This window comes from Thunnus albacares, chromosome 11 (genome assembly GCF_914725855.1).
Source record: "Thunnus albacares chromosome 11, fThuAlb1.1, whole genome shotgun sequence".
NCBI lineage: Eukaryota > Metazoa > Chordata > Actinopteri > Scombriformes > Scombridae > Thunnus > Thunnus albacares.
In genome coordinates, this window is record NC_058116.1 from 16,624,637 (window position 1) to 17,122,971 (window position 498,335).

General features: G+C 39.7%; 17 protein-coding genes and 1 long non-coding RNA gene across 36 annotated transcripts; 10 read left to right on the top strand and 8 right to left on the bottom strand.

Moving 5' to 3' along the window:
* Positions 1-1,462: 1,462 nt before the first annotated feature.
* Positions 1,463-5,936, bottom strand: tbr1b (T-box brain transcription factor 1b). Its single transcript, XM_044366343.1, has 6 exons — positions 5,245-5,936; positions 4,807-4,961; positions 4,493-4,614; positions 4,115-4,273; positions 3,708-3,769; positions 1,463-2,973 (listed from the first exon to the last, which is right to left on the bottom strand). Exons 1-6 carry the CDS (start codon positions 5,934-5,936, stop codon positions 2,133-2,135), a joined length of 2,031 nt encoding a protein of 676 aa, XP_044222278.1. The 3' UTR covers positions 1,463-2,132.
* A 15,880-nt stretch (positions 5,937-21,816) lies between these two features.
* tank (TRAF family member-associated NFKB activator) lies at positions 21,817-27,176 on the bottom strand. The gene is made up of 8 exons (XM_044366711.1): positions 27,002-27,176; positions 25,892-26,033; positions 25,472-25,580; positions 25,222-25,292; positions 24,047-24,105; positions 23,824-23,942; positions 22,913-23,292; positions 21,817-22,269 (listed from the first exon to the last, which is right to left on the bottom strand). The coding sequence occupies exons 2-8, from the start codon at positions 25,988-25,990 to the stop codon at positions 22,096-22,098; spliced, it is 1,011 nt and encodes a 336-aa protein (XP_044222646.1). The 5' UTR covers positions 25,991-26,033; positions 27,002-27,176; the 3' UTR covers positions 21,817-22,095.
* Positions 27,177-38,505: 11,329 nt separating this feature from the next.
* On the top strand, positions 38,506-59,524 carry LOC122991850 (RNA-binding motif, single-stranded-interacting protein 1). Its single transcript, XM_044365281.1, has 13 exons — positions 38,506-38,817; positions 43,178-43,359; positions 45,653-45,711; positions 48,863-48,954; positions 52,507-52,664; positions 53,601-53,680; positions 54,240-54,355; positions 55,415-55,464; positions 55,573-55,660; positions 55,898-55,948; positions 56,554-56,664; positions 56,781-56,861; positions 56,957-59,524. Exons 1-13 carry the CDS (start codon positions 38,767-38,769, stop codon positions 57,026-57,028), a joined length of 1,191 nt encoding a protein of 396 aa, XP_044221216.1. The 5' UTR covers positions 38,506-38,766; the 3' UTR covers positions 57,029-59,524.
* A 3,969-nt stretch (positions 59,525-63,493) lies between these two features.
* On the top strand, positions 63,494-68,806 carry cd302 (CD302 molecule). Of its 2 annotated transcripts, XR_006405924.1 has the most exons (7): positions 63,495-63,650; positions 65,293-65,418; positions 65,514-65,624; positions 66,485-66,667; positions 66,868-66,888; positions 67,031-67,450; positions 67,486-68,806. XR_006405924.1 is itself a non-coding variant. In XM_044365282.1 (6 exons), the coding sequence occupies exons 1-6, from the start codon at positions 63,563-63,565 to the stop codon at positions 67,231-67,233; spliced, it is 732 nt and encodes a 243-aa protein (XP_044221217.1). In that variant the 5' UTR covers positions 63,494-63,562; the 3' UTR covers positions 67,234-68,806. The 2 variants fall into 2 exon arrangements, 1 of the variants encoding a protein (XP_044221217.1); XM_044365282.1 differs by having other exon boundaries at positions 63,494-63,650; positions 67,031-68,806.
* Positions 68,807-74,233: 5,427 nt separating this feature from the next.
* Positions 74,234-136,866, top strand: LOC122992175 (bromodomain adjacent to zinc finger domain protein 2B). 7 transcript variants are annotated; one of them, XM_044365847.1, is made up of 38 exons: positions 74,234-74,477; positions 81,501-81,543; positions 109,575-109,712; positions 111,848-112,033; positions 112,524-112,655; positions 112,947-113,116; positions 113,262-113,474; positions 113,874-114,563; positions 115,322-115,886; positions 116,062-116,358; positions 117,680-117,740; positions 118,934-119,042; positions 119,229-119,330; positions 119,794-120,004; positions 120,549-120,641; positions 120,731-120,792; positions 121,095-121,160; positions 122,047-122,112; positions 122,578-122,622; positions 122,826-122,852; positions 123,921-123,986; positions 124,352-124,492; positions 125,160-125,414; positions 126,454-126,677; positions 127,202-127,276; positions 127,408-127,642; positions 127,747-127,809; positions 128,195-128,339; positions 128,453-129,108; positions 129,322-129,610; positions 129,810-129,965; positions 130,141-130,295; positions 130,535-130,740; positions 131,049-131,187; positions 131,702-131,848; positions 132,041-132,333; positions 135,372-135,515; positions 135,657-136,866. In XM_044365847.1, exons 3-38 carry the CDS (start codon positions 109,577-109,579, stop codon positions 135,802-135,804), a joined length of 6,768 nt encoding a protein of 2,255 aa, XP_044221782.1. In that variant the 5' UTR covers positions 74,234-74,477; positions 81,501-81,543; positions 109,575-109,576; the 3' UTR covers positions 135,805-136,866. The 7 variants fall into 7 exon arrangements, with proteins under 7 accessions (XP_044221782.1, XP_044221779.1, XP_044221781.1 ...); XM_044365844.1 differs by having other exon boundaries at positions 74,235-74,477; positions 112,923-113,116; XM_044365846.1 differs by having other exon boundaries at positions 74,235-74,477; positions 112,923-113,116; positions 131,052-131,187.
* Positions 136,867-137,437: 571 nt separating this feature from the next.
* LOC122992178 (WD repeat, SAM and U-box domain-containing protein 1-like) lies at positions 137,438-152,773 on the top strand. 4 transcript variants are annotated; one of them, XM_044365857.1, is made up of 11 exons: positions 137,438-138,304; positions 139,542-139,729; positions 140,499-140,585; positions 142,008-142,101; positions 142,706-142,739; positions 142,889-142,929; positions 143,306-143,412; positions 144,017-144,046; positions 146,526-146,702; positions 148,815-148,874; positions 152,348-152,431. In XM_044365857.1, the coding sequence occupies exons 1-10, from the start codon at positions 137,907-137,909 to the stop codon at positions 148,832-148,834; spliced, it is 1,176 nt and encodes a 391-aa protein (XP_044221792.1). In that variant the 5' UTR covers positions 137,438-137,906; the 3' UTR covers positions 148,835-148,874; positions 152,348-152,431. The 4 variants fall into 4 exon arrangements, 3 of the variants coding, with proteins under 3 accessions (XP_044221792.1, XP_044221790.1, XP_044221791.1); XM_044365855.1 differs by lacking the exon at positions 148,815-148,874 and adding an exon at positions 152,557-152,773 and having other exon boundaries at positions 137,759-138,304; positions 152,348-152,482; XM_044365856.1 differs by lacking the exon at positions 148,815-148,874 and adding an exon at positions 152,557-152,773 and having other exon boundaries at positions 137,759-138,304; positions 144,020-144,046; positions 152,348-152,482.
* A 1,706-nt stretch (positions 152,774-154,479) lies between these two features.
* tanc1b (tetratricopeptide repeat, ankyrin repeat and coiled-coil containing 1b) lies at positions 154,480-268,951 on the bottom strand. 3 transcript variants are annotated; one of them, XM_044365851.1, is made up of 26 exons: positions 268,158-268,951; positions 254,521-254,614; positions 230,863-231,069; positions 220,959-221,063; positions 209,598-209,731; positions 206,716-206,905; positions 202,663-202,989; positions 192,861-192,983; positions 190,233-190,514; positions 189,962-190,116; positions 180,385-180,616; positions 179,555-179,721; positions 176,471-177,078; positions 174,490-174,598; positions 174,131-174,253; positions 170,859-171,095; positions 170,424-170,609; positions 165,742-165,820; positions 159,517-159,650; positions 159,172-159,295; positions 158,843-159,018; positions 158,520-158,652; positions 157,680-157,771; positions 156,997-157,143; positions 156,288-156,388; positions 154,480-156,176 (listed from the first exon to the last, which is right to left on the bottom strand). In XM_044365851.1, the coding sequence occupies exons 2-26, from the start codon at positions 254,579-254,581 to the stop codon at positions 154,583-154,585; spliced, it is 5,826 nt and encodes a 1,941-aa protein (XP_044221786.1). In that variant the 5' UTR covers positions 254,582-254,614; positions 268,158-268,951; the 3' UTR covers positions 154,480-154,582. The 3 variants fall into 3 exon arrangements, with proteins under 3 accessions (XP_044221786.1, XP_044221788.1, XP_044221789.1); XM_044365853.1 differs by lacking the exon at positions 268,158-268,951 and adding an exon at positions 267,834-268,005; XM_044365854.1 differs by lacking the exon at positions 220,959-221,063.
* Positions 268,952-274,465: 5,514 nt separating this feature from the next.
* On the bottom strand, positions 274,466-276,970 carry dap1b (death associated protein 1b). Of its 2 annotated transcripts, none has more exons than XM_044366387.1 (4): positions 276,821-276,970; positions 275,768-275,864; positions 275,096-275,162; positions 274,466-274,973 (listed from the first exon to the last, which is right to left on the bottom strand). In XM_044366387.1, exons 1-4 carry the CDS (start codon positions 276,888-276,890, stop codon positions 274,857-274,859), a joined length of 351 nt encoding a protein of 116 aa, XP_044222322.1. In that variant the 5' UTR covers positions 276,891-276,970; the 3' UTR covers positions 274,466-274,856. The 2 variants fall into 2 exon arrangements, with proteins under 2 accessions (XP_044222322.1, XP_044222321.1); XM_044366386.1 differs by having other exon boundaries at positions 275,096-275,165; positions 276,821-276,965.
* On the top strand, positions 276,946-278,364 carry LOC122992557. Its single transcript, XR_006406072.1, has 2 exons — positions 276,946-277,027; positions 277,796-278,364. It is a non-coding gene; the product is annotated as an uncharacterized LOC122992557 (long non-coding RNA).
* A 308-nt stretch (positions 278,365-278,672) lies between these two features.
* On the bottom strand, positions 278,673-362,319 carry pkp4 (plakophilin 4). Of its 3 annotated transcripts, none has more exons than XM_044365156.1 (22): positions 362,125-362,319; positions 344,330-344,463; positions 323,586-323,698; positions 317,061-317,095; positions 313,776-313,907; positions 313,016-313,215; positions 311,917-312,505; positions 302,324-302,494; positions 298,351-298,561; positions 297,116-297,248; positions 295,427-295,640; positions 288,824-289,007; positions 287,917-288,034; positions 286,219-286,410; positions 285,817-285,990; positions 285,372-285,522; positions 284,276-284,468; positions 283,711-283,795; positions 282,958-283,075; positions 282,708-282,848; positions 281,843-281,907; positions 278,673-279,066 (listed from the first exon to the last, which is right to left on the bottom strand). In XM_044365156.1, the coding sequence occupies exons 2-22, from the start codon at positions 344,456-344,458 to the stop codon at positions 278,821-278,823; spliced, it is 3,594 nt and encodes a 1,197-aa protein (XP_044221091.1). In that variant the 5' UTR covers positions 344,459-344,463; positions 362,125-362,319; the 3' UTR covers positions 278,673-278,820. The 3 variants fall into 3 exon arrangements, with proteins under 3 accessions (XP_044221091.1, XP_044221093.1, XP_044221094.1); XM_044365158.1 differs by having other exon boundaries at positions 313,782-313,907; positions 362,125-362,318; XM_044365159.1 differs by lacking the exons at positions 344,330-344,463; positions 362,125-362,319 and adding an exon at positions 343,193-343,645.
* Positions 361,598-393,443, top strand: LOC122991808 (coiled-coil domain-containing protein 148-like). 4 transcript variants are annotated; one of them, XM_044365162.1, is made up of 16 exons: positions 361,598-361,829; positions 363,657-363,765; positions 364,179-364,300; positions 368,665-368,768; positions 370,035-370,126; positions 370,206-370,357; positions 372,781-372,876; positions 373,032-373,210; positions 373,738-373,876; positions 377,201-377,407; positions 384,780-384,920; positions 386,343-386,461; positions 388,293-388,410; positions 388,596-388,730; positions 390,922-391,101; positions 393,360-393,443. In XM_044365162.1, exons 2-15 carry the CDS (start codon positions 363,708-363,710, stop codon positions 391,063-391,065), a joined length of 1,806 nt encoding a protein of 601 aa, XP_044221097.1. In that variant the 5' UTR covers positions 361,598-361,829; positions 363,657-363,707; the 3' UTR covers positions 391,066-391,101; positions 393,360-393,443. The 4 variants fall into 4 exon arrangements, with proteins under 4 accessions (XP_044221097.1, XP_044221095.1, XP_044221096.1 ...); XM_044365160.1 differs by lacking the exon at positions 361,598-361,829 and adding an exon at positions 362,419-362,504; XM_044365161.1 differs by lacking the exons at positions 361,598-361,829; positions 393,360-393,443 and adding an exon at positions 362,419-362,504 and having other exon boundaries at positions 390,922-391,102.
* On the bottom strand, positions 391,391-394,642 carry upp2 (uridine phosphorylase 2). Its single transcript, XM_044365164.1, has 7 exons — positions 394,149-394,642; positions 393,873-393,987; positions 393,618-393,776; positions 393,375-393,489; positions 392,830-393,039; positions 392,567-392,713; positions 391,391-392,270 (listed from the first exon to the last, which is right to left on the bottom strand). Exons 1-7 carry the CDS (start codon positions 394,199-394,201, stop codon positions 392,128-392,130), a joined length of 942 nt encoding a protein of 313 aa, XP_044221099.1. The 5' UTR covers positions 394,202-394,642; the 3' UTR covers positions 391,391-392,127.
* Positions 394,643-394,869: 227 nt separating this feature from the next.
* Positions 394,870-399,692, bottom strand: LOC122991810 (uncharacterized protein C7orf57 homolog). Its single transcript, XM_044365165.1, has 8 exons — positions 399,371-399,692; positions 399,040-399,086; positions 398,680-398,844; positions 398,479-398,575; positions 397,432-397,549; positions 397,015-397,091; positions 395,578-395,675; positions 394,870-395,241 (listed from the first exon to the last, which is right to left on the bottom strand). The coding sequence occupies exons 1-8, from the start codon at positions 399,379-399,381 to the stop codon at positions 395,237-395,239; spliced, it is 618 nt and encodes a 205-aa protein (XP_044221100.1). The 5' UTR covers positions 399,382-399,692; the 3' UTR covers positions 394,870-395,236.
* A 4,310-nt stretch (positions 399,693-404,002) lies between these two features.
* On the top strand, positions 404,003-431,146 carry LOC122992310 (activin receptor type-1-like). Its single transcript, XM_044366073.1, has 12 exons — positions 404,003-404,353; positions 417,132-417,205; positions 417,755-418,009; positions 418,911-419,183; positions 419,402-419,665; positions 421,488-421,693; positions 424,639-424,738; positions 426,590-426,736; positions 427,003-427,278; positions 428,139-428,336; positions 429,490-429,620; positions 430,054-431,146. The coding sequence occupies exons 2-12, from the start codon at positions 417,139-417,141 to the stop codon at positions 430,186-430,188; spliced, it is 2,052 nt and encodes a 683-aa protein (XP_044222008.1). The 5' UTR covers positions 404,003-404,353; positions 417,132-417,138; the 3' UTR covers positions 430,189-431,146.
* Positions 431,147-433,590: 2,444 nt separating this feature from the next.
* LOC122992002 (activin receptor type-1C) lies at positions 433,591-455,669 on the top strand. The gene is made up of 9 exons (XM_044365520.1): positions 433,591-434,245; positions 444,400-444,630; positions 448,522-448,764; positions 449,003-449,233; positions 449,343-449,510; positions 450,181-450,337; positions 451,143-451,267; positions 451,567-451,697; positions 453,045-455,669. Exons 1-9 carry the CDS (start codon positions 434,176-434,178, stop codon positions 453,168-453,170), a joined length of 1,482 nt encoding a protein of 493 aa, XP_044221455.1. The 5' UTR covers positions 433,591-434,175; the 3' UTR covers positions 453,171-455,669.
* A 1,421-nt stretch (positions 455,670-457,090) lies between these two features.
* On the top strand, positions 457,091-460,576 carry LOC122992003 (cytohesin 1 interacting protein). The gene is made up of 8 exons (XM_044365522.1): positions 457,091-457,344; positions 457,696-457,745; positions 457,869-457,923; positions 458,066-458,168; positions 458,400-458,493; positions 458,646-458,712; positions 458,986-459,052; positions 459,289-460,576. Exons 1-8 carry the CDS (start codon positions 457,189-457,191, stop codon positions 459,762-459,764), a joined length of 1,068 nt encoding a protein of 355 aa, XP_044221457.1. The 5' UTR covers positions 457,091-457,188; the 3' UTR covers positions 459,765-460,576.
* Positions 460,577-461,441: 865 nt separating this feature from the next.
* On the top strand, positions 461,442-463,357 carry LOC122992004. Its single transcript, XM_044365523.1, has 2 exons — positions 461,442-462,309; positions 462,408-463,357. The coding sequence occupies exons 1-2, from the start codon at positions 461,730-461,732 to the stop codon at positions 462,779-462,781; spliced, it is 954 nt and encodes a 317-aa protein (XP_044221458.1). The 5' UTR covers positions 461,442-461,729; the 3' UTR covers positions 462,782-463,357.
* LOC122992001 (polypeptide N-acetylgalactosaminyltransferase 5) lies at positions 463,346-470,625 on the bottom strand. The gene is made up of 10 exons (XM_044365519.1): positions 469,500-470,625; positions 469,242-469,408; positions 467,943-468,062; positions 466,699-466,834; positions 466,485-466,604; positions 466,226-466,343; positions 465,809-466,138; positions 465,410-465,490; positions 464,908-465,060; positions 463,346-464,356 (listed from the first exon to the last, which is right to left on the bottom strand). Exons 1-10 carry the CDS (start codon positions 470,585-470,587, stop codon positions 464,207-464,209), a joined length of 2,463 nt encoding a protein of 820 aa, XP_044221454.1. The 5' UTR covers positions 470,588-470,625; the 3' UTR covers positions 463,346-464,206.
* Positions 470,626-498,335: the final 27,710 nt, after the last annotated feature.

Sequence of the window (498,335 nt, forward strand, 5' to 3'; positions counted from 1 at the left end):
CTATTTGTGGTCTTCATTTGTACGGGGATTGCTGCTGAGAACATTTTTGGCACTGCAGTTTAACATCAAAGATTCCTTTAATAATATCGCCATCTGGTGTGGATCTCAATCCATGTGTAGCAGAATCCAGGAGAAAACCAAATAGCAATTCATTTATTAATAAATAGCCATTTTTAAACACCCGTGTGCTTCAGTTTTCTCATAGGCTTAGCTGCCCCCGGACTGACCTCATGAGAGCTCCGGGCCACATACTGAAGAGCTGTTTGATTACAGGACCTGCATTCAGTTATCGCCATCTGCTGTTTATCACTGGGAAGGCCTATCACTGACAGTCAGAGGGAGCATTTACACACACACACACACACACACACACACACACACACACACTCACAAGCTAAAGCCACACCTCTTACTGACAGCTGCGAGCATTTCCTTCACACTGAAATTCCAATTAAGTGCACATTGAGTTAATATTCACCCCATTTTAATTGCATACCTTATTAAATCATTAATTTGATATCCCTGTTCAATAATTTTTCAAATGACGCGATTTAACTCCAGTGATCAAGGCAGAGCAATTAACCAATCAATCTGCAATCAATTACAGTTTTTTGTTTTTGCATTTTTTATTTTTTTTTTTAAATGTGTTCTGAGGTTTATCCTTACCCCTGTAGTCTGTGCTGGTCCTTCACACATTTTCACATGGGCAAGGTTTCCTTATGATGTGTCAGTTCTGCTGACTGTCGAATAGAAACATAGCAACAGTTTTAAGTGTATCTAACTAAGATACAAAAACCCAAAAAGATTTTCCTCCTTCTACTAAATGGCAAAGTCATCCCAACCAAATTTTTATTGTGGAGTCAGTATATATATATATATATATATATATATATATATATATATATATATATATCAGATCCATTTACGACTGATATAAAAGTAACACATCGAGCAGCTCCATTCACAGTGTCGCCCATTATCTTTGCGCTTAATTTAACTTTTTTTTGGCTCTGTCATTTTTGCCACTTGAAGTAAGTCTCACATTAAATGGACCTTTCAATCCGCAACTTTTTTTCTTTTTTTTCCTTTTTTTTTTTTTTGGTCCATGCTCTGGACCAATCAGTGGACACACTAGGCCAGAGGCTCCAGTTTAAATGAATTGTCTCAAATGTGTGGAGTGACGACAAAGAGGACTTTCTGTTAAGCATAATCTTGTAATTGGGATCATTTCAAATTGATCACAGTGAGATTGAAATATTCCCCATTTGGTTAACTTTTGTTTGGAGCCCTCTCACTGATAAAACAGGTCTGTATTTCTGTAAAGATACTCCACATGATGCGTTCATGAAAAAATGCCAAATAAACTCAATAACATCAATTTAAAGACAATTGAAATGCAAATCGGCTCATTTTTAAGTAAAAAAAATCTTACTTGTCCTGGTGATAACATTCATTTATTATTTTTCAATCACATTACAGCAGAGACAGAGATTTTCACAACAGCATAGCATACAGGCTATGAAAAATAGCCGGCTGAAATAAATTAAATTTAAAAAATAAAAAAAAGACCCTAAGTCTACATAACCAACATTTACAACGTCTTCATCTACATGTATCATGAATGAAGCAGTGATGGTAACGTCATAAACTTTTGGTAGCCTACAGTTTTGATAAAGTACAAAATACATATATTTTTTTTCACTGACAGGGATTATTATGCCAGTATATGCTACACAAGAACATTTCATGTACAGATTCTCAATATCTTTTACTAACAGTTTAGGCTACTTAACAGAAGAGGATTCGCATTTTTTAAACACTACTTATGAATGAGATTTAATCTATTTTGTGTACATCCGATCACTATCACCAAATGTGCAATATTATATACATTATATTCATAATTACAGTGTTTCTGACTTAACGAAGCAAAGCGCCCAACCCATGAAAGAACTGAGAAGTCAGTAGTGGAAGAATTTACACTTTGGCCATTAACTGTGGAGGTGAGAGTCACAACTTTTTATCTTTATTATTATTAACCTGTAGATAGATAGATAGATAGATAGATAGATAGATAGATAGATAGATAGATAGATAGATAGATAGATAGATAGATTCACTTTTCCTTTGTTTTAACTGTGAGGATAGAAACTGTAATAACCAATGTCCTTTGTGCAGTTTTTCTCACACTCTCTCGGGGGCAACAGCTCGGATTTTAACGGGGACACTGTCTCTGAAACCGGCGTGGCAGAAGGTGAGATCCTTCTCCTCTTGGCCTGTTCAAAGATACCAGAATCGCTTGAATCAATTGACTTAATGGAGGACGGCGTCTCTATCCAGCTCGACTCTGATGTCATGTCTTTTGGTTTGGTCTCCTCAGAGCTGATGGGTGACCTCTCCGTCGGGATGGAGTCTCCCTCCTCGGCCAGGTAGTTGGTCCCTGCTCTGCCGCTGATAGAGTTAGCGGGCCAGCAGGAAAACACCGAGCTGGATTTGCTATTTACGCCACAGTACTGCGGCGGCGTGCGTCCTCCCCAGCCTGACGGATCTGCGTAATAGCCAAGAGGCCGGTTGGAGCAGCCTGCAGTCGGCAGGGGAAGAGCCTTCACTCCGGCCGCTGCGTAGGACAGCAAGGTGGCCGCGTTACCGGCGAAATCAGCGGCGTCGTATGCCGAGGCAGCAAAGTCCAGTCGGTTGTTGGCAGGGGTGACAAACCATCGCTGCGGGGGGGTGGCAACACTGGGCTCCTCGGTTTGCTGCGGGGATAGCAAGCTGTTGCCGAGTGGGACGCTGCGCTCCGTGCCAGGACCAGTCCCCACGCCAGGGTGAAAGCGAGATTTGGCATAAGTGCTGACAAATTGGTCCTGCAGGAAAGAGCTATGCATGGCATATCTCGCACCCGGCACGATCTGTGAACGCGGAGAGTCACCCGGTGATGGAGTTAGGCGGTCGATGTCGCAGCCTGTGTAGACACTGAAAAGATGGAGAGACAAACAGAGAGACAATTCAGGGACTAATGTCGGCCAAAATCCATCTCATCAATTACTTTATTTAGTATAGAATCACACCTCTCATGAGATAAAATCTGCCTGTCAAGAAAGGAGATAATTGCAGGGTTTCAAGTTTATTCTGTTATTTCGAAATAGTACAGCTGCCTTACAGAGAAAAAAAAACATTTAATCATGTGAAGCTGCATTGCCAAAGTCGTTTCATGTCTGAATTTTATGGTTCAATATTAAAAATCACTCGTCAATATGTTTGCAGTCCAAGACAAGCTGAACTCAAACTGACGAGGAAGATTGTCATAAATTGACTAAACCGTAACAATTTGGACGAATATTTGGGCAGAAATATTTTGTCAAATATTCACACACTTCTGTGTATTAAAGTGAAGATTCCCTGCTTCAGTTGCGAGCAGTTCAAAAGTAGAAAAACACTCATCTCTCATAGGCCCATGTTCGGTTCATTTTTTTTTTAAATCACTGCCTCTAATTTGGATAGAAATGTAACAAATATTCAGCAAAATTACAGAAGTGCATTCATTTTTTAAAAAAAAAAATAAGAAGTGGTCTGATTGTTGAGCAGACTCTTCATTTATGTAAATTACAGCAACATGTAATAAAACACAAAGGCAACAATTAAAATGATAATGTAATGAAAGCCAAAAAAAAATCATTAAAAAAAAAAAAGGAAATAAAAACTCTTACGTGTCATAGTTGTCCCGAAATCCTTTAGCAAACGGATTGTGGTCAATTTTCAGTTGCGTAATCTGTGGGAGAATAATGCATTGATTAGATGACAAAGGCGTGTGTTTGAAGATCAGCAATCTCAATTATAAATATGTATTTTTATTTTGTATTGAGTCCAATATTTAAAAAAAAAAATAAGAGAGATAGAGAGAGAATTTCTGCCAGTGGTGTGAAATAATTCCCAATCAACCTCTTCCTAGAATTTGAACCTTTGTTCTTGATTAAAATCCGCAGTGTTGTTTCAAGATTTAAAAAAAGTAAAATAATTGTCATTTTAAAATGTAGAAAATTCTGTCTCCTGAAATCGTTAAGATTGATAACAGGTGGAAATGTGCAGTGTTGTGGCGGATGTTAAGTGCTCGTACATCGGTATTCTGATAAGCTGTGACGGCGATGAATTGCGTTTCTGTGAAGGTGAAAGTCTGGACTCTCCCTGGTTGGCTGGTGTCCTCTGTCCCATCCTCGTTTACTTCCACCACATGGAGCCTGGGCTGGTACTTGTGGAGAGACTGGAGAACCACCATCTGGAGATTCAATTAAAGACGAACGTCAGAAGACCACTTTCAAACTTAGGACTGATGATTAAAACAGAACATAAAACTGATCCAGTTCGATTTATTCATTGTTATAATAAAACTGAAAACGTTGTTTTTGTATTTTTATTGTTATTTTTTATCAGGTATTATACAAATTATCAAAAAAAAATATCTGTCATTGAAATATTAAATGTGATGTTGTATTACCTGTCCGGTGTTGTTGGAGGCACCTTTATTGTTTGTAAGCTTTAGCTTTCCAAATGATATTTCTTGACGCATCCAGTGCGCACCGGTATTTGGTGAATCCGGGTGCATGTAAACTCTGTTTCCTATAAAGAATATGCAAAAATAAACAGATATATTAAACAAACAATATGATTGATTTTTAAGAGAAATAAGTTTGTCAGGATTTTTTAAAATCTGAATTTTTAACCACACACTGTGGTGAAAAAAACATAAATACTTGTGCTCAATAAAAAAACATTTAATTGTGCGATATATGTATCCATAAATTATAATACCTATTACATTTGTGTCAGCTTTTCCACATGGCACCCACTTGCCTCCTTGAAATCGCCAGTGATTTGGATCAGCAAGTATAACATCCACAAATATATTGTAGTGAGCAGTTGGGTCAAGGCCAGAAATGTTGAAGCTTAAAAATGGGAACATTCGTCTGTTGAAAATAAAGAAACGCACATTTAGAAAACGTTATTTTATTAAGCAGCTGCGTCTCCTGTAAGAAAAAAACGCACTAAATTCAGTGTAGATTTCCCGTCTGTCTCTTTGAAGAGCTCGCCTTAGTATGATGCCGGATCTGTATCTGTTATCATTTTTTTATGTGAGAATAATTTAATCTTAATACACGAACTTTGGATTCAAACGCTCCACAGTGATGAGGCCATAAATATTTTAATTCTGCAGGCGTTTGACAGATAAGCCAGTGTGCGCATACTTACCGCCCTTGCTTTGTGATGATCATCTCTGTTTGGTGTCTGTGAAACTTCAGCCACAGGGCCCTGTTGCACAGATACACCTGCGCTTTTCCCGGAACCAGTCCAGCTTGCGCCGAGGAGAACTGGTAAAAAGCCCCTCCTTGGTAAGTGTGTCCATACTGTTGCGCGTACGGGTAGCCAGCCGCTGGGTAGCCTTGAGGAGAAGTGTTGGTCAGAAGGCTGTTGTAAGCTCCATTAGTTATGACCGGGTGATGGGCCATGTAACGACTGGGACTTCCAATAGAAAAAGCCGGGTGCGCTGGTCCATGCTGGCTCGGATAAGGGAACATGGCACTGGGAGCTGCTGAGACAGACTGTGGTTGAGTAGACGGAGAAAAGATGCACCTTTCTCCTGCAGATCCATCGAAATTGTGACGGATGTCAGAGACTCCGTGAAGATCAGGAGAGAGTTTGCCCCTCTGTACGTCCCCTGATGCGTCCTTGGAGTCGGGAAAATTGTCTGCCTCTGACTGATTCGTCATCTCCCTGGAGTTTTTTTTCAGAGGTGAACTTCTCTCCAGGTTGTCACTTGCAGATATAATAGGATGGTCCTGCAACGAAAGCTCTGATCCATCGGAGCTCGAAAAGCCACTGCCCACATTCATAAATTTCTTGGAGAGATCACTCGCAGGCGAGATGCAATTCTCGACTTGCATTGCTCAATAGGAAACCACTATTAGCTCAACCTATAGCTATGACAAGCTTTTGCACACGTCTTTCCTAATCTAACACTACGAAAACGCCTCGCTATGACTTGAGGCACCGAATGCAGCAAATTAACCAATTGACACCATCCTGCAATCAGGAAGGATTTTCTTTCCATCACTCTCCCTGCTTTGCTAATGAAACAAGTATTGCCATTGGTTAACTCAAGGCTGTAATTTAATTAGACCGCTCTTAATTAGGACAATCTGAGGAACGCTGTGAGCAAAGTGATTTGTTTGTAGTGTCACATAAGCTCATATTTGATTCAAACCTATGGACTCCGGCTATTTCTTCTAATTTACATTAACAATAATAAGACACACACACAAAAAAAATAAAGTACAGTGCATAAAGATTGATTTCTACTGTCAGCTGTAACGTCAGCTGCGTTATTTACCTATTTATCCGCGTTATTTACCTATTTATGTGCTGAGTGCCAAAGTATGTCTACCGAAGAAACCAAGATATATTATTAACACGCCAAAAATGACAGTCCATGACAGGCAGTGCATCTGATGCCTTAAAATGTTTGTGATATAGCGTGAAATCATGGCGTCCCACTGAAGATGTGTTTATGAGTCCCAGAGCTGGTAAATATTTTATGCCTTAAAGTTATGAACCAGTGCACTGATAGCAGGGCTGCTGTGGCGAACGCATCTCACAGAAAGTAAGAAGAAATCTTCAAACACCAAATATTTGGTTTAAATTTAATTTAATAGGTTATGGTTTGATTAAATTATTTTTGTCTCTTGGAGAATGAATTGTAGGAGTGACCATCAGAGGCCAATTAGGTTTGACTGATGAATAATGAGATCTGCTTAAGGAAAAGAAAAGCAATGATACACAAATTAAGATCAAATTTGATGCCAACAGATCACTCTTACCTCTGTACTTGTGAGTCATCTCAACATCTCACAAAGAAGGAGTCTGAGTTTATTGTTATTAGCTACAAATCAAAAATTGAAAAATTGCATGTGGGACCACAAAATATACCAATTAGATGTTTCACAGATTACCTGAAGTCCTCACTGCAGTATAATTAACCTTATTAGGATGATGTTGATGCAGAAGGTGAAATTTAAGTGTAAGAATTGCTATAAGTTACAGAGGCTCAGTCTCCAGTGCAGAGAGAGCGGCTGCAGCCGTGGCATGCAGTTTAAACACCTTCTAGCTTAAGTTACTAACAAGATTATTACCAAGCTAACACTTCCTGATGTTCAGAGGGGATTGCTATGAATGTAAGGCCTTTTTTAAATTGCACAGGATTTATAAGTTAGCAGCTCATTAGGTAAAACTGAGCAAAAATGTAATTTTACGCGTTTAGAAAGGTGTTGATTCAACAGTATTTTGTTAAACTATGGAGATGTATTAAATTTATATTAAGAAGTGTTTCTCATATCTGTCTCCCTCATGGGTCGACAAAATATTAAAAATATATTTCAGTATAAAACAGCCCAGTGCAAGATCACTGCAACTACATTCCCACTTCACTGAAATAACTTTTGGTTAAGTTAAACTGCGATTTCATTATCCAGTAAATGTGCCTGCATTGTACAATCTGAATCAGATGTGTTTAAGAGAGACCGATCAAGGCTCATTTCACTGGTGAGCACATCCACGAGTTTGTGTCTCTAATGAACAGCCATGGATCTCTGAAACTAACAAGAGGGGTCATTACAGCAGGGCTTACAGGGTCCAGCAATCTATTCCTGCGAAACATGGAAGCACAGACTTGTCTGTGCCCAAGCAATAGAGGCCACTCTCTGCTCTCCTCATTACAGGATTATGGTTCACTTCCATCGCTGATCTTTAATAAGCAAAATGGGCTTGCTTTTTTTTTCTCCCCTGAACAAACCAATTGTTGAATCAGCCGTGCGAGAAACTCAGTTAGTTTCCCCAGGTGCTCTGCTTGCCCGTCCTCTCTTTCTATTGGCTCAGCTATAGCTAGTGGACATAACCAAGGAGGAGGGGGGCTGGTTTGTTATGCCTGTGGCCAGCCTTGTCCCCTGGGAAGACAGTATAGTGCATGCAGGTTAAGATCTCTGCCTCCCGCCTTGCGCAAACCCTCCATTGACCAGCTGAGCTTAATGCACTGGCTCCCTATGAACAGCATTAAAGGCTATTTTTTATTACAAAATAATTATACTTTTAACTGAAATTCTTAAATTTAACATATTTGTCAAATAAGTTGTTAAGAATCGTTGTGAGCAAAAATAGATCTGAGCCTGAATTTCAAACATCACCATTAGAAACTTTAAAAATCAGTGTAAATACAATAATAGATAATTATAGAAAGCTCTTTTTTAATAAAAGCAGCTCAGGTTGTTCAGTTGAGCATAAAACAACGTGCTTTTTCCAAGAGCTGTATCACCATTTTTTTTCTTATTGTTGTGCCAAAGGAATCTGCTTGCCACCTGGGTCTAATCTAATCAATGTGAATGACAAGGAGAGAAAAAGCCTGAAAGTGAGCACCAGCTTAGGGACTTTACCTAATGCCCAGTACTGTCACTTCAATGATATGATCACAGCACACAAAATGACAACAAAATTATAGCCAGCAAGGATATGGGGACATAGTGTGCTACTCTAGTCAGGTGAAATTGCTTTTTCCGACTATGAAATGGCTTGTCTCTTGTCGGATGGGTAAACATTTCCTTGTCAGCCCAGTAATAAGGAATGAGGCACACTGGGCTGAACTAAGAGGATAGAGCCAAGGTTATTTGGGATTCATGACAGGTAGTGGCTTATATTACAGCGGCACTAAAAATTTCATGGGAATGCATTTAAGATGGCCCTTAAGTTATTTATATGTTGTTTGCCAGACGTCACATCGCAATTTCCATCAATAAATCAAAGTGAAGTATTTCCTCCTTTTTTTTACCTGGCTCTTTGATTTAAAAAAAAAAATACAAAACCTGTATTTACCTTAAGTCTTTAATGAACTAGTATGACTAATCTGATCAAGTGGTGCTTTGTGCTATGTTAACATAACTATTGTCCCCTGTGGTTTGCTGCCACCAGTGATCTGCTCTGTCAGAGGGAATCAGGGTGCTCTCTGACAGAGAAGACAGCTGGAGGCCTGCTAAGGGGCGGAGTGGACAGTTGTGGCTTTTAAACCCTTATTAGCCGTCCTCCCTGGACACACCAAGACACGCGTCGACGCAGAAGTGCACTCCTACACCTGCTCATTATGGATGTCCTTTAAGGGCTCGCCCAGCTAACCCAGACCCATGATAGTGATTGTTTACCACAAAGCTCACAGCAAATTAAGCTCAGGACAAGTGATCATGATGTTCAGTGTAAATACAAACGGACGGACATGGCTCCATGTGCTAATACCATACCTGAACCTGCACTCTAGAGATTGCTCAAAAAAAAAAATATTTATACATTCTTTATCTTCTTTATCTGGAGCAGCTGTGATTCTAGGTTATTAAAAGCCATCAATCCAAGACAGGTTTTTGCCACTGCTTCACTTTGACTTTTCCTGTTTACTCATTTAAATACCTCCTCCAATTACTTTCTTATTATAGGAACAATTTTACACAGTTTCCCTGGCAATTTAGATGTTATGACAGTTTGCAGAAATATAAATGGCATAATAACACATAAATAAAGATTAGCAGTGGTACAGGAATAATGCAGTAAACTGTATTATTTAAATTGATTTGTTGCAGGGTTTTTCACTTTGATGACATTAGTTTCACAGTACATATATTGACATTTCAGCAGTTATTGCTGATTTTTTTTTTTTTATTATTCAACATGCAAGTCTTGTGTGGAGGATTATTACACAATCACATTCAATGCAAATCTACAACATATTTATTTATCTCTTGGATCAAGCAGAGAGTAAAGCGCATGTTGTTGTTGGAAGTTAGTTTGTGTCTCTTGTTTCTACATCACAGGACAATGATAGTGGGGTAATTAACATACTCTTATGGATATAAAAGCATACATCTATATGAGAATGAACCACAAGCTATTCACACTGCTAAGTAGAGCGATGATGGTATGTCAATTCATGCATAATTATAACAGCATGAACTGTGTCTCATAACTCTTCTGTACAGGAAAGTAACACTCCCTGCAAATCCTGTGGGTGCTACAATCCTTGGGAGCAACGCTTTAAGAACTGCTTTGCTTTCTCTGATGTGTATGATTCGACTTAACAATTGGTGAGGATATAATGTCAAGAATCACAAAGTTAGTGGTGGGGCTAATGTCTCTACGAAAACTTCTTTTATCACCTGCTACTGACCTGTTATCAACTGTTTGGTTTGTTGCTAGTCTCTTTAAAATTTAAAGAGCCTGTGTGACCCGGGGAGTGCAGTTGGGGTTTGTGACCATTTTGTTATTTCTGCTGCCATGCACTGTCAGACGTCTGCGAGTGAAGAACATGGCCACTGTCCCCAGTAAGCCCATGGCATAAAAAATTCAGTCTAACTCTACTTTTTAAGCCATTTCTGATGAAAAGCACACTGAAATGAAACTGACTTATGCCAAATGAATATCATTGAATTGCTGTGATTGTGAGGCTGATGTTTGTAACTTTGAAATTATTTATAAAACATCAGTTCCATTTTAAGAGTGGCCATGCCATGAAGTGTGCACTTACTCCTTTGAGAATCCTCTCAGGTTTCCTGTCCACTATCAGCCTAAACCTGAACAATAGAAAACAGAAGGCTCCACTCCAGGAACTTAAGCTTTTTTTGATGTGAGCCCACATTGCTTAGACAGGATGAAAATAAGTACTAATTACCAAGTCACAGCTGTGTCCGCCTGTGTATTGTTTAATCGATAACTAGGCTGACATAATGATGAATGTTTAATCTAAAAACAACAACTCAGAAACCTGTTATCTGATTAATCAACATTAATCTTTTGGTATCTAAAGATGTTTAATTATATCCGACCATGATTGACCTGCAACAGAAATACATCTGAAATAAAACACAATTGCTGTACAGATCCCTTGAAAGAACATAAAATTCTCACTTCAATGAGAAAATATTTGGGGGAGAACAGGAGCAAACAGGCGACTGTCGTGTTACAAGAATAATCTTCATTAAAATCACAGGCAACAACACCAGGCCAACACACAGCTCATTGGGAATGCAGTGTGAAAAGAGAGGCCCACAGATTATCACTCTACGTAACTCATGTTTAATTTATCCAGGAGCAATATTGTCAAGAGCCCTACCATTCCAAAGAACTAGACGCTGATAAAAGCTGGAATAAGACTTAGGAATACCCAAAAATAACACAAGCTTCGTGTAAAATGTCGCAAAATGGAGGGAACACACTTGAGAGTGAAAGCATCAGAGACATCCTTGGTATGTTTTGCACAGCTTCACAGCAGTGTAATATAACTGCTTTAGGATTGTTAATATTTCAAAAGATGACTTCTAAATGGAGGTTGACGATAAAGGGCTCACACAACAACCAGGCATGATACACAGCACTTAACCTTTTTTTTCTGATTTGGAAGTATTCAACAAAAACCTTCACAACAGACTGTGCATTGTATAATCTTCAAAACGAGGCGAAACAAGTAGAAAAGCAAAATAGTCTTACATTCGAATATAAGAAGTAACCCTAAACCAATTTCTGTGCGCTTTATGGTGTGCTTTTTTCCCTCCTTCTCCTCCTCCTCCTCCTCCTCCTCCTCCTCCTCCCCATGGCTGAGTGAAATGGAATTGCCTCTCACATTCAAAGACAGCTCTAGGAAGGTGATAATAGAGCTACTCCCTGCTGTCTGCAGGCAGGAAATAGGAAAGTGGCATATGGGGCCAGGAACCAAATAGAGAGGAAATGTGACCAGGCAAGGGAAGAAACTAAAGGAAAGGTTAATGATCAGTTCTGAATTCTACAGGGAAGAGAACCATGTTCCAAGTTGAGAGGAAAAATAAATGTGACATGATTTATGTCTCCACCACTCACATCTGCGCTGTCACAAACAAACATGTGCAAACCGGTTTATTTCTTGACAAACTTCGTCAGTGTCTAAGGCCGACCCTCCCTTTTCTTTAAAATTTATTTAATGTTTAATTTGTACAGCTGTACATGAGCTACATAACAGAAACGAATAGGCCGATATTCCATTGCTCCATTATTTCATACTGACTGGAAAGATGAGAAATACAGACAGTACCGTACAATCAAGAAAGAATCCATCTTCACAGCCTCACCAGTATGCTCCAACAAGTGTGAACTATTGGCTAGTGTCCTACTGTTGCCTTTATAGCAGCCCAACACGCTCTCCGGTCTGCAGATATCTCCAAGAGCCTTTAGGAACTGATCCACTCTAGAAATGCAGGAAACTGAGTGATACATTGGGACTAAATTAGACCTTGGACACCGTTCACTGATTAGTGAATGAGAAAAGGGAAAAAAGGAGGAGATAAATCATGGAATGACTCAAAACATTTGCAGTGGATGTAGTGAAAACATGAAAATTACTGTCATGAGTGCAATACAGTGGGTGTGTTATCATTGGGGGTGATGTAGGATACAGCAGGGAATGACTTTCAAATTTTCATCCTGTTACCACACCTTAGTTGAAAGAGTTTGTGCCCTTTCAACACAAGGCTGGATTCCCACCCTTTTAACTATCAGTTACATCTGCTGTGAAGAAGGAATCCGTTTTGAACCAGTTTGCACTTGGTTTGTGCTGCTGCTGAGCTTCTGATAACATTCATTGTAAGTTGTCTTTTTAATTAACTGAGGGAGTGGGTGACACTGGTGGAAGGAACAAATGAGAAGAAAACTGACTGTAACCGTGCTACTTAAGAGTCAGCTGTCATGCATAAATGTGTTAAAAGCATTGCACATACAGTGTATTTGCTGACACAGGGCCACAGACACGAAATCACATGAAACATGTGAAATTATGTAGACATACAGTATCTAGATCATAAAATATCAGCAGATTAGGCAACAAAACACGCTGCATTAAAATACCCTGCTGGTACAAACTGTTGTGGCAACAGCTGGACATTAGAGACAAAGCAACATCACACGGGCCGGCTTCTTCCAGATCTGACAGCTAGATCATTTGAAGCTGACAAGATAACACTTAAATGCAAAGGTGACATGACAGTGTCTTCAGAGCCAGATGGATCAATACTCGGCCTGGCTCGTCAGGATCTGAGCAGTGGTTCTGCAGCCATGTTTTTTTTTTTTTATGCTGCCGTTTTGAAATAGGCTATCTCTGTCTGGCACAATGTCTGGTACGTTATCAATGAGCAGATTTCCTTTCTTATGTTGCAAACTGAAATATTGATGCATTCAATTTAACAAAACAGCTCAGGAGTCCAGAGGAGACTCAGAACCTTTAATGAAAAAGTAAATTGTGGATTAGTTTTAACAGCACAACAGCAGCACAAGCTCTAAATGATCTGTGAGGACAGCCCTAAAACAAGAGATATCCAGGTGACTAAAAAGCTCTGTGCAAGGTTTTACCAAATTCTAAACTTAATTGGTGGTCATAATTATTAGACTAAAATGATCAATGATCCGTCAACTCGTAGCTGCAGTCAAAAGGTGCTCGAAGAAGCCCACTTCTCCAAAACGTCCCCCCAGTGCGACAGCCAAGAAGTCCCGTAGATCAGCTAGAAAAACTCGGCAAGTTGCCTTGGTGACCATCCAGGCTGCACCGACTGGCACTATCTCTATTTTTTTTTTTTTTTTTTTTTTTACTCTCCCATCTTCATCTATACACTTAAATAAAAAATCAAATCTATCTTTCAAATATTCAACAGTCCCTTTTGCCTGGGAGAGGTAAGGAGTATTGTTGAATAATGCAGCCAGACAGGGATCTCCCAGAGATGGTCTCTACAGGCATCACTGAGTAGGTCTGATCCCACTTGAGTAGCATCTATCACGGTGACATCATCATTCACACAAGACGATATGATAAGACAGTAGTACACTACTCTACTACTTGAGCCAACTCTAAAGCAGGCAGTGGTGTTACTCATTTAAACCAATCAACTGGCCATCTGTTGATGCTAAAATCATGGTCTGACTGCCATTTCTAAATCAAACACCATCAGTATGCCTTTATTGCTTTCTATTGAAAGCTAACATGTTTTTGAGGGGGAAAAAAAAACTTGGTAGCTTGTGAGATACTCGCATATTCTCTTTTACCTTGTGTGATTCTGGTGGGTGTGTAAATGTAAAAACCACAGGGACAAGCAGCTAAGGAAGAGGAAAACAACATGTACATGCAGCAGCAGCAGCAGCAGGTCTCTGCCTTGCAGATTAGGGCACTGGGAGCACTTTGCAGGTTGTTGTCACAGGTATGACGAGGGAGAATTGCGCTTGCTATCCCCAGGTTACACAAGGTGTGAACAAAATATGCAGCCAATTTGTTTTGTGCAGATGAGAAAAAACATTTCAGGAATATGCTTTGGTTCATCTATATCTGTCCCCCTTTTGCTTTGCACTACTTGCTTACTATACTCTAATTCAGGTTTGTTTTTATTTCAGCTTTTTTTTTCAGTGCTTTGACTATCTTTTACTGATTATAACAACTGTGCTTGGAGGCACATCTGAACACGTATGTTCTGGTTCAAATAGTTATTTTAACCGGACTGCGAATGACATCAAATCAACAGCTAAACACCAGACACAGCTTCAAAAAGAAACACATCCAACCCAACAAGCTCAATCAAATCACAAGGACAAAGAGAGAGTGTGAGCATTGGCACAGGAATTCCTGATCTTGGGGGAATTGGCAAGACCAACAGCAAGCAAGTGTATTACATATGGCGTGTCATTTTCACAGCTTCCACAAAGAGAACACAAAAAGTGTTATATCTCACTATCTAAGACTAATAAACAACAACTCAGACATGCTGAATCTGTTTAATGCCGTGACAAAGACTTAAGGTAAACGGGACTCATGGAGGACTTTACAATTCATATTTGAGCTTTAGAATACAGTGAGATGAGCCACGTAGTCTGATGTGAGCAAAGACAGTAAATGAAGCCGTCCTCCCACTAATTCTATGAGGTGTCAGTCAGGAAACTGGCCTGCCAGGATGACTTTCAGCTCTAATCAAGCCAGATGGTTTCTTAACACTGAATAAATGAATTGATTGTATGTAGCATCTCTAACAAGGTTCATATTCTTCTACACATGACACAAAGGTGGTCAGCATGAGAATAAGACAGCTATGGTGTGCTAACCCTGAGGAGGTGCATTGTGAATCTCTTCAGCCCCACTAACATTAATATGACTAACATCTTCGCAGTGTTTGTATCTGTTATGTTGACAAAGTGTTAGGACAAGGCCTTTGTCATCACTACTGTACACAACTCACACCTCAAGTGTTATCTTGTGTATCCTAAGCCACTACACTTTATTACTAACATTAGATGGATCGCTGCACTTTCCCTACGGTGTGAACTGCTATCAATTATGTAGCCATTTTTCAATTATTGTATATTGTTAAAGTACCTGCTAATGAATTGTGAAACTACTGTGTTATGGTGTGATTTAACTGGGCAATAACCAGCTACTGTAAACTTAGGCGCCTTTTTCAATTAGATCTGGGTGGTGATTTTTCAGTCATTAAGCACATTTGGTGATAGGATGTCCACCTTACACTTAGCCAAGGTGTTTCTGCAGTTGCTGTTCGCCAGCCACATCTGGGCCCCGATGCAAAGCCACTACTGCATGTAAGAGGACTCCGAGGACAACTCGAGAGTACCCACTGTGATTTTCACTGGGGATTTTGATATTCACACCTGTACTAGGTGTTGTTTGGGAGTCTGATAAGCATGTGTGAAACCAGAGGGGTGACTGGCATGGGGACCTTATTTGAAGGGACAGATCTTTTCAGATAAATCTATAAAATACAGTGCTGTTATTTTGTATTTTCATGTAGAACAATAATCAAGCACGGTGTATCTTAGATACATGTGTCTAATTGAAGCTGCACATGGCCATATGGGCATGTGCGAAAAATAGTACATAAGGATTAATGCGGCACGTGGAAAAATAAAATATTTCCAACATCATTGCCAGTCTTATAGTTAGTGACCACACAGCTCATGAACTGAGGAATTATCTCAAAGGTATTGCAACTATTCAGACAAAAATTCTTCTATGAAAGAAATTTTACCAATCAGTAAATAAGAAAAAAATAATTTTCAGTGTATGAAGAAATCACAGACCTTATCATTACAGGATCAGAGGCTGAAAAACAAAGTGCATGAGAGCTGCTCCTCCTCCTTCTACATTGGTGATGTTCAGAGGCAGCCTGTTATTGGAGGTGTTAATTGGCAAATTCAGTACAAGTCAAGAGCATGTTCCCTGTCGTCCTCGCCCAGCAAGGCTAGGTCATTAAACCGAGAATGGATTCTTTCATGCTGCCTTAACCCTTGAATTGCAAGTTACCATTCTGCAAACATCCCCATGCTCCAACCCACCCCCACGTGTCAAAAAGAAAAACAACCTAGACTGATTTAACAGCGACAATAAAATAACAGGATGGTGACATCTTGAGAGCCAGACTTTCAGTCTTTACAATTATTTCAAATTGGCAGCCAAATGTCTTCAAAAAGTTCAGAAGTTTATTAATGTCCAACATGCCAACCTCCCCCCGCCCCTTAAGTGAACATGTAAAAGTAGTCTTCACTGTGGTGGCTGAACAATGTGATTTTCAGAACAATGGCATCATCAAAACTCCACTGATCAGTGTTTTTGCGTTCTGTGTATTGAACGAGCTTCTCATGCGCCTGAAATGTGAGCCTCCTTTGGGGTTCTGGGTGCGATATCACCACTGCCTCTGTCATCACTTGCTGTGACTGCCAAATCTCTGCTCCAGAAATCAGGGCTCTCAGACCAGCGCTGAAACAAACACAATGGAGAGGGGCTGTTCTGAGACTTTGCACAGGCAGCAATGGCTTCAACACATTTAATCGAACACAAAAGTCAGCTCCACCGCTTCTGCACAGGGAGCACGAGGAGCCCAACGCATGGCAAGACAACTGTGAGGTGATACTCTCAGCTCACAACGCCATGAGAGTTGGCAGTCTCTCATGCCAACGGTGACCAGTGCACAGACAGATGAATATGCTTCTCTCCTAAGTTGTTAATTATCTAAATGACATTGATGTGAAGAGGGCATTCTAGCCAGGTGACCTTAATCCACTTGCTATCTCTCTGTTTTGTTTCCATTTGATTAAACCCTTTAACAATCTCTTTTTTTCCCTCACTTGTGTTATATCTTTTTTTGACAATGGCACGATCTGATAAACATTGTTTAAATATTTAGAGGGGTAATTGTCGAAAATAATGACTTAGTGGAATGGTATATCATGGCTACTGCAATTACAACCCAATTACAGGCCAATAAAGAAAAAGGTATGTTTGTTTCATAGCGTTGAGATATTTTTCATTTTATTGTTGTTTAAAAATTATATCACAAGCACTAATTGCTTGATATTAATTAAAGTCAGTATCCAAACCCCATCCATTCCAAATAAAGCATTGTACACTCTGTATTGTTCACTTGTATTACCGTATCTGAATTACTGTGGGGTAACACCTACATAAGCACCTTACAATCATTATGCATACTACAAAAAAAGAGCCATAAGCATAGTAAACAACGTATGATACTGTGAACACACTAACAAGCTGTTTTTAAAGTCACATGCTTTGAAGTTGAAGCATCTAGTGGAATTTAAGACTGCACAAACAATGTACAAAGCAAGAAATAATTTACTTCCTGGCAACAAAAACCATTCTTAGACAGAGAGGATTGTTGTAACTTAAGAGGAAGATTTAATTTGAAACAAAGTTGTGTTCGCACGAATCTTAAAAGTATGTGTCAATTTGTGGGGTGACTGTGTGGAATGGTCTGGATGAAGAAATCAAACAGTAAAAATAGCACACAGTTTAGAAAGATGTACAAAAAAAAAACAATGTTTGCGAGGCACAGAAATGAGGAAGAGGAATGTAACGTTGGCTAATGGTCACATCGTTATTAGTGGCTTTCTTTTTTTCACATTCTTTATTTGGTAGTGTTTGATTATGTATGAAGAGGATGAACAAAGAGGTTTACTTGTGTATGATGGACACTGGACGGATAGTTGGACTATGTGAATCTTTAAGTTGATTGATTAGTTTAGAATAGGACTATCTTCCTACTCCTTTTCAGACATGAAATGTTTATTTATGTTATTTATTGACTTTTTTGTACATGTTCATTGTTAATTAGTTATTTTTGTTTTATTTCTACTTATATTTTTTAATGTTCAAAATAAGTTTTATTGAGTTCAATTCAAACATACACAGATATAATGTTATATAAATACAAGAACTACTGCAGATCGTTGTGTGTCAAAAACTTTATATTATATATGCTATATATTATATCTTATATACAATATAAATACTGTAAATATGTGTTTAGAACAAAGCAGAAGAAATTGGTGAATAGCCATTATATCAACTAAAACAAAAATTCAAGTATATTCAGATACATTACTGAAGAGAACTTTTCAGTGCATTTTCAGTATTTTGCAGAACAAGAATATATACCTTTTTTTACAAATGTGTATACAACCATTATTAGTGTCAACAAACCTTCATATAAACAATAGTAGTTTATGCGCAATGTTAGCGCTTATATTAACAGGCATATGAAGCAGTTTAGTAGTGACAACAGGTTTTGATTTAGTGGTTTGATTGGTTGTGGGGCTACCCTTTTGTATAATTTGCGTTATGCATTGCCCTTTTAATGTAACAGCGCTTTCCAATAATCATCACAAGATGAAAACTCATCCAGCTAAACAAAAAAATTTTAATGTGGTTATGAAAAAGGTACTGTTACTACAGAATGACTATGTGTTTTGCTCAAAACAGAAATACACAGCTGTATTTCCATCTTTAAACACTATTGTTGTGTAGTGATCCTGCATGTAGCCATATATGACAGAATTTAATTCATTCTGAACACAGCTGGATATAAATAACCAAGCAAGTGACAGAAAAAGATGACATCCTGAGAAAACCGATCCATATGTGCAGCATACATATAAATCAGTTCTAGGTTTGCATATTACATTTCAGTGAGTAATAATAATGCTATTTGTATTTTTTTTTTTTTTTTTTACAATCAATCAGTGACAATTACAACATCTCTTTAAAACGTCTGTTTCCTTTTTTTTTTTTTTTTTTAAAAAAAGGCCTTTTTAAAGTGCTGTGTTATTTTCTTCCTGATGTTAGTATAATCTGTTCATGTTCCCTTTATTACTGATCTAATGCTTTTTTTCTTTTTTGTCATTATTCACTTTTATTATTTTAAAGTCAATATGCATTCATAGACAGAAGGTGGACATTTGGGTAAATGGGGGGCATTTGAATTATACTGTTACTGTCTAAAATCTCAAAACCAATTTTACTGATTGCCATTTATTATTTAACTTTAATGACACGAACATAAATATTGTGTTTTACATATAGTGACCAATTAATCCACTCCATCCACTTGAAAACACTCTGGCACAATCAGCTCACGATGCATTAACACGATAATAACACAGGCCACAGATATCTAGCTTTACATAGGATAACCTACAAGCTGAAATAAGCAATGGGAGAGTGCCAACATATAAGCTACTGTGCGTCAGTTTCCTCCCTCTCCTTTCTACTTGGAAATGGCTGTGGTCCCCTGAAGCCGGTGACTTCCCTGTCTCCCCGAACTCTCTGCAACACCGACTGGTGCTGCAGAAGCACTGCTGATTAGCATGCAGTAATGATGGTGAGCTGGGCTCCATTGTTCTAACACCTCCCCTCTCCTCCGCACCAATCTGTCACCATTCAGTGGGCTAGAGCTGCCTCAAATGCTTCTCTCCACAAATGAGATGGATAATTAGTTGCCCCTCACGAATGCTGCACTCTTCTCACCCCTGATTGCTTTCACCTTCTTGCTCCTGGCAATTTTGACACCTTGTAATCAGCCTGCTACTTCTCCGTCTCAATCCATATCTTCCTCCCTTTTTGTCCTCTTTCATTTTCTTTATATCTCTTAAATCTATTTCAAATCTACTGCCTCTAGTCCCAAGGATAAAGATGACACATACATCTCAAAATTCAAGCTACTGGAAACGATGGGAATAACGGTGTCTTAGAGCTAACATGGACTTTTCTCAAACAGCTCACATTCATGTATACACATAAGCAAGTAAAGATACGATGCAGTGTACAAAAATACACACACACACACAAATCCTAGCTGTCAGTACAAGTTTCCTCTTCCAAATAACAATGAATGACAACATAATTATGAGCAAGCAGCTGTTCATGATCCCAGAGAGAAAAGCATGCAGGCTGCACAATGTTCAACTCTTCACAGATTAACCAGAGAGGATCATTAGGGATATGTATTTGCCAGGAAAACGTGAATAAATTCTCTCCTCGGTTTTCCATGTCGTGATGTGAAATGTAAAATTATGTGGTTTATGTCACTCTAAAATAAACATGTTTCACGTTTGACACATTACATGAGATCAATATGTAATATTCACCTACAGTATACAAATACACCAAGTATGATAACTCTTTTCCTTCACGTAGATGATATGTTGTGTTTTAGTAGTGTTTAAGAGACATTTGCTGTTCTCTGTCTTAATTACTCATTAGTTGGGAAGAGTTGATAGCACACCCTTCTGAGCTATTTATGAAACACAGCGAAATGCTCAGTGCCAAATATCAACCGAGGTTGAAATAACAAATCAATCAGTCTATTACACAGTATTTGATTATTAGAAGTGATTTATAATACCCAATGCTTGGGAAGAGGTAAAAAAAAAAGAAAAAAGGTTGTTTGCAGTCTTCACACCAGCTCATCTACTCCGCACCTGGTGTTACCAGCCCATAGCTGAGGGGCTGCAAGGTCCTCTCTGCACAACACAGTGTTCCAACACACACAGGGTCCCCATTTCCTCAAACATTGTCTCGACTGAATAGTGAAAGTAAAATGCGATTGTTTGCAAAGGTGTGAATAAATACCACAGAAGTCAAAAGCTGATGCTGCTATTTAAAAGAATCCACAATTATTTACATGTACGTGTATATTATTACTGACACCTGCAAATCTAGAATGTCTCATGTTAAAACTTTATAGAGCATTATGCCACATTATCCAATAAAATAGGTAAATACATAATAATAATTATGCCAAAAGGTAAGACCATTAGTATACAAGTAGCAAGGCAATTGGCCATCTGATTGAACATTGTGTTTATGTCTAATGTTATGTGTTGCTATCTGTGAAAGCCAGTTTCAATGAACATATGGCAAACTAACTTTCTAACTAATTTCAAAGTTGTAAATCTTTCCAACTCTGCATCAACTCTGACATACAGCTGCTACAAATTATCCTGGCTCATGTATATGACATGGAAGAACAAGTACGATGGGAATTCATGTGAAAATTGTGCTAATCAACGTGTCCGGCATCCTAGAAAAGCCTGAATGGTTAACATTTGAGTGATTTAATGCATATTGTTGGCATCAATACACAACATATGGAAGTGTTCTGTAAGAGATAAAATCCTGATGCCAACCTAAAAAAGGTGTCCTATTTCACTGGGAACTATTGCATTATTGCATTTTTCCATTTAAAATGATGATGATGATGAAGAAAATTATTAATGCAGGTTATGTTTTAAAATAAAAATATACAAACATGTTAAAAAAAAAAAAAAAAGTTTCCACCTTACTGTATGTCTTTATGTATGGATACACTTACAAGTATCCCAACTTGTTTTATATTTGCATGTTGAAAACGATTCAAATGATAAAAAATGTTGCAAGAGTAAATGTTGATTTTATTTGCTCATATATACCATATTATGCATCATTGTCACTTACTAGAGTAAAACCTCAGCACAGTATTAGAAAAATATAATGGGCGAGAAACTGTACCATTCAATTCTTCAAAATTAAATAAATGGATTCAAGTCTTATTGCAGTGTCATTTCAAATCCAGTACAGCGCATGTACTTCATGGTAGGCAAGACTAGACCATGAATACAGTAAGTCTTGGAGTAGTTGTGGCCTTGGCCCATCAGTCTCTGCTCCTACTGTCAATTGCCGGCTTCATTCTTAGGAGAGAAATGCGAGTAGAGGTGGCTGTTCATTTGGTCCTGAGGAACCACAGCGTGGCAGAAAGCACATTTATCAGGACTGCTGTTCTGAGGCGCCACCAGCTCTGTCCCCTCCACGCCACCTGCATCACACAGCTCAGGACTCCAGAGAGGCTGCAGGGCAGGATGAATCAAAGACAACAATATATTATTCATACACTAAACAATCCTTACACTCACTCTATTAAAGCATGCTGGACCAGTATCTGTTACTTTAAGGAATACAAGAACATGTCCTCTGTCAACCCAATAGTATGAACAAACAGTCAAGGCAAAAAGCTATTCTCAAGTGTTTAATTATCTTACTATTTATGTGGTCATCCAAGCTATCATGCCTACTATAAACGCCTGTGTTGATGTAATCCAGGGAAAGAATCATATTATGAAAAACTGGACCAACTTTCTGATCTTACTGCATGTCATTCACAATTTTTTAATAGGCATTTATACAAATCAGCAAATAAAATCCCACTTAACCATCATACTTGTTTCATCAGATTCTGACACTGTAATGTGCTTCCATCTGGCTCACACTTTGCAGCAAATATGCCAAATATAACCAGAGCATCCATGCTTAAGTAAAAAAAAGAATCAGCACTCATTACACAGTAATGCGTTTCAACTTAAGCCAAGGGGATTTTTTTTTTTTTTTTTTTTTTTTTGGACTTCACACTGTTTCACTCCTCCATTAGCGAAGACCAATCAGAAACTGATAATTTGCTACTAGTTTTCTCAGACCTTCTCCTGTGATTCTCACCTGCTGGGGTCCCCGTACGCTCTCCTGGGAGAGCGAAGATGATGCTGAGTGGGAGGAGAGTGTACGGTAGACAAAAGGCATGGGCTGTTCCAGAGGCTCCTCTGGCAATGCAGTGGGGACACTACTGAGAGGCCGCTTCATGGGCAGACCAATGTGTCTCTCTGGGGTACTGTTCAGGAAGTCATATTCACTGTCCGTAGAGGGCGGGAATTTGACACTGAGTTTGGTGAGAGAGTCTACCAAGTCCCTGTCCTCAGGACTGGCACCGCGAGATGCCAGAGATGTAGGCGGATCCACTGCTGACCTTAACGCTGAGGAAAAGGGTGTCTCTGCCTCTGCTGTACGGTCTGTGCACTGGATAGGCATGGAGAACTGCTGATCTGTCAGACAGCAGAAAAACATTTGGTTTTCACACAGTTTTTCTGTCTCAGTAAACATGTTCATGTATTCCAGTCCAGCTTTGAGAACATTTGAGGTTGGCACTGATTTGAGATGTTGCACACATTTAAAAAAAATATCTCAGAAAGATTCTAATTCACATCCTTCCAAATATGTAATACAGACAACATTTATATTAATTATTATATGAACATTCATGTTATTAATTTTACAGCTAGTCTTCAGAGCTAACACTGTGCATTTGTCATTGGAATTAGTATATGTATTTATGAGGTGGCCAGCCATGGTTCAAGGGGGCAATGAGGCATTCATGTACAGTCCTATTTAAGGCGCTGCTATATTTTTTTTAAACAAACAAATCAAAAGCTAGTAGACTCACAAGTGGTTATGACATATACAAACATATTTCAATTCAACACATTATCTTTCAAATTACTGAATTAATAAAATAACTGGATTTCAGTTCAGCCCTTGCAAAACTGCAGGCAATATTCAGAAAATAATAATATTACCATTTGATGTATCATTTCCTCCATGGAATCTTTTTAGGTGATCTTTTTGTCTTCTGGTTAGAGACCGAATCTGCCGGAATTTCCCTTGAATTGCCTCAAATGCATCCAGCATGTCCTGACTGACAAACAAATAGATAAGGAGTGAGAAAAAAAATGCATACTTTAACTGTAATGTCCATGTTTTTTTTAAAAAAAAAGGCTTTGTGCAAGGAGAGACACATACTAGTCAACGCTGCTGTTGACTGGCATAATAGGAGCAACAGCAACAGTGCCCATATTCTCCTGAAAAAAGACACATTACATTTATAGTGATCATTAGCAAAAATTATCCGAGGGCATATTGTAAGTACATCTGCAGTTTTATTTAAACAGTACAAATATCAGTTTACTGGTGGAAAGTGTTCTCTGATCATAATAATAACAGCAAAGCTAGAGCTGCTGAACTGTGCAGCGATATTATCCTCTAGCACCATCTGGTGAAGTAAAAGTGGATACACCTTGTGTGGAGTAAAACAGAGAGTGGATACATTTATAGCAGCAAGGTCCCTTCAAAAGCATGGTAAAGTTATGAAAACATACGGACATTCCCTTTATTATTAGTGCAAACGCCTGAACAAGAACAGAATTTCTATCAACTGTCATGAAATTATCTGCAAACTGCCTGTGAATTGTGTAAACAAGGGTTGAAAAAACTAGACTAGTGTGGCTGACTTGTGCTGTACAGCCAGATAGTTACAGAGATGAAAGAAAGAAGTTAAGTTAAGTTAAGTGATGATACTGAAACCCTGCAGTCACAAGGACAATGGTCAAAGTTGTCTGACAGTATGCATGGATCACACATGGATCAACCATATTAGGGTTACTGCTATAATCATTGGATATTGTGCATAGTGTCCTCCTTTAACATCCTTGTTGACACAAGTGCAGTACATTCAAGCAGAAGTGCCATCAATTGTGTGTGTGTGTGTGTGTGTGTGTGGTCTGTCATAGGTTGCTTTCGGGGACAAATTTCAGACTTAGGACCAGTAGTTAATTGGGGACAGCTTGTCCAATTGGGGACAAAAGCTGTGTCCCCAATTTGGAAAAAGCTGAATTTTGGGTCAGTGGTTAAGGTTAGGGTAAGGGTTAGGGTTAGGAGAGTAGTGGTTATGGTTATGGTTAGGGTAAATCTCCAGGAAATGAATGTACAGTACGTCTGTGTAATGTCCCCAAAAGTGGCCTAAGTAAACGTGTGTGTGTGTGTGTGTGTGTGTGAGAGAGAGAGAGAGAGAGAGAGAGAGAAAGAGAGGAAGCTCTGCATGCATAATTTCAAGTGTGACAATGTTTTGGAGCTATCATAATGCAGTTTCCACATAAATGCAGATGTAGAGGGGGCACACTATAGCACAGTGGACATACCGGGTACTGGGTTTTCCTATAAGCGCTGGCCCCATCAACGAGATGGTTGCAAGGCTCACATTTCATCTCTCCTTAGAATCCAAAAGAGTGCAAATTAACAGTACGTACATGGATGCTAGATGAAACAGATTAAGTATAATGTGGTCTTATCTAATTCATGACAATCTGTTGAGAATGCAATACATAGTAAGAGTACATTATCTTGTCAGCATACAATGTCAGCAGAGTTCATCTGGCACATCTCACTAACCTGATGGTTTCCTTGTTGCTGACAACTGAGCTTCAAGTACTGAAATCAACTGCTGCTGGTCGTCTATCTGCTTTTGAAGTTTTTGAGTGTATTGCTCATAATATTCAGTCTGTAAAAATGAGGTTTCCATTAATTTTCTAGCACGAATATCTGCAATCTGGTCTATGCCTATACATCTGTGTGTGTCACATTTTCATATAAACATAGAAGTAATTAGTATGTTTTTAAAAAAACATTTATTGCCTTTCTACTGTTAACAGACATAAAAATAGTAAACACACTCCCATTAAGTCAATTACAAAACCTTTCTTGTAAAACTGGCAATGCAAAGGTAATCTGTCACTCATTATTTGTGCTATATTGCTAATGTTTGGCTCATTTCACACAATGTTTGAAAAGCAGTTGTCTTTGTGTCGTTACCATTTGCTGCAGCTGCTTTTTAGCATTGTCCTTTTCAATGGAGACCTGGCGATAAGCTTCAAAAGCTTTGTTGAGCTGGTCTCCGATGTTCCTTTCCATGCCGTGTGCTCCACAATCATCACTGACACAGCAGACATGAGCCCTATGAGTGAAGTCACAGGCGGCATCATAAAACGTGGCAAGAATTCATTCCAAAAGAAACACAGTCCTAAAGACAGTATTATTGTTAACGAGTGAAAAAAAGCATGGATATGGTGATATTTTGCTTATTTTAAAATGTACTGTTTGCACAAACAGTGGTCAACCTGTATTCACATGCTTTCAGATAATAAAAAGAAAGTCAATAAATCCTTAAAGTGCTGCCAAATATGACGCAATGGCAAAACTGTGCCAACATTGAGTAAACATACTATCTCTATTTACCACCAAAGAATATTAGCAGTTCTGGTGGATTATCAGCTTTCGTGCAAAAGCCAAATTGTATTCACATTTCAACAATTGCTGCTTTGTACAGGGTTTTGTAAGAAAAATGAGGAGATAAAGATGCTTATGAGCTATTAAAAGGATTTTAAATAAATAAGGTTACTCATGCAACGTCTTGCCCTGCAAGTATAAAAACTCTGACCTAGATTATCCTTACTTTTTTTTTTTACAGTGTTTTCTTGTCCAGTGTCACTACTGTTGTTCAGGCAACTTTTGAGTAATTTTGTGACAATTGCAGCTCCATACATACTGTTGTAATAGTTAACATGGACAAGAAAGACGCCGACATCACTCTCACCCAAAACAACTCATTAATTATTGATCAATCTTCATAGTACATGTCATAGTAACACAGTGGCTGTCAGTGATACTAGGCAACACATCAGTGAAGCTACAGCAAAGCCGAAAGACTGAGTTAGAGAAGGACATTGACTGGCGTTTGAGCCTTATGAGACACTAGCGTAGCATTTTTAAAGTGTCGTTCAAAACCTAATCAACACAGTTCCGTATTCTGTAAACTGTAACTGGCTAGTTAGCCACATAGCCCATTCAACCGGTTTATAAAGTGACCTAACAACGGCTCCATATATCAGTTTACATCTCTGCTGCAAGTGAGGATCCTCTTACCTTCATTCGAGTAACGCTTAAAGTCGAATATATTTGTGTTGACGCCAGATTCGTCGCCTGGTTTAGTCTTCCGATGCAAAGTTACGAAGAGCTAGAGAGGATATGGCAATGTATGTTTTACATAGCCTACTTGAGTTGGGAACTTCCCTCGGGGAATCCCCCTGCTCTGTAGACTTCCGCCTTTACTCGATCGTGGCCAATCAGCGCGCAGCTCTGAGGAGCTCAGGGTGGTTAGCTGGTTGAGGGTTCTTCCAGCCCGACGCGTCTGCAAACCGTCTGCTGTGCGAAAACTGTCCCCAAACTACAGTCACTGTGCTCACCTTATTCTCCAGCAGTTTTCTGTCTATCATCATTATTTAACATCCACCTCCTGCTTAGCCTGCCTTGTCATATAGAAAACAATATCAACATGCATAAAAAAGACACATTATAAAAGAAAAATAAGGCAATATGAAAGTACACTCATGAACCTGCAAAGTGGGCAAACTGCAACTCCTGCTCTGTGTCTGTTGGCTTTTTGTAATATCATTAGCCTGCACCACTATATCAACTGGGTCCTGGATTATTCCAGTAATCTTGTGATCCTATCTTGCAGAGGGGATCTGTCAACTAAAACCTTTATTGTTATAGTTTATTTTGTGTTTATATGTGAATAAATGAAGTTGGGTTTCATCAAATTGTCAATAACTAATTGATACATCCACAGCAGGTGTTGCTCCAGCAGGAGTCCTGGTTGGTTTTTGAGTCTTTGTGTAAAATATAATAAAAATTGACATCTGTCCTGTGTGCACTGTTTGATAGTAACTAGTAACAGGGGCCCAACAGCAAATTTAATACAAACATATTCAGTTAGTCATGCATGTGCTAATAAATCATAATAAAAAGGGCTTATGAGTTGTAACTATTGGCTTTATTAATGGTTAATAAATCATTTACTAATGATTTATAGATCAGTTATTAGCCAGTATAAGTGCATTTCTGAGTTGTTGTGTCCATATAGTCACTTAAAGGATAAATCTGGTGATATTCTATATTTCACTTATTGTCAACAAATCCTGTGAAAAGACCAAACCCAGAAATCACTTGATCCTCTTTCCTCCTTTATATACTATTAAAAACACACAGATGAGCCACACGGACACGTTCTGTCATTATGATGAACATGTCATTTTGAATTGATCCCATATACACGGCCTCCTGCCTTACTAGCTTACTTAAGTACTTAAGTACTTACTAGCTATTCAATTCCACTATCTAATCCTGTTTGAGTAACATCTGCTAAAATCTACAGTAACCAGCTGTTTTAGAAAATGACTTAGCCTTTTTTGAAAATAAAGTATTTAGCTTCTTAAATGTGAATATTTTTTTGTTTTTCTTAGTCCTCTATGATAGTAAACATAATATCTTTTGGTTAAGACTGTTGGTCAACCAAAACAAGTCATTTGAGGAAATCACCATTGGCTATGTGAAATTGTGATGGGCATTTATCACTGTTTGCTGAGATTTTATAGTCGAAGAAATAACTGGTAGATTAATTGATAATGAAAATAATCTTTAGTTTCATCTTTATTCAGAAAGGTTGAGTCAAGAGCAGGATGTAGAAAGATGTTTCACCATCTGGATATACCCTGACGTGGATGGCTGAGAATCTTCACAGACATTTGGTTTCATCTCTACTCAGCATCATTTGGGAGGAAAACTGCAGCAACCAAAAGTCTTAATGGCTTACTTTTAGAAAAGTTGAGTTTACCTGCCACCACACAATAGATTACCAAAGAGACATCAACCTGTGACAACAGGTAAACTAAAGCAAGCACAGGAAGATGTATAAAAATAATAAATTATTTATAAAAAAAAATATCCAGTGACATTTACACTGTCAGTTCAACAGATAACCAGTATATAGAGGTGGGCTTTGCTTAGCTATGTTGCCCTCTGGTGATATCAAACAAGGTCATGTGTGGCCACAGCGTTCACTGCATGGGATTAAGTTCTTATGTTGAGGCCAACACTCAGTTACATGTGATGTTAAGGCCTCAGTGTACTCCTTCCAATGCACTTCTGTCACCTCTTCAGAGCCAAACTTGTGAAATCCCTGATCAGCAAGAACTGTTGATCTTTCTTTTCTCAGTTAGGACTGATGAAGTCTGTTAACTTTAAGTTTGTAAAATGAGTGGCAAGAATTATTTTTACAAAGAAACAAAGAGTCACACATTAATACTTAATTTACTCAACCACAATGATCATTTTCAGTCGCTGTATTTTCTTTCGCTTTTGTTTTGCTAGGTCCTTTTCATTTCCTTTAAAAGTCATCATTATAAAATATTTTAGTTTATATAAAACATTATTTGTAGTTATTATCTCCCATCAATACCACCTCAATACAATTTGTATAAACAAGGCAACTTGTTTTTCATTATGCCTTAATGACATTTTCCCTATTTATAAAGACATTTTTCCTTATGCATGACTGTTGCAACATGAATATACAGTAGCAATAAATAATGCAATACAATGCTTAGTGAAGTTTGACTATTTTGAGTTATGGTAACTGCCATCTGCATCCCCTCCTGTTTACTACTGCTTTTAGATTTCTCCAAACCTCAATTGTTTAATGTAGACTGCACATGATTCAGGTTTATACATCTGCTCTGTATCACCTATGACTTTCACTAAATGCACCCACATCCCAGACTGCAATGTGTTCTGCAGCGAGGACTCTCTTCCCAGCAAGTGCCAGCCCAAGAAACACTAGCAACAGAGAAAGAATAACCAGTAGATGGCAGCTGAGAGTGACTCACTGAGATCTAGTATCTTCTGAATATGTAACAGGGACTAATTTCACTTCTGTAACCTTTGTTACAGGATGGTGATGTGCCACTTACTGAAACTATAAAACTAAATGAAACAAGTCATAGAAACATTTCAGCAAAACAGAAACTTAACAACCAACTTCATAATGAAATATGTGTGACGTATAAATAAAAGTGATCATTTGAAGTGGTTATGAAGCAGCAGTGTGGAAACAAGAAGCTGGGGTTCATATCTGTATTGCAAAAATAATTGCTGATTTTTGCTCTTATTTCTTGCTTGCTGATAGAGGTCCATATGTATTCATGTAAATCGCAAATTATCTAAAGCCTCTTTAATGTCTGAGGATATGAAAACACATATTTCTTAATTACAACATAATCAGAAGTTGATCTAATGAAGAATAGTTTATCTTTTTTTTTACACCACAAGAGAATATTTTAATAAAAAGTGATATAATTTACTGCAAGTGTCAAAAATGTATCAATAGTGATATATTTTCACATAGATTTCCAAAGATAGCTCGACTTCATCAAATTGTGCTCATAATGCTTTTAAAATATGTCCGTTGGCCGACAATACAGATTTTGTTCCTTTCTCATGGACATGTAATAACATCTCTTGGGATATTTTTGCATATTTCATTATCTAACTTTCTCACACAGCTGTCTGTTACTTTAACTTGGCCCGGAGGTGCAGATGTTGGAATTTTTGATTGACGTATTTATTTCCTCTCTGAGAAAGAAACTGGGTAAAGGTTCAATTTTTGTGCTAGACTGATGGACGACGTTCAGCAGTTCATAATTTGGAAACAATTCATATTTCTTGTTTAAATGCACTCAAAACAGCTCATACATTTTCTTTTGGTTTTTAAATTGTTATACATTAGTGGGTATGTGTTGGGTTAAATTGGCCTTTAAATCATTTCATCCAGAACTGTCTACAAATGACAGAGCATGATAAGTGGATGAGTGTTTCTCGTCTCCATCATCAGTCTGGGTATGAATTAGTGGTCTGCAGATCTTCGTATGGCCAGTCCAGCACAGCGGGGCTCCAGTGGCCTGGCTCCTGCGTGGATCGTTTTCTAGCGTCCTGCCGCAAAGGTTGTCGTCTCTGACCCTCGCTGACATTCCAACCTCAACCTCTGCTCATGCGGAGAATGACTTACACACCCAGATCGCGGCAAATGACCCCAATTCAGATAAAAAATAAACCCTGATTCCTTTAGGCAAGAGAACAGCGGGCCACTTTAAGGTTTTCACATATTTTTTATGGTTGCTTTGAACTCTAGATTTATGGCAATCTGACGTAACCCTTGTCTTGTGGTTCTGGTAAAAAATAAATGTCATTCATACTGTGGTATACTGATAAGCAATGATTTGATCATTGAGCACTGGGTGAGGCATATGAGTCATTTCATTCACCTCGAGCCCCATCATGTAGTTTTTTTCCTTCTGTTCAATCCTCAATCCTCTCTTTGTTCATTCTTTCCTGAGGAGGAAATTCTATTACCCATGGGCGGCTGCTCTGGATATTTATATGTTCCCAAAAAAACAACCAGAAAATCAGATTGAAGGAAAATATAAAATATTTTTGCTATGCACTCTTTATCACCCTTCCTGTCATGCTTGGGTGAAAGTAAACCAGACAAAGAAAAGTGCATAGTTGATGAGACAGATTTATGAATACTCTGTTCTCTTTCATGTGGCGATCTGCTCTGTTTGATCTCTCTGTCTCTGTTTCTTTCTCTTTCTTTTTTCCAAAGTAAGTACTGAATGTACTTACTTCACTCTCCCTTGTGTGACTCATAAATAATGATTCTCTCCAGCTCTACAATGCATTACTGTCATCTACAACACTTACCCAGGCTGGAAGGCGTCTGTGTGTCATCGACTATCTCACATTTCACAGTCAAGCATTTCCGTCAACATTGTGCATTTCCTGCATTGTGAGATGGCAGTATATTAGCACTTTAATAACCCCATGCATACTGATTGTTGAAAAGAAGAAGAAGAAGCATATGTTGGGTGCTTTCCATTAATTATGAACCATTGTTCAGACCAGTAATCAATAACTGTTACATGCAGCCACTTTAAACTGAAATGCACGCTCAACATATACAATTAAGTGAGCAGAGAAATGTTTTTTCTGTTGAGAAATGAGCCTCCCAAAGTGACTTTTGTCTAATACCCTGACATCACTACTTACAAGGGGACATCCATGGTGCAGAGGGCTCTCATAAATTTCACCAGAAATGATCTCTGGGGAGATGTTGGTTTCCTTTTTCAGCATCATCAAGCTTACTAGAAGTCATCTGTGAGGTCAGATGTGGATTTTTGCCTTTTGTCTATTATAGGACACTGCTGCATGTGGTGCATTGAATGATCTATGCCCTCAATTTCCACAATTAGCAGGTTGAGTGGATGAATTCTATACACAAAACCATGGCGTATCAACTGGTATCATCATCTAAGGCTGTATTCCCCAGACAGGCAATCCCATTGTCTTTTGTGACGTGTCAGGGGTGAAAAGGATACTAAGCTTGCTGTTATAAGAGGCCCTGTTCTAGATACACAGCACACCGGAGCCTGGCTTGAGCTCAGCAGTAAATCTTGAGCCATTGAAGGGTTCATCCATGTTTCCTCCATGTCTAGAAAAATAAACAGTCTGCTGTAGGTCTGCTCCAGGTCTGCAGAGCTGCGAGATCAGACAGAGGGCAGAGCTGAGGACTCTGGCATGCCGGGGGAGGAGTAGAGGGGAGGAATGCAGGGGGAAACACACAGATCAGATTTCAGGAGCCCAGAAAGAGGTTGAGAAGAATGGAGCGAAACCTCACCATCAAAACACCCACAAACTATAAATTAAAAGGAAAACTACAAACAAATCCTTCTTCTTTGTCCTTATACACATTCTCTTCGTTGATGTTTGCATCAAGCATGGTAGTGTGCAATTCATTAATCTGAATTTTATTGTCACTGTCCAGGGTTGCAATATGTGTATTTTTCAGGAATATATGAAAACAGGATATGTACAGCAGTGCTGCATTCAAGATGTCGGAGCAGACCAGTGAGCCACTTTGGTTTCCATGTGAAGTTAAAGCTGCACACAATGTTGTTTTGGTTGAGGCTTTGGCCTCAGGGGCTTCCTGCTATTTGAAGAGTATGGCGTGTGGATGAGTATGTTGAGAGAATAGTCTGTAGTTCTGACAATTTTAGACAATTAGTCACTATATTCTATGATCTTTTATGATCGTCAGCTGTCCTGGACTCCTATAAGCTCTTGTAGTCTAATTGATTTTTCATATTCAAAATTCCAGGGAGGACCAAGAACACGCAATGGGTATAAGGAGCGATTATTTTGTATGAAATCAGCACCATAATTAAATAAGACATTGGTCTTAACAGTTTTCTGTCTATGTAGACATACTGCAGACTTTCCTGCATGCTTATAGAATTTCCTGATTGATAGTGAGAGGAAGTTCTCTCCCTGTTCCTGTTACATAAGAGCTAAACCACAAACCTCTCATTGAACAAAATGTTGTTAACATTATATGAAAGGTAAAGGGCATCAAGCAAACTAATTCTAACATCTTTGAATATCTCTTTAATTGTCTTTTAAAGAACTGGTTAACCATACACAGTATCCTGTTACACACAAATGTTTCACTCTTGGTCAAATGTAATTATATTTTAGTCTGTTTTATGTTATGTAACTGCTCATTTTGTTTGACAGATGTGAACAGTCCAACACCCCCGAAAAAAAGAGCCAACAATATATGTCTGGTTGTCTTTAAACACATGCATTGATTTCTAATTTGTCAGCATAAGATAAGATGTTTCGGATGTCAGCACAAAATCAATAGTCGTGTGTTTCCCACAGTGTGGGAGTGTGACGGGAATATTTGAATAGCAGACCTCACTGAGTATTTCTGTCATGAAAAGCTTGGAAATCATCAACTCTTTAATACCCGCAAACCACAGTGTGTTGGGTTGGCTGTATCTTCTCAAGGGACTGGGTGGACTTGATGAGGCATGTGGGATGTTCACAATCGGCTGACTGTATATAGATTTCATCCCCATAATCTATACAAACACAGTATGCTGGATTCTTGTTGTTCAGGACATGTCTTGACTAAACACCAAGTGCAAGTTTGCATCTGTTGATTTTGCAAATGCTCTCAGTTATTTTCAGAACTGAGAATATTATAGCAACAGATTATAATATAATAGCCTCATCACTTCATAGGGTAAAACAGTACCCTATGAAGTGATGGGGATGTAGATGGAACAGTGTAGATGGAACAAAACTGACAAAGTACAATGGAATATGAGGTCAGGAGGAAAGTCCCCAGCTGACCTGCAAGCATCTCGATTCACATAAACAGACCTCTACCGCTCTTCCTTACTCAAGCTTATGAAAATGTTATCAGTAGGACTCTCAAGGCTCCAAATAGGCAATTTCCATCCAACCCAACACAGACCCTGCATTCACACTATCAGTTAACTATTATAAAAGTAGTGGAAATCATGCTTTTTGGTACATTAGTGCATCTTCAAACGCACTCACTGAGTAGTTCTCAGTGGGTGGAATTTAGAAAGGGGCCATTCATTCATGGTGCCTCTTATGATTATAAGGACTGGTAGGATTTGTTTGTGATTATTCAACTGATTACCAGATGACCAAATAAAGCATCTGTGTGTAAAAAGGGAAAAATGCTGGCTTTGAAGTCAGTTGCCTCAAAATAACAAAAAACTTATTTTATTCAATATGTATAAATCATTTGTGAAATGTATGCTGTGGATATAGATTGTTTAGAGAGAACAAAACTTAACAAAGCAGAAAAGTAGCCTAACTTGACAAATGAAAAACAGAAATAACACATTTTTTGTAGAAAAATGCTGATGTATCAGTGTTATCAGTGGAATCAGTGATAATGGTAATATTTTGGTAATAGTTGATGGCTTCCACCAAACTTAACTTTAAATCGTTGTTAAGGTGAATGCATTAACTGCCATGGTGAGCATGTGTACAATGGCATTATGCTGAGGCTGAACAGCACTATACAAGGTTTACAATAAAGTTTGGAGAGTTGCCTGGCAGCAGAATGTACACAATGAAACAGCCCAGTGGTGCTGCTCTTTATGTCAGAGTCAGGCCTGAAAGAACTGCCTTTGTACACATATGACTCTCATTCTCGGGACGTTTGACAGGAGTAAAATGAGGGCCAAGCTCCACAGTGAAACCTTTCCTGCTGTTGTCAAGTATTTCCTCTCACTGATTAGAAAGGTTTCAGAAAAGCTTCGAATAAGTGTGTAAAAATGTCAGCAAGTTATATAAATAAAACTACCTAATGATACAAACCTGTGTGTGTGGGAGGACAATTTCAAAACATAACATTGAAAAAGACTACAATGTGTCAAAAATGCAGAAGAAAGTAATGTTGGGGATGAATGAAACTGAATTGTCATCTATCATCAGAGCTTTAGTGTGTCTTTCCATTGAGGAATAACTTATTTATGAGATAACAACACATTTTATTCAAACAGTTGCCTTGACTTTCTGAATTTTCTTGCTTTTTCATTTAAGAAATTCCATGCCAGACTATGAAAGTGGTTCCAAAATACATAAATGTGTGTGTCCAACATATAAAAACATATACAGTATGTATACTAATGTTGTATAATCCTCATAACTGTAGGATATTCTTCAACAAGACACCTAAACAGATAAATATTACATCAGAGTTCAATGGACTTGTACAAATGATGACAAAGTTGCATCATCAGTGTTCGATATAAAGAAAACCATCTGGTAATTTCAACCATTTTACCATAATGTATAATTTCTTAAGCCATTTAAAAGGAAAAATTATTTTCAGTTAGTCACTATTACATGGAACCAGTAGACTCATTCATTTTGGATAACGGAGCAGTGTTGTCATGAACACCACCCCCACACCATCTCCTCAATTAAAGACCAGAGTTGTGAATGTGGCCTTTTTTTTCCTGTGTGACACACACACATAGGAACTCACAGCTCTCTTTTGTGGTATATTTACAGTCAAGAGTCAAGGGAAATGAATCTGCTACTGCCAAAGAACCCAACCCAACCCTTATATCCAGGCGGGAAGGTACAGGGCTGTTACTAAAAGCTTCCTGGGGATGTTAAAACTCTGTGCAACACTGATTGTGCCGGTGCCACTTCTCAGGAATCTGACACACAGAGGAAGTGAAAAGAAATGTCTCTCTGCCTATGATAGATTGAGCTGAGAACTGTAGTTGATGTTATTTGTGGGGACAGAGAGCAACATTTTTTTCATATAAATTTTTTGCTGGTAGAGATACAGAGTGTTTTCATTAGTTCAAGGAAGAGCGAGAACAAGTAGCACAATGTCCTGCAATAACCTCACTTTTATTTCCCTTGGAAATACCCAATGTACGAGAGGCAGCTTTTATACGTGTGTCAATGTTTATGGGTTTGCGTTTTAATGACCTTCTAATCTTTGCAGGTTTGTGCCTGTTTGGGTGATTATAATATGTATGTGCGAGCTAAACCTGCATCTGTAATTGAGATTTAGGATACTGGATACTGTTTGTTCCTCCATTGGCAAAAGCAGCAATTTCATAAGAAAACAACCTGCTTGGAGTGATCTTATGGTATCATATGTATTGCAGACTTTACATTTAAGTATGATATTAACTCCAAGTCTAGTTTGTGATATGGAACGTAGTGAAGCCACAATTTTTTTATATTTTAATTCTGGATAAAAACTGGATAAAACCTCAAAATGAGTCTACCGGTGATAACATATTTAAGAGTTATTCTTGTGCTACACAAACGCAAGGATTAAAGATAACCTGTCCTTTATCTGTTTCATAAAAGGTGGCGGTTCAATTGCTTCTACCCTGCCCCCCTTTAGTACCCTGAACAGAATGCTGAATCAGACCTCTAATGCTGACCCATTGACTCCTGTTGGCCTGGTGGACTTCTCTATATGCTCTACCAGTGACCTTCGGGTTCATTTAGGAAAGGCGTATCGTATGTCACACCCACTGTATGTTCTTTATTATCACGGTACATACAGTATGTGGGGTTTGATGTGTTAATGAAAGATACCAGATAAAATATTTAATATCTGTCTTATTTCTTCTAGTTGTAGTCGGTGGTGACACAAAACAACTGCTATCCAAACTGAAATCAGGAGACTATAACAAGACAGTAGTTGTAGCAGGGTGCTTGTACCTCGCTGAAGGTCACCATTAATTCACATTTTCTGCCACCAGTGTTGTTTTTCCAATCAGCGGGTGACAGTGGTGGGTAGATTGTTTTTGATTTATAGTCCAGCCTGCTCCTCTTACATTCCCTACTTACCTTCTCCAATAAACACCCTCCTCCCCACCTCCTACACACACGCGCGCACACACACACCCACACCCACTCAACACACACACATACACACCACTCAAAGGATCCCACTGCACACTATCTTTAACTCAAGCCACCTCTTTCAACAAAGTTTTACTCTACTGTGAAATCTAATCCTTGAGGGATCAGTTTACCAAAATAGAAAGCATATTTCTCCAATTACTTCTAGTGGTTTATGGACATGCAGATAGTTTCTATTTTATTTTCAGAGGTTTTGCAATATCTGCCAGTGAGACTTCTGTCGCCACCCAGATACGATTGAGGTGACTGGAATTTTGTTTGTGGTGCTAAAGCGCTGTAAACACATCAGCTACTTCTCTTCCCTAGTTATTCTGGAAAATCTGCATAAATTGTTAGCTGTTAACTGTTAATAGTTTTTGGACAAGAATTTTTAGCTAGAAAATACAGTATTTTTCTACCTTTGGTGGAAGTAGTTTCATGATTGTGAATATTATTGTTGTTAATCATAATATAATGATAATTATTATGATATCGTTGTATTTTCAAATGCCATTTTTCAGTGGGCCATGAAATGTTTGTGATTTGGGTGGACTGATCCTTTACCTCAATTACGAACCATACATTTGTCCCATATCACTCTTTCTTAATAAGTCTGATATACAACCTATATTGTCTATTTTTATCGTATATGAAGGCGTTGTTTATAGGCATGTGTATATCCAGACGTGTCATGCCTATGCCACAAATAACTCTGAGCTTTGTTTCTTTCTTATCATCTAATCAAATAACTTAAATGAATGGGATACGGATACGTTTACGTCACAGCATGTTTTGATTTATCATTTGCATTGGAGCCATCACCGCCTCCACACTGACTTGAATTCTTCACTGCCATTAATAACTCCCATTATGCTTACACACAGAGCTTGATTTCACATGCCGTTCCTCTGATTGTATCACAAGTATGTCGTTAAATTGCAAACATACACTGAAACCAACTTATCACAGCCAGGAGGATCGGCCGCACGGCGGAATGTAAGGTATGCGCCCTTTAATACACAAACAACAACAGAGGTGGACGACAGTGTCTTAATATTGTGAGTTTTGATAATAAAACTAGTATGTATGATCGTAAATGCCGGGGTATATTTTTAAATATGCAAATAGTCTACTACGAGTCTTAACTACAGCAAAGACATACGGGCTATTATGTATGTTGGTACCATTTTTCAAAGACCACCCCTACACTAAAAGGCGGAATGGTTTCTTCCACCGTAGCAGCTTCTGTCCTGCGCAGCTCTGCCTGCAAATCAATGAAGCCAGTCAAACAAACTGGGCTGGGCAATCGAAGTTGGGACAATTTACGGAGGTTTCTGTTGCCGGATAGTCGACGACAATAAGGCTATGTACACAGATAATATGTATAGAGTCCTATATTTGTGTCCTTTAGAGGAGTAAGCAGGTGATATCAACTCATTTTCTACTTAAACGCGGAGTTTGATGTATTTCGTTAGACATTTGTAGCCTGACTAAAAAAAAAAAAACTACCCTCCCTATTCGAACTGAGGATGATTTTTGCTAATACTGGAAATTCACTAAGGACTCCGTATCGCAAACAGGTAAATACGCTAATATTTAACCAAAAACCAGTTGGAAGACGTGTTGTCCCCATAGCTGACTTCATTGAAGGTCTGTCTGACAGCAGCTCACTGTCTAAATAAACTTAAATGTCTCCGACGCTCTAACAAAAAAAGAAAACTTTACTTCTGTTTACTTATATCATCTGAAATGTGCAATGCTGTGTTCCTGTGTGTGATCCAGATTGGCCACTTATATGTATAATGAGACTATAGATACAGGCCTGTGTCTTGAGTTATGGCTGTACTGACAAATACCTGACTAGTAGGCTAGCACCTTAATTAACTGAGTATTTTCTATTATAAATGAAGTACATATGAGCTGCTCATCGACACAATTTCACAGAAACTGAGCCAAACAGACGCTTTTCAACCATTATTAAGACTATTCTTGCTTGGTTTGGTCTGGTAAATATCTTGTTATGCTTTCATCTAACTAACTATAGATTGTCTTAAAGTACTGGGAGATACTCTGTATGCTTATAGGTATGTTACAGAACTGTACACTATGGATGACTTAATTGTCTACTGATGCGTTCACTTTGTCCCAGTTACATATGGATTTTTTTTTTAAAAACTCCCTTTAGCCAAAAGGTTTGAATAAGCATATTTACTTGTGTTCATGCTGTTATCCTGTGGCTAGAGCTCCATGGGCGAGGCCTGTTACTGGAAGCCCTGTGTATTTCCAGCTCGGATATGACAGGCTCAGCTGGTCTGGAGCTGGCTGATAAGATGCCGTCCTCTCCCCATCACTCTCACAGTCCTGCATCTGAGTAGTCGGGCAGATGCATGAAAACCAAAATTCACTGTCAGTCCCACAGTAAAGGGAAGTTACGCTCACCTGAAGCTAAGACTCTGCGGCGGGGATTCTCTTTAAAGACGGCCTGGTCTTATATGTTGGAACATGTTATAAATTGGTGTTATAAACATGTTACTGGAGTGTTTGTAACACATGTCTTTTTTTAAGTAAAAGTCATATATCATAGTCATATAAGTCATTTGGCATGTTATTTAACACGCTTACAGTTCACCAATGCATACTGTGATGACGGTGACCGTCAAAGGCTTAAATTGAACTATTAATGTATCATGGAACTTTTTTTAATCTAATGGCCTATATTCCTTAGATTTCTCACTTTTTGCTATATATATTTGATATATGGATATTGACATTAATTGTTTTGATCTCAACTGCTTTTATCTGAAATTCATGTCTGAAACTTAAACACACAAGGTAACTCAAGTTAACGGTGAATAATGGGTGGTCGAGCCTCTCAGAATTACATTCTCTTCAGAGTCTGTTGCATCAGTCATCATTTACTGTTAATGAAAATTAATTTGAAAACCTCTTTAATCCAGTTTTAAAATGAACAAGAAGAGTGCACTTAGTAGGTCAGTCAAGATGGTGGCAAAGATTACAGAAACGGGGATTGATTCATGTCATATTGTGCCTAACTTTATTTGATCATAATATACGCTTCGGTTCAAGATGAAACCAAACTTTTCCATGGATGCCAGTTGTTGAGCTACAACAAAGGCCAAAATATGGCCTGCAGCAGACTAAGTAAACCTTGTTTTTAGCCTGGCCGATTGCGGGAAATGCCTTTTGCTATGTTGTAACGCATATTATAAAATGGCTAGGACTGCCGAAAAGACGAAAGTCTAAGCTTTATGATAGGCTCATAAGAAATTGCGTTATGAAATAGGTTTTTCAAAGGTTGTGAATCATCGCAACCACAAGAAGTTCTTTAGCAAACAGTCATAAATGTGTACAAAAAATATTAGGCTCATGGGTCCAGTAGTATGCAAGATTAGCTGTGGACAGATACACGCACACACACGACCAAACGCATGATCCACTCCATGTTTACCCCTGGTGGAGATAATCACTCTTTTGAGATGCTGAGAAATATGTTGCAATGGCGGTTTTTGTAATTAATGTCAATGTACGTTTTTGGCATGACTACTCATCTAATCTATGATCCATATTTCCTGGTAATAGCCTCACAAAAATCAGGAACATTTAGCCACAGTTATGCTGTTTGTAAATGGGGAGTAGTCATGAGAGCAACTGTGACGTTTTTCACTTTACACTTGGTTTTGTTTTCATTTTGTAGAGTTTATCAAGAATTTCGAAACATTTTGTGACTACTTTTCTGTCTCCTATTCATGTAGCAACAGTAGTTTATTGCTACAGTTACTGAAGAGCATTACCATACACCTCAGTTTCATCATATTTCCTCAGATAATCATACACATTTCATTTGTGGAACAATTTTGTTTGCACCATAAACTGAAAGCATATTCATAATTTTGACTTTCTGACACAGACCAGGTTGAGGAGGGCAGTTAACTGGTGAGAGATGGGGGGAAATTAGGACTTTTGCCACCAGTCAGCTGCAGAACAGTGGGTCAAACTAGTTTCACAGCAAAGGCATGTGAGCCGGTCGACCAGTCGGTCACAAGAGAAGATCCTCTAGACTGTAGTCCAGACTTGGGTTGTTCAGTCCTGTCACCACTTCATGCTTGGGATTCCTTTGGCTTCCTCTCAGCTTGAGATTCCTCAGAGAAGGGGGTTGTGGAGGGATAATCAGTGTCAGATACTAAAAAAGAAGACAAATCCCTGAAGGCAGAAAGCTCTCTGCAGACTAGGACATCTGTATCTTTGTAAACAAAAAGCACAAAGTTGCTCAATCACTGAATACTTTTAGTTTCTTTTTGAGGGTTTTTTCTTCTTTCCTTGGAACAGACTCTCTAGAGCATCTGAAAAACACAGTGCCAGGTGTTTCATTGTGTTTTATATGGTATCAGAGCAACAAAATAGTAATTTCTTGGCATTTATTTTTTCTTGACTAATAGCAAAAATGCAAACAGTCATACTTACAGTCCCTCAAATCATTCTGAACATAATAAAGCTACTCATTAATGAGTATGTTAAGGTTGAGAAGTCTGGTGCAACAGCAGAAATGATTGTTGAGTGTTGACCTGAGAATAGCTTATTCGACACCCTGCGGAAGTGTGACATCAGTGTGACACTGATGTCAGACATACAGGCCCCTGTGGACCTTATTTGTGCTGACTGCAAAGCTGCGATGGAGATTGCTCTGCAGAAATGCATCACTGCTCTGTCAAACATTAATCTTCACACCGGACAGAAACCTGCATGATACAAATGATGGAGCATCGGACAGTTTATCTTTCTTTTTCCTCGTATGTGACTGTATTTGAGTGACTTCTGAATTTTCATGCAGTAATGTTATGCACATATCTGACACTCAAATAATATGTGAAATCATATATAGAGAGAGATCATATTATGTTTTGTCTCTTTTCTATCTCCCTCCTTTTTCCTGAAAAGTGCAGAAACTTTGCAGTACGTTATTGTTTTGTTATGACTCAGACAATCAGGCTTACTTAAAGCTACTAATCAATATTTTATTTTACAAATGGACCATATGACTTAGTGCATGTGAAAGGGGTTACTAGTATGTGACAAAACAATACAAACCACTATGGTTTCATTCAGCTTTACAGAGCGCTGCAGTGTCTTTTAAGTCATTGTTCTGGTTTTTACAGTCCACAACTTTCCTGTTTTGGTTCACTCTCATTACTTTAATCAGCAGGCAGATAGCAGGCAGATGTTTTCAGCAGAAAAGCTTTAAAAACCTTCTGTACACTACTTGCCCAGCACCAAACAGCAGACAGACAAAGCTACTAGTGACTAGCTGGTTAACATAGTGTAGCATTTAGCAGCTAAAGAGCCAGACATTTACCTCTGGAGTTGGTGGAGAGTGAATATTGGACTTACATTCACCTGGTCACCTGAATGATAACTCAAAATACATGTTACTGTTTCTTTATATCTGCTGGATGACAATATGCCAGTGCTATGTGTTTACGGTGTGTTTCTATTTCTTCTAAATGCCCAAAGGGTGTGTCGGTACACCATGACACAACAGTTGGGTGTGGTTACAGGTACAAAAGAGCACACTTGTGACAACAAAGAGTATTTCAGAGTAGGTGTTGAAACACTGCTGTTCAGCCAATTGTTTGATTATTCTTAATATATATTTACAATTGCATGGTAAAAAGTAATGTTCATTATTTAGAACCAAATCTTATAATATTAAAAATGTTCTAAAGATTTCAAGCATGTTTTGGGAAATATCGGATTTGTTATCATTCATTCAGACTCGAGAACTTTGAGTGATGTTGATATCTTGTCATGGTAAATTTGGCACAATACAACCATGTAGAGGAACGATAAACAATATTATGAAATGACCACCCAGCCTGAACTTGAATTCAACCTAGGTTTGCTGTGTTTCTCTCTCTACTCCAGCCACCTGTTACCTTATCGTCACACCCCATGGCTCCACCCAGCCCCAGCAACAACAGCAGCACCAACAACAGCAGCAGCAGCAGCAGCACTGCAGGCTGGGAGCAGCTCAGCAAAACGAACCTATACATCCGAGGGCTGTCCCCTTCAACCACAGACCATGACCTGGTCAAGCTCTGTCAGCCGTGAGTTCCACATTTCCTCTCATCATTATCTGCTATTGATCAGCCATTGATTGTTGGGCCAACGGTTTCATAGTCTTGTTTCCGTTTGCAATAGCAGGCACTTATTGAGATACAGTTGGTAAAATGAAAAAAAAGTAAAGGGTAAGATAATAATGAAAGATCAGAAAATTCATGTGGTGATGTCTTCAATGAAATTTATCCGACTTTTAATGTTTAAATACTGAATTAAACCCTACAGGTCTGTTAAAATATGCTCTAAGAGTGGATGTAAGATTTAGTCAGCTTTTTACAAAACGTGGAATAGTTTTAGATGCGTACAGAGAGCGTGGTGAGACACCTATGTATTTTAGATTATAACAAATAAAGTAGTGTTGCAATTTGAATATGAAATAAAATGTGATCTATGAGGACCACACAAGAACAGAGGGTAGATGATGAGCTACTTGACAGCACATGGGGCACAAGAAGCACAGATTTCATACATCATGTGTGTGGATAAAGGAGGGATACTGTCAGCGCTGGGCTCGTCCACAGCTCTCTTTGCTGAATGCTGAATGCTTTATATTTGTCAAGAAGACAGACCACCCTGAAGCCTCTGAGATTTTACGATTTTTTTTTTTTTTTTTTTGTCTGAGGCCTCATCTTCACAATGTGATACTGATTTTGCAACACAAAGCTTTCAATCAATTCATTTGCTGTTCAGAGTTATATTGTACACTGAACACGGCCTCAACTGTGATGTACACCTTCATTTTATTGAAGATTTAGAGGGATAAAGAACAAAAACAGAAAAATCCTGGCACTTGAGGGTGATTTTTATTTATTTTAGAGTTATCAAGATCCTTCTTACCTATTCATACACACACACACACACACACACACACACATATATAGTAGTATATTGTCTCATTGGATGTGCTATTTTATCACTTCAGCCTTTGTAAATCTGTGGGCATACAGATTCAGTCCTAAACCGTATTAAATAAAACTTTTTATGTTGCATGTCAATCAATTTCATTGCACTGTAATAATACAGTGTTCATAGAGGTCTTACAGTCTGACTATCTACAACATTTTTGATGGTATTGTAAGAGCAAAACTGCTGTAGCCGCACATGATTTGGGATTAGAGTTCAGATAAGGAAAGGTCAGAAGTTCACGCTCTTTCACCCAGTTTAGCATTTAGCCTAATCCCTGGCTAAAATATCCTCCTCCGGTACATCATGGCTTGTATCAGTGTCAATGTAGATTATATAGGTCACACTGTGGTTGGTCATGTGGAAAATTTACATTAAAAGAAGCGCACCCACATTACATGACTCCCATTTTTGTGCGACATTATAAAGTATAGAAACTCTTTGGTGTATAATCTAATTCACAGATTGACAATTACATGCAAGGATCAACAGGCAGTTATAGAATAAATCTATGTGACTGAAGAACTTTGCATCCAAGTGAAAGTCAACTGGTTGTGTGGAGGATGGAGGTGGGCTTTTTCTAAATAAAAAGACTGCTGATTTAGTTTGATGAGAAAGTGAAACATAAACAGCACATATATATATATGAGCCTTTATATATTTTATAAAGAAATATTCTTAAAATCAACATCAAAACATGCATTAAAAGAGGTAAAATTAGCTATTGACTCTAAAAAAGAAAACCTCTTCATCTCAATAAAGTTTTGAAGTTTGACACTGTATTAACATGTTACGTTCAGATTTTACAGTCTGCGCTGTCCTGTGGTCTGCATGCATGCAATGACTGTGTTTGAAACCATGAAACAACATGAACCAGACCAGATTTTTGGATGTCATAATCTCTGTGCTTTGTGAGGCAGGTTTGCCCAGAAGTCATTTGTGACAACATTGTGACAACACTGTGCCATGAAAGGTATAAACTTTTCAACAGTGTTCCTGAATATAAAATGGAAACAACAATTAGCATGTCAGTACTTTACATACAGCTGACTCCCCATACAAAGAGATGGGAATGTTTGTTTCTGCCTTACAAAGATGGTACCCAAGTGACCCAGCTTCTTCTAATAGACTTTAGTGGCTCTGTATAATGTTTAAAACTGTGTTTTTGTTTGGCTTAAGAGAAACGGACTGTCGTAAGTTTGCACCCACACAGTGGGGATTTTCAGCACCACATGGAAACCACTTCCTGTTTCTCATACTTTTACAGTGATGTCATAGATAGTTGCTCAACCCCCCCTCTTTGTGTGTTTTTTTTAACTGGCACTGTCTGGTATATAATCCAGCTAACAATACGTCTTCTTTCTGCTTCTCCTCTAGGTATGGCAAAATTGTATCAACAAAGGCCATCATGGACAAGACAACAAACAAATGTAAAGGTGTGTGAAGCAGCTTGTCTCTTTGCAACAATGCTCTCTTTTTCTCTTTGTTCTCATCAAGTATAAAACAGTGTATTCAGCACCTCACTGTGTTGAGACAGTATCACTTCTACACACTCACACAAAATTGGTAGTTGTCCAATGTGTGAGTTCTGTCTAAACATCAAGTCATTCAGCAGCTATGCAGTTGTCTCAGATGATCCAGGCAAGTCAGGAAACAGACAGCCAGGCTGCTTAAAGCTTCCTCTGAGTATGGCTGCCAACACCGAGGAGCATAGTTGTCCCAGGCCCTGAGTCAACTCTAACCTTTAAATAATCTGGAATAATTAGTCAAAAATACATATTTGTGAAAACTTTATATAGTTTTTGTGCGTCACGTAAGAGCTTGTTATTCTCTATCTTACTAATTTTCCTTGACATAGTGGTCGTAAACAAGTTAACTTTCCATCCATTTAATGAAAAAATTGGTTTGGTCTGTCACGCTACTGTAAGGTCAAAAGTTTAACATCTAGCCAGCCCCCTCCGCCCCCTCCGGTAAACATACAAAAAAAAGAAGAGAGAAACAAAAAGGACAAAATGAACTTTACTAGAAACTGGACATTAAAGACGTCATAAATGACTTTGCTGTAAGGAAATTTTGGCGCTTGACATTTGGAGTTCAACACTAAACATGCTGCAGCAACAGTAGCCTAAGACATTGGAACTAACGAGATTATTTGGACATGGTTTTCTTGTGCGGTAAAGAAACGGTTAGTACAGTGGGTTTCATTCATTCATTCATCGCATGGCTATTTTGCCCAATAACGAGACTGTGCATGGGAAGTCTATGAGCATATATAACACAACCGGTACCTGTTTTACACATTTACATTTGAAAGATTAACTGTGGTGACTGAAAAAAAAATGGTGGGTTATTAACAGTAATGAAGATATCAGTTTATAATGTGTGTGATAATTATGTATGTAGGCCTATGTTTTGGCTGTTAAAGGTCCCAGTATGTATTTTGTTCCATGTAAATCTGACGTAGAGTATGTTCACATCATTAAATAACGACTTTGTTATCAATTTTCCATGGACAACTTCAAAGCATTGAAGTTGGGAGTGATAGCATGTCTCTAATATGATTTAATCTTGGTGATGGGGCTACCCCTTTAGTTAGCCTATATTTGGATTAAATAGTGTGTGGGAGAGGAGAGCTATTTTGCCATGTGCAAATGGAATATGCGTTGTGTGTGTGTTCAACCACATTCACACCTAATGCGGCACCAATGAGGCACCTTCCCACAGGGTTGTGCTGAGGTGTGGGCATGTTTATTTGTGCTTTAGAACATAACCACAGAACAACACAGAACATAAACAATCCAAAAATAAGGTTTTATTTCTCTGATTCACTGCTTTGTTCTCGCTACGCCGCTCCCTCTCTTCATTCACACAGGAAAGTGACGTCAATATAAAGTGACTCTTTTATTTTATGAGGTGATTTTTGGCTTATTTGGCGGAGGTGGGGTGGTGGATGGCTAGATAATTGGTCGGAAAAAAGTTGCAAAAGCAGCAGGACAGCACTGCATGAGACCACCAACCAGACATCTTTACCTTCACATCGCACACTTTAGCCAGAGATTTTTAGCATCACATTAAGACATTTTTACCGCATCTACTGTTTTAACCCAAACCATGATCTTTCCCTAACCTTAACCAAGTGGTTTTTGTGCCTAAACCTAACCAATGGCGTGAAATGACACACGAAAAGGTTAAAAATACGGTGTTAAATTGGTGTATCACCTGCATGCAAATTTGGATTTTGGCGTATGCACTGCATACAATTAGGAAGTGTAAAGTCATGTTATTTGTATGCAGACTGTGAGAATGGGCTATTCACTCCCTCTCTCTCTCTTTCTCTTTTTCTCTCATCTTTTTTAAAGTGAGTTGGGAAGCCGACAACAAAGTCTAACTAAAGTCTAACTTATCAAACAAAGAGAAATATTCTCCCCTCGTCCTAGTAACGTCTTTGTACTCCCTCATGGCAGGGTTGTACAGCTCTGATACATGGTAAACAAGGTTCTTCTTCCCATGGGCGTCTTCGGTCTGATCTCCGGCTTACGGGATTGGCCACCCAAATGGATGGGAGGACTGGCGTTTTTCCCGCATTGCCTGATTTGGTGTGAATGTAGCCTCATGGCCAGTCAGTGACCTGTGCGCAGTCAGTACTGGGTGGAGGGGCCTTTGGAGATCATCTTGTCCTGGGCACGAGCAAGACACATGGCGGGCCTGTTCTGAGCTCATGTTATTTTAAGCCCCAGACCTCGTCTGTTGGTGTGTCACTCACTGCTGTGGGTGGTTCCTGGGAAGGAGCGGCAGACTCCTCCTATTTGTGTCGAGTGACTGTCAGTCTTGGTCCAGTTCTAGTAGACTGCCCACCTGACTAAAGAGGGACTTACTGAATCTCTCTCGTGCTGGCGGGATTAAGAGAATGCTTTGTCACTCTCCTCAGGATTATGCAGATGCCAGTTAATCGAAGGCTGTCGGTGAAAGGGGACACATTTAAAGACCTTGTAAAGCTCTGACTGAACTTTAAATAGAACCTTAACTTCCAGAGAATTCTTTATTTGTCTGAGGCTAATGATTTCATCTCATTTTAGCAAATTATCAAGCACTCGTTAAAACTACAAGAAAGACTTGTGTAAAAATTGTAGTACCTATGAGACTGATTTCACAGCTGAAAGAGCCCTAACATTCACCATTATTTGGTTTGAATAGGTTAAATATAGCAGCCTCAGTAGAAGCCAGGGACTATGAGTTCACCCTGTTTGTACCCCCCAGAACAAAGAGCTGACCTGAGCCATGAACGTCACACTGGTATCTGCATCCTCAGCGCTTTTTTGACTTTACTTCCACACACACAAAAGCACACATACATTCATAGACCTACATAATACACATGTATACTGTATACATACGTACTGTGCAACCACTCACTAACAAACTGTATGTAATGCTTTGTTTTGGTAACACATTATACCCACAAATGAACACACAAACCTACACCATCCATCCCCAGTGGCGTAGGTCAGCTCACTTAACACGGTGGCTCTGTCATTATTTGTGCTGGCTATAGCTACATTGTCCTAACTGTCCCGCTTGTCTCCACAGGATATGGCTTCGTGGACTTCGACAGCCCTGCCGCAGCTCAGAAAGCAGTGGCTGCCCTAAAGACCACTGGTGTCCAAGCTCAGATGGCAAAGGTGAGGATTCATTACAGTCTAATCCTGATATCTCATCCACAACACAGCCCATAACACTGCTTCTCCTCCATCTGGCCTGTCAGGCAACTTGAACCTAATCCTTGTGGTATTAAATAGCAGGAAAGGAATCTTTGACTGCAGGGTGTATACTCCCCAACACTTGGTCTGTAGTGTGTGGAATTGTGAATGAAGCATGTACTGTATACAATATGAAAGCAGTGTGCTTATGTCTGTGCATACATGTGTATGGAACTGTATTTGCTTTTAGGCCTATGCAAATTCAGGCCTATATTTACTTCTTTCCCCAAGTTTTCCAGCATATATGTGACACATTTTGCCTCAGAAACATGCAGTGTTTACTATCAAACAAGTGCACCAGCCTGCAGTTGCAACCTTCTTGTGTTTGCAAGGTGTACTTCTTTCCATATTATATATGTATTTAAGGGAGTAACTTTATGCAATTTGTGTCAGTTTACAAATTCTCTGCATCTGAAGACGAGGCGTAACAATAGCAACGTCACAAGGAAGGTCACATGGAAAGTTGTAATGGGAAAAGAAACATGAATGAACTTTTATTCTACATAAATGTCAATGGCAAAGGGTGAATGCACAAAAATATCCAGAGCTACACTGTATCAGTTATGTAAAAATGAATATTTTTAAAAAATATATAGACATATTTATAACTAAATATTATTTAACAAGGTAGGTAACGGGGCAATAATGAATAATTAACATAATAAAAACATTTGACTATTTTGTAACCGCAAACAAACATTGTACTAGTTGTTCCATATACATGTGTTTCTGTTCTTCAGTCATTGTGGAACTAGGAGCCCACACACAAGCCTTATTTCCACTCACACAATAGCCACAAATGGATGTAGACACACCCTTAACCAGCCGTTTTCATATGAATATGCTGCCTGCTCCACCAGTCTTCAGACCTACCAATGAAACAAACAGGAAAGAAGTGCAGTTTTACAGATTGTGATGCTCCATCTCGCTCTCTCTCTCTCTCTCTCTCTCTTCTTTTCATTTCCCAGAAAGTCAATTTGACTCCTATTGCACTATTAGTATAACTAATACAATGCACACTGTGCCACTGTCTTAGTAAATCGAGCCCTCAGTGTCAGAATACATTTGGTAATTTGCTGATGTGTTCATATATGGTTTATAATGTATATGTGTGTGTGTTTCCCTGCAAGTGTTTGCATGCATATACATCTGTGATGGTTCCCAAAGGTAATCTGTCATCTGACAGCTCCCAGCCAGGCTTTAGAAGAGTGTCAGACATGAAAGGCGCCAATAGTCAGACTAAAGGGTCTAGAGACTAGTGATGCAGTGTGCTGACAGCAGGATGACGTATAAGAGAAGGTATCCGGCATGAGGGTGTGCATCTAAGACTGACCAGGAGCTCAGTCTAGTCTTTCAGTCCCCTCCAAAGCACACTTAATATTCTTAGTGTCTCGCAGTAAAATATTATTTTGCTTAACATAATCACATCTTTTGCTTAACGACAAGTTGGAGTATAGCAGTAGTTGGTATTTGTGCACAGTGTAATTTGGACTGATAGTCCAATACGCTACATACATTGCTTTATTTGGTCACAATATAGGAGCATTTCAGATGAAGAGTTTTTAAGTAGGGCTGCATTACCAGCACTCAGACATCTGCATTGACTGACATCAGAAAAGGAAGTAAATACTTATGTGTTGTTATGGTAACAGGAACCAGTCAGGGGAAATTAGTTCCCACACAGTACTGAGCAAGAACCCTTGGCCTCATTTCCCTGTCTGGGGATCTGTGGAGCTTTTTGACATGCCTCTGTGCACCCATTTTACTTTTTAATTAAAATAGAGCAGCTTTGAGGGGCATGCCCAAGTTTAATCTGTGTATTGTGGAAGGTAAATGCCATTATGAAGTGTGAGCCTTTCAGTCCAGCATTATTCTCACTATTGCTGAAGCTTGTTTGGGCTTAATGGATTCTCTGACAAAGGTCCTTTTTCCTGTTTGTTTTTTTTTTGTCTTAAAAAAAATCTGGCAGGTCTGGCAAAGGCGGATGGTGGGAAGTTGCCAGTCAAGGGTTCCCTTCTTTTTACCTTTTGTTTTTTCAATGGATGTATTTTGATAGTTGAGTATGTGTTTCCTTTTATTCTGGATACATATGAGGGAGTCATTTGCAAAAGAGATTATTAATAGAGGAAAAACAACATATTTATCAAGCTGTGTGGGTTAAATTTATAGGGGAACAGCATTGTTTTATATTGTTTCCTCTATTCGGAAAGTACTGTATGAGGAAGATAAATCTGGCTGGGAGAAGTGAAAGAGCTGCACATGCCCCTCCCTTATAACCAGTGCTGTAGTGTTCTTCAGGAAGACACTTAACTGCCAACTGCTCCAGTGGAGCTGCTCAGTGGTCAAGAGATGAGGCTGTGCTGGGCATCTACCAGGTTGTGATCAAGTGTGTGAATGTGGAGCATAGTGTTCATGCTCAATGAATATACCCTGATTAGAATAAAGGTAAAAAAATGAATAAAAATATGTACATACTGAATAGGAATCGCATCTTCCATTCGCACATCCTCTGTCATGATTAGGATTGTTTAGTCAAATGGCCAAAGGACAGAATCTTTGCAGTAGATCACATCTTTTTATACAGCATTTCTATCCTCCCACTCTCAGTAAGCAAGGCAAAAAGTAACACCCCTCCATCAGCCGCACCTCTCTTCATTAGCTCTACATCCACAAGCGTGCGTCAGTCACAGTTAATGACAGACTGATGGGTGGCGACCCCATTCAGTGCACAAACAGATGTCTAATCTCGCTGCCATGTTTCTGTCTCTGCATTTTATGAGCTTTTTTTTCAGTTGGTTTTTTCTTCATTTCAACTATTTCTCTCACTCCATCCTCTCATCTCTCCTTACATCTGTGTTCAGAACTAAATCCTCTTATTGACCACCTTCCCTTTGTTTTGTTGCAGCACACACCGTGGCTCATTAGCTGTCCACTAATTTTGAATTGTTGTTTTTTCTGTCAGTGTATTACTGTAGTAATCCAATCAGTACCCCTGTAGCTGACTCTGAATGTAACACAAGGCTGATGAATATTAATGGTGAGAGGCTGCTCCCCAGGGACTCGTAGCTGTGTCTTATGTTTCTGCTGATACTATTAAAATACAGAAAGAAATCAGCTGACGTGACCCTTAAGCCACCATGGGCTGCATGTAAATTTCTATTTTTCACTGTTCCTTTTATTACCTAAAACTAAAAACAGAAGGAGGAAGAAGCAGAGATAAGCAGAGACACAATAACCGAATCACTAAATTCTGTATTAAAAGTCTATTAAGTGTTTAACCACTTCCAGGGATTAATTACAGTATGTAGAATTGCAATTAAAGTTCTCTTCTCTTCCTACTACTTTGCATGCTACTGAAGCCTATTTGAATGTGACGCACAAAGGAATGTTTACGTGTTTCCAGGTGTGTTTCAAGCATTCCTTACATTGTAATTACATTACCTCTGGCTTCCTCTCTCTCTTTTCACCATACAGCAACAAGAACAAGACCCAACAAACTTGTACATCTCCAACTTGCCTCTGTCTATGGATGAGCAGGAGCTGGAGAACATGTTAAAGCACTTCGGCCAGGTCATATCCACACGCATCTTGAGGGACTCCAGTGGAGCCAGCAGAGGAGTGGGCTTTGCCAGGTCAGATGCAATTTACTGGTGTTACATATAGCATTTTAACATCAATCAGTCTTAACTATGAGATATAGTGTGATGCTAAATAAAATGTTTCCAACTGAAATGATTGGCATCCTCTTCTGGTCTCTAACTAACATTTTGCGATGAGTGCCATCATATCAGATTTTGCAGGAAATTTGCCAGATTGCTTCCTAGCTGAAAGAGCCACCTTATACAGCAGTAAACAGGAACAGACCACTGTTCAACCAGTGAAATGGAAATGATGCCAGGGATGGTGAAGGGAGACAAGTAGCAATATCCTCTTTACAACAGTAGCCAACCAAGTCAAAGGGAAATGTGACATTAATTTTAGTAGAATGATACTAGAGGATTGAGATTGAGGCTACCATTCACACACCTATGACATTTAAAAATATTACATATAACACCTTAAAAGGATTTAAAACACAGTTAATTTCGTCTCCAAAAAATCCCCCTGCAGAAAACAAATATCTAAAAAAAACATAGCTATGTTGTCAATAACCAGTCAGAAAGAACAGTTCATGTGTGGACAAATAGAAACCCCTTTAAAAATAGTTTCACAATGACTGGGTGATGCTAGCTTCTGCCAGCCATACTTGCATAACTTGACTTTTGACTGAAATACCTGAAAGGCAAGGCCAGGGTCTTAAGTGACGAAACAAAAATACCCTAATGCATCATAGGAATGTTTGTGTGATGCGTTTGTGTGGCCCATACGGGCTGCACAAGTTGATTCCACAACATGTATGCACACCTCTGGTTTGCAGACTCAAACAAAAAGATCAAAATCTTTTTATCTTAAACCGTCCACCCACCCAGAAAGGAAGCACTTCTTGGAAAGCACCTGCTCACCCCCCCCCCCCCCCCCTCCCTCCCTGCTGATGTAGTTATGCTCTTTTATGTCTTTTATAACTTCAGGATGGAGTCAACTGAAAAATGTGATGCAGTCATTTCTCACTTCAATGGAAAGTTTATTAAGACACCAGCAGGTGTTCCAGGTAAGACATACTGTGTATTTATCTTGTATTAGCAGGTACTTACTACAAACTGCAGACATGTAAAGGAAGATGATCTTGTTTAACAGCCAAGCCTTTTAAAGGGTGTGTGAAAGAAAATAACAGGATTTGTTTTATAATGAGTACTGACTGTAATGTGCACAGTATTAATAGATAATGACGTGGTCAGTCAACTGATTCATGCCTCCAACAGGAGCCTGTGTGTCTGCTGGTAAAGAGCTCATATACACTCAGCCCTAAGTGGCAGAGCACAGACAAAGAAAAAGAGAACGAGAGAGCTGCTTTGTGTGGCCTCCACTCCCACTCTAAGCTTTTTAATTGGATTATTAGACATAAATAGTCTCTTCTGGCCTTGCCTCCTTTAGGAAGGGGAGGGGATTACAGCTCCACAGCTGCCAAATTAGATGTCTGTGTTCCCAGGCTGGCTAGTGAATGTGCACTCCCAGGATTCAGGGAGTGAATGACTGCAGAGCAAGCAGGACAACACTGTGTGTGTAGGACCAACTTCTTATTTCATTTCTCTCTCCATTTCTCTCTTTAGTACCCCCCGAACCCTTGCTGTGCAAGTTTGCCGATGGTGGGCAGAAAAAGAGACAAAGTCAAAATAAATTTGCTCACAATGGTCGAGCCTGGGCAAGAGATGGTGACTCCAGACTGGTAAGTGGGTCCCTCCCTCCCACAGGATGACGTGAGAGGACTGAGTGGCTGATGGGAAGCACGTGGGAGGGGCTTTACTCAATATCCTCAGTTTTACTTAGAACATAGACACACAGGATAATGTAATGACCTTATGGGTTTATGATATGGACACCAGTTTTCTGTTTCTATTTAGATTCCTATGTTAACGTGCGAGTGTTAACGTCATCTGACAACTCAAGAAGGTTGTATGATAACTGAGTTGGTAGTGAGGGTTTAAAATATAGTGCACTGACAAAATTACATTATATCTATTAGATTTGGGTTTAATTACATTGAATAACAGACTTTGGTTGACGTGAGGCATCCATGTTTGATGATTTTCAGGCACTTCTGTATTATTAGGCACCAAGTCAGCGCTTTCAGAACAATCTGAGTTTACTAGTCATAATTACAACTTGGATGTTGACATGAACACTATTTACAAGGTGGAAACTCATTAGCAGCACAAGTAACAGAAGCCTGCACTCTGTGATTGGATATTTCTTGCATAGTTAACTTCTTGAACTTCAAAGAACCAAACATTTAATTGACATTCTTAAAAAATAAGTTTAATGCCGATTTTCACTGTAGAAGTGCTCCAACTGTGAGTGACTCAACATTGTCAATGGGAAAAATAAACTGGACTTTTACTCATGGAACCAGGAGCGCCTGCAATAGCGCCTCCTACTTGTTAACGTTGTATGATAAACAACAGAGAACGTAATAAATATGACAACATGATTGAAAGCAGAAGCACTTTATAGTGGCATGATTGTTGTTCAGTGCTGAAATGACTTTAGTGCTTGATTTATAAATCCCATGTTTCCCATCTGTCACTTTGAAGTGCTCCTGCTTTTTATTAAGTTGTAATCCTTGTTGTGTTCTTTGCTGTTTATCATAAAGCAGTCGAGGACATCTCCTTTCAGGTTTGAGCACAGTAGCCACACAACCGATTTAAATAGTTTTTGTGTTGGTTAAGTGTTGGAGTAACATGCTTAAGTTTAGCTGCCAAATATATGTTTTCCTTGTACCCTCCAGGCTGGAATGACACTCACATATGACCCCAACGCAGCTGCTATGCAAAATGGGTAAGTTAGGACAACAGATTAGGTTGCACTGTTGTGGTTGGTATATTTAATTGCACCTCATTTACTTTATTTTATTTGATAACAATACACTTTATTTTGTGTGCACAGATTTTTCCCAACAGCATACAGTATTTCAAACAGGATGATTGCTCAAACGTCCATGTCTCCTTACATGTCTCCGGTGTCAACATACCAGGTTTGAATCCTTCCTTCCCATAATGTACAGTGTGTGTGTTACACATAGTACCACAGCATGTTTGTCTATCAGCCATTTTTTCACTAGGAATCGGAAACAGTGTTCAAGTTAAATACGTCACAAAAGGGCGCAATGACCTTTCATACTTGTCGCTGTGCTAGATACAGTACAGTTCTCTGGAAATAGCACCTGCTCAGTGTCACTGTGTTGACAGTGTGTGTGTGTGTGATGTTACAGGTGCAGAACCCATCCTGGATGCCTCATCAACCCTACATCATGCAGCACCCAGTAAGACCCATAATCTCTTCATTTTCTCTTAATCACTGTCTTCATTGTCACATGCTCTTTCACTTTTTTTTCATCAAAATTTTTCATCAAATATTTCATCAAAACAGTTCCCTCTGTGGTTGTAACAGAATTTAAACATTTTTCTGTAAACAGACAAGCACAATATGTAAGAGTATTAGTTAACACATAAGGTGACACTGATCCTTGAGGATTCACAAGTGTTTAGGAATTTTAAAACGACTGCTTCGGAGAGGCTATGTAAAGCTGTGTATTTGATGACAGATGCCGAACAGATTATAACAGATGGGTTTGAATTGAGAGAGAAGTGTCCTCTCTCTTGCTCTGAAAATGAGCCAGCATAGACGAGAAAACACTGCTAGATGCATCAGGCCAGCCAAGATGCTTATAGACAACTTGTGACTATTCCACCTTCTGCTGTGGGCATGAGATGTGAGATTAATCAGTTTCTGATTGTGCATAACTCTTGTGACATTCTGTCGTCTTTATTCTTTCTGGGGTTTTTTACACAATAATAAGCCTTTACTGTCTATTTTGTAAGCACTGTCTGCATTCATCCCTCTCACCTGCTCACACTTTTCTTCCAGGGTACAGTGATATCGCCCTCTATGGACCCGTCTTTGTCACTGCAGCCTACATCCATGATGGCCCCACTCGCACAGCAGATGAGTCACCTCTCCCTGAGCAGTGCAGGAACGGTGAGAGAACGCTGCATGGGATCAGAAAAAAGTTCACACATTGTGCTTCATAAAACTGTAAAACGTGTAGATCATGAATATGCTCTCTACATGACTCTCTTCTCTTTGTTGTGCAGTTTATGGCCGCCAACACAGCTATGCAAGGAGCATATATACCCCAGTATGCACACATGCAGACAACATCTGTTCCTGTGGAGGTGAGAGCATTGACAGAAGTAGAGCCTGATGTGTGTAAAAGTACTTCATTTTCATTATTTTTGACCTCATTTCTGATTATTTTACTCTCTTCCAGGAAAATGGTGCACAGTCACAAGTGGACACATCCAGCAACCATTCCCCATACTCCTACCAACAAACCAAGTAGTGCTGAGGTAACGTTAGGACAACAGCTAAAACAATCATGTCTACAAATGCAATGGACGCTAAGGATCTTTCACTGTTTTGCACAGGTTCTGCAATCGTTTAAGTGAGACTATTTTTGGTATCATTTTCAAAAACTACAAAGAATTATCTGAGTTTATCAAATGATCTGAATTATATAAAGAAAACGTTTTGAAAAAGTTTTATTTTCATACTAGAAAACGTTTATTTTTTACCAAAGATTGCCACAGGATACAAGGAAGAATCAGTTGACTAGTTGTTCACAGTGCATGATAATAAATGTCTTTTGTTAATATTTCCAGATTTTTTTTTTTTTTTTTTTTTTGTCTGAAGACTTTTTTTTTTTTCATCCAGACATTTTGAAAATGATGTTTTGTGCTTGCTGTGTGAGTGTTGCTATGGTGAAGTGTTAAGTGTTGTTTTCTTGTAAAGTGATTTCTCTTAGTGCTTTAGATTGATCTTGCTATCTGATTCAGATTTGCCTTAATAGTTTCTCTACAGTAGTTGTACAGGTCACCACAGAAACTGGCAATAAGCGAAAAGGGTTGAGAGCTGTTGCCTTGGAAATGAGCTACGTAGGACTTTTACTGAAATCTGTGTTTTTGCTTTTCCCCGCCCAAAACTAACAGAAAAGAAATTTTAGAGAAAAAAAAAATTGAATGTAATGACTCCACATCTTAGGATTTTATTGGATGTAATTTTTATTTAGAAAGAAGACCCTACATGTTTCTGGATGTTGAAATGTGTTTCGCTGAAAGATCACCTTTTGAATCTTGCCTTTTTGATTACTTGGTATTGTAGAGTAGCTGAAATTGAACTTGGTGGGGTGGGGGAATGAGATGGGGGAAAATGTACTTTGTTTGTTGGCTGTGTTGTTGTTTCTTTGGGTGATGTTAATTGTTATTTTGATGGGGTGTGTCTTTTTCACTTTTATTTTAAAAGCAAACAGGAACACATGGACTTATGATTGTGCAAAAAAAAAAACTCATCAAAGCCTTGTAATAGAACTTAGGCAAACGTTCAGTAAGTTGAGGGGGAAATGAGATGAATATGTGTATTTTATTGTACCTCGCTCTTTGATAGGAAACAAAGTTGGCACTTTCAATTGTAGTTCACCTCACCAAAGATTGTGAGCTAGTACACTGAGGAAATAGCATCATTTGTCTCTTTAACCAGGACATAAGTGACACTGCAAACTAGATTGCAGTTTGGATAGTGTGCCTTTTTTGTACATTTACATTCAGTTTTCACAGGTATTAGTACAATATGGACACACACAAGCATGAAGGAAGGCCTGGATCCAGCATGTGCCACAGTTGAACTTCATACTTACAGAAAAAATGCAACATTATAGTTGATTTAGTTAAAAACGAAGAGAATTTTAAAACTAAGAAAGGACAGTGCTACATTAGCAACCTGATCTGATATGACATAGCACTAAAAAATTGTGGTTTTAATAAAAATGTCAGATTTTTTTTTTTTTTTTTTTTTTTTTTTTTTTTTGATCATAGTGGATTGAAGCAGGCTTTTTGATTAGGTGTCCTCCTGTGATTCGACCTGGTGGTCAGTCAGACCAGATATCTACCTCAGAGTTTTCGTTCTCCTCTGTATTAGGTCGGGTTAGCAGGTCCAGCCCGCCCTTCCAGACCAAATGCCACGCTCAGGAGCTGGCCACATACAGCTGTTTCCTTTCAGGTTGTTTTGAATACTTTTTGATTTTCTTCAAACCTATTTTTTTATAATGTTATAATTATTGTAACCATTAGGTGGGCAGCAACACGTTTTTACTCACACATTCAGTTTCATAGTTTCAAAAAGCTGCTGCTTTTATGTCCATAGATTCCAGACGCTGATTTAAGACCAACAATGACGATAAAGAGTTGTAATGTTCACTGGATCTGTGCTCCCTTAAACAAACACGTTTGTTGCGTTGTCTTGGGTCTAGACAAACTTGCAGCAGCATTTCCTCTGTAGTTAGCTAGTGTGTGCAACAAATGTAAAGGGCCGTTGGGATTATACTTGAGATTTCTGTGTAATGCCTGAGACTGAGAAGTAATACTGTCTTGTGAGGTTTATGCTGCTAGTTGTGTCTGAACCAAGTGCCATAGTATCTGCGTCAAGAGTTGCAGAGGTGCATCAAAGAAAAAAACTGCTCATTTAAGTAACCATCATGTTGAACAGTCATTAAGTTATATGAAAAAGTTCTAATTTATGAAGTTTTTTGTACAGACAGCATGAGGAAATAAGAGATTTTCATAGAGCTATATGAAAGTTTATTGTTTTGTTTTTTAACTTGTGCCACACAATTGCCAGTGGTAACTTGTATGTACAGTTTAAGGAATCTCTCCTCTGTATTTTTTGTTTTGTAGTGTTTGTTAAAGCCAAAGACTTTTGTTTTTCAGTAGATTGTTGCCTAAGGTTTATTCTGTTCATTTCTTCAACATTTTTTAAATAAAAAATTTGAAATTTTGCAACTTTCTATCTGTTGTACGTCTAGTGTTTGTTGACGAGAAGAGCTTCAAAAAGACCTCATCAGTACAACTGTTCTCCCATATAATTGAGTTTATTAAAACCTGCAGTGATAACCTTTTTGGTAACCTTGCAGCAGTTAATGATAAACCTATTTATTTACATAATTTGTGTTGCCCATTGGTAAAATATGTTTTGTCTCACAGTGGAAGAATACATTTTAATATATGTGGTTGTTACTGGAGCCAGGCAGCTTTAGAGGGCTGAAATCCAAGCACCGTCTCTCACTTTGTCTCTCACTTTCAGTGGCTCTTTAATAAGATATTTGGCTATATCAGATTTTGGAAATATGTATGTGTTAATTAATTACCTTTGAGACACTACAAAAATTATGTCTCCCTCAGTTTATCTTTACAAAACATGACGATTGCCAAAAGCAACATAGATGCCATAAGAGGGGTATGGAAAGGTATGTCACAACACATTACATTTTAAGAGGAGCTCATCTTTTGGCTCTGCCTTTATTATTTTGAAATACAGATACAGTTCTCTATCGTCTGAGGTTCAAATAACAGAAGTAGAACAGAAACATCTGTTAAGTTCCCCAATCAGCACAGCAGCTGACAAAGGTCACTTTGCTGTCAGTTTTCTCCCAGATAGCATACTCCATTAATGTGACAGTGATCATCTCTTGCCTTGCACACACTGTACATTTACAAGACCTTCAAATATCCACTCAGTGAATTAATTAGATATTACTATCTCTTGCAGGTGGCTGGAAACATTGTGCCATACACTTAAAAGTTACCAATGATGATATGATGCTCTAAAATGTGATGTCTCTTTACTGTTCATCAGAAAAGAATCAAATATATGACAAGATATTCTGTGTACACTAAACATATCCCATATTACATTGCTATCAGACCATTACAGTCCTTTATTCCATCAGTTATAATAACTGAACTGTAGTTCAGCCTTGTGTCAGTACTGGTAAAGGAAATGTATTATGCAACCATATTCCTCAGAGCAAAATCTTGGGCTAGTTGTACTGTCGTTCTGTTGAGATGGACAAACAATATTCATGAGTTGCTATGCATTCAACCCAGAAGGTGAGGACCTAGTAAGGACTATCAACACTGTCACATGGTATTGTGAACAACATGCATGGCCTGGACATGGTGAGTTATGGGTATCAGGAGGCGAGGCTTAGGGTGGGTGGATGGGGGCCACTCTAGTCGCTTGGATGTGGCAGTCTGTGAGCAGGCCTTGCCACGGCAGATGGGTCCCCACGGTATCCTGCAGGGTGTTGTGCCACCCTACGGGAAGCCACCAGCTCCAGACGAGGAGCAAAACTCAAGCTCCAGCTGTCTGTGTTTGTGCCACCTGCGCCTACAAGCAATGGAGTTGAAACCCCCTCTTTCCCCCCGGACAACAACCATTCTGCCCCTGAGGTTCTCTGATGTCCCCTCCCTCGCCTGCTCAGGCAGGAAGCATATAACTTGAGTGCAACTTAGCAAGAGGGAATGTTTTCCTAAACACTGATGCCCTATAAAGTAACTGTTGAACATATTGATTGTGATTAGTCTTATTAAAGCACTATTTATTGTATTTATTGTTATTAATGACCGGGAGTGGATACAACAAGATAAACATGTACACTGAAATGATTGCACTACCCCTGCAATAATTACAACTTTTGGAAATCTTACAATTTATTCTTTGTGGAGACTATGTTATAGCTGTCGATAAAACTCTGTGGTACTTTTTGATGTTTTAGTTTCTGGTGGCATTGCACTGGATTGCACTATACTGTTAGGGATTTCTGTTGTTTTTGTCACCCAGCGTACAGAATAATAGAAACACTTCACAATATAATGCAATACAGCGCAATGTTATAGTCATATAGTTAGGAGTGCCACAAACAATTATTGATTACATGATTAATCAATAAATCATAGTGAAATACGTCCACCACAAGTTCTCAGAGCACAATTTGAAGTGAAATGTTTCATAATAAAGCACATGCATGCACATATTTAACAGCAGCAGCAGGAAACAAGCAATGTTGTCATCCATCAATAGAAGTTTAACAAGCTCACAAAGAACATCTGAGTGTACTTGTTTAAAAAGTATCTATTCTGAGTTGAGGGAACAGTTTATGAAACAATTTAAATCCAGAAACTTTATTGAGTCTTGTGAACATATTGCAAACAGCGCCATCTAGAGGTTTCCTGTGTTCAAAACCTGTCTCAAGGGCTACATTTCCTGTTTCCATACTAGTATGACAGCTGAAACATACAGTGGTTGCCTACACTTTTAATATCTTCAAAATTGATAAATAATGGGGGGAAAGATGGAGGAAAATGCACCCCAGGGCAAATCCTCATGTAACTCAGCCTGTGCCCAACAAATGTGAATACAGTTGATGTCTCTGTGTTGCCTATATTTAGTAAAAGCCTTTATTTGTTCTTTCTATTCTTCTGTGTTGGAATTCTGCACATTATCAGATTTTGAAGGTAACTTGATCTAATTTTTCATTGTCGGTTTTTAAGGATCTGTGTGTTTTAACAAAGACAAACACAGAAAAACATTTTGGTCATCCAGTTAGGAGATTCATGTGAGGAACCATTCATTAGTTTGGAGCAAACTAACCCCTTATCTTTCAGTACAGTCTGATGCTTGATGATGTGTAAAACATTAATAAAAGACACAATTACCAAGATCTCTGGAAAAACTAGGACATTACATCATGTTTTAATTAAAGGATGTAAAATCAACTCATAATACTACTAGCTTATTTGCTGTTAGCAAAACCTAATCTAACTAAAAATAGCAATCAGATAAAAAAATACGATTAATGAAGAATATTACTACAGTCTACAATAATTTAGTTGACCTGTCTTCAACATGTAGATTTGTTGACAAAATTCAAAAACTGTTATTTTGCTTTGTTTAAGGCTAAAACCTTTAAAGCTAAACATCATTAAAATGCCAATTTAAATGAGCAGTGTCTAAGATTTAGTGGCATCTAGGGGATCAGACTTGGCAGAAATGGAATATAATATTCATGAGTATGTTTTAATTAGTGTATAATCACCTGAAAATAAGAATAATTTTGTTTTCATTACCTTAGAATACATATGGAGCGGGTCCTCTTCCACGGAGCCCACCATGTTACACTGCCATGTTTCTACAGCAGCCCAGAATGGACAAACCAAACACTGGCTCTAGAGAGGGCCTTTTGCGTTTGTGGTGAGTGCTCCAAGCGTGTAGGAGAAACTGTAGGTTCTCCTTCACGCTTTAAGGGGAGGGCTATTCAGTTGGTTGCAATGTGCAACCTCACCACTAGATGTCTCTAAATCTTACACACTGGTCCTTTAAATAAACATAGCCTTTATAAAAAGATGTTATTTTACTCAATGTAAGAGAGAAATCAATAAAGGCAAATGCTCTTGATGAGATAGGATGCATTATGTTAATTACAAAGTCTGTTGATACCTAAAATTAAAAGTTAGTAGAGGGGACATCTTACCACAGATAGCATCTTACCCCACTACTGGGGCAAGATGCCCCTTTAGCTTTTGTTGTTGTTGTTGTTGCTGTTTTGTGTTTGTTTTGTCTTTGTTTGTATTTTTGTTTTGTTTTGTTTTGCTTTGGAGTTTTTGTTTTTGTTTTTGTTTTTGTTTTTGTTTTTTTGTTTTTGTTTTTGTATTGTTTTATGAGTGTATAAACCACAAACTTTACTGGCTTATGTATAATGATACTGTACACTCAAATCACATTTTAAACGCCTTATGTCTTTTCAGTAAATCAACAATGTTCCTCAGGGGGCGTCTTCTCCGATCGTTTTTTAAACATTTTAAATAATATATTGTGTATTGTACTGAAGTGACGTCCAGGCAGTCTAATCAACATGTAGTTCTAAGTGTGTTAAGTGCTGAGGCCATGTTTGTCCGGTGGGTGGGGTCTGACTCACGTTGTTGCTGACAGTCGAGTGAGCAGGTCATAAACTAGTTTGGTGCAAGAACAGTTTGTGTCCGCTGTCATGGAGTCGCAGGGGAAAAAGCACCTTTCCCGATCATTGTTTTGTGTGTTTGTGTTGTGTACACAGCTTCAGCTGAGTTTGACGGGAGGTAAGTGTTAAGAAATCCGAGTCTTCGCTCTAAGCTGAATCAACGTAATGTTTTTGCTGGCATGGTTTTATTGTACTGTCGTTGATTGCAGCGCTGCGTAGGCCTGTGACTATTATCTGCGCTCTTTCTGTACAGGGTTTCATTAGATAAGCCGTGACTAAGTTTTGACTACAGGTATCACTGTAAAGTCCCTAAATGTCGACACACAGGGCATAACTTAGCCCTTAACTTAGCCACTAAGAACGTGTACTCAAGTAGTGTACTTAGGTATAATTTTGAGGTACTTGTGCTTTACTTGAGTATTTCCGTGTTATGCTACTTTATACTATTTGACAGCTTTACTTACTTTTCAGAAGAAGATTTGACACAATGGATAAGATAACAAGCTTTTAAAATACAAGACATTGTTAAAGATGAAACCAGTGGTTTCCAACCTTTTTGGCTTTTGACATCTTACAAAAAGCAGTGTGTAGTCGGGATCACATTTCAGATTTCTATGAATGGTGTGAACAGCTTCACCAAATAGTGATTTTTCCATCTAAACTTCCCACATGGTTTCATTCCAATAAATGTTCAAATGATCCAATATTTCACCAAAAATCAAAGGTTAGAGAAAAATTCCAAAAAACTGAAAACAGATTTGTGTATCTGAACTTTGTTTTTTCTTCTTTCCTCTCCCATTAATCAGCTCACAACCCCTAAGATTTATCTAGTGACCCCTTGGAGGGGCCTGACCCCTAGGATGGGAACCACTGGACTAAACTAGCTGACTTCAGTAGTTCAAACTAGCCCCACCTTCAACAGCTACAACAGTAACATGCTGATTACTCACTGATGCTCAATATATCAGTCAAAAGGACCAAACCACTACTATTACTGCAATACTTTAACTATGTTTTGCTGCTAATACTTATGTACTTTTACCGAAGTAGGATTTTTCATGCAGGACTTTTACTTGTAAAGGAGTATTTTTACATTGCTGTATTGATACTTTTACTTAAGGAAAAAACTAACTTAACTAATAAAAAGTTGAGTGTCTGCACACTGAAATTGTAGGCTATTTAGTAAAAACAGAAAGTAGCTACAGATTAAAAATATGTCTCTTTGTGGTAAAGTTTAGAAACACAAACTGCTTCACAAGTGAGACCTCTCAGATAAACTGTAGCAGCATTTGTCAGCTGTAAAAGCAGTCTGACAGTTATCTTTACAGCCATAAGCGAGCTCCAAAGAGGGAAAACTATTTAATACCAAATAGCAGGTGCAGCGGTCTAAAAGCCACAAGAGAAACAGTGTACAATATCATGACAGCATTTGCCAAACAGACACCAGTAAAGAGGAACAGCGGTCACAAGAACCTAACTAACAAAATAGTTTATTTAGTTTATTTATAAAGTCTATTGGGGGGTTGATAAATGGTGTTAATTGGCATCCAACCAAACATAAAGTCAAATATGTCGCAACATTTTAATGTGGTGATTTGGTTATGTAAGTTTGTTTAGTTAGTCATCTTTCATGAAGTGTTTTGTCAGTTTCTCCCTGTAGCTTGTAAACTGGCCGACACAAATGTGCACAGCTAGAAGAAATTTTGATATTTCAGGTGTCAAATCTTTCTATTGATGCTCACGTTTTTGACTTTCCTCAGACTGTCCTGGAGATGGACGCACCTGGGTGCCTTTCAGAGACAGATGTTACCACTTTGTCCACGGAGAAGAAGACAAAATCAAAAGCTACACTTTTGAAAGAGCAAAAACTCTCTGCCAAGGCTTTGGTACATGAAACATTTTATTATCACATATTTTGCTACTATTAAAAATAGACTGTATTTTCAATGTGTGAGTGATTCCGCTGTTATCCTTTTTCTAGAGCTTTTGACCATCCAGAGCGCTGAGGAGAATGACTTTGTCATTAAATATAGCCCAGAGGTGTGGAAAGGCAGTGTCAATGTGTGGCTGGGAATGTATTATGACACAAACAGTGAGTACCATGTGACCGATGGCCTATGAGAAGATGCAGGCTGACTTCCATAATATCAAATCTAATTCTCAAAAAATTGGAAAAACATAACTTTATTACAATTATTTGGAGGTAACTAGAAGGAAAATGTACAGTGAACCTTGCAGGGTTTTTTGGTTTTGGGTTAGATGTTTGTAATAATTAGGAAATACTGTGTTAAAAGTCCATTGATTGTTTTGTGCAACAGTTTGACAAAAAACATCTTGACTCAAGGTCCACTTATCTCTATTTTTCTGTGTAACTTTAGGACTGCTTGTGTATGTTGGCTTAAAAGTTGAGCCAGAGTTAAGATTTTCTCTATTCTACTTTCTAAAAATAGATTTACACTGCTGTCTGTGGTTTGCTTATTTCTGTATTTTCCTGAACAACATGTTTGACTAAAATAATCTGAAGAGCTGTCTGTTAGCTTGTCCTTTGTTTTCTACCAGTGCCTGCTACTTTTAAAAGCTTGTATGACAACACTGACTCCTCCTTCTCTCTATAAATTCTGCCACAATTTCAGGAAATCCTGTTTTTAAGCAATCATGCTTCCAGTAGGGGAAGCTGCATTAAACTAACAGACAGAACAGACACATTAAATCATATTTAAATTAGGGGAAATTCACATCTGTTATTTCTTTCAACGATATTATTTTGCGCTGTAGCACAGTTCAGTGCAGTTTTTGAGAATGTGATACAAAAGGCAAAGCAAAAAGGAACGCCATAATAATAATAATAATTCCACCATCATGTGGCTCACTGACTTTACCTGTGATAGGAGGCTGGTATTCTCGCTGCCTGTTGTGTCTCACGCTGGAGCGCTGATTGCTCTGTCTTGTCAGGTGATGACATGAAGTGGTACAATGAAGACCCTGTGAAGTTCACCAACTGGGAAAACAGCTATTCTCCATCAGACATTGCGCCCATGGATAGGTGTGTGGCTCTGCATAGTGACACAGGAAAGTGGGAAAATGTCAGCTGCGAGGATGATGTGGAGAATGGAGTGGTCTGTGAGATAGCTCAGGGTAAGACTTTTTTCAATACAACACATAAAGTCTATCTTTAACGGCTGTTGATTTGCTAAATTAAGCTCCCAGAAGTTATTAAAAAGAAAGATCCATGAGTATTTACAGTAGCAAGATTCTTGTTAATGTGACATATGAAAAAATGTGGGTGGAATTGTTTTTCCCTCACTTGCTTCACAATGTGTTATTTTGCTTTTCAGACGCAGAGGAAGCCAAGCAAAGTAAGTCAACCTTTTTTGTTGGTGTTGTTTTTTTACTTATTCCTCTATGCTTGTGATTACTTATTCTTCTATGAGCTTGTGTTTACTACTTATTCTTCTATAAGCTTGTGAACTTCCTTGCATTGTTAATTGTCCTCCTCAGAACCTAGTGCGCTGCTGTCGGCCCTGGTCATTCTCAGCGTGGTAGCTATCATGGGAGTCTCAGTGGTTATTTGGTTCCTGCACCAGAAGCATAATCTGGGCTCTACTGTCTTCACGGCGTTCGAGTACCACCCTCCGTTCAGAGTCCTGGACACAGACCGGTCCTGCCTGGTGGAGGCTGAGGAGACGGACAGCGTGCCGTAGGAAACTATAGCCTGTGCTCTCTTCACTAGGTGGATTCCACTCTTAAAACAGTTACTGAAGCAGTTTTGGGTTAGCACAATGTCGATGACTCAGAATAATGTAGTGTGATTGAGAAAAAACTGACGCCAATACTAACCACTCACTGTGGCACATCCTAAAACATCTCACCATTTCTGCTTTTTTTGTCATCTGCACTAACAAAGAGTCATCTGTGTATATATATCAATTGAATTTAGCTATAGCCTGGTGTACATGTCATCCGTGATTGGATGTACAGTAACATCAGGCTATTTATCAGGCACTACACATTGCTTGGATAACTTTTCAGATCATTGTTTCTCTCTCATATTGAAAGTAACTCATTATTTCTTGTTGAAAGAGGGAGAACTGAAGAGCAAAGCATTCATACTTTTGGTGAGCAGACAGAAATGTTCTGTTTAGTATCGTATTCCCATAAAGTTGGGGAATAGAGGGAGATTATACAAGGAATGGTCCAAATCAGTGTAGCAGAGCCTGCTGACTTTTTGTCCCTAGTATGGCTCAAGCTCTAAAACCACTGGATTGGTTGGATTTCTTTTTTGTTACACCCTCCCCGCCTGGTAAATGCTCACGTCTCTTCTACTCCATCAACTTGTGACACACATTTTCTGTTCTAAATTTGAGACAACCCTGTCAGGATCACAAGGGTTATTGCCTCAGACTTTATACAGCTCCCCCCAGAGCCACAGAGGACAAAATACATCCATTTTCACAGGCTAAGTAGTACTTCTCATGATGAGTAAATGGACATGCATAAAATAGTCCCTAAGTAGTATTCATAGAAACAGGAATTCTCAATCACATACTATGAAGGCCACATGTTATCTTAATCAGGCCAAAAGCTGAGTGAGACTATTGTATGAGCAGTTGCTTGATTACTTCATGTATGTTAATGTTGCCATTGAAGTGTTGTTGTGCAGTCCATTAAGCAGATTCTTTTCCAAGTAAAAAATCAATTGAAATGGAAAACCGTCCTAAAGCAGACACCCTGACCAGTTTCCCTGCATTCTGTCCTGGGCTAATGTTTGTTTTGGTTTTTTTTACCAACTTTTTGGCTGGTAAAAAGTACACAATCCCCTCTCTCGTGACTAGATGTGTGCCTAACTGAAAAGAAAAAAAAAGAAAGAAAAATGACGCAATAATCAACCTTCAATCTTCTGCACTGGTTAACTGGTCAAATGATACAGTACAATATGTATTTTAAATGTTTTTTTTGCTGCCCTATGAAATACAATCTTGGCATTATTATTGCTACATTTTTATGGTGTTTGTCATGATTTTGATGTTGGAAATAAACTATCTACTACTACTACTTTTGACATTTAAGACAATCAAGATTTGGCTATCTTATCTCATGGGTATATTGCAGAATGATGGTAAAGACACTATTACATTGTGTAAAATACCCCTCTTAATATGGAATACAGTGTTTTGCATTTTCAGTTTGTATGAATGCTTTTGTGCAATATTTGACAATAATTTGGCAGAATCTGAGCCTTTGTGTGTTTTTCGTAATAAAGAATGTTTTACCATAGTAAGTGTTTGTTTTTTCTTTGATTGAATTGATCTGAGTCACAAAGTGCTACCAGGCAGTATCAAGAAGTATTCTATGTAGTATAATTCTTCATAGTATGTCTCCAGTCATAGGTCACCTTGTGATGTTGAGATCAGGACTCTGTGGGAGCCACACCATCTGCATCTAAAGTGCCTAAAAGCTTTGCACAGTTCTGTATACAATTGAGTAGAAAAAGAAGAATTAGGACACCGAAACTGAAGATAGAGTCCTGTTAGTTTCAAAAGGATATCTACACTAAATCATCTGAAAAGTATCGGTTCCTTGAAATGTCTAGTGGCGCTATTGGCATCTCAGCATGACACAAGATGTAACAGAAGTGAAAGTTTCCATTCATGCACGTTTAATTTTAGACTACTTAGAAAACTGTGGTGTAACAGATACTCTTGGTCTTTGCTGCAGATGCTTATTTAAATATTTGTAACATCTAAAGACAGTAATGAATCATCATGGGCATTTGTGTACTAACATTTGTTTACATGGCACTCTAATACTGCTTAAAGGAGAAGGACTGCGCACAAACTTGCTCATTTCAAACAGGAATAATTCCAATATTGCACCATAACAAAAAACCCACTTCCACTATTCCCTGTAATTTCTAGATTTGGCCACCAGGTGGGACAGTGAATCAAATTTCTGCCTTGTGTCTTTTTCTCTGACATTACATGGAAAAGGATTTTCCCCCCAATAATTAATGATATAATAATAATGAATGGCTTGGAATTATGAAAGATATTGAGTTTGACACTGTTGTGTGAATATTTGCTGTTGGGAAACAATCTGTAATAAAAACCTATTCTGTAAAAAGTACACATCATTTAACATTTCTGGGAGAAATAAATCCTTAACATAAACATTGTAAATGAAATGTGAAATCCAATGATTAATTAAAGAAAGCTTATCATGTGTCCAAGCTAAGGTGAAAGTCCTTTTGATGATTAAGAAAGTCATGCAGTCTCGTGGTAGCCAATAATTAACATGTGATGCGAGATGAAGGTTCAAACAGCAGAAGGCAGTGACCTGCAGGAGAGGACCATTGGCTGCAGTATGGTGCCATAGAGGCTATGTGTGTGGGTATGTGGGTTTGGATATGTCATATTTCTTCTTTGAGTTTTGTTGTTTGTTTTTTTTGTACAATTTTCCTCTTGCATTCACCAAAAGCTTAAGGAATTAGAAAATAACAATGACATTTGAAAAGAGTTTTGCTTAAACAAAGCTTAAAGGCTAATTTTCTATGTATAAATAAAAGTGTAGCCCAGTAGCCAAAAATGAAAACACAAAATTGCAATCTGCTGACAGGCTGCTGATTTTAATATAATAATGGCTGAACAGCAATATCTGTCTGTAAGGCTGTTACAGGTCTCCTGGCATCAGTAATGTAAACACTAAAGTAAAAGATCCCTATATTTACAATACACACAAAAAGGTGGGGTTTTTTATACATTATTCAAACTGTTCAATTATGTAGAGTACCTCAAATGTATATGGTCAACATACAGCTGGCTTACTTGGATAGACTTAAACAGAAATCAAAATTTCAAACTCAAGTTGACCATGTTTTCCCAATACCAAACAGTGATTTACCCTCATAAATATGCAACAAAGTATAATTCATTACAGATGCATGCGCTGAAAAAGCCTTTGAGTGGAACTCTGAATGATGCATTGAGAAAGCTTGGAGAGTGATTGTCAATGTTCCTTTCTTCACACAGCGTATATACAATCTGGCCTGGTTCTAGACCCCTTCAATTGCTGCCGTCGTCTCTGAACTATTACAGTGATTCAAATAAAATAATGAAAGAATGAGTAATGAAGTGAAAACAAAATGGAAATTCAGTCTGATTATCAAGCTGTATTAGGTCTCCTGAACGTACAAAGGTTTGTTATTCATTGCTACAGAGAAGTGTTTAGCTCCTGTATGTCATCAGTTTACAACAAAGAAAAAAAAAAGTGTTTTCCCGCACAGGCAATTATGATAATTTTAATTTTGATAATTAATTTTAACATTACATACTGAAAAGCCTCATTAGATTTTTTGGGGGGGAAATGACAGGGTTGTATTTCATCTATGAGTAACCACCACATATCCCAAACTGTCTCTTCTGTTTTACTGGGATGTGTGGATTTTATTACCACAGCGGGGCTGTTGTCTCATCACAATAGCAGTAATGTCCTATTTTTGCTTAAATAATAGCAAATTAATTTCATTCACGCATCTGTCACACCACTGCTTGGAGGAGGAAGAGGTCTACGCTGACCCAGAATGACTAATTAAAATGACATACAGTAGCGTGACAGATGGAATGAAAATGAGAGCCGCGTTGGATCACAAGACATAGGTTCATCAAGCCTGTGAATTATCGAGTTATGTGTCAACACAATACAATACAGACCCAAAAAAAGCAGACTTGTCTTAAACTTGTAAATATATAGGATACAGTGGTGACGCTGGCTTTTGTGTAACTACAAAGAGCCCGAACTCTTTCCTGTCTTTCTGTTTCTGTTGTTTTTTTTAATTCTGTTTTAGCTCATCCTCTATTCATGTTCTTGTCTTTTCTGGGAAAGGTGTCTGTAAACAGAAGTGGAAAGCATCTGTCTTTCATCTTCTGGAAGTCTCATGTTTCTCCCCCGTTCACTGCACTGGAACATGCTCCAAATAACAGAGGAAAACAAAGGCCACTATTTAGATGACTGCATCTCTGGCCACCTATTCTAGATACAGAATACTCTATTTCACATCACGTCAAGACACATACAACACTTCACTTAATTACATTACAGTTCGGATCTGTAAAATGAATGCATAAACCTGGCCTATTTCAAATCACAATTTTAATATGGAGTGCCACACCTTTGTGTTTTTTATTCAAAATAAATGCAAAAACATGTTTTATCATCTTGTTACATTATTCATTTATGGTTTCCTTTCAATTCATGGCAAAAAAGTAATTCAACTTTAAGTTTTCACTTATACAATTACATGATATGAGTAAGATGATACAGTTTTTGTGTGTGACTACCAAGTTTACATCTTCCTATCTGACGACTCACATGGCATGGCAGATCATTTAACTCCAAAGAATTGTTGCAAAGATTTTATAAGATTAATTTACCCCATTTTTATCCCGGAGACTGTACCATTTCCTAAATCAAACGCATATGCAGTGCTGGAAGGCTTTGGTGTTAATTTGTTTTCCATCAGTCTCTAGAGAGATCATCTTTGCTGTGTCTTTGGTATCTCATTATACTTTCTAATCAAGACTTTAAAAAAATCCCTTTAAAGAGGACAGACTGCCCTTCCCCCAGCATGCTGCTTGCATCGCAGCCATCGACTGCGATTTATTATGTTACAAATGACCAAGGTGGGCTGACATTTTGATTGCACGACGTGAAAAAAAACCCACCGCCAGGAAAGGTTTTTTTGTGGTGATGCTGCTCTGATCTCTCCAATTGCTCATTCTCTCTAATGGGGGTTGTCCAATACAAACAGAAAAAACCCAGGTATCCTGTTGTGCAGCTGACAAATTCATCAAATAATTTTTTCATCTCTCACCATGTGTGTTTAACCAGGCAGGCCAGTAGCTCCTGTGACTGCAGCATCTGAAATGACACAGAATTACAAGGGGAGAAAAATCAATGAGCACAAGGGATGATGAACAAGCAAATAAACCCATTTTAAATCTTACAAATGCTGATCAAGGATTTTTTTTTTCTCCACATCTTTAATTCAAATGAGCCTTTGTGCCTTAATTACTGTATCCAATTAGCTCAACTCCATGTTCAGTGTGCATTGGTGAAAAGGTGCAGTGCCCTGGATTGAAACCCACTGTGTCCTCTGAACACTGAAACACAGCGTCTTTTTTACAAAAAAGACAACACAATGCATCATACTGTTGCTTTTTGTTTAATCTATCCAGAAATAAAACACAGACATCTAACGTACCAGATTCTCAGGTGTATTTTAAAACTAACCTCTTAGAAGAAGCTTACTTGACTTGATTCATTGCAAAGTCTTATACTGTGTAATTTGCGATATGTACACACTGGATATACAGCACCACAGAACATTGTCACAGTGTTACAATGTGTTGTAAATGTACCCCGTTGCCTGTTGCCAGTTATGTGCTTAACGTTAGCAAAAAAAGGGCAGACAGTGGTCACTACATTGGATGCATATTTTTTTTATTTAATTACAACCATCACTTAAACACAAACACCTTGTTAATAGTTTCTTAAACACATTTTAAGCAACATGTGGTCATGGTCTGAAATGAGCAGTCCATACGTTTTCAAATAAGAGTCTGGCAAAAGGAAAACAGTGGAAAACACCACTGATGGCCACTATCACTAAAGACTTTAAGCTGCCTCCTTTGGAATAGATATATAGACTCCTGAGGGCCAGGTGTAATAGAGTCAAACAGTCCTTCTTAATATATGCAATAAAATCCCTTAATTTGCACTCTATAAATTAATGTACACCCTCTGTATTAAAGGGCACACCTGTGTTTTGTTTATAACCTTATTGTTATTTATTGGTTCATCTGTTTCACATTGTTTTCACTTATTGTTATCACTTATTGGTCTTACTGCTGTTGCATGTTATGTTTTCTAATCGATGATCTCTTGTTGTTTTTGCTGTTGGATGAGTCTGTTTTGACGTGTCTGTTCTCGCCATGCTGCAAGCCAAATTTCCCATGAAGGACAATAAAATCAAGACTGAACTGAACTATTATTCATACTGAAGAGTCATCAAACTTTCAACAAAAAAAGACATTATTTATTGATCTTGTCATTCAGTCTTACTTTGAGAATTTAGACACACCAACAGCACTGTATATGCACCACAATGTGCAAACTGTTAATGCCATTAAGACCTATTGTGTATGCCTCCTTTGATTATAAACCATAAAACAAGCTATGAGCATGTATGCAGCATAACTTTTCCTTAACAATTTTTTCTTGTTCTTATTTTGAATGAAAGATTCAAACTTACATCAGCCTCTTGGTGACCTATATAGCCCAGTATATTTTAGGGGTTATATTGGGGTTCATTTAGGGGTTACTGTATAAACAAACAAACAAACTTGTAGCATCTGACAAATTTGCTTTCACTGTCATGCCAGGGATCTAGTGGAGATTGAAAGCATCTGAAACTGTGCGCACCTGTTTGTAAAGGAGTTAATGCATAAATGTACGAGAGTACTGAGCAGTAGCTTATGAAGATGTTGTAATATTCATAAATGAATACCATTAGACATATGCAGCATTATGGCATCTATTTTTACATTTACTACTGTGCAGCAGTGCATGCTGATGTTGTCACTTTGTGCACTTGCTGGCTGCAGTCTTGAGAACAAAAGTTTGCATTGTAGAAGGCTTCAGCTGACGTCACTTCTCTTGAGTTGAGTGAAACGGGAGGACAGTCAGTCTGTTCAATCTGCGATTAGACACCAACACGCTCAGTCACACTCCCTCCTCCCACCCGGCCGAGACTCAAACACTAAACACATCAATTCATCATTCATCTTTCTCAAACAGCGCTAAACTGGGAAGTGAACTAATAACAGTTTTATTTTCAATTTCGCTTTTTTTTTTTTTTTTTTAAAGGAATACACGGCTTTTCAGCGATAAGGTGAGTTGTATATTCCTTGTTTAGCCATGGGGAGTTAGTAACCTTAGCTTGCTAGGTGATAAAACTCACTAACGTACGTTCAGCTCTGTTATTTTATGGATTTCTGTCGTCCGGAGCTAACCGCTAAGCTAACGTTCATTTGCTAACGTTAAACCCATAGCGGTAGCATCCTTCTCCTACACTTGCCGGTTGTCCGCTCCGTGAGTGCAACACGGCGATTTAAAAAAAAAAGTTGATGTCAAAAGTAGATATAGCGTTTGTGGATGTTGCCGAGCTAAACTTTGTCCAGAATATAACTGTTCTCATGTTGAAATGGTAACTTGGTCGCAAAAAGAGTGTTTGGACACAGTTGGGTAACTAACGTTAACGTGACACCGGTACTTGGCACACAGACACAGGCAGGCAGGCAGGCAGGCAGTGCTGTCCAGTCTTGTGTTTACCTTGCAGCATGCATCCTGTCTTTGTTGCCAGCTGGTCCACTCTGCGGATTCACCGTTTATCCAGAAACGTTAATGAACCGCCGATGAAAACATGTACGTAAGTTAGCTTGTAAGAAATATTAGGTTTTCAGCTCACAGTACGCTTCTTGTAGGAGTGTATCATTTAACAAAAAAAAAAGTCTGGCTGCATGTGTAATGCTTGTTGTGCTTTGAAGCTTCGTGTGAGAACATGTCATGAATTTATCCAACAACTGGGTATAATACAGCTGTGTTTTCTTAATGTTTTATCTCCTTCATCTTTCCTATTAAATGTTTTGTTATCCGTGTTGAAGCCGGGCATCCTGCTGGTGTCTCTCCCCCCTCTCTATCCTCTCTTTTTGTGGCTTCCTCTTAAAGGGGAGCGCAGCTAATGCAGCAGCTGCGGTCTGGGCTGAAATTTACCCTTTGAGATTATGACAATACCCTCCATTTTTTCTGCTTTCATATTAACAACAAGGCATTCGCCATCTTGGGTTATTTAAATTAGCACTGTCTAACGAAACGGCGTTTATCTGTAACAAAGTTATGAAACTTTGGAGGAGAAAAGATTAGAAAGAAACGACATTGATTTCTGTTCATTTAAAATTGAACCGAATGTCATCACATAAAATATAAAAGGTTTTGGAGTTATGGGAAGTTTGATTTATGAGATTTTAAAATAGATTTTATGTCATCTTATATCCCATGTTATATCATGGGATGAAATGTCACACATGTGTTTAGCCCTAGAAATTCAGTTTTTAAGCCTTGTAGTTGCTGCCAAATCTGGGTGCCATAGGTCTTATTTCCAATGCAGAAATCAGGACATTTTAACATTGTCCTGATTTCTCTCCTATGCAGTATGGTTTTGTGCTGGGTCAGCTTCCTCTAAATTTGAAGAAGCCTAATAGAAATTAATATGAATGACCTATAATACTTTTGTCTGTCAGTCGTGAGCACACACACACTCACACACACTGACTGGCATTGAGGCCACAGAAGCACAAACTAGAAAAACTACATTTAAAGTGCAACAATAAACTTATTGCACATTAAATAAATGATGAAGACTGTCCTTGATATGTCATAGGATTTTTCAGAGCAGACATTTTGACTTATCGTTGTAGGAGAAGCACAGGTGTTCCTAATGAGGCACTGATTTATTCAAGTGTCCCAGTAAAGCCATGACAGTTTGACAGTGAGCCAACATGCACAATACCGGGACCCTGAACCTTAAGCAGCTAAATGGAATTCAGCCATCATGACTTATTATTATTTACATCTGTACTTTTACTACTACGTCTCCCGACATGTCAAAACGTCTTCCGTGAGGGCTGTAGTTTGTTAAAACCTGGACAAGTTCTTTTTTTTCTGGCATTTAACTAGTCCCTTTCAAACTTTGCCATGGCAGCGTCAAGCACACTTCATACAGGAGTATTTAGGCTAATTCAATACAAAGATTATTTGTGGTGTAAATTCTACTGAGGTCATTTCAGTTTTGGCAGGCATCTTTTGTTCGCCGCACATAAGAACTAATTTACCTTTACCGATATAATTGATGTTCACGAACTAGCACGTGCAAAGGGCACATACAGTCTTAAGTGAAACGGCAGTAAACATTATTCCTAGTAAAGTCCATCATTTAAATGGCTTCAGTAGCCAAGGCAGCAAGATAAATCAGATCACAGCCTTGATGTGTTATGCATGCATCCAGTAACTGCCAATGAATCAAAACACAGGTAGAAGGTCACTAAATTTGCCTCATATTTATTCAGATCACATGTCCTTGACAACATCTACAAGGAGAACAATGTTGAAGTGCTACGTTCTAGATATGAGGTTTTAACATTGAGTAATCAATGTTCTTCAGTGCTCCAAAGACTCAAATGTAGCTCATGGTTGCGAAATTACTTGAAACAGCACTTTTTAAATGTCATCAGTCAAATTATAACAGATAATTTTCCGCTCAATTGTATTTCTCAGATTTATCCACTTAATAGCGAGCTATTTTTTAGTTACTCTTTCTTGATGCATTGTAAAACTTGATAAAACCGTATCTTTGTGTCAGTATCTCAGTATCTCGTTTACTTGACAATACATGAAGACCTTATATACTATCAGTAGCATACCACATACTAGTAGATTCAGTGATCTACTACTGTATCTCACATTGCCTTGGCTGCCAAGCTATGTTAACCGGCTTTGTGTTTTTTCTTTTGCTGAATTGGTCACAGTGCTTACCATTTCAGCTTACCATTTCAAGTGGGATCACATGAACACATCTGGTTTGTCAGACTTTCTTGGCCCCTCTTGGTATGTTCTTACAGAATATGAGATGGTCCCCTTTTTTTATGTCCCTTTGGCCCTTTCAAGAGCAAGACTGTTAATAATTGTGTTTTCACCCATTTTCACCCTGTCTCTCCTATTCTTACCCTTTCCACAAGTTTGCACTCATTAATCAAAGATGCTGGACTCCTGCTGAGGGCTGAGTGGGTTCATCAATTTGGCAGCCTGCTTGGTGTAAGGAACAGTGCAGAGGCTCTTTACATACAAGCATACATAAATCTGTGGTCTTTATATGCAAGCCCTGAAGGTTAATACTGTATAATTCAATGTACCCTCTTTGTCTGCTGTGATTGATGTTTTTAAACATGTAAGGCTTGACGGGAGTCCCTTTTTGTAGGTCAGTGTTGACACTTTATGATTGGGTGAGCTTCGGGGGAAGCGGCACGAGGGAGGTGGATTATTAGGAATATGTCAGGGAGATTACTCTTTTTCACTCATCTTCCTGGTCTATTTTTCTCTCCGCCTGGAGATGCTTGTCATAGTGCTTTATTTGAATCAATGATGTTTCCGTGACTGTTAATGGGGCTGTTTAAAATGCTGTTTAAAATGCGAGTGGTGTGGTCTGTTTGTTTGGCTGTTCAGTATTTATTTGCGTGTTTTGCTGCAGGACTTGCAGGCCAGCTGAGAATGGATGAATTGACTCCATAATCATAATTCTGAGTCAGATAGTTGCACGAGAAAGGCTGACCTTTAGTCCAGTTACTGTTGTAAACCATACCACTCTCACACACAAAGTCTGCGCCTCTGCAGCCTCTTTTTTTTTTATTTATTTATTTTTTTTTTTATTGATCCTCATGCATTTAAAATCTGGACACTGCTGCCACAAACACTTCCACTTTAGCTGTGCTAGGCATGCTGCTGCAGCCACATTTTTAAATATTTAATTTTTACTCAATATTGTCTGCCCTGATAAGAGACTGGAGAAAAGAAATTCATCCCTAAAAATGTCTGGATCAGCAGAGGCCGAAAATCTATGGCTTAGTGAACCAAATTGACTAAATTCTTCCATCACCATAGACAGTGTGCATGCATCTTGGCATGCAGTGAGAGTATTGCAACTCCATCTCTTATAAGTACTTGAAAAACTTTTGCACATTACTATTTTAAAGAAACAGCACAATTGTAAACTGTAATTCTTTTTATTGTATTGCCGAGAAAAAGTGTTTTAGCTGAGTGGTTAAATCTGATCCTCAGTTTGGCTGGAGTGGATTATCTGGAAATAATCTCTATAAGAAATAATCTCTACAAGGTAACAATATGTAGACACATCTACTGCTGGATTATTGCTGACTCTTTTTAAAGCTGCAACTAATGATCATTTGCATTATGGATCAATGTGGCGATTGATCAAAAAGAATTGATTAATAGTTTAGTCTAAATAGAGAAAAGTAGCAAATCCTTACATTTTAGAAACTGAAACAAGCAAATATGTTGGTGTTTTTGCTTGATAAATGACCTCAGCAATCAAAACTGTTGCATGTATAGTTTTTGGAGAAAATGAATGGAAAGCTTGCACTTTGATTTGAAGCGTTATTTCACCCTCAAGTTTGATCAAACTGGTTTTGATGACTAATTGTATTGTGGAGGCTGCTCTCGACATAGTTCAGGCCTGAACCACCAGCAATATTTTGATAGCCTGTTTGACAATATCTGCTTTTCTCACACATTATGCTTGTGCAATTCAATTTTGCATTAGCAAAATATGTAATAAGAGAAACATACTACTTCATGTTTTATGGTTTCCATCAACATATCTGCAATATATCAGAAAGAATGTGAATATTATTCATATATCGACAAAATATTCCGTTCACTGCCAATGTTTTCCCACAAATATCTGGGCATGGCAATAAGGAACATTGTGGCAAGGCAAATAAAACAAGGGAAACATGATTGTCATGTTTAACAATAAAAATGTCAACACTGACAGCTAGTAAGAGTAAGAGCCAGATAGATGGACAGCTGAGTAACCTGAGGAGGCTCAGCCTTGTATTGTAGTAGTCCAAGGAATTCTTGCAGCAGCCCATCATTAGAGACTGGAGAGCGACCTTTTTACTCTTGATATTGAATGAAACATTCGAGTGCCTCTTTTTCACTGGTATTCACACTACAAAATGACACAGATGGAACTGCAAGGTGACCCGCATGTAGATGGCACACAAGAAGTGTTTCATTCTAGTGATGTGAGAGCACCGAGGCTACTCTTGAAAGCTATTAGATTTCCAGTGTTAACCCTTAGAGACCCACAATAGACCCATTTTTGTCTTTTTTTAGGGGGGAACAGGGGATCTTTAGGGGGAGATGGCAGGTCAACACTATATGCCACGTAGAAGTGGTATACATCATCTGAAAGCTGGGAACCTGAAGATTAATTTAGTTTTGGTTAGGCACCTATTCAAATTTTGAAAGCACAGAACATTATGATGGAAGTATATGGTCATCATTCCAATGCTCATTTATGTCTCATAAGTTGTTGCAGCAATTTTTGAGTTGATAGTGTTTGTTACATAGATTTGGTGTAAAATTTAACAATTTTTGAACACTCGAGAATTGATAAAAATGGTCAAATATCCCTCCGCAATACCACATTAAGACACCAAGACCTTAAGAAACATCATAGAAAAAATCATGCTGTGATTTGGTATCAAAAACTTTTGACATTTGGAGATTTCTGTAAGAATTGCATTTTTCTGCGATTGGATGGCAAGTACTTCTGTTTTGGAAATTGCTCAGAAACCCCATATTGTCAATAATACACCTAGAAAATCCAAACATCCTCTGAATGGCCTCAGTCTCTAGTTTGTGGTTGTAAAGTTTCATGAGGCTGTGATTATCCTAGAGGTCACAATAGGCCATTTTATACAGTGAGGTCAGTTTTCAAAAGATGATCTCACTACAATGAAATGGCTATTATGCGGACCAACATCATCACACATGAATACAATTGAATCCACAATAGTCTCAGCTTTCCAGTCATACCAAATTTATTCAATTCCAAAACTGTTTAGGGATCTCAGTATGCAGAAATATTCAAAAACACCATTTTTAGAAAAGGCAAAAATAACATCTATACTGCTTGCAAAAAATGTATGGTTTTTGCCCAAAACTGCATATCTGTAAAGGGGAGACTCATGGATACCCATAGACCCCATGTCATTCCAATATCTTGAGGTGAGTGGTCAAGGGACCCCTTTGAAAATGGTCATGCCAGTTTTTCCCTTGCCAAAATTTTGCCTATCTTCGGAGCATTTTTTCCCCCCTTCCCAACAAGCTATCATGACATGGTTGGTACCAATGGGTGCCTTAGGTCGTCTTGTTTCATTTGATACCAGTATCTTCACTGGCTTTAAAACTGAGCCCACTACAGTCTCTGAAAGACAGTAATGACAGCCGAGGGTGCAGACACCCCTGCGGGTCTCTGAGGGTTAATATGGCTGATTTAGAAGGTAGAGAGTGGAAAGGTAATGAAATCTTTATATTATAAAATGCATTCTCTTGTCACTCACTCATTAGTGGACTTTTTTCTCAGGGGGACAAAGCCTAAATGTGGCAGAGGAAAGTGGAAGGTCTGTTAATTTCATTGAGAGCCTGTTACGGCCAGACATTTTAAAAGGATCAATTTAGTTCGAATAGGTCACTGTGACATGAAGTGAGCTCCACGTGAAAGCCATTGCACCTGTCTTCCTTGACATTTTGATTATAAGCCGAATCGGTTTTGAAGATATGTGGCTGGGCCAGTAATGTGTTACCTGTGATGTGCAGATTAAATAGCCTCTGAAATCCTAACCAAATGCTTGTGCTTGTTATACCTTTGCAATTGTCATCTAGGCCTGAAATAGTTGCTGAATACAGGGGCTGTAAGCAAAACATTTAGAGAAACACTCAGAAGCCAGTAGCAGTCCACTGTTAGAATTAAAAGAATTGTATTAAGTAGAAAATAACATGTAACATAATCATAAGAGTAAATGATAATAAACAAGCAGCTTTGAGAAATGATATTTACTAAAACAGAACACCAAAAAGCAGAATGGTTGAAGCTCTGGTGAGTTCATTTCAATTGATTGTCAGCTGATGTTTAGAATGGATAACTCTTCTTCTCTAGGTCCATATTACAATTTTTATTTCATTTCCATGGATATTTTAGATAAGAGTGAAGGCTGAATGAGTAAACTGATAAAATCAAGCAATAAAATCTGACAGTTGTTGTCTCATGTTTCAGGTGCAGAGCAGTGATGACACAGAACTGAGGACAGCCTCATACAGTAAGTGTTTGGTTTCATCTGCTTGCCATCGTCCATGTCGGCCATTATGCTCTTTGAAATCCTTCTTTTGATTTAGTAAAGAAAAGTTTGCTTTCTTAAATTAGAAAGTAAGTAACTTGTGAATGGAAATCCTCAGCTAAGCAGAACACCTCATTTTAAAGTATTATTTAGGTATAGGATTAGGATTTTCCAATTAGGTTGAGATTGAACAAAGTCCTCCTTTATGAAATTAGTTTGTGCTGCATTACACTTTGCTCTCATTTTGTGTATATCTAATTAATTCCTGTCTTTCTTAGCATTAAAGTGCCAAGGCTTCAGAACACATTTTAATCTCTTGGGGGAGAAAAACTTTTTTTGACTATGGGGTATTTTAAGATAAATTACTGTCAGCCAAACAGGGGTAATTGGTGGAGTTGGAGCTATTGCTATTGCTCGGCTTTGTTTTAAATTATAATTTGGGCTACTCTGCATATAGTGGCTTTATACAGATGTATCTTGGTTGCCCTTGGTTCCCTCCAGCCTGTGCTACTTGATCATAAAGTGTGACATGTGCTTTTCATCTGACTCCTACACTTACAATTTATAGTCTTGCAAGTTGTTCATTTTCCGAGTTCTCTCTTATGCATGCTTTATTGCACAGTGGGTGTGAATTGATGATATGTATATCATCAAACGTTTTTTTTTCCAGTAAATAGCAGTAAATACATGAGGACAATTGCACTCGGTCCTCACGCTAAATCAACACAGTTTTAAAGCAGACATAATTGAAATGTAAAAAAAAAAATTAAGTAAGATATCTCCAACAAGAAATAGTTATGTTCTTTTTTGACATACAGTGATCAAGTCCGTTGTTTCAAGAACATTTACTGTACCTAAATCTCATGTCTTTCCTGCTCTGATTCCCTCTGCACTTCCCCACTCTTTCAACACTCAGTAAAAACCTAAAGGTGAGCGGAATCGCTTTCTTAACTTTTATGAAGCGAAGAATGCTGAAACGATTCCACAAAATTCATGACATGTACACGGCCACCTCCTGATCTAGAGGAAAAGTCTCCTACTTTTTATGTGACTGACCCTGGAAAGAGACAGGTCATCTGCAGCACTGTAGACAAGCTGAATTGAAATGGCATTGGCAGAATGAGCCTGGCCACATGAACTTCATCATCTCTAAAGCTGAGCACTCTCCCTTTCATCTGTGTGTAGTAGAAGACCTACACACAGGATTTATTATAGCAGTTATCAGTAACCTTCAGTTTACCTACAGGGCCCAACAGTAAGTTTCAGAAATAGTTGCCAGGGTGGCAAATGTTAGCCAGTTATTGTTTTTGGTTGCCAGAGTTGGACACAGTGGTCACTACTGTACAATAATTTTGCAGTCCTGATGTAATTAGATCTATGCTTTGTTAATGAATGATGAGTAAACATATTTTACAAAGCACTTTCTTCCCTCTCTTTATCTCCCTGTGTGTGTCACATACACACACACATACAGTAGCTTCAGTACAGTATATTTAGACAGAATGATGTAGTATGTGCAATTTGATACTAGAAGGCTGTTTTCACGATCATCTGCTGAAGGGGAAAATTTTTATATAATAGTTTAGAAGAAAATGATGGTGTAGTGTGCCACTTACACAAGTGTGATGTGGAAACTCGAAACCTATCACACACATACACTGAGAACAGACCTTTCAGTGAGGTAGGAGACATCATGTGTCCAGTAGTTACAGTAATCTTTAAAATGAACAATATCTATGAATATTGCTTATTCATAGATTCTGGATTTTTCAGTGTAGTAGATCATTTTAAGAATTTGTAACTTGGTACTCAATTTTCTTGTGGAAATTATAATATAACAATAATAATAATAACACAAAGTGCTTTACTAGGGAAAAAAGAAAAAGGATCCAACACACATTCATATGTCAACCAACCTGCACACACATACTGTAAATACACACATGCAGACAAATGTACACAAATTAAATAAGGTTATTTAATACAAACACATTTTCTGGCTTCCACTCAACTTCTATATTTTAATTTGCTTGTGGTTCCTGCTTTTTCTTATTTATAGATATTTTTGTTTAAATACTTATTACTGATGTTTGTTTCTTCAAAACACTTTACTTATGATTATGAGAAATATTTCATTCATGCGTGCTGGCCAGCAGTTACAGGACAGTCCAGCACATCTGCAGGGCATTCGTCCCACATTAAACTGCAATAACAGTCTATGTGTCTAATCTCATGTTTTACCTGTAAGCCTCAAGTTTTAATGCCTTGATTCATCATCTATGATGATGCGTTTACATGCAATTCATCCTGGTCATAATTCAGTAATAAAATCCTTGAGCGTCCCTCTGATCTGATCAGTCTGATTGATTTGTCCGTCATGTCAGAATGACGTAATGCTGAAAACAGCAAGAATGGAGTAAATGTAGTTGTTGAAAAGTTGACTATGTTCATATTCTGAAGATGGTATATCTGTGTTTCTGTGCAGTGATTTCTGCCTCTGATTGCTTTGTTTTAGCTTTGCTTCTGATCTCTATCGTTGATGATTTGAAAGCTGTAGTCCAACCCTCCCCGGCAACGTTTGAAATTGATCCTCAAAAGAGGGGAAGAAAATACATACAGACTTCGAATAACTTGAAACCAAATAAAGTTTAACTCATCACTTCAGTGTACATCAAGTTTCTTACAGCAAAAGCGAAGCAGTGCTGGGATTCATTTCTATACCACTTCAACACAGTGGAGATTCAAAGGCTCCAGACAAAGCAGACATGCTTCTTTTCTGAAGACTTGTGGAGGGTGACAAAATGAAGCAGGACCTTTCATTTCAAATGAATAATATATGTATTTGAATGCTTTTTACCATTTCAGATGTTATTTTAAAGGATAGGTTCACAATTTTTCAAGTCTGTCTTAAAACATTAGTCAGGTGTCCATAAGAACATGGTAACAGAGAATATCCTGTCCAAATGCACTTACGTGATAGGGGACAAAGTCCTCAGCAAAAATGGATTTAAAAGTTTATATGAACATAAGATGAGGCGTCAGCTGTCTGAGTTAGTCAAATAAAGTGGAAATCTTCCACAGTTAGTCTTGTTAGTAAAAATTTCCCTCCTTGTGTCTCGGCAGACATTGTTTTCCTGTTCAGCTGCAGTGGAAAAAAATCGTAACAACGAGAGGGAATTTGGAAGTAAAATTGTAACTTGAAAAGACATTGACTTGATTTGACTACTAAACCTCATATTAGCTGCAAATAAACTTGTAAATATGTTTTTGTATGGAAGAAGGGCTGTGGATTTTGTCCCCCATCACTTACATTGAAAGTACATTATGAAGGGATCTCTTAATGACCAACATGAACAGGAGGAGCAAGGTCACAGCAAGAAAAACATGTCAATGTTCATTTTGAGCACCTGACTATTGTTTTAGGACAATCTTGAAAAATTGTGAACCTATCCTTTAAGTAGTTGTCAGGATGTTGTTTTGGTTTGATATGAAGTATGTTATCACTTCCAGACATTATTGACACTCAATACATTTCTAATTTGATATAACTATAATTCATTTTTCAAAAAGTACCCAGTCTTAAATTAGAGGGAGCCCCTATGAACTGGTGAGTGGTATGTTTTATAGGGACGTCATTTTGTGTGTGTGTGTGTGTGTGTGTGTGTATGAGAGAGGGGCTGAGCTACACAAATGACAGTTTTTTTTTTCCTTCTTTTTTTAAATATTTATGGGCTTCAGTTAATAGTGTAGCTTCAAAGAGTAGACCGTATTTTGTGACTTTTCCAGAAGACCAAACAGATTGCCGTGGCTGTGTAATGTGATGTGGTAGCATATATCAGAGCTCACTCTTTATTTCTGCTCTCTACTATTTTCTGCCCAGAGGGGGGATGCAGGAAGGAAAAGTTGAAGTGATGAAAGAACTGTCAGTAGTAAATCAAAGACTCATGCGAGTGATGCAACTATGAGATATGTTAGTTATATGGATACATTGACAGTCACTGTTCTCAGACATCATTGAATACAGGGCCATATTTAGCATTTTAATAATGTGTATTTGAATTATACTTATTCAGAATACTGTCTTGTTGCCGTATGAGATGATCTTTACATTAAATATACACAAACCCTGCCTCACCTCAGATTAATAGTCAGGTTGCAGGCTATTTTAGAAGATGTTCTATTAATACATTTTTCGTATTATTTTACATCACAGAAATGAGACAGGTGATAGTTCATCTGTTGTGTCAACTTATTGTAAATGAAGGGGCTTATGTCTGATTTAGTCAAAGCAGATACAGAGGGACGAGAGCAAAAGCCCAAAATTCAGCAGCAGCAGGCAGTGGGTCACCTGTAGAATTACTGTCATGGTTGAATCCCAAATTTTTTTTGTTTTTTACTATTTTTGTATTCCTGTTAAGACAAGCCTATCCTTCCGTCATTGTGATCTGTCAGATTTCATGCTTTTGATTTGTAGAGGAGGTGGTTGGTTGGTAGGTGTTAGAATGCAGTTGAAGTTATGGTAACTTTTAAAATATCTCTACAAGGAAACGCCAAGGATGTGGTTTCATAGTGGGACTAAAGGAATTGCTTAACAAAATATTAAATGTATGCATTGATGTAGCCTCTCCAGTTAGAGAAACTTCCAACCACTGTACTGTACTCACTACCTGGTAGAAAGTGGCGTACATTTGTCTGGCTGATGCATAGACTGTACAGGTCATCTGTGCCTAGTTTGAAGGAAGTAATATATTTTTAAGAATGGAACACAGTGAAGACAGCAATATAGATTTATGTGGAGCAACTTGTGTCTCCTCCACAGGGATGGAGTTAGAGTTTGGAGGAGTAAAGATTTATACCTTTTTTTTTTTAACATCTTACTAGAATGAGTCTCGGATTTCAGTCTGTCTTGAATACTTCTTGGATGCTATCCGATCCGCCCCAGATGAAGTGACTCAGTGTAAATGCTTTAACAGAGTCTAGTTTGTGGAATTATTTATATATCCTTCTCCTCTGGGGTGAGAGGTCAGGCAGGTCTGGGTTATGGGAAGGCACTAGCATGGTCTACTGGGGAAGTGGAGGGAAGCCTACGGACGCGTAAAGGCTTCTCTGAGGTGTGCATTTAGAAAAAATTGAAATTTATTGGGTGGTCATGGCCAGCTTCCTTTTGGGCAAGCTTGATTTGGCTTCTGACTTCATGAACGTCTTTCTATTAAAGAGTGCATCAGAAATTCTGAAACCTTGTATAGTTTTGTTTGCAGTCTACAGGGCCCTCACAGAGAGGATCTGTGGTGTCACTGCTCAGACTGGTGTAGAGGTGACACCAAGGTGAATGCTGAGTTGTGAAATGGTTGGAAATCATTGATATTCTGACTCGGTGGCTGCAAATGGCTTGGTGGCAGATGGAGTCTTTGTCAGGAATGAAAAATGGCAGCTTGGGAGCATCAACGCCATTTTCCCTATCAGCTCTGCTGGCGGGCGGTGACCTTCTGCCGCTCACAGAGATCCTCTAACACATGATCAATTATCTCATTCTGCATTGTTTACTAAGCTAGTGGAAAAGGATTTAAATGTCATTTTTTAGTGGGAGATTGCATGTGTAATTGTGAAACTGGTGTTTGTTTTTAGTGCATAATCAGGAAGCAATTTGTGGTCAGTGAACAAGCATGTTCTTAGCACAGTGGAAAATAAACCAGTGCAGGATTGATGCATAGAAAACCAATACATGGAAACAGCGCTCTATTCATTTCATGTCGTTACATAATTATTCTAATTGATTTGAGTTCCAGTTCTTTAAACAAAATTGTTAATAGAAGAGATTCCTCAGGAGTATTGATCTATCGCTTGACATCAATTTGGCTTGTGGTTTTAACTAACATTATCTGACTAAAAATAGATAATTTGCTTAGATGAAAATGTTTATGCAACTAGTATTAATTTGGTAATGTCCCTACTCAATATGCAACTGAACAGCCAATGCAATCATTAATCAGTCAAGCTATCAAATTTATTTGTCACTTGTAATCAGGGGGAGTGGGGGTGGGGGGCAGTCTTCTCTCATTTAGGATCCTAGTGGCCTGAGGGTAGAAGCTCTTCCTGAGTTCCTGAGCCTCTCAGTGCTGACCTGGTGTATCCGGTACCTTCTTCCCGACCAAAGCAGGGAGAAAAGGTCATTATCCGGGTGGTTGGGATCCTTAATGATTCTCCTAACCTTACTCTTGCAGCACCTGGTATAAATATCCTTTAGGCAGGATAGAGCACCGCCAATTGTATGTTCAGCCAAGTGAACCAGTCTTTGCAGGGCCTTGTGGTTCTGTTCGGTGCTGTTTCCATACCAGGCAGTGATGCTCCCCACAGGACGCTCTCTACTGAAATTCCTCAGTATTTGAGGGGATACCTGGAATTTCCTCAAGCATCTGAGGTGAAACAGCCTTGTCTTTCTCATCACTGAATCAGCATGCAGTGCCCAGGTCAGGTCAGGTAGAGATAGTGAAAGATAGAGACTGGGGAGCCACAGGACAGAAGAAGACAAAAAGGAGGGCACTATTGTGTTGCTTCTGGATGTACAAATGAGTTTTAACAGGTGAAAGCCAAGGACAAAACAGTCCATTTTAATAAACTGCCACTGAAACAGAGAAAAGTACTGCTGCTCTGGCTAGCGGCAATAAAGAGAGCCCTCCGATGGATACTGACTCCAGGGTTTGCAGTGAACATTTTTTGGAGGAAGATTACATAAAGGAGAAAACCTTTGTGTCAGGCAAGCTGGTGGTTCACAGGACCAACAGACTAAAGGCTGAAGTTGCTCCATCTGTTGTCAATTTCACCGCCTATAACATGTGCTCTACCGACCACCCAACATACTCTGACAATAGCGGTACAGAGTCATTGAATACATCTTTCACTCCAAACAGCAGCACTCATCAACACCTGTTCCCCTCCCACCCCGACACACAGTCAGACACATGTCCCCTAGCTTAAAGATTTCCATATCATCTCTGCAGCATAGGATTTACCTAATGGGAGCTTGGATATACAATATAGCAGCCAAAATGACATGAAATTCAGTTTGAGGTGACCGAAATGGACCACAACCATTAAAAACACCTGGGCCTGAAAGTATTCACCTAAAACTCATGTGATTCAACACTATACATCGGTTGATTTCTCAGCCAGAGAAGGTCATCACAGCTGATATAAACCCCCAAAGAAATATTTCTTACTGTGATTCCACATTTTCCAAAGCAGTCAGTCAGGCTAACACTTCATACACTGCAGACTTTAGACTCCAAACGTTAGATAATCCTCAGATGTTATCCCCCAATTTCATAATCTTCCTCAGAATCATCTTGTTTCTTCCTCTTGCAACGCGTGGAATAAAGTTTTTTAGCATGTGGCCGAAAAGGCGTCTCACTTCTAGTGGTGAGTTTTTAAAAAATATCGTAGCCATCACGGACCAACGTTAGGCACAATAATGTGGGTTGAAAAAGTAAGATGTTCCAATAGTACTAGTAACTATTATAGCACCTAGTAAAAAAACAGAAATATCAAAGTAAAGACCAGAATGAAACTAGACATTAATAAAAAGATACACATTTGGGTATATGTGGTGCAAAAATCCGATTTTGAATGTCATAGTGCTCACTAAAGGTCTATGTCCTGTACACTTGAGACTGTTGTGATGTATGGAGCTACCCATACCAGCAGGTTGTTTTCCATCTGTGAGGAGGATGATATTAAGCTGCCATGCCGTGCACCTTTCGTCCCCTCCCTCAGGCCTGGCTATGCACAGCTTTCACAGAGTAGTTCTTGTCAAGTTTCACTAACAGGTACTGTGTGAAAAATTTTCCATTAGTAAGGCTCTGTGTGTGTGTAAGGGGTTCAGTTTCACACTATCCTCAAACAGCTGCCCTGCTATAACATTATTAGCAAGGACAGATGCTGCTCTTCATGGGGCTTATATGTGGTAACCTACTTGGAGGTGGAAGTACATGTATATCAATATAAGCTTGGCCTTTGTCAGCCTGATATTGTACTGTCCTGGAGGTGCAGCTGTAGAGCTGTAGCCTTTTGCTCACCCCTCAGGTAATAGTTATATGGTGAAATATGAAATGTTTCAGCATTTATGACAGCAAACTGATCATTTCTGTTGATTTAGATTTTTTGATATATATTTCTTGCTGTATTTTTTGCCAGTAGTTAAACTGGCAGTGTTGACATATTGTGACCAGAATGGAGTTAAAGAAAAGTAAGGGCATTTTCAAACTTAAAGTTTGTTTGCTCTGGTCCGAATCAGTGGATGACTTGGTAAACTTGGAGTGCTTTCTCCTTGGAAAAGTTTCTTCTCACACAGAGAAAGATCCAAGCGAACCAAAATGCATCACTACAAGCCACGTGAGAACGTTCCCTCCAGTCGTTGGTCAGATGTGTCTGGGGCGGAATCAAGAACATAAACCAAGGAAGAAGGTCCTGAAGAAGGTCCACTGGCCAAATACAATGTACTTCGTTGTGCTAGTCCAGGCCGGACCTCAATTCATTCATTCATTCACAACAGTTGTTAGCAACTGTTAAATTTGCTCATCTGCATCCTAGTATGCAAAGCACACCTATGGGAGCCATTTTGCTCAAACTTGCAGACTACACCTAGTAGTTGGGTTGGATTGAGGTCGGATCACATTCCCACCACAAATGAACCACTCCAGAGTTCATCTGGAACCAGACCACCTCCCCTAAAGGGTCTCCGTACAGTTGTTTTGGTCCACACCCAAGTGCAATTACTGTGTTCAGACCTGCCCAAACAAATTGCACCAAGGGGGAAAATGAACCAGAGTCTGATTCAACCGGACTAAAAAGCACAGGTGTGAAAACGCCCTTTGGGCTTGTGTCCATATAGCGTGTTTTTCTGAGCACCAGCATCTTTTTTCAGTTGTTCCCAATGAGGAGAGAGCATATGCGGCAGCATGTGTTGTTCTGGCCATGTCTGTCTATCCTGAGCTTTATGATAGGACCTATGTCAGACACATACTATCAAGCATCAAAGCAAAAGGGCGATGCTAGTCTATCACACAGTGGTGGTTAGAGTGGTGATATGTTGACATAGAAATTGTCAATATATTGTTGTCATAGAAACAAAACTCACGTGCCCTGCCAGTGTGTTTCTGCCAGAGAAAAACACTACATGGACACATGCCCTTAGTGTTCCTTGGACAATAATACACAAATGATCTTTTAGCAGATGAGGGTTACATGGTCCACTAGTCTGATGTGCAACCATTAGTTGTGAATTCAACCAAACTTGAGGGTGTGAAATCTTGGAAATTAAATTTTAGCACCTACATAATTGGCTCTGTGCATGTTTTTTAGTAACTTCCTTAAAGTAAGGATGTCATTCTCTCTGCTGATGCTTGTTCAGTCCTAGGTAATCAGTGTCCACCTTCCCTAGAACCCTTCCTCCCTCAGAAACACTAAATTATCTCCAAGTTCAGACCAAGTCTCTAAGGTCCCATTCCTTTCCAAAATAAAAAGAGAAGGTTGTGGCAATAAAGCTCCTTAATGCTCTGCACAATAACACATTTTTTGAAAATTTGCAGTCTGGCTACTACACTCTACCCTACTTTAAGTCACAATGACATTTTAATGCAGGCGGTCTCTGGTGATTACTCTGTGCTTCTTTTGTGCTGCATTTGACACTGGTGGTCATGGCATCCTCTTGTTGGGCTTAGGAGGTAGTTGTGTATATCTGGAACTGCACATGCATGGTTTTAATGTTATCTGTCAGAAATGTCTGCGTCCTCTGTTCTGTCTCCTCATCAGCTCTTTAAATGTGTTGAGTGCCACAGGGGGCAACTCTTCCGCCATTCCTTGCGTGTTTGTTTTTTAATATATTTTTTGGAGCATTTTTAAGCCTTTATTGCAGCAACAGTAGAGACTAGACAGGAAACAAGACTGGGTGGAGACATGCAAGAAGGGCCCGCTGCCGGAATCGAACTGCGGACGTTGCGGTTATGTGGCGTGTGTCTTAGCCGGTGGGCTATTTTAGACCAAATAACTCCAGGAACTAAAAGGTTCCCTCAGCACGTTTATCTTAGCTTTTTCCAATATATCTGAATAATCGTTGAGATTAAAGCTAATTAGACTGAAAACAGATAAAGAAGAAGCAGTTTCATCTGAGACAGATTTTTGCATGTTTTGAAATACACTGTATGACTGAGATGTTTGCATCAATGTTGGGAAGGACCGGAGGTAGAAAGTGAGACTATAAAGCAGCAGACGTCTGTAGTCGTGATCTGTTGAGTGTTTTTTTTTCTTTTGGTTAACCACATTGAAACTTTAAGCAACAGAAGTTTCGGTTCAATTTCACTCACTTTCTCACACGCTTTTTTAGACTAATCAGGATTGTGCTACATAACTGTCAAAATCAAATAAATTTCCATTCCTATTGCTCATTCTAGTGACAGTTGTTGTATTCAGCTTTGTGGTTTGGGTCAGTTCAGTACTGCAAACTCCATTAGAAAGTACTACTTCATAAGCAGGGACTTTTGGGGGGCAAGAAATGAAGAACTTCCTGTCCCACAAACCAAAACTAGAAAAGAATGAATGTTGCTGAATTTTCCTCAACTCACTATGATGGAACACAGTTTCTTTTTATAGGCCCAGATAGTGTGATGTGGAGGTACATTAACCTAAATGGTCCATCCACTCAGAAATGTTTGTCATATTGGCCTCAAAAATCCCATTATCAACCAGGCTCTGGTATGTGTGTTTATTAGGCAGTCTGGGTAAAGTCCACAGGTTAATGGTGAGGGGTTTGCAGATGACAGAAGTGCCCAAGGAAAAAGTTAAAGCCCTCACAGACGAAAGCTCCGTCTGTCTTTAGGATTTTGTTTTGGGATGAGTGCTGCTTTTGTGTTTTATGTTTTCGCTGCCACCAATTCTGTCAACAGTTTGGAGGGGTTTAATGGTTACTTTATATGCACAGTATCACAAAAAAGGCTTGTACTGAATATAAATGTCATTAAGTGTGTGTTAAGTAGTGTTAGTCTGAACCAAAAGCACATCTTTCATACTCCAGATTAATCCCAGCTGCTGTGTTAGAATTGAGGCACTGGTAGCGCAGTCTGCATAGCCATGGCTACAGCCTCATTGGCCTCCAGTACAGTAATATTTGGCAGCTTTAAATGTCCATCTATTATCACAGTCACCTCAAGTGAACAGTGGTGTTCAGTACCATATAGTCATTGTTAGTGCTATGTGATGGAGTTGAGTATCTGAAGTAGTCCAAGCAGGTGATGGAAATATTCATTTAGCAGCAGAGAAGAAGCTCTTTTTTGCAAGATGGCTCAGAGGCAGACAGGAAATTGCTTATTTTCCCGGCACATTCATCAAAATAAAAATAGTCTGATGAGTATCCCAAGTGACTCTCCCACATCTATTGAAGCCACAGCTGCATGTACCGTGAGCTTAGTATTAACTCTCCAATGAATTTCAGGTGTTTTTGAGCACTATTAAACTAAGCCCTTTTTTTCCCTTCTTCCTCATCTCAAAGCCATTGTCCTACGTTTCATCCCATAAGAATTAGCATATTTAAAATAATGAAGTGCCCTATTTAGTTTTATAACCTTCACCTATTACTTTCCTAAAATTACGGTGTAATATATAGTTACGTCCTGGTGCCAGGAACAAAGAACTCAGGATCTGATAACCTTTGATTTAATGACTAATAGAAGCAGAATGTCAACAGGGACTGTCTGTGTGCCAAATTATTCAGTCTGTGGTTCTTGAATAGCTTCTGCACAGATATGTGTTTCATTTTAATGGCAACATGCAACATTGCCAGATGCCATTGTCATTATGAAATAAAGTGGGTATGTAAAAGTGGGTATATATTTTTGAATCTAAATCACAACATGCACCAATACAAATCTGTCAGTGGGCTCAACTCGACTTTTAATGTTAAACTGTTGCCATAGTAAATAGAGCACATAATACTGTGTTTTCTCGTAAAAGTGTTCTCCTTTTCTGTGTGTGGTCTGTCATGTACAAGGCTGCTGTAACAGGAAATGTAGCAGAAGGCTTTATCAAAGGGAAACGAGCAAATTTTTAGCCCCAGTGGTTTTTATTTAACCGTACATTTACGTAGAAACAAAACTGCCAGTCTCTTTTGAATGAGCTAAATTTAAACTTTAAGCATTTGTTCATATGCTACAGTCCCAGTAACTGAATCAAAGCCACTTCCTATTTGGTCGGTGGTTTAACAATTAACAGATTTAATCGGTTAATTGAGAAAATCATTGTCAGATAACAGGACAATGGAAGCAGTTGTTCGTTGCACACCTAAAATCTACCTTATGAAAGATACAATTCACAGGCTCATTAGTCTTTCTAAGTATGACCAATTAAACAGAGTAAAACAGACAGTCTCTTCCCATATGATACAAATGTAGTTATTTTTAAAAAAAACATTTTCTAAAATTTATTTGAGTTTTTGTAACCATCTCTTGAATCTTGCTAATATTGTTTTTTAGTGAGGTTCAGTTTTGTGGCATTTTTGTCTTTACTTGATAGTTGAAAGTGCAGAGAGATACAGGAAGCAGGGGTAGAGAGAGGTTTATGACATGCAACAAAGGTCCACAGCTGGAATCAAACTGCAGGCGTTGCAGTTATGTGGTATGTGTCTCAAACAGGGGCATCCTGGGGTTCAGGGCTTTTTTGAGGGAGTTGACCCCCTCAGCTCCTGTAAAATAAAAAAGTCTGTTTGCAGCATGCTTATCTCCATATATGAGATGGTTGACACTACAAATTGTGCAAAAGTGTTGTTTTTGACAAGATTAAAATGCTTCCTTCAGTATTCTGTGGTTTTTTGCACAAGCTTGAAATTTTTTATTAGGTTGTTCCAGACCTGTGTTTTTCAAGGCAGCTCTATTCAGGCAAGAATGATTAATCCTTTGCTACTGTATTTTGTTTTGCCGCTGGTGCGGGTGATAAAGACACTTCACAAGAATATCTCTTCTCTTGATTATAAATGCTGTTTTTCACATTAAATAAATCTGTTAAGTTCAATATTTATCCAGCTTATGTGCTCATAGATAGTATCACTGTTTAAAGATACACTCTCTCATTTTGTTAGAGTGCCAAATGATGCCACAAAATCCTAAAATATCCTCCCTGCTCACCCAAGATGATTTGAAAGTCAAATTTAAACAGGGAGTCAGAAATGCAGCCTATATTTTAATCTCAATTGAATATCAACCTCATTTTATGATAGTGCTAAATGGTGCGGCCGAATCCTAAAATATCCTCCCTGCTCACTGTTGGTGTTTGTAAAGTCGAATTTCAACAGGAAATCAGAAATGTATCTTTTAATCTCACTTGAAAATCAACCATTAAGAAAGAAAACAACTTTTAACAACATTTACACACCAATGGGACTGGGTATCATTTGACAAATTCTATTTATTATACCTAAATAAATAAAATTATTTAAAATTGGCAAAATATGATTTAAATCAAAAACTATCTGATCATAGAGTAAGTAAACAAAACCAGACATTCAGCTTCACACACACCAGTGTTTCTAGTGTTTTGGGTCTTAATTGAATTCTTCCCTGTGTCTTAATCATTTCTTATTTCCTACCTACTATTTAATGCACTATATTTACAATCCAGTCTTAACAAATGGAGAATTGAAAAGACAATATCGCTGTGGAATGGTTGCACTGTGTAGCTTAACGGGATAATTGTTTATTTTTCAACTTGAGTGGCTTCCAAATGGCTGCCTAGAAAACCTGTCAGCTGGTGGCAGCTTGTCTACATGTGTAACCTAACCTATAAAGTACAGTGTTTTACATTTGTTCAGTTCGTTTACCTTTTTTTGCACAGGTTATGTTTATTGCATGTATTTTCACTGCCACATACACTTGCTAGTGAGTTTGATTGCAATGTGCAGAATGTTTAGCACAAAAAACCCAACATTTTTTGGTATTAATGGCTCGGCATAATTAGATAAATAGGCCCACTGTAGGCTCCATTACATTACAATCGTGGACCTCTCAGCTTAGTCCAGCAACTCAAAACGTACTTCTTAATGATAATAAAAATCATCACTACCTACTCTTGACTTCAGGCGAAACTTGGCAACTGATGAGTCAGAAATTGCAAAACATCAGTGACTGTGGCAATAGTAGAAATTGTTGGGTCATATAGTTTTATGTTGCTGTGTGTCTATCTTGCATCTTGAGTTTCAGACATCACTACAGAGCCAGAAAAACATGTCAAAACTGGAACCTTCTCTGCCATATTACTCCATGTTATCTCTTGTGCTTGCTCTGTCTGGAGTGTTGAGGGCCGTTTTTGTTTCTTTGTGTTCCAAGAATTTGTTATGGGAGCATAATCCCCATGGTTCTCCACATCAAAGTGTACTAATGTGATGTGTCATGCATCTCCATTAGATGGCTAATGCAAGAGTCAGCTATTGAAAATTATGTTTCTCTTTGGGCAGCCTGAAATTATCTGGCTGTGTTTGTGCCTTGCCAAATTATGAGAGTAAAACATATTCTAACTTTTTTCTGATTTCTCACTTTTTTTATATATATTAGTGACCTTCATTTATGACATTCAGTTTGTGCACAGGTGTTTGTTTGATTGTAACCAGCATCGTCTACTTCAATAAAGCAGTGGACATATGGACGCTGTGTGACAAATGCCTTGAAAGGGACACTCGGGATCTGTTTTATTGCTTCATTTGGCACACTGCAGTCCCACTTCCCATTACGGTTGCTATGTGATTTATGTTGTGCTCTTCAGAGAGTGAAAGAGAGGAGCTGGGGATGGAAATGCTGTGATAGCGAGGCTTGCCTTGATCCTGGCTGCCTTTTATTTCATCTTGGAGAAAAGGGTTAAACGCCTAGTTAGGCCCCATGTTTCCCCTTACATAAATGCTGTTTGTTTGATCACCTAAAGCATAAGGAGGTTATTGACATTGCAGAGTCAAGCCTTAAAGACTGACAGAACCTCAGAATTCTTTCTCTCACTGTCTCTGGCATGATACATGAATCCCACCATGAGACTTCACCACTCCACCTTCCACCTCCAGACAACTAACACATAAATGATTATTTATTTGTCACTGATTTATTAGGTGTCATCTGGCAGATTTTTGCTATAATGTAGTATAGTATAACCCACCAAATAGCCTCCCCAGAGTTGCTTATCTAACAAGCAAATAACCAATAATCATAACATCATAAGGATGTCATTGTCTTCTTTTACAGTTGAATCTAAAATAGTACATCGCTACGTTTTATTTAGCAGTGCAGAATGACAGATAACCTTTGCACTGGAATCCTACTCTCATCTTTAATTTGTAGCTATGCTTTGTGTCAGATTATTGCACCTGATTTATATTCAAGCTGTTTTTTTTCCTGTTGACATGCAAATTCACACCTTTCACAACCCAAAATATTAAATTGAGGTATTCAACTTCAGAATTTCTACACTTTGAGTCTCAGTCCAGCTGCATTACCACACTGCTCTCTATGAATAACCGAAGTGAAAGGTAAAGTGATGCAAATTATGCTTATTTAAGAGCAAGATTTTTATCACACACAAACACTTTGTTTGAGCCAGAAGTGAAGTCTGGACTAAATAAGTACACGATGCTATTTTTTTAACAATAGCATGTAAATATTTTTGAAATAGCAAAGGTTTTCAATCATTTGATAGAATAGGCTCCCATTGACAGCGTTTAACTTGAAGAATGAGTGGCAACTGATGTCGTCTGTAAACATTTTGCCTGCTCCTATTGTTGTAATTTAAAGTCAGGTCCTGTATATGCACCACCCTAAAAACAAACTTTTCCTTTTTGTTTTGCCTCTCAAATACATTATGTCAAATCTGCGCTCTGCATAGTGTGTATAGAAAAATAATTAGAAGTACTCCGTAATTTTTAAAACCATTTAACAAAACATAAAACCTCATGGACATCATCATTTTATGGGGCAAAAATGTCATGAAGTCACAATTTAACCCCAGTGAATATTACTTCCCAAATTTTCCTTATCAGAAACAAATACTCATAGTGATTCATTCAGCGAATTATGAAGAAAAAGATGCAGGAGTAAACAAGGAAGGTGTTATGGGAATTTGTGTAATGTGTAATGATAAAAATATGGTGTAGGTGTGATTATTTTTAACAAGTGTTGGCTTGCCATTATCAAACACTGCAAAGACTAGGCCTTGGCTGCATATTAAGGCATGAACATGCATACTGTAGCTCTCATTTTTACAGCTATGGGTTAATTTACATTAATACTAGCATTCTGTTGGGAAATACACTGCTCAGAAATGCACAAACAACAAAAATGTTATCCAAGGATGCCACTCTCTCTGTATCAGCTGCATTTTGGTAAGCCAACAACCACAGATTAATAGCAGCAGATTGGAAGATGCATGAAATTACTAGTCCTTTTCTCCCTCTCTACACCCTCTATTCCATCTTCTCTGTATGTGTCTAATTAAAAACTGCAGGCTGAGTTACACAATTTATAGCCAGTGCTTGCTGTTGGTGGGGCAGCAGTAGGCAGGGGCTCTATGAACGCGTTCATGATGGATGTCAGTCTGTGCCGAACATGTGGGGCTCCAGTTTCCAGAAGCCACATCCCGCCCCCAGATCACTCCTCATGAAAATGATCCTCATGCAACCTGTAAACTGTGCTAACGCTGCTGTGAAGAACAAATGTGTTTCTTGAAACATTTGTCACACCGAGCCCTCACATCATTCATCAGAGTCAACTTGCCTCCTTGACTACCAGCCTTTTCACTGTATTCATGCTAGCATTCAATACTTATTTCAAGTGGTCGATACAAAGTGAAATTCCTTTTTTAGCATGAAGGTCTCCCTGAAAGATGGATGTGTCCTGAAGAATGATGATAACACAAGGCCTGCTCTCTGTGTTTTTTCAAGTAATTCTCAAGAACAAAAATGAATTATCCTAGCATTATGAGAGCAGGTGGATCTCTTACAAGTAGAAGGGCTCGCAGCATGTGTGCTCTTGCATAGGAGATCAAAGATGTGATTTCACTGATGCATATTTAGGCAAATCAGTGAAGAGATGGTGGTGAAGGGCTTTAATAACACTAGAGCAGGCTTTGCTATAGATCACGTTTAGTGTGACAGTGAGACTCCCGTTGTATCAGTGTCATGAAATATCCTAGAGGCTCTGCACTGTAACCAACACTGCTCTGCCATCTGCCATCCAAAACTAACAGTCAGGTTTGTTTAATCAGTGGCTCTGTAGTCTCCTGATCTACTGTACAGGCTAACAAAAAGCCTTTCCATCCTTGATGACAACCAGCTTTGCCCGCACTCAAGCACGCGACTTCTGGAAAGCACATGGTTTCTTTTGTCTCTCAGCATGGTCATAAAAAAGGGGCCCTTGCTGCAAAGAGCAAACCTGAGATGAATGGCAAACCAGCCCTTAATGCACAGTATTGATTGAGTAGCAATGCCATGTTTTCTGTTTTAATCACTCTGCACTGCTCCTCTCTCATGACAGCATGCTTAGTGTACTTTAACACCATCAACCATCATCATTACAGGACAGTGCACTCCTGTATGTAGAGAGCCTAGAAAAAGCATGAAGATGATTCAGATGATTTGCTATGTGATAAAATGGAGAAAAACATCAAATCCTCATGTTTGTTTTATTGTTTATCAGAATTGGTGTTGAATTTTCTTCATTTTAGCATGAGTTTAGGTTGGCAGTTGCTTTTCCACTGGAGATGAACAACATCACAGAGGGTTACTTTGCTTACTTAAAATTGTCACCTAATTTTTATCACATTAAAGACTGTAGAAGGCACTTGAATGATTTCACAGATGCATAGTGACACATATCTGTTTGTAAATCCACTACACCTGGAGTGAAAGTAATTAGACACCATTTTCTACACATAGACATGCATCATTTTGCTCTTGTTGGTGATTGAACAAGAACCAAATATTGTCTAGAGGCATTGGCTTGAATGCAGAAATGAGCTCAAATGCAACTTTATCAACAACCTAACATTATTTGTTGCATCCTGAAAACACTCAAAATGTTACCGTCTTTGTTGTGTGGCCTTAAATAATCACTTCCATTGACCTAATTGCACATAGTGTGTTAGTTTCCATTTTAAAAATGCTTTTAGAAGGTACATGAAATGTCCCCCACTGCATCATCATAGACCATAGTGGGCATTAGTTGTTCTGCTTTGAGTGATGCTGTGTCTTAAGCTGTATCTGATTTTAACATTACCTGTGCTGGTAAGTGATTTTAATTCAGTTTGGAGCACTTATGTTTGTATTTTTTCACCTCTACCCTAGTAATAAGTGTATGTTTTGAGTTTTTTCAGCAAGAAAAGCTGCTTTTCCTTGAACTGCATTTTAGTAGCTCAGTGTGAAATTTGACTTTTGTGTGAAAATGAAGGACATTAAAAATGTTTTTGCTAATCTGATAGATGGAAACATGTTAACAACAAAATATACAGTCGGCCTATTTGGGAACTAATATGAAAAATTAAAGCCATCAAGAGAACAAGACTCTATAAGATTATCAAATAAGTTGCTGTAATATAAACTACCAGTAGGTAGATACCATTATTCTCTTTTTGCTAGTCCTGCTGAATGTTAATTTCTGTTACAGAATACATATTGTAATTTTGTGATGGTTACAATTAGTTAAAATACAGAGGACCGCAGTGAATTATTATTTTATATCCCACCTGATATTCTGTATAAATGGGGCTTTACATTAGTTTTGCCCCTGATGCAGGTCAGCCTGAAGTTTTCTTCCTGAGCTGGTGGAATGGGTCACTTTATCACCGTCCAGGTAGAGTGGGAGTCAGGGTCAGGAACCATAACTTGTCATCAGAAGACATGGGCAGAATGAAGAACTGATTGAAACTCATGGGAGCATGGTATTTCAACTGAACTGTGGGTGTACCACTGAACTTGTTATGCTCCTAGCAACACACTCAGCAACCCCACCCACTTTGTTTTCCATCCTCTTCTGACCACAAAAGCCTGCCTCACAGTGAGTTCTCGTCCTGCACATCTTGTGCATGCACACACAACCAGGGGGAAAATAAAACTTTCACAAACAACTGACTACATTTCTCACAGAGAGAATGGAAAGTGGGCGAGTGAATGGCTTTTTAAAATTTGCTTTACTGCTGTCAACCATGGGGAGCGTCTCGCTTTCTCTGCTTTTTTAAACATTTTTATTTATTTATTTTTTAGATATTATATTGAGGTGTTTGGGACAGTTGCTGACCATTACAAATAAAATACACCATTGTTTTTATAAGAATGGGTAACAGAAACAACAAAGGACAAGATAAGATTGCAATCATTAATAATGAAATAGAAAAACACAGAAATAATGGGATATTTTCTAACATAGTCTAAGCTGTAATTGAGACAAATATTTTAATAGTGATGCAATCAGGCGGTGGTCTAAAACAAAAAAACAAAAACAAAACATTTAAACCTTACAGATTACAGCATAATCAAGCACGTACATTGGGCCATACTGGCATGCATACACAAACCCCCTCATACAAAAGGCAAAAATGGAAAAAGAACCTCAGCAAAACACCCAAAACCTGGTGAGATTGTCAAAATGATTATATACCATAAATCCCTCCAGATGTTGAATGAAAGGTTGCCATATTAAATCAAACCTATCTGCCTGATCCATCCTAAGATATCTAATCCTCTCCACCTCCAGTGAGTTTACAAGGTCAGCAAGCCACATTTTAAAGTTAGGTATGTCTTTCCCCTTTCATAGCATTAGTACATATTTTACAAGTTAAGAAAGCATTGGTGAGCTGATGAGAGACCACTCATAGTCTCAGACAAATCAAAAATAATAGTTTGGGGGTCTGGTTTTACTTGGCATGCAAATATTTTAGAAATAGTATCAGGGTGCAGAATTAACTTTTTTGTCCACCAGCCAAACTGCTAGTGAATATTCAAATTTTACCAGCCGCTCAATAGATTACCATTGTTTTTTTGGCTGGTGAGTGAAGCAAATCTACCAGCCACTTGCATATTTTACCAGCATTTGGCTGGTGGCTGTTGCTGATTTTGTGCCCTGAGTAGTATTAAAAACATTAATCCAGTAATTCTCAATCTTGGGACATTGTATAAAACTGTGAACAAAAGTTTGTCTCACATTTCTTATATATGGATGAAACCTAACTAACTTCTGCAATTTCACCTTTGAATAATGTAGTCTTTGTACAGTCTTAAATTGCATGAGGCAGTGTCTAATGTTTATGGAGCATCTGTGTATCTGCATTGTTCTTCATTGGCATCAGTTGGTACATTAAGGTCCAGTTGATGTGTTTGCCTATCTGTTTCCAAATGTCTGATATGTGTATTAATATATTGCCATTATATTTAGAGCTGTGTACTCTAGAGGGGGCCAATAGAATGGTCTCTGGTTTATATGGGTGGCTGTCTTCACCTTTCTAGCGTTAGCCAGTCAGGAGAATACTGGGAGGAATAGTTAAGTAAAGCATTATCACTCTGACATTAGCTTCATAGCAATATTGGATGAAATCCGGCAGAGCCAGACCCCCTTTACACTTAGGCTTACATAGGTGACTCTTTTGATCCAATGGTTTTTGTTGTTCCACAGGAAGGGGTTAATAATTGAGTCAAGTTGTTTAAAGAATCTCTTAGTTAAATAGACTGCAGATTTTTGAAAAGATATGGTGTTTAGAGGAGACTATTTCATTTATTTAAGTGCATTTACTCTACCAATCAGGGAGAGGGGGAGGGTTTGCCAGAACTTCAGGCATGACTGCAATTTGGTAAGAAAAGGGGGGAAGTTTGCTTTATATAAATCCTTGTATTTTTTAATGACCTGAATACCTAAGTGTGTGAGTTATTAGCAGTATCTCAGAAGGTAGTGAGTTTAGGAAGGTTGGGTCTTGCAGTCTGATGGGCATGAGTTCATTCTTGTTCCAGTTGATACGGTATCCAGAAAAACTACCAAAGAAAGTGATCAGGTCAAGAATACAGGGAATGCTGAGCTCTGGTTTCTTAAAGTACAACAAAACATCATCTGCATAAAGGGAAATTCTGTTTTGCATGTTTTGCTGTGTTATAGCAGTGGATTAGGGTGTCAGATTGTATTAACTCCGCTAGTGGCTCTATTGCTAGAGTGAACTGAAGAGGTGAGAGAAGGTAGCCCTGTTTTATACCCCTGTGAAGTGTAAATTCAGGGGATATGGTTTAATTCGTAATGATTTAGGCTTTGAGGCATTTATAGTTATTTCACATATATAATGAATGTTTCTGCTACATTGAATTTGTTTAATATTGAAAATAAATAATTCCACTCAACTTGGTCAAATGCTTTTTCACCATCAAGGGAGGAAATGACTAGGTCATCATCTGGAAAGCATGTGGATTACATGATATTGAATAGATGTCTCAAGTTAAAAAATGAGTGTCTGTTGGGAATGAATCCCATCTGATCAGGGTGTATGATCTTACCAAATACTTTGTTTAATCTCAGGGCTAATATTTTAGCTAGCAGTCGGTAAGCTAAATTAAGCAAGGCTAGTGGTTAATATGAGCCCACTTCTTTGGGGTCTTTGCCTTTTTTAGGGATTACAATTATGACCGCTTCATACATGATTTGGGGTCCAATTGGTAGGCCTTCAGTCTCCAGTGCACTGGAAAACACATGGTGAAGGTGTGGGAGAACAGTTGCTGACATTTTTTTATAATACTTTTCAGTATAGCCGTCTGGTCCAGCACTTTTACCACTTTTTAAGCCCATAATTGCAATTTTTATTTCTTCTTCCAAAATATCCTCATTTAAGAGGTCTATATCTTGTTGACTTAGGCTTTGGAGGTCGCAGTTTTTTAGAAAATCTTGCATTATGGCATTATGTGTTGTTGTCTGCTCTGGGGCAATACAGCTCATCATGAAACTGAAAAACAAAATGTATTGATTTCTTAAGAATTAGAAAGGGTTTTTCCAGCCTCACATTTAATGCTATGTATTGCGCGATCACTCTCAATTTTTGTTATTTGTCTGGCAAGCAGTCTATGCAGTTTCTTACCATAGTCAAAAAAATCCTGTTTCATATTTAAAAGGTATTTGTTTATCCTAGAGGTTATGATCTTGTTATACTCATGTTTTCATAGTAGTATCTTCTGATGTAGTTCTCTAGAGGGATTCTGCATGTTTTCCTTGTCTTATATCCCTATCTGTTCTTCTAACTTGGTTAATTTCTTTTTATTTGCTTTGTTCTTGAAAGTTACTAACAGAAATGATGTGCCCACTCAGATCTGCTTTAAGGGTGCCCCATAGCAGTGAGGGAGATGTTTCTGGACTTTGATTAGACTCATAAAAATTTGGATTTTACTTTTCTAAATCAGCACAGAAAATTGGGTCTTTGGGGAGTGAGGTGTTCAGCCACCATCTATAATGCTTTGTAGTGATATCTGTCAGGTTAACTGTGAAAGATAGGGCTGTGTGATCTGAGATAACTATGCTATGATATTTCACACTTTGTACATTTAGAAGCATTTTGCCATCGATAAAGAAAATAGTCAATCTTGCTATATGTGTAATGTACTGACAAAAAAAGGAGTACTCTTGTCCAATGGGGTTCAGTCCTCTCCAAACATCCACCAGATTCATATTAGTGGCAGATGTTTTAAGCAGTTTGGCTGTGTTCGATCTTCTAAGATTTAGCTGCGAAGATTTGTCCAGATAGGGATCCAGGATGCAATTAAAATCCCCACTTATTATTAGATTTGTTTGTGGTGTGGAGGTTGGTATAAGGGAGAATATTTTATTGTAGACTAGGATCATCAAAGTTAGGGCTCTACACATTCAACATAATTACAGGAGTGGAGTACAGTTCACCTTTAATAATAATAAACTTATCCTGATTGTCTTTGATTGTGTCTGTATGTTTAAAGGGTACATTACTCTTGAATAGTATAGCTACACCTAATGCTTTAGTCAAGAAAGATGAATGATATGCTTGACCTTATCCATCTGGCTCACAGTCTGGTATGTGCAACCTGTCTGAGATGGGTTTCCTGTAGGAATATGACATCAGCTTTTACAGATTTAATGTAGGCAAATATCTTTCCTCTTTTAACTAGATGGTTCAAACCCTTCACATTCAAAGAGGTATATGTTATAGCTGTTGGGTCACCTATTACATCTCTCTCCAAACTCTCCCCCAAACCCAGGACTCCCCCCCCAAAAAACACAACAAAGGAAAAAAACCCAAACATGTCTAGGTGTGGAACAGAACAATAATGCGACTCCCACATTAGAAAAGGTGTCCAACTGCTATAGCAGTCAACAACACTGCCTAGGTAAACAACCAAATCAACCAGAGCCATGGGCCCCCCACAAGATTGTGTGTTAGTTAGGTAAAATCTTCTCAACAGTCTTATTTGTATAACAGTCTTTAAATAAGGAGTTTAAACAGAGTGAAAAAAGAGAAGTTTTATTTCCTTGTCAAAGTTTGTTGTCAGTTCCACTGTATGTGTGGCTTTGGTCTCCAGGTCTTTCACAGTGGCACCTTGTGCATCCATTATGGCCTGCAATGAGTCTTTAGCAGCCTGGTTCTCAGCTTGGTATGCCATAAACTCCCTCTGGAGTGCAATAGACATCTCTGAGATGTGGGCATCAATGGTGGTGCAAATGTATTGTTTAATAGAGCCAGCGTCTTCTTTAAGGGAAGCGATAGCATCAAGAACGTTTTTGTTGCTAATTGTTGGTGTGGCCGTTACAGCATTGCAAGATGGCGGCGTTGTATCCGCATAACCCTAACCCTAACCCTAACCCTAACCCTAACCCTATCCTTAGTTCTAGCTAGTGTGTTTGGCATCCTGGACAGTTGTCACTTCTCATCTCTAACCAGTTGTGTTCACAAAACTTTTAACAAAACATGAAATTAAGAAAGTTTTAATTCCAAGGTGTTTGGCACAATATGTAAGCCAATATGTGGCAGCCCACAGGAAAAGCGACCTACTCCTTCATCACTCGACAGCGCCCCTCTCTCTGCTTTTTACATCCCTTCATTTCCTCCAATCCAGAAAATTACAGAGGTCAAACAGTGAGTGGCAGAGCTATTTTTCCACCGTTGCAGAAGGAATTAATTGTGTTTAGTGGGGTGATGGACATCAACAGTGATTTGTGAGGTTGGCAAAACTGCAGCTGGTGTCAAAGCAACCATGTATAGACTCAATCAAGGAGATGTTAATGTCTGAGGAGGTGGATTTAGCATCGCTAATTAGTAGGCCACGAGGAATGCATGGCAATTATAGTCAGAACTTGACTTTTTTTTTTTTTTTCATTCACACTTTTATCACAGATTGTTGGGTGATGCAACTCTCTACCTTAGAAAAGTGTCAAAGCACTTTAACATACTACCTCTCTCTGTCTCCTCCTTGTACCTTCCATTAGTTAAAACAGCACTGTGTTTGCAGTCCAGATACTGCTGATCCATGCTGATGACTTTGTTACGGGATTAACATTGTTAGCATCAGCCATCTGTTACTGTGCAAGAAGATAAAATGGACATGGAGGAACACAGAGTGGAAAACAAAGGCTTACATGTACCCAAAACAAAACAGCACTTTATATGCACGGCTCCATCAGACACAAAGATACAGCTGGAAAGAGTAAATACACAGATAGAAATCGGTTTTCTTTATAAACAAAAACTCTCAATTCTACATAATTTATGCTGGTTTAGGTGCCACCTAATGTACTAATTTTACACATAAATATCACTTTACTAGTCTTGGTTAGTCCTATTCATCCTTTGAAAACTCTTGGAGACTACAAATTTGACTCAACAACATTCTGAATGCTGTCAGAATATGAGGTCATTTTATTTAAGACCCATCACCACATAACATCCACAAAAACCTGTTTGCGTTGGCCTATTTTTAAAGATCCTCACAGATATACTGAACAAAGCAAAAAGAAACTGAGTGCACACATGAGTGGTTTGCTAAGCTCCGCTTTGAGCCCTGTGATTTCTGTTTTGCTGTTTTGTATCCAAGGCAACATGGCGGCTTAGGTGGTTAACTTTGCCTCTTCACAGCAGTAAGTTCTCATGCTTGATCCTGGACTTATTCTTTTTGATCTTTGTGTCTCCTGTAGATGTTTCAGTTGCACACCACATTACAAACACGCATATGTCGAGGGCATTGGAAACTGAGAACTGAAGTCTGAGAGTATGCCCATACACCTGAACTGAACTGACAATCTGATGAAGCATTTTCCCTGCCTTCTGCCCAATGTACCATTGCATGCTGGGATAGTCTCCTGCTACCCATGACCTTGAAATGCATAAACTAACTAAACACTGTGCAAAGTGTCAAAAAAATGCAAGCATTTACTCTTCAAATAGATATTTGCTCTTAACAGAAACTTAAAGATGCTTTCATACAGTAGGGCTGCTGTTGCAACAGATGTTGTGTGATGATAAAGCTAGTGTGTCATCATAACACAATCACTTTGCTACTGTTTGTGTTATTGGTTACATCGTTCATTTGGATCAGATAGTTAATACAGTGTACATTTAAATGATTGATGGTGTTTTTGTGTTTTGTCCCATTAGAATCTTGGCTCTATTGAAAGAGGCATTGTTTTCCTGCTTAGGGACATTTTTACCCAGAGATGAAAAGCTGCATTGTGTTTATGGAGTCATATACTGTATGTGAACATGACTCTGATTCAATCAGAGGCATATGTTATGTAAAGCATGTATGTGCTTTCAAAGGACCTACACCCTGCTGCATTGTGTGTTGTGCTTCACATGCTTGCATTAGCTCAAGGTTGTTTACATACATTCATCAAATCAATTCTAAAGGTTTATGTAAAGCATAGAGAATAATTGCTGCCTTTGTGCTTCTATGTTTATTATCTATAAATTCACGCTAATTTCCCTGTTAAACCCATTTTACTTTTTAGTTAAAAAAATGATTTTTTTTCCCTCCAGAGCAGGTTGGCTTTTTACCTGCTACCTCAGACATCATTTCATGGGTTTGATATTGATAAAAAATGTCAGTTCAATTATGCAGCAGAAAAGAATTACTAAGTAAGAGATCGTGTGTGCAGCATATCACTCTAAAATGATGAAGTAAATTAACCTTAGAGTGTGACACATTTTAATCCTCGACAAAATTTTTGCCACCCTGTTCAAAATTTCAATTGTAAGGTATATTCATAATTGATACAGTTATATATATATATATTTTTTTCTTTTTAATTTTCATTAGTATATTGGACATCTTAGTTTGACGGATGAAGTGTGAGCAAAATCAAATTGATACCGAATGGGTTTTGTTTTTTTTACTGTTGCATTATAAATATGAAAACACCTTTTGTTCTTTGTTCTGCACAAACTCACACTCACACAACCGCAGGAAGCAGTGGCCTTTCCAGTGAAGCATGGCTGCAGCTTTCATGTCATTTTCGTCTCATCAGTGCTCTTCCTGGTGAGGGATGATACTTGATATTCAGAGGTTAGCTTTGTCTCCTCAAATTAATCAGCTGCTCCTGTGTTCCTGTGCAGAGGAGAATCACCGGGGAGCTTGAGAAATTGTGAAGTACAATACTATAACAAAGGCAGCCTGTAAAACACAATCTGGAAGTGAACATTAAAGAGGATTTCAGATGTGGGCTTTTGTGATCACTGGGATGTGAAGTGGCATAAATAATGTAAAAATCCAGGCAATGCGGTACTGATTTTATAGGTTTAAAAACATCTTGCCAAAGGACTGCAGTTGAAAATTAGCCAGCTGGCTAACACTGGCACAGTTACAGAAATGTTGATTAATGTGCGATGTCCTTATAAATAAAATAAATGGAAAATGAAATGAAAGAGTAGTACTAAAGAATATTTCTGGCATGATTTTAGATGATAGATTGAACAACTGTATGGACTTAGTATAAAGGTTTTGAAAGGAAGATTGAAACTGTGTTCCTAAGAGGCTGAAGATGCCATTTTCTATTCAGCCTCTCTGCTTCATTAGATGATCACAGCCTGTATGGCAGTAGTTGTACATTAAAGAGCTGGAAGACCTTTGATATGAATGTCACCTTGTGTACTGTACTCTTTACGTTCCACTATGTATGTGGAACGTTGTTATGCATTATGTCGGGCAAAAGTATTTAAATGCGTATAACACAACCATCACAATTCAATTTGTTAGCTTTTAATTTAAATGTACTTGGAATGACAAGGGTTTTATAAAAATAATTGCACAGTATTATTATATCTAATGCTGCAACTTTATTTTTGCTTTACTGATTGGCGATTTATTCTAGAAAATGTGGGAAATAATGGAAAAACATCCGTAACATTTTCCTAGAGCCTAAGGCGAAATCTTCACATTGTTTATTTTGTCTGAAAAACAGTCCAAAATGCAAAGATGTTTAATATACAGTAATGTAAATCAGAGAAAAACTGCAAATCATTTGTGAGGTTGGAACCAGTGAATGTTTATGAGGCATTTTTGCCTCCTAAATGACTTAAACATTAAACAGTTAATTGGTTGTCATGTTGAGGGATGGGGACGGTGGATGAGTTGTGCCCCACGCTGTTTGTGTTTTTGTATTTACTTGTTCAAAATGTTCAATATATAATTATTTCTTAAAAAACACAATTAATTAATTATCAAAATAGCTGGCAATAAATTTCTATTGATCATGTAAGTGATAAATCAATTGATCTAATTTCAGCGTTAATTACGTTATCACTAAAAGCCAATAAATGATGATATTGGATTATCAGCATTGTTTGTAGTAATGGTTAGCAACATGCTGCTGTAGAAATCCAGTGCTGTTGTGAGGATAATTCAGTTGTGTGAGAGAGAAACTAAGTCTCAGTGGGGGGTGTGGTGTGAGTGGGGTTTTTTTTTTCCTCCCCTTCTTTTCTCTCCTCACATCTCTTAGCGTTGACTGGATTGTGTTTGACAGATATGGAGCCTGGAGAGCGGTTGGCCTCCCCATCGGCAGCCCCGTCCTCCCTTAATGTGGCCTCCTCTTCAGCCAGCTCCTCCCCTGTTCCTCCCCAGACACCCTCCACCAAGTGCAGCCCAACTCCGAACCCTGCAGGTAGTTCCCCTCTCACCACCTGTAGTATGTATACACACACACACGCACACACTAGATCAAACATGACTCAAAGCTAATTGTTTGTTGATGTGTTATTTAGTTTAAAGCCAGTATATTAAATTATTCTGCCCACATTTTGAAAAAACTTTTACACCAATGTAATGTGCAGTGCGTCCCACAGGTTAAGAATTTATTTTAGTTACAATTGGTTAAGGTTTGAGTTTGTGGTGCTGCAAACGACATTGAGAGTCCACCTGCAAAAAAAACGTTAAATTTACAAGCTATTAATAAATGTAAATGAATGCACCATTTTGTCGGACTTTACAATCAGTCTGCACTTTATAAGTACACTTCCACACAAACATTCAAAAGAAAATAATAGAAAGCGAATCTATTTTGAGAGTCTGTCTTTTTTTGTTTTGTGCAGCAATAAGGCTATTAAAATAACTTCTTCCTTTCTTACACATAACAGACAATTTTGCTAGGTATGGAGAGGCTGTTGAATTAATGAGTGCCAACAATTAAAAATCTGTGTATGCCCTTGCGGATGTCTTTTGACAACCTTTAGCTCCAGTTTATCCGGTGTGATTTGACATGTCTGTCAGCCTCACACTGTGCATGCAGCCGCCAACATCTTCTTGTTTTCTCTGAATACTAATTGTGGTCAAAGCCATTATGCATTGAGCAGCGGTGATGCATAAGCTGTCAGATTGCCCCTGACCGCAGAATAATGTGAAAATTTACATACTGTGGTTTGTGATTATTTTTTTCTCCTTCATGATAAGATGCCCCAAAAAGCAGTGTTTTTTGTCATGCTATCACAATGAAGAACACATTAGAGACATTCTCATAAATAATTCATTCTTAGACCCCCACACCAAACGTGCACAGAAATTTCCCAGATAATTTATTTAAGGACTGAACACTAAATTCTGAAAAAACACAGGCACCTTTGTAACAAACCACTGTTATGAGCATTAAGTAAATTGAGTTCTTTCAAGATATTTCATATCCCCTGTTGAAAGTAAGACAGATATGACATACTTGGTGATGGCGACACCCCTTTGAAACACACTCAATCCTTCATAATTTTATAAGCTTTCAAACTGTTCTAAGTAGGTAAGTTTATCCAAGAAACATTTTATGCAGCCCCTCGTTTGTATTTAACACAGCAAGAACAAGGTTGTAATTCCACATTGACATCTCTCATGAAGAATAAAACTGGTGTGATTTTAGAGGTTCAACTTTCACGTCAATTGAATCGCAGTATTACTGACTTCTGAAAATACACAAAACAAAAAAATTTGGAACAAATCAGTTAAATTTTCACTGAATTTATTTAGTAAGAATTGCAGTTAATGGTTAGAATTTGCTATATAAACAAGTATAGACAAATAAGTATTGAACTTACTGTTAGTAATTTCTCTGTAAATTGATCAACAAATTGTAGACAACACCACAGTTTGACAGCATGGAATCAGACACAATGTTAGCCTGGCCTGCTCTTCATTTGATCCAAACAAAGAACAAATCAAGTGGAGTTTGTCTTAACAGGCTCAGTCCTGCACAGCTCTGGATTCTTAATGAAAATGAGGTATTTGATCTGGTTGATAGGGCTAGACTGGTTTCTCTGGTAGAAATAGTTCTGATAACAAACAAAAGAAAAAAGTACACTTACCACCAGTTGCACATTCTTTTATCGCAGGGCTTATTTGGCTTCTTCGCTCAGGCTTCTTTGTCTGTTTTCTTTCTTTCTTTCTTTCTTTCTTTCTTTCTTTCTTTCTTTCTTTCTTTCTTTTTGGTCACCACTTACTGTAGTAAAAGAGGAGAGGATATCGCGTCACATCATATATGAGTGTTTGTCTCGACCCTGAATGTTTCATGATTATCACAATAAATTAATTCTTTTATAATGTAGAAATTATTGCTGTTCCTAAATGGTATCATGGAATTAACAGTTTATGAGTTTAGAAATTATTTATTGAACCATGCTTAAATTCATGGTTCATGCATTTTACTGGGTATGTATATCTAAATAGTATATCTAGACAGACAGACACCCTGTCTAGATAGCGAGATTGATTAATAGATGAGTTGATTTTTGTATTCTTAAAATGGCGTCCTTTGTTCTCCAGGCCATTTGCTGCGGATGACAGGGGATGAGCGTTTAAATATATCTGGCAGCTCCAATGCTTTTCCCTTAATCAGCCGTCCAGCTTTCGGGCTCTACACATCAAGTTCAGGGCGCTCTGAGTTTGGAGGCCTAGGGAGTCTGGGTTTGTCTGCCTTGGCTGCTCACCCCCAGTTTGGTACATTTCCAGGTAAGAAAGCTCAAAGTGAGATGTTTTTTTTATTTTATTAATGTAGATTAAAGTCAAATTAAAGATTTTGACATGACATTAAAATAATAAAATAATAAAAGAAATTCTTAGTTATAGCCAGTTGTATGCATATTAAATGATATCATACCACTAAGCACAAAGTAAATGGACATTTTAGAAAGCAGATGCTGTTTCAGAGGAATGCTGCTCTCAGGAAACAGCTGTGAAATGTCCAACAGTAGAGAAGAAACTCTGGAGCTATTTTACAATGACCTCTGCTTTAACTTCAACGTAAAGGAATAAAATCACTATCAGTGGAATGCACTCGTTATCTGAAGACATTTCAGCTCAAATGTAAGACTGTTATTTTGAACTGAGTGATTAGTGTTAACAGTTTGGATAAACTGCTGCTTTTATAACATGTTGGCAGATTGGATTATCTGCATATGTAGATAGAGTGGCTGTTAACTGCACAGTGTCACTTCTGCAGACTGGTGGCGACCATCTGAGGCACAAACCAGGGGAGCAGCAGCCTTCTTCCCTCCTCTTCTGGGTCTGCATCCTGTATTCGCACCAACCTTCAAAAGCCATGATCCCATTCACTTGCAGTCCCGTACCTCAGGTAAAAAAAAAAAAAAAAAAGGCTAGCTCCTTCTAAAGGTCATACATGTCGTAGTAGTTTAGAGCTGTAAGCACAGCTGTTCAGATCTTACTGTACATAATGATAGCTTAAAATACTACTGCTGACATTAACTTACCTTGCTAAGTGAAATTGGTGTTTTGTAAAATCATTATTCTCTGTTACTATTTTTTATTGACATCCTAATGTGTTTGACTCGTATTACTTGTTCTCATGAGTATCCACCTAAAGAAACGTACACTATGTCAGTTTCTGTCGGCATGAATGGAACAGTGAACGGTAGGAGTGCTTCTTCACCTACTGGGAACTCTGCTGCGAGCAACAGTTCACTTCCAGCAAAGGGAAACAAGGAGAAAACTAAAGCCAACTGTAGTCGGAGTCAAAAGAGCAGCCAAGACATGGGTCAACTACACCAGAAGACTATCCAGAAAACAAAAGAAAAGGTTAATATTTTTCTTTTCTTTCTTTTTTTCTGTCTTTTGCCATACACTGCTTGAAAACCTACTGTATTGTTATATATATATATTCCCGGTAGCCTTTCACCTGTTATAAGAGCTTTTGGACTTTTTGTTTTGAATTATTGTTCAGAAACTCAACAAAAAACCACTAGAGACCTCGAGCATGAGTGGCAGCCATTCGGGATCCTTGTCAGATAGCTCCAGTGATGGTGAGGAGAGCAGCAGTGATCCTGATGACATGGAGGAAGACGAGGAGGACAATGATGACGATGAGGATGATCAGAGCAACGATAGTGAGGACTCCGATTCAGAAAAAGAGAGTCCAGTGAAAAGGAAAGTCAAGGTAATTGTTGGTGTTTTTGTAATCAGCAGAATACTCAGATTTTTGAAAATACCATACTGTTAACCATCTGTTCTGTGGATGCAATTGTAAAAAAAAAAAACCTGACAAACATATAATACATATCATTTCTTTTATCATGAATGATACACAAGGGCATATTGTGAGGTTGTAATTAAACTTAAGATGACTTCTGGTATAATAATGTTTTAAGTGCAAATGTCCCTTTGTAAAAGTGCTCTCAGTTAAATACATTTTAGATGGATTGTCAAAAGCAGCCATAGCGGTGGGTGGCAAACTGGATGTATGTGCTGGTTGACAGAGCTGCCACTGTGAGGCTTTCTCAGTAGGAGCTGACATGACATGCTGTCTTCTCCCTGTTTCCCTCATCCTCCTACTCAGCGGCTGACACAGAACACTTGTGAGAGTAAAAAGAAGAGACCTTGCACCGCCGATGGAAACACAACTCAAGACAGTCAGAGTGTTCTGGCTCAGCAGCATAATGACAGTGTTCTCTTGACTTCCTCGTACCTCTTCCAGTCCTCTTCTCTTCCTGCTGGCCTGCCTCAGTCCACAGCGCTGTTCCTCCAGAGCCCCAGGACTGCCGAGGAGGAAGGCAAGCAGCACATCAGTGTCATCCAGACCACGAGACTGGCAACAGGCAACAGCCCCTTAGCACAGTCCCACAGGGAAGCCTCTCCTTTGCCCTCCAGATCATCACCCAACCTGATCTCCTTCTCCTCCTCACCTAAACACTTGCCTCCGTCCACGTCACCAAAGCACTTCTCTCATTCGGCCTCACCAAAGCATAGCTCCGTCTCCTTCTCTCCCAAACCTCTTGCTCTCTGTTCCTCTTCGAGGCCCCTGTCTCTGTGTTCCTCACCTAAACGCTCATCTGTTTCCTCACCTAAGCCTCCCTCCCTCTCTTCTTTACCCAAAGCACCAACCCTGTTAGCCTCTCAAAAATCCCCACATAAACCCAAATCTTTGATACCCTCTCCCAAGCACACACAGCTTGTTGATAGCATGAAGAGCAGTGGAACACTCCTGGATGAAAGCTCATTACACATGAACAGTTTTAAATTGAAACAGGTGAGTTATGTTTTTATATTCACATCACTTTCTTCTTTTTTTCTAAATTTTACTAAAGATACACAAAATAAATTACTTTAATAAAGCAGAAAAGTATTTTTCATCCTCTTTTGCTAAATAAGGAGCTCTGTTTTCATGTATTGTCTATCATTGTTTCTGTCATAAAATAAATAAAAATCAGTTGGTTCCCTCACAACAGAAAATTAATGTCTAAGCACTGTTATTGGGGCTTTTATTATACTGCTACAGTGAGTCTGACTGCTACATGACTAGAAGTGACAATGCATGTAGCTCTATTGGGAAGGCTTCAAAAATTGACAAGCAATTAGCTCTGTTATGTTTTGGGTTGTTTGTTATCAAGAGGGAGAAATCGGCCTCTTTAACAGGACTCTGTTATTGTCACTATTCTGAGAAGGAGGGAAAATGTAGAAATCTGTAACAAGAGGGTTTTAATTCATATGGTGGTGGTACATTTAATGCAGGCTTTTGATTGCCACAGTATGACAATAGCAACAAATACAAGATGACAGCTGAAGTCATAAGATGGAACTAAGCCAAATAATTAGAAAATATTTTCCACAGTAGCCTTTTTTTTCCTCATTGTTGTTGACATGCTTGAGCCCGCTCTTCATTGTTCTTCTCTCTTATTACACCTTAAATTCCTTCATTCACAGCCCACTGTAATGTAATGTGAGTGACAGTTTGTGTAATTACTTCTTTTTTTTCTTTGTTTCCCTTTCTTTCTCATTTTTGTATAGGCCCCTCATTCCAAGGACTCCTTCAAGCTGGCTTTCTCTATGCGACCTAAGGAACAGGACTGGTATAAAAGTCACAAAACTTCAGCTTCCTCTTTAGAGACGTCAAGCAGTCATTTACTGTCTCTCCCACACAGCAATGACACCAATCTGTTCATGAACCATCACCCTAATGGAGCGATCCATAGCTCCGTTCAGGATGCCCCTTTGGCCCTCATCGTTAAGCCCCGCAGCCAGAGCAGCGCCACCAGCGGCAAGCCACTCCTGGCAGCCTCCAGCCCCCACTACCACATGCCCACCAACTTGAGCACTAGCACTAAGGAGCCATCAGGCACCTCTGCTGCCCCACTTAAATCTTCCTCCCTATTAGGCCTTAGACCACAGAAGAGGAAAACTCCCAAGTCTAAAATCAACTCATCCTCTCCACCTGTGAACTTGGTGAGAAGCAGTGAGTCTGACATCCACAGCAGCAAGGACTCAGACGACTCTTTAGGAGATGACTACAATGATGATGATGAAGATGATGAAGATGATATTGAGGATGAAGATTCTGGCAGTAGCCTGTCAGGTTAGATTAACTAGACCTTTCTTTAATTTAATAAATACAAAGCATTGATAATACATGATTGAAGCTGTTATATTCGGTGTCCCCCTGAAATTAGTTGGGTGTGTGAGGAATGTTAATTTTGGATATAAATCAGCTCTCTCTGTTTCTCTCTCTGCCACGCTGGAATCCCCCGCAGAGTCGGAGAGCAATCTGGAGAGCGACTCTGATGGCTCTGAGGATGATATGAAGGAGTGCGGTGAGACTGAGGCAGATAGCGATGCAGAGAGGACTCCTCTGAAACTTGGCAAATCATCCTTGTCTACTTACAAGTCCGCCTCAAGCATCTCAGCCAACTGCTCCCTGCTTAACCTGCAGGTTATCAGGCCCCCTAGTCTGCCTAGTAGTTTACTCACCCCTACCACAGTGACCACCTCAGGGACATCGAGTAACCACAGCACCCCATCCCCGTCCTTCACATTAGCTTCCCTGCCAGGTAAAAAATATGTATTTCTTCTTTGCTTTCTAATACCAAATGCTTGGATAACCCACCATACAGCGACAACAACAGCTGCTTAACAAATTTAATAAGATACTTGATGTAACCAGCCACTAACATCGTGTCTACACAGGAGGCATAGTGTGAGCAGCATGTTAGCAGAGCAGCAGCAGCTTCAGTCTTCTGTCTGTGTCTACACAGGATGCGACTCAGTATCGAGTGTAGGTCACCTGCATTGTGGTTGCACGTAGTCTATGAAGACAATCACTGTAGTTATGTGCCTGAAACAGAAGAACATAGTTTTGAAGTGTAAAAATACACTTTGGGTCACGTTTACGCATGTACAGTGCGTGTAAAACAAGCTATTATATGGCCTGTGTAGACAGCTCTATTGATTGGATAGAAACATATCCATCCCACATGCAAGAGATGGACCACTGAAAAATGCGGCTGAAAAACGCCTCCTGTGTGGACACACCATAATGTGTCGTTCAGGCTTCAGGAAAGTATTCTTCCCTCGGACAATAAAGTAGGATCACACCCAAAGTCAGCATGGTGTTTATTTTTCCCCCTCTCAGTTTTGTTGTCCGGGCTTTCATACCCCTCTTCATTCATGCTTTTTCAGACTATCCAACCTATCAGTGGAAAAGAACGCTTATTTTTTCAGTAAGAGGTCATGGATGTACATTTCTCAATAGTTCCGAGTTGAAATGAGTTCTCTGGAAGACAGCGGTTGCGTCATTGTTTTTTCTATCTCCAGCAGCCTTTGTTTTAATAACTCAGGCAGATGCTTTATAAATCTGATACTGGCTTAGTCATCAACCACAATTTATTACCAATAGAACTTGATTCTGACTCACCATTAATTGGAAAGTATTAATTTCTTTTTCCATTATATCTTGCTACGGAGTAATACAAGAATCATGACTTGATGAACATTTAATAAAGTGAGGAATCTAACTGTATTTTATCACCACCAATACTGCAACCACAGGACCAGTGAACTTGCAAAAGGTCTAAATATTATTTGTCTAATATTTCATGTTGATGTCCATGTATGTATGGTTGCTAACCCTGAACTGAGCAAAACCTTCTACCAAAAACAAATTCCACTGACCTGGGTCGTTTGCTGTTTAATATACAAAACAGCTATTCACAACAGATTGATATTCCTAACAGGGTCTCCTTTTGTAGAATATATTATATTTGCAACAATATGCCTGTGTAGTGGATACTCTGTAAAAATGGCAGGTTTTTGCATTCGCTCATGTCCCACTGGAGGTGCGAAAAGCGCTGAGTCATTTCTCCTGTTTTCTAGGATCAGGGAAGAGAAGGAGAGTAACTGATGAGAGAATACTGCGATTACCTCTTGAGTTCGGGTAAGATATTGTACATGTACTTCATATTGAAAGAGACACATAAAGATTTGATAAAGTCTGTGTTTTATTTGTCGTAGCTGTCATGTTTACCGTATTTTTGGTGTCAATGCAGCTGTTGTTATAGTCACTGACAATCGACCTTTCCTTAAAGGTCGTTTGTGGCCTAAGGCAAACATTACCATATCTCTGTGTTTGCTACAAAAAACAAGACAATGAATGAGTTTTAGTAAATTTCAAAATTTATCAAGAATCTTTCAGTTCTGACACATTTACTCAAGTAGAGAAAATGAAAAAACTCCAAACTCTCTACAACTAGTATCATTACACCCTTGAACAACATATTTGTCCATCATGTGTAGTTGAAGAAGCTCCCAATATAAATGTGGGTAACTGTGTGAATATGAAGCTGCAATCCTGCTAAGATTTTTTTTTTTTCCCAGGGTAAATACTGTAAAGGTAAAAAATATTGTTGGTGGAATTGTTTTGAGTGCAGTGACGTCTTTATCAAGAGCTGAGTAAGAGTGGACCACAGTAAATATGTGGCCCCTTTTTGGGTCTTTAAAAAGCCCAGTCCTGAGCAGTAGGTCATAGTGGGCAGGAAATGAAGTGAGGCCCAGCAGTTCAGACACAAGGGGTTAATTGCATCCAGCCTCACAGACATGCAACATTAGCAGCTCCCTCCCCACAAATTTTGCAGCCTTGGATCAGAGCGCCTTTCATCTTCCAGGGATGTTTTTCATCAGCAGGTTCACAGGAAATCGAGGCTACACGACTGTATTTCAGCCCCTGCTCTGTTTAGAATAACAGCCTACCTGCCACTTGTGTAAGCCATGGCTGCTCTCCAGCGGAGCTCATGGGAACTGAGGGGTTGCCCCACTTGGCCCACGGCCATTTCTGATTACTGAAAGGGTCAGAGGACGGCAAGGCCACAGACTACACGGTGCACAGCTGTACATACATCATTTACATAGTTTATCTCCTTGTTTGAGAGGGAGATGTGTATCTGGTCCAATTTTGACACAAGGAAATATTAACTCAATGTTTTATCATAAAAAGGACATTTTTATGATAAAACATTTAGCTGATGATATATATATTAATGACGACAGAATACAGCTGTGTTTTTTAATTTTTTTAATTTCTTTGCATGTTAACTATATTTGTACTGTCTTTGCAATGTCTGTGTTCTGCAGGTGGCAGAGAGAGACGCAGATCAGGAGTGTGGCAGGTCGTCTACAAGGAGAGGTGGCTTACTTTGCCCCATGTGGGAAGAAGCTGCGTCAGTATCCTGATGTAATGAAGGTAAATCCATAGTATGTTTCTTTATTTCATTGAAAGCAGAATTAAATTCTTGCCCTTACTCACTGCATCCCTGTAGCACTTTGTAATTGCCCGCAGGTGGGAAATAATGATATTCGTGGAGATTGACCAGTCTTTATGGTTGAAAGTTCCTACCTATGCTTTAATTAATATGTATTTTTTCTGCAGTACTTACTCAGGAATGGAATAACTGAACTCTCACGAGATAACTTCAGCTTCAGTACAAAAATTAAAGTTGGTGACTTCTATGAAGCCAGAGAAGGACCAGAGGTAAATGGTTCTACTTTTTTTTGTTTGTGTTTCTTATTGTTAGGACCTCCCATTACCTTGATGCATCTGCTGTCATAAGTCCCTTCATTATGGTGTAGTCATTATCTAGAATTCATGTTTAGCTTCTTCACTGATGCATGTCGACATTGATTCTGCAAAAAAAAATGCCATTTAATTGTTGATGAAAAGTAAGAAAATATATTCTCTTTCCAATCTACCATTATTGTCATGTGATCTACTGCTACAATAAAAGTGCGATTTGTAAATGATGAATTTCTCAGCTGTTTTAGAAAACATGAGGTTTAAGGGGGTGGTGAGGCTAAATGAAAGTTAAACCCACACTATAAATTCACATACCTGTTCAGTAGACAATTTTGTCAAAGCTTTGCTCTTAAATGAAATAAAATGTACAATAATCAATGTGCATGTTTGTTTCTCTTCCTTTTAATTCAAATGACTAAAGGGTTTACAGTGGTTCCTGCTGCCTGAGGAGGAGATTGCTCCCAGTATCATAGCAATGGACGGGAGGCGCAGCCGTCGAACAAAGTCTGAGCATCAGCCGACAGGTGATGGCGCCGGGGCCAGACCATGGAAGGGTCATCTTCTTAATATTGGTGAACCAAACCTCCAAGATGTCAGTGATGCCAAGCTGCTACGTAAACTGGAGGCTCAAGGTCAGTTCACATCTTTAGAAATGTGTCACCAAATGTGTTTTAAGAGAAAGTCCAGCTTGAAAAACTACAGCTATTAGCTATTTATACTTTATCTGTCATTTCCTCTTTGTGGTTTAGTGCATTTATGTTTATCCTGAGGATAATTGATGTCACTTCGAGATTTCCATCAATTAGGGTTTAATAGCTTTGTAGAGGTTAATAGCAGAATTTATCGAAAATATCAAGGGCGAATGTTTTGGTGCCATTTCCCCAGAATTAAGCTCTAAGGATTTATTTGTAGAATCATACATGGTGAAATCCATCTGAGAAGAGGCAGCAATACAAATTTCTCGATAGTCCAAAATACGATGCAGCCAAAAGACATGATGCATATTGAGCAAGGGACATGGGACATGGAGCTTTGTCTCTCAACTTTGTCTTTTGTTTTTACTATTGCAATCAATGCTGCAACATTATTGCACTCTACTTGGACATAGAACAGTAGGTTGTTGCTGAAAGATATAGGGTTTTTTTTGTCTCATATTTATATTTCATCATGTTGCAGAAATAGCTCGACAGGCAGCACAGATCAAAATGATGAGAAAACTTGAGAAGCAGGCCATGGCGCAAGCAGCCAAGGAGGCAAAGAAGCAACAAGGTAAACAGCTGCTGTCTAGTCAGACGTGCTCTCCTCTCTTACCCAAGATCATATGCTGTGTGTAGGACTCATTTGTTTGTGTCTTCCAGCAATAATGGCTGCTGAGGAGAGAAGGAAGAAGCGGGAGCAGATGAAAATTCTTAAACAGCAAGTAAGGACTTTTCTATGCATGTATTGTTTAATTTTCCATACAGAGACTCATAACTATCTGCAGCTGTTCTGTTCATACTCAAGAGTTTGTGTGCTCCAAGGTGAAAAGGTTTTAAGCACAGTTGAACCGCTTTGAAATTTTACAAGCAAGTTGCTATTCTTCAAAATCCTGCTCCTTCCTCATCGGCATAGAGCTAATGTACTTCCTCACCCCACACCCTACACCCCGCTCACCCCCACCACTCTATAACATGCATGACTTAACAGTTAATTCATTTGATCTTGCCCTCATCCTTTTACCAGGAGAAGATCAAGCGCATTCAGCAAAATCGTATGGAGAAAGAACTCCGTGCACAGCAAATTCTCGAGGTTTGTCCTGAAAGTTATTGCAGAAACATTCTAAAACACTTCCTTTCTGCTGTTGATAGGATTTTTTAAAAAAAACGACCAAAGGCTATTCCTAAATTATGTGGTCCCGTTTTTAGTTACATCTGCTGAGTACATGTGACTAATGCTTAATTGGTTTTTTGCAAAAGTGCCATTGAATATGAAAATCTCCTCAGACCATGATGGAGCTTAATACAAAATACAGTATTTCATTAAGTAAGAGGTGGCTGCGAGTTTACCATGGCTAGGTGAAATACCTATTTTGCATTCACCCAATAATGGAAGCTGTGAAGTATTTTAGCTTTTATAAATCAAATTTCAGTTGACACGCTTGGCAAGCGGCTCTTAACAGGATTTCATTGCAGCTATAATTACTGATAGAAATGTTGCTTAATTTATTCTCACTGCCTGCTGGTGTTTCATAATAACTACAGCCATTTTGTCTTTCGGTGTTAATGGGAGGAAATAATTATCTCATTGCTCAAGATTTCAGTATGGTAGATTTGACGTTATCAGTAAGCCACTGGCTCTATTCAGCTTTGTGTGGAATGTTTTCTATTGACAGCATTGGAAAATGCGTAACAAACTTGTATGTAATAATAAGTACAACATTTAATTAATATTTCTTTTACAAACCAGATTTATATGTATTTTATACATTTGAGATCATTTTCTAGTCCTTTATTAATTTCATGTAATGATTGTGACTAAGAAAACTATCCCAGCTAATTTTCATTAATCCAGTATTGCTGCCACAATAAATTGTTTATTCAGTCAAAGCTTTTCTGTTGTGTATACTGCATGTGTTTTGAATTAGTCTATCATTTTCCTCTGTTGCATGACCTTAAAATCTGTTTTGCATACACAGGCAAAAAGAAAGAGAAAAGAGGAAGCAGCTAATGCCAAAATATTGGAGGCTGAGAAACGAAATAAAGTAAGATGATGAGAACAAACTGTGATTGTTGAGGCCACTGTTGCTTTCACTCTCAAACTGCCATAAGACATAATTACTGTAAGAACAGCCTGTTGCCTTGTTCAGCTGCAATCGGTGTCCCTTACAATACGCACCTGACTCTGAGCCTTCTCTTTTCCCCAGCTTGTCTGCAGTGTAATATTCTCGCTGCAGTGTAATGCTTCTCAGTGCAAAGGAGATTTTCCTTGTTTTAGTGAATGACTGTGATAAAAGACGGTGGATCACCTCCCTGCACTCTACATGTATCTGTCAAATGATGGCATTTCCAATTTCACAATACCTCAACCAGCCACGTTTAGAGGCCTTAAGCAGGGTGTTGTTGAATTAGATGAGAAGGCCAGCCATTTGTGTCCATCTTTTAGGAAATTATGTACATTTGTGTGTATATGATGTGATTTCTTATTAAGTTCATCATTATTTTAAAAGGAGAAAGAGATGCGAAGACTGCAAGCGGTTATACTGAAGCACCAGGTAGGTAATTTGATCCACATGGTGCTCTAACCAGTCATCATTTGCAGCAGCTGAAATGAATATGTTTTTTCCTGTCAACTTATGCTTTGGGGTTCTTGGGTTTTATTTTGGCTTACTATACACATTGGAGGTTGGAAGGTTCTTGCATTGATTTTCATGTCTGATTTTCTATTTCTTAATACTTTGCCAACTCTTTCTACCAGGAGTTGGAGAGGCATAGACTAGATATGGTATGGGTATGTTTGTTTCTGTACATCTAACAACATATTGTGAATGTGTTGTGATAAATGGTTGCCATCATAGCAATGCGTAAAGTGTATCATTGGCTGCAGTCATACTACATCCCTCTGCATGGCTTTTCCAGAACGGTGCACTGCATATGTCTGCGCTATTTGTCTCTCAGTGAAACCACATCCATTATCTGCCCAGTACGATCAAAAATGCCTTGACTCTGCAGAAATTATACCAGGATGCAAAGCACTCTGATAGCCTGAAAGAACACTATCAATTACATTGTTTCTGTTTTAGATTGATTAAATTTAGGTGCTCAAAATCGTTTTACTCCACAGGATGTGAGCCAATGTTTCTAATCCATTTTATCATCTGAAAGTCAATATACAGTTTGTATTCTTGCCTGTGATTTACACCATAATTAAAGAAAACAAAATCCTTGTTTTATAATTTATTAATGATCCTCATTATAGATTTAAATCTTTTATCATTATATTACAATCAGGCCATTTTTTTCTTACCAAGTATATCTAAACTGTAAGGGAGGGTATGATAGCTGGACTCATTAGTTTTATTTTCATATTAATTAAAGCACAGTTAAAATATAGAATGCAATTTCCAGGAAGTCTTGATAGTTTCATATGACGCTATTTTCATCAGTTGTCATTTTTTAATTTTAATTTCAGTCAGTGGTTTGCTTGTTGCTGCTGCATATAGTTCTAAAACTCTCAGCCTGCACCGGCTTTCCGTCCACCACTTGTCAATGTGCTCAAATTAGTAATGTCTCTTTCTAATCTTAAGCTTATGCTGTGTGTGTATGTATCACTACCCTCATTTTGCTTTTTGTTCATCATTGTCTTCCTTTTGCTTTAAATATCGTGTATGTCTTTGCACTTTAACTGCAGTTAAAATGCAGAGACATGTGTGTGATTATTATGACAAATGGTGATCCACTTTATGTTTCCTCTTCTATTGTGCATGTCGATGCTGTGTTACATCTATGGCCAATTTCCTCTTTAAAAAATAGAAACTGTGAATAGAATAAAAACCTGTGTTTGTTCTGCCAGGAGAGGGAAAGACGCAGGCAGCACATGATGCTCATGAAGGCTGTGGAGGCCCGTAAGAAGGCAGAGGTAGGTAACTGCTGACTTACTTATATCTCCTCCTGTCCTCCATTATTTTTACTGTTTTTGTCCCATAGCAATTTCATGTAAAAGTGTAGTAGTCTGCAGTAATGGGACATAATATAAAGTATGTGTATAGTGTAATGCAGTACACTACATGCACCATCCTTGTCAAATAATGTAAAGTATTTTGTTTATGCAGCTCTTTTTTTTAATGAAACACAGTGGTAATTGAGGCCATAGTTTGTTGCTTTATATTATGTCCGCCCCCTATCGAAGGAGTGTCATATATGTGCCCAAGCAATACTGAACACAATGGTCAGCAGCAGTATCGATAATATACACTTGTGATAAGTCTTTAACTTGGCTCGTAGGAGAAGGAGCGTCTGAAGAAAGAGAAGAAGGATGAGAAACGGTTAAACAAGGAAAGGAAACTGGAGCTCAAAAGGTTGGAACTGGAAAAGGCGAAGGAGCTGAAGAAACCAAATGAAGACATGTGTTTAGCAGATCATAAGGTATTCACAAGCAGTGGAGCTGTTGGCAGATGAACATGAGAGTCCATGTATGTCACCGTGGATGGTCTCCATCTGTGGAGTGGATGTGTGTATGGAAAGATTAGATTTTCCACTAGCCCTGGGATTTTTGGACATGGAAATCAACTAGTATAATCACTGTAGGAACTATAGGCATGAAGATTAGATTTGCTTTTGACAAATTAATGGTTTCATTGTTTCACTATCAGATCTACCAAAATAGGTGCTTAATATCACTGAAAGCATCTGGAATTGATTAAACAGAAAGCAGGTCAAAATACTGCCACCAAGTGGCTACAGATGTCATAACACCAACCAAAGTATTATCGATCTAATACCTGTAATCAAAGAATTTTGGGAAATAAGACTTAAACTAGTCTGAAACAAGTAACACATGCACTCTAAGAAATGCTGGAAACTGCATTTAACTTCCTTTTGAATAGAAATTAAACACATCTTTCACACAGTTCTCTGTAAGCCTGATAAAAATATTTAAAATTATAAAACATTTGATCATGTTTTTGGACTGTCTTACAACCAGTATAGCATCTATTTCTTTGGCATTCTTGGTGTACAGCCACTAGATACAAACTGTTGAGAGATGATAAATATATTTTATTGTTTAAATCGTGTTTGTTCTTCCTTCCAGCCACTTCCAGAGTTGTCCTGTATCCCTGGCTTGGTCTTGCCAGGAAGCACCTTCTCAGACTGCCTGATGGTGTTGCAGTTTCTGCGCAGCTTTGGAAAGGTCCTGGGTTTGGACATAAATTCAAACTTGCTCAATCTAAGTGACCTTCAAGAGGGGTTGCTCAACATTGGAGACAGTACTGGCAAGGTGCAGGACCTGCTGGTGAGCTTGCTCTCTGCAGCCGTGTGTGATCCTGGTATACCTGCAGGTCACAAGGTAAGAGTCTGTCATTGAAACTGCAGTATTTGTCCAGTAGAATTGGTGAAGTGCAGATGGTTGCTGTACTGTGATATACAGATGTGCATACATGTAGAAAAACAAGCATTAAGCTGCTACTGTGCCAGAAAAAGGCATTGTTCCCAGTTCAAATCTGACAGGGGACCTTTGTTGCACCTCTCTCCCTCCCTTATTTCTGGTCATCTCTCCACTATCTCTAGAAAAAGCTAATTAATTTCAGTTGCTGCTTTCACTGCTTCTTCTGCAGAACTGTTTTCTACTGCTTTAGTCAACAGAAGGCGTGTTTGCTTTTAGAAGTTGCAAATTTCTTGAAAGTAGATCTTTGTGTTATTTGAGATATTTTCGAAATAACTGATAGCAGTGACAATATAAGATGATACATAGTCTCTGCAGGGAATGTCGACAGTGGCTGCCCTTGTAACAGCATGAACCCAATTTTGTTTCTTTACTAAAGTACACTCTGTGGACTGTTTATGTTCCCAGCTAAACAGTTGGAAAACACATGGTTTTATCAGTACTTTGGCTCTGTGCAACTAAATGACAAGGCTTATCTATTTTGGAGGATATCACTGTTGGAAAGTTTAAGTAATTTTATCCCGTCCCCCAAGGCCATTTCCCCATGCTGTCCTGTAGGGTGTAATCATGCTTTTACGTGATTTTACATACTTTTCCTCATAATAAATGCTGTCTCAGGCTCCCACATTGAGGGAGATGTTTGCACAATGACATGGGATAGAAGGCTATATTACAATGCTATATTATCTTGACATCTACCGTATGTTTCATAGTATTCTGCACAACCTTGATACCTTCCAGAGACAGCCCAGAGATCACTTAAGCACTTACCAGTAGGAGATTATTGTGTGTCTTTTAACCAGACTTACTCTTATCTCTTCATCATTCTCCTGAGTACATACAAAGAAATTATGGATTAAAATTAGTTGGTAAAAATAAAAAGTTTTGTGTGTTTGCTAAACATTGTGACTAAACTCTAGTCTTGAAACACTCTTTCTGTTAGAGTAAGACTGCCTTGGGGGATCACCTGACTAATGTGGGGATAAACCGAGACAACGTATCTGAGATCCTGCAGATCTACATGGAGGGTCACTGTGAGCAGACAGAGATGGCTGCTCTGGCCCTCAGCCTCAGGACCAAAGCTTTTCAGGCCCACAACCCGTCACAAAAGGCCTCCATGCTTGCATTCCTGGTTAATGAGCTGTGCTGCAGTAAGGCAGTAATCAGGTGAGGATCCTGCCTCCCTCTGACACTCATGCTGTGTTTGATTTTGCCATTTGACAAATAAACCCATTTCTCAATTTTGTAAGGCAGTCATGTTAATGGATTATTCATATTAAAAATAACTGTCATTAAAAAAATCATGGTCATTTTAAGGTTTTGATATGTGTGTCAAATAAATCATTGTGAAAACGATTCAGTTCAGACTATAACCAAGAGTTCCTTATGTGCATGAAGCAAATAAATTGATCTCTGTAGCTGAGAGTGAAAAGTATTGGCTTGTTTTATTCATGGGGGCTTAAGTTTTAACAGAATAACGAAAGTGTCAAAAGGAATATGGCAAATTGTGGTCTCATGGACAGTTTCACAAGGTTGCATCAAACTATGTATCATCAATTTTTTATTTGTACTGGTAACACTTTGAAACACATCTGGTGCACATTGCAGTGTGGTGCAAATGCCTCATGTTCTTTTTATGAAACAAAAAGGGCACTGAAACATGAGCTCTAATGTTGTCTGATACTTTACAGTGAAATCGACAAACACATAGATCACATGACCAACCTAAGGAAGGATAAGTGGGTTGTCGAGGGGAAGCTTCGCAAGTGAGTATATGAGTCCACTAAAATGTAATTAAAAGGCTCTGTGCATACACTTGGAATACTACTAAGTGCCCATGAATTACCACTTTATAAGCTGACTTTGATTTCTCCTCTGTCCATTTTTGTCTTTAAAGACTAAGGAGCATTCATGCCAAGAAGACGGGGAAGAGAGACATCAGTGTGGGGGGAGAGGACAGCCACGCTTCGGCCATCCCCACTGCCAGAAACAAATGCAAGAGGAAAGAAGGGGACAGTGAGGAAGAGGACGATGAGGACGATGAGAGTGAGGACCAAGGAGATGACGACGATGAGGAAGAGGAAGAATCAGGAGGAAAGAAAGGAAGGAAAGCAGAAATATGTGAAGAGGAGGTCAGTGACAACAAAATACTTGTGGCCAGCAGCTAAATCAGTGTTTGTTGAAGTAAATGTCAGCCGGTCCACAGGCCTCACACTAATGAGATCTTTTCATCTAGGACAACAGTGTGCACTCAGCCAGCGTGGAGGAGCTGGAAAAACAGATTGAGAAAACATACAAGGTGAAGGACTGTATTATCATTAAACCGCTTATTTTACAGCCCTGTGTATAGAAGTTAGAAACTGGCTGTATTTTCACCATTTTGTTATATTTGTCATAAAAAAGTACATTTAACTTTTAGATATTGGGAGGGGGATGTCCAAAGAAAATATTAATAATGCTGGGGATGGTCTAGCTTTTTTATACAATTTAAAAGATTCAGCACCTCTGCCCACCCTAATAACTCGTACTGTCCCTAATTTAAATGCACCAAGACAGGATTTTGGGCCGTATCAGCTCATGTATCAATTAAATACATCATAGTTCAACTGTATGGTAAATATGATATATAATAATATGATATAAATGTAGTATAAATAAATGTAATGTACTTTCTGTCTCTTTAGCAACAGAGTCAGATCAGACAGAAGCTGTTCAACTCATCTCACTCACTGCGCTCCATGATGATCGGACAAGACCGCTATAAGAGACGTTACTGGGTCCTTCCGCAGTGTGGCGGCATCTTTGTTGAAGGCGTGGAGAGCGGTGAAGGTGCAAACCCAAACTTTGACTCGATTTTATTTACTTTTTTTTCTTTGTTTACCATGTACAGGTTAAAAAATGAGTTGTAATGTTGTTCTTTTGTGCACTGTTGCTGTGCTCAGGTTATGAAGAGGAGAAAGACAAGAAAATACAGATGACTGCTCAGGTTATCAGGGTAAAAGAGGAGCAGCTGGAGGAAGTGAAGAAGCCAGTGGTCTCCAGCCAAGCACAGGGCAAAGACAGGGATACAGCCACACCAGAGAACCAGCAGGACAAAGACAGCCTCAACCTCTTCCTTCAGAAACCTGGATCCTTCTCTAAGCTCAGCAAACTCCTTGAAATTTCCAAAATGGCTCAAGACTCAGACATGAATTCTCAGAACAGTCATTCTGCCCCTACCACTACCACTGCATATTATCCCTCACATCCCATCTCTCAGTCAGCCACTACTCAGCAGGGGCTGATGGATAAAACAGATACTTCAGTACCATTTCTGCACAAAAGCACTCTCTGTATGATCGGCAGCCCTCAGTCTATCCTTCATGACGACCATCTCTCCAAGATGCTGACGGAAAAAAGCAACCAGTGGTTTAGCCTCCTGCCTCGTTCTCCTTGCGATGAGTCCTCGGTCACCTCTGGCTCCAGCCCTCCAGCCTCTTCCTCTCCCCCACAGACTATCAGCACCAAATCCCCCTCCTCCCTCTCTCCTAATCCCTTATCTACAGCCAGCTCCAGCACTCCTGCTGGGATCGATAACATGCAATTGTCTGTCCTTCAGGTTGGTGGATAACAATGATGTTTTCATCTCAGTCACAGTTACTTTGGATCACACTTAGCTTTTTTTAGAATATGTTATAAATGTTAGTGTGTATTGCTTGATCTTTTTCATATATTGCAAACACGTAACTAACTTTTAGCTTTGTTATGCATGTAGTAATAGAATAAATTTATTGTCTGCTCATAATTCAGTGTTGTGTATTCTTCCTCTCAGCAAGTAAAGTCTGGCATTCATCAAGGCAGACTGACACAGTGTGACATGTCCAGCGCAGCAATGAGTCCCAGCCTGCCCTTCCCTGGCATATCTCTACCCCCCATGCTGGATTTGGCCTCACAGCATGCAGAGGGTAATGGGAACAGAGTCCTCTTCCTGGCGAATAACAACTCTGTCAACAAGAGCGGGACCCCAGAGGCTCCAAGTGACAAGCCCTCTTGTGCCTCATTCCCTGCTGCGGAGGTGGCTAAGACCCAGGACTACCCTTGTCCTCAGCCTATCCCCGAGGGTAAGACCGGCACAGTGCCAGTACACACAAGTGAAATATGCTGGACTAAAAACATTCATTGCCCAAACAGTCCTGGGATACATGCTGTGATGACTGTCACTCACTCATACAACTTCCCTATGTTGCTAAAATTAAACAAATAACGCGTGACAGTTTAAATGTGCATGAAGTGTAAATTTGGGAATGTGTGTGTTGGCAGAGATGCTGCGCGGCTGGTGGAGGCTGTCAGACATGGAGGAACTACGCAGCCTGGTCAAGGCCCTTCATAGTCGAGGCGTCAGAGAGAGGGTCTTGCAGAAGCAGATCCAAAAACATATGGAGTATATGACCCACCTCTGTGCCAGCAGCAAAGATGGTGAGTCTACATTTCCTCTACTCTCTTAAAGTCAGGATGCAGTGATGTAGATAAATAAAAGTATTATTATTTGACCTTTTGTGACATGGTACATGGTCACCTTGCATTGAATACAATAAGATTGCTTTCTAATGTTAGTTTGCTGTATAATTTTTGTTTGTATCTGTGGTGACAGCGATTGATGTGGCAGAGCTGGAAAAGCAGGAGGTGAGTGCGGAGACAGTTGAGAGCTGGTGTGTTGAGGAGCAGGCCATGGAGGTGGACATCAGTCTGCTGCAGCAGGTCGAGAATCTGGAGAGGAAAGTCATCTCTGCCAGCCTGCAGGTCAAGGTATAAGCATCGTGTTCTTTCATCTACTTACAAAAGATAATTCAGAAAATAAACCACTAATGAATAAATAAGATATAATGACTCAGTGGTTAGTATTGTCACCTCTCAAAAAAAGATCCTACTTTGTATTTTAGCCACAGCTCTTGTCTGTGTGGAGTCTACATGCTCCCGCAGTGAAAATGCTGGATTTCTATGACATTATGTCGAGATGGTCATATTTTACTGCTGTCTCCCTTAAGGGCTGGATGCATCCTGAGCTGCAGTCAGAGAGGGAGGATCTGGTCTATCATGAGCACAAGCCCTTCTCTTCCTCGACTACTGAGAACAGGAGCCAGAGAGAAACCAGCCAGGAGGAACTCCCTGGCTCTGTGGTGCGGCACCCCAACAACCCCCTTGACATAGCAGTAACCAGGCTGGCAGAGCTGGAGAGGAACATCGAGCGAAGGTACCTAAAGAGCCCCTTAAGTACAACCTTTCAGATCACACTTGATAATGTCACTGTGCCTGCTCATACACTAGTGTTTGGTAAGGATGGTGAAAGAGGGTCCCTCCCACACTAGACCCTTAACCTCACTGTATGCTGCTTCTGTTCAACAAGAGTCCGTTCAGTTAAACAGCAGCAGCATTTTGTCCCCATTTTTTCACTGGTTGATGTTAGTCATTAGTTGTTATCGTTCAGTGTAATATTGTTACTGACTGTACTTGTGATTACTGTATGGTTATGCTGCAGTCTGACTTTCTGTGATCTCAAAGCAGCAGTGAGGAGGAGGTGTCTCCTGGGATGAGGTTGTGGCATAAAGCTCTCAGTGAAGTCCGCAGCTCAGCTCAGCTGTCACTTTGCATTCAGCAGCTGCAGAAATCCATTGCCTGGGAGCGATCCATCATGAAGGCGGTTAGTGTCAACTGTTTTCTCTCTTTCTGTTCATGATCATAAACTTGTTTATATATTCAACAGTTTAATCATACATAAATATTGATACCAATTTAAAGCTCACACTAAAAATACAAAGAAGATCAAGCTATGCTTTTTGGCTGCATGGCTTTTCATTTCATTTAATCCAAACTACTATATGAATTGATGTTGTTTTTTTTTATCTTATAATTTAAAAGGATACATAAGTCTCTTACACATAATCTTATAAAACAATCAAGTGTGTCACAATAGATCTAAAAAGCTTGTCTTCCTTAAAGGGAGGTAAAATGAAGTAAATGTTTGTTTTCAGCATCAATACATCATCACCAGGCAACAACCCTATCAGATAATTGCACAATCAGTAATAAATCAATGTTAATTCGGTATGCCTGGTTGCACAGTATTGCATGAATCACAACATTTTATAGTGGTGACCTTATACTATATCTATATCTTTGAATTTGTAATTACATATATTTTGGTGTGTTTCCAGCACTGTCAGCTATGTCAAAAGGGGGATAATGAGGGACTGCTCTTACTTTGTGATGGCTGTGACAAAGGCTGCCACACTTACTGCCACAAACCCAAGATCACCACAGTTCCTGACGGCGACTGGTTTTGTCCCACTTGTGTAGCAAAGGTACACCAGCATGCCCTGAGTGATTAATGACAGAGCTGAGACCCTTTTCATTAGTCCACTATTACTGTAGATCTGAGAGGCCTCACCTCCTGTAATTATCAAATGATAACATAGCTGTATCGCATACCCACTTATAAATATGGCAGGTTTTGTGTGACTCTACACCAGTCTTCTCTGTGCTCTGTCATTCAGGAGAGTGGTCAATCTCCCCGGAGTAGGAAGCAACAGAGCCGAACAGCTGGAGGAGGGAAGAAAGGCAGTGAGGTAAAACAAAATAGTAAGCCATCTGTGGCAGGAGAGCTCATCAAAGAAGAGGCTGCCAGCAGCAGCAGTGGTGTGCCAAGGAAAGGTACCAAGGAGTTCAGAAAGAGGAAAGGAGACGACAGCCCATCCAGCACCCAGGCCAAGCATGATAGCCCTGTCTCCTGTGCAAAAAAAGCCAAAACAGCCAAAGACAACAGTGTAAATGAGCTGGCGATGTGCCGGTAGGTATGACCACATACTACAAACGAGATGCACAGGACGTAGCAGCATTTACCTTAGTTCATCTCATTGTTAAAAGAATGTTGTTATTCTCCTGAGGTATACAGCATGAGGTTTTAGATGAGTTCCTCTGCTGTACAGTAGACTCATCAATGTGCAGTCACGAATCATTTTAATCAATCTTTATTTACATGGTGTATTTTATACAGTGGCTGTAGCCCATGTGCTGCACATGACCGAAAGATAATGCGACAAAGACAAAAGCTAACAAACAGAGGTGAGCAAAGGCGCAAAAGAGCAAAACAACAAATAAAATAATGAAGCAACTATAGATAAATAAAACACCAAATGACAAGGCACCTTAAGTAAAAGCCAGGCTAAAAAGATGTGTCTTAAGGTTTCTTTTAAAAATGTCCACAGAGGTGGAGTCCCACATATCCTCAGGCAGATTGTTCTAGAGACTAGGGCCACAGTGGCTAAAACTGTCTCCCCATGTGTTTTTGTTGAAATCCTTGGAACAACTAGGAGGCCAGCTGCAGAGGATCTGAAGGATCTGCTAAGTACATATCTAAAAAGCATGTCTGAGCAATAGGCTGCTTCCAGGACATTCAGTGATTTAAAAACTAGTAAGAAATGCAAAGACTTTTAAAAAGTTGTTATATGTGCCCTCTGTCTGGTCTTAATCAGCACTCGGGCTGCTGCACTCTGAAGTTGTCAACAGCATTTTAAGGTAGACCAAACAAGAGAACATTGCAATAGTCAAACCTAGAGGTTATAAAAGCATGCATTATTTTTTCTGTGTCAGCCTGAGAGAGAAATGGTCCAACCTTAACAATGTTATTAAGATAATAAAAGAACACTTTCATGACATTTCTAATGTGGGCTTCAAAAACTGAGGTCAAAATCAAAGATACCCCAAGGTTTTTGACCTGGTCCTTGGTATGAAGGGCTAGTGACTGACAGACAGTAGCTCTCTCTGAGCTTTTGCCCCAAATATTATGATCTCTGTTTTGTCTTAATTCAGCTGTAGGAAGATGTATGACGTCCATACATTTATTTCATATATACTGTACATTGCACTAACCTATCAATGGGACTAAGATCATCTGGAGACACAGATAGTATAGTTGGGTGTCATCTGCGTAGCTATGAGACTCAATTTTATGCTTTCTGATGACATCGCCAACGGGTAGCATATAGAAGCTGAAGAGGACTGGACCTAGACTGTAGAAAAAATAATGGACATAGCCACAACGTGACCCTAACGCTAGCTTCTAGCTAGGTTAGCGAGGTGCATTTACAGTCTTTGGTTAACTGTGATAATGCTAATGCTCATTTTTGCTAGCAAAAAACAGGATTAAAACCATTAAAACAAATGTACTTACTGGAAAAAAATGAACATCTGACTCCTTAGAGCATCTTTTAGTGCAACCAAACACCGAACAAGATGAACTTTCACGAACTGAAAACACATTGAAATAGCGACGGCTACGCCTGTACTCTGTGAATCTGGGGTTATGCCATGGTTACGTTACCTAACCAGCGTTGTCACCATGGTAGCAACTTGCCTGTGATGGCACCCACCTGTCACTCAAAGCGGCCACTATCTCATTATGCATAACTTTAAGCCTTAATAAAATTTAAACAGGTGAGTTATATAAAAATTCATTCCCTGTACAGTCATGAATGGGGAAATTAGCTATAGAGACCAAAACCGTTTTTGTATGAGGCTGTAAATATGTTTATTTCTTCTGTAAAGTTGGGTATTTTAACATGGGAGTCTATGGCGATTGATTTGTTTTTGGAGCCAGCCTCAAGTGGCCATTTGAGGAACTCCAGTTTTTGGCAATTCCTCGTTGGCTTCATTTTTCAGCCCCAGAAGTTGCTGCTTGGACTGGACCTAAAATAGAACCATGCTGGACGCCACACATTATGTCTGTTTTCTCTGAGTAGTAGTCACCCAGGGAAACAAAAAACTCCCAGCCAGTTGAATATGATCTAAACCGACTTAGAACCATTCATGAGACCAAGTCTCACCAAGTTTTCAAGTCTGTGCAGTAGGATTTCATGGTCAACGGTATCAAGGGCCACACTAAGATCTAGGAGAACCAGGACTGAAAGCTTATTTGAATCTGTGTTCATTATATCGTTCAACACTTAAACCATTGCAGCCTCTGCGCTGTGATGGGCTCTGAGATGCGACTGAAAAGTCTGAAAGATATTGTCATTTTTAATGAAAGTATTTATCTGTTAAAGTACAACTCTGTCTAAAATCTTACCTAAGAAAGGAAGGTTTGATATGAGTCGGTAGATACTAAGAACTGAAGAATCTATATTAAAATCAATCAATCTATATTATTAAATGCATCAGGGAAGATGTCTGTGAACAAAGAGTAGTTTTACTATAGTTAATAATTCCTCAGACAGGCAGTTAAAAACTTACCCCGTTTTAAAAAACGGGGTAAGTCTTGACCCCATACTTGACCCCATACCCCATACTGTCTTGACCCCATACTTACCCCGTTTTAAAAAACGGGGTAAGTATGGGGTCAAGACAGCACATAGAGGGTTTTTACCTCAGAGACCACCTTTCTAATCAGCTCTGCAAAGTATATTGTCAGTGCTTAGTGCTTTCTAAAACATTATCCGACCTTGTCTGATTAATATTCATTCTAATTGTTGTCATCTCTGAAGTAGGCTGAAAATTCGCTTCACTTAGTATTTGAGAGAAAATCACTGGTGCATGTAGAAGTGGGATTTATCAGGCTGTCAGTGGTTGTAAAAAGGATTGTTTTGGTTCTTATTCATGAGTTCAGAGAAGTGAGCGTGTCTGGCATTTCTCAGCACCTTATTATATTCTGAAAGGTGACCACGGAGTTTATTTTTCCTCCATCTGTGCTTGGTTTAGTTTTTTTACTGTGTCATTTCATGTTATACTGAATCCTGAATGTTGGACTGGTGAAGGTACCTTGAAATTAAGTGAAATTATATTTTTTGCAGTGCAAAGTGCTAACCTTTGTTTGCCGCTTATTCTCTCCAGAGTGCTGCTGGCTGAGCTGGAGGCTCATCAGGACGCCTGGCCTTTCCTCACGCCGGTCAACCTCAAAGCTGTCCCCGGATACAGGAAGGTCATCAAGAGGCCCATGGACTTCTCCACCATCAGGGAAAAGCTCACCAACAACCAGTATGTGTTTTTTCAGTTTAGTGTTGGCATGTAAAAACATTCTTTTAACGTGTATATATTTTATGCTATTTCATTATTTTAGTTGTTTTAATTTGGATAATGCACATAAATCAAAATTAAAACCATTTCTAATTATTACAGGTACTTAAATTTGGAGACTTTCATCATCGACGTGAACCTGGTTTTTGATAACTGTGAAAAATTTAATGAAGACGATTCCGCAATTGGACGAGCCGGCCACAACATGAGGAGATTCTTTGACAAACGATGGACTGAACTGCTGAAGTAAACATTTTAAGTGAGGACTTTCCACGCTGTCTACATATCAAACTCTTCACCTGTGACACTAACATACATGGTTATAACAACACTATTGTGCAATGTGAAAGTACAAAGTTCTCCTACTGGACCTGGTGGGAGAAAACACTTCATGGATGAATAATATGAAAGTGCAATACTGTTTCTTGATCAAAACGCACTGACTCTTGTACTTGATATTGTATTGGTCAATTACCTTTTTTTTTTATCATCAGTACTATAACTTGCTGTATTTATTTTGTCAAGTATTTATGTTATGATTCAGTCTTTTCTAAGGAAAAAGTAAGAAAAACGGCACTCAGCTTTAAAAAAAAATATCTAAAGATTGTTTTATCAACTATTAAACAAGCCAATCAAAAAAAAAATGTTTACAGCTTTGTGACTCGAGGGTGCCAGCAGTACTAACTGTTCATCTGCATTTGTGATTTAAACTGTGTAAAATACAAAGTGGTATCGCTGACACATGTACAGTGTTCATTTATGTCACTAGTCTTATTTCTAACATGTAAAGTTTGTACATACAGTACAGACTTGGTGAAAATATTAATGCATAAGGATGATTGTAGCACTTCATACGTTGCCTGTGCTGAATATCCTCTTGAAACACTGTGGTCTCCTCAGTATTACAGTGCCTGACCTCTGACCTCTAAACAATGGATGTTTTGTTTTTTTTTTACTTATTTTCAGTGTGTGTACTGTATGTGTGTCCTGCACAATGTACTGTAGGAAACGGTTACATAAGAGGTTAAACTTTTCCTCTGGACAGAATTGATGTGGTGCACAGTGTGTTTCATATCCAAGCGTCTCCTTCAGCCAGATCCTCGTCAGACATCCTGTGGACAGATATGAAACCTGCGCCAGGCTTTAATCCAGCTGTGAGTCTGTGTTACGGTCCACTGGAGACATCTCAAGACAGCTTGAAGTAACTGTATTTTATTATCAATATTGTGAAATGAGTAGTGACTTTTGTAGGAACTTTATTTTTAAATAGTGGGTGTGTGACACGGATAAAATAAATCTGTTTTTCAAAATAGCCTCGTTAAGCCCTCACTATCTCCCCCTTTTTAAATGTATTATTATTATTCATTTATATCGTAGATCATCTATAAATTGCAACTTCTAATCATGGATTTCATTTGTAACATCTCCATTTGGATGATATTGGTTTAATACTAAAGTAAAATGGTCTGAATTTTTCATTCAGTGCCAGTGATGGAACGTAACTAAGTACATTTACTCAAGTACTGTACATAAGTACAGGTTTTATGTACTTGTAGTTAACTTGAGTATTCAATTTCTACTGCACTGCAGAGGGAAATGTACTTTTTTACTCCTCTGCATGTACTTGAAAGCTGTAGTTTGCAGATTTTTTGATTTTACAGACAAAACATGTGATCAACAAACAAAATATGATGCATTGTTACAGATAAAACTACCCAACAATATATAAGGTTGTTAAAATCAGCTCCAGAAACAACATTAAAGTGCTGATTAGACATGAATGCATCAATAATTATACTCTAATAAGAGCCAGTCTGGATTATGAGTACTTTGACTTTTGATACTTCCAAGTAAATTTTATTGATTGTACTTTAAATACTTTGTACTTTTACTAAAGTAATGTTATTGTTTACATTGTGGTATTATTAGTTTTACATAATGGTGCTTATTTCACTGCTCACTTTCAGAAGCAATAATAGTAAAATAATTGGATCAGTTTTTCAGTAGAGAGAATTAAAAACTGCAAACGGACACAAAAATGAGAAAATTCGACTCTGACCATTGAGTAACTCACAGTAACTCAGCGTCACATGACTGATAACAGTTATGCAAGATAAACAGACTTTATAATGCTGTGTTGGAAGAGGAAGTGCTTGAAGACAAACCCTTGACGACGCACAGCGCGCAGGTTTGTGTGTTTTTTTTTTTTGACGGACAGACAGCTGTCAGCTGTTTGTCACTCGCCTCAATTTCTCAACTCTCTCATCTCACAGGCGGATGTTTGAGCATTTTGCGCCACCTTGTGTGTGAACTCCTCCCTTCTGCTGAGCCAACATACATCTCTGTCACAAAATGGTGTCACTAATTTGCAGTCTTCGACACCACACAGACGAGGTGAGCTGCTGCGCTTTCTCCCCGTCTCTGCTGGCGACGGGCTCCGGCGACAAAACCCTCCGTATTTATAACACAGCGGATTTCTCGGAGCTTCCTTTCTCTCCTCTCTCGGGCCATGACTACGGGGTTCACTGCTGCTGCTTTAGCTCCTGTGGCAGCTACCTGCTCAGCTGCTCCACAGACGGATCCACCATCGTGTGGAGCTCGGAGACAGGTGAGGTGTCGGCGGTGCTGCAGCATCCGGGCCGCAGTCCGCTCCGAGTGTGCGCACTGGCGCCCGACTCCTCCCTGCTGCTGGCCGGGGCCTCTGATGGCACCGTGGCCCTCTGGGACCTCCCCTCTAAGACATTACGCAGGTACAGTGTGACCCAGTGCACGTCATATATAAAACTGGGATATACTGCATCAAGTAAGACCAATAAAGAACTGGTTTCTAGCCTTTGATTTACATTTAAAGCACATGAAACTTTGTTTAAATCAAATATTTCTGTATAAATATTCATCAGCCAACTACAAAGTTAAATTTGGGGAAAGCATCCTTGGGTTTAACACTGAAAAGCTTTAATTCAGTGTAGAGCTGCAATGATTAATCAATTAGTTGCCAACTATTAAATTAATCAACAACTATGTTGATAATCGATTGTTTTGAGTCATTTTTTAATAAGAAAAGCCTAAATTCTCTGATTCCAGCTTCTCAAATGTGAACATTTTCTGGTTTCTATGACAGTAAAGTGAATATCTTTTGGTTGTGGATTGTTGGTTAAGACAATACAAGACGTTTGAGGACACATTGGCCTTTGGGAAAGAGAGATCAACATTTTTCACAGTTTTCTGGCATTTTATAGACCAAACAACTAATTGAGAAAATAATAGACAGATTACTCGATAATGAAAATAATCATTAGTTGGAGCCCTTGATCTGTTTGATTGACAAATAGAGACGTCTCCCTGGCAACACAAGCAAAACAACCCAACAAGTAGTGCTAAAACAATCCAATCTTTTATCAAGAAAAAATTAAAATATTTGCTATTTCAGACTTCTCTAATGTGAGCATTTACATCTTTTCTGTGTTAAGTTCATCATTAATTCAATTGGCCTATATGAGCTTGTGATGTTCTTTGTCACTATGACATTTTATCATCAGCAGAAAATGTCATCAGTTTGCAGTCCTGCTTTTATTGCAAAATGCTGATTGGTGCATAGAAATATGTGACATCACATCTTTCCAACGGTCACACCCACTTTAGACAAACAGTGAGAACAACACAATAATGACATTTCTCAAAATAAAAAAAAATTCTTCCAAATTTGGCTGAAAATAGTGTGTTTATGTAAGACTGACTGTGAAAATAGAGTTGTAAACAGGGCCTTTAAACAAGTTAAACTCAAAAGAGAAGAGTTGGGGCCAAATGAAATAATAATACTTCAGGTTACAGTTGACACATGAGATTAACGGAGATCAGTGAGCTCCATCAGCTAGACAAGTTCTTCGACTGGAGCAACAGAATCAGTTATTCTAATGAAATAAGTTGACAGCACCGTCTTCATATTGTGGATGATGTCATTTTAAATCTAAACGTTTTCCCTCACAGATGCAGTGCAGTGAGCGAGGCCAGCGTGGTGGCTTGCTGCTTCTCTCCGTGCAGCCAGATGTTTGTGACCGGTTGCACCAACGGAGACCTCAGACTCTGGGACGTGGACATCAGCCTCCTGCATGCTGAGAAGGACGCCCACGACCTGGGCGTCACCTGCTGCAACTTCGCACCCCAGTTCAAAGTTGGTGAGTCTTTGCAGGGTCAGTTCACCGAAAATCGCAAATCAACATATTTTCTTTATATCCTGTTTTCATTAGTGGTGTCCAGACATGCAGATAGTTTGTTTTTTGGAAACTCATTTATGGTAGTAAAAAATGTTATTTTACACATAACTAATGCTGAATGATTAGTTATTAATTCATTAGTTGATTGACAGAGAATCAATTGACAACTTTTTTGATAATGAATTAATTATTGAAGTCATTTATCAAACAAATGTATCAAACATTTGCTGGTTCCATCTTCTAACATGTGATCATTGGCTGTCTTCCTCAGTTTTTATCATAGTAAAGGTAAAATTTTGGACTGTTGGCCATTATTTTTCGCTTTTTTATGACACTTTATAGACCAACCAGTATTGATTAATTGTAAAAAAATAAATAAATAAATAAAAGATTGACAGACTGCACTGAGGACAGTTTTATTACTTCAGTAGTAAGTAGTTCCACTTTAACAACAGTTATTCACATTTTAGTGATTTGACAGATGTGAGTCGTATATTATCCTTGAACTAAAATGAGATTCACAGTGTTTGTTCTTTGCACTACTGAGGAAGAAAAAAACATATTTTTGTCATGGAAATCTGTCTGTAATTCAAACAATATTTTTATGCCACATACAGTGTAAAAGAAGCTTTCATGACTCCACAAACAAGCCGTCAGATGATATTTGTCTTGTAGGATTTAGACTCATTCAAGCATAAACATTCAGAAAGTGTCTGTTTTTGCTCTGCAGACGGCTGCTGTGTGGAGTTTCGACTGGCCTCCTGCGGACAGGACAGCCGGCTGAAAATATGGATCGTTTCCCAGCGTGAAGGAGCAGGTAGGCCTACCCCCTCTGCCCGCTCCCTCAACTGAAGACCCTCTTACCTCATCACCCACGAGAGGACCAGAGAGGAAGAGGGAGAGACAGAACTGACTGCTTTAACCTTGAAATCTCTCTGCAGAATAGAAGAATTTTATTAGTGTGTGGAAAAAATCAGCTGCAGACTGTCTCATTAATAATGGATCATTTTAAGACATTCTGCTGAAATATAGCGGTGGAAGAGGACAGTCTGTGTGTGTGTGTGTGTGTGTGTGTGTATGTGTGTGTATGTGTGTAGAAGAGTTGGAAGGAAATCAGGTGCATATATCCACAGAGACATTGTCCAACAGAACAAGAACATTTCTAGCACATTCACAACGGCTGTATTTTTGTTAGCGCACCAACACGCCATGTTGTTAGTTTCTAAGATGTGTTGCCATGGTAACGACTGTTTCTGGGGAGGATGCAATGAGTCCCACGTGCTTGCGACCCACTGCAGTCCACGGGGATTTTTCATCTCTGAGCAGCTTGTAGAGGGACACAGAACAATGTCTGTCATTGTGCCGTTTCTTTTTGAAATGTAGTTTTTCAGGTGCTGTGCTGCTGAGTTTGCCTTTGTGAAATGTGCGTTCATGTTTTCTCGGTGAGTGGAGTGCATGCTTGAAGCATCATCCACTCTTTTATGAGAAGGAGACTGAAGTGTAGATGATTCAGAGAAGCAAGGGGCCGATATTAAAGCAGGCATCCGTGTGTTTGTTGTTGATGTCCCTGCCTACTTTGGTATTTTGATGGCGCCATATCTAAATGAAATAACCTTTTTGGTAGCTCTGTGTGTCAAATCTTAAATGTTTATGATAATATTCTTTTTTATTTTATTTTTAACCTTACTCAGCCATACTGGTGTTTCACATAAGATCATGAATATTTATATAAATAACAAATTAGCCTCCCACAGAGGCTGAAAACAGTGTTTTGAACTCTAATGGAGGAGGGAGAGGGTTTGATATAATACATGTGTGTTTACAGGATGGTGATTTAATTACTGCTATAGACCAATTCGTTTTGGCACATGGAATAATTGCACAATGAACTATTAGTTTGTACTCACAAGTGTCTTTGTACAGTATCGAGCGACACAGGTTTATTGCCAGAAAGAAAATCTTTTGTTTCCAAGTGGCTGTCAGCAGGAGGCACAGCTGCGAGCCGGCGAGAGAAAAAAAAAGAGAGAAAGAAAAAGAGATATTGACAAAAAGTTTGGTGTTGTCACACTGTAGGAGGGAACCGTGTGAAGGGAAAGAGAGCGTCTGTCTGAATTTTAGTCTTTTTTTTGGGTGGGTGGGGGGGTTGCAGAAGTAGGTTGCACCACAATCTTGCTGTGAACTCTAACCTTGCCTCTGTGTGTGTGTGTGTGTGTGTGTGTGTGTGTATTATCGACCATAGCGTGTGTCGTGAAGCTGCTTCACACTCTCACCAGCCAGTCAGCTCCAGTTCTGTCTTGTGCCTTCTCCTCTGATGGAGAGCTAGTCGTTTCAGGGTAAGACAGTTTCATCACACACACACACACACACACACACACACACACACACACACACACACACACACACACATAAATCACCGTTTGATTTCTTCACATCAGTGAGCAGCACTAATAAACACCTCCTGTGTTGCCAACTAAATATTGACCTTTACGCCTGCCAGGCTTATGTATCCCAATGTCATGAGTTTTTTATTATTTGCTGTGAAATCATTTGCTCATTTGGGAGAAATTAAGTCAAAATGAATCTCCTACATGTTTCAAACGCTCCTTTTTTTCCTGAGTTGTAAACAGCAGATGCCACTGCTGAGCGCTGACGCTGCTGTTCCCTCAGTCGGCCACAGGAGGAGTGTATTTTGTTGTGTTTTAACTTCTGGTTGCTTCTCAATGTCCTTCTGCTGCTCCATTTGTGCTTTAAATCAAACATACTGAAGGTTAATCTGTCTTCTGTTTTTTGCACTTAGATGGAAACATTTGAATAATGTCTATTTTTTATTTGGCAAGAATCCTTTTTCTTTTCTGATTATTTTTCTATCATGCAAATATATGCATATGGATTCTGCAAATGAACTTGACTTTGTTTACTCTCTTAATTATTCAACAGTTCAGTGGATAAAAGTGTTGCAATATATGACGCGGTAAGTTAAGCCCACAAAACACTGTTTAGCTGTGTTACTTTAGTTAAACATGGCAGAGGAAGATTTCTGAACGATAAATCACAGATTCTGTAAACACCGAGATGCCACACATTCCTGACTGTCCATGTTTGTTTGTACTTTGTTTACAGAGTCAAGGAACCCTGCTGCACACTTTGAAACAGCACGACAGGTAAATGATCGGACCTCCCGCCTATGTGTATGCAATCTGTACAGCTACCAGACAAACCGTAGAATAGGAGTCCCAGTGTTTCACATCCAAACGGGCGTTTTTTGCTTGATTAGTTTTTCCCAGAAGCACTGGGAGCAGTGACGCAATAGTATATTCTCCAGTACATCCCTCTCCAGACAGTCATTGAAGTGGCACCGCAGGTGGGAACCAGCAGAGTGCTTTGAAGTGCTTGAAAGGATTTAAGATACTGTACCATCTAAGACGGGTTTTTTAAGAGTAGAGGGAACCTAACTTTTAAAGCAGATCTCTTCCTGTGCCCATCATACACACACCCCCATCACATTTCATCCCTGCTCCTCTTCCTCCCAACCTGCAGGTATGTGACTGCCGTTGCCATGTCTCCCACCATGCCGTGGATTGCAACGGGCTCCATGGACAGAACAGTGCATGTGTGGAGAATAGGAGATGGAGACATCGGAGCTGGTGAGTACAGAATGGAGATTTGTTTTGGTTGGCGCCTCCAAATGCACAATCACTCCTCTTTTTTTTTCTTTTTTTTTTTTTAAAAACAGATTGTTAGCACTGGTTCAAAGCTTAGAAGCCATTTGGAGCACCAAAGCCTCCCAAAAGAGCGTTTTGGGAGCAATCCAGCCAGCAGCAGAAGCTCCTATTACATGTGTATTGCTGTCTGGCTGCTGTGCCTAGAGGAGGAATTATGATTGATGTTTATCGGTGCAGCAGGGCAAACTATCACAGATCCTCAGAGAGCTGTTGTTATTGAGGTGAATCCTCTTAAAAAAAAAAAAAAAAAAAAAAAAACTAACATGAAAGACAACATTTGGAATACTAAATGAAAAGGTATAATCCTCAGACATCTGGAGGCCTTGAAGCTTCATCAGGGCAGCTCCCCATCTGCCATTAGTCAGGTTGACGTTGACAAAGCAAATTCCATCTCCATGAAGATCTGCCTTTTTATGCCTCCAACTCTTTTCTCTCTCTCTGTGTCTCTGCTTTCCTTTAATCTTGTTTCTTTCTTTCTTTCTTTTCTTCACATATTAAAGTTATTCCCTTTTATGTTTTTCTGCAGCAGCTGAATCCAGGCAGGCAGTGTGCCAAGGTAAATAAATGCATCACTCTGTTTTGCCTTTAGAAATCTTCACAGTAGTAACAGCCGCTCTTTTATTTTAACATGCACTACGTGAGTGTGAAAGCTTTGGATACAGGTGTTCGGATGATGTAATATCTTATTACTTGATCAGTCGAAAACACTTTTATCCCTGAAGCTATTCTTGTATCAGGCGGATTTGTCTTTTTGTATATGATTGAGAGCTTGTCATGTGATTTTGTGTTTGTGGTGTTTATACAGTACATATTGTGAAAAGGCCGGCGTTTTGAAGCTGATGAGGATCCTAAAAAAACACAATGTAATAGTGACTGACTGGCTTTGAAGGATGAGGCTGCTGTTAGTCAATATTTTTCTTATTGTCAACAAATCCCATGAGAAGACCAAAACCATCAATGCAGAAGTCTGTCTCTCAACAATTTCTCAGCCCATTTGCTCCTAATGAGTCGTTAAAAATGGATTCCAAATATAAAATGCTCATTAGTTTCTTAAAAAATGGTACTGTAGTTAGTATCAAACATTATGAGAGGCGAGTTTATCGCAACATTCAACAAGGCAATTTAAAGTGCTTTATATACAGTAAGACATAAAAAGGCATTAAGACAAGATATTAGATAAGCGTAAGACAAAATAAAAAGACACATTAAGTAGAATTTACAAATATAATAAAATAGGAGATAAAAATTGGAGTAAAAAATGAAAGTGCAGCAACACTGCAGTGCAATATATGAATAAATATCCACAAATTTAAGTAACATTAAACTTAAGAAATACTGTGACAAAAGTCCAACTCAGCTGTCAATCAACGTCCACACAGCAGAAATCTAAAATGACCACCAGCACACTTATTAGAAGGCCTGAATTTAGCAATTGAGACCGAAATGACTCGTTGAAACAAATGATTGACGTAGTATTTCTAGAGCAAAGTTGATGCTTTTTGAATGGGAGTCAGTTGGAGTCAGGGAGCCTTTAGTGCCTGCATCTGGCAGCAGTCGGTGGCATCTTTAAGGTACATTTGCACTGGCTTTGGACTGAAGTTGTGGTAGCTGCAGCTTGGTACAATGTGCACTTGTCTGACGTCTCCCTCGCTCTTCTGTTTGTTTTGTTGCTCCTGTTAGAGCGGAACAACCAACCAACCCTGTTATCATTCTCATTAGTTTATAGTGATATCAGGTGTGTAGCTCCACCCAACTTCAACCTGACTAGAGATCTAATTAACCAGAGTGATTGAAAACACCGTGGGTTTGCAGATGCCAGGTGCCCTTTTTAAAAGTTGTAAGGTTCAATTTTAAAAGCATCAAGATTTGGAGCAGACTTCAAGTTTTCTGGTGCATAGTAACGGCTCCTGTACAACTAGTTTTGACCCTGGAGCCTTTCCTAAGCAACCTGAGAGGTCTGGATAGTTCATAATATAGCAGCAGGTTGGAAATGTACTTTGAGCCTAAACCGTTTGGTGCTTTAACTATTTTAAAAGATGTTAACAGTACATTTGTTGGGGACTATTTTCAGCCAGGGATTAACACACATTTTGTGAGTTATTGAGTATTTATGGCAGCAGGATGGTGAATGTGTTTTTACATAATATTAACTACACGGCTCATTTTCATCATAATGAAGGAACATGTCACCCAGTGCAACAATACAGCTTCTGGACAACAATGGAGGTCTATAACACAGAGGAATAAACCATATCAGGCTTTGACTACACAGACAGTTCTCATTAGCTGTTCATTGTTTGTTTTGGTTGTTTCACGGGACTTGTTGATAATAAGAAAAAAACAGAATGAAGGGAGATGATGAAGAAAGCTTTGTGTGTGCATCTGCCCAAATAATTAAAAAGTGTAGTCTGAGCTGTCCCAGTCTGCAGCGAAGCTCTGAGGTTTTCTTGCTTCTGGCACAGTGTTTCCATGACTCAGTCTCCTAGACTGGGAGACTCCAGACTGTCAGCTGCAGGGAGGGAGGTGGTGTTACTCTAGTCTGCTCACTGTCCTGAACACTTCCACTGAGAACAACTGTGCTTGGGGCAAGATTTCTGTTTGTCTGGTGTGTTTCTCTCACCAAGGGAAGATCACCTTTAACCGACAGCTGTTGAAGATGTCAATCGCGGTTTTTTTTTTTATTTAATTTTTGTCTGTGTTTTTGTTATTTTCATAGATAACTAGTCACAAGAGTCATCAAACTCTGCCTTTTGTGGCGGAAAATAAAAAATGAGCTTATGTTTTAATTTCTTTAGTAGACACATGCCAGATCAGGAGTGTGTGTGTGTGTGTGTGTGTGTGTGTGTGTGTATATCTGTGTCTGTACAGGAAAGTAATTGTCACTCTCATATCAGCGCAGAGCGAATATGTCTGTTTTGTTGAAGAGTGTGAGAGGAAATTGTTTGTTTGCATCAGATTAAGTTTCCCTGCAGTAGATGGGGGAGGGGAGGGGGAACAGCAGAGCAATGCCTCCCTTCCTGTTGTGTGTTTTGCAGGAAGGAAGTTGCCAGGTCACTCCAGGCTGCTGCTCGCTGATTGGTCAGAGGAGGATGTGCGGACTTGGCTGTGCGAGGAAGGACTAGAGGGGCTAGTCAGCGTCTTTAAAGCCAACAACATTGACGGACCAGAGCTCAGCCAGCTGGACAAGGAAACGGCGGCCGAGCTGGGAATCGGTGAGAACGAAATATAAAACACAGTCACGTACGTCAGTGTGCAGAACAAACACATTAACAGGGACACTGGGATTCAGTGTTTTCATGGGGATTTGTTTGACCCTAAAACATGACAAGCCTGAATTGGATAGTGTAATGTAAGCCGCTTTTATCATTGCTCTGATTTATGCCCCCCCCCCACACACACCCACACACACACACACATACACACACACACACACACATACACACACAAAACTCTTCCCAAATAGTGATCTGATTTATAGAGCAGCAGCGATTCTGTCCGCTTATACAAACACAAATCACGCTGCGAGGACAGTACCCCACAGGATGACCTTTACGTCACAAACAATGATAATCCCTCTGAAAATAAGATTGGTAGATTCACGGTCGTCCAAGGTCTCAGCGTGGAAAGTCACTATAAAAACTGTAGCCAGAAAATAAAAAGCTTTACCCCCCCACGCCCCGCAGTAGTTGGACATGCTGTAGACTTCAGTAGCATCAAATGTACAATGTGTGTTTTCAGTCTTCCTGTGTTTGTTTGTCTGGTATTTAACAGGAAAAGTTCAAAACTGCTCGATAGATTTAGGTTACATTTGGTGGAAAGTGAGCCAGGTCATCATCATGTGGTTCTTGCATCTTCATCCATAACACCTGGGACCAGATGTATAAAACTTGCAACTAAAAGTCTGCGTGTGCACAAAGAAAGAAATATGCACAGTCACATCTGCATCTACATCTTTACATCTGCTTTATAAATCCTGTGCTTTTGCATAATTCTGTTTTGTAATTTCCCCTCATTGGGAAAACTCAACTAATTAATTCATTTTTTTATCAGAACAGACTTGATCTTTGATATTTTATTAAAGATCTCTCACATATACATATACAGTACATATTACTACATGAGAGAAAAAAAAGTCTATTTTTAGTTTTTCCTTATCTGAATCAAGGGTCGAAGGACAGGATGTTTTATTGCTGTACAGATTGTGAAGTCCCCTGAGGCAAATTTGTGGTTTGTCATATTGGGCTGTACAAATAAAAATTGACTATATATATATATATTACATAGATTGAAAAAATAGCAAAAATAATTACCATTAAAGAGGGCCCAAAGTTGAACGTTTCTGGTAAGACTGAGCATGAGTTAAACTGCAGGGCCATGAGTGGAGGAAAGAAAAGTTACTTTACATCATTACATAACAGTGTTGTGTAGAAGAACACAAAGAATGAGGCACTATTTTTTTTTTTTTTTTATAATCTAAAGTAATAATACTAGTGACAGAGGAGTATATCCTGTTGATTCACATTAATGGAATGCTCTAAAAAAAAAAAAAAAAAAAAAAAAAAAAGGGCCATTTAGTATGAAAATCTGGCCCCAATTTGACAGCTTAATGACAATTTTTCAGATGCCGCAATTCGCCCAACCTGAGTAATCCACCCGGGGCAGCTGGTGTTTTTTATGTATGTGGTAATAAGCTTACGTCCCAACATCAATACTGTTTGAATCCACTCACTATCCGCAGGGCGGGGGGAGACATCTGTAAGTGGGGAGAGATCTCCCAACACGAATAGGGCAGCGGAGCGTTGAAATGTTGAATTTAATCCTGTATATTTATCCAGAAAGTTTGAATTTTTGGACAGATTCACAACATATTCATAAATGTGCCATCATTAGCTTGACATCTCCAACAAGAAGCATTTTCTCTGTACATGTGTATATATGTGTGCATGTGTTTATATACATATATATTGTACAAATTCATTAATTTATTGTTTTGTTGAACACCGAGGCATATATTGGAGTAGAAAATGATAATTATAAATAACAAAAATAGATCTGATCGCTTTACCAAGGTACACACATTCTCACCGCAGGTTAAAACCTCATTATTTTCTACTAGTGAAATAACAAATTTAGGGGATTGTTAACCTTAGATTGTGCATCCTTGGCAGAGATGTGTGTCCTCTTCGCTGCTTCCTAGTCAGTATTTTAATATTGGTAGTTTCAGTTGTCATTCTGACCACAGTTTTGAAGGGAATTTATCAGGCGCTCACAAGCTGCCTTGAATGTTATAAAGCCCTGAAAAGCTGTCTTTACTCTGATTACAGGTCCTTTGTGTCAACTGTAATCATGTAACAAGCTGCATCAAAGTTCCACCCTTAATCACGGTAAAAACACCCTTTTGGCTGTTGTTGTGTTTTGCTTTAATTGGACAGCAGTAGACACAGAATACAACTGTTATTCCAACCTGCACTGCAGGACTTGAGTGTCCTTTTTCCATGTGTTTGGTATGGAGGACAGCTCCCATCATTACCGCTAGAATGAGGATAGAGGAAACAGCAGATTGCCACATCTCCTGTCCTTTTTGTGCTCGGCAACCATCAACTATCATTTTCCATGCGTGCTGTTTGTGTAAATGTGTGCATAGACACACATACACGCACACACACACACACACACAGAGCAAATTAGATTCCAGCGCACTTTGCTTGATGAAATATTCATGAATCTTTGAGTAAGGGGAGGGGAGATAAAAGTTTCTCTCGGATATAATTAAGCGTATCACTGTTGAGACAAGCTCATTCTGCAGTTTTATTGTAGCATCTCATCAAATTATCAGTCTAAATGCAAAGTGGACAGTGTAGTACTCATGACTAGTGCCACCATGAAAAACGTACACATCACCTTATAGAGATGTTGAGCGCAGTTTTTCCATCCAAGAGTAGCTCCCTGGATGAATCAGACGACTCAAACAGTTCAACATGTTTCATCGAGAGAAGTTATTGATTGATTGAGCACTGTAATTTCTTGTGACGTTGTTTGTTACGTCAGCAGAGTTGCACGCAGGGTTTGAAAGACATTTGGTTCTTGGAAACAAGGAACCATAGTCTTTATGTGATGTGGTGCTTGAATGTTTTCTTCCCTCCATCCGTCCCCCCCTTCCTGCTCTATGAATGACTGCAAGAGAAAGACAGACACAACACTTCATGTTGCTGCAGTGAGAGAAATAGCCGGTCCTCAGCAGCAACAGACGCTGATTATTGTTAATTAAGACCTCTTCAGGTTGTTGGAGACTGATTATGTGCTATAATTAGATTAGTTTCTTTCAGAACTTAGTGCTACAATACATTATGACATACGGGAGGAAGGGTTTCAGCAGGGATGGAAGTAATGAATTACATTTAATGTAACTAAGTAGGTTTTTTTTGTGTGATTTTTTGTCATTTTACTTAGTATTAAGTATTTTTCTCATCTTAAGTTTTGTACTTTGCTACATTTCAAGTCGCATCAGTGACACGTTAAGAACAAAAGTCACATGAAAAAGTCATGATAAGCCGTGTGTGTGAAAATGGAACAAAAGTGTGTAAACAGGACAAAAATTGCACAACGTACAATAAAGTTAAGGATGAAGGCGTTAAGGTTAGTATTAATGTAAAGGTTGCATCTATAGTCTACCTTAATGGATCACTGGTTTGATGCAGCATGACGAGCATTGAGTGACCTAAATTGAACCATCCACAACGTTGACGACCATCAGCTTGCCGGGTGTACATATAGCTAAAACGCTCATGTAGTTTATGAACTTTTACCTTTATGGCCTAGTTTTGACTAGTCCCTGTTGTCACTGAGCACTCATTCAGCTCAAAAAGGTAGAAAACAACATTTGAGGAGCACAGTGGGACAGAAGAAGCTGAGTGGAGGGTTATATTCTACATTAAATGAATAAGCAGAGAATCTGAACGTAGAGCAGATTGCTGAGAGCCTCATGGAGCTCACAAGTACAACAACAAACTCACTTATTGGTGCAACTCAATCTCCAGAGGAGAACGTCAATAACTGCTGCATTGCATAGCAACATAGCATTGTGTGTGTGTGTGTGTCAGCTTTATGTGTGCTGCAGCCGCTGAGTTTATTGTTTATACATATTTGTGTTGCCTTGGTGATGCTGTTATATGCACAGACTGCAAAGTGCCTGTCTATAGAGAGGAATTTATCGTTGGTCTCAATGGTGAGAACAAGGGCAGCTTGATGTTGTTCTGCTTGTCAGTGCATATGTAATGTATTTTATTTTATAGCCTTGGTGTTTTTTAATTGAATTGTTCTATCATATATCATCATCATCATCATATAACATTTTCTTTGCAGTCTCTCCCATGTGCCACATATTCGTCAGAAGCAACTTTAAGCCATAAGTTTAATCACCCGTTCCCAAATTCAATTTGTTCTGGTATTTTGTGACATGATTTCCAAAGACATTAACTCTAACCTAAAACCAGATGCTTTAGTAAGCTTTCTCAGCACATGTGAATCACTTGTGCCCCCCCGCTACAACTCAGAAACACTTCTATCATTACAGTAAAAAAAAAGAATAAGAAAAAAAAGAATTCTGATATCTTCAACTAGTCCCAACCGATAAAATGTGACTTGTTAACGCCCTACATTTGGAGAAGATTAAAAAAAAAAAAAACCTGTTATATTTTTTCTGTTGCAACCTGCGTTTCATTACAGGGCATGAATATGAAAAAGTAGGCTGGTCCTCAGTAGCAGCAGGAAGACCCAGACCAGATCCTGACACATCTTGATACCCCACAAGTAAATACTGAACTTGGGAAGACTGCCTTCAGTACTTTGCGCCATATAAACGTTATGAATTAAAAAGGACTTGCTTGGTGATTTTAAGCTTTTAACTTTGGACCTTTTTAGAGACGTGATTGTTTCTAATGCGGTTTGTATGTGCTTGTGCGTGACTGGTTGTACCTATTTCCTCAGCTGTACTCAGGTCTCTCTCGCATTACCTGGATTCAATTAAATTTATAATGATTTGTTCGAATTCGGCAACCCCTAATGAAATACCTCACACCGTCATATACATAAAAATCAGTGAAATATAGACAGGAAAACGGATGGATGTTATCTTTATGTGAAATAAGTTGATTTAACGAAAATTATATTTGAGAAAATCTCCTCAGGACTTGAGGATGCAGACGGGAAGAACATCACTGAATCATTGTCTGTGTGAGATCTCTGCGGCTCCGCCACTACACGACGACACACCACTAATCTGCAAAGGTCATCCCTCAGTCATAGCTGGTGGTTAAAATGTGCAGCATTAAAAGGGTGCTGTCAGCAGGCGGAGACGTGAAGCTTTGTGTGGAGTGATTTTTCCTCTTTTGAATTGTCTGAGTTTTATTTCCCAGTGAAATAATGAGAGGTGTCAACTTTAAACTACAACCCACACAAACTCCACTGGGGAGACAACTTGCTTGTTGTAAAACAGTCATCGTCACGCAGTAAATGAGTCTGGCTCCGTGTGTCTCGGCGCAGATTGATCGAGGAGAGGTCCAGATTTATCCCCGCGTTTGTCTTATCTGAGAGAGCAGAGAGCTTTCTGTTGAGTGTCTGTCACCTCGCTGATTCAGTGTCACAGAAAGACACTGAAGACGTGCTGCAGTTAACATGAGCGTCTAGTTGTATAAAGATGACTTTTTTTATGTGAAGTCTTTGATGATGAATGCTTAAATGTTGGATACAAACAACCTTTGCTGCACTAAGTTTGAAGTGTTACAAGACATTGCAACACATGTGCCTGCATTTGCCTGCTGTGCTGAACAGAATATTGAACAGGGTGTTGGTTTCACAGAGTCTGTGGGCCTCCGCGGTCGTCTCCTGAGGAAAATTGAGGCCCTGAGGGCAGAGCAGAGCGGTTCAGAGGCCCCAGATGAATTTCTGTGCCCAATCACCAGAGAGCTGATGAAGGAGCCAGTCATCGCCGCAGGTTAGACGACCAAACGCTCAATACATTTATGCCAGAGTGTATATAAGGTGTAATAATGTGTGCCTGCTCCATAGATGGATATTCCTACGAGCGAGAGTCCATCGAAAGCTGGATCAGGGGCAAGAACAAAACCAGTCCCATGACGAACCTGCCTCTACAGACCACACTCCTCACCCCCAACAGATCCCTGAAGATGGCAATAGCACGATGGAAGTCCAGCAGCTCAGTTTAGCCTCGTTTCTCAGAATCCCACTAAACAGGTGCTTCATTAAACTGTAATTGCTCATCTGATACCAAGTGCTCTTATTAATAAAAGTAATTACTATAATAGAGTTTTGTTCAGGGTCCCACTCAGAGTCAAATCTGACAATATAATCAGAATCATAAATCAATGGATATTTACTTAATAAACAACTATTCCTATTTAGAAACAAGCCTGCATACCTGCTAATTATCAAGACATTATACTGTGTATCTGAAGACACAATTTATTGGGTTAAAACAACACTGTGTAACTTTTGAAAGCAGAACAATCTCATTCTTTCCCAGTAAAACAGCCTTGTGCTTGTTTCATTTCACTGCTGCTACAGACTTACTTGGTCTGGTACAACCGGTAGCTAACGGTGGCTAATGTTAGCTAACTTTGGGAAGATATTGCTTTGTAACTGACATTATGACTCATCTCTACTCCTGCTACTGTTACACACATCACAGATAATCATTTCAATGGTTTTGTCTCAAATGTACAATAAGAAGTAAAACACTGTATGTAGCCAGAAATCAATGGAAATTCAATGAGTTATTATCCTGTAATTACCACCTGTGGCCGCTGATTATTTATGATGATGTATGGACTGTAGACTTTTTGGAAGCTTTATAATGTTTACACTTCTGTTCAGGTTCATGACAATTATTAAATGTCTTTTTAAACAATCTTAATCTGTTTTACAATGAGAGTCAGCAGACGTGTTTGTTGTTCCCTCAGTGGGTCTTTATTCTCTCTCCCATGGTGGCTATGGCAGTTATACTCTATTACAGTATGTGATCACAGCTAATAAAGCTCACAATACTGAAAACATGGCAACAATTGCATTTAACATACATATTAAAATAGAGCCGATGGCACTGTGCCCCAAAACTGTTTTTATAGTTCTTTTTTTTACTCCGAAATATACTGTAAACTGCAATTGTAGCATGCACTTAAACTCAATATTATTGAGAATCATAAAATGTCTTAGTAGCTGTGCAAAAATAACTATATAAAATATATTGCTTTTACAATTAAGCCATCGGCGCTGTAAATAAATTAAACTAGACAGCAACAACAAGCAGATACAGAAAGGATTTCAATTCCATGTTAATGATTTATATAATGTACAAACATATTTAACAAATGCTTTTTTAGAACATTTAACACCATTTAAACAACATTGTGCATAAAACTCAAAATACACCAGTCTGAACTTGTCAATACACTTAACATAATCCTTCACTGAAAAGAAGGAAAAGTACATATTTATATAATATACACAACAAGAGGATCTATAACATCCTTCGTAAAACACAGGAATGCCCGTCCGTTAGACTTTCTTACACCTTCACTGTGGAGTTTCTTCTCCTTATTTCTCTCAGCACCATGGACGTAATGAACCTAGTTCAAACCCCATTCAACTCTTTTTAAACTGCTCTGTAATAATGCATTACAATACATTATGTTGTAACTGAATGTTGTTTAAGCACTTAAATGGCCTAACTGTGTATAAAGTGCTTGCTGTCACTGTTTTGTTGATGAGGACTGTACAGTACATGCCCAAATACTTCCTTCAGTGCAACGTCTCCAGCTTGGCTGAATGACAGTGGACATGTTGTCATGTAACAGAAGCTGACAGCCACAAGCGGCAGGTTGGGAGGAGGGAAATCTGGAGCACACTGCTTGCAGTCTGTATTCACACATACTGTGCTTCTTACAAGGCTTAAAAGTGAGACTGTATTCTTTCTGGGGCTGGTTTAAAAAAAAAAAAAAAAAAAAAAAAAAAATTAAAACAATTATTTTTGCTAGTGTGTGTGCGTTGTGGACTGTATGAGATAGAACAAATATCTCTACACATTCGACTCTATAAATGATCGCTTTGGTTTCATAGAAGCTATGTGAATGGCAGGATTATCTCGGGCTAGGCCAGGCTGCTTGGGCTTACTGTCCATGAACGTGTGCTGCATCGCCAGTGCTGGCTTGGACTCTTTGTAACAGTTGGTGGCTTGGCAGAACTTCTCTGTGAATTCCTTGGTGTGCATGCCGTTTTGTAAGCTACTCATTGCCATAGCACCCTGAGGTGACGGAGGTTTGTGCTGCTCCTGATAAGTGCTCACTGTTTTGGCGTAAGGCAGGTCACAGTCGACAGGCTGCAGGCCCATTGTTGACATGTTGTGACACACCAGACCGTCAGAGGAGTGGTTCAGCCAGCTGCGGCCAGCAGACTGCAGGCTCTGATGACTCTGCAGAACGTGGTGCTGCTGCTGTTGGATTTGCTGTTGTTGGAGCTGTTGTTGAAAGCGTGCTGTCTTGTCAGTTATGCCCATGAAGGGTCTGGGTTTGTACTCTGTTGCAGAGCTGGCCTGCTGGCTGTGCTTTGTCTTGTCTGAGATCTTGGTGCGGACGTCAGGTCCCAGCTTGCCGCTGTCTGATAGACTGCTGCTGGAGGCCAAGCTGCTGGTAGAACTAGACACACGCATGCTGCTGCTGCCTCCTCCCTGCAATCCTACTGCACCACACATCCCTTCCTTTCCTGGGTCGCTATGGTTTCCCTGGGGACCAGGACCGGAGCAGGCCAACCCATCCAGAGAGGATGCAGAGTGGGCTGATAACCTGTCTTGCCCCAGACCCTTGGAGCTGCTGCAGGATGAGTAGGAGGCCTGGGAGGAATGGAGGCTCTCTTTTTCACAACTGTGACCCATGGAGGTGGAGGCAGCTGCTAGTGGCATGCGGTTCTTGTAGATGGGCTCGTCAGATGGGAGAGGCAGAGGACTGATGTCGATGCCCGGTCCAGGCTTCAGCATGCTGGACATGTGTCGGCTGGGTAAGGGACTGGAGGGAGCATACTGGGATTTGGCCCCTGTTGTGCGGCCCCCCACAGCCCCGCCACCAGCCTGCATGGAGCTCATATGCTGGTTGGTCTTGACTATCTGGGCTTGCTTGGTGGGCTGTAGGACCAGGCCCTGTTGGGCCTCCCGGTGTTCTCGCGGGTACCGGTGAAGGGGAAGCCTGCCGGGGCCTGGGGGTGAGCTGGGGTTCAGACTCTGGTGACCCAGACTATTGCTGACAGGCTCAGAGGGTAAGACTCTGTTGAAGGGGAAACTGTTCTGTGACCAGCAGGCCTCAGGTGTCCTGTCATGTTGCGAGGTCGCCTCCTCCTCTTCCTCCTCTTCCAGGATGTCTCTTTGGCCTTCTGCGTTCCTTGCAAGGCTGTGCTCTAAAGGGTCCTCTTGTCCTTCGTCTTGTTCCTGGTCAGACTCGTGGCCTCCTGATGCCTGGCCGGAAGCAGCCGCAGCTGCAGCCCCAGCGAGGCCTCCTTTGGTCTGAGTGCGCTGCATCTGTTTACACTCTTCCTCAACTCGAGCCAGCAAGCGACGGATTTCGCGGTTATTTGGGCACAGCTTGGCTGCTTCATGCAGGTCAGCCAGGGCCGCCGTAAACTGCCTGTGGATGGAAGAGAGAACGGAGAGAGACATTGTTAGCAGATCCAGACTGCATAATTCACCATCAATAGTAAACAGTTGTGCTGGTCTGGAGCTACGCTGAGTAGTTTACCTGCTGCTCCTTTTAGCTCTTGCACGGGCATAGTAGGCCTCATAGGATTTGGGTTTCAGCTCCAGTGCTTTTGTTGCAAACTCCTCAGCCATCCCAAAGTCCTATAAAAGGATAAGATATTCAACAACAAAAATCAAAATTTAAAATAAGCATTAATATTTGTCCTTGTTGCTGGTTATGTCTTATTAATGCAGTTTGTTGCTTTGAGGGCAGTTTTCTTCCGTTTTCTTTGTTTCACAGACATTTAAGTATTTTTGAACACTTAGTAATGGCAGATATTGACCCATATTACCTCTCCGGCACTTACGCAGGTAAACTGGTAAACAGCTGACTGAACAGACGAGATTTGAGGAGCTTGAGTCCACTGCCCAGTACATTTGTAGCTTCCTGCCCACCTCCTCCCTGTTGCCATCTGAACACTAACAAGCTTTCCCTGCCTACACATGGTCAATTCATTTCATATGCTGGAGTCCTAGTCACAGATTTATTTATTTTTCTCTAAACATTTAAAAGAATTGCTCAAACTACCCAGAAAAGTCTTTTGTTCAGCAAATATCCATTTAGAGATGGATGATATTGATATTCATTACACTGATTGAGTGAAGATGTGGCCAGTGAAATGCCATATTTTAAGTTACTAAAGGATCAAGCTAAAAATACAGCACTGCCTGAGGAGCAAAGAAAAAAACGTGTCTCGTGAGAGGCTTACATTGGTTTTTCTGCGACAGCGGGAGAGATTGAGGTACAGAGAGACCCTCAGGTCTTTAAATGCCTTCAGGTCATCGCCAAAGCCTTCTCTAGGAAACTTCCTCAGGGCGTACTGGTACCTCTGGGCTGCCTCTTTCATCTTCCCTTTCTGGAGGACACATGGAGGGCAAACACACGCAGTGAGGAAGAGGACAGGACCAGAAGGAAAAATTGGAAAGAAGCAGGACAAGGTATTCACCAGATACTCCCCCACAATAGCTGTTTCTCTGGCTCAAGCCCTCCCTTCTCATCAATCACACACGCAACACACAAACAAGCTCAAAACACACACACACACACACACACACACACACACACACACACACACACACACACACACCTGACAGGATTGTCCTTTCTGCCACAAAACTCAATCTGTTAAATGTCAGGCATCGATCATGGCTCCTTTGGTAAGCGGTGCGGAACATACACATCCATTCAATTTCTGCATTTAACTGAGTCAGAAAAAGATGATAATCACCTCATTTTTAAGCTGAATTTAATTATACTTTTCACAGCTTTTTTCACTTCCATTAAAAAAGAAAAAAAAAACAACATGGCATCATTTAATAATAACTCAGGCTACGTCTGTCTTTTAGTACAGCAGAGCAGCTTAGGCTCTCTGACATTTGCACAACACTGTACCTTGTAAAGCAGGTTTCCTTCCTCCATCAACTTCTGAAGAAGGATGATAAGGATGTCAGGCTTGGAAGTAGCCATGGCCCAAGCAGCGTTCCCTGTGGGTGCATGAGAAGAAAGAAAGAGGTCGACGGAGACGTGTTAGGTCGTCAATGTTGGTGCCAACAGACGGTCGCTGTATTCTCTGGAAATTGGTACAAGGTAAAGTTACCTAAAGATTGTACCTGATCGATCGTAAGGAGACGCTCTGTGGCCTTAGTTTATTGAAAGCAGTCAAGAAAGAGTTAGGAGGGAGAGAGTGAAGAGAAAAGAGGTCATGCAACAAGAGCAGTCATTTAAAGTGAAAGGAAAATGTGTTTCATAGTGTACTTTAGCTTTTCACTCGACTTCAAGCCTGCAGATAAGCCGCGGACTGAGATAGTGCTATGAATGTCGTTTAGGTGGGAAGTCACATTCTTAAATTAGCCGAGCAGCACACGAAGGAGAGAAGGAAGGACACACACATGCACTGACATACCAGAAGAGCGAGTGAACAGCGGTAATGGAAACAGGGTTTTTCCACAACATTCCACAAAATTAGTCTGAGCTTATTCTTAGATCCATGAGATACTGAGCAGGACAGAAATGAGCTCGACATAGAGACAAAACAAAATACTGAGTGTGTTTCATACACTATGTTCGCCGAGGCGTAAGAGAACTGGAGCAGACCACAGACAGTTGCTAAGGACTGGAAGAGAAACAGCTGATTCTTCTAGTACTTATGAACTCATGTGCAGTAAGTGTACAACGCGGTAGGTTTTACACTCACTTACATGGACTTGGATTTTTGAAAAACAATGTTCTTACCCAGCTTGGCCCCCTTCTTCAGCAGAGTCACCACCACCGACGTGTTCCGACAGCCTATGGCCCGGTCCAGAGGCCTCATCCCACTGTAGTCCACATGCTCTATCACTGCTCCTCTTTCCACCAAATACTGGACCTATTTGAGACCACCGACAGTTTAAAAACACATAAACACTGCAGAGACTGTCAAGAGCCGGACTAACACACAGCGGTATGTGTTCAATAACGGCACAGGGATGTTGTCAGTTAAGGCTACGTGAAGGGTGGGTTGGTATGTGGTGTGTTCGGAGGTTTTCAATAAACTTAAATTAATTTCAGTCACGTACAATCTCTGCGTCTCCGTAAAAGGCAGCGAGGTCCAGCGGAGTTCGTCCATTTTTGTCTGTGTGGTCGATGACCGCACCCTTCTCCACCAAAAACTGCACTACGTTCTTATGTCCTTTTAAACATGCCCAGCTGAGGGGTGTCAGCCCCTCCTTGTCCATCGAAGTCAAAGATGCACCTTTGAAACAGACGAGAGTCATTAAACATTTCATATGAAAACACTGCTAATTAAATACATCCAAGTAATGAATGTGTAAAGCCTTGTAATTTCTCTCATTTTGCATGAGACTAAAGGTGGATGTTATGTGGTGGCGATGCTGTTGGAGCTCACCTTTGGAAAGCAGGAACTCGACGGTGCTCAGGTGACCCTCACAGGCAGCCACCATGAGTAAAGTCCTGCCCTGCTTGTCGCTGATGTTAATGTCAGCACCATGCTGCAACAGCAGCTCTGCAATCTAGGAAACAGACAACAAAACAGTCAGAGGACAGACATCAAACACATCCAAGTGCGCATAGTTCATACACAGCAGGGACATGTCCTTGTTTCCACATATTTGGACAAGAGTTATCTCTAAGGGCAGGTGGTACATCCTATATGGTTCGAAATACTACACATTGTTTGAAAATGATTTGAGGGAGTATAAAAAGCTGAGAATATGGAGGGATAGTGTCTCACCTGCCAGTGTCCCTGTCTGACCGCGCAGAATAGAGGAGACACTCCCCTCCGGTTGACCTGCTGCACCACTGCCCCTTCCTCCAAAAGGAAGCTGCATACTTCCATCTTCCCCCGGCCCGCTGCCGCCGTCAAGGCTGCAAAGAGGACGCTAAAGTTAGTACTGATGTAGGACACAGGAAGAAGTGAAGACAGATAAGAGTGGAATTCAACCCATCCACAACACGACACCAAACAGTACACAGAAAGTAACGCTGTTCAGCAACAGGTCTGTAACGTTGAAGAAAAAGGGAAACAGAAAAGCTCAGATATAAATAGTGTTTGCAATCCCTCCTAGTAAAGATGAGTAGAGAAATGCCGGCTAATGTCTGGTGCTAATTGAGTTTAAAAACAATTATGTTATGCTTATTAAACTCATTAAATTCCTGCCTCAAGCTCCCAGAGCCGTGTACTGAGAGATGAGAATTCTATGTCATTTTATGCATCAGCAGACAAACATTAGACAACAAAGTCAAACAATTCTGTTCAACACCCATTTCTTGTTTGTATTTTGTAAAGTTTTTAGACAAAGATGAACTGGAATTAACGGTCTAATTCATTTTAAACAAAAAGTCAAATACTAATTATTGCTTGTACTCAGGTCTTGAAAGAAAACAAAGATGAATGTGTGATGCTTACAGTTAATCAGTGGCTGCTGATGTATGGCAACAGATGTGTCGGTCTTAAATGTCCAAAGAGAGTGAGATCCATGGTAAGAATCTGAAGAGTTCTGCTCTGAGATTCACCTCTGAGAGATTTAAGGTACCGCTGAGCCTCCATATCAGACTGACATTATCCATCTGGATGAACAAGTCATCAGAGCCAAAATACCCCACCCTCCATCTGCGCAAAATATGGATATCCTCACACACACACACACACACACATATACAACACAGCAGAGAACAATGACTGAGCAGCTAAACTTAGGCTGTGTTTGTGCTTCAGGGAGCAGCGTTAGCAGCACCTGGGTTACAATGAAGATATATTCAACAGCTGTTTGGTTTGTTGATGTTCAAAAGTGACCCCGTTTTTTTTTTTTTACATAACTCATTCTATTCTTGGAAGATTTCATGCCTTTTGCTGTTCACATCTCGTTAACAGTATTTATTCAGTTCTTCAACAACGTTCTTTATACTACAAAGCACTTCAGCATTCCTACTCTTCAGAGGAGGAGCTTCCTTTTCACTTCGGTCATTCATTGTGTCGTTTCACCTGATTTTATCTTATCAAATTTTTTGTAAGCTATTCATCAACCTTGTTTCAACTCTGTGCTGCCTCTGCCAACTCATCTCATACCTCATACCATAGCCTGCCGTAACAGTGTCTTCAGGAGGAGATTCTAAATAACTCTCTGATAAACAGATTTACAAAGTAAACATAATAACATCCTTATCCGCCACCACTTAACCGCCAGGCTGGAGAAACCCAAGACACACAAACAGCAACAACGTTGTGACCTGGCATTTTAACTACAGCTTTGAACCCAGAGCCTGAAATCATAGCAGATAAACAACCTGGAACCTTAATTACCAAGACTGACAAATGCTAAAAAACACGCATACAATTTATTCTAACTATAGATTGGGATTTTTCAATTTGTCCTTGCTAATAGCTAAAGCTTTTAATACTTTTTCCCAGGGTGTTCAGAATACATCAACAACTCAATTAAGTACGATTCAATAATTGACAGAATGACAATTACAAAAGGTTGCAGGCAACTTTTAAAAGGCAACACAGAGACATTTATTGTGATTTGTAAATTTCCCTTTGCCCTCCTGGTGACAGAGCAGATGCTAAATTACATAAAAAAACACATTTGTACTGAGCACACAGGCATACTGGTCTCTGCATCCACCTCTGAGAACAAAATGTAATGTCTGTAAAGTTTGATTTTACTGCTAAACTGCTAAAAAAGACAGATATTTGTGACAAGAAATGAGCAATATTTCCTACAGGAAAGATTTGTGACATTAATCCTTATTTAGGTCAATTTCTTCATATAAAAAAAAAGAAATTTCTGTACAAGTATGATCATTTGGATGAAGAATCTTTTCTACAGAAGGTTGATAAATGAGGCCCAAAGATAATTGTCTCATCAGAAAACTGTAAATGTTGTTGATTTCAACACAAACAGTAAAAGTGCAGATGTTTTGGAAGTGTGACAATAGAGTCTGTAACACTTTCACTTGTAATTAATACTTAATGCATGGACCTACAGTATAAGTATTGTGGCATTATACTACCTGAATAATAAACTTGCCAAAATTGATTCTAACACCAGTTCAGAATGTCCAAGATGCCTCCAAAGTCCAGCTTGGTCATAAGCCATACAGTATGTTTTGCTCTTGTTAGTCTCTGAACAGATCCTGGGGGCATATTTTTTAGGCATTTACACAGATACAGAATGCTGGAAACAAACACAAGATCATTCAAGCACTGCTGTTTTTGTAGTGCCTCCCCAAACACAAAAATTATGGCATCACAAGCAAAAGCCATAACGTTTGCCTCATTACTGTACAGAGATTGATTCCTCTCCAATTCAAGTCGGACACGCTGGGTGGAGGAGATGAATATCAATGTCACCACTAGAAAATTTAAGATATAACAGTCTGGGTGTTATCAATATGTCAGCAGATATTAGTGACTTTAAATGAATCCCCTTTATGAGCTCTTATATAAGATGTGAACCAACAGTATTCTTGTTTTGTGATACATTCACATATGTTTGCTACTGTATATCTTCATGTACTCATATATATATCTATATATATATATTAGATTCTTACTTGTACATATATTCTTTCTCTTGGATTTATGTTTTGTTTTTTCTCTCTGTCTGTTCATCTAAAGTTTTATGTCAGACGTTGTGTCATACACCAATCTATAGAGCCCTAGAGGGTTGTGTAGGAAGGGACTGGGGATGGGGGAGGGAGGGATTAAAATGCTTTAAGTGTTTTTTAAACAAGTGCAGGTGTTTGTCACTTGCTGGTATAAAGCGTATCTTTTCCTCAGGCACCTGAGCATTCCCACAAATAGCAGCATGGGTTAGCTTGCGCTGTGCTCTTATTATGCAGTATGAACACTTGCCGTCTGTGTGCATATGGAAGAAAATAGCAGAGCCTTGTACAGAAGAAGAAAAGACCTCGAGTGTATTTTATAGACAGAATTTATTAGTCCTCTGCGTGTAAGCCATCCTAACTAATAAGAGCAGCAGGCAGCCGTTTTCCGGCACATGTAGACTTCCCAGAGCCTTAGTCTTGTGTTGTGGAAGCACTCCAGAGAGAGCTATAGCAGCATGGACAGAACATTTAAACTCCACACAGAAAAGCCCATCACCATACCACCAATTATCAAAGAGTAAGCAAGCACTCACTGCTAAATTGATTACGAATCCAACCTCAAAGAAAAGGATTTAATCATTTAAATGAATTCCTATCATAACAACAACTGGCTTCTACATTTGCCAGAAGATGTTTATATATTTATATTTTTTATGACGCCCTGCAAGATGCCTGAGAATGATCTATATATGACTGTACATACCATAAAGTAGAAACAAAGCAAAAAAAATCATACCATTACTTATGATATACAAAAGATTACACTTTCATAACACTAAGCAACACCAGTATCTGTTGGTGTTTGTCTTGAACCAATCCTGCTGCTGTGTGTTCACACCGAGAATGATTATGAGGAGTTAAATTACCTTTCTTTGCATAACGGGGAAGTGTTTTGCATCTTAAGAGGGGATTTTAAAAGATGGAACTTGCATGGATGTGCAATCCAATCTGTCTCTAAACACAGGAGACAGTAGATCTATTTGCATAGAGATGTAATATTCCACTGAATTTCAAATATGAAATACGTTTTTTCAGAGACAGGTTGTTATCAGAGAATTGTTATAGAGACAATGTTGAATGGTCACTTTTTAAAGGGGATATTGCAGGGACTTAGTTAGTTTTGGTATTTTTTGCAGCAGAACGCAGGCTGCTACCAGGTTGGATTATTAAATCTGAGCATGGAAGGCCCAAAAAGGAATTTGAGGTGAGACTGCAATTTAATATACCTCTCAGTGCTAATAATGTCCGTTGTTAGCATAGTTATTTTTTACTGCCTCATAGTGAACTCCTCTGAACTCTATCTGTATCATTTTATGTCTCATAAAGGTCTTCTAGGCTGGGCATGACCCAATGGACAAAAATCCACATTATGGATGTCAACTGTGTTTACTAACCTATTTCCCACGAATACAGATGGGCTCTGGCCTCGTTTTAAATGAGTGCCTGGTGGGCACAAAGATATTTGAATATGCGTTCATGTCAAGGGTTTGGGAGTCTTTTTGTTTCAGGTCAGTGGTGCAGCAGCCTCACGTCTTTCTATTGCTCCCTGTGACCTGCAATTTCCCTCGTTCAGGACAGATGCCAACAGGGTGCTAGCTGTGACATAACATTCACTGTGTGCATAGAGGAAAGAGGTAAATACTGGACTGCAGCTACATGTGGCTCCAATATTATGATGACTATTATTTACAGCAATAGTCAAGGACTTTATACAATCTAGGGTACACATGAGGTTCAGTAATATGCTTTGGATAAATGTATGTTTTCAACAGTGACGCAGGCGTTGTGATTGCACATGAACAAAGATCCTAGTCATATCAGAGGAACCAGAACAGCAGTTCCATAGAGGAATATTTCAGAGGGACCATCCTTTGTCCCAGGACTGTAACAAGGTCTGAAGTCCTGCAGTCATTTAGCAGGGCAAAGGCACCAGTTAACCACAATGTGGACAGCCTCTCAGCTGATAGGCTGACCTACATTCCTGCCGCACCAAACTTTTGGTGCTAAATACCACTGGCTTACAACTGCGAGAGACACAAAGAGACTATTATTAAAATGTTCCTTTTTATATCTACTCCAGCATGATTGTGCACAAAAAGCATCAAACACTGTTGTTAAATAAGAAAGGGTGCGATTTGGAAATTTATAGCTGTGGATCACTAAACTGAGAGCAGAGGTTTATACTGAAGATCTGAGACAAAACAAAATGTGTCCAACATTTCAAAATTCAATTCATGAGAAATACTGTAGCTCTGGATGTGCTTGAAACTTACGTAATGCATCAGAAGTATTTTTAGCACTAAACCAGAAAACGAAGCACACTTCTGCCTTAACTACATATGTGTTTTACACTGTTTGTATTTCCAGGCTGGTATTTTAAAGGATATGTGTCTGGTTGTGTTGTTCGAATACATATTCTTAGGACCACTTCCTTGGTGTACGCTGATAATGACTATAATGCACAGCTACATATGGAACATTTATCAGCACATCAAATCTGCAATGGCAACACATTCAAGATCTCTGGACCCTTCCATAGTGTGTGATAATACTGGAGACGTGGCCTTGCAGTCTACCGCGGTTCTGTCAAACCAAATATCATCATACACCTGATAGTCACCTCCTGCATTTAAGCTGCTGCTCTACATAGCTTTTTGCACCCATTCCTCAATTAGTTTCAAATGGCTTTGAGCAAGACCATTAACTGCAGCCACCGTCCAAAACATCATCTTCTGATTGTCAAAATCTGTCCCCCACTTTCTGTCATCACTCAATTTTAATCAAGCAGAAGTGCAAACTTATCAGTAGTCCCAAAAACATTCTCAGAAAAAAAAAAGATTCAACTGATATTTACGTAATATGTAACATAAACATGCTTAGGAGCCTATAATCTATATCATTCTACAAATGTCCCTGGAACACCTAAATCTGACTGAATCTGTATAAAACAGATGGTGGAGAAACTTCAAAATGTCCAAACTGTTGTCGGCATCTAAACAGACAGAACCGAGGGGATACTGGAGCTAAAATCCAGTGGGCATGTTGGAAAATGATTGCTAAGAGGAAATGCTGTGTTGACCAAACTCTAAGTAGAAACCCACATGACCACGATATGTAATGCTTTTACCAGAAATCACAGGACAGAAGAACGTGGAACAGCCATTAAAATGCGCACACATTCGGGTTGAGCGACCTCTGCATCAAACATGGAGCATTACTGTGCAGGAGGGATATACCAGACCTTCCACTGCAGCATACGATTACAGCAGCGAGGTCCAGAATGATAAAACAGCAGGTGATGATACAAGGGAGTCATGTAATGCAAAAAAGATGGATGAAAACATACCTGTCTCTCCCCACAGAGTGTCATGGCTATCAATTTGCACGGTATGCTCATCATTCAACACCAGCAAGCCCCTCACAACCTGCCAAAAAGAAACTTAGATTAATGACGTACCGCTTCAGCTCCAATAAACCTTCAAAAGGTTATACAACACGCTAATTTTGTAGCAGAGTAACAAAAAAAAAAAAAAAAAGGCAACAAACTTCAGCTGATCAAACATGGTGCTGCCCAAGCAAATGATTATTACAGTAATTAATAACAGTAAACTAGAGAACGGCTGGTTCTTGAACCACTGTATGAGGTTATGTGAGTCGAGTCTAATCTGTAATACAAGACTGTTTTGGGGGTCTCCTGCACGTGGGTTCACAGCGTAACTTGGCCCAGTTGTGTTATTCTAAGCTGGGCCAGAGGATCCCATTGCAGCTAATCAATCAATCAATCAATCAATCTTTATTTATATAGCGCCATATCACAACAGAAGTCATCTCAAGGCACTTTTCACATAGAGCAGGTCAAGACCGTACTCTTTAATTTACAGAGACCCAACAGTTCCCCCATGAGCAAGCACTTGGCGACAGCGGTAAGGAAAAACTCCCCTTTAACGGGTAGAAACCTCAAGCAGACCCCGGCTCTTGGTGGGCGGCCATCTGCTTTGACCGGTTGGGTTGAGAGAGAGAAAGAGAGAGGGGAAGGGGGAGGGGGGACAGCAGAAAAACAATGACAACAACAAACAACAACAAGCACAAGCATCAACAGACAGGGAAGGATGCCATCAGGACTGTGAAGAACCGCGAAGGTTCGGCCCGGGAGTCAGGTTTTCCTGTGAGATGAGAAAGCACAAAAAACTCCGGGGAAGAAGCAAAGTTAGTGACATGCATTGATGTTACATGAATGCATACAGATGGAGAGGAGGAGGAGGAGAGAGGAGCTCAGTGCATCATGGGAAGTCCCCCAGTAGTCTAGGCCTATAGCAGCATAACTAAGGGCTGATCCAAGGCGAGCCTGGTCGGCCCTAACTATAAGCTTTATCAAAAAGGAAAGTTTTAAGCCTACTCTTAAACATAGAGAGGGTGTCTGCACCCCGGACTGAATCCGGTAGATGGTTCCAAAGAAGAGGAGCCTGATAGCTGAAGGCTCTGCCTCCCATTCTACTTTTAAAGACTGTAGGGACCACCAGTAAGCCTGCATACTGGGAGCGCAGTGTTCTAGTGGGGTAATACGGTATTATGAGCTCTTCAAGATATGATGGTGCCTGACCATTAAGGGCTTTGTAGGTTAGGAGAAGGATTTTAAATTCTATTCTAGATTTTACAGGAAGCCAATGTAGTGAAGCTAAAATGGGAGAAATGTGGTCTCTTTTTCTAGTTTTAGTCAATATACGTGCAGCTGCGTTCTGGACCAGCTGGAGAGTCTTTAGAGACTTGTTAGGGCAGCCTGATAATAAGGAATTGCAATAATCCAGCCTAGAGGTAACAAATGCGTGAACTAGTTTTTCTGCATCTTTTAGGGACAGGATGTGCCTGATTTTTGAGATATTACGTAAGTGAAAAAAGGCAGTCCTTGAAATTTGATTTATGTGGGAGTTAAAGGACATATCCTGATCAAAGATAACTCCCAGATTCCTTACGGTGGTGCTGGAGGCCAGGGTAATGCCATCCAGAGCAGCTTTGTCATTAGATAATGTGTTCCTAAGGTGTTTAGGGCCAAGCACAATAACTTCAGTTTTATCTGAATTTAGTAGTAGAAAATTGCAGGTCATCCAGGTCTTTATGTCGTTAAGGCATGTTTGGAGTTTAGTTAACTGATTGGGTTCATCTGGCTTCATTGATAAATATAATTGGGTATCGTCTGCGTAACAATGAAAATTTATGGAGTGTTTCCTAATAATGTTACCTAAAGGAAGCATATATAAGGTGAATAGAATTGGTCCAAGTACAGAACCTTGTGGAACTCCGTGTCTAACTTTTGCCTTCACGGAGGATTCATCATTAACATGTACAAACTGAAATCGGTCTGATAAATAAGACTTAAACCAGCTTAATGCAGTTCCTTTAATGCCAATTAAATGTTCCAGTCTCTGCAAAAGGATTTGATGGTCAATTGTGTCAAATGCAGCACTAAGATCTAACAGGACAAGTATAGAGACAAATCCTTTGTCTGATGCAGTTAGGAGGTCATTTGTGACTTTCACCAGTGCTGTCTCTGTGCTATGATGCGCTCTAAATCCTGACTGAAAATCCTCAAATAAACTATTGTTATGTAGAAAGTCACATAACTGATTGGAGACTGCTTTCTCAAGGATCTTGGATAGAAATGGAAGGTTAGATATAGGTCTATAATTGGCTAAAACACCTGAATCCAGAGTAGGCTTTTTAAGAAGAGGTTTAATTACAGCTACTTTAAAGGACTGTGGTACATAGCCTGTTACTAAAGACAGATTGATCATATCTAGTAGAGAAGTGCTCACTAAGGGTAAGGCTTCCTTAAGCAGCCTAGTTGGGATGGGATCTAAGAGACAGGTTGATGGTTTAGCTGAACAAATCATTGAAGTTAGTTCAGACAAGTCTACTGGAGAAAAACAGTCCAAATATATGTCTGGATTTACTGCCGTTACCAAGGTTCCTGTGTTTGGGGAGAGAACGGTGCCTGTTGAGGGCAGGAGATGGTTAATTTTGTCTCTAATAGTTATAATTTTATCATTAAAGAAGCTCATAAAGTCGTTACTACTGAGAGCTATAGGAATACATGGATCAGTAGAGTTATGACTCTTTGTCAGCCTGGCCAAAGTGCTGAAAAGGAACCTAGGGCAGTTTTTATTCTCTTCTATTAATGCTGAGTAATAGGCGGCTCTGGCATTACAGAGGGCCTTCCTATATGTTTTAAGACTATCTTGCCAGACTAAGCGAGAATCTTCTACTTTGGTGGAACGCCAAATCCTTTCCAATTTTCGCGATGTTTGCTTTAATTTGCGGGTTTGGGAGTTATACCATGGAGCTAACCTCTTACGTTTTATTATCTTCTTTTTTAAGGGGGCGATGGAGTCGAGTGTTTGTCTTAGTGAGCCTGCAGCACTATCAATAAGATTATCAATTTGGGAGGGACTAAAGTTAACATAAGAGTCCTCTGTAGTATTCAGACATGGCAGTGAATTCAGTATTGACGGAATTGCTTCCTTAAATTTATCTACAACACTATCAGATAGACATCTAGTGAGGACATTTTTATCTAATGGTGTGTAATCCAGTAATAGGAATTCAAAAGTTATTAAAAAATGATCTGATAAAATCGGATTTTGTGGAAAAATTATTAAATGTTCAATTTCAATCCCATAAGTTAGAACAAGGTCTAGGGTGTGGTTAAGACGGTGAGTGGGATTATTTACACACTGAGAGAAGCCAATTGAGTCTAATAATGAGAGAAATGCAGTGCTGAGACTGTCACTATCAACGTCCACATGAATATTAAAATCACCTACTATAATTACTTTATCTGTACTAAGGACTAAATACGACAAAAACTCTGAGAATTCAGATAGGAATTCAGAGTACGGGCCAGGAGGACGGTACACTATAACAAATAGAACTGGCTGTAAAGTTTTCCAGGTCGGCTGAGAGAGACTAAGAACAAGGCTTTCGAATGAGTTATAATTAAATTTAGGTCTAGGGTTGATGATTAGGCTTGAGTTGAAAATGGCTGCAACTCCTCCTCCTCGGCCAGTGTCTCGAGGAATATGAGTATTAATATGACTGGGGGGAGTGGATTCATTAAGGCTGACATATTCTTCATGACACAGCCATGTTTCAGTGAGACAAAATAAATCAATACGATGATCTGAAATTAAATCGTTTACTAAAACTGCTTTAGATGAAAGAGATCTAATGTTCAAGAGTCCACATTTAATTATCTTATTTTGTTGTACTATTGCAGTAGTGGTTTTAATTTTTACTAGATTTTCATGAATGGCTCTTCTTTTATATACTTTGGATTTAATTGATTTATGTGGTCGGGGGACAGACACAGTCTCTATGTGGTTTTGGGTGGGTAACTGCTCTAATGGAAGCGCAGAGAAGCGTGTAGGACTGCAGCTCTGCCTCCTGGTCTCAACTCTGGGTTGTCATGGTTTTGGTTTACTAATAAACTTGGCCATATTTCTGGATATCAGAGCAGCTCCATCCAAAGTGGGATGTATGCCGTCTCTCCTAATCAGACCAGGTCTTCCCCAGAAAGTCTGCCAATTATCTATGAGGAAGCCAAAATAAACCTTGAGCCTACATCGCACCTGGGCAGCTGAGGGCTCTGCACTGTGATCGATCCCTGACTCCTGTTTTCAGATTCACAAGGCAGAGCAACACCTCAAACCTTAAGTCATCATCACTGAGAACAAGATGTGCTCTATTTTTTTTTTTTCTGAAAAAGCTGAGATTTGTTGTTGAAGATTGTTGTGAAAACACACTGGAAACAAAGGTGTTGCTATGAAGTATGGAGAAAAAAATACAGAATTCCATGTAGTTTGCATTTCTTTGCAATATACAGTATGAATTTTATATGTACAGTTTTTTCTGTGAAATACATCTATTTTTGTAGTAACAAAGAGGACATAAAAACCTCTCCTTAGTTGTATTAATTACTGTGTGGGGGGACTGGTTGTGTGTGAAGTAAAATATGTGCATGTGTATCAGTCAGACCTGTGTGTGTCCCATGCTGCAGGCTGCTATCAAAGCTTGCTGCAGGGCTTTGTTCTTCAGAGCGCAGTCCTGCTGCTGCCCCTCAGCACTCCACTCTAGCTCCAGCAGGTACTGGATAATCTCTGGGTGTCCTCGCAGAGCAGCATGGACTAGCGCACATTGGCCACTCTTATCTACATGATCAACCTGGAAGAAACACAACATTATTAGCTCTACTGCACACACACACAATATATGCCCAACATCTGTGGTACGTATTGTATCTTTGCAGTAAATAGCTGTCAGTTATGTGCTGTGTCAATGCGATCGAGCAAAATCTGTATAGGTAATCATGACTTTACCCTAAAGACTGTCCAGTTTCTATCATCAGAAGGTAGATAGTTCTAACTCAGCTTTATTTGCAGCAGCAGAGAGTCACAATTTTTAGCCACTCACCTTGGCCCCCCTCTTGCAGAGCAGCATGACGAGTCCCAAGTGTCCTGCAGCAGCTGAGAAGCAGAGAGGATTCATGCCATTTTCAGACACCACGTCTACGCTGGCCCCAAACTCGAGGAGCAAGGAAGCAATTTCCTGGTGGCCGAGGTGGCACTGGACGCAAATTACTGGCGCGTTGTTCAGCACCTCGGTGCGGTAATTCACGTTTGCTCCACCCAGCATCAGCAGACGGCTCACCTGATGAGCAACGCAAACACAGACAGCTGGTTTGGAACAGTTTTATCAAAGTGGTACCATCTGTACTGTTGTAGTATCTTCAAACAAAACAAAGCATTAAAATATGTATTTCAGTGTGTCCTCTAACTGGATTAAAGATCATTTTATTGCCAAAATGAGGAAACAAAAAACACTGACATAAATGTGCTGCCTCAACTATCTTCAAAGGTTGATAAAATATTCCACTGTTTTGACAACATTACAGAAATACAATCCAGACATCTTTAGAAAAAATGGGATCTTGACTAGAATTGAAAATAAAGTTGAACAATACTCATCCACACATCTGTGCTACAAGATCAGTGTTGGTAAAACTATTTTATAAGGCTATAAATTGTACTAATTTATACATTTTAAGGATCTTTAGATATCATGGTTAATGACTGATCAAACAGCAGCAAAATCTAATGATATAGATATATGATAAATACATTTTCTTTCCCCAGTGTAACTCATTTCAGAGCAAAAGCTTATATTGCTTCAGCCTCATCATACAGAAGAATGCGGCCATATTCTACTGAATGCAATTATTAAGTGTGCTATTCTTTTCCATGACGAGGAATCAATAATAAACACTTAGTAAAACAGAGCGACAAAGCCAAACGAGTATTCGACAACAGAAAATGAAACTGTTTATTTGTCAGATCCACTGCAGAATAAATTAACAGCAATTCCCTGCTGTCACAGAAGATAGAACAAGGTCATTCTGTGAATATCTCTCTGAGTGATGTTATACTTGCGCACAATAACTCACAAATACACAATGAGGATGACAACAAGTGATGGAACCCCACTGAAACGCTAATGACAAAGAAAAATGTAGGATAATTTTGCTTCAAGTCAGAATACATAATTCAGACATAATGGCCTTTCCTGAAGAGGCAAATGATTGTCTCCCCTCATACCGAACCAGAAGGTAGTACACAAGTAGTTGTCTAAATCTGAAATAATGTTGGTGTAAGAAGTTCTCCTACTAACATGAACATGGACTTGTGTTTGTCAAATTACTGTTGGGAAACTGAAATAGGTCATTACTAAGAAGGATAGTATCTTCTCTGTGTGGAGCTCCAGAAGTAACAAATCATTACAAGACTATCTGTTGCTTCAAAAATGTAACTGAATATCTACATAAATAATGCAGCCAGTTAAAAAATTTGTATTTAAGTATTTATCTGAAGTATTTGTCTTCCATTTTCCTTCCTCGTTCATCTTGTACTGGTCTTGTAACTCCACACATTACTATTCTGAAACACATCAGTTATCTACTTCCCTATTTCCCTTTTCTCACATTTTTAATTTCCTTTGTTCCTTATAAGATAATGCCAGAGCGATATCTGATACATAATTGGCTAATCAGAGTGTGTAACAAGAAACTGATCAGGGCATATTATTCAGCTGCTAAATGTAAATTAGATTACAATAGGCCAAAGATGCAAATCTTTTTCTAGTAACTTGATTAAGCAGTTGGCATCCAATGAAATACACATTCCTGCCACCCTTTGTTATTCTTTTTTTGGGGGGTATTTGTGCCTTTAATTGGTAGTTGACAGTGTAGAGGTAGACAGTGGTATAGTACGCAACAAAAGGTCCCCACTTAGAATCAAAGAGGGGATGTTGCACTTAAAGTTTGGACACACTTTCTCATTCAAGTTGTGTCCAAACTTTTGACTGGTACTGTATGTGACTTAACCATTGGGCTATCATGACCTATTTTTAGCTTCTTTTATCACTGACACACTCTTTTTTTGATTGCTCTGGTCTGTATTCACTATTGACATGAGAGACACACACCCTAAAACAGTCAGTGTCCTCTAAATACTCAAACATCCTCTTCTCATCATATACGGTAAGCAACCACGGAAATGGGAAATACAAGAATATAAATGTAGGAAATAAAAAAAAGTGCTGTGATGGAAATTGGAGATGAGTGGAAAATTGAAAATGTGAGGAAAGTGGAAAATGTAAAAAAAATGTGCATTATTGTGAGATGTTATGATAAAATAGGAAATGTGAGAGAAATGGAAAATGAATAGATGTTCTAGGGCTCACATAACAGAAAAAAACAGGACAGTTTGGAGGTGAAGGAGAAAAGTTAAAGCTCTTATAATTTTATAATATATTTAAATTATGTAACTCACTATAATAATTAGAGCCTGTCTGTTAATGGCATTTGCTTTTAGCCTTCCAGACGAGAGATGGCAACAGATTGAGCTAATGGCAAGATATCAAGAAGATCAAGAGTCTAGGACAATGAGCATATTTAGCTGCTTCTCATTGTGGTTTCCATTGTGTATCAGTGCTGAGCTCACACTCATCTGACACTGATGAGGGCCTGAAAACATTTTGTCTTCTGTAACTAGAGTGACTCCTTTTCATTGAGTGTGACCCTCCTCTGTCATCATCAGCTCACGCTCATCCCCGTAAGTACACAAAAGGAACAGAGCGCGACATTGACGATAATTCGCAAATTGCTAACTGTGAAATTACAAAAACATTCAGGGAGGACGTTTGAGGACCTCAGATGTCACTAATTAAACATCCTATACTATTCAGCATGAAGGGTAATTCAAGAATTTGAGGAAAATATGATTTCTACTATAAAGTGCAGAGGATGTTGCTATGTGGAGAGTGTCTTTGTTGCAGGTCCCCTCCAAATATGTTTTATGGTATACAAAAATACTCTGCATAACAATTTGTATCTGATATTGTTTTTCCACAAAAAAGTACAATTGCCTTGTTAAAATCCTTAAAATGACATCTCTCCTCATTGAGAAATCAAGAATCTATTAATCTATACGAATATTTTTCATTTCAAAAGTTTAACTGCTGGATACAAGTCTTCACAACAATCAAAAAACCTGAGATGTATTTACCATCGAATTTGAAAAGCTAAGACCAGCAAATATTTAGTTTGTCAAAGTTCACTTCCATTCCATCATTTGTTTTGTACATTGTTTCTGGTACAAGTGACACACAAGAGCTGGAGAAGGTCTCACCTTGACGTTGGGTGTGTAGAGGTTCCTCAGAGAGGCCAACGCTGCAGAAAGGCCGTCAGCACTGCAGCTGATCCACAAAGCTTGCAGCACGCTGGATGACACACCTGTTTTCTTACTCAGGCCCTGCCACACACACACACACACACACACACACACACACACACACACACAACAATGCATACATGAATGCACAAAGACACAAACACACATACATAACATCAATGAGCTGTCAGTGCCTCTCTTCACATCCCATGGCTTATCCTCTGGTCAACCATAAACAGAGAATGAATACCAGGAAATTCCTAGAAGGGATGGATTTCAACCACACATGAAATATGTAGCTTGTTTCATAGCTCTACCTTGAAGATGTGTGCTTTGAGAATGTGATGTCCCAGCTCCATGGTCTGCTGCCGATTCAGTTTCCCCTCTTGACGAGACAGCATGAAAGCCATAAGAGCATGGCCGGTCCTGGGTGTAGAAACAACAGAGATGTCAATCAGCAGTATAACAATGAAATGATAACAGGAAAGTAGGAAATGTAAGTTTTTGTTCTTTGTTGTGTTTATGTTTATCAAGGTGTCATGGCCTCAACATAAACGTTTGATGGTATTTCTTTGCCTTACATAAACTGACCCACCTAATGAACTGCAGTGCTCTCCTACCTCACTAAGCATGAAAGTATTTTTTCATTCTGTGCATGAAGAGAGCACCTTGGCAGTGTCATGGCGAACTATTTCACTCAGTGCTGCTCTGAATAACCTAAAAAAATCCAGGCAATGCTCTACTGAAGGAAAGGGAGGAGTGTAAAATCCCTGGATTCTCCTTTCCTTCTTCACTCAGAAATTCCTGCATTAATTAATACAGAACTTCATTAAAAGGACATGCATGATTGCAGATCACTTTGATCAGGTTAGAATTCCCTCTATTCGTGGCCAAGCACAAACAGAGAGGCAGTGCAGCTGCTTTTTATCTTCATGTGCATTCCCTGTGCCAGACTATGAGCCTTTTGTTTTTTAATGACAGAGTTGGAAGGCTATGAATGAGTAGAATACGATATACGGTAGAATATGATGGCTCTGGTCCACTTAAAGACACTACTGTGTGAGCAGAGGTGATACCGAGGCGCAACAGGGAGGAAAAATGAAAGCCAGGCTGACATCATCCAATTTATTAAATGTGAATGACTGAAGTCTCTAATGTGGGGTGAGAGGGCTCCAGAATTACAATTAGGTAGCAGTACTAAAGCAGATAAGCCTGTCCCACAGGGCAAGCAGGGCATGGCAGGAAACAATGATAAATTTCTGCAGACTGTCCATGTAAATTCATTTTAACTTACAAGTAAGTGGAATACACAGTAGATTTACATGACTGCAAAAAATATGTAAAATTATTAGGCCACCATTTTCCTAACTAATAAAGGCATTCATAGTTTTCAAAACAATTTGTGTTGTAGTATTTTTCCTGAGGACTGATTCATAGATTTTTCTATTTATATATATATATATATATATATATATATGTTTTCAGTTAACACAGAGACACACTGGTAGGAATACATACTAATTGTGATTTTAGCACAATGAATATATATTTTCCATACACTTCTGATATCCAGCTGTTTCAAATAAGGGTGGCACCTATTGTTAGCTACTAACAGCCAGATGTCCAGACTAAAGGAGAGATATTACTTGTTAGCGTTTGATTTTCAATGGAAGTTCTTTCATGTGCTTGCAGCAGAGATCTCTCTATGTCAGAAGTGTCCTTGTGAATTCTAGATTGCCGGTAACAAAATAAAAAGGTATAATACAGTATATTAGCAACTGAATTATAAATGATAGGTATTTATGATTACAATAAATACCTGGACCAATTTCCTCCATGACTCAGAGACGAGTCTGCTGCACTTATTGATTGTGACATTCTACTTACTTTCTATACAAAGTCCTTTATGTCAGTTTATTTTTTAGGCAAAACGACGACCGTGATTCACATACTATTAATAACTACAGAACTACACTGACAAGTGAAAACTTCATGGACAAACATGATTATTTCTCAAACTTAAAGAGTGCTGTCTGCTGTGCTCATTTTGTACTCAAAGGACTTAATTTCAAGCAGCAATTACTGTGAGAACATTTTGATTAATTTGCCTACCGCCATGTCATTATCATCATGGCTTAATTTTTACTTTTCTGACGGATTGTTTGAGGTCTACTTGTGATATATTACAAGAATATTTTCTAGATGCACTACAGACTTGTCCTGCCTGCAACAGGAGCACACATTCCTAAAGGGACAGCTGCTGAGTTTCTGCATTTGTTTACATAGCAAAGGACTGACCTGGGGTCACAGAGGAAGTCGGTACTCTCTCCATCAGCTCTCCAAACAAGCCACTCTCTGAAAGAGGGGTGGCAAAACATGCGTGTCTTGTCCCGTCGTTTGATGAGGAAGCATGAGAGCAACTCCATGCGTTGTTGGAAGTCCTCCCATGGCAGCTCCCCTTGGATGAAGCCGGCGTTGATGGCCTGGAACAGCTGTTCGTCAGTCATGGGGTGCAGTGAGGCGAGCGCCACATTGAGGATGGGCAATGAGCGCTCGAAGGCTGAATTGGTCATGAACTTCATGTTGCACTGTAACTGGTAGAGCTCAGCCAGCGAGACGGGCACGACTTTGTAGCTGGCACTCTTGATCACCAGGTGGCCTCTCTCAAATAGATCAAGGGTGAGTTTGAGATACAGGTAGGAGCCTTGGCTGCGTGAGATCAGGTGGCTACTGAGCTTTCCGACTGTGATAGGGTCAGCCTTACCATTGAGGCTAATGTTGTTCATGATATCCTTGCTGCCATTGATGCGGTACTGGATATAGGCATTGAGGTCATTGCTTATCTCTTTGTTGTCAGTAAAGTCATCCAGAGAGATCTTGGAGAAGGGCAGAAGGCTGGTGATCTCCTATGGAACAAATGAGGTAAAGATATTATGAGTCTGACATAAAATAAGTTATATATGAGGAGCTATTCTGCTCCGTTTTCTCAAATTAGCCCATATTACTGAGAAAATTACCAACTGAAACTCAATACGTGAATAACAATAAGCTTTTTTTTTTGTTATTTTCTACAATTAAACTGTATTATTTTGGATTCTTCACATCCTAAGGCCTGCTGTGTAAAAATTCTGTTTCTTTGTGTTTTCTATCAGCGGAGTGTCTTTGAGCAGTAGGGGAGAAAACATACTGTGCTATCAGGCCAAAGCAGACACTTGTTACTGTTGGAAATGTGGCTATGATGAAAACAGGACTAGGAAACTGAGTATTAAGAGGCAGGGGATGGATGAGATGTTGGGGGGTGCAATAGGAGCACCTCCACTAGCCAAGCAGAGGTCTGAGCCAGAGCTCACATTTCAATCTATGTCCTGGGGGTTGGAGAAATCAATGCACCTTAATCCTCCAATCCTCTGCTAGAGAAACATTGCCTCAGTGAGATAACACTTCTCTCTTCCTCATCATGACAAGGGACAGCAGACATCCATACACAAACACACACACAAACACATGCATGCATGCACAGACTCACTGAAACGTACCGATCATAATCCATAAGATGACTGAAGTGCTAGCAACACCTCACAGATACACCAGATATTAGTCTAGCAAGCAAAGGCCAATATCCTGAACCCTTTCTCCCTGGTGGGATCATATTTGTCTGCTCAAAGTGCAAAACAATAATATGACACTTTCATATCACTTCTCTGCACAGATATATGTGTGTGAACCGAGTGATATCATGTCTTCCGATACAGAAAGAGTATTATCTGGCCTCTCCAATGCTTTATGAATGATTCTTTTTTTTTTAATCTATGCCTTGAGTAACTCAGATACAGTGACATGCAAAACTGAGGAACTAGTTCAGAGGTTGTGATGCAAAGTCCCTCCAATTAAAAAACTGCTTCACTCTGTCAATCAGACACCACCTACATTCCTTCCATGGAAATGTTTTAAGCATTGTGTGCAGTCAACTGGGTCATCCAATAATAATTTTTCCACATCATAAACTGATGCTGACGGATTAATAGAAGTGAATACAAAATGTTGGTGTTACAATGTATTGAATTAGCACGTCCAGAGAACTTTGCCATAAACCAAATTTTAATTCTGGGTCACAGTTGCAGAATGAACGCAAATGGGCTGAACGTGGATTGTAGTGCAGAGCCGAAGCCTGACTTCTGCCTGAGCATTAATAACCTGTGTTCTGAATGTCAATCAGTCAGCCATCATATCATTATCCCAGACTCAGTGATTCATCTCAGGGAAAAAAAAAAAAAAATCGCCTGTCGTGTGGCTCATAAGGCATGTCAAAGCCTCAGCTATCATCACAACACAGGCCCAGCACATCTCTTTAACTGGTCAACCTAGTGTCACTTTCCGTCCGAGCTAGTCAGCTCAAATTGACTGACTTCTCTTCCCTGTCATGTAGTCTTGATTCTCGGGTCACTGATACTTCAACTCCTTCTTGAATGTTCTTGGATATGCTTGACAAAAATGACTCTATAGAGAGTAGAGTATGACAAGGAGGAGTGGCTTAAGGAAACCTTTCAACTTTCACACTTGTCAAAATCTACAGGGTCTGATGTCAGTCAGTGAGAGTATCAAGAAGGGAAGGCAGATACAACTTGAGATGTTATTTTTTTCATGTGGCATTGTTACATTCTACAATGGTACTGAGAGAATTCTGAAAGTAAGCTAGCCGTATATCTCCTGTAACATAAGCAGTTTAAGTTGAAATGTTTAATGTGTCTGAATCAGTCAGTCATATTCCAAGAAAATATATTTAAGATAAGACAAGACTCAGCACAGTTTTTCTGGCACACTAGTGGAAATATCTTAACAACTATTGGATGGATTACCATGAAATTTTGTACAGACATTCATGATCCCCATAAGATGACTCCTATTGACTTTGGTGATCGCCTGACTTTTTATCTACCGCCATCAGCAGGTCAAAGTTTTCCCATATACAGAAAAATATCTCAACATTTCCTTGATGGATAGGCACAAATTTTCGTACAGCAAATCAACGTTCCAAGATCATATGTCCCAAGACTTTGGTATCCCCCTGACTTTTTCTCTAGCGTCACCATCACGTTCACATTTGTGGTGTTGTCCTATGGTCTGAAATGTCTCACCAACTACTGGATGGACTGCCATGATCTTTGGTACACATATTCATGTGTACCAAAGATCCCCTTCATAAGGATTTGTAATAACTTCGGTGATCCCTTAACTTTTCATCTAGCAACATCATCAGGTCAAAACTTAATTCATCTGATACTTTAGTTTATGATCAAATACCTGCATTCCCATCAGCTTCAACTGTACTTTGTATCAAGTGCTAACAGCAAATGTTATGTGAAATAACGAGTTCTTCCGTACCAGCAAGTTGACCCGGACAGTGACCACCAGTTTAAGCCAGGGAGGGAACTTGGCAATGATCTTTGTGATGAAGGAGGCAATGGTGTCTCCATAGTCAGGCTTATGGAACTCAGCTTCGTTCAGTCCGTCTATCAAGATGATGTGATCCTCCTCTGGAATCCTCCGCTCTGGAAACACACACACCAACAGTAACCAACAAAGGTAGGACAATATGTAGTTAGGGTCTCATAACAGTATTAGCTAAACTAAACTGCCTCCATATTGTGAATGCAGAGATGTGTGTTATGTCACTGCAGTAAATAAACCCGGCTCTGCATCCACTTCCCTCCCCACTGAAATGTCAAGTTACATTTTCTCTGTAAAGAAAACACTTTCAGTGGCAGCTTGTTGAGCTCCTCTGGTAAATCAAGGAGGAAAAAAAAACACTTTCAATGAGTCTGTGTCTTATTTAACATTCCTGTAATGTATGCGAGCTGATGAGTCTCTTCATGAGGTACGTGTAGCAAGTTAAATGAATATTTCAGTTAAATTATATTAATTTGGCAGCCACTTTCTTCCACAGTGACATACATATAAATTGGGCACAATTTGGAGCTCTGTGTCTTGCTTAAGGACACCATGAAGAGCGTCAACACATTCATAACAAGTAGAAAGAAGTGTGAGAAAGGTATGAAAGAAGACAGTGCAGAGGAGTATGTGAGACATGCAGGGTTCAAAGTTGCCCTCTCTTGGTTGGATTATCAAATCTTATCAATTGAGGCATATATATCCTATCTTGTGAAGTAGCCAAACATTACATAAGATCAAAACATTAAATATCAGTGTTTTACCTTTACGAAGGTTGGCAAGTGGCTCAAGGACCCCCCTCCGGAAAGCTGCCATTGGGTCCTGGACACAGGAGCGCAGACTGAGCATGCTCTGGAGGTGGGGCTCTTTCAGCAACAGCTCCCGGTACGCACTGAGTTGGTGTGCTCTGCACAGCAGGGCAGCGATACTATGCACAAACTCTGGTACCAAGCAAGTGTATGTGTTATCTGCCTGGCAGTAATGATATGCCACAACCTGAAACACAAAGAGGAAGGAGAAAATCGGATGAGTTTTTTTAAGACTTAAGTAAACTTAAAAACAGGTTAGAGTTATAAATTAAGAGTGAAAATTAGTTTTGGCTTTATCAATGAAGGAACACAAAGTTGGGAACTTGTGAATACACTGATCAGTGTCTGATACCTTTTGATAGTCATAGCTTTCATTAACCCACATATCTTCTCTATCTGAGCTGAGAGCATGATTTGATCCAGTACAATCTCAACAGAAAGGAAGATGAAGTAACTGAGCAGCACCTGACCACCTCAGATAAACGCCAATATAAAAAGGAGCCAGTGGATCCCTGGTGAAGTTCTAAAAGTTGTATCTGAGCAAGTTGCGGTAGTGTTCATGGATGCCTGATTTAGAAGGAGAAAGGAGGGACAGGAAGAAGGAAGAGAGATGCCCTTGGGATGTATGCCTGCTCTAATTACAGTCCAACCTGGAGGAGCTGACATACTTTCATGGGCAGCAGCAGGTGACCTGCTCCTCTGTTGGCTCCACCTCTGGTCTAGGAATGGCAATGTCGGTCTGTCGGTCAGTCAGTCAACCATTACACGTGCTTAACATCAGCGTGTTAGCATTGTTATTGGGAGCATGTTCACATGCTGACATTAGCATTTAGCTCAATGCACCACTGTGCTTAAGTACCGCTAATATGGCTGCAGAGTGTGTACTGTGCATTAAAATTTTTTGGACCCAACTGTAAACATCGGTAACATCTGAAATTATATTTATATTTGCTTCATTTGTAAGGAAGGAAATATAAACCACATAGACTAATAAATCCACCATAAGCTGTAACACAATGAGGCCCCACCACTATACAGAAAACTTATTTCTGTTGAGACAGCACAGAAGCCTTTGTCTAAAGTGGGTTATTGTTAGGCTGTTGAATCATGCAGTCACATGGATGTACAGTACTATGCAAAAGTTTTAGGCACTTTAGATGTTTAGATTCTTATCCATGCTGCAGTATCATGCAGGTGTCTGATTAGTCCCAAATTTATCCTGCAGCATGACAATGACTTGTTGTGGAAATTTTTGTATTGCTCACTCAAGAACACACAAAGACACAAGAGCATTAAACATTATTACTTGTTGAAGCAGCTGTAAACACTGTACAATCCATTACACATTCAGTAACAATTATACAAAAGTCCAAATATAAAAACACAAACCAAAATACAGTTATCTTGTATTTTTGGAGAGAAAGCATGTTGTTCAGCCAGCCCTTTCTCTAAAGATTGCGAATACAAATCAGACAGCTTTATACTTCTTCAAAAGCAAAGTTAAAAACAGTCAGGTCCCGAAATGGACACTTCCACAAACTGTTACACCTTCTTATAAACAAGTATGGTCATACGATGATCTCACAGAGACCTAATGGTCAGTCAATAACTTCAAACAAGGACATCCTTAAAATTTAGCTGGTCTAGGTTGTCATGATCCACACAGTTTCTAAGACATCAGGCTTAAAGCAAAGATATCTCTAGCTAACCCCAGAGGTCAGTAAACAACCCTCAGATAGAAACAAGTTCAAGAGTTCAATTAGCCGAGGAGTAGGATTTCTTATACCGCAGTGTCACCTTGACATTACTATCACATCACATAGACTTGAAAACAAACACTGACCCCTTAGTTTGAAAACATTTGTAACATATATAATATATACATGAAAAACATCAAATGATAACTTTAAATAACTATTTAAATCTCTCTCACAGACCTCAAACATACAGCTAGAGTCATAAACAACTATCTTCAGCGACAAGAAGAACAAAGAGTGCTGCAACAGATGGTCTGCCCCCCACAGAGCCTTGATCTCAACATCATGGAGTCAGTCTGTGATTACATGAGGAGACAGAAGCAACTGAGGCGTCTTGAAGTCACAGAACAACTGAAACAAGTTCTCCAAGAAGTTTGGAACGACCAACCTGCCAAATACCTTGAAAAACTGTGTGCAGGTGTACTGAGGGGAGTTGCTGCTGTTTTAAAGGCAAAGTGTGCTCAGACCAAATATTGACTTCATTTAGGTTTCTTCTGTTTACTGAACTTTGTATGAAGTTAATTGATAAATAAAAAAAATTTATAACAATATTTTTGTAAGCACCCTCACTTTACTTTTAGAGCCTAAAACCTTTGCACAGTACTGTATATTGTATAGCACAGTCTTGATTTACTACATGACAGGAGCACATTCTGGCCTGGGAAGCTTTAGGAAACAACCGATTCTTCTTGTGCCAGTCTTATATTCAGCTACTGTATATATATGTGCTGTACATCTGTCAACTACCATGGCGGGTTTGGCTTGTGGCAACGGTGCTCAAAGAAAAAAAAACAACTAAGGTGCTAGTCAGTTGGAAAAGTAAGTAACTCAGCTTTTTAACTGAATGTTAAGAGGCACCAGTCAAGGTAGAAAGCGATCCATTTCTAGAAGAACAACAGCCTCGGACTGCCATCAAAATTTATAGAATTAAACTAAATTAAAATTAATCATGAAAAAGGAACATGAAAAGTGAGAGAAAAAGGTAATAAAATTGAAAAGGCACAGCAACTGATTAATTGATCTTTTAGAAAGATATTAAATATGTTTGTATTGTCTGAAATTTTTAAGCCATAATTTCACAAAGGCAATTATTCCTTTGTCTGGATTGTTTGAGTTATGCACAATTAACAGGGCTGTGATGTGGTGGTTTACCTTAGGGCAGGTTCCTATTTTTCGAAGTCTGTCTTAAAGCTATACTGACACACCCACGTGTACACTGAAACACATGGCCAATTGAAGCATCTGGTACTGACAGCCAATAACTGTGTAGAATAACTTGTATTTTATACATAATGATGATAGCCTTACAGGTGGTGCAGGTATTTTATTATTCTTGCTCAGCTGATAGATGTGATTTGAGTTTAAGTTTCAATCCTGCATTTTGCAGACAAACAAAAAATCATGAACCGACCTCAAGCTTTCTAACACATTTCCAATGGAGGAAATTGGTTATCTGAAGTTAATGAGGGTTCAGAATCAGATATATTCACCGCATATGTTAACACACACAAGGAACACAATACACAAGCAATATACAGATTATGTAAAAGATGAACAATATACATAAAGTGCAAGTGTGTGTGGCATTGCAAACAACATTAATGTGCATCATGTATGGGGATGAAATTGTGATATATGAGTATTTGTATAATGCAGTATTTGTAGATGTGAAGCAGGGTGTAATAACTATCTGAAGAACTCAAGAATCTGAAGAACTAGCTATGACATAGCAGATGATACTGGTCAGCTATTTATAAGGGTGACGGTATGAGGAAAGAAACTGCTCTTGTGTCTGGTAGTTTTGGTATACAGGGTTCTATAGCGCCTGTCGGAGGGGAGATGAAAAAGGTTTTGTCCTGAGTGTGAGGAATCTGTAAAGATTTTCCCTGCCCGTATCCTGGTTCTTGAAGAGTAAAAGTTCTGGAGGGTTGGCAGGAGAGCACCGATGGTTTTTCTGCTGTCCTTACTGTTCGCTGCAGTCTGTTCCCATCCTGTTTTGTGGCTGCTCCAAACCAGACCGTGATGGATGTGCACAGGACGGATTCAATGACTGTGGTGTAGAACTGGCTCAACAGTTCCTGTGGCAGACCATACTTCCTCAGTTGCTGATAAAGTACATCCTTGATATTGGTCTCCCACAAATGGTAGTTCCAAGAAGCCTGAAGGTCTCCACGATCCGTCCGTCACAACGCAACAACACCTACCTGGACCAACAATAAATAAACGTTTCTTAATGGAAAGAAATCCAAAGCCTGACACCAGATATCCACGCTCGGTGACTACCTTGATGAGGAAAATCTGGACGTCAGGATAGCTGAGGAGCTTGAAAGATCTTCACAAGGAAGAAAGCAAAAATGCTGTGTGGGGCGCCATGGGTGTTAATAAAGGGGGGACAGGCTGGCCCATGCAACTCAAGATGATTGGTCTGTCTGCCAACAGACATGGTGATATTGGAGCTTCCATGATTGGTCACGCCAGAAGACGCTTCTCATAGTGAGATACTGAGCGAAGTTTGAAAGAGAACCGCATTTTAACTTCAGATAAACTTTGGAATACATTTAGTCCCCCATCACTAAAATTTCGAAGTGCATTCAGAAGGGATCTTTTACTAGCTGGTAGGAAGAGGAAGAATGATTAGAGAAAGCAAAAATGTGTCATTGTATATCTGGGCTGTTGTTTTACGACAGACTTGAAAACTTATCCTTTGAAAGAAAGAACACAATATTCCAATCATATGCCCGGGAGAAGACATAGACTACAGAACACTTGTCTCACGGGAAAATTGAAGGCTTTGTTGGAAAGATGCGATAACAAAGCACCAGATGGAAGCTGTAACACTATGTCCAGTAAAAACAGTAAATTAAAAAATAAAACCTGCTGGTATAAACTCAATAACTCTGGATCAGTACCTGACAAAGAAACTGCCGTGATAGTTAGTGCATACAATAATATCTTACATTACATTACACATGGTGATGCAATATTCTACAGTGAACCTCTAGCACTTTATCAACTGGCAAAACAATGCCTAAAAATGTGCCTCTGTCATTTGAGTAGGATGAACCATAAAATGCTATGGCCTCAGTGCCCCTGTTATAAGATCATTTCCAAATGGGTGATTAAAAAGACCAGACAGAATTTGACAGAAGCTGCTCAGTGATGCATCAGTATTCACACATCACAGGAACAGAGCCCCTGTCAGAGCGCCTGTTGGAAACACTTTACACAATAATTGGCTTGAGGGATAGTGCTTGGGTTTCATAGACATTTAGATGTGCCTCGGTGGTATGAAGTCAGCTGTCTAGTGCATGAACCTTAGCATTCCTAGTGGCAGAGGCTAACTGTGCAGTTGTTATTTCATGCATGCACCATTTCACTACTACGAAGGGATCAGTGACAGGTCAAGAGTGTTAAACCTTGAAGGTGTGTCACAGGGACGCCAGGAGGTAATCAGTAACATTAAAATACAAAGGAGGATCATAAAAGAGTTCCGCAAAACAGCCTCATTATAAAGCTGTGTCACCCATCAAAAGAGCTAACAACCTGCTATCACAAAGCTATTCAAATCAAGATTTTTCCATTGAACTCACAAGATGGACCTTGGAGAATAATGTATTTCTCTTTCAGGAACAGCTGTACAGACAGTCGCCGGGCACAGCCATGGGCCTGACCTTTGCACCCTCCTATGCCAACCTTTTTCTAAGAGTGTGGGAGGAGAAATTCATTTGGAGCTCATCCAACCTCTACTTGAACAAAATAAAATGGTTTGAATGCTACATAGATGATCTAATGTTCTTTATGCAATGTGAAGGACATGTAGTACTTGAATTTCATACATTTTTGAACAACACCAATAAGAGCCTAAAACTATCTTTGGAAGACGTGTATGTGACGCAGAGAAAGAGGCTAGAGACATGGTGAACCGCTTCACTGAATCAGGATACAAAAGAAATATATTGGATAAATTCCTTCAAAGAGCCAAGTCCTTGAATAGAAAACAGTTAGTCCAAACCAAAAAGGAACCACACCAGTCTTAAAAAACATATTTTGTGATGCAAGCATCTCAAATAAGAAACATCATCAAATGCAATTGCTGCATTTTTCAGAGAGATGTATTTCTCCAAACATGGTTCACAGAACCACCTGTGTTCTCATTCAGACGGGCACTGACCCTGAGAGACAAGGTGGTACAGAGCTATCTCCCCCTCCCACACGAACAACCTGGCTACAAATGCCCCGTAGAACTTTTAAATGTGGGAATTGCAATCACTGTGATAACGTCCTGAAAACGAATCGTTTTCAAGATGGGAGTTCATCTTGCACATATCAAATGAGACACTTTGACTATTGCAAAACCACATGGTGTTAATAAACTGGAGTGCCCCTGTGGCTGTTTCTATGTAAAAAAAAAAAAAAGAAAATTAAAAGACCAAGTTACAGAACATAAAAATGCCATCCGCACAAAGAATGTTTATTATGCTATGGCATCACATTATGTGCAAACGGGACATGGAAACCCAAATACATTGAAAGTCATGGTGTTAGAAGTTGTTGAAAAGGACATTAGAGGAAGCGACTGCCTAAAAAGACAACTCCAACGCAAGACCTTTTGGATTGTACAACTAAAAGCAACAAAATACCCCGGTCTCAATGATGAGATAGACTTTTCTCCTTTTCTGTGAAATATAACTTCAAGAATAATGAAAGATTGTGTTTTAATATATGGAATTACTGATGGTTATGGTGATTTTGTAGTTAATATGTGCTTGTAGTTATGAACAGAAAAATGTATAGATTTATGAATTTATCTGAATGTCTACATATGGAAAGGATTAGGTCATCCATGACTTGGTAGCTGCGTTATATCCATCTTCTTTTTTAACATTTCAGGTTCACCCCTTCTCTCCTCTCCTTTCTCTCTCCTTCCCTTTCCTTTCTATTGATAATTGATGTATTACTTCCTTGTTTTTGGCCAATAGCTTGCACACTGAGGGAGAACCATCCTCTTACCCAACTCATTAGTGTAACACAATATACATAGGTATGTAAGCTACTGCTGACAATGACCCTGATGGAGAGCTATGCGAGTCGATGGTCATTTGAAATACATATTGCCATGTAAAATAAAAGCTTTTTAATTTTGCATAAATCCTACAGTGTGCCTTGGACTGTTTCTGAAGGAGATTTGCATTTTATATTTTTTGATTGAGACCGTATTCCACCAATGCAATGAGCTCTTCACAAGATGGAATAAACACAATACACCTAAAAATGTGCTTCTGTCACTTAAGTAAGATATACAACTGAGGATGAACCATAAAATGCTATGGCCTCAGTGCCCCTGTTATAAGACCACTTCCAAATCAGTGATTAAAAAGACCAGACAGAATTTGACAGAAGCTGCTCAGTGATGCATCAGTATTCACACATCACAGGAACAGAGCCCCTGTGAGAGCGCCTGTTGGAAACACTTTACACAATAATAATTGGCTTGAGGGATAGTGCTTGGGTTTCATAGACATTTAGATGTGCCTCGGTGGTATGAAGTCAGCTGTCTAGTGCATGAACCTTAGCATTCCCAGTGGCAGAGGCTAACTGTGCAGTCGTTATCTCATGCATGCACCGTCTCACTACTACGAAGGGATCGGTGACAGGTCAAGAGTGTTAAACCCTGAAGGTGTGTCACAGAGACGCCAAGAGGTAATCAGTAACATTAAAATACAAAGGAGGATCATAAAAGAGTTCCGCAAAACAGCCTCATTATAAAGCTGTGTCACCCATCAAAAGAGCTAACAACCTGCTATCACAAAGCTATTCAAATCGAGTGAATGCTGTTGAAAATCCAAAGTATTCTCTGAAACACAGTGGTGCAACATCTTTGTTGTTAAAGCTGTCAGCGGGCAAAGCAACACCAGAGCAATTAAATGCCTCTGAGAGTTTCAGTCAAGTCTAAATATTTCCAAAATATGCAGCTATTGGATGCTAAGTAGCCAATCAATGCTGAACACTCAGTGGTGCTGTTTTACACACATTTCTGGCACTGGAATCATTCTGTGATGATACAAAAATGTAAGATATTATTGTTTTTATTGATAATTAGAAAGTAGTTGACAAGACCACACCATCATGACACCAAGCATCCTAAGATGTAGGCCTGATTGTTATACAACCAGACAGATACATGGAGAGCTTGTCTGCCCACTGAACTATTTTGATCATAACCAGAGAAAGCGTTGCTGAATGATGTTACAGCTACTGACATTACTGTCATTGACAAGTAGTCTACAATAAATTATCTGAGTGTTCCTCACTGAAATGCAGAAATGTTGAAACTGTTCACTTGCTGTAACAAACTAAAAGGTCTTTTCAACTTTAACACATTTTTTACAATATATATTTTATTGTGCATGGAAAAATATCCCTTGCTCACTTACTATTGCTATTGCTAATAGATGATATTGACGAACAGTAATTTGTAGGTGTCCGTGTGTTGCCTGGTCCCCTTATAACTGTTTATTACTAAATGTCTACAATGAAATCCTTTGTAGAGTTTGTTTGAAAATAATTGGATGTTGGGCACCCTGGTGGTGTAAGGGTTAAGGTGGCCATGAATCGCAATGTCCCCGAATTTGAGTCCAGCTGGGGACCTTTGTTGCATGTCTTTTCCAATCTCTCTCTCTTCTCATTTTCTGTCATTTCTCTATTGTCGGCTGTCCAATAAAGGCTTAAAATGCCACAAAGGTTCTAAAAAATAAATGCACAAATAATTGGATGCTTCAATGGTCTTGTGTGCACTGAAAATCTTGAAAAGCTATTAGATTATGTAGTGTGTACTGTTTTTTAATGTCTAGCCTATCTAATATATTGCATCTTGAAGTAATGAGAGATAGTGAAAGCTACGGCAGCTAAGATGTAACATCTAAAGGATTTTTTTTTAAAAAACAAAGAGACTGTGCTATGAGAAAAAAGTTTGCTATTTAGGACAAATAATCCTCCTTGAAGTTATTCTGACTACGCTGTTAGTGTGTTTCCATGGCAACGTATAGAAAGACCCTTCAGTAGTCTTCACCCAACGCAATGCAAATGGATTCTATCTGTGAGTTAAAAGGGCATGCTAAAGACCTGAATTGAAGTTTTCTACCCTCCCACTTCCTCACAGTCACACTGCAGTACTGAGATGCTGTTAACATTAATATTGAACTTGCTTTTCATGGCTAGGGTTTTTAACTAAGCTCACTGCAGCTCCAAATTAAACAAGCCTGAGATATTTAATGTTTGAAAAGACTGTGGTGGCCCAGTCTTTCATGATCTCAGCAGATTGCCGAAGACCATCCATATTTCATGGGCTGAATATCAAATAAATGACCATAAACAACCGTAAATCATATACAAACACATATAAACATAAATCAACTGAGCAGAGCCGGTTTCAGATTTCAGCAGTGCATCTCATATACATATTAAATCAATTCTGCACAACATCTTTATATCACTGGGAAGGACACACAGCGGGAAATGAAAGAAGAGTAGATATAAACTGTCCAAGAAAGTAGTATAGTATATCAATAAATGTTTACTATAGACAACAGATCCCAATACATGTGTTTAAATTATGACTTATTCATCACAACAGCATCACTCTTCTCTCAGGTTGTGGCTGCCTTACAGAACTGTAAAGGTTCATATCTTTTTATGAGGATGGGTGATAATTTTTAAGAAATGTAGGTTTTCTTTGATAATATGATTTTTGTAAATGCTGAGGTCTGAAGTCGCACCTTTGCTGCCAGGCGTTTGACAGCCTCCTCCCTGCGTCGCTGCATCTCGGGGGTCCCTGGGCAGCTGTTGGTCCTCAGTGTATTTGTAGCACTGGAAGGTGGAGTGGGCTGTGGTGGCTGGCTGAGAGGAAGTTCTGAGCTTGGTCCCCCGCCACCTGGAAAAGAGACAGACACACAATGCTTCACACATACAATATCAGCAAAATCAAGTAATAAAATGACTTGGACTAAAATCTTGCAGCTAATGTAGGTTAATACTGAAACTGATTACTTTTAGGGGAGGCGCTAGGACTGTTGGAGGCGATCTGACGCATGCGACCTCCGTGGCAGCTCAGCGCTACTAGCCGTGAGATAATGGCTGTCTTCCCGTAACCCACGCTGCCCACCACTACGGCACCATGGTTCTCTGTGGACTCGCTGGCCTTCAGGACATCTTCCAGCTGCTGGAAAAGCCAATCTCGGCCCACAAACACAGAATCCATGGTGATGCTTGGTACCTCAAACAACAAGGGCTTGAGCATGATGTCCACAGGTTTGTAGGGAGCAAAACGAGCTGAGGAAAAGGAAAAGGAAATTAAACCAATTAGAATTATAATTGTGTTACTATTTTTCTCACAAACACAAAAATACACCACAGAGATACTGCTTTTTTAGACACAGGCAAAGGCTTTTGGAATTAATTCATGCTTTCTGCAAGAAACTACAATTTTTTAACATCAACTTCAATCTCTGAGTGATGTAGCATGGACACATCTTTGCAATGAAAGCGCAACATTTGCCCTTCCTCCAGGGTGTTTTGAATACTGGCAACCTCAAGTTGATGCTGAGTTCTACTTCAACCTTAGTTCACCCCAAAAACAATTTCATTTCTCATCTTTTACAGACAACCTTTTTTATTTTTCAAAAATTGTTTGAACAACTTTATTCTTTCATTTTTTTTCACATAAATAAAAAAAAACTTTGTATTGTAGTTTTAAAAGAATGTATCTTTTCATTATTTGCTTTGATACATGTTAATTTACCTGGAAACACAATGCAAAAGGACTTGAAAGAGGACTTTCTATTCTACTTCAGCACTAATTAGATCTCAGAGCACATATTCACTCAGGAGTCCTTTAGAGTACCACAACTACTAATACAACTGCTTAGGCTGCTTTTACAACAATTGCTGCTACTACAGTTGATAGTTTACTCCTATTGTTATGCTAATTAAAATGATATATCTGCCCTTTTTTCTAAAACAACCATTTTTGAAAGCTTTTGCTGTTCAGCAGCCAGATCTATAATATTTACCACATGCCAGTAACTCATCACCATAATGGATTACTTATTGTAAACAAATTTCTATCTCTGCAAGTTATTTTCACACTGTACTGAAATGTATAGAAAATAATGGCCACCTGGAAAGAACAAAAACAATAATGCTGCTTTAGAAAAACGGTTGGCAAGAATCTTAAGTATACATCTCAGTTAATGAGCTAAAACATGCAACTAGAACATTTGGTGGCTTGAAACAGCAGGATTTCATATGCATTTGAACATTTTGTAATACCTTAAATTGACAAAAATTTCAAACTGAAGCAAAGATTGAGCCTTTTGTAGTATTTGTAATTGAATCTTATTATAATACAGTATGACTACGTGTTAGCTTTGTTATTAATGGAGCCCAACGCACAACCACTTGGAATGTAATTGTTTTCCCCCACCTTAATTACTGTAAATGGGCACCAAATTAGCATCATATGGCTAATGCCATAAATACACATAAGGTGACGTACAAGTGTACCTTTTTTAAGATAATGACAGTATTTTGTGATTTTATCCAAAAAGGAAGGAAACATTTATGACAAAGTGGTGGTGCCTCTTTCACGCATTTCCACCTCTACTATAGGAAAAACAAACCATAGCAAATTTCTCACTCACATCTAGAACAGTTAAAAACTGTAATATTAACTGTAATACTAATATCTGCAGTCCTTGGCAGGAATGGAGGCATAAAACTAAATACAGTATCTGCAAATGTACAGTGTTCTGTTTGAACAGACATGGACGATCCCTCAGTACTGATGTTCTGCCCACAGGGATATAAAATTAAACCACTGACATGATGCTTCTATGTTAACTTCATGTTTAAGGAGGTGTGGAAGAGAAAGAAGAGGTTTTCAAAAGAGGGTTAAATAGTTTGAGTGTCTAATGATGTCATATTAAATTATTCATGCTCTCATCAAATATTCACTTTGTGGGATTTCTCTCAGTGAGACTGAGGATTCAAAACATATAACATAGATAAAGCTGAGCAACCCAAGTAGTCCGTACATGATTCTATCTGCTTTTTGATAGTATAGCATTAATACTGTTCGGTGTGGTAGTGTTTGGTAGTATCTGAACAATTTCGCTTTTGGCTCAGGACTCCAGCAAATTGAATTTGAAATGAAACAATGACTATGAAGTGCACACTTTTAGCTTTATTTTGAGGGTGTTCATCTACCTTGGATTACCTGTGTATGGACTGTTGACCTTTTTATAAATACCTACCAAATGGTTTAAGACCTACGATTGCCAACACTATTAACCCAATACAGATGTGAAAACCCCTGACACCCTTAACACCACTGTTAAAATACTTACAGACTGCACTTTATATTGAGCTGTACACTCCAAAGTCAATTGTTAATCCTTACCATTTTACAATCTGCTGACTACAAGAGACAAATATGAGAACACTGGCATGACTAACACTTTGACAGGCTGAGAAAAGAGAGAAATTCATGTCTAAACTGCCACAAAAGTGAATTGGCAGATACATTTATGAGCAGTGGATGAGTTTGCAAGTGTTTTTTTCCATTTTGCCTCATCTGCCTTGTGTGCAACTATGGCAATAAAAGCATACTGCAGTCACCTTTAGAGTCCTGAGGTGGCCTTCCTCCTGTATTATGCCAGGGTAGGCGAATGGATGTCCGCAGGGGGGTGTTGCGCTGTTCATCAAGAAAGCTCAGGTCTTCAAGCTTTGTGGAACTGGTCGCTGTAGACAAAGACACACAAAAGAAGAAAAAAAAAGAGCAATTGGAGCAGACACTTCGGTGAATTTTGAGTGTATCTGTCACAACAACCGTGAAGAGCAAGAAAGAAATCACACACAAGAGTAAAGTTTTGTAGCACATTCACAGTCTCTGAGAAAAAACGAGTTGAGAAGAGGCAAACCGGTGTGCTCCGACATTTGTAGTTTGCTTGAGGCTGTGTGTGCAAAAGCCTGTATACTGTAACAGAAAAAATAGCAATATCCCCAAGTCAAGACAGAAATGTTCCTTTTTCTCTGATTTGACTTGACAGCTACACACAATACAGCAGCGAGGGGTCTGTCCCCACAAACACCCCCTCTGGGCAACAGAGAGAGGGAAGATTACCTTTACCTTTCTTAAGAATACAGAGGGAATAACCAATAGAAGAAAGCTGTAGAAATGTTCCACTTTACAGGCTGACTGCTATATTGCTTAAATATACACACAGCAATACAGAAATACAGTATATTGCTCAATCTACACCATAATGCAGAACAGACATCTGTAAATCAAAGCACAATCATTCAAGAACGGGGATTTTAAAGAAAATAAACAATTCTACCAGTGATTGATGAGCCAGTGATTACAGGCTAATACAACTTCTTGTTTAAAGTTTCAGACATGGTCTGTAAACATAGTAAAGATGTGCATTAGTGCGACAAGGTCTCTCTTCCAATTGCTGCTCACTGTTCAACAAAGCTATCACCATGGTGATCCATGCTCTCTGCCCTGTTGAAGAGCAGAATCAAAGCCATCAAGCTTTCCACTTTATCAACCTCAGCTGGGAGAGACTGTCACAAACACTAAACTCTTCTCTTCACTCCCTCTCTCCCCAACTTGCTCTCTGGAATGTCCAACTAATTAAAAACCCGTCTGCTGACAACAGAATAACTGAGGAAGCCGCCATCAATACAACTTTGTTGGTTACTTTTACTGCAGTGGATGGTGCTTTCACAAATAACTATAATGGCCAAATGGACAAAGTCTAACTAACAAAAACAAAGAAAAGATCAGCAAATCTAAGTACATAATCTGAGGTCAGTCAGTGCAGAGCAGCACTTGAGCAAAACTGATCCTAAAGCTAAACTCAACAGCTATTGTACTTACATCCAACAGCAGAGCCAAGAAGGACAGTGGGAATTCTCAAAGCCCTCCCCTTGTTCCCAGCATGGAATATACTTGGACAGGCATACAGGCAAGTAGGCAGGGTGCAGACCCTTAGCTAAATCTCTGGAGAGTGCTCCCAGTGGATGAGCTCACCCAGGGCACAAAAGCGATTCCTCTGCCCCAGTGCTCCCATGCAGGCACACTGGCAGCATTCAGCTGCCGGGTAGAGGGCTTGGCTGCCCCCTCTCTCGCTCTCAGCCAGCCAGTCACAGCATCCACAGCATTAGGCACTCGCTAAATGAATGCAGCCCTTTCCAGAAGAGTGTCACCGTCACTACACACATGCACCACACCTCTGTGTATGTGCTGCATCCGTATGCATACACACACACATACACACACACACAATTTGGTAAGCAAGCAGCAGTGAGTGAAAAGGAAGTGAATTAGAAGATAAATAAATGGAAAACCAAGAGATCTAGTCTCCAGTGGCTGATTAGAGTTCGTAATGGGCAGCTACTGTCGTATTAATCAATAATCCTAGCTGGATTCGCTTGAGGGATAAGAGAGAGGCATATGAAAGAGGTAGAAAAAGCAGTAGAATTATAAATGAGGACATAAAAGTATATGACACAGATACTGTGGGTGCAAGGGAGATATGTGAACCAGGAGAGAGGGGGAGGAGAGAGAGATGGACAGAAAATTAACTCTATGCAGATATATAGATTAACTCTATGCAGCAAATTACCACTAGAGCCCAGTACTGATATCAGTGGACTACAAGAAGAGGTCTTTCTTTTATTTTATCTCTTAGAGATTTCCTAAGTGGAGAACGCAAAAGCCACAATGAACCTTATTTATACTCAGCTTGACTTGCTTAAGCAGTTTAAATGAACACACTCCATTTCTCTTTGTGATAACTCATCCTACACCTTAACCATTTTTCCACTTTGTTAAGTCATAGGTTATTCCTTGTTATTCACAATTCTTTCAAGACCAAAGATTCCCATGGGAAGCCTTCATATCCATCCAATCCCACTCTTCAATTCTTTTATCCCCATCAGTCTCCGGATTCCTTTCTATTCTTACACATCTCTTCTCATTGATAAAACCAACATATGATACCCCAAAGTCTATGCTTGTGCTGACTTTGAAGCTGTACAAATGTGTCAGGCTGTGTTCTGATGAAAATAAGATTCTTCTTTCCTCAGGCAGGCCTGCCCTTTGAAACCTTCTGTTCTGTGTTTCCCATGACAGAATAGAAAAAAAGGGCAGAGCTCCTCTGCTCCGACCACTCCCCTCCCCTTATCTGCTTTACTTGAGTCCCCTCTCCTCTTTATCAATGGACACAATCAGTAACTGCCCAGTTCCTTTCCTTTTCAAGTTGTAAGGGTTCATTGTGACCACATCGTGTGACAATATATGAGTAAGAGTGAAAGACCGTTTTTCTCTCTGCATTATCCTGATATCAATTTCTTCCAATATTTACCTACGTTTTCTAGATATAAGATATAAGAAGTTGTACGATACCATTTCATGGAGAAACAATACACAATAATAAATCACCACCCAGCTCTATCAGTGATAACTGTGTTTCAGAAGGTGGTGGTGAATTCTCTGTACTAAATACTTAACATCACCTCTAGGTCCTGTCCTTCTCTGACCTATTAAGTCAAAATCCCCTTAGCTTAAGAGGAGTAAGTGCAAAGTGGAATTTAAGTGGCCTGCACGCAAATTTGGCTTGTTATCATGGAAAATTCAAAATTCCTCTAGCTGCAATGGTCCACTTTCTTGATCAAAAGGTGAAAAATTAATATGTATAAGAAAGTTTAAATTGTACTCACTGTCAGCACTAACTTCACTGACCATGTTTTTGTCATAGATGTAAAAGAATAATGATTGAGAAGAATACAGATTTCAAAAGCACATACTGACTGATAATGACTATTGAAAAACACATAGTTAAGAAATAACTATTCACTGGACTGTACAAACTTAAAAAGCACAATGAAGAGAGAGCAGCTTTAAAGTGGATTTTCTACACAGGAATTGCATGCATAACTCGCAACACTGGGTTCATTTGTGGGTTTAAACTAATCCATTCAACAAAGATGATTGAACATTAGGATATTAAGTGTTGTCAAACCAGTTGTGTAGATCCTAAACAGCCATTACATAATTCTCAAAAGTGGGGTGCTATCAATCACACTCAGCCAGATGGCTCTGCGGTGACAGAGTAGTTAGCTAACACACAGTCCCTTTAAGATCGGGCATGTGGCGCCATTATGGGAAGTTCTGATCTGACGATGGAGAGGCACTGAGCTGAACTTTGCATTGAACAATGAATGTTATAGATTGATCTCTGCAATGTTGTTTTCTTTATTTTGCAGTATGCTCCAACTATTCTCTGAGAATGGAGATTTTAAGGTATGTCACTGTGACCTTTTCAGAGAGCAGGAAGATATAAATGGGTTATCAGTTTTGTTTTTGCTTCCTTTTCAGTCTCTGAACTAAACAGATCAATGTCATAAAGCCAGAGGCAGAAGTGAATTTCATGGTTACCTGAAGACATGCAACACTGACAATATGCAGGCATGTCTTAACAATTACAAGAGACAATCTGTTCTCAAAAACTACCAGAAGATGTAATCATCCAGCATTTCAGATAAAACAGTTACAGCATGCCGTCTTCCAACAGTAAAAACAGAAAGACTACAGCATATTGAATTTAAAAAGCCATAACTTATCTTCATGCTGCAGTATTGCAGCAGTTTGAAGGACAAATACTGTCTGACCTTTGCAAACATCTTTTGACTCACTGAGTGTGTTCACATGGACCAAGTGGAGATGATTTCAGTCCCTCTAATGAAACACAGATGTGAGCTGCGCTAGAACCTTACCTTGTCACTGTTTACCAAGGTTTTTCAACTTATCCTTGAAGGTGCTTTTCAACAGTCCATAGACTTAAGAGAAGAAACAGTCTGACAAAGGATCTTGGATCCATTATTACTGGTTATCACAGAGCATTGGTTTTGCCAGACGAACAGACGGCCTTGGAGTACAAACACATACTGAATGTGTGCTGTACCTCACCCTGACTCAGACCACAAAGCTCTGCTGAAAAGCTAAACACCACAGATGTAACACCATTCCTCAGCCACAGTGACCCTAACTCAATCTCCCTCTCTGAGCAACCCGACCACAAGCAGCTCAATCTAAGATTTCAAAACCATGGAATTCCAGTGGCCAAAACTAATATGGCCCTTTGACTCTATAAGCGTTTTTAAAAAGCTTAACTCGAATTACTCAAAAATAGAATTCTTATTACCTAAGTATAATGAAGAGTATTTTACAAAGTATACTGTGTTTTTTAGGTTTACGACATTCAAGTATTCACTCGTTTCCATTTATTTCAATTATTTAGGTTATGTGCTGTTAATAACCATACATACTGAAGGCCATGATGAAGGTCATGAAACCTGCCATGAAACCTGCTTGTAATATGTAATGCATTACAGTGCACAACTAGTCCGCTTTGATTTTTTGTCAAAATTAATCATTGCATCATTAAATCATTGGTCTGCTGATTCAGCTGCTAACATGCAACATTCATGGATGCTGCAACATATTTTCATTCAAGTGTCAAAATCAAACACTACATCTACTACAACTTTCATCTGCACAGTCTACGTGCTGAAATGTTGGGAGAGACAACCAACAATCAAGTACTTAAAACAACAATCATTTCATTTTTTTGCACAAAAAAGATATTCAATATTTACCTATTTAAACATTAATATCTGGATTGCCAACACCATTTTAGGGAAACGGTCTTAAGAAGCTAGTGTAAAATATATAGTGAAATAACTATTTTTTAAAAATCGAATTTTCTCTTTTACAGTTATTCTGTTGCCAATGTTTCACCAAGTCTGACTATTATGTGGTGGTTATACAATTTTGACTAACAGTTATTGAATCAGTCTGGGATTTATTATATCACACCACACTGAAAAGAAATAAGAATTGTTCTTAACTCAGATACAATGAATCAAAATAAATCGCTGTTAAGACAGCAATTTAAACCCCTAGCAAAAAATGTTGTTAGTTAAAAGTTGTCTCAGCAGGCTTTAATACTGGGCTGTGGGAGGAAGCAGAGGAAGTTGGAGGATGGCTATGCACCATCACAGGATGATGCTTAAAGATTGTTTGCTGCAAGAAGTAGAATAAAAAGGGTTTTTTTTCCATGGAGGATCTCTGAAAACACAACGAAGCAAGGGAAAATAAGCCGACCACATTTCTTACGCTTTCTATGTAGCCCACACAGCCCTTGAATTTTGTTAGCACTGACCTTTAAACAGCATGTGTTTTGATATTAAATGGATGCTAAATGTTTTTGGTGCCCATTGGAGTTGCCTTTGTGCCAACTTTTAAATGCTGCCTTACAAGATAAATGATATGGCAGAAAATATTTTCCATGAAGAATGATTGCCAAGATGTCTCCTTAGACTACCAACTAATGATACAATTACAAACTGCTTCTAAAGAGGCATTTTAATTCAGACTTGTCTGCTGTGACAGGTGGCACGTGTCAGCATTTGTGTAACTTGCCAAAGCACATGCAGGCTCCACACAGTGCTGTTTCCACAGCAGCCCAGGGACAAGCTACCCACAGTGTGAATATGTGAGTGTGCATGTCTGTGTGTTCACCACAGCAGGGCAAATGACACGTCTCTGCACATTCTACATACAGAGTCCTAGCAATACATCCTTTAATTGGCATGAGACAGATGGACGAAATTTGGTTTCTGTGCTGCAAACCTATGCAATGTTTAGGCAATCAATAGAAGAAAAGTACAGTGTTGCATAATGTGGGTGAAATAATATCACATTTAGATTTTACATTTAGCTTTAGTCTAGGTTCCACCTGGGTGTGGGTGGCCACAGAGGCAGATGATGTAGCAATGAAACAGGGAGGTTTCATTGATATTGCCTGGTTTCAGTGGAAAATAGTTCTCCATGAAAACTGTAAACAACCAGGTCTGGGAAATACTGTTCACATCTATTTATCTAGTTTCCACAGCCTATTGGGGTAAACAGATCTTCTGAGCCTCACCCTCCAGCTCTTTGTAGGGGATCCTCAGGCGTTCCCACACCAGGTGGGCTATGTAGTCTACGAATGCTGTGGAGACCTCCTGGCATGGAGGCATCCCGGGAGGCATTCTGTTCAGATGCCCAAACATTAACTGGCTCCTTTTAGCATCAACAAGCAGTGGTTCTGCTCAAAACTCCCCTAAAAAGTCCAAGCAATTTATTTGTATCCGCGATCTTGCTTTTATGGGCACTACTAAAACCGCATGACCGTAGGTGATGGTTGGAATGCAGATTGACTGGAAAATGACGAGCTTTTCCTTCACGCTCAGCTCCCTCTTCACAATCAAACTCCAGTATGATGTCTGCATCACTGCAGACTCCAAACAAATCTGTCTGTGAAATTCATCCTCCATCTTGCTCTCACTTGGAGTAGAAATTGTTTGCAACCCAAAGAGAACAATCCACCGTTTTTAAGCAGAGTGTGATGGTCCAGGATGGTCCATCCCAAAACTATGAAATGAAAGTCTGAGAATATGGATTAAAACATATTCAATAAAACACAATGATGATGACATACTGGCACTATCTTTTGTTTGAGATATGTTATATTAGTGAAATAAGAAATAATTCTCTCTTCAGCCAGCGCATGTATGCAGTAGCACAAAGTAATGAACCAAACTCAACTAAAGGACCCCAGCGTCCAGTAGGGAGTGGGGGGATTATTTACCTTTTTTTATCTGAAGTTGTGAATCAGTATATTTAAGCAAAGAAAATCCAGCCATAATATATTTCTTTTCATGTTGGATCTCAATGTCCTTATTAATTTAAAGTCTATCAATAAAGTAAAGGCAAATTCACAGCAGACACCTCATTATACAATGTTCTGGGGTATAGAGCCACACAAAGAGAAATAGTCACCAAGGTTCTGGTGTATAAAGTGAATGTACTAATGATGAATACTTTTTTTTTCCATTAAGTATAGTGGTATCTCCTCCATCCTTCTGCTTCAATAATTGTTTCTTTTGAATCATTTTTTTATTGAATGTGATTTCCTTGAGCATCAACTGAAAAGAAGCACTGTCCCTGGTGCACCGTGACACCAACACAAAACGGTTTGGGCCATAAATGAAGATGTCTTACCATGTCCTTGATATCGTCTCCCAGGGCTTTGTGACACGGGGTAAAATCTGTGGTGTGAATTCTGCAGGTCCCTAGAGGGCAACACTGCATAACGATGACATCAGCCCATAAACTCTTGGAGCACACCATGAGACGCAGACGCGCAAACCATCACACATAAACAGTCAAATATTTCCTGGTCTGTTAGCTTTATGAGCCAGTGTGTGTCTGCACTGTTCAGGTTTATGTCAGCAGCGAAATAATGATGAGAAGTAAAAAGGGTATGGACTCATGGAACAACAGAACGGCCACAGAAGAGGCATGACAAGCACAATGCCATGTACAACATGTTTGCAATGTGGGCACAGTTTCAACTGTGGGCTGTATGATAGTATCAAAATCTTTTGCAAAAGCAGTACACAGTGTGAAATACATTGCAAGTCTTTATATTTTTGCTCCTTTACTATTACTTAAAGAGAAAACTGCAAGGGCAATTCTGAAACAGAATATACAGACAACCTTCAGCAGATCAGTGGGCTTCTTGTTAGAAACTGTGAGGACTTCGAAATAAAAGTGGCACCTTTACACTACAGTACATTATATTACTTTCATTTGGTAGACGCTTTTGTCCAAGGCAACTTAGAAAAAATGCATTAAAATTTGATAAGAACACGAGCTAGATGTCCAACAGAAAAAACACATTGAAATGCCTATTAGAAACGAGTAAATAGTTATTCTATTTCATCAAGGTCAAAATAAAGGTAGGCGGGTGAAAAGCATTTGAACCTCAACACATTGGCAGCTACTACATACAGGTAGAGGGAGTAAGACCCTCTTTTCACCCTGTTATACTCCAAAGCTGCACAATATGAATATAAACCTCATCTCCCAGTTAATATGTTCAGAGATGTACTATTACTCAATCTGATCTCTCTCTCTGTTACAAACTTGGAATCCAGTGGTTTATTTGTTGACTCTGACTTTTGACTCTGTGTTTTTGTTGGCCACTGGTCTGACCTGAGTCCACTTATGTTTTTATGCTTCTCCCCACAGGTCTGCCTGGCCCTGCTTTTGTTATTTCCTGTGATTTTGCCTCACCAATGATCACTTACCAAAGGCTTGTACAATGTAGTCCAACATACAGTTCATCTGCAGTACAAACTGCTAATTTGTTTACTTTGTTTGCTCTTGTCAGTGTTACCCCTCACTTCTGGACAATAATCAGCTTCCCTAGAACAGTGTTTTTTAGTGTTTGTTTTTGTTTTTTCATATAACAAGCAAACATTTAAGTCATGTCCTTTATGTTTATATTGTTTGTTATTTTGCCTGATAGCAAGCATGTGCAGCTTGTTGCTCAGTATGGAGTAAGATCCCCAGCATGTGATTATAAGAGTTGTAGACTATGTTGCTGCTGATTCCACAGTTCGCTTATACATTCAAATCAAAAAACAGTCCTTAGTGAAGCTGAAAATATTTACTTCTTCAAAGTGGACAATTTTCTGCTTTTGTGGACAATAAAGTCTTATTCTAAATACTAGTTCAACCATGATATTCAATGAGGACTTGACTCTTGATGGTCTTTGAATCAACTTGGTCCCAACTCACATTTAGACTAAGACATCCCTACAATTGTTTGAGTTTTAAAAGATGTGAATCTTGTGGCTATAAGAGTTTAAACAACATGGCCATGGTCAAAAGCGGCAACAGCAAACACAGAGGGAGGCAGTGTGAGAGAGACACAGGACTGGAAAAAGGGGGGGACAGAGAGAGAGGAAAAGGGGGTAGCGAGGGATATTAACAACTGTGACAGCTGTGTGGATATGGCGAGCTGGGCCATAACAGGGAAGTTCCAGGGCAGGAATGCAGAACAGATCAGTCAGACAGTGGCTTGTGCTTAGGTCCGACATAGCAGGCAGGGACGGGGCACAACACACAACAGCTGCCTAATCCCAAACTTCTGTCTTGATACCCCTCCCCTCTTTGAAAAGCGCAACCTGGCTTCTTAAAAACACTTACTTTCTATTCGCTTTATATTCACATATGCTTTTTCCTGTCTGCGCCTGTCACTCGCTTGGACAAGAAATGCCACGCTACTTGTCAGCCTCAGGCACAGGTCATATCATCGCTTCACTCTTGAACTGACAACGCAATGCACCCAAGAGACACCCCAGCACCAAGTCACTGTTTTACTGACAACATAAGAAAGGTTACTAGGATGCAAGAAGAAAGTACACAAGAGGAAAGGTATACAGAATCATTGCTTTGCCTCCTCTGCACAGAAGACATCCAGATGTCAAGAGCTCACCAAACACCAAGGGCTTTTACCTGCTACAGAGTTCGGCCTTGGCATCATGAGGGAAGAGGATGTCTGTAGTGGGTATGGAATGGGTCCCTCGGGTGTGTGACTTGATGGTTTTGGTGGTCCTAGTGCCCCTGCTGAAGTGTTGGACTGCTGCTGATCTGTCCTGGATGGGGTGTCGGCTGGTGTGGCAGTGGCACTGTTGGAGTCTTCTTCTGCCACAGGAGAGCAGGTGTCAGCCCGCACACTCTGTGCCAGGCCATGGCGCGCGCTGCCTCTCAGGCTGCCATCCTTACTCCACTCCAAGCTGGAGCCACTACGGTCATCATTCTCTGAGGAACTAGTGATGGTGGCTGGAATGAGGCAAAAATATAAGAATTAAAAGCATGTGAGGGAGGTAAGATGAGGGAAAGAGGCAATAAATATGAAAGTAATGGGTTTTTTGTGTTAGGAATATTTATCAGTCTTCATCTCTAGTGAGATACTGAGCTGTAATGGAAACTTTCCACATTGAAAAACTCCCTCCTTTTCCTCATTTTGTTTATTAACACTGTTCACCACCTGATTTTATATTTACAGCAACAGTCTGCTTACACTAATGAAAACTGGGAAGCCATGATGGAATAGATTTTCATTCCCTTTTCCCATCTTTTGAGGGATCTAATATGCAATATCAACAATGACTAGATGCTGTAGTATACAACAAAATTTTCACTTAAATATTAAAATGCAAGATAAAAGAGTAGAGTGAAGGCATTTTTGAGTTCAGACAGGTGTTTTGCTTACATGAGAACAAATCCTTTAATCCTCCCCTGAGGCTGACCCAGCCCTCTAACGCAATCCTAAAATCTGAGCGGAGGGTCAAAGCTACACAATGACAAGCAGCTGGATACAGAAACATCAGTGCAGTCAGAGGATTGGAAATGACTAGCCAGCTGGCTGTGTTTGCATCACATAGTGCTAATCTGAATTTCATAATGCTGCAGCACGTTGCATCATCACTAATATTAATATAACAAACACATCCTGGATCTTTTGACTCCTGTGCTGTTTACCTGGATAAATATTAAGTCATTCATGATAGCAGTCACGTCTAGCTCTGGTCTAAGCAAGGCAATGGGAGTCATTACAATGTAGAAGGGGTTACTGTGATTGCTTACTTGGTTGAACTACAGCCCCCAGCAACGAATACATTATTATTTATTCTAAAATATAGTGAGCTTGTCATTTTACCAGGGAGAGCTGGTTATGGTCATTTATATGGGTCTGATAGAGCTCCTTCTTCAGGTACCACATGCAAAAATACCTTTTGGAGTACATTTACAAATGCTAAGATATTGCAAAGTCTCTCCAATTCCACCAAGGAGCTTTTAACACAGAACAAAGCCAAATGAATGTGCTTTTGAAATCAGAGTCTGAGTCAAACTTCAAAGAACAAGGAGCATTAATCGCAGGCAGGAATCTGACTTGTGGACACAACATACCTTTGTTCCTTTCCATGTCTGCACAGCCTTATCAAGGGGGGTAATATGGGATGTTGTAGACCAATGTCACATTGTGTCATTGTTTCACAAAAGGAATTTTGATGTAAGTAAAGTAGCTCTACATTGGAGTGGTTAGATGGGCTGAAACACATGGTATATGACTGCATGTCTCATCTTGGGCAGCAGCCAATGCTCGATGCGGGCCTGTAGGACAGCTTCCATAAATTATGTATCAGCTAGATATGATATTGTTCAGGGGGACGGAATGACTGACTCATGGTAATCAGTTATTTTTACAGTGTAGACTCTGCAGTATTGAAAATCCAAATTATTGTGTTATGTCTGGCTTTGGCATACGTTGGTTTCTACTGCAGAACAATTATGTCAGTCAGTTACCTAAATATAATAAGTATAACATGTGATATTCTAGTTAGTTAATACAAGGAAAAGGTTAAACCTTATTCTCAGCCACTAATCTTTTGCCCCAAATCTACTAGAGAGTTCAGAAATGATTAAGGTTCAACTGAGGATAACTGCGGGATCATACAGAGTTACAATTTGCCATTGATTGCTCACTAAAAATATCCAAAATCCATTTTCAAAATGAATTTGTAACTTTGTATAGCCATTGGAGGCTTTGTGAGTAGGAATGGCAGACGGATTAATACATCAATAGACTACGTCATCTTCCTGTCAGCTTGTGTAAATCCCCAGATGTCTTACATGCCTATTACTAGAGATACAGTTCGTCAAACGGTGGCAACTGTCACCTCAATGCTCTTTCATACCGGAACAGCTCTCTGTAAGCTCAGTAAGTGACACATGGTAGAGGCTGAATACAATCTGACACAAATGATATTCAGTCCCACAAAAAAATCCAGCTGTTTTAACAAAATGATGAATGACTGACACCATGTAGATGAGACTTTTTGGTCTAAATCCTAAAATACAGATGGCAACAATTCTACCAAATTGGAGATAGAAGAGCGTCATGGGAAATACTGTAAAATGTGATAGTAAGTGATGATGAAGAGGAGACAGTCTAACCTTGTGTGTACTGATGGTTGTATTGTACAGGATAAATGCCAGAAAAGATTACTGAGAGGTCAGCAGAGCTTTTTTTCCCATTACCTGAGTTATCAAACCCTGCAACTTATGTGGCCACTAGTAAGCTGACGGTGGTAAATGAGAGGCTGGCAGGAGATGAGATTTTCGTCATTGCTCAGAGGCGGGCTACTCATGCTCCTAACTCAGCTATTGATTCACAGAGCCTGCTTTCCCATCAGATCTGCAGCTGACTTGGCTCATCGCTGGCATTCCTAGCGTGGTTACTGACTATTTTGGCAAAAGCACCACAGGTGGTTTTAAACCTCAGTGAAGTCAGTGAAACTATTTGACAGACATTCTGGAGCATGCTTTAGAGATATGTGGGCTGAGAATATGACGTCTGTTGAATGGTTTAGTTCTGCATCATGGTTTAGTTCTGTATCAGTTCTGCCTTTGATGTGTTCCAATTATCACTGCTTAATCACAGATAAGTTTTAAAAGCAGAAAAGTACATTGTATTTTCCACCTCTATCAGTGACTCTGACTATTCTGCCATTACAACTTTAAATGGTACCCGTAGCTGGACGCAACCCATAGCTAGAGAGCAGACTATCAGTCAAGATTCATATTCAACATTTGACTCAGAAATTAAAAATCATACAAGGTTTCTTTTATAGAATTAAAGGTTGTCTGTCTTCTTTCAACAGTAAGCCTATTGTGCAGTCAACCTTCATGTCTGTCCTTGATTATGGAGATATTCTGTACTGTCATGCTGCCCCATCAACACTTCAGCAGCTAAACCCTGTGTATCATAGTGCATTATGTTTTATCATGAACGACAAATTTCATACTCATCATTGTTCTCTGTATCACGAGGTTGGTTGGACTTTCTTACAGACAAGAAGAAATAACCATCTCATGTTATTCATCTGTAAAGCTCTAAAGCTTCCAAACTACCTCACATCTCTTCTCTCATTTAAATCTAGTAACCACAGTACACCATCCCGTAACTACTTAACTAGTTAGATAGATAGATATCCCTCATGTTAGCAGAACTGGTTTCTGGAATGAACTGCAAACTGCCCTCAAACTTGAGTCTTACATTACTCTTGCAGATTTTAAAGCTTTATTATCTGATGTTTTTTGAAGATTCTTGTAACTGTTTTTATTGATTTCTTGTTTATTGTGTAGTTGCATTGTTTCTGTCTGCTGATTATGTTCTTGTCTTATGAATGTTTCTTGTTCTCAGGTCTCTCTTGGAAAAAAAGAGAGAAATCTTAATCTCAGTGAGACTGAATAAAAATAAAAAAATTAAATTCTGTGCAATTTAACTCCATTGCTTCAAATAGTATTGTAACTAAAATATGAACAAGAATGAATCAGCATTCACCATTGAATGAGTCACCATTTCCACCTCTGGCCTACCAGTGGCTAAATTAGCTGCTAACTTAAATCAGGACAGGTTCCACCAGTCTTACAACTCTTGTGGTACTGGTCATGCACCATACAAGTTGCAACCGGAGGATGTGAAGGACTGTTATCTCTTACCTATGATTCCACTATCTTTGCTCTCGAGTGTGGAGCTCGGGCTAGTGATGGTCCCACAAGGGCTGGAGCGGCTGAGAGGGGGGCGGCTTGTCGTGCTGTTGAGCGTGGAACATGGGCTGTCGGTGCTGGGAGACGCCGTACTGCTGGTCAGTGTGGAGCAGGGGCTGATACCCTGGCTTGTCACAGAGCACTGGGGAGAAGGAAGATAGAGAAAAGGGTTGAGGTACATCAGGAATGTGCTCTACTAATCAGATATGTCAATGAAGTATGAGGTCCTACTCAATATAAACCGAATCTGCTTTAGCAACACTGGCAGCATGTTCACATTTTTTCAGCATGAGCAGCAACAAATACAACAAAAATAACTTTTCAACCTTATTTGGAAAGTGAATTGAAAAATTGTACAGAATGGTGTGATCCATGTTCATTGCCTATTTGACCTGGATCATGTGAAAGTGATGCAAAAAAATTCCTTCACAAATAAACGAGTCTTTCACATGTGAGCATGACACACAAGCTGAAGGGCATAAGCTCAGTAAATGCAGCAAGGCTCAAAAATTACACACTCATATGTCTGGAAGAACCAAAATAACCCTGAAGAGAGTTTCACAAGGGAAGAAGTCTCTACTTTGTTGTGTTACAATAGCTACCTTTCTCGTGTCTTCAAGCTCATCTGACAACAAAACAGCAGCTGCATCTTTGTTTGAGCTGACTGACAAGCATAAAAATCTGAATTTAAGCTAGTTTGTCCTGTTTCCCCATCTTCCTTCAACTGTATTGTGATTCTACACCATACTGTAGCTCAAGAATCCTTGTCCCACTGTAAGAAGAACCAACATCTTCAAACTGTTCCACACCACAGAGATTGAGTCTGGTCACCACTCAGTAAGTTTGGAACCAACTCCTCCCCCATCCAGCTTCATTCACAATAAGTGCAGACAAAGTAATAGGTGGTGGGCAAAGCACTAAATTTACAGAACAAAACACAAACAAACATGTCCAGAATTTACTGTAGTTCCATGATGTTCAATAATCCAGTCTCTTTAAGAACTTGAGATCCTGCTAACCCAAGAACTATCCACTTTTTTCTCCAAAAAATGGTTAAATCATAGTACATTTGATCAATCACTGCCTGGTTCTATCCAATTAACAACCACTGTTACAAGCCCAGCTGAAATTACATCAGCCTCAACATACCAACTTTGTTGCCTGCAATACTTTCACTCACAGCTGGTTTCTCAAGCAGCACTCAGTAAAAAGCTGTGTATTGACTCAAACAAACTCCACCAATCCAACATCTCTAACCTCTTTTGCATTTTAAATGTCGTCCCAAAATCTAAAGTAGAACAGGACTAAACTGCAGTTTTGTGCCTGTTAAAAACACCACTTCAATATCACACAATATGCTGAAAACGGTATTGAAATTGAAAATCTGCTGCAAAATCAATTATGTCCATAATAATTAGACAACTTTGTGTGAACATGTTACATCTGATACCATCACATTACAATATCGCATTCCTGATTCTATAAATAATAATAATAAGGCAATGTAGAAGGCCACTATATTTAAGAAGAGTAGAAATATCAGTGAAATTTGTATCCCCTTGTTTTGTTTGCCATGTAAGGATTTCAACCTGGCTGAACAAAAGAACAAGACTCACTGGTGCTTAGCCAAATTGAGACAGAAATGGGAGTGACCTCTTGTTCAAGATGTACTGTTGTTGTTGTTTAAAGGTCTATATGTTTGTACAATGGCAGGCTGAAAGAATACAAACAGCAAAATAGATGGGATGCTGTGTGGCTGGCAGCACAATTATCAACTTGTGGAATGCTGATATTAACTAGCTTGTAAAGCTGGCTCCAATTTCTTATGTTTGCAACCCTGTCTGGCCATAGCTTTCCTAATATTTCCTATTTCTGAGTCCCACCTGTTTTTTGTGACAGCGTGCCAGTAGTTTTTGCCCGGCAACTTCCAGCCTGAGGCTGCAGCCCGGATTTGATGGCATCTAACACACAGTAAGAGCCAAACAGCTTACTGACATTTAATAATTCACTGTGAGGCAGAGCTAAAAACAACATGCTGAGTTAAAGACATGTTGTAAAACAGCAGTATGAAAAGAGGAAAAGAGGATTGCTGGCAGATGACAATAATGTGCTCCTCCCCTATCTGAAAACACACACCTACACACACACACAAACAAATACAAAGTAAAATCCATTATCATCCCATACTGCCCATTTCCTCTTTTAACATCTCAACTAATGAACATGTTTTATACAATACTGTAAGCCTCTTTCATGTTCCTAAAATTGCTGGTTCAGTGTCAAAACGTGTCCAAGACACGAGATAAATGAGTGTAGCATGCTGGGCTTTGCTCTGCTACTCATACAGCCCCAGCTTAATTAGTAGAGCCAAACAAATTGAGGCTCAGACCTAACATAACTCTATTTCTGGACCCAGGCTTAGACACTCTTGTTACATACTCAAGAGCCCCTGGAATAGCACTCAAGTTACTGGGAGACACACACACACCACACAGTAAAGCTTGCACTGAAATAAAACCACATGCAATCAATTTTAAATATGGACTTATTTTCTTTAAAACATCATAACAGTTTGACAGTTACCGTTGTTTGTTGTGCCAAAAAAAAAAAGCCCAGGAGTGCCACTTAAATCCCCATCCAAAGATTATGCACAGGGGGGAAAAAATGAATCAAGCTGCAACAAAAAAATCCATTCCTCTGTTACACTGTCACAACTCCCTCCTCTTCTCATCCTTTCCCTCTCTCCTCTATCTCTCTATCTGTGCGCTGCAGCAGCGGCAGCAGCTGCTGTTGGAGGAGGGAGGGAGTGGGAGGGGTGGGAGAAAATGAAATACCTTCTTTTCATTCTTGTCGTCCATAGGTATGCCTGCCGAACCCGGGATCCCTTCTCCCAGTAAGAAGCCCAGCCTTGTCATCAGTTCCTGAGTGGCAGGGGAGGAGGAGCTTGGCTGTTTCTCTGCTTGCAGCTCTAGAGAAAAGGGAGCGAGAGGGAGAGAAATGCTTAACGTTAGCGGGTAGATTCTCTCCACTGGATGGCCCACACAGGGCCACTCTGCCCGCCCTGCCCTCCTGAGCTCTGCTCTGAAATGCTTTGCTGCACTCTCCAGCTGCTGCTGATGTGGTGCAGACCCGGAGAGGGGGAGGAAAGAAGAGCGAGGGAGTGAGAAAGAGAGAGAGAAAGGGAGAGAGGGAGTATGGTGGTGGTTCTGGCTTGTGTGTGTGTGTGTGTGTGTGTGTGTTCTAAAAGAGACTGAATACATATGAATGTCTAGCATTGTTAAGAAAGCAGTGACCGTGTGTGTGTGTGTGTGTGTGTGCGCTGCAACATGCCTTGAGTGCCAATTCCAGGGCTTTCTGGTTGTTTACAGCGCTCACTCATAAAGGCTCTGAATATCAATGAGTGGACATAGGCTTTCTCCAACACAGCTTAAACTGCTTGCGGTCTTCACTCTCAAGTCTTTATACTTCTTTAGATTGCGATGTGAAGATCGGGTTGCCATCAACAAGGCAGAGACCACTTTCAACCTATTTTCTGTTTATACGCATTGCCTGTTGGCATCAATTAAAAACCAAAAAAGAACCCATTGAAAACAAATAAGAAACTTTGCACAACTTTGTGGCAATTGAATCAAGGTAGAGTAACAACATTCCCTGAGAGAGAGAGCAGACAGTCTGATGGAGGGAGAGAGGCAAACTTCCAAGATACAAAAGCTTATTATACAGCTCTCTGTCAGCACCTTTTCCTCCTCTCTCCTTTATTTGCTCCTTTACCCTCCTTCTTCCACAGTTATTAATAATGTTGGCAGTAAATCTGATTAAATACAAACATGTAAAAAGGCAGAATGTACTGCCAAGCCCCAATTAAGTATATAGATGCAAATACATTACAATAATTGCTATCCATTTACCTGAAAGGTCGTCTTCTTAAAAAGTTTGGTTCCAATATAGAGGTCAAAACTGGAGTTGAGTGGGAACTGTTTGATGAGTGAAATGTGGTGGTGGAAACAACTCAAAGGTAGCCTCCCTTTAGAAGAACCACCTAAAAGACTGAAGTCCATCCACAACTCACAAACTGAGCCTTCTTTTTTGCTCTCTAACAATTTTCTCTCTTTCTAATAAACTATATATTTCACAGAGGAAGGAGTTGGGCTTTACAGAAATGAACTAATTATCATTAAAACTGATCTGCCACAGTTTACTTCAAGTATAAGCACTGGGGGTTGACTTGTAGTCCTGTAATCTGAAAGTGCACAACATCTTGTTGTACCTCATTTTGTGAAAATGTCCCCATCCCATCTTCATAAAGATTCCACATGACAACTCCTAATATGGGATGTGCCTATAATAGCATTTTACCTACAAAGAGTACATGTTTAATCATCCTTACTGATCCGCAAGTGGCTTTATCAGGTGCAATATTTCATGTTACATAAAAATTAAATTTATATGCTTAAAAGGCTTTGTTTTTGCAGGTTTTGCTGATAACTCATCTTTAAAACAAGGATTGCTGATTATAGCCATCTTAAAGTTCAGTTCAGACTAGTCAGTTCAGTAAAATGTTGCATTTTAGAAGGAAACATTTTGGACTTATATCCATGACACACTCCACACCCTTTCGTATTCTGGTGTGAAACATTCCTTAATCTATGTTTTCTATCTCAAATTGCTTTGTGCTGTCTGTTTATATGTGTAATTGCTGTATGCTCTCATTTGGTACAGCGTGTTTGGCTACTGCTGTGTCCTAAATGTAATTTATGAGTGTGCTTGTGGAATTTTGGGGGAGCCTCAATTAGACCGTTTCATACTGGAGGTATGAGAGCTGCTTAAGGTCTTTCAGTTCCTATTTATATGTAAATAACTGTATACAAGTGTCAATAACATTTGTCTGCATGCTTTCTTTTCATGGCCATGTCTGATTATGTGATCTGAACATCAGTGTCATAAGACCTGATCATCTGACCCAATAGTATGGTCTATTTATGATTGGTATCTTTGTATGAAGCTATAACTCAGTAAAAGAAATTCCACTCAGTAAACGTCTTATTTAACATGGGAATGCAAAGTGTGGCTGTAAAGCAAAAACAAATTGTAACATGGACCTTAACAGTAGATTTCTGGGATGTTAAGGGGAAGGGGTAGGGGGATCAAAGCCAACATCGACCTTAAGTCCTAACCCCTTAACTCTCACACACATATTTAGTAGTAAAGCAATACACCACAGAGATCCCTTCTAAAATCATAAATAGCTAATTATATAAAGGTATTCCTTCACTATCTTGGTGAGGGGTAATACTATCTTAGCACTTGTCCACAGGGAGTCCATATCCGTAGCATTGCTCTCAGTACTGCCATTGGTCCGTCAAGTTATATTGTAACAATAATGAAAGAATATAATAGGAGGTCAACGGTCTTGTAAGTATAGTTTGCGACGTAAATTTGACCACCAATAGCAGTACTGGCAGCAATATTACAGAGCTGTACTCCCAACAGGAAGAGAGAAGGTCATTATAACCCACTGTGGATTTTAACTGTGCCCTATTCAGTACGAGGATCTCACTGGCACATTATATTTTAAGCTTTTATAATACACAGTACAATTCATATCTCTCTGCTCTGTTGTAACAAGAAGTTCTACTTCCACACCAGGAGGTCTTATTTTCAGGATTCATCTGAGGCTTTTACTAAGCACTGGTTAGCCAACATCACATGCAGGCTGAGACAATCCTTAACTGAGAGAAGCCTATTGTCACACACAAGGTGAATCCCATTGCTGCTGTGTCATCAACAAAATCAAGGGGGGGGGAATTGTCCACCCTAAAACTCTGCAGCAAGGGAACCTAGTTTGCCATGGTTGGTAAATGGAGCATAAACAATACTTCTCAGCTGTAGGAAACAACAGAAGCAATACATGGAAAATGACACAATCCCTATATCTAGTACACTTGTTCAGTTTCTTGCTCAAGGACATTTAACCTACAAATAGGAGGAGCCAAGGATCAAACCACCAAACCTGCAATTAATGGACAACTCCACTATTGCATCTGAGCCACTAACTACAGCAATGTACTATTCAGACATACAAAGCATGACTAATCAAGCAGACTGCACAGGTGGTGAGGCTTCTGTACAATACAGAAGTAGCCATTATGTCTTGGCACATGTTGGTTATGTGCCTAAGAACAAAATGTGTTAGACAAGATACTTGTATTCTAAGTAATGCCAGACAAGGACATAGATCTAAGTAGATGCTGTGCAGAATATTTACCTTAACTCTTTGACCCATCTACACACTGGGTTGCCTAGTTTTTGCATTGCCTGTGGGCTATTTGCACCACCTCTTAGAAAAGCATTTGCCTTTAATCTTGAGAAACTGAAATATTCTATAAGCCTGTGAAAACATAATCAAATAGGCCTAAAAGTTTCAGGCTGAATAAATTGACTATTATACAATTATAAATAGCAAGAGTGTCTATATAGCAACAGATACTAAATGCTAACCTTTAAGAAGAGCCTTTTGAGAGCACTGGTGTAAAGACAATGCTGAGGTCTGAAAGCCAATCATTATAGAAAGATTTAGCTGGCATTTATTCTGCTATAGACCCTAAATGTTTTTATACACATTAGTTACCTCTCTACATAGAAATTTGCTTTGTCAGTAGCAGACTCCACCATTCCCACACTGCATTCAAATGGGGTGCACATGCACAAGGGATTCGCAGAAAGTGATGCATGCACATACTGGACAAAATTCGGAAAACAAGAGCCAGCACATGTGTCCATTGCGCTTAATTTGTGTTCATTTACACGTCATTTAATGATGTACTTCAGAAAACCAGAACACACAGTCCCAGAAATCTTGAATGGGTAAAATATTTGTGTCAGCACAAATATGTTAGCTTCAACAGCTTATAAATATACAGTTATGATAAAGACATCAAATTTTATCATTGACGAACAACTGGGGAAAAGATAATAAGCCTCTGAAAGTTAGGTGTCACTACTGCATAATTTCAAAGGCAACTCTGGGGCTTGCATTATTAACACATTCTTAGTGTTACCACCAGTAACCACAGGTGTCACCAAATCAACCAGAACTGAAATACTGAGGATTCAAAGTCAAAGTCATAGCAAACATGACAGGCATACAAAGTTAAACTAAATTTGGTATTTGGTTTGCATGACGTAAATGGCATTTAGAGGTTTTTTTTACCTTTATTTTCATACCTAGAGGCTGCTCGAAACAACCTCATTCTTATCTGTTGGCCAGTCTTATCTGTTATTGGTCTTGTGTCTTGCTCCAGGGCATGTCAGCTGTGTTACTGAGGGAGGGGCAAGCACTGCTCATTAGTTTCCCTGCCAGATTTCTCCAACCTGTTTGCCGGTCAAATTGGCTACATTTCATTGATATGCTCTCCTCTTGAACCTTTGGGCCACTACTACCCATAAAACGGCATCTAAGGCTTTATTATGTAATGCTGCTGATGTAACATATGTTGTTGTCGTTTATCTAGTCTCACCACTATCACTGATGGTAAAAGTCCGCCAACGTACTGTAAGTACCACTTTAAGTACCATTCTGTTTACCATTTTGGTTTATGAGTAAGTGATATGTTTCTATTAAACACTGTTAGTGTGTGTGGGCTTTTTATAGCAGTAATAGCTGTGCAGTGCATTTAGTGCAGACTGTACCTGATGTTACTACGGTATATGTCCCCCTTTTAGTGGTAATCGCCATAGAAGTGCTGCTCTATAATATTATGAGACGGTATGTACTTTTAAACCAGTGGCATGGTACACTTGATAAAACGGAGCTCACATAATGGTGCAATTCATAAGTAAGACATCCATCCATCAACATAGGTCATACTCTGATGTCAGTGTGGGATTTATCAGTTTCTCAGGCTGTCATGTGCTCATGGAAAGGAAAACATTGAAAGAGGACAGCTATGGTTTTGTGATTTTAAATGCCATCAGCAGCAGAGCACTTCGGACTGAGAGTGGTCTACCTGTCTCAAGATAACCTGACAGTGGGCTGAATACAAGCCAAACCCGCTGGTCTGCCTATTCCATGTACAAAGTTTGGACACACTCATTCAAGTGAACGGAAAGGTGTCCAAACGTTTGACTGGTACTGTATATGTGTGTGTACATTATCCATTGCCATTTTGTCACACACAAACACTAATTGGACAAGTCCCATCTAGAGCCAGTGTGATACATCAGCATGACTGATATTTTCTGCATATTTTAACTTACTTTATTTTAGAACTGTAAAATGTCCTGTTCAGTACATAACTTGATCACATGTTCTTTAATAACCAAATTTAAGGGATCATTTTAAAAAAATGTTATGTTAAAAATGAATTCCTGCCAAGGAATCATTATTGGATTTCATAAATGATCAAATGTCAATATCAGTATTGGCCTCAAAAATTCAATATCTGTGGGTCTCAAGTCCACTCACTATTCCCTCCATTACTACCCAGGTCAGGAGACTGTAAATAGGATTGAAGGTATCTGTCTGTTGCTCTGTCGGTTTGCCAGACTGTGTGTATGAGATTGATGACAGCAAACTGTCTGGTTGGAGGTGGACCAAATGCAGCTGCCACATTACACCAAAAGACAAGTAGCCATTTTATTACAGTGGAGAGTTATCATGGTTCAATAACGTGTCACTGAAAAAGTGGAGCACTATAACAATTCAGCACTTGTGCAGACCTCCACGACAGCTGAATAATCCCAAATTAGCTGTTTACACTCAAACATAGTAATTAGATGACAGATTAGTCACAATCTAGAAAGACTCCACATATTTTATAGACATAACAGTGAGTTCAAAATATTTCATGCAGGATCACTCAATTAGAGCACATACCTTTTGCAGTCTTCCCGTAGCAACAGAACCATGTATAAAGAAATTCACATTCAATTATCGTTTCCTAACAAAAACCTATCCATACCCATTTCAGCTACTTGTGTCATCAATTCTGCAAAAGTTCTGTGGAGTGCAAAGGCATAATTGAGAAGTCTTTGGTTAACCTGGTGAATAAGCCAAAGCCTTATACTGACAGAAACTAAAAAGCTATTAGGAGCCTGTACATTCACATAAATGGATTGTTGACCTATAGATATATTTCTACCCAGGCTGTAGACTGCCTTCATCCAAATGATTTGATGAGTGGGTAAAAAGGCTGGGAAATGGGTTGTCTATTATAACCTACCTCCTGCAATTTTGCAGTGTATAAAATACCATCCAGGAACAATGAGTGCAGTCAAAAGAGGAACATGATTGCTCTCATGGTTCTCATAACTACTCTAATCTCGATTAACCCAGTTTATTAATTGGTCCCATCTGAATGGACTTCACACATCTTTATTGGTTATAATATACCACTTAAAGCTTTTAAAACTTTCCTTTTCTGCCTTGCCAACTGCTCTTCAATAATATTTGTGAGAGAAAGGCCAGCTCTCCACTCGTATACCACTTGCCGTCCTTTAAGAATCAGTTTAAAACATCATAAAGGAATTGACATTATGTATGATTCTTAAGTGGGCATGATAAAACTGTGGCAGTAGGGCAAAAACTGCTTTGTAAGTACACAAGAGGTAAAATAATTGCATTTATATGGATGGAGGGCAGTTATAAGCCAAAATGGCTGCCTAACACTTCATACTTGGATGAAAATGAGCTCCCTCTGCTATGTATCTGATTAGTCCTCCATTTCTTACGCTACCCTGGAGATATGGAAAATCCAAGGATGTGACAGGAACCACTTTGTTATTCCAGTAACTGTACAGAAAATGGAGGCAAAAACAAAACAACATCGTTATCTGCTGCCTGAGGAAGTTTATGAGCAGGTGTGAAATAGCAGCCTTGTGGTGCAGTGATAGAAGAATGAAGACGGAAGAAGGAGGAGGAGCAGAAGAAGGATGGAGGAGGAGGAGGGGGAACACCGTGAACAGACTGGCTCCACAGAGCTGTCTCGGCTCTCTCCCTGCCGAGAAAACAATCCAGCCGGTGCTCATTAGCAGCTGGAGTTTCATTACCACAACAGTGGAGCCTGTTTAATGAACCCTCGATGAGAACATGCATCCTGCTTCCCCATTTGAGTTCAGAGGTACTAGGTGACGTGCCCCCCTGAAGCACGTTGAGTGCTGTTATTGCACTTTCTAATGTTGGAACCGCAAATGTCCTTTACTGCATGGACATATGGTTTATTCAATGAGACATTACAGTATATTGAGGTGAGACTGTTGTTAATACAGTGTCTCCAAGTAAAATGAGCTGTTATTATTGTTGTTCTAATGGTAGATATAGATGGCATTTCATTAATAATTTGACCAACAGAGCTTAGGCTTTTTCATGCAGCGATTCAGCCCTGTGGGACACAGCGGCTGTGCTATAAAGGATCCTCTAGAGATGAGCAGCAAAGATTAATGAAGCTTCCTCATCAAATGAGGGGAAAAGACAACATATAAACTTTCAGCCAGTTGTTTAAAAGAGGAAATCAACAATGAATCTGATATGGAGAGAGATAGATCTAATATAGAGAGAGATAGATCTGTTGCCTCAAAGTTACTGTTTTACTAAATGGTTGATGGTGAAGAAAGCTGCCTAAATATCATTTGAAGTTCTATGAAATAGTAACGATGAGTCTCGATTGTGCTGAGTCTTTATAAATGGTACCAAATGGAGCCAGTTTGTACAGCTGCTTTATGGGTAACTGATCCACCAGGTTCACTCTTCAATGGAAAGAACTCTGCCTTACATCCCTCTGTCTCCATTTCTCAATACAGAATCATACCAAGACAACATAAATTATACAACATTATCTGTAATATCTTATGAATGACTAATTCGAGGTGTGTGTAAAAAGAGGTCACCGGTGACACCATGGTTTCCTACAGTACATTTACAAAAACATTCCTTGCATGCAGCCTGCCAGACCCCAGCTGTGGCTGCGAGATCTTGCATCAGATTACATCTTGATATCAGGAAATAAGAAAAAGATCAGACCATATTAACCAAATTCACACATGGCCACAAACCCATAAGGGGGACAGGGGGGGAGACATGATGGCGGGAGAGAACGGGACCTGAGGTTGAGTCTTGATTGACAGAGACAGAGCTCTGAGACCACAGCTGAAACAATTATAACTGCCGGACTGTTAACCGCCTGTAGCAAATGCACTCATGCACACAAACACACACATACCTAAACAAACATAAATGTGCTTACAGACACACTAGCTAAAATTAAAAAAACAAACAAACAAACACTGCATTTAAACACATGCACAAGAAACTCTATCCTTCCTCAAAGCTATGTGAGACAACTCTACTGTAGGTCAAACCCACGTTTCCTTTTTTATCCTACAGCACAACCTGCTTGTTCACAACACAGAGCACTGAAAAGCTGTGCAACCTAATAGAGACAGAAAAGAATACATTCAAACTCTACATGCAAGGTTTAATCATGTCCACGCTTGGCCAAAATGACATGCATACACACACACACACAGACACAGACACAGACACACACAGACACAGACACAGACACAGACACAGACACAGACACAGACACAGACACACACACGCACACACGCACACACACACACACACACACACACACACACACACACACACACACACACACACACACACACACACACACACACAAAGCCCCTTTACATCTCTGAAAAAAATCACTTGATTTGGGCCCTAAATGTCACACAGTTCTTATGCTGCAAACTCCCAATGAGTTTTCCAACTCAGTTTCTTCCGGCGCCGTGTCAACATGCTGACACTGTCCTTGTTACAAAAGCTGCAATGTCAAACAACCCTTTCATCCTGTCTCAGCAGTTAGAAAAAAAGCCAGCATTGTTTACCCTCTCTGAAGTAGGTGACTATACAGGCTGAAAGACACTCTCTTTATTGAAAACAGAACACTGGAGACATCCTTGTCACATGCGCTCCGTGACGCATATAAATACAAGAGCATCATGTTGCTGTAGTAGGCCTGCGCCCTTGGAAGTAGCACGCATGGTCTTAAAAAAAAAAAAGCACAAATCCTATACAGTATGTGTAAATGAGTTCACATGGGAGAGTAAAAGGAGAGACAGAGCATGTGTAGCTGTGCTCAAAAGCCTGTCATCTGTGCATGGGGCCTCATCTAACTACAGCTGGGTTGTCACAATTAGCCGTCATTAGTCTAGGTTTTATTCAGTGCCCTAATTGTGCATAATTAGTTGAATAACTTGACCCCTTCCTGGAATTTCTCAGCAGTAAACTTCTTTGACTTGTTAACTACGACTGTGAGGAGAAGGAGGTAGATAGTTTATACGGCATATCTGATTACATTTATTGAATAATGCCACAAGTAAGTAGCTGTCTGACCTTAAAAGCATATTGTTTCTTTCTTCACTGTGAGAGCTGAGTCAATATTTGAGAACATGTACGAGTCATTCCCAAAGCTAGAAACCAGACTTAAACGTCTTGGATGCCTCGAGCTGTTCAAGGAGACTGTTGTTATGAACTACAAAAATGTGCTACATTAGGCTGGGTCCTTTCCTAGAGAGTGTGATGTAATTTCTTATTTGTCATCAAATCACCAGTTTGGAACAGTTCACTCTTGAATCATTGGGAGCTGACTAGAAGAATAAAAACATGTTCAATTTTTAGCCTTAGCTTGATTTTTTTTTGTGTACTCTCTGTGTTTGAAACTGAAGCTGTTAGATGTCAGTCTCTATTTTGTGGCATCAAAAGGATTCTCTGGAGGCTTGGTCAGTAGATCTGTCACATACTTGTGAGATAGTTAGACCTGCTATAATGCCTGAAGAGTAATTTTAGCCTGGCACAAAATTAGAGAAGAGGCAGTACAGAAAACACGGGGTTAAAACAACCACAACAAGGGCTACAACCGTTTTTTAACCTTACTCACCTTGAGTATTATTTTTCTTTACTCTGTGATGGGAGGCAAAGAGGAGGGAGGTGGGAAAGCTTTGGAAAGACAGCATAGGCGTGCGTGTGGGGAGTGGGAATGTGTGTATTTATATGCAAGTGCTTCAAGGAGGATCTCAGGTCTGCAGAGGTGGGCAATGCATGGTGAATAGTAGAAAGGTGTTAAGGTATGGTGAGAAGGGGGAAGGGGGTGCTGTCTGTGCAACCTGCAGTAGATTTGCATTTATACTTAAAAATATTGTACCATGACTTATCCAACTGCTCATATTCTCCCCTTAATCAAATTTCTATTCAAACAATCCAAACTAGGTCTCTCAAATCTTTTGTCCTGAGAACACAACTCATAAAATGAGCTTACTCACACTGCCAGTTCACCAGCTGGCATGAGATAACATTTATCAGGCGTCCACTATCTGCCGGTAGTCCGCTCAAAGCCAAAACACTGCTCTGTGCCAGCTGAATGTCAGACACACCCTCGTGACTTGGTATGTAACAGTCAACAGTGAATGGGCTGTGCCGGGTTACTACCGTCTGCATATGTGAGCCATGTAACACTCCAGAGGGCAACGCTTTCTATGATGCCTTTTGCTAAAGATAGTGCATCCTACAACTCCACTTAAACCTATGGGGAGGAATTTGAGCCCGCACTGCTCCGTTGGAAATCAAAACAGTGCACTTAGTGGAACATTACCCCTCCACACACAAACACACAACGCCCAACACAGGAGAGAACAGGCAGCAATAACACGAAAGGCACACCTCACAAAAAAACATGGAAACAGAAGAACACACACGCACATGTGCAATTACTAAGAAATTAAGTGTATTGTCCTCACTACATTCCCGTGAAACAAATCCAGTGTCAGACAATACATCCCCACACAGTGGAAAACGGACCCCTCTGTAATCTAAACACACACTTTAAAATAAACACAGCACTATTGTGTGTTTGTAGAAGGGGCTACATGAAGGAACAGGGCTCAAACGCAACTGGTACTTACATGGACCACTCCTGAAGGAACTGATGCTATCCTTAAATTACCGAGACCTATCCCTGATCCCATGGACACGGCAATAATATTCTATGGCACACAAGAATCACATACAGCTACAGTTCACAGTATGAACGTAACGTTGTGGATTCCAGCTGACATGAACATTTGTCACTCTTGAACCAGTTTATTAAAGTAACTTTTTCCAAAACACAAGCAGAGAAATATACAAATGTACTCACCATTGTGGGAGGACTCCTTGTTATCAGCCACCTTCCTCAGCGCTGAAACGATGGCATCAGAAGGAACACGAGGACTCTCCACATATTTGGGCTTCCTGATCGGACCTGCCAGCACGGACCGAAGATACAGGGGATATGAGAGAGAGCGAGTGAGAGAGTGAGAGAGCGAGAGAGAGAGAGAGAGAGAGAGAGAGAGCGTCAGACAGAGAGAGGGAGGAAAATAAATGCAGAAGAGAATGAGAGAAACAGAGAGAGAGAGAGCGTTCTTGCTGGATTAATGTGTTCCAGATGGGACTAGAGATGAGAGGTGGTGGTGTCTTAGTTGGATGGGCTTGGCTGCACTCTGTAACTAACATAAACTCACACTCACACACACACACACACACACACTCACACTCTCTCTCAGACAGCTCCCTGTGCTGATAGCAGTTCTGGTCTGTCTGACAACCCAGAATATTGTCTGCATGGCTGGAGACTCCCAGTAAAACACTACTAGCCAGCTCTGGGAATGTAAACTACAGCAGGAAACCACAGCAATTAGCCTCTTAGCGAACTTTAAAAATGAGCGATCAAACACACACATGCACTGTTGGAGATGTGAGAAACAGCAAAACAGACAAAAGAGGAGTTTTTTTTTTTCTGCTTGTTGATCTGTGAGCTATCCCTTGAAAGTATGCCCTCCTATTGCTGCAAGGATACGTTTGGATAGATTAAGGTCCAGGTGTCCTGGTTCAAGTCAGATGATGTAATTGGGACAGCAGTACAGGGCTTTGAGGACCATCTTTAGCGAGGAGTCAAGGTTAGCTGGCTGCTCTGTTCCCTCTGCACACACCGTGACAGAATTAGAAAATCCCACAGCTCCGCACAGAATGCTAGCTCATGGTGCTGAATTTTGTGATAAACCATCACCATACTCAACCCACTAGAGACACGGCTCCTTTTGCAAAATTTCCATGTTTTGTGTGTGCAAAAGGATTTGTCCTTGTTGTTCTACAAAATATTCTATAGAAAAATGTAATCTGTCCTAAAGAGACAACAATGAGGTAATTTCTTTGAGTGGTGGCAAAGGCCTGCTAATCTTTCCAAAGAATGGCAATAGAAATGTTTATACATCCAGGAAATCCAGGAAAGACACTAGACTAAATACTAAGCCATGAAACAAACATCTCCCAAGCAACTAGCTGTGTACTTTCAAGTCCTCTACTTCTTACCCACATTTTCCTGTGTAAAAAAGGAAATATACTCCAGTTGAAACATAGAAGCAAAAATTAAACTGCAGAAAATAATCTGAAAACAAGAGGTGACTACAATTCATATCCATCAATCCATAGAAAATAAGAACAGCCTGCCTCTCTTTGCTACAGTCTCCCATGCAGCCTTGACCTATTGTAACCCAATCCAAACCTCCTCCTCCTCTTCCTCCAGACTCCTGTTATCAGATGACTGTATGTGTAACCCCAGTCATAACATAAAGATTAGATGGGAGAGCAGAGATAGCCATTTCCTAATACCACTTCCAATACCAGTCACTCCCACCTCACAAAGAATCCTCTAAATCAGATGGAACAATTTCTTAAACCACAGCTGCGATCATGGCCACAGATACTAATAGTGGAGTGGGGGGTTTGTGAGGTTGGGAAAAGGAGGGAGTCACGGGCGGCCATGTGAGAGGAAATGATATGGAAGTGTCACTGCAACAAACCGAGCATGAGAGTCAAAAGTCAGCTTGATGCACAGTGCCATCTATGGTTATGCAACTTGAAATGCATAGTGAGGAACGGTGCTTTTGATACCCTAGAAGAGCTTCTGCCTCTGTAAACTGTTCTCTTGCTTATTAGCAGAAGTCAGACACAAAGCTAGAAGCAGAGGTTGTAGTAAGTAGTGGTAGAGTGTGAGCACGAAAATTGCTTAAAGGTGATGATAGTGCTGTTTAAAAAGCACTATAATCTAAGGTTAAGATCTCTGTCAAATACAGATGTTACAGCCTGACTCTGAACCTATTCAAAATGTGTAAATAGATGCAAATCTAAGCCCAAAATAGACTGTGAAGCATCTACAAAAGCAATCCAAGTCAGCCTGTTATTTGGAAGACAAAGCCAAAGAGTCCTGAAAACCACCATTCATCTGTGGATGGTCAGGCACAACCTATTAGCCAGGAGTCACACGGCTCCAATTAATGTGGGACTGCAGAGACAGAGAGAGCTGTGTGTGAGAGACACACTTAGTTCAGGTAAATATCTTGGACCAAAAGAGCACTGTCTAATATGTTCCCTTGACTGTATTTCATCTAAAAACAACAGGGGGCATAGTTTGAGTAATCTAAACCATATGCTTAAGTTCAGTTTCAGTTTACAAAAAGTGCCAGGAGGAACACAGGATCCACACATGAAATAACAAACATGTGGCCGGCAATCCTGGGTAATTTTTGGCCACATCTAAGGGCTGATAATACAGGGGAGAGGCAAAAGGTCCTTCAGCAACACTCTGATGTTTGAGCATCAGCACATGACACACAAAGCACAGGGGGGAGTTTCTTTTCCATTGAAAATCTCATCTCCAGATTTAACGGGGTGCCATTACCACTGTGGCTCTCTGAATGGAAGCACTGACAAATTGTAAATTGAAGTCTATAACAAGCATGAAAAGGTCTGCAGGGCTGGAAAGTGTCTGACATATGACCCTTGAAGGACAATAACAGAGGGGCAGATATGAGACGTGCATGTCATTTTCTTTACACCTCGGATACAAAATCCAGACAGTAAATACATTTAGGTGCTCATTAATTGGTTCACAATTATAGGAAGATGTATATATATTTACACACACATACAAATATATATATAGATAGGAAGATGATCATCAAGTTCCATTATTTTCCCAAATTCTGCAATGAACCATGGAGGAAAATGATAATGAGAAAGGACACCACCAACTATCAACTTGGTCACATCTCTGCATTCTAACTCAGAGCCAGACACAACAAATTAAAATGCATTAAGTCTAAGTATTCTGAACATACCCCATGCAGAGAGGACAAATGAGAAATATCTCATTCTGATGTCCTCCAAAAAGCAGGCAGGCATTCCTCTGAGCTAGCAGATGGATTCAAAAGTATGTTGAGTTTGAAGAGAAAGAAAGGGAGACAGTTCTGGTTGTTAACAACACTGAAAATATATATATTTCTATTCATCTGATTGAACAAAACTTGTGTGGCTTTGAGAGGATTAAGTCACTTTGAGAAATAGTCTAAGCTGAAAAAGGAAACTGGTGATTATTGTACACAAATGCAACACATGGATTATCTAACAAATAGTGTTGCAATTAACGACTTGTTTCATTATCAACAAATCTACCAATTATTTTCTTGTCTGACATTCTGTCTATAAAATGTCTGAAAATAGTGAAACAGGCCTGTCACTATTGCCTAAAGTTCAATGTGACTTCTTCAGATGTCTTGTTTTGTCAGAAAAACAGCTCAAAACCCAAAGAAATTCAGTTTACAATGATACAAAATACTCTTTTTCTTTTCTCTTTTTGTATGAAATACAAAACAGCAAATCCTCACTATTGAGAGGCTGGAGGAAGGGAGAGTTTGGCATTTTGCTGGAAAAAAATGACTTTGAATGATCAAATTTCAACATAGTTGACAATTAATTTTCAATTGACTATCTGTTTAATCGATCAATGTTTCAGCTCTACCAACAAATATTAACTGAGAGAAAATATGTAAAAGGATGCAGAGGGAGCGACAGGTCAGACAAGAGCCAAGTGGAACAGACAAAACTGAAAAAAAGACATGCATGCTTCACGTGATCAATCCCCCAAAAGTACGGTGTAATTCCAATATGCAGTAGCAGTGTGTTCATGTAAATAAATGTGTAAATACATATGTTATATAAATAGGAAGTAAATTGTGGAGGAGGAGATGGGTAAAGAGGGTTTTTTTAGCGTATCTCTAGGGTAAAGCAGCCAGGCGAGCTGATATTCACTGTGAGACTCAAGAGTCCATGACCAGGGAGCTTTCAATCAGCCGGCACATGCACGCACACACACATACCAAACAGTCCAATACCTATGACCAACAACTTACAATGTCCAGTCAATGCCGGTCAAAGGGAGGATTGTTCATGCTTGGGAAGTGATCAAGGAGTTTTCCCAGCATTCTTCAAGATGGATTCTTGACTTCTTCACATTTCAGCTTTTCAATGAGACAGTGTGCGAAAAACAGTCTCACAACAGCCGTCTTTATGCTCCAAAATGTCATTCTTCAACTGCAAAGTGCTCCATGACTCAAAGTGCTGCATGACAAACTCAGAGCTATTGAACATCTTGTGGAGAGGATGAGATACACTTGGTCATATTAATAGCTGTACCCAAGCTACCAAGTTTTCACCACTATGTGCTGAAAAACAGCTGAGAAAGTATTACAGACATGGTGCTTTGTGAACTTAAAATGCTGATTTATGAGTCCTTCCCTATTCATAGCCTGACATATTGCTATTATCCCCTCTGGTTAATGCAATTTCTGCATTCGGCAACTGTGAGAGACTGGTGATCTTTTGCGACTAAACTGTATGTTTAATAGTCACAACTAATCTCATACATGCTGTTTTACAGGCTGGTATGAATTATATTTATTAGTCTCCACTTTGCACATGGTCATACATTTTCTGAAGATACACTATATGATTTGTTCCTTTCCCCCTAACCATTTACAACCGCTATATAAATGCAAGCCATTAGTATGATACCCCACTATATCATATGAGCATCCTGAGACTGACTGAAGAGGCAATGACAGTGCAGGTGAATTGCGGTTCCACTGCTGCTGAATAAGGGGACGGCATGTGATAAGGAGCCAAAGCAGGAGTGTAGTGAAGTGCAACGAAGTGGAGAACTGGATAGAACTTTTCAGTGGGTACCCGACAGAGGAAACCTTTCAAAGGATCCCTGCAGCATCAAGGTCTTTTACAGCTCAGCTCTCAGAAAGGCATCAATATTCCCTCTGGGCTGTCTGGTTACTGTCAATACCCCGGAGGTGACTTCAGGAGAACTCACCTCAAAAGGGGCTACAATTGGCTTTAAAGAGAGGTTCCTGTCCTCTTGACAGAAAGGCAAAATAAATTACGCTCAAGAATGTTGTTGGATGGACGTTGTTGCATGTTGTATTATTTGTCAGACAGAACATGGAGGGTATTATATATTGTGTCAAGCTAAAAATGATTGCAGAAGGTGAGTTACACTTGAATCCTTTGTCAGAAGTCTCTGTTAGAAGAGGTGATTTCAGTTCAAGCAGCCAGTCTTGAACTCTGCAACTGACTACAGGCAAAACCATGAAGATATTCCAGTGTCACCAAATGACATTCTGTGTTATTTTCTGTAGTCTGTCGTGGTATCATCTAAAGCTATCATTTACGTTTACTCCAAACAAATCTCTCTGAACACAGACATTTTACAAAATGGCTATGTTACTATGGCTATGTTAAGTTTCCATCTAAAAAAAAAAAAACAACAGAAAGACTGCACACAATGGTTCAGACAGCTCACCATCACTCATGGACAGCAGCCAGTGTGCTCTGAGCAGGCATCTGCTGCCACAAAAAGGAGATAAAGAGGAGATAAGCAACTAAAAGGTCATGGTATCAGACCACTGACGGTGAAAGTCGTCGCCTGATAGGCTTCAAATGCCAGTACGCTTCATCAGAATCTGCTTGTCGGATGGTGGAACAGCTTTGGAATTTCATAATTATTTGTTTGATGATTTATGTAACTTACAAAAAGCAACAATCAAAAAATCACACAGTGATTGGCCAGCTGTGCAGAGGTGAGAAAGTAAGCAAGGTGTGAACTTCTCTCTCTAGCTTTTTTCCCATTCCCGTCTCTATGACAGGCAGCTTTTCACTCCAGCTTTGAGTGCGCTTGACTGAATGACAAAAAAAAAAAAGAAGTTCTTGTAGCATTTCCAGCTCCTTTGATAGAGAAATCATGTCAGAACAGTGAACTGTGCTCTCAGGTGGTGATCTGCTTACCTGCATGGCTGATCAATTAATGAATCATGAACCACGGACAGCCACAGCATTCCATCCCCCCCCAGCTCTCATCAATACAAAAACCACTTAACTCATTTCTGTATTTACAACAGCATACTAGAGACCATTCCCCCTGTGGCCTCTTTGCTAATATACAAATTAAAATGATACACTGCCCATAAAGCAATAAATTGATATGAACTGCTGTTTTATGATCTTTTCCGGGCTGGCAGGGAAGCAAAGCATGGCGCTAACTGTTCTGTATCATGTGACTACAGAAAGGTCACACAGCTACTCTCTAGCTATAAAGCCTCTATCTACCGCTCTTCAACCTCTTGCAGTCATTCAATGTCACTAATATTTAATATTTTATCATATTTAACTATATTAATTAATGCCGTTCACAGCAAACTGTTGCTTTAAATGGTGCCGTGTGGTTGTACGTTAAAGAGTATGTTTAAGGAGAGGAAAGCACTCGTCTAACATCTTCAACAAGGTCATCCTTGCATACATGCAACTCACTTAGCAGTGAGTGCAACCTTGAGGAAAACAGATGCATTCAATCCCACAATGGCACAGTAACTTATCACAACCAGAGGAGGTCACTGTGGAGATACCCAAGAGACTGTCAGAGGTGGAGCAGAGGGAAGATTAAAAGTTCTGTTACTTCTAACTGCAGGAAAAGACCTGAAAAGCTCAATTACCGTGTCATCATCTATATTCTACCCTTAAAATTGAGGTTCAAGGTTTTGGATAAATGATCTATGACCTGCAGTAGGTTGGAGCAGGTTGGGTCCGTCCAGGCAACATTCTTGTAGTAAATGTCCCTCCCTAGGCCTTTAGAGGGGCTGTAAACTATTAGGACTGTAAAGCCTAGGTGCTGGTCAACACATGTCAGGGTGCTGTGTTTCATGGTTAAGCTCTGGGCTTAGCTGATCAAAGCTGCGGCAGTCAACGCCACCAGGATTTTGCGGCTCAGGCATCCGTCACACTCCTAATTAACTTAATGTTTCTCTGTTGTCCCCTGTGAAGTTTTCATGAAAAGAACAACCACAAAGTTAAAGCCTTCCAAACTGCAACAGATTATCCGATGTGTCAGGAAACAAAGCCAAGCCACAAAATGCTTTCTGATTCTGTGAAACCACTTCCTCTCAAAGACATCAGTGATAGCTAGATGGAGGACAAACAGATGGATGAAAGAATACATTGATGGATGTATGTAAAACTTGACATAATGTATAACTTAGTACATAACTGCAGACTAGTTAACAGGACTACTTGATTAAAGATCTGGACTAGTACATATACGCTTTTAGTAAACTTTGACTTAGTAATAAAATAATCTTACCAAAAATTAGAACACAGGTTGTATTATGTAACAAATTAAATGCAATTTTCAGCAAAATGTTTGATTGTCAAGTGCTGTATTAAATGGCACCTAATTAGTGTAATATACGAGCTACAGAGATGTCTACACTAAATACCATCCTTTAAGCACTGCATAAGCCAAAAGTCGACCTTCTGATCACTCATTGTATTCAAAGTTACATATATTGCAATGTATTTAAGCCTGTGAGCTATATGATAAAGCATTTAGCTATGATAACTAGACACATCTAGTTTTGGCGGACTGAGAGAGCAGCTCATTCAATAGATATATCAAGAATATTAGATATGCTATTTGGAATATTAGCCACCACGAGTCATTATTCTGCTTTATATCATTTAATTAAGGACGAATTAGGATCAGAATCACTCACTTAACTGATCTGACTGTATTCATAGTGAATGCAACATGTCATGAACATGGTGACTCTTTTCATGGTGTATTTGTATTAGAGGGGTGACATGTGTCTTTTAGCAACCACAAATTTCCAAGACATCTTTCCTTTGTTAGAAAGTGCATGTAAGTCCACATCTGTGAGCATGATGTGACCATTCGCAGGCAAATCCTAACTGAGATAGGATACCCCTTAAGCTATGCTAGTTAAGAGCCAAGATAAAATCATAACATGTAGTAAATGTGTAAATGTTTATGCATGGAATATATTCTTCATTCTAAAATTAAGAGAAAACTTACATTTTCATAATTTTATATTAGTATATTTATACATACTGGTATAATAGGATAGGACCAGTCAGTGTGGGTGAGCTAGCCAGACATCGATGTGAATTTTTCCACATGAATTTGTTGAAATAGTCTTGAGAACTCCAGCGTTGCTCCTAGAAATATAGAGTGACTCAACATGGACTAATTTCACTGACAATTTGAGCTAATAAAATGTCTGCATAATGGCAATGACTCACAGGATCGTATCACTTTTTTTTCCATTCTTGAGAGAGGAAAGCACAATCATATCCATTAAGCTGAGTCTTAAATTATATATAGAACTCTATGTCTCTTTCGACAAGATTGAGGAAGAGAAAATTTAGCATTATGGCCCATGCTGTTTTTGTCGCAGAACTGAGACATTTCCTGCAGTATGTGTTTATTAACTGGAGGTGTGAACTCTTCCCCTACGGGTTTTCACAGTTACCTGTGAGGACAGCGGAGGGGAGCCTTCAGACCATCCCCCAACCCTATCTTCCTGGCTGTCCTCCATAACATCCTATCTTGTCAGTCCATTTTTTTCCCCCTTTTTCTATGCCTCAGAGCACCCCAAGTGGGAGTATGCCTTTAATGAGTGTGTTCCCCTTCCCCGGTCCCCTGGGCCCTTTTCACCTTCACAGCCTACCCAGTCTCTCCTTACTCTTCATCTCCCCCTCTTGTCCACCCCTTCATGTCTTTAAATGTACATTTCATCAGTGCTCTCTTTGATGGGTTTAAACAGCCATCGCAAATCCAGAGCCACCTAAGAGAGGTGAATAGATTTGTTTTAACTGGAGTAGGATCTGAGCAAATGAAACTCTACTTGGCCATCATAAACTATTTTTCCAGTAGTTTTACTTCATTTTCAGTCTATAAACTAGACTTGCAATTGTGTTTCTAGTTTTCCAGTGAACATTTGAATAATGTTCTGCACACATTCAGGCCTGCAAGACCAATATTAGGTTTTAAAGTATGTGATGAAAATTGCAGAAAACGTGCTTAGAAAATCAGATTTGAGAAGGAAAACACTAAAGCAAACACAGTATTTCCATCCAGATCTGTAGCTAAAATTAAAATATGACTTTCCATGTGAGAGAGGTCATTTAAACAAAAACTCAATGAAAAAAAAAGAATATTTAAACCTGAATATCAAAACTGTGAGCTTGAACGACACAACAATGGATAAAGCCATACATTACCTCCCCATCCACTCATCTTTACACTAAACAGATCAAAGCTGTAACCACTCTAAACAAAGGCTAGATAGCCCACAGATGAGTGCCACATGTGAGTGGGGCCACACTGACCACTTAAGGGATTTCTCTCCTCTTTGCCAAGTCTCCAGGATACAAAGACTCAGGTTGAAACAAGTTCAGCTACAAAGGTATCCCCTGCTTTGAAGCACCCCACAGCTGCTGACAAGCATGTTCTCAACATGGTGCATAGAAGGAGCCGGGGAGGACAGACAATTAGATCCAGTGTAAACACACGCCCATTACCAGCCAGTAAAGTGTAAACACACAGTGCAGTTGTAGAGACCACTATTTCGACACAATGTGATCAAATACAGGGATGAAGTGACGAAAACAATTCTGTGTAAGCAAACTGAACTCGCAGTCAAACCAAATGGTCCAGCTATAATTATTACGTTATCACTAGATCTTCCATGGTCTTATTGTGGCATGTGGTGAAGAACAGAAGTGTTTCATTCTGAGAACGAAATGGCAATACAACATCAAAATCAGGAATCATACAGAAAAGCTACAAATATAGGTCCAAACCGTACCTGGTGATCTCTTGCTAGGTCGTAGGGGCATCATATAGGATTGTCGTGGCAGGAGAGGTGAGGAGGGGAGAGACATGGACACCCCTTTGGCAAGGCTTAGTCTGAAAACATCATCTGGGACATTAGGGTGACCACTGCCAGGGCCCTGGGGCTGGGGGTCTCTCTCAGGTGGGTATCTTCTTTGGGCACTGTGGCTGTGAACATCACCTGTTGAGGAGAACCACAAGGTGGTTAGAGATTTTTCAAGTAGCATCAGCATCAGCTCGTGCAATGACATGAGGAATCTAGGTATCCTAAAGTCTTTCTGGCTGCCACCTAATCATTTTTGTACAAACCTTCCGTCAGTAAACAAATCTTCACTTTACATTTTTCAAGTTCAATAGAAGGTACCACTATTGTGAAGTGTAACTATTCAAAATTCTATTGTCATTGCCCTGTAAACAGTGCACTTATGTGACTTTTAATGGTGCATGTTTCCTCACACGCATACACCATAAAAGTCACTTGATTGTGTGACTATTGTGGCACAGTATTGTTGGAAGAGTGAGAATTATTGAGCAAAGTATGTGTTATATGAATATGAATGTACTATGCATGAGTTCACATGACTTCCTTTATGTTAGTTTGATAGGATTGTTTTAAAAACTGTACAGGCAGAAATATACAAAAAAATAATTAAAAAATGGTTGGTCTGTGGTTAAAACAATATGTCAAATAAGCTTAGAGCATAGACACTCTGGCTCAACAGCTTCATTTACTCAACTTTTTTCACTCTTCCCAACTACACCATCGCTTGCAAGTGGTTGAATTGGCTGTGAGTGTGTGTCCTTAAAGCCACATGTTTCCAGTTTTTTTTACTAAATAATGTCATGTCCCAAGCACATTTCTCCTTCCTGTGTTCATTTTCAAGATGAACAGTTGAAGCAAGAAGTAAAGAATTGCAGGGACAACAAAGAAATAGTCACTCCTCCAACACCATAGGATCTCCAGTGATTTTCAAATTTTCTATCTGGCACAGTGTCACACAACCAAACTTTTTAAATTGTATATATGTTACTAAAAAGTGAATTTTGACCACCAGTACAAGTCATTGCATTACATGATCCCTTTACAGCACTACAGAGGTCTTCAAAAAAGACTTTTTGATGCAATACACTTGATAAAAGAAATGAGTGGCAACGTCCAGTAGGCCTTTGAGTTTAACTCCAACAGGGGAAAATAACACAGTCAGAATGTGCCTGAGGAGACTAAACTGGAATTTCTCCAGAAGATCATAATCCCATAGTCACCAGGATGGCCAATTTTTCCAATCACCGGGAAACTCCATGACCACAATGAGGGACTTTTGTAGTATTCTGCCCACAGAGATGATGTATGTTAATATGTTTTCCAAGGAAAACGAAAAGTTGTTTTGTGATGTAGTAATCATTTACCATGTAAAATGTACCTTACTTTTAATCCACTAAGAACAGATTTGAACATTTTCCAACATATCCCCGAAAACAACCTGCAAGAAACTTTTGTTTAGATGTGAATAAAGATGGCCTGAGTGACCTTGAAGCTGTCCCAACTCAAACAATATACCAAACCACTCGTTTTTACTACCATCCTGAGTCTGAAGTATGAACGCCAGGAATGTAAAACCTCAGAGGAAATCTCTCAGCGGTAACATCTTTCACAGCAACAGCAGCAGAAAGCAGCTGGTTCTGAGAGGAGGACATTTTGAGTACATACAAAACAGACGTATCAGTTGAAAACACTGAAAAACCAAAAATGTCAGCTTTTAGGACATAAGCACAACAGGTGGTCTTTTTATCTAGATGACAAAATAGGGCTCGGCGACATGGACAAAAAAATTAAATCTCAATATCTTTGTTTTCCCCATGCCTCAGGATGATTCACAATATTGATCTTTTTTCCCCTGAAAAGGGAAACTAAAACATAGGGATGGGTTCCAATAGCCGCTTCCCTTTTGGATCCAGTTCCCGTTGGCAAAATACCCAGATTCATTAAGCTCCGATGCTAACGAATCTCTTATCAAACCTTTTATCTTTCTTCTCTCTTTTTTCATTAGCAAGGACCAATAGAAAACATACGTATAGTAGATAGCAGGCTTTTCATTTTTAGCCAACAGTCGTTGTCACTGATTAAAATGACAGACATCACCTGCAGCAAATTAGATCAGCTGTAGCTAATTAACGTTAATTCTGTAATGGCTAAACTGAAAAGTTTAGGCTGTTCTCTGGTTAATATTCTCTCTGCAGCTGCTGTCTGTGTTCAGCCAAAGACTGATTGTGAGTGAAAAGAGTCTGTAACACCACTGTACGACCACAAGTCTCTTTTCTTAAGAAATGATCTAGCATTTTATAAGAATCTCCCAGTTAATCTGTGAATCTTACGTATCAGCATTTTGATCTGACAGCCTAATAGTCCTGTATCAGAACCTTCAGTGTTTGGAGTGAGTAGCTGGTGAAGTACAGTAGTCTTTTAATGCTGTTGATTAGCTATTAATTAAATGTGTCGGATACATATAATTAGCATTTCATATATTATGCTGCTCATCTCATTTTCAAGTTGTAGATACAAGTTGTGAACATTAATTAGGCTGCCACTAAAAACTGTGGTGTTTCTGCCTTTTCAACCAACAAGAGGTGATTAAGCCATCTTTGAGTTGTAGTTATTTTATCCTTCAGTTACATGCAAATGTTGAAAGGTAAACCTAATAAAATTTGATAAGGGATTTGAAAGGATCTGATACTTTGATAAAATGCCATCAAACCCCTTCACAACTAAAACATGATTGCAACATCACATTTTAGAGCTTTATCAAATATCAAAAGACCTGCACCATCTGCAATGCTGTCATCATTATGCACATTTTTGCCCATTCAAAAAATACATGTTATCCCCATAAAGCTATAGACTGTCAGTAGCAGGAAGGTCCGCACACTAATTAATCTGTTCTTACTGTTGTTGTGCTCTGCTTACAGTTGGCTGGTAGCTTCAGCTCCCAGCAGAGGACTGACTAAGCAAAGTCGAATCCGCACACTGTTCCGTCGACTCCCCTGGCTTCACCTCTCGTAACCACATAATGCCTCGTCAACAAACTAAAACTGAGAGTGCAGATCAGTGTCCAGTCATTTTTAGTCTGTCCCTCTTGTAGATGTGACAGCTAATGTAGTCAGCCACCATCTACATTACTTTTTGACTAAGAATAACCTTTTGTGCATGCTGTCTTAACTCGATTTTCACGATGTCGACATTTTACACATCATCCCTATGACAACATATTTGTGGGTTTTCAGAGCTTTCATACAACTTTCTACGCCCAGTTTCATGGTATTTAGTTATTGGTGGTTACGCAACCTTGTTTCACAGGCTTGTGCCACAGGCTTGCAGAGAAATCAGCTTATACTATACAGCAGGGCTAATGGTGGATTTCAGTGTGGAGTGGTCTCTTACTGAGATTTCCTATAATCATTTGAACAACTGAAATATTGAGCATTCTTCTAGTTCGACCGTTGGAATGGAACAAATCTTATGAACAGGCCAGTTATAAAAAAACCCTGAATTACGATGCTAAACTCACAAGGAATACTGCACTCAGGACAACAAATATGGCATACTGCTCTTTCGCTCTGACTGTTGCTTCACTGCTCAGTATGCAAACACTGCTGCATCTGCTGCTGTTCAACATTACATTATTTGATCAGTTCCACCTCCATGCCAGCATCCACCTGTAGGCTCTGTTTTTTTTTCCTAGGGGAAATCTTACAGTTTACCGTCATTTCTCTGTCTCCACTTTGCTAAGCTTTGTGTATGCTTGCAGGGATGAACAACTCTAATAGATGTCAAATACAAAATTTGTCCCGTATGAGTTATCTGATTGATGTGTTTAAAGGAGTTAATAAAAAACCTTGAATGTTAAAGAATATTTCCTTATTTGGAGAGGAAAGGCATCTTGTCAGAAACATTTTTGACCACCCACATCTTGCAGCATGGTGCACCGTCAAGATTTCCTTCAAGGAAACATTAACATCAACATCAACATGAACAACTGTTGTTGTTCATGAAATCAACTTGACATTCAGATAGAATGCCATGCCAGACATAAGTCTCTTCATGTGTTACTAGGTCCACAAACATGGATAACTGGTAGAGATGGGAAAAAGCTGGAGACCTGGATCCTTGAAAACACAGGGCCACATAATATGTATTTAAACCCCGGGTCATGGGCCAGTGAGCATTTCTCATGCCATGGGACACATGAGAAGGACATCTAGTTAGTGGAGTAAATAAAACTGTGTCATTGACCACTATGTTAAGATAACATGTCATTCATTAAGCATTCTAGCTGGCCAAGTACAAAAATCATTCACAGGCAGGTGACTTTGTGAAGTGTTATTCATCTTCATATATTTTATAATAAAATCTTTATCCACTCTGTTCCTTTTGTTTCTCTGCAGGGCTACAGCAGAATGTTGATAGAATGATAAAGTTTTATGAATGTATCTTTTTCTTTATGTTTTGTCATATTATTGGCCTAACATATACATAGCGATAAATAAATAGATAGATAGAAGATAGATAGATAGATAGATAGGTAGATAGATATACACTTAAATGCATATATTCACCTTTAGCAGTCCAGAGTGATGGCACAATCAGTCAAACTTGGAAAACATACTGGCCATTAACTGGCCCCAAACAGGTTTAACATGATGCTTATTTTGAAAATTATTGAATTAGAAAAAATGAGAAATGTGGATTTATAAGAGTGTAAGTCAGCTGCACATCTCACATCTAGACTCAGTAAACCAGTCAGTATTTCATTCACTGTTTGAGCTTCTCTGACCTGAGACTATATAAAGTTTCTCAAACTGGAAGCAGAATCTGGTGTTGTTGTTGTTGTTGTGGTTATGAGGCAAACAGAAGTGGGCCAATAAAGTATGACAGTAAAAAGAGTAAAAAAAAGAATGCACAGTAAAAATGTAGAATACAGTACTTAAAAGTGCTTGAACAAATCTGAGCAAAGTCCAAATATATTTTAAAGAAAACTGAGCAGCTTGAGATACCAAGATTAAAAGCTGTATCCATGTCACTGCCTGGTTCATTTCTTCACAGCTACATACAAATACGCTCACAAGGCTATGGCTTGAAGGAGAAAATCTCACCCGGGGCTATACCTCTCAGCTCTGCATCTCTAAAACATGAACAATAAGTTTAGGTGTGTACAGTAGAGTACCTTCTATTCTAACTATATGAAAGTCGGGGTAAGTATACTTTGTTGTTTCCTATGTAAAAAGAACACAATGTAACTCTATAGTAATCTCAAAGACTTCAACAGAAAAACCTGTTAAGCTGGTCACGGTGGTTTGCAATATAATCCAGTTTTCCAGAATTCTGCCAGCTTGCAATATAAGACAGTAGATTTCTTTTATGGTGTCACTGTACTTAACACTTAATCATTCGCACTTTCAGGGCAGCTATATTTCACTTTCTCTGCTATCAAACTTCCATCTTTGGGGTGGCTGTGGCTCAGAAGGTAGAGTGCATCATCTACTAATCAGAAGGTCTGTCCTCATGTCGAAGTGTCCTTGGGCAAAGATATTGAACCCCAAATTGCTCCTGGTGGTTGCACCAGCTAGCTTGCCACTAGCTCACTGCCATCAGTGAGTGAGTGTGTGTGTGAATGGGTGAGTGAGCAACAGAAACATTGTAAAGTGCTTTGGATAAAAGCTCTATATAAATTCAGCCATTCACCATTTATCTAGGACTGAGTATTACCTATATTTTACTGTCTCACCTATCGAGATACTGTAATTTGTTCTCCTCACAGAAATGGTTTCCCACAGTCTCTACAGATGACTTAACTTCAGACTTGCACATGACTATTATTGCTTTCGCAACACTTTCCAGCCAGGCAAAGAATACACCTAACCTGGAAGTCGCCTCGACCCCCCCACCCCTCATCCTCTGCCTGGCTGAAAGATGTGATGTTGTTTTTTTATCTAGAAAAGATAAAGTTTACACTTAGAGGGTTTAGTGAGTGCTTCCTAAAAAAGTGGCAACACTTCTTCTCCTATTTTAATGGCTTATCTGTTCTTCCTCCTGACTGACTGCCTATGTTTATACATGATATCATCGGCCTGCAGCTGGCTCCTGGACAATGTACTTCTTAACCCCATGGCCAAGTATAAACAATTTGAAGCAGAGGTTTTTTTTTCAATTTTTATTTTACTTTCATTTATTTTATTTGATTTATTTATTTTTCTTTTCCACTTCTTTTTTCCCGGCCAACTACTTACTCAACCCATTGTTGGTACTGTATTGGTTTTCATTGGTTATCGATGTCTTCCCCCTTTTATTTTTTATAATTATATATATACTGTATATTTTTTGTAATGTGTGTAGTTGTTGTTGTTGTTGTTGTTGTTGCAGGAGTTGGGTGGGGTGGAAGGGTGAGTGGGCAAAAGAAAATATGAAAAATGGTGACTTGTAAACCCAGCATTGAGTTAATTGTTTGCTTTTCACCAATAAAAACTATCATAAAATTTTTTTTTTAAAAAAGACTTGCAAATGACTTTACCTGGCTACTACTTTCCTTGGTGGGATCCAAGCCCTGGATGGGAAAAACAGGTTCTGCTTTACTGAGAACCAATGCTGAATGGAAAGACCATTCTAGTCCTGGAGCCAGCTAAAAGCAAAATAATCTATTCTGTGGCATCAAAGTTGCCCACTCATCATGGCCACAAATTAAAATGTATGAATTATCAACCTCAAAGTAACATGTAATACCTAACTAATAATACAGATCATACGTCAGCAGACCCAGTTAAATCATAACTGCAGATGTGGCGAACCACAGCAATGACAATTAGTTTTGGTTCTGTTTTCAGGACTGTGCAGCTTGGGAAGACTTCGGCAGATTAGAGCTGACGCCTGTCTGCAGCCAGAGGTTTGCAGAAATCACTGAAGACTCAACTGCAAGAGGCAAGCTAGTATTAGCATCCTGCTTTCTCTGCTCAGGGAAAGTGAGGAGTGTTGTTGGGCTGCTGGGCTAATCGGAAACAGAGACCCATTTTCTCCACGCCTCCGCCTCGCCACAAGGGACACAAAGCTGTCCTGTGTTTTAAATGGCTCCTAAACAATAAAGAATGACAGACACAGGAAGCGGAAAGGTTGCAAAGACACCTCTGCATGCCTTCAGACATGGAAAAACCTGTGATTGATCCAAAGGTCACTCTGCCAAGGCCAGGACCTGCCGTCACCCTGACCTGAGTGGGACCTACTGCATCCATATTCACACAGACACTGGAAAGGGTGGGCTGGGAAGTGGATGTGTCTGACTGGGGGTTAGATATGCAGATATGGAAGATATGATGCAGGGAGTCCAAAACAAGTTCTCTATGTTATGAGCACTGTGGGGTGGTATTATTGAATGCTATTTTTAACAAATTGATATTGATTACAGCTGAAACAATTCGTTCACAAGCAAAACTGCCAAACCCTGACTAGTTCCACCTTTTCAGATGTAAGAAAACATGTGAATTTAATAGATTTCTTTGTTTTCTATGATTATAAACTGGATACCACTGGGTTTAAGACTGTTGGCCATTCAAAACAAGCTGTTTTAATATGTCAATCACCCAATGAATCAATACTTAAAATAATCATTAGTTGCAGCCCTAATAATGACACATTGAAACAATACAGCAACATCATCTATAAAACATAAAGATGTAAATTAAAGTAAAGACAATTTGTGCTCTAACTGTAGATAATATGATGGATAAAAACACTTCAGAAATGCTCACCAATACCTAAGACAGGAGCTATGGCTCTCCGCTCGGGCACCAACTGGACACAATTTCACAAATAAGATTTCATAAAGGAATTGTCATGATAAAGCTATGGCAGTGTGACACAGATGCCCCTTTATGGGGGAAACGCTGCAGACCGCTGTAAACCAATAAAATTAATTTAATGCTGCAGTGTTCCAGTGATACTAGAAGTATCTGTTTAAAGGCTACATCTACCTGGTATAGTGTCAAAGCTCCCAGAGGAGTGTTCACTTGCTGCAGTCACAGCAGGTCGCAGCTGATACAGGTTTCGGCCATATTGCATGCTAAAGAGATTATGACAAAGTTGTAATTTTGGTAGTTGGTTCTGAAAACAAGAGGCGCCACATAAAAGCTGGTCGTCCAAGTGCTGGTGAATAGGCTGCAGTGTGTCATGGTGACTGCTCTGCCATCTGACCGATACTATACGCAGAGGGACACAAGGACAGAAACTTGCCAGTGCTATTTCAGTTACTTTCCTAAACCCTGGATGGGGCAAAGCCTGCAATTTCAACCGCTGCTGTGGTCAAGGAAATCAACCCTTTCTAATTATACAGTGCTGCCCCAAAATGATGTAAAAATGATTACAGTCTCTCGCATGCTCTTTCCTCCTCATCAAAGTGAATGGCCAGAGCCCACGAGGACGTGCCCAACCCATAAAAACAGTTCAATATTATTTCAAGACATTGATTTAGAAAAATAAGCATTGAAGTACAGATCAATTATTCTAGCATGTCAATGTGAGTTAATCTTACACACATATTCCAACTAATGTTCCATCTCCCCGTCTCCTACATCTGCAGTAATGTCACAAAGATAGAAACACTGTACTTTACATTAAACTACATGAAAGGGAAATATAAAACCTTGACTGGCTAAAGCCTGATGGGCATCTTCATTGTTTTAAACTGCACAAAATCATATTTTGTTTGATAATGAATTGCACTCTTCTGTGTTTGTCTTGTGTTCTGATTATAATATGTAGTGAATTGTTGTCCTGTTAAGTCTCAGGCTACTTAGCGAAGTGAGCATCCTCACCAAATAAAAGTACAATGAATTAAAATCCATTTCCTTTTTTGTGCAAGGTTTAAGGTTCCCATTTCCCCCCTGCTTGAATTATCTTTCATGGATGTAAATCTGGATGGTGTCTTTCACCTCTCAAGCAGGTCTGTGAGCTGTCACTCCTTGTGAGGGAAGGCAATAGCCTCCTAAAAGATGCAGACCCTCGCCATTGTACAACAGAGACCTGAAAACTTTCAATACAATCACATAACCTTGAGGTACAAACCTTGACATACAATGTATAGGTTTATGCTAGACAATAAAACACTTAGAGGCGGTGTACAAAATAACAGAAATACATCACAATACAGCAGCTCTGCAGTAAATACAGTAAGAATTGTGTCCATTGTGTCATGTTTTAAGACATGTCAGTGTGGCACCTAATTCTTGAATTCCTTTCATACATAAGACGTGTGTATAAAGGGTCTACTAAATGCGCATTCAACCTGTGTTGGACCCTTTCAAAGGTGACAGCTGTAAAAGTTTAATCTCTGGTTATGGTTAACGGTCACCATTAGCACTGTAAGCCCCCAGTCTTCAGTGTAGTTCCATACACGTTGTTGGTAAACCAAGTACGCAGAATTAAACTGCATAATTACCAAATGAAGTTAAGTTTCCTTCTGTATAGTGTACTACAAGCACATCTGCTCTATCGTACACTCTTTGTATTTCTGTCAGGTAGGTCTGTCAGTCTATCTCTCGGGACATCTAAACCCTTATAAAATGACAATTTTCGCAGAAACCTTGTAACCACACATGGACAATGACCTGCATTTAACCCAAGTCACATAGCGTAAAGGAGTGTTAGCTGATGCACCTATGCTGATGACCTACTGACCCCTGTCACTGTGTCTGTCTGAATGGGAAGTCGGATTCTTTCGGCACGCTTAAGTTGGTATTAGCACTAAAACCCAGGTATCACATTGACACTAATGTCACATAGTTTCCACTGATAGCCAGCCTTGAGCGTAAATACTGTCTTGGTGACGCATTTTACAGTAAGTGTGTAATTTTTGTGTTGAGATGCCATTTACTGTAGCTAAGTCTTGAAAATCAAGATATATGCACGGACAGAATTAGCAGTGAAGAACAGTGGTCTACCTGTTAGTTCATCCACTGCCTGTGTTATTCAATCCAAAACACTTTGCTTGCCACAAAGAGTACGATTTGCAGTGCAATCTATGTTGGCAAAAGCTGGTTAAACTAGAAAAGTCATTTTAAACAATATGAACACATGACACACACAGACACACACACACACAAGCACACAAATACTCTATTAGCTTCTAACTAGTTAATTTTATGGACCACAGAGAAACTGAAGAAAAGCTTTAATTAATGCAGATTCTTTCAGTCGACACACAAAGCACGATGACCATAGGACAATCCACCAAAGGGGGAATTCTCCCGCTAGACTGAGTGCCAATGTGGATTCCCTGTGTACTTCCGAGACCAGGGTGACAGTCTCACAAAAGCTGTCATGGTTAACACACAGCAACCCACAGAGAGGAGAGAGAGCCAGACAACAAGAAATACAGAGTGGGGGAGGGTCTCCAGTGCAAGTCGTCTATGATGATTAAGGATAAATTAGATCAAATATGTAAATAAGATGTAAATCTGTCTGGTTCAAAATTCAATAAATTATTTAAGACAATTTGCGAAATGTTATGAAGGCATCAGCGTGTTTCCCAAGAGGGCTTTCTCATTTTAGACCACTTTACTCAGTCAGTGGTAGCCATAGGAACAGTCAAAATACTGTATAAGGCAAACCAAAATAAGACTGATGTAAGTGATAAGTAATGACTTGTGCATAATTGTCCAGCCAGCTTCATTTGTAGTGCAGAATTACAATAAGTATATAGGGAATAAAAGCATCTAATTTTCTTTTTGTATACTCATTACTCTATTGTTCTTTGTTTGGAGACTACCCACATTCTTCCTGTGGGCATACTTTATATCATGAATGTCAATTTTGTCGCCAATGATCAAATTTTATAAACTCTTAAACTGTCATGAGAAATTGTCTGACTGATTTCAAGTGATTACTCATCTATGCTGGTGGTCCCTGAAGAGAAAACAACTCAGTTTTAGCTCGTCAAAAACAGGATCAGCTCCAGCAGCTATGAAACTCTCAACACAAATGTATATGCACTTGATAATGAGAGCAAATTAGTTGCTTTATGCAAAGCTAAGATGCCATGGGCAAGGCAAGACTGCACTAAGACGCTCTCTGTCTTTCTTTCCCTCTGATGCACAGCTCTGTGGTGGCCTGAGCTCTGGTATGCTTTCCCTCCTGGCCCCAGGGGAAGATAGTCTGACAGGGAGGGGTATATGTGTGTCTTGGTGAGAGGGAGAAGAGGAGGAGGAGGAGGGTTGCACTGGGCAGGCACCATGACATTTCCCATTCCTCTTCATAAATCTGTATGGGAAAATAACCTGAGACAGACCGCATCTTTACCAAGTTTGCCACAGATATGATGAAGGTTGAGTGAAGCTGATTTTAATTAACTGTTTTCTGTGTAAGAGAATAACTCAATGAATATTGATTAAATGCTTGACCTACCTGAGAACTGTTTATACAGAAAAGTGCAAGTGTACTATAAAAGCACAAATTACACACAATACCTGTGCCTGTGATTGCACACACTTGGTCAAACCCACTGACACTTAGAAAACACATAATGTTGATATTGCATTGCTACTGTGTGTGTTCTCACCATCTATCAGTCTCAGGGTCACTGCTGTATGTACAATATTCTATAAGTTAAGCAAAATGCAGGAAGGAAAATGCTGCATTTCCACCACTGAAATGCAGCATTAAAGGAATGTAAATAGGTAAAATCTGAAAATTCAGATGTAGAAATAACCAGCTACACATGCAGTTTCCTTGTTAATAATACAAACTATAGAAAAAAATCAACTGATTTATTTATGTTACTGCAAGTTATATGACTTAACAAAGAATCTACTACACACTTTTGGGTTTCCATACTGTAGACAATAGACAACAGCGCACCGCACTTCACACAAATTCAAATGTTTGACTATTCATAGAAATATAAATGAGTCAAGTGGCCATGCTGAACTGCACAGAGCCTAACCTGGTTTCACCAGAGCTTTGGAATAAATTAGTGCAGATCTACTCGAGAGTTATTGATATTCATGCTGGCAGTATTGTGTGTGAGGTTCAAGTATGAATGTCTCTCTGCAGGCTTCTTCAGTACCAGACTATAGGCAAGTGGGGCACATTGTTCACTGCCACACTAAAGGGAAATAACCCTCTCATCTCCTATCCAACAATGCTAGACCTCTTTAACTGGACAAAGGGAGTCAGCTGTTGTCTGTAGGGATGTCGTGATAAAGGAATTTCCCCTGCAGTGATTTACGGTGGCTCAACAACGCGGTATGTGGTCATATGTGGTATTAGCAACATCTTTTTGTTTGTTTGTTTCAACTGTTGTGAAAATCAAGGTATGTTTGTCTAATTATGTGTCGGCTGAATGGAGCAGCAGTACCTGATGAACACAGAAAACACTTTAGATTGTGCTGTGGCAGGAAACAACGTCGGCCTACACCCGAGTCCCCTTAAACTTGGGATTTATGAATGGAGTCTGGCTGGACGCACCTTTAGTTTGTATGATTGGTGGAAAACTACTTTATCTCACAGGTTAAATGGCAGCCTGCTCAGCTGTTCGGTGTCCCGGGAGAGTTTAAACATATAACCGAGACAAAATATTCATACAGACATGTTTTTAACTACCGAGCATCAGCACCGACTCCCTGTCAGCTCACTCTGAGCTGACGAGCAAGAACTCAGCGCACAAGAGACGGGATCCTCCAGAGCCACCGGATCAGAGGAGCCACCGAACATTCTATACACATGCCGTGATGTGTAAAACAACCTAGCCTACCTAACCTAGCCTCATGAAGAAAAGAAAAAATGTGAACATAGCGCAGTTGTGGTGGTTGCTTGCCATCCACCGCGGTTGGCTTGTCTATAGCGCGGTATTGCAATATTGCAGTTATCGCAACAGCCCTAGTTGTCTGTGCTTTAACACTCTTCAGCTAAGGTAGTAGCACATAGCATACGTTTTTTTCTATATATGGAGGGGAAAAGATGAACTGCTACTATGGGCTGAACATGGTGGCACTCACGATTACAGTTTTTGTTTTCCCAAACTAACACATTGCCCGAAGGCTATCTCTAGGCACATACAGATGAAATGTTGACTCAATGAAACAGTCTTGGTTTGGTATAAAAAGCACTGCTTTTTATTATAGTGTCTTTGTACTGTTGTTGAGATACAGAGGCCTTAATGGTTCTATAGTATAACCATAAAATGTATCACATAGGTTTTACATGGGGTTAATTACATCAGTGTCCTCTACAAGTCATGGAAACAGCTGGTACAGTCTAAGCAAAGGACAGATGGATGATGGATGACTGAGCACACTTGTCCATACTATGATCAATCATTTAAACATTGTGAACACTCGGGCCACGGTGCTTCAAGGTGAAAGATTCACAATGCAGCCTGATGAGAGGTGGACAAGCGTTTGTCCCACATTCATAAGATTTTACAGTCAAAGTTCTATGATTTTTGAATTGTTAACAATATGGACAAAGTAGTTCTGAGACTGTCTGGAATTTATTTCAAAGCGTATGTGCAATGTGGACTGGAGTGCAGGGTTGCCATGGAGATCTGGTTTAACAACAGATTTGGATTGCCATTAGCACAGGTCATTAGGCAGAGCTTCTTCTGGGGCCAGGTGAGGTCATGAGAACACTACTAACCCCTGGACAACAGCCTGTTCAGTAACGGACGAGGATGTGACACAAAAGCTGTCCATCCAATCCTCCCAAAGAGCCTAATCCCATAAGCAAACAACGACCAGGGCAGATCTTGCAGCTTTGTACCATCTGAAAATCTTTGTTCCTGGTGAATTTGTGTGAGTTTAGCATCTATCACATTTGCGTCATTTGACGCACTTAGAGGGTCAAAAGGAACTTCTTTTTTAGCCTTTGGTACAATGTGTTGCTTTGTTTCATGATTAATAATTTAATCAAAAAGGGAATCATCCCCACGGACACAACACCAATCTCTTTGACAACTCCTACAACATGCTCTACACCTCAATGTCAATGCTTCTCAAACCACTTTTGTTAGGCATCAGTACATTTATCCAATAGAGTGCTCAAATAAAGAGTGATCTTGAAATGCAACTTTTAAAATGAGAGCTGTAAATATGAAGAGGGAGCACTCTACACTAAATGTTTCTCTTTGCAATAGGCACTATCCCCCATCCCTTTGAGACTGGGCACAAAGGAGCCGAGGTCATTAGTTCAGCCTGTCTCAAACCCTCCTGAACTAAGGATGGCAAGACATTCATCTGCAGGCACAATTACGAAAAAAAGAGTCTCTGTGTTCAGAAATGCAGAACAGAGCAGCAAAGAGCAAAGTAGGATAGAGGAGACAGAAAGGGGCCCAACGCCGAACGGAGGTCTCCCACACAGACTTTTCAGAGAGTCAGACACTGTGACAGCATTGGCTGGTGTCTGCACCGAGAGATATATGAAAAAAAACACAATCCTCATAACTCTTGGAAAAATATCAAAGTTAACTTATTGGACAAAGAAAAGCTAGTAATTTGTACGTCTTATGGGTGATAGAATAGTCTTCTGCATGAAAAGTCACACTTTAAGTGCTCATTTAGATCACAGACAAAAGATGTTAAAGGTATGAAAACAGAAAATCAGACAGAAGGAATGTGCCTGCCAAGGCAGGTCACGCTGTAATTAGAAAAACCTGTGGCCTGCTGACCTCTCAAGCCAATGAACTGCCATGACAGCCACTATCACCCCTTCAAAGACCATTTTAAAACACCCTGGCATGTTAACTGATAAACTTTTTTTCCTTCTCTTTGAAGTACCAAAAGAATCCATTTGCCTGATGAGTGAGGGGTAAAGGGGTAGGCCGGGGGTGGGTGGGGGTGGGACTGTGACTGGTGTGTTGCTGTGTTGTAGATGCCATCACCGCCTGCTTCCAACGAGTTCCCGTGTAATTGCTTGGCTTCTTGTCTTTTGCTGTGCGCTCACTTCCAAGGTCACATGCTCCGTCGATGCTGACTGTATGGGAGCCAAATTAGGGTAATGGAGAGTGGTCACCGGCTGCTATGGCAGACAGTGGGCCTCTGGGAAACATGGAAGTGTTTCTCTAAATCCATCTCAGCCAAAAGCCACTGGGCAGGAAGAGCAGTGTCAGATGTGAACATTAGCTAGTGCATTTAGCTGTCCTCTATATGTTGTTGGTTGTATGTGTTCACCAAAAAGGCACCATGGGATGCGAATTATGATAAAACATCCTTCTATTTCTCTGCCACTGTATATTTATAATATTACAGCTGCAGCTATGGTTAATAAGTTGTGCTGCTAGCCGTAAGAATCTAAATTATGTGCTCTAAAAACAATCAAACACAGCACAAAAAATTCAGAACACACAAGTCAAATCTTCATAGAAGTCTTTAGTCATGTGATGTGAAAACAGCTAGACTGGCCGATCAGGTTCACTGCTTTCCCCTAGAGGCCTTATTTTGAGTGTCTAATGTGGATACACCTGAGGTTTGTGGGCGTATTTGTGTATCTAAGTGTGTGTGTTTGTGTGTGTGCGCGTGTACATGTATTTGTACATGAATGTGTGTGTAAGTGAAAGATGTGGGTTGAGCTACGCCCTGCTAATCATTGCCTGCTGGCTGCACAGTGCTTTGATAGCCGTGTAGGTCTGTGCACTCAATGGTCTCCTTTGTAAATCAGGTGCATTCTTTTCTCCACCATTTTACATCCTGCCACAACTGTCTGGACATGAAAATCTAGACAAACATGACTGGGAGCAAAAATAGCAAACATGAGCCAAAAAGCCGTTTCACAATTGTCAGCAAAGTTTTTTTTGTTTTTTTTTTTAATTAAAGTTAGAAGAGAGGCATTGGACGGTAACCTAGATGTAACCCTACATAGAAGTGTTTTTAAGGTGAAACTGATTAGTATTTAGACTTAAAAGCTAAAGTGGCAGCTACAGTATGAGCTAATCTGAGCTTCCTAGCTGCATTACTTTTTTTTTTTTCAGAAGTGTTTTCCAAAAGGAAAACCATGATCTGATGATAAAGGAGACAGTGGTTCCGGTCTGAGCACTAGTTATTATGGTTATTCAAAGGATGTTAATAATGTATCTTGAGGTTGTTTGTCTCTGTCGTTCTCTATGTATGTATGTGTGTGTGTGTGTGTTTCTGTGCATATGTATGACATAACATGGAGTCTATCTTTGTGTGCTCTACAGGTCACAAACTGTTCGTCATCTGTGGTCTAGACATCCTGTGGTTGACTGCGTGCGTCTTGTTTGTCTGTCTGTCTCGGTGTGACGCTCGCAACCTTTACTTTAGGCAACCCCAAATTTATCAAACGCGAAGTTTGTGTTCATTAATTTAAATATTTCTGTCTCTGTCTCAGTATCAAGGCTATCAAAAGAACATGAACACTGGTTCTCATTGACTTAAGTACATCCTCTACTGTTGTTACCATACATTAGCTTCATCAAGCAACTACAACATGCATCCCTAATTCACCTGGAGCACACACTTATCCTGGACACAAGAGCAGTTTTCCTAATAAAAGAAAATGTTAAAACTTCCACCCAGGACCGAAGAACACCGCAAGGGAGTTTGCTTTAAGTTCCCTTAGAAGCCACAGGACAAGGAGGGAGCGTGTCTCAAAATGGCTGCGGTAGATACGGCTAGAGAGGAGGCTGCCACCCAGCTGTTCACGGAGGAGGATCGGGCCAACATAGGCAGTCTGACACTGGAACCTGTGGGCAGACTCTGTTTAGAGCAATGTTTGTTAATGTCTGAGGAGAGGGTCGGAAACCATGTCCGTGAGAGATTTCACTGTGATCCTGAACACCACAGACTACAAACAAGGTTCTTAAAAAGAAACCTGTATCATCCAAATTTCCAGTTGGATGGCCGTTACTTTTTTTCTGAAGGCGAAGTGGTTGGCACCCATTTAAAAGAGCAAAGCGTGAGAGAAATTTGTAGGGCAAAAGCAAGTCGGTTGAGTGTTTTACTATGTAACTACTGCTGCTGTGCTAAGAACAGCATGTGGTTAATTCTGAGTCACAGCTGAGCAAAGATGAAACATTTTCATTTCTGATAGCCCAAAGAAACAGATTAATTGTTTCTAGGCAACAAAAATTGATGTAAAAACAAACATGTTTCAGCTGTACTGTCAAAAGAAGGAGGTCCCATGAAATTACTTTTTTTCCTAAGACAAAAGTTTATGATTTAAACTCAATATTTGCCCAGTAACTAATATAAAAAGTGTTTTTTGTTTGGACAGACAATTGTCTATCATAAGCTCTTTCTGTTTCGCCAAATAATTGGCCAACCACCTGTGGTTATTGTTTATTGAAGGAAGTCTTCCCATATCAGTAAAAATTCCTGATGTTAAACCCCTGAGGGCAGCTGAAAGAGAAAGAAAGAAGGGAAGGAATCTCTGCAATGTCAGCTGCTCTATTTAACTGTATCATCACATAAATGGAAATTACAATATGGAAAACAAAAGAGATAGAAATCAGGGAGGCTCTGTAATGCCCCCCCCCCCCCCCGCCTTTGGTTTAGCTTACCCAACCACAATCAACAATACAACAACACCGGAAATAACAGCTTCAAAAATATTATAAGCTTTATCAACACCTCACTGACTGGCTCAACATAAACAGAACGTTATAATCTTTACAAAGGCTGTATTGATTGCAGAGCTATAGGACCTGTAGGAAACTCAACATGAAGAGTTAATCTTCTAACTGAATCATCATTGAGGCATTTCCAACTTAAAGACCCACATGAAATCCTAAAAAAAACATCCCTCTGCACAATAAAATCCTGCTTTGTAACCAATTTGCTGTTGCCTGACCCTCAGCAACAAATCACTGTTTCATGTCAAAACACTCAAGAAACTCACAGAAACTGTTGAGACAGCATGTACCAGTCACCACCACAGCTGAGGCAACACAGTTCAGTACTTAATGGTCTCTCTCACTCACTCACTCTCTCTCTCTCTCTCTCTCTCTCTCTCTCTCACACTCACACACACTCCATTAGTTTGTGTAGTTTGTGCATGGATCTCTACATCATAAATATTCTCTTCGTCTTTCGCTTTCTTCCTGAAATCTAAATGAGGCTGCGAAAAATGACATTGCAGACTTAAATATTTGGCAAAGTAACAAGCCGACAGCACATTACATTCTTGTTTAAGTCTGCTTATCCTCAGTTGCTTCTCATTACTTTTTTTTTTTTTTTTGTCTGAACAGTAAAGTCACCCCCCGCTGCGGGAGACCTTGATGATGATAAAAGCAATGTGGCCACATGTTCACTTCTCAGATGCAAGCCTTTGAAAAGAGCACAGAAACACCACATTTTAAAGAGGGATTTTTTGGTGCAGATGCAGTTGTCACCAAAAAGGCTATTAGGCATCAATTTACATTAAAACTGCCAGAAAACAGACCAGTGCTTCCCCTATAATTATACAGGCCTGGCGGGCCACCAGGCCAACAAAACCCCTGCCAGGCCAAAAAAATCTTTTTTTTGTTTTATTGCCAAAAACAACGCCAAATCAACAGCATTTGGGGGCCTCTCTGTGCAGCGCTGTTTCGAAACGTGAGTCAACCTCTGTGTCATTGCCTGGGAAACTCTTGATAGCGTAGCTCCTTTTAAGGAATTTAAGAAAACACTGTAAACGACATCTTTCTTTTGTCCCTCTCTCACATGTAAATGATTGTTCCTACAATTCTCTCAATCTTGACTAATCTGAAAAAAATAATCTTACAGTATGTCGCTGCTGTCAACGTGCCATATTGGGTAATTGTTCCCACTAGATACACTGCTGGGAAAATTAAAACTAAAGCAGGGCAGTGGGGTGGACCCCAACCCTTCCTCTGTGCTGCCAGGTCAACAACGGGGCTGCTGCCTCACGTCCAACCAGGTGCATGAGTTGATTCTGTCTCCATACTGCCAACCAAACTGAGAAAAGTCCTGCCAACTGGTGCTGGTTGCATATCTGTTTGTGTGTTGGAGGAATAAACAGCTGAAACTGTTACCGGCTTCAGAGAGTGCGCAGCAATGCATGCTAGTGTGATTAACACTGTGTCACCCACAACAGACAGACAACTGTCTGGCAGCTGCCTCAAGCAGCCAAGCTCATCGAGCGGGGAGAGCAAGTTGGAGGGCCTTCAGAGGCATTACCCAACTCACACAGTCAGACTCAGCAATTAAAGCTGAGTCAAAAATGCTGCTTCTATGGACCCCACAATGAGCAGATACTGACTGAAGAAGCTGTTGATACTCCAAGGACAGCAGTGACAGTGAGTAGTGGTATACTTTACTCAAGAAAGAGAGGTTTTAAATGGAAGCAGGCAGTGGGGCCTCTAAAAGACAGACAACTGGCCACTTCAGCTAAAAAGATTATTAAATCTTAGTGGAAAAATGCAGACTTGTCCTCACATGTTTTAAATCCACCAGAGGGATTTTATATGGCCTGAAGTTTAGCTTCCGTCCATTTGCAGCAATAAAACATTAGATCCCAAAACTATGCACTACTTGATCGTCCTATAATCTAATTTTATTAGATCTAAGAATGCCAATATTTACTTCTTTATTGTGGTAAGGAGAACTGATTGATGATGTGTGACTTATTTTTCTGTATTGCAAACTGTCACTACCCAATCTGAGAGGCTGCTCAATCTGCACGTGCATCTGCTCAAACACTGCTGTGAATTAATAGGAAGTAATAGGTGAAACTCACCATAAAATCTGAGAGGCCTGTATCCTCAAAGAGAACACCAATTAAAACACTGTTTGTGTTTTTTACTATATAATGATCTTCTTGTGTCTTGGGGTCCCGAATCTATTAACTGAAGTGAGGCCTACTTTCAGTTTAACCTTTCTCAGAAAACGTTCACATCAAAGGCAAAGGGGCCACACCGAACTAGAATCCCACTTCCGGAATGGCAGACCGTAAAAAAAGGAGTCCTTAAAGGGGATTAAAAAGGCCAATTCCAAACAGATTCTTTACAGATTGAGTCTAGAAGAGGAAAGCTAGGAGAAGGAGGAGGAAGAATATAGGAGGAGCGCAAGATGGAGAGACTAAATTAGCAAACTGTGTGTTTTTGTGGTCTTGGCAATGTGGAGATCCCAGAGGAGAGCTAATGACTGTAGTGGTATCTGGCATAGAGACCAAGTTTCCTTGACTGCTTTAAAGTTGCCTCCAGTCCATAGCCACCATGTCATGAGCAACATATGCTGAGCTATCTTGCAATTATGCCATTATCGAGGTCTTTCCTTCCACTGAATTTCAATTATATTTTGCTGAGTAAATTTTACTTTGTCCTTCTGGCCTTTCTGAGTGAAGCAGAGTCTGTATGGTCTACAAGAACTTGAGCAGGACTGTGGTAAAACAGAAGGGTTGCCTAATAAACACAATTTCGATTGATCTGCAAAAAAACTGAATCTGCAAAGAACAAAATTATAATATCCATCTCACCAAACAAGCTGGTCAAAGCAAAAGATAAATGCCATTGTATATCCTGTTTTATACCAAGGTATAATTACTTACTGCCCCCCTATTTATTGCCCCAGTGCCAACAACAACATTGATACTGTATTCCACAAAACTTCACTAATCTTTGACCATTAATCCAATCTAGATATGACAGAAAGATAAATACATATAATAAAGTGAATGACGAAACCCAGATATTTAATTTCAACACTGGTTTCTTTCTCAAATCATTTGGGATCAACATGAAACCTTTATTCAAGCTGTGCAGAAGGTGCAGTGAATATTTTATGTGCAATATGGTGCTGTCTTGTCTCAGAGACCATTAACTATACTGCAGTGTACCCAGTTTGATTAACACAGACTTCCCCATCAGGGCTTCTGTGTTACTAACCTAATTTCAGGTCCCGGGAAGAACTTGAATTTACAAATAAAGTCTCCTTTTCAAGGACACAAGAGAAGCAACCACAGGCCTGCATATATCAGGTAAAATATGCCATTTAACACTTTCAGGGTAACTTTCTAATGACATATTTGATTCCTAAGAAATACGATCTACTGTAGCTGTTAATAATTCAGTACGATGTTTAAAGGACCAGTGCATAAGATAAGTGGCATCTAGCAGTGAGGTTGCACATTGCAAGCAACTATATATCCCCTTCCCCTTCCAAGCGTGTAGGAGAACCTATGGTGGCTGCAAAACCTGCAAAAAACACGAAAGGCCTTCTCTAGACTCAGTGTTTGGTTTGTCCATTCTGGGCTACTGTAGAAACAAGGCGGTGCAACATGGCAGAGGTGAATCTTATTTTCATGGGATTATACACCAATGAAAACATACGTATGAATATTATATTCTATTTCTGCCAATAGATCCCCCTAAATCCTACACACTGATCCTTTAACTCATTAAAATCTTATTGAAGATCTTTTAAGGAGCATAATGAAGATCATTCTCAAGATCTTTTTCAAAAAAAATCTTAAAAAGATATGCAGTATAGTTTTATCTCCCATGCAGGGACACCAGAGGGGCAAAGTGACCACTGCTAGCAGTTGTACCTCTGTGACCTCTCATCTGTCTTAAGAGCCCTAAACAACAGAGAGGAGTGGCCAGATTTTATTGTCCCAGCATGAGAAAGGGACACAGAGCTACTTGGGCATGATGGATGGGGTCCAACTGGGAGAGTGAGGCTGGGATAAAGGAGCTATCCCGCCATAAAACTCGGTCATTCTCAGTCTTCACATACACACAACCTGCTGTGTTTAAGTGTATATGACTGTGGGTGGGTGTGTGTCTTGATAACAGGGCAACTGGGTTATCAAAATGATTCATAAACGCAAGACAGGTTGCAAAAATTTGATAAGAAAGCCATACATAAAAGCCTACAATATGCGATTCTCCCTCTGCCAGTGCAACAGAGGTACAGTAACAGAGAGCAGTGAAGGTGACCAATGTGTAAAGCAAGCCAGACTGTTTCCCCTTTAATTTTAACACTGACTGAGCGAAACAATTCACATCAGCCTCAGACGAAAGCTAGAGGAAGCAAAGACATGTATCAACTGTATACAGTCACTAAATCAGACTGCATGCTAAAAACCAGTCCTGAGGTAGTAAAGCAAGTCCGGACTGGCAGATGCAGTATAAGCAGAAATGGTCAATCTATTATGTGAAGACAGATTATTGAAGGGTGGTATTGTATGAACAAGAGACTAAAGAATGACTCATGCTCAGTCGTGTCAACTACAGGTTTCCAAAGGAAAAGAAAACATCTGTTATGAAACAATGGCTGGTTGATTCTACAGTCAAAATTAAATAAAGAGAAGGAGGGTAATAAATGCTCCGAGCTGAGTCATAGATGGAACAATGGTTCTATGAAATTTTCATAAAATTTAAACAAACAAAAGAGTCAATGATTTTTTACACGTATGTGAAGCACCAAATGTTTTTCAAGTTCCATTTCAGATATAATGACAGTGCTTCCAATCATGTATAAACAAAGCATATGTGTATATGTACTCCACTGGTTTCAGTTAAAGAGCAATGTGTTTTTGTTTTGTTTAGGGTAACAACTAACATGACCCATCATATTTTACTTTATTCCTTGTGTGCAAACATCTTTTCCAAGTCATCCACTTTAATAATAGGTTTCAGCACAGACAGAGCAGGAAAGTTGGCACACTAATTCATCTGCTCCTACTATTTGTGTTTCTTGACAACACATTGGCCTGATATCTGCAGGCTGCTAGCTAGCATTACAGTCCTCAGTGGACACCCCTGGCTCCACTTCTTGTAACCGGAGTTAATGCCTCGTCAGACACAAACCAAGAGTGCAGATCAGTGTGCAATTTTTTCTCCCCCGATCTGTCCCTCTTGTAGATACAACTGACAAATTCTCTACGAGATGACCAGAGCCAGCTAGCCACCAGGAGTCAGGAGACACCTGGGCCAAAATAGACACTTAATAGTTTACTCAGTAGTAAGTAGTAATTTGAGATTTCAGATACTTACTAGTCATTGTCATTTTGCGTCATCGCTGATGCAATTTTAGTATCAATACCTCTAGACTGACATGTCACTTTTAGTCTGACTATTCATGTCACAGTTTATGGGACTGTTGTGACTCAAGACAGCTAATATAGCCAGCTATCATAAACATGCATGTTGAAATAACTCATTTTTACACTGTAGACATTTTACACATTGTGCAAAAACAAAAATTATTATAATATATTGCTTAAGTCATTAACTTAGAACCACGCCGCTCTTCAAAGAAAAGAAGACCGAGATAGAGGTGATAAAGCTAAATTATTGGCCATATAGCCTATATATATATTCAGGCAATTGCTGCAAATGGTGGTTTAGATGACAGTATGTTTACTTAGTGCGCACTCAAGAATTAGAGGCCCTTGTGCTTTCATCTCAACTTTCTCTTCTGTTTACTTTAGCTCAACGTAACTCATTTCAACATTCACATTCAGATTCTTTACTAAGAAGGGCAGGTAGGAAAGACACTTTACAGAATTTCCAACACTGTCTGCTACCCAAGAGTGAAAGATGATCAGAAATGTTTTTACATTTGTGTCTAAGCCTTTGGGTATAGAGTATTTGTTTCCTGGAACCTAGCTTGCCGTTTTTCCTCCGGATCTTTCACATACCTGAATCCTTCTTGCTCCCCTTGCTCCCATCTCTGTTCTTTTTCAGCACTGCCTTGAACATGACAAGATTCCTGGAATCCTCTCTGTAGAGTCCCTGGTGGAAAAGAAAATCCAAAACAATCCAGTCAGTCACAGCCACAGACAACTGAAATGCATCCTTTGTCAATCAAAGAAAACAGAAATGATCCAGGAGCACAAACAGACCTAAAAAACAGCACATACACAGGTCTTTTCTTACCTCAAACTAACCAAACACAATGAAAATGTGCCCTCAAAACCTTAATACTGCAATGTTAATGCACTGTATATCCGCATTTCATACTGCTTAGCTGGCACCCGCCTGATAGTTTTCCCACAGCTCTCCCAATGCTGCAGGTCATCATTGGAGGGGTGCATGGAAAGAATGCTCTAATATTTATACAGAAAAGGACAAGTTCTGGTATCTTGTTGTGCAGGAAAACACTCTGTCAAATGCCCTGAATTCCACATGTAATTGATGCTATGTGGCTGAACTTGGGTGTTTGCAACTGCTTTCCATGGTTGTTCCCAAGCTGGTGTGCATTTTGAATCATTTGAGTTAAACGGTATAACATGAACTCATGATCCAGCCTGAATATGCCTGGATGTGCTTATTTGCTTTGGAATTATTTATAGTTATGGACAATGGTTAAAACATACTTAACTGAACACAGCAGCTGCTAAAACAGTATCTGTTGTGTGGTACTTTTGGTTTCTTACCCTTAAACACAATATAGGCTACTACAGTGTACACTACTGTATTAATAGCAGCAGAGAAATCTTTCCAATGGTTTCAACCAAATAAGGGTATGCCTTTTGCAAACAAAACACACAGTCATTGCACTGAGTTCTCGGCCCCAGAAATCAGGCTTCCTGGTGCTGTGAGAAAGCCTATTGATCCATCCCTTTTTATCCTTGATGGTGTCAGATGAAACATTGAGGCAAAGCCTCCATTGAATCAGTTATGGAAGGTAGAGGTGTAGGGGACAAACCCCCGGTGAGCCCCTGCATCTCAACTTGGCCTTCGTTGGTCCAAAAGTTAACTTTTTATTGGCAGGTACTCCACCGAGACAAACTCAAGTCAAGATTATGAATGTTTCAAGATAGCACGTGGCTTCTGACTTGTGTTTTATTGTAAATTATCCAGGGAGGACACATACAAAGAAAGCACATACAATCTGTTCATGAAAATACCAAAACTGCTCAAAAGTAGTGTCTAGAAAAATGCAATGATATAAGAAATATTACTGCTGTAACCAATTCTCAAGTACAATCCATATCAATCCAAATCATGTGCAATGCCCTCTTCTGCAATTTATTACTACTGTTGTACTGTACTGTGCTTATGGTTGATGTTGAGCTTTAATAAAGACACAAAAGAACAAAGCAGCACATGAGGGAAAGATCACAACAGTCACTCTGAAGGCTGCCCAGCAGTTTGCACAGTTAAATTCTTTGCTCATCCTTTTCCGTGTGTCTGCTGCAGACCAAAACCATTTCCTTTGCATAACTCTAGCCCTTCTTCTTGCCAAAGATGACATTTCTTACTGACTGATCCAGTTTCAACCCTTCCATCAAATTAACTAAGAGATCAAGTTAAGTGTCTCAAAAACTTTCCTTCAGAATTTAACTCTATTTTTACTCACGCATAGAGTATGTCCACATTATGTACAGGATAAATAAAGACATCACTCAGCATATTAGACTCAATACATCACACTATATAATGCTGCTGTCAAAATAAAATTACACCCAGATGAACAAACATGAACAAGTGCAACTGCAGGCAACTACAAGGCAGAACAGAACAAGAATGTCTTTTATCATTTTCTGTAATCATAATAACATCTTCATCGCAACAACAAGCTATGACCATGTAAGGGAGCAACTCTTGAGCCAATAGCAGCTCATACTCCTAACTAAATCAAATTTAGTATTTTCTCAGACTGCTTCCAGAAAATTACAGTAGGCCACTACAGCTCTGATGTGGTCTAATGATGCTCAGAAGTTACAGTCAGGCGAAATATGACTTAAGCATCTCTCAAATTAAAAACAAACAGAGGAACCACTAAATCTAGTATTACTCTCTGGTAAAATATACAACTAATGCTAAACTAATACTAAAAAATGAAATGAATACCCCTCTTAAAGGGCACCATGTGGAGTTTTTCAACACTAGTAATGCACTGAAGCAATGTTTTTCATGTTGGTCTCTGTTTAGTTTGTTCTTGTGCATACACATGAGGACGCACGTACAAACATACATGCACACGGGTGCTGTGATTCACATTCCTGCCATTGGTTTCACACTACTCTACTGATTTACAGGTTGCGGTAATGCGTCAAGAAATGCAGCAATGCACCAGCAAAGTTACCTTGCGAGGTAGCTCGATTCGCAAGATCACGACATCACGCAAGAATTCATCTTGTCAGGCTTCAAGTTATGCGCTTGTGTCCAAACCACTGGTGGTTCAGACCAATCAGCACCGCAAATCCAGCTCCTTCACAAGGTAAGACGGTGATAGACAGATGGTTCATCCAATCACCCGATAAGTTTTTTTTTTTTTTAAAGCGTCCGCCTTTTTCCAAACAGTTTCCATGGACGACTTCTCAGACGGTTCTGTCTAACAAACCATCTGGCGCGTCACGTTACCAGCAAAGGCAGAGAAGCCAGCAACAAAACATGGATGTTAACAATGCGTGTTTCAAACATTTAAGAAAAATCGGCTTTGTAAGTGTTTTATGAGGAAGGAAATGCATTCCACACGTTTGTTTGACCTTAAGGATACACACACAATGCAACAACTAATCAGTGACAGACGGGAGGTTGTAGCAGTAACAGGATACAGACTATCAGGGAACTCTGAAGGCTTAAAATCATTTAACATGTTTTTAAAAAAGAAATGTTTAGTGATCTAATTCAAACAATAATCGTATACATATGCTTTGTTTTAAGTCAATTTGAATTGAAATATTGTTATGGTCAAAAAGCAGGTCAGGCAGCAGGGTCAGGTACAGAACAGCACTTCTGAAACTGGATTGAGTATAATGTTCAAGAATGAACGTGGGTCTGAATCTAGTCCCTGTGTGCTACTGCCCATAACAACACAGAGCATGACAGCAGGGTAGACACCCGGAGTAACATATTAAACGCATGAGATCTGCTGACTGTGTTTATCTGTATCTATATAGAATAATGTAGTGTACTGTGGCAGCATAGTACATTAGCCTTGTCAGTGGAACTGTGTGGGAGCTGACTGCTCATCTCCACAGTAACAATAAACATCACCCAGGTTAACCCAAAGGAAATGAGTAATGCCCTCTTTCAACTCCAAAAGCCAACATGACAAATTCCTTCCACCCCCACCCCCAACACAGCTACCAGACACACACAGTCAGTACCGACACCACTATGTCAGCTATCATCCACAGTCATCACTTTTCTTTTCTTAAGGTACGCCTCTATTAGCCATTTTTATGTTAAGTTGGGAGGGGATTAGGCCCTGAGCGTTGCCTGAATAAAAGCTAAACATGTCTTATTACTCTGTGTTCTGAATAATACTAATTTAATAATGACATAGTGAGCATGGCATATGCAGTAAACAAACCGAGAGCACTTTGGTACCCGGGAGCCACAAAGGAGAATCAGTACAAAATACTATGACAGTGTGATATTTTCCCCCACAATGACACATAGACACATTCTTGCCAATTGAACAGACAACTATGACACTAGATTGCAACAGCCGCGGATGGTCACAGATCAAGATGATGTTAATTATTGAATTGACTGCAATGGTTTCTAGTAGAGATGCACCAAAACCCTTTTGTCAGATGGTAAAATCAGTAATACTTTACTGACTCTTTGCACAAATGAATCGTAATATATATGAGATATACAGAATAACAGGTTTCTGCAGGTGTTGCTGATTGATGCTAGTCACTCCTAGCATCAATCATCATTTCATGCTTTCTAAATAGGCAAACTATGTGTATTTGGGGGACACTACTAGATCCCCTGAACTACCTTGTGTGTGCTATGCAGTTTTGTCACTCCAAAACCATAGTGGACATTGGTGCAGCATTCAAAAAAAGAAGTTAAATTATAAAAACATCAATGCTTATGCAAAACTGGTAGTATACAGTATTTTTATAGTTAAGAACTTAAGTTGCGGCTAATGCTAACCACTTAACCTAGCAAGTTATTATTTGTTGTTGATGCAATTTGGTCAATAAGATACTGCTATCAATTTAGAAATACTACTAGCTACAAACACACCATGAAATGAAAAAACTACATAATGGTGGGTGTCAGTAACTTTTACTTATACACTAAGAAATCATCAACATTACACTGTAACATAATGCGCTCATGGCCTGTAGAGACAGGCCTTTTAGGGCACAGTATCTTTAGCAAGTCTTCTGTATTCATGAAATAAATTATTTGAAAGAGGACTGATGACAACATGTGTTGATATTGCCATAGCCTCAGGTTGTTTTTAGTGTAGGTAAACGCACGACATGCTGAAACTAGAGTTAATGAAATAAAAGTGTTGATCCTACAAGAGGAAAAGGGCAACAATCAACATCAAATGCTGCTAAGCTTAAGCTGTTTGCGGTCACAACGGTGACCTTTGAAAGAAAGTCTGATCAGAGAGGAGCCACAGACTGCCTGGTATGCAACACGACAGGCATCAAGATTCCTAAAGCCCTGAAACTCAGGTCCATCCCAGTGCATTTAAGTTAGTGTTTGGATATTAGCCTCAAAGCATGGCCCCTTACAAGGGGCCTCTCAATATTACAACAGAGCAGTGAAAGTCCCACAGTGACTCACAGGGTTTTGTGGACACACACTGGCTGAATAGACAATACACACTCTCAATATTCACATTTGCTCGGTGCAAGACACCCCGAGAGCAAGCACAAGCCCCAGATAGATAGCTGAAGAAATACATACCAATGACGTTAATGTTTTTTGGGCAATAATATGTGATATTTAGGACATTAAGGATGTTTTTAGCGTCTGCGACTGTGACGTTACTGTCTGTGCTGCTGTGTGTGCACTGTGAAACATTGTGCCACTATGTGCAGCACATGTGTGTGAATTTGACCAGGAAAAAAAGAAATCGGATATGTGAGACTGATCAGAGCCGGGCACCGGTCATCTGAAAACCGTCCATTTTTGATCGGTGGCCGATCAATCGGTGCATCTCTACAAACAACAGCTTTATTATGGGCACCAAAAGTTTCAAATTGGTGGCTATCAAGAAGCCACCAAATGCCACAAAGAGGTGATCTGCATCGTACAAGAATGTTGGCTCTGGAGAAAACGGCTGCAATGTGTGTGTGTGTGTGTGTGTGTGTGCATAGGTGTATAATAATGTGTGGTAGATTGTTCAAGTTCTGATGTTAAAAGACTGTTAAATTCTGACTTAAAATATGTATATTAGTTGTTGTTTTTTCAAAGCAGGACAAATGTTGCACAATAATTTGTAACACACATAAGTGCAATTACAAAATGGTGGCTGGTAAAAAAAATATGAGTGGCTGGTAAAATTTAGAATCCAGACACTTTGAGTGGTGAAAGAAAAAGTTAATTTCCAACACTGCAGGTACATGTCACCTCTATAACCTTCAAATGTGGGCTGTCCATTACCTTGGAACAGCTCAAGCTGACAACAAAAAGGGCACACCGCAGTCTGTGGTACAATGTGGAGAGTTTCCTTTCAGAGAAGTGAAATTGGAAACCCGGGTCGTTAAGGGGTGCCTCAGTTTATCAACATGTATGTTTTTCCAGGTCATTCCGGTCTTGATAGAGTTCAAATCCATACAGGTTGTGAAGACGAAAGGATCCTCACCTGCACAATGCTGACGTGACATGTGGTTAATGGGGCCATCTAGCTATACCCCAGTCATCTGAGAAGGCAGCTATATATAGTACGGAAATAGGATTGTTTGTCCCAATTGCCTCTGGCAGGGGAAGCATTTCACACACGTTGGCGGTTAGTGAGTTAGGACTTGCTTTGTCCTCTGTTAGGTGACAGACAATAGAGAATGAACCCTTAAGCTCGACTTCACCACTCTTCCAGGAGTGCAGCAAACAGCCATTTTCCACCCTGCGTGTTCATCTCTTGCCTGTTCAAACGCCCTGCCAGCTCTCTTCATCAAGCGATTCTACATGAATGATTACTCTCAGATTTCCACACTGTTGTCATAGCAACATGGGAGTTCTCACCACAGGCTGACCTTCAAGTTGGTTTATTAAACACTGCCAGAGGTGATCAGGCTTTTTAAAATCCTCCTTTGAAACTCCATAATTATCTGTTTTTTCGTGGTCCATTCACAGAGCGCAGGAAAAAGGCTGCGTCTGGCCTGTGAGTTCAAGTGGTCCAGAAACAATGGGAAGTTAGCTAATAAGGCCTTGAAAGGGGGAGGAAGTGTAGGGAGCAGGTATGGAGGACAGCTCATTCTCAGTGTCGGCCATTGTAAGCGAAGGTTGGTATTCACACTAACATAAGAGGGGGGGAAATAACAAAGGACAGACATTTTTATGTGACTAGCCTACCGGTCTCACTCAAGTGCATCCTGCGCAGCCCCCACCTTAGAGCCTATGAGAAGCAGGTCTTCATCTTTTCATGTACAAAATTAACAGAAAAATAATGTTTAACTTGGTAACATAATACTACAGCCAACTTGTGTTGTACTTTAACATTCAATCCTCTCTTTCTGCCAACCATCTGTCACGTGTTAGTTTTATTTCATAATGAACAAATAAATGTACCCAAAAACCTTATAGTACTATCAACTTATACAGGAGGCACAAATCATGTAACTACCTTATGTAAAAGTACTTAAACCTTGAGGTCACTTTATTAGAATTACAGACACACTACTACAAAACTTATATGAGTATTGTGCCATCTGTTTAGTATATTACAAGCCAAAACTGCACAAGAATACGAATGTATTAGTATCCAAATCTTTTAGAAGTGAAATGATGGTGCTCAGAGTATGATTGTGAAGCACTATTGTTCCATTCTTGATTATTTTGCAAAAATTTGAAAGCCAATTAGCTGCATTTGTCTGCTATTAAAGATGTCTGGCACACAGAACTTTTGATGCATGAGTTATCAAAGTAAATGAGACTGATAAAAGAGCTCCATGGTCAACTATGCTAAGCCTAAAATGGAGTAGAATTGCTAGAAACAACAGAAAAAGTATTCACTATTCTTAAGGAACAGTCTCAAAAAGACAACATATGCCACACACACACTTCCCTTTCTCTATAATTCATTCATCTGCACATCTCGCCTTCTATCTTACTATTGTTACTATAGTCCAGAGGCTGACTACATAACTTTATTAACAATATTAGAAGAAACAAAAAAATTCCAATGCCTTGTCCTGATGTTCATACAGCTGGAAAGCAGTGCTTGCTACAGTCTGAATGAATGCTTTACACAAGCCTTGAAGCTTAAGTTTGACCAGTTAGTAACATTCACCACGAGCCACCTGGTCCATCCAAATGTACTAGAACTTTTTGGGGTGAAGGAGCTATTGCCCAAGAACCAAAACTGGACTTCAGCTGCTTGCAGCTGAAATGCTGGTTAGGTTTCTGAGTTCCTAAAAAGGTTCCTGGAAAGGTTCCTGCAATTGAAAAGGGCTGTTGGACATCAAGAAAACTGGTGGTTTCACTGGTCTCTTATACAAGATCTTTATATAAAATTATGGAGGAGAAGGATCATATTAGTGATGGGTATTGGCTAAATGAATATATCATTACTCTATTATAGCATCATCAGTTATTTTACCATACAGTGTTGGGATATTTGTAACATGATCATGTAGCTAGCTCATCCGAGAGCATATAAAACATCTCGGGGGAGTATTCTTTTAAAACCACTTCTGTGATAATTTATCTTTAGCCGGCGGTGAATTACAGTGTTGAGTCATAGGCACAGGCAGATTCAACGGTCTAGCTTGGGGCTAGTTACTTATTGAGGAGGCCTAGCCACATGGCTCAAAGTGAAATTAAAAAAGGATAACAAGTCTGATCCACCCATTAGACTACCATGGGAAAAGACTGATTTGCCCTCTTAGGTCTTTTGTCCTTGATACTTTCTAATGTGATTGATGCATCCATCTAGGTGTACATGTTGGCTCAGCAGTGATAACGTGAAAACCTTTGTCTTTTGATCCCTGGAGAGTTGCCCTAGAAGCGTCAAGGCATGTTTTAGAGAGCAATAATTTCACTGAATTTACAGTTACACCCCAGGCTCTGGAAACTGACTAAACCAGACACTAAAATGTGGGGAGAAGACATTGCAGATCTTTACCAAAATGAATATCACCCTCCCTGCTTCACACTGATTAAAATCAAAACTAGGCAAACCATGTGCTTACATATAACCTACATTAATTTAGCTTGACAGATCACTGTGTAACATGGATTTATGGATGATTTAACTCGTTCAATGGGTCTGCCTTTCGAGCTTTCACAAGCCTGTTTTTCCACTCGGAGCCTTTCCACAACAATTACACTCCTCACACCACACCGACAACCATCAACCAGAAACAGATTTAACTGCATGCTGAGTAACAACAATCACCTCATCAACATTATAGTTATTAACTCGTGCTATCGCTGCCGATTAAACTTTATCACTCTATTACTAATTTGCGATAGCAATCAAGTGCTAATGAGCATCTGGAGTAGAAACAACTAAAGCGAGGCCATTGTTTTCCAGACTCAATCGGACATTTGCCTCCTAGGAAGCCTGGTATTTGATTAAGGGTAAAACATTAACAAGCAGTGTGTAAAGTCTACAGGAAGTTTCTGCAAACACTGGGAGAAATTCTTCTCATGCTAGGATCTGTCAGTCAAAGTCACATAAATTGCATCACATACATGATGAATCAGCCGGAAAAGTGAGATGTTTTTAGAATTACAGGCTTCCAGCAATACGGTAGACTTGAATCCAGTGACTTTTTACAAAACAGCATGACTAGTTAGGCGGGATTTAAGCCAGTACGCACTCAACAGGGCTTCAGACCAGAAAGAACTTTGCAGATAAGATGTCTTTACCACTTGTCAATTTTGGAGTGCAGGTTTATTCTTAGCCTGTCTCACGTCAACCACATTGAGTGAAATAATTAGTTTATCATGCAGTGTATAGGAAAAAAAACAGTACTGTAATGTACAAGGTTAGTTGTGCTCCCCTGTTTGGTTATTAAATAGACATGGATAGGTTGACCTTGTTTCCTTCACTGTTAAGTTAATGGACATAAAATTACACTTATCTCGCCTGAGATAACTTACAATTCACTCTCCGAACTTAACAGCTCCAGGTTGGGAAGATTTTACAGACACAGTTATAGCAGAGACAGACAAAAGATGACACATCTAACTCAGAGACAAACTAACAAAATCAAATATGATTTGGTTCGGTTTGTCAACTTTTACAGGTTCACGGTTTTTGACGTGCCACCCTGATATATCTGCGAGGGCTGAGTGCTGTCCTCTAGCTGCTTTTTTTTTTTTTTTTTTGGTCAAGATTCTTCCAGCCACAGAAATGCCTCCATTCAGGCAATGTGATTTCACACAGTGCTGCCCCATTCCTCTCACAGTGTTTGGATCTCTAACAGCTTCCTGCACTCAAGCACTTGCACTGACCACACAAGTAATGTCAACTAAAGTCTATGAGAGTGAAGTGATTACGGGGGTGGACATTGCAACTAAGACTAGAGTTCCGGCCAAATATGTATCTGAATCAGTATTGTTTGTCAAATCCATTTATGCTGTTTACTTTTCCCTTTCTGTGAAGAAAACTGTATTTTATGTCATTAGTGGAACTGGACCTGCAGTAGCACTGAAAGCTAAAATAAACATGACACAGTGAAAATAATATATCATCATTTAGCCAGTGTCAACAAAATTAATCACTGGTTTAAAACATACAGTAAGTCCAGTCCTCCAACCTTGCAACAAATACTGCATTTCACAGTTTGGTACATCAGAGGTGCTCAGCTCCTCGACATCTCTCTCTGTGTCTCTCTCTGTGTCTCTGGAGCTTTCAAAAAGGCTTGACAAAAATGTAAATCAGGAACAGCTGTTATGAAGAAGCACTTCCAAACACACACACGGGTGCTTTAGATACACATGAGCAAGCATGAGTGCACAAATGCATGTGCACAGAAACACACACTTGCTACCTGGGCTAAGAACTCATAAGCAAATCCTGTAGTTTTGTTATGCTAAATTAATTATTAGTATATAATTCAGCTGACGGCCTCCTCGTACTAGGAAACCTGCCAACACCAACTTAATATGCCTGGCTGTCATCTTGTAATGTTTTAATAGATGACCTGAGGGGAAAAGGAGCAATTAAATGATAAGCATTTTGATACAGAAATTGTCATGAGCCCTTAAGAAACTTGAGCTAATGCAGTCACACGATGCCACATAATGCCAATAAGCTAGACAGCGGCTAATGTGTATGATCCTGTAACCCAATGCTGAGAACACAACTACATGGTTTCTTTGCCTGATAGTGACTATATACTCATTTTGAAACATTTTTCTCAATTAATCGATTAGCCGTTTGGGCTATAAAACATACGAAAATAGTAAAAAATGTCATCGATTATCAAAAATAGTTGGTGATTGATTTTCTGGCGATCAACTTATCATTTAATCATTGCAGCTCTAGCCATGATATATAAATCTATTTACAATACACAGTTTGTAGATCACTTAAATATACTTTGCTTAGGAAAACACTTTCTGAAGATCTCCCATGATCAGGATATATAGTTTAGCTTTTGAATCCATGCTAAAATCACATATCTACTATCATTAAATCCTGTGGCTGGTATGCTTTTCTTTCACACCACAAATGAATCACACCAGAGTTCACTCAGAAGCGGTCCGAGACTCACGAGAGTTTGCGCTCAGTTTAACATGACTGACAGCTCACCCGCCTAGATGCACAGAGCCAAACGAGCAAACGCATCAGAGTTTGTTTGAACCGTAACAAACGGTTAGGTATGAAAGTGATACAGGACATTATGTTGCTGCTTATATTTGTGGTAAAGTTGGGTTTGTGGTATCAAGTGTGCTGGAAACCCAAATCATTACATTCATCATTTAGAAACAATCCTGAGTTTGCTGAACCCAGCTAATCTCTACAAATCTGGCTTTCCTATTGGAACCATATGCTTCTGCGATGAGTAGCCCCTAACAAAAGGACAAAATCATCATCATCATCAACTCAGTATGTGCTGTCTGTCAGGTCACTGGCTCCAATAAGTTTCCCTCCTCAGCCATAACAATGTGAATGTGGTGCCAGCATCTGCTACTGGCCAACTGGCTGAGGACCATGGGAACCAGGCTCTGTAGAGACTGGGAGGCAGCCTCTTGTGGCATTTCCAATAAGATGAGTGCTCTGTAGTACAAACAGCTCCTAACACTGCAGTTGGTAAGACAAGAGAAGTAGCACCAGCCTTGGCACAGAAGCATGAAAATCCAGTGTAATGGTACCATAATCCGCCGTAAAATTGCCTGAAATTATGCTGGAAATTTAATACAGAGTATCTCCAGGTTAACTAACAGCCAGCGTGACTGTAAGTGGCAAAGCCTGTTCCACCTGTTGAGTTTAAAATGGGAGATTAAGATTGTATATATAGTGGAATTGCCCTTGAAGCAAGATTGAGACAAGAAACTCAACACAGGCAATGGCAAATGTTGTAGCCGCTTTCAAGGTGAAATGGCAAGAGATCGCAAGGTTACGGAGCACTCATAACATTGTTCGAGGAGCGCAATGAATCAATGGCTTCATGCGCTCACAGTGATCAAAGTTGCATCTTGACATTTACAGGCAGTTTCTCAAAAGGAAAATAAAACAGAGCTTTGATTTTTTTAAGCACCTGGCCGAGTTACAATGCAATTCCTTCATTGGAAATAAGCTGAAAACAGCAAAATACAGCATGTACAGCCAGTGGTCAAACTTCAATGACTCAATCTAAATGGGCGGACAAGATTACAGTCCTTTAGTCTTAAGCCTACTAGTATATCTGGGTTGGGTTCTGGTTTCAAAACCACCACATCCAATCACAAAATACAGACTACCATTAGCATCAAACAAGACCACACAGTTAAGGAAGTTAAGTACAGAAAAGTACTGAACTTTTTTTTAAAAAAAACATCTGCATCTTAGCGTGCAGGATTTTACTCCACAATAAATGTTACACATCTCCAAAGTTCTTTGAGCAAGTCTTCTCATCTTTAGAAAGGTTTCAAAGAAATACAGTAACAAGCAATTTAGGCTTTTCTGCAGAGCCATGTTGTGAATAGACAACTCCTACAGGGCTGCAACACTATTGATTCATCTATGGATAATCTTTTTGGATAATCATCATTTGTTCTATCAATTAAATGTCAGAAAATAGTGAGCAAAACCTGTCACATTTTCACATCTTCATATTGTTTGTTTTGTTTGACACCCAAGAGCATTGGTTCTCAAAGTGGGGTCCAGGGACCCCCAGGGGTCCTTCAGGAGGTTCCAGGGGGTCCCCAGCAAAAAGGGGAATCATTTAATTTCTCTATACTTCCATCCATACGTAACACAATGACTGAATGTATGACTATTTCGGTCATGGGGTTTATACACTTTCTGTAATAAAACATCTAAAAGTCTGGTCTAATTTGTCAGTTTTGGGGTCCTTGATGTGAAAAAATTTGAGAATCACTGCTGAAGAGCAATTTTCCATAATATATAACTAATAAAATCAGCAAATCCTCACAGTCAACCAGCTAAAACCAGAGAATGTTGGCATTATGGCTTGATGACTGACTTATTATTATTATTGACTATTACAGTCAGTTGATTATCTTTGGGTTTTGAACTGAATAAAGAAGCAAATTTAAGACATTACCTTTGACTCTGAGAAGTTGTGACAGTCATTTCTAATTAGTTTCTGGCACTTTGTAGATTAAACAACTAAAACAGATTAATCAATAATAAAATAATCATTAGCTGCCACTCTATTTCTGAGGTGAATATAGCTGGTGTATGTATATATATAAACATAAGACTAATCGATTTAGTTTAGCTCTAAACTCTTCATGATCCACCTAAATAGTCTGCAGTACCTGAAGCTAAGATCAGGTGCAGGTGAAACACCAACGGTCAACTGTTCATGGTTAACTAGCTAACTTTAAGCTAACCTAAGGCTAACGTTAACTAACGTTAGTGTGCCGTTAGCTCCAGTTCACACAAACCAAACGGAGACGTTACCTGGAGGAAAAGTTTGATTTAACCTCGCAAAGCAAACTGGTGAGTTTAAGTTAACGTTGAGCTGGTTTGAGAAACATTTAAACTATTCAGCGACAGAGAAAATAACAAGCTGAATAATATTGGTCAACTGGAAAGTAAAACTAACGCAGTGTGTGTGTGCTGTCAGTCCCGTTGGATGTGACGGCAGCTCGGTGGGCATGTCCCAACATTCCTCCCAACAAACTCACTAACTACCATTAAAAACTGAACCGGTGGACCGACAACACCTGGCTGACTGCGCCGTCAAACACACACACACTTGAGAGTAATTTTTTAAAGTCTTACCTGATAAATGTCATGGATATGAAGTACCACAATATTCAAAAAAAGTTTTCCCAGTCCTCCAGCGTATCTCCACACGAACTCTGTCCTTACTTGATTCACCGAAGGTAGGCTAGGCTACGGGACGCCGGGCTCCTCCTCCTTCTCCTCCTCCTCCTCCTTCTCTTCCTCCTCCTCCTCCTCCTCCCTGCATGAGGTCATCTGCGAGGGAGGCACATCCACAGAGGGCAGGCAGGGATTTTTACATGTTCAGAACAGATGGACTCACTGCAAGACTCAACAAGAAAGTGCAACTCATCTGTAACTTCTGTTGTGATTAATATAAATAGAACTGACTTGTTTTATGGTTGCCAATATACACATAGACTATATCTATTATAGATAGTATATGCATATACTATCACATCCTGGAAAGACTTTAACAATTACATACAGTATTGTGCAAAATAACACGTGATTATCACTGAGGGGGAAATATTATCACTTATATTGAATGTAAAGATAACACTGTATGCACTATTGTTAACTTTTTATTTTATTAGGGACATTTCACATCCATAAAGCTACATTTCTTAACTCAAACCCATTTTTTAAGCTTTTTCTAACTGAAATTGAATGCAATTTTGAGTTAAAATTTACCCAGAAATGTTTGTCTGAAGAAGTATGTCACCAAAATCAATCTTTTTTGTTGTTGTTGTTGTCCCAAAACCAATACCTGGGCTTTGGGTGTTTAATCAATAAGCTGTGTGGAAGAGACTGGGATCATTCTTTTATGTGTGAGGCAACATCAGGCTCAACTTAAACATTGCTTTCCTAACTGCATAAAACAAAATGTAACAAATAAATACATAAATATAAATTTACTGAATTGTTTTTTATTAAAATAATGGTAGTCGATACCAGATCAGCTCATTGGCACTGATACCCGATCCAGCTATTTGAGTCAGTATCAAACCGATATCAGTATCAGTATTGGTCTCGGTGCATCTCTATTTATGACTGATTGTTTGTGCATTCTTACAATTAGATAAATAAATTTAATAAAAGAGAGCAGGCAGCCAGGAAAAACTACTCTTTTTGGCAAATTTCATGTACATAAAATTAAATGGACCAATAAAAAAACAAACTTTACTTTGTTTTATTTACCTTATTTTCACCTGTTCGCCATTGCTTTTAATTAAGTTGTGTAATGTTCTGTATTTTATGATTACAAACCAACTTGCACTTTTTTATTATTGTCCTTATGATTCGGCCTGCTTCTACAAATTGATCTTTCTTTTAATCAAATTTATTTGCTTGTTTGTTTTATTGTTTTTATCATTTGTTTTTTGTGTTTTTGCCTGTGTTTGGGTTGCCTCTGGGTATGAAATGTGCTACTGTATATGAATAAATCTGCCTTATTTCTAATTGATATTGAGCTCTGTTACAATCCTCTAGTCAAGCTGCAAAATAAAGAAAGCAACAAAGACCAAAACAATGTTTAAAATATAAATATAAAATTATTGACCAATGTTATTTGATTATCAATCTGGACCCCATTTTCCCCTCCTCATAGGTATTATTTTGTTTTTATTGAATGTAAAAAGATTCTTGCACATTTACCAAATTTGTTTATCTTATTTTATTTCATTATGTCATATTTGAATTCTCTGGCGCTTTGTTTCCTCCTTTTGTTCTTCATGCATGTTTATATGTTAATGTTATCTGAATTTGACTGGTTGAAGGGAAAAACAAAACTACCCTCCTCCTCCTCCTCCTCCTCCTCTTATTCTTCATTTCTCTGTGCATCCTTCATGGACATGACAGGATGTTAGTGATGCAACATACATTAATTAGTTAATTAGTACATTAATTAACTGTAAACTGTAGGTTTACAGTCTGGGGGAGGGGTTAATTACTTGGATTTTTCAGATTTTACTTATGCAAATTAGATTCATCTTTATTGTCATTGCACAAAGAAGTACTGAGAAAACAAAAAACAGTTAGACATCTGACCAGTAATGAAAAGTAGGGCAAAAAAGTGCACAAAAAAAGTGTACAAAATACTGAGTGGTATAAAAATGTAAACACAAAAGTGCATATGAATGGCTATACATATACAGAAGTACATACATGACAAGGTAATATAAAAATAAAAATAAATAAATGGCTGTTGGAAGTGTTGTTTAAATGGAGCAATTCTTTCAAGCAATTTCCTGCCAATAAACTTGACATAACTAACTAAACCATAATCAAAATAACTGCGTCAAAGCTTTATCTCTGTTTACAGTAAAATTCACACCAGATTACATATTTGTTTCCAGTGAATTTATTAGGAAAATTATTAGGAAATTACTGACTGGCAATATTAAGTGTGAGATGCTGATAAAACATAAAATGGACCATGAGATGCAGTTGATAGCCAGAGGCTGAAAGCTAGTTAGTGGACCTTGTGTTGAAATTGTTTTGTCACACGTAAAGCATTATCGTTTTTATTTCCCATAACATTGAAAGCCCCCTCCACACTGCCAGGAGAACATTTCTGTTAGAGAAACACTGGATCCTTTATTCATTAACAGGCCACCATTAATGTTCTGTGTCATATAATAGTCTATTAAAATGGTCCAGTCTTGACTTTTGACAGCTAAATGAGCTTCGAGACGGGACATTACCTGATTACAGAGGTACGTTTACTAAATATTGTACTCAGGTCTATTTCCATTTTGTTTAACTTCATTCTTATGCTCTGCTAGCCTACATTTTAGAGTAAGAGCTGAGTTGATTATTTGATTAATCAATTAGTTGATGTACAGAAAATTAATCAGCAACATAACATTACATAAGCAATTACGTTTTCTTCTCAAATGTCAGGATTTGCTGCCTTTTTCTTTTCATATCATTAGAAATCTTTATCTTTTGGGTTTTGGAGTGATGAAAACAAACAAGCAGCCTGAAAGCATCATCTTGGGCTTTTGAGTATTTTTTACTCTTTTCTGTCATTTTATTGAGTAAATGATTAATTCAGAATAGCTGATAGATTAATCAATAATGAAAAACAGCATCCTCTATTTCAGATCAAAATAATATTTATTTTATAAGATAAGATTTACTCCACTATCTTGATTGTATGTTATTTGCTACTTTGCAGATCAAGATTTGACATGCAAAACATGAGGCAGCTCGTAAAAAAAAATATGCATTGCACCACCTGGTCTGGCTACAACATTAAAATGCTGCTTTGGAGGAATAATTTATTAATTTGTTAAAAGAGGAGGTGGCTGAAACTGATTTTGGCTTTTATTGTTAAAAGCAGGATATTATGTTTTTGTAGTTGTCTGTGTATCGTTTAATCTGACCGTACTATAGGCTTCTTAACCTTAGCATTTATTAATACATAACAGAATATAGCTTCATTTTAATGTCATTTCTATAGACAGACTACAATATTTTCAACATGCAGGTATAAAAAAACTATTTAGTGAGCTTTTAATCAAGAAAAAGCTTCAAGGGTGCAAACTGAAACTGGACAAAAATACAGTGCAACACTTCACTGTTGGACTCTGGTCTGGTCAGTGAAGCTCAGTACATCTTAGTCTACAGCGACCTCATGAGGTAACAATTTTTTATGCAGCATGTCTCATGCAAAATCTATCATAGTAAACACATGTACAACAATGTCATAAAGTATTAGGTTTTTTATATGTAATTCTGTATTGTTTATCATGTAAGATCAAATTTAAGGAGATAATCTTGCATAAGAATACATTTTGGGACTGCAAACCACATGGTCTCAGTCATCCCACTCCTCTGTGTGAGGTACTGTCGATGCACAGTGTTTTCTCAGCAGTGTGGTGGGCGTTACAGGGTCAGCGAGGCTCCTCAGATGGCTGCAAATGGGCAGATACTGGCAGAGAAATGCACCATGTCTGCAAGTCAGAGGACCACCAACTGCTCCACTCCTCAAACAGAGCTGAAGAGGTCTCTGAACTCCACACACAGATGGTATCAAAGGCATGTGTGAACAGCATGAGCATCACAGAGAATTTAAGGTCGGCACATTGTGTGTACAAGGCTGTCATCAAGTACTTTCTTGTCGAACAAACGAGCAGATATTGTTTGTGGACTTTCTGATACAAACAAAAAGGACCATGACGCACACATAACACACAAGAATAGGGGCAAACACACACACACACACACATACACATACATGCTCAACCTGGTGGAGGCTTTGGGACAGACTTCTGTATTTTTACTTGTAGGGATTTCTATGGAAACATAACTCCGCAACAAAGGCTCAGCAATGTCAGGTATGTATAAAATATAGCAGATAGTCAGGTACAGTATCTCAAACACCTCGTAAATCAAAAAGTACAAAAGGCCTCTAAGATATATAGGACAACACATGGGTACAGTACTATATACGCACTCTTTATTTCAGAAAGTTAAGTGTGAAGACACTTACATTCTGAGGGACAAAGTTAATATTGGGTTGATTAAAGATTTTGTCCAATGAGGTCTGGAAACAACCAAAATCTCATGAAAATTGTGTGAAATTTAATCTGCGCTGGAGAAAAAGGTGCATGTCCAGCTGAGGTGTCGTAATTTTCCCACTACATCTGTAAGCCAGACATTACATTTGCACTGATGAACAGGATCGACTTTTCCTGATATGTGAATTGAATGAAACAGAAAACTAAATGCACTTTGTTTTCCAATATATTGTCCTTTATTGTATATCATGACCTGTAAAAGTTTTTTTTTTGTTGTTGTTTTTTAAAAATAGGCCTTTTTCCCTCAGACACACATTTTGGTATGTCTCAGTAGGAAAAACACAGGTGTAAATACTAAAATTAATAATGGCTGAATTTCATTTAGCTGCTTTGGTTTCAGGGTCCTGGTGTTGTGAATGCTGGCTCGATGTCATGACTTAACAGAGCCATTGTTAGTGTTATTAAGAACACATGTGCTTTTCCTACCATGACAAGTCAAAATGTCAGCCGTGAAAAAGCCCTATTTAAAAGAAATTTGTCTGTAATCTCATGTGGGATCAGCCATTTAAATGGTAAAATGAAAATTAAAAAAAAACAAAACAATAATGAATTCGTTCGTGCAGGCTGAAGGATAAAGAACAAGCCAGAACTAGAATCTGATAGCTGCTAAAAAATGATTCTTCACACTATACCTTGTCTTGGAAAATGTGTCCATAAAAAAAGGTAACAAGGGTGGTGTTTAAGCCTCTCAGTGTTTCTTGCCACCCATCAGGGTTTATTCCTCAGCACAAACATGACATGACAGACACAAGAGAGTGAAACGTTTAATATAAGCAGGCTGAGGAATTTTAAGTGGAAACCAGGAAACTGTTTATAATCCAGTTGGCCATCCATCTCTCCTATCTCCCTTCTTCCATCTCATTTACAATTCACCTCAAGCCTGTTTCTCAGAGAATGATTAAAGAATCACTCGCCTGTAAGGTTTTTCAGTTTCTCACACAGAGGAGTGAGCTGCACCACAGCAATAATGACACAACACAGCCTCTTTTGTGTTTTGGTGTTATAAATATATGATGAAGCACCCAGATGTGTTTTGCGCAGGCTCCCTTTTCAGAAAAGGTGTCAACAGGATTACATGATAGTTTCTGAATTGTTCTAAAGAAATAAACTACTGGTTGTTTCATGCATATGGAGACGGTTGGTCCTGCAGAGACACAGAATGGTCACAAGTCAATTTAACTTTGAAATGATGGGACCCTAAACCTGTCCTCACCTTATATTTTAAGTTAATTTAATAGCAGAGTTGGTTGCTTCATCACTCAACAGTTCTACTATCATGAACTGGTGCACCTTTATTAAAAAATATTTTTCTTTTTATAGATGCTTCACTTTGTCTGAGCAATTTGCCCTCAGGCAAAGCTCAGCAGGTTCTGTGGTTTATGTTGACAGACAAGATCTAGCTAGCCTTTATGAGTTCACAAAGAGCTCTACCATTTAACTCTGAGTCAGTGTCTGCACACTGAAAACATCCCAATAAACCTTCAATCCAAAAGTCATACTAAAGAGTTTTTTGGCAACATGGAGGGGTAGTTTTGTTAGAACACAACAATTAACTAACTCCAATCAGTTATCGGTGCTATTTGTGACAGTTATTGAATGGACAGACATATTTATAGTGAATTGATGCTTGAAAAATTAATCAAAATTGTTTCATGCAACTTTGATATGTGGAAAACAAAGATTATCTGACTTTATTTGAGCTTTCAAGTTTGTAAACGGCTATTTGCTGCCACCTAGTGGTCATTGGAGCTTATTGCAAGAGAAAAACAAATCTAGTGATGCCATGCAATATATTTTTTATTAAATCTAATAAGTGCCAAGCAATACATAGTGAGGTTTCACTGAGAAAACAAAAAACACAAGAGTCTCAAGTATCTCACTTTACAACCCCCCTCTAACTCTCACTTTAAACTTACTTCTACCCAAATGCCATGTGTTTTTCATCAGCTGGTTAATACGACTTCAGCATTTATCTCTTAACACAAGGAAAGACACAGTGACGCTGGTTTATAGTATCCTCACAAACAAGCACAGGCAGAAAAAAAGCTAATGTTTCTTCTAAAATGTCACTGACACTTCACAGACAACCTGTCAGCTCTCCCTCACGTGTTTAACGCTTCATGTTTGTGTTTCACAGTTGACTTAACACGGATCCCTTCAAACATGTCGTTCAACATTTCCTCGGCTGCTGGATGAAGAAAGAACGGGGCGAGTGGTGCTTCTCCACTGCGGGGAGCACCTTGCTGTGCCTCACACTCACTGGTGTCTCTGGAAAGTCATGGCTCAGCTGTGAAGATTACAGGCAAGAGTTTATTATCCACAAAGCCCTGCGGCCCCGAGAGGCATTGTAATGAATCCGGTTTACTCAGTTGGAACAGACTTTTTCCAAAAGGGGGGATGTTTGTTTACCTTATCAAGCGTTCCTGCCAGAAGTACACCAACTTGTTGCATCCTGCTGGAGGTGGCAAGGGACCTGCTGCTGTGAGATCATAGTTTAATCAAATTTAATAATAGACATGGTCAAAGTGATGCCGGACATTCAAAAAAAAAAAAAAAAAAAAAAAAAAAAAAAAAAATCACAGGTTGGAGCATTTATTTCTCTTGCTCGGTGTTCACATGCAGAGAAATTAGTTATAATAACCCTTTAAAGACATGCTTTTACAGGAGATATGTTGACATGTCAGAGCAGAAAAAGCACATTAACTTTAGCTTTTTCCAAATTCCTGACACTAGTGTAGTGCCTGATGGTTCATTGGACACTTGAATGGAACTGAGCCATTGTCAATGTTATCAAATCCACCTGTGCTTTTCCTGCCACAACGAGTCAAAATGTCTGCTGTGGAAAAATGTTTTAGATGTCGTAGACCAGTGGTCACCAACTCTGCATATTTTAGGTATCTCCCCACTCTAACACACCTGATTCTAATTATTTAACTCGTTATCAAGCAGCTGAAGCTTGTCAAGGGCTTGATAACGGGTTAATAATAAGAATCAGGTGTGTTAGAGTGAGGAGATACCTAAAACATGCAGTAGCTCTCCAGGAGCAGCCATAGTGACCACTGTTGTAGTCTCTGAGCCTACCTCAGTTTATCAGACCTCTTTGTATCCTTCTCTGGAGTCCCATGGGTGCCAGTCTCTTCCAAGCTTTTTTTAGCCACCCGTTTACCACCAGCCTTTACTGTTGACCCAGAGAATAAAACTGTATTAATTTATGTTACCTGGGGGGGAAAAAAAGAATAAAATAGTATGTACTTGTATTTATGCAGATTTTAAAAGATTACAACATGCAGAGATCCCAAACACTCTGCAAACCTTCTATGAAATAATCACACTGTAAAAGAATTGCAAATAAAGATGCAACAATTAGACAATTAGTCCTTTAACTGATAAGTCGATTGACAAAATTAATCAACTATTTTGATTATTTTTTGGGGGGGTGAGGGAGGGGGAGGGAGATCAGTCTTTGGTTTAAATGCTCACAAGTCATAACCACACTAGGACCATACATAGCCTGTTACGCAGGGTCACAAGAGGACTTTGCTATATTTGAAGGGGTCACAAACCACTAACCTAAAACCTTTTAGACATTACAGCATGAAAAGCCCCCATTAAGAAGCAAAATGCAAAAAAAACATGCAAAAGGAGCATATAACAAAAATTTACAAAGTGAAAATAATTAGACTTTTCATGCATGTCTTTTTTAGTGGCGCTGCATCATTAATGAGCAAAAGCAAAGACATAAAAGAGAAAGTAGAGTTATCTATAGCGCTCCGTGATGAAGCATCACGCATGCATTAACTTGTATTCAAGCTTCACTAGTGAGAACACAGTGTGACTTTCACCAGAGGCCTGCTTGAAAAGTAAAAAAAAAACAAAAACAAAAAACGAGCATATGAGTAAATCTGCAAAAAACCAGATTGATGCGATTATCACAGCAATTAACAAAACGACGATCTGATTCAGCAGCTTTGTGTCAAACTTTTTAAAAAAAGAGATGATTGAGCGTCACGCTTCGCTCGGCTCTCTCTATCTGGGTCGAGCAGTGAAAACAACAGCGTCCGACTGAATGTAGTAAAATATAAAATAAAAAAAAAATAAAGCAAGCAACTGCAAACATTGAGAACAACAGTTTACCTGCCGGACGGTGACCAGCTTTCAGCAGAGGAGCCTCCATCGCTCCGTGTTTGGACAGTTGTTGCACCATGTTGAAAAGTTTCCAGAGGAGAAAAAGCAAAGAAAGCACCAAACTCTTCTCTACGCCCACTCCGTTGTTTTTATGCTCTAACAGAGATGACGTCCTGTGTGGCAACAGGAAGCCCGCAGCCAGAGAAACGCCTCTATGTGAGTGTTTGACTGATGCTCAGTCAGCATTTTACTAATAAAGTGAAACAGGAAACAGCCAAAGATTGATTATCGACCGTCAATTACCTCCGCGCAGTTATCATCTACGTATATAAATGTGTTCATCTCTTCCAGGACTGAGTCTTACTTTAAATGGCGACCAGATCAATATTAAGTTTTAATAATGATACTTAAATGTTCGGTGTTCATTTTGGCTCAGAGACAGTAACACCTGTGCTTTTTCCAGCTGACTAGTCAAAGTTTCTGCTGTGAAATAGGCGTTTTTCACGGTAAAGGGTGTAGTTATTGCATGTTTAGAGAAGTGAAAGTGATGCCACTGACATAAACATGTTATTCATTGGTTTTCATATTCTGCTTACCTGCATGCACTCAGGCCTAATTCATGATATTCCCTCCCTGTGCATGTGCTTTGCAGACAAGGTCTTGAACTTGTTTTTAAAAGTTTTCACACAAACTGCAGATGTAAAGGTTTATGTAGACTTGGTAGACAACATTATTGACACAAAAGCACCCTTTTTTTTTAAAAGTTAGCTTCTTCTTTTGATCCCAGACACACACAAAAAAATGTTTGTGTCCATCTCCACATGCAGGGTGAAAGTTCAGGGTCAGTTACAGATCATTGTTGTGCTTCAGGGCTCCTCAGACGTGCAGTTTATGAAACACAGGTCAGCTGGTTCAGAGCTGGCCTGCCTCTATTCATGTACCTGAGTAAATACAATATAATGAAACATTTTTTTCCCCCCACAGGAGGAGAATAAATGCAAGAAAAAAAACTGTTTACAAGAAGTTTGTGCGCATATAAGATGAAGAAGAGGAAAAGAGATGTGAAAAGATGCAATTACACAGTTTAAAAAACAAAACTGACCTTTTATTAGAGCATGGTTGTGTTATGATGCCATCTTTTTTTTTCCCACATAATTTCTTCATATTTATATATCTATAGAGTTTTAACATGGCACAAGTTTCTTTTTTAACCAGTGCGGATGAGTGTAAACCAGGTAACATGTTTTTTTTTTTCTATATTTACAATAAAATGAAAGAAATGTACAAGACTCCATGGCATTACACAGCTTCAACATTAAGTACAGATACAATTTGATCCCTCTGTACAATCTAACATCATTAGTTTACTAGTATTTTTTATTTGTTTGTTTGTTTGTTTTTTTTCTCTTGTTTTACAGATATGAGTTCATGATCCATTTTGGCTTCAGCACATACACATTTCCCCATCTTGACTCTTTATCGCGGACCTTCGCTCACATGACTCACACCTTCACCATGCTATCACAGCTAAGAGTTTCGTAAAGAAAATAAAACTAACATCTAGACAGAGCAGGACGCACGTCTCTCTCACGATAATGTCTGGTTTCGTCTCTCTCAGCAGAACCCCCCCCCTCCCTTCCCTCCCCTCCCCCCTACCCATCCCCCCCTCCCCCAAGCATGATTTCCATCTTCCTTTTACTGAATAAAAAATAATTTAAAAAAAAACATTCCTTGATTTCCTTCTTTGGCACACATTCCATCCTTCCATCTGCTATCGCTCAAGTTGAACTCCCCTCCGTACAAACACATCCACTTTTAAACAAACACACTTATAAAGCCAAGTTCATGAAAACGTTTGTCGGTTCTTGTGTGTTCCCTGGTTCTTCGCTTCTGCTGCGGGGTGAAGACAACATCCCCCCACCCCGCTTACCCCCCTCGTTCAAAGCCCTGGAATGAGAGTCAGGGATGAAAAGAAGGTTGTTAACTGAAACACAGGAGCATTTCCAGACCTATACCCAGGAGTCAGGAGAGCCGGGGTACTGCTCTGCCCTGTAAGAAGGCCTCCGTGTGCTAGCGTAAAAGTCCACGTAGTTGGTGGTGGATTTCAGTCCGTGAGGCTGGGAACTGTAGTCGACTGTGGGCGGGTAGGTGATGACTTCCTCCAAGTAGGGGTCGTCGTAGCCGTGAGGATGCTGCAGGTACATTCTGTATGTATCGTAGTTCCTCCTGCCCGGCTCATCTGTGTAATACATAGGCTGCAAAGGAAAGAGGCAAGAAGGCTGTGATGAACTGGTTTTCACTGAAGTGTGGTAAAGAACCAGCAGTGGCAAATCACTAAAAAAAGTCCCCCTCCACTCAAAAATGTGTTTTCTTTATTGTTACTTCAGTTGGATGTTTGAGCTTCACTGTGCAGAATGATGTAAGTGCACAGTTTGACACCAGAAGGATGTTTTCAACTTCATCTGCTGAAGGGGGAAAGTTTCTCTGTGCTCACTGAAAATCTGAGTTTAAGACCAACGAGCAGGATTTGTGACATCACAATTAGTCTATAGCCATCATGGTTCAATATGCAACTTACACAAATGTGACGTGAAAATCTGAAACTGCCAGTGTACAAACACTGAGAATACAGTGAAGTAGGAGACATCTTGTGTCCAGCAGTTCAACTTTTTTTTTTTTCCAATGAGGGAGAAGAATTTTTAAGAATTTCTAACAAGGTAATTGAACATTTTTTGTGGAAAAACCATATTGGCCAGAAATTATTATTCAAAGCATAATATTATTTATGTCTTAAAACTTGCCTGGAGAGGGTTTCAGGGGGAAATGTCATGTTTTACTTCATTGCTTTTATTTTACAGGTTTATTTTTACTCTGTAGTCTTCATTTAAAACGTATGAATGATGTTGTTACGTGACAGTATATGAAGTGGTTAAAATCAGCTCCACCTCTACCAACCATCACATTAAAATGCTGCTTACACACAGATGCATCATCAGTGTTAATGATCCAGTCATTTCATACACTATATAATATTTTCTTCATAACAAATACTTAAAAGTAAATTTTGCTGATAATACAGCGAATGCAGGAATTTTAGTTATAATGGAGTGTTCTTCTATTGTGGTTTTGCTACTTTTAGTATAGTTCAACATTTCAGGAAATAGGCTTATTCACTTTATTTCCAGATGAGAAACTTGATACCACCCTCATGTCTGGATGATAAATGTGAAGTTACAACCAGCAGCCAGTTAGCTTAGCATTATAACTGCCTCTCTCTCCAGGTAACGAATCCACCTACCAACACCTCTAAAGCTCACTAATTAACATGTTATATCTTAAATGTTTAATCCAAAAACCGAAGTGTAAAAATGACAATTATATGGGTTATATGTGAGACTATTTCTTGGATCAGGTGCATTCACTTCCTGCGGTCTCCGCCGGTTGCCAGGAAACTTCACGGTAACGATATCGATCGCATCTAATTCTCAGAATAGAAAGAAAATAAAAGTATTTCCCAAAATGTCAAACTATTCCTTTTAGAGGTGGATATGAATACCTCTTTCATCACTGTCAGAAACACAAAAAAAACCAACATGAAAAATACCTCAAACCAATCTTCCACTTGATGGTAATAAAATGTATCAACAAATACGAACATCTCAGCAGTTTCAGCAAAATGCACTTTTGTCTGGAGATTTTTCAGCCACATTAATCAATCACCTTCCAGCCCACACATCTCTCGCCACTAATGCGACAGAAAACTGCTTCAAGGTAAATGGTAGAAATGGGGTAATGACTGTCTTCACACATTAACTGGTCTAAATGTGATGGGACGAAGGCCACAAGAGAACCCTCTGATCTCCTCCCTCCTTCTCGCTGTGTCTGTTATCTGAATGGGCACGCATGGACGTGTCCCACAGTGACAGGTGCCTGAGACGCACCCAGACCATCCCAATCCTAGCAGTCACATTCACTCTCGCTCAGACAATAGCTGATGTGCTGGGTCGTTCCCAGCATCGCCTTTTATCCACCGTGGAATACGTGTCAGTCTCTTTGTATTAGTCAAGTGAGGTGGAAGAGCTGGTCGTCCTCGCCAGGTGGATACAGAACAGCGGAGAGGGCTCTCAAACAAACGCCTTGTACCAATACTATCAAACACTTCCTGGAAGAAAGCATTGATTTCTAAGGATGGGTTCACACCTACAGTTTCTTTTCTTGGTCTGAATAATGGTGCTGAGTAGGCCTGAAACAATTAGTCAAGCAATGGACTCGTCGATAGTCACAAATGTAATTAATGAAAAATGTGATGATTTATTAAAATAACGTTTGAAATGATTATTTAAGTCATTTATCAAACAAAAATGATAAATATTCTCATTTCAAATGTGATAATTTGCTGCTTTTCTTTCTTTGAATCATTTTAAATGAATATATTTGGGTTTTAGAGTGTTGTTAGGACAAAACAAGTTATATGAAGACATTACCTTGAGTTGCGTAGAATTGTGAGAGTGATATTTTACTATTTTCTTACATTAATGACAATAATTGTTAATTACAGTGCTGGACCCACACTTTTTTGGTTTTGATCCACCTAAACCTCCAAAAACATTTAAATACTGAAACACTGATTTGTTTCTGACTTGGAATATGCAAAAATGTTGGATCTTTATACCAACACCTGAGTGAAGCACAGTAATCATACCTACATAATAACATTAAAAACTGCACACTCATGTCACCCTGTGTGCTTCGCCTCAATGCTACATGCCCTGAATATGTGTTTTTGTTGTAATGTGATTCTGTTATGTCATTTTGGGGTGTGTCGTGAGTCACTGGAAGTTCTAAACTACTACAACGTTGTGTGCATATAAATAATTGTATGAACAGACCAAAAGTAAACAGGAAATACTGATTTTATTTGTATTGTTAAAATACCCTGAATGGCTACCACAGCAGGGTTGAGTCAGAGCAGACAAACCTGCAGAGCCTGTTAAGTAGCTCCGAACATTTATGCAGAATGATGATATTTACCTGTGTTCTTCTGGGCTCTTCTCTTGTAGGTGATGAGTAGTAATATGGAGAAGGCTTTCCAGACCCTGGAAAAAAAAAAGAGTAAAAAATAAAAAGACTTGAATGCAAATACACTTTATTTCATATCAGTGAAAAAGTCTGCACATCCCCATAGGGCAGATGTCTGTATTTAGATAGTAGGATCAAGAAGTGCTATGCTGTGCTGGGGTGAGAAATAACACCAAATAATAGCATTGGCCACTGCTGTTCTGTTGTTTACATAGCCCATGGGATGGGTATTTTTGTTGGCACTTTATCCAACCGGTGGAATCCAGAAACTCAATTTCCACTTCGCTATGTAGTGCATGGAACTGTTGAGGCTGCGGCTCATTTTGTTTACTCTGCCCTCCCTACTCTCCTGCCAACCGGCGTAGGCTGGCGAGAGTGCTCGTCTGGCTGTAGTATGTCTGGGTACCCACTCACTGCCCCCTGTCTGCATGCTGTGACTTGGGCCCACTACACAATGGTGCCATTGTAGTGTCCAGCACTGGCTACCCGGGTCCACTTTACTGCTGTGTAGGCCATCTCCATCACAAAACAGCTCTGAAGAGCTCTACACTAAACTGACAGACTGTCTGTCTCAGAGCTGGCAGGCTATGGTGGCGTTGATAAGAGAGGACTGTCTTGGCAGGGAGAGGAGACTGACCATGGAATCTGCTTGGAGCATTTTGAGGGATAAAACAGATAATTCACTACACAGAGACGGCCAGAGGGTAGCATGTGATTACGGTCTGGTGCAGGAAGTGGATATGATTTCAATTAAGATTTTAAAGAGCAGTGTTATGCAACTTTCAATGGATTTCAGATGTGTGCGTTGTTTCAGTACCTGTATACTGGTTTTTATGAATACTGTTGTCCCCTTGGTAATTATAAAATTGCATAGTTGACTGTGCTCTCTGATAATCTCTGATAGTGTCTCTATGCTCTTTGATTCCCAGCATTGCAGGAGACGACGTGGCACTGGCAGCTGCGAAGAGACAAAAAAAACACATTTTAACATTAAATTCCAGAGGTTTTCCTGTTTCATCTGCAGCGGCTATTTTCATGTGTTGAGGTCAGCAGCTAACTGAACCTACCAGGATGGTTGACTGGGGACACCCGAATGGTGCTGGTGGGGAGGGTGGGCTGGGACTTGAACCTGTCCCGTTCAAGTGTTGACACCGGAGTGAGGAAATGGTTCTGGTTCCATCCATCCTGTAAGGAAGCACAGAGAGATCTGTGGTACTTTTTTTATTTATTTGGTCACATGGGGAATGTTTGAAAAATTCCTGTGTTGCATCATGTGGGCTGTGTGGTCCACAGTAAGACCAGATTTTTTGAAAAGGCACAATTTCTTTAAAGGGGAACTCCAGTGATTTTACACATCAAAGTCTGTTTACATGTTTTGTGAAAAAAAAAGTTGTATAAAGTCAAATTGGTGAAGTAGTCGTTTAAACTTCAGAATCTTTGGTATTTGCATGAAATATCTTTCTTTTCAGTTAAAATCCAAACATGTTACACACATGTTCTACTATTACTTACATTAACAAGTGTGATAGTGTTTTTTCCTTACAGTTATAGACTCTGCCTGTTTTATGTTTCTCTACATTTCATGTGCATAGCAGATTGAAATGCAACTTTTAATGTGATTAGGCCTGATTTATGTCAGTCTTACCAATAATGTCATTAACATGTCACTGAATGTAAGTTAGAGTTACATAATTAAATTCCTGCAATTCTGTGGTTCAAATCAAATTCCATTTATGGTGAGAAAAGAGTGATGTATTCTAGGGAAGTAATAACTTTAAAATCACACTAAGTCAAGCTTTCAAGCCCAAACATGCCTGTACCTTCTTATAGATGGTGCGCAGATCCCGATACTGCCACAGTGTATTCAGCACCTGAGCAGCTGCCTTAACCACCTTCATAGAGTACCTGGAAAACAAACAAACACATAAACATGTCTTTCTTAAGTATTCCTGAATCACTTTAACCTTTTAAATCACATTGGAAGTATTACAGGACAGTATGATTGAAGGGAGAGTGCGTTTTGACCTGGAACAAAACTGAATATATAGCAGGCTAGAAATAGCCGTTTTTCCATCATTCCACCGGGATCTGTAACCTCAACGCACACAAAAAACCACCTTCCCTGTGGCTATAGCTTCTCCTTCTCCGAGCATTTAAATATTTGTGTTTGTGTATGTGCGTGTGTGTGTGTGTGTTTGTGTAAAACTCCCACCATCCAATGTCCAGAACACTCTGTGCGAGCTGGCCACCAGCCACATACGTCTGATGACCGTTCTAGCAGTTTGTTTGAGCATGTGCACATGTTCGGGGGTCAGGTTTGTATCAACGTGAACTCGACACCCTCACTTAAAAGCATTGGGACAAATAAGTGTTGCTGTAGCACACCTGTCTCCTCTGCCTTTGGTGATGTTGACCAGCTTCTCGATGCCGCCCGTGTCAGCCAAGGCCTTAGCGTTCTCCATGTTTTTGCTGGTGACCTCGTGCAGGGTGCAACAGATGGCTGCCACGGTCTCGTCTGACAGCAGGGTGGTGTTTCCCCCAGGGAGACGGTTGACCAGGTCCCTCATCGCGTACTTCCCTGAGAGGGAGGAGGGAAAGTGAGACATGCAGCTAATACATTATGACATACAGCAAGTTGGTGGGTAGAGAGAAGCGTATGCACAGAAAGAGGAGGGGGAACTTGCCACACATACTACATTTTTTCATATGTTACATAATGTATAAGTGGATGCCTGCCACAGTGACCTAAACTACATTATGTGCTTCATCATAAATGATATTTTTTTTTGCTCGATACTGCATCGAGGTAGGCAGTTTTCCTAAATGACATTGCCTTATCATCACAAGGGCACCTGCGAGTGCACATCCAGGTGTAAAAAAAGAAAAAAAAGAAAAAAGGATTGTTTCCCCTATCTCCCTTTCTGCAGAGCTACCCAGCTGCAGGACCTGGATACATGCAGTAAAAAGCCATATACACACACACACACACACACATCCAAAAGCACCTTAAACCAACACTGCAACACCTTCCCCCTCTGCCTACAGATGTCACCCCTGCCTTGCTGGAACTGTAACTCCTCATTAATTCCACATAGAGAGCACATAAAAACTTGTTTTTCATTAAATGAGACAGTTTGACGGCGTAGAAAGGGCTGAGGTGTGATGAAATGAAAAATAATAACCGATAGTTAACCGGTAGTGGTTACAAAATACATTGGGTTTTGTTTCTGCACTCAATTAAAATAACTTATTTTAAAGGATTTAACAATGTACATGTTGTCAGAAGGAATATTATGCAAAGCATGAAACTGTTAAATATGTATATTATCATACTGTGAAATGTCCACAACACTATATGTCTTGCACTGTCCATTGTGTGTCAGTGTAATACCTCTCTCACATCAATATATCTCTGTGTATCATGTTACTCAGCCCAACAGAAACATCACAATCTGAAAAGTTTCACAGTGTGACTCCTGACCTATGAGCTCCTTGTTCCTGACATCCAGTGCCATGTTTCTCAGCGCCGTGGCAACTGAACACACCACTCTGTCATTATCCATCCGCAGCAGCTCCACTAGGATGGGCAGTCCTTTCTCCTTACGCACCGCTGCACGGATGTATGCTGCAAACTGTCCACAAACACACAGAAAAACACATTAAAACTTCAAAAAGGTTCTAGACGCCACGCGGGAGAATGGATGGTCTTCAGATACACATTTTAGTAAGTGTGTGTGTGTGCCAAGTGTAAACCAGACATCAGTCTGACTGACACAGAGCAGGTGAGCTGTTAAATCCTTTTTAACCACTTGAATAAATGCTTTGTCTCCTAGGATATCACATGTAACAGTTTATATAAAGACAAAAGAGAAAGTGTGTTTGTGTGTGTGTGTGTGTGAATGGATGTGCAGATATCCATACTGTACCTTCCAGTTACCGGCTGACAGGTTCTGAAGGGACCCAGCGGCGCCCTCCAGAGTGGCAGGATTTGAGCTCTCTGCCAGCAGTGTCAAGTAAGGTTTAACCACTGCAGGGTGCCACAGCATCTCGGCCCCCTTGGGAGACTTGGAGAAGCCAGGGATGGGTCCCACTCCGTCCCACTGAACAAACAATCAATGAGTTTAGTCAGACTGTAACAAACTCTTTTTGTTGGAACTTTTCAGAAAGAGTTTTTTTTAATGTGGTTTGTACAAGTTGCCAAAAATATTTTCATTCCATTAATATTGAAATTCCATTTAAGTTGAAAATAACTACTTAATGAGTTTGAACAAATTCAACTTGCTTGCTCATTTGACCACTGCTCTGATCTTCTATTTAAACAGACTCACTATGTCTTCTTGCAAGCTCTTTTTTTTCTTCTTTTTCTTCCTGCCCCAGCAGCTGGAATCCACCTCTTTACTGGGCGACTCGCTGCCCAGTAAGCCGTCGAGCTCCTGCCCCCCCACCAGTCGGGACGGCGGCAACTCCAGCTCCAGACGATATGACAGGTTCCTCAGAGTGCAAATACAGTTCTCCACAATCTGATGGCAGGCAGAATGAGACAGGGGCTTGGTTGGGTGGTTATGGCGGCAGCTTTCTAAATCACCATGACAAAAGCTACAATACAATAAACTCTGTGCGGCACGCTACAGTATCTACAGCCAATGTGTGGTACACACAGGCCTGCTTTTTTGCTGTGTTACAAATCAATTTGATATGGAACCCAAGGGTCTCCTGTTGAAAAGAATATTTAGACCAAAGCAAATGGATTTAATTCCACGCTGTTTGAGTTCTGTGCAGACTTTGCTTCACAGAATGTCAATGAGCACATATTTTTGATAAAATTAAAGGACCCAGTTCCCAGGGGATGCAGTCTCTACATTACACATGAGCCACTTGACTTTCTATGTTGTTATACAGTGCGTAGATGCATGTCAGGGAGGTCTGATTTAATTTCTACTGTTACCACAGAAAGATGTTAAGAGACAAATTACAGGCCTGTGGAGGGAAGCTGAATCTTATATTTCATTTTATAAAAAAAAAAAAAAAAAAGCAAGACCCTCCCCAGCTCCCTGTATTTTTGTTGTGACGTGGATAAGAATGCAATTCCCCCAACATCTCAAAATAATATATGTATTGCAAACACATTTAATAGACAGTCTATGGGCAAACATAACAAAATGGTTAAAAAAAAGCGGCTCCTATTTTGAATAGCTTCTAAATAAACAGCCACCAAATGAGCAAACTGGGAACAGGCAGCTGCTCCGGTTTTGTGTACAGCCGATTTCGTTTTAGAGACAAGGTGAGGTGTATAATCAACGTTGGGTTTACTGTGGAGGAACAGATAATGAAGTGTGTGTTTAGTTCTCCTTGACTGAGGAAAACACACATGCGTTAATTACCTGCACATTAACGTCGCAAACTGTAAACAACAACAGTCAGCATGTTTGATTTAAAATCACTCATTACAGAGCAAGTTGGCAACATGTGAGGCTGAACTTATATTACGGGCGCATTTAACTTTACTGTAGATGTGTTTTCTGCTGTGCTGCAGTATAAGGTGAAGGCGCTGCAGGCGAGTGAAAAACGACATGCTCTGGGGAGAGATAACATTCATTCACTATTAAATACAATGATTCACATCTATTCTGTTTCACAAACCTGATTTTTTTTTTTTACAATAAATCTCAACAGGGTGAAAGAAATAAACTATAAATCTGGGATGACAACATATAACCTTCCCCCTTCTTATAATAATGGTACAGTCCCTAATATACTGTATTCTGGGTCAGTGAGCTGGTCTATTGGAATTTGAATGTCAACCATTGTGCATTATGGGTTGTGCTTCAGGTGACGAGGCATATGAAATAGTTGCTGCTGGCTGCTGGTAGGGTCAGTTAGACACAGGCAATAAAATGATTCAAGCAGAGTGAGTAGGATTTCCCCCAGAGCCTCTTATCATGTGGCAGCATGTTTTCCTCTTGGCTAAGTAGTTGTGTTTGTGTGTGTGTGTGTGTGTATGTATGTGTGTGTGTCTTTGTCCATACCTTGCTGTCGAAGTCAGAAGTGTTTACACAAGCTTTGATGACATAGAGTAGTGAATCAACCAGACCCTCACAAGTGCGCATCTGTTTTCTGGCCTCCTCTCCAGCTGAACTCAGGTTCCTTAAAAAGCACACACACACACACACACACACACACACACACACACACACACACACACACACACACACAAATTAGGCCTTTGATTTGGGGCTTTGCTCAACAAACAAATGAGCATATGCAAATACACAAAATGACAGCTGTGTGTGTGTGTGTTCCACTTGGATGTGTAATGTGGGTTTTACCATCCCCATACACCATCCATAATGTATGAAGTGTGTGTGTGTGTGTGTGTGTGTGTGTGTGTGTGGTCTGACTGAAATCATTATGGCACTTTGCTGAGTAAATAAGGAACTAACCAAGTGTGCTCACAAGCACACAAGCTCATACACACACACACACACACACACACACACACACACACACAGTTCAACTGGTTGTCAACAATTAAAGGTTGAGCCCCACATGCAGCACAATGTCTTCAAAGGAAGACGCCCCAGGAGGGAAGATGGAAATATTACATCATTTTTGAGTGCAATAGTCTATGAAATGAGGATGGCTTTGAAACAGATGTCAAAATTCAAGCTATTTGACTAAAACATGGCTATTTAATATTAAATATTAGTATATTAAACCCCTGTATGACTAAAACACACACATCATATGTGCATATGTGACACCTCGTTGGTCTCTAAAAACAACTTACAGCAGGTTTATTGTTTTAATGTTTGGGTTTGGTCAACATAGTTATTTTCAGAGAAGCCAGAGTATGAGCTCATTCCACACTAGATGCAATAGCGTCCGTTTTACACTGTGGGGTGCTAGCGCCAAATGTGTGCATCAGGTGGTTACCTCAGACAACCTGTGGTGTTCCTCAGCACCAGCGACGAGTGGAACTTCAGCTTGTGGTCGTCATCGAAGGTGGAGCTGCTCCATCCAGAGTGAGGGATGATCACAGTGTTGGTCAGAGTTGTTAAGGCGTCCCGAATGATTGTCATCTTGACGGCGTCACATGACGACAGGTTCCACAGCACCCCTGTGAAGACACCGGCGCGCCAACACAGCCATTAACAAACAAGGCACGCAAGCCTCCAGTTATGTCACTTGTCATGTGCAGTTAGGGTAACCCAACAAGGATACTAACAACAGCCTGGGCTTTTAATAGCTCAGTGTGTGTGGATGTGTCCGCGAACAAACAAACACACACACACACGTTTAGCCAAGAGGAAAACATGCTGCCACACGATAAGAGGCTCACACACACACATAGAGAGAGAGAGAGAGAGAGAGAGAGAGAGAGCACAAGTGAAAATACCCCACTTCACACACAAAACCACGGCTCTAGCATGAAGGCATCAGATATTCACATCAAATTTCCTCTCAGCAGAATATCCTTAGGGTGAAGATTATTTGCCTGAAATGAAAAAAAAAAAGGAGGACGGGGCGGGGAACCATATGGCATTGGCTCAATCATATGAAATGAAATATAAATAATGTACAGTCTCCAGAAATTATGCTATCATTTCACTCAATTCAAAATATACTTTTGGTAACCACTGATAATCATGCACAGTCCTAGCAGCCTTTGATGCTGCATCTGTCAAGGATTAGCCAGTATGTAGCATGTTCTTCTAATTAGATGGCTCTTGCTGCTAGGCTTATACTAAAGGCACAGGCTGACTCCTGCAGGGCACCACTAACCTTGGAGGAGGCTAACACCGCGTGAGCTGCAATCTACTGTAAAGACGCAGGGCTACACGCACGGCTAATGCTCGAGAACGTTGCCACAACAAAACTGCAACATACAAATACAGTATGCACGCATGTGTGTGTGTGGGGGGGGTCTGAATGTTATTGCTTCAAGACTACATGGTGCATGTTTGTACCCTGTTTTTGCTCTACAAGTCACTAACCTTGGTTTTGTAAATACAGAACACAGTACACAACCAGCAGACCTGTATCTGTGACTTGTAAACAAGGACACCTCACTGACAGAGGTAAAAAAAAATATAATAACGAGCTTTCCTGACTTCTACTTTCTCAACCTCAATGTTTATGTCCTCTCAACATGCTGACCCCCCCCTCCTCTTTTTAACTGAACCAGTGGAGATGATAATAGTGTATCATATGGCCGCAGGAGCCCCGTTCAGAAACACCGCTTGCAAGCTATAAGCTATACAGACAGATATGTACCTCTTCTAGTCAGTTCACTTACTGTTATCTTTATTAATATTACATCAGTGCTTCGAAACCCATTAAAATCCTTAAATATGAGCGAAAACTTTCATTATTTATTTCATAATTATTAATATCAAAACAAAGCTGAGAGTCAAATGATACTTGGCTCTCGAAAGTTAAAATGCAGTATGTGTTTCTTATCTGAGCTTGCCAGCAGTGTGTGTGTGGGGCCGCATGCTGAAGCTGTAGCATCAGGTGGGCTATAACGTCTCTGATATACTCAGGCAGTGGGATACATTTCAATCAAATGCATCTGACCGGTGATTGAGAGCTGCTCCTCGCTCTGTGTTTGCCTTTCTCACGGGACACTCAGACACACAACGACTGCCCTGAAATAGCACCACTAATGTGCTGATAACACATAAATTCACACGCCTGTTGACCAGCTTTCCTGGTCCTTTTAATTTCACAATCCACTCCCCCTACCTACACGTTCCTCCACGCCCACTTAAATGTCAATTTGTAGGAATGAACATTCTCTGCAGGATTTCAGACTTGTCCTGTGGAGGAGGCGGCATGCCGGAGAAATCAACAGGCAAATTCACCGAGGTATGACTGACAACGCTGTCAGTGGTGCAACACCAGCAGCAATAGCCATACATCATATCTGACAGTCAGATAGAGCAGATATATATGTGTGTGTGTGTGTGTGTGTGTAAACAGAGTTCTAAACCTTGTTCTCTGCTCAGTGGCATGATTTCAGGTGCCTTGACCTGGCTTGGAAACACTGACCCAAGTTAAACAATGTTATACCGCCAAGGCCAATAGTCTAATCAGATTTAGACTCAGGTGCAATAGAGAGATGGTGAAAAAGAAAAAAAAAGATGAAGCTAGGATGTCTGTAACAGCTGCTGAACCATTGATCCAAGAACTGAATACTGGATGGATATTTCTTTTGGCTTGAGGTAGCTTGGCTGTAGCAGATTCTGGGGCTTTCACGCAAAACAGAGAGGCTGAATGTCAAAAGATCACTGATCAGGCACTAACTGGCCAGAAGGGAATGAATTTGTATGACATAGTAGTCTGAGGTCCCTGATACACCTAGCCAGTAGTCAGTTCGGCAGCACCACTGAGCCCTCACTGACCGTTGCCCACTGTCTCTGCATTGTGTCTGGAACAGTTGACCCTTATCAGCAACCATTCACCAGATTTTTCATGCAGAAAATCAATAATATCATCCGTTCAGTGCAATTTATCCTTGTTTGTCGTCTTCATCTTGCTGCTTTTCTTCTGCCACGAGCAAAACAGCGGGCTGACAATGCCGGTGTAAAGTAAAGCAAGGCAAAGCAAAGCAAAACTTGGCAAGTGCCAGCAGCAACTTTTTATCAGATATATTCTTAATTTATATTATGAGCATATAAAAAGGCTGCTAAAACAGACTCACACTGGCACCAAACTGGTAGGTTGAATTACAAATACGCAACACTTATCCTCGAGCGTTCAGAATATAGTGAGTGTCTCGTTTGAACTTGAGTGTTAATACTGTGTTTGGTGGTGCTAGGTCATTGAAGTGACGTGAAGGTGTGTTTGTCGGGGCCCTATGTTAATTATGTTGCAGCAAATTTGAAGAAAATATAGTGAACTTGTGTATTTACAGTGATCCAGATACCAACTAGGTCTCTGGATTCAGTCCAATAACTCATAGACAGATTGATAACTTGTTCCAATCTGTCTAATCTCCTATATCCTACAACCACAAACCTCACTAATTTACATTAAGTTTTTTGTTTAACGGTGCATTTTTTACTTTTGATGACTAAACGCATCTCTGAAGCCTCTCTTCTTAAGGTGCACAGAGATTAAATTAATCTTGGGAAAAAAGTGAATGACAATCTTTGTCTCTTAAACCATGATATCAGCAGGTGCAGTACCTGGGTGGGCATTTACTTCAATCAATGAAAAGCTGCTGATCATTCAAAAACTGTCCAGTTTATTAACCTATCAATTTTTGGGAGCTGAACTGGAAACCTGTCAATGCTGCATCGACTAAACCTCACACAGGCAGCTTGGTATGTACTTTTGAGGTTAGTGGGTGTTTCTCATTTCTCAGTCGAAGTCAGTTTATAGCCGCTCACGGCTAGAAGTGTATTTATTTTTGGATCAAATTAAGTTTCTCATTTTTCATTTGATCAAAAGTCTTCTCCGTTCTTTGTTCTCAAACAAAAACACAGCGATCGATGCCAACATTTGGCAACTAGGCGCATGTGTGTTGATGCTATTCCGTTAATCTTTGTCTGAATTGGAAGTTGTTTAATGTCTTTTGCAAAATAGTGTGACAAAAGGGGAAAAAAGAAAGTTATATAGATAGAGTTTCACATATTTCACATTCTCCAGTTTCCAAAAGACTATATTTTTAAACTCTATACATTTTTATACTAATAAAGAGCAGGACTGGAGCAAAATAATAGAAAACATAATGACAAGATGGTGTTAAAATATGTAATCTTCATTCAGCACTTATAATTTATATTATGCTGAGTTGTATTCTTTATGTCTGCAGGTTTAGAGTTGTATGCCATTTTAGTCAATAGTTTGTACTCCACTCTCACTCACTGCAGCTCATCCACCCCAGACAACAAAGGCTACAATATGACTGCAGTGAAGTTACTAGTGATAATAATGCAGGAGGAAGACTATGATTATATGCAATTAGAGACACAGGGTTTGTATGCTTATCACCTAACCAATCAAGATATAGAGAATAGATTTTTTTTGCAGCGAGTGTGTGTCAACAGTTGAGTCTTTACATTAAACACATATTTTTCTGTAAGAACAAAAGATTATCTTTGAATACACTCAGCTATGTGAGAGCAAAACACACACTCTCAAAACTCAAACAATGAAATTGTGATTAAGTATGTAGTTGAGTTTGCCAAAGTAAAGCCTAGATAAGAGAAGTGATGCAATATCTAACAAAGGGTAACAAAACATTGTTTTTGCGCGTGTATGTGTGTGCATGTACGAGCCAGATTCAGGTATCACGGCCATTACGGCTAATGACAGCGCTGTGAGGCTTGGCCTTTTGATAGAAGGGGCTGTTTGAGGAAAGAGCTATAACCACAACAACTGCTGGGAGACGAGGCAGGTAAAAAGGGGCTGAGGTTGCGTTCTGTGTCCCCACAACATGACCCCTGACCTGCTGGGGGCGGGGGTGGCCTGTTCTTGCAGCTAGACCTAATGAAGCAAAGCCGACACCTGGACCTCCCAGGGGAGTCGAGAAGGAGCCACCGGCACAGTGGGAACCCCGAAGCGTCTCTAGCTAACTACCTTTGAATGACTCAAATTATTGTACCATTCAAATTATAAATGTTGCCCAAAGAATGCTTTACAAGTAGAGGGGAGCTGTCGGTGAAGTACTAGCCAATGATTTCTGTCTGCTCCACTTAGAGCTTTGGTGTAGGATGCCCTTGTCATCTAGCTGAAAGCTCTTTATGTGGATTGTTCTCATCAGCCGTAATTAACCAGAGGTGATGCAGCACTGCTGACCTATTCTAATTGCTCCCCATACTGGGGCCTGCACTACCAATTACACACAGCAGGCTCACTGACTAGTGGATGAAAGGGAAAAACTTCAACAGAGCTCACATTAAAGCTGCTGACTCTGATTGGGCAGCAGATGTCTGTGTAGCTTTTTGAAATTTAAATGAAGGGAGCGGAGAAGGACATTTCAGTGGTTTGTTTTCAGTTATAAACCCTTGTGTACTTAATTTTGCTTCAACACAAGTGGAGTGATTTTGAGCGGAGACAAATTATGTTTCTGTGCTCTCTAAAAAGTTGATTATTTTCTCCTTTGGCGTGTGTTAAGCTAAGTAAACAGACATGTAATTAAAACAGGAAACTGAAGACAATCTCTTCCCAAATAATACGCAAATGCTACAGAGTGTTGTGTTCATGTTACGGCTGTATTGTTTTCCTTCGGGAGACCACTGGACTGTAACCTGAGACCATGTTAGAGCGGGGGCTGAAGCGGAGCACAAACAGCTGACTCAGCCACCTGGGAGCCAAATGTCTTGCCTTGCTTATTTCTGTAGTGCTCCACCCTGATCCTAAACAACACAGATTTATAACCTGTTTGCAAAGCTCAGACAACACACAAACACACGTGAGCCTCACACGATCCGATGCAGAAAAGAGGAGACTGACAAGCAGATCGTCAGGGACATCTGTTTGCAGAGAGAGAATGAACGCTGTGCAGCCCACTTAATAAAAGAATATGAAACCTGTATGTGTTTTTCCTCTCCTGTGTCTCTACAGGTTCTGCCATCCCCCTCCTTACTCCTCCAGTGGGTGGTGGATCACACCGGTGATCAATCAAGATATCAAGGCCTGGAGCTTAAAAGCTTGAGGCGAGCTGCAGACAGGGCCAGTGGGCCACTTGGGAGCATTTGTGCCGTGTGATGGTTAACCATACTCGAGTGGTTGTGTACCGGGATTGGTAGGTTTACTCCTTTGGTGATGGAGGGAGGGTGGTGATTGCTTCTGACTTTTGCTTAACTTAATTTAACTTTGTCTGTTGTCTCTGTTATAGTTAGACCAACCTCTTCCTTTTAAGGAAGAAGTTTGCTTTCTGTTAGTGTTATTGGAAAATTCCTCTGAAACAGTGATTGTTTGTTTATATTGTAAATAAATTCTTTATTTCATTCACACATCCATTTCCCTCTCTTCCTTTCCCCCCCCGAGCTAATTTTTTATTGTTACTCCCCTCATCCCCTGGACATTTTTGGGACATAACACCTGTGGAAATGGGGTTTTTACTTCTTTGCATATATCATATGCAGCAGGGGCAGGAACTTAAGGAAAAGCCTCTGTGACTGCGACAATCCTAATCTTAAAATGCACCACAGTAAGCAGTCTAATTGTTTAGTTAGAGTATATTAATTCACACCTTATCTCTAGGAGCAATATTGTATGGTTAATAAGCCTCAGACGACAACAGACACATCAAACACTTTAGAGACCACATCAAGACTCATGAGCAACCTAATCAACACGGTACTGAACTATCTCTCCAAAACACCCCTAGGTTTGTCAGGTAAATAATTCAGCAGCTTCTGCCCCAGCTGTGTGATGTTCCTGTCCTGTCACATAGTGGGGTGGAGGGATAAAGAAGCAGTATGGATACCGCATGCACATATTCTCAAAGGTGTGGGTGGAAAAACACTATCATGCTTAGAATTCACTACACGGCTAATACAGTGCCCTCACATGCTGACTCACCTGTGACAAGCTCCCGCACCTCTGCATCTACAGTCTTTCTCAGCAGGCGGAGCAGAGCTGGGATTCCTCCTGCATTCCTCACAGCTGTCTTGTTGTCATCCATCGCTTTCCCATAAACAAGGTTCCTCAGAGCTCCGCAAGAGTTCCTCTGGACCTCAAGGACCTTGTGGTCTAGCAGGTCCACCAGGTGTTTGATTCCGCCGAGTCGACACACCTGTGAACAGGGTGAACGAAGGCCATAACACACCATTATCAGGTAGGAAAGGCGGACCACTCATACATTTTTTTCAGTTTACATACTGCAGAGAGCAAAATCATGCATTTATTCATGTGACAAGAGAATCTACACGCAAGGAATGTATTCATACGACATACAAATTATTTAGAAAAGTAATGCTAATCTATGACCACAGAAAAAGCCTTAACCACAGGAGATGGAAAGACTACATTTACATTTTCATCTGGGGCAAAGAATGAAGCGTGCTAAGAAATAAAAATAAGCTTCCGGCTTTTCATTATGTGGTCTGAACTGTTACTGTGATATGTTGACATTTGGCATCTGAGAATAAAAATATATATCCTTCGTATCCGATGATTTATTCGTCTTCCTGTGCCTTCCTATCAAAGTGTAAATTTTTTCACCAAAACATACTGAAGCAAAAATGGACAAGCTTGACCTTTAATGTTTGAGGGCAAAAATAGGGTTGTAACGGATGCTTCTATGTCTGTTTAGGTTTTTGTAACTGTTGCTGTTTTCTACAGGACCCTGCCCAGGTGTGGTGACCGGCTTTTGTTCCCTCCTCCACCAACTTGACACTTTCTTCAAGAGGGAATCTACAGAATGACTGAACAGTCAATGGAAAGAACAGGCTTTGGCTGAAAAATGTACACACGGACACACCCTGGAACTGGCTACACAAATGATCGGCTGCACGCTGAGTTGTAGCTAAAAATAGGCCCTATTGGTCAGGTTGTAAACAAGATGACAGTTTGGCCAGATTAGCAAGCACTTCATTTGAAGGCAAAACCGAGAGTGAGCAGACTCATAAAGTCGCTAATAATGTCTCATTGCACAGGAAAACTGGGCACCCATTGCACTTATGAAATGTCGTGCCAGCCTGTGTGTTCTGTATCATTTCATGTTGTATTCTGATTGGTTTGTTTGTAGACGAGTTGTCACATTTTTAGAATTTGATCTTAAATTTCTGATTTTGCTGAAGGCTATCTTTGGTCGTCAAAGCTTCAAATCAGTCGTCTGATGTGTCTCACAGTGTGATCTAAGACCACTGTTTTGGATTGATGACAAAAGATTTTACCACGTTTTTCCCAAAATTGTCAACTTTGGTCTCAAAAAGCCCAAAATCGCACAGTGTAAAAGGGGTCTTAAACTAGGATATTTTTTTTACAACTTATCTGATTGTTGATTGTGATTATTTCCCTGTTGGACCAATTTTCAGCTATGTCTCTGCATTTTGAGACCTAAGCAAATAACCAATAGAATGAATGGCCGCAACTACAAAAAAAATTACCCAAATTGCAATTAACTGCGGTTTCCCTTTAAACATGACACAATTGCTACTGATAAATAGACAAAAACTGCAGATAATGTGTAATAATTATCAGATGTTAAGATGGATGAGTATAGATTTTGACCAAGACACAGTATAGGAGCAGTGGTACGGCGCCTACCTCAGTTTTCACTCTGTTATCGCCAAAGCACAGGTGCTGCAGGTAGGCGGCTGCGTTGGCCTGCACCGAGGGGAAGTGGTGCTGCAGCATGTGAATCACCTCCGTTAGCTCTGGGTCACGCCATGCAAACTCCCTAGAAACACAGTTGGGGGGGTGGGGGGGGGGGACGACACAAAAGTATCAGCATGACAACAGAGGCATCAATGAAGAGTGTTCCCTTAAAAACCTCAGGCACAGTTTCTCTCAAAATGAATACTTCAGCACCTCAGGGCAACCTGATAAGCCCAGGAAATTACATTCACATCTGGCTCTATATGACAATCCACATTGGTCACACTTGGATTATTGCATTTCTGTATGCAGTACATTACAGAAAGGTAAAACTTTTTTTCAGTTCCATTTTCTTCACAGGAGTGAGGAATGCATCTCTTAGACTGAAATACACTTAAGGGAGCATTTTTTACACTCAAAAGTTAATAATAAAAAGCTCTGCTGTATATTTATTAGTATGTTACTTTAATAAGTTTCTTCTGTCTCTGTATTTGTAAAAAAAATGTAGATAAAACAGAACAGAGTAGCAGTTATGTGCATCTAAAACCAGGTGATGAATTAGATTATTTGGGTTTGAGTTGTAGCAGAAATGCTTCATTCCTAAATTGTTTAGTGAATTATGTGCAGCAAGACTCCAGGCTGGTCAAACACTTTTTATCTTGATTGTGTCAGAGCACAAAGCCAAAGCTGAAAAATTAACACTCATGTATTTCCCTAGACAGGAATCCTGTTAAACAAATATTATTTGGGAAACTTTACCCCCGATGCACTTCCTGAACAGACCTGGGTCACGACACTCTCCCTGTTACACTCACTTCAAGTACTTGCACTACAGCGACATACATAGGTGCAAACAAAGCCCCCAATGTGCAAAGTCAGGGGTTTACCACAGATGTCCACCCTCTCTCTACGCTTACATGTGTCTGTACAACAAGAGCAGATGCAGTAATTCGGTGTGTGTGAGAATCCATTGTTAGGTGGCCAGGCATAGTAGAGCTGCATGCGACTACCCGGGGAGCTCACTGTTTGAATAGTAAGAGGACACCGCTGTTGACCCAGCAGAACAGCGATGCCTTGTAAGCATAAGCAGTCTCTTTGGATCACTGGGTCGTGCTATGCTACACTGGTTACTAACCACTGACTACATCTTAGTGCTGTAGTTTAAAAATGTGACCAGTGCCTACCTGGGATCCTTCTGGATGCTGTCTATGGAGGGGGAGCGGGTGGCACCATCATCCATGACAACGGCCTGACGAGTATAGTTGGGATCAGAGGGCCGGTACTGTGCTGAGCGATATGGATCAGCATAGGTGGCTGCTGTGTTAAGAGCATAGTTGTTTCTTTGGTAGGTCATGGTGCTGCGCTGGCTGGATGTCCGCTGGAGACTCCCCACACCTGGGGGCCAAAAAACAAAACTTTTAGAAGGAAAATGTAAACAGAACACACATGCAAACCGACAAAGCCAGGTTAGTGGAGATTAGCAACATTTCAGACCTTTTCAGATAAACTCTGAGCTCTGTACATGAGTAGCATATAACTTAAAACCAAGCTGAAAATACAAACATGCAGCCGTTCTGACAGACTCAGCAAATTCTCAAATCTGGAACCAATTAATGATGAGGATAAAACACAGCTCCCAAAAAACAGAAGTCTTCTTCAAAGGCCTTTTTCCTTGTTGTTTTGTTTTTACAAGATTGTGTTTAGCCGGAGGGGTCCTGCTGGTTTTCAAAGAGCCCAGGAAAACTCAACCTGCTCGATGATCTGCGAATCCTTTCCTTAGCACCTTCTTGCTCCTTTGCGCCACTGTATTCTTAGGCTGATTTTGCCAAACACAGCAGAGAGGCAATGGTAAAACATGACCTGCTCCAAAAACAGTCAGAGACACACTAGTAAAGCAGCAGCATCACAAACAAAAGCATGCAGAGAAGTCATCCTTCCAGACAAGGTCCAATATTCAGTCTGACAGCATATCGCTTTTGTCATCTTTCCTGTTTTCATTCGCTTCAAGTGATATTATGACCCAGTTTTTTAACACAATGGGTCACAAACACAGGACTGCATAAACAAGCTGGCTGGCTCTAGCCCTCCTTCTCACCAGAGCCACGTGATTTGTGGCAGCGTGACTGCTCCACTGGTCAGATCTCTATCAGGCAACAGGACTGGGCATGTGCGTGCTCAAACTCCCTCCTACCAGAAACCAAGACGTCAACTCGTGGGGCTGCTCCAAAAACACAATTTCTCACATCAGTGCACCTCTATGTTGGGCAGCAACGCTACCCTGCCATATGGTTATCTCCCAAAATGTAGCCTTACAGAAGGAATCACTGTCACAAAGACTATGGAAGACAAATTACAAATATAATGTACCTTCACCAGAAATATTTGGATCCCATTTCACATTTGTCAGCCAAGGATCAATATTTCTAATCAACATTTAAATCTTGCTTCCACTTGCACAAAAAGTAATGTGCAAGCTTCCAGAAAAAGACTGAAAAAAAAAAGAATGCATGGAAAACCGGTGGGGGGATATGGCCCATTGAAATTTCATTTCACAACATTACAAAGAAAACTCTGGGATACAATTGGATTTTTCTAGTGTGGTAGCTCTTACAAAGACTCCATATTGAACACCCCCTCCAGCTCCGCTCCATTTGTCTTTTTCTCAATATAGCCGGCATAAACACATTATAGTGGCTTCTTCACGGCATCAATAGCAGTTATTAGTCGACTTATCGGCCTAAGCAGATCTCCAGTGAGCCAAGGAGAAGGCTGCATGGAGAGTGTTTGTCAGCGAAAACTAAGCTATGTATCCGAGGCAGGGGTGACGATGAGAGGAGAATGCCAACATCAGGAGAGCTGTAAGAGAGCAGGCTGTGGAAGTAGGTAACCAAGCTGTCCCCTGGCCCCTTCATCCTTCTTCTCATTCTCAGTGTGACACACGGGTAATGGACTCCTTTGTGGTGGGATGACATATCAGTACCTGCCTATTAACTCATGTCTCACCCATTCTGCCTGGCAGTGGAGGGAGGATGGGAGGGAGGCAGGGAAGGAGAGGATGACAGAGGGAAAGAAAAATAGAAAGCAAGAGGGAAAAAGCAAGAAAAAAAAGACACAACATACATAGTGCTTAAGGCCAGATGGGCAGGGAAATTGTGTTCCCCAAGGACGACAAAACACCAGAGTCAAGGGGCCCCAGATTAAATGGAAAAGACAAAGATTTTAAGACAAAAGGAGAATCCGTAATAGATAATAAAATGAAAGTGCTCTTGATGTGAAGATGTGTCTGCCTGAAATGAAAATGTTATTGGTGAAAATTTGGGCTTATCTTGACCACACACACCTTATGTTAACTCAGTGTTGGTCAGGGAGCTCTAAAAAGTTGTCAACACTTGTGTGTCTAATTAGTTAGCAATAGCAGGGGGTACTGATGATGTATCAGACAGTCCGCACAAAGGACAAGGTCATTACCCATATCCTAACAAGTCAGATAAATATTCTTCTGTTATTTGCTCACAGCCTGGTAACAATGTACTTACCGTGGGTTGGAAGTCACTGAGCTACAAAGGTTATTTTCATTGTCACTTATGTTGTCATTTTTTTGTAAATAAAGGAATAGTTCAACATTTAAGGAAATAAGGTTATTCACTTTCTTGAAAAGAGTTAGATGAGAGGATCAATAACTCTAATGCCAATATGCTAAAGATGAAGAGCAGATGGTTAGCTTAGCTTAGCATAAGGACTGGCTGGCTCCGTCCAAAGGCAACAAAATCTGTCTACCAGCACATCTAAAGCTCATTAATGAACATGTTATATCTTGTCTGCTTAATCCCTACAAAAACCGAAGTATAAAAACAACAAATTTGCGGTTTTACAGGAGATTATGTGCCGCTGTCTATTCTGTGGCCAGGTGCAGTCACTTCCTGGAGTCTTGTCATAACAATGAGACTCAAAAAAAGTCTTCAAGAGGAGTATTCTGGCTGTAGCTTCATATGAGAGTGGTATCAATCTTCTCATGTCACTTTAAGCAAAAAAAAAAAAAAAAAAAAAAAAGCAAAATCTCATATCTCGATATAGGTCATTTCATATCCCAATAACGATACATATCCCGATATAGCACATTTTCTGTAAATTCAATGACTAAATAGTTGTTGGTCCCTTCCCCTCCTCCCGTCTGTCAATCATTTGTGCAGATTAAATTAAATTACTCTTCTTTGCTTTTTACCGCAAAGCTTTTATTGCACTTACAGTAATGTAAAAAGTGTAGCTGTTGTCAACTCGAGTGCTTCACCTGGTTCACTGTCTGTCCTCTACTGCGCTGCGCACACACACGGAGGGCTGAGCCCCGCCCGCGCTGAACCACAAAGAGCAGAGGAGAGTAATGTGACCATGAATGACAGCAAAACGCAGTAGAGACTCTCACACTGAGCTGAAATGAAACGAGTGCACATAAATTAGGTGAATAACATAAACATAGCCTCCACTCCATTTTGCTGTCATTTATGGTCGCTGGAAGCTCGCTGCTTCTCTCCTCCTCTCTTTCTCACAAGGGGCAGGGCTGAGCCCCCCGTGTGTGTGTGCTGCACACACAGCGGAGCAGAGGAGAGACAGTGAAACAGGCAAAGCACTCAAGTTGATGACAGCTACACTTGTTACGTTACTGTAAGTGCAATAAAAGCTTTGTGAGTAAAACACCAAGAAGAAGAATTTATTAATGTAATGTGCACAAAAGATGGACGGACTCCAAATGATGAAAAATATTGCTGTAAAGAGTGTGATTTGCGACACAATGAAATAAACTATAGAGCATAAAACGATAGATGTTTCTCTATCGTCACACAATATTTATCGTCATATCACACAGCCCTATGTCAGTGTCTTCTGAATCACAATCTGTTCAATGTTTATATTTTCTCTAAAAGCCTTAAGAAAAAACACATTGCTAATCTAATATACACATTGCCTAACCTGCAACACAAACTTTGTTTTCGCTGTCATAAGGTGACAGCCCATAGATGAGAGGCAATTAAGACAATATGCAGGGGTGGGTGTGTCTTAGATATTGTGTTATAAAAGTGACATGTAATTTGTGGGTGGTTTGTTACTGTCCATGAATGAGGCTTTTTACCTGCCTCTGGGTTTTTACCATATAAATAATACCTGAGGGGCTCCTGTAGAGGGTTCCCTGCTGGGTGTGGCTGGGGCTGCGGTACAACGGGCCCTGGAACGTCCGATCCTCGTAGATTGGTGCGATGTGGCGGTCTGGGGACATGGCTGACCTTAAGTCCTGACCTAGCTGGCTGTGTTGACTGGCATATGAGCTCCGTATTCCTGAGGATGTAGGAGAGTGGTTAGCAGATAAGTAGCTAGAAGCATGGCAGTCTCGTGATTACAAACAGTCTCATAACTGTGCCAAAAGTGTCAAAGGTTTGAGTCAAAATCTGTCAGTCTACTCCCAAGTGTCACTGAGCAAGACACGGAATGTCTTCCAGCTTATTTACTGTTTTTTTCAATAATGGTATTAGTTAAATGTCTAAACCATATCAGGGTGAAAAATAGGCAAAAGATTAAAAGAAAAAAGATGTTGGAGGTTAAAGAACCACATCAATGTTTCTGCTTCATATTACATAAAATGCTCACAGCATGCTATGTGTTTTTTCCCCCAAATTGGTTTCTATCCATTGTTATGGTGTGAAAATCCATTTTAACAGACTTGATCCTTGCTAGTTAGGTAATGAATCACAGTGAACAATGTCTGTTTTTATTGTTGTCAAAGTTATTGTCACTGTTGCATGGTAATACAGTTCACAGATTTGCACGGTCTGCACTCTATTTCCATAAAACGATACTGCAACCCTGACAAAAATAAAACCAGATGTAACGTTCACTGTGACCTCACTGTGTAGCAAGTTTCAGGTTTGTTAAGTTGATTTTCACACAGGATGGAAATGAATTGAAAGCAGTAAGTGCAAGGAAGGTAGAAAAACATTTCAACAAAAAAAAAAACATTTAAAAAAACATTTAAAAAAAAATCAACTAAGACCACCTCTTCAAAAAGGTCTTAGTCCGGTTGTTTCTGTCCGCATCCGAGTGCGATTGCTGTGTTCACACCTGCTTTTTTTCTTTTCATGATCTGTCTTTCTGTCTTGTTTTTTCCTTTTAATCTACATCATGGATGATACTATAGTCAGGGAGAGGAGGTGTAAGACATTCTAATTATTACAAGGATTACTAAATAAGGAATATACAATAAGAATATCAATAAATACAGATGCAAGAGTAGTGAGTTCCACTGTTTGTCAGTTTAAGGGAAAACATACAGAAAGAATTCACTGCTGCACTGGTGGTGATAACTGTGTGCCTTTATTATTATTTGGACAGTGCATGTGTGCAAATACAAACTCCAAGCCATCAAAAGTCGCTACAGAGATGTTAAAGCCGACTGATAGCTGATCCAGCTGTGCTGTTCTATCAGAAACTGTTGTTGCTTTACATGGCCGATCAAAGGAAAGGACGTCTCATTTCTCTAGAAGTGTTTCCTCATGTTACACGTTACTCACATCTTTTCCTTGAACCTCTCTTCACATCTTCAGTGGGAGCAAGGAAAAGACGCAACTGAGGGAAACACGGATGCAATTAATAGTGTTGCACCCAATGACCGTAGTGCACAGGGCATTCTAAACTGGTAGAAAACAGGAAAAATCCACAATGAAACAAAATAACTTTAAAGGGGACCAATTGTGTGCTTCCTTATTTTCTGTCATATATATATTGTTATAATGTTGGATGTTCATATTAAATGTGGCCAAAGTTTCAAATAAAGACGTTAATGTATGTAAAAGTAATCCCTAAGAGCAAAAAGCTCAAGCACGGCAAAGTAAAATAAGTTGTTTACCTGTTAGAGGTGTGCAGGTTGTCTGCAGCTCTTTATAAAACATCATCATCGCTGTGGCTGTTTCTGCTTGTACTATTCCTCCTAGAATTATTTCTAATTGATTCGCTGAACAAAGAGCTCCAAATATCCCCAGAACTTGTTGCATTGACCGTTTTTTAGCGCCACAAACAAAGCTCCGCTAATTCAGTGATAGACACATTTAATTTCCTATGAATTCTTCACAATAAAAGGTTCCCATTATTTAGTCATTTAAAGGCTTTTAATATGAAGCAGTTAAGCACGAAATGTTGGGTTTTCATCAGCGGTAACTTAACACGACTGATACCTGCTGCCCCTCTGCAGGCCTCCGGAAGCTGGCCAATCAGAGTAGAGTGGGCTCATCGGGAGGGGGGCCTTAAAGAAACAGGAGCTAAGACTGCCTGTTAGAGAGAGAGGCTGAACTGAGGAGCTACATAAAGGGCCAGTATAAGATAAATAAGATGTTTTTTGAATTGTGAATCATGCATAAAAAAATAGAGCTGGAAATGAGCATAATAGGTCCCCTTTAATAAAAAAAATGATGATTAAAACATGGCACAAAATGCCATCTAATGCTGAGACTTTTGAGACTGGATTTGAATATCGCTGCACAGGAGGTAACAGGCTGCAAAGTTTGTACTAAATGAACTGAGGGCTAATACTTGAAAATTGAACACAACTGCATGGCATGCTTCAGCCAATCAGTCCCCTTATTAAATTTAACTTGGGGCTAAATATGTTGTTGTGGCATGACAATTTTTATTAAGAGGCACGATAAAGGTCATGATATCACTGTAAAGGTGTGAAGACAGCATGAATGAGTTGTGTACTGCACTCTCATTCAAAGCTGTTTAAAAAAAAAAAACAACACACAGATAAAATTAAAAGTAGAAAACAATGTGGACATGGAGAGGTTTGCTTTCCTTCTGTCCATTTTTGTCAAACATACCCACACATTTTAAGTGATCTGCATGCCTATGTTTGTGTTTGTGTTCAGCCTCACATCAATGAAGCTCACTAAACTGTGAACCCCAGTGGACTGGTATACAGTTGGCAACTAACTGCTCATTGCACATTTCACGAGCCTCCAGACATCACTTGGGTCCTCTCCAACTGCATGAGCTCAGACACAGACTGCTGCTAAACCACAATTCTGCCATGCAGAACAAGCTAAATGAGGGATTCTTGTCACAGTTTGAGACAGAAGACATTAATAAGTAAGCATGTTTGCCTCCTTTGAGAGCGGGGGGCCTCTGGGAACAAGATGAGGGAAAAATCCAGATGTAGATACCAGGCCAGACTGAGGTTGACCCCTGAAGTCTTCAGAAGTATAGAAACCAAGCGAGCTCTGGGGGAGCATCAGGGAGCTGGTCAAAAGCTCCTGCCAATTTGTGGCTGCATAATGAAATCTTACGAGAATTAATATACTAAATTAATGATTAATGTTATTTGAACAGGTGGCTGCAGACCAGAGTACATACAGGCTGAGATCGTAGCCATGGTGAGCCTATATTATAAATCCCAGCTCACTGGTCACTTAGCTATCAGGCAGTGGCGGAGCGGTCATCTGGAGGTTCAGGAGAAATCCCTGTTGAATGGTATCCTTCCTGGCTGATTACTGGGGATTAACTCAGCTGGAGACTGAGCTGATGTGTGGTCCCCACATACAAACACACACACATTGGGAATGTCTGATGTCCAAGTGTTCATGTGTTTACAGTAAATTTACAGTGTTTGGGAGTCAATAAGCATCCCACCCCAAAATAGTACAGTCCTATATTGACCTGAAGTCTGAACAGTGGGTGTCCTGTTTGTGTCCAATATGGTTTTTCCAATAAAAACGTTAAATTCTGAAATATATATCTACTCCCTCTTCTTCCACAGTGAATCCAAAATCTATGAATGTGCAAATATTTTTTAGTTCAAAAGTTTAACTGCTGGGCACAGCAGCACAGTATGTGCAGCGGAGGCTTCAGGTTTCTACATCATGCTTGCGTAAGTTTCACACTGGACCATGACTGACTCCAAAGTAGTTGTTATCAAAAATCATGTTTTTAGGTGCACATCTCAAACTCAGATTTAAGATGAGCATGGAGAAACTTTTCCCATGAAGCAGATGAATGTGAAAACGGTATTCTAATGTCAAACTCTGCACATACTGGACATCATTACTTACAGTACATACTTTAAATAAAGGCTCTCTCCAAATGTCATTTTAATCACTTGCTATCTGGTTTGTCAGTTCCAGGGATGTCTGTAATGCCTGATTATTTCATCAAGTAAAATGTTACAACTTGAAGCTTTTCTTAAGAATGTTTTTGTTGCCTGTTTTTTAACTGTAACCTGAATGTGTTTTTGTTGGTTTACTGAGGTGTTTAAATGTAGTTTTATTGTTTGTGTCTTAAAAACCCCATAACTTCTCTGCAAAAAAACAATATTAAAGCTTGCTTAGCCTATACAACAGGGTAGCCCCCTGCCAATAGCGCCCCACCTGCTCCTGAGCCATTCTGCATTGTTTAATACCCGAGCCCACTCCACACCTGCTACCAGGTTGTTATTCATTGTTAAGGAATTGCTTGGTGGAGAAAAAAAAAACAACTTAAAAAAACAACATAATTTAATAAAAGCAATAAGCCACTCGCTGCAATGCTTTTAGAGCAGCTTAGAGGATTTTAGGCACTTGGGGGTGAATATATTTTAGCTTTAAGCGTGGACTCTCATGGCTTTTTGCTGAATGAACCCACTGCAGCTGCAATATATATTGTAGGTTCACAATATCAGTCAAATGCGCAAAATTATAGACTTATCAATAGGTTACATTAAACAAGCAAATAGCTTTGAGGCTTGAAATGGTTGAACTTAACTATGGACAACATATGAACAAGTACTCTGAAATGGCAGGCAGGCTGTGCGAGGTAGGGAGTAAAACAGAGTAATGCTGCTGCTGTGTGCTGTAATGGCACACTCAATAGCCTAGGAAGCCTTTAAATCTGTGGCAATGCACACAATAGCCACTAGCAGCAGCTTGGCAGGAAGTCAGCTCAGCTTCTCTTGTTCAAAGGTTTGAAGGGGGGTGAGGATGTGACAGAGGAGGAGGTAGCGGTAAAATATAAGGAAAAAGCTGGAGCAACAGAAAATGAAGCAGAAGAGAATATAAGATGGGAGTAGGGGGGGGGGGGGGAATGAAAAGAGGGTTAATGAGGCCGTCTAGGATCACCAGAGACTTCTCATCCCATGTAAAGCCTAGCCACATCAACGGGGCTTTTGGCACAGCTGTGACCAAGTGAGAGGGACACGCTCTCTCAGGCACAGGAGCCTTCATGCATATCTCTCCCTCTTAGCAGCCTGACTCCTTAAAGAAGCAACATTCAAACAACCTTAGAAGAGGCTAATCCGTCTGCCTTCTTTATTCTGCTCCCCTGATAGAAAGGTTGCAGTCACTTCTAAAAGCATCTGCAAATTGTTACCAAAAAAAAAAAAGAAATAACATACTGCTGTCTATTGAGGATGAATGGCCCACATTTCTGGTGCGTTATAGTCATTTAATTCTCCCCCTCAGCCCTCTCACCGTGGCTTTAACAGATTACATTTGGCACAGGCTAGATGAAGGGCGGTGGTGGCTTGGCGCATGCTTACTCTGGAGAAACAAACACTTAAATGGATGCAGCTGACTGCATTCCTTGACAAAAATAACTCTAAAAACCCCTCTACAAACAAACAGAACACAGTAAGAAGAACTGGGATGATCACCAGAAAACCATTACACATAGTATTGAGCGTACCACAGTTAAAACTACGGTGGTTTAGCTGGCAGGTCGGAGAAGCCACACATGCAGATACACCATCTCCCCCTGTTCTCTCTCTCAGTCCCACTCTGCTCTGAAATGGGAATTGAGTGTAATGAACACATTATCAGGGACAATTTGTCTTAATTTTCCATTTTTCAGCAGCAGAGAGGTATGACTTCCTGCCAATGACAGCAATGACGTGCGACGAGGGGAGCCAGGTGGGTGGAGGGAGAAGAAAGAACTAGAGAGGAGTAAGAAAGAAAACACAAGAAGAGGGGATAATAGTCTGTTGGACAGAAAAGATGGAAAACCACAAAATGCGTGTGGCAGAACCAGAAAGAGGTGAGGAGAGGAGGCAAAACATCATATGGATAGCTAGTGACAGAAAACCACCAACAGCTACAATATCAAGGTTAGGCTGTCAGATGGTGTTAGCCAAATGCTTGAAATTGAGTCCGATCATGTGATCATTCTAATTCCTTCTACTATGGCTCATCGAGCACTTGTGACAACTGATTGTGTTAGAGGCTAGGCTCCAGTCAAGTGTACACGAGAGAAAGGGAGACAGTGAGAGAAGGGGGGGGGGGGGGAGTAGAGTAAAGGCGCCCGTATACTCCATCAGAACCACTTGTCGGATGATTGAACAGTTTTGAACACCTTCCCACCACCCCCCCAAGCACACACACCTTTCTAACTCTGGAATCGGGAGGGATGTGTCCGACAAATTTCTGGAATTTTCTGAAACAGACCGTCTGACATTTACACCCACTTCATGCAGCAATCGTCTGGGAGTGAGGAGGTGAGAAAGTAAGTGAGCGAGGTTTGAACTTCTCTTTCTAGCTCTTCATTTTTATTCCTTCCACAATCATTTTGGCTTTTTCGAATGTAAAACTGAGTGTTACACTATGAATGCCTTTCAGGATAAACTGAAATTGTGTGCCGGTTCTCTATATTTAGATGATTATCATGTCTCGCCCCTCTACGTGACGGCCGTCTTTTTACCCTGACAACACGTTGAGTAAACTAGATCCTTTCTTGCATAACTCGGCCTTAAAAAGGAAAAACAGGAGGAAGAGTGAAGGCGTGGGAGAGATATGGGAGGAGGAGGACATAGGAGGGATGGTCTACCAAAGAGAAAGAGAGAGAGAGAGAAGAACTGGTTTCTCCCTGCTCAGAGGACAAGGAATGAAAACCCATCTGTGTCTGCTTGAGATATCATCAGTCATAGTAGCAGTGTGTGTGTTTGTGTGTATAGTGGGGCTAAGCAATAAGACAATCTTGAAAATTATAACAAATTAAAAAAAAAAAATCCCTCAATAACAATGATTAACTGCTGAGAGTAATTTCTGATAAATGGAACTGTTTTGCAAGTCAAAGTTCTGAACAATCATCAAATCAGGCTACAGCAACAGGGTTGTGCAGCCGACACGAGTAGGCCCTGAAACAAGGAAGAAAAAAAAAAAAGACAAACAAAACCACCCACTAACAAGAACCCACAGATACACATGAAAATAAGGGACAGTTAAGAGGCTCAAATGTCTCCATGCGACAAAGAAATTGTAGCAAAGAGAAGTCACACAACTTCTGTGATCGGGAGATGGTTTGGATTTCTAATGTCTGATAAAGAGCAAATTGATATTCATTGCAGGCGAGCTGGGAAACAACAAACCTCTTCCACTATCTGAAAAAACTACCAACACCACCACCACCACCACGAGTATACAGAGCTAACAGCATGGCTGATTCAAGGACAAAACAAGCTTGTGAGAGTTCTACTTAAACAGAAGCAAGGACATTTTTCTAATTTATGTATTTTAATACATAAATCTATTTCTTTGTTAAGGCTTAAATGTTAAAGCTGCTCTGAGCATTCTGATTTGTATAGAAATCAATCTAAAGCTGAATATACCTCTGAACTTCAAATTAAGCAGCAAGTATATTGTGATAATTCTGGACATATGAAAAACATACTGTGACCATATTGTTGGCCATATTGTCCTGACCTACTCTGCAGATTGTGTCGTTAAATCACAGCACAACGCCTGACCCTAAAAGAGAACACCATCATAAACAAGTGCAACATTCAATGGTAGAAACGGTGTTTAGTTGGAGATGATTATTTACCCAAGAACAAATAAAAAGGCACATGTGCACATGCAGCACCGACATGAATCACAATACACAGAGGATGATGGGAGACGGATGAAACACATCAACCAAAAATGTTCACCTTGAACGTCATCATCAACCAGGGCATCTGAGGATATCCCCAGGCAGCATGAAGACAAGCAGAAAACAGTCCATTAACCTTGTAACACTGTAATGCAGTGATTTGCTGAATAAGTGCTTCGTTTTAGCTTTTGGAGGAAAATAAAAATGTTATTTTTTTATTTATTTTTTTTTACAGGTGAGCCCTTCTGTTACAAGCTTCAAATGATGACTTATTTCTTCCTCCGATTGAAAAACCTTCAGACTGAAATGTGAAAAGCTTGCGATTTTCACTACACCTGTACTATGTAATAACTGTTATTTTCATTATCTGTCAATACTAGGTCCTTATCTACAGGAGGTACCTTAAAAAGTAAAAAAAAAAAGCATTGAAAATGAATGAATGAGCACAGCCTGGCCTCTTCCTGTTATTGTGAGGAAAAACTGTTTGGCTTCAACTTTAAGATACAGATAGAGATACATGTTTTGTCTAGAAAACATTAGCCTGCCCTTGTTTGTTAGTCTTTAGTGCTAAAAGGATGACACACAAACGAGGTTGGGCAGGTAGGTTCTCAAATCTTCCCTGATCGCTGCAATTATTTTGAATAAATTACACACACACACCTCATATTTACTCAGTTAATGCCCTCGATATAGCCATGATAACGCACTCATCAAAATAAGGGATTTAGAAAAAAACTCCATTATATGTTGTAGTAATCATTTTCTCTGCCTTTTCAATTATTTCATTACATAGGGACACTTCGTCGTGTAAAAAGTTAAATTACTTACTTACTGTAAACACCACATATTCTCAACATTAACCAACATTCTTGGTTAACTACACTGGCTAGCAAGCTCCAGAGTTGACTGAAAATGACACTGATAATGGCTGTCAGACATTATTGATCATTTCAGGTAAAGGCAAATAATCACCCCCACAAAAAAACAAGAACGCAGTGTCATACTGCTTAATGGGGTATTTTAAAAATGGCAACTAAGGCCATCATTCACAATAGATTAACCTAATTTTCTGCAAGCCTTTGTGTGATGTTTAAAAGTCACTTAAACATGAAGGAGAAATGTATTCAGTGGTTTTCCAGATCTTATAATATCAATTCAATGCCTCCTTCCAATCTGTACTGCATCGCCACATATTACTATACAAGCTACTACATTAAGGCTGCTAGATTTGGTTTCCTATTATATTGTTAACAGCCAAACTATTATGATTAGCAGTCTACTACACTATTTGAGCTAATGTTTGTTTTCAGGCAGGAACTATGTTTTGGCTACACTCCAGGACAACCACTGACCTCAGTCACTGCTTCCTTTCAGATTCAATATGCAGAGCACAGAGCCAACAAAAAAAACATAACACCGTCCAAATATTTTAAAAATCCTCTACTCAAGAAGTTGAGAAGAATTCATTACGAGCAGTTATGTGGTAGCCAACAGGCTACACAAAAATACCCATTTCATATGTTTTTACTGTTCATTCTATCAATGTTTCTATGTATTATCAGGCTTTTTCAAAGTAATACTCATACACAATACACACTTGAACTAACGGATATGGATGTCGACGCTGTGCTCCTTCCAGTGGTCATAGAAGTGCTGTGAGTCCACATGTGAGTTTGGCACATACACCACACACACACACACACAAGGACACACGGTGATTTACACAGCAGGCCAGCGAGGCCAAACAGAGAGGAAAACACCATGCACGCTTCTCCTCTCTGATTTGACTGTACTGCCCTTAGACTTTTTTCTATCTATAACAATGCTACAAAACTATACAGACAGTTGAAAACAGTGTGTGTGTGTATGCGTTTAAGCACCTGTGAGGCTGTCAGGTCGCGTCATCCTCTCGTAAATGTCGTAACTCTGGGGTCCGTAGGGGTCGGTGTTATGGAGCATGGCACGGGGCAGAGTGGAGCTGTAGTGCTGGGGCACAGCGGTCATACTAGCCCTGACTGGAGACGATGAGTGAGTGAGACTAGGCTGCTTAGTCAGTGGAGGGTTGATGTTGTCTACCATTGTCAGAGGCGAGCCCATGCGGCCCGATGATGACCCTGCAGAAGCCTGATAGGGCGAGGTTGTACGGCTAGCGCTGCCCGATCGCGAGTTTGTGGAGCCCATGCGTCGCAGCGCAGCAGGAGAGTTTTTCTGGGTGGAGTAGGGTGAGCCGCTGCCACCGCCGCTGGTGGCGCTGGTGCGTTGAGCTGAGGGCAAGGTGGTGGAGAAGATGCTGGAGAGGGGTTTGGGTTCGGTTACAATGGGTGAGCCGTAGGCACTGCCAACTGAGGTACGCAGGGAGCCGCGGGAGGGGGACATACTGCTGGCGTAGGCCGGCGAGTGAGAGCGAGAAGGCACTGAGCTTACCCTCCGCATTGCACGGCCAGGCACTGCTGTTGTGACTGCTGGAACCTATAAGTCAAGAATAAAAAATATGGCTTAATGCATTTGTTACTTCAGTCCTTAAGGAGCAATAAAAATCCTTACCAATTATGCTGTACTTGGCTATAAATTGACTTGTACAAAGATAATGAAATGCTAAATAACACAGCATTACATAAACCATTTAATTACAGGGCATGACTTTACTCTAGGCCATATTTATTTTCTGTTTCCATCCCCCATGGAGTGTGTCACACTGCCATTTGGTTTCTCAGTGGTCTCTGTGTGCGATGTTGTATGAAGCATGATTATGTCTACGGCGCTCAGTGCACTGTCCACCTTCTGTGCCTTTAAGCATTACATTGATACCTTCGCAGAAAAACAAGTTACAGCAATTTTGGACTGTTAATTAACGACTGTTTAATTAAAATAAAATATATGCTAATGTTATTCAGAAAATTGTTCATTACAGATATGAGTGGGGTTTTTTTTTTGTTCCTGATAACAGCAATATGTTGTATGTGCAGTTGCTGGCAGTACCTGGGCTGAAGCCTGGCCCTCGGCCCTGGCATTCCTCATCAGGGTGCCTGTGCTAGGGCTGGCGCCAGGGAAGGAGTGCTGCATCCTCAGCTCACCCTTGCCCAGGTTCTGGCTGCTGAGGTAGCCGCTGCTAGCATCCTGGTAGCCGCTGTCCGAGTATGAGTTCATCTGAGTTGAGCTACGCGAATTCCCTGCGGACCCTGACAGAGAATGGAAGAAAAAGACAAAAATGAAATGGAGAGAGAGGAGAGGGAATGGTTAGAAGAGCAGGAGATAGACACACCATAAATGGTTTCATAATAGACATGACCTTTACCTAGACAGCATTACTAATGACAAATGGCACAGCGGGAGGATAACTGTTCTTTCACCCTATGATTCAGTGTATCCATGGTACATCACTCAGCCTTTTATAAGCTGTGATCAGTTATATTACTGTCGCTCAAAGTAACAAGTTTCAGTATGAAATGACAACGGTGAAAGATGAAAAAGACTTTCTGTATCATCAAAAGAGAACAAAAGACACAGTGCTGACAATGACCCTGATGAAAACCTATGTGGGTCGCAACATGGTCATTTTAAATACACCTGAAATATCCAGCACCTGTATGTGACTACCACAAAGACCCAGCAGTGCTTCTACTCCATTGTCTTCATGTAAAGACATATAGAAGTAGTGGGACAATGCTGAGGCAAGAAAAAGAGGATGTGAGTTTGAGAAAATAGGAGTGCAGAAGATAGAGAGAAGGCAATAACAGACCCTCACTTTCATGGAGGGAGGACTGCTCCGGGGAGTACAGAGACACCTGCTCTGACTCAGTCCTGATGCGGTAGCTGGACGACTGGGAGCTGTCAGTCACCCGTGACTTGGTGTCCCCTGGGGCAGCGGCATCTGGGAAGAAACCGCAGAGCGGGGAGTCAGACAGGAAGGAAGAGCTCTGTGTCAGAAACTATTACAGAGTTTTGGCAATGGATTGGAAGATTCCAACAGTCATTAAAGCAGTCAACAATATTTGGAGTTGAGAGGAAACAATAACATAATCATTTCTGCAACATTAGTTTCATGCTTGTGTACAGTTGGAGTCATTACATTTAATGCCCTGCTAATTTGTGCAGGCGAAATTGGGTAGCATTTCACTTCAAAGTGATGAAAACTGTGTATACAGCCATTCCCCAAATAGTTTCACTGTTCTAGCTTTTCCCTACATCTCTGTCTCTTCATGCATGACAACAACCTGTGTGGCAAACAGGAAATGGAATTAGCCCTCTAATGTCCCCGCGCACAATGTTATGTTTCACCATAATCACAATCGAGTTGAGCGTGACCAGTGTCAATGGGTTACTCTGCAATCGCTAGAACAATAGGCAGCAAGCGGAGGGGAACAGGGAGGCAAACATTGGCAGCCAGGGTCTGTCAAATCCTGCCTGGCTAGCTGGTGTGTGAATGAGAGTTGAATCCCATGAAGCTTGTTGTCCAAGCTGACCTGTTGCATAAATCTGTTGACACAGAGGCCTAGTGTGTTTGACAGCATCATGTGATCCCACCGCTGGCCCTCTAAGGGCATTTGCCCATTTATAAATGGGATTCACTCAAGCCAGGTTCAAATGGGGTCCAGTTGTCAGAATACACATTTGGCAGGGCCTGCTGTAAGAAGGTCCGTCTCCTCTCTCTTCCTCAACCTCTCCACCTTGACTTTAAGTTTCAGTTTAGTCTCGCTTTCCTGCTCACCCACTCACTCTCTCTTTTGCACTTCTCTTTCTTTGCCTGTATCTTTAACAAAATATCCATCCTTTTGTTACAGTTGAGGAGCAAAAGGGCAAAGGACTTGTACGCTGGGTAAGGGTGACACATGGAGCGAGAAAGATCACATAAAAGATCACATTTAAAATTATTAAAATTTTATTTCAAGCATTTCCATGTCCCTCTACACCAGAGTAATGACATCACTCAGCAAGTATTTTGTCTCCTTCCATTCTGGCTGTGACTTCTACGTCTGGCACACAGTGTGTCGTTTTAGACCACAGTAATTTATAATGAGCCTTGACCCTGTTTGATAAATGAGATGCCAAAAAGCCAGAACGGAGGAGGAGGACGAAGAGAGAGAGAGACGGAACCCCCTTTTCACTCACTGAAGATGAAACATTGCTGGCTGCAAATATGAGTGTATGGCAGGGGTTTCTGGCATTCACATTTAAGTCTCCCATACGCAAAACAATTCCATGTCGACTGTTTTCACACATGACATGATCGTTCTGGATAGACACGAGAGAAGAAGAGAGTTGTCAGTCCTCACATGGATTATCTCAGTGATACATGTTTAAACTTATTTTGTAGATGAATTTATATCTCCAAAGCTTGCCGCTGCTTTGGTAACCCCACTAGTAGTGGTCTAAGCACCTTGTAGCCCCCAAATACATGTTCTTATCTATTACTAATGTATTGGATAAAACTATAGAATACACAGTCAAGCAGAAACCATACAGGCAATCAGCTTGTCTGTGTCCCATAAGAATTGAATTTCTGTTTCTCTCATATAGATTACCAAAGTGGCTTTTATTAAAAATAACTGGGCGTTGTATTTTGTACATGACGCTAACATGTAAGACATATTGACCGAGAGAATGTCTGTGAGGTATCTGAAAAAGAAAGATAGAGAGAGAGGAAGTAGCTGAACGAAAAGAGAAGAAACAGAGAGAAAGCTTTTATTCCGGGGTTTTTTTTTGTCCTCTACTTGCAGTGGACATGAGGTGTGACTGCATTGACATTTCCTGCGGCTAAAAGGCTTGTTTCCACAGTAACACTTCCATCCCAAACTCTCAGACGGTGGCGACATACGGTGGCTCATGAGGCCAATAAACCTCGCAGATAAACACGGCCCATTACACTCTGTGCCACACATTTAGACTTTAATTCGTTTAGATTGGGAAAAAGTACATTACCGCATCTGACTATCATTAGTCATCTACAGCACAATGAGAAATCAATACAAAGCAAAACGGCAAAATGCATTCAGCAAGGAAATGGGGAGTGGGCAGCAAATGAGAAAACTGTGTAGTATTAATATTCCCAGTGCATATGTACAACCCCCCATAGGCTTCTCTGACAGGATCGACAATAAAAGATTAATGACCATTGCAGAAATTTACTAAGTTCCACTATGCAATTAATAAGCCATGAAAAACATTAGTAAACTCAATTCATTATCTTTTCTCTCTTGAAGAGCTTTCAGGGATGTGAGATAAACAAACAGAGACCAAAGGGCTCTGAGTGAAATACTTCTGCTCTCAATCACTGATGGTGTTGTGTCTGACTGGGCAGAAATGCTTAGATAAATATTAGAACAAGAAAACGCCTCAGGCTGTCAATTACTGTAAGCTTGGTTGAAAAAGCTCATGTTAGCAATGATTACTGCGGAAATCTAAAGCATGCCTGTAGTGCACTTCAGACATACACACACCTCATAAAAAAGATACACATACACTCAATCCTCTCTGCCAATATTAAATAAGAATCTAAAAAGCACTTGAATGTTCTGCATTACAGATGCTACATGGGTCAGTATTTTATCACTGTGATACTGAGCAGAACTACTCCACTAATAGTTGATGTGAGCCTTATAAGGTAAACCTAAGATATACAAGGAGATGGGTATTTATGTCTGGCAGTGATTACTGACCACTGACTAGAGGTCTCAATAACTCCAGGAGCCACAGCTTGTTTCAAACCTGTAAGCAGGTAACCTAAATAAGTGTGTTTTAGTATTTAATGGTGTCCACAGCAACAAGTGTTTGATGAAAGTAGGTGGCCATGTGACCCAATGCATTACACTAAAACTCTACGGTGCGAACAGTAGGTTGTTCTTCTACATCAATTGTCTGACAAAAACTGTGGCGTGCATTATTTTCAGGTTATTTTAGGTCTAGTTACAGGGTGAGATGGACGGCATGTTTTCCTGAAGACACTTATCAATGAGTGTAGAGGACACCGAATGTGGTTCGAATGCATGCAAGATATGCGATCATTTTAGTGCTTGTGTTAACATACCTGCAGTTCTCCAAGGCAAGGACTTCTCAGATGAGCTGTACAAAGAAAAACAGGAGATAAAAGAGTGAATATAGGCACTGGAGACCAGGGACAACACACTGAATGACATGAGTGAAATGATCTGATGAGACGCCTTGGGGCCTCATATACTCTTTCCTTGGGATTTTCAGGTCAGGGTCACTGTGTTTGAGATAAAACAGCTAAAGGTTCAGAGTATAGCACCTCGGTAAAGATTTAATGTTTGAAACTCGGATGTAAAGCCCATTCCTGTCAACTGTGTTTATCAAGACCTAAAGGTGCCCTTGGTGACAGCTAGTATTCTGTTTGAGGACCCGTCAGCACTGACAACAAAGATATAGATGAGGGACTGGAAGCTGTTTTTCACCTGCAGCTTTAGTAAACATGCTAAGTCAAAAAGTACAAACGGCCAGGGGATGGATCCATTTTGATGGGAGCTGAAACCCCCTGATGGGAGGCAAGCTCCTAGAGATAAATCGGTAGTGATCATACAGTGCACTGACACACACTGTGTACAGGCTCGCATCATCCTGACACCCTGACATAATCCTGAAATGCATGCCATTGTATATTCCAGAACAGAGAGAAACTCAGACACGCACTCAGTCTTCAGAGAATAATGTGGGACAATAATGGTCCACATGGAGAACAATCATACTTTGTGACTATTACTCAGCCACATCACTGAGGATACCAGACTTTTCCATTGTTTTGGGTGTAGTTGCGCCGAGCCATGCTGGGAGCACTTGAGTCGAGCTGGCACGCTACGAATATTTCTCCATTACACAGCACGGCAAGGTAAAAGAAGCTGTTTACCTGTTGGAAGTGTGCTGGTTTGCAGAAAATGCAGTAAGAGCCTGCTATTCATCAAACACCATCATCACTGTGGCTGTTTCTGCTTGTACTATTCCTCCTAGAATCGTTTCTAACTGATTCACTGAAAAAGTAGCTCCAAATATCTCCATATCATGTTGTCTCAACCTGTTTTAATTGTGGAATAGCATCGCTAACGAAGCTCTGCTAATTTGGTTATAAACACATTTCATTTCCTATAAATTCTTCACAATAAGTCATGTTATTTAGTCATTAAAAAGCTTTTAATATGAAGCCACAAAAGCAAGGTTTTCATCAGTGTTAACTTAACACAGCTCTGATACAGCTGAAAGGGATCAGGAACAGTGAAATAAAGCAGATATCTGAAAGTATAAATAGGAACACAGGAGAGAAACTACAATAGTACTGGGAGCTTAACAGAGACTTTAAAAAACAGCTTTTTCTCTGGTCTCCAGCACAGACATGAGATGAGTCTGTAACACACCGCTTGTTTGAGAGGGAGAAGGGGGTTGTCACGAGTTGGCCACGGTTGGACTTGCCAGCGAGCAGGACCGTAGCAGCATGGCTTGCCACGGTTATCCCCTGCTGTGAAGCTGTAGTGGAGAAGTGTTTTATCGCGGGCTGGCTTGGCTCAGCGTGCCTAAGGCGGACTGACTCGGCTAATGGCAGAACCCTATAAGTGACAGTATGTAGTGATTGATGATGAATGGTCCTGGATCAGTGGACAAAGGATGATACCTCATGGCAAGCTCAGAGATGGAAAGCACAACACCAAGTGCCCACTAGACTATGGCACAAATTAATTTTTTCAGAATTTTCAGAATATGCATATAGTCACCACCTTTTAATTGTCCTACTGCACTCTTGTTCTCATGTCTGGGACCTCACAATCACTATTAAACATGCCTTATATTTTTATTTTGCAGTTTTCTAGCGTGCTACCCGATGTCGTGTGAATTAACATGTGAGGATGTTTATTCTGGTCAGGATATGTGAGATTGCTTACCATCCCTGACAGCAAGAATGCTACAAGGAAGTTCCAGCAGTCAGCTGCAGTTTTACTGGTGAAGTACACCATCTCACCAAATAGGAGAGCAGGCTGTGGGAGTTACTGTCATTCCCGGCCTTCCTCCATGATGAGAAAACAGGTCAACTGTGGCGAATGTATGCCTAGACCAAACCTTCACAACAGGAACCTTACGGTGTACGCGAAGTGACTGTCGGCAAAATCCACACTCATCCACTGTCTATGGGAAGCGACTGCACAACTCACTCACTGCACAAAGCATGCTGGTATACCTGGTGATGTGGAACAAGCTGGTGGTACGACGAGAGGGCAGTACAAACTCAAAAATTTGAACGGTGTTCACATCAAGACAGCCAAACTGTAGCACCGGCGACTTTCTCATGAGCTGTGTGCACCAGCTGTGTAACTGGCAGGGCAGGGCGGACGTTTATACGAATTGGTCGCGTACATAGGGGCTGCACAGTAATAGATATTCCTGCAATCAAGGCGTTGACGTATACAGGAGGCATTGTAAAACGTGGGGAGGAAATTTTCCTCTTCATCCTGATACATGGTTAAAAGTTTTACTTTAAATGAACTGCTCAATCATTCAGTTTAATAGATCATTTCTTGTTAGTCTCTCTTTACTCAGGGTTTCACCAATACTTTCTTTACGGTCTGTTGCCCAAGTTAAATCATGAAAAAAGAAATAAACAGTTTTTTGGGAGACAAACTACAAACCATTTTCTTTCTTTCATCCTACCGTAGAATGCTTAAAAAAATGCAACTTAAATTATAATTAAAACTGAAACAAACTGAAAACTAAATTATGACTTGTCATTTTCAGAAAATAAAAAACTTTAACTGTAAATATACCTTCACAGCTTACCAAAACTGTATAACTGAATATATATATTATTAAAAAAAAGGAAAATTACCATAATCTTGCAGCATATGCACTGCACTCAAGTGATTATAGCTAAGGCCTCTGCAGAAAGTTAAGTGCAGAACAGACATGCGATGCGAGACACATCTTGATCTTAATAGTCACCTAATAATTTCAACTTATGTAAGTACCTATGAAAATACTTTTTGACTGGAAGGAAAGTACTTTCTCTGAGCCATTTTTCTAGGGCTAATTATTATGACAAACCGAAGCCAAGTAGGTGACCTCAGAGCGATGTTCCCGCCCTTTTCTTTTTACTCTTCTCTAATTACTGGTCATTACTATCAAGCACCTGATGTTGCAACTGCTGTCATTTTTTCCATCTAAGGTGACACTCAATGTGCTTTAAGAAGTGAAACTCTCAGAATTTTAATAAGCACGCAGGCAATTAAAAAGAGGAAGTTGGGGGAGTTGTGCTCCACTGAACCGTGGCAGATGAAGTGGAAGAATGGCTGCCATAATGATGATGCACCATGCGTGCTGCATGCCGACTGGCTGGCTATCTAGCTGGCAGGGCAAAGCCACTGTAAAACTGCTGATGCTGATAAACAACAGGCCTAACCCTGAAAGGAAACTTTATTTCCCATCATTCTCTTTGGCAAGTAAGAGACTGGCTGGGTAGGTGGGTTGCATCTTTGCCAGAGGTCAAGTTTCATGACCATCCTCTGTATGCCTGTAGAAAAGCAGGGGGTGGTCAACTCCAGAGGTGTCAGGCAATGTAATGACTCCCATCAGAACCCTAAAGTGTGCTGTTGTCCTGCTGAGCTATTGAGTCAAGTAGTGTGACCTCAACGGTTAAAGCTGATCTCCATTCACACACAAATGTCCATTGACAGCCATTTCATTTGTCCTTGCCTGGCTTTAAAAAAGGTGTGTAAATGGTGTTGCAAGTTTTCTTTACAGGGTCCCTGGGAGGTGCTGAAAGGCTACCAGCCCCCCAGAGGGAAAAGTGAATCAGTTTACATGTACTTTAAAAATGTGATTAAATCTTTCGGCAGTAATTTCTGAAATTTCATGTAGGGAAAGTTGGTGGGAGAGTTTATTAAAGTATCATTATAACCTGATTATTGAGCCATTATTCAACCTTTACTTTTGCTTCTGGGACTTGTTTTTTTTAAGTGTGGCTATTTGCAACTGAAATTGTATATGTGGAAACAGTGAAGCAAGGTGAAAGGAAAGTACTTAATTACTTATAGTTGTTAACTGCTTTTACTCACCAATTAAGCAAATTTACAAAGCAAAGAGGAGCAGATTAAAAAAGAAAGGCTTCTTACTAAAATGTTATAAAATGAATTAATAAAGCAGGAAAATAACAAAAAGTCTGTGTAGCCGCATTATGAAAAAAAAAAAAAATTGAAGGGTTAGACTCAGTATTGGCCCGCCATTCAACATCATGAGAATGATGTTGCTTAGTATAATAGAGAGCTACACAGACAGTGAAGTGTAATTGGCCGTTGTTAACTTTTATAATAACCTGATGCAATGACCTTATGAAGGCAGAATATCACATCAAGGATCATAAAAATAATAGTAACAACAAGAAGCCTTGAAATGATGTCAGTGAATTATATTATTATGGCTAATTGAAAATGGTTTTGGCAGTTGCGTTTTTATCCCTGACAGCGTCATATTCAATATTTACTGGCATTTTGGCTTTTGGCCTGTTTGAACCACCAACCTCTATGAAAAATACCGATGTTGAGGTGCCACTCAAATTGTTAAATTTTTTGTCATGAGCAACCAGGGCAACTACGGGAAAGCAAGTATGTCGCTTGGATCTCAAAACACGATCTTTGGCATGGTTGGATGCACTAAAATTGGGGTCTAAAATACAGTACTTTTAAAAAGAGGAAATGAAAGTAAATAGTCTGGCTGTGTATATTTTCAGAGAGCTGTTGACCGGACCTTTTTGGTAGTACTTGAAGCTGCTCTATACCTGTACCTTTCTGAAAAGGGAGAAAGGGGAAATGGACACTCTTACTCCTGAGTACTGCAATCTGCTGGTAGTAGGTGGGTGTTTTTTTTCCCGTAGGTATGCAGGCTAGAGTGCAAGAATGCATCATGTAAGGGCAAAGAGCTTATTATCACAAAGCCAGAAAAAAGATCAAACAGAGCCATTACAGCCCCTATTGAGACTAAGTGTCATATATCCAGATATATCCCAATTATATCACGGTTCATTTAAGAGTTAATGTGCCTCAAACCTGGCTTCAGACTGCATATCAGGTGACCATTTATGAACAATATGCAAATAACAATTCCATTTCTTTAGACATGAGCCCATGCACTGAAGAAACAGTGTACGTATGCATATGTGGAGTTGGTCAGATTTTCGAAAAATGGCTCTACATAAAACATTTAGGTACTTTCCTGTCAGTGGAAACATTTTAAATATTGCAAGGAGGAAAAGTAAAAGAAGAAACAGACATTCTGGGATGATTAGATGACGTACTCAACAGGACCTTTCACCTCTAGAATGTTATCAGTACCTTTTACTGCGCTGTATATGGAAAAGCACTCAATAATAATCCAGTGTGCGACGTTGGTGGAAAAAAAATACACAATTTAAATGCCGTTCAACTACCTTACTGCCAGAGCGTGCTGTCATATCACTGTGTTCAGGAAAAAAAAAAAAAAAAAATCAATACCTTCACAGCCACCAAAAAATTGGACAAAGCTTCCACACATCATTCTCACAGCACTAACATGTAGTCAAATGTTTCCATTACCACATTCGAATATGTGAATAATGTTCAATGTTACAAAAAATACTTTAAAACCAACTAACTACAACTTAAAGTGACACTTCTTGTAAAAAAAGAAGATATACAAATCAATATAACATGTATTTTCTTTTACGTAATCTCATTTTTTTTGTAGATGATACTGTTATTCTGCTGCTAATCTTAAAATTGCATTAGGTGTCATACTCCTTGAAAAGCATCAGTAAAATTATTGATTTTTTACAACTGTTATTAGTCAGTGTTAATGAAAATTCTGTGTATCGCTGCATCGCTACATCATCTGTATCTTTGACAAATGGCACTGGGGCAAACCATCAGGTCATGTTATTATATAAGACTGGTGTCCAACCTTCTTCACAGCAGGCCTGTGAAGCCCATCGGGATGTTGTATGTGGCATTGAGCTGTACGAATGAACTTCTTTATGTCTGAGCCACAGCAGATAGGACAGAATGTGTGGTCACTGAGGTGTGATGATCAAAAAAGCCTCGAGTCTCAGCTGATGAAGCGAGAATGAGTTCCCAGAACAAACTCTAAAAAGCTGCTCCACACTGACAGTAGCGCTTCAGTGAGCGTACGACACCCCGGTATCATGCACATTCACAAACATGTATGCTGTCACTGATAAACATTGGCTCATTATTTTCCCTACGAACTCAGCTGTATTCAATTTTAATTTCTGCTCACCTTAAGGGTGACTTGAGTCAATTAGCAGGACTAAATCCAGCACATTTAATTTGCTAAATGATGTGACCACGATTGGCTTAGATAACACTGGAACAATTCTTTCCATTTCAAACTATATAGACATAATAGACAGGAGGAGAAGATGATTAGGTTTACAGTCCAATCAGATGAGAGCACGCTGGGTTGCTTCATCACTATGCCATAAGGTTACACTATAGAATATGGCCACCGCTGTGAGGGATGAAAAAGCCATGTGTTGGATTGTGGCTGTGTGTGTCCATCTTCTCATTACCTGCTGCTACCAGCGCCTGGCGACTCGGCCCCGAGTCTGCATCTTTCCAGCTGATTGGCCACAATCTGTCTCTCCACTTCCAGCTCTCTGGTTAGCCGTTCAAACTGGAGCTCCTGCACATAAACACGATAAAAACAAACAAACAAACAAAAAAAAAGACAAAGGACTGAAGGTCAGAAATACATTCTCATCAGAGTGAGCTTTACATACTTATATTGACATATACAACAAATGTGAAGTCAATATGAGGGAGGCAGGATGACAGTTTGACAGCCTGCTCCAACAGCGCTGTACTTCATCATGGCATGTTGGTTAATGATGACACAAAAATAGAAGCTTAAGGCACTGCAAATGAGCTAAGTCCAAAAGAAAAATGTTTTCTAATGAGTGGCTTAAAAACAGAGACCATGTATATCCCAATACACAAACTGACGTGTAGACACACATTCACACAGGCTATACAGTACTGCCATTTCATCCAGCCCACACAGAGATAAGCACCACTTCAGTGGGTGATATTTAGCCTTGGTGGCACTGTTCCTATGGGAGTCGGAGAAATCAGCATTTGACTAATTATCTAGTCTGAGCGAGGCTATTACTTGCACAGCTCTCTAGCTCCAAGCACTGCATTATGACACTCATAAGACACACACAGGGTCTTTTATACACAGAAAAATCATTGCATGCGTGCACACACACACACACAAATTTGCATGCCTTAGAAATACCATTTTTGTCATCCTAAACGCCACCTTGCCAGTGCAAAGAGTTATCTGCAGCCCACCACTAACACTTGTGTATTACCTGCAAAAAGGCCTCACTCACCATTACACTATGTGCACACAGCAGGTTCCTCGCCTTGCTATCCTTAGCTGCCCCATGTAATGTCGATTACCGCAGTCAATTACACTCACAGCTAGCTGCATACACACACAGACCAGCTCTTAGGTTCTTTTGTGATCTGTCTGAGGAAGTTCAGTCACTCTACAGCACTTGGACCAGCCTACTTTTCACACCAATGTTCTCTGAGGGTGCACTGAGATTTCTCTCTGCACTGTAGACATGCTCTACTCACCCCTCCCCCAAACTGCTGCTTTATACCCTCCACTACTCTCCTCTCCTTCACCTCAGTTGTAGATATGTGGAGCTTGACTGCAGTCAGCAGGATCATGAAAGAGGGAAAAATGCAAAGCCCTGTTTTCTTGTTGATAATGGCTAGGATACCAAAGCCACGCCATTGGCAAGCGCAACTAGATCTTGCATATGGCACGAATAAGATAAGAGAGACCTTTCTTTATCCCGAAGGAAATTTTTGTGCCAAGGATGCTTCATATACATGGGGAAATAAATATATTCATAGTATAAATATACTAAAGGAAAGCATGGTGCAGTAACATGTATTGTTTACCTTCGTTACAAGTTGGAGGTGTGTTGTTTCGCCTAAACCGCAGTAAGACCCTGCAGCTCACTCGGGATGCTTCCCCAAGTAATATTCTTTTTTTGCAATATTCAAAACCACTCCACCGACAGAGGCGTGAAGAATAGGTCCACATCTTGTTGTGTAGATCAGATTTATTGAACAATAGTGCTGCTAACAAAGGACCGCTACTCTGTATGACAAATGCGATGCATTTCTTGTAGCTGCTTCACAATAAAGCCTCCCAGGAGTTCATCAGCTTTCGGTGTGAAGCTGCAGCTGGAAGTATTTAGCTTGCAATAGCAGCAACTTAGCACAGCAAATACAAATCCAATATGGCTGTGGTGAGGCTGATATCTAATATGAAGGTGAAACACTCGAAATCGCAGACATTCTGTCACAAGCTTCAACAACAACGATGCTTTCTCTCGCCACACAGACGTGTAACTATACCAGGGAAAACTTAGCATTAAAGATGTATGTATCATGATATATGCTATTTCTGTGGAATATTTTATGCCATGTCTTAAAATATATTTGGTGGAACAAAACAGTCATTATCTACTGTTGAATTTTCACTTATTGTTTGATGTTTGGTGTTCATATAACTTTAATCCTTCAACTATTGGCTTTTTGAGGTGCCCCTTCCGAACACTTGAGAAAGCAGCATAATCCCCCTGTGTACCAAAAAAGATTGAACACATTATATTTCATCTTTCAGATCATTATCCTAATCATTTTATCGCCCAGCACAGGCCAGAGTTATGAGGCAGACTCTCCAGGAAATGGTAGGGGTCATCCAAATGTCCGCTTACTCGTGATACAATACAAACCCGCGAGGAATGAGAGTGCAGATACAGCTTTAAAGACAGGACAGAGAAAGAGCAGCCACAACCTTGATTTACTTGGAGAAAAAAAAAAAACAAGCCCACAATCCTCTGAGCCCACAATGTGTGTGACACATAACTCCTGCTGGGAGACTCAGCTCCATTACAATTGCCAATTTCAACCTTTCATTCCAACCAATCATTCTTCTTTCCGGTCTTGAGAGAGGAACAGATAAGACACTATGAACAGTCAAAATACTTTGTATTGAAATGTATTCTGTCACAAGGTATATGCAGATCATAGGAAGAAGGACATATTCAATTAATGGGCTGCTTGCGACACAGCATTCATTTTAAGAAACTGGTTGTTGTAAAACATACATTTTTTTTGCTATACATCTTTAGATCTGAACTCTTGATCTGGCATATATTCAACCAAGTCCTCAAAGAAACAAACACAGAGCCTGAAGGTCACTACCAATATTAACTGTTCTCTCACTAAGCCCCATGACTGAACCTTACTACGTGATGCAATGTGGCAGTGCTAGTTGGATGACTTTTTCCCACAAGAGGAAGTCAGCAAGACTGAACTATTAGGACAACATTTCTACACACACACACATACACACACACACACAAAGAAGCCAGAAACTAATATGCGCTTAAAGCGCTGTGGTAATAAGATGACTTAACAAAGTAAACTAGGGATAAGAGTCAAGGTAGACAAAGAGAAGAGAAAAGAAATGATTCAAATACAGTCTCACTACTTCTTGATGCAAGTCTGGAATCATTCCATTGTGAGAGTTTGCCACCAGTGTGCAAGAGAGGGGTAAAATCCACATGGACACACGCAGATAAAAGAGGGAGGAAAGAGAAAATTTGAACATTCAAATATTTAAACACAGTTCTCTCCCACTAGATATGCTAGTACAGAGGCACTAGGCCATTGGCTGATTTGAAACAGTGATATAGAGAAGTGTAAACAGTACTAATACAGTATAAACTAGAGATGCGCTGATCCACTTTTTTTCATTTCCGATCTGATACCGGTACCTGAAATTGGATATCTGCCGATACTGATACTGATACCAGAGCTCTTTTTTCTTGAATATTATTATCATTATTGTTGTGGTTGGTATTATGTATAAGGTTACATGAGGCTGTAGTAGACCACACAGCACTTCTTATTAAAAACATATACAAAAATACATTAAAATTAAATGTATTCAAAAGCAATATTTGCCATGGGTGTGGAGTGTGACTTTAAAGAAAAATCCAATCATTTCTACTGCGGAGTTATACTGACCCAAAACAGCATGCAGACAGAAATTGAGATTAAAAACAAATGAATTTATTATAAGCGAAAACACAAGAACAGATTTAAAACACAGGTCAAAAGTCTCTTAGAAGAAATAAAACATCACTAAAGAAAAAATGTCTCCGTGTTAAAGGAGTCCAGTGTCCAGTACACCTAAGAGCAGTCTTCCTGCTTTAACTTTGGCTACAACACGCGAGAGGTCTTGAGTCCCCGGCTGCCTCGTAGTGTCAGATTCAGATTCATCTGTCACAGTCTCCTACCGCATCCAGAGTTTATATGATGTAAGGTGGAATGGTCCAGATATATTGACTAACAGGGGTGAGCCAAAATAATCTGTTAACTAAATACACTGCAAACAAAATAAACAAAATATCCATGCGAATAAACCAAACGTATCAAACAAAAAGCAGAAGGAAATAACCATAAAGGAAGGGCTCTTTCATTTTCAGTGTATAGCTTCAATCTATTTCTCTGCTGCCTTCAGAGTTACTGTATGGACCCGTGCCACCTCGTCACGTGCAACAGTTCAAAAGGAAATATGAAAGCGGGACTTAATTGAAGGAGGGATGAAGCGCACATTCACCCCTCCGCTTTCCCATGAAGCGTGTCCCTTTTTCCTGCGGCGGCCTGCGGGTGCAGCGTGCTGTGTGTGGTGAGCTGTGTCTCCTTCCCACTGACTCACTCGCGGTTCCTGTGGGGTGTCAGCTGTACTCCTAGTTTTTACACTCTCTGTATTCTGGACCAGGCCGTAGGCTGGCATCTTCCCTTCGTTCTTCGGTTGTGTTCTGTGCACACTAAGTCTCTTCTACGCTGATCTGTCACGGCGTCTGTGAGCTCTGCTACTCTCCCAGTTGGCCAAAACATCAGACTATGGAATCTGGATTGGTACATGGATCGGTAATGTCAATCCGATATCCGATGAGTGAATTACGTCGTTATCAGCACCTGATATCGGATCAGTCACAACTCTAGTATAAACACACAAACACATACACGCACGCGTGCACTCACCTTTAAGACGAAACTCATCTTCTATGTGAGCGCTTACTAAGTTACAGTATGCAAGCTGCCTTGTATAAACATGTAGCAGATGCTAACGAAAAATTATGGTGAGAGACAGACCAAACCGTTTTGTTTACTGCCTGAATGAAGAAGGAGATTTCCTTAATGTCACTATTCTTGGCCCACCATTTCTGTGCCTTCTTTCTTTTAAGCTCATAATCCAATTGTTCTATTTGGCAGTGTGTCACCTTCTCAAGTCCAGGGACTTCATCTTAGGCTGCACATATCTCATTATACAGTGATACATGCAGGCAAGAGAGAGAAATAAACAGATATGGCTTTCTTAGTATTTCACACACACACACCGACTGGCCTTCAATCCCCATACCCCCGATTAGATGGTCTATGATCTTGATCAAGCAAAGCAGAGAGAGGCATCTGCTGCAGCCATAAGGCACAGAGGTCTCTGTCACTACTGATATTCGGAACTGCTCCAAACCTATAGTAGGCGGGCATCCTGCTTGCATTCCTGCCCAAACCCTGCTGTCCTCTTACTATGGACAAGCATGGAGCCAGTCCAGAGCTTCCTGCATGGAGCTCTGTCCTCCATGCCTTTACAAATTGGTTGCGGGCCTGACCTCACTTGTGGTCTCATTGTGTCGGCTGTATGGTTTTTGTTACACACTGGAGTACACATCAATAGATTTTATAATCTATCTTATAAGATCGCAGTTTCTTTATGATTGGAAGTCTTTTGTCAGTAAGGATGATTGAGAAACAGGAGGATGGCAAGAGTCAGGTGACCCACTCTCTCTGACCCTGTAACCAGCCATTAAACAACAATGCACCCTTTCTGTCATGCTGAGTTTATTGCCTTCGGTAGCATCACATCCTTCAGCTTTCACTAGCAAAAAAAAAAAAAAATAAAAATTAAATCTCTCTGTCTCTCTTTATCCCACTCATTTAATACACTTTCCTTATTACATATGACGCATTAAGACTTATGAATATGGATCCAATATATCCATAATTAACTTGTCATAGCACAGGGCTATGTGCCAAAATAGGCCCTGCTCTGATGAAACAGGGACGAGGACCACAGCTCATAAGTGGGGCTCATATTAGTCATGGAGAGAGAGTACTCACTGCCCCGTGCAGTTCATTGCATTTACCATGCTTGGCCCCTACACAGAATGGGACACATCTATTCAGCATAACGATCCACAAGTCAGGCCAAGCACAGCGGTAATGACCATTAAACAAGCCCTGTGCTTATTTAACGGGTGTGGGCCCAGCCTTGGTTGGTACGAGGCTTATAGTGGAAGGAGAGGACAGGGACAATGGGTGGCCGGCTTTCCTGTACCAACAAGGCCCCTAATGCCTTTATTTGCCATTACAATGAGCCTGTTGGGCCTGATCTGCCTGTAGTCCTAGAGCTGATTCAGATCCTGTCCCCTTGTGTCCTCAGCCTGGCCTAAAAAAAACAGATGACACACGACAGCAGACCACGCTACCAATGTACACGCTCCCATTTCATCTTTATGGGTGCTGACAATACACGACCCATCTGAAATGCCTGAAGTGGCTTCTTCCCGCTGCTGATTCAGCACAGACTATGGTCCAGCATAGATAAGAAAGGCTTACGCACTCATAAACCCTAAATGCCGTACAGCCAAAAAAAAAAAAAAAAAAGTGGCATATTGCAACTCACACATGCGCTCTTAACAGCATTAATGCATCACATGACATAAGTCAATGAAATGGGGCACCCTGGTGGCCAAGGGGTTAAAGCACTGACCATGAACAGCAGCGCTCCCCATTTGCGTCATCTCTTTACCGTTGTATGTCCAATGAAGTCATAAAATGAGCAAAAAATATTTTTTAAAGTAGAAAGTAAAAAGTAGAAACCCTTCACCCTTCAAAAGAGAGGCTCCAGACTGTGTGGTAAATCAAGCAAAACTCTTCGACCCAGATAAGACAGATTGTCTGTGATGTAATAAAAGCGTATCTCCGCTCTACATGAATTTCAGACATCTTTGACATATAAATTGGTGGAAGACTCAATTGTTGTTTCTCTCCTGCAAAAGTTCTTCCTACTGAACAACTGCAAATAAAGTTGTCAGCATATTATACTGTACTCTATATTATACCCTGCCATGCATTTCTGCTTACAACTTTCAATTCTGAGGTACTTGACTAGATTATTCAATACCTTTTAATGCATATCTAATGCATGTGTGGGTGCATGATTGTGAAGATTGATTGTCGAAGTTTTTTGTCTTCTAAGTAAAAATTAGATTGTATGACTGGAATCATAGTTTGCTACAACTATTCCTTTAAGTCATGCGCTAAACAAAAATGTTTCAGGAACACATACTTACCCCATTTGCACCACTGTCTATTCTTATGTTCCAAACGCTAATATACACTCACCAGCCACTTTATTAGGTACACCTGTACAATCTAATATAATTGAACAAAACAGCTCTGCCATAATTTCTACATTTACAAAACTTATACATTTTCAGTTTTTGTTGACATTGTCAAAAAGGTGATAATTCTACTTTGTGTTTATTATTGAGGTTGTAGTGGGTGGTGGCAGTGTACTGGAGTGCATTATATTAAAAAGTGTTCCTAATATTTTGCCCTCCTCATGTATGTTAATGGAGTGGACAAAATATTAGGAACACCATTCAATATAATGGACCCCAGTACACCATCATCACCCACTACAACCTCAATAATACACATAAAGTAGAATTATCACCTTTCTGACAATGCCAACAAAAACTGAAAATGTATGAACGTTGTAAAAGTAGAGTTTATGGCAGAGCTGTTGTATTGGATTGCATTAGATTGCACAGGAGTACCTATTGAAGTGGCTGGTGAGTGTATAATACACAATTTGTAGCTAGTGTTGGTAGGTTGCAAGGTTACATATACTTTTATCCAAATGATTCACAAAACTGAGATTTGTGATACTATCTATCTAATTGGCATGTGTGAATAAAAACGCATGTTCAGACCATGTGAGGTTCATCATGGATACAACCTAATTATTGACCATCTTTATTTCACCTCACGTATGTAAAATAAGGAACCTACCATATGTACTATGATAAATTGGGATAATGTGATGCAGTGCTGGTGAATTTTATGCTAAAATTCTTAACAACTCTTTCTGTTATATGACAGAATAATAACTGAGGTATTCAGAGAAATCTTTGCCTAATCCCTGGTAGTGAGTGTCCAAATCCCTCTATTAATTAAGACTAGAAATCTTATCCCAGTGCAACCCATGTGGGTCTGTGGTTAAGAGCGTTGAAAATTTGTGTTTTGGTATCATTCTGATTTGGACCTCAGCCTGGAAAGACACAGCTGCATGTTAATTTGCGATGTTAGGATTCATTTCGCATAACTAGCACAGATAGCTTTTCCTCTTAACCAAAGATGAGAATCTACCAGAAATATGTTTGTTCATTAAGTGGCAATGAGGCTTGACAGCTCTGCACCCTCACTGCAGTGTGGCAGACGCATTCCAACGAGAGCCTGACTCTGCTGCGCAGTGGGAGAATGACAGCAGAGGTTAAAGGATTTCTGCAGCAGCAGGGACAGAAAACGAGGTCTGAGGTGTGAGCGAGGCCTCAGAACAGCCTGTGTGACCAGACCTGGAAGAACCAGTGAAATTACTTACTAAAACTGCCACAAAGTCACCTTGTTAAAATACTAAGGTTTTAAGAAACTGGCTGCAGCGTCATGCCACCATAGCAGAATTATAATAGCCATGTTGGATAGAGAGGCATTTAAAAACAAAGTGCCATGCTGAGAGTGTATAGCTGCAGTCAAAGCTATACAGTAGGTGTACCGGAGAGAGAAAATTGCTTTAGCACCCATAGCTGCAGCAGGGCTTTTATATTGTATAAGCTCATAATGTGACAAGAGCCTACAAATAGAAAATTGAAAAATCATTCACACTCAGATAATGGAAAACCAAGTTCATAATAGAACATAATTTCTGCCAGGATTTCTAATGCAGCATTACAAGCCTTTACAGCAGGAAACTTGCAGATCTGCTGAAATGATTTTTAGATTCTTTTGTTGAGAGCAAAGCGGGACAATCTTGTTGCAGAAATTGGGTTCCTACAAGATTTGGTTTTCTGGTGCAGATCTGATTCATAACTGGTGATGTTTTCAGCAATTATTTTCTAACATGTATGACGTGTTTAAAAAGGAATCTCGCATTTTTCTTTACACAGACTTTGACGGTGGTTGAAACCGCCACAGGGTACCTGTAACTATTATGAAGCTTGCTGTTGCAAAACATTATTCCCACCTCTTCAAAGTAAAATGATCACTTCTGTCATCACCATGAGCTAACCCTAAACCTTCTATAAGGATGAGGGATTATCAACAGACGGGACAACTGAGATGTTGAAACATTACTTGTTGCACCTGATTAAAAAGCTCTGAATATAACCGCATGCTCCAGACTTCATCACTCCCAAAAATAATATTATGTTGGTGGCATTTAAGATATAACACGCTGCTTCCTTTTTGTGATTTGAACATGAAAATGAAGTTACAATTTGGCTTGCTAATTAAAATGCCATTACAGAAACTGTCATTTGTGTGGTGAATGCTATTAAAAGGAGCTGTCATCTGTATTTGCGTGTACAGCAGTCAGTGCTTGCCACACAAGAGATTGACAACAAAAGACTGTCATTAACAAAGAAATAGAGGGTAGACTGCACAAAGAGGATGGTGACAGAAAATATGTGTCAGTCTAATGGATAAATCTAACAACATTAGCTATTTTTGATTTTAAAATGTGTTTCCAAGCAAATTCTTTTTGTTGAGATCGTTTATTTGTTTAGTTAAAAACAATTTTGTGACTGGCGCAGGTGGTTTGAGCATGTTGGCAAGGCTGATCTTCTTTCCCTAACTTAAATCACCAAAGTAAATGCCTTTGTATTTCTGCCTCATTAGCATTCACAGCGTGACACACATAATTACACTTTAAAAGCACAATTTGTGCACCATTACTAATTCAAGTGGAACCAGCAATGTGTGGCATTATTTAAAATTTAAAGTTCTGTGTAGCTGTAGACGAAAATTTCACATTTAAAAAAAAATGGCTTAAATCTAACACCATCATCTTACAATTTGTGCTTTCAGTACATGTATAAAAGCCTATATTCATAAACAAAATTTACAGCTGCAAGCTTGCAAGTACAAGAACTTTCCCTGCATTTTTAAAACGACTATTTTTTTTTCTTTTGATCTAAGTTTTGTAGTGGAGTTGCTACTTGTTTTGTCCAGCTACAAGCTATTCAAACCTCAACAAAAGCTTTTATGTGATGCTGTTGATAATACTGCCAAGGCATAGTGCCAGTAAATGAGAGTTATTCACACAATAACAATTCACACAAGGCAATCTGTATCTCCTCAATTGGAACAAAAAGCCAAAATGCTGCAGCGGTGCAATTACATAGCCAGTGCAATTCATGTAGACCTGTGAACATACAATTCCACTGAGAGATCACCAACGTTGTGTCAGACAAAAAAGAACATTGCCCGGGGCCAATATGAGGAGAGGAGCAATCTAGGGACTGCCAATCTGCAGGTTACTACAGTAAGAATGCAGTGACTTGTGCCGTTACCTCAGTATCAGTCATTTAGACAAACTCATCTGAGATATGTTTGGGCAAAGGATGATACATGGAGCTACACCTCATTGGTGATTCACCTAGTCGACTTCCTTTCAACAGTATTTGCTAAGCTCCCACCTTCTGAGTATAACTCCTGCTCCCCACTGACCGTGTACTCAGTGTGCTGTTGACAGTGGCGCTGATTACGGTGATAATGATGATGATGACAGTGATGATGATGAGTATTAACAGGTTAGGTGGGGAGAGATCTCCCAGGGCTGGGTTCAAAACGACAGCGCTGTGCCAGGCCAGACACACCACTCCTTTGACATCATGTCACATTGGGAGCAGATTATCTCTTCTTCCTCTTCTCCTTCTTTTCTGCTTTCCTCTGCGTTGACAGCCCCCTGCCACAGCGCATTTGGGGTGCCATTCACAGGTGACAGCCTCTCTGATTCTGCCTCTCTCCATCATGCTCACTCTCTCTTTTGTCCGTTTCACTTTACTCACCACCCTCTGCGCCATCCTCCCTCTGTATCTGAGCGTTTTGTCTTTTCTCTGTATATCTGAGCACTCTCCTTCACCTGTATCCCTCCCCTCTGAATCTGTTGTACTCTTTCCTTCTCATACTTGTTCTGCTCCCCCATGGGGTAATTGCTTAGAGCCAGGCTTCCATTTTTATGACTATAATCAAGGCCAGAATGCTTATGCCTCTAGATTTCTCCTTGCTTGTGTCACAGCGGCAGCACTAGGGACAGGAAGGCAGATAAGACCCCGAGGAGTGGAGAAAATCACTAGTCGATTGTAATTAGAGTCCTTATTTCGCTTATGGAGATGGAACAGACACTATCGCCTGCAGAGAGAAATCAACCTTTCTGCTGCACTTATGGCATGGAAATGAAAACATGGCATGGAAATGAAATGATAAAAACACTGTCTTGAAGCTTTGCCATGACCCCTGCTATTAACTCCTTAAGCTGGGTCACTTAGAAAAAGTTGACTTTGGCTTCATTAAAACAAGACAGAGGCTTGCTTGGTATCTCAAGTGTGTAATATTTCAGCCAGCTCATCAAGCCTTTAAGAGGATGCTGGAGTTGTAGCACTCAAAGCAAGGTCAGCTCATGAGCTTCACAGAGAAAGCTGGAGTCTGTCTGTGTGCGTCTGTGCCTGATTCGGATGAAAACAGGGTCACAGAGTGTAACTCCAGTTTGCCAGGGAGAAGCAGGAGGCAGACAGATTTTTTGTGTGTAATAGACTCCAACAAAGTGGGAAAATTCCACTGTGGTGTTTTCTGGGAGGCGGTGTGTCGAAACACCATAGTGCGGCGTGCCTAAGAGGCCCTTTTTGCCAGTGTCTGTGGTGCATATAGACATGTCCAGGCACAGCTAATAACAGCATTACTCTGAGGCAAAGCCTCATAATGGAGGAGGAAAAGGAGCGTACCAAAACACAGCGTTTCCAAGGGCAAAGAACCACAATCATGATATGTTAATGTATGCTGCAAATGATCTGCTCAACAGCTCCTTAAATTGCAAGGACTAATTTGACCACAGTTACATTTATGTTAAGGGGACAAATCTCTCCACAACACAGAAAGAAGAAGGAATGAAATCACCTTCCTCTTCTGTCCCTGTCTGAAACTTTTATTGCTGTAAACACATCTAAAGTATAAGCTGTAAGAAAGCCACCGAATGTGAACTGCGCCTGGTCACGACTCTTTTTTTAAACACAAACAGAAATACAAATACAGAAAGACGTGATCTTAGTACAAAATGTGGCAAGTGTATGGCTGATAAATGTTGACAACAAAAACAAAACTGCTTTCATCAGTCATGATAAAACCTGAGGTGTTGTTGATATTGGACATCAACCACCTGTTTTCCAAGGTAAAACCTGTTTTATCTTAGCAGAAAACACACAGTTATAAAAGAACTCAACATACAAAGAAAGGGTTTCGTATGTTGACTGCTTTATAACTGCAAATGTGTGATGTTCCTGTAATGAGCCTTGCTATTTCAAAGGATAAGTTAAAAAATAAGGCTGGTTATTTTCTTTATTTTTCTTATTGTTAACAAATCTCATGTGCAGAGCCAAACCAACCAACAAGAACTCATCCTACTTTATTATATTATTATTGTATAAATATTGTGCGTGTATTGGAAGCCTGATATACATCTTATTCCTCTGTGCTGTAGACATCTGTTGTCCAAAAACAAAACACATCAATGGGCTGCACTGTTGCACTGGGTGACATGTTACTTCGCCCTGAAGGCAATGGCTACGGTAGGCAATGGTTTGTGGAAAATGAATAATTGAAAAGATTGTAACTCTCAGGACAGAAGTTCCCTGTACGGCAGACGCCACTACGCAGTGCTTCAGTTTACAGCTTCGCCAGCTTGTTGTGCTACATGTCACAACCTCTTAACAATAATAATAATAATAATAATACCTTATACTCAAACTCAAAGTCGCTTTGAACTATACACTAAACACTAAGGGGCAGCGTTAGTGAGACAAACAGCAGACAAACATAAAACAGACACACAAGGACAGATGGGGGATGGGGGGGCTAAGAAAAGGTGGTGGAGAAGACATGGGTCTTGAGGCGGGATTGGAAAACAGCAAGGGACTCTGAGTCTCTGATGTCTTGGGGGAGGGAGTTCCAGAGCCTAGGAGCTGCCTTAGAGAAGGCTCTGTCCCCAAAACTGCGAAGGTTGGACTTGGGGGTGGAGAGAAGGCCAGAAGAGGAGGATCAGAGGGACCAAGAGGGTTGGTAGGGGGAGAGAACGTTTGGACAAGGATTTTGTAGGTGATCCAGTAGGAGACAGGAAGCCAATGAAGCTCTCTTAGGACTGGGATGATGCAGTGCCAGGATTTTGTGTGCGTAAGAAGTCAGGCAGCTGCATTCTTGGACCATCAATGTGTATGTTTCAATCGCCAAGCAGGAATAGACATGAGGAGAGAGATGAGGCAACGATGAAGGTATCAGCAGCGGGGGAGGATGCCAGCAGAGCGAGCAGAGATAAGTTCATTGAGCGATATCCGGTAGTTTTTGTTGAGAAGCAGAAGTAGGGAAAAAAGTAGGGAGACCAGGGTGTACCATGAAATAAAAGGGGGTTAAGGTTAATAAAAATGGGAGAGGGCTGAAAAGAGGAGACATAGCAGCAGTTGACAAGTGGGTTAGTAGTAGGATGTAGCGTTAGCACAGAGCACAGACAGGAATGACGTTAGCGATTCACGGTACCAATGATTTTGTATGATGGGGAGAGCAACCAGGGAAAGTGATGTCCAGATAACGTTGGTCCAGTAAGTAAATATTGATAGTCCGATGAGGTATAGTGTCCAGGGAAGAGAAATAGACCGGTGAGGTTAGGGGACAGAGCCAGCAGGGCAGCTCTGCTAGCTATGCAGCTAGCCAGGTAGAGCTAACGTTAGCGGGGAGGCGAGGTGAGTGAGGCAGCTAGGAGTGAAGGCAGGGGGACAGGGAAATAGCAACATATCCGGGACAACGACAGCAGATGTAGAGAAGACAAAAGCAAGAAAAGAAGAGAATAGAAATCAGGGAAGAGAGACAGAGAAGGGGCAGCCACACATGACGCCAGCAGTACTCTCTGACAGTAAACACACATACAGACACAAATATGTGACAGTGGATGCAGACAGTCTTGACCTTGCATTACATCATAATTTTCTCAAAGAACTTCAGTATAAAGTCAAGAGGTTGTGATACAGCACAACAAGAAACAATAAGAAAAATAAAAAATCGCCATCAAGGCACAAGCCTCGTCATTACCTACCATCCCTCCCACTCTTTCCATTTCCCCAGCCTGCTGCTGCTGCTGTAACGCTAACATAACTAAAAATAGGCCTACCGAGGTGTGTGTTTACATTAAGGAGTGAGGATGAAATCAAAGTTGACACAACTAAAGGGCCCCCCATTCCGGCAGCTATTTCTCCCCTGGGAGATGCGGTAAGAAGCAGAGATGAGGGTAGAGTGATCAATAAGATGCTCTTTAAAGAACTGACCTCACATTCATTGATGCCTGCTCAGTGGGTGCCACAGGCTCCCTCGCTAGACAACTCAAAGGCTGCAGTATATCTGTTTCAAAATTGGCTTGTTCTCAAAGGCTGTTGAATATGGCACCCTGTGTAACTGCCAGGATACATCTACAACCTCTACACATTTTCATCCATTTGCCACAGTATGTGCATTTAAATTATGTGGATAAGAACACTTGAATGGAAATGCCAGTTATTTCTTCACAAATAAATCATCCTTTTTTAGCAGTAACAATATCATTCATCGTAGTAGATGGTTCCTGCCTGAACAGAAAACCCAACTTTCTTTTTTGTATCAAGAACTATCAAGAACAATTTCTGGTCTAATATCCCCCCTCTCTATGACTACCAGCTAGGACTGAGTAATAGACAGAAATTCAAAGAAAAACAGATCGAGTCTCCCATTGACCTAATTTAAGTCATGTTGGTATATTTGTCAGATTAATTCCTTTAGACACGCCGTCAATGCCTACCCCTTTGATGCACCTGAAAGTACAATGAATCTTATGTAACCCTGACTAATCACTGTCAGTCAGTGTAAAAGGACTGCATTTATATAGCACTTTTCTAGTCTACCGACCACTCAAAGCATTTTACAGCACATGCCAACATTCACCCATTCACACACACATTCGTATACTGATGGCAGAGGCTGCCGTGCAAGGTGCCAACCCTGCTCATCAGGAGCGATATATAGCGCTTCACAGTGTTTCTCATGCTCACTCACCCATTCAAACAGGATGGTGCAGCCATCAGGAGCAATTTGGGGTTTAGTATCTTGCCCAAGGACACTTCGACAAGCGGATTGGAGGAGCCGGAGATCGAACCACTGACCTTCTGATTAGTGGACTCTACCTCCCAAGCCACAACCGCCCACTGCACAGCTGCACAGTGTGTGACTGTGTCCTTTGTGTGGGTTCATTCTAAACATGGGAGCGCAGCAATGTAATTAACTACGAGCGCCCAGTTTAACTCGAACAGACAAAATGTAACAAAACAAATGCACTGAAAAAATATTGTTTCATTTATCTTGATAAAGATAAATGTGACAATTAATTAAAATATGGATTTGAGGTAATATATTCAAGCCACACAACCAGTATCTTGCCCAACCTTTGAGGAAAGCCAATCCAAAAAAGAAAAAAAAGACAAATTGACTTTGCATTTTGGATGTGTTGCAAAGTTGCATTCTTGTTTGTTTTGAATATATCTCAGCTTTCATAATTGGCCTTCTGCTGATGTAATCTTTGGGCAGTCTTCTCCCAATATTTACATAATTGTAACTGTCAGAAACACACATTGATTTGCATTTACCATTGTGTTATAACCCTTGAAATTTGCATGTAATTTGGATAGAAACATACCTTAGGACAGTCACATCAACTCAAAGCTGAGCAAAATAACAACAGGTCAAATTTTCAAGCCAATTACTTCACAGATCAGTCTATAAAACATATTCCTTGCATTCAAGTTTTTAATCACATCTCATAGTATCTGTTGACACACATCAGTGTGTTCAGCTGTTGAAATATTTAAACCAGACAGAAAAGAAAATGTCATGTTAAAAGCTTTTGACATTGTAAACATAGCTTCTTCACACTGAATATACTCAAACACTCTAGAGAGGTTTCCTAATCAGGCAATGATATGGTGTTTTTTATGTGCATGTAAATACACATAGGGTAAGCAGTCAACCATTTTATTCATTAAACAGCTGTAAACTGATGATGGCCAAGTGGTTAAAAGCCACTTGATTGATTTTGGCCATCAACACGCTTCACTATCAGCGTACGCTACACTGAACCTGTACCTGCACTCCTCGCAAAAGGTACAATGGATACAAGCGTGAGCTAAATGACAAAAAAGCAAAAGTAAGAAGCTGCAGTATCCAACTTGAGGAGTTCTTCAGCTGTTTGCAGCTCTAAAGGACCCACCCTGTTTCTCCCATAGCAGGCATGGCCAGATGAGGCCATAATAGCCTTAAGGGCCCAGTACACTTCATCAGAACTGCTTGTCAGATGGTCGAATAGCTTCAGAAACTTCCTCCCTCCACACCTTTCCAATATTGGATAAGGCATAAAGCCATTTGTGTAACTTTCCAAAACAGACGATCTGACATTCACACCCACTTCACGCCATGATTGGCCAGCTGCACTGAGGTGAGAAAGCAGCCAGGGTTTGAACTTCTAGCTGTCTTTTTTCATTCTTGACACAACGATTTCTGTCACTTTTCATGTGAACAACTGAGTGCAACACTATGAATGCCTTCCAAGAGAGACAGTCTGAAAATGTGCACCATTATCCCTTCTTTTAAACAATATCACATCTCTGCCCTCTCTTTGACAGATGACTTTTCTCTCCACTGTCAAGTGTGGCCGTCATACAAACTCTTTCTGATCGAGCAAAAACTGACCTTTAGTGGCAGAGTGAGTAACAAAAGCAGGGTAATACTTTCAATAAAAAAGAAGTGAAAACTATTTCTGCAAATTCTGCCGACAGCTTGTATGACAAACTGACAAATGTAGTAGTTTCTTGTTTCTACCAATCCAAATATATTAGAGTTGTTCCCATACTGATACCAGTATCAGAAATGCCTTCTATACTGCCTAAAACGCTGGATTGAGTACCGGTGAGTACGTAAGTCTATGCACCAATCCAATATCACGTAATTTATTAATAAACTTTAACGTAGTTTCACACCCGGATAAAATGGCACTTTTCCCGGAAATCAATTCTTCTTCACCACTCTAAACAATCAGCCTACACAGCAACCTACGTGGTGTAGCCACTGGCAACTACTGTTTTAGAGCAGCGAAGAATTGATGTCTGGTAAATAGTGTAATTTTAGCAAAATGTCAGCAATTTGGCAATATTTTACATTGGAATCCCACCAGTAAAGAGGCAACGTGTACAGTATGCAAGGCTTTAGTTTCGTGGGGTGGCATGAGTGTTGCCAATTTCAACACCACTAATGTTATAAAGCATTTGAAGATGCATCACATGAAAGATAGCAATTATAATCACATTCATACAGGGTTAGCAGTATACAGCTGTTGAAATTTTTTTAACACAATGGTATTGGATTGGTACTCAGAATCAGCTGATACGCAAGTTCAGGTATCGGATCGGTATCGGGAAGCACATTTTGTGCTTTCAAAATGTCCAACATGTATTCAGAATTAATAACATAACTAGAGGGCACAGCAACTTGCCAAGGATGTATAATAATGAATGTTTTTTCTAGTGTCTCATAATTGTTATTGTTATTATATTCTTTCCATGCTCTCTATTTGTGGCAATTTGGAGATCATAAAAACACCTGACTTTACTTTCCCCATCAAACTCATTGTTTTTATCATTTAATGCATGCTAAATTTAACTGTAATTTTTTTTTAGATTTTTCACTATAATGCCTCAACTTTGTTTCAAATTTATGCATTACAAAATCAGTCTATCACTGTCAGCTCTGTAACAATGTACAGATACATAGACGGCAAATGAAGTGCCTTAGTAAACTTCTTGGCCACTAAGTGTCTTCAGCTTCAGTGCTCCTTGGTATAGATTCACCAAGTCTATGAAACTCTACAGGAAGGATTAAATACCATTCTTGCAAATGATATTCATTCATCTGGTGTTTTGATGATGGCAGAGGACTGCGCTGTCTGAAACGTTGGTCCCAAATCTCCTTTAAGGGTTCAATTAAGGTCTGGTGACAGTGAAGGCCACAGAATATAATTCAAATAATTTTCATACACATCAAACAATTCAGTGACCACTTGTGCCCCGTGGATGGTGGCACTGTCATCCTGGAACAGACAACAGAATAGATTTTATTCTCCTTTGTATGAAAGCATCTGCACTGTATGATAAGAACTTCCTTAGTTTAGAATAATATTGCATTGTGTTACAAGCCCACCCTTTAGAGTCAAGGAAGCAGAAGAGAACCAGGATATATAGCACAGAAGACACATTTTCTGTGAATGAACACTAAAGAAAATAGGCTGTCACATTTAGTGTTGTAATATACTGTTGTTGTGGCATTGAGGCAGCATCTGACATCAAGTCAAGCAGTGTCTGTCATCCATGTCAGATGCCATTAATTCAATTATACTTTCAAGGAAAAAAAAATCACCCCATAAAGGCTTAAGGCTTGTTGTTACAATGTTTACAGTCAGAGAAAATGCAATTTAAAACAATTGCACAAATGATTTTATGTTCCCATGCACCAAAGAGTTGTTGTTTCCTACTGCAGTTTAGAATAAAGAGATTGTAGCTCAGATTATGCTTTCAGTAGCAGACAGTTAAAAGAAAAATGGGAAGAGAATGCAAAAAAGCTGCTGATTATTCTGCCAGAGTTCCTTGATTTAATAAGAAAATAAAAATAACAACAGTAATAAACAATAAAACGATAACAACAATGTTTGTGCTTCAAATTGTATTTTGCTAAATGATTCTCATCTGAACAACCGGCTATTGGTTTTCTCCACCACTTTTTACAAATACGAATAAATACCAAAAACCTCTGTGGTTTTTGGAATCATAAAAAATAAACAAAGTAAAAGACATTGACAAGACACACAAATGCATCATTATTGCTGAATCTGCACACACAAAGTGTCTGGATGAGTGCCACAGCACTCCCATCGCTTCAATTACACTTAAAATGAAACATAAAAAAAAACAGGTTCTGGATAATCCATGAAACACTAGATTCAGTTAAATTAAATCTTAATGAGATGATAAATACTGAAGAGGGAGAACTTGTTAAAATTATCTCCTGAATTACAATGCATTCTCTGGTTTTTGTGTTTGAGTCAAGCTTGAAAAATAGCTTGTATGGAAGTATGAAAATGCAGCAAGAAAAACATTGACATTTAAACACTTAAATGGGGTCTGTAATAAACCATTATGGATGTGTCATCCAGATGGTGGATCAGTGCTATTAAAGCAGAAGCACAGAGCAAAGACAGGACCCTAATAACCAGAAACAGTAGCGCAACACGACAAAATCCTCAAATTAACAGCAAAAAGACCGGGGCTTGTTAGTAGTTAGGAGGAAGGAAAGACAGAAGACACAAGTCCGAGCAAATGAACGCACAGAAAGAATGAAATCATGATATGTTAGTGAATCTGTCCTTGTTTGGGCATCTGGGCAAAGCCTGCACAGCTGTAACTACAGCAGTGACAGAGAAAAAAAAAAGTTTGGAAAGAAAGAGAAAGACAAATGAATGGAAAAAAAAGAGAATAAGACGACTACGGGGAAGGAAACCGTCCGACGAACAGACAGAAAAAAAATACATGAAAAAAGATAGAAGAGCAATAGAGTAAACACTTACCAAACACTCAGTCATCTTAAGCCCCAGCCCCAGCCCTAACCGCGACCACAGCTACAGCACAGAAGACTTGCATGCTTACGAGAGCGGGATCCCTCGAAGGTCTGCTTCTCAACAATCACAGGAAAACCTCACGCAAAAGCACAGAGAGGGAAAAAAAAAACAAAAAACACACACTAGCCTAGTCTCGGACTTCCTCCATCTTTTCTCTCTCACTCACCCTCTTATTTGCCTCTCCCAACTCTGTTAAATAGTGAGGAGAACGATCATTTTACGGTCTCGACTCTTTAGCAGGAATCCCCTGTGAGGCATGTCTCCAGCCAGTCACTCTGAAAGCAAAAGCTCAGGCAGGCTACTTGCTCTTCCTGCTTGTCTGCATGGATATCTGCTCTAACCGGACGAGCCACTAAGGAATACTCTGGGGAAGGAAGTGACATCGACAGGTGCTCCCTCCTTCCTTCCGTACTCATGTAAACAACACCTACTGTCCTACAGAAAGCCTAAATGGGACTTCTTTGTATTTGTTAATAAATACCAGAGAAAGCTTTTCATTCATCTCCAATTATAGCTCAACTCAACTGTCATCCAAAAAAAAAAAAAAAAGAAAAGGTGTATGAAATGTTACTGAGAAGAGTTAAGATAATATGCATGTCCCTCCATAGGCTCACACACCCTACAAGAGATGGTCTTCCTGGTTTTCCATTGATAAAAGCCAGACCGTGACTGCAGGCAATAAAACAACAAAAAGCTCCTAGTCAAGCTTATTGTACTTCAATCTTTCTATGAGACAGTAAACAAAGTCCATTCCAAGCACAGCTCTGCTATAAACAAAAATCTGCTCACCATCCTGCACGCAGAGAAATGACCATGTTGTACTTTGGGCTTTGTGCCACAGAGGTAAGTTGATATGATTACAGTGATAACAGTGTGTGTGACTCAAATGCGAAAGAAAAAAAAAAAAAACGACCACATAGTTTGCCCAGTGGATTGCATCTTAGTACGATGTGTGAGTCACCAGACAATTTAGCTTTCTATAAATGTCACTGTACATAAATGGTTCATAAAAACTTCAACAGGGCCATAATATGAGAGATATAAAACGACTCAATGGGCGGATTACGAACGGAAGAAACACATTACCTGTTCTTTAACGGAGGCCAGGATGTTGTTGGCGGTGTTGTCAGCCTCCATGTTGTGGCCAGTTGAACCGTTGCGGATGGTCAGCAGAAGCCCCTCCTCCGTCACTGGGCTCTGCTCAGGAACTGGCATTCCTCCTGTGCATAACAACACACACACACATACACACATAACCACGATCTGGTCACCACAGGCACTCTGCAGAAAAATCACAATCTTGTACACGTATAGCAGAGTGTGTGCATGCGTGTGCAAGCACACTCCACTGACAAATACACACTCGAATCAACCCCTCACCGATAGCTGAGAAGTAACTATCAATGGTCACATGCCATCACCAGCAATACGCAAACACACACCCACACATGCCATATGGCCGAAAGACTGTCAGTGTTTCTTGTCTGTGACAGTGCAAATCAATGCCATATGGCCTAGAGGCAACACATGAGTTAAATAAGGATTTGCGTATGTAAAACAGTGACATTAAAAAGATACAACACAGACGACAACAGAACGACAGCCAACAACTGTAGTGAAGCCACAAAAGAATGGAAATACTACTCCTGACAATGCAAAAGCTACACTGAAATATCAAATATGTGTGTGTGTGTGTGTGTGTGTGTGTGTGTGCAGATGTTAATACTGCATATGTTTGTGTGTTTGATATAGTGGAGGGCTTACAGAAGATGAGTAGGAGCAGGCCTTTGAAAAAAAAAGAAACCAAAAAAAAAAAACAAGTCAGCAGTCCGACGGAGGAGATAAGGTGTTCTTGTCTCCTTCGCTCTCTCTGGCCTCTTGTCCAGGATTGAAATGAGAAAGCGGAACGAATAGTTATGGTCTCATTATATCTGTTGACAGGGAGAGTGTCAAGGGAACATTGCTCAAGGTGGATCCATATTTACTAGAAAGAGCCTGTTGAGCCAGACAGGGCAGCAAAAGGCTGTGATGGCTGCCTCACAGCACAGGGTTGCAGCAGCAGACAAAAGCAAGGGGTCTAATAACACAGGAGCTGTGTGACTTAAGGGAAACGGGGATTTTACTATGACTTTTACTGCCTTAGAGATCCACTGCTGCTGTCATCTCCGAGCTACGGATATAAAGACACATTCCACCCCTTGTTTTCTACACGTATATCTTGACCTACATGATTTACTTTACTAAACCAGACTGGTTGGAGCCAAGGTGCTGCATGTTGGTATGAATATGTTGTGGAATATTAGCTGCTAAAACCACCATGAAATAACCATATGGTAATTTACAAAATTGCCTTGCCGCTAGCATTACAACTTAATACTCCCTCCATTAAAGTGGCTTAATCCATTATTGGATTAATAGCCTGAGGGTGACTGGAAAGCCCAATACACAGTAGCTCTACCGAGTGAGTCAATTTTGTGCAGACAGACATCATTTTAAAGGGTTAAAGGGTCATACACTGTCATGTAAATGCACTCGCCAACTTGAATGTGCCTGCGCTAACACAGAGACAAGTAAGGAATCATTTAGCTCAGGCTGACAGCCAGTTTGTGTGAGCTGCTTGGGTTGTTTACAGTGAGAATACAAAAGTTTTTGGCTGTGGATGAGGCAGTGGGGGTTGCATGAAATACGTGGGAGGTCCCCCAGACATTTCAAAGAAATGTGACCCTGAGGTATTCTGGGAGTCTGTCACCAAGGCAGCGTGAGCATTTCAAGGTGTCTGAGCTGAATAGAGTCATGTGCCAGCCCTGGTGTTAAATGACAGAGAAGGTCTTACTACTACCAAGTTTGTTAGTCCATGCAGGATATTCCATGTATCCCGCTGTCAGTCTCCCAAATTCCTTTCCTGCTCATTCATAGTATTGCAACATACCGCCCGCCTCCCTCCCACCTCAGCTCCAGCCTTTGAATCAAGGACATGGCCCTTTATTCCCAGAAAACACAGCGAGAGGAAAAGGGAAAAACGGTTTCAAATTTGACAGAGCTCCTCCTCCCTGACTTCTGTACAACACTGAGGAGAGCAAAACAGACGGGACACAGGGCATATTTTAAAACTGATAGAAGTTGCCAACCCAGTCAGGGGGGATAAAATGCTTTCATCTTTCTCTTCAGTAAGGACAAAAAGAGGTGTGCAGCTATGGAAGCTTGGCACTGTCATGATAACCGTCTTTGAAATCACCACAGATTAAGTATAAAATGGCCCTCATCATGCTTGACCTTTCTATAACCCTTCACTGTATGATAAAACACCACCATCCATCAAAAGTGACTTACTGGCCTTACAGTTTTACCAGAATCTGTGTATATAATCTAGCTAAATGAATATTTCTCAGCAGTCTAAACTTGCGTTGTAGGAAAGTGCACACTAAGCAGACATGTAGGAAATGGAACCGCAGAAAAAATAACATACAAAAAGGAAAGCAAACCCTATCTAAGCAAAGTAAAACAGTGATTTGTATCTGAGCCTACCTCTGAAATTCCCCATTACATTTGGTCCAGAATGATTTCACTCTGCTTAGCTTGGAGTTCTCAGCAGCTTTGAGATAAGGAGAGAAGACAACGCTGCTGCTGCTGCTGCTGCTGCCAACCTACCACAGTCTTATAAGCACACAGCTGACTGGTTCTTCAACATTGCTCTTTGTGTTTCCTTCTAAATGCTGAGGGGGAAAATAACCTCACTGAACTGCCTGGCTGTTAAAAACTTTGGTATGTCAAGCCTTTAGAGAGTCCAGAGAGCCAGCACAAGGCTGAGAAGTAGGTGAGAAAGTTAAGAAGGCAAGCCCAATCTGTGCAGCTTTCAAGGCTGTCATTAGGTTAATGCCTGAGGAACACACTATGTAGTTCCCACAGAGTAAAGATGACCTCATTCTGGTCAAAATAAAGAGGCAAACTAGTGTCTAATTATTACCATCATGGTTATTTCCCTTGACTGAGCAGAAAACAAACGCACCATGTACGACCATGTGACAAGATCTTTGAGCACAGCTAATGACTGTGACTTTCAAAACAAATCTGATTATTTCAAACAATATTTCTTTCAGTAATAGATTTGTCTAACTATTCAACATGGAATAATACACATCTGTTTTACTAGACATGCTTTCGAGTCAAAGCTAAATCTGCCCTTTAAAGTACTGTAATCCTCAATGTCTCCAAGTCTGCCAAGAAAAGTCTTAGTCTGACCCCACCCTGACTCATCGGATCACGTGGTCTGCTCTTCTGACCTCAGACTCCGGCCACTCCTTGGAGCTCCTTACACAACCCTTATTTCCATGACTCAGTCTGTAGTTTATGGTGCATTAAAGGAAGAGGAAATGTAAGTGAATGTGCTGAAAGTGTTTGCCTGGCTCTGTTTAGATGTCTTTATGAATGACTGTGTTTTTGAAGGGAATGTTGCTAGAGTGATTTTTGATAGACATGAATTCAATCAGTCCTCTGATCCCTCTGAAAGCCACCTGTGCTTTGTGTCACCTTCCCCAGGGAGCACTGCAGTAGCAAATCTAATATTAGCCGTCACACAGACTACGTTTACATGCACACATAAAAACCAGGTTACTGAGAGAAATCAGGTTAAAGCAGGAAAGAGCAGAGAGCTCGTTTACATGCATCGCAACAACGCATTAGATTGTAGAACCTGTGTCGACACGGAGCTGGTCAGTAATCTCACACCCAGGGCATATTTCTGAGTGAGGCTGCATATTTCAAGTGTATTTGTAATTTATCATTCTGAGGCCCGGAGAACTGCTTACTTTTCTGGTCGGAGAATTTGAACTGATGTTGTGGTGCGAGGTCAGGCTCTATAGTGGCAGAACACACAGTTTTCTTGGCTGCGGTGTCTGAAATGTTCAAATAGCCTGCTGCTACACAGTTTTAATCAGCTTATCAAGTCTCATTTATTTCAGTGTCTGTTTTAGTTTGACTTTCAATTTGATTACCTTGGATACAATGTCACACCGCCTTTTTTCCTGTACTGCTGTCAAATTGATACTAACTGTCTAGTTTTAGTTTTTGTTGTATAGTCACTGTTAAAAACAATCTGGTTAAACACATAAATGATTGAGAAATCAGGTTTCTCCAGCAAAAATCTAGCCGTGTTTAACATTTAAGAACTCAGGTTACTGCAGAAATCAAACACAAACCAGGTGACTGAAGGGCATGTAAGTCTGAAGATTAGTCGGGCAGTCTGGTGTATTCCTTTATTTCTCACTTTTACTTCAAGAAGAGATAAACTGCCACGAACACGAGGTGTCCCTGTAAATGAAGACTCACCATCTGTCAGTCAGCAGGAGGAAGATTTGTCTTCAGGAGGCTGAGTGACACCAGGTCACACAGACAAATGGAGATGAGCGGAAAAATAATTATACATTAGCCTGAATTTCAATTGCAGGGAGTCTCAGCGAAGCAGTACTTCAACTGCTGATTGCTCTGATTTGCTGAGCTAAAAGGGCTGGAAAATTTAGAGCACAGACAGAGCTGAAAGCTGCCGGAGAGCCTACATCAGGCACATCTACTGCACCTCTTTTTGGACAGAGAATAACTGATAAGTGATATTGATGTGTGTCAATTGTCATCTTCTTAAAACTCAATTTAAATTTGACATATCAAACCAAACTTGGCAATCCATGGAGTATAAAGTAGCAAACTTGAGAGCCACGTTTTGTGCATCGAGCTAAGTGTTTTACTGTGTATCAAGTTTAATATCCCACTAAACCTTTACACCTCTAACGCCCTTTTTATTCAGAAATGGAACAAAAACATTCCTGGTTTCATCTATCTGTTAAAGTGTTGGCTTTTTGTCATCCCAGCATAGATGTATTTTACGTCATCTTTCCTTATGGCATCATTCAGACAAGACAGGACATTTGCAGAGAGAGAGCTGCATGCTAACACGATATTTATCACCTGGTGAGAGAGCGAAGGTGTGACTTCAAATGTCATGATTAAGAGGGATGAGGGCTGTTTTTTTGCTCTTTCAAAAAGGCTGAATCACTGGTGGATTTTAAAACTTGTTCTGCCGTTGAAGTCTTAATTAATGACCTCAGCGTGAGGAATCGCACCAGTGAATCCACTAGTACATTTTTTCCATCGGTTTCATAATTTAAAATCATTAAGAGAGCGAATTCTGCTGCCTGTTTGATCAAGTTCGACATGCATGAGCACTGAATGACAGGATGTTAGGATCTGGGTTAATTCCTATTAGCTCACTAGCTGTATGTAGTAAAACGTTTCTATTGTATAACCGATTGTGGTTGTGCAAGCGGACAATTGTTTTGATAGACTGATCTGATATGAGACGCCGGTTCGATTCCTGCTACAGACCTTTGTTGCATGTCATACTCCTCTCTCTCTCTCTATCTATCTATCTCTACCCCCATTTCCTGTGTCTCTGCACTTTCAGCAATCAAATAATATTTACAGTAATATTATTTAAAAAAACGACTTGGCTCTTTCCCAGCATTCCCAAAATGTATTAAACTGATTTTATTATCTTTGTGCATAAGAGATGAAGATTGAGATAATGTGATCTTAGAAGACAGAACAAGAAGTCAATTTCTCTCTCTCTCTCTCTTTTCTTTACATTAATCTTACGGCATTGAGATTTGTGCCGTGTTGAAAGTGTTACAAAAAATGTTACTAGCTCTGACCTTGTAAGATTGCCGTTGTGACATGATGTTAAATTGATATCGGATTAACGTGAAGGAGCGCATGTCTGAAAAGGGCTTAACATATCCACTCCTCAGGATGTCTTAAACAAATATGAAATTATCAAACAAACTGTGTGCTCGATATCCATGTAAACTGGATTGACTGTGGGCAACCATGAGGCACAGAGGACTGACACAAAGGACTGTGCAGGTTTCATCCAAACAAACATACCAACAGTCAGTCAACCATACAGTCCCATTACTAAACTCTCTACAGCTACAACATAGTCCAAAAAGACTACAATACTTAAAGGTCCACTGTGTAGAATTTAGTGGCACAGACTTGGAATAAATGTCATATAATATTCATAAGTATGTTTTAATTAGTGTATAATTCCATGAAAATGAGAATCGTTGTGTTTTTGTTACCTTAGAATGAGCCCTTTATATCTACATAGAGAGTGGGTCCCCTTCTATGGAAGCTGCCATGTTGCACCGCCATGTTTCTACAGTAGCCCAGAAGGGACAACCCAAACGCTTGCTCTAGAGAGGGCTTTTCATGTTTTTCGCAAGTTTCGCAGCCACCGTAGGTTCTTCTACACGCTTGGAAGGAGAGGGTGAGGAAAGGGGTATTCAGTTGGTTCCAATCTGCAACCTCACCGCTAGATGCCACTAAATTCTACACACTGGACCTTTAATAGCGTCTTTCAAACAGTGTATTGACTTCTCTGTATAAAACTAACATTTATGGTCCAGAGTAATTTATCAGGATTTATGATAAATTACATATTTCAGCCCCAACAAATCCCTAGAATGAAGACGGAAGTTAAAAAACCAAAACAAAACAAGTTTGCATCAAGTCATAAGGCATTCACAACAGCAGCATTATTTTTACAGACCATGAATTATGAAACAATTTCTGAAATCCCCTACTGCACACCCTACTAATCTAAACACATGGTTAGGATGTGCTGACTGAAGCCCTGACAGAAGTAATTGCTCTGGGCTGGTTTGAGAATATAATGGTCCTATACATACTACATGTTACTGATAAACTATTACCCAAGACAGTACACCCATCAAGTATCCACATTCTGTGACATCTTGGTAGGTGTCACACATGGAAAACTCTTTTGAGGATGAGGACTTTTCGGTAAGCGTCCTGCAGGATGGACTTGCCAGTGGCAAAACACAAAAAGTTATTATTAGATCCCTAGATGTTTGACTTTTTACTGCTCTCAACAGCTGAAAATGCTTTGCTTATATTGACACACCCAAAAGCAAAGAAATGCCTCCTTTCCAGAGAAGAAACAGTCAAACACGCACACACAATCACTCCATCGATCATTATCATGAACAAGCTGCAGAGAATGATGTAGCCTCCTTTTAAATAGGGACATACCTGTTTTTCTGTTGATGCAGGATTAAACAAGGTGAGATGTTTGATCCTGTATGGATGGGAGATAGTAGTCCAATAACATCGCCTACACCTTCTCAACTGACTGGACATGAAAAAGGAAACCATTCAGAGGCTGCACCTATGCCCACTTCATACCTTGAACTTCACCCAACAAATGTTGCAATAACCTGTGGCCGATCTCAGCATGTGTATCCACAGGGCAGGGCATGGCTATGAGTAAAAGGCAGGAAACACAGTCATTGTAGAGTCTATGCAACAAACAAATGCATGCAGACTAATGCCACACACTGTATGCATACTCCCGGAGCTGCACTTTATCTTGCCAGATATGTATACTCGAAGAGGACAAGGGGGAAAGATTACTGCAAACCAAATAATCCATGTTTGCACTGTGCAGCAGTAAAAACACAGGGCTAACTTACCATGCACAGCTTCCTACTATGATCATTCACCCTCTTCATCATTTCTTCACAATAAAAACCTCAACTAATGGGGAGCAGAGAGGCTCAACTGCAGGCACATCAGTTGTTTCCGACATGTCACCAGCAGTAATATGTTGTGACAGAAGTGGACATAAATTATTCTTATTGGATGTAAATCCCTGAAATAGAATCAGTATTTGTGCTAAACAGACGAGCTTCATCCTGTCACACATTGTTAGACAAAATACATTTAACACACTAATGCCTTTCTGCATACAATTACAACGCAAACACAACAACTTCAGAAGCCACGCTTCCCAAGAAGGAATTACAGCATAACGCTGTACATCTGCAGAGCAGTTGAATTTAACAGGAGATTTTATGTACTGTGCTAATTGATGAGGACAAATAAAAGTATGATTAAACAGAATGAGATCATGACAGTTTGTATTGTTCATTTTTTGACCTCATTTAACAGTTCAGTTAAAACTGATGATGCAGTTTTATCAACTTCCTGTTGCTAAGTAAAACATTTTTCCATTGCTAAGCATTTCAGATAGTTATCAAACGGACATGTTAAGATTACATGTCATACCAGATTCTGAGAGAGGTTACACAGAAATACAGAGTTCATCCAAATGGGAAAAATTAGCAACAAAAATTAGCATAACAAATGTCCTGTTATTTGTCGTATCTTGTCTCTCACAATGTAAGTGTGTGTCTCTGAGGTGAATAACTGAGCTTGCTCACTACATATTAAGACTGTTAAGACTGATTACAGTCTGTCAAAACAGAACGGACACAAAGCGAAAAACACATATGGATGACAATTCTGGCAAACCTTGTCCAGCGTGATCCAAAATCTGTCACATTTTGGATTTCACATTTAAAAGGACGACTCCACCTGTGTTCCTTTCCGGGTTTTTCAAATGCAAACGCCCACTCAGCTGTTAGCAAAAAGCAGTGATGTGGGTTAGAGCCAGAGCGCTGATGCCCTGCCTCCCCCCCCCCACCACCACCCCACACACACACACACACACAGTTCGCTGACAGTGTCTTCCTAACATAATTGCTCGCTGTAAGTTAGAGCATAAAAAATTGACCAGATATAATACGAGCGATGTTGCAGAACTGAGTCTGAGTGTGTAAGATGTTTATAAATGCACCGGACAGAGCAGAGGGACGGACAGATACTGAGTGCTGGGAGGTCTGGAGGAGAGAGCCTGGAGCAAGACTGGAGCTTTGGGGACAAATAACACCTGTGAGTCACACCGGATTCTGTTCTGATCTGAGGCTGTTTCATGGCGAGAGGAGAGCTCAGAGTTTATTTTTTAAACTTTGAGCAGCAGCAACAGTGAGTGCTCCAACTGTGTGTGTCGTTTATATTGATTTATATGTAGCAACATCATCATACAGAAACCTACGTTAGGTCATGTGGGAAAAAGTATTTAGAAAGGCTTGGGAAATAAGCATTTTGACACTAAAACATACGTACTTTGACCAAAATTTGAATTTTCGGATTTGAATACACATGGAAGCTACAGAATGATATAAAAACTAAAAACTCAAAAAATAATGTACCCGCCCTTTGAAGGATGAGGTGAAGCTCGACGTGACTAGTTCTTTGTAGGTTCTACAGGGTTTCTGCAGGGTTCACAAAGTTAAATTTGATATCCGCTTCACAGTCATTCCAGTCAAAGTATGAAAGCGTGATGGGAAACCAGTGAGGACGATATGGCTTAGAATGATTTATTCTATCGCTACGGCCCTATGATTTCCACGATGCAGAAAACACAGACAGAATCGCGGACTTTGATAATAATAATATCAACTGTAAAACACAGAATATCGCAGAATAATATATTGTGAAGACAATTTATAAAAATCAGGGTTAGAAAAAAGCTATGCTGAGTGTTTTGGTGTCATTTACGGGCGCGATGCTGCTGCAGCTTCTGTTCTCTGTGTGTCGGGGTTCACTGAGGGAGGGGCTTCGCTCCTCCTCGGCTCCTACAGCTGGTTAGTGGATACACCCTGACTTTCGGAGGATGAGCAAATCGTTGTTCAAATCCCTTCACTATAAACCTGTTTTACCAATGTTATTTTGTAAGGATGCACACATTTTTTTACCAATATGCCAATATTTTCCATCTCATTTTTGCCAATGCCGATACCAATATATGCACACATTTTTTTCCACCTGGCTGGGGAGACTTTTCTGTTGACGTTTCTGCTCTAGGATATAAAGATTATCATTTTATATTGACACAAAACCACTCCTCTTTTCATTTTAAATGACAGCCTCGGGGCCCAACATCTGTCCTGATACACTCTGGCTTCTGGCTTCAAGTTTTGCTAAAAAGTTGCTCAGTGAACAGGCCGTTTTAGACGACTAGAATAAAATATTGAGAGTGAAAGATTTAATTCCTCTACGTGACACTGGCTTCTGAATTGGGGTGAACTTGGAAAAACAGATAGCAAGAGAGGAAACTCCTATTCCTGTGAAGTATTATGAAAATCAGCTTTAAGAGGGATATGGATAAGCAGACACTGCACAGGCACTGCCTACTCAATGCTCTGTGCTTAACAATGGAGAGACATTGGCCACGGAACAATGTGCTGCTATCCATTCAAATTTGAGTGCAGCTACTGATAACAGCACGAACAAACATTTAAACAGAATCGTGGTGACTGGCAGTAAATTCCTCCTGAATGAAACAAGCCAGATCATCAATAAGTTATGGTAGTGTTTAGGAATGTCCTGAGCCAATCGAATTGGTATCAGATGATAAATATGATCTAATACCGATCTTTTCTTTACTGCACTCTGTGTTTTACCCTCAGTCTGCTGCAAAACTGTTCTCGACAGTCTGGCTATATGGGGCAAACATTTCACTATACAATTCCTTCTGGCAGTCCTGAAATCTAGGCTTAAAACCAAAGGTGACCGTGCTCTATCCATCTTCTATCTAACCATCTTCCCCTAGTTATAAAAAAAATGCTGAGTCAGACGATAAGCTGTTAAAAACTCACCTGTTTCGTAAGCATTTTTTCCCCATAATGTGTGATTGATTTCTGTGTAGCTTCAATCGTTTTTATTGTTTGTGTATCTGACTTTCGTGTTTACACTCTGTGTACCTCTATGGTTTTTATTGTTTTTTTATATTGATATTTCCTGTTTGTAACTTTCTATTTTTTTCCTCAATTGTTTGCATTGTACTGCACCTTATAACTCTGGTTTTGAAAGGTGCTTTATAAATTAAGTTTACTTACTGCTATACCTGTGCATGTGCAAATGTGAAATGACTTGGGCATCATTTTTCTCTTAACATTTGAGTGACAATCTAGTTCATTTGTACCCTCACAATAGAAATTCCCTCATGCTTAAGTTGATTGAAGAAACACACATTCCAACACTGTATTATAACTTTTATGGGCCTCCACCAGTTCTGGCTTGCTGGTTGGAATGTGATCTCTCGATGTCCTGAGGTAAACCTCATGTGTAATTTTGTACACTTCAGATTGGTCGAGTCCCCTCAGCTAGTGACCTAGTATTGGCCTACTATGAGCGCCTCCTTAATATCAACTTCACATTAATTTTCTCTTTCTGTGGTTGAGAATGACGTTAAAATTATATATATTTTTAAGTACGTAATTAAATCATGAGCAGACTTGTTAAAATTATTGCTTTTCTGTTCGCTGATTATTTTGCAGTTAACCTGCAGGAGGGGGTTGTTGCATGTGAGATGTTTCTGAAATGGCAGGGTACTTACTATAAATAATGAAGCTAAAGAAGCTATGGTCAAAAATGTGAGAGTTAAAAATAACTTTTATGGGTATTTCCTGTAAAATGATAGATCAAATCAACACAAGTTTCCATCTGCCATAAAGTTAAACAAAATGGCCAAATTGCCAAGGACTTGTACGAAGAGAATTCACATTAACTTTAAGATTATTTACAACAGAATAAGTTAAAATTATCTGCATTCGAGTAGAACTGAAAGAAAAATAATTGAAATAAATGAAATCAATTCCTGTACCTTAAGCAACACAACATTGACATGCATTGATGCAGAAAGACAGAAGGAATTTAGTTACTGAAGTAAATGTCAGGTCAGCCAACCAGCACCAGCTGGCCTTTTGAAATAATGATTTAGTTCAGGTGAGTTTACACTGTTTTGGATATCCAAACTTTTTTAATCTACCGCTGTAGTTTAACAAACATTCCTGGGACACAGACTGACAAAAAGGCAAATACCTCAGACTGCACTGTCATTGCATACTGCAGGGAATGTAGGCTTTCTGCGAGATGGCACCATATGGATAATCTATCAAAGGGGATTTAATTGAAAAAATAAATCACACCCCACAACTTAGTAAAATAAATTCCCCTTTACTTGTACTCTGAAATGATTCATGGAGGATGTGTATGACTTTGCAGTTATGCAGAGGTACGTACGATTTTATTTGAGGTATTGCCTAGAATTTATATCCTTAGGGTGCTATAGAGTACAAGTGTGGGCGCCATCACGTTCATCATATCAAACCAAGATACTTCTTCAAGTCTTTTCTTATATCCTATGTATGACAAAACAATATGTTATTCCTCATGCCGTGGGCCAGTAAAGATTGTGCACCTCTTCTTCTGTGTGTGAGTGTTTTGTTTTTTTTTTTTTACGCATTTTGGGGTTTATTTCTGCTACAATTGGAAATCTTAAATGATGTGTGAGCACCGGGGAATGAAAGTCCATCCAAAAATAAGAGGGGTTGGTATTGTTAAGGGTTACTGGTGCATGCAGGGGAGAGACCACTTCAGAGAAAGCTCTTTAACAGGTTGGATGGGTTTGTAAGCTGGTAGCATAGCAGTCATAGTTTAGTGACTCAACTCTTAAGACCTAGAAATTTGCTGGTCATTCTGGGATATTTCTCTTCTTCTTGGAGTAGGTTTGCTAACTAAGGTTTAGTAAAGTTTAAGAGTAGAATCTGACTTGTTTAAGTTGTATCAATTTGTGCACTATTGCCTTAAGGCTACAGGTTTGTCAGCTTTGATGTTACGATAACAAGTTACTCTGACAGAGGAAGAACAGATACAGTATAATCTTTGATATCACACAGCCCACATCTGCCTCTCAACTGTACAACCAATGCAAAGCTTAGGCATTAAATGTCATTTTAAATGTCATGTGCTTGAACTGTATTTGTTCATCTTCAATGTCAACTACTCTTTTTTTTTCCCAGAGTCAATTTTACTTTGTGGCAGTCTTTTAAATGCCTTGACATTTAAGAACTGAACCTTCTGCTTCTTGGCAGACTTTTATGGAAACAGGTGAAGCAGACAAACCTTGCGGATCGTTTCAGTTTTCAGTTGTAGTCTGGGAACAGGCATAACCCTCTGACATCAGCCTGCATGGTCACTAGAATGTAACCTGACATTGGCAAGATGCCTTCACCTTCTGACTAAATCCAGCCACCGAGCACATACATACCACTCTGGGGTGACACCTGATCCCACAAACAAGCAATTTGAGCTTCAAAAAAAGTCTAAACCAAGAAGGACACAGCCTTTATATGTTTGTAACTTATGTAGAAATAGTGCTGTAACAATTAGACCATTAAGCAATTAGTCAACTGCAGATAATTAATATATAGGTCTTTAGAGCTGCAGCAATAAGTTGTTTACACAATTAGCTAATTGACAAAGAATTAATCAACAGCTATTTTGAAAATCGATTAGTCATTCTAGTCATCTTTAAAAAAAAAAAATCCCCTCCACACATATATCAAGACATACAAAAATACTCTGCTTGGAAAAGTAATATGTGTCTGATATGGTTTTTCCAGTTTAATTACCACATTAAAATCCTTAAAATGACATCATCCACTCCTCCTCCCTCATTAAAAATCCAGAATCTATGAATATGCAAATATATTTAATTTCCGAAGTTTAACTGCTGTTGTGAAGTCCATTCTCAGTGTTTTTGCACTGGAGGCTTCAAGTTTCCGCATCACACTTGTGTAAGTTAAATATCGGACCACTATTGGCTTCAAAACTAGTCGTGATGTCCCAAATCACGACCATACGCTCACCCCTTAAAATCAGATTTTCAATGAGCACAGAGAAACTTTCCCCCTTCAGCAGATGAATGTGAAAACAGCCTTCTAGTGTCAAACTGCACATACATCATTCTGCACAGTGAAGCTTAAACATCCAAATGTAAGAACAAGAAGAAAAACATATTTTTGAGTGGAGGGGGACTTTAAGAAAAAATGCCAAAACTCTCTGGCTCCAGCATCTGAAATTTCTGGTTAATTTACTGTTTTATGATCATAAACTGATTATCATTTGGTTGTGGACTGTTGGTCAGACAAAACAAGACATCTGAAGACATCACCTTTGACTATGGAAAATTATAACAGTATCTTTTCAATATTTTCTGACATTTTCAAGACCAAACGACGAATCAATTAATCAATAAAATAATCAGCAGATAAATCGATAATGAAAATAAATGTCAGTTGCAGCCCTAGACATCTTTGGGTTTAAGATGGTTGGTTTGACAAAACAAGCAATCTGAAGATGTCACTAGGGCTCTGGGAAATTGTGATGACCATTTTTAAATCATTTTCTGCCATTTAATACACTTAATAATCATTAAACAAAAATGATGACATTTTCTCAATAAAAGGAAATAAGTTGCTGCCCAAGAAACGTCTTATAGTTCCCTCATTTTAAAAAGCTTAGTGTATAAAAACCCTTAAATATAGACACTAGAAATATACAGCATGGCATCTGGCTCAAAAATTCACTCTTCAGCATTAAGTGTCACTCTTGGACCTGTCATGCTTTCATGACCATAAAGGCCATGGTAATGTTTTCCCAGTGGTGCTTATTTGTTATGTCATGCACTTCACTGGGATGGAGTCCTGGACCACTCTTCCTTTTACCATCAGTAAAGAGAGAACCCTTCGCCTGTGGTGATAATGTGAATAGCGTTTTGAAATATTCAACAAGGTATTACGTGTCCTGTTGAGGTAAATCTGCAGCCAGATGGACTCAGATAGATGCAGTGTTTGAGAGTAGTAGTAAGGCTACATGTTGAGCAAACGACAGTGGAAAAGCCCTGCCCCTTCACTGCTGCTGTCCACATAGCAGACACTGGCGAGGGGCCGTCTTTCAGACTCAGCATGTCAGGCCCATGGAGGGCTATTTTACTGGAAAAAAATCTATTGTGCACCTAAGCTCCAAAAGCGCTGACATGCTTTGTGTTCTGTATTATCTTTAGCTGTCTGGGATCCAACCAAAGCATGAAATCTGGGACTCTTTCAGGAATCTATCTACATTTCCAGTTAAATCAACCATCAGCCAGCAGCTGCACATGTCAAGGCTTATCCACACAAGTGATTGCAAGGCTGAATGCACTCTATATATGCAGTATGGTTCCTTAATTTGTTTTATTCATAGATATGATATGAATGCACGGCTAAAATAGGAGTGGGCTGTGTTGAAATTCAGGATTAACAGTTGTAACCTTGCAGTGCTCCTGCTTACTGATACTGTGTTAAATCTTAACAATACAATTTATCAATAATTTGTCTGATTTTATTCCACAAGCCTCCAAAGTGATAGAACAAAGCTCAAAATGGAAATTCCCTACTTTAATACAGATGGTTTGCTCTCAAGGCAGGCAGGAGAGAAAGATCAACTCCCTTTAGACCACACCATGAAAATGTGGGTTGGAAAGAAGCTATGTGGGGTGGATTTGATGAAAACAATTTCCACGCCAAAGGATGAATACAAACTCCTCATTGGTTGATTGCGACTATGACCTATTATTATCATCCCACAGTGGAGCCATGCAGAAGTAGCTGAGAGTCCTCCCCAACTCAAAAAATGCATTTCTACTTAATATCTTTTACACTTTTGGAAAAATTTGCATCATCATGCAAACTCTCACAAGTTATTCAGTAAAAGACTTACTAGCATAATGTAAAAAAGCTATTTATCACTTCATCATATCCACTCACTCAAGTGTGCACAGTACTGTATCTGTGTATACCTATACATTTTTCATTTATGTGGAATGAATACACAAATATCATAAAAAAAATGACACATTCAAGGGTTGGTAATGGAATAAATAAAACACAAAAAGCTGACTGCCACTCAGCAAGAGCTCTACTTTTAAGAGCACTTGACTGACTTATAGTAATTGTGCACAAGGGATGCTGACCTTCCTCTGACTGGCTGTGGGAAGAGGCTGATACTTCAGCACTTTACTTACATATACACAAGCACGCACAAGGCAAATAACCATTTTGTGCCTAGCCATCCAGACTGTGAGGCCAAGACTGGAAATACTTTCCCTTTCTTAAAAGAGAGGGGGGGGGGTGGGAATGACTTGTGATCATAGCAAAAAAAAAAAAAAAAAAGAAGTAAATCTGACATGAAACATAGGGGTGAGGCCTTAAGCCTTGATGTTGGTCCAGAATTGGGAGGTGAAAAACGAACACAGGGGAGAGGCCTACCAAAGGGCGCTAAACTATTCAACTGTTGTCAGTTCCCATTAAAAAGAACTCACCGTGAAGACTGGATCAAACAATCACAACCAATACAGTCTTTCACAAGCATGTTTGTGTTTTTGAATGAGGCACGGGGTTCATCTTGTGCAAACAAAACTTTTTTTTTTTTTGGTACATCTACTCGCATAATCAATACAGAAAGTTTCACAAGCATGCATCACCATTTTGAATGGCAAGCAGCACGACAAATGAAACTGATGACCTGTTGGCTGAATGTCTGACATGCTAAAACTTCTCTCCTCGTGCCAAACACACTGTCACTGCTTAGAGTACGAGCAGAAAACTACTCAAAAACAAAAACAGAGAGAGACTGTACACTAACATCCCGCTGTTGCTTCAGCTCCACAATAAACCAGCCTCAATGGTTGTCAGCTGTGAGGCAGTCTTGTGCAGTAATGTGAATCACGAGGAGGGTAACCTAGAGATTCCTCTGGGCTGTGTGTGCTTGTGTCTGACTGTGTGTGATTGAGGCAGTGTAAGAGGGGAGTTCGCATATGATCTCAATTGCTATATGCTTTTTCACTGCTAATTGGCTGAAATTAAATTAACTTGCACTGTGGTCACATCGCTGATGCAGTAAGATAACCTTTCCACACCTGCATGGCAACTGGAGAGACGTGAGGCAGTGCTCCCAGCATCTATCATCTAATAATAGGAGTGTAAGACTTGACCTTTGGTGATTATCCATCATAACAAAATGAATAAAACTGGTTCTTCAATCTTTTCACCACTTGGGTTCAGCCAGACACAAAAGGATTAAAGCATATGGTCATATATAAATCCTGGAATATTAGATATATGAGTTGAAGACTGAGCAGGTTTTATGTGAGACATTTATATTATTGTGAATTTAAATCAAACCCAGGTAAGGACATGTGCCTTGTCTGAGAGTGTAAATGCTGACTGTTTGATAGCCTATAGGTTTTATGAAAACTATCTTATTAACCAGGATAAAATATATGGCACTGTCATGCAATAGGGTTGTGTAATGTCCTCTTATAGCCTCGGCTACACAGCTTTTACAGCCTCCGGGATATTAAAGGTGAGTCTATCTTGTCCTGAAAGGTAGGCTGATTTTGCACATTGCAAAGCAATACTATTCTGTCATGGTTCACGTTTAAAGAAACGCCCCTACTTAAAATGCAGATTAAGGTCATTAAATATGGCGTACTTTGAATGTAGCGAGTGGACGTGAGGGTAAAGGTAAGCTTATCTTGTGGGAGCAGAGTCTGGATCTCCGCCTCTCGGCGACCTCGCATACCAGAGATTCCCACACTCTAAGCTCACCTGCCCCTTTTTTCTTTCACTTCTTAGCGGCACGTTTTCAAGGACAATATTTTGGGAAATGTGAGTTTCTTCGCCACCGGGAAACTAACGCCCGAAACAGTTTATGTACATATTAGCCGGAGTTTGATCCTAACGGTTAAAGGACGACATCGAAGACAGCGCGTGAAGGTCCCTCAAAGGTGTGCGTTGTTGGCGATGAATTGGTCACAAGAAAAAAATTAGCTTAGTATTAGATTCTCGCCCGCTGTGAAGAAGCCTAAAAAAGCTATATTGTGCCAAACACACACACACTCACACACACACACACAAAGGCCAGCCACTTTCTCCTCGGTGAATGCAAGACTTTCTGAGTAAAAGTAGCAGTCCATACACTCCTGCCTTGCGCACAGATGCTTTCATTTTTTTCCCCAACGTTTCTCCCCAAATTATTCAGCAATTAATCAAAGAGCGAGTAAAGAGAAAACAGTTAATTACCTTTGGAGGACTGTTGTTTCCCTGGCTGAGCTGCGGCTCGGATCTACATTGGAACACGTAACTTCATCGGTAAAGTCCCGTCGCTTAGTCCCATGCATGTACAAGAGTGAAACTCGCCTCCATAGCCGAGTAGAAGACGAACCCCTCCGCTCCGCTACTCCCCTGCCTCCACCAGCAGTCCCAGGCAATGCGAGCGTGCATGACGTCAGTGGGAATGTGGGAGAGCAGCGAGCACTCCTGATTGGTTCAGATGGGAGAAGGGGGCGTTTCCGAGGAGGTTCGTTTTGTTGAATTAGCCAATGGCAGACGGAGGCGATAGTTGCCTTGGTTACAAATTTTGTCTACCTATACACTCGCTGTTGAGAGAGGGATACTACACGGTAAGCTAAAGTGTGGATAAACGTTAATTTTAATCTCACAGCAAAAGGCTTGATAGCAGCCGTGTGTGTTGCATTAAGTTATCTTACGAGGAGTAGCTATATGTGTTTCTGTTCACTAGGTTTGACATATTTTAATGTGTCTGACTTGCAGACCAAACTTTTGTCAAGATAATAAATTAGCCTAACTGCTCCTCCTTAACGCCTTCATCTGATTTTCCTCTCTGTATGTTTGTATAGCTTTTCCTTTCCCTGTGTTATTGTTGAACCATAAAAAGGGCTGCAACTATATCATTTTCGATTATTGATCGATTATTTTCTAGATTAACCGACTAGTTGGTGAAAAATGCCTATCGCCATTTTTTTAGAGGCCAAGCAGACATGTTTAAATTTCTTGGCTTGTCTCAACAACAATCAAAAGCCCAACCCAAGTTTACTATCATATGGACCAAAACATGTTCATGAGACACAAGATATGAGACCACTGAATTTAAGGAATTTTTACTTTAAAAACAAGTGAAACAGTTAATAAACTGACTAATTAATCGATCAATCATATCAGCTGTAAACTATAGCTAACTGTAGTTAAGTGATGGATGGTCCCTATAAATTATGGACAATCCTCCTGTGAAAATCAGCAGCTAATGTTAGGCTGCTATTATGTTCTGAATCCTAACCTTTTCTCACCATTTGGTGTCAATAAAATATAAAGTCGAATTCTGTAAAAGAAGAAAAACAAAGCCTTAATGTCTGCTGGAGACATGAGCAAGATATCTTCGATTGGTCCAGAACAGAGCGTCAATTTTCATTTTACTCACAGATTCAATCCATTCCTGCATACTTCAAACCCACCCTTCACACTGCATGCCTTAACGGACACAATGCCTTTGTGGCCCGAATTTTTCAATACTTAATCCAAAGCAAAGACATTGTGATATTCCAGCGGCATATCTGATCTTACTGAGTGCACCATCTGTCTACTCCCATACACTAAAACGTGCCAGAGTTGACTGATATTCTCACAATGTCATGAAGACCTTGATGGTAACATTTAGTTTTTGTGTAGTGTAATAGGATAGTAAATTTGGCCTGAGCCCACAGCTTTGCACAACTCCTGTATCCTTACATGCAGTGATTTATATCCTCATTTTGCAGGCACTATACCAATTTCACATATTGTATAGTAGATGCAAATGCAGCTCTTGAATGATGAGTGGAAGAGATCTGCATACGTTCATCACAAACTACAAAGCCGAAGATGTGGGTAAGTCAGTTTTTTTGGGTCTGAAACATTGCTGACTTGTGACATCGTAGCCCATTGACCTGCTGAACAGATTTGACCTGAGGTTCCTATGTTGAATTCTCCAGGTACTGTCAAGTCTTTGATGCCTTTGTCAGATGCAGCATTGCTTGTTTTTTCACCTGTCTCTTTGAGTCACAGCTGATACTCAAAAAAAGCTTAGCATTGAACCCCCCCAACCCCCCCCAATGCAGTCATTTCTGAATTACCCATACAATCCATTAGTGCTCAGCTTGTACTGCTTCCCTGTCTTTTCCTCTATTTCTTTCTTTGCTGAAGTCAGCATTAAGACTTTACTTCAGACATCAAAAGCGATGAGCTTTTCAACAATCCCAATGATCCTAATTCAGCCATATCATTTGCTTTCATCCATGCAGAAAAACTGACTGTGCGACTGAGAAATGGTCTTGGCAGCTCAAAGTACAAGCCAGCTGAATATAAAAGACTACAAGCCATTGTTGATGCCAAACGCATGGAGTCTGATTTAATTGGACAAAAGGTAAATTCGGGTAATTATCAATATCATGCCTGTGCAGCAATGTAATTATAAAATCAATTCCCATATCACTTAATAATATGGTGATTCAGCAGCAAATGAAGAAGAATGTGCAACAACAATATAAAATGCAAACAGTGAACAAACAGTCCTCATTAGCCACCGCAGGAGGAGCTTCAACTGACAAAACCTGATTTTAAAGCGAGGTGATAAAACAGCACGTCTCCAGTAGTAGTAAACAGTGTAATTTCTGTTGGTTTGTCTACCTTTCTCTCTTCTTTCTTACACACAACATATTGTAAAGGGATTTCATTCCATATAAAGCAGGCATTGCATAACCTTTATAGTTTGTCCAACAACATGAAACACAGCAGTAATATCAGTGCCATACACAATAGCATTGCCAGTTTCATGAATATTCATTAGGCTGCCTGGGGTTTACTATAAACCTGTTTGAAGTTCATAGTTGTCTGACTCAGAGCAGAGCAAAAAGTTAATGCTAGGGGCAATGGAGATTAGGCTTTTAGACCTGCGGTGTTTTAATTGGTAAACTGTGGCAGCAGGAGCCTTTTAGTATCATTACGTTAGCCTGTGGCTCCTTCCAACCCTGCTCTCTGCATAACCTAGATAAGACAGGCTATGTTCACATTCAGTCTCCAGCCTGAAAGGCAGGCTTTCTGTGCATCTCCCATTGGTGATGTGATGGAGGGTAAATAAATGACCATGAGTCGCCTCAAGCATGGGATCATTTGTGCTCTCCAGGAAGAGACTGGCAGTATTATCTGCTTCAGATACGGAAACCTTGACATTTTTCCTCTTGATAAGATTCTAAATCTTAGTAGCACTGTACAAAAATTTGAAACAAATGTGCGTTCATCTGTACTGAAAATTGGTAGATGCATCCACTGAAATGAGAGGCTACCTTGTACTACAGTAAAAATTATTCAACACTGAAGGTTAACAAATTAGAGAGAAGAAATGCAGTCTATCTAATACTGTTTTGAATATAATTATATAAGCTGCATGCAAGCACAATAGTGCCACATTTTTTCCTAGTGATTGTACATATTCAACTATAGTAATGTTTCTGTGTTATTACTAAAGCACCATGGCCCAATTAGAAGATATGAAGGGGCATAATTGAAACACAACAATGCTGTGGATGCGTCTTCACTGTATAATTGTTATGTTGCCAATCCATCATGTACATACATTCAGAGATTATCTCTATTTCAAGATCAGAATAACCACAAAGCCCAAAATTTAAGAAAACAATTACAAATTATGAATCATTTTGCTGATTTGAGTCATTTTGTTCAGTTCAGTTCAAATATGCATAGTCACTATGTGGTTCGTTCATTACATTCACAATAGCAACACAATTCAAATGCACTTCTGTATGTACTACAGTAAGTGAATGTGTCACGGTTCATACTGCTGGCACTGATTCCTACGTTCAGTATCTTGCTAGTTCAAGCTGTTACCTTCAGTTCAGCACAAACCTAGGCCTATAAAGAACTGTTTATTAGTTCCAATATTTGTGATATAGTTATCACATAATGATTTTTTCTGTGGCTTTATCGGCTGAATTGATTAAAACAGAGGTGTGTCTGAACCTTCAGATGCATGTGAAAAACGACTGAGAAACACAGTTGAAATGTCTTCTGTGTAGACAAGCCTGTGACATTAAGCTTTGAAATCTCTTTAAAATATAAATTTATTTTTTTTAATGTCATTGCATTTATAAGGAACATTATATTTAAAGGCTTGTATGGATGGATGCATGGTCCACCATGGTGTGAGCATGTAAAGACAGCTTGATTGACATCTTTCGGATCCCCCTATTAGTTTTGTCACACCTGTTTGTGTGGGAAAAGTTACACCTTTGCTTTCTTACTGATTTGAGAACTGGGGACCTCAGTAATTCCAGTATAGCTCCACCCAACTACAACCTGAGCAGAAGTCTAATCAGAATAAAATGCATCTGTGTGGGTGTACAGGACCTTTAAAACAGGGTATATAAAGTTTAGATTAAACATATGGGTCAACTTAAGTTAAAACAATTATGTGACCTGACCTATAATTTTGATGTAATCTGAGAGCAAAGATTAAAGGGCAGTTTTTAAAGCAGAGCCTTATAGGGGATGTAAATATTGTACAATATAATATGCTTTTCAGATTCAGATTTTATTTACTCTACACTACACATTGTGGTATGGAGTACAAACATAAATCAAGACAGCAGTACAATAGTAAACAACCAGAATAGATCTTTAGCACAGACTAAGTCACTTAAAGAGGAGCAGAACATTACTCAAAAATGCAACTAATTTACATACTATCCTTGGTTTATCTGTCTACAATAATAATATAAGTTTAAACATAGATGGATGGTTTACAAAATATTTTGGCAGGTACTTCTTTCTATACTCAATGATGCTTGTGTTTTTACATTTGAACAAAACATGATATTCATCCCCCAGACAGTTATTTACAAGTTACAGTTAAATTACAAAATGTTTTATTCCTTTCCAGACTTTTGTATGTTCCTGTTATTTTAGGAATTCTGCTATTAGAAACTTGGAAATTACAAATAGCCTGGCCATACCTCCTGTTTTTACAAAGTAGATACTTTTCAAACTTAAAGTCCTCTTTAAATTCACAATATAAATTACCCAATTTCCCTATTCCATTAAAGAGGACCACCCCCTCTTTTAATAGAGATATAATATGTCCTTTTAATGGAAGACATTTGGACATGTTACAGTAGGAAAAGCACAGGTATAAATAATACAATTAATTATGGCTGGATTCCATTTAGTTGCTTCAGTTTCAGGGTCCTGGTATTGTGCATGCTGACTCATTCACATTTTCACGGCTTATGGGGAAACTTGATTACAGAGAAAAACTTGAAAACAGAGCCATCATTAGTGTCATTAGTAACACTTGTGCTTTTCTTACTAAGTCAAACTGTCTGCAGTGAAAAAAGCCTGTGGTAAGTGAGAAATGTATAAATAACAGTGCAATGTGATCTTATGGAGAACTATGACTATACACAGTATCCCTACAGTCAAGTACAGACATCTTTTTTTAACCATACAGTGGTCTTCTGACTAGCAAAAGAGCAGCATAATTTGTTCTTATAAGAATTTATTTTTGACCTTCGACTAAATTGCTCCAAATGGTTCTTAAAAGAAAGTCTTTTATCCAGCCAGATTTCTAAATGTTTGTAGATTTTAAGCACATTTTCACTTTGAGAGCCCTGAAATATTATATCTGGGATCTTGAAAATAACACAAAAGACATTTTGTTTAACAGTGTCGAGGTTGTGAAATCTATAAAGCCATCATGATCAGACTTTAAATCCTTAGTGGCTGGATTAAAAGATTATAAAATGAGATATATAATGTGATATGCCTAAAAGTGTACATTACAATGTGGCATGGTAGATATATATATATATATATATCTGTGTGAATAAAAGAGATAGCTTTTCTTGATAAAATGTGAATGGATATCTGACTGAACACTGTGTTTTAATGATTAATGTGTTTGAATTTGAATGCATTAGATTTATTTGGACTAGTGAGAATAGAAATCTCATCAGAAGTTCGGCTCCATGTCCAGCACAATATATTAAAACTTTTTTTTGGCAACAGCAGCACTAGCAGCTTGACACTTAGACTGTCATTGACGTAAATCAACATCCTAACTCCTTTGTATTCCCTATTATTATGAAATAGATTGTACCCATGTATTAGCTGTGTGAGATTTTCTTTTGTACAATTATCTGAGCCAGTGGCCTGTGTACAAAAACACTGATAGAAGACAATGAATTGCCACACTGAGACTGCTGTGAAGGAGGGCCTTGTTCTTTCATGATGAAAAAGGAAAACAAATGAGAGTAGATTAAGACTTTTATCCCCCCTCGACGCCACCCCTGCACCCTCTGCTCTCCTAATAACATGCCTCATGCGTGTCATGCGTGTTTCTGCTTGATTATTTTAATTTGCTGCTGTTTATTTTGCTCTTGTGCTTCGACACTAATACTGTTTCACTTGAATTACCTGAGTTTATGAGCCTTTCACACACAATAATGCTAATAAAGACTGAAAAATATCCCTGATATGCAGAAAAACAGGGAACAATTTACTTTTAACCAGAAGAAAATTACCCATTTCATGTTGCACCATCCTTGCATTTATTCAGCACTCCAGAGACAGGTTTGTCCAGATAAAGTTAATTATTTGTAGGAGGGATTGAATGGCATGGCCAAAGTGAATTTAAAAGCCAGCACTGCAGAGACTATTTTCAGTGCATATTACAGCTCCAGAGAAGCAGTTTATTCCTTAAACCTTGTCTTATAGGTTCAGAAGACTCGCTGTAAAGCCAAGGCAACCAAGGAGAGCTCCATATTACGGCAGCACAGACAGGTGTGGAGCAGAGAGTGCTCCAGGCTGCAAAAGGCTGAGTAAGAGCCCCCATTTACTCCCTGTCATTATCTGCTGCAGTTTTCTGAATCTGCTATTACACCACACAACCATTGAGCCCAGACAAGAATCTATATGAAAAAAAGGGTAGAAAGGCAAGCGTAAAAAGGGGGACAAAAGTAAGCCCAAAGAGAAAAATCTACCAGGGAGAAAACGGAAGGAAAGAAAAGGGTTATTTGAGCTGGTTTTCTTGCAGTGATGATACTGAATTAGGGTAGCAAGGGGAGAGAAACAGAGAAATGGGGGTTATAGCTGTGTGGAGACAGGGGGGTATACCGAATGGAGAAAAGGCAGCTTTTTTTCCTCTGCCTGCTGAGGCAGAAGTGTGGGTCTGGGGCCCCAGCGGTGTCATGCCTTGTGAAGTGAGAAGGGCAGCGCTAGCTCTGGGGTGCAGTGTGTTTGGCTGCATAATGACTGTGTCTGAGCCACCCAAGGTTAATGATGTACACAAGTGTGAGCCTTGGTAATGAGCCTAGTCATAAAGATGTGCCATTGCTTGCAACTCTCTATACATACTGTATATCTAGTTAAATTACCTTGGGATTCAAAAGCCACCTTGTCAAATGGGAAAACAGGCAAGTATATCTCTATGGTTACTCTTTCTTTAGTCACAATCGTGTCACCCCTCGGGCCAGTGAGTAAGAAGTAAACAATTACTGTAGTACCCTCTGTAGGCCAGTAAGTGTAATGCTGCCCACAGCAGCAAGACATCATGTCCCCAGTTTAATGTCTCTAATGTCAAAGGAAGATTCTGCTGGCTGAGTCCTAGATGGTGTGTGTGATGGACGAATGGAAGGACAGACCTAGCCCCCATCCTTCTCCTATATCTCAAAAACTAATCATACCAGTTTTTGTATTCAATAAGGAGAATGCTAGGTCAGCTCATAGCTACATTATTGTCTTGGCAAATCGGTCTTTTATTGTAACAGCTGGAATATTTGATCTGGTGAGGAGAAAGCAAAAGTGTAGGCTAGTTTGCTAGTTTGGTAAAGATCCCAAATGTACAGAGTCTCCAAAGTCCTGAAAGATATTTTTTATCTTGTGCACACAATATGTGGTAGGTAGGTTAGCTTAGCAATACTCCTAACTAACCTTAGGCATATATGTGTTGAAAATTAGATTTTTTTACAGCAAACATTTGAACAGAGTGCCATTGTCTTGCTGTCTTGATGGGGTATGTTGTTAGCTATAATAAATAATGTAATGTGGTTGTATTTAATGCATCTTTCTCTTCTCCTGTGCAACAGGGAGAAGGCTGAGAATGACATCCATGATTTTCTAGAGCAGATCAGGCCAAACAGCATAACAGACACTGCCATCTTCTCACTTCAAGATTATGGTAAATAGTTACTGTGTATCACCATCAGTCTGTTCTCTTTATACTGTAAGTACTGTACTAATATGTGTCCTGTGTTTAGAGCTGTTCCTAGAGAGGGAGCGGGAGGCATTTAGGACAGCCACTGTGCAGCCTTTTCATCAGCTCAGGGACGACTTGTGCTTCAGACTGGGCGAAGTACAACATCAGAAGCTTAGTTGCCATCCATCAAACTGGGAACCAATAAAACAACAGGTACCTGTGTGTTATGAAATAGAGGCATGTCTGAATGTCCACTGCAGGACATCACAGTAACTTCTACAGACAAATCCTAAATGGGCTTTATTTGTAGGAAGTGAGTATCACAAGAATGACAAGATTTCTAAATCAATCTCAAGGAAAATAGATTTGTGGTCTTTCATCTTTACAGAATACTTGGATTTTGCAACTCATGTCCTTGGTTGTTAGCGAACCATTTTGCAGTATTTTATCCTGTCAGTACGGTAAAAAGCCTTCAACAGTTAATCGTAGCTGAGCTCACTCTCTACGTGTACCAAAACAACAACAACAGTCTGTCACATCCAACAAAGGTTAAATAAACCACTCTCCTGCTTGTTTCCACAAAGATCCCAGCTTGCACACAGTGTTGTATTCACTTCTTAAGTTTTTTTAAAGATATTTTTGTCAGGCTTTTTGCCTTTATTTGACAGACAGTGTAGAGGCAAGAAACTAGGGAGAGAGCAACAGGTATGAGACATGCAACATGGGTCACCCAGCTGGGAGTTGAGCTGTAGACATTGTGGTTTTGTGGTATGTGTCTCAACCATGAGGCCACCAGGGCGCCCGTATTCACTTTTCATTAATCTCTTGTTTGTTAGATATCCACAGTCCCTAAGTCACCAGTTCTGCCTTTGACTCCAGAAAGCTTTTTGCAAGCTCCAGAGATGAATGGCAAGATTAAGGAGTAAGCGGGGGTCTTTAAAGACGGAAGATACTTGGAATGAACTGTCTGCCAGCTATTTTGTCTCCTCTGTGTGGCTCACTCATGCTTGTTTCTTTCCCATGACCCCCCTACTCTTGCTGGTCCATAGCCCTTACCCACCTGATTGTATGTTCACAACAGGATAACCCCCCCTTCCACACCCAACCACAATGCCTCTCCTTTTTGTCTTTTTCTTGAGCTTCATGTCTTTTGTCCCTTTTTCTCTGATTCTTACTTTATCATTTAAAATAAATCAGACAACAAGGCTTTTTAGGGGTTTTTAGGGGTATATACTGTATATAATCACACACACACACATATATATATATATAAAAATTAACTCGTCATGTTACTGGCGACTGATTCTTAATGACTTTCAGATTTAATAAAAAGATAATTGTCTCATTTTAAGATTTGATGGTTTCTGGTTAGTGGGTTTTGAGTGCTGCAACATACTTAAAAGTTGTTACAGTTATAAGAACATGGTGCACATCTATAAATTTGATGTTATGACCCTGCTTCCTTTCAAATGTCAAATTGTTTGAATATTCACTCATTCACATAACAGATTGATGTTAACTACCACTACTGACATCACTACTGAAGTCATAGCACCACATTAAAGCAATATCACATCACAAAAAACAATGAAGCTCAGGATTTATCTGTTATATTCATCAGAAAATGTACATTATATCTGATGAAATGCACCAGTAGACGGAACATTCACTTGCCTTTGCTGATCCTGTGAAGTGCATGAACAGTTAAGTATCCAGTGTCCAGAATGAGTGATCAAAATCACATTTGGCAAGATAGCTACAGCTATAAAATAGGGGACACATGATGTGATCACGCTGTGAAGGCCAGCAGCAAGACACTGGAGAAGAGACTAAAGGATACTTTGATAGAGGTCTTCAGTTAGTGCTGAACCAAACGTGAAGCTTACAGGATGAAGGACTCACAGCACATGCCACTTGAGAATTGAGAGAAGCAATTACCAACCATTAGTGAGGAGTTTTTCAGTGAATATTGGGGAAATAGTCTCTAAATGTGACTATTCTTGTACTATTTATATAAATATATATATAACATAATAGCTATTTGCATTATTAATTCTATTTTTTTACATATGCTCCTTTTATAAAATCGTAAAACAGGCCTAATTATTATTATTTGATAAGCATGTCTCCATTTCCAACACGCTGTTTTCCTCCTTTTGATATGTAGTATCTTGGACTATAAGCAGGGCCTAATTACTGATTACTTGCTATTACTAAATCACTCTGATGACAGATGTTTTTGAATTGAGACGACTGAGAGAACAGGGAGGCGCTGCATTCAATCAGTACTGTGACCACTGAGTTGATTTAAGGAGACATAATATAATGAGAGAGGGAAGAGAGTGCTGCAGAGGATAGCTGTGATCTCTTGAGTCTGCTCTGTGTAATCCTACAGTCCCAAATTTCTTTAAGCTGTAAGAATTTCATAAGAGTCTTTTTTTAAACCATTATGGATATCAGAGGAATTCCTGGAAAGTCAAGGCAAGACACATTTAGTCCGTTTGGTATTAAGTGACAGTTCATTTTTGCCAGTTTGACCTCCCTGGATAGTGTATGGGCTGGCTTTGACTATCATATTTGTTTTCTAAGCCTGCTTTCAAGAGTATTTTTTAATGGTTTTATCCTTGAACCACCAGATAAACTTTGTGAAAGACCAGCAAGTTGACGTAATTGCAAAGCTTCAAGCAGAGTATCAGACCTTGGAGGAGGAAATCGTGGCCCTTGATTTGGAGGTAAGTTTCTCACTGCTCTCTCACCAATCACCAATATCCCTTCATGTACAGCTTGAGTGTCACGCTTTAGCGCGCTGTGTCACAATTGCCACACCAAAGCACATGTCTAAACATGTCCTTACGTTCCTCAAAGATGGCCATCTTGTCCTCTGCAGAAATATCTTACTGCTTCAGATATTCCAGTGAACATAGACAGCGTTCCAGAGGATGTTTTGGATTCATACTGTCCCTACCCAGAGCTGAAGGACTCCCTGATCCAGGCCTTCCACTCCCTGTCAGAAAGGTATCAGAGCCGGCTGCAGAGTCTTCAGGAGCAACTGCAAAAAAGTGACGGGTAGGCCTGAAGCTCTAAAGTTAAAAATGTTTCTTCTTTTATTATTCTAAGTGCTCGCACATTGATTGAATTAGAAAATTGTTATTTTTCCAGACAATATGAAATAAAAATATGATGACAATCCCTTCAATATCTTGCTCAGCCAGAAATGGGCTTTTAATGATTTTCAGCAATCTGTTTTGATAAATATAGTACATGTGAGGCAGAATGCTGGTGTAACTGGGCAGATTAAAATGAGATTAAAAACTCAGCAGGACATCAGCAGCATATAGAAGCACAGTCTCTTCTCTCTCTAGAAGCAAGCTGTTGAGCAAGTTGATTACATCAACGTCTCAGAGCCACTTCATAACTTGATTTCCATATGATCGCTATAAAGTAAAGTATAAGTATAAGTTTACTTCTTAGAATGAAATGCAATTAGTAAATGTACGCTCAAGTGAAGTGAAATGAAGGAAAGGAAACAGTGTTTTTTTCCTTTGCTTTACTATCATATTTTGTGGGTTGAACCTCTGCTGAATCCGTTCCAGGTTCTGTGGCTGGTGTGCAGATGACCACCTACGTTTCCAGTTCATATTGTCTCAGTACACTCATGATGTTCCCAACCACAGAGCACTCTGCACAGACATGCTTCAAAGACTCTTCCCTGAGAAAACTAGACATGAGCTGGTCAGTACCTTGGCATTGTTTGTTGAAGAAAAACAATAAGCATTATTGATTTAGTTGTTCATCTAAAACAATTAGGGATGCACACACACGCTGTTATGTCTTGGCCTGGCACATTGTGCATACAATGTTTATGATGCATGTACACCCCACTCACCTGAACACACACATTACTGATAGACTTTTTTTTAAAAAAATCTTTGTTTATCCAGGAGAGCAAGCTCTCACTCTCACACAGTTACACATATTCACACCAGGAAACTGCCCAGTACAAACACTGATCTGCTGACCACTGAGCAGTTGGGGGTTAAGTGCCTTGCTCAAGGGCCAGATTTATCCTGCAGGGGATCCCTTGACAGGATTAGAGAAGCCTTCATCTCTAACATTTATGCCACTATTTCCCAACTCTCCCCCATTATATTTTTTCCTCATTTTTGTACTGCACACAAAACACACACATACTGTACACGCCCGCTTTAACATACTGTATATTTATGCACACACACACTCCCACAGACACCTGTGTAAAATCTCCCTTCCCCAGTCTGAAGCATCCCTGCAGTGTGACTCCCAGGCTCCCTGATCAATGCAGCTCACTACCCTGAACTGAGCAGACAGATAAGCCTAGACAATGATCTGTTCAGCGCAGTGCAGGATGTGCCATGTCACCGTCTGTGGACATCTCGCTCACACCACCGCCTAGCATCGCCATGACAACCGCCAGCCCTGCTCTCCTCCCTCACCCGCACCCAGAGACCTGTCCTGTCCTCATATCAGTTCCAGCTGGGAGCTGCATTTAGAGCTGTGATCGTTCAGCCTTGTGCATGTGTGCGTGTGCGTGTGCGTGTGCATGTGCGTGTGCGTGTGCGTGTGCGTGTGCTTGTGCTTGTGCGTGTGCTTGTGCGCGTGTGTGTGTGTGTGTGTGTGTCTGTGTGGGAGGCATGGGGGGGAGAAGGAGAGAGACACTCTTCACTTCCTCAGAAACAGACCCAGAGTTGATGTAGTGCAGACTCCACCTAATTCAGCTATTAGTCATAATTAAGCTTGCTTGCATGCAGTGAATAATCAGTTTGAACTACAGATTGGTTTGCTGAAACCTCACTGATTAACTGTATAAATGCTACTCTGATCATTAATTTGTAAAAAAAAAATTGTACAAAAAAATCCTGATTTCAAACAGGCTTTTTTAGATGTGTTTAAAAAGTCCTGATTTCAAATAGGTGTTTTTTACATCTTCTTTATCTGAAATCTAAATGAAGTCAACAAGCATGACATTGATTAGTATCCAGTAAGCTCAAAGGATGGTCCTCTAGATGAAGTGAGTTCTGTGCCTGTGAATACTTGGCTCCACTAGAAATATAGTGGAAAAAAAGAATCATGAGCAGTTTGCTTTGGGCGCATATTTCCCTTGTATTTATTGTGGGAAAAATAATTCCCATTGTTCTTGCAGACATATGGTTTGATAGAAAACTCTATGGTTACCACCTACAGAATTGTTTTTAGCTCTATGCTTTCTTATGTTTTATTTTCAATTAGATTGCTGAAGGCTGTTCCCACTTGAGCCTTAATATTTCGCTCACCTGCCATTCAGTTCCATCTGCACGTAATAATTTCAGGATGATAGCATCATTTTCTCCTGCTTTGTCAGTGCTCTTTAAATACTAATGCCAGATAAAACAGCACTGTTGCACAGAAGCAGGGATGACATATTACCACAGTTAAAGGGTTTGCGCAATGTGATAATTTAAAAGCCTTGGTGATAAATCAGCTCCTATGTGCTCCTCATTTGCTCGCAGGACCAGCTGTTTTGAGTAATTTCCCATTTTTGTAGAAAAGATTGAGAATTGTTTAAGTGAGGCCCCTTTTCAAGAGTTTTACTTAAGCTTTACTTGGAGGAATGGTCATTTCAGTTTCTTTCACTGATCGTGCAGAGAAATACCCAAAGTAAAGAAGGGCAGAATTTGACTGGATAGTTGCATTAGTGACATTGATTTACTTTGCTCTCTCACTCCCAAACTATAGGAACAAAATCATTTCTTGTTTGATCGTGACCTGCAATCGCAATCTAAGTGCATGTAACTGTCTCTGCAAGTGCTATTTTATAGGTGGCAGTGTGCAGACATGGTTTTTGTGTCCTGTCATCCATTTCTTTTCTTTTTTTTTTTTTCTTTTTGTTTTCTAGTATCACTCTGTCAGATTGTGGTACTCCATCTATTGTAGTTTAGAGTGGAGATCTCCCTCTGCTGGATGGGGCTCTTTGTGGTCTATTATGATTTACTCTTTGATTTTGTCTCATGATAAGTAGGAAGCCAACAGAGTACCAGCAGGATTTCATATGCCCTAAAATTGTTCCATGGCAATAGTGAAAATAATTCATACCTCTTACCCTGTCTGGACATATCAGAGGGGAGACATTTTTATCTATTCTTTGTATGGCTCAGTCTTCATGGAGACAGCACTGTGTACTGCAGACAAAGTGCAGCAGATGCTTCCACGTACAGCATGTAGCAATACTGTACTTAACAAGCTGTCTGCAATGTGTTGGCTCAAGTGCACGCATGCCTGTGTGCAAACACACATTGCATGTTAAGTGCAAACACGCAAACTCTCTCACTTCAAACAATACAAGGAAGGCAAGGGTACTAAAGGAGAGGGTGGGAGAAAATGAAGAACAAAAGGTGGATCTTCCTTAACTTCTAAAGTTGTGCATTAATAAACAGGATTTGCTTCACTGCTTCTGCCACTTCTGTTCCGTTGGCAGGTCTGTCAGCTCACTCATTTTCAATAAAATCAGTCAGCCGTCTAATGCCTTCCCACCGTCAGTTAGCCGCTATTAGCCCATAGATGAATATCATTCCCTCTGTTACAATGAAGCAGCCAAGTGATGCAGCCTCTGTGAGCGCTGACACAATGATGAATAGCTACAGGCAGCCCTCACGCAGAAAGGAACTGTTTTCCTTCAGGACATTTCACAGTCAGGAGAGAAGGACCATTTTATACACCAGCACAGCTAGATCTGACAAAGACTTTTTCCCTTCGGTCCTACTGCTATTATTATAGACAGTATATCATGTAGAGGTGTTTGTGGTTTTCTGTTTGCATGTCATCAATTTGGTGCAAGAGTATAATACAGCAGTATTTGCCATTTGGGCTGCAGTACCTCAATCTTACAATCGTCATATTCTTCTTTCAATTTTTATTTTAGGTGGGATTTTTGTTTCATGTTTCCAATAAATAAGATACTTAACCAACATAGACATTCAGCAATGCCTTTTTGTGTCACCCCACGTGCAAACAATACCTTCTCCATCAATCTTGTTCTTCCAGATGGAGTATGAACGTGTGTGGGACTGGCAGCGCTTCACCCGGGCACAGCTGAGAGTGGTGACCCAGCAGTGGCAGCGGGACCAGGGAGAACTGCTTGCTAAAGCCCTGGTCACCCTGCAGGAAGCCAGGCATGCCCACCAGGAGGAGCTGGAGCTCCACAGAGACCGCCAACACCAGCAGGACATCTGCTCGCACCTCAGAGACAAGGTCAGTGTCTGGTACACCTTCACATCAGGAGTTGTCACATATTTCAAGAACATTTCCAACTTTATGAGACGGCACTTTTTATGTTGGCAATTATGCTACAGTTATGTGCCTGCACACCATGTTTAATCCCACCAGGAAGTGGACCTATAACTATAATATAACACTTGTTCATTGTTCTGCAGCTTAGCCAGTATGAGGTCTCTCAGGTCTACTTTTATCTATCATCTACTAGTGGAGTGGACAATATCGAACTGGTTTCATGGTATTTAGCGTGATATGTTCCTCTGAAGAACATGTGTAGATGTGATAGTTGCTGTGAGAGATGTGTGAGGGACCAGACAGGCAGCAGCATCTGAGTGCCTGCTCGTGTACAGTATATCTGCTGACAAGGCTGCACAACATGCCAGGCTGCCTGACAGCATCTCTTGCTTTAGCTGCCACTTGGGATGGGCCGTGAATGCAAACAACCTAATAAGTATGGTCTCGCAAACATGATGTTGCTGTCTCCGAGGAGTGCTTGTTCACATTCTCACAACAAACAAGTTACTCATGTGAACAAATCCATGCATTGTAGATGCAGTACTGTACAAATTGAATTTGCTTCGCTTGCCAGTTTATTTTAAAAAATGGTGCTTATACCCTGTGGCTGATCAGATAAGAAGACACTCTGATGTGCTGAGGTAGGGTTGGTGTGCGCCATCACCACTGAGTCTAGATTTGTCAAAGAACAGCACATGCCCTGCAGGAACAAGAACCTCAGTTTGATTCCTTGGGATTTAGTCGAGTTCCCGTTCTCCCTTTCTTTACATCAATTAATAATCTGTATGGTCCATGTTCTTCCATCCCGAGTGTCCCGAAATGTAGTCTCTTGTCCTGAAACAGTTACTTTTAGACACTGCTTTCTCCTACAGTGTTTTTACCTAATGGTTATCCTGTCATTTTAATTGAATTTTATCCTGTTTTATTGAATGTATCCTTGCTTAGTGTTTTACTGTAAATGGTATGATTATTTGCTTGTATGTTAAGCAGTTTGTGTTACATTTTATGCATGAATTGTCCGACAGAAATGTTTTATCATTATTATTATGTACTACTACTATGGTCATGAGGAGTTATGAGCCTAATCCATTGTTTAAGAAGTAAGAACTTTCCACCCTTAATATCCACTATATGTAGAAAGAAATCGTTGGAGGTCAACCCGAGTATGTTTTGATACAAACAAACAAGACTACTGTTGGGATCTTTTCTCAAGTCGCCCGTATAAGCCTGGACAGTGGGAACAGAACACAATATAAGGCCAAAAAAAAGTTCAGTCTCTCTCAGGCATAAAGGACACTGCTTGAACCACTTGCCTTGTACAATAGTTGGTTTTCCACATCTGTGTCTCACTTAAATGTTCAAATGTTGTTATGGGTAAACATGTTTCTCCACAAACTGGAAAGCCGGACCTAAAATATCCCACTTCAAGCAGTGTCTTTAAGAATATTATCAGTGTATTTTTCGCCACTGCCATCATTTCTCCATGAAAAGCAACTCAACAGTGTATTTGCCACAGTTAGAAGCTACTTGTTTGCTTTAAGTCCTGGAAGAGTTTCCACCTGTAGGAGCAACAATGTAGACAGGATGTGTGTTGTATTGTCCTATTGTTGTTTTTTTCCTAACTTGTTTTTCATTATGCCACTGATTATTACATTTAATTGAACAGTTTTCACTTTGTCCTTCACTGTACACTGTCATTTACTACTGAGGCATATTCACGGGCAATGATCGCTTCACATTCAGTTTTGGCGACCTCAGCTGCATTGACTGTGGCATAATGAAGTTGTGTTAGAAAAAAAAGACATCATGGGTATTTAAAATGATGAAATACACTTACACAAGTATTTTTGAGAACAACAGGAGCCTCTGACTTCCAGTGATTTCTGTAAACCTCTGGTAGAACATTAACTACATACTTCTAACTGTGGCAAACAAACTGAGTTTTTTTTTTCATGGCTGTCTGAGCCAATACGGAAAAGAAAATCACACAGGCATTTTCATTCCCATGACTTTTCCACATCCACGTTTTCTGTTTATGCATGCCGTGTGCACATATTTGAATTTGCGTAGAGGCTCCGATGGATGCCTGTTTGCATCCAATCTCTCTTTCCACTGCCTTTATCATCCCAGCGCAGCGACAGCGGCGAGACAAGATGGATTCTCCTCCCGCCACATCTGCTTCCTTAACGCTTTGCTTTCTGCAGCTGCTCCCTCTGACCCAAGGAACTCTCCTGACTCTGTTGTGAGTCACTCACCCCTCCAAGGATAAAATCCCTTTTTATTCCTATTCATTACATGTAGAGTAAAATATGATTTAGCAGAACACTCACATTGGCCTGCAGTGTAGCTGCAGGCCACCTCTAAATTGGTCAAAATTTATATTTCATGGAGGATTTATGGTCACAATCATGATCCATAATTTATGAGTGGTCCCCCCTCACCTATTTAACTTTGCTTTCCTGCATTGTGTATTTGACACAGTGTAGCTGAGATGATGCTTCATTAAAGTGAATATACAAACATATCTAACACAGACCCTCCTGCAACAGCTCTTCCAGAGGTTTATTAGTTTAAGCTACAGCATTTTTGTAACAAATAAAGAAGATAAAGAACTCCTGTAATGATGCTTGTAGGCAAAGGTGGTAAATGACTTGCGACATGTAGTTATATTTTCTATCAGTGATTATGCAAATAACCACCCTTCAAGCACCTATCTCACCTTCTCTGTGCCTAAATTGGTTCGGATGATGGCATATTTTGGGAGATTTTTGGTCAGTGGCAGTTTGGTTCTGACCTCATTAGGGATCTTGTGCTGCTAGCCCACTCAGCTGTCTTCTGAGTTAGCTTGTACCCCCTGTTTTGTGAAGGTCACGTCTGTCACATAGACCACTGCTTATTCTTGAGGACCGCAGATTGACCGTGCAAAGACGACCGGCTTGATCCACATGTCTGGACACAGATGAAATAACTGATCACATAGCAGTTGTTTAGTTTCAGAACAAGCTCCAGATGTGATATACAGTAGAGATCTGATAGACGGTGTATGTCATGAGAGGTTAAATGAAATGGATGATTAAGATAACTAGCTAACATTTTGTGCATGAGATATGGCTTATTTTGTTCCAATTTATCACTGAAAGACAGACTCTTCTTTTCAAATCATCATCTGTTTGTTCTGCCGTATTCTGGGTGCTGTAATTAGCTGCCATTGTTCTTGGTGTTACTGTTCATTCCAGCCTTTTATTCCGTCCTTGCTTTCATTTTGCCTCCCACTTATATCTCACTCCCAGGCATCTTTGATGAGTGATTGTGTTTTCCACATGAGTAAATAACGCCTGCAGGGGATGGCAGATTGTTGCAACAGGCTCAGGTGGGAAAGGGATGAGCGGGCCAACAGGAAAAGCGACACAACAATAAAAGGAAGAAAGATTTTCATAAGACGAGAGGGTTTCTTTTATTGAAAGAGCTCATTTTTCATTTCCTGATCTCCAGAGTCCTTTGCAATGTGAACAGCATTATTACAGATTGACTTATGCCCAGATGATCTGTGTGACCTTCCTGCAGTAATCAGTGTAAGTCTATAGGCACTGTGTGTTAGCGAATCCCATCACTGAGTGAGTGACTGGCAAGTATAGCTCTTCATCCTTCTGGTGGCTTGATGGACCCAGCAGAGTCCCAGTGTATTGAGACAGTGTGTGGGCCACACAGTGTTTCAGCTGACAAATCTCTGAGGAGTTAATTGCTCATATGTGTATAATTTTTCCTCTGCAATGTGTTGAACCTTTTATGAACCTCAGGAAAATTCTTATCATGCCAGCTATGGCAATACAAAGATAATTGCATGGTTTCATTTTTCATATCTCCTAATGGATAGCAGTTCTTGTCCCTTGGAAGATTCTGTAAATCTCATGTGTCATTAATGCCACTCAGTAGAGTGGTTGCACATATGGAGGGTTGTTCCAGTCATTATAATTAATAAATCACTCATTCTCTCTAGTTTGCTGCTATATTTCACAGCAATGATACTGGTTCAACATTTGTTTTCGTTTTTTGCAGGAATTCCTTCCTAATCTGTTTGGCTCATCTGTTAAACATCTAAAGTCTGTCAATAAACGACCTGCAATAGAAAGTTATGATGACTGCTGCAACGCCCCCTGACAGAAGACATCACTGTACAGTTATATTAACAAAGGCTTTTAGCAGGCTGCAGCGTGCAGATAAAGAGACCATCATTCTTTTGTTATTCTGACATCTCTGCAGTCTTTTTTTGTGCTGCCATGAAAAAGGGAGGGTGCACCATTTCTCTTTGAATTCACAGAAAATGAAATTCCAGTGACAAATTACTGTAGACTGCACATAATGACCATTTTATTTTCTTTGTGCTCCCTAAAATGCATTTTCATTTCTACCTAAACGAGAAAGACGTATAAAATACACTCAGCCATAATGGTTCTCACAGTGTTCAAACTATAAAGATACATTTCAGATTATTCTGTGATCTTGGGTGACTTGCAACTGAACCTTAGATTAAACACATGCTTGTTTGTATGTCTCAAAATATGCTTTGCAGACACTCTCACCAGGTTGTTTACACACCCCATTTCTCAAGGTTTCCTGCATCAAACAAACAGGTATCTTATCTGGGCCAGACCGCAGCAATTATGTATGCATCTTTAATTTGATTTTTTTAGGCTTCTTCTGCTTACATAGCACAGAAGACTGTCACGCAGGTTGAGAAATTTTATTGGGCAGAATTGCCACTGACCAGTAGAGACATAAACATTGAATTTGGACTTTTGTTTTGGACTTTGTACGTCTTTTTCCTTAATTTGATAATAGAGATGTGATAGGAAATGAGGGAGAGAGAGGACGGTCCCCAGCCGGACTCAAACCAGGGAGGTTGTGATGACATGGTCAACGTCTCAGACCCCTAAAAACGTTTCAGGCTCTGAAATATGGATATTTTCAAATGTATATCCTTTATATGTGCTCTGTATATTAATATGTTTCAAGTAGAATACAACACAACACTTAATTGAGTAAGTAATAAACTGTGAGATTAAACATAACACCTAAACACTCAGCATTGCTCAGGTTCCAAAATTATGGTTTCTTTTATACACTTGAGCACTTTGTTCCTAAGGCCAGAAATAAATGTTGCAAGAAAAGCATCTTTTTAATCTAAATTTAAATTTAAACAGTGTGCTGTTGAGGTTTTATATAGGTCTAGTGTTATTGCTCAGAGGAACACCAGTAGTCTTTGAAAATCATTACAGTGACCTTTCACAGTTACAAGATTATATTACACAAGGCAATATTGGAATTAACACCAACGTCGACATTATACAGCACCAGTCAAAGGTTTGGACACACTTTCCCATTTACTTGAATGAGAAAGTGTGTCCAAACCTTTGACTGGTGCTGTAAACACACATAAGCAGTGAAAAACAGTTAAGTGCTCACAGTATACTCAGCACAAATATTGGCACAATGCTGTCAGTTCAGGATTGCTCTTCTGTTCACGAAAATTGCACATTGCACCCACTTTCAAGAAAATGGAGCTCTAAATGTCTGCATGAGACAATGTTTTGATTTCTAAATACGAAGCTTGTTGTAGCTCCAACTTCAACAGTGTCAAACGGAAGTGGATTAGAGGCGGGATTGTTCTAAGTCCTCTCTTCAACACACAGCTGCTGCTGCATCTCAGTTGGACGCCAAGTGTGATTGACTTGAAGATACCGCTGGTGCTAATGTGTGTGAGACCATGTTAATTTGCAGTTCATTCCTACAGGGATTCCTAAGCCCTCCTCTGATAGATCTGTGAATCTGTCTGCCCGCTCGGAATGCAGCACTTTAATACCCGGCACGCCACAGAGAGGCTGCTGCATAACGAACCTGTCACTCACTCCCCAGAAAATGTTGGACCGTGTGTGTGTCTGTGTGTGTGTGCTGAAAATTTAGGCAGTCTGTCTTCACTGTCTAGTTGGTTGAGTGAAGGCAGCCTCCTCTGCAAACATGTTGCTGTCCTGTGAAAACCCGGTATCTCTATGTTTTCAGAGTTCATACAAGCTCTTAATTTCATAAAAGCCCTCAGAACTTGATTGGATAATGACAAGTGCGTAGTTATCAAGCTGATTTTCTTTGTTTATAAGAAGTAAACAAAATTTTTTTGCTTAAAAAATCAAATAAACTCAATACCAAATGACAGGATCTGGGACTTAATACCTCATTATGCAACTGGGTATTGGACTTCTTAACAAACCGCACGCAGTCTTTCAGACTCGGCAAGCCAAGCACGTATCATCCACTTTATCCCTAAGCACTGGTACTCCACAGGGATGTGTGCTTAGCCCACTACTTTACACCCTCTGTACACATGACTGCTCCCCCTCCTATCCTTCTGACTCCATCATTAAATTCGCAGATGATACCACAGTGCTCGGCCTCATCTCAAACAACGATGAGTCTGCATATAGGAGTGAAGTACAAAAGCTGGCAGTATGGTGTAACAGTCACAACCTGGCTCTGAACATCAAGGAAGTGATTGAAGACTTTTGCAGGTCAGGACAACACAACCACACACCATTCTAGCTCAGCTGTTGCACAAAGGCGGAGCAGCAAGTTCTTCAGGGAGTAATAAAGACTGCTGGAAAAATCATCAGGGCCCAGTTACCAGACATCACCACCATCTAGACTTCCTGCTGCCTACGCTGATCTCGCAGCATCATCAGAGACCAATCACATCCAGCCCATCACTTGTTTGACCTCCTGCCCTCAGGAAGAAGATACAGGTCTATCTGAGCAAGGACTACCAGAATAGCAGTGAGGCTGCTAAACAAAACTCCCCAGCCCACACCCCTCCTGTACTGTCCCAATACCCAACTATTCATCTATTTATCTTATATTTTGCACTACGTGGCTCAGGGAGATGCTTTGCTGTTTCATTGTTTTATACAATGACAATAAAGATACTTGGACTTAAATTTTGGCTGAAAGTTATGCTCTAGTTTAGAAGATGTGCATAAATTACTCTTTTAAAGCTTGAGTTTTTGGAATTATGTGTACTTTTTTTACAGTATTTTGCCTTACTAGAATAAGCTCTGTTTTTCATAGGGCTCAATCACGAGGGTTTTCTTTACCATTCAATGCTTTGACAGGTCCTGAATTGATGTGTGAAAGGCAGCTTTGACACCTCTTCTAAAGTTCATGCCACACTTTGGTGTTGGGGCTCAGCTGGTTATCTCCCTGTGAGTGATTCTTTCAAGACAGCTGATGATGGACAATAACCTGCTTTTTGTTGCTCTCTGGTGTGTATTTGCATGTGTGTTTGTAGCTGCAGCAGTGGCGGGCCCAGCAGGAGGAGGTGGCGAAGCTGGAGGCAGCTATAGCTGCCAGACAACAAGAGGAAGAGGAGGCAAAGTTAAAGAGGGAGCAGGAGAAAGAAGCCACCATCAGGTTACAGCAGAAAGAAAAAGTAAGGTCTTTCATCACACAGTAATGTGCCAGTTTCATCCTACAGCACTTGCCTTATGCATAAAGTTGCATACAGGTGTGCAAGAGTCCATTTCCTGGATTCTAAGATTTCTAAGTGTTATCAGGGAGAAATGGGTTACACACAAACTCTTGTCATAACATATGTTATGCACAATTATTGCGAAGTTGTATTTATAGATATAATAGTGCATGTGTGCACACTATGAGTATCAATATCCAAAATAGGTTTATTACATTGGATAGATTAAAAGATCTCCATCAACAGGTACATAACAGCATATATTCTCTTTAGGCTTAATAGATACACAGGTAGCTCCGCAAAAGATAATATTTTCTATCCTCTTCTTACAATATCCATATGTTGTTAGCATAAATCACTCATGTTTTCGCAACAGTATAATTTTTTACCTCGCTATCATAGAGCTTATCCACTTCAGATCCATGCAGCCATCTCAGAAAGGAGAGAACTTGTTAATCAAGCACTGGACTGTCCTCAGCAGGAAACATCTGCTATTTTAACAGAAAATATATGCTTGGTTAATGGAAGGGCTTTGCTGATAAGACCATGTCAAAGACTTCATGATCAATAACCCGGTTCGAGAAAATCTATAGAGTTAGATGGATATTTGTGGTAGGAAAATTCTCAAAAGTTAAGAGAGTAGCTGAGCTGGATCTCAGCACACAAATAGCAACAACTTCCTAGAAGAGAAAGAACTTGTCAAAAGCACTAATTATGAGTGGCGTGTCAACTCCTGTTAAGACCTTTTCATGTGAGACTCCTCACGGAAAACAATCTGATCAACCTGTGCACCCTTTTAAATAACTAGTTCACATAACATAAATTAAAAAATAGCATCGGAGGCTCCATAACCTTATTTCTGACACCACAGGGTTTTCAATATGCAGCAGCCATTCAATAAAAATACACAAACTTCTGCTTCAAGTTGCTTACCATTTGTGGCTACATTGTCTGAAGGATTTAACTGTGAGCACACGCGGAGATCAAATTGAAAGCATATGTTGTTACAGTTATATGGATATTTTGATTATTCAATTTAGTTAAAGTCCTCACAGGTACAACATCAGAATATGCGTGTGTATGTGTCTGACAACTCTCTCCTCAGGGGTCTGCAAGGAGAGCTTGGGAAACCTGAGACACTCTGATTAATGAGAGCATTTAGGCTGCATTGGATTCCATATAATTTAGCACAACAGTCTGCCAGACATTGAAATATCATCTCATTCTCTCTGTTTACACTTATCTGATTCCAACTTTGTCACAATCAATAGGACATGACGATCCTAAGAGTTCTGTGGGAGTCAGATTAGGGGGAGTGTGGCTACTGTTAACTTTTTGTCGTCATTCTTTCTAAAGTGATGTTCCCCTCCCCCCGCCCCCCAGGTCCGACAGTTTTATTTAAAGCAGCAGAAGAGAAGGGAGGTGTTGGAGCAGAGAGATCAGGAGAGACTCGCTAATCTAAGGAGCGACATGGAAGAACAGGCGAGGCGAGATAAAGAGAGGTGAGTGTTGCACTCTGGGACCTTGAGCTTTCATTCCTTAGTGCATCAACGTTGCTAAAAAGGAATCCTAAAATACCTTGTTTGCACATTAGCAGGCATGGTATTGACCACCGTGTTTATGGGCTTACAACCACTTACAAATACAGGTATATTAAAAATACATATTTATGTTTTTCTGTTGATATATCCAATATCAAACTTTATTCTTCTAATGTCACATAAATTCACTCATGGGTTTGAAATGTTTACATGTCCAGATCAGTTTACCAGTCATAGGGAGTAATATGTAGCCTGAGAAATATTTGTATAGAAACTAGGTTGAGAGTCTGAGGGAATAACCTTGACGTCACAGTGATGTCATCAGGGTTGTCTCAGCATGGGCTTGAAGACTACAAATTTATAACAGAAAGCTTGCGTCGCTAACTGGAGGTGTGGAGTTTAAAAGACACCAGGAAGAGAGGGCAAAAAAAAGCAAAAAGGTGCTTTTGGTTGCATTATGGGAAATGTAGGATCCAGAAGCGAAATGAAAGTCAGGACATCTCAGCCTCTGCTGCTTCGATTCTGACCAGTCTTTTTTAATCTGACTTCTCTTGAGATCCTCAACTTTATGGAAGTGCAACACAAATTTTCTGGAATATCCCTTTAACTGAAATAGACGTACATAAGACTAAGGGAGAGTGATGAAATACCGCATCTTGCCTCAAAATAGTTCCTGAATTGCATCAAACATCACAGACTGATGATGTAAAACAATGTATCTGAGGGTGAATTTTACCTTTCACCTTACATTGAAAGCACATTTGAAGGGGATCTTTTAACAGCCAGCATGAACTGGGGGAATGATTACAGTGAGGAAAACCTCTTTCAGTGTTCATATGGGCACCTGATTGTTGTTTTAAGACAGACTTGAAAAATTGTGAACCTACCCTTTAACATCTGTATTTTATGACTCCTGATTTACTCGACATGTGCACTTAAAGAGCAACTTAACATCAGCTAGAAATCTTGTTTGTGCTGACTTCCATTTGTCTAACTTGCTGCAGTGATGTCAAAGTGTACTCCAGGGTGTGTTGGTACATTGTGACATCATTGTTGGGTGTGGTTATAGCTGCAACAGAGACTGCACTCAATTTGGCCGTGTTGGCGTGCCACTTGTAAGGTGGCAGTGAGGGTAGGAAAACCTGGTTATTTGGAGTGCAGGCAGCATATAAAATGGCAGGTATAATGCTGAATCTATCAGTTGGTAACCACGCGGCAGCAGCAGATCGGGCTACTGTAGTAAACATTAATTTAATCTTTTCAGCTTTTAATTTAATTTAATTTAATTTGATTTGGATTCAAGCCATGTGAAATGCGTGTTCATTAGTCTACACATTTCATGATGCTGTTGATACATGTGGTATTTTGTTTACTTGCCACACAGAGCCTGCAAATTGCAATGAAGTGGAAACCACACCCAACTGACACAAATCAGCACTGTGCAAGGCAGAATTTGGAGGGCACCCCGAGCACTCAAACATCTCCTGTTTGGCATGGTTTAGCATAGCATTTCTCTGCGCTCTTCAGACCCTCACAGGGACTGGTGTTAATACCAGATAATGTTGTTGATTTCGGCTGTGAGAATGAACTCTGGCAGGAATGAGAATCGTGAGGTCTGAGGAGATAAAAACACATGATGGGAGAGGGAGCTGCACACAGGCAGCTCCATAAAACCCTCCACAGCCCGGAGGCCTGCTGTGTCAGGAGCGATTGGTAATGTTGGTCGTGGCATCGGAAGAGGAAGAGAAAGGCTGTTTAGGTCTGATGTCCTCACCCTCTGTGCTCCCCTTAGGGTGCGGTTTCGGGCAGATTTGTTGCAGCGGCGCATAGAGGAGAGAGAGGCAAGAGAGGCTGAGCAGCTGAGAGAAGAAGAAGAGAGGCAGAATCGTCTGGACGCTCTCAGAAAGCAGGTGGATCATTATCTGCTCTTCACTCTTTTAACCACACTGATTTTCTCTGTCAGTTGAAATGACCCACAAGGGAAAACCTGGACTCAGCCTTATCTGAGTTGAGGCATCACTGCCACCCTTTGGCAGCAAGTAAGAAAACAATTGTATGTTATCACTACATTACATGTTTTTCCCTATTATCTTAGGTTGGGGTAGTGGCAGAGGGAGACCCTGAGAGGATGATGGCAGATACAGAGGCTTGGAGGAGTCGACACTTGAATATAAAAGAGTTTGAGCTCCAAAAGCCCCTCTACAGTATAAACACATACACAGACACACAGGTGAGGCGTGATAACATCTACCCTCCAAGCACCTTTAACTTTTGTTTGTGTGATTACAAAACCTCTGCAGCTGCATGGTCATTTACCCCAAACTCTTTATCTATGCTCTAGATATTTAGAGCCTACAAGGCCTCTTTCTCAAGATTCCTTGATTAAATCCAGTTGTTTATGTTTTGTTTTATCTTGAGCAAGAGCAGAAATTTGGTTTTTACTTTGGCAGGGACATTTGTTTGACATTTGTTGGACTGCCAAAATAATTGTGTATGTGTACTTGCACTCTATTACTCTTTTCCCTTACATAGGCACATGTGCGCACACACGGACACACATAAAGAGTCTGACTCTGTATTTGCTGCCTGAAACCAGACTTGGATCATGATTTTTTTCACTGTTACATGTTATTTTATTAATAGACTACTTAACTATAAACCTGAGACCAAAATTAATATTTAAAAATAACATATCATAGACTGTCACAGTAAATATTACAATACAATAAATGTATAGAAACCTGTAGGTAACATGGATTTGGGTGACCAAACTCAAGAGTTTCATGACACAGTGATGCTCAAACCTCTTTTTAAACCATCTAAAACTTATATTTGTATTATTTTTCATTCAACTCCTGCAGCTCACCTGTCTGTACGTCTCTGTGCTACTCAGGCTGCTGCTGACAGGATTTTCATGATAAAATGATACCTGACAATCACAAACAAATCAGTTGGACAAACTGTGGCTAATTTAGCTTATGAATAATGTTCATGTCTTAATTACACATATGCAATAATAACTCTACTCTTGATCCACTCATGAAAAAGGGGAGAGATGGCGTTAAATAGTAAATATTTCTTCCAGTAATTTCAAAGATTAATGTTTGGATTGATTACAGAACATTCTTATTAACAAAGCTCAACTGTTACTGACACTTTGTTTCTTCTTTAAAAAGCACCAGTAATAAAGTTGTTTAATGAAACAGCATGTCTGAGCAACAGTCACAAATTAGCTCCTAACACCTAACGCCTGAAATTAAATATAATATCAAATGATCTTAGTTTTGTACAGCGAAGTCATTTTAAATTCTGTGACATTTGGAACATTTAAATTATAAATACTAAACACTTCAGATCTTCAGCCTCACTGACTCCACTACTGCTGCTGCTGCCGGGCTGCAGCTAGTCAACAATGCGTACAGCTTGAAGTTGAGGGTTGCCAGATCATTATGTCGAGTATGGTAAATGGACTGCATTTATATAGCGCCATTCTAGTCTTCCAACCATTCAAAGCGCTTTACACTACATGCCACATTCACCCACATATGCACATATTCATATGCTGATGGCAAAGGCTGCCATGCAAGGTGCCTGCTCATCAGGGGGACTTTCTAATCATTCACACACACTCACACACCGATGGCACAGCCTTCTGGAGCAATTCGGGGTTCAGTGTCTTGCCCAAGGACACTTCGACATGCAGACTGCAGGAACTGGGGATCGAACCACTGATCTTCCAATTAGTGGATGATCGGCTCTATCTAATGAGCCACAGCCGTCCCCCATATCCACCATATCACTCTTTATCATAATAGCACACTTTTTTTTGCAGAAAACACACAAACCTGGCAACTCTGCAGAGATCTTACCATTAACAATACGTGGAGTTAAAGCGGATTGTTTGAGATTGGTAAAAATATTGGAAGGGACAATCCAGCAACACCTTGATATTGGTAGGGACATGTCCTTACCATCCATACCCAAATCTATGCCCATGATTGTGGGTGAGAATGACCGGTGACCCGTGCAATGGTATAAATTATGCAAGCCAACTGGCTAGTCAAACAATGTTTGTCCTCATCATAGAGACCTTTACACAGCCTTGATCTATCTCAAGGCCACTTAGTCAATCAGTGTACTGAGAGTCTTGTGTGTGTGTGGGGGGGAAATTTTGTCATTGCTGTGGAAAACAGGTTAGTATTTGGTTATTGTATTACAGGCAATGACTAATGATTGTCAAACTGTGAAAATGTTCTTCCCCAAAACCAAACCATGAAGGATTAATGATTAATCTTGTTTCAAGTATGACCTGTAGTAAAACATAAAATCAAACAATTGTAACCTTTAGATGTGAGGCATAGTGTGAAACAGCAGGAAATGTATTATTTACTGCGGATGTTTTTTTAACATCTGTTTTCCAGATTGTGTCTGATCCAAGATTGCGGGTCGAGCAGGCTCTGCGGGAGGCTGGTCTGCAACACAGCCAGTACGCCAAAGAGGTTCTGTCTGTTATCAAGCCCCCCAAACCCCCTCGACGAGACACCAAATCCATACTCAAATTCTGACTGAGGTGTTGCTGGGGATCACACTGTCAAGTCCAAGTGAGCCTTGTTCTGGCATTGAGCATTATATGAATTATAAATAATACTTTTTTACTGAGCTGAATGTGTAACTGTCAGATTCACAGCTGGACAGTTACAACAGCGAGTCTGACTGACAAGGTACTTTTTCAGCTACAGTATTGACCACCAAATGACACAGTACGATCACTATTATTATTTTTTATTTTAGGTTTCATACTCTACAGCACTTCATGAGCAATAGGTATCGTACAGTGTCTCTGATTGATGATAAACATGTACCTCCAACAAATGAAAATGACCCCTCTTCACACTGATCAATATTTATTGACTTCTTATGTGAGGTTTACATTGCATAAACAAGCTTGTATGACAGAAACCACTAAATATAATATACATCTCTGAGTATTTAATAACACATTCATCACTGAAATACATTGTGAGATGGTCCATTCCATCTTTATGTATCATAAAGGAAAGGATTTGTATGTGCCTCTCATCTAACAACGGGAAAAACTAAAAGTCACTAAACAGATTGCAAACCTTCACTACTAGTGCACATTTCCTAACATGTTATGGAACTTGACTTTTATTCCAGTCATTCAAATGTTTAGTGGGTTTCTTAATCCTACAAACATCCCCTTAGGATGTTAGGAAATATTCTCTATATCTGTTAGCTTGATTATTATCTAGAAGTTCTGCACTTGGACAACGACAAAAACATAATCAATAGTTCCTCACTGTTGACAGACAAACTACCAGAGGTTGAAAAGTCAAATATTAAAATCAACATACAGAGCACATTATTTAGAAAATTATTATTACCATACATAGGTTGCAAACTATTAAATAGTAAAATATACAATACATACTTACATATACATGTGCAACATACATAATATTTTAGTTTCATCAAAGAAATCTTAACTTTTTAAATAAGTGTCTAATGCATATATCAACATGTTAAGTACAGTATATACACATATCAGTCAAAGCTATATACACTCATTTGGGAGGTCTGGGGTTGCAATAATAGGTGTTGAGGTCTCAGACAATCTGTCCCAGGCGTTTCTTGATAAAGTAGGACACCAGGACCTGAGGTCTCTGCTGGTACTCCACCAGAACATCATGAGGAGATGTGATCTGGTCTCCATCAAAGCGGTTCAGCAATGCTACACAGATCACAGCCGCTGTGGGGTAAAAAAGAGAATAACAGTCATTTAGTATTGTGTTTGAAATGTCCTTGTTCTTCATGTTGAAAGTCATTGGATCAAAGTCAGGTGAGTCAGTAGAAGTGAGAGACACACTATTTTCTACAACTTTTATCTTTAATGACTAATATTTAAGTAACTAATAAAATGAAGTAGACATTTACTCTCCAAAATGTATCTTTAATCATAAATATGGACATCAATAGGTTGCAAAACCATTAATGAGCTGCAGCACTATACAGAATATTCTGCATTATATAACATAAAAAAAATACCTTTGAGGCCACACACACGGCACATAGCAGCAAAGACGGTGGACTCCATTTCAATATTCCTCACTCCAGCTTCATAAGCTTTCCTTAGATACTCCAGTTTTTCTTCATGAGAGAAGGAGCACAGAGCGCCATCAAGTCGGCCTTGACCTAGAGAGAGCACAGCACAGGATGTTTCACTAACTGACCAATGGATTGAACCTGTTGAAGTTCTTGCCAGTACTGTAGGTGTCACAAACAACCTGAGCATGAGATGCTGTTCATACCTTCATAGAAATCATGGGTGCACATGGTGTTTCCGATCACTGTTGGAAAGTTTTGCAGCTCGGAGGAGTACTGCAGAAGCTCTTTGGCCACCCCTTCGTCCAGCTCAGTGCTGCGGGTGATAACTTTACCCAGAACCACCTGCTCAAACTGGGGCTGGAAGGCATAGTCCACCGCTTTATCCGTGATCACCACCGTCCCTGGAGCCAGACCTGGAGGCCACGGCAGATAGAAATTTTAAAACTATTAGTGAGGATAGAGGAGTCATTCAAGGAAAGCACCATTTGGAGAAGTTTTCCATCACTTTCTTTTTTGTAATTTATTTTTTATTGACAATCAGTATCAAGCAGACATTAACATGAGATGTATTCTAGATACTGTATGTTTACATCATACGCACAAATCTTAAAATAGTACTTTTCATAAGAAGAACACGCACAGAAAAAAAGACAGAAAAAACAGGGAGTGATTTCTTCTTTACAACATAATTATTGGTTTGTGAAAATATGGTTTTCCATCACTTTCAAAACAGGAAAAATGTTCTTACCAACTCCACCAGATGTTCCCAGGCGAAACAGGACCACATCACGGCATTGGGCATGGTGCAGCAGTTTGATGAGCTCATGCAGCATGATGGAGATTGAGGGAACACCCATACCGTGCTGAGATGGAAACAAGATCAGGATACAAATTATTTTCAAACAAGAGGAAAGGACTAATCTTTACACCAGTAATGTAATATTTGAAGTACTTGTCATTGTTCTGTTCAAACTGGTTATGGAATACTTACACTTATAGAGAGCACTGGTCCCACTTTGTACATGCAGTAGCGATCAGTTCCCTCACAGATATCTCTGATTTCCTCTGGGTTTCCAGGCAGTTCCAGCTCCTGGTGGATGAACTGGGCAAAGGCCTTCATTCGATTCGCGCTGCCACCAACACACACAAACTACAGGAAACAAAGAGAAAGAAAGAGAATTATATTCTGGTTTCTAGCATTTGTATGAGTTATTGTGTTTCTTTAATCTGGTTTTATTTCACAAACCTTAATATCTCCAAACATTTCTGGGAGGTTGTGAGTCTTGGTGCTCAAGCTGAAGTGGTAGAGAATATCTTCCTCCATGGTATCCAAGTAGGGATTTTTCACTTGGACTGGTTGTCTAAGAGCAATTTAGTGCAGCATATTAAAACATGGACTGAAGGCTAAAGTGAGCCCTAAATGTGTACTAAGTATATGCTCTGAATGAACTATCAAGCACAATGATGATAATTATGTCGAAGAAAAAGGCTTTTTTGAAGAGAAAGGTTCCAAAATACTTACTTGATATAATCTTTGTGATCATTCCCCATACAGTTCAGTAGAATTGGTGCCATGATTGCAGGAGACAAAGTGAAATCAAGTTGTAAAGTCTGTTCTTCAAATTCTAAATGCAGCTGTTTTTCGAATAAGAGTTATGTCTCACCGCAGAGCTGATATAGTGGTGACCTCTGACCTTGCCACTGATTGGTCCAAGAAAGAGGAGTCTTCGCTCTCACAAAAACATCCCCCAGCCTAAATAAACAGAGCAAGATCAATCAAATAGGAAATGATTGTCCCAATTCCACAGCGTCTGTAAACATTCATAAAGCAGACCATACCGGCGGCAACCAATAGAACTGATATGACGTAAACTGCTGTTTATGAGTTAACCTTTCCATAACATGAGCTGCTGTGTCTACCTAACGTTATGAAATACAGCATTTCCAAAGAACAGAAATTACCTCTAATGCTGGCATGTTAAAACAGAGCCAACATAATGAACAATCAACAGAAATGCGCATCAGTGTACAAGAGTCCTGCAAAAATCAACTAAATCAAATTATGCATTTTGTCATTTGAGCAATATTACGTTTCTATTGTGTCCCAGAAAATGGGGCAACATTTGCGTATTTGCTTACTATATTATGTAATAAATTATTTACATTCAAATTTCAGTCTGTGAGAGCAAATACCAATTTTGGTATAAAGTCGAAAGTAAAAAAGATTAATGATAAGATAAATGTTGAATCACTTTGAATTTATTTGAATTATCAAACATTCCTTACAATAAACTACCTTTTACAGAGTTACAGACACAGCAAAAAAACTTAACACAGGACTCAACTTGTGTCTTCCTTATTTAAGAAATACAGTTAACGTGGCACCGCTAACAGACACAATAAATATAAAAGGTCCTAACTTTAATTCAGTGAAACAGTTTCACACTTGAGGAACACATCTGAAATGACAACACAAGTGAAACTCAGTAACATTTGATGTGGCTCAGCATGACTGGATACAAGTAAATTGTTGTCAGAAAAGAGGATGACAGATAATCCTGTTGGAAACATTTAAAATGGTGCATCCTTGTCCCACACACTGGCAGTCTTCTAATCTGTTGACATAGAAAACACATTCACGTCATCACTATCACAACATTCATTAATAATATATAATGATATATAATAATAATAATGCAATATTTTTCATCCCTACATGGCATTGTCAAGAAGCATCATACATTTTTAATGGCTGAAACCTTTCATTTCATAATGGATTTTCATTTATTAAGTCACATAAAATCCACACACTGCTCACCAGCTTAGCTTCATTCCCTTTTATTATACTAGACATGGATTTTGAAAGCATAATGAAAAAGCAGTAAAAGAAATGATTTATCTAATTACCTAGTAGTAACTCAAAGTGCATTCAGAAACAGTGTGCCACTTACTTGACACAAAAGTGTCGACTGTTGGTTTGTTGTCATCTGCGTAACCAAAACTCAACAGCTTCGACATGTCGACGGGAGCTGGTTTCTTGTCAAATACTCTGCGTACAAATGTAACAGAAACACAGTTTCTGGGATCAAACAATGCTGCTTTTGTAGTTACAAATGTTATAATGTTTTGTCATCACCACGTATTGCCTTTCAGATTAACTCAGAGAGAGACTCGCTTTAAACACTGAATATGAGCCCAACACTGTATACTGAGACAAAATCTGGCAACTCATCATCAAACGATTCTTCAAACGAAGAGCACAGGAACATCAACTGTTCTTTACATTTGTCAGTTTTGTCCTCATCTTGTAACGAAGCACCAACTCTGCCTACAATAATTGTTTTTCTTTAAACAAAGCAATAATTATTTTTTTACTCAGTAAGTCACTCTTGTTTCGGGACATTTCTAGACTCTGTTCTATTGGCTCTCAAGTTAATATCTTCCAGCAAGACTATAACTGTAAACGAGATGATTTGTTCCGGAAGCAGGTGAAATCATTTCACCCCATCTGCCCTTTGTTTTGCTTGTTTTAACAAATATGACTTTAGGACTTAAATAACTTTTTTTGCAGTGGATCCTTTGTGTACTCACAATTATCATAACATCCGTGTCATAACCATACACGCTGTATGATCATAGTCTTTATGTTCTTGTCTCTGCAGTGTTGTATAAGAGATTATTTTCAGTTCTTGACAAGTCATTGACATTTTCCCAAAGCTACAGGGAACACACAGCACTGATACCGACAAGCTGTGAGCCAAAGCAAACAGTCAGGTGAACATCCAGAGACCATTACTCTGTGTGCTGTTTCGTTTGACCTGACTGCAGCCTGCCCATGAGCATTTCTGCTAAGTCACCACAACATGGAGACTAGAATGTACTAAAACTTCCCACTGAAATACACTAATGTTGAAATGTTGTTTCAGACTTGCTATTACTGAAATATTAATGAAATTATATAATGTTGAAACCCAAACAATCTGACAAAACACCTGTAGACTATGAAATTGCTCATAGTCAACATGCCAAACATCACATAAATAGGCCACTTAAGTACCGTTTTAATAACATTTATATGCATATTTAACTAAATTGCACATGAAAACTTACAATAATTATACTTTAGGTTAAGTATGTTTTGTATTGATACAACTGCTTTACAGTAATGACTCCTAAAACCATGTTTTCCTTTCATTCACTTAGTTTCAATTAAAAATGGCTGATATAGGCCGATTGAATAAGATCATTAAGATCATTAGTCTGTGAATACATTCTATTTTATGCTCTCTTTTGCTGAGAGTTGTAAAAGGTGGCGTTCTGAGACACCAGCCACCATCACTGAACATGATACAAAACAACAGCGCCATCTTGTGTAAACAGCAACTTACATCCTCTTGAATTTGCTGGTCTCATGATGACTGGGTGACTGCAAATTCTCCATCTGGTTGTTATGAACATTGTTGTTCTGCAGAACACAAAGTTACAGTGTGTGGTGGTTATTTTGTGAATATTAATAAAAACCAGGGTAACATAATCATAATCTCTTTTTTCATAGAATTTGGCAGTATCCTATTACTTTTACAGTTAATCATTGAGAAACATGGACCTTAAGCACAAAGTAGGTTTTCCAGAACAAGTAACAAATGAATGAAGTGTGCAACACTGCAGTTTCACTAACAACTTTTTTCTTTAAAAAAAAAAGGGTCAGAACAGTGTAAAGCAGCACAGAATATACAATAAATTGATACTGTGATGGCTCATGTGGCTAAATTACTTTCTAAATGTCCTGGCAATTCTCTGTTTACCTTCTCTTCGCCATTGCTGCTATCATCCCTCTCCCAAGCTGACATATTGTCAGTCCCAAAAGGTGGTTCCATGTGCTGAAAAGCTCCAGGGCTTTTCTTCTTTTCGATGGTAATTAGGCTGATGGAAAAACACAATATAGAGATATGAAATGTATCCGTCACCTACTGATAGCTGGAATACATAATGAAGAAAATGAAGAGAAATCTTTCTGTTATAATAGCGGATTATTACTGTTTATTTTTTCTATTTATTTCACAGGACTTTGAAAGCTTGTTACAGGTGCTTCAATTTCAAGTCTGTCATAAAACAACAGTCAGGTGACCATATGAACACTGAAAGAGGTTTTCCTCGCTGTAATCATTCCTCCTGTTCATACTGGCTGTTAAAATATCCCCTTCAAATGCGCTTTCAATGTAAGTGATGGGGGCCAAAATCCACAGTGTGTCAACAGTCATTTTGTGCAAAAATGCATTTAAAAGATTATCTGAAGCTTATATGATGTTTCAGCAGTCTGACCTAGTCATATCAAGTGGATATCTGCCACATTTACAGTCTTTTTTAGCATAAATATCCCTCTTTGTATTTCCTTGGACAGTGTTTCCCTGTTGAGCTGCAGTGGAAGTATTAAAGAGGGACTTTGGCACTAAAAAGATATCTTGATTTGAAGCTTCATATTAGCTTCAGATAAACTTTTTAATACATTTTTGCACAGCTGGAGGACTGTGGATTTTATCCACCATCACTTCAATCGTAAGTGTATTATGAAGGAATCTTCTAATGGTCTGTATGAACAGGGGCAATGATTATGGCAACAAAAACCTGTTTCAATGTTCATTTGGGAAACTAACTGTTTTTAAGACAGACTTGAAAAATTGTGAACTTGTCCTTTCAAGTAGCAGTACTGGCAGTGGTAGAATATTAGCAGTACAAGAAGCAAGTAATAATACTTGCAGCAGCAGATGTTAGTAATAGAGGTGGAAGTATTTTAATCATAAACTGTGGCAACTACTCAGTGTATATCCTAATATGTCACATGTTACAAGTACCTGGGTCCGCTGTTGTCTTCTGATGAGGTGCAGAACCAGTTTGGAGGTTTGTAGGAAATAGGTTGAGAAGTAAATGACTCCTCATGCCACAGGAGTCCTGTTCAACAAGGATGAATAAAAAAGACAAAAATAAATGTAGGCAAAAGGCATAATCGAGCCAGATGGATATGTGTAGGCACAAGGCAAACAGGATGGCTCTACCCTTGTGTCCTCCTTGTTTTGCAAGCTTGATATAGTCAGAATCACTGTCTAGGACTCCTCCTCTCCTCCCACGGGCCCTCTCCTCACAAACAGAGCTGACAGTTGGGGAAAGTCCTGGGATCTGGGAGATCTGGCCATTTATGCCATGGTACCCTGTTTTCATACCTGTAATGTTAAAACACAGACACACACACACACACACACAAGGTGAAGAAAGAAAAATATGCAATTTGTAATTATTGCTTTATATGAAAAACACCTGTAACGTAATATTTTGACCAATGTAGGGGTCAAAGTAGCAGCATCTTCCCAGCGTGAAAGAACCAACTAAACTAAGTTAATATGAACGGTTGTACTTGCCAGACTTTGTCGGTTGGAGATCGTTACTCATGAGAACTGGAGAAGGTCTAGTGGAAATGGAAACAAAACCCAGCACAATGTCAAATTCTCTGGCATTACCTTGTACGAGCGAGCATCGCCATTAGCTGTTAGGTTAACTGTTACTTCATGAACGTTGACATTAACGGTAACTTAGCTTAGCTAGCTGGCTGCCGTCAATTTGTCTAGCAAGCCTCAAGTTTAGCTCAACGAGTGGTTAGATGACGGCGCTAATTAGTCTCAGGAAAAACTTTAAAACGCAGCAATTACACAAAAGTTGTTATTTAACTACATTAAATAGTCTCTTACTTACTCTGAATACATTTTGGACGCGGAGAAAAACTGTTGTGTGCAAAGCGTTGACTGTTTGGAACTTGGGTCCACGTTGCCATGGAAACGGACTTTACAGTCTGGAGAGTGGCTGATGTTCTCTTACAATATGGAAAATACTGTGATTAACTGCCAGGTGCCCGTTGAAACTGTATAACGCGTCCTCAAAGATAGCTCAGGTTAAAAGTTTGATTTATGGTAGGTCGCTCGACACTTTTGATAAGTGCCGCTCGACAAAACTGATGTACTATCGACAGAAAAAAAAAGTTCAGCTCGACACTTTCAAGTAGCGCAACTGGAGAATTTTGTTATGTCGCGGACACCGTCATATTTTGTCGCGCAGTGTAATTGGGTAGTGTTGCTAACGTCGCCATGTAGGTTGTAGTTTTCGCTGAACTTCCTTATTGATATTTTGGTCTGTAGCCTTAGATAACCTGTAACGTCCATGTTTAATTAGTCCCTAAACTAGTTTAGTATGTAACTAAACAAACCGACTGGATGATAGCGCCTGGTTACCATGGAGACGACTGAAATCTTAATTATTAATTTGAATTAAAAACGTCGTGCGACTGTTTAATTTCTGTTGAGAGACACTTATCAAAAGTGTCAAGCGACCTACCATAAATCAGCTTTTAGTGTGTGGTGGTGTGTAAAATTTATTTTTATTTTAATGTTATGATCACAATGGGTACGTTTTTTATTCACAAATGTCGTTTTTCAAAGACATTACCATTATTTTCTCAATGATTTCGAAACAAAAAGAACATATTATGTAGGGTGAATTAGAGTAATGTGGAACAGTTTTTGCAATTGGCACTTCAGCAATATATTTCGATATGAAGCCAATAATTTTATCCCCGCCCAATACCATTCTGAAATCCCTAGGGTGTTTTCCAATCATATCATATAAGAGAAAGAAGATATCACATTTGGAGAAGGAATGGCAAATATAAAAATGTTTCTTGTGCAAAATTGTCCCAGGTTATGAGCCTTTTCTAAAGTGGGACAGTTCAGGCTAAAAAGTGGGACACTCATTGTGAGGCTGAAAAATCTATGCTGAAAGGTCTAAATCACCTTAATTCACACAATGAATGTACAGTAACAATAATCCTTAACATTAAATTACTTAGACTAATCAATTATGGTTATATCTCTAGTCTATATTCTATTTTTAGTTATCCTATTTATTTTTTATATTTGAGTTAAGTCTATTTAGCTATTGTATATAATTTAGCCTTTAATTGTCTATGTTTCTTTTACCTACCTCATTGTTTTTATATTTTAATCTATGTCGAGTGGCTGCTGTAACACTTTAATTTCCCTTTGGGATTATTAAAGTACTCTATCTATCTATCTATCTATCTATCTATCTATCTATCTATCTATCCATCCATCCATCCATCCATCCATCCATCTAAATTCTTGAAATGTTACTGACATTTCAAGATTGCCCGGCCCCAATCTATGGCATCACATGTGCGATTTCAATAACATGACACCCCAGCAGTCCTATTCATTAGCATTTGTTAGAAGAGGAGATAGATGCATTTGAGCTTAGGTGTCCCACATTACATTAATTCAACCTACAATCAATTGTTATAATCATATTTTAAACATATAGAATTGCCTTTATTTATTTTTGATTGTAATTTGGACTATTTTATTGTAATTTGGACTGTGATTAAATGGAATGTCTTATGATAAATAAAGTTTCAATTAAAAAAAACAAAAACAAAACCGTGTGGTGTGTGAAGTGTCCCAATATGCAAGGTGGAAAAGTTTTTAAATTATTCTAGACTACCAGATTTTATTCTCAAACACCTTACTAACATTTTCACATCACTCATCTTTATGCTTTTTAATAAAAAAATCCTGTTTCAAACATGGAAAAAGAATGAGAAACTCTATTACAGGAAATACTTTAATGCTATCTCTGCATTACCGTTTTTATGTGCACATATGATGTGCTCTGTTGTATTTACATTGAAGTGTTGAAATGCTGACAAAGTTCTGCAAGGTGTTGACAGTGTTGAGTAATGGTTAAAATATCATTGTTGCATTAAACACTCAGAAAAGATGAATATTGAGGTCTTCGTGGAAGAAAGGGTTATTACTGTGAAATTAGACTTTTCCCTTTTAATGTGAGTACTGTAGCCCTTTATCGCTATTTGAAAAGATATTCAGTGGTTTTATTACAGATGAATCTTTTTTTATTTTTATTTTTATAACAGTAGCCTATATTCTCCATTAGTATTTTGACAGTGACTTACTGCTTAATGGTTTGGCTCTATTATCATATGAGCTGTCTGAATATTGGTCTATCTTTTAACCTTTTTTCACTCATACTGAATGAGCTTTCCAGGCACAATAGTCTGCAGTTACAATGAATAAAGTAATGACTCAAACGTTTTAGAAATAACTATATGCAATAGCTAATAAAAGTCTGCAAGTAAAAGGGAAGTAAAATGATCTCTTTATGTATTCTAAGTAGACATTTCTCATAGGACAATATTTTGCAGGCACATTTTGAAATGATGTCATTTTTCAGTTTGTTGATCATGTTTGGTATTGAGCATAATTTTTGTTGTCTGAAACATGCCCAAATAGTTGAAGCCTTCACACCTGTAAGGTTGAGTCTGGAACATACGTAGAGCAAATTAAATAGCAATGGTCCTTTAATTACTCGTCAAGCAACCCAGAGAGAATAAGTCTGTGACAGGAAATGTACGCTTTTGCTTCAGCATAAAAGCATGATGTACAACTGGAAAACATTATTTTATTTCACTACCTTTATTTACACTGTAATATAACTACTCTGCCGATTCAGATTGTTCACACAAAACATGCAATTATCTTATAACATATGATGTATTGTGATAGTCGCTCAAACATCCAGTGAAGACACAATAAACAAAACATAATTTTTAGGACAGGTACTTTAAGTAAAAGTATGTAAGCATTATTAAAGAAATATACTTACTTAAAGTATCAAAAAAGGTACTCAATTCAGAAAAATAATAGCCCTTGTGAGTATTAGCATATTGTTGAATTATTATTACTGATGGATTCATGTACAAGAAGCATTTTACTGTTATATTTGGTTGAGTTATATTTGAGTGGCTGTAAATAAATGTAGCAAAATGTACAATATTTCCCTCCGAAATGTTTATTTATTGTATTTAATCTTTATTTATACAGGGTAGGTTGGCTTAGTATATGCTCTTTTACAACAATGCCCTGTTTACAGTCAAATGAAATCACAAAGAATGTAACAAAGATGGAAAAACACATTAATAAAACAGAAATTAGACAATATACAATGTGTAGGCTCAGTGACAGCAGCCACAAGCAGGCAGAGAAAGATTACTGAGAAGGTTCTTGAAGTAACATGGAAGAAATTATACAAAAGTACATATGATTTTTAGGTGAGATTGCAGATTACGCCATGACATTGCTACACTAACAGCAAAGGCAGTCTTTCCTAGATCACTTCTGGTTCAGGGTTTCTGAAGCATCAAATGTAGTTGAGTAGAAGTAAAAAAGAAAGAAACATAAAATGGAAATACTTAAAGCAAAAGTACCTCTAATTTATTCATAACTACAGTATTGTTTTAGTTACATTCCACCACTGTTTAGTTGAAGATTCAAGATTAAAGAGGTTTTATTGTCACATGCACAGCAACACAGCAGATGGCAACACTGAAGACGGTGAAATTTGACTTCTTTGAGCTCTAGTTCCAATTACACTACATAATAAAATGAGACAAAAAAGGAAGATAAAAGAGAGATGAATTAAAAATATATACAAATATAAATAATACTCCACATTGGTACGCAGGTGTAGTGTTTCACATAAGTGATATATAGATAAATAAGTGTACTGCACATAAGTGATGGGTGATAAATACTTCTGAGAGAGAGAGAGAGATAGAGAGAGAGAGAAATAACAATGTAAAACATTCAATAAAATAAGGAACATTTACTTTAACAAGTTCATGACCTCTCAAAATTAAAAAATACTCCTGGAAGAAGGAGACAGGGCATATCTTGCTGCCAAATATGTACCAACATGCCACAACCCGAGGGACAATGAATGACTTAGACACACACACACACACAATACATATAATACATAGATATACTATACATAATTAATGAATATCAATCCTCCAACAATGTTATTTTGTTTCATTGACTCTTGTTACTTTGGCAGTGTTGTTGTTGTGACATCCATGCACATAAAGCAATTTGAATTTTAATTTGAATGTGTGTGTGTGTGTGTGTGTGTGTGTGTGTGTGTGTGTGTGTGTGTGTGTGTGTGTGTGTGAGAGAGAGAGAGAGAGAGAGAGAGAGAGAGAGAGAGAGAGAGAGAGAGAGAGAGTTGATAATACTTCTTCATTTGTTGAAATGCTAATGCATTGCATCCACAACTATTACTGTGATTGTGATGGAGTATCTTCTTACTTCAAATATATGAATTCTTCTTCTACACCTGAAAATAACAAAACTGAAAGACAGAGCTGCTCAATTACATGTACACTTATTTTGAAATGTCTAGCCGGAAAAGCCTGTGTTTATCCTGTCTCGTGCGCAGGTTAATTGCAGTGAGTTGATAGTAACTTCCTCCTCCAATCCTGGCTGTTTGGCTTCGTGCTGCCGCCGACGTAGTGCGAGTTGTGAAGTCCAGACAGCGCTAATGTGTAAAGAAGGACAGCGTTACAACATGTATCCCGATTTCTTATCACTCCCGAACACGAAAACCGAGTGAATTTCTCACTTTGTTTGTTTTTTTTGGTTCAACGAGCGGGCGACGGACGATAATGTTGGCGTCATGTAGTCGGCTCTGCTGCTCAGACTTTGGAAAACAAATCGGGTATTGTCGGTGAAATCTCGGGAGATGGCAGAATAGTTCGACTTGCGCCAGTTGACGATCCTTCATAAAGCACTTTGAAAAATTACCCGCAAGGTAAGTTTAATCCCCTCTTATCGTAAAAAATAATTGTAATTGACGCAGGCCTGTGATTTTACCGTCAGTATTATATTCTAATAGACATTTTCGTGTACGCGGTTAGAAGTTTGCTGATGAGCTGGTGACGTGCTCACAGACGAAATCTTGTCTCTGTCTCTGTGCTTTTCTTGGTAAAATCTTGGCCTGTTTAATCATTGTCGCCACACATATATTTATTTATCTCCCTCAAGCTTAGACTGTGTGAACAAATGCCAGCATATGATCTGGCAGAGGAGTCGCCCTCACGTAGGTGAGCCTATCATTTTTTTTGGGGTGGCCGAGTCAGGAAAATGTTTTTTTTATTTATTTTTGGTTGGTTGTTGATAAATGGGTTTATGAGCTAAAGGCCAAATGACTGAAAAGAAAAGTCTCCGTTTCACCATTGCGACTTTTTTTTTTTTTTTTAATGGTTGTAATTTGAATTTAGCGATCAAATCGAGCTCACAGAATCGCAACTAGTTGTGACTTTTAAGTTTATTGTCATGCAAACAGTCTTTGGGAGGGTCTGCTCTGCTCGACCGTGTGTCTCATCATCCCATGCTGAGCACTTTTTTAACATCACAATCCTGCAGTCTTTGGAGGAGGGGGAGTCAAAAACACTTACAGTGATCTAGGGTTCAGTTTGAAACTAGTTGGTAATGAAGAATCACTTACATATTACAAATGTAATTCCTACACAACATGTAAAAGTATTTGTTGACATGCCCCCCTCCCCACCTCCTCCCTCCTTCCCAATCAGACCAAACAGGAAATGGGATGTGATAAGATTGCAGGAAATCAAACATAAAGCCAGTAGACCTGCTGATGAGAGGGTGCAAACTTCATTAGAAAGGTGTTAATGCTGGCTGAAAACATTCAGAGATAATTGTGCCGATTAAAAGATGTGTGAATGGGAATGTCTCACGCCGTATCGTTCCTCTCAGAATCCACTCAGACAATGTGCTAGATCCTTTCTCCCACAAAAATCACATTCCCACATACTAATCAAGTTTTTTTTTCCTCAGTTAGTGGCCCAAATGTCTGGGGAGAGCTTGATTTTTTTTCTTTTGGATTTGCTGTTGTAGGCTGTGTGAATGAGCCGAGCCCAGCCAAGCTCCTTTTTTTAATTTTGCAAAGAATTAACAGTGACACACTTAAACCGCTCAGTTGATATGCTGCCGATGTATACGCACGACAATCTGACAGTCCAACATATGCAGTAATAGTGTCTGGAACAGGAGACTGTTTAATCAGCGTGTATTAGCCTCTCAAAATGTGTTTGAATACTAATGACCTCCATCAGGTGAAGCTGTAATACATTGATTGAAGGTGAGAATTAGATATACAAAGCTTTTCTTTCCTTTTTTTAGCAGCCTATTATGGGATGGAAAGAAATTGACGAAATACTGGTTGATGACTTCGCAGAGCAGCCTGTGACAGGGTTAGAGGGCTGTTTGTTAGTGGCTGTGTGTTCGTGTGGTTGGTTGACAGTCTGGAGAATGCAACCCCATAGCTGACCAGTCACTGAGGTCTGGCCTCTTTGTGGGCGCCCAGCGTTCTCAGTGGCTTGCATCATGGAGTCTGGCTGATAGTGGTCAGATAATAGGACGTCACACAGTCTGGCCTGAAATATGGTTCAGTTCCAGGGGATCTTGGGGATACTGTTCTGTTCAGTGGAGGCAACAGCCTGATTGTTGCTGTTGTGATTAGCCCTCTCGTCTCTTGGTCTACAACAATGTTATTGTATGCTTTTGGGGCAGTGTCATTGTTTCAAACAGCCTATCTGTGGTAATGCAGTCTACAGCCAGTTAGGAGGTTATCTGTCTCAGTGCATCTCAAACAATAAGACTAGTGTGAAAAAGCACAGGCGCAACGGCCGACAATATTTTCCTCCTGAATTTGTTTCCAAAAGGATTATTTTTCGGGATGTTTAAACATGTGGTAGCTGTGTAATGATTTATATTGTTAATCAAGTTTCTCACTGTCAACAAGTTGCTTTGAACAATTGAAACAACTTGTCGATTAATGAATTAGACGACTGACAGAAAATGAATCAACAACATTTCTGTTAATCAGTTAATTGTTTAAGTAATTTATTAAGGAAAATGCAAACACACTCATTCCAGCTTCTTCAGTATTAATGATTTGTGGCTTTTCTCTATTTCATAAATTTAATAATATGTTGTTGGGTGATTGGCTGCTGGTAGTAATAAAAAAACAAGCATTGTGAAGATTGATTGGACTCTGTGAAATTAAACAATTGATTAGAAAAATATCATCAGTGTAATTGATAGTAGAAATAATCAGTAGCCCTATTTTGAACATGCCATATTATACTAAACTATTAGAAATAGACCTTCAATAGTAATCTGAAGGTTTTGAGTCTTACACAGGCCTCATTCAAGTTTTCATTTCCAAATTATGACTCTTGAATTCTTTGGCTGCAGACATCTTGGCCTCTATGTTAGAACACTGTCATAGCCGTTCCTTTCTGAAAGCCATAAAGTGTATAATTTGCCCACAGAGGTCTGAGCACTTGAGAAAGCATGAGGCGAGGGTGGGGGGTATGTCGGGGTTGGGATGGGGGGGGGGGGGTCGATAGACCTTCGATAGCAATCATCTCTTCGTGCACAGTAATTTGGCTGTCAGAAGCAGCTGGCAGTTTGGGTTGGAACAATATGCAAGTGGAGGGAGAGGGAAGCGCTAGCTCAAAAAAATAAAACCCTGAGCGAGTGGTGGGGGTTGGGTGGTGTGTGTGTCTGTGTATATATGCATATGTGTGTGTGTGTGTGTGTGTGTGTGTGTGGAATCAGGTTACACAGTCTGTCATTAACGAGAGAACTGCAGTTATGAGACCAAGATAGACTGCTTCAAGTCTGAGCAAGAGTCTGAGGCTCGTCGCTCTTCCATGTAGGTGGCTCTCAAGTTAGGAAAGAAAGGGAGGGAGGAGGGAGGAGATATGTCTGTGTGTGTGTGTCTGTGTGTGTGTGTGTGTTTGAGACACAGTATATGAATGTGTGTATGCGGGTAGGAGGCGTCAGCTGAAGGATAGAAAGGGGGAAGGACTTGGCTTGAAGTCTAGCGTCAGAGTAGCAACCTTTATGTGAATCTGTCAGCTATCTTGCTGCAGATTTTGGCCATGTGTCTACGTGTGTGCGCACGTGCAAATGTGTGTGCGTGTGTATATATGCTGACTTACTATAAAGTTTGACTAGCAACAGATCTGGCATCAGATGAGGCAGCAGGCTGCAGAGGAACACCGCATGTGGGTTGAATTTTCTTCTGCTCTATGCTCATGTCCAATTTTATAGAAAGGGGCCCTCTGTCTGCAGTGATATTTTTAGTCAAAAAATCCTTGAGCCTTTTAATAATTATCAGCCCAAACATATCGCGATGAGGAGAGCTGTCTGGGACTTGCGGGCACTGCAGTCTCAGCAGGACACGGGAAGTCGGAGGGGAAAAGAGAATGAGATAAAAGACTGCCTGTGTATCTGCCAGATTTTAGTCTTGTTTTGTTGCAGTTTGTGAGCTTGAACTCCTTCTGGTGGCTCTAGCCTGCACAGACTTATTGATCTCTCTTATTCTGTGTTCAAATGTGGATGAAGACCAGTGGAGACAGAGAGAAGGGAGATGAGACACTACTGTCTGCACAGATGCGCACACACACACACACACACACACACAGATCTGCAGTGCTCGTGGCTCCTCTCGTCTCTTCTCTCCACACTAACCCCAGACAGCACTGGAGACAGTCTGCAATACACATTGTATGAGCTCTTCAATCGCTTCAGTGCTCTTGTCTTATTGCTCAGCTGTTAGGGGGGGAAAGTTATGGCTGCTGCCTCTCACTGATCTCATTCCCAGTCCCAGGCATGGGCTCTTATTTGGTGTGGGCACTCTGTCTACAAATTGAAAATAATTTATGTTTCATTTCATGGGTCATAAGGTTGTAAACTGAAGTAGTTCTGTTATGATGGTTGTAATTTGGAGTCACATTGATGGGGGTTTACTTGACTTAGTCCATTCGATTTCCCATGTTTGAGCCAAATAGGGTAGTTATAATGTTTCAGTCATTCAGTGGTTTTGATATGCAAGTAGATCAAGCAATATGACTGAAGTTCATATAGCCTAATATTGATATAAATATTTTTTCCATATCTATCTATCTATCTATCTATGCATATATATATATATATATATATATATATATATATATATATATATATACACATGTATATTTGTTTGCAAAGTTAGTTAAATGTTAAACATTCTATGTTCAATGAAATTAGCTGTGTTCCACAAATAAATGCAAATAGAAAATGTCTTAATTAGAATTTGCTTTGAATCATCAATTTGGACATAAAACAATATGATCATATCATCGTGAGATCATTTAGTCTGTCTTCACAAAAGTTAAGATAATTGATGAATTGTTTAAGTTATTTTTAAAGCAAAAATGCCAGCAATTTGCCGATCCCAGTTGCTCAAATGTGAAAATTTCCTGCTTTAAAATGTCTTTTAGAATAGCAGGAATGATCTGATCCAATCCACTGAATCGGTATTGTTGCCAATTCTGAAATTATTAAGCAAATCGGATGTCGGCCTATTGAATACAGTTTTCTCCATGCATTTAAGGCAGCGGTGAATCTTTACTGTGAACCTGAAGTGTAGACAGTGACTTTTACAGTTAGCCAATGTTACCAAAATGTACTCCATATCATATCATCATCTGCAACGTTATATAGAGACGCTTTCTGCACTTTCTGTCAGGAGTTTGTTTGAAATTTTGCTCGGACTAAATACGTTTCATTACATGTTTAACAAAGCCTGATTTTTTTTTTAAAAAATGGCCCAAGAAATGTGGACTGACATATCTGTTGTTAACATCTTTTGGCAACTGGAGTAAAAAAGAAAAAACACCTCAAAGAAACTATGTTGCCCAGCTTGTCAGTTTTGATCTGTGTATGACGTGTATGAATGTCTCGATCTGTAGTTACAGCCTCACATTAGTCTCACATTAGTGTACACGTATCTAAGCTCCATACAGAGACCTTAACGGACTTTACATTGCGCTGGTATTGGATTGGTATTTGCCCATATTTCTACAGACCAAACAATTAATTGATTAATTGAAGTTTTTGGTAGACTAGTTGATAATGAACATAACTGTTGTTTACAGCCCTGATCATCACAGTATCAAATAAACAATGATAGTGAACTATTACCCAGCCCTTGTGCATGGACTGTTTGAATTGTAACTTTCCATTTCTGACTTAATCATTAAAAACTGTTCACTACTAGTCCTAGAAGTTCAGGAAATGTCTGAGCCATAAAGAGTCCGTTGACAGCAGGATGTAATAGCTCAGGGCACCTGCTCTACGGAGCATAGTGCTGTATACACGTTTATTGTTTTGTTGCCAGCTGTTTGCTGAGTGATTATCATCATGGTGGTGAATGGTTTGGTCAATGTTTGTGGGTCACACAGGGAGGGGTAACATATTAGCCCTCTGACTCCTGTAGCTCAGTGGGCACAGAATCAATCAAGGCTAAATATTCCCTGAACTTTGAGTATCAGCACACACAGTTCTTTGGTTGGTTCGCTTGATTTACATGTTTCACAAAGAGAGAAATATGTTAAAAGGGTGTACTGCAGTACAAATCAAGGTGTCCTTTTGAGAAAAGTATTGCCACAGGGCAGTGAACTTTGTGAGATGGTCTTTGGAGGGTAAGTGTTTGTGCATTCCTCTGTTGGCAAACATAGCTGAGGGCCATAAAGACGGTGTTTGAATTGGCTGTTTCAAATGTTTTGATGGCTGTGTGAAAATGAATGTCTAATTGCTATGGTGACCATTGCACAGAACACTTGTTAACAGTGTCTTCTTCACAATGCTGTAAAACCTTCCAAGTTGTGTCTCACGAGATGTCAAGCAACACAAAGCCATAATAAAGCCTCGCGAGAACCACAAAATTGCTATCCTTGTGGAGATACTTGCTCAAGTTGAGCTTCTTTTGTGTGGGTGATGTTGTGTCTTATCATAATGTAGAACTTTTTGCATTGTCTTGTTGTTAGACTGTCGTAAACCCCCAGTCTTTCTATCTTAAGTTGTCCTCTGTCTCTCTTACAACTACTGCCTTTGGGTGTTCTGTCTTGTCTGCAAACAAATCAAACTTTATCATGAAATTTTATTGGAAACAAAAGTGAAATAAAAAACGCTCGTCTGATTTTAGAGTGTTGCAGTGTGTGTCAGGGTGGTGGTGTTTGTGCAGAGGTGGAAGGTAGGGTGGGATTACATCAGGAAGAAAAGGCAACTATTGTCTCTGATTACATTTGATCTAGGCCAAATACACTGTATGTGTGAGTGTGTGTGCACATTCTCGGTTGCGCTGTATCCAAGGAACAAAAACCTGCTATGCTGTTGCCTGCTGCAATGAATGTGTTAGTGAGAATTGGGCATTAGCAAGGGGGCATTTGCATTTGATTACATTCCTGACATTGTGAAAGGCTGCATTCACACCAAATCCGGCAATGCGGGAAAAACGACAGTCCTCCCATTCATTTCAATGGGGGTAGTGCATTTAGGCTGCAGGAGTGGGGACCGCATGGGGTTCAGCAAAAAAACACAGTGGCCGTCCAGCAAGAAGTTGAACCAGAATCAACTTTTGCCAAAACGTAACCCGACTACATGCTGCGGTGGCCAATCATGTAAGCTGGCGATCAGACCAAAGACGCCAATGGGAAGAAGAACCTTGTTTACCGTTTAGCATTGTAGCATTGTGCTGTTTACCGAACAACTGTGAAGATGGAAGAGAGATTGATCGCTGCCGTGATGACCTTTCCAGAGTTGTAAAATCCTGCCATGAGGGAGTACAAAGATGTTACTAGGACGAGGGGAGGACATTTCTCTTTGTTTGATAACTTTTCAAAGTAAAGTTAGACTTTGTCAGTGTCTCGACTCATACAAGACAAGAGGAAAAAGAGACAAAGCGCAAGCAAGCTGAGAATGCGAACGTGAGAGAGAAAGCAGTGGTGGTTGAGCGAGCTAGAGAGTGAATGAATAGAGGGAGCGGCGGTAGCGAGAACAAAGCAGTGAATCAGAGAAATAAAATGTAATTGCAGTTATGTTGCACAAATAAACAATGCCCAACTTACATTTTACCATTACACAAGACTAATTTACCTTAAAGGTCAGTCCACCTTAAATGAGCTTTGTCAGGTTAGGCTAACGAATTGTTGCTAACTTTGAGGCTAAACCCTTTTGATAGACTAGATTTATTAACTGACTGTAGCCTGTACTGTACATTTACTGCCAGATTGACAACTAAGTGCTAACCGTTCACCGTCACTTTTCTGCCACTCACTCTATTCGCTCAACTACACGTTTGCTATGCACACACGTTACTAGCCGCCCTATTCCTTAACAGAGCTATGCTACTCTTATAAGAGTACCTTTCACGTAGATGTCCTTTGAAGAATGAGGAGAGGGAGGATGACTCAAAACAGTTCCACAATAACATAGGGAGTTATCATGCTCACACAGTGTGCGAGTGAAAATCATTAGCACCCTATTGATATTAATGATCGTGTGAAATTTTAGCAGCAGCACTCATAATTTTGCAGTGGTGGAGCACCACTGCAAACACTGTTCTTTTTTCTATTTACGGCCCAACAATTCATCAGCCAGTCATTGTACAATCTGACATGCCTCAAAATTGATGTCGTACGGTCTGACACAGATCTGTGACCAAGATTTTATTAGACCCATCTTGCACAGTGTGAAATGCAATGAACCTGCAAGAGATATCTCACAGAATGCAGGGGCCTTAAGCCAAACGAAAGCTACACAACAGGCCTCCCACCAGAGATGACTGGTGTCCTAGATGACAGGGCTCATCAGATCTGCCCTAAATTTGTTTGCCTCATTTGTTTTAATAGATGACACTATGACACAAGATTTTTATTTCCTCAAACACCACAAATAATGTATTTAATATCATTGATTAAGAATTTCTAACACAGCCAAACTTAATGGAGAACCATTATGCTTTATGTAAATTGTCAACACGTTGTGAAGTAGCCCTTTATTTTGGGAATCCAGGTTTTTATTTGATTTGTGCGTTTGTCTTCCTGATGCTCAAATATAATTTAAATCCAACACTGACATATGAGTCATTAGTGTCCATCCTTCTTTTTATGGAAGGTTATATTGTACTTTGTGCGTGTCTGTGTGTGTGTGTGTGTATTCCCTCGTTCCCTTCTAAAAGTTTATGTTGTTTCCTTTTTCTCTGACTTAGTTTTAGTCACCCAGAGTGTTGTATTTGACTGTGGGCAGAGAGTGTTTTTTAGACCGAGGTGAATGTGTTGATTTGCTGAGCCTTAGCGCGAATATAAATGTGGGCTACTGCAAAGAGGACGACTTTCACCCTCAGGTCTGTATTACACCCACATCCACCTAGGAGCGAACCATCTGTGTGTCCCTGATGGCATGCTGGCACTTTGGCTGTCTAGGTCTGGGTCGGGGACAGTGACGGGGACACAAACAGCAGGCTCTGCATCGCTCCAGTCTCTGCCTGTTTCTTCCCTCGCCGCCCTGCAGTTTGCTGCAGTTTCCTCGGTGCCCAGGCTATTTGTGCCATGGTAACTGTGCCAGGCTGCCAGCTCAGACACAGATTCCACCTCTCGTCTCCCTCTTTGCCAGCATGATGACTCAGCAGCTCCTGCAGGGCTTCCAGCCTCCTCCCTCCTCAACCTTAGTGAAACACCATGCTCATCAGGCAAAGAAGTGTTTTGTCATTCTCTCCTTCTTCCTGACCTGAATACAAAACAGACCAAATTAATAAAGCATCCAACTAGACTATTACAATTCTCTTTACTGTTAAAAGGTATTTTAACAGTCAGTTTTAAAATGTCACCTAGAAACAACAGATGGTAATAAAATCATAGGTATAATATGACATTTGAAGATGAGTAAATCACTGTATTTGAGTGGCATGCTTAATCATCTCTATCTTATTACTTTTAAGATCTGCTCAACGTCTTATGGAAGTGCTTATCAAGATAGGCCTCTGGAGTGGGATAACTGGAAAGAGTCTGGGAAGGGAAATGTGGCGTCACAAAGTGCAAGTGCTGATGTAGGATCACTTTCAAGTCCCTCCAGCAGCACTCAGCAGGAGTCAACCCAACATACTTTTCACTGGGCCAAATCTATTTCAACTATTTCTCTTGTGCTGTACACACTTGGGGCATCTTGTATTGAGCTCCGTGTGGTTTTCATATTTCCATGTGCAAGCTGAGTGCTTACAAATCTCAGAGGCACTGATATCATGATACAGGAAGAAGTAGTATTCAGATATTTTACTTAAGTAAAAAGCAGAGTACAAGAATTGTCACCTAAACAGACAACAATGGATCTCTACGGCACTGTGGAATAAGCTATATCAGGCTTTGCTACACAGACAATGTGTTAGTAAGATCAATTCATTATTGGTTTTGGTGTTTGAATGTCACCAGACTTAATCTGCAAAATATCTTGTAACTGTAGCTGTCAAATAAATCTCTCTCTCTCTTAAATGGTGTAGCGTAGAAGTATGAAGGAGCTTAAAATGGAAATACCAATGTACAAGTACCTCAAAACTACCTGTGATTTTTTTTCGCCACATGGGGGAAGTGGAAACAAGTTGTGAACACAACTTTGACATATGACCTCATAAGTACACATCCAGGACTTTCGGAGCAACATTATTACTTTTGAGTTGTGTCTCTGGGAACCTGGTAAATGAAAGTCAAATATTCACTCTTTTTTAGCTCTGTTTTTGGTCTCTACCGGCTCCTGTGAAAAATATCTGGCTCTTTTAACTGTTAAATTGTTGACAGTGTTCACCAGCTACTCGCTAACTGTGTCTGTTTGCTGTCTGGTGCTGAGCAAGTAGTGTGCAGTAGGTTGTCATATGGTTTTGCCAAAAACTGCTATGAGAGTGAACCAGAACAGTAAAGTTGCAGCCAGCCAGCAAACGATGAGCTGAAACTCACCATAAAGCTTCGTAGAGCTGCAGGGTTGGGTGATAATATGTTATTTTCTTTTTATAATTTGAGAAATACACATTATGTCATTTGAGACATTGTTATTCAAAAAAAAAATACAGCTTATACCTGTTTTTAGTACACTACATACAGTAAATGTACTTGAACTGCAAAACACTGGCTCAAGACACTCATAAATGGCAATGAATATGAACTGCCTGACCTTTCAGAGGTTTAAGAAGGCAGTTAAATTGAAGGGATCAGCTTAATAGATGTTAAAACAAGCAACTTTCACACCGTTCATATGTAAAATAACACTTTGCCATCTTTTCAAGCTCGTGTGAAATTTCCCTCTGCATTATGCAATAGTAAGACCTATTAGATTATCAGCTCCAACGCCAATGAATGAACACGGAAAAAGTATTAAGTTATAATTACCATGTGGTTTTCATACCGGTTTACTATTTCAACACCACATCAGGATATAGGAAGAGGGAATAAAAGGAAAGATGGGGGTTGAGACAGATAGAGGGGGGGGGGGGAAATGAGAGCAGACCCTTGGCAGGATGTCAGCTCCGTGAACACATACTGCAGAAGACTGCCAGAGAATTCAATACGCAGGGATAGAGGGCTGCAACACACACATACACACAGCGCCATAAAGTTGTCTGCTCAGATCGCAATCAGTTCTGCAGATGCGAGCCCTGACTCTCTCCCTCCCAAGAATCCCTTCTGAGGTTTCCAGTATCAGGACAAGTCCTGGCTGCGTATTCATCAAGCAAAGCTGTTAGCTAGTTTGATATGTTACCAGCAAGCTATGCCTCATGTGTGGATAAATGCGGGTGCTTATGCAAAATAAGCAGTGTAGTACATACAGTAGAATTAGCATTTGGCAAATACATGCATAGACATGTTTCAGAGACCACAGCTCTTGATAGCTTACTTAAGAAAAAGTGTATGCGTGGGCGAGAGGAATTGAGAGTGAGATCATTTCAGTGTCCCGTTGAGGGTCTTTCAGCAGCAGATGTAAACAAATCATTGCAGCAAATCATTTACCTACACTAATTGAGGCCATTAAGTGGAGCTTCGTGACATGCTCTACTAGTTAATTGAGGTGAGTTATTGATCTGTCAGCTGCGTGTGAGTCAGGATATTGTGCTCTTTGTTGTCTCTCTACATGAGTGATGTGAGTCAATATCAAGATAACTCAGTCAGACAAAATCACTTTTTTTTTCCGAGGCTCTTGTACTCAATAACGCTTCGCTCCAGACTATTGTCTCTGACTCCTTTCGCTCGTCTCTTTGTCCCGCTTCCCCCCGGCCCCTTGGCTTCACCGTGGCCCAGCCGACCGTCTCCCGCCAGCATGGTGCTGTTCTTCCCACTGTCCCCCTGGGCACTGACACCAGACACGTCTTTGTCCCACTTCCCTCCCTGTAGCCTACCTCACTGTTGCAGCCCACCCTGGCCCACACTGTCTTTTCCACACTGGCCCCAGTTCTCTGCCCTTTACTGACCCGCTGTCCCCCAGTTGCCCCCTGGCTATACCTCCCTTACCGCCTCCTGCCCGCTCCCTGCCCCCATCGCCGCTCCCCTCTCCCCTGGTCCGAAGGGAGCAGACAGAGCTCCTGATTATCTCTGTGTGGCAGCCTCTGTTTTGTGCTCTGATTAAAGGAGCAGCATGTGGTCTGTGTGTGAGCGGCCCGTACAGACGCCGCTGTTAGGCTAATGCTAACATTACGTGCTTAATCATTTATGTCTGGGAGACGGGCACAAAGGCTTGGGGGGGGGAGGGGTGTGGGCACTGGGGTATTTATCAGTGGCACAGATGCACTCAGGCGCACACACACATGCTGCCAAGATAACGGCCGCGGTGCTTAGTATGGCATAAACGGGGCACGCTCCAGGCTATGATGTCTCCACAAAACTCACATATCATCTTTGTAAAATGGGTAGTTTTGAGGGGCGGGGGGGTGGAGGGGGGGGGATGTGTGAGTTAAACTGGTGGTCTGTAAAAAATCTGCCACTGTGGGGAAAAAAACACCAAATAAACAACTGCTAGGCGTATGTGGACGTTCCTGCAGACACATTAAATATTGAAGGATTAGACTGTCTCCAGGTCTTTAAACGATAGTATGTGGGCACCCACACTCATTCTCCCTGCTGTGCTCCTCTCCTCTTTCTCCTCCTCCTCCTCCTCTTCCTCCTCCCCTCACGTCTGTCTGCTCCTCTCCCCTCTGTGCCAAGCAGCCTGTCCCTCCAACACACACACACACACACACACACATGCACGCGTACACACACACACACACACAAACATCAACACACACACTCATGCACGCACAGAAGCAGCCAATAGGAGAGCACCAGTCTCCCCATTGCTTGCCACTCATTGCCTTGTTGCCAGGACAACAGGAAGGCATGAGACCCACTTTACTTGAGCATTTTAAACTTGGTTTTGACTCTTTTTTTTTTTCTGAAAAAAGAAAGGTCTCCCTCTGTAAAATTGCTCTCTCTAATACTCTTAGGTCAACAGCAAATCCTGTCATTACCTATCTGTGTCTCTTGGTCTTTTGTCTCACTGACCCGAAAGATGCTTTACAAATGTATGAAAGCTATTTTAATGCATCAATGTAGAAATCACCATCCTCTATTTTGGAGGCAATTGCAGACCTTTTTTCCTTGAAAAACACCCATATTGATGAAGCGGTTTTGTTGTGTCTGTCTTTTTTTCCCCTCTAGGTCTACAATGACAGCTGGGGACATGTTTCTTTTAGTTTTCATCGTCCTGGTCCTTCCCTGCTCTAGCTTGGAAGGTAAGCATCTTCCTCTTCCAGCATGTCGCCACACTTCAGACATAAAAGACAATGAAGGAATTTAGCTTTCTCACTAACTATAGACGAGTTTAGTCACATTACAGGAGCTCAAACACTGTCATCTGGAACGGTGTGTAGTGGACGTCTGTGTTCCCACTTTTATTTCTTTTATTCTAGTTAACATACACACAGTCTCTCAGCCTCTGTGTCTTTCTCTATCCCCCTCAAGCATCTTACATGCATAGACCAATCATTCACACAGCTTTTTTTTTCCCCCTCTCCTCACCCTGCTCAGTCTGTCTCGCTCTAATATGCTGTCTCAGTTATTTTAAACAATCAACGTGGTACGCACATTCAGAATGCAGTGAAAAGTGGAGCAAGCCACTCTACGTATACACATGCATACTTACAAGAGGGATAAGCACTGATCATTTACTGTCACAAAAGATGAAGGGGAATATTATTTGCATATGATTCCCATGGTTCCCATGCTGCACTCTTATGTACAAGGACGAATTCTAACCTGTTCTCATAATTTTTCTTTTCTAGGTGAGAGCAGTGTGAGAAACTCTGAATGTTTGTGTGATGGGTCGTCTTGTATCAACGGGGAGCGGTGTTTCGGCCAGCAGTGCTTCACCTCCCTCTCCACAGTTAATGGGACTTCGGTCCTCCAGAAGGGCTGCATTGTGGGTAATGAAGCAGGCTCCTCGCGGTGCGAAAGCCCACCGACTGCCGAGCTGGTGGTGGAGTGCTGCTATGGGGATTTGTGTAATATGAACATCTCCTTGCAGCCACAAGTGAAAGGTGAGGCATTTGCATTGGAAGCATTGTAACATTGTGTGAAAAACACTCCACCTGAAAGTCAGTCAGGAGAACCAGGATTTTTATTATCATCGCCATTTAAAATAGTTAATTATCTGAAAGGAACCATTTAGTCTTTTTAGAATACAGAGGAATGAGAAAGGGGTCATTTTGTCATCCCATTATCCTTTACCTTGCTCCACATTTTGTGTTTTCTCAGTGTTTTCCATAAGTGGGCAATTTGTGGTAGCTGAAACCTTGCAGAGGGTCTTGTACTGGTGGGAAGCTCAGACAGATGTGACACTTCAGAGTTTGCTGCAGAACATCTTTATTAACAAGCCAAGCAACAAATTTAGGAAATAATTTTACAAATCTGCCCAGGACTTTTCTTGTTGACTCGTTAATCAGGAAACAGTTTCAGCTGTATTTCCATTAGGACTGAGCAATGTGATTCAAATCAATATCACAATATTAATGCTTTATGGATATACAATATTTCCTTCATTGATATATATCCTAATATGGTAAATGTATGCAAAATGTTGTGTTCAGTGCAATGAATTATGTTCCACTGTTCTGCATTACATTTATGAAAATATTGAATTATCATACAGGCAGAGTTTTAAAAAGGTAACAAATACAACATTCATGCAAAAAACAGATTGGGAGAAAATCTATATGTGGAAAAGACTGATGTCAGTGTTAGACTTTAAATATGGAAATCATTTTCTGTCAAAACTCATACATTTCAACTTACTGGAGTGTCCTCCGCAATGACTGGCCAACAAAAAGACTTTTTCAACTTGCATGTTTTCTCATCTGAGTAAATGCCATTTAATATAATGGCATACTAATGGTATCGCTCTAATGGGTTTCCCCCCATATCTCTGTTTCCTCTTATCAGATGTTGAACCGTCTGCTGGCAGACCAGTCCTCAGAGACCAGGAGTGTTTTTGCGAAGGCGGCGAGTGTGAGCGTGACCATCGATGCACAGGCCAGCACTGTTTCTCCTCTCTGAAGATGATTGATGGGGCGGCTGTCCAACAGAAGGGCTGCCTGAGGGACGACGAGGAAGGCAGAGCCACCTGTGCCACGCCACCCTCATCGGCCCATGTTGTCAAGTGCTGCCAGGGCCATCTGTGTAACATGAATGTCACTGTGCAAGCTCCAGGGAAAGGTGACTTTGTACACATTGTACACATTTCTCTTGGCTACCGTTCACTATAGACCTTATGTCACTTAAGACTGTGCAAAAGTGACAAAAATCTATTTGCGTTTACTTTTTAAAAGCCATAAAACACAACAGGAATATTTGTAATGCACGAATAGCTTTATTTATCCTTGTTGGAGGTTTACCCTCTAACCAACTAAATCATTTACCTGAATCCTTTGCAGAGGAGGAAGTGAAGCCTGTGAAAGAGGAGCATGAGTGTGTATGCGAGGGCAGCTCATGTGCGACAGGGAATCGCTGCATGGGCCACCAGTGTTTCTCATCTCTGACTGTCAACGCCGGCTCCCTGGTGTACCAGAAAGGTTGCTTTAAGGTCTACGAGCAGAGCACATTGACTTGCAAGACCCCACCCTCCAGAGACCAGATTGTGGAATGCTGCCATGGACGCCTTTGTAACATGAACAGCACCGTGGAGCTACCTGTCAAAGGTACAGTACTATACTTCCCAGAATGCAGTTTGAGCACTGTTTTCTGCACCTTTTTGTCAAGGTGACACTCAAGAGCTCCATCTGTTGACGTCAGTATTGAACCGTTTTAACCAAAACATCCTTCCACAGAAAATGCTGCCTAGATTTCATCTTTTCAGAGTAGGCCACGTGGGTTAGTTATTGCTGTGTTAGAGTCAAATTTATTCATCCCTCTTCTGCATTCTCTACCGAGAGGGCTCCGCCATCAGCAGTGAAACTGTGTGCCACGGCTGTTGTGGATGTTTTCTGTTGACCTGAATTACACCTCTGTGCAGTCACACTCCTGGCACCTTATGAAACAGAAATGGGAGAGACAGTGGGCAACCAGAGGGAGGTTTTGAATATTCTTTAGTCATGGTTCACTTCCTCTCTGTCCTCTCAGAGGCTGTCAGAGCTGTCTGACAGGAGCTCAGGGGGTGAAGCCACCTGGGAATTACAGAGAGGCAGATGCAGAGAGCTGTTGTTGCCCTTTTTTTCTGTTTACCTGCACTTTTCCCTCCACAGCAGTCTTTTATATTGCATAAATAAATAGTTGTACCTGAAATATCTTAGCTCTCTCTCTCTCTCTGATTATACGGGAAATATGCTTATTCGCTTTGTCTCTGAGAGTTACATGAGAAGATCCAAACCACTCTCATATCAGTCCACTGAATATGAAACTAGCAATAACAGCTAGCAGCCGGTTAGCTTTGCTCATCTTAGAACAAAGACTGGAAACAGCTGGCTTCTCTTTTGCTTAATCCATACAAAAACAGAAGTGTAAAAACGACAATTTGTGGTTTTACCAGGGGTTATGTGTTTAACTATTTCTTGGCCGGGAGCAGTGACTTCCTGGAGTCTCTGCTGGCTGCCTGGCAACCTCAGGGTGATGACAAGACTCAAAAATGCCTCACTAATACTTGAGATAATATTAGCAAATAGGAATTATTTATGTTGATCTTACTCAAGGCTCCAGTTGGATGCGGTGAACCGCATCTTAACAGTTCATCTCAACAATTTGCATGATTTACAGATAACTTATTAATTTTAGAGAATTAACTGAATGTCCTGTAAAATGTTCTGGCGCTCACTCTGATGTAAACATTCCTCATCCTGTGAGGTTGCTAGAAATACCATTGTATGAAAAAAAAAAAAATTTCCATATAAATTTGTCTAGCTAAATGCATCATTTCCTTATGTGTTTGGTTTAAGTCTAGTGAGCACCTAGAATGTGTTGCTAGTTATGTGTTTATGGGAGAAAGAGTTCATTATGTGAGTTGAGAAAAGGGGATCATTGTCTGTGCTGCGGGCAGAGCTGAGCAGTCTTTCCCTTGGAATGTTTGGAAAGTGTGAATGGTGGTCAGTTCCTCGGGCTGGCCTCTGCTGACTTGATGAGATCCACTGTGTGTGTGTGTGTGTGTGTGTGTGTGTGTTTGTGTATGTGTGTGTGTGAACGCTCATACGCATTTGTGTTCTGTGTGCACCCCCACGCTCAGCTGGTTTCTTCAGACGGTCTTCAGAGTTCTGCAAACCTGTGATTTGTGTATTATTGAGCCTCAGCATGTGTGGTCCAGTCAGAGGAAAAAGCTACAGCAATGAAAAGTTTCCCCTCCAATGTACTTTATTATAATCACCTTTCCTTGAATCATAGTTATGTTCTAGTTGATGCTCCAGTTTGTTTACTTCAAGCAACTATACCCACTCTCTTGACAGGCAAAAACCACAAAAAGCAAGCTTTATTTTGTGTTCTAAAAATGTCCAAAATGATGACCTGATTGAAGTAAATTTTCCTCTTCCCTCGCAGCTGAAGAGCTATCGAGCTACAGTGTAACCACGCTGGTTATCGTCATCGTAGCGCCCATCATTGTCCTCATCATCCTCTCTGCCATCGCTATCCTGATGTTTAGACGCATCCACCACAACCAAATGGAGAGACTAACATCTCGAGATGCTGAATATGGAACTATAGATGGCCTCATAGCATCCAACGTGGGGGAGAGCACTCTGGCGGTGAGTAGTGGATACATAATAGTGGTACAGTATGTGCAATATTAAGCCCGATCAAACTTCTGTTTTTTATTTTAACCCATTCATTTTCCTTTCTATACCAGCTGCCATATACTGTAGGTTTTGTAAATTATCCACAACTTCTAGTGAGGCACAAAATACCTGCTGTGTGAAAGATCTTTGAAGTATGTACAGTGCACCTGGGAAGAAAACACTGGGTGGAATGGATACCTGAATGATGTGGATTTACAAACTTAATGTACCTCACCATAAATGTGCACTGTACTCACAGCTGTATTATGTTAGAAAATATAGACCATGACTCAGGAACAGATTATGATATATTAAATAACTTCAGGCTCTGTTAAATACAAGTTTGGTCAGTTATATTCAGTACCAGTCAAACGTTTCTCTTGAATGACAAAGTATGTCTTCTTCAGCCTGATCAGAATTGAAAATATTGGCCGGTTCGGCTGCTTTATTTAAATACTGATGTTAACAAATATTTTACTGTGCCAGGAAACATTAATACCCTACATTTAGTTGTCTTGTGAAACCATTTCGAGTGTGATAGCAGCTTTCAGTCTTGTTTATGATTGTGGGTGGTAAGACGGCTGTTTTCTTCGATTACAGAGAATCCCTTTTAAAGTCATGCTGGAGCGCAAATATGTGCTCCAACAACAGAAATGGAAACCCCATCTGAAACTATGTGTTGCATTAACTTAAGGGATTCATCTGATGAGCAAGAACAATGTTTGATTAGGGTTTTTGGAGACTTCCTCCTCTTCTTTGTACACATTTGAACTATTTCCACACAACAACACGATACAGACATAATAATTGATACGATAAAACTTGGCACTGTCATTGTATTTAGAGAGTTTAGCCTTATATGCCAAGTGCGATCAACGCCAAACATGGCACGCATAGTGTACTGACAGTAAATTCAAGTCAAAATAAAACCAGTCAACTGGATCTGTTGTTGTTAAGTTGTAATTGTTACTTTCTGCAACTCATTAAATGAGTAAATCACTAAATAGAGAGCACAAATAATTCCCAGAATCCACATGTTTGTTAAATTAACTGCACATACTGTAGATAAACTGTAAGAAGCACACTGGTAAAAAAGATTTTAATTTATTACAGTGCTTAGTGTGTTTATTAGATCAACATGTGCAAGTCTCAAAAAATGATTAAATTCAACTGTACAGACAGTCAATTATGAACTTTGTGTATTATAATCTCCAGAGTGTTTGGTAATTGTTATGTAAAAACATTAAAGCAGCATATGGTGGCTGCAGTTATATGGCTGTATGGGGGCATTAGAGCTGTTGCTGAAATTTTTAAAAAAGTCTTTAAAGTCTTTAAAACTTGTTTTTGCTTCTTCCTCGTCATTTTTCCTGTCCGTTAGTGGAATGTCTTTCTCTATTTATCTTCTCTCCCATCAACCATGGATTGTGAGTTTTCTGCATAGTGGTTTATGTTTTGAGGCCCACTAAACTGATCCAGAGTTTAGGTGGAGTCCTGTGGTTAGCGTTTAGTCTGAAAGACAACCCAGCACATTCACTGGCTCACACACTATGTAATCAAGTTCAGCAGAGACAGCTCACAGTCTGGCATGAGCCCTAAAAAAATATACGGTTGTTACTGTCCATTTTTCTGATTTCATATCCTCACAAGACCATACTTTTGTACAATAAGAAACTAAAGTGATCGGATTGAAAACATTTATGTCACATATGTAGTTATAATCTTATGTCTTCTTCGGCTCTTGTGGAACCAAGGATCTCTTTTTGTGAGCATGTTTAAACTCTTCAAATCTCAGATTATCACATACATATTCTATTAAGTAACTTGGAAATAACATGTGCAACTGTTAAAGTCACTCATGGATGTGTATATATGTGTTTGTTTGTCAGAGAGAGAGAGATAGCTGATTTTGGCTTTCTGTCAAGCCATTTTCAAAGTCCATCTATGCACTTGGCAATGAAACGCCCAAATATGGAGCCACATAATGTTTGTTTCAGCATAATTAAAAAATACTTGGCAGCACCACATGTATGAGAGAGGTTATTAGGAACAGTGGTGTGGCTGTGAAAAGCAAATCGGACTGAAACATGTGCTCGTCCCGCTACATCCTGCCGCCCAGAAGTCGTCTCTGATTATAATGATATTGCTGCATTCTGATTGCATTCTGCTGCTTAACAGCCTGGCCCAAATACACTCTCCTAAAAACAATCCTCCTGTACCAAAGAGAAGGATTTAAACTCTCCGCAGAGCTACTCATTCATTTTATGGCCTCTGTCTTGCATTCCTGTGTTGTCATTCCAAATTGTCTCTTGCATTATGCATCTGTTTATCTGAGGCATCACTCTCCTCTGTTGTTTTCAATCCTAGTGGTTTGTTTTTCTCAGCAGCTGCTGGCTCTGTTGCTCCGCACTGCCCTCCTGTGTCGGTGCTTGGATGCTGCATGTCTTATAGCTGAGATAAAAATAAAAGGCTTAGCAGCATTGCGCCTGTTTGGGAGTCTGGCCCTTGGATTAGATAAAATCTCCAGCGCCCACACCAGTCACCAGGGAGGGGGTGGCACTTCTGTTGTTTACTCAGCAGGGGGCACCCTGCACCTCCAGCACAGACACACACCCACACACATGCACACACATACACACACACACAAACAATATCCTGGCATACACACAGCTTGCCCCCCTCCATCCCTTGTGGATGCCACATCAAAGGCGTCCTGCTTGTTAGCTTCCATCTGAGTCCCAGATGCTCCTTATTTCATCATTTTTAGGCTCTAGCCACAAGATTACTGTGGGAAGGTTTTCATTCAGATGGCTCACTTGAAAAACATACAGGCACACATGTAAATATATGTATATACACACACACACATTTAAATATACAAGCCCTTAACTCTTTTTTTCTGTTTTTCTCTTTCTAAGGATCTGCTGGATCACTCCTGCACTTCAGGAAGTGGCTCAGGACTCCCCTTCCTTGTTCAGAGAACCGTCGCTCGACAAATCACACTCAATGAGTGCGTGGGTAAGTGTCCACTTAAACACTGTGTTGTTATTGACATTAGCACTGTGTAAAAATATGCAGCCTCCTCATTCATTTCAATGAGACCTTTGTGTCAGCACAGTGGGGGTGCCAGTACAGAGGGCTTTGGGGAAAGAAATGTGGCAAAGTCCCACAAATAAAGTTGATCCTGGCTCAGCTTTTTCTCTCTCAGAGCAGCAGAGCAGAGCAGAGTATATAGACAGAATACAGTGTAGAGTTGTGCTAATTCTGTTTACTTAGATGTTTTGAGGAGGAGGAGCAAAGTATCGCTGACTTTCCAGAGTTAAAACCTGCCACAAAGGAATATAAACTGCTGTGTTGCAACTTTGCCTCTGATAAGCCTTCAACATGGTTTGTAAATCATGTTTTATCTGATCCTAATACACTTTTTTTTTCCAGCCTCCCAAATGGATGTTCTAAGAGCACCCAATACATACAATACAAATACTTAATCCACAGCAAACATACCCTTCAATTCTACAAGTCTGTTTTGCAACAATAGTATCAGATTAATTTTGGATTACATTTTTGCTCAGAGCGCAGCCTGTGGATTTTGTCCTTCATCACTCACACAGGAAGTGCCTTGGGATGGGATCTCTTATTAGCTGAACAGAAGGAATGATTACAGGGAGCAAAACCAGTTTCAGTGTTCATATGGGCACCTGGCTGTTGTTGTGAGCATGTCTTTTTTTTTTTTTTAAATTTGAAATAAATATTTGGGTTGCAAAACAGGCCAGCGCTGTGAGGATATTATGAAAAGGAGCCAGAAAGCATGTGCAACAGTCCCAGCAATCAAGTCCCCAGAGCCAAAGTAGCACAGATTTTATTTTTGAGAGTGGTTGCAGTATGCTCAGTGTCAGAGAAAATATCACCAACAGCAAACATAATTTCTTACGGACAAAAACGTCGTCATAGTTATCGGTGTTCAAGGTTAAGATAGTTAGAAGTTAACTCATCGCCCCTCTACATCACTTCTGTTGTCACATTTGGTAGTTGCTTCTGAACTTCCCAAGAAAATCCTAACAAATGAAATCTGCATGAATTGACTTTTTTTGTAGGGGGGCAGCACAATCAGATTTATCATTTACACAGACATCACCGTATCGCTGGCTTAAAAACTTGCTACGGTGAATGTGGTAGTAAACTGTCGCCTGTACACATCAAGGAGACAGATGCATTGATTCAGCATTCCTTTAGGATCGTTTTTCAGCTCCCCTGATAAATGTAACTCCAGTACTCACCGTCCTTTTAGCCCTGTCTTGTTCCCAGCAACTTCTGAATGTGACTTTCTTCACTAGTCAATCAGTTACTTTGTCTGCTATTTGGTGCAGGGCAGCCAGCAGACAGTGACTTTTATCCCATCTTGTGCTGGGAAATGTTTCCTGTTGAGGATGGTCAAGGTTAAAAAAGGTTTGCAGAGCTGCAGCATTTTCTCATGACAGACACATTTGATTACATGTTAACAGTTAAGCTAGTGATAAATGCAGGTGTAAAGTAACACATTATGCGAAACACAGTGTAATCAAATCAAACCTTTTGAAACCAACCACTGTTTAAGTTTGATTATAGTACTTTTATTGAAGTTATTTTTTTGCTTTGTCATTTTTTCCAGATGCAAAATTTGACATTTGAAATAGGGTTACTATGGCAGTTGTCCACAACAGTAACTCTCCATAATAATGTAGTTATTACTGCGTTCACCCTTTCCCAGACCCAACACTCGTTCACCCCTTCACACCAACAGCGAACAGGTTTTTTCGTGTCTCTGCGTCGTTGTGAAAGGTGTTTCCGTTTGTGCTGTTTGGTCATTTCTCCCACGTTTCTCCGCACCAGGTAAGGGCCGTTACGGTGAAGTCTGGAGAGGCCAGTGGCAGGGAGAGAGTGTCGCTGTCAAAATCTTCTCCTCCAGAGATGAGAAGTCCTGGTTCAGAGAGACTGAGATCTACAACACAGTACTGCTGAGACACGAGAACATTCTGGGTACGTAGCACATGATCAGACTCTGACGAATCTGACCCATAAATGCATATGTATGTGTAATTGCTAATTAAACCCTGCTTAAGCAAGGTGTTTATACTTCATTTTAAAAGTAAGAAACACGTGAGCAGACCATTCCACTTTGTCTTTCCTGACCATTTATTGAGCTGTAGTGTCCAAACATGTCCCGATGATTACATGTTACCGTGTATGCGTAGGATCAAAACCTTTCAGCATAATTAACATTATTTTTATTTGTCTCAACTTAGGCTTCATAGCTTCAGACATGACTTCAAGGAACTCCAGTACGCAGCTGTGGCTGATCACTCACTTCCACGAGATGGGCTCCTTATATGACTACCTTCAACTCAGCACCCTTGATGCGTCCAGCTGCCTCCGCATGGCGCTCTCCATCGCAAGCGGTCTGGCACATCTCCACGTTGAGATCTTTGGCACTCAGGGCAAACCGGCCATCGCCCACCGAGACCTCAAGAGCAAAAATATATTGGTTAAAAAGAATGGGCAGTGCTGTATCGCTGACCTCGGTGAGTTGTAAAAGTTTAATTTATATATCTGCTTTTAAGATGTGGATGGGATGTATTTTTAATCCCTACACAAACAGTGCTGCCCTGTTGAGCCAGTCATGACAAACATAGTTCAATCCCACTAAACTTAATTTTTAATTCTAGTGGAGATCCCAGAGTTTACAAAGATACAAATATGTCAAGCTGAATTTTCGGTAAACGCGTAGAAAATGATGCACAAGATATTGTGAATATTTCCATTGGATTGAATGGTGCAGCCATAACAAACAAGAAGTATTGGGTTTGAATATTTCACTCAATATCATATAGCTTCAATAAAGAGCTGATCTAAGCTGACACATCATAAGTGTAAAAAGGATTTTCACCACCCTCAAGCTCCTGAAAGAGTTAATTGTATCTTATGTTTCATGAATGTTGCATAAGAGATGCATCTGCAGTAATATCAGAAATATCAATCTATCCACTTAGCCTTACTTATTGTCAATTTAGGAAGAACAACCACTGCTAGATGTGCCACCCGGCCCTTAACCAAAAACACATTTGGAAGAACTCGGACCACTTTATCCAATACACTAATGTTCCATTTGCAGATACTTGAATAAAAACGAATCCAGGTACAAGCCCTAACATGGCGACAGGCCTGATGTACTAAAGTCTGTTCCGGATGACGCATTTTGCTGTCTTGAAAAACATGGTAGCGGCTGTTTGTGTCTGAAGCGAGTTGTTATGATGTAGGAGTACATCCTGTGTAGGGGAACAGGTCTGTTTACGAAGACATTTAAATCAGCGTGTGTTCGGTGTTTTGTCCGCACCCCAGTTGTCTGAGATGGAAAACATAGTGTTTTTTGTTTTCATGCTAGGTCTGGCTGTCATGCATTTTCAAGACACCAATGAGTTGGATGTGGGCAACAACCCGAAAGTGGGCACAAAGCGTTACATGGCCCCTGAAGTGCTTGATGACTCCATTCAGATGGACTGCTTTGAGTCCTACAAAAGAGTGGACATCTGGGCCCTGGGCCTCGTCCTGTGGGAGATCGCCAGGAGGACAGTCAGCAATGGTCAGTACATGTTTTACACATATTTTCCTCAATACCATAAACTGAGGGAAATGATTCCCTATAAGCAGAATAATAACCATGAATATCATATATGTTAATGATCAGAAAAAACAGGTCGCATTGATATTACACCAGTTTTTCAGACTTAAAGGATGGGTTCACAGTTTTTAGAGTCTGTCCTAAAACAATAGTCAGGCTCCCAAATGAACATCGAAGCATGTTTTTCTCATTACTTCTGTTCATACTGGCTGTTAAGATATTCCTTCATAATGCACTTTCAATGTAAGTGATGGGGAACAAAGTTCACAGTCCACACAGAAATGTATTTACAAGCTTGTTTGAAGATAATATGAGGCTTCAGTCATCCAAATTAGTCTAATCAAGTCAAAAAAAAATTGTTAGTCTTTTTAGTGCCAAATTCCCTCTTTTTGTCACTATCCTTCCACTGTAGCTGAACAGGAAAACACTGTCTATCGAGACACAAAGAGGGAATTTTTCACTAAAAATACTGTAACTGTGGAAGATATCCACTTTGTTTGACTAACTCAGACAACTGAAGCCTCATATTATCTTCTGATAAACTTTTAAACCCCTTTTATGCTCAAAATGAGGACTCTGGATTTTGTCCCTTACATTGGAAAGTGCTATTTAAGGGGAATTTCTGAACAGGAAGAACTACTACAGCGAGTACAGTCTGTTTCAATGTTCATTTGTTTTAAGACTTGAAAAACTGTGAACCAACCCTTTAACACAGAATCATTGCTTTCATTAAGACAAAGTAAAAACTTTTCTGCTGTTGATGGGAAGATTTGGCCTTGGTACACACACCCACATTCACTGTCTGTGGTCTGCGGAGAAGCCAGAGGCATCTGATGTGAAAGAAAACCTACTTCCTCCTTCCACTGTCAAATGGGTTTATCGCTTTATGTAAAGAAAAGGCTTTCAGTAACATCTGGGATATTGATTTACTCCCGACACAGTAACCTCACATCTCCGTTTTTCCCCAAGGCTGCACTTAATGCAAGTTAAGGACAACGCTGTGAATTAATGAATTCTGTATGATACTCATTTGTCAGTATAAATCGCATTGTGCATTTGTTTGAAGTGATTTGATCTTCAAAGTGAATCGCTGCGTACTCTGCTCTTCATGTAGGCATCGTAGAAGACTACAAGCCGCCTTTTCATGACGTGGTCCCAAGTGATCCAAGTTTTGAGGATATGAAGAAGGTTGTGTGTGTGGACCAGCAGCGGCCCAACATCCCAAACAGATGGTTCTCAGACCCGGTGAGTATTTTCAAAGCACCTTTTTTTTTTTTAATTAAAGTTTGCGTGCTTCTAGGGCTGTGTGATATGACGATATATATCTAGTGATGATAGAATAACGTCTATCATTTCATAATATGCTCTATTGTTTATTTCATTGTGTCGCAGATCAAACTATTTACGGCAATATTTTTTGTCATTTGTCCATCTTTTGCATTTTAAGAGTAATTCAATCCATGCAAAAGATGGACAGACACACACCAGAAACTATTTATTCATTGAATTTACAGAAATTGTGCTATATCATGATGCATATCATTATCAGGATATAAGATTTTGGTCAAATCGCACAGCCCCACGTGCTTTTTGTACTAAAAGCCTTTCATTAATATTCACTATTCTAATGTTGACATGTGACACACTGATTAATTCATTTTTCCTCATTTATTTCCAGACTTTAACCTCCATGGCTAAACTCATGAAGGAGTGCTGGTACCAGAATCCATCAGCCAGATTAACAGCGTTACGCATCAAAAAGACTCTGACAAAGATCGACAACTCTCTGGACAAAATCAAAACAGACATTTGAGCCTGCCTTGAGAAGAAAGGGCACATACTAAACTAAAGGCCTTTGAGGACATCCAGAGGGTGGACCATCTATAGAAATCTCAGAATACAAGAGACTTTGATTGGTTCCGTGCCCTTATAGTGGCACAGACCTATATTTATTTTAAAACACTTGGCGGGACACATTTTGGCATCCAAAGATGGCTTACCAGGCATTTCTGCCAGTGGTCTTGGAAAATAGGAAAATATGTATTCATCTCATAACATAGGAGCTGGACTGTTAGCGAAGTTCTTCAAGGAAGAAACAGTTACCCGGGCATTTGAGTAGACTTGCTTTTGTTAGATTTTGACACATTTTTAGTTTGAAGACTGTCTGAACATATTATGTTTAGCAATTTCACTATTTCTCTTTAATTGTGCCGCATTGTTCATTTGCATTGTGGTGGATTTATTTGGAAAAGACATCAACTTGCCAAGTTAATCTGCGTACTTTCATAAACAGTGATCACAGCAAGGAGTGTTGCAGTATCTTTTACTTTGTTTCTCGTGCATTGCTGTTTACAATGCTGTCAGGAGGGTTCTTGGGGTTTCATCAATCATGTAACATTTAGTTGTATACACTACATCAATGGAACTTCTTTTCCTGAGATATCGTCCAACTAAAGGTACTCTGCCGCAAACCTTTTGTATATCACCGTAGATTTTACAATTAATTATGTACCTGTTCTATGTTTTGTTTCTTCAGCTTTACAGAGACAAATGCTAAAAGAACAAATAAAATATCTGCTAGATGATGCTGAACTCTATTCCTCCAGAGGCCTGTGAGTAAGCCTGTAAAGCCTGTATACTGTCTTAACGCGTGCATTGTTGTCTTAATGCGTGCATTGTCAAGTAAATGAAGTCAAACTTCAGCCTTTTTTAATTTCTTTAACATTTTATATCAACTAGTGATTTCTATTGATTAAATAGAAAAAACTGTATTTTATCTGTCTCATTTGTCTTGATGATGTATCCAGTAGATATATACTTTTTTTTTTAAACTTTTGATTTCACTGGTCATTTTGAGTTTACCCTTCTTAGGCTTTGATGTTCATGATGACAGTATTATTACAGTTATTCAAGGTCTTTAACATCTAACCAGTAATGTTGGTCATGTAATTTGTATTTTGGAACCATCTGTACCATTTATAGTCTCAAATCAAATCCTATTCAATCCCACGTTCCAACCGCTGTCTTGTAATTTATAAATCTAACAGGAAATGCAGCAGACAGCTTATGGTAGTGACCAAATCATCCACATCTGAAGCAAACTATTGAAGCTTTAAAACTTTCCAAAAATTCAAAATAGCCAGTGACTGCCTCTATTTTTGTCATTATAGGTAGAAATGTTTGTTTATTGTGATTTCAGTCAGTGTAATACAGTAAATTATGCACAATAATCTATTCTTACTGTAAAAAGCTTGACATCTGCAATAAGCATGCAACAAGTTAATTTATATTCCTTTGGAAAAGGTCAAAGGCCCGGACATTTTCAGTGCCAGCTGTAAACTGAAACTGCCTGCGCGGCAGATATCTTGGTAGATGTCAAAGAAAAAAACTGGGCTCCTGATGGTTCGCTGACTGATTAATATGCTCGAGCTGAATACTGAGAAGCCAAGACGCCCTGCTCACATGCGTCAACATCATATTCAGTGTCATTCGATCCATCCTGCAGCCACAGTGCACAGAGGACGGACTCCACCAACCTGAATCCAAACCTTGTTTTCCTTGAGGTTCTATACTTGGTTTGTTTATTTGATATGTACATTAGAACTGAGAGGCAGAAACAGTAAGCTGTTTCCCCCTCTTCCAGAAAGGCTGTAATCAATACATTTTTATGAATTGGGTGATTAATGAGAACTAGGAACCAACAGTTGCCAGTGCTTTATTTATTGGGTCATTCTCTGCTGCACTGACTAGATACAGTATGTTGTCACATTCACTCATGGGTAACAACACATTTAAAAAATGAAAACCTAAATGTAGAAAGCCCTACAAATGGTCTACAATGTACTAATAGAAATCTGTTATTCGAAGTCAGCCTTGAGTGATATTGATTTTTAACTGGCTAAAATGACATATAAAACCGACATTCACTGTATCTGTACAAGATAAAACTTTTCTATGGCTTACCATTTAACCTTCTAACCATCACAAGTGGTACAGTGGAAGCAGGCGTTACATTTATGGTATTTGCAGAAGCCATAATAGAGCTGACGTTCCTTGATTCAGTAGTCATCAACAACTGTCTCACTATTTTTCTGCCTTGACTTTACTGTCAGTACATAGAACCTTACTTTTTATGCCTCTATATTGTGCACGTAATCTTAGGCATCAAGTTCAGTTCACTCATTCTCGCTCCCTGGTGACATTGGCACCTGTTGTTGCTAAGGAGCACTGATCACACATGGCCTGCTGTAAATAACCTTTTTATGCAGGTGAGTCGAGCTGAAACTCCGCAGAGCTTTGGATGTACAGCAGAGTGATTCAGTATTCATCTGAGAGTTCTTGCTCTTTGCTTGGTTGGACAGGATGTTAGCAGTGGTATCTGTCGAGCCTGGTTTCTTCAATTTTGCTGACCTGAGCTCTGTTCACATCCAGGGAGAAGAATTACAATGGCCACAGGGGTGCAAGATAGGCCGCTTTCAAGGCTGGATTATCAACTAGGCAAAGTGGGCAACTGCCAGTCCCTCAGGAGCCACAAATGGCTCATGTTGACTGCTTGTGAATCTGTGTTTTGTAATTTGATTGCAAGTACATTATCAACAAAGGTGGGTCCTTCATTATTACCTGATCCTGAGGATCTGTCTCGTACAGGGGCCCTGTGTCAAAATCCAGATTTTTAGATCAATAATTATTTTAGTTTGTATTGCGTTCATGTGATGCATTTTCCTAAATAATGTTCTGTGAAGTAAAATAACCTCAAACATATTAATACACAAAACCAGCATAGGAGCACTGGTTAGTCTTTGCATTAGAGCTGCAAAGACTAGAGCTGCAGTGATTAGTAGATCAACAGAAAATTAATATTTTGATCATCAATTAATCATTTTAGACATTGATACCTAAAAATGCCAAACATTCGAGAAGTTAATGCTTTTTCAAATGTGAGGATTTGAAGCTTTTCTTTGTTGTACATGATGGTAAACTCAATTTCTTTGGATTTTGAACTGATCCAACAAAACAACATTTGAAGACTAATAAAATAATAAAACTAATAAAATTATAAAATTTTTCAGTATTTTCTGATATTTTATAGACTTAACGATTAATTGGTTAATTGAAGAAATCATTGTCAGGTTAATTGATAATGAAATACATATGCATATGATACAGCTGCCATGTGTAGTCTGCTGCTTAATGAGCCTAACAGAATCAGACTAACCCAGCTATAGCTACAGTCTCTTGGAAACGCATGAATGTTCCTATAGATCATTTATTGGCCAAGATGTGTGTATACAGGGAGGTGGAAAAGAGTCAGTGCATCTTCCAAAAACTCAGTAGTATTTATGTCAACCTTGGGACTGTGTATGTGTCTGCTGTGCTCAGGAGGGAGTTCATAATCTCCTTGTACCTAATTTTGTGTGTAATGTGGTTTTGTGTTTTTCTCTATAGCAAGAATTCAGTAAACAAGTGACTGACACCCTCAGAGAAGTGAGCAGACAGGAGGGGGTGTTTCACTGGACCTGCAGCAGTTAAATGGATGTGCATCAGACACTTTCTCTCTGGCTCTCATTCACATGTCTTTATCAGAGGTCTGCAGCGCTAATCCTCTTAAATTCTAGTCAACAGAGGCGGAGCGAACCTCTCGTTGCGTTTCACAGTTTTTCCTCCCGTTCGTCTGCTGCGTGAGGCGTTTGTGCGGGTTGCATGGCCGAGTAGACTTCGCCGCGATGTGTAGCGTTGCGTTTTTTGTAGAGTAGCTGCGTAAAAACGGTGCGTCGGAGAGGGAGCAGATGCGGCTCTTGCCATGACTTGTCCCAGGAAGCAGAGCTTTCAAGCGGCGTTGATCTTCCTGTCCATCGCCCAGCTGACTGCAGGTACAGTAGGCAGCTCCCACTCACTCAGTTTGCATTATGTTGATTAAATATATCCATCTGGTGAATTACACTTTACCGTTGTGTGACTGAAGGTTTCACATGAGTTATTTAACTGTCCACCACATAGGCTACAACGCAGGTTTGCTAATAATTAGTTGATTCAGTTGACTTTAAATTGCCCATATTGTATTCTGAGAAAGCTCCGTGATCTGTTATGTGACCAAACACCATGACTTAAGTTTATGTGACTTTGAAATATTTTATATATATACAAGTTTAATCTTGTATTGTACTTTTAAAAACTACATATAATTACATTTCCATTAGGCTTATGTACCTTAAAGCTCTGAATGGAAATAGGCTATCTGTTATCTAAGAATGTAAATTGCTGCTTTCAACAAACAAACTGAGAGATTTTTATGTTTGTTCATTTACATTCCAAAGATTTTAGTTGTGCTTTTCAGGAAATGTTTCATATCTAATTTGTTAACCTGTCAAATATTTACATACTGCTTTCTTAAGTATGATGAAGTTTTCCCCAGTCATGTTGCATCTGATATGATCAAATACATCATAATTGAGTTGCCAGTAGTTGCTGACAAACATCAGTAGTCACTCACCTGTTAGACCAGAAGTGCAAGTAAGTACAGCATATATAAAGAGGAATGTCTGCACTCAGTGCTGTCTGTCTTCCACCTACTTTGTCCTGGTGTTACCCTGATGAATGGGTGTGTGACTGAAAGCTTAGTTTAAGACAACACAGGGTGCACTGTGATGACCCTTTTCCTTTCTTATTGTCTGATAATGGTTCAGTCTTAGTATAAGTATTAGCTTTAACTTTGACCCTTTCCAGACTGAAACATGATGACTGGATGTGCCTGTTTGGCCCCAAGGACGGCTCTGTCAGTCAACAGGCATTTCTTGTTTTATCAGCCTCCAATTTAATGTGCACTTTCCCTTGTAAGATGTAATTGAACACACAAATTCAGCTAATCAGCAGAGTGCTTTTTCTCTGAGATGTGCTCATTCCAGGTAACAGGTTGTATAATGCATATTGATAATACAGTTTTCAAATGAACAATATTCTAGGTACATGCAGTGTAGAGCTGCAGCTAGTCAATTAATCATTTTGTTGACAACTATTAAATTAATTGGCAACTATTTTGATGATCAATTAATTGTTTTGAGTCATTTTTTAAGAGGAACATTTCAAATTTCTCTGATTCCAGCCTTTCAAATGTGAATGTTTTCCAGTTTTTTTAGTCTTTTATGACAGTAAACTGAATATCTTTGGGTTGTGCACTGCCAGTCGGGACAGAACAAGACTTTATATTTTGCATCTTGGGCTTTGGGAATCAGTGATCAGTGATTTTTCACCATTTTCTTTTTTTTCCAACATTTTTTCATTTCTGAGGGGTGTACAATAATCAGTAATCACCATTGGGTGAACATACAAACATAACAGTATACTGAGTATCCTCATGTCCCCCATCTCTTCCCTCTACCCCCATATGCCCAAGTAAACAAAACAAAACAAAACAAAGTAAAACAAAACAAAGAAAGAAAGTATACTTAAGTATATTTTCTGAAACCTTTTTACCACTTAATATGCCTTAGTATCCCTTTTATCTATTCAGAAAGTAATCTAAAGCTGTGTTAAATTGAAACCACTCAAGTTGTACTTAGTGTGTTCAAAGTTGAAATTATACTATTGATGTGTTCTTGGTTACTTTTACCTACCAAAATAGTACACTTTTAACAAATTTACTAAAGTACAACCTAAGTTTCCTAAACATCTCAGGTGTGTTCTTAAGTATACTTAGATTACACTTACAGCACATCAATGACCACCACACTATACATGTACTAAAGTACCAAAAATACGTTGCAAGTATACCGTCAGAAAAGCACATATGTGTAGAGATATACTTTGAACACACTTAATTTACCAACAATATACTTTCAACTCTAGAAAAGTTTTCTAAGCAAGAAAATAACAGGAACCAGAGGTCTTGAAAAATATAACCACAGTTATGTTTTTCTAGAGTTAATCTCTCTAAAGGTAAAAATTCTGATATTTGGTCCAGGAACAGCTTAAAAGTAGGAGGAGATTCATTTTTCCCAACATAGAAGTATGTATTTCCTAGCAAAGTATATTATAGTAATTAATACTCTGCATTTTTTTTATCTAATTGAAAATCTGGCATGTCATTTAATAAATAGAAACAATGGTTGAAATCCAATTTTCAAAACTGATTTAGTGAAGGAGTGAATTAAATTCCAGAAACTTTTCAACAGATCACATTGACAGAGCAGATACACACATGTTCCTTCTACATCTTGGACAGTTTGGTGAATTATCTTTGGAAATTTTATGCTTCTTTATAGGAGTGACATAGAATTTATGGATGAACTTAAAGTTATCTTCCTTGATTTTGTTACTTGTAAATGAGAAATGTATTCTTCCACAAATGATTAGCCAGGTATTTTCATCTAAAACCATTTAGATCTTTTCCCCAAATCTTTAATAGAGTTGGGAAAGATGAATGATCTCCTTTAGATAGAATATCATAAAATTATCTAATTTTACCTTTAATTGTAATTAAGGACATTAATATATCCTCTACTTCAGATAATCCAAATCTCAATTTATTTTCTTTTTGAATGGTGAAGTGAACAGACAACATTCTGAATATGTAGATATTCAAAATCTGTGTTAGGAATGCCATATTCTGTTCTTAAATTAATGAATGATTTTAACTACATGTTTTATGAAACAAATCTTTAAATTGTTTTATACCCAAGTTTGTGCATTTGCATATGTTGATTGATTATAAGTGTTTGTTCAGATCTGGCTGGCTTCCATCTGAACCCCCCACTGAGTCCTGTCTCCCCAACAACCATGACACTAAATTTCTTAATAGGGCTGACCAAAAGTAATACTGGAGATTGGGGAGACCAGGACCCCCATGGGCTCTGACTTCCTGTGGGTCATTAAACTAATCCTTGTTTTTTATTGCATGAGATGCATTTTGAAATATGTTTGTTCAGAGATTTTAAAAAATGATAAATAACATGGTAACACCTGAAAAAGAAAATTAAATCTTCAGAGAACATTCATTCTTATAACATTTATTCTTCCTAACAGATAATGGTAGAGTGGACCATTTACGCAAATCACAAATCAATTTGATCTTATCTATGAGAGGAGTTTAGTTTTCTTTTAGCAGATCATCTAAATGCGGTGTAATATTTATTCCCAAGTATTTAAAACCCCCTGGTATCCAGTGAAAAAGACAAGACATATTTCTGTTGGTGTCATATGTAAGAGGCAAGCACTAGATTTCTTAAAATTGATCTTATATCCTGAATATCTTCCAATTTGTACTATATAAATATGAATTTTCTAGATGTGTTATGTATAGAATTATGTAATTTGCATATATGGAAATTTGTGTTTGTTATCATTAATCTTCAGTCCTCTAATGTTTGTATTGTTTCATACACGACACCAATGGTTTGATCACCATCGCAAAAAGCAAAGGTGACAATGGACACCCTTGACTTGTCCCTCTAGTTAAAGAAATTAAGTCACCATTTCACCGTTTTCTGACATTTATGGACCAAACAACTAATCAAGTAATAGAGAAAATAATTGTTAGATCAATCGATAATGAAAATAATCTTTAGTTGCAGCCCTAATACAGTGCTGGGATGTATTCTGTGTCTGCATATAATAGTTTCAATTGCAATATGATGCTTAAGTGGGACCTTTCATACTATTTATCAATTCTTACTGAAGACCTCTGTAGTAAAAAGGTTCAGCAAAAGTACAAGCCTCTCAGCACTATACTACTCTAAATTCTACTGCTCTAAATCTAAGAATCTGCTTGGCCTCAAGTTGACTACCCTTTGTTTGTTTGTTTGATTTCGACCACACTACAGCACTGAGACTGCTTTTGTTAAGGTCTTCAATGACATCCACTTAAACACAGACAGTGGCAGAATTTCAGTCTTGGTATTACTGGATCTCAGTGCTGAATTCGACACAGTTGACCACAATATATTACCAGACCTACTGGAAAACTGGGTGGGACTTTCTGGCACAGTATTAAATTGGTTTGACTCCTACTCAAAGGACAGGCACTACTTTATGTCTATAGGTAATGGCACATCTAAGTGGACAAAAGTGACATGCGGAAATCCCCAAGGCTTCACTCTAGAGCCTCTTCTATTCAACATCTACATGCTTCCACTGGCTCAGATTATGAAAAACAACAAAATATGTTACCATAATTATGTAGACAACACACAAATTTACATAAACATATCACCAGGGGACTATGGTCCAATACAAGCACTGAGTAAGTGCATTGAACAAATCAACAAGTGGTTGTGCCAGAATTTTCTTCAATTAAACAAAGACAAAACTGAAGTAATTGTCTTTGGAGCCAAAGAAGAATGATTCAAAGTCAGCACTCAGCTTCAATTGGTAATGTTAAAACCACAAACCAAGCCAGAAATCTTGGTGTAGTCATGGACTCAGACCTGAATTTCAGCAACCACATTACAAAGTCAGCCTAACATCACCTTAAGAATATATCAAGGATTAAAGGACTTACTTGAAAAACTTGTCCATGCATTTATCTTCAGTAGACTTGACTACCGTAATAGTGTTTTCACAGGTCTCCCTAAAAAATCGATCAGACAGCTGCAGCTGATTCAGAACTCTGCTGCTAAAGTCCTCACTGAGACCAAAAAAGTAGATCACATCACTCCAGTTCTGAGGTCTTTACACTGGTTTCCTGTCTGTTAAATAATTGATTTCCATATATTGCTGAATAGCACTGAATAGTTTAGGGCCAAAATAAATTTCTGATCTTCTGCTACATTATGAACTACCCAGACCTCTCAGGTCGTCTGGGACAAGTCTGCTTTCTGTTCCCAGAGTGAAAACTAAACATGGAGAAACAGTGTGTAGTTTTTCCCAGAAAACTGCAGGTCTGCTGCAACCCTCAGTTCTTTTAAATCAAGACTTTTCTGTTTGCTGCTGCCTTTTATTAAAAAAGTACTCATTAACTATTAATTTCTTACACTGCACTGCACTTTTATTCTTGTATTTTATACCTATTTTATTTTATTTTAGCTTATTTTTATTTTCTATTCTCTTAGCTCTTTAATGACTTGTATTTAAATGTCCTTTTGTGGTGTGTTTCTTTTGCACTTTGTCTCGATGCTTTTAATGTTTTATGTAAAGCACTTTGAATTGACTTGTTGCTGAAATGTGCTATATAAATACACTTGCTTTGCCTCTGTTTGATACTCATTTTGAGTCAAATTGGTCCACTTTCATTGCAAGACTTAAGACTTAATGCATAGCTTTGTTGACAAAGGAAATGACTCCTGGTGATAATTTCTGGTTTTGGTTTGCACAGATTTAACACAAGGCTAGCCACTGAGTGCAGATTTCACCTGACTTCTTCTCTCGAGAGTCTTCTGCTCACAATATTTTCAATCTTGTTCATAAGGAAGAGAAATCTGTTTCTGTTGTGTTGGTTCATGAAAATATGCATAGGTGCAAAACGTTTGATTCCATGTAAAGGGACACACCAGATTGGACACTTGTTGAACCTCACATTGTCATACTGGACAACATGCGGTTCAGTCAGACTGTAGGGCAGGCTTCAGGAAAAGCTCTAATCCTGTCCAAGAATATCAAAGATCTACCTCTGCCATACTCACCATTCCTCAAGGCAAGTGAGGATTTATTTTCAGCATGGCAATAGAAACCATGTCAGGTCACACTCACTGAGGCAATTGACCTGTGATGACATCACTGCAGAAAGATGCCAAGGTTGAATTTGTCAGTCAAAGATGTTTTATTCAAGGTGTCTCATCAGGGAAAATATTACAGTAAATGTGATGTGACGGAAAATGCAGTTGACAGCAAGATATGGAGCAGTAAACACACTGCCTAGTAATAGTTTGTGAATTTGATTTCATTTTTCTTACCACCATTAAGTGACTTTGTAGACACCATTATGTGATTATGCTGATTTTAATGTTTTGATGACATGACACCACTTTGAGCATTCACTTGCTGTTCTGCAAACTCAACAGTTGGGTTATAGCACCTATTCCAAAAGAAAGGGGCCTTTTGTCACTGGCAAAGCATCCAAACAATACAAAAACTCTGTAATAATATATTATTTCCCTGTCGCAATATATGATTTAAGAAAATATTCAATATTTATACCAGTATTCAGTGGGTCATTTGGTTTCTTAAAAAGCTTAAAAAATTAACATTGTTATACCTCAGTTACAGAGCAATATATTCAAACTTCATTTAATACTTGTCCTTGAAGAAGTTGTTGCCAAGCAACTCCTGTGTAAGCTGTAAAAGATTATTCTTTTTCTGAAATTCTAGTCAGGTGTCCCTTGAACTTGCGTATTGATAAAGGGTCTTATTTTACAACTAGGAGTCCTCCTAAATGGAGCTAAAAGATCCTAAGCTAAAAGTTTCCTTTTTAAGCTGGTCAGAAAAACCTTATTTTTAGTAAGGAATGGAGAGAACACTTGAACTAAGAGAAGGGGCGAGGTGGACCCTGTTGCTATGGGTGACATCATGTTTCATCAATAAACCAATTCACTATGTCTACAGCGATGGCTGACAGGTGACTGGTCTGTGTCAGTGAATGTAAAAGAAAACATTCATCAATACACAGGAGCGTGACCGGGAATAAAGATACTGTAGATTGATTGGTTTAATTTCAAATATATCATATTTTATAAGCTGTGTGATATCCTTTATACATGAATCAAAGTAAAATTTACTTATCAAGTAGATTGTTTCTGGCATCAAACACCACCTGCGTATTAATACTGTGATATTTTGTTTTCCGGTTGACTAAACTAATCTTTAAGGATGCTTTTGAAAATAATGCTGTAAATGGTTTTTACTTATCAGTTACTTTTATACAGCATAATGCAATAAACAGAAAAAAACCTAAATGAAATCAATATTTTGTGTGACCACGCTTTGCCTTTAAAACAGTCCCAATTCCCCTCAATACACCTGCACACAGTTTTTCAAGGTACATGGTTGGTTGTTCCTGAATCTTGGAGAACTTTCCACAGTTCTGTGGATTCAGGCGTCTCAGCTGCTTTTGTGTCCTCATGTAATCCCAGACTGACTGGATGATGTTGAGATCAGGGCTCTGTGGGGGCCATATGATCTGTTGCAAGACTCCTTGTTCTTCTTGTCCCTGAAGATGGTTCTTTATGACTCTGGCTGTATGTTTGGGGTCATTGTCATGCTGCAGAATAAATTTAGGGCCCATTAGATGCCTCTGTGTTAGTATTGCATTATGGAAAAGAATCTAAACATCTAAAGTACCTAAAACTGTTTCACAATACTGTATAAAGTTTGGACACTCCTTCCTGTTCCCTTGAATGAGAAAGTGTGTCTTTTGACTGGTACTGTATATATTTCAATTGCTGATTATTTACTTAACGAATTGTTGAACAAACTGGCTCTAAAAAGCACATATTTTCTTTGATGAATAATTCTGACACAAGGCTGAAATATTCCAAGTTCATCAGCACTGTAAACTACATTTTTCCAGGGTCAAAGTAGTGCAGAGTTGGGTAAACTCTCTGGGATTATTGGATTGTTTATTTGTTGTTGAGCTGATTGGACCCTTATTAACTCGCCCACCATCAAAATATGCTTTTAAAAGTTTATAATCATTATATTCTTACAAAATGCTGACACTGTGAGGTGCATTACATGCAAAAGCTGACTTACTGTAGGAGTCCTCTGGACTACCTCTCACCCCACTCAAATTTAAGAGCTTGTTTTAGGAGTTTTACTTTCAGCCTTTGGATGTTTTGTGAATACTCCCTCATTCCAATAAAATATTGCACTTTTTGCCATCTCGGTGCTTTAAATACTCACTGGTGCACCAAATGTCTATTGATCCATGGCTGAAAAAGTTACCAAAAATGCACTGTTTATTCCTTTTTGAATAATGTTTGCTAAAAAACTACAGTGTCCAGCTGCTGTAGGAAATTACCTGTGACCTGTTTTTATATCTTTAGTAGAAACAAATGTGCTTGGGGGCAGAATGCCACAAACAAACTCAGTTGGGGAGGTCAGAAAGTAATGAATGATCCAACTGAGTTTTTGTCAATACTTGCAATACTTACTATTTCAGAAATTTCCTATTAAATAGGAAAGTTTCAACTGTCTTCCCTGTCCAAGTGTGTGTCATAATCTGGCCCACTCCTTTGCAGTATGCTCCAGGGATCAATCTTTGGTCCCACTCTCTCCTCTTTTTTAATTATTCTCCTTGGATTTAATTCATTTTTGTTAATTGCCACATTGATGACGGCTCTGTACTTACTGGTTTGCAAATCAACTCTCAAGGACTACACATCCTACCACTGAACCCATCCATTGGATAATGAACATTAAATACAAACAACAATTACGAAAGTAAGAGTCACTTGTGATCACAGCATGAACTTTGACCATCATCTCAAGAAAGTGTCCTAATGTTGTTTCCCTTCAGTTGTGAAATGTACCGTGTCCAATGTCAGTTCTTGTCTATCAACATCTGCAGAATGTTTACTCCTGCGTTTTTTCCTTCTTGGAAAGACTATTGCAATAGAATACATGTGCAGTAGAGATGATTTTTACTTATCAGTTACTTTTATACAGCATAATGCAATAAACAGAAAAAAACCTAAATGAAATCAATATTTTGTGTGACCACAAGGCTACAAGGGGTCAAAAATGCCACAGCTGCACTTTTAACAAAATACTCACACAGTTCATTAACAACTCTTACTGTAGATTTTCTACAGTGGTTGTCTGTAGGGTTCAAGATGACTGCTTAGGTTCTCTGACCACAGTATGTTTAAATGTTTCACAAATTCAGGCTGAAATCACAGAGAGTTTGTGGCTTTTGAGTTCCCTCTGTAAAAACATTGAAATTGGACAGATGGTCAAGAGTTCAAGTTTTTCATACATTCATTTTTATCATAAACACTCTGTATGTTTCTGTCTTTTTTCCTGTATTATTTTTATTCCTATCTATCCTGTGACTCAAAGTGTATGGCAACATATAATATATATGAATATGTAGGAAATTGGCAGAAACAGGCTTCATGTTTAGTGGTACAGAACGCTCTGACAGGTGTCAAAGGTCAACTGCATCCAGACTTTCTATTTTCATGTCAACCAGGTTGATTTGAGACATCCACATCTTTAGAAATTATTATAAAGCAATTTTCACCTGTTTGTTGGTACATGACAAAATATGATGTTTAAAGAAAGGGTGATGTGAAACTGGCAGCAATAAACCTGTGAAGAGGTGACATGCTGTCACAAGATGCTTTGCATCAGCCGTGAATTTTCCTGACAAAAATGATTTTCGCTGATGAGTGTTACTGGCATGCCAACCATTAATTGCACACAGGACATGAGTTTCAGACAGCAGCCACAGTTTCTATTGGAATTTATATAAACTAAAAAACACAACATGAAACATGAAGTTTTTTGTTCTGAACTGCATGAGATTATGAAGAGATTATGATTTAATATTAATGGTCAAAATTTGAAAAATGCTTCAAATGATCAGAGTTACTGTTATGTCAATGAAGTTTATGAATACAACTGTATTATATCATTAATACCTGAATACTGTGTAGATGTTGCTTATATTAGTATGGCTATTTTAGTTTTTTTTAAAATGATGCTACCGTGTCTGTTAAAATTGTTTAATCAAAATCAAATATTCTCATCATTTATCTCCGGATTTTTCCAATGAGTGGGAAGTGCAGCCTAGCTTATCAATCACTCACAGTCTTATCAAACAAAGCATGACAGCAGCTCCAAGTAGAACACAAGATTATCTGGGTGTTAAACTAAGAGGCATTACTCTGGTTCCTCCACCTCCAGGCATTTAAGAGCATGGACCTCCTTACATAACAGCAGCATTCTGCTCCTAAAGAGTTCAAGACTACTGGCCATGAAAGTCTGTGAATGATACATGTCTAGTGTTACAAATAAATTAAATACTTTGTGTTGTGCTGGAAAGTGTCTGTGGAAAAAATTATCTAACCATCTTGAGTAATGCGTTGTGTTGCAGGTCTGAAATGTGTGTGCCAGCTGTGCGCCAACCACACCTGTGAGACGGCAGCAGACGGCGCCTGCTGGAACTCTGTGATGTTGATCGATGGGAAAGAAGAGGCGGTCAAGTCTTGCCTGTCGCCCTCCGAGATGAAGGGCCAGGTTTTCTGCTACAGCTCCCCCAATGTCTCCAAGAGGAACTGCTGCTTCACTGACTTCTGCAACAACAAGACTCTGCACTTAGATCCAGGTACAGTCAGTATGATTAATATGGTGTTATCTCAAAATGGCTTAAAGATATGGTGCTGCTTGAACTAAACCATATATCTAAATGGCTTAAGATGAATAAACTTTCACTTAATCTTAACTTATTTCATTTTATTTTGGCCTAACTCATATAAAAGAAATCTATAAATGTTTAAATGGAGAATGTACTTTTGGAGAGTGGCACTTCCATGTGATTCCTTTGAGTAATTATAGGTAAGTCGAGCTGGAAATCACATATTAATATGAAACAAACCACATTAGAATAGAAACAAACATAGGGATTATTGGCAAAACAATTTACAATTTCATTTAGCAGACGCTTTTATCCAAAGCGACGTACATCTGAGAGCTGATAGAACACAAGCAGGGATCTAGTTAGGAGAGAACAACATGAGTAAGTGCCAGAAAGCTAAGTTTGAGTCAGATAGGAAACAAGATACTTATATTATTTCAGCAGTACATTATAAATATATTTTCCATTATTTACTCTCCTATAAGTTATTGCAATAACGCTTGGGCGAGTATACACCCTTCAAAATTGCAAAAGATTATAGAAAAGATTATTCTGTGTAGAATACAGGAGCCACACAGATTCCCTTTCTGTAAGGTCTGCCAAAGGTCTGCCAATCTCAATGTTTTCCAAATGAACAAACTCCAGGTTGTGCAGTTCATTTAGCACTATTTCAGTAACACTCTGCCTTCTGTCTTAAAGGATTATTTAATCATACTTAGCATCATTCACAACCATGAAACCAGGAACAGTCATCACCTTCAACTTGCACTTTCAAGAACTGCAAACACCCAATTTAGAATTTCTAATAGAGGTCCTAAAATCAGGAATTAAATTTCTAGTAATTTTGTAAACTTATACCCAAAGATTAAAGAAATTATGTTAAAAAAAAATCCTCATTGTCAACTCTTAATACTCTTCTATTTTGAATAATATTGTAGATTTTGGTTGAGTGCCAGAATACTGATTGTAGTTGTTTTGCTCCTGGAATATGATGTTGTGATTTAGTGGAACATGCACATGCAGACACCTGTTATAATTTGATCTAACTTTTATGTTCTATTTGATATTGTGTGAACAAGCAAACAAGAAAATGAATATTACCTTGGCAAATATTAACTGGTTGTTGTTTTAGTTCAGTTTTGGTTTAAGGTATTTTTACTTAATTCAATAAAGCTGATTTTTTTTCCCACAGTAGGAAAGACAAACCAAGTTACATAAAAAAGCATTAAAAAGAAGTAAATGGATTCCTCTGCTCAGTAGTTACAATATGCAGTCAACAGCAACACTAGCCCAATCACTGTGGGATTTCCCACTCATTCTGGCCCCGGCTAGACGAGGTGGATGCTGATCCTACTAGATCCTGTGACATAACAAAGCTGGCAGAGGCCATGGGACGACGGTTAGTGATCCTCCCCTCCCTCCCCTGATTTATAAATACTTTGTCAGGCATGTAGTCCTAGTGCAAGTTAAAAGCCTCTCACTGGGTCTGCTTGGTGGAAGTTGGCCTTAAAGCTGAGGGGGATTACTTACACCTGTGGATATACAACTCAATGGAAAATGCTGAGAGGTCAGACAGAGGTTGCAAATAGAAAAATAGTTCTTGTTTTACTGCAATAAATAAACTAAAACATAACAGTTTTTCCTTCTGACATTTCCAGTATGAGTGCAATAAAATGTAAAATGTAAAATGGACAATTCATGAAGTAAATCAGATTGGCAAAAGCTCCCCATTAATCAGTTTTTGTCACTTGGTAGAAACATATGAAGCTGAAAATTACACACAGTTGACATATTATGGCTTTGTAAAGTAGATATGGTAGCAACACTGCCTACATGTCAACATGTCCAATAGACTCTGAGCAACATTAGCATTCATTTAGAGTTTCTGACCACACGATGAATTAGTACAATATTCACTCTCCTTTATAGCTCTGTTTTTGTCTCCACAAACACCTGCGGTAAATATATCTGTTTCTTTAGCCGCTGAACGCTCCGCTATGTTCATCAGCTGGCCACTAACTGTGTCTGCCTGCTGTTTGGTGCTGGGCAGGGAGCATACAGTGGGTTTATCAGTGCTTTTTAGCTGAAAACATCTGCTTGCTGCTGCTGGGAAAAGGGGTTGATGAGAACGGTGAGAGTGAACCAAATCAGTAGAGTCGCAGGTCAGAAAACTTAAACAACAGAACAGAAATGCTCTTTAAAGTTGAGGGGAACTGCAGAGTCAGAACTTCAGTATGTGCATTTTAGACAAGTAAAACCCACGTTTCCTGCTCCTGCATTTTTATGCTTTTGTAAATGTTTACTCCTGGTCGCAGTGTGAAATAACCACTGTTGACTGTTGATACAGCACCCTGAGGCTGTTATGGTATTGACTGTGAATGAGGACAACCAGAATCAATCTGTTCCATTGTTCCACTAAACATCAGCATGTGAGCTCATCCATGTGTTGTTTCAGACTTTATGTTTATCAGTGCTCTTGCCGTGACTTCTATAAAGGTGCTTGGACAGTGATACGGTGCAGTTAGAGGTAGTAGGTAGAGGTTTTGTGTTTTTTGTTGTACCTTTCACACTTTGACAGGGATATCTTCTTCTAAGTCTAATTTCCGAACATTTTTTTCAGCCTTTGCGTCAAAAAATTCAAACAGATCATTTGACAAAAAGCTGAAAGGTAACATGCATGTTTGCCGAGAAACAGTCTTGCCACTGGAGCAGAGGAGAGTAATGTCTTGTTTTGCACCATATCTGCTGGGCTCCAGTTGGACACACAGCTGGATATGTTTTTAGGTAAAAGGCTAAAGATGTCTTAGGAAACTGTGGTCTAGTTCAAGATGTGTTGCTTTGCACATTGGGCCATCTGCAGATGTTGCATGTTTTGGTGAGGACATTTCTTACTTTAGGGATTTGAGAGGATCAAAAGGGTAAAGAAACATGGAAAACTTTATTGTGTAAAAATGTTACTACTAATAGATAGGTTCTGATTTTTTTAAGCCTGGATGATTATGAGTAATTGGTCTCTGCAATCATTCAGCCAAAGCTTGTATGAGGTTTCATCACTCCCCAAACCTACCCTTTGCAAGTGCTTTAATGCCATTACAGTGTTCTCGGTGCAACATTTGTCAGCATGTGTGGAAATTCCACATTATCACGGTGCCCACCAGCTCTGCCACTTTTGTTTGTGTCCAGGTCTCTTCTATCCGCCCACAGACAAAATGAAGGTCAGTGATAGAAATGCCAGGTTATATTGTTTTGCCAAACCCACAATTTAAGTCACACATTGTCTCACACAAAGTGCCTGTTTTTGCTCAGTGCATGTTGATGGAGTGGCATTTTCATTTTAACTGTTGGAAGAAGATTCTGTCTCTGTTTCTCTTCATTACTCTTGATCAATGACATTTATGGAGCAGTGAGGAAAATTTCTGGCGCCTTGAATGTAAAACACATTTGTTGGCAGACATAAATTTGCATCTGCCAATTGTACAATTTCCAGTTCCCTAAGTTTTAATATTGTCAACTGGCTGATGTCTTCATTCTTGTTGAGCTTGTGTGGTGGCAGGAAAGTGTTTTTCTGCAACTCAGTACATCAGACGAGGCTGCCTTCATGTTTCAGCAGTACGTATACACCAGTGACAATGTAAATCATCTACATGAGAAGACCATCTCAGTCCATTGCCATGTTTGGCCACCAGAGGGTGCTCAGTGTCAATGCTGTAAATATAGTTGCAAATGTCCTCTCATTCAACTGACTTTTTGTCCTAAGAATTGAATAAGCAATTTGGTAAACAGTAATGTGCTAAAAATATTAACTGGTGATTTTACATTGTCATGTTGTATATGTGTGTGTGTGTGTGTGTGTGTTAACAGAAAGGCCTTTGGAAGATCCTGGCTGGAGTAGGCTGCAGCTGTCTGTGGTGATCCTCGTGCCCTCTTGCCTGCTGTGTATGGGGATTGTACTGGGTGTGTTTGTTGTGCAGGGCCAACGCTGTGCCTACAGCAGAGCCCACAAGCAGGACCCAGAGGAGCCCTTGGATGACCAGATGCTCATGTCACCTGACAAATGTCTCAAAGATCTTATCTATGACATGAGCACCTCGGGCTCAGGATCAGGTAAGCCGATTTAGTTGACATGATGATTCATGATGACGATTATTCGCTGTTCCATTTATTCTGAGTTACTCCACTGCACTTCAATGAACTGAAGCAAGTAAATTCAGAAACTCTTCAGGCTTTATTGTTGTGTGATTTAAAAATAGCACTCCTCCATCTGTGATTTGCAGAAACAGAAACCAAACATGTTGTCCGCTGCTCATGCTCCGCCTGGTGGAAATCTCTGTTTGTCTTGCAGGGCTGCCATTGCTGGTCCAACGAACCATAGCTCGAACCATTGTCCTGCAGGAGACCATTGGTAAGGGTCGATTTGGAGAGGTGTGGCGGGGCAGGTGGCGAGGAGAGGATGTTGCTGTAAAGATCTTCTCCTCCAGGGACGAGAGGTCCTGGTTCCGAGAAGCAGAGATTTATCAGACGATCATGCTCAGACATGAAAACATCCTGGGCTTCATTGCTGCTGATAATAAAGGTGCCAGAACCTTTTGGATATATAATTCTTCTTCTATAGGTATAATATTGAGTACATGTTATAATTGTAAGACAACTGTTTCAGCTGTACTGTTTGCTGTGTGCTGCAGATAATGGCTCATGGACTCAGCTGTGGTTGGTGTCAGAGTACCATGAGCATGGCTCCCTGTTTGACTACCTGAACAGGTACACAGTCTCTCTGGAGGGCATGGTCATTCTCGCTTTGTCCATAGCCAGTGGACTGGCACATCTCCACATGGAAATCATTGGCACGCAAGGTAAGGCTGTATTATTGAACTAACACAAATACCTCATATTGCGGGATTCAAAGGATGCACAATAAACCCATCATATACTAAAATCTCAATGGACATAACAGGAGAATTGTCTCAACCCAGATTCCTACACTAATGATCAGTCTGTATATCCTCAAAACAGTAGTTGATAGCCTTTAATTTATGGCTGCAACTAATTATTTCTATTATCATTTAACTTTTCTATTACTTTTTTGATAATTCATTGTTGAGTCTGTGAAATGTCAAAAAATGTTCTAAAAAGATTTCTTCAGAAGTCTTGTTTTGTCTGATCAACACTCCAAAAGCTGCAACCCCTCACATTGGAGAAGCTGGAATCAGCAAATATTTGGTATTTTTGCGTGATAAATGATGTAACTGATTGTGAAATTTTTTGTGATTCATTTTCTGTTGGCTGACTTATTATTATTAGTCAGCTTATCGTTTCAACATTACCGTCATAAACAGGAAATCAGAAATCATCTATTTCAGTGATAGTTTATCAGTGATTATATTATGGTTAGATGCATGTCAGAGTTCTATGAAACACTGGTGCATTTTTTTGCACTCATCACTAAAAGATCAAAAATATTTTGTCAAATATAAAGCACATTTTTTGGGCCTTTAACGTTATGTGTGTCCTGCTTGGTTCTAGGGAAGCCTGCCATCGCTCACAGAGACCTGAAGTCTAAAAATGTCCTGGTGAAGAAGAGCGGCACGGCAGTCATCGCAGATTTGGGTTTGGCTGTGAAGCACGACTCCACCACAAACACTATAGACATACCGTCTAACCACAGAGTGGGGACCAAGAGGTAGGATTTACGTCAAAGTGCAGCACATAATAAACAAACAAGAAAGTCCACCTGACAGGAACTGAAACTGGCAGTGACTGCAAACGTCTTCCAGTGTATTTGATGTGTTAGATTTCCCCCTGAGTTTACATGATAATCAGGAAGTTATGTTTTAAGAAACTAAAAGCTTGAAACAACTTGGAGTGAGCTTCCTAGACACTGTTTTCATGTTAAGCCCTTAACCAAGAACACACTGTGCCAAGCCAATTCAGTCCCTTTAGGGATTCCTAAAATAATGTGCTGTGTTTGTTAACAGAGTAATGTTTTTTCTGGGTGTGCACACAGCGAAATAGTGTGTTAAGGTTTGTTGAGAATAATTCTGGACAAAAGTCATGACACGTTAAGTTATTTTGCATGAGAATTTAAAGAGGATTGATGCAGGAATGATACAACTAGAACACTTAAACCCTGTACGTACAGGATTAAAAGATTTTAGACTTTGGCATCTTCTAGTGTTTCTATCAAAAGCTCACAAGATTCAAACTGTGTAGCATATAATATCCCTTAGACTGGTATCATCATCAGATGTAAGCCAGAAATCATCAGTGAATGCTTTTAGTTCTGCTTTTAGAGGAGAAGTTTTTGTTCCTAACAATAACAAAGCAACAAGTTCCCAGAAAAGTAACGTTTGACTCTCTGCAGTCTGTTCACGTTCAGATTAATGAACTGAGCTTGTTTTTTCAGTAGTTGCTCTAGATTAGGAAAATATTCCAAGAAGCGCAGGGCTTTTTGTTCTAATAGGCCTTAATCATTTTGTCCTCTGCAGGTACATGGCCCCAGAAATCCTGGATGAGACAATCAATATGAACAGCTTTGAGTCATTCAAGCGGGCAGATATCTACTCGCTAGGCCTGGTGTTGTGGGAACTGGCCCGAAGATGCTCTATTAGAGGTAACTTAAATGATGCGCACACATGCAAAACATACAGACAATCATTTATTGATATTTAAAAAAAATATTTAATACAGAAGTCATCTGCAAAACTGCTCTGTGTCATTAATGGTACATACATGAGCACTGATGAATCTGTTATCATACCAATAACAGCCAAGCGTTGTTTTGTGTGCTGTGTCAGCCTACACTATTTCAGGGTGGTTTATATCCTTGTTTCTCAGTACTCTGAACATTATCAGTCTTGTGCATCATTAAAAGCATGATAAACAAAATGCCTGTCTTTGTCTTTTTCACAGGACTTCATGAAGATTACCAGCTGCCTTACTACGACCTGGTGCCTTCAGATCCGTCCATCGAAGACATGAAGAAAGTGGTGTGTGATCAGAAACTGAGACCCAACATTCCTAACCAGTGGCAGAGCTGTGAGGTGAGATGGGAAGGTCTCAGTATGTCTGATGTATCATCACCGTGTAAAGCAACTGATGCTATAATGCTAACTTATCACTAATGTGTGTAAAGTCAGATACAAAAGAAAATCAGACATAACATGCCATATGCTTAAAGGATCATTTTATTTAGATTTTTATCAGTACTTTTATCACCCTAGTTTGTGCTGAACTGAACAAAACAAATTAAACTTACTAATGAACTGGAAACAGAAACAGCCATTTGAACTGTGATGTGGTCTGTTAGCTTAGGAAAAAATTAACTACATGATAACAATCTTTGAACTTTACTGAGTGAAATGATTCGATTCAGCAGTGATTCATAATTTCCATCTCTATTCTGTAGTTTTAGGCATCCTTTAGTTCTGATACTACCCACGGTAATCGGATGTGTGAGTATTTGATTTGGTAACTTTGAGACATTAAGTCCAATGAGGCAAGAAACATGAACAGTCAGATGAGGCTATAAACAAATGATTAGTTTGATTATCTAAACCACTTTAATTGGAGGTAAAAACAGAAAATGATCACACCTGAAATGTAGATAATAATCCCTCATTGCATTGGAGAACTGTGAAATCTGTGCAAAAAATTGCATTTAGAAAACGTGCAATGTTTCTGTGTGAAACAGAAAGTATCAACATTTTTCTTGGACTCAGCACCTGGAAATGAAAGATATGCATGAAAGATCACCCTGAAGTTTGTTTAAAGCTTATTTGATTGTCTGACTGCTTGTGTTTCTTGCCCTACCGTACGTTATTTTAGCATTTATTATTTAACATTCCCAGATCTTAGCAATTAATTTGATCAATCCAATGTTATTCTTACAGATTGAAATTATGGCCAAAATTACAAAAATACTATCCAAATTGTATGAAACCAGAGTTTGTTTTTAAAGCTTACAAACAGTAAGTTTAGGATGGAAGAGGTCAAATCTTCACAGTTATGATAACACAGGAAGGACGACACTTTCCCTACATCGACCCCACAGTCTCATTGGTTGGTTGTGTTTCTACTCATTTCAAGCCATGTACAGGAAAAAATTCTGGCTACCTTTGTTTCTGATATTTTGATGCATAACACTGGTCATTTTGTCCTCCATATAAAATCTTAATCCAAAAACTTCACATTAACTGCACAAAACAAAGAGAGAGACTAAGTTGCTCATTTTTTAAAAAACTGTCAGCGGGAGATTCAGTGTACATATAACTGAATCTCTTGGTATTTATGTTCAAGGTGAGAAGCTGCAACTTAAGTCTGCTGTCTAAATTTGGTGACACACGCTTTTATATAAATGATATGTTTGGGTCTCTTTGTTGACACACCAGGCTCTGCGTGTGATGGGCAAACTGATGAGAGAGTGCTGGTACGCCAACCCCGCTGCTCGACTCACTGCTCTGCGGGTCAAGAAAACCGTGGCTCAGCTGTCCGTCATCAAGGACGTCAAAGATTAGTTTGATTTGTCGCCCTGCAGATCAGCATTGGTGCAAAAAGACGAACTGGGAGCAAACAAGGGAGAAACTGCCTCTCTAACTGCCTGAGGCGGCCCTCTTCAGGAAACGACCACAACGTTAACAGTCAGAGCGCTTATTCAGGTTGTTGTCGGTGCCAAAGTATTGTAGGAGGTGTCTGTGGCAGCTTTACACATAGACACCGATAATGTATGTTGGTTATTTGAACCAAACATCTGAACTTTTGGTAGGAAGAGCCATATCGAATGAAACATGTTTTATTTTGCTACCTCGGACATTTAAGTGCCCAAAACATAAAAGTTGCACATTGTGATGTTTTTGTGCCATATCATGTAGCAAACACAGTATTGTAGTGTGCTGACTGACAATCACAAAGGATACTGGATAAGATACCCTAACCGGTTTTTAAATGACTCACATACAGACTGTACCTGATCATTTGTACTTCAAAGTGTTTTAAGTGCTTTTGCATAGTTATTACTGTACTATTGTAGATAAATGGTTTGATGAAAGCTCTGTGAATCGAAAGGTTACTCCACATTTAACAGGTGTACAGCTGTGCATTTCCTAGTGGAAGAGATCCTTAAGCTACATATATCTTAGTGGATTTTTACTGTGATCAGCTTCTGATTATTGATTTTTAGCAACGCAGCATGGCTCTATATGACAGGTGGTCCACTGGTTGGTTGATCTGTTGGTCCAAATGCCTCGACAAGTATTTGATTTTAAGATCAAGACTCTTGGAACAGACATTCATGTTCCCCTGAGGATCAGTCTGAATCCAGTTGATGCTAATGAGAGCTAAACCTGACAAGATGAGTTAAATTATTACAGCAAACCATTTTGATTTAGGTAACAGCTCTACTTTTTTCTGGCACTACCATCAGGCCAAATGTTGAATATTTTGACTGAACAGTGGTGAAAAATGCAAATCTGTCTACATATTTTTACAGCCTCATGGGATCGGTAGACACAGACGTTTTAGTCTTGTTCTTTATGTGAAGAGAAGTAAAGCTATGAACTACTGTAAATTTTGCACATTTAAAGCTTTCAGTAGCTGCTTTCTGACAGTTGAATGCTAGCTTGTTAACAATCAAAAGCTCATCCATGAATGTAAAAATATTTGTTTTATTTTGCTTGAATATATTTATTCAAACTGGAACTGGAATCATATTACAAATTCTACAACCTAAACTACCCCAAGCAAACATCAGTAAAACAACACATTCAGTTTCACTATTGTTAACATTGGGTCAAGGTGCTGTTTGTGTTTTTATAAACAGGGAAATTTAGCAAATCATGTATTACATCTTTATACAAATATATAAAGATAAACAATACACCGAACAGAGAAGAAGAAGCATAGAAGCAAATGTAGGACAATAGCATATTGTGCATTGGTAGCAAATCATCAGGAAGAGAGTACAGATTTTAGATGATGGGTGCAGATATGACGACCAATGACTGTCAGACAAGGGAAAGCCCACATTGCTACATCTGTCTCCCATGTGGACTTGTATTCACCCACATGAATGCAGATGTGCCTGTGTGTGCATGTGTATGTGTTTCATATCATGTAAAATGATTGTGTAATTTCATTGTAGTGTTTGTGAAACTGGTGCTGTGGAGAAAACTTTCCCCTGTTTCATATCCATTGCTTTTTAATTCATGTCTAGCTGTATATTTTCAGTTAATGTTTACTTTTTTTTTTTTTAGTTGCTAAGGCAAGTGACATATTTCCATATAGCTTACTTGTATCAGTGTAGGTATCCCCCTGTTATGAAGGTTTCAGGATTACTGGATGATACATGTAGCATCAGCAGTGTTGCCTCTTGAAGATAAGCTAATGTACAGGAGCCTGTTGCTATCCCGGCAATATATCAGTTCATGTGCAAATGTTCATGTTTTTTTTGTCAGTGAAATGATTAGATGTCCTCAATCATTTAATCATTTGACTTTATGTTGCAAAGAGTACAGATAGGAAATATTTAAAATGCAGTATTAAAGCGTCGAGCTCTGCCTGTGTCCATTGAAAAAAAAAAACCCTACAATATATATTTTTTTATCTGAAGTTGAATCTATGCTGACCAAGATTATATTTTGTCCATTGTGTCATATCTGCTTCTCCAAGAATCAGACAGGTGACCCAGAGACAAATGGAGAGTGATTGTTAAAGAATATAAAAAGACTTATCAGTCACTCCAGAGAGGAGTGATCACCATGTGCAATTTCTGTCTGTATTTTATGACATAACTGAATATTCACAAATGTGATATTGCTTTCTTAAAACAAGATCCATTTTTGATTTTTAAACCCTCTACTTACTTAGATCTATACATCTGATTTATGTAAAACTGTTTTCTGTGGTTGCTCAGATGTGGATGTAATACCATTGCATCATATCTTTTCTTTTGCACTATTTATTCTGTATAGAAATACTGTAAGTGATATCAGTGGGTCAATAAACAGTTTTTTTATGGAGTGGACTGTTTTAATTTCTTTGATTTAAGATAAATTGTTTGTGCTTTAGTATAAAATATGTCACATTACTACTACTTGGGTTTCGAAAACACTGATTGTGCAGAGCGGTGCATATTACCATATGCAGATCAGCATTTCCTGGTAAAAACCAAAGTGAAAAACGGGTCATTTTATCTCTTGTCACACATTTAGCTTAACTGACATGACTCATCTCCGCTGTCTCTTGTGCCATTCTATTATCTTACACTGTTCGTGATATGGATATGACCGTTAGACCGCAGAGACAGACGTATAACTCTGAGGCCATCAGCACTTTGTAGATGAGTCAGCACCTCAAGATTGTGCTGTGAATTGCCTTAATGTTTACTGTCATTCAAGACAAGCTCACACGGGAGATTTTAGGAACCATTTTGAAAATTTCCCCTCATCTTAATTTGAGCTTTTTGACAATTCAAGACTTTATCAGAGATCCTCACATATTACAGAAGCAATGATGAGAGTGCGTCCATATGCTCTTTCTGTTGTTTTTCCTTCTTTTATCAAGCAGCAGGCGAGTGCATGGGCTGCTACTAGTAATGAGAACAAAACTGATGCTTTTAATGCTTGAAAAATGGGGAATGTGGATTTGTAATGTCCTGGTGAAATGGGACATCTGAGTTCCAGACAGTCTCGTGGTCGCTTGGCCAACAGTTCTGCTGAGGGTCAGTGGGGCAGAGAAGGATTGCTGTGAGGCAATCTGCTAGTTAAGGAGTCTTTTAACTGGGTTCATATACTGTAGATCTAAGTAAAATGACCCTCTGATTTCCTGGTCACACCAGAGTGTAAAAGCCTTTGTGCAGATTAAACAAAGTACGATTTGAAAGCATGGGTGTGGTAGTAGGCGAAGGTTTGTCCACTGTGGTTAAGTTTTCTTTAACTCATCGGCCATTGTCTCTCTGACTGCTCTTTTGATCCAACCATGTCTGATGCCTTCGGCCCAATGACCCATGCTGTCTGCTCAGGAAGCGTGACACTGGCCTCAAGCTAAATCAGCCTTTTGTCTCCCTGCTTGGCAGAGCACAGGACTCAGGCTCAGACTGAAGCTTAGCCCATTGAGAAACTGAGAGTGAGAGAGGCTGGAAGCAGGTGCTGATAAAGGGGTGAGGTGGCAGTTTCACATGCATTGCTGATTTCTGACCATAAATCGAATTGCTAAGACTGCAAAAGAGAGAAGGGACTATTTGAAGGGGGATTAATAAGAAAAGTTTGAACATCCTCCTTCTCTCTTTTCTTTTCAAACCAGCAGGCCAGACATTCTCAAGAAAAAGAAGAACAAAAGTTAAATGAGGTGCACAGGAAAGTAGGTATGCGTGTCTACGATTTGCAGATGCAGGTCCACCACAACCATCACATGACGTGGATTTCCGCTTTGACACATTTTGCTCTTAGAGCACAGAAGGGCAGGGCCACACAGTCATTGAAGAGCTGCTGCAGCAAGACATGATGGTGCTTTGAGGACTACTCTAGCATACAGTCCATCATGAATTTCAATGGACTTCAGCGCCAGAGCAGCCAAGAAAATCACATTCTGGATAATACTCAGAGGAAGAATAAGTCTTTGTGGCACAGGCGATCACTGAGGGGAAACAGTGACCGACACCGGCAGAACACAGGCACTCTCTCCAGAGTAAACAAGGTGAGACAATAACTCAACTATAATATACTGTGTAATGTAGTGTAGAGTAAGCATGCACACTTCTGCAATTTAAATCAAATATCATGTAACACATAAAAACTTGATCATAGCTGAGATTTTTGTTTTGAGATTGCTTCATACTTAGCAGCCGTTCACCACCAACTGTGTATCCACAGAACAGCAGCACCTTGTCAGTGGCCAAAAGCCTTTTAACAATTTTAATCTTTTGAGCTAACATTATAGGATCAACATGTTCTCACACAAAACAACTTCTGTAATTGACTGAGAGGTTTATAACTCATATATCTATTATATTGTTTTAAAGAGGTATTTGCATTTCTCCATTTGCAGACCATACAAACTTCCACCAATTCACTGGTTGACTACTCCGACCCACAAAGGTAAACATATCAGATTTGATGTGCAATTTATCATACAGGTATGGCATACAAATACATGAATAATACATTTTTTGTAAATCAGATCCTAAAGTATTTATTTTCTGTCTGTTCTCTTTTGCACAGAATCACAATTACACTGGAAAAGCAAGACAATGAAACATTTGGTTTTGACATTCAGGTAGGTCTCATCACATTTCATCAACATTAAGATAAGGCACAGATATTGTCATTTGCAGTCTGCTCTTTATTCAAAAGGGGGTTTTTTTTGTGCAAAAGTATTGTCTTGACTGCTTTTGTGACAAAGGTGTCTCTTGTTGCAGACTTATGGCCTGCAGCTGAGGAACAGCTCTTCAGTAGAGATGTGCACGTTCGTATGCAGGGTGCAGGAGGACAGCGCTGCTGAGAGTGCTGGCCTGACCGCAGGTGAACCACTCACATCCTCCCTACATAGGCGTTCACACACATACAGAACTGTTGGACCTTATTTTACCTCTCTGGTGTACATAGAGTGACAGATATGTCACTTACCACACATGTACATGTTCCATTTCCAGCCACCTACGCAGACACACACTGATGCAGAAGCACAATGCAAAGCCATGTTGTCCTCTCAAAATTGATTAGTTCCTTCTTTTGTGTCCTCATTTATTGTAGGAGATGTTATCGTCACCATCAACGGGGTCAGCATTGAGGGTTTCTCTCATCAGCACGTACTTGATCTGATAAGAAAGTCAACCAATAATCTAAAGTAAGTGATAGAAATGATAACCTCCCAGACTGTCATGCTCATACAACAAAGCACAACAGAGGACAAATCATCTGCATTGAAATATTTATCAGCAAAATCAAGCAGAGTATTTTCTGGCGAACGTGCATGCAATTATGTGTTTGTCATTCCAGGATGGAGACTGTATGTGGGAGTGTGGTGAAGTTGATCGAGCTGGAGAAGAAGATGAACGCGCTTAAGGTATGTCTCTTTGACCCCCCCCATGTTTGTTGTTGACATACTGCAGCTGTGTGGCTGTTGCAGGCAGCCTACAAACAGTTGTGTCACTGAAACCATACAAACTCAGCTGGTAATAATGAAAGAGCAAAAGCTGCAACACCACTGTATGAGAGCCACACTACATGAGCATTGTGTGATTTAAAATGAAACAATATCTTTGTGTGTAAATATTCTGCATGCTTAAACTGGGAGATTGTGGGTACCTGTGTAACCTTGATGTTTTTGCTCTTACAGCATTCACTACATGAGAGATTGATGGAGCTGCAAAAGCTCACATTACAGGAACAAAGACTAACGCGAGGTGAGAAGTTTTTTCTCAGCTGTCCCACCACAGCACTTCCTTTCTCACAGGGGCTGTCATCTCTCAGAAATTACACTTTTTTATGATGTGAAATGGACTGTAAACTTGACATAAATTGCATGAAGGACTTCCCCTGAAAAAATGAAGTGAGAAGCGCTGCTGACGAATTTCCTGCTGCACGCATCTTGTCAGCTATAGCTTTTACTGACAGGGTCTCTACTTTGTTATGTTTCCAGGTAATTTGAATGACAGCATTCTCCGCCTCTCAATGGACTCTTCAGGATCTCTGAACTCCCCCAAAGGCCACCGTGGCCTCCGTTTATCAAGTGACAGTAGCTACAGGAGCATGATGACTGATGACAGTGACCTGGCCAGTGTGTTTGGGGATCTGAGCTCACCCGGCCCCTGCAGCGCAGCCAGCACCAATGAAGATGGCTGCTTCTTCACAGATTTTCCTACACAGAGCATGTCCAGGAGGTTTTCATCAGGCTCCAGCAATCATCATCAAGCCCTCAGCCGCTCCAGCAGCTCCGGTATGGCTGGCAGCAGCGGCTCCCTCTCTCCTTGCTGGGATGAAAAAAGGGTCTCCTCCTTGTTTGGTACCCTGCCCAGGAAAAGCAGGCGTGGTAGTGTTCGAAGACACATCTTCAAGTTAATTCCTGGACTCCAGCGATCAGTTGAAGAAGAAGACATGGGAACAAACTCTCAGTGATTTGTTGTTCTACATGATACTAACGGTTGACAAGGTTTCTCTCATGTTCTGAACAATTTGCAGACAGAAAAAGACACTGTAATGTAGTGTTTCCCACACTTTGAAGGTTGTGTTAATCCTTTTAAGAATACGTTTTTGCCTTTATGGGAAAACAGAGACAATGGACACTTCAGTGCTTGGCGTATGTCAGTACCAAAGTTTTCTCAAGAGGGTCTTGAGCCTTTAAGGCGAGCCTGCCTGGCTCAACATTTGGCTTGGACTCGTGGTGGCACAAAAGCATTATGAAAATGTAAAATGTTTTTCCTTTCAACAAGTGTTTGAATGAATGGCATGCATAACACGCTGCAGATGAGATTATGTATCCTACTAGCTTGAATGAAAAATGTTTTTTTTCTTTATGCCATAATCACAGAATGTGATCAGCATTAATCTCTGCAGTCTGAGCTGCAGTAAATGTATTCATGTAGCAATATGAATTTTGAGATTAGACTATGGTGAACACATTCAGGTAATCAAAACCAAAACCAACACTGTATAGATAGCTGCTCAGCTGAAAACAGGATGTGGGTGCGAGAAGTACTACTTTACTATTTTCATTTCCAAAATCATTTTCAGGCTGTATATAAGTTATTTTCAGGTGTTCAGAAAACAAAAACATGTTTTTGTAAATTCTGAATGTACTGTTGTATGTTTTACTTTCAGTGGCAAGACAATGTAATTGTGCATGTTGACTTATGCTTTATCTTTTCAAACCAAGATAGTCTGTATGCAGGAGACAATAAATGTACAATAAATTTGTGAAGTTTTGTAAACCCAGCACTGTTTTTCTTATAATATATAATAACGCAAACTAATTTTAAAGTTATAATTCAAACAAGAAAGGTATGGCTTATTAAAGAGGGAACTAGACTGAAGATTTTAATTTAATTTACTAATAAAAAGAAACAAACATTTTCAGAGGTGCAAGAGTTTGAAGCTAAAACAGAGTAGAAAACCCACACATTTCCTGTAAAGAGTCACACCTCGTTGGTTTCCTCCTGCTGCTCGAGACAGACAGACGGAAAGAGAGAGAGAGAGAGACAGAGAGAGAGAGAGAGAGTGAGAAAGAGAGAGAGAGAGAGAGAGAGAGAGAGAGAGAGAGAGAGAGAGAGAGAGAGAGAGAGAGAGAGAGAGAGAATATAATGGTTTGTTAATCCAGTGGATTAATTTTCTGATGCACTTTATTTTAAAGCTGAAAAAAGTTGGCAAATTTTTGCATGATCTCCTACTCTAGCCTTAAAAAAAAGTATAATCATTTATTATCCATACCAACATCTTAGACATTTTAAAAGTAATTATTAAGGAAAGTGCTGATTTGAACGTGTCTGTTTAACATACTGGAATATTACATCAGCATTTCAGGTACATTACTTAAGATCTTAAGGTCTTTTTGCAATTTAATCTCAAGACATAACAAGATTAAGCTACAGGACATGCGCAAAAACACATGTGCAGTAAAATAAAGTAAACCTATAGGAGAATGTTAATCCAGATTAAAAACATTACAGAAATGAAGGTGGTCATCCAGCAAAGATTAAAGAATCAGTACAATCACTCCATATGCAAATGCCAGAGTCACAAAGAACCTTTGTTGGGCCAACAACAAAAACCCTGTTCTTCATTGATTCAACACGCACACAGAATTACATGGTACAAGCACAAGAGAGTATACTAGAGAGCTTGACCTTGCAGCACAGACTGAAATGCAGGATGGATTCCCTCTTTGCTCCGACAGTGTAGGATAAGAAGTATTTTGCTAACACACTTGGAATGCTCTTCTGAAGCAGCAACCAGACGATATAACAATGCCAGGCCTGAGGCTGTTTGACTTTTGATTCAACAGAGGATCTGCAAAAAGCAACTACAGTAAGAGCATTGGGGCAGTTGGACTATTGTCAACATCATAGAGGAAAGAAAAGCAGACGCATGGAGATGGAAAAGAGCACAATGCTTTCAAAGGCCCTGAGACTCACAGAAGAGGAAGACGCAATGGCATCCCAAGTATTGGAGATCATTGGTGGGATCAGTCTTGAGGCCCTTCAGACCCTGGAGGAGCCTGAGGACAGAGATGTGTGGTCACTAGAGGAGGGGGATGACTCTGTGTTCTACAGTGACGAGGACCAAAATCATGAGGACATAAAAACAAAGATAGCCTTTGATTTTGGTGTTAATGGGTGCCGGCGTCTTGTTAACAGTGAGGCCACTGATGAACCTATCCCACAGGCAGAAGATGATCCAGGAGCAGAAGTCAGTACTGACCTGCAAAATTCAGAGATGGAGAGGGAAGTTACTCCGCAGGTCATTCTGACTGAACATGAGGAGGAAAGCGAAGAACCCCAGACACCAAATATTGAACCGATGAATCAATCAGATCCTGCAGATCCAGGAGCAGAGGGCAATCCAACCCCAGAGAAGTCAGTGAGCACCTGGGGAGAAATTCTGCAACTTAACGGCACAGTGGCAGACATGCAAACACAGCCTGGACAGAATATATCATCAGGGGAAGGTAAGAGGAATGTAGTATTACACAATCTAATCAATTTCGAGAGTAAGGATTTTATTTACAGAATACAAAAGATGTATTTTCCTTTCTTTACTTTTCAGAGAATCTACCAGTTGAGGTGTCGGAGGCACAAACATCAAATCTTGAACCCTTTGATGTGTCTAATGAGGAGAGTTGTATGAGGCTGAGTGGGGAACCAGAGGCCCCAAACCAGATGTCTAGTGCTGAACACCTGATGTCAGGTGATGGTGACAGGGAGCCAGAGCAGGACCACAACTTGCATGTTCCTGCAGGATCCCAGCAAGAACCCAGTCCGGGCCACTCCACTCTGCCGTGGAAATCCAGCCCCGACCACCACAAACCCTTCAACCACCTCACCTCCTCCAAATACGGCACCGTGTCCTACCGTAAGATCCGCAGAGGAAACACCCGCCAGAAGATAGAAACCTTTGAGTACATGATCATGAATTTGTAAGAATAAAAACTGCCTGGACATGATGCATAACATAAAATTAACACTAAAGGAAACTGACTGTACATCTATGCCATATGGGAACCAGTTTTCACATCTAAATTTAACATCAACTTGTAGATGGTATATGCTTATTGAAAATCCCTGATGTAACTCACAAGATCACACAAACCTTACATACAATGCCAAGACTAATAGGATTTCTATATGAAGAAGACTATTTATATCTGTTGTGTAACGTGATGGGAGATGAATGCCTATTTACCATCTCATATCCAGGAGGTATGTTTTTAATTGCAGTGGCTTTAAGAAGAGAAAATCTTGTTATGTAAGGCAGGTATTTGAACAGCAGATTAAATACATAATGTAAGAAGCTCAGGGCTTTATAATCCTACTAGCTATAATAACTAAGATGGTGGCTGGTATCAAGTTAACTGTCTTAACCTTTGGAGTACACAGGTAGTGAAACTATGACTGCAAGAATCGAGTGATACCTAAACATAAATATACAATACTTGTCTTAATGACTGGTGGATATAAAAAAAATGTATAAATAAAGAGATAAAGTCTTATTCTTAAGTCATTTTATTTCTACTTTCTTAGAAAATGCATGTTCATCCATTTGTGTGTAAGAGTTTGATAACAGCTTAGAAAAATCACAGCACAGGTTTATCGGGTGTTTTAGACCAACACTTCCCTCTAGTGAAAAAAAGAAATTCATACAGTTTCCACAACAAAAACCTCCAATCTATATAATGCAGCATTTAAAACCAGAGAAACAGCGTTTTCACCCAAGAGCCTCATGAAATGTAAAGTAGATGACATCTGGAAAAAGTACAGCAGATGTCTCACCAAAAATATGTGTTTTATACAAATTAGTAAATTCTAAATTACATGCAATATAACTCATTATTCAGTCCCAGCAGAGCAAACACAACCAGAAAATAAGTTTTTACATTTCAGATCTACGAGGCACTGTTAATCCTTACATCTTTGGCAGTGAAAAGATATTTTATACCACAAAACTTATCAGACGAATTGTTCTTTAAAGTACATTCACATGAAGCCCAGTTTTTAAAGCAATCATCTAAAAGGCACATGCGTGGTCTTTTCCCTAAATGCCAGAGTAGAGGAACTTTTCCAAAATAAGCACCCTCCAGACCAAACTTTCCTAAACAGACAGAGGATTCTGGCACTAGTGTTTAAACTCAAGCTCAGTTGAGGTTGATATAATAATAAAAAAAGGAAATCAAAAACATTGCACATCCCCACACCCTCTGCTTCACAGCGCACACACACACATATCACTGCCACCAAAGCGTTTCCCATTGTCTTTGGAGAGTCCTGTGTTGAAGCTGGACCACAGACTGTACTGTAGTATGAGGCCACTGATGGTATTTATTGCATGTTTGAACACTTAAAACTCATTCAGTCTCTTGACTGAGCGTGGTAATGTGTGAACTGCCATTTTTGGAAGGCGTTCACGGGTTCACAAGGGCTGAGGCGAAGAGTGTCACCCTGAGGCCCCGCCTCCAGGCACATGTGGCGGGAAACGAACTCCGCCATGAGGTGCTCCGCCTAGACAAAGACAAAACAGAGGATATAATTAATGTTCATTAATTATTAATTACCTTCTAAACCTGTGGTTCCAAACTTTTTTTTGTGGGACGTACCTCCACATCCCTTGACTTTTAGCTAATTATTTACACTGTTTACTTTTAGTTAACTATTTCACCTGTTTATCCATTAATTTTAGATAATTATTCCAACTTTTCATCCCGATTTCCTTTTGCCAATCACCCCCATTTGTAATCTGTTTGCACGTTTATTTTCCTCCTAAACACAAATGCATGGAAAAGTTTTTTTTTTAAGTCAAATTGTAATTTCTTTCTAATTTCACTTAGTAAAGTTAGTCCAAAAATCTTTCCATGTGCCCAGGAGTCACAGACACTCATTTATAAACTGACAGTTATACTTTGCTTCCAAGTGAGTCTGTTGTTGAAGCAAATCAACAGCAGACCAATTCTGTTGTCTTTCAGAGACCTAGAATTTCTAAAATGACAGAGTGGTGAAGGAAAGAAAAACAAATATGGTGGAGAAAGCAAATGGTACACCCAAGGTCAACCTACCAGTGCTGAGTTGGAGGATTTGTGGAACCAGCGGAGTTCAGACTTGACATTATCACATGATTTTAAAGTGATGCCACTTTCTTTGGTTTGGGGAGCGACACAAAGGTCCTGCTGGCGAAGATGCCTCATCCAGGTGTAGTTAAAGTGCTGACTCTGTGATATAAGAGAGAAATAGAGAGGAGCGACATAGAGGGAATAGTGAACAGCATGATATTAAGCTCCATGAAAAGTAAAAGATTTAAAAAGATGGCTCATTGGGGCTGCTCTGAATCCAAGACGACCACATTTAGAAAGTCTTGGTCTCATCTTGGACTCCACCCTTGTTTATCGTGGCTTGGGTCCTGTCTCGGAATCTGATTACATTTGTGCTGGTTTATGTCTATTCCTGGATATTTTTGTGTTATGCCCACCCTCGTAATTATCACAGTCATGAGGCCAGATCTGCATAACATGCATGTTTTTCTGAGCAACATTCCAATCTGTCAAATAAAGTGAAGCCTACCTGCTTGCTGAGATCACAGATCTCAAAGGACAGAGAGTCTTTCTGCAGACTGAGGCATTTTCTTAAGCCACGATTGAAGACCTACAGGGAAACATGAGATGATAAGTGTCAGGGGTGAAGCAACAGCACTGCCAACACTTGTTTACTAATTTGAAGTCATACATAAAAATCACAGTCTCTAGCCCTTTTCAGAAATGGAATACTAAATTGCTGTCAGATTAACGTAATGAAAGGGGCTTCTGTTTGGTTTCTCAGCACAGATAATAATGATGTTATGGAAGGAAGGCATTACAAACTTTGATTTGGAACTGATCAATTTGGGAAATGTGAATAAAGTTTAAGTGAAGAGCATTGTGTGCTGCAAGAGAGAAAAATGTACGATCAGGAGCATCCACTTACCAGGCCTTCAGCTTTGACTAAAGGAGCCTTCATATCGGGATACACGTTCTCCAGGTACCACTTGAAGGATTTGCATTTGAGCCTGTTCCTAAGCTCAATCTGCTCCGTGAGGTTGCCGATGTCAATGATCTTTTTATCCAGCAGGTGGTGGTAGCCGTGGCCATAGAAAAGGTCCTTGTATTCATCCAGCCAAACTTCAGCCACCCTCGCCAGGTTACGCTCCACTGTCTTCTGCCTGTCCTTGGGGAATTTGTAAGGGTTCTGTCCTCGGAAGATGTGCCCCACTCGAGAGCAGGGGATAATCTCTATTTCCCCTCCACACATCCAGATCTGTTCAAGCGGCGACATGTAGGATAATTTTAGGATTTGTGCTCATGTGAAAGAAGTTTGACAGAATTCCAGATATGACTAATATACCTTAAATGAAATCTCCATGTTCTCCCCACCCCACACATCCAGGCCGGGATCATAGGCACCAAGTTCATAGAAGTATTTTTTGTCTATGGAGAAAAGCCCTCCAGCCATAACTGGACATCTAAAAGATAAAAAAAGGAATAAAAGACATACAGTACATAAAAATAACAACTGAAGCTGAGTTTAAGCCAAGAATCATAAATAATCATAAATTAAAAATAACAGCATGGAAAACCCCTCGTTTTGGACTCTGCGTAGGTACCTGATGGGATCTGCGATGGTCATGTTATTCTTCTTAATATACTCGTCTGGTAACGCACTCCAGCCAAACACCAAAGGCCATTTGAAAATACCTCTTTGGAAGTTGTCAACCAGCATATAACTGAAAAGAAAGAGCCAGAACAGAAGCTCCAACATCATAATGACAACATGATCACATCTCATATACAGTATGGCTACTCTGCCACTCAAGTCACCTCATGTCTTTATCACTGATGACTTCAATGACTGGACAGGGCACCTTCTTGCGATCCAGATAGACTCTCTCCAGCAGAGGCTCCAGCCAGCCCACGTTACACTCCACGTGGGAGTCAAGGAAGGTAAGAACCTCGCCTAAGAGAAAAGCAAACATCCTGCTGCAGTTAAACAAATAACCATCCTTCTTATTAACAGTGAACCCCCTGTAACATTTATCAAAGAGTTTTTTGACAGAGTGTCGATTGTTTATGTATGCAAATAATAGCACAACAGCATATGGTGAGAGAGCAGATGCAAGTTTAACACTTGGCCGTTTCTCTTGAAAAATAATGTGCAACTCAGTGTTATTGATCTTGTGTTTCAGCCACTGTATTTATTACAAGGATGTTTAATATATAAATGAACGTTCACCATCTGTTACTTCATGCACACATCTGCTAAAATGTGTGCACTTGTGCAAATGAAGGTGCAACAAACTGTCAAGCAGTTTGGAATTGCAACATACAGAGACTGGATCACAGACTTCATGTACCGTTCCCCTATTTAATATGCATTTGTCTGTCAGTTTGGAGTTTCACAGACAGAGATGACTAAATCAAAAAGTGAAGATTAGACTGTTAATGTGTGTCCTTGTTCTAACTTTACAGCAGCAGGATGTTGACCTGAAAAATCTTGTTTGTTTGTTTTCTGTTTCCAGTTTTGCATTTTGTATATAAGTGTTAATAATTACCAGAGCTTGTTCACAATTTCATTGAATATCGTATTTGCTCATTTGCAAGTACCAGAGCTGAGATAACTATAAAGCAATATAACTTTTTAAACAGTGTTTTTTAATCCATGTCATATTGATTAGCGTGATACATTAGTCCATACAGTTACAGGCCTGTGCAGCAAGACATCACACATTTAAATTAAGCATCTATAGGTTTAGCCACTGACATCAGGCTTTGTGTATGATTAGATTACATGGAGGTACATCACTGCACCAAAATGTATATAATGAACATTCCTTTACACTGTGTGCTTTATTCAGCACCTTAATCACGTCACTCTCATACTATTCTCATAATTAACTTTAACCTCAGAGTTCAGGGGTACGATAATGTCACACGTTTTTACACATTCATGTGAATTCTGTTATTGTTCTTTTATATGGGTCATGTTGCCTCATGCACACCTCCATCACCTTTGTACATAAACTATACATTAAAAACATTTGTTACAAAAATGGTTCATCATTTACCTTTGGCTACGGCCGCTCCGGCCAGCCTGGCTCTGATCAGGCCCTGACGCTCCTTCAAGCGAATGATTCGCACTTTGGGAAACTGGGACATGTATTTATCCAGCTGCTCCTTTAGATAGTCTGCGGGAGTAAAAGTGAGTAGTGAAATTACTTTGTAGTTATTTGTCATTTTACAACACTGACAGCATTTAACACTCATCAATGAGCCTCATTGAACTACTGATGTAAAACTTATATAAACTTCTAGAAATCAAATCATTTTTGGGTCTCTAACAACAACTGAAGACTGTATCATGCTATGTGATGCCGAAACAACTGGAAGATTAACTGATTAGTTGATTGACAGAAAATTAATCAACAACTTTGATTAGAGCTGCTATGATTAGTCAATAAATCAATTAGTTGATTGACAGACAACGTATCAACTAACCAACTTTTTTTAATACTTGATTGATCATTTTTGGGTCATTTTTTAAGACAAAAGAAGAAGAAGAAAAAAAAATCTCAGATTCTAGCTTTACAATTTTGTCCGTCATGTTGTGTTTTCTATTGTGATTAATGGATAATGAAAATAATTGTTAGTTGCAGCCCTAATTTTGATAATTACTAAATAGTTCAGGTCATGCATTAAGTAAACTGTGGCACCAGCTTCTTAAATAGGAAAAATTTCTGATTTTCTTTGTTTTATATAACTGTAAATATTTGGACTATTTGAAGATGTCACCTTGGAATCTGGGAACTTGTGATAGATGTTTTTCACTGGTTTATATACTAAACAATGAATTAATTAATCAAAAAATGGAAAGACTAATCAGTAATGAAAATAATCATGAGTTGCAGCCCTGTTATTATGTTTATATAAAACTAAATATGGTAAAAGTGCCAGATGGGTGTTCAGTTGTTGTGGATTTCCATAACATTCAGTCACATGCTGTTTAATAGCCTAAAATCTGATTAATCATTATGAATTACCAAAAGTTTCAGCATTTTCATGAAAAAAACTACACTATTAGGCTATTTATCATTACTATTACTGTATTACTTTGCCTACCAATTATAGGCTTTAAACAGGGAACTGTATGAAGACAAGCACAAGTCCAGTGCCAGTAAATGTGATGTTTTTTGGGCATACTGGGCACTGCAGACAAGCCAAAAGGAATAAAATCATAAAAGCTCAGTGCTCTCTTTTGTCAGTAAGGGAAGTGTTTTGGTGCTTGCTGCTGTTGACAATTTTATCCTCCTGTGGAGACCAATTCAAGATAATAGGCTCTACTCGAGAAGCATTCAGAACACTTTTACCTTTGGTGCTGAAATCATCCACGAGAATGATCTCTTTGAGGAGGTGTGGCGGAGATCTGTTGAGAACGCTGTGCACAGAGCGCAGCAGCGTGGACCACACTTCATCCACGAAACAGAAAATCACACTGGTGGAAGGCAAGTCATCGTGGACTAGATTCTGCGCACACCTGGAAAACACGGCAAAAAAAAAAAACAGAGAGACAATTTAGCTTGTCAATCATAGCGATTTGAGATGTAATGTGTGCAGAAGAGACTCACATATCGGGCCTGGTGTCTGGAATGGCACGGTCCACAGGGATCTTGTCACTCAGGTAGACGTTAAAATGCCCTTCGTTCCATCTCCTCTTCACCTCTGCGTCTTCTTCGCTGGCAACAATCACCGCCTGGCCGAACTGGCCTACCGCCTTGGCATTTCTGGGAGCGTAAGTCAAATCCAGAGAAAGCACTTTGTGGACACCTGGTTTTCTGACAGCGGTGAAGTTATCCTTGGAGTCCTCTCCTGCTGGGAGCTTGATTGTAGGTTTCGACGGTTGTTTCGCCACATTCACATCAGACTTGACAAACTTCTTGACCTGTTTTTCCTCCTTTTTTATCTCAACCTCCTTTCCTTTTACATCCTTGTTTGGAGGTGTTGTTTTAACAGGGTGTGTCTCCTCAGCCTGAGGCTGGCTCACCTTTAAGCCAGTCTTCGGTTCATCCTTGACTCTTACATTTGTCTTTAAATCCTTTTTGTCCAGAGCATTTTTTATGGCATCTCCGGTTTTAATGAGTTTGTTTTCCTGAACACCAGGTGGCACTTGGGTTAAATTGGACGGCACTACAGGTAAAGTCACTTTATTAGAGCCATCTATGACTCTACTTTTCTCTAATTTTGGTCCATTCTGATCCAAATTTACTGCTTTTTTAGCAGGAACACCCTGCTTTGATGGGCCATTTTGCAGGGCAGCTCCCTCATTATGTTTAGAAACTACAGATTCAGAGTGGTCACTCTTGAGAAGCTTATCTCCTGCTTGTTGCAACATTTGGTCCCGTTTCTTCCCCCCCTGTCTGTACACTTGGGCTAGTTTGACACCTGAACTGAGTGGCCCTTTGCCCGCATGTGTCACAGCCAAGTCCACCCTCTGCACCGGGTGTTTAAACCCCCTTTTCACCAGCTGTGTCATCTTGGACTGCTGCTTGAAAACCTCCCTTTCTTTTATCACTCGCTCCTTCAAAAGCTGACTGTTCACGTCGTTTATTGATATGCGGAGTGCAGCCATGTCAAACAGCAGCCAAATGACGGAGGCAATGAACACAAATGCGAGTACCCTCCCACTGCCCCTCAAGTATCTCCTAACTTTCATCATTCTAAGGTTTTCTCTAAAAAAGGGAACATATAGAAAATGTCAAAGTATCATAGTGAGTGGGCCACTACCGAGTTGTAGGCAAGGTTTTCTTAACTTTGGAGAAGTTAGCTGCCTGCGTGGCATGCTAGAAATATTGCATGGAGCAGCAGCGGCAGTCAGTGTTGACAGTCAGAAATATACAGCAGGCTGTAACACCCGCGGCCCAGCACAAAGCTACACTGTAAAGTTATGTTGCCATACCGTATCCTTCCCGTCTTCTGCAACCGACCAGGGACATTATCATAGTCTCGCAAAATCCGCCGACTTCCTCCTGGCTGAGAGAAACTTTGCCAAAGTTCCCGGTTTCTTCGCTAAATGTCCACGCCACAACTTTAAGTGACACACTGCTTTGTATGAGGACGTAGCTGCCGACTTCCACCTTATCGGTTTTCTCTGATTGGACAAATGTATGCAGGCAAGTCTCGGCCTACACGGAGCTGACGAAAAGTTCATCGTGAATACTGCAGGAAGTGTGGTGTTTCACCTTCAAAATCATGCATGTATTATCTTATAATGCAACCATGTTCAAATTAAAGCCTTCAGCGTGCCAATTTAGATAAGATGTTAAAGGACTGGATCACACTTTTTCAAGTCAGTCTTAAAACATCAGTTTTCTTGCTGTAATGATTTATCCTGTTCATACTAACCATTAGAAGATCCATTCATAATGCACTTACAATGTAAGTGATGGGGGACAAAAGCCACAAGCCTCCTTCTGTGCAAAAATGTGTTTAAAAGTGTATCTGAAGAGGTTTTCCTCGCTGTAATCATTCCTCCTGTTCATACTGGCTGTTAAAAGATCCCCTTCAAATGTGCTTTCAATGTAAGTGACGGAGGCCAAAATCTGTGTGTCCATGCAGTCATTTTGTGAAAAAGTGCATTTAAAAGTTTATCTGAAGCTTATATGAGGCTTCAGCAGTCTGAGTTAGTCATATCAAGTGGATATCTGCTACATTTAAGTCTTTTTAGCATCAAATTTCCTCTTTGTGTTTCCCCAGACAGCGTTTCCCTGTTGAGCTGCGGTGGAAGTATACAGGGACTGTGGCACTAAAAAAACTGTAATGTTGAAAGATATCTACTGGATGTGACTAATATGGGCGGCTAAAGCTTAATATTAGCTTCTGATAAACTTTTCAATACATTTCTGTACAGAAGGACCTGTATGGACCCCCATCACTTACATTGTAAGTGCATTATGAAGGGATCTTCTAATGGTCAGTATGAACAGAAAAAATAATTACAGCAAGAAAAATCTATTTTAATGTTCATTTGGACACCTGACTGTTGTTTTAAGACAAACTTGAAATTGTGAACTTGTCCTTTAACCATAACTTTACTTTGTAGGTCTTAACCGGAAGCGATTTCTTAACTCACTCGTGTCTGGACAGCAAACGCACCGTGAGCAGCACGTCAGCAGAGTAGCAGCAGCAGTGAGCTCCTTCTGTGTGTCTTCACCGGAGGCGTTCAGGTGCAGCGTTGAGCGTAGGTCACCCGCGTGTTGAAAGCGCTCAGATCTCAATACACACGGAGAAAAATAGACTTGAAGCTTAAATTAACGCTTCAGGTCGCGGTTTAGCCCGTGAGACGCGGCCAGCCTGCACGGAGCCGGTGCAGACAGCTGCATTGATTATACCTGTTGCGTATGACGTGCGCGTGAAAAACGCGTCTGACGCGCTTGCTGTGTGTAGACACGCGGTAACAGTTTGACAGCTTTGCATTTAAGTTGGCAACAAGTAGCAACTGCTCAGTAGTAGCTGTCACAGATGTGGGGTGAGCACAGACGTTTATTGTTTGTTGTACTTCCTGTTAAGAAAAGTTGTTTTAACACCATGATGTCGAATGGAGGCAAGCTTAACCTGCACAATGAACTGACACTTAACACACCTCAAAGAGTTGCATAACTAGCTTTACCACTGTGATGAATCAGGAGCGTATGTGTGCTGTCGACATACACAGTATATGTATTTGTGTTTCTCCATTTAAACCACAATTCAAACTCTGGTTAATCAGACTCAAAGTTGTCACATTAAAAAATGTCGAAATAGCTTCAACTAAAGATAATTTTAAGGGCTAACCCACGGCTATTTGGGATATAATTAGATTTTTATATATCAATCAAATAGTCAAAAACAATACTAATTGTTTGACCAGCAGTTAACTCAAAGTAGGATATTCAATTTAAAGGCCTATTACTTATTATTATTATGTTTTAATCATGAATTTATGGTTCACATACTGGGACAGTTTAGGTTGAGGTTTACTTTAACAACAATATATTTTAAAATATAACATATCAGACTTTGTCAGGGATAGAACGATACAGTCCTGGACTTATTTCCATTGTTGTCTCCAGTGTTTTCAGTTACTGCTTAAAAATGTGACTGTTTGACAAATTGGAATCATAGGCCTGTTTTACTATTATTTCTGTAAAATATTACTGTTGTACACAGGATTAAAAACAATTATTTTAAGGTTATTTTAATTATTGATTAATTTGCTAATATTTATTATAGGCATAATCATGAATCACATTAATCATTTAATCTATAAGTCAAACAACTGTAATAAACATGTTCATTCAGTTTGCCAGAGTCTGCAATGATGTTAAATGTTGACGGTTGTTTTGTCCAACCAACAGTCCAAAAACCCAAATATATTCACTTTACTGTGAAAGAGGAAAAACAGGAAATCCTCCCATTGAAGAAACTGGAACTAAAGAATGCTTGGTTCAATATTGTTGCAGATTAGTTTTCTGTTGATTGACTAATTGATTAATCAGCTAATTGTTTCAGCTCCAATTTATGTGTTTTCTGAATTCTATTTTCGTCCCTGTATTAAAAGACACAGCAGGTTTCAGTCAAGCTATGATGTGTATGTGAATCTAACAATAACCCTGCAGCACTTTCATATTGGTGACTATTTATGCACTTGTTATATAAATTACTGTTTCACCAGTCTTTGGTAGCAAAATATGCACACATCCAATAATTGAAAATCTATAGATTCCCCAATGAACATTTAGAATAATCAATATTATAAAACTTCCCTAATTCTAACACACAGCACATTTACACACACATGTACAGGCACACATGTGCAATCACATTTGTAAAACCTGTGTTACTGCAGCCATTAGGCAGTGATTAGTGAGGGCGACGACAGGTTTTCCTCTTCATCAACAGACCCTCTCCTGGGAGTCCCATTGGCTCCATCCAGCCTATTAACAGTCCCCAACATGAGGAGGGAGGGGGAGTGGTACCTCCCATGGTGGCTGCCCTTAGCCACACTACACACGGTTTCATTAGTGTGTTAGCTAAATGATTGGCCTCAGGATAGCCCCCGAGCCCTGCAATGCATGTGTTAGCTTATATGTTCCATCCACTGGGCAATTTATTCATTTATTCACCCATTTCTACATTCACACTCAATGATGGCATCATTTGGTAAATTTGATTGTATTTTCTCTAAACTGAACGGGCACATGGTTGGAAAAAAACACTTGCAATACAGAGGCGACGGAGCATATAGCAGTGAAAGTCAATCACCGGTGTGTAATTACATACGATTTAATTCATAGTGACGTTACCTGCAGTGACACAGTGTGCACACTTACAGGTGTCTGCATTGCTCTTGAATACAGAGCTAAAATGATTAGTCGGCAACAATTTTCATATCTGTTTAACTGTTTTAATGATTTTCCAAGCAAAAGTGCAACAACATCTGTTGGTGTGAGTTTTGCAAATGTGAAGATTTGCTGTTTTTCTTGTTTTTAGATGATGTTAAATTGAATATCTTTTGGTTTTGATTTGTTGGTCAGACAAAAACAAGCCATTTGAGGACACCCTCTTGGGTTCAGGAAAATTGGGTTTTTCTATATAAAATCTATGCATTATTTGAGAAAACAGTCAGCAGATTAATCATTAATAAACATAATCAGTAGTTGCAGTGCAGGAAGTTTTTTATTTGACCCATCAGTGTAGATAGACCTCCAGAGCTTCTCTGAGGAAAAACTGTCTCTAACTGTCGTTATAAGGCCATTACAACCTGAAAAAACACTTGATAACAGTTCTTTGTGAGTAGAGATTATTACTCTGCCATTTTGAACTGTGGGGTATTCTTTCACTCTGAAATCACAAATGCTTCAGTGACGGAAGACTTTTTTCTTTTTTTTTTAGCCAGTAACTCTTACTGACTGATTGCATGTAGAGCCTGTTGACCTCAGCATGATAGTCACAGCTAAAATGCCACCTCTTTTAGAAATACTGTTGTAATTGACATGTAAGTGCTTGCTGAATTAGCTCAATCATAGTGTCTTATAAATGCTCACAGCTCCAGTAGTCTTGAGTTTTAAGAGCAGTGAGTCAGCCTGACAAAGTTCAACACTTTACACTAGCATGAAAAAAAAATAGTAACCATTTCTTTTATAATTGACATCTGTGACATAAGCTGTCATGACGTCTCCTATCAAAGGGATTATAGAAAATTGAGGCAAATGGAATTCTTACATTGACACCGGCATGTGTAAAATGAGCTAAATGTACTTGTATGATATCTTTAGAACATGTTAATTAGACCCTGGAATTAAAATTACAACAGTTGGTCTGTGTAATTTACATAGAGGTCATGTTGTGCTAATATGGCACTCGTTGAAACAGACAGCCAGCAACAATATGGTTAAGTCTGACCCACTGACATTTTCAGCTCCAAATTATGCACATTGTGTGTATTAAATTAATTAGAGAATTCATTAAGAATTGTGGCTCGCGGAAACGAATGTAATATTTAGTTATGTGATGTAATTTTCTTTCATTGTTAAAGCTAATTTGTTTCATAACAGTTCCTGCGGTAGTTTCCCCCCCTGTACTAACTATGATGTATGTAATTTGTTAGCCATTTAATTAATTATGATTAGAATTAGTGAATGTACAGCTTGTTTTGACAGATGGTTCCCATCAGGGAGACCTTTGCACAATTAACTTATAATCAATTACATCCCCCCCTTTTTTTTTAATGTTTGTTACATCTTGAAGTTTGTGTGGAAAATATCCAGAGTGTATTCATCATATGAATGCTTTACTCTGAATACATCAAATGAGCAATTATCTACAATTTGCTCAATAATACAAAGAAGATAAAAAACTTTGATTCATTTCATGCTTTGTGAGATACCTGCAACTGCCCACTTAGTGACTCTTTCAACACTGTTCAATTACTTATGTCCTCTGTTTGATGGATTCACAGGATTCCTACATTATACAGTAAATGTTCCTCCCACTAAATGAAAACATCATAAAACATTTACTTTTTTACTTCTTTCCTCAAACACATGCATTTAATTGATTCCTTTTTTGTCTTTTGATATATTCTCTTACACATATTTCATAATTTCAAGAGCTTAATACAAGCTTATCTGTAGCCCAACCAATAAATAGCCTGGCCAGCTGAAGAATCTAGGAACATACTGGGGTGCTCTTTAGTTGTACTGGCTTTAGTCCACCAGATGGAGCTTTTGCTCTGTTCATGTTGTGCTGGGATGACAATCTGCAATACGGACTAATGTTGTCAGATACAGCAGTTCCCTTTGTATATATAAAGTAAAGTTGAGAAAAATGGAACAAAATTAAGCTTACAAAGTGCCACCTAAGTAGTATTTGTTTTTTTTACTTGATATTGAGATTTTGTTTCAAACATAATCATAAAACATATCATGCCATCATGATTAAAATCAAGTGTTTTTATTTGGTGTAACATTTTTGAATCTTTAATGAAGGATTACTGGCCAATTCTAACTTATTTTCTTTGTCACTCATTCAATTCATTTTTGCTTTTCTTCAAGTTTGGAAAAAAACACCACAGAGCAAAAGAAATCATCTCACCCTCTGCAGTGTACAGCGTACTCTTTTTGACAATCTCTGGTGTGACAGGAAAGAAAGAAAGAAAGAAAGAAAGAGAGAGAGAATTAAAGAATGAAAGGAAGGATGGATAGAAACAGCTGAACAGGACTTGTGTGTTTAGTGAATTACTGAATGTGTGCATTAGTAAATACACTTCATAGGAAGGATTTTTCATTTGAACCAAAATCATTTTTCTGATCACATATTCACATAAACTCTCTGTAGATCAAGCCATAATTCAATTCAGTCTTGTTTTTAAGAACAGAACCCAATAAGCTAAATAACGCCCCTGTTTAAGAAGTCCACAGCCTTTATCAATTTTTTTCCCAGGTGACATGAAGGTGATACTAATTTGGCTCCCACTGGACATGACTTAATGTCTGACATAAAAAATAACTACATAATTTGTCTCAATCCAGAGGGCTGACTTGGCATGGACAGCAGCAGTCCTAAATGTCACTCTATAATGAGTTCTGGCTAAAGGTACACAGTTAGGACAGTGCCCGCTGGCACCTGGGATGCCCACTGGCTAGCTTTTTACCCCACAGCCATTTGGACAACCCCAGTTTTCTTTGTGAACACTGCCTTACACGATTTGCATCCAAACAAAAAGTTTCGGTATTGTGAAGTTGTGGCAATGGAGTCATACAGAAGAGAATATAACAAGGTAGTTTCACTGCAGTAAAATAACACAAAAATAATGTTTAGTATGATAAATATTATACAAAATATTAAGTAAAACATGCAGGTGTCATAAAAACCTCATGTTGTAGCCTTCTATGACTCCTTACTGCTAAACCTTTCATGTAGTAAGTTTGATGTAGTTAATGCATCAATGTCATTGAGACATCTGTGTGTTCTGAAATTATTGCAGTGATCATATAACACATTGAATGATTCACCCAAGTTTCCATCTTCTGAAAATGAATGCAGGAAGACTTGCAGTTTTGAGCAACTTGACTTCTTTTGTTTGACTGGTATGAGACCTATTGGCAACACGCTGGGTTTATTATCTTACAAAGGCACAGGAGATGAGGGAACATTGTATCTAAATTAACTTTTTCTATTTCCTGGTGAATGAAATCAATTCCATCCTTTTATGTTACTTTTCATCTGCCTTTTGTCTTGTTGCGGAATCTTTTCTCTTTCTCTCTCATTCATCTGTTTTGCCCTTTCCTTGATCTGATAGCATTAAACATATAATTAAGTCATAAAGGAGGGGACTGATGAGTGTAGCAGATGGTAATTGCGTCCTACATTTGAATGAAATGATATGCATTGCTACAATTTACAGCCTTCGCCTCATATTTTATTCAACAACCTTTTATCTCTTTTCCTGCAGAATTATTCTGCAATAAATTTAGACATCTTATCAATAGCTGGAGTGATAGTGGCAGAAACATGGAAAAAATGAGCCTTCGCCGTTTTATGCTGTTTAAAATAATTTTCCATAATAAAGGAGCTATCAGAGCTGCTCTATCACTGTAGAGGGGTGGATATTCCTATTTCTAGTAAGGCTGCCCCTGGTTTGTGGACAAGCTGTCACTTTTCTGTTAGTCTGAAGAAATGCGAAAGGACGATTAGTTTAGCTCAGCTGAGATTTGTGAACCTCACACAGGGAAAGTAAAACAAATATAATACCTTGCAAAGCTAGTTGCAAGTCAGTATAGCTGAGAGAGAGAGAAATTAGTTGTCTGATATTGTTTCCTAAACTAATGCAATTCTTGATTCAATGCAGTGTATTTCATACTGCTCACATTTTTACTGCAGCTTAACAGCCACATGATGTCTGGCGGGTGGACGTGCACCAACGTCTGCTAAAATAAACTAACATGAGCAAGTGTAATTCGATGGTTACAGGCATAATTTCCTTTAGTTATAGTTACAAACACTCATTTGGATCCCAACTAAGACAGCAATTTATACTCAGTTGCCAGTTTATTCAATTTACATCATAGTGAGAGGTGTGTCTATTATTTTTACACTTTATTTATATCAACACGGGCAGACTGATTACTAGAAACACCTCTCAGTGCCACAAACTAGCCTACAAAATGACCATAAAGTTCAATAAACAGCTTTCTAAAAAGTTTTAACAAAAACTGGGCTGATCTGTTGTATTTTACTGCATTACTTTTTGCTAAGTGTAATCAATTGGCTACGTTGAATGTGTTTTTACAGTATATAGGAGTGGGTCTAATGCTTTGCATTTCTCTTAGTCACAGGGACAACTTATAATTTAGCGGAAAATCTTGATGCCAAAATAGCAAGGGAACTGGACCAGATGTTTTGTCTGTAGTTGCTTCATAATCAGGTATGAAACAGCACATTAGCACATTAGATACAGCACTGTTGTACCCAAGCTGTTGGATTTCGTCTTCATAGGATCATTTGTACCTACTTCCTTATGAAAACTTCACTCCTGTAACAGCAGTCAGCAGTGCCAGAAGGAGCTTTTTGTTCCATTGACATGCTTTCCTCTCAGCAGTCCCTGGTGAAGTGCTGGACTCCACTGATATTTGAGAACTGGTAGCTGGGGCGATATAGGTTTAATTCTTGTGTTCCCCCCCAACCTGCCAAGTACAGGCGTTGGGTGCCAGCTGGAAGGCTTTCATGTGTAGGGGAGCGAGATTGGGGAGAGGGGTTGGGGGGGTATTATTAACAGGGGCAGAAGAGAGGAGGGCAAGTATACAGTACATACACAAGTATCTCCCTTGAAGGTGCTAGAGAAGTGCTTTCCACATCTCGACACCCCAGGCACTTAGTGTTTAGTCATGATGCAGGTCCATTACCTTTAAGTACAAGTACTTATGTTTGGTCGCCTGTTTTTACAGCCCTCATAGCTTGAAAGGAATCTACCCGGGGTGACCCAACTCTATTTATTGATGCCTCCTGAGTTTCCACTTGCTGGTAATAGACTGGAAAACACAGATAATGTGTTTGATCGATCAACGTGAACAAATTTCATTTGTTGGGATCAATAACAGTTTACAGTTGACAGAGCCCAAAGAACTACATTTATTTGAGCTTTTTGATTGAAGCTGTCTTGGCAAGCCAGTAATATGAGGCACTCCAGACCGGGCCTATGTGGCAGGCATGGACACTTCTGTTCTATTATTGCCAGCAATCTGTATTTAAAACTAATATCAGTGTGTGCTGCATGGCTTGGGGCAAAAGGCACCAAACCAATCTGATATACAGCATGTGTTTCTTTTCTTCCTTGTGATGTGAATTAGAATGTGAAAAATAACAATTCCCTTACATTTTTCACTGGTATCCATTTTTTCATTTGAGGGTCTAATGATTAGATTTTTTTTTTCCAGCAGCATGATTTGTATTATGTTTTCACTGTGTTCAAAACATAATAGAAAAGTGATGTGGAACCAAAGGGAGAAAGAGGAAATTAACTGACGTGCAGAAGAAAGACGTTTCCATGGCTCAACCTTTTGCAGTTTTCTTCATGTTTCTGCTTTTCATGATCATGCTCTGTGGAATGCCCCGAAGACATGAGAGCCTTTGCTCTGTGTCATACAGTTCCAGGCCAGGCCGCTACCTTCTGCACACACAGACAAAACAGCATGAGATGGGAAGTCCACATGGATAAACATTTACCATGGTAGGTGTTGCTTCAGGCAAGTGCTATTCAAGGGGAATTTACTGTGTATGCACCGGTGTTATGGCAATAACCTTCTTATTGAGGTGTTTTTTGCAAAAGCTTTTACTCCAGTGTAGTAAACCAGCTTATGTTGGGCTAAGCATGAAGCGGCAGTGCATTATGGGTATTTGTCATATTTGACCAAACTTAAAGGATAAGTCTGGTTATATTCTATCATTTTCTTATTGTCAACAAATCCGATGAAAAGACCATAAAACCATCAATAAATTGATTTGACTTACAAGTCCCTGTGTAGCCACATCCTGATTTACGTTGAGCCTCTGTGTCACAGACCTCCACTGTTGTCATTAAAAACTCATTATTGAGCCACGACGTTGAACTGGGTGACATGTTGCTTCATTATCATGAACACACCCACTGTAGTTTATTTAGAGTTCACATACATGTCCTGCTGCTGTATAAACTCACTAAAGCATCAAATCTGCCGCTGAAAATAGTCCCTAACAAATTCACTATTTCTTCCTGTTTGTGAAACATTTGCTGAAAACCTCAGTGCCCAGCTGTTTTAGGAAATTACATAGCATTTGTTAAAAAAATCAAAGTATATATACATGACCTTTATTTAAAAAAGGAATGAATGGGCTTGGGGTTAACTGCTACAGTAAGGCTTGGGAAGTTGGAAAACATTGAGACAGACTAATGTACTGTTTGTTTTGGTCTTTTCATGGGATTTGTTGACAAAAAGAAAAATATAGAATATCACTGGCCTTATTCTTTAACTTTGATTTAAACAAGAACTTTGATATGTTCAAATGAACATTTTTCAATATGAAAAATATGAATAAAGAAAAGTCATTTCTTATTTTTATGGTACACATGAGTTGTATTCTTCTCATCCTTAACATTTGCCATTACTGTATAACCCCCATTCTGTTTTGTGACCCCAGTCTTGTAGACTAGAACTATAATGACCAGTGTTAGTGTAGATCCTTAGCAGACGGCGCCTTTTTGCAACCTGCTCTTCCTGCAGGCTCTGTGTGTTTGGTATATTCACAGGGAAGGGCTTAGATTGGAGGACAATGCATTTAGACTGCTGGTCCCTATGCCTTAGATTTGGCACAGGTTAGGGAGAGGCATGAGATGCATATTGTTTGTGTTCATTTGAATAAGGACAAATGTCAGATTTCCATGGCTCCAGGCAGCCTGCATGTTAGATGATCAACTCTTTTGGGCCCCTGGATGTGGGGTCATCAGTAGCGCTTCCAGGTCACTGTCACTGCATGCCGGTTTGGGGCCATAATTGACCTTTTGACAGAGCGCAGGGAGACAGCCTTTCTCTGAGGGCAAGAATAATCACTTTAGATTTACTTGTGGCTGTGCTCATGTTAACTAATTAAAATGTTTGTTCTATTAAACATTTAATTTGTGATTTAAGAAAAAGTATTTTATAGTTGATATATTATCAGTTGTGCTTTTAAATTCTGAATACTTTGAAAACAACAAAGGATAAAATGTTTGTAACGTAAATCATTGTGAGATTATTGATCTGTTTCTGCAAATAAAATACATTTATTATCTTAAATTACATCTGCAAGCTGTGATAAAAGCTTGGATCAATGTGGCTAAAAAGATCATTTCAAATCATTTTCAATGTTTTCCATGACTTATTATGAGTCATTCATCCGTTTATTTTTATATGTTTAGTTAGTTACATGTGAACAAATGAGTCAGTACTTCTCATGGCATACTGTAAAAGGGCCATCATTTCCTGTTGTTCGGGTGTGTGTGTGGCTGCAGAGAAAGGTTGAACACAGCCCGTATCCCACAAACCCTTGAGTTCCCTCAGGGTTATTTCGGGTCCAGGATCTCCAAAGAAGCGTGTGTTTACCCTTCACTGTGCTTGTTATTCCTTACAACTCAACACCCACGGCCATGTCTCTCTCTTCATAGCCCTTAACATTAACTTTCATTCACACAATGGGCGGCTGTGGCTCAGGAGGTAGAGTGGGTCGTCCACTAATCAGAAGATCGGTGGTTCGATCCCCCCTGCTCCTCCAGTCCGCATGTCCAAGTGTCCTTGGGCAAGATACTGAACCCCAAATTGCACGGTGAATTGGTGTATGAATGGGTGAGTGAGCACTAGAAACATTGTAAAGTGCTATATTGATCCTGATGAGCAGGTTGGCTCCTTGCATGGCAGCCTCTGCCATCAGTGTATGTGTGTGTGTGAATGGGTGAATGTTGGCATGTGTTGTAAAGCGCTTTGAGTGGTTGGTAGAAAAGCGCTTCATAAATGCAGTCCATTTACCATGTACTCTGCTTACATAGGATATTTTCTTATCTCTCGTCATTACTCTTTTCTAATATTCTGCTTTCTTCTCCTGTTTCTTTTTCTTATTCATCTTTACCTAAAAGATGACATGTACCACAATATCCTTTCCTTGGTTCCTGAGGTTTTACATATTTTCAAAAAACACGACTCTCTTCACTCACACAATGTTGGAAAATACTAGAGTGTTAGTTTCAAGCATTATGTATCAAATCCGGTTGCATGAGTTGGAGTGTGTAGAAAAATGCTCCCAGCATCTTTGCTGGGATCTTGAGAGTATTTACAAAAAAAAAAAGCAGAATGCCAAGGGCCAAGCCTTTGAGACTGGGGTATTACATTATTAATTAAAATACAAGTCGCCTTGTTGCCCATGGGTATACAATGTAACACACTTGATTGAATCAGGTAGTGGCAGCCTAGGCCTTTTGTATTTTGCGCTTGAAGGGATGAGAGAAATTTGAGCTCGGCTGTATTACTCTACACACAAAAACAATGTTTGGAGAAAACGGTTGTGAGCTGTCATTGAAAGCTATTGCAGACTAAAAATGCAGCTAAATTTCAATGCAGCAGCCAAACTTGATCCATCAACTAACTTTTTCCCCTTAATGTGGAGTTTAAATAGCTGCTATACAAGTTTTAATAAGAGTGCATCTTTTTAATCTGTTGTAAAGAAAATTTTACATGGATTCCTCACCTTTTTTTCTTTTTGCCAAATATGAGAACATTTTCTAAGTTCATTCAACTTTCTTCCTTATTTAATGAACGATTTCTAGTTAATTACAGCTGTCATCATCCTCCCAGATATTATGTTTTTTGTGACCAATTTTTCATTTAATTTGTCCATGTCATTTCACAAACTCCTCCAAAATGACCATGAAGTATTAATACCTCTATAAAACAGTTTCAATACAAACATTATAATCTTCATTAATGTCCTAATATCCCCACATGTATAAACCATTTATTCCCATCTCAAATAAAATATCTACTCTTGATTGATGTTGCATTGGTTAGTAATTACATATCCCCACTTTTTCTCTTATACAAACACACTCATAACTGGATTGGTAAGCTCATGGTTAACAGAGTCAGTTGAACTGCCAGAAAGTTTCTTTTGTCATATTTTGTAATTGTCATTTTGTAAACATACCCATTCAGTGCCTCTAAATCAGTGGGTCCCAACCTTTTTCGCTTTTCACCCCTTCAAAATGAAGCAATGTCTACTTGGACCCCTTATCACTGGTTTCCTATCTCTAATACTTCAACCAAGGATCTATATGCTTTTCATGTTTTATTTGAGGCCCAAAGAAATATCATTATCCAGTAATTCACAAGAAAAAAAACAAAGATTAGAGAAAAGTATGATAAATTGAACATAATTTTGTGAAGCGGAATTATGTTTTTTTCTGCTTTCCTATCTTGTAATCATTTCATAACCCCTCAGATTTATCTTGCGACCCCTTGAGGGGAACCACTGCTCTAAATAATTAAAAATTTTGAGAGTCTCTGATTTTCAAGTCTTGTCTTCAATCAAAGTGCTTGAATAAATGTTGTCATTCTTTGGTCCTCTTCGTTAAAACCACCACCCCTATCTGCCAGTCAAAAGCCACTTTCCCTGATGTCCATGTGACATTAAAAAGGCAGGTCAACCAAGACAAAAGAAAGCCTTATTCTATATGTGTGCATGCAATATGCATACTGGACTTCTCATTATAATGTCAGACTCACATTTACAATTTAAAAAAAGGATCAAAATCAATGCAGAGATATTGTCTTTTTTTTATTCCATGCATTCTTCTTCCTTGTCAAAATCGGCCACCTTATATTACCCATCATGCAACTTATCTTGATTTACTCGACTGTACAGGTTCAGGTATGTTATGCTAGTAGCAGCAAATGTAGCTGCGAGTCACTAACCTCAAGCAGGAGATGAGGAGCGAGATACAGAAGTCTGGTAACCTCACTTCCCTCTAACTCCACACCCTCAGATTTTTTTTTCATTTAGGAACTTGTAGTCTTCATCCCCAAATGATGCTGATCACTTGATACTTGAGGCAATTTATCAGACTTTGCACAGCTCCCTCTGCAGCCACATAAGGCTTTACACAACTTTTCTCACATACATACTCCCAAGACATGTAAACAGACTTTGATGTATAAAATCAAAGTTATAAAAGTTCCCCTTTAATATCCAATACTTTCCCACTCATTTGTTTCTGTCTTTATCCAAACAAAATAGCTTTCTTTTCATCTACACTGTATCGCCTATAGTTTGTCAAAAAGTGAGGACAAACTGTAGGAGTCTCCCTTTATCCTCATTAAGGGTTTGTTCTACAGAAGTGTGAATAGGTAATCCTTTAATAGGTGCCCTGACAGAAAAAAGTTGGTCCCAGTTCTTTAGTGCTGGGGTGGGAGTGGTAATGGCACCCAATACTGGACAAAGGTAACCATAATGAGTGTGGAGGTGTGTGTGGATCAGACAGAGAGGGGGAGAGGAAAGGATTGTGTGTGTGTGAGACAGAGAGAGAGGATAACCCTATGTGTGTGCTTGGCCATTTCATGAGTCAGTATCTCTGGTAAATTATAATTTTCTATAGTTATTTTCAATTTTAACCTCTCCTCTCCTCTCCTCTCTTCTTCTTTCCTCTCCCTTGATTCCTACTGACCTCCAGTCTAGGTCTGTTAGACGTAGTCCAGGTCATAGCAGACAAACAAACGATGGAAATATCAAAGCCAGCCCAAGGCCTTTATATTCGGTTTTCTGCTCCAGGTAATCACAGTGTGTAGATCAGTGTAGAGCACAGCTGAGGCCTTGTCTTCTCCTCCGCCTGTCTTATATTTCCCTGTCCTCTTGCACGGGGCTGAATCCACAGACTCTATTCTGCTGTCATAAGCACATTGCAGGGTTAATTATGTCTTAATACAGTCTGGCCACTAATATCCATAATGGTAAAGTCTAATGAGATTTCATTAATTGAAATAGTGTCGTCAGACTGATGATACTGAGCTGAAAGTGAGAAGCTTGTGGAGTGATGGCACTGTCTATCCATTAGACATAGACCTGGATCCATCTGGAAACAAAAGTGTTTGTCAGTAAAGCGGCCCAATTGTGTGAGATCATGGCTGGCTGTTCGGCGTGTGAGGTTGTGAAGTGTATCGAGAGGCACAGCTGAGTGAATTGAATAGTCTGTGGTCTATTGATAACTCGCGCCTGTTTTAAAATCCTGGCACAACAATGCAACTAGGGCCTCGTGTGCTCCACTGAGCAACAATACCTCTCACTGGCAGCTTCAGTGTAACGATGACAAACAACAATAAAGGAGCTCTTTTCCATGGGCTTCTCATTTCTGGCACCTTTTGATAAGAATATTTTTTTAAGTTTAGCTACAGATATACTCTTGTTGTTTACAGGGAATAATTATTTTTAAGTTTTGGTATTGTTGTAAACTAAAAACACAGTGAAGGAAGATCAATAGACATCTGTTACAAGGAAGATACAACGCCGCACTTTGCCTACGTATCTTTATTTCTAACTCCTCTTCTCTGCTCCTTGCCCCTGACGCTATCTCTCCACCTACACACACACACACACACACACACACACACACACTGGTGGTCTTCATTTCTCTTGTCTTCCGCCTCTCCCTGTCTGTCTCAGTGTGTGTACGGAGCTGGTTGGCTGGGCCAGTAGCTGGGAGGTATGGTAGAGTGTAAGCAGTGTTGATGTGGATGGCCCCTGGTCAGAGGCCAGGCCCTGGCTGTTAAAACGCAGCCTCTTTTGTGCGTCAGAGCCAGCATTGCCAGTCCTATTCCACCCCTGTCGCTAGGGGTGGGGAGGCATTTACCCACCACATGCATTCATTCCATTGGCATTGCTTGATGCAGGGCTAAATGGCATTGTTACAACGTGCCTCTGAGAAGTGTTGACAGGTCCATATGCTAATTTTAATGAATACAAGGAAGCTGTGGTTTTATTCACCTCAACTCAGCTGCAGAATCCTATCTGCACCTAGACTAGCAAATATAATTGCAGCAAACTCAAATGAGCTCATTAGGAAATGTATTGAATTTACACATTATTTCCAGTAGTTAAGCTGAGTTATTTTCCCTAAGGACTCAATTACATACTCATTTGTGACTCAGGTAAATGGCTTTCTGGTGACTTTTTCAACTGCAAAATCGTAGTCACTGAATAATTTGTAAGAAAGCTGTTGTACAGGCACATCTATTGACATTCATTTGTGTGAGGATTTCAAAATGGGAAAAAAAAAAAAAAAAAAAAAACGCAGACAAGATAACTACTCCCTTTTGTTCGTTTATTCACTTCATTTGATTAACTCATAACAGTTCATTCACTCCTGAATTATTTGAACGTGTGCTCATTTGTCTTCAGTGGGTTTCCTCGTAATGTTTTTGTTCACAACGGCCTTGTTGTTTTTCTGACACATGTAATTTCATCAGTGAGCGTGTGGTTGAACTTTATCTAGTCAAAAGTGCGAGTGCAAGTCCTTTTTCACAATGGAAGAAGGACAGAACGCTCAATCTAAAAAAGACCTGGTGAGTCAGGGTTCAGTATCAGGGATTATGCCGGCCTACTGCGCTCTGAAATGAAAGTGAACATTCATGGAGTGACTCACTTCTTGAACCATGTCCTCCCTGAGCCACAATAGAGAGATTGTTGGAGGAACGGACATGGTGTGGAAACTATGTGACAAAGAGGAGTGCCCAAAATTCAAATTGCTTGTCAAATTGCTGTTTGTTCTGTGTGAAAATGGCCTGCTTTGCTGGAAAACAACAAAGAATTTGGGATGGGTAAGCATAAGGGTTTCCACAGAGCTTTGTAAAGGCTTGTGCTTGATGAACTAAAGTGACTCTGACTTTTGGCAGATTTCCCAGACCACACTGAAGACAGTTTCAGGCAGTTGTAGTGGACTTCAATGATCAAAATATTGATGTCTGGTATGCATGATATAATGTTCCACATCTTATCTGCGATCTCTTCATGATTAGGAGAGGGGTGCAGTGTTGGGCAACACTAAGGGTTTCTCCATTTTTTAAAGATTGTGCACTAGTCCAGACACAGCACGTGTCTTACTCCTTACCAAGCTGTGCTGGCAAGCTGCCTGGGGTATGCAAAAATTAGTTTTGTGTCATTCTGTGCACCTCTGTTTTGTGATTGCATGGCATCACAGGCTGTGCTGTGAGTGCTGGCTGTCCTAGCCCATGGAGTGGCCATAAGGGAAGTGGGACTGGGTCTAGTGCTGCTCTGGCCCTGCAAGCCTCGGTCCAGACACATCCTCTGCACTCAGCTGTAAATATCACCAACAGCTGGTGGCACACAAGTTAGTCGTGCTTAACAAATTACTGGCCTACATGAGGAAGGAGGGGGCGGGGTGGGGGGCACGGGGCTTCACTTGCCTCCTCGCAAACCAAGTGGCCATGCAAGTACAATCTGAAACTGGTTCATGGAGTAAAGAAACCACATCTTTCATGTGAGGCAGTGGTGAGAGTGAGAATAGAGATTTTGTGAAGTAAAAATCTATAGAGAGATAGTCGGGCAGCAGTGAACCACACTGCAGTGATCTCGATTTGAAGACACATTCCAACAAAAACAATAGAAGAAAACAATAGAAGGTCAAACTTTTTGGAAACACAAACCTGTTTGATCCCACCCATCCCTGCTCCTACTCCTCACAGACACAGGGCTCTGTTTAGAGAGATAGGAATTATCAAAGTCACCTTTGAGCTCAGTAGCCCGTCTAGTGCTCATGGTATCACACATAATGACATTCAGCGTAGCCCAGATCACATTTATGATAGCATATTTGATACAGCTGTACACCAGCAAAGAATAACGCTGCCTAAAAGAATAAACTCCTTTTTTTCAGTTTAAACACAATCCATTTTCCAGTGTAAATCACTTGTCACTCCATTGCAAATGTAACTGCTCTGATCTGAAAGAGAGAGGTGGAGAGAGAGAAAGAGAGAGAGTAAAGATTATCTTTTGGGCCATTTCACTGGCACCGTTGCATGACAGAGACTGACAGCTCTTTCAGATGACTGACAGGTGTCCTTTGAAATGCCGGTGAAGCAGCTTCTGTTCAGACTGTTGAAATGCATATTTGGAGCTCTTATCATAAAGGCATGGATGGCCCAGATAGGTGCCGTTAACATTGCAAATGGCTCCAGAATTATTCATTGTCAGTGCTGTGGGAAAGAATGGGGGGGTGAAGTTTGATTATTCTGCTCACACAATGGCAGGGTGCTTAATGATTCCTCTCCACCTTGGCAGCGGCATGTGCCGACTTCAGGCGCTAGCGGCGGGTGACACAGGTCTGGCCAAGTGTTAGAGCAAGATCATACGTCCGGGCCCCATTTTAATTTCTAATACATTAATCTTTTCCTCACAGATCCTCCATGAATATTCCAGGGCTCCTTGTTTGTCGGGAAGGCTGTCTCGCTTTCATCTATTCAGGTGGTTTCATTCACTGTGAAAGCCAGCTAAATGGACCCGATCAGTCAATGACAACCAGGATACAATAGAGCCCAGTAACACGTCCCTTTTCTCCTTTCAGCCTTCTGATAGACAACCCTGACACCTGCTCCCTGGGGACACCCTCCGCCAAGTCAGTGCACTGTTCCTTGAGAGACTTCTTTTACTTTATCAGCCCATAAAGGATTGTCACAGGTGACTCTATCAGCTGAGGTATGGAGCTGCTCCCTCTGACCTGCCCCGGTGCTGTGCGGTCGAGGCACCGCAAGGTCGAGGCAGCATGCGCCGCATCACAAGCGGATTAAGGTGGCTTAAATGCTGTCATACAAGCAGACTCAGTGCTTCACACTTTCTAAAAATGTTAAGCCTTTGTTCTCTTCCATTAATTAGCATTGTCTTAAGTTCATTAGACCACTGCTCATGTTGTTACTAATGAGGCAACATAGACCACCTACATCAGCTGTAGCTTTGTAGAGCCTGACCTGACAGTGGCTCCTGTGCTTTCCTGTCCATGGTGTAATGACACACACACACACACAGAAGGATGCAGAAACACAGATATAGCTCCAGAGTGACACTCAAAATAGCTTAATAATGTTTTAGAGGACAACGCTAAATATCTCCTAGTTTTATTATATTAATGATAATGTGCTGATTCATTATAGACACCAGTTTTCCTCCTCTGTTAATAGCTGAGGTTGACTGTGGAGATTAACAGATTTTCAGTAGCTTCGAGAGTTGCGTAAAAGTTTGTTCTCTTCTTTTCTAGGGGATATTTCAGGGCAGTGTGCCTAATCCAAATGAGCCTATTAGTCAAACCTTTAAATGAGACTCACAGGGGCCTCTATTCTAGAGCGGCGCCACACAGCACTATAACTCAACGTAGAGAACACCTTAACAGTGGAAACTTAAATGTGCATTGGCATATATGGATATTAGAGGTGTCAAGCCCAGTGATGTAGATTGGGTGCCATTCATAATTATGATATCTGATTTCGGTTCAGAAGGGACGCTCTAGCAAGAAAGCGGGGGGAGAGCGCCAATATTTTAATGGAGAGGAGACAGCCTTCTCCCTCAAGGAACATCTTCACTGACACTGGCTGCTGGAAAATTGGGATTTATACTTCCTGTTTTCTATTAATATGGAGATGAATACAGGTGTTCCTGTGTCGTAAAATTAGTTTAGCTCTTGCAAATTTGCAATTACACGTGTTGAGGAGAGAAAAGTGATGTCTATGCATTTTCACAGGCAAGAGAAAATGTGAGAAAATTAGGAAAAATATCTAGATTTAAAATGAACATAATATCGTGTAATTCTATCCTCTACAGCCCCCTCAGCTCAGTCTGGCAGCTGTACCTATTTGTTCTGGTGGTGGCTTAACAGACTAGTACACTTTTCCTCGCTGCTCATGCAAGGAAAAAGCGCAGCAAATAAGCTGTGAAGCATTTCCCTCTTCAAGGGTGACAACTTGGGAAGGGCTTCAAACCCCAAGGAAGTCATCCAAAATTCCCGGCTGTCTTCCTAAGGGGCTTGTGGAGGGCATTGTTAAGCAGAGGACACTGGTGAATGTACCAGCAAGGTGAGGTGGGGCTATATCACAGAAATACCCCAGCTAGCAGCAGTGATCGGCTTATGGCTGGTGCACACTGGCACAGCAGGACACTTTCCTCTCTGTGACACTGCAAACCATACGGGGTAGTGATTTTACCCTCAGTAATATAGGTTAGAACCACATAATTAAGACATCAGTAGTGAATTTCGCTCTCTTTAATCTCTCTATAAAGCGTCTTAAGTAATATCGAAGCTATTCCATGTTAAGACAGATGTGTTTGCTTTATTAGTGTGGGCAAAGAAAAGCAAGCTCTTAACTCTTAACAACACTATAAATCAAGACAAAAAATGAAATAAATCATAAAGAAAGATGCTAAATGTTACCGCTACAGGATTTAAAATTTAGCTGCACAAAATTTAAAATCAGTTGCTGTCCATTTATCAGCAGTTAATCAAAAGGTAGCTCAGAAGTCTCTTTCCACCTCCCACCAACTTAATCATGTGACTTAATCAGTATCAATGTATTTTCAGTTCCACAGCATTAGAAAACAAATGCACCGCTGATTTATAACAAGACATGCAGGCTGCAGCATTTACCTGGCATCGGGCTAACTTTCTCTCCACAGCCAATGGAGAGGCTCTGCTATTGAGACGAGACATTAATTCATTGTGTCAACCTGTCCCCGTGGAATATTTATGATGCTAAATACATTTAATTAGGCACTGGAGCTCTGATGGGAGAGAAAATACACTGTCAGTATATAAAAAAAAAAGAAAGAAATTTTGTTACCTCTAATGCTGATCCGCTGGTAATTCTGCTTACTCATTCTCCATGACAGGAGGACCGAACACACTGCAGAGGGAGTTCGAATCACTCAAAATCATTTGTGGCATGTTCATTACAATGTCATTATAGCACCTGAAGAGGATTGTACAGATGCTTATTGAGAGGAGGAATATTTTCCTGAGCAGCACTTGGCCCGCCTTAGCAGGTATTATTAATCCCACTACACTGAGACTCATTCCTAGAATACAAAAGACATTATCAACTCAAAGGGAGTGACAAATAGAGCAATATGTTGTGATTTAATAAGTAGATGATGATGGTTTGATGTTGTTTTTTTGTCTTTCCGGGATAAAACGGATGGCTACGGTAGCTCAGCGAGTTCAAAATGAGTCAATTTAATAATAACAAAAATCAAACAATAAAACAAGATAAAATAAATGCATACTTTGTACTGCTGTACTTGAAATATCGCAATAAAAGACAGGTTTTGATGCAATGCTTGACAGCCTGGAGTAAAGTGAGACATCATGTCTGTCTGTGATAAAAACATGGCTACAGTAAATAATAGCCAGTTTCCATCTTGACATCTGTCATCCGAGTGGAAATGGATGGGGAAATGACCAGCTCTCTATTGGCCAAGCTCTGACTGTGTCACTGGCTGAATGATGCAAATAGAAGATAATATCAGTGCTATACTGAATGGCATTACTCCAAATCTAATGTCATTAAAAGGGTGGGTATTAGTGTTGCTGTCTGGAGGTGGTGGTGTGGGCTGCTCCGGCTTGACTGACACACAGATTAAGTGCAGTGACAGGGAGCACAATAAAGTCATCAGAGAATGTGACATGTCAGTTAGGGGGGATGAAGGGATGAATTGTCACTCTCTGTCAGAGCCCATCCTCTCCCTTATCCATGATGTCCCATATACCACCGTGGGAAAACAGGACAGCACAAGCACTTTAGACAAATATTTATTCAGGTAGAGGACAAGTAAACCCACTCAAGCTTTCTGGTCACTACATGTTTGTAAATTTACTCCCAGAAGAAGAAGAAGAAGAAGTAGATGATGGAACAGAGGTGTGTCCATTTGCTTTTGGACACCTCGATGTAATATTTGAATCATAGCATTAAAACAGTACTGAACATAATGTCCAGTTACTTTTGGGAAGCTGCTCTGGTTCCAGACTACAGTATTGAATTCATAGGTGTCTTTAAGGCTGTGTTGTCTTGAAAGACATTTATTAAGGAGGATAGCCAATATTTTTGTGTTTTTTTCAGAATATACTTAATTAGAAGTTACATATGGAACCTCCAGAAACAAACATATGAGACAGTTTTATTTATTCTGCTATGAGCCAAAAGATAACGCATCCTTTCTCTGTAACAAAAGAATAAATCCATTACGTACCTTTGTATCAAGCTGTTTTAGGACCTCAGTATGGGTTTGGAGATGGATTATCCCTGGGATTTTTGAGTATACTGTTTGGCCAAAAGATGGCAATGTTGCAGTGCTGAATTCCAAATGAGTTTTCTCCTGGTTGGCCCCCCATCGCAGACTGGCCACTGCCTTCCCCTGCAGCACTCTTCTTCCCAAACTAGCCCAGAAATCTGTCATCCTCACAGGGTGCAACTGCACTGAAGTGTAAGAATAACGTTAGAGTCGAGCACTAAAGTTCCACCAGAAAAGTTGATTACATAGAGGACGAATGAAAAGACAAAGTTTGGTGTGATAGGTTGAGGGAATTGGGCCACAATGTATTGAATGCTTTTTTTTTTCTGTCATACAGTATGTGCTGCTCAGTCTCCAATTAGTGCTTTGTCTTTAATTGCAATTTAACTGGATGTGGAAACTCTGTCTAGTTTTTGAGTGCATGTTTTATCGAGATTTAGTATTATTTTCACCATTATTCTTTCTTTTTTTTTTTGTTCTGTCACACAGAGCAATTTCAGTAAATACGAATAAAGCTAAACTATTTTGTCCTTTACAACTCTGGCTTTTAAATAAATTTACCATCACCTCCTCTATCATGTCCATACATTATGCAATTAGGTTTGCACTGGGAGGATTTTCTTTTGAGTGTTTCTGAGTAGTTACAGACAGTAGGAAGGCATCTCAATGCATCTGGTGCAGCCAAATGGACACCCAGCAGGGCAGTAATTGGACAGCTATTACAGCACTAAAAATACTTCCAATGTTCCTTTTTATATGGATTATAAAGTTACTGAAAGGGTTAAAAAGAACAGGTTTCTGAAAATAAATTGTCAATGTGCCATTCTCAGCAAAATTATATCCTTGCTTGCAGAGGAAAGATTGAGGAAAAAAAGACCACAAATGAGACATTTTCATTAATTAAAGAATGGAAGATAAGTGTAAAAGAAAAAAAAACAACTTAAACTTTTGTACAACTGGTCACAAACTCTTGAGTGACACTTGTTTGCTCTGTTGTTTTGAAGGTAGCAGGAACAGAAATCTCTCCCATGGCCACTTTGCTGGTCTTTATTATTGGCTTATTGCCTTTAAGCTGTCACCACTCAGAGCATTTCTCCTCTCAGGGGATTGTCTTCTGGGACTCGAGAGAGCTCGGCTGGCTGGGACTACTCAGCTCTGTTGCACACTGCTACTGTGTCATGTTGGATGCAATGTACTCCCATAGTGCTTATTTCCCCATATTTACGCATAACACTGTCTCTCTGATATAATCTATCTGTGACATGTGTCAGGGTCGACTTAAAAAGTGAAATTACAAAATCAGTTAATTAAGCTTTTATTCAGGTGTATTTATTAACACATTCCAATGGTTTCATCATGTTTTCTGATCTAAAAAGGCTTTAATAGTATTAGTTATTTTCCCTTTTTAGAACTGCTTTGTTCCTTAGGCATATAAATTGCACTGTACAATAGGCTGCGGATGTTTCACTGCATAAGGTCAAAACATGCGAAGAACACAAGAGCTGAATGCCAGTCGAGCCTCTGTCAGGTAGGCTCTTTGCCTTGGGCAACTGTTGTTTATTGGCTAGCAGATTAAAGTGAATGTGCGCCAGGTAGAGGTTCAAATAAAAACCCAGAGATACAGAGAAAATGCATAAACATTTGTTATTTGGGGAAAAAAATATTATCAACTTTATTCGCTATTTGTAGAATAAAATAATTTTCAAGCTTTTGTTTTGGAAATGTTACAAAGACACGTACGAGACACGACGGGAAATAGTTGATTTGAAGTGTAGAGAAATCCCAAGATTTAGCAAGAGGGTGTGATTTTCTGCTCCCGAGCCTAATCCCACCTTTCCTCCACCTCTCCTCTCTTATGCCAGTCACATTTTCTAATTAGCTTTCCCTGTGGAGGAAGAAGATGGATTATATTTTAATATCGGGGGCCTAAAATTAGTTTATATTTTAGCAAGTTAGCACTTCTTAGAAGTTGATTTACTCTTGAAGCTGTAAAACCCGTGAGCTTGCAATTAATCATTCTCTTTGGTCTTGTTCTCAAGGAAAAGAGGCTGCAGTGTCACAGGCTGGATCATAATAGGTAAACACCTAATTTACACTATTTAGAAATCACCTCTCTAGTGTAGTACAACACATGACACTCGCTCCCTCAATTGTTCTGTCCTGCTTCAGTTATTAATTATGGTACACTTTTAACAAAGCGACATTGTCTATGACTAATCATCGACAGAGAATGATTAAAGATGCGCCTCGCTTTTTTGAATTACTTGCTCTTCCTCTTCATCTGTGTTCATTCATGAGCTACATGTCACTGCTTTTCTCTCCTCTTGGTCAAGAATTTGGTTCGCTGTTATCCGATTACCGGTGTCCTGAAATGCTTTCACAGGCCCATCCATCAAGGCTAAGGGGTTGAGGGAGAGCCTCGACAATGCTGCTGCTGCAGTGATGTAAAGCACTGAGGGATTCATGGTTATTAAAAGGTAAGCACAGTTTTATATAGAAAGACATAACACTTGCCACGTAATATGATATTTGGGATTATTCTTTTTAAATGTGTCAAAAGTCACATGTGTCAGCAAAACTTCAGAGGGTTCATATTAGGATAAAGAATTATTCCTATAAGATAAAAATTCACCTGCTTTTAACCACTATACATTAATATGAAGCCACTATAGAGTACTGCAGAAAAGTTGCTGAAAAAAAAACAAAACTCCACAATATGGCTTGAGTGAAATGTGCTTTACAGAAGAGCAGGTGTATGGATGCTGCTCTTTACCAAGCAGCCCTCCCTCACAGCCACACAGTGTGAGCAGAGTATCTCCTAAGCCTGGATCTGGCATGGCTTTTGAGAGCTGTTTTGGTGACTGGAGGTAGAGCGGTGTCGGGAGGATCATCAGTGGCTCTCTCCCAGGGAGATGAGCAGCATAGGCCAATTTCATACGCGGGGCTCGGCCCCTGGGTCTGAGTGGAGGTGGGCTGGGTCCACCCAGTATCCTGGCTTCATTAATCATCCCGCCAAGGCTTACCGGCAAACCCCCTCTCCGCCCTCTCCTAGACAACCCCTCGGATTACACAGAGCCAGCGAAATGTCAGCCCAAATCTGAGTCTTGATGCAGATAATCATTTCAATAATATTTCTCCATTTGTGCCCCCGATACCAGGGGAATAAAGCTTTTCCACTGTCAGGTAGCATAAGACTACAGTTGGTGGGAATACTTGACTCTGAGCCAGATGGCTTAGCCATGCTTGCAGCATATGTTCAACAAGCAGTCCTGTGCCAAGCACGCATTAGGTTTTTATTAATTTGAAGCAGGCAGGAATGCATACGTATATATTTACCTGATCCCACCACTCCACGCCACCACTCAAGCTCACTGCTCCCTATAGAGAAGTTACTGGTAGAAACATGGTTCTTGATAGACAACGTTAAACAATACAGTACTAATAAGATATTTATAGTTGCCACAATTCTAATATAACATTTATTTTAATATGAACTCAAAATATGTGTTAGTTATGTCGGAGAAAATTAAATGATAATTAAAACATTTTTCCTCTGGTCTTTTTAAAATGAGAAGTTGCTAATCAAAGGCGATTACTGTGTATATTTATGGCTCTGATTTCTGCCACAGTGCCGTTGTGTGCTGCAAAGCAATTTACCATTTAGATGCATGAATATGCTTGGGTCCAAGACAAAAGAAACAGTACTGCATGGGAGGGCAAATTTATTCATTACCACTAAGTTGAACTTCCTTTTAACAGCCCTGTGCTCTGCAATCCTGGGAGTTCTTCTCTCAGTGACTTATGGTAGTGCAGGGGGGAGGGGGGGGATGGCGCGCCGAAAATGTCAATAGAAATAGTAAGTGTGAGAGGGAAGGCTTGCCTAATTAGTGCCCATTTAGATTTTATGACGGCCCTGAGATCTGCTCTTCCTGACAGAGAGCACTATAGTTGCATATTGTCCTAGCCTGAGGGAACCATAGGAAAATCCAGATTTATTGTACCTATCATACCAGCATATTTCATTTGCCATTATGAGATGCCATCTTGCAATGATGCCAGATTATTTATTACAGATTAAATTGTGGGACCTGGGTGGTTGAAGAACATTTCAAAGTACCATTCCTCTTATTAACTTCTTCATTATCTGCCCCATCGTGATCTAAAAGCTCCCTCCTTCCTACCTACATTAACAAATACATTACTGATTGGACAATGCTTAACTGTTTTTCTGTTCTCTGCATTTTGTTTCCTAACATTAGTGCTGGTGTACAACACAACTCATCTGTTTCCTCTACTTAGGGCAGACTGTGATTTCATTAAGCTTAATTTCAGACAGAGAAGTTGTGTTTCTTTTGTTCAGGTTGTTCTTTCTTTTAGATTTTTTGTTAATAACCAACAGCTACACACACAGCACATAGGACACGTTTTATTATTGAGTATTTTTTCCTGCAGCTGAATCACAAAAATATTGTGTATCCTGGATTTAAATTAAGAATTATATTTATGTCCTTGTATCCACAACATGTTTTGGGATATTAAAGGTAGGCATTGAGTGTTGAGCACTTTGTAAAGCTTTGCCGTTCCTCTCAGTCATTCCTGTCTTGCTCTGCAGTATCCAGATGCTTGAGCGGTTTTATATATTTTGTATATTAGGTAGTGTTTATTTACTGTGTCCCTTAAACCCCAGGATGTTGGCATTTATCCTATTTACACATCAATATTACATCTCCACGAAGGCCTTGAGAGTTGCATTTAAGTCATTGTGCGGGGTGGTATTAAAATGTACTCCATACTGTGAGGGGAGCTCGTCAGGGAATAGCTGGGCCCTGGACTCCCATTACCCAGCATAAAAGTGTCAGCCACTTTAATTACATTCATGCCTTCCCCAGTCCCATTTTACTGCAGCCGCAATCAGATTTCATGCACGGATCTCATGCCTCTGTCTCAACCATTTGGACATTGTTGGTGGTGAGACGAGGATCTAACATGATTCCCCCCCCACCCCCCCACACCCCCCGCCTCCCCCATCTGTCTATCTGAACTCATGATATATGACTCAGAATAGTGTTTAGAAGTTAAGATATTACAGGTGTTGCAAGCCGGTCACGGATCTTCAGTCACAGGATGAATGCTTTGTCTGGTGTTCGGTCCCTCAATGTGAATTTGAGTATCTGCCCCTGGAATTGTTGATGAAGTTGGCATACCCCGCCACTAAATATCAGTGCACCCCACTGAGAGAGGGAGAATTGGCTGTACACAGGACACCATCACAGAGAAGGGTGACGGCGCAAAGAGGGGGGGATGTTTGGTGTTGAGGGGGGGGGGGGGGGTTGGTCAAGTTCCACCAGTCAGACTGTTAGCGAGCGCAGAAGAGGCAGTGTCACTTACTGTTTCACGGGGAAGCTTCCTGACCTTCTAGGAGGGGAAAGCGAGATCCTCTCTTGTTTATACTCAGCCATGGATCAGTGCGTGGAATATGTCTACATCCTCTCAGCCAATTTCACACAGAGGAGGCGCAGTGTGGGCGGCCGACACAAGCCGTTTCCCCTGGACGATGAGGCCCATCCCTCACGCACGTCCTCTGTCTG

Excerpts from the sequence above, each read along its gene's own strand:
- tbr1b (XM_044366343.1), bottom strand. The coding sequence starts at position 5,936 with ATGCAAGTCGAGAATTGCATCTCGCCTGCGAGTGATCTCTCCAAGAAA. Across the intron at positions 4,962-5,244 it reads ATCATCACAAAGCAAGGGCG|ACGAATGTTCCCATTTTTAA; the intron begins GTAAGTATGCGC and ends TATTTTCAACAG. Across the intron at positions 4,274-4,492 it reads CCTCCAACAACACCGGACAG|ATGGTGGTTCTCCAGTCTCT; the intron begins GTAATACAACAT and ends TTGAATCTCCAG.
- tank (XM_044366711.1), bottom strand. The coding sequence starts at position 25,990 with ATGGAAAGGAACATCGGAGACCAGCTCAACAAAGCTTTTGAAGCTTAT. Across the intron at positions 23,943-24,046 it reads GTCAACAGCAGCGTTGACTA|TCAGGACATGCTGGATGCAT; the intron begins GTATGTGTCTCT and ends TTTGTTTGTCAG. Across the intron at positions 23,293-23,823 it reads AGGAAATGATACATCAAATG|ATCAGCAGTTCTCCATGCCT; the intron begins GTAATATTATTA and ends GCTGTCTGACAG.
- LOC122991850 (XM_044365281.1), top strand. The coding sequence starts at position 38,767 with ATGATTTTTGCTAATACTGGAAATTCACTAAGGACTCCGTATCGCAAA. Across the intron at positions 48,955-52,506 it reads TCCAAGCTCAGATGGCAAAG|CAACAAGAACAAGACCCAAC; the intron begins GTGAGGATTCAT and ends TTCACCATACAG. Across the intron at positions 56,862-56,956 it reads CAACATCTGTTCCTGTGGAG|GAAAATGGTGCACAGTCACA; the intron begins GTGAGAGCATTG and ends ACTCTCTTCCAG.
- cd302 (XM_044365282.1), top strand. The coding sequence starts at position 63,563 with ATGGAGTCGCAGGGGAAAAAGCACCTTTCCCGATCATTGTTTTGTGTG. Across the intron at positions 63,651-65,292 it reads TCAGCTGAGTTTGACGGGAG|ACTGTCCTGGAGATGGACGC; the intron begins GTAAGTGTTAAG and ends GACTTTCCTCAG. Across the intron at positions 65,419-65,513 it reads AACTCTCTGCCAAGGCTTTG|AGCTTTTGACCATCCAGAGC; the intron begins GTACATGAAACA and ends TCCTTTTTCTAG.
- LOC122992175 (XM_044365844.1), top strand. The coding sequence starts at position 109,577 with ATGGAGCCTGGAGAGCGGTTGGCCTCCCCATCGGCAGCCCCGTCCTCC. Across the intron at positions 119,043-119,228 it reads AGTATCCTGATGTAATGAAG|TACTTACTCAGGAATGGAAT; the intron begins GTAAATCCATAG and ends TTTTTTCTGCAG. Across the intron at positions 130,741-131,048 it reads GAGAGGAACATCGAGCGAAG|CAGCAGTGAGGAGGAGGTGT; the intron begins GTACCTAAAGAG and ends GTGATCTCAAAG.
- LOC122992178 (XM_044365855.1), top strand. The coding sequence starts at position 137,907 with ATGGTGTCACTAATTTGCAGTCTTCGACACCACACAGACGAGGTGAGC. Across the intron at positions 142,930-143,305 it reads ACTTTGAAACAGCACGACAG|GTATGTGACTGCCGTTGCCA; the intron begins GTAAATGATCGG and ends CCCAACCTGCAG. Across the intron at positions 143,413-144,016 it reads AGATGGAGACATCGGAGCTG|CAGCTGAATCCAGGCAGGCA; the intron begins GTGAGTACAGAA and ends GTTTTTCTGCAG.
- tanc1b (XM_044365851.1), bottom strand. The coding sequence starts at position 254,581 with ATGTTCAAGGCAGTGCTGAAAAAGAACAGAGATGGGAGCAAGGGGAGC. Across the intron at positions 190,117-190,232 it reads TCCTAGCGCCTCCCCTAAAA|GTGGCGGGGGACCAAGCTCA; the intron begins GTAATCAGTTTC and ends TCTCTTTTCCAG. Across the intron at positions 157,144-157,679 it reads AAGGAAACCTGCTTTACAAG|AAAGGGAAGATGAAAGAGGC; the intron begins GTACAGTGTTGT and ends TGTGTCCTCCAG.
- dap1b (XM_044366386.1), bottom strand. The coding sequence starts at position 276,890 with ATGGTGCAACAACTGTCCAAACACGGAGCGATGGAGGCTCCTCTGCTG. Across the intron at positions 275,865-276,820 it reads AGCTGGTCACCGTCCGGCAG|TAAAGGCTGGTGGTAAACGG; the intron begins GTAAACTGTTGT and ends CTGGGTCAACAG. Across the intron at positions 274,974-275,095 it reads TGGCAGGAACGCTTGATAAG|CTGAGCCATGACTTTCCAGA; the intron begins GTAAACAAACAT and ends TAATCTTCACAG.
- pkp4 (XM_044365156.1), bottom strand. The coding sequence starts at position 344,458 with ATGCCAGTTCCTGAGCAGAGCCCAGTGACGGAGGAGGGGCTTCTGCTG. Across the intron at positions 313,908-317,060 it reads CTTGCCTTGGAGAACTGCAG|ATGCCGCTGCCCCAGGGGAC; the intron begins GTATGTTAACAC and ends GTTTCTTCCCAG. Across the intron at positions 313,216-313,775 it reads CTCCCTCCATGAAAGTGAGG|GGTCCGCAGGGAATTCGCGT; the intron begins GTCTGTTATTGC and ends ATTCTCTGTCAG.
- LOC122991808 (XM_044365162.1), top strand. The coding sequence starts at position 363,708 with ATGATGAGTGGAAGAGATCTGCATACGTTCATCACAAACTACAAAGCC. Across the intron at positions 372,877-373,031 it reads TCGTGGCCCTTGATTTGGAG|AAATATCTTACTGCTTCAGA; the intron begins GTAAGTTTCTCA and ends TGTCCTCTGCAG. Across the intron at positions 377,408-384,779 it reads GCTCGCACCTCAGAGACAAG|CTGCAGCAGTGGCGGGCCCA; the intron begins GTCAGTGTCTGG and ends GTGTGTTTGTAG.
- upp2 (XM_044365164.1), bottom strand. The coding sequence starts at position 394,201 with ATGGCACCAATTCTACTGAACTGTATGGGGAATGATCACAAAGATTAT. Across the intron at positions 393,988-394,148 it reads GATCACAAAGATTATATCAA|ACAACCAGTCCAAGTGAAAA; the intron begins GTAAGTATTTTG and ends AATTGCTCTTAG. Across the intron at positions 393,040-393,374 it reads GGGAACATCTGGTGGAGTTG|GTCTGGCTCCAGGGACGGTG; the intron begins GTAAGAACATTT and ends CGTGGCCTCCAG.
- LOC122991810 (XM_044365165.1), bottom strand. Across the intron at positions 398,845-399,039 it reads TCTCCAACCGACAAAGTCTG|GTATGAAAACAGGGTACCAT; the intron begins GCAAGTACAACC and ends TTAACATTACAG. Across the intron at positions 395,676-397,014 it reads ACCAGCAAATTCAAGAGGAT|AGTATTTGACAAGAAACCAG; the intron begins GTAAGTTGCTGT and ends ATTTGTACGCAG.
- LOC122992310 (XM_044366073.1), top strand. The coding sequence starts at position 417,139 with ATGACAGCTGGGGACATGTTTCTTTTAGTTTTCATCGTCCTGGTCCTT. Across the intron at positions 421,694-424,638 it reads TGGGGGAGAGCACTCTGGCG|GATCTGCTGGATCACTCCTG; the intron begins GTGAGTAGTGGA and ends TCTCTTTCTAAG. Across the intron at positions 424,739-426,589 it reads CACACTCAATGAGTGCGTGG|GTAAGGGCCGTTACGGTGAA; the intron begins GTAAGTGTCCAC and ends TCTCCGCACCAG.
- LOC122992002 (XM_044365520.1), top strand. The coding sequence starts at position 434,176 with ATGACTTGTCCCAGGAAGCAGAGCTTTCAAGCGGCGTTGATCTTCCTG. Across the intron at positions 444,631-448,521 it reads GACTCTGCACTTAGATCCAG|AAAGGCCTTTGGAAGATCCT; the intron begins GTACAGTCAGTA and ends GTGTGTTAACAG. Across the intron at positions 451,698-453,044 it reads ACCAGTGGCAGAGCTGTGAG|GCTCTGCGTGTGATGGGCAA; the intron begins GTGAGATGGGAA and ends TTGACACACCAG.
- LOC122992003 (XM_044365522.1), top strand. The coding sequence starts at position 457,189 with ATGAATTTCAATGGACTTCAGCGCCAGAGCAGCCAAGAAAATCACATT. Across the intron at positions 457,746-457,868 it reads GACTACTCCGACCCACAAAG|AATCACAATTACACTGGAAA; the intron begins GTAAACATATCA and ends TCTTTTGCACAG. Across the intron at positions 458,494-458,645 it reads AAGTCAACCAATAATCTAAA|GATGGAGACTGTATGTGGGA; the intron begins GTAAGTGATAGA and ends TTGTCATTCCAG.
- LOC122992004 (XM_044365523.1), top strand. The coding sequence starts at position 461,730 with ATGGAGATGGAAAAGAGCACAATGCTTTCAAAGGCCCTGAGACTCACA. Across the intron at positions 462,310-462,407 it reads GAATATATCATCAGGGGAAG|AGAATCTACCAGTTGAGGTG; the intron begins GTAAGAGGAATG and ends TTTACTTTTCAG.
- LOC122992001 (XM_044365519.1), bottom strand. The coding sequence starts at position 470,587 with ATGATGAAAGTTAGGAGATACTTGAGGGGCAGTGGGAGGGTACTCGCA. Across the intron at positions 466,344-466,484 it reads ACCATCGCAGATCCCATCAG|ATGTCCAGTTATGGCTGGAG; the intron begins GTACCTACGCAG and ends TTTATCTTTTAG. Across the intron at positions 464,357-464,907 it reads AATCCTCCAACTCAGCACTG|GCGGAGCACCTCATGGCGGA; the intron begins GTAGGTTGACCT and ends GTCTTTGTCTAG.